The sequence below is a fragment of the Hemicordylus capensis genome, chromosome 1, assembly GCF_027244095.1.
Source record: "Hemicordylus capensis ecotype Gifberg chromosome 1, rHemCap1.1.pri, whole genome shotgun sequence".
Lineage (NCBI taxonomy): Eukaryota > Metazoa > Chordata > Lepidosauria > Squamata > Cordylidae > Hemicordylus > Hemicordylus capensis.
The window spans coordinates 169,742,606-170,319,321 of NC_069657.1; the positions used below are offsets into that span (position 1 = coordinate 169,742,606).

Below are 576,716 nucleotides of genomic sequence, written 5' to 3' on the forward strand. Positions count from 1 at the left end.
GCTCAATGCAATTCAATATCAGACTCAGAAAGCCCTAGAGATGGCATGTGCAGGGCTGCACAACTTTCACCCTCCAACTGGTTTTGGACTACAATTCCCATCATCCCCACTGCAGAGGCTAATTGGGATGATGAGGGTTTATTTTATTTATTTAAAATATTTCTATACTGCCCAAAACTTGCGTCTCTGGGTGGTTTACAATTAAAATAATTTAAAACATTAAACCAATTAATTAAAACTAGTGGGCCCGGGCACACAGCATCTGTGCCTCTAGTTGGGCCCAGCTCACCTTCGCCACTGTCGTCCTGGGTCAGGCCCCTGCCCCTGCCCTCGCGGCTGGGCCCCCCGCCGCCTTGCTGGGCCCGCCGCCGTGGCCCGCCGCCTCGCCCTGCCGCCCCGCCCCGCGGCCAGGCCCGCCGCTTCGCCCTGCCGCCCCGCCCCACGGCCAGGCCCGCCGCCGCCTCTCTGGGCCCGCCGTCGCGGCCCGCTGCCTCGCTGGGCCCCGCCGCCGCCTCACTGGGCCCCGCCGCTTGCTAGGCCTGCCGCCGCGGCCTGGCCCGCCGCCTTGCATCTGCAGCCGCCCAGCCAGCGAATTCTCCTGGGTGTGCGCCAGGACCAATCAGGCGCCCCCGCAGCCCAGCCAATCAGCTGGGCTGCCAGGACGCATTTTTCCTGGGCACAGATTTAAAACCTTTAAAAACTCAGAATTACAATTATTTAAAACAATAAATTTAATTAAAAGCCTGAGTGCATAAGTGTGTCTTCAGTGCCTTTTAAAAAGTTGCCAGAGATGGGGAGGCTCTTATTTCAACGGGGAGCGCATTCCAGAGTCCAGGGGCTGCAAGGCAGAAGGCCCATTTCCGACAGCCAGACGAGTTGGCGGCAGCTGCAGGCAAACCTCTCCAGATGATCTTAGCAGGCAGTGGGGCTCATGGCGAAGAAGAGGTTCTCTTAAACTCTCAAAATAAGAGTTTGTTGGTGTCGTAGTCCAACATCTGCAGGAGGGCCGAAATTGCGAAGCGCTGCTGTAGGGTGATCCCTAGCGGCATCTGACATTTGTGAAAAGAACACAAGGTGGCCCGCGGTTCAGCTGAGTGAAAGAACGAATTGCCAGGGGGGGAAACAAACGGCGGCATTGTAAAGACGTAACCGATTTATTGTGGCATAAGCTCTCCTAGGCTTGAGTCCATCTCAACAGATGATGTTATCCTCGCCTGAAAAGTGCGCGCGCGCGCTTAAACACACCTACATGGTAGAGAAAAAAGGGCAAGGAAGATGATACAAGAGGTTTAGACTGTGCGTGACGATTCTATGCAAAAGCTCCAGCACACACTCTCTGTATGCGTGGCGATGATCTTCACAACATATGCAGTAATTAATTGAGGCAGGCTCGCTGTTTTGCCTTCTGTGAATATGCAGACCAGCGCGAGGAAGGGGCTAAGAAGGGGAGAGCTCGAGCGCTTATTGTCGGGGGCGGGGGAGGGACAGGGAATGTCCGAAAGGAATGAGGACTGGACTGGAGGCGGGGAGGACCCACGCCCAGGGGAGCTTGTTGGGGTCGCCGCTGGAGGCAGTCAATGAGCAGTTCAAGCATCTTTGCGTTTTAGACAGGCGGGCCCCCTTCATTACGAGCTCAGCCTTAAGATAGTCTGCCCCCTAGCTGCTCTTTTGCAGCAGGAAGCAAAGAAGCTTGGGCTACAGCAGCAGCCCGTGTGTCTCCCTCCTCCCATCATCCTCTTCGGGAAGCTGCGCTGCTGCTCCTCCTCAAGATGGCGGCCGACAGTGAGGTGAGTGGCCCCTTGGAGGGTCCCTTATCCTGGGGTCAGGTGCCCCCATTGTGCATCTTCCTGGTCCCATCGGCCGCAGCACACACTCCTCCGTGCCTCATCCGCCGCTTTCCCCTCTTCTCTTTCCACAGCCCGAGTCCGAAGTCTTTGAAATAACAGACTTCACTACTGCCTCCGAGTGGGAGAGGTAGGTGTCTTTTCTCCTGTCGGTGGGGTGGTGGGTTTTGCCTCTTGATGGATGTGCCCGCCCCCACACACACACACCGGCTTTCCCTTCCAAAGCCGCCCCTTTCTGCTGTCCGCTTGATCGGATTGTTTCCTCTCCCCACACCCCTCTTGCGTCTGTGTTTTCCTCCGTGCTTTTCCTGTTCTTTCGCCTCAGCCTAGACTCTGCTTCTCGTTTGTTAGAATTGGATTAGGGTTTTGTGTGTAGGACGAAAGGGTTTTCGTCTCCTGCCCTGTCCTACTTGCAAAAGCTGCCTAGTACTGCCATGATTGTCAACAATATCTGGGAAATTGTGCGTGTGTGAGTGAGTGAAGGAGGCATGAGGTTCCTAATTGCAAAACTTCTAATAAGTCTCTCCTGCTCCTTGAAAGGGACGTAATTCTAGTCACAGAGAGAGAGAACTTAGTATGTGGCTGCATAAGCCAAAAGGTTGGTGAGCCCCCAGATTGTCAGATCAACTAAAATGCTGAGCCAGCGTTGTGTAGTGGTTAGAGTGCTGGACTAGGACAGGGGAGATCCGAGTTCAAGTCCCCATTCAGCCATGAAACTAGCTGGGTGACTCTGGGCCAGTCACTTCTCTCTCAGCCTAACTTACTTCACAGGGTTGTTGTGAAAGAGAAACTTAAGTATGTAGAACACCACTCTGGGCTCCTTGGAGGAAGAGTGGGATATAAATGTTTTTTTTAAAAAAATTGTACATAGCTGGTGAGCTTTTATCAGCTACCATGTCCTTTGGGAATGTTGTTAAATCAGCTGTGTAAACAGGTAGAATAGTTTACATGTGTCAATGATGAGACGTCCCTATCTGGCTGTTACTTTTGCATTTGGTGAACCAGCTGCACCAGAGCAGTGGTGGTTTTTGCTGTGCCTGAATGTTGAGATGCAAGGCTGACAACAAAAAGGAAAGGTGGACAACCTCCAAACTAAAAAGCAAAAAGGTCTACTCTAAAATGTATCAAAAGCATACCAGTTGCCTTTGAACACTATATTTGAAAATAAATATGTTGTAGAATATTCTATATTTGCCATAAAACTATTCTGTGGAAGGTTTTGTGTGTGTGAATTTTAAGTGCCGCTTAGTATTCATACAGAGCGGCTTGGTAATATTAAATGTTATACAAATGTTGGATGACTGTAACTAGCTGCAAACAATGGGCAGCATCCAAGCAAAGATTTTGAATGCTTCTGCTTGTGCATGGAGGTGGGAAGGTGATTTTTACCAATTCTCCCTTTTCCTCTGCAGCTTTCTGTGCCTGCCAGAAATATGTTTGTGAGAGTTGAGGGACCTTCTGGGATATTTTTTAGTTGTAGTCTGAGTGTCCAGTACTTTCTGTATACTGTACAATTAGATGTGCATAAATGTCTATGGTGTTTAATTAGAGAACACTAGAAAGAACAGAGTTCAGACATGCAGTGCAATTTGAGTGCTGAATTTGTGATTAACAGTGTTTGTACTTGTCAGTTTAGAGAGAAAGATGTGAATTAAATCCAACAGGTTGGCTTCTCAAGGATATTTTGTCCCCTGTTGCCAGGGTTGGTATAGTGGTAGGCAGTTGGTGTAGTGGTGTAGTGGCTAGAGTGCTGGACTAGGACTGGGGAGACCCAAGTTCAAATCCCCATTCAGCCATGAAACTAGCTGGGTGGCTCTGGGCCAGCCGCTTTTCTCTCAGCCTAACCTACTTCACAGGTTTTTTGTGAGGAGAAACATAAGTATGTAGTACACCGCTCTGGGCTTCTTGGAGGAAGAGCGGGATATAAATGTTAATTAATAATAATCATCATCATCATCATCTCATAGAAATGTTGTCTGGGCCAAAGGTAGACTCAAAGACTTCAACTTAAAGCTGTCTTAGGGATGTGCATGGACTGGTGACTGACAATTTGAAGGTTGGGGGGATGCCTTTGAGGACTGGGGAGGGTGCTCTTACCCCGCTGCTGTGTTTCCCCCGCTGGCGCAGCATTTTAAAATGGTTTCGCGGAATGGCAGCATACCTCCTCACCGCCCCAATGCTCGTTGGACAGAAGTTCCTGGTGTGCGTATGCACGTTGCAACTAGGAAGGAGGTACGCTGCTGCCCCGCAGGACTGTTTTGAAACATAGCGCCAGTGGGGGAGACGCGGTGGGGGCAGTAAGAGCACTCTCCCCTGTCCTTAGAGGTATCTCCCTCATCTTCAAACTGGTCTGTAAAAGGGCCTCTGAACCGGTTCTGTGAACATCCCTAGTCTTAGTAGACAGAAAAAGTTATGCATTTACTGATCTTTAGGTATTACAAAGCTGATTAAAACATATTCTGATAATACTAGATACACTGTGTTACTTAAACATCAGCAAGAAAATAACTTTTTCATTCACGAAGTTATTTAAAAACAGATATAAATTGAAGTGTGGTTTATTAGCACTAATTTGCCAAGGTCTAAAGTACATCTGAAATTAGCTTTTCCGGCTCAAGATACCTGTAGCTCTATTGATATCCTGCTTCTGGATATCTAGATTTGTACGAATGTGAATTTAGATCTGGTTTGGAAACAGCCTTGATCCTCCTGATGATGATTTGCATTCAAAGCAGTGCAAGGGAATTATCCCGGCTAATTCTCCTTAATCTCTCAGCAGCTTTCCATACTGTCAGTCATGATAGCCTTCTGGTTCATCTAGGTGGGTTGAGAACTCTGTCCTAGTGGTTCTTTTCCTACCTGATTGGTAGATTCAGATGGTGCTGCTGGGAGACTACTGTTTCTCTCTGTAGAAATATCCTGTTGTTAAGTTATTCAGGGCTTAATATTGTCATAACATGACCAAATTGTGAAATTGTCCTGGATACTTTTTGTGTTAGGTTACTGGTCTCAGACTGAGGTATTGGTAGAAATTTTACTTAGCTTCAGAAATTGTATGTTTTAGGCCTCTGTGCTCAATTATTATCTTCATTTTTCAGGAGATGCATATCTATCTATCTATCTGACTGCAATATCTGTATTATAATTCAGTTATATAACATAATTCTTTATCAGATTTATTTCCAGAGTAGAAGAGGTTTTGAATGACTGGAAGCTTATTGGTATTTCTTCAGGAAAACCTTTGGGAAAGGTAAGAGATTTGTTTTTGAATTACTTAGGGGTTAGGACAGTCATAACACTCCCAATCCCTTATCCACTTATAGAAAATGCAAGGTGAGTCACTTGATGGACACTTACATTGTTTATGGGAATTAATCTATGGGCTGAAAAGAATGAGCAAGTCTTAATAAGGAGATGAAAGGGTATTCCTGTATCAGTCTGACAAGATTGCCTTATTAGGGATGTAAAGATAGTTTAATACATTAAATGTTTAAAATTATTGATCTTTTTGTTTACAACGTGGACACCTCTGATTAAAACAAACAACATCCCCCTTAGGAAACAAGCCAGCCTGCATCCTCCAATTATCAATAATAATAACATCCATGTATTATTTCTAATGTCCACAGTAAAAATGCCTCTACTGAACATGTTAAAAAGGTATGGAGTACTAGGTTCCATAAGTTCCATTCCTGTGCCGTTGCTGTGGAAGTTGCATCATGTTTTGATAGTGCTAGCAACATCATGCAAGTTATTGTGATTTTTGGAAACTAACCACCAGAGTCTACAGGCAATAAGTAGGATGACAGAGCAATAGATGGAGTTATTATTGTTCTGGGTCGAAACATTCACTGAAATTGCTAAGTGTTAAGACTTTTCTTAGCAGTTAAAACATTTAACTGTTCAGTGTTTGTCATCCTTTCTCCTTTTATATAAATGTTGAAAATACTTTTGTTTATTGTAATAGTAGAACTGCATTATAGCTATTTATGTGAGATGTGCAGGTACATTGCAGACGATTTTGCATCTTCCTAGTTAGTGTCTTCCCTGTTCAATTTGCAGGGTGTGTATACCAGTGAAACATGGGAGGAGATATCGGATGAGATTGTGTTCGCGGATTTCCGATTTTCAGTCACACATCATTATCTTGTACAAGAATCCAGTGATGATGCAAAAGAGAAAGTAGTAGAAGGTAACTTAGTTTTCTAACACCCAAATATGTGTGGATGGCTTTAATTTTGTGTTTGTTATGAAGCAGTATTATATGAATTTACTGTTGACCTTGAAATATTAATCTGATACTGAATAACAAATTATGCAGTTTGTTGCTCCGCCTTTGTTTAAGAGCATATCGGTATCAGTTGTCTTATTTTCGCTATTTTTAAAGCAACATAGTAGGTATATGGGATTACAGTTTGAGACAATAATGCCCAGTTCCAATGTATTGAAGTCTGTGAAAGAATTTACTTTCAATATTAGTCCTTGTAATATATTCTGCTCTTTATTAAAAATATCTCTAGGATCTCTCCTTCTGCAAACAACTCTTTGAGAAAGCAGTTCAAATAGGCTTGACTGACTGTAAATATTGAATAGTTCCTGTTACTCAAGTCTCATAAGTATGATGAAATATTCCCCCACTCAAGGAATATTACATTGTATGACTCACTCATGGTGAAGCAGAACTTGGGTGTATATAGACTTTAAACATACTAGAGCAGGGATGTCAGACTCAGATAAGGTGGTGGGCTGGATTTGATTCCAATGCAACTTTGGGGACCTGCATACTGCCTTGCATCACCTTCTGTCTGTCTTTCTCCTTCTCCACTCTCTTTCTCTCACTTTCTTCTCCCCTCTCCCTCCTTCCCTTGCTGCTTAAATTAGCTGAATGTACTATTTTTTTCTATCAGTATATGCTCGGAGAAAGTAATGTAAATGTAAATTAAGATTAATTTTAACTACTGTTGTTCTCAACATATTTTTAACACTCAGTAATCGGATCAGAAAAGCAGAAGCCCTCCCCCCCCCTCCCCCCCCCCGTTTACAGAAACATGTGTCTTGGTGTACATTACTTAAGAAGTAACTGCTGTGGACTTGATCTGCCCATTTTGTGTTTTCCTAGTGCTATTAGATCTTCTGGTAACTCTGCAGTCTGATTTAGACTTTTTAATAATATTTTGTTTGCCAGTTCTTCTGCTTCACTATTTATATTATTTCTCAATAATATATGTTCATAGCTGTGCTGGTCATCGACCATAATAAAGATTATTATTTATTATTATGTTCATAGGTCCCAACACAAATCTCCTGTCTTGCTGATCTGTTTTTGTTTTCCCAAATAGCGTTGTCAGAATGGGTTACAATGGCTCAAAAAATCTGGACCAGTTAATGTGCCTAACTTAAAATATGTAATTTTTTGTTTAATTTTGACTGCATTATATAACTGTCTGTTTTAGGAAGCTATCATGTTTGCTTTGTCTGCATTTTGTAAGTTTACCATCATTTAAGAAATGCCATTCTGAGGATAGTTCTTCTCCTACTATAGGCTTTGCCTCTCTTGTAGCACCTGTAATCTCACATCATTGTCCATCCAGCTTATTAGCTGTTAGTGAGAAACTAAAGTGTATGTGTTTGTATGTGTATTAGCTTTTGATGAAGCTGACATACTTTCTTCTTCTTGCATGTAAATGTTTTCTGTGAATTGCAAACTTGGAGACCTAATGAACCTTTCTAAATGGTTTAACAGATGCTCTTCCAGTTGCGATGCAAGATCTTCTGTGTATGAACAATGACTTCCCTCCTCGGGCTCATTGTCTAGTGAGATGGTATGTGTATTTACAATATTACATTGTGTCCCATATAATAATAATAATTATTATTTATTTTTACATTTATATCCCGCTCTTCCTCCAAGGAGCCCAGAGCGGTGTACTACATACTTGAGTTTCTCTTTCACAACAACCCTGTGAAGGTTAGGCTGAGAGAGAAGTGACTGGCCCAGAGTCACCCAGCTAGTTTCATGGCTGAATGGGGACTTGAACTCGGGTCTCCCCGGGCCTAGTCCAGCACTCTAACCACTACACCACGCTGGCTCACATTACATTAGATTAGATTACATTAGAGCTATAGCACACATACATTTGGTCATCCAGTAGACTATCTGGATGAGCATACTGACGGTGTGTATCATGGAGACCTACTTGGAGGGATGATATGGTGTGACCTTCTCTCAGTTGTGTCCACTAGGCTTCTGTGTTCAGCATTAGCCAAGGCAGGTTGGGTGGGAAGGCAGGTCACCCTGTTTCATTGGGAGACCATCCCCCTCACCAGATGTGCTATACATCATTCTGATCATTTTGTGTGTCTGCATGTGGTGTTGGGATCTTGAAACAAAGTTGGGATTTTTTTTTTTTTTTGGTGTACTGTCTACCCTGCTGGCCAACAAGCTGTGTGGTCCAAGCTGCTTGAGTCTCGGATGTGGTATTGAAAACCACAAGCCTGTTTACCTTGGGGGACTTCAACATCCATGCTGGGACTTGCCTTGTCTGGTTCGGCTCAGAATTTCATGTCATGACAACCATGGACTTGTCCTGATTGATCTCTAGTCACACACACATTGCTGGACATTTCTACTGCAATAGTATTATTTATATACTAGTAATCTATGTACTATATATTATATACTGGTAATTTATATACTGTACTGGTAAGTTGTAAACTGCCCAGAGACATGAGTTTTGGGTGGTATAGAAGTGTGCTAAATAAATAAAATAAATCGAGCAGTGAAATAAATCTTAGATAGGGGTCACACTCCCCTTGAAACACCAAGTTTGACTCTTGGGTGTCCTCCTAGACTTGACACTGACCCTGGAGAACCAGGTGGCAGCAGTGTCCAGAAGTGCCTTTTACTGGTTTACACCAGCTGTGACCCAACCTGGAGAAACAGATTCTAACCATTGTTATCCTGCATTTGTTATCTCCAGCTTGGATTATTGCAATGCACTCTGTGTCGGACTACCTTCAAAATGCTGCCTCAAGGATGCTTGTGGATGCTAGTTGTACACAAGTGTTGCAATTACCTTGTGGCAGCTTCACTGGCTGCCAGTTTGCTTCTGGGCCAGATTTAAAGTTCTGGTCTTGACCTTGAAAGACATCCATGGCTTGGGACTCGGATGTTTTTCAGACCACATTTGCTCATATTGAATCTGCCAGGGTCCTCAGACCATCATCTCAGGCCCTGCTCGTGGACCTGCTACAGATCCAAAGCTAGAGGCGGAGACAGGGACTTCTCAACAGTAGCCTTCTTTGGAATGCCCTTTAGAGGCACTTCATCAGTCTCCGTGCTTGATTAGTTTTTAAAAGAATCTGAGAACCCTCCATTTTAAAGAGACTTCTTAAAGCTAGTTTTTATTATATTTCCAGTTTATTTATTTATTTATTTACATTTTCTATCCTGCTCTTCTTCCAAGGAGCCCAGACTGATGTACTACATACTTAAGTTTCTCCTCACAACAACCCTGTGAAGTAGGTTAGGCTGAGAGAGAAATGACTTGGGTCTCCCCGGTCTTAGTCCAGCACTCTAACCACTATACGACACTGGCTCCATTTTAATCAGTTTTATTTTGCTGCTTTTCATTTTATGCTTATTTCATTATTATTATTATCATATGGTGTGTGTATTTTAAGCTGCCTTGAGTATCACTGTGCTGGAGGGACAGGATAGAAATATTTAAATGTATGGTTGTTTATTATTACTATTATTATTATTTACATTTGATATCCTGCTCTTCCTCCAAGGAGCCCTGAGCGGTGTACTACATGCTTAAGTTTCTCTTTCACAACAACCCTGTGAAGTAGGCTAGGCTGAGAGAGAAGTGATTGGCCCAGAGTCACCCAGCAAGTATTATGGCTGAATGGGGATTTGAACTCGGGTCTCTCCAGTCCTAGTCCAGCACTCTAACCACTACAGCACGCTGGAACATCACTGTTAAGATAAAGCACATGGATATGCTCATCACTTGATTATTATCCTAATTATAGATTTTTGTCATATTGGTTTCTGTTGGAATTATCTTAGCAATGTGGGGGGTGGAGGAAAGAGATGCTTCAGATTTCTTTCATGTTTGAATATTAGTGACTTTCAATAGAGCACAGCAAGGGAGCTGCTCTGCTACATATGAAACCCTGACCCAGAATCAGGTTGTCTAAAAATGATTTAGCACCTGGTTCCCCATGAACGTGTAGAATGCTATGGGTGAGAAGTGGCTCCTTTCTGGCCTGGACATTGTTGCCAGAACCTAAGGGGTATACTCGTGGATCAAACGGGCCGTAACCCAAAATTTGGCTTTTAAAAAGCCAAATCTGGCAGAATAGCAGTGAAAGAGAAAGATGTACTGAATACTCTAATTGATGGATAGTTAATTTAAAATATTGCTGCTTTTTTCAGGTATGGTTTGCGTGAATTTGTAGTCATTGCGCCAGCAGCAAATAATGATGCAGTTCTTAGTGAATCCAAATGTAATCTCCTTCTGAGTTCAGTATCTATTGCACTGGGGAACACCGGCTGGTAAGTAAAGTTCTACATTCTTTAATATAACTAACTGTTGTAACACAAAAAGTTGTCTTGCTGAGGAAAAAAATAGTTCAGTGGATAGCATTAAGTTGAATTGCTACTGTATGGTTTCAGATTTTAAAGAACTTCAAAAATCATAGAAAAGCAGACAATCATATACGGATATATATTTGCTTAATTCTTCATACTTTTGCTTAGTGTAGTCTGTCTTGACCAAAGAATTGCATTCTTCCTGTATTTAAAATATTTGAAAACATCTCTCTGTTTCACAAGGTGACTTCCAAATGACCAAAGATACAATGAATTAAAATGTAAAATACAGTAAACCAGTATACAGGAGGACCTCTCTATTCGCAGGTCCAGCACTCACGGTTTTGCGTATCTGCGGCTGTGTAATTAGCACTCGACCGTGGTATACGTGGGAGAAAAAAGGGTAAAGCCTATGTAGACACAGGTCAGGGGTGGCTGGAAATGACATCAGAGGTAATTTCTAGCCACCATTTTGACTGGTGGAGAGATCGGGAGCCACTTTATGGCTCAAAATTGAGGCAAAAAACACAATCTTTGGCACACGATTTTTAGCTGATTTTTGGCCCCATGGGTGACGGTGCAACACAGTAGGGTACAGTAGGACACCTTGAGTTGCCATTTGGAGGTGATGGGGGAAAATCGGGGCTAAAACCACATTTTTTGCTGATTTTCGGCATCCGGGAACATACCCTCCCCAATTCCAATTGCCTTAATGCCCCATTATTTGCGGATTTACTATCCGCCCCCCGTGGAATGGAAGCCCCGCAAATAACGAGGTTCTCCTGTACCTAAACGTTGGAAAAACAGGAATAGGATCAAAATGGCAGCCATCACAGAACTCATTAAAACCATCAGTTAAAGTCCTTGCAAAATAAGGCTTTATGACCTTCTGAAAAGCGCAAATAGGCTCTTATGCTGTTCTTTTAAAGTACTTTGGTCCCAGGCCATATAGGGCTTCAAAGGTTAGCACCAGCACTTGAAATTGGACTCAGAAGTGAATTGGTAACTAGTACAGCTGAACCACAGTAGGTGTTATACTAGCATGCCACTGTGCTCCTACTAGCATTTGAGCAGCTGCATTTTGCATCAGCTTCAGCTTTACTGAAGTTAGATCCACTTTCTCTTGGTAGGATCATAGCTGGCACACCAAATTGCAGTTGCAATCCCATTTCCTTCCACCCTCCCCAGCAGGCTTTTGTACACATAGTATAGAAGAGTTAATGATTCTTACCTTTTCTCAGATTATTTGTTTAGAAAACAGTGGGAAGCATCCAGAATAAGGTATGCACATGTGAAATGCATCTCTGCTTTCATATGGGCCTGCAGTCCTTAGAGGAGTCCTTTCTGTGGCATGGAGACTGCAGAAAGAAGAGGCGTTGTGTGAAAATCACTCCTCGCCCCACATTCCCACTGCAGGAGTGCAAGTGTTCACTTGCGCGTTTCTGTCTTGGGATGCTGCCTATTGATTTTACCAAATGATAAAATCAATGTTTTACTAAAAAATGTTTTTAAAGTCTCTGCAAAAGTCATGGCCAGAAGCCAAAGAATTATTTTATGTGTGAACAACAGACCTCCATACTACAATGCAGGTTGCTTTTTATATTATTATGGTGGGGCCATCTTTGTGCATGGTGCCTTACAAAGAAGCAGAAGACTGGTCTCTGCTCTAGGAGCCTCCCTGTCTAACAATTGACATGAAACCCAGCATGGGAAGGAAGAATATGCAATTATTTCCTCTCTATGTATTTAGGCTAAGTTGCTGCAGTGCCTCTTGGCAACCTCCTATATGCCTTGCACAAACTTTTCCTTAAGCATTTGGTCTGGAAATTGGGCTCCGTTCAACTCATAAATCTCTTCAAGTCCAAAACATTAAACCCGTAAACTCTCTGTAGGCCACTTAATTCTGGTATAAAATTACTGCTTCAGTACTGACACATATTCAGATGCAAATTCATATGTGTTTTGGGGGACTGCCAAATATTGCTTGGGGGTGTAACATGAGTTAGCTGACCCACGTAATTCAAGTTTGCTTCCATTCTTATCAGAAATGCTGACTTTTAAATATAGTCCTCCCTCACCAACCGCGAGGGTTCTGTCTGGCAAAACCTCGCCGTTGTCAAATTCATGGTTGGTGAGGCATTCAAGTCTATGGGAAACGGGATTAGGGGGATCGCAAGTGCAAAAAGACCTAAAAATAAAGGGGAAATACAAAATATTTTTGCTAAAAATTATCCCAAATCCTGTAATATTGCCATGAGTCACCAAGAGGAATAAGCAGATCAAACCTCTGAACTTCCCCCAAATAACTGAAACTACCCTCCACCCCACCAGATCACTAAAAAAACCACCTTGGGTTGTGGTTGGCAAGATCTGTCACAATTTCCCATTCACATATACTCAGAACTGTGGTTGGAGAGGGATGACAGTAGATCATCATCAGGTTAAAATAATATATCACTACCTTTTGGGGGGCGGTCATTGAGCTCCACTTGCACAACAGCTTTTTTCCCACTCTGCCCTTCCTATTGCTGCTCCAGTGCCTCCTGAAAATCTGCTCTTGAAGGTCGAGCGAGTATCCACAGCAGTGTTCTCTCTAATTTTTTCCATCTGTGTGCGGAATGAATTTTGCTCTGGGTGGCAGTATCAAGGCAGTGTGCGCGCACCTGCATTCAGAGTGGAGCTTTCCTGATTAAACCTGAGCGGGATCTAAAATTAACTGAGCGGACATCAAAAAGCATGTGAGCGTGAGTTCATGTGCACGCCTTAGAGGGAACACTGATCCACAGCAATTTCAAATGTGGATTAGGAGCTCATGGGTGGGGGGAATAAATAGAAACATAGGGGCACTTTTTGCTAGCAGAGCTGTGTTGGAGTTTTTTAATTCCTAATTTACCCTAGTAGCTAGATCTTAATGATAAGGTTATTGAGGTCTGACCAGCTGTTTGCCTACTGCCCAGAAAGTGAAATACACACTCCAGAAATCATATTAAAATTTTATTTAGCTTACATTAAATATAGGTTAGAAAAGCTGATCTTAAAGAATTCAGTAGGCATCTCACCACTCTTGCTGAATCAGTCTGCAAATCAGTCTCGGCAAAGCAGTTTCAGCAATACAAAAGATAAAATTTAAAACAGGAGACCCAATGAAGAAGAATTAAAAGAAAAACCACACAGACTGTAGCTAGAGCTCCAAGCCAAGGGTTAAAAATCAAAAGTTTAAAAAAGGAAAACTTTCTAAATTTTTGTTGGTCTTGTTGGGCCCATTCTCCTTCAAGGGTACTGTTTGGATACAACCCACTGTATAATTAGGGCTGCTTCAAATGGAAGCCCTTCCTTTAAATGGAAGCAGCCCTTTCTATAGAGGAAATATTTGTTCTGCTGGGATGGGAGGATGCTTGGTTGTGGCACTCTCTTGACTGTTTAGAACAGGTACATATTCTAGGAAGCCACAATTGGATGCTGCTTTCTAGCACATGTATGTTTGCTGTACATGGAGTGAAATAGATACATGTGTGATGATTGTCATGTGCGGCAATCTGTGTGTGGTTCTTGTACTAGTTGACATGGATCGTGGTTCTGAAGTAATAATACTCTTCAAGCACAGCTTGGGCTCTTTGCTATGTTGTGTGGACCAGCTTGATTCCTGCCATGGCAAATAGTGGAGTTTGATTGCACTCTTAATTTCTTGGATCATGGGCACACTTCTATAATAATACTGTCTGAATATTTTGCAGCCAGGTGCCAGTATTTGTGCAAATTCATCACAAATGGCGAAGAATGTATGTTGGAGAATGTCAGGGTCCTGGAATCAGAACAGACTTTGAAATGGTTCATCTGCGCAAAGTGCCCAATCAGTATACTCATTTGTCAGGGCTGCTAGACATCTTCAAATCCAAGATTGTAAGTAAAGTGCAAGTGTGTGTGCTAAGAATTTTCCCCCTCACAAAAGTAGGGGAGTACTGTGAGACTGTGCAAACCTATATGTAGAGCAGAGCAAGGAAGAGAGAGTGCATAGCTTAATTCATATGTATCTGATGCTCTGGGGAGCTCTGCAAATCTACAGGTGCTGCCATAGAAAAATCTCAAGGTTAAGTTGCATCACGTGAGCACACTGAAGCTTCTTTGTCTTAAGAATTATTGTACACCTGATTTTTCCAGATGAATTGGAGGTTATCCTTATCTTATATATGAAACTCTTCTCTTGCCTGTCCCTGAATAATAGTGCTATTCCTAATGGAGTGATCTTTATAGTAAATTCTATTGGTACTGATCTTAACTTCTTTCACTTGTGTCCCCCCCCCCCCATCTGCATATTATGCTTGTGTAATATTACATCTTTCAGTGCTTTTTTCTGATTCATTTAGAACTCTGTCTTTTCTCTGTGCTAGATGCGTAGAACAGTTAAGGCTGTTTCCCGCCTGTGCAGTCAGCCATGGTGTGACTGAAAATCTGTTGTTGACTTGCATGAGTAAGCTGTTACAGCTCTAACATCACAGTTAGTTCTTTAATATCAGAGACTGCCTGATATTTTTTCAAATATGACACTGTTCAGTTAAGTCAGTTCACATAATCTGGATAGTGGTTCCAACATCCATAAGGACTGGGTTCTGCGCCTGCGCAGACCATACTTCGGATAAGATTCTCTAGCTCCTCGCGACACCCAACCACCGGCAGCGCATGGCTGCAGTACTGTTAATCGGTGGTTAGGCGTCTCCTTTCCTCAGTTTCTTGTTGACTGCCTAAGCGATCCCATCTTCAGGAAACTTTTGCTCCTCAGATGATTATTAGATATCTACGACTGGCACAGATTTGACTAACCTTTTCGGACAACCCTTGGACTACAATGAACTGATAGTAAAACAGAACAAAACAAAAAAAGACTCGGAACGGATTACGGGCTTCTCTGGCAAACAACTCAGAACGGACGATGGGCTTATCTAGCGAATGACTCGGAACGATCACGGACATCTCTGTGGTGAACTTCCCAAACCTTTAATTTGACTTATTTTGCTTTCCTTTGAGTTCAAGCAAGGAAAAGCCTAGAGAGAAAACCACCTTCAAAAGATGCCGCGACTGCCACGGAAAAATCCTGTCCACAGATGGGCATGAACTTTGCCTATTCTGTTTAGGAGAGGCCCATAATCTTTGAAGTTGCTCCGTCTGCTCTACCTTCAATAAGCAGACTCTAAAAAACTGAGCTGCCCACCTTAAAGTGGCTTTAATGGAACAGGCGTTGCAGCCTAAGCACCAGGGGACCCCGGACTCGAGACCTGCTACGGTGCACTCTAAAGTCTCGGAGGCAGCGTCATCAAAAGATGCCGTGTTAACTCCCTCGGCTCCGACACATGCCTCGACGTCGAAGAAGAAATCGGCTAAAAGCCCCTCGGCACCAGGCACCTCGGCCTCGAAGGTGTCGGCTCCGACTACAGCCCAGACCTTTAAGAAACCAGAGGGCACCCTACCGGCCTTAAAACGAAAGGGCATGGCATCGGTGTCGGGACACCAAGAGAAGAGGCTTAAAAAACACAAGACAAAGGAGGTTGGGACTGGCTCCGAACACACACCTTCCCTGACATGTCTACAGACCTATCGGAGTCCTCGATGCCGAGCAGCCTCACTTTCCCCTGCTCCAACACTGAATCAATCCCCATTGGCATCGAAAACAGCGTCAACATCGAGGCGCATGTCAGCAGAACAGTCGACGACAAAAACAGCTTCGACGCCCAGGGAAACTACGGCTTCCATGATTACTACAGAGGCTTCGACACCAACAGCTGAGTCGGCACCAAAGATAACTAAGACTTCTATGGCTGCAGCTGAGACTTCGAGTTCGAAGTCGACATTGACATCGAGAGTAACCATGGAACTTTATGTGATGGACCAGTATAGAGAGGAGAGAGAGTTTGAACCTGACCTCGACACTGATGTGGCACAGTATGATACAGTGGCGATAATTCATGATTCAGAACTCGAACCTGTACTGGACCACGATATTGACTATGAAGTACAACCTACAACAGCACATGACATCAGCATGGGTAACACTCTTCACCACATGCTACAGTCGGGGGAGACTACTCCCTCCTCCAACACTTTTCAGGGATTCAGGGACACAACACCAATCCCAAAGACCCCATCCTTTACGTGTCCCACTACTCCTACGATGGGCCTTCTTCCCCAGGGAGGATGGCACAACACTTTCACCATCTCTCCAGAAGAGTACACTCTCTTCCAGCTGTGGCTGAGCTAGAGAGAATGTCCGAATTAACCAAAATAATTAAAGGAATCAGTGGTGCAGACTTCCGCACCCTCAACTTTGCAAAGGACAGTGTCCCTACAAGCCGATTGGCCATCAGAACCAGCATGTTCAAGAGTGATGATGATGTCTGTCTCTCTACAGACTGCACAACTCCCTCAGAAGGAGGCTCCATCAAGAAGGACTGTTTCACTTCAGGCAGATCTGCTGAACCACCCAGTCCCCACACTTAGGGTGGGTGTCTCTTCACAGTTCTGTGGAGAAATTCCACCAACTTCACCGCTGCCTCCCTCTTCAGAAGATGATGATGATGTTGATCCTGATGGCAACTCGTCAGACACAACTGAGCTGGAAGCTCCGCCTGATCCAAGTGACGATGTTGCTGCCATCCCTTCTATTTCTCCAAATGAGGAGATGAAGGGATATCACCAGCAGATAGCAGAAATAGCTCGTATCCTTGGCCTGGATGTAAAACCGAAGACGCTGGATTTAGATGACCCAGTGTATAATATGATGAACAAAGCACTGGGGTTACAACCTGTGTATCTGCCAATGTTACCTCATATCTCATGGGCAGCGAAGTCTGTTTGGGAGGTGCTCCAGACATCGACGCCTACCTCCAAATGGTTGGAAGTCTTATACCGTGTTCAGGAGGAGGAAAACAAGTATTTGATTAGACACCCCACCTCAAACTCTTTGGTGATTGACTGTGCTACAACAAATAGGAGGTTAGCAAAAGGGGGTAAGCGTCATTCGACTCCAGCGGACAAAGAAGGGCGCAAGCTAGATGTGTTGGGAAGGTGAATCTACTCAACTGCTTGCCTCTCAATAAAGATTGCGAACTATATTGCATGTTAAGCTACACCCACTCACTGTGGGAACTTCTGTATGATCAGTGAGCTTCTTTAGACCATGAAACGTTTCTGAAGAAGTTTGAGGCTACCTTCCTACATACCACTACTACAACGAGACAACAACTGGCTAACACAAAACACTTAGTGGAGTCCAAATCACGTACTCTGACATCCGCAATAATTTTGAGACGACTTGCTTGGTTGAGGGCCACTCAACTTCAGCAAGGCATGAAGGACCGTATTGAAACTTTTGGAGGAAAAGGCTTATTCTCGGATGATATGGATACGACCATGGAACAGTGGGAAAAGTTCAAATTAACAGCACGATCCTTCATGAACCAGAAATTTAATGCCACTCGGTATCAGTCATATCAAAGATATCAACCTTATCAAAAGAGACAGAGCTATTATCGTCAGCCTGATCGATAGGATTACAGACGGCAATACAATCGCTACAATCGATGACAATTCCAACCTCGAAACAGAAACGACCAACAAGGCTGCAGTAAGGTGGCCCAGCAACCTGCTTCTGAGCCCACTAGCCAACAACATCTCAGTCTCATTTCCCCGTGAGACACTCAACACCAACACAAGCACAAGGAAAAAGATCACCTTGATGCCTGCCAGGAATGCCATCAAACTGGCCAGTCATGCTCAAGCATGGCACCGTATAACATCAGACCAGTGGGTCTTAAGGGTAGTTTCTACAGGCTATGCTATAGAATTCAAGGAGATCCCTCCTTTCCAAGGGATGAAGTTCACACCAGAAACACCTGTTTTGAGGGAAGAAGTACAAGAATTACTGCAGTAAGAGGCCATATCACCAGTGCAGTGGGCTGAGAGTCAAATGGGATTCTATTTCTGATACTTTCAGATACCAAAGAAGGACGGGGGAATTCGTCCGATAATGGACTTACGCTGGCTCAATCAATACATCGAAGTACAAAAATTCCGTATGACAATGTTGCAAAGCATCCTACGTCTGCTCCATGAGGATCAATGGATTGCAATGCTCGACCTCAAGGATGCGTACTTCCATGTGGGCATACAACAAAACCATCGGAAGTACCTACGCTTCACCTTAGGGACACAGATTTATCAGTACAATGTTCTACCCTCTGGGCTAGTGATGGCACCAAGGGTATTTACAAAATGCATGGCAGTCATTGTGGCTCACCTGAGAGTACTTGGACTATTGGTTTACCCGTATCTCGACAACTGGCTTATTACGGCCAGAACCAGGGAGCGATTACTCTCCGACATAGAGGTTGTGAAGTCCTTGCTAAGCGATTTAAGGATCCAGATCAACTGGAAGAAATCTGATCTAACTCCAGTGCGAGGCCTGCAGTACATTGGAGCACGACTCGATATGCTTCAACAGATGGCGTATCTATCAGAAGAGCAGTACGTTCGCATATGTGCCCTGGTGTGACAGTTCCAGGCGGCACCACAACAGAAGGCGAGTACATTATAGGTTCTTCTGGGCCTGATGGCCTCATGCAGCACCACAGTGCCTTATGCGAAGTTAAGGATGCGCAGTTTGCAACTTTGGTTCCTCTGTCTTTTCAATCCAAGACGCGATCCACAGACCAAGCAACTTCTACTACCATGGAAGGTCCAGTCATCATTACATTGGTGGACAAAGGAGGTTCATCTCTTAAAAGGGGTACTGTTCAAGACACCGTTACCGTCTTGTACCCTGACAACGGACGCATCCATGCGGGGCTGGGGCCCCCACATGGAGAACAGAAGAGCCCAAGGCCTGTGTAGTCAGAGGGGGGCTCTCATGCATATCAACTTCCTGGAACTACTGGCTGCATACAGGGCTTTGCTCACCTTTCAAAACTGCCTAAGAGACACAGTAGTCCAGCTGCAGATGGACAACACCACAGCAATTTTCTATGTGAACAAACAAGGGGGCACCGTGTCACGTGCACTGTGCAACCTCAGCTTGCAGATATGGAATTGGTGTATTCCTAGAGGTCTTCACTTGCAAGCGATACATATCAAAGGCACCCTAAACTGCTTGGCAGATTCGTTGAGCAGAGAAGTTGTGTTGCATCAACACGAGTGAGAACTGCACACGAAGATCCTTCAGGATCTGGTTATGGCCTGGGGGCAGCCAGAGGTAGATCTATTTGCGACAGAAAACAACAAGAAGTGCAAAGTATGGGTCTAGGCAGATGGGTCTAGGCAGGCAATCCAAGGGTGATGCCTTTAAATATCAATGGGTAAGGAGCTTCTTCTACATATATCCACCAACTCCTCTCCTTCTCAGAATTGTGGCCAAACTCCTCCAGGAACGAACGTGGGCAATCATGATAGCTCCGTGGTGGCCTCTCCAGCCCTGGTTCACACAGCTACTCAAACTTTCAGGGGGGACATACATATGTCTCCCCAAGTGGAAAGATCAGCTGTCACAAAGTCAAGGCCAGATCCTCCACCCCAGCCTGTCAGTACTCAATCTAACAGCTTGGAGGATAGGCTTCTGAAGAGGATCCTTTTGAACACTCGTAGGATATCGATGAGGAAGAACTACAAGGCAAAGTGGCATAGATTTTGCACCTATGCTCGGGGGCATTATTTTCAACCGAAAGAAGCTGGACTAAAGGAGGTACTCCTTTATTTCACCTCATTGAAGAGAGCGGGATTGGCTAATGTATCTATAAAGGTCCACATGGCTGCTCTGTCATCGCGGCACACAGGCTGGGATGGCAAGACTGTTTTCACACACCCTAAATGTAAGGACTTCCTCAGGGAGATAAATAATCTATACCCGCCTGTTCGACAACCTGCTGAGAAATGGAGCCTTTCACTAGTTCTAGGGGCTCTTACTGAGGGCCCTTTTGAACCCATGGCTTCAGCATCATTAAAATTGACAACCTTGAAGACCCTGTTCTTAGTGGCAATAACCACGGCAAGGAGAGTGAGTGAACTCATCTACCTCCGAGTAGATGAGCCATATACCATGATTTACCCAGACCGTGTGGTAATGCGCTTGGATCCGGACTTCAGACCGATGGTCATCTCCGATTTGCACCTTAATACGAATATAGTCTTACCAACCTCCTTTAAAGATCCAGAAACGCAACTGGACAGGGCAATGCATTCTTTGGATGTGAGAAGGGCTCCGCTTTACTTTCTAAAGGCCACATGTCGGATCCATAGGACAAGTCTCCTATTTGTCTGTGAGAAGGGCCGACACAGGGGCCAACCTCCGTCATGCCAGTAATTGGCATATTGGTTAGTAGAGCTAATTAGGATGGCTAATGATTTGCAGAAGGTCACTCCACCAGGGCATACGCAGCCTCCGCAGTTCACCTGTCGGGCATCAGATTTCAGGACATCTGTTTGGAAGCCACGTGGGCATCACACCAAACATTTATCAAACATTATGCCTTGGACATTAGATTGGCATCTGCGGCTGAATTTGGACGGGCGGTTTTAAAAAGGGTCCTACCATAGCTTCATGCACCCACTGCCATACTCTATAGCTTGTGATTCACCCAGTCCTTATGGATGTTGGAACCATTATAGAGATAAACAGGTTGCTTACCTGTAACAGGTGATCTGGTAGTGGTTCCATACATTCATAAGACCCGCCCGTTCATCCCCGCTGCATATATGGGTGAACTAAAGGAATAAGCTATGGTACTAATCTGTGAGACATCATTGCTGCTACATTTACTCTACATCATAAAACCAGTCGTCCTCAGTCAAACTGAATGGCTTATCACCAAGAAACTGAGGAAAGGAGACGCCTAACCACCAATTAATGGTACTTCAGCCATGCGCTGCTGGTGGTTGGGCATCACGAGAAGCTAGAGAATTCTATCCGAAGTATAGTCTGCGCAGGTGCAGAACCCAGTCCTTATGAATGTATGGAACCACTACCAGATCACCTGTTACAGGTAAGCAACCTGTTTTTCCCCTGCCAGCCTTCAAATAATATGCATCCATACTAGGGGTGTGCAATTCGGGATTTTGGGTGATTCGGCTCGGACTTGAACCGAATCACCCCTGTTCTGTTTTGTGCCCGAATCTGGGTCACCCGAATCACCCTTGATTCGGTTCGGATTTGGATTTAATCTGAATCCGAATCCGAATCGATTCGGGGGGGTAAAAAGGGGCCCAGGGGCAAAATTTTGGGGTGGGGTGGTAGTGCCCAATGGGTAGAGTCTACCACCCCAATTTCAGGGGGATTGGGCAAAATCCTGATTTTTGGTAAATTTTTAAAGTTTTAGTGACTTTGGGGCAGTTCGGGGGCATAGCATGGGACCTGGGCAAAAGTAGTGGGGTGGGGTGGTAGTGCCTAATGGGTGCAGGCTACCACCCCAATTTCAGGGGGATTGGGCAAAGGGCTGATTTTTGGTAAATTTCTGAAAATTTCATGTCTTTGGGGCAGATTGGGGCATATTGGGGCAGAAAGTGGGGGCTGGGGCAGAATAGTGGGGTGGGGTGGTAGTGCCTAATGGGTGGAGGCTACCACCCCAATTTCAGGGGGTTTGGACAAAGGGCTGATTTTTTGAGAATTTTTGAAGCTTTATTGACTTTGGGGCAGTTTGGGGGCAGAAAGTGGATCTGCCCCAAAATAGTGGGGTGGGTGGTAGTGCCTAATGGGTGGAGGCTACCACCCCAATTTCAGGGGGATTGGGCAGAGGGCTGATTTTTTGAGAATTTTTGAAGTTTGGGTGCCTTTGGGGCAGATTGGGGGCAGAATTCACACCTGAATTCTCATTCTATCATAGCAAATGAGATATTTTTCAATTAAACAACTCTCATGACCCCACTTTCACTTTTTCACACTTTCCTTTACTATGAATAATATGAGGAAGTAATCAATTTAGCACACTTCACCTTATGAAGACAAACCTCATACAAATAAATTCACCATAATTCACCCCTCTGCCCAATCACTCTTAAATTGGGGATGGGTGGTAGCCTCCACCCATTAGGCACTATCTACCAGCCCACCCCACTCCTTTGGGGCAGATCCACTTTCTGCCCCCAATCTGCCCCAAAGACACCCAAACTTCAAAAATTCTCAAAAAATCAGCCCTCTGCCCAATCCCCCTGAAATTGGGGTGGTAGCCTCCACCCATTAGGCACTACCACCCCACCCCACTATTTTGGGGCAGATCCACTTTCTGCCCCCAAACTGCCCCAAAGTCAATAAAACTTCAAAAATTCTCAAAAAATCAGCCCTTTGTCCAAACCCCCTGAAATTGGGGTGGTACCCTCCACCCATTAGGCACTACCACCCCACCCCACTATTCTGCCCCAGCCCCCACTTTCTGCCCCAAAGACATGAAATTTTCAGAAATTTACCAAAAATCAGCCCTTTGCCCAATCCCCCTGAAATTGGGGTGGTAGCCTGCACCCATTAGGCACTACCACCCCACCCCATTACTTTTGCCCAGATCCCATGCTATGCCCCCGAACTGCCCCAAAGTCACTAAAACTTTAAAAAATCACCAAAAATCAACCGTGAACCGAATCACCCAAATTTTTCGTGCCCGAAATTCGGGTGATTCGGCTCGTGCCCGAAACATATCGGGGGACATCGGGGGTGATTCGGTTTGGCCCCGAATCACCCGAAATTGTTCGTTTCGGGCACAGATCGTTCTGTGCCCGAAATTTTTTGCACATCCCTAATCCATACATGTATGAATCAGTCTTTGAATTGTAACACATCTCGCCTGTGAACCTGATGAATGTGAGTTAGTATGTATGTGTGGTGAGGCATTTCTTTCTTCTTCTGAACAGAGCTCTCTTTCCTTTCCTCCCTCTCCATATTTGCAAACTGCTTCTGGGACTCAGGTGAGCTTCAAAAATAGGTTGTAGTAGTACTGCAGCATTGGGAGGGAGCTATTGATAGCATTTGTGTGTCCTCACTACCATAGCTAGCAGTACTTAAGGAGGCAAAACGTTTGGGGTTTCCAGTTACAATTGATAGATCAGCCTTTTGTTTCAGTTTTGTTATATCTGGCCTTCTTTAAAAGCAACCATTTATTTTTAACTTTAGAGTGGTTCAGAGGGGCAATGATGAATGATCTACCTGACATTTATCTGGTGGGAACAGTATTCACACAATGCTGTTGAAGGTTGCATTTTTCATAGGCATTTTTTGAAGCACGTCTAAATTTTTGCTGTAGTCACAGTCAAAAGTTATAGTTGTCTCAGTCCTAACACTTTTGATTCTTTTCTTTATATTTATCTTCTAGGGCTGTCAATTAACTCTGTTACCCCCAATCAGTATAAGTATTCGATTCACGTATGTACTTCAGGACTGGCAGCAATATTTCTGGCCTCAGCAACCACCAGGTAGGATACTTATTTCATATTGTAATTTCATTCTGTAGAATTTAATACAGAAAATAATTTGGATCTAAAGAGCCATGCTACTAATACCATAGTTGTTTTGGGCAGTAGCCCCTGTGCTGCCCAGAGGTGCTCTTACCCCTGGACTTTGGGGCTGAAGTCCAGGGCCTCCACATCCTGGGGGCCCCCAAATTTTCTTTAGTCTGTCCTGGGTGGTGTGGTTTGGTTTGTGTCCTCAAGAACCTACGTGTTAAAAAATGGTGCTTAACTTGTAGTGGGGGAGCCTCCAAAGGTCTTTAGGTCCAGGCTCCATAAATACCAGGAGATATGATTTGATACTCAGACAGTTGTTGGGGGTGGGGAGAAAATGAATTCACTGGACACGCACAGATCACTGGAAGTGTCTTATCTTTTGCTTCACTGGTCAGTGTATTTATCATTCAGTAGAGCTTTTAGTCTATGAGGTGATTTTGCTAATCATGATCTCTAATGAGGCAAACTCAAATATGATGATTAATTGTTTTCAATCAAACTTTGCTGATTGTAAAAATAATAATTCATATATTGTGAATATGAAGTATTCAAATTTGATCTTCATCTAAGAAAAGGTTCTTGGATAGGGGTGCCAGAAATACTTAAAACTGTTTCTTGGGTTTAGGACAATAAAGCTGATCTTTACAGCTAATTTTAAATGGTGCGAGGTTTTGAATGTTATCTCTTATTTGTTAGTGATTATTATAGTTGCTCAATGCTGATGTTATGCACAAACATTGCTTGTTCATAGATATAGATGCTTTAGTTGGTGGAGAAGTTGGAGGCCTAGAATTTGGAAAGCTACCATTTGGTGCTTGTGAGGATCCTATCAGGTAAGATTTGGTGTAATCAAATCATTGCTTCAAAGAGTTCAGTGAAGTGGTTTTTATTGGGTTGGGAAGGAATAAATCAAACACATTTCCCCCCCTTACAGTGTACTTGCTTAAGTAACCTGGTGTGACATATGTGCCATACTGCTGATAAGGCTTTGCAGTTTTAATTGTTTCCCATGAATGCAAAGGCTGGTCTTGTGACTTTGCATGCTATCTGCATTGCCATTTCTTCAGTTTGTATATTACACTTGTATACAAATACGCAGTTACAAAACACACAAGTATAGCATGTCTTATGGGTGGTGCACATGTGTATAAATAGCTGTTTTTCTTTAAAATGCAGGTTGAGAGCAACTAGGAAAGGAACTTTATATCACTTGCATGGATTTTAAAGGAAAAATATGACACTTGTAGCATATCAGTTATGAATGTCACATGTGTTATGTGTGTTGTATTTGCATGCCATATATAAGTACAAAATGTAAGTAGTAGATCTGGATCGTGATCCATTGGCCATCCATAAGAATGAGTTATGCGCCTGGGCAGGAACCTCATGAATGGAATGCCGTAGCTCCTTTGGTGCCCGCACTTCACCTCATGCAGCCGACGTGACTGTTATTTAAGGCAGGCAGGGTGCCAATCTCTCCAGTTCCTTTCCGACGGCCATAGCGATACTACCTCGTCGCTTTAGCTCCTTGGCTTGGTGCGCTTCCTTTGTAGACTTCTCCTATAAGCAAAATTGAAAATTGTTTGTTTTTTATCCTGAACTGACTTGGACTGACTGTTCTGATTATCTGGAAGTGATCCATTGACATCCATAAGTCCCTCCCAATCCTCCCTGCTGCAGTAGTTAGAAGGTATATTATATAGAAGTTTAAAATTCCATGAGGAGAACTCTACTTACCTATACCAGCTATGGATGATCGTCACTTCTGGTGGTCATCCAGGAGCTGGAGAGATTGGTGTCAAGCCTGTCTTAAATAACAGTCATGCCAGGAGGCAGAGCGCATGAGGTGAAGAGTGGGTGCCAAAGGGAGCTATAGTGTTCCACCCATGAGGTTCCCGTAGGGTGCAGAACCCATTTTTATTTATTTATTTTATTGTTAAATTTATATACCACCTTTCATTAAAACAATCCCAAGGCGGTTTACAGCAAAATTTAAAAACAAGATTATAAAAATGACACAGTTAAAATATTAAGCTAAAAATATAAGACAAATCTGATTTAAAAATTTAAAACACTAGTATAAAAACAATATAAAATACAAAGTGCAAAGAGCAGCAGCAGAGACAATCATATAAAAGCCTGGGTAAAAAGCCAGGATTTAACACGCTTTCTAAAAACAGTGACGGAGACCGAGGAGTGAATAGCCACCGGGAGAGCATTCCAGAGTCTGGGGGCAGCAACAGAGAAGGCCCTGTCCCGCGTGCACGACAACTGAGCCTCCCTCATTGTCGGCACCTGGAACAGAGCCCCCTCAGATGACCTCGTCAAGTGGGCAGCAACCCTTGGGATCAGGCAATCCATCAGATATCTAGGGCCCAAATCATTAAGGGCTTTAAAGGTCAAAACTAGCACCTTGAATTGGACCTGGAAACAAACTGGTAGCCAGTGCAGCTCTTTCAAAATGGATGTGATGTGCTCCCATCGGGCACCTCCAGATAAAACCCTAGCTGCCACATTTTTCACTAGCAGTTTGCATAAGTGACATCTTATGGATGTCAACGGATTGCTTCCAGATAATCAATTACAAGTAAGCAACCTGTTCTTATAGTTTGTGGTTATATGATAGTTTTCAGAACTCTGTTTACTACTTGTGCTTACAGTGAACTCCATTTAGCAACTACATGGCCTCATTTGACAGAGGGTATAATTGTCGACAATGATGTTTATTCGTAAGTATATAAGTTTGTTGTTGAATGTTTCATGTAGCCCAGATTGTTACATCAGAGTTCATTTTAGTTGGTTGGGGGTTTGTTTTTGTTTAATATTGCAGTAATTACTCGAGCAGTGTTGTAAAAGTCTATTTTACTCTAGTAGTTTGTTTGCTCTACAGTAGAAAATGCTTTCATTTCTTGCTTGTGGGCTTCCCAGAGGGATCTAGTGGGCCACTGTGGGAAACAGGATGTTGGACTAGATGGGCCCTGAGCCCTGCTGGATCAGGCCATATTTATGCTCATAAGTATGACAAAGGCTATACTTGAAATTCTTGGTTGATATAAATTAAGCAACAGCTATCTAGAACAAATTTCTCATAGAGGCATTGGGTAGCATCCATAGTAAACATTGCCAGAATGGAATGCCTCCTCTCATACAACAGTGGAAGACAAGGGGAAATGATTTCAGCTGCTCTTGCTTCCCCTTGCAGTCCCCTGCCTTCATGAAAAATCTGCTCATGAGACTCTCCCAACCCTTAGGAATGTATTTTTGGGGCACAGGTGACTGCCGAAGGCAGGATGAATAGTTGAAAATTATTCCCCCGCCCCCATTGCTTGAGTGTTCTGCTGATGAAGCTTCTATTGGCTCTGCTTATCAAGGCATCATACATTTGATATGATTTTTGAGAAAGAAGTGTTTTTTGATGTCTTGGATCTGTGTAAGGACACAAAATGACCTTGAATTTTGTTTCACTCATAATGAAATTAACTGGACATGTGGTGGTAAATTATGTTAGACCTATTCTAAGGAACTGTGTTAAGGATTGGCATGGATGTTCTGTACACTACTTATGACTTGGTGGTGGAATGTTAACAGTAACTGCATTTTAAAACTTTTTTTTTAAAGAGACCTGGATCCTATTCAAGCTCCTCAGTGGTCTGTGAGAGTTAGAAAAGCAGATAATCCACAGTGTTTATTGAGTGAGTAAACTAGAGCATAATGTATTTTGACAAGTTTGCTTTTTTCTTTTTCTTTCTGAAATTACTTTGGTAAGAGATGAATTAGATTTGGTGAAGTACCTGTAGAAAGCATTGTGCTAAAATTAAAAATCCACATGAATCTTGCAGAAAGGACTGGAGTAAGAACAATAATAATGTTTAGGTCATTTTTGTGAAGACTATGAATTTAATCTCAAGTTTTGCCCTCCTGCTGTTTGCACAGCAGCCTCCTGCTCTACCTGTCAAATCTCTCCTGAGAATTGGGGAACCTTGGAAATTGGGTGGGGTTGGACATAGGGAGCCAATTTTGGGAAGTTGCCCAAAATTGGACAGAGGCAACCGGGAGCTTCATTCATGCAAGGTGGCTCTGCTTGGGAGATTTCCCCTGTGCCCCACATGTTCCTGATGGTTCCCTGCCCCTCAGGAAGGGCTTTTCAGGTGATGTAGGGAACTGTGGTGGAGAGGATAGGTGGGCAAATGAACTACATGAACTTCCTTCTGCAAGTGATACTTGAGATCCAACCCTATGTGGATTGCCCATTCTGCTGTAATGTATTGGACTATATATTTTACCTGAGAATTGTTTCAAAACATTCCTGCCCTGGAAAAGATCAAATTGAAGAAAACCTTCTTGCCCATGGCACCACGTCTGTGAAATTCTTTTTGTTATGGCTACAGCTAAACAAATAAACTGATCGATCGATCGATTGAAATTCTTTCCCTGATGAGGTTCACCTTTAAATTGTGTTAAATCATTTTAACTGCTGCTGCTAATCTCTTTCCTTGTGCTGTGTATTTTTGTCTTTTTGTAAACTGCTCTAGAAACATTGTTGAAGAATGGTACAGAAATCCATAATTAAATACCAAAAGTATTATGGAGGGAGAGGGTTGCCTCCTGTGCTACAATTATTCATATTAATTGTTCTGTGGCTTGTGTATGGGGATTAAGCCCCTATGAAACTCCGCCTTAGGACTCTAACTGAATGTTTGGACAACGGTTTTCTTTTGTAGGTGATTTTGTTACTGAATTTTTCAAACTGTGTCGTCGGAAAGAATCTACTGATGAGATTCTTGGAAGATCAGCATTTGAAGAAGAAGGAAAAGGTAGAATCTAGTAAATATGATTTTAAAAGAACTGAAAGTTTAATTTTCCTGGCCCTTGTGCTTCTGAGAGCAGCTACGTCTTTATTTGCTGCTGAAGCAAGAGGCATTTGGGATAAAACGTTTCAGTGTAATTTCCTCCTCCTTTCCTTGACATTTTTATCTGTAGTCTATCATCTTCTTTCCTGCTTCCTTCAGTATCACTCATTTGTAGGTTCCCCCCCCCCCTTTCAAGTGCATCTGCAATAGGGATGAGCCTGAGGCGTTCCGGCACCTCTTTGAGAGGTGCTGAAATGCTTCATCTCCCTGGCGCCAAAATGTTTCGGTGCAGGGCACGGGGTGCTCTTAAGAGTCGGTGGGCAGGTCCTACCTGCCCGTTGTCCAAGCCCCCACCAGCCTGCCATGGTGCTATTGTTAGGGAAAGACTTCTGTGCAAGAGGCAGCTTGTGCCGCTTGCCCCTCTAAAATGCCACACCGACTCCATTTACGTGTCGATGCTGCACAAGGGATGCCAGAGATGCATCCCATCTCTATGGCGCAGCAATTTAGAGGGGCAAGCGGCACAAGCTACCTCTTGCATGGAAGTCTTTCCCTAACAATAGCGCCATGGTGTGCCCGTGGGGCTTGGAAGATGGGCAGGTAGGACCTGCCCACCGCCTCTTAAGGGAACCCTGCGCCACTCTTGGATGTGCACTGAAGCAATTCGGTTCACATCCCTAATCTTCACGGTCTTGGATTGGGAATGGGTTTAAGACATTTTAATGCATCCTCCCCCCCGTCCCCATAGCTTGTTTCATTATTGTAAAGCAATTTGTTTGAGGGTATCTTATTCACTTCTTATGTCAGTGTAGGCTTGCTCTGGATTAGGCAGTAGGTGGCACACTTGAATTTAGCAAAGCAGCTTTGTGGTTTTATCATTTGTATTTGTTTTTCTAAAAATGACTTAAGGGTAGATCCAAGTGGATACTGTTGACATACATAGATCACATGTCAGTTGAACTGTGGCTTTGTTCTGTAACACCTTATGTTTTACAGAGGCTGCTGATATAAGCCATGCTTTGTCAAAACTCACAGAACCAGCACCAGTCCCGATTCACAAATTGTCAGTAACGAATATGGTTCACACTGCAAAGAAAAAGATTCGCAAACACAGAGGTGTAGATGAATCACCTCTAAATAATGAAGTCCTCAATACTATTCTCTTTGTAAGTAAGCTCCATTGTTTCATTTCATAATGTTGGTTTATAATGCTTGAATTTAAATTCTCCTTGAAGCCCAAGAAATGTTGGCTGTTAACTGTCGTGAACAGCATCAGTTCTAGTAAAACAAAGTGGTCCTGTCTGGAGACAACCTTTGCAATTAGCCAGCAGCTGTGCCTGCATTCTCACTCTTACTGTAATGGAGACTTCTGAAAGTTTCTGATGGGGCGATCTGGTGTAGTTCAACTTAGTTTAGCAGCACTGAGAATGGATCCAGCTACTAGGACTGATGCATCTGGTCTGTGTACTGAATAGATAGAATCCTCCGTGCTCTGTCTTGCTTTTATTGCCTTGTATCTGTTCTAGGTAGACATCATTTGTATATGTTATTGCTCCAGAGGAAAAAGATGGCTTCTTTCCTAGTAGAAAGGCTTAATAGATTACACAGGAAGGGTAAGAATATTATGATAGGGAGGCAAGGAATTTTTGTAGTAAGGTGAGATGGACAGGACAGCTCAGGACTGGAACAGAGTGGACAACTGTGACATTAAGGGAGAGGGGTTGCTTAAGACTAGACTGGAAACAGAAGCAGTGTTTGCAGAAGATGGAGCGAGTGAGATGAAAAAAAGATTGGACTTGGATCAGGGCTGTGATGATTATGCGAAGACACAAAGGCTTCGCTTAGCCCCAGGGAGAAAAGAGGAAGTGGGTTAGGGCCTGTCCAGAGGTTAGTAGGGAAGTGATGATTGCAGGAAAGAGAGGAAAGAACCTGGTGTGGATTGACAGGAAATGGGGCTTGAAGCAAGCGTACTGATAAATGGCCTCAGCAACTGCAACCTATTTCATTGTCCTTGAATTACTTGGTCACTTACAAAACAAAGCCAGGCCTCAACATTCCTGCTGTAATAGACAGCAATTATAGCATCTAATTACTGGGAATTCAGATGGAAAAGAGAAAAAAACATATAAAAGCTGATAATACGTATTTTCCCCCTAAGTACTTATTCCCTGATGCTGCTGACAAGTCGACAGATGGATCTGAAGCCCGAACAAGTACTTCAATAGGAAGTGTTCCTCCTCCTCCAGACAATGAAGAATATGTAAGTGTAAACAGTGTATGTGAGAAACATGTAACAGATTGTAATGATTTTGATCAGAAGGAGAAAAAAACCCCAGTGGTATACTTGGAATAATTTTGTGGCTTAATGCGTTTTAAATAAAAGACATCAACTTTGTAGCTTTGTTCCTAAATGTATAGGTTTTTTTCAGTAAAACCTGGGCTGTATGTGCTCTGTGATCTGGGTCGAGATCCATAAGAATGGGTAATGTGCCTTCACAGGACCCTTGCCGGTAGAATGCCACAGCTCGTCAAGGCGACTAAGCCCTGCCCACACACCATCAGCATGCTATTTAAAGGGGGGCCGGGCACCTGTTCTTCAGTTCTTTTTCCGACCGCCGTTGCATTCAGTCCTTGGACTGTTGCTCCCCATCGGTTAAGTTCTTCTTTCTGAGTTTATCTGTAAGATTAAAAATATCAGACTGAATTTATTGGTTTTGACTTAGAAATGGCTTCCGAACTTCGCTGATGTTTTTTTCCAAATTTGGACCGGACTTTGATTACGAGTTGAAATATCCTTAAAATGGCTGAGGAGAAATTGACCTTCAAGAGATGCACTGGCTGTAATACCAAGCTTTCCTAAAAAGATCTCCATGACTTGTGTTTAATCTGCCTGGGAGAAGGGCACAATGTCTCTTCATGCAAGATATGTCTATCTTTCTCAAAGCAGACGATTAAAAATTGGGCCTTGCAGCTTCTCAGTGCCATTTATTATGAGGTGCAAAGCCCTTGTACATCAGGAGAACCCCACCATACAACCTCAACGTTGACTTCGACGTTGATGTCTAAGCATCCTTCTACAAAACCACAGCCATCAACATCGAGCTCAGCATTGGCATTATATTGAATCCCAAAAATCTCTTTGGGGTCCACTCCCCTTGCAACACCAGAGCGTTCAAAGTCAAAATGAAAGTATCTGGGATTGGAGGACCCTCCCTCTTCCCCGAGACTAAAGAAATCCAAAGCAGTGGATTTAACTAAGGAAAGGACACAGTCTCCTTCTGGTCTTCAGAACCTGCCCTTGAAATCCTTGTCCTCTGATATCAGAATCAATAAACATTGTTCAATAGATATTGAGAATTTCAACTTTGAAGGAAAAGGAGCAATCAACATCAGAAACATTGAGAGTCCTTGACATTGACCATGCATCGACGCTGAGATGTTGACATTGAGAGCCTGCTCTCTATCTCCAGCTTCTACTCTGTTAAACTCTTCGCCTCCGTCAACACCTGCAAATCGATGTCAAGAGACCCTTTCGGTATCAACCCAGGTTCTTATGACTCCAGAAGTGCGAGTTACTTGTTCAACTTTAAACACACCAGTTCTATCAGCATTGAGGTTGGCAACTCCTTGATGTCAAACTGTGAGACTGACTTTCAATGTCGAGGAGGACAGGGAAGCATTATTGGACTCTACCACTGCCCATACCTTGCTTTCAATTTTCAATTCCAGCTCTAGCACTTCCTCGGCATCGACATTCAAAGGCTCCCCCTCACAATAATCAGAAGCGGGAACTTTTGGGGAATCAGTTACAACACATTCCTTGGTCCACAAAACACCAAGTACACTAACTGCTGTTCATTTGACAGACCCCTCACCATGGCATATGTGTGGCTTCGTACATTCATTGGCTGCGGGCACAATGCTGGCATTGACATCTATGAGGACTAGATCTCTCAGTTTCCCCTACGACTTTCAAGAAGCTCAGTCCTAGAAGTCTTCACAAACAAGACCGTATCCACGGCTAGCTACAGTGGCAGTTCCCATTCGTACTGTACACACCCTGGCTGGAGATGATAATTTAACCATGCCATTACAACCTACAGTTAAGACTGTTTTGGTGGCCACACAAACAGCTTCTCACAAACTCTGTTCTCTTGCCAGCGGCCAACATCAAGCTAGCACGCCATGCCCCTGCATGGCACCATATAACATCAGACCACTGAGTCCTAAAGATCATATCTTCAGGCTACACCATAGCGTTTAGAACAACCCCGAAATATACACTGATGAGGTTCACTCAACCCTCCTAGGTGTTACTGGAATAAGTGAAAGAGCTATTAGCCAAAGGAGCCATTGCCCTGGTACAGTGGGTGCACAGATGAGAGGGGTTTTACTCTGGATACTTCTTGATTTCAAAGAGAGATGGTGACATACAATCTATCATTGAAGTCTTTGTGCACTCAGCCTACAATTATGGCACTGGTGCGTCCTACATCAAGTCTATGGATGGCCACACACATAAAGGGCCTAGACAACATCCTGGCAGACAACCTGAGTCGAATTTTCCCTCAGCAACAACTCCACGAATGAGAAATCAAGACAGAGTACATTACACCTCTCTTCACAATTTGGATATGGCTGACTATAGACCTCCTTGCCACCTCAGAGAACACAAAGTGCACTCGTTTCTGCTCCAGAGCCGGTCATGACCCACGATCACTTCTATCCAGCTGGATTGGCAGCTGGGGATCCCGTATATGTTTCCTCGGTGACCACTGATCAGCCGAGTGGTTGCCTGCCTTCTGACTGCTCCAACAACAGATATCTTGGTGACTCCATGGTGGCCAAGACAACTATGGTACTCAGGGAGCCACTACCAGAGGCTACCACAGGAGCTAGATCTCTTAACACGAGACAACGGCAGCATATTGCACCCAGGCGTTCTCACACTCCACCTAACAGCATGGCGAATCGACTCTTAAATAGGATCCTTCTAAACCAGAGGAAGCCATCCACCAGGCGTAATTATAAAAACAAAGAGCTCCAATTCACTCCTATGCAAGGATGCGTGGTTTTTGCCCTTCCCAGGCCACAATCAAGGATGTACTCTTCTACTTGACTGATTTAAAATCACAAGGGCTGGCAAATGTATCTTTGAAGGTGCACCAAGCAGCGCTTTCTTCAAAACATCCAGGCTATGATGGAAGGACTCTTTTCATACCCAGAGAGTAAAGTTTTCCTGAAAGGCCTTATGAATTTGTATCTATCTGTTTGCACACCTATCAAACGACAGAGCATATCCTTGGTCCTTTCAACTTTGAAAGAGGATCCATTTGAACCTATGGGTTCTCTCTCCATCAAACGAGTGACTTTGAAAACTGCCTTCTTACTGGCCATAACTACAACTAAATGTGTAAGTGAACTGACAGCTTTGTGGATAGATTCACCATACACCAGAATTTATTTGGATAAAGTGCTAATGTGTATAGATCCAGACCTTTTACCCAAGGTAGTATCCGACCTCCACCTCAGCCAGGACATTGTTCTCCCTATGTTCTTCAAGAATCTATCTACCCTTTTAGTATGTGCAATGCTAAATACTAAAATGTGTAGAGGGTGCTTTTCTATTACCTGGATTGCACCAAGGACTTCAGGTCCACCAAGCGTATGTTTGTAGCACTCAAGGGCTCTGTGAGAGGCGCCTATGTTTTCAGACAAAGAATGTCCAGATGGCTAGTTGAGTTCATCCTACTAGCATACAAGACACAGAATGTTCAACCACCTGAAGTAATCAAGGGCCACTCTACCCATGCCTATGCTTCTTCAGCTGCACACTTATCGGGAGTAACCTTCACAGACATCTGTAAAGCAGCAACTTGGTCCACTGAGTTACCTTTCGTCAAGCATTACACCATAGATGTGTGCAGTGCTGCTGAGGTGAGCTTCGAGAGAAGTGTTTTGAAGCAGTAGCTACGACTGCACCCTCCTCCTTGGAGAGCGAACTAAACACCCATTCTTATGGATCTCAACAGATCTTGATCCAGATAAACAGGTTGCTCACCTGTAACAATTGATCTGGTAGAGATCCATCGATATCCATGAGACTCTCCCGAACCACCCCTCTGCAGTAGGGCTACGTTATGTGTGTATTAACTGTGCAAGCTATTCTTCTTTGATGATAAACTCACCTGGTTCCGGATTATCATCCTCCACAGTGATCATCCAAGAACTGAAGAACAGGCACCCCGCCTGCCTTTAAATAGCATGCTGAAGGCGTGTGGGCAGGGCTTGGTTGCCTCGATGAGCTGTGGCATTCTACCATGAGGGTCCTGTGTAGACGCATTACCCATTCTTATGGATATTGACAAATCTCTACCAGATCAATAGTTACAAGTGAGCAACCTGTTTTTTAATAAAACAAACAAGCAACCGCCCCGCGCCCCCCCCCCCCCCCCCCCGAAAAAACTAAAAAGGAAAAAACCTGTCAAAGAGCTGGTTCACACTATGAGCTGGCTCACTGTGCGATCAGGGCAGGTATGTGCCTGGAGCCCACCTGCCCTGACATCATTGTAGGATGTCCTGTAATCATATGTGAGGGATGATCTTCCAAATCACTCTTCTACATGCTGCAAAACCGTATTTTGCAGTGTGTGTAGGAGAGATTTGGATTATCACCACTCACATGCGTTTAGTGGATGTCTTACAATGATATCAGAGTGGGTGTACTTTAGGCACATCCATGCCCTGATTGCACGTTTAACTGGCTCATAGTGTGAACTGGCTCAAAGTGATGCATTCTGGGTCAAGTAAAGCTGAACTTGCAACCTGTCTAAACTAAGTATGCTTGCTTGTTTTGAGTAGTTTTGAATAGTATTTTGAATAATACTTGCTTGTCTTGAAACAAATATTGTGATTTTTCTTCACAAAATCACTGTTCATGCATTCTTGTTTGTCTTCAACTCCTTCCCTCCCCGCCTGTGTACAGAATCTCTACATCCAGTTCAAATCTGCTCCTTCAGATAGTTTAACTTACAAACTGGCCCTCTGTCTTTGTATGATAAACTTCTACCATGGTGGGGTCAAAGGAGTTGCACATCTCTGGCAGGAATTTGTCCTGGAAATGCGTTACAGATGGGAGAACAACTTTTTTATCCCAGGGTGAGTTCTGTTAGTTTCATTTAGTAGGCTGCAGTTGGCAAAATGCTCAGTGTTGGGATAGAGGAGAGCTGTATTTAGCTACTATCTAATGGCCTTCTTGTTTGCAGCCCATCAGCCAGTCATTGAGCCCCATTTCTTTGCTAATTTAGTACACGTGCCTTTCTCCAAGGGTTTCAGAATGACACATTAGACTTTAATCATGTGAAAGAGGGTTAGGCTGGCTGTTTGAAGTGGGAGTAGGGGAAGACTTCTGTATATTTCCAAGTAGATGCTGAAGGATTTGTTGGATTATGGCCTGAGACTGTTCATTGAACTGTCTCTCTCCCTTATTTACCCAGATGGTTCTCCTTCTGTTAGCTGCATTGGGCCTATAAGTCCTGCAGAAAGTACTAGCTTGAAACATTCTTACTCTGTAGTAATAAATATAAATGTAACCTTTTGTTAGGTTAGCTGGTGGTGCTCCAGATCTGAGATGTTGTTTACTGCACCAGAAACTGCAGGTAAATATTGCAAAATAAGTAATATATAAAATAATTGTGTCTGTGCTTTAACATTTTAGAAAATAAGCTCTTACCTCTTATGTCACAGCAGAAGTTATGAGCAGTAATGTTTGTCTAACCACTGCTATAGTGCATCAACTTGCTAGAGAGAGAATTGGTGTTAAAAATATCTGTATATTGATGTTTGAAAAACAAACATCTTGTCTACAATGGTATTGCTTTCAGTAATAACAATTTAAGTACTAGAGAAATTTTTCGTGAAACTTAGTCTCCTGGTTGCTGTTCTTACATAAGCTGTGTTATACAGTGTAATGGAAATGTCGCCCGTGTAAAAGTATGTATTAATAAGATTAACGTATTAGGTGTTTGTTGTATTTTCCTTTCCAGATGTTAAATTGCTGCATTGAAAGGAAGAAAGCAAGAGATGAGGGGAAAAAAGGAAATAGTTCTGATCGCTCCTCTGGTGATACTGGAAAAGCAACGGACTTGCTGGGTAGAGACTATCAGAAAGAGAGTGATAAGGAAAAAGGAGAAACAGGAAAATCATGGGAGTCATGGAGTGACAGTGAAGAAGAATTTTTTGAATGCCTAAGTGATACAGAGGAGCTTAAAGGAAATGGACAAGAGAGTGGGAAAAGAGGGATTGCAAAAGAAGGCAGCAAAGAGACTCTAGCTTTAAAGCCGGAAGGCCGTCTGCATCAGCATGGCAACTTGACTTTGCTGCATCCTGGAGACCCCCTCTATGTTCCAGTAACACAGGTTAGACAGTAAGAACTTGAAAATATTCCTGGTTCTCTTTTATCTTGCGTCACTTTATTATTTCTTTCATAAAGGGTTTCTAAGGAGTGATTTCAGTTGAATAATCTTGACATAAAGGTGAGTTTGACTTTTCCACAAATGTAAGCTTGTCTCTTAGACTTTTTTTTTTTTTAACATATATTGAGATAGTGGCTCATGACTTGAAATGTGAATAGACCCAGGAGGTGATGAAGTTGTTTTTGTTGGTTAAAATGTGTGTGTCACTTTTCAGTTAATAAAGTTCACATAAACTTTTCAATAAAAAAGAGGTTTACGTAGCAAAAGGAATGAGAGAGATTCCCTTTTCCAAAAGGGCTCACAATCGAAAAGAGAAATAAAAGTAGACCTTAGCAGCAGCCTTTGAAGGAATGGTATGCTGGGGTAAGTGGGGGCAGTTGCTCTCCCTCTCTTAAATCTGAGTGCCATCACTATAAAAGCTGCCTCTTTGCCCAGTTACAGTGAAATGATTGTGTTGCTTGACTTTAGTCTTGCATTCAGGGACACAGACTGCTCTGAACTCTTCCTTCGCATTTACATACTTTAGACAGGCATCACTAGACACTACATGTCTGGAAAGGCAGGTTTAAAAGTTACTTTTTAAATTATTTTCATGAGGGGAAATGTAGTACATGCTTAAATCTGTTCTGTTGAAATCAGTGGGACTTAGAAATGCTTTTGTAGGGGTCTGGTGTGTGCTCATAGTTGTTAACTTGATGCTTGAGACAAACTGCTGTATGCCAATACTTGGGTTACTGCTGTGTACTTACTGTCCTGAGGGGTTTTTTTGGTGGGGCACACCCAACTGTGTTCTGATTGCTGATCTAAATGAGAGCTTTCCTGCTGGTTTGAATGGCATGTGCATTCTGCTGCTAGTCATCAACTTGTTTGTTCTTAAATTAAGAGGCGCTGCCGCAAAATAAGTGGCAGCAGAACAGTTTCTTGTCATCTTCTTGATCAAAGACCTTTATTTTGAATAAACACTTTAAGTAATTTGATTTAGAATTTTGACATGGCTTTAGATGTCATCATTGTACAGGTCCATCGAGGGTACCATTGCTTACATGGCCCTTAGGTTCTTCCAGTTTGCCAGTCCTATCTGTGATGTTTCAGGCAGCACCAGCAGCTAGTGGCCACAGATCCTCTCAAGCAGTGCTCATCATAAACTTATATCACAGGCTGTATATACTCACACAGTGGTTTCTGCACACTTCCAGAAGTAGGGAGGTATGGCCTTTATTTTGGGGCAACATATTTGTTAAATCGGTTTACTTGGTACCTGAGGCACATGAACAGAACTCCACTCCCACAAGGAGACTTCCCCACCCCCCTCCTTTCCACTGCAGTCCCTGCATTCCTCTGAAATGATGCTCTTGAGTGTTAGAGGACTGTATGAGGTGTGGCTGCAGTAGGATGGCAGAAATCTGTGTAAATTGATAAGGCAGCTTGTGAGGATGGAAGTGCTTTCTGCTCATGAATCATTTACGTCTTGGATACAGGCCAGTATGACCGTAGTCTTCCTTAGATCAAGAGTACATGAAGGAAGCTTCTCCATGATATTGCATTCTTGAACCCTATGACTTAATTTTGCCATGGTAACTACTGCCTTATGTACTTTCAAATCTTCAGTTGTCCCGTAGCTTCAATATGTGCTAGAGTGTGCAATTGCCATGCATTTGTTCATTTTGGGGATACATGCTTCTGTGCTGATTAGAGCTAAACTGCGATAAAAGTATGCATTGGGAAATGAATGTGAACATTTTTCTTTTTCTGAACTGGATTGTGAAAGGCCGTTCCTGGGACTCAACTGGTCATTGTTTTTGTTGAATGATATATGGTCTTAGTTTTATCCTGGTGAAAATGACTAAGGATGAAGGACCTTCTTTGTATAAATTCCTGTTCCTTGTATTTTTCAGGAACCAGCTCCTATGACTGAAGATCTGCTAGAAGAGCAATCTGAGGTATTGGCTAAACTGGGGACATCGGCAGAAGGAGCTCATCTTCGCGCTCGCATGCAGAGTGCCTGTTTGCTCTCAGATATGGAATCTTTCAAGGTAGCTGGAGGTTTCCAATCTACTTACAAGCCAAATGGCACAATTAGCAAGATCTGTCTTTCCTTCCATTTGACTTGACTTTCTCTCTAGCAAATGACAGAAACCATTTCATGAAGTGCATCAGTAGTTACAAATGTTCGGTTCAGAATGCTCTCATTTTCCTGGTTAGTCTCTTTCTGTGCTCACTGACTTATTGCCAATAATTTCATGCAAAATAGACTCTTATTTTTTCCTTTTTTGAAATAGAAAGTTGTTCTGTAGATGTGTTAGATTTTTTAGAATTGTTTTTAAACTAAAATGATTGGTTTCCCCCGGGTCATTTATACCTATTACTTAAGCTTAAGACAATTTAGTGCTCTTGAAGACAGGCCAGTGTAGATTTTAGAGGATTCAGTATGGCGATGGTCAGAGGATAGCTATTGTAAATCATTTTCATTTTGGTTTTTCAAAGTGTCTGTACAGATGGCCCACAGTACCTTCTGAGTTATTTAAATAGCTTCTTGAGTGGGGTTGTGGGGAGGGGGGAAATACCCTAAATGTTAGAAGGTTCCAGATGTTCCACATATGCAAAGCTTTTCATCTATATTTTATACTTGGGTAAATGAACCAGGTTTAAAAAAAAACATGCTTATCACATTTGGTATAAAAAGCATACAATTAATCCATCTCCCCCTGCCCCCACGGCCAGTGAAACAATCAGCTCCCTCAGAAATAGAAACTTGATTTCCCCCTGGACACAGCTTTTATGTGTTTTGAAGGGAAAAGTGGTTCTGATGCATTTTGTACATGTTTCTACACCTGATTGACAGATGTAGTATGAGAAGCTGCCCTTAGATTTGTGATCTAGCAATGTGACATGTCTAGTTTCTAGAGCATGTACAGCAAAAGATTTATGTATTCACACACTAAAAATAATAGAATTATCTATGAGACTGCCAGTTACTGGAATCATCCTATTGCTGGAATAGTCAGACGAAAGTCTGACTTGTTAATTTTATGGAGGTGTTTGCAGATTCTTAGCAGTGAAAACTCATGTCTGACTCCCATGACAAATTAATAATTTTAATATGAGGCAGTCTTTTATCTAAATCCTATGTATGCCTCTTTAAAGATGCAGATACTGAAATGTAATGTAGTAAGCAGCCCTAAGCCACCTATGCTTCATTTGTTCTGCTAAACTGGTTTTGCTTCAAAAGGTATATGCTGAAATGAATGTTTGTGTGTTCCCCCCACTCTCTCCTAGGCTGCCAATCCTGGTTGCTGTCTGGAGGATTTTGTGAGATGGTATTCACCACGGGATTATATTGAAGAGGAAGTTGTGGATGAGAAAGGGGCTGTAGTAATCAAGGGTGAACTGAGTGCCCGAATGAAAATTCCAAGTAATATGTGGGTTGAAGTGTGGGAGACGGCAAAGCCGATTCCAGCAAGGAGGCAGAGACGACTCTTTGATGACACTCGTGAGGCAGAGAAGGTAAAAACAAAACAAACAAGTTCTAGTAAGAACTAATCTGCCTACTTTCCTTTAACTATCGCTACAAGTGGACTAAATTTGGTCCAGACTGGTTAGGCAGTTCACAAGTTGGCCCACTTGCACCTTAAACATTCATGCGTTTGCCATCTTGAATCAGGGTGGATGACATCACAAGCCATGCTGTTGAGCCATCCCTATGTACACCAACACCTGTAGCAAATTTGGTTCAAATTGGTTAGGCGGTGCACAAGTTAGCTCTCTTGCGTCTCAGACCTTTATGTGTCTGCCATCTTGAATTGGGGTGGATGACATCTTCACAAACTACACCATTGATGTGTCCCTACAACTGTACCCGATTTGGTTCATATTGGTCCAGGCATTGTGAAGTTGATGCAGGAGGCGTACACATAAGGACACATACACAGAATGTTAGGTGATCTCATGAGCCTACTAGAAAGTAGGCTAAAAATGGGGGCCGGATGCATGTACTGTGTGATCTTCAAAATGTGTTACAGTAAGAATGAGGTAACCCACTTCCTAGGGTATTTGGCCTGTTTTGTTTGTATGAAATAGCTGTGGCATTATATTAACAAACCATGCATGTAATTTTTGGTGTTGGACTGCAAAGCAGTTTTCTTCTGGAATCTTCTCTGGATTTCGTTGACACAGATAAAATCAAAGACATGGATCAATAATACTTCAGTAACACTACAGCTGCTTTAAGGCTTAATTCTTTCATACCCCCATTTGTTAGTAATGTGAGAGTTCTCCCTTCCAATCCCACACCCATCTGCCAAGCTTCACTTACCTGGCCCAGGCAGGTTCCCTATTTGCTATTAGCTTGTCCTTGTTTTCACTAAACACCCCTCTTCATCGAGATCCAGGCTAACTAGTTACAGAACCCTAGTTCATAGTCCTGTATCACTTATTTGGGATTGTTCTTGCAGCAATTTACAGAGACTGTTGAGTGATACAAAGACTGAGTCCCAGGGATAGACTGGGACTTTTGTTGGTGTACTGATCGCCCCACTGCCTGATGGAGTCTCTAACCGAGCTGACGGACTTGGGCTTGGCTTTGGAGACTCCCAGGCTTGTGGTGCTGGACGACTTCAATGTTCACTTTGAAACCAATTTTTCCAGGGCAGCTTGGGAGTTCATAGTGGCCATGACAACTATGGGCCTATCCCAAGTGGTCTCGGGATCGACACATATTGCTGGTCACACGCTTGATCTGGTCTTTCACTCTGAGTAGGATGGTGTTACGTGGGTGGGGACTCCTGTGATTTCTCCATTGTCATGGATGGACCACCATCCGGTTAAGATTGGACTCACAGACACTTCCCACTTTCGCAGGGGTGAAGGGCCTATTAGGATGGTCCGCCCGAGAAGTTTATTGGATTCAACAGGAATCCAAGAAGCCTTGGAGGGATTTAGTGTTGGTTCTGCTGGTGATCCTGTCAATACTCTGGTAGAGAATTGGAATAATCAACTCACCAGGGCAGTGGACACGATCGCTCCTAAGCATACTCTCCGACCTGCTATGAAACTGGCCCCTTGGTATACGGAAGAACTACAGGATCTGAAACGGCAAGGTAGACGACTAGAGCACAAGTGGAGAAAGACTCTACTCTAATCCAACAGATTACTACCTAGAGTGCATTTGAAGATCTGTGCTCAGGTGATATGTGCGGCAAAGAAGCAATTCCTTTCCTCTTGTATTGCGTCTGCAAGTTCATGTCTGGTGGAGTTGTCCAGGGTTGTGATGGGGCTAATGTGTGCCCCTTTCCCCTTGTTGGTATTTGGAACCAACAATTACTTGATGTGATGTTTTTAATGAGTGTTTTGTGGACAAAATCTCTTGTATTTGGGCCGTCTTAAATGCAAACTCCACAATTGTTACAGAGTCGGATGCTGAGGTGTCCAGCAGCTCCTCTTATGTGATGGCCCTGGATCAGTTTCAGTTTGTGACTCCTGAGGATGTGGACTGGTTGCTTGGAATGGTGCGGTTACCACCTGTCCTCTTGATCCTTGCCCAGCATGGCTTATACTATCTGGCAGGGAGGCTGTTGTAAAGGGCCTGGTAGAGATTATAAATGCTTCTCTGAAGGAGGGCAGGATGCCCCCTTGTCTGAAGGAGGCAATCATTAGACCGCTTCTGAAGAAGCTTGCCTCAGAGTTATGCAACTACAGGCCTGTTTCCAACCTTCCATGGCTGGGCAAAGTAATTGAGAAGGTGGTGGCCTCCCAGCTCCAGGCGGTCTTGGAGGAAACTGATTATCTAGACCCATTTCACACTGGCTTTTGGGCAGGCTATGGGGTGGAGACTGCCTTTGTTGGCCTGATGGGTGATCTCCAATTGAGAATTGACAGAGGGAGAGTGACTTGGTTGGTCCTTTTGGACCTCTCGGTGGCTTTTGATATTATCAACCATAGTATCCTTCTGGAATGTCTGGGGGAATTGGGGGGTGGGAGGTACTGCTTTGCAGTGGTTCCTCTCCTACCTCACAGGCAGATTCCAGACAGTGTCCCTTGGAGACTGTTCTTCCAAATCTGAACTCTTCTATGGTGTCCCTCAGGGCTCCATATTGTTTTTGATTTTGTTTAACATCTACATGAAATGGCTAGGAGAGATAATCAGGAGATTTGCAGGGTGTTATCAGTATGCTGATGACACCCAAATCTACTTCTCCATGTCAACCTCATCAGGAGAAGGCATAACCTTTCCTAAATGCCTGCCTGGAGGCAGTAATGGGCTGGATGAGGGATAACAAACTGAAGCTGAATCCAGATAAGATGGAGGTACTTATTGTGCGAGGTTGGAACTCGGGAGATGATATTGATCTGCCAGTTCTGGATGGGGTCACACTCCCCCAAAAGGAACAGGTTTGCAGTCTGGGGGTACTTCTGGATCTGAACCTCTCCCAGGTGTCCCAGGTTGAGGTGTTGGCCAGAGGTGCTTTTAATCAGCTTCAGTTTATACGCCAGCTGCATCCATTTCTTGAGATGAATGACCTCAAAACGGTGATATGTATGCCAGTAACGTCTAGGCTGGATTTCTGCAATGCGCTCTATGTGGGGCTGCCTTTGTATGTAGTCCGGAAACTGCAGTTGGTCCAGAATGTTTGTCTCTGGATCATCTAGGAGAGACCATATCACTCCTGTGTTGAAAGAATTACACTGGCTACCGATACATTTACGGGCAAAATACAAGGTGCTGGTTATTACCTATAAAGCCCTAAACAGCTTAGGCCCTGTCTTCTTCCCCATGAGCTCCACCACCTGTTGAGATCATCTAGAGAGGTTCGCCAACTTGTTTGGCAGCTACTTGGGAATGGGCCTTCTCCATTGCTGCCCCTGGGCTTTAGAATGCGGTCCTTGTTGAAATTAGAGCTTCCCCATCTCTGGCAACTTTTAAAAAGGCACTGAAGACATACTTATTCACCCGGGCTTTTAATTAGATTTATGGTTTAAAATTCTCAATGCTGGTTTTAAATGATTTTAATGTTAAAATGTTTTTAATGTTTAAATGATTATTTTAATTGTTTAATTGATTTAGTTTTAATTTTAACTTTTAATTGATTTTAATTTTTATTTGTTTTGAACAGCCCTGAACCATTTTTGGAGGGGCGGTATATAAATGAATGAATGAATGAATGAATGAATGCACAAATTCTAGAGCTAAAAATGTATCTACAGTCAGTTGCAAATTCAGAAGTGACAACCCCCATAGGCACGGCCACATCCCCATGGTTACCACCACCCCTCTTGGATAGATGCAATAATTCTGGGGGTCTCTTACAAGAAGAGTGTTGATAAAATACAAACACACTCTTTAAATAAACATATGGGCTTGGGTAAGGCTAAGGCCCTGCTCTACACTCCCCCATATGTATACCAAAGTTGCCCAGGGGTGTGTGTATGTCCTTAGGAGACAAAATGTTGTGAAGAGTCCCCATAAAAGCACTCCCTGTCTTTCAAAACAGGCATGTTAAATTGTCAAAATAAAAGAGTGCTTTCTGTGTGTCTAACACATAACTCAGCAAGAAGAAATAGAGACAGTAGATAAACCCTCTTTTCAGTCATCATCATACACTATCATTTTAAATTTAGAATCTTTGGCTGCAACCTATACCAACTCATCTGGCTGGGAGTAAGCTTTATTGAACTCAGTGGGACCTATTTCTGAGTAGCCATGAGAAGGACTGCACTGCAGTGTCATGCATATAACATGAATAATAGAAATTAAGGTTCAGGAGGGCTCTTGGAGGTCAAAGATTAAACATTATTTTGTTTTGACACGTGAAGGCATGTAGTAGAAGAACACTCTGCGATTCATTCTTTTGAATACCAGATTTTTAATTTTATTTTCAACAAAATACAGCACATGTGTAAAAACTGTGCAACAATGGAAAAGAGCAAATAAGAAAAACTCAAATATAAGCCAGAAATTGAGAACCATTTGGGTTAGTTTTTTGGATAATGCAATCTTCCATTCCAGAACCCATTGAACCTACTTTCAGTAGATTAGACCCTCTGCTAGCAGCAGAGTTATTAGATCTTTATGAGATATATCTTTGTAAGTACTTGTGTAAATTGATAGAAGTGCTAACACTGAATCAGGCTGAAGATTGAGTTGGACTATTTCAGAGATTATACGGAGAATTTGCTGCCAGTATCCTTTCCTCTATGGGCAACAGCATAAATGAAGGAGGGTACCTCTGTTTTTACATCCCCGCCAACAAAACGGGGAAGACTTTTTAATGACAGAGTGCATCTATGTACAGCCTTTAATGTTGCCTCCATTATCTGGGCAGATGTGGTTCTAAGCAGTTGCTTCAGCCAAATTACTTCTCATTCAGTATCTTCAAGAGAAGTTCCTACATCAGTTTCCCATGTTGCTTTTAGTCCTTCTGAGGGACCAAAGGATTTGGAAATGAGGGTCTTGTATATAAGCAAGGCTACCCCTCTTGTTTTGTAAGTTGATGAGACACATGTTTTCATAGAGAGTAAAAGATCTAGTAGCTTCTCCTTTCTGTAGCAACTTGGATGCAAAGGACCAGATTTGAATTTTCTGCATCTGGGTAGTTTGGTTGCCAATCAGAATAGTATCAAGTTTAGCCTCTGATATTGGCTTTCCTCTTTCAATAATGTCCCTCAGTATGTAAATCCCTTTTGACTCCTACTTTTCATTTTGTTGATATTTGCTTAGGTCTGCAAACACAGGATGATCTAAAATAGGAAAGAGTGGTGAAGTGGGTGGTGCTAACTTCTTAGCCCAGGGATACCAGAATCTCAGTGTGGTGACCAAGAAGGGGTTACTCAAAACAGCTAATTTAGCTTCAGTGACGTGTTTAAAGGGGAAAGCTCTAATTGTTTGAGCTTCGGAGGAAAGTTCAATCCCATGGGATCACCTGGTTATTTTGAATCATATGAATGAGTTGCTTCAGTTGAAAGGCACCAAAATAAAGCTTATATTTGGGGTCCCTGAACCTGCCCTTATTTGTGTGCCTGTATAGAGAGCTTTTGTTTACACTTGCTTTCTTGTTATTGCAAAAAGCTTTGAGTGTTCCCTGCCACCTTTTAATGTATTTGGGATTCATCCAAATTTGTAATGTTTGAAAAAGACATTTGGGCAGAGTTACCATTTTAATGGCAGATAATTCTCCCTAACCAGGAGAGATTCAGCCAAGTCCGATTTTTAATATCCCTTTTTATCTGTTGGAAAAGAGAGTCTATGTCTCCCCCCCCCTTAATTGCTTTAGATCCTTTGGAATAATCACCCCTAGATATTTGAAGTTTGAATATTGTAAGCGTAAATGAGACATCTGCTGCAATTTCCTTTGTTCTTCTATACAAATGTTGATGCGTATAAGTTCTGATTTCTGATCATTTATTTCTAGACCAGCTGTTTGTTTTAAAGGGTTAATATTTCCTTGACTACTGGTATTGTTTCCCATGGATTAGATAAAAATGATATGATGTCATCTGATGCCAGCCGGGGTTCCCTCCAAGGGCAAGAGGGGAAAGGAGTGGTTTGCCAGCCAATGCCCTTTCCTCCCCGCCTCACCTTTTGTTCCTACTGCTCTGCATACGGGCTGAGCACTGGGAAGGAAGGGAGTTCTGAAGTGGCATTCTGCTCCATCCCGGCAGGATGACACCCCTGTCTACAGGAGACATACAGTTAGTAGCTACTGCTTTTGTTAGAATTGAGTCATTTTCAGATTTAAAAAAAAAAAAAACTTCTGTCATGCTAAATATTTTAATGCTGAATTAAAGGATTCAGCATTAAAATATTTAAAATCCTGAAATGTTCCTTAAAGTATAAACATCTCTTTAGTCCAAAGTCTCTGTAGAATCCTGCCAGAGTACTCTCCTACATTTATGAAGACCACAAAGTACAAATATAGAAGACCAGTTACTGAGGCTCATTGTGACAATTTAGTGACTGTAATACTTTCTGTGATCTGCCTGAAACGTTGCAGAGAAGTGGAGTCTATTGTACAAAGGAGAGGATATTAATGACAGAATTGTGGTGGTGAAGTCATCCTTTTATCTTTGCACAGGTCCTGCACTATTTGGCCGTTCAGAAACCAGCTGATCTTGCAAGGCATCTTCTGCCTTGTGTCATCCATGCCGCTGTACTCAAGGTAAAGGAAGAAGGTAAATAACACCTTATATATGCAGTGCTGTATGTTTCTGGCAAAGATGAAACTAGGACTACAATACATTCCATTCATGTTTTCCCAACAGAATCGGTGGAAGGCATCTCTTCAGTAGAAAAGATAATTAAGCAGATCATCACCCATTCCAGTAAAGTTCTCCGGTTTCCAAACCCCGAAGACAAAAAATTAGAAGTAAGATATTTCCCTTCCTAATTTTAAGAGGGAAATAAACTTTCCAAAAATGTGGCCTGTGGCAACATGGAAAATGTCTGTGTTTCTTCCCCACTCTTCATTCACAGGAAATCGTTGGCCAGATTATGAGCGTAGAAGCCACTATTGCCCAAGCAAGGTCACTGAAAGCAAAATTTGGGACAGAGAAATGTGATCAAGAGGAGGAACGCAAAGATCTAGAAAGGTGAATGATCTTGGGACTTTTTACTGATTACACACTTATGGGCATCACATTCTTTCACTCCTTTCCTTGTTCCAGTTTGTTGCCTGAACTTATTTATTTTTTAAAAATATTTATACCATGCTCCTCCAGTACACTACTGCTTGGGGCAGCTCACAACATTAATAAAAAGATACAGTGTAAAATAAGACTAATAAAATGAACCAAATTTTAAGTTAAAACCACATTTAATATTACATTTTTTAAAAAAGTTTCAAATTAAAAATTATGTTAAAAGCGGGTGAGTGCAAGGCCACTTCAAACCTCATAAATTCTTTCAGGCTTATGTTAACCTGCATTTGGGGCAGCTATTGATGTGTGTTAGCATGCGTCTGCACACCTCTGTGAAATAAGGTGACCTATCATGAATTGAATTTAAATTCTATTTGTGAATTCTCAGGCTGGTTTCAAATTCTGGTTAAGAACAATCCCTGGTTAGCATTATCCATGGCTAATCTTGGTGTTGTGAGGCTATTAATCATGGATAAGCCGGCAGGGAGAATTTGAACATGAGAAGAGGACTAATGGGAGGAAGCAGGGATGTGCAGAAATGGGCTGTTTCGAGCTCGAAACAGAATACCCTTTTAATAAATGGCCTTTTTTGAGCTTGAAATGAAACAACCTCTTTTGGAATCTTTCAAGCACCATTTTGGAGGCCTGTTTTCCCCTTGCTGACTGGTGTTCTGGCACTGGCTTCTGATTGGCTTGCAGCCTCCTTGCTTCTTCGTTGGCTTCTTAACATACAAATCAAGTGTTGTCATGGGCAACTATGCTCCCATTGGCTGGGGGGGGGGAGGGGGGAACCCAAAAGGTGGGAGTTTCACCCCAGCAGCTTTGACTGACACCAGTGCTTTCATCATCTGGGTGATGGATAAAGACTTTTTAAAGAAAATTCTCCAAGGCACTTGGAAGCTTCCAATTTGTATTGTTCCATTTTGCATTGCATTCTAGGCTGCTTTTGCTACTGTAGATCTCCCCCCCTCACCCAACCTGACCTTTTAAAATGTTGAATTTTATAAAACCTTTTGGATGATATTTTATAGTAGAAAGTATGTATACATATTTCAGAAAAATAAAAATATGTCAATTAATTGCTGTAGTCACAGCATGGTAAAACCTTTCCTTTTTCTTCACTTTTCAAGCTTGTATCTGTTTCTCCAGGACTGTTTCTCAATATGTGTTTCCTTTGCTCTCTTTCTTCACCCACCTTGCCTCTGGCCTCTGATTCCTAGCTTTCCTATTTCCTGTTATTCCCCCCCTTCCCCGCACCCACCTACAGCTTCTCAGGGCTTACCTTCCTGTTTCTATATCATCTGTGGAGCAATCAAAATATGAAAATGTGGTTTATTTTGCCTGAAATTTAGATATACTGTATAGAATTATGTGACCATCATTCCAATACCATGAGTATCTATATTCTCTTGAAAAGGTTTTGAAGATTTGATCCTGGTTTCAAAAAGAAAAATGGCATATGTTTTGCTGACTTTTCCCCTTTCTCCTCTCCCTCCCCCCCCCCTTTTAAAATTGTCAGATTTGTGAACTCTTTTCTGGAACAGCCAGAGGTATCTGTCATTGGTGCTGGAAGAAGCCCTGCTGGTACTATAATTCACAGACTCTTTGTGAATGCACAGAGGGTAAGTTGGATGTTTTTTTTAGCATGTCTCAGGTCAACAGTGGAAGAAATTTTGTTAAGAAAGGTGCTTAAATGACAGGAAACTTGAAAGTGCTTTCCTGTGTGAGACTACTTGGGCTGTATTCAGCAAAATGAAAAAAAAATGGCTCTGCTTGACAAAGCACATGCTGTGAATCAGTCTCTCCCTTCTAGGGCAGTTCTATGAAATGGCTATAGAAATTCAGGCATGGTGCTGGACAATAATGTTATGTAGGATGTCTTTTGTATTAAATGATTCCGAGGAATGGTACAATTCATAGGCTGCCAGAACAAAATCAAGTTGTTGTTGTTTTTAATCCTAGCTAACAATAAATGACTTTTAGATTTAATGCTTCAACACATGAGATAATAGCAGCTTCTGGAGTATTATAGTGTATGCATTCATCTCAGAATCTTTTGCCATTGATATAGCAGCTTAAAATCCTAGGTGGTGTCTAGTTTGGCAGAATAGCTCTAGGGAGGAGTAATGGAAGGGCCTAGGAAATGACAGGTAGAAGCTCAAGGAAGGTAAAAGCCCAGGGGCCTCTAAGAAAGGAAGGTTTGGAGAGAAATAAGTGCTCATGAGGGGAAGGATACCAGTGTGAGAATGGGCAGAGTTGGGCCATTTCCATGTATGTACTCCAGAGGAAAGGAATGTTGAAGCTCACCAATGATTTGAAATAACCAGCCAAATCTCTGGCTGAAGGGCTTTAGCATGTACATGTGAATGACTTCTATTCTGGCCTGGATTCCAAGCAATCCCAATATGAGCTGATGGCACTTCTGCTTGTACAAGGAAGCAGGCTGTGTATTCTTTTCCTTCTCCCATCTCTCAGCTTCACCCTCCTGTGACAGTACGGGGAGGTTCTTAATCTTACATGTCCTGGCTCTTAGCACCCGGGAGCTCTTTCCATGAATGGAAAGGAAATTGCATTGTTAGAAAAGGTCTTTCTGAGAGCGCAACTCTCTTCAGGTGCTGAAAGGAGCTCCTGGCTATGGAGTGCCAGAGTGCAAAAAGTTAGGAACCGGCCCCTAATGTACCCATTCCAGAGGGTCCCCTGAAGCTGTATCGGGGGTCTCTGAAGCCCTTAGGTTTTTGGAGTGAGAAACACTTTTTTCATATGGATTCTTTCAGAGGAAGACTCCCCCTGCCCTTGAAAGGGATACCTCTTAGGTATCTTGAAAGGGAAAGCTCTTAGGTTAGAGCAGGTTGAAGACCATTACACAGAGGACAAATATCCCCACTGCAGGCAAACTTCTCCATTCCCCTTTTGGTGAAGACAAGCTCATTCACTTCCTTATAGGAGTGGGAAGAATGAAGTGAATGAATGGTCTGGTCCCCACCCCCAAAAACAATTTTGCTCAAGGAAAAGAGAGAGGAAGATGGCTGCTCTCATCTCTCCTGCTACAGTGAGGGAAATAAGTATTTGATCCCCTGCTGATTTTGTCCGTTTGCCCTCTAACACAGAAATGACCAGGCTATAATTGGAATGGTAGGTTTATTGTAGCTGTGAGAGACAGAATAACAACAAACAAACCCTCAAAAGCCCAGTGCCCAAAAGTCAGCGATGGATTTGCATTATAGTGAGGGAAATAAGTATTCGATCCCTTCACAAAAGATGTCTTAGTACTTGGTGGCAAAACCCTTGTTGGCAATCACAGAGGTCAGACGTTTCTTGTAGTTGGCCACCAGGTTTGCACACAACCCAGGAGGGATGTTGTCCCACTCCTCCTCCTCTCCAAGTCAGAAAGGTTTTGAGGCTGATGTTTGGCAACCTGAACCTTCAGCTCCCTCCACAGATTTTCTATGGGATTAAGGTCTGGAGACTGGCTGGGCCACTCCAGGACCTTCATGTGCTTCTTCTTGAGCCACTCCTTTGTTGCCTTGGCTGTGTGTTTTGCGTCATTGTCATGCTGGAATACCCATCCACGACCCATTCTCAATGCCCTGGCTGAGGGAAGGAGGTGCTCACCCAAGATCTGATGGTACATGGTCCCGTCCATCGTCCCTTCAATGCAGTGAAGGTGTCCTGTCCCCTTAGCAGAAAAGCCCCCCCAAAGCATAATGTGTCCACCTCCATGTTTGACGGTGGGGATGGTGTTCTTGGGCTCATAGGCAGCATTCCTTCTCCTCCACACACGGCGAGTTGAGTTGATGCCAAAGAGCTCGGTTTTGGTTTCATCTGACCACAACACTTTCGCCCAGTTCTCCTCTGGATCATTCAGATGTGCATTGGCAAACTGCAGATGGGCCTGTACATGTGCTGCCTTGAGCAGGGGGACCTTGCGGGCACTGCAAGATTTCAGTCCTTCACGGCGTAGTGTGTTACCAATTGTTTTCTTGGTGACTGTGGTTCCAGCTGCCCTGAGATCATTGACAAGTTCCCCCCGTGTAGTTCTGGGCTGCTTTGTCACCGTTCTCATGATCATTGCAACTCCACGAGGTGAGATCTTGCATGGAGCCCCAGACTGAGGGAGATTGACAGTTATTTTGTGTTTCTTCCATTTGCGAGTTATCATGCCAACTGTAGTCACCTTCTCACCAAGCTGCTTAGCAATAGTCTTGTAGCCCAGTCCAGCCTTGTGCAGGTCTACAACCTTGTCCCTGACATCCTTCAACAGCTCTTTGGTCTTGGGCATGGTGGTGAGTTTGGAAGCTGAGTGATTGCTTGCTTCTATGGACAGGTGTCTTTTATACAGGTACTGTAACAAGCTGGGAGTAGGAGCACTCCCTTACAGAGGGTGTTCCTCATCTCAGCTCGTTACCTGCATATAGTGAAAAGACAACTGGGAGCCTGAAATCTTGCTGGTTGATAGGGGATCGAATACTTATTTCCCTCACTACAATGCAAATCCATCGCTGACTTTTGGGCACTGGGCTTTTGAGGGTTTGTTTATTGTTGTTCTGTCTCTCACAGCTACAATAAACCTACCATTCCAATTATAGCCTGGTCATTTCTGTGTCAGAGGGCAAACGGACAAAATCAGCAGGGGATCAAATACTTATTTCCCTCAGTGTACTAGCCAGGGCTGTGTACATCCTTTTGCTTCCCTCTGGACTGCTAACCTAACCTATCTTTGAACCAGACTGCCCTTTTTCTGTCTGCTTCTCCTCTTGCCCTATGGAACATGTGAGATGCACAGCAGCAGGGCCAAAAGTAGCACTTGTCATGTGCACAAAGAAGTAGCTGTGGGTGGGGGGCATTGGCTCCAAGGAGGCAAGGGAAGGCTGGCGGCAGGCCAGGCAGGATCCAAGTCCCATTACCGTACCAGCAGACACTGGCATTCTCAGTGTCTCTGAGTTAGGAGAAAGCAGCTCTGCTTTCTGAATTGGAGGTGGCAACATTGTGTCCTTGTCGTGGCAAATTTCCAGCAGGTTGGGCGATCAAGTGATCTATTTATGTCCACCTTTGTTTCCCCACAGCATCTTCCTTTCAGTGTTACTTGTCATACCAAAACCCTGTTGGAAATATTCTTCCACGAAACTTGGTTGTAAAACATAAGTTGTTCTTGTTGGCTAGCTTGTTGACACTTTGCACAAGTATGTCACTGATCTTGCTTATGCAGTTGACTCCCTTTGCAACCACCACAAAGCAAACAGCATCTTTGTCCTTCATGTTAAAATAGCTTTGGGGGAAAGTGTTCTTGGGAAATTAACCTTCCATTAGAGAGAACTCCTCCAGTGAAAGGAAACAGTTCCCACTGATGAAGGGTCAGTCTGGCTGCCACCCACCAGAGTGCATTAGCTGCCTCTATTTAAATGGAGCAGATGGAGGTCCTGTGCATATTGGAAGTTGCTGAATCAGGGCATGTATAGAAAATTACACTGGTTGAATGGGTAAAAATCAGATGGATCATTTGACTGGTGTCTTCATTAAACCAACTTTGGCTTCTCTGTACTAACTGTATCAGTGTGTTTTCGTTTGGTGTGTTCTGAGTGTTTGCCACAATAGCTTCCTTGACAGCAACATCTTCCTAAATGCAGGGCATGCGGCCTTTGAAGCAGATAGTTCTGAAACCTCTTGTCTAACCCCATGTGAGTCATCTCTGACTTGCCTTTCTTTCTATCTTTTATCACTGGTTCTCTCCCTTATCCAGCTGACTGAATCTTCTGAGGAGGTAACTAGATTTTTCCCTCATTTTCTAGTCATCTGCCTAACTTCATGTAGGTGCATAGAAATTATGCTGTAGCAGCATAGTGCAATGGCTTGGTTTGACTACTACTGTTCGTTTGCATATTAAAACAATTTCATCTTTTCAGCTTGCAACAATTAATTTTTTAAGTCACGAGTTTTTAGAAGACTAAGTTGTGGAGAAACTTGTGACTGAAAAATGTAAGCTTTAAGTGGCCACCTAGTGGTTAGCAACTGTGAGCTGCTTTTTTGAAGTTGGAACAGCAACTCGTAGGCTTACTTTGTTCAGAAACATAGTTGATGCCTATGACCTCTTCAGATGAGAGGGGTGTGTGTATGTATATATATATATATATATCCTGGCTAGTAAGGAACAAGCATATTGAAAAGACATTTCATAACCATGTACAAGATTGTGAAGCAGGTTGTTCTGACGTAATGTTTTAACAGTTAGAGAAACTGAGTTAGATCCAGAGAAATGTGAATAGAGTTTGTGTGATGGCAGGTTTCCTGCTTCCTCCTCCTCCTCCTCTCCCCAGAGCCCCCAGCAAACTTGCTCTTGAGGGCCGAGGGACCCTTTGTGATGAGCTGCAGAGGGAGGGAAGTTGTAGAAGTTGGGGGCACAAGGTTTCCACTTGCATGAGGCACTCTTTAGATCAATGCTCTGTCTCTTGATAAAATGCTTGTACAGATTCACCTTGCTCAGTTGTGAAATGGTTGTAAACGAATTATCCAATCATATTTTAAGACAGTTGACTCTTTTGCTCTGGAGCGACAACCTAGATGCTGGGGAAAAGACAAAGGGTATTGCTTTTAATGTGGTCTAAGACAGCAATTCTGGACCATATCAAGTGGTGGGACTATTAATTTAAAGTGGAGAGTCATAGCTCAGTGATGGAGCACATGGTTTGTGTGTGTGATGTCCCAGGCTGAGTCCAGAGTATTTGTGTTTCAATAACTCAGGTGGCAGGACTGAGTGGAGAGGGGATTGATGCTAAATCCTTGAACTGGTGCCAAATCATTCATAGCGAAGGACCACTTGGAGTAGATGGTACTAGATTTGATGAATGAATAATCTGATTTCTTAGAAGGTGGTTGTTGTGTTGAAAAGATTATACACCAAGCCCTGGTTAAAGTTTCATTTGCTTCCACACAGACCAAAATATTGAGAATTTTAAACACAACTCTGGTAGTCTAACTCTGTCATTTGCTGAAATCGTATTTCAGGAGATTTGGTACTTCAGAACTGTCAAGTGGGTCAAGGCCTACATCTGGCACGGGGTTGAGAAACAGTGGTCTGTGCTGCGCTCCAGTATGTAGCCTCAGGACTGTGTGTGGATGCTTTTATACTAGCAGTAGTTTATGTTGTACAAATGGCGTAAGCTCCGGGTGATATACAAACATCTGTGACTAGAAGATGCTCATGCAAGGAACAACTCCCCCCCCCCCCCCCCCACTTAGAGCTGTTCCTAGAGAATGCAGAAGGGAAAATGTCTGAAAATTGGGTGGAGGCACCCTCCATAAGTTGGAGATCTGCTCAGTGCTCTCCATTTGCTTTCCATAAATCTTCCCCTCCCAAACCACATTGCATGTTCTGACAATGCTTTGACAGCCAGAAGCAGCTTATCAGCGGGGCTGCAGTGGTTGGGAAAGTAGTTCACAAGTGCTGTTCTGCTCATGCAAGCATAGATACAACCTTCTACAAAAAAAGAAGTGTGTGCTCTTCCCCTCCCACCCTGTTTAGAAACTCAAACATTGTGCTTTCATTGTCCTCATGATCCTCATCCTCCATTTGTTGGTCTCTTGCATTCTGTGGATAGTGCTACTTATAAACAGCAGAATTGTGGTTTACATACATAGTCCTCGTATTTCAATTACTGTCTTGTTTGCCTGTGTAAAAAGATAAATAAAGCAAGAAAAACGTCTCTAAGAGAAGTTGCTTCTTGTTTTCTTTTAGACTGCCGCAATGATGCCACTTGATGAACTAAAGAGGTCTGGCTCTTTGGATGAGAGACATTTACATTCAGGAGCAGTTGCAGACTTTCCACCTCCAGCAGGGCGCGAGGTTATCTTGCGCACAACTATCCCTCGGCCTGCCCCTTACTCTAAACCTCTGCCTCAGCGGATGTATAGTGTGTTTACAAAAGAGGATTTCCGACTTGCTGGTGCCTTCTCATCTGATACGACATTCTTTTGATGTTGTCATCTAGTCCATTAACCATGCACCTTATCCTGCTGGAATTAGAGCATCCTTGTGTCTCAAGTGTGCACAGCAAGAGGTGCTCCTTGGGGGAGATGAGGATAATCCTGTTATCATTAGTGATCAAGACTTTTGTTTTCAAAAAGTGACTAGTCACTTGCACAATGCTATGCCAAATGCTAATAGTTGGGAGTTGGAGTGATCCTTTGCGTGTTAGTCTTTATTTAACCTGTAGTCATTACAGAAGGCTTTGTGGAACTTTTTTTGTGGGATGTTTGGCATAGGATTCCTGATTTTGAGTTTGCAGGCTCTTCTTGTGGGTCAAGCACTCAGCTTTCAGTGATGAAAATACAGAATGGTATGTTACTATCCAGTGTAAATACTGAGTGAAGCTGTGACTTGTAGAACTTCGCTGCCTGGGTGAAAGCTTATGCTGTTGCTTTATGTACAAAACACTATATTATATATAATGCCACACCATAAGTGAGTTAAAGCTGAATTATTAAACCTGGAATACATATAGCTTTAAACTACAACTCATTCCTGTGTATCTTAGAAAATAGCTGGACCAAGATAGACAATCCTTCTCTCTAATTGTGTTCAAGAAAACTACAGGTGGCCCTCATTATCCAGAGGATCCATTCTGGCCTACAACTGTGGCTATTGAAACTATGGATAACAGTTCCTTGAGTCAATGGGACTGGGGGTGGGGCTTTAGGTTTCTTGAGGCTAAAAAAGCAGGGAGGCGGCAGAAATAAGAGCAATAAAGTATTGTACCATGCTCTCCAGCAATGCCCTCCGTGCTGCAAAATGGTGGCCAGAAATGACATTGCAAGTTGTTTCTGCCCACCCAGGAACAACAGATAGGTGAATTGTGCCTGCTTCTTGAACCGTGGATAATGTGGTTGGGTCTATAGAGCCTGACCATGGATATGCAAAACTGTAGGTGCTCGGACTGTAGATAATGAGGGCCATCTGCATGTACACAATACCACAAGCATTTCTGGAATGGGATGACATGTACAAAAATCCTGTGGCCTACCTTTTACTTGTCACTGTTATCGTGCAAAGCCACCTCTGTACTTTCTCCATCAGGCAATATATAAAGGATTATTTTAACACACTGGTTCTATTTGCTGTTTCTAGTGTTTATATCTATCTGCTGAATGCTCAAGTGTAAGTCTGCAGTATAGCAACTCTTGTGCTTGTTAAAGAAAGTGCTGTTCTTCACAGTAGCCGGGTTGGTCCTCTATATTTAGATTCTAATTGTTAGCTAGGATTATGTATTAGGAATAATGCTGTTCACTGGTTTCCAATTTCTCATTCTAATAATTTAAGTGTGACATGTAAAACCAAGCTTTATTCTGACATCAAGTATGGAGAAACAACATACGGTAGAATCAAACCATTTGCTTCTAGAGTCAACTGGGATCCTGCTGGAAGTGCTTGTCTGACTATTGGCTTAGTCCAGGCAACAGCTGTGCTGCTGATACTTGCTCTTCCTACGGTGTTTGGGACCTGAACTCCATTCGCTACAGCAGGGCTGGTTATCGGAACAAGTGAAACTTGTCAATAAATGATCCACAAAGAGCCCAAGGAAACACTGGTGGTAGCAGCATGGCTGGTGCCCCATTGCCAGCGTTGCCCTGTGCTGGCTGTGGGCCAGTGTGCTGGTGTTACTCTGGCTTAAGTACTAACTGCTGCAAATAAAGATGAAAGCTTGTACTTCATCTTTACTTTTTGACTGTTTTTCAGTCTCACAATTCTATACCTGTTGTATGAAAAGGCCCCCCTCCTACAGATGAATGTTAAGAAAGCTGTATCAGCCAACAATATGGTTCAAGCAGAGATGTCCACAGAATGTCAGTTTAAGGTAACAGCCAAGTGTTTTGTCTTTGCTTCACTCCATCATAACTTGGCAGTTCAATCCAAAATGCCTATTCTGTCCTAGTATTGTTACATGATATTTCTATATCCAAGTAAAAGCTGTAAGGGTTTTACTTGGATATCAGAAAGACCTGACCATGGGAGTCTTTCTACATCATTAACAGCCTTAATGCATGATTTATCAATCTGTTCAAAATATGTACATAACCATTGGCGTAACAGTCCAGCTTGGCAATTTCATAACTTCACAAAAAATTTAGTAATGTCAGAGCCATATTTTGAAGCTATGCCTTGTCTCTTCAGTTGACTTCTTTCCTTAGCTTGCTTTGCTGTTCTCTGAAAAAGAACAGATACAAATCAGTTTTCTGTCTCATTCCTGTCTAAATTCAGGAAAATAGTGGAAGCAGGTGATAAGAGAACAGCTTAAGCTACCACCTAACAGAGTGCAACTACAAGAAGAAGAGGGATTCTGACCTAAGTCATGCAACATGCAGTTAGTTAGTGGGCAGATAATTAGAGAAGCTCTTCTCATGAACAGCAAAAACTGAGCTAGGGCAGCCCAGCCCAGATTTTGCTACACATGAGCACTGTTGGGAGCTGTGTGTCAGCAAGACCTCTTCAGTAGCTCGCCGCTCATCGGGGCAGGCGATCTGCCCACCCAGGGAAATGTAAGAGAGTTGGGAAAACCCGCTCTTGCCACAGACCTACCCGAAGCTCTTCACAAAGATTGCGTGAAAAGCTTCAAAGAATCCTTTGTCCACTGACCCAAAGTTGTTTATGCTCTCATTTTCTTTGCCCTATATTAAGACTATGCCTCTTAAGAGATCTCAGATTTACAATTAAGAGTAACTACTAGATATATCTGACTGCTATGAGGAGGTGGGCTTGCAGTGAATTTTCTGTTCCATTGTGGTGTTCAATTTGTACTTACCTCCTTGTGACAAACTGTACAGAGTGTTTGAAGGTTTTCTAGAGAACACTGTCCTCCTCCACTGTAAACTGGCTTGATATGATCCACTTGCCAGAAGTGACCTTCAGTTGGGTTCAGTATAATTTCATTTAACTGCAATTAGAAAATGGTAAGAGCTACGCAAGCTTTGCTGGGCAACACCAAGATTTATCTTAACAGCTTGATTATCAAAGTGCTTTGGAGAGTCAGAGTCCAAAGCTTAACTTCTAAACAAAAAAGGAAACCGATGACCCCAATCATCTGCAGTGTTCAGGCACAAGAATGTCCTAGAGCAGGCCACCTGTTCCATGAGACAAGTGAACAGAGTATTTCTCTATCATTCCAAAAACCTAAGGCAGGCCACAGGTGAACACACTTTCCCTCTCTTGGGTGATCAAGTTTAAAGTGTGGCAAGCTTTCAGATACAGATGCTAGGAGCAAAACTAAACCTAAATTTAATGTCTGTTGGACAGGGTCTACTGTTTTTAGATTGGCTAGGAGGTAACTAATGGAAGAATCTATAAAGCTGGGACATACAGACACACACTCTAGGTAATGCTATTTCACTACTATTAGAAATTAGGGGAGATTTAGTCTTTCCTTGCTCTGCCTTCCCAGGGTTTTCAGGCTTCATTTTGATTTGTTAGGTAGTCTTAGAGGCTTAAAACATAAGCCTTCACCCATCATTCCACAGAGAACACAATTTTATAATACAGCACTCTCCCCTGCTTTCTTCTGAGAGCAGCTAATGTATCCAGGGTAACCAGTAACAGCTTTTATTTTTACTCTAAACCTTAGGCCTATAAGAATGTGCATGTTTGAAAGTTCACAATATTTGGGCCAACGTGGTACCACCTGATTGGTTAGGCTGGTTCAGGCATCTTACAGAACCTTGGTGAAAGGCAGGCTCCATGCTATATCCCTGAGCCTCAAGAACATGTGATCCCTGCCCCATCTCCACAGGAACATCTACTTCCCACATAGGCTAACATAAGGTGAGATTGGTAGATTCATATGACACATCCACTCTGCTTATTCTAACCTACTTGCTTCAAATGACCCAAGATCTGCAAGTTGCACATCTTGGATTAATGGAAGCAAGAGGATCAGAACAAATCGATTGGTCATGTCATCCAAACTCACCAATCTTGGCTTATTTTAACCTAGATAGTGCTTGTGTGGGGATGGGACGGGGGGAGCACAAGTTTCTGATCTCCGGGACAGTATTGGAGCCTGATTCTAATCAATGTTTTGTGTGATGCCTGACCCAGCTCACTGTCTCATTCTGTAATACTACTTGTGGCTTTCATTATGAACTGTATTTTGAAACAGGTTACTGAATATTTTTTGTAGCTGAAGACTTTTAATTTCTAACAAGGTACAATCAAAATACAGGAATGCTAATAGCAAGATGAGAATTTTATTCAATGTCAGGAGTGGTACTAAAAAGTTTATCAGTTGTTCAGATAAGAGTTAATCAAGTTTAGCACAGTGGCCTATAGTAATGACTGGAGTTCAATGCGTACTTCAGTGATTTGGGCAAGATAAGTGGCTGATATTCTTAAGGCTGGACTGATCAATACAACAGAGAACCAGGAAGACATATAGGCCAAGTCAATGGGAAAGGCATTTTGAGAAAGCTCCAACTTGGACCAGAAAACAACAAAATGGGCCTGTCTTTCTGAATGAATTGAAATCACTGCATGAGTTCTGCTACATATTACTCAGCGCTAGGAGGTAAGGGAATCCTTCACCCTGTTGCAACCAGTGCTATTTTCCCCTCTGGTATGTGTGATAAACAATGATTTGACAGAACCAATGCTTAGGCATTTGCTTCTGTAGGACCCTGCCGGGCTGTTTCAATCTTCAGGGGAGCCTCTGCTCCATGGACCACTGATTACAGAGGTTAAGCCAGCAAGCGTGCAGGACAAGGCTTCCTCTGTGGTTGTGTTGAAGTTTGGGGATTTCATCCGCTGGAAGATCTGTGTAGCACACAGGAAGCTGCCATATACCAAGACAGACCACAGTCCATCTAGCTCAGTATTGTCTACACTGACTAGCAGCAGCTCTCCAAGATTTCAGGCAGGGGTGTTTCCAAACCCTACCTGGAGATGCCAGTGAGTGAACCTGAGATGACCTTCACGCAGAGCAGAGCACCTAGGAGCCGATTTTATTTTGACTGGTGATTATGTGTAGGTTGATATGATTTCTTCAATACATTTTTAAATTACGTTTAGCTCTTGAAGCATTCATGTGAAAAGTGGCATACAAATCTAACAAACCAACCTGAAATTCTGAATTCTCATTTTAGATTCATTAAAAATAGCAAATTATAAGATTTTTTTAGCAAGCTAAAGTATATCTCTTCAAAATAATTAAGCACTTTTCTAAAAACATAGTCCTAGATGAAAGCAGAATTATTGAGATTCTCTAAAATAAGCTTCCTCAGTACACAAAAAGAATGATAAATACTGTCTGTGCTCAATAATGGCATTTACCTGCATTAAAGGCAGCTTGGACATCCAAGAACTCTCCAGAAGACTTTTACGCTGATTCTTTGGGGCATCTCTGACACAGAGATAGAGTTCCTGAGCATTGAGACTACACATCTGACAAACCCCATGTTCTATTTCAAATACTTTGGTTCTCAAGTAACTTTGGCTAGAACGGATTAGAAAATCATCCTGACATTTATGAGAACAAAACCGTGTGTCCCAGGCTGTAGAGGTGGACATTTGGTCGAGCTGGACAATTGGTTTTTGGCATTGGAGGCAAAGTGGATTCCCTTCATTATCTACAGCCTGCAAGTAGCCTTTGCCCAAAGAAGCCGCCTCAGTAGCGTCTATCTGACTGGTGTTTGAATCAAAGATTGGGTAATCTCCATCTTCTGAAGCCAACCTATGATAAACACAAACAGGCAGCAGTTGCTTGACAATTCCTTGGGAATAAGAATACTATTTCACTCATTGTCTCAAAGGGAAATCCAAGACCTTTTGAATACTTGAATGAGAAAACACTAAAGTTCACGTTTCCACACATGCAGACCTTTACAAGGGGGAAGACCAACCTGGCCCAAATTCAGAACAGCTTCAGGAAGCATGCTTTGTTCTTCCTTGACAGGAAGGCTACTCTGCTCCATCAACTGCGAGTTGCCTGACAGGCTGTGGCACTGAAAGGAAGCACACTCTGGCCTTTGCCACAGGACTAAGATCTGCTAGGTTTGGGGCATGGGTGGTTCAGTTTTGGCATTTCATTTTGTATTTTTAACCTACTTTCCTTAGGGTAAGCAAGCCTATGAGATCACCTGGCATTGTGTGTGTCCACTTCGCAATGCTTGAACCAAATTAGATACAACTGTAGGGAAACCTCAGTGGCAGAGTTTGTAGTTATGTTATACACTCCAATTCAAGATGGCAGATGCATGAACGTTTGAGGCCCAAGTGGGTAGACTTGTGAAGATGGTAATTATAAATTAAGATTATGGTGAAAGGAAAGTAGGCAGATTAGTTCTTACCAGAATGACTTGTTGCAATTTGTTGTAAGACACTTTGATATGTGATAGAAAGGGAGATTATACAGTTTCCGAACTGCACTTTTTGAAGTCTGTCTTCTATAATTTGACATTTTTCTTTAAGATATGATGCACTTCAAATTTTACTTTAAGTTGTCAGTTGCTGGATTTGTCTTTGCAGAGTTTAGAGCTGAATTGCTTCCTTTCAGTAAAATCTTACGCTACAAAAAGGGCTTCCCCTGCTTCATCATAAAATTGTAAAGTGATAGTTTAAATGAAAGTGGGCATTACTGCATTTTTGCTTGTACCGTTCAACCCACTAAGAAAAATATCCAATGGTCAAATGCTGTCAACAGTTTGCAAGTAAGGGGCTTTGAATGTAGTGGTACAATTGATTTGTTTAAGATTTCAACAAATAGATCATTGACATCTGAAGAAATAAGTTATGTAACTTGTCATAAATATACTCTGCTTCCACATGAATTGCTCAACTTACTTTATAGAAGGCTCGACCTGTTCTCCAGCAGAGGCAGCTTGGGTTAAGACAACTGTAGGATTTTTTGTGACCATACGAACACTTCCTCCACTGTTGTCAACTTTCCTTAGTGAAGCTTTGGCAACGTCTTCTTTTGTCACATACCTAGAATCAAATTCATGTTCCTTTTTAGGCTGCAGTTCACCAGGCAACTGACACATAGAACTCTCTAGCAGATGCCTTCCCTGAAGTATTCGCTACCTTCCCCATTCATCCATCCATCCAAATAAAAGCCTAAGGACATACGTAGCATATCTCACAAGAGTTCTGATGACACTCAGCGAGAGAGAGAAGGCACGGAGGACGGCTGAGCGATGGACCGAGGGGCAGCTGCTGCCGAGGAGGAGCAGAAGTGCGGCAGCCGAGAAGAGAGGGCCAAAGAAAGAAGCAGAGACATTAAGAAGTGGTATTGCAGCAGCAGCAGCAGACTAAGTTGGCTCCAACTGCTGGCCTCCGTCATGCTGCTGAGTCTCCTTGCAAGGAGGATGGCCAAGGTGGGGCAGGAGAGAACACTGAGGGTGGTTCGGGAAGCCTCAGCTTGGCTGTCGTCCTTGCGAGGAGACTCTGTGTGGCTTCAGAGGCCGGCGGTTGGAGGTGAGGGAGTGAGCAGTGGTTGGGTGAGGTGAGTGAAGGGAAGGGGGTGGCTGACACTGAGCAATAAAGCAGGGGCTGCAGTGGGGGGCTAGGAGAGCAATGAAGTCTGTACACACTTAGAGCTGGTAAAGCAGGTTGGAAATCCCGCCCCCATCATATCAGTTACTGTTGCGTCAGGGCTCTTCACGCTTACGGCATTTTTTGGAAGAGGTGAACACCCCGAAGTGTGATTGCTGGCATTGGTGTGATCAGCAGGCTGGGGTGCCCTTATACTGAGTCAGTCCATTAATTCTACTTGTAGATGCCAGGGATTGAACCTGGGACCTCCTGCATGCAAACAGATGCTCTACCACTGAGCTACATTTCCACCCCCGCAAAATTGCCATACATGGGTTTCCCATCCAGGCACTGGCCACACCAAGACCTGATTAGCTTCAGCCAGGGGGCTGTATTGTGTGCCCTTATACCATGCTCTACTTTTTACATCTTTATAAAATCCACAGGAGACTTGCTGGAATCCAAAGTGCAACCTCATTTATATAACATAGGGCTCAAGTTAGCTGGTTTCTATTGTCCCGGTAGGCTTCTATATATGGGGCACTACTATTCTGTAGGTCAGCACATTGAAGACAGTCCTTTAGGACAGAGAACACCACCAGACTATCTTCTGACTTTCAAACTTTGCAATTTGGAGTACTTTAAGAGCACAGAATTTGTCACAGTGATTACTTAATAAATAACCATAATGATGTTAGCAGGAGTTAGCAACTTTTGAAAGATGATATCCAGATCCCTTGAACCCAGTGGGCAATAAATAGAGACAGAAGGAACATACCGCTTGGTACTGCAGAGTTTGGCTTGTTGTTTAGACAACATCTCTTCAGCAGCAAGAATGGGACTAGAAAATCTCTGGCCACTTTTCCTGATAATTCTCTGCTTCATGGCTGTCAGACTATCCCATTCTCTTATAAACCTAAGTATCTTGAGGAAAGTCCAAAAATATTTATCAGGAAATGGCATAGAATTTTATATTGATGCTTACCTGTAACTGATGATATGGTAGAGATCCGTTGATATCCATAAGAATGGGTTCTACGCCTGCGCAGGAGCCACATAGTAGCCATGCCTGAGCTAGTCGAAGCACCTAGGCCACACCCCCATGCAAAGCGTGCTATTTAAGGCATGCCCGTACTGCAAAGTCCCTCAGTTCTTGGACGACCGCCGTGGAGGACTACCATCCAGGTAAGCGGGTGAGTTCATCCATGGTGATTGATAGACCCAATGGCGCGGGCTTGCACACCTGTACACACAGAGGCAGCACTACTGCAGAGGGGAGGTCGGGAGGGTCTTATGGATATTGACGGGTCTCTACCAGATCATCAGTTACAGGTAAGCAACCTGTTTATCTGGTTTGAGATCCGTCGATAACCATAAGAATGGGTGTTTAGCAAGCTCCATTAGGAGGATGGGAGCAGTAGTAGCTATTGCAACACATGTTTCAAAACACTTCTCCTGAAGATAGCCTCTGCAGCAGAGCGTATATCTATGGCGTAGTGCTTTACAAAGGGAAACTGAGGACCAGGTGGCAGCTTTACAGATGTCCTCAAAAGACATCCCAGAAAGGTGTGCAGCTGAGGAAGCACGTGCCCTAACAGAATGGGCTTTTATTGCTTCCAGTGGCGTTTTGTTCTGCATTTTGTAACAGGACAGTATGAGTTCAACCAGTCATCTCGATAACCACTGATGGGAGATGGGGGTACCCTTGGTAGGGACTTTGTAAGATATAAACAATCATGTAGAGGAACAAAAGTCCTTCGTCCGTGACATGTAGTATAGTGTAGTTGTGTCAACGTGGAAAGGACAGGGGTATGCAAGGTAGAAGGTTTGGCCGCAGTCAGCGTTGATGGAGCGGAGGAAGCGAGGGGCGTCAGCACCAGTAAGAGCGAGCATGCTATCGGCATCAAAACTGGTATCGATGCTGTTAGGGGGGTCGACTCAATATCTATCCTCGTCAATGTCGAAGCACCCTGACCCGCAGCACTTGGCACTGATGTCAGCATCGAGGTCAATTGGGTCGATGTTGATGGTGGCTGATCAACTGAGGTCTGTACAGCAGTCGGGGATGGGGACCGTTCCACCATTGAGGTGGACAAACATTGCTGCTTGCTAGGAGGCGAACCGGTGAGGTTGACTGTGAGACGCTTTGCCGATTTCCGATGCTCCGGTGGGAAAGCCGATTTCTTGGAAGCCGACGTCAACACCGCTAGACCTGCAGTCAATGTCGAAGATGTTTTTGACGACAACACAGCCTTTGACATTGACAGGATGGATTTTGTCGATCTCGAAGAATCATGTCTCGAGGCAGAGGATGATTTCAAGTGATGTTTGCTCAATGTCGAAGAAGGAGCCAAAGATGGTCTCGACATCACCTTCTGAGCCGCAACCAACGTCGATCAGCGAGGAGTGCCTGGTGTCGATGGGCTCAATCAACATCACAGATAGTGGGCTCTATCATAATCATAGATAGTGGCCCGAAGGTGAAGCACTCGATTTTTACGGGTCTGCTTTGAAAAAGACAGACAAATTTTGCACACGGAGGCGTTATGCTCCTCACCCAGGCACAACAAGCAGAGGTCTTGAAGATCTTTTGAGGGGAGTTTCGCCTTACAGCCCTCACACCATATAAAAGATTTCTTCTTTTTAGCCAATATTGCGTCCATAGAATATATCAAGTCTGTGCCCAGGTCAAAGTCCTCAGAATCATCGCTGGCCAGTCCAAGTCAAAAAGCCGAAGGGATAATCGTCAGCCATTCCGTGTCACACAAACAAATGTAATTCGTTAGCCAGTCCAAGTCAAAATCCAGTAAAACAGTCAACTTGAAGAAAGGATGAACTCTTCTCCAGAAAGAAAAGAACTGAGGGACTTCACGCCACAGTCACGCCTTAAATAGTAAGCTCGGGGGGGGGGGGCGTGACCTAGGCACTTCTACTAGCTCAGGCATGGCTACCGCGTGGCTCCTGTGCAGGTGCAGAACCCATTCTTATGGGCATCAATGGATCTCGAACCAGATCTAGGGAGTTCCTGATTCATAGTTCAGTCTCTTAGGTACTAGGCTGTACCAGTTCTAAGAGGGCTACCGTTGTGCTGCCTTGATATACAGCATCATTTGTCCTCAGAAGTTTCAAAGCCATAAAGATCAAGAAATTTGTTCTAAATTTCACTCTGAATTCCACCATTTCTATATTTTGTCCGTCCATCGTATTGAACTACTGAAGCAAAACTTTTCTAAAAAATGATTTCAACAACAGAATTCAGTTCCTAATTTTTCAGATGGGAAGTTAAATTATACATTTGAGTGTATGTACAGACAAGAGAGGTGTGATCCCCCGCCGTCCAAAGAAACAGATTCCATTTTTTTTAAAGCAATTAAAGTCTGTATGTGCCTAGACAATAATTAAAAACCTGACACCAAAGCAGAACATTTTGTTACTTAAAGTACAAGCACCTATCAAATCTGGGAATTATTTATAGCTGCAGTAAGAATTGCTAAACTGATCTTACCAATGAACGATTCTGTTTTTGTTGAAGGCACTCTGGTAAATCTTCCCAGTTATCTAATTTTATATCCAGTGGAATGAAGTTACAATTCAGGGGCTCGCCATCCTGTATAGATTAAAGAATAGCTCTGTTAATGTCCTAAATCAGGCAAGTACTCAGTTCTATGAAGGTTTCAAGGAAGCTGGTGTTTCTTCCGTGACTCAGTACTGCTGCTTAACAACATGTTCTCTAGTTGCGTTTAGATACCCAACTACAAAATACACAAACTTTGTGTCAGCTGAGAATAATGCACAGACATTTAAATTACAACTTTTCTTTGGGAAAAACCAGCAGCAGGGTAGTTACTCCAAGAATACACCCCAGCACAGCTGGTATTCTACACAATTGTTACTGTCGGTTGGAGCCTAAGGTTTCCTTCCTTTGGAGAAAGAGGTCTTCCTGTAGAGCAAAGAATCCTTCCTCCAGGAGAAAAGAAAGCTGGGGATCCAATTCAACAACTGTAATTTCCACACTGATTGGCTAGGGACTTACTGCATAATTCCAGTGTGCAATTTCCACACTGAGTACTTAGGGACCTGGTACACAATTTAACCAAACCAAATGGAAAGCCCAGTACAGTTATTGTGGCAGAACTGTAGAACATTTTAGCTGCAGCTTCCCCATTATCCTAATGTTTGAATTAAGCCTAACAGATAAATGCATATGATTAGCTAATATGCAAAGACCCTATAGTAAACAAGAATAAAGATCAAATTTTACGATGATGCCCATGGTATCTTTACCCAATTCTGCTGCTACTGCAGCAGCAGCAGCAGCATGTGGGCAAGACTTGTACTCCAATCCTAAACACACCTACATACCTCTTATTAGTAAATATTAAAAGTGGTTTAATACTGCAGTGGTGTAATCAGCAGTTATTCTTCTGGTACAGAGCAAGTAATACATTTTAGAGCATTGGCCAAACTCAATGGCGGGAACACCATACAAGCCATAAACACCTGGGCTATACCTGTTATCAGATACACTGCAGGAATAATAGACTGGACCCAGGCAGAGCTAGAGACGCTAGATCGTAAGACCAGGAAAATCATGACCATCAATCATGCTCTGCACCCCCACAGAGATGTCGATAGGCTATACCTCCCTTGCAGCTCAGGTGGAAGAGGAATGCTGCAAGTCCATCAAACAGTAGAGGAGGAGAAAAGAGGCCTTGAAGAATATATCAAGGACAGTGAAGAAGATGCACTTCAAATGGTCAATAACGCAAAACTATTCAACACCAATGAAACAAAGCAGGCCTACAAGAAAGAACAAGTCAAGAACCGAGCAGAAAAATGGAGAAATAAGCCACTGCATGGAAAATATTTGCACAATATAACTGCAAATCAAACATCACCAAGACCTGGCAATGGCTTAAGAAAGGCAACTTGAAGAAAGAAACAGAGGATTTAATACTGGCGGCACAAGAACAGGCACTAAGAACAAATGCAAAGTAGAGAAATCAGCAACAAACAGCAAGTGCCACCTATGTAAAGAAGCAGATGAAACAGTGGACCACCTAATCAGCTGTTGTAAAAAGATCTCACAGACTGACTACAAACAAAAGCATGACAAGGTAGCAGGGATGAGACACTGGAACATCTGCAAAAAATACAAGCTACCTGTAGCCAAAAACTGGTGGGACCATAAAATTGAAAAAGTGGTAGAAAATGAAGATGTAAAAATATTATGGGACTTCCGACTACAAACAGACAAACATCTGCCACACAATACACCAGATACAACTGTAGTCGAGAAGAAAGAAAAACAAGTTAAAATAATTGACATAGCAATACCAGGGGATAGCAGAACAGAAGAAAAAGAAATAGAGAAAACAACAAAATACAAAGATCTACACATTGAAATTGAAAGGCTGTGGTGTTAAGGGGCACCCAACATATTAGAACCAGAGGTACCAGCCCAGAAGTATATGGTATTCAGGCCTGTGTCTAGTTCCATTTTATTAAAAAATGAATTATTGCCTGAACTCAGGGTGAATTGACACCCCAGATCTCAACTGGTTTGTGAGGGAAGAGGCGATCCAGCATTGTATTGTGAAATGGATACTCAAGGAAGCACAAAAGCCAGGCCCAAACAATCCAAATGCTAATATGTGACTCACTACCAGATAATGTCTGAGGAAGAGGGCAGAGGCTGATCTCCCCTCTCCTGTTGCAAGAAGTCAGCGTTAATCCTTGTCAATGATTAACTCAATTGCTCTCTATAGAAATTCAACATAGGTAGATGCATACAAAGAAAACACCTATAGACTTTAATTCATACCTTACTAACACTTTAACACCTTTTGGGGTCAGGCTGGCAAATCTGGGAAGATGCCCATTTGCAGCTCAGAGATGCAGATTTGCTTTGGGGCAATTCCCCCCGCCGCCCTTCTAAGCGCACAGTTTACAGAAGATGAGATTCAGATCTCTCTGGACTGGCCAATATCCTGAATAATTAAAAGACATTGTCCAGAAGGTAACAGCATTGTCACCCCTTTTTGGGGACCCAGAAAAAGATGAAATTTGAATAGACTCTATGAGAGATCAAAGGAAAATACAACTATAAAGAATGAGGCTACTGGACAGAGAGCTAGCAATCTTGTGCCTACATGCAAGACCTGCTCACAAGCAATCCCAGAGTTTGCTGCTAAGATGCGGGGCAACAAGCAGGAACTCTGTCCATGGACAGGAGCTGTCTGTGACTTCTACTGCGCAGTGAGAAGTCAAGACTTCCCCAGCCATGGTGCTCTGACTCTCAGCCGTGCTCTGAGCAAACTGTATGCTTGATCCAAGAGCTCCTGTCTCCAGCCAAAAGCCTCGCTCCTTCAGCTGAAGAGATCCACCGCTCTCAAGTCTCTGATCCTGGTAATATGCTGCCCCTACAAGCCTTGGATCCCTCCATCTTTTCCCCTCCTTCTCCCCCACCCTTTCCTCTACTAATTCCTGATCTCCCCAAAGCATGCCAGCCCTCAACCTTCCTTACCCCCCCCCCTTTTTCTGTCTATATCTGAATTATATTAGGCTTTAGGAAGATGTAATACACACACATATGTTAGTTGGCTAGGTTGGTGCTGGCTAGGATGTTCTGTTTAAATACTGTTAGTAATATTGATAGACTGTTCTGCTTTCTGCTCTGCTAGATTGATGTTGTTATTCTTTTATACTCAATAAAGCCCATTGAATCCTTTTAGGATTGGTTTGATCTCCTTTCTTCCTTGCGCCCAGATCCTACATGGTCACTATATAAAAGAACTTGGTCACTTGGTGACACTATGAGACAGGCCTAATTTTGTATGCTAGCTAATAAGCATATTTAGTATATAAATCAGGCCTGTACTGTAACAGTGGCAGAAAAAGACCAAAGTAATCCCAGTGGTAATTGGCGCCCTGGGTGCAGTTCCAAAAGACCTTGAAGAGCACCTCAACACCATAGGGGCCACAGAAATCACCATCAGCCAATTACAAAAAGCAACTTTACTGGGAACAGCCTATATTCTGCAACGATATCAATAATAATAACAGCAACAATATTGATAATAAAACTCAGCCATCCCAGGTCCTTGGGAAGGACTCGATGTCTGGATAAAACAAACCAGTTAATAACACCTGTCTGAGTGTGTAAACAACAACAACATATCACAGATAGTAAGCTGACAACAATGGGGGCTAGCAGAAATAAGACCGTGGCATTTTTACTTCTAAAAGATGTACTTGCACTTCTATGGAGAAGCAGCTTTCTACTTCAATCTCATAAATATACAGAACTGAATAAATAATCCAGAAACAGACAGCAACCCCAAAGAATACAAGACAGGGTGACAAGCCATGAATATATAGCAGTTTGCGGTGTATTTTTCACACAAAAATAACCACAGCAGATTGCTTTAGTAGGCTCTTTAATAAGTTATTCAGTTTACTTGCCAAGTTAAAGGCAAGTCTCAAACTCCTTCCCATGCCACAAACCTGCAAGAGAACATAGGTCTTAGGGAATTTTGGGAGTTTTACCCATTTCAGAGGTCTTGCAGATATTTTAGAGGCAGAGGCTATACAAACATGTTTCAAGAATGTTGGTTCATAGATTTCATAATGATAAAGCAATTACGTCCAACCTTCCCAGATTCATGCTCCAGATTACTTTGTATAAAGTTTAGCACCAGCTCTAAGCCCATGGATATCTTGACTGCTTCCAGATTCAGAAAACAAATGAGGTCACAAACGGACTGCAATTTAAACAGATGGCATGGAGAAATTCATGGCAGTCCAAGATCGGAGCCTATCAAGCAGGATATGCAAACCAGGGGAGCTGCGGAAGGAATCACTAGCATATGACAACTAAGCCCAGGACATTCATTGGTCTGGGAGCAGATGGGAGCTCTTGAGATAATGATGCACCCAGTGATTACTTACCTTGGTATAGACATGAATTCGGTCTGTGTTCCTACTTGCACAGAACACCAGGCCTCTATACACTGGAAAGGATTCTGAAGCCTCTAAATGCTCTGGAAAGAAAAATGAAAGGAACGTTCAGGTCCACTTCAAACCATTTCACTTCCATTCCCTCACAGCAAATACACATCCTGCAACATTGGGCCAGAAGTGCACATTTGTGGCATTCTTATCGTTTTTATAGGCTGTCCCCCACTCCGAGCAGCTGTCCTCTCCCCAGGATGGCTATGCCAAGCAGTGTCTAATGTAAACAGTGCCAGGTCCAAGTCTCAGCAACGGCTTTTGAAAACAGCATCTGCACTGCCATGATGAGCCTTCTATGCTGGGTCTCTGAAGCCACACCCTCAGTTAATGGCATAAGGCTGCAAATAGTCAGTTCGGTTTCAAGACTTATTATTCCTAGTGCAAATAAACCACCTACAGTGGTCCAGTGAATATTGGAAACCACCAAAAACCCAGGAAGCATCCACTGGAATGTCAGCAGTGAATATTGGACCAAAAGACCTGGATTCAAGCTTCTGTTCAACCAGGATTCTTTGGGACCTTTGTTAATCCACAGTCTCAGGTTCAGTTTCCCATCCGTACAACAAAACCGAAATGTTACTAACCTAACTTGTAAAGTTGTTGTGAAGATGAATGAGGTAATTAGTGGAAGCTAAAAAGTGCCATAGAAATTTATATTATTACTAGCCGACCCCACACAGAGCATCTGTGAGCTCTTTGGGGCCGGCAGTTACCTCTCCCTCCCCCATTCTGCCCCAGTCTCTGCTTCTGGGCCCAGCCACCTCTCCTCCCCACTGCCACTTCTGCCCCACCCTTTCTTCCCCCTCTCCTAGGCCTTACCTCCGTGGCTGGGCTGGGCCCACCACCTCTGGCCTCCATGGATGGGCCGCAGCGGCAGCAACCAATCCTTCTGGGTGCGCCTCAGCCAATCAGGCGCGTCCACCACCCAGCCAATCAGCTGGGCTCTGGGACACACATTCCAAGGCATACCCAAGAGAATTAATATAATAGATATGTTTATATGCTTTGTTCTTTTATAATCAAATTTGTGCAACAAAGGATTTCCAGTATTTTCTTTGTATCTTGCTTTGAACACTCAGCAGGGCAGAGAGAGAGAACAACTCCATTATCAAAGTTAATTTTGCAGACCACCAGCCAAATTTTCCAAGAGAAGTGTGTGCTTGAGAATGCCCAAATCGCAATGTGCAATACAAGTCACAGCCCTGCCGTGATCTCCGGGACAGGCCTAAGAGGACACTCTTAGTTAATCATCTAAGTTCAAATCCTGAGAGCACTAGGAGTGTGCACGGAACTGCCAAACTGCGGTCCAGCACTGGGGTGGGGGGTGGCTTTAAGAGCGGGTGGAGGGTTTACTTACCCCTCCCGCCTCTTTCCCGTTCTGGCGCCGTAAGTTTAGTAGTAATTGGGGCGGCAGGATACCTCCCTGCCGCCCCTTCCCCGCTGCTGCTCTGCAAAACTCCCAGAAGTCCTTTGCATGTGCAAAGGACTTCTGGGAGTTTTGCAGAGCAGCAGCAGGGAAGGGGCGGCAGGGAGGTATCCTGCCACCCCAATTACTACTAAACTTACGGCGCCAGAACGGGAAAGAGGCGGGAGGGTAAGTAAACCCTCCACCCGCTCTTAAGGCCCCCCACCCACCCGAACCGGACCACCCAGGTCTGGACAGCTCCGGAGGCCTTTAGAATGGCCTCCGGACCGGTCCGGGCCCATCCCTAGAGAGCACCAGGACTTATTTTGGGCAACTCTCTCTCTCTTAAAGTCTTGATCTTTCAAAACAGACGCAAATGTTCATCTAGGCTGTAGATAACAAGAGCTTAATTGGGTCTTGGTTTTCTTTTTAAAACCTGTATGTAAATGTCTTATCTTTAAAAATATAGCTGCACTCCTCTCAAAGATAGGGATACACTATACAAAGTTAGTTCATACACAGAAATCTTCAGCTATCTACATGCTTACAATAGGGTTACTAGTCAATAACTGCAAAAAGGAAATCAGTGTTACTTACTTTCTCCAAGCTCTTGCTTGCAACAGTCAGGATGCTTATTAGAGACAATGGTGGTTTCTTCCTTGTTTTCGCCAGACATTCCAGTTAGCTGTTGTCCAAAGCTTCTCCTCTGCCCAACTTTTTTGGTTGGGTCTGCATCATTAAGATTTATAGTAGCTTGAGCCACATTTTCTTTATCACTTTGGGTAGCAATAGAGTCGCTCATTTGACTTTTTTCCTGTTTAACTATGGACATTTTTAAAAAGAAGCGGTGAAGAGCAGTTGTACCTCTGTTGTGTACTAGTAAACCCAATAGTACTACTAAAAACTGTTGGTTGTATCCTAGGGGTTTTGGACAGGACAATCCCATTAAGTACAAAATGTTATGCTTAGCTATTGGTGCAGGACTGGCACATTTGAAGAGCGACATTACACAGGCTGTACAAAAACAAGTTTTGTTCCGAGCATAAAATAGGTCTGGGGGACAAAATTCTGGAACAGTAAAGGTAAAGGTAAAGTGTGCTGTCAAGCTGATTTCGACTCCTGGTGCCCACAGAGTGCTGTGGTTTTCTTTGGTAGAGTACAGGAGGGGTTTATCATTGCCTCCTCCTGCACACTATGAGATGATGCCTTTCAGCATCTTCCTATGTCACTGCTGCCCAATATAGTAACAGCAGGGATTTGAACCAGCAACCTTCTGCTTGTTAGTCAAACATTTCCCTGATGCACCATTTAAGGTGACAAAAAGACAGTACATGACTATTTTGTCTTGGAGGTCCTTGTCTTGGAGATGCTAGGAGAGTTTTCTGCACAAGCTATTGAGACATATGGCAAATGCATGTTGCATATACAGACAAAACCAAAATTTAGAAACTTTGAATGCGTTAAGAGGTAATGAGATGTAAAATCAGGTTGTTCACTTGTAATGTATGATCTGTACGTGATCCGTAGACTTTCATAATTCTGGGTTCTCCACCTGTGCAGGACCTCGCAGGTGGAATATCAGCAAAAGGTACGTCAATTGCATAATGTCTCACAAAAGGCAGTTTCCACTTTGCAGATATCCTCTGCCTGTATTCCAGACAGATGTGCAGCCAAAGTTGCAAAAGCGCTAGTAGAGTGTGCTTTGATAGTATGTGGAGGCTCTACTTTTTGTATCTTACAAGTTAGAAATATAAGTTCCATCAACCAATGGGAGAGCCATTGGTGCGAGATTGGACTAAAGGTAATTTAGTTCTGCCTTTGTATGCGACAAAACGTTGTTTGCTGAGCTGAAAACATGTCCATATAGAATAATGGTGCCACACGCACATCTAAGGCATGTGATGCTTTTTTGAACGCCGTGGATGTGTTTCTGAAAAACATAGGTAAAACAATATCTTGGTTAAGGTGAAAATTGGACATAATTTTTGGCTAGAAGGCAGGGTCCATACTTGTTAGGGCCTTAGGTATGGAGAGTCCAGCCTCAAGGCTGCTAATTCACTCTCTTTACCATAATTATGTTGACTAAAGAGACAGTCTAAAGTGACCAACTTCAAAGACACGATCGCCATTGGCTCAAATGGCTTTTCTGTCAATGTCGATAGAACTAGTGAAAGACTCCATTGCTCTATGGGCTGCCTAATTGGCAGGTACACATTATTCAAACGCTTTAAGAACCTTTTGCAATTGGGATGAGAAAATGCAGTACAGCCATTTCATCCTTTACATCTACAAGATATTGCTGCTAAATGTACCTTGAAGGATACATTAGCTAAGCCACTGGTTTTTAGGGTAGTCAGGTATAAAAAAAGTACTTTTCTTATGGTTGCCAATTCTGGTATGAAGTTGTGGTGTTCTGCATAGGAAGCAAATATTTCCCATTTGTAGGCATAATTGCAGTAAATGGATGTCTTTCGCTCATTCAGATATATTTCATCTAGAAGCCTAGAAGCCATGTTATCAGATTCAGGATCTTCAGATTGGGATGTAGCACCTGACCCCTGTCCTGTGACAGTAGGTCTGGAAACCGAGGGAGATGCCAGTACCTTCTGGCTGACAGATATAGCAGAACGGGCAGCCATGCTTGGCACAGCCACCAGGGGATCAGCCAAATGCGCTTTGTATTTCCTGAAGCATTCTGGCCCCTACTCTGCTTGAGACAGAATGGGGGAGGAGGGGTCCGTTCCCCCAGCCCTTGAGCAGTATCTTGGATATTTCTGGGGTTTTGTTGTTGCTGTTGCAAATAGGTCTAAAGCAGGATATCCCCAACTTTGGAAGATCCTGTCTAAATAATCCATTTTTATTTCCCATTTGTGATGTTGTAGGCTCAACACCACTCTGCTTAAACTGTCTGCTAGGACATTTTCTGCCCCTTTTATGGGTAGACCGCAGTGTTGGCCCAAATTTTTCTCATCTGTGTGTGGGATAAGTTTTGTTCTGCGCAGCAGAATCAAGGCAGTGTGTGCACATGTATCTTCACTGGGGCCTTCCCAATTCAATCTGAGCAGGCATTAACTGAGCAGACATTTTAAAACTTGTGTGCGCACACCTTGGAGGAAACACTGGTAGAGTGGTTAGGAATACTTGATGGACTTTGTCCTAAGTCCCAAATTTGTACACTGAGATTGCAAAGAGACCTTCTCCGCCCTGCCTGTTTAGGTAAGCTATGGTGGCCATATTGTCTACTTCCACTTGTACCGCCTTCCCTTTTGATATTAGAGGAAGCATAGGCAGCGCAACCAGTTGAGCAGCATGCAGACCTAAAATCGCACACCAGATACGTTATTTCCTATGACTGTTTGATTTCCAAACCTAAAGCTTCTGCCATCTCCTCCACCTGTGCATGATAGGTCTTCATTTCCTCTGTTTGGGAAATGGATGGTCTTCCTGGAACCTTTTCATTGGGCAATGGATCAGATGGTTGCTCTGTGACTGCTGAACCAGCATCAGATTCTAAAGATGTATCATAACCCTCCACTGAAGATATTACATCCTCTCTCTGATACAGTTTCTGATTATGCAGTGTATGACTAATTGGTTTGTCTGATAATACGTACTAGCAGTAGCTAGTGGTCTTGGGAGGTTATATTGAGGTTGCTACTGGTGTCTTAAATGCAGACCTTTCAAACAAAACTCTAGTGGAAGAGGGGGCCACCTTTTGTGTAGAGTCTTCCAAACAAGATCCAAGCTTTCTTCTCAACCCCTGCTAACTTGGCAAAGAGGCACTTTTTAACATGGTGTTTCTCTTTATTTAGCGGGGGAGAGTAACTGGCCCTATCCACCCCCAGCACAGTATCTCCAGTGACTGTTGCTGGTGTCTATCTTACGTTTATTTTTAGATTGTGAGCCCTTTGGGGACAGGGATCCATCTTATTTATTTATTATTTCTCTATGTAAACCGCCCTGAGCCATTTTTGGAAGGGTGGTATAGAAATTGAATGAATAATAATATGTTCTATAGAGGTAGCTTGCTGTGCTTCCCACAAATGATATCCATCATAAATCGCATAGTAGTCTAGGGGACATAATGCAGCAATACTCCCTGTGAGCTTTAAAATCTTTGGTGGTGGGAGCACATCAGAACAGCAGGAAAGCCCCAGTCCTCAACACATCTGCAGTGGTGGCTGTAATGGGTATATTCCTTTCACGCACCCTCACTTGGAGGGTCTGGTCTTGGTGATGAATTGGCCTTGATGAATAAGATTTTCTTGGAGACATGGATGGAGTTTTAGGAATGGCAATAACCTCATCCAAGTCCTCATCCACATCCAGTCCCTGACTAAGGAATCTCTTAAATGTGGAAGCAGAAGGAGCGCTTTCTATAGAATCTAATAAAGAAAGCAACAAACATGTAGTAGCCTGATCCAAGTCTCCTTCCATAACATCCAAAGGATTGTCCTCCTCGACACTAACATCAAGGGCAACAGCACTCTCTGAGAATGTGGACTCTCCAGTGCCGATGTAGCTGTTGACATTGACTCCCCCTGTCTAGCATGTTGCTGATGTTGACACTGCTACCGGTGCATGAGCACATGGGGATTCCCCTCAACTTCAGTGTCTGTGTATGGGCTGATGAAGCATATGCATGTGGAGACTCCATCAGATTCAATGTCAATGGCTGGGATGATGTTGATGTCGATGGAGGGTGAGCAGGCGATCTCAGCACTTGCACCTCTGAAGGCGAGGGTATGTGGAGATCCTTCATTGAAGTCAAGGCTCCAAGAAGAATTGTCAGTAGCCCGTCCAGAAGTACAAAACCAGAAGTTTCTCAATGTTTTAATTTCTTTTCTACAGAACCAAATCCAACTGAGGAGCAGAGTCCAATGAGGCAAACACTTTGGTGGTCAGAACGGAACTAAGGGAGAAGCACTCCAACTGCCAAAATAAACCATCACGCTGAGTGCAAGGGGTGGGTTGTGAGTGCCACAAGGAGCTTGGATATTCTGCCCTTGAGGTCCTGCGCAGGCACAGAACCCAGGATTATCAATGTCCTATGGATCACACTACAGATCATGAACTTATTTTCAGGCCTAGGAAATGAGGCATCCTTTCTAAATATAAGTAGCCGACACGCCTCAGCAATGAGTTTCCAGAACAATTTTAACAATCACATACGTTGGTAATTAAGTGAAGTATCTACAGTGCATCATCTGTTCAAGAATAGCAACGGGAGACATATGTATTTCTCAAGTTGGTGAAAAGCAATACATTTTCTAATGAGAACCAGAACAAGAGGACTGACAGCAAGCTACCATGGAAACTGATATTTTTATTCTGACCCACTGAATTTACTTCCTAGTGACATCAGGAACATTCATTGGCAACAAATTAACAGCACGTAGTGCACACAATCTGGCCAACAAAGATCAAGATGAATGTCTACCAGATTTCCTCTCAAGTTCTTGTCATATTTTAAAGTGCTCTTTTGTAACATCACAGAAAAAATGATGGTGCTCTTTTTAAAAAAGCAAGATTTTAACAGCAGCACAGGAGTATACTTACTGTTTCTTCCCCTAGGAGAGTCACATATTTCACAATAAGGCAGCAATGGATTATTACTGTAAGTGCAAAGACTGCAATGCCAGACTGCTTCAGAAGAAGTATCTTTGCTTGAGTGAGATAACAGAGTGCCAAAGTCCCCCTGGGTACTTTCTTCTGTACATGAATGGTTTGTTTTCCCAAACAAAGCTTTTCTCCCTTTGTTAGAAGAACTCCTCTTTGGAGTAGATGTTTCTAGAGCTCTTGGTCTCTTTGCTTCACTGCAAAGTACATCCATATCATTTTGTTCTCCAAAGTCCAAATATCCACCATTCTCCATATCTTTTCCCTCAGAAACTTGAGAAGAATCTGACGTGAAGCTTGAAGGTTTATCACAAGAAACCATTTTTCGCTTTTTCTCAGTATTTGGTTTTGGTGAAAAAAAGGCACGAATATCATGCTGCTTTTCCTTTTCAAACTAGGGGTAAGGGCAAATGAATATTACTTAACACAGAGGCACACCTTTCATTATATCCAATAGAGCTGGTCAAAGTTTTCCAACGACTAGGTTGTATCACTTGATTGAAATTAATGGGACTGAAGTTAGTCCCTACTCAATGGGACCTAACAGCCTTTCTTTGGATACAACCCAATAATTTCATATCCTTTCCAAGTGCAAAATTGTGGTAGGAGGTGCTTGGATAAACGAAGAAAATGTAAATTACAGCTAATGTTCTAGACTGCAGAAATAAGAACAGCTGTAAGGCGACTACTATAGATGTTTTATGACAAATTAAATTCAAAAAGTCTATAGCACTGTAGTCCAAAACCTTTACATTTTTTCTTGTAACACCTTCCCCTAAGACATTGTGTGTTATCTGGCATTTCTAACTTAAAATAACAAGTCAGATGTTACAATGAGATAAGCAAGTCTGTACAGCATTATCTGATGGGATGACACTACACCAATAAAGCCAATGTCATCTACTCTTCCAAAGCATGGTTACCTTTGCAAATAAATATTTACCACTTGAATCAGAGGCTAAAGAACTCTTCATAGCAAATGCAGAATAAAATATTAATATTGCTGCCCTGGTCAAAGGAACTATGTAGGTAACACCAGCAGCCCAGTGTGAGAAATTGTGTCAAATGCTGTAGATTTGTTTGTCGTTTGGGGCCTAAGCACCTGAAAACGAGACTAGTTTTCCTGATCTACTGCTACATTAACATAATTGCAAAGCCATGGGGTTTTTTTTGGGGGGGGGATGCTCTGCACCTGCACTAAGAAGTGGTACATTAGGCTGTTTAGAGAATGAATAAAGTACCAGTACTGCAAAACCAAGAGAAGGAATTTATTCTGATATGACACTCTGCGAGCATGCTGTTTGTATTTAAAAACAACCCAGCTGCCATCTGAAATCACAGGCTACTAGGTGGAGAATCCAGAAGACATACTGAGTGCTTGAATTCATTTAGCCCAGGGCAGTGAACTCTTCTACATTTATTTCAAGGATATGGATCCATATTACCATGAGGCCAATGTTTTTTCAAGAGTCAAACCAGACCAAGACTCATTAGTCTGCTAGGATACACTTGTAAAGCATGCTAAAACTCCCAACGCAGTGGAAACCAGTGAAGTGACCAAATTCCAACTTAACTGATAGGCTTTCAAAGCCTATTTGCACCAAAATGTATAATAAACTATGCTCCTGTGAGACTGTGAGTCCTCCCTCTACTTGTTCAACCAACAGTGATCCCACACTGGGGTGCTCTCCTCCCTGCCCACCAAGAGGTAGCTCTTTGAAAAGGATGGTTGGAGGATGGGCTAGAAGGCACCTCTCAGAGACCAGTCCCTACAGATGCAGCAATGATTCACACCTCTTACGAGGTTAGAAACTTTACATTGGAACTTTAAGAGCCCAAGTGGGAGTGGACCATTGTCAGGCAAAGAAGCAGAAAGACAATTCTCAAGCAAACAACCTCTATGTTCTCCCTATTTGTTGCCCACCAGTGGTCTAACACGGAGATGTACCACAGTGGTTCCCCCAACAGGTTTGGACAGGAGGAACTGACTGATACAATATTGTTCGTAGCACACACTGAAACAGCTTGTGAAGCAGTCTGACCACTTTCTTTAATGAGATGTTCAGCAGACCAAAGATGTTCTGAATGCCAAGGAAAACGTTAATGCCATTTTGGTGACAACAGTATGCTATTCAGTGGCCCTTATAAACACACTCTCTAGGATGCATGTTCCTGGATGGAGGCAGGAGCCTTTGGCGAGATTCTACTGCTTCACACTCAGAGGAGTTTTTGTAAGGTTTACAGATCAATTAAAGCTATAAATCTTGCCCAATGGCATCTTATCTGGCCTTCAAGGATGAGATTCAAATGTTCCCAAACACTGGTAGGAGAGGAACACTTTTGTGTAGCCTAGGTAAGAACTTGCAGCTAAAGGCGGGGATAAACGTCTCTCTCTGAGGATTCGTTTTGAGTACTTCCAGCATTCTGGTTGGAAGCTTAGAAAATAATGATGTGGAGGAGGGTCTTTGTGGCAAGTCCTTGCTGTTATACTTTGACAAATCAAATAGCTCCCCTGACTCAAAGTGTCTCTCCAAGTCCAAACCAGGTTATGGAAAATGCTGTCTCAGCTGCATCTCACAATGGGGCTGGTTGCTGAACAATATATCACAAGGCCTCTATCACAGCTCCTCTCCATGCGGCCAAGGAGCCACCAGGGCTCTCTCCAGCCTTCTCAATCTCATCGGAGCTGAAGACAAGGGCCTCAGCTGTTTGTCAGCTACTGTTCTCATGTGAGACAGGTGGCCAGTGCGTGGTTAGGTATTAGAGGTACCTCCAACCACTCACAAGAGAACAATATTTGACAGAAACAGATGAAGCCCTTGATCAGAGCTAATAGGGCTCTTCCCTGTGACCTTGCATATAGTTAAAGACTGGTGAGGTACAACGGAGTTGTGAAAGATTGAAGCTAGACCTAAGGCAGGATGAGGTGGACAGGGAAAGAGACACAACACAGGAACTGCCTTGGGATTCTCTGTGCTCAGCTGAATTACTATTTCTCTCTCCCCCACTCCCCGTTTTTTAGCCTCTTAGTCAGGGAGGAAAGTCTAAGCCACTTCTAACGGGCTCCAATGATCAGGTTGATTCTATTCACCTTGGAGGCAGGAGAAGACTGGTCTCTGAAAGGAAACACAAGGGGCCTCCTCAGCCTCGCCTCCAGCAAGATTTTGCCTCTCAGTGGATGAAGAGCAGAGCATCCCAGTGTTGAGCCACTGTCGGGTGAATAAGTAGGGAGAACTTAAAAAAAATTTTTTTAAGAGTACAATAATAAATGAATTCACCACAAAAACTGGAAAAAACTATCTGAGGGAGTCTATAAGGAATTGAAATATAATTATAGTAGCTGATTTGAGTTGAAGAAACAACACTCAAGCACTCACTCCCACTTATGCATACAACCTTTCCCTCATGCATTTTGATAGTTCTAGCATCTGGGAGGAAAGAGAGAGCTGAAAGAACCTTTCCCAATTGTCACGAGCCAAACTCATTCAAGCGACAAATATACAACTGAACAAGACCCTGCCAGAGAACAGGAGCTTGTTAGTCAAGAAGAGATTTAAATGGAGAACATTCAGAGGCAAAAATAGGCACTTTAAAAGCTGCAGTGCAGCTGAGGAGACATTTATCAGCTGCGCAAAACAAATACCCTTATCTTCTTGCTGGCAGAGGAAACCTTGTGTGGGTTTAAGGCTCTAGACCACAGGAGTGGTATTTAAAAACAGATGCAACATTTGACTGCAACCGATAACCAAATGTTTTGATTGTCTAATGTCTTTTTAGCAGTTTTCATCATATACTAAAATGACAGAGACTTAAACTAACTGCAGATAGCTATATGATGCTTTGTCAATTTCAGGTTGTATCATACTTGCATGTCAAAACAGAAAGCATGAGGATAACACAGAAATATAGCAAAGGAAAGTTGAACTATGGCTTAGATTACTGTTCAACCATTTTTTAAAAAATGCATGAAACACAAGACCTACAGCTGGCCAATCTTACATGTGTGAATAAAACCTCATTCTTTAGCTCATCCAGACTTTCATTAGGGGTCCAGGCTTCAGCAAAATTCAGAAAACTCCATTGTTCTCTGTCTCCTTCTTTTGCATGCATTTTCTCTTTCTTGCCATTTAGTGTGGCACCCGTAACTGTGGCCTGCAGGAGAATAAGAAGGCATTATGTCTTGCTTTGGGATACATTTAAAAAGAGCAGTATTGCTTACATCCAGAAGTTCACTTCAGCCACTTTAGTTTGGGATGGAGCTTCTGCCAAACATTCTCCTTGTTCTTGGGTTTTGTAGCATTACCTTGTAGGACAAGTGTCCAGTAACCAATTCATTCCTGTCTCTAAATACCAAAACTGTGGCTGGTGAGTTGCTAAAGTTCTATTGCCACATGGGGCGGGACCAGAGTAGGAAGTGTTTGAGGCCTGAGCAATAGGCCTTGGGCATCAGATCAGTTTCACTTCTGACTAAAGACTGCAAAGAATATTCCTAGAAGGATGGAGACCACAGCAAAGCTGTAAGGTCTGACTCATGTAAAGGAATGTCTCCTCTCATTGCACCTCTGCCTTCATGCTACTGAGGAGACCCTTTTAGGGGTGCCTTTGTCATTTGGAGTATGGTGGGGGCTAACAAGTCCAAGACCTCCTCAGCAGTGGTAACCTTTGTATGAATCTTTGCCCAGAGATGCCTATCCAGCAGCAAACCAAACCAGGGCTTTCACTCTTTCACAAATGGATCCAATAGACCAGGGCTGTCAAACCCCTGGCCTAGGGACCAGATCCAGCCCACACAGCTCCTTCCTCCAGCCCTTCCTTCCTTTCCCACGTCATGTTGCACAGTCCCTTCCTTTCCCTTCCTTCCGCCGCCCCTGCTCCACATTGCCTCACTCCTTCCTTCCCCCACTCCATCAAAGCGGCAGCATCCAAAGTGCCGGCCGCTTTCCTTCTTCCCCTGGAGCCACTCCTTCCTTTTCCCTCACCTCATGTCATGCTGAAATGCCAGCCAGCTTTCTTCTCCCCGCCCCCCGCTGCTGCCAGTATTTCTCTCCCCCTCTTCCACCCCCTTCCCCCTCCCTCTCTTGTTAAGCTTCCCCACCCCCTTTCCCTCTCTTTCTCTCACCAAGGCTCCTCCCTGCCTTTGGGAAGTATGATATTCAGAAATTCTTCCAAGAACAATTAAAAAAAATTACATTTTTCCTGAGCATATTCCAGTGTAATAGTGCATTCAGCTAATTTAAGTGGCAGGGCAAGATTGGGTGAAGAAAAGGAGTGAGAGAAAGTGCAAGGAGGAGGGCACGAGGCGACAGAAGAATGGACATTCATAGGATTTTTTGTGTTACATGCAATGGAAGATTTCATTTAAATCTGATGGGCTGCATCCTAAGATTTTGCTCTGTTTGTGGAAGACCCCTTCTATGAGCAGAACTCATTACTCACAATATATGCCTATTCTGCCTCCTTTACAAGTCAGATATTAAGCTACTCATACATTTTATGCTCTAATGTTTCAGTTTCTCTTCTGCTTTAAATTGACTTCATAGACACCACAGCAGGCTTTTTACTTTATTTTCCGGCATGCAATTCAAATGCCTATAGTCCTAAAATTGTAGCAGGATCTTCATTTTTTTGTATTGCTAAACCTTTTCCAAAATGTACCTAAGGTTTACTAAAATGTCAAGTCCAACTGTCTTGCACCACCTGTTGACAGACAGCCCAATTTTGGGGTATCCCAGAAAGCACTCCTCTATGTGACTGTGCAAACTATATGGGACTGTGGGATCACAGTCTCCATTTTAGATGCTGTAGTTCATAGACTCATGAACATTTCACCTGCCTGGGGTTTAGCAAGATCCACAGCTGGTCACTCAGCATGAGCAAAGTGTGGGGCAATATACACCAAGGTCAGAATAGCTAAGACTGAATGGGATGCCCCCAGCCCTCTCTTTCAGGGAGAAGGCAATAGCCAGCAAGCAGAACCCATTTCAAAAGGAAAAGAATTCTCCCTTAACAGTGAAGCACTCCTCAAGAAGTTCACAGATAATCGGTGAATTTCCTAACCCATTCTAAATTAACAACTTAGCTGGCAAAGACTCAAGGAAATGAGTGTGTCAAAATTGGAGATGTGTAATCTATACACCTGTGCTACGCTGATGACATCACTCTGATAGCTGAGAATGCAGATGATCTGCAAGCTCTAGTAATGGAAGTCAAGGAGCACAGTAAAAAAATTGGACTACAACTAAATGTAAAGAAGACTAAACTGATGACAGCAGGTACAAAAACCAGCCTCAGAAATTATCGTGAAGACATTGAAGTGGTGGATAGCTTCTGCCTTTTAGGATCGATCATCAACAGTAAAGGATCTAGCAGTCAAGAAATACACCGCAGACTAGCACTTGGTAGGGTTGCAATGAAGGCCTTGGAAAGGATACTTGGATGCCGTGATGTGTCCATACCTACAAAGATTAAAATTGTTCAGACAATGGATGTGAAAGCTGGACTTTGAAGAAGCAAGATAGAAAAAGCTTTTGAAACTGACGCTTTTGAACTTTGGTGCTGGAGAAGACCTTTGAAGATAACATGGACAGCCAAGAAAACAAACAAATGGGTCATAGAACAAATCAATCCAGAATTTTCACTCGAGGCACAAATGACCAGGCTCAAACTATCATACTTTGGACACTTTATGTGAAAATCCAGCTCCTTTGAGAAGTCCATAATGCTGGGAAAAGTTGAAGGAAAGAGAAGAGGATGATCAGCAGCAAGGTGTATGGACTTGATTATGACAGCAATGAATGCACCACTGAGACCTTAAAAGACAAGCTGAAGACAGATCATCCTGAAGAGAACCTATCTATGTGGTCGCTAAGAGTCAATACCGACTTGACAGCACTCAATCAATCAATCACTCAATCAAATCTATACATCTGGGAGGCATCCTGGTCTTCTGATAGTCAGTCCAGCAGTACTATTCAACATGTCCAATACACTTACAAAACTTTACCCTTGCCTTTGTTGGGCAAGATGCACTCAGTGAGATTACATTTTCTTATTTCAGCTCAGTCAATTTTAGATCCCACTCAGGTTGAATCTGTAAGGTCCCATTCTGAATGCATGTGCGCACACACTGCCTTGATACTGCTGACCAGAACAAAACTCATTCCGCACACAGATGAAAAAAATTAGAGAGAACACTGACTTTCAGGATGGGTAACATGTCTTGGAAACTGCCTCAGGCCATATTTTGAGGTATATACCTCTAGCCAAAGCATATGTTTTTGGAATCTGCTTGGATCACTAGCCTATGGACTCTCATAGTGGCAAGTGGTAGCCCTTCACTCCTCGCCTCTCTTCCCTGTGAGAACAGGCCAACCAACATGCATGCAACCAAGCCAACCAACCGATAGGTAAACTAACCTTTTGCCCTTTTAAGCCTCCTTGCCCCCTCTGTCTTTCCAGCCTCCCTGCTTTCAAGCACTTTCCACAGCAAGCCTTAAGCCAGACTCTGGTCAAGTAGTTTAGCCATCTGTAATTAGGACCTCAAGCTAAACTGCTGCTAGCCTTTCTCTTGCTGAGAATATCAGCTAAGATTTATTACCTTGCCTAGCTGAACTTTTGCATTCTGTACCCCCATATGCCCCTAATAAAACTGTTGTACTGTATTTCTGCCTCCTCATCTTTTCCAAAACACCAAACTTGCTCAAATTTGATGCAGGAAACAAAATGCTTCATCTAGCCAATTCCCCATTCTAAGCCAAAAGCATAATCCAGGTTTCTAGGGGCAGTTCTGGTAACACACCCTTTGGATATCCCTGTCTACCATGAACACAGTCACTCCAATTCTGCAGCCAACAGAATTCTGTAAGCTAATTTTTCTCAACCTTTTCTTCAGATACACAACACATCTCTTCCTGAGAATCAAAGGTAAGTGCTTAGAGGGGTGGGGGAAGAGTTAACTGGGAAAGGAGGAATAGAAACAGAGAATGAGGTTTTTAGGCATATGCCTGCAAAGTGCAAGATGACACTATGGCAGGCATCCTAAGCTAAGTCTTGGACAATGGAGATTGCCGATATTCAAGCATGTCTTCCTACCTTGCGGTTCAACATTGCCCACATGAGAGGATCCAGAGTTCCATTTGCGATAAGGTAATGGATGTTCACAGAACTGCACTGTCCAATCCGATGTGCTCTGTCCTCTGCTTGTTTTATATGTCCCGGGTCCCAGTATAGCTCGGCAAAAACAACATGAGTGGCAGCAGTAAAGGTTAAGCCCTAAACATAGTGCAGGAATAAAGATTTCTCTGATTGTTTTCCGGCAAGGCATACAGCAAACGGCCACACACTTTGGCATAATGAAGTTCCCAGGAACTTTTGCAGGTTTTTACAGAAAGTCTTAGAAAGATTCATTAACTAGGCCAGTGTTCTTCATCGTAAGGCCCAGGAGCCAGTGGCGGCTCCCATCAACCCTATGTGCAACTTTCTGACTGTGCGAATCTTGAGTCAAGATTCTGCACAGCCCCCTTGGCACTGTGCTGAGGTGACCATTCCCAGTTTACACTTTGCCCAGTGCTGGTGGGGCTCCTTTAAAAGAAACAGCGTACTGTTGAGTCCCAATGCCATCTTGGACAGAGCTCTGGGAAATGTTGTCCTTTCCCAAGCTTTTCCTATAGAGCTCTGTAAGGAAAGCACTGGGAAGGACCACACTTCCCATAGCTCCATGCATATCTTCCAAGATGACAATGGAGCTCCAGGGCTTCATTTGGCTTAAAGGCCACTCCCCACACTGGGGAAGGTGCAGCACTGGAGGTCAGTGTGATGGGAAATGGTTCTCACTTTGAATGGTTGGGTTTTGTTTTTTTTGGCCAAAGTGGCGCTCACTTGAAAAATAGTGAAGATCACTGAACTAGGCAATTGGCCTCAGCTTGAAAGGACATCTCAGCTGAAGAAAAGGGTACTGAAAGTGCAGGGACATAACAGAAGTGACCAAGAGATAACAAAAAATTGTTTCCCTTGGTCACTTCTGCTATATGTTTCTATGTAAGGGAAGAAGATTGAGCTGGGAAGCGTCAAAATTTAAAGCAGCAGCTTGCAAAAGCCTTGCAAGCTGTTGCTGTTGGCATCTACTTTGCCATTTTGCTAAATATAGGCCTGAAAGCTCAAAGTAGCTTAGAGGAAGTGGAATAAGAAGAAATAAATGTTAAATGGGAGAAAGCTTAACATGAACCATAAAACACCTGCGTGGCTTTAATGTATCTCCCATATTGGAGTTTAAATGATTTATGTAGAGGTATGTGCTGGGAAGCAAATCAAGGGATACATTTAAAAGTAAAGTGTGCCGCTGAGTCGGTGCAGACTCCTGGAGCCCACAGAGCCCTGTGGTTGTCTTTGGTAGAATACAGGAGGAATTTACCATTGCCATCTCCCACGCTGTATGAGATGATGTCTTTCAGCATCTTCTGTATTGCTGCTGCCTCATATAGTATCAGCGGGGATTCAAACTGGCAACCTCTGGCTTGCTAGTCAAGTCATTTCCCACTGTAAAATATGTGTGTATGTGTATGTATGTATGTATACACACACACACACACACACACACACACCTAGCTGACATTTTTTCTTCTTAGAGCTGCTCAGCTGCTGCATCAATTTCTGCACAATTAGATTTCCAAACCACTGAATACCAGCATGAAATAATGACCAGGGTGCTACCACCCTCTAGCTTTTCACCATGGTTAATTCAGCTTCTGCAAGTAGTTTTAACTGGTTCCTTTCATGTATGAAATGGCCTAGCAGATCATAGAACCCTAGTGTGTCCCATAAAATAATAAATCAATACATACATACACATAAATGGCAACAGAGTGAACAGGCTCAAGTGTCACGAACAGCAAGGTTTTTTTGTTTTTTTAAAAAAGAAAATTAAACCTCAAAGCTGAGAATGTTGCACTTACCTGACCAGCAGCCTGAATGCTCAGAACGGCCACTCTAGTATCTGGGTCCTTCTGAAACTGATTTACAAGGTTTATTCTTTCTGCAGAAGGTACACTTCCATCTATTCGAATATAGCAAGCCTGTGACATAAGAAACATGGACCGACATTACAAGGCATCCTTGGTTTTAGGCAAGGAAACATTACATTACTAGGGAACAAGAAGTGCAGGTGTGATTTCTGGTTTTGCCATCCAGAGGCCCACCTGGATCCAAGACCAGATTTTAGGGCAGTTTCAAGAGTACCTCTTGGAAGACTTGGAGCAGACGTTGGCCTCCCGTCTTTGCTCCTCTCACTTGAGGCAGAAAATCAGAGATAATATGTGAAGTCAAGGCCTGCTCCCAACCTTCTTTAATAAAAAAAAGTCCAGGGATTTAATCAGGGCAAAGCATGAAATTGCCCACAAAACTATAGCTGCTCACAAGCAGGCAAGTGAAAAAGATGTGGCTTTTCATTTCCTACTATTGTAGACCTGGCTCTAAATAAGTGGCAGTAAGCATACGCCCCAAGGGAAAAACAATTAATTATGTTGTATTTGTTTGCGATATATTTTTTTATACCTTGTAGATGGAAAGTGGGATACAAATATTTTGAATAAATACATTCGCAAAAGATTGCCACACCAAAGCTCTAATTGATGCAAGTGTTCTTAATCAGTAAGAGTTTATTTTTACAACATTTACAACTTAAATATATGCAAAAATAAGAGACCAAGCTGCAGAAAGATTCATTAACATCAATATAAACATTTTAGTAATTATTTTGCAGTTTTTCTCCTGTCTATAAACATTCCTGGTGACAACCACAACAATACAAAAATGTGTATACTGTACATATTTACTGATTTTAGCTAAGAATTGCTGCCTAAGTTAATCAAACACTTGTTTAAACAAAACAAGCTTCAGCATATTCTGAATTTCTAAGGATGGTTCAAGGAGGAGGGAATACAAACGGTGGAAGTTGTCATACAGTTGGCCTCCTATGCTAGGAAAGAGCCTGAATAAGAGCCTGAATGCTACACACTATGCTAGAAAAGAGCCTGAATAAAGGTCCCACCTCTTCATTTTAAAGTATGAGTAAGCTCATGGAGAAGTAGTCACACTATCAGAGGAATTACAGCTAAATAAGAACATAAGAACATAAGAACAGCCCTGCTTTAATATAGTCCTTTACAGCGCCTGCCCAAGGCCCAATGTTAAGTTCTAAATTTGTGTGGTGCATGTACTCCTAATTTCTGATTCAGGTCAGCACCAGGCCAACCCAACCTTTAACCGGGATCAACAATTCTAGCTTAAGTCCTAGATTAACCATCCCAGTTGGGTCGGCACCGTGCCAACCTAAAAATCACTGGAAATTTTCCTGTTCACAGAATCAGAAATTGGGAATGAACTCATCATGCAAATCCAGGATTTAACTTTTAACAGAAATTGCAATCATCATGTGAACCAGCCCACAGTTGTATCTTTCCCCCATAAGTAAGTTTTGAATATATTGGGTTGGCTCCTAAGAATGACTTGTGTGAACAGAAGGCATTCTATTGAGCAAGGGGGGAGGAGGAACAGTTTTCACCGATTTCCTTTCTCCCCTGCAGCCTTTTGCACCTCCCAACAATCTACTCCTGAGGGTCCCCTAATCCCCAGAAGAACTGCAGGGAATGTAGTCCAGAAACAGAAACTGTAGTACATGTACTATTAACACAGTGGTCAAGATGCAAACAAGAGAGAGACTGTCACCAAGTTGTTTTTAGTAGCAATACAAAGACAATATACACAGACTTGAGAGCAAGAGTCTTAAATAGCAGTCTAACCAAATAAGGTGCACTTACCTTACTTTCTATTACTGCCTCTGTGCATGCCTGAAGCATGGTTAAGTGATGTGCAAAGATGAGAAATTTCAATTGGTCATTTTCAAGCAGCATCTTGATATAATCCTTTACAGCGCCTGCCTAAAATATACAGGGAAAGTTGGAATTTTGATGCAATAAATTGAAAAGGAAGAGGTTAAGGGATAATACAAAGCAATGAGAGTGTTGCTGCTCAAAACAGAACTACATTACTACAAAATGTTAGTTTTCGTTTTACCTTTTCTACAAAATATCAATTTTCTAAAGTACATCAAACTTATAAAAAGCAATCAGTTAGCTCTGATGCAGCAATTCCTTTAAAGCACTTTCTGTTCCTTAAGAGTCAAAGCAACAAGCAGGAATTAAGCACAGTGTTTTTATGAAAAATGTGCACCAATACAAAGGATCAAAGCTGCTACTTAAAATGAAAATAATTTGGTTGAAACATGAATACTGTCTACTCAGATAATGTATTCTACAGACTAGGAGTCATGTGTAGCCTCCTTTGGTCAAAGACTTTAATCTTGTATTCTAAAGTTAGGACAAGAGTTTTAACTATTATATCAGATATTATTCTTCAGTAATCCAGTGAAACTAAAAGACAGCTTTCAAACTGATAACTATTCAACACTTTAACATTAAAATTTGGGAGAATATAATCACAGAAAATCAAGTTACATTACAGCTACAGTTCTCAGGCAATGTGAAGAGAGAATCTGAAACAACTCTGAACTGGCAAACTATAGGAAGAAACAGTATAATGGTTTAAATAAATTGTCAAGTTCCAAGATGTTGGAAGATTACCTTGGCAATGGCAGTCTGTTTAAACATGCGTGTAATTAGACCCATCACCTGCACAAAGTCATTTTCTGTAGAATCTAAATTTGAAGCCCTCATTAATTTCTCCCACTCTTCAAAACTAGCATTTAATTCCTGCAGGGGAAGAAACAACATTATTTAGAGGCAAAAATGTGAAAGGGCAAAACAATTACTGTTTCTCTTAATCATGCCCTACTTCTGCAGAAACAGAAGAAAAGAGACAATAGTCCCTAAAGATACCATCTCCTTCCACAGAGGAATCCGAGTGCAGAGGTTGGCCGGTCACATGTTCCTACCAAATATAGAGACTCAAAGCAAGCTAGAGGCAAAGGGGGAAATGCTTGTTGTGCTTTGATCATAAATCAACAGCTAAAAAGCATACTTTCTGAAAGCTTAAAGAGCCCAAAAGACAGCTTAAGAAATCTTAACTCCAATGCAGTTTCATATCAGTGCTGTATTTTTCACAATCCTGTTTGACTTCTTCTACACATACAGTAACCAAAGACTACACTTTGATGTTAGGCCACAGTTCAGAGTGCAGTTATAGATGTGCTTATGGGCTTGCACATCTCCAGTTGAAAGATCATATTGTATCCCACCCTGCACTGTATCACAAGGTCCCTTCCAATTCAACCGCCTCAGTATTGGCACTGGAGTGGGCTGGTGGCAGGGTTCTTGTTCCAGAACATGGGTAAAAAATCCACTGGGCATGAAACACTAGCTGGGTGATTATCTGAATTGTTGCCATTGTTACTGAATCTTGCACACAAAAGGCTGATTCTGGAATTCAGTTGGAAATAGTATTTCCTCTCTTACAAAAAGCCAAAATCCCAGAGAGGAAGTGATAACATGGCAGTCAACACCTTGGTATTCTATTTCTGTGAATAACTGAAGTTTGTGAGGAAAGTGTTATTATTTATAGGACAGACAGGTTAACAACAATAAAAACATTTGTATGGACACCACCCCATAATAATTAGTAATTCCTCACCAATCGCAGTTTTAAGTGTAAACAACTGAAATCTTGTGACTGGTCTTGCCAGCCGTGACCCAAGTATCCCTGGTTGACAACAAGGCATTTTAGTGTTTGGGGGCAGGGGGATGGTTTAGTGAATTGAGGGGGTTCAGAGATTTAATCTAATCATTCCTCTTGGTGACCCTTGCTGATTTAAAGTGCATTTGAGTGTTGTTGTTTTTCTTGGGGGGGGGGGGGTTCAAAAAATGTCCAGAGGCTCAATCTGCTCATTCCTCTTGATGATATTAAGGGATTTGGGGTGATTTAAGGCATTTTTTCCTTTACCTTTTGGTGTTTTTGTGGTCACGTTTCCCATAGACTTTAATGACTCACCAACCATGGGGTTTTGCCAGACTGGAACCCTCACAGTTGGTGAGAAATGACTGTATTCTCTGAGCAGCTTACAGAACAGTAGAACAAAACAAATAAAATTGGAAATGCTTCCAATCAGACTTAAAGGTCAAATAACCACAGCTAACCAAAAAGATTAAGGCTACACCTAAAAGAGGCTCAAGTTCCTGAAGAGTTCGGCCATACCAAGTACTGTATTATTCAAGATGTAAAGTGAATCAAAAGTGCTTCCAATGGGGTATGTGGGGAAGAAGAGGAAGAGAGAAGAGCTAGGCTTTCGTTAGTACTTAGTATAAGCAACTGCAGTCTTAACAAAATTTGTACAGCTCTACTGCAAATTCTTCACCACTCTCTTAAAGTAGAAGTTACTAACCTTGGGTCACCAGAAATCGTTGAACTACAACTCCCATAATCCCCAGCTACAATAGCCTTTTGTCATTAGGACTGGAGAGGAAGGGAGCTGTAGTCCACCACCTAGAGCCTTTGGAATCTGGCAGTATATACATTTAATTAATAAATAAAACTTCATCTGGGACCCTTGGCCTAAATTACGCGCCAATGATCCAAGCAGAGTTAGAGATGAAAATGTAGACAGAGCGAGCTATGTCTTCTGAGGCAACTGGGTAAACGGCTTTTGTTGAAAAACAGTATACCATGTAAATACTCTTAATAATGGTGGTTGTAGTAATCCATAAGTAAACAAAACTAGCACTAAATGTGATGTGCAGCCATTCCAAATCCTTGCATTTAGTCACAACTTGGTTCTTCATGTGCAAGATTCTCAACCACCATAAGTAGGTGTTTTACAAAAGGAAAAAGCTTAAAGACTAATAAGATTAGATTAGACTCCACCTCAGTGTCAGCAATCCACATGCAAATGGATATTGTGTAAGTGTTGTGCAACAGATTTGCAATACACGGGATGTCCAGTAATGGCTAGATATGTAAACCACATGGAACACCTTGCATTCTGCCTTTTGGGCTCCTATGTGGTGGCCAACAGTGGATTTAAGGAGAGGCAAAGTAGGCACTTGCCTACGGCAGCAACATTTGAATTGACTTCGGCGGAGGTGAGAAAAAAATCCCCCTTTTTATCTTTAAAGTAATGCTGTGGCGGGGCGGTGAGGGAGAGCGCCTTCCAGCTCCCCTCCTCCCTCCCAAATGACTGCAGGCCCCCTTTGCAGCCCGTTTTGGACCTTTCTCCATGAAAGAAAGAGCTCTGTTGAAAGGAGCTCTACCTTGCCACCCTGCCATGCAGCAGCATTGCTTTAAAGGTAAAAGGGGGCATTTTCCCCTTGCCTCACCACCACCACCACTCCTGCTGCTGCTGTTGCTCCACCCTGCTGCACAGCGGCGCTTTAAAGTATAAGGGGGAACCTTCCCCTCACCACCCCCCTGCAGCCGCCATTGTGCAGCCTTCGCTGCCCCCATCCCACTGCGCAGCCACAGTTTTTAGAAGAAAAAAGGGGAGACTTTCCTCTCGCCACCCCCACCCTCACTGCAGCAGTAGAGGCAGCAAATCCTTGGCTGCCTATGGGTGGCAAAAGGCTTAGTCTGCCCCTAGTGGTGACCTATTCCAAGTAGCTGTGTGTGCATGCAACTGTGTGCACATGGTTCTCTTTGTATTTGCATTTCCACTTCTTGGGACACTTGACTGCAAACTAGAGTTCTACTCACAGAGGAACCTTGCTTACCGTTCTGAGAGAAGGACAATACTTCAGACACATCGGTGCATTTCCCATTGCATGCATAGAGCTTTGCCTCCCACAGAAAAGAGCAGAATCAACTTTTTTTAAAAAACACCTCAGAATCACATTCTTCAAAATCATACAGATTGCACATCTGCTTCATGTCTTCTTCATGACATGGACAACACTAAAGAGCATTGTTACAGATGTGTGGCCTGGTGACACGATGAGACCCCGTGGAGATACATACCGTACCAGCCAACAGATCCATGAGAATGAATCATCTCCACATTAGAGAATCTTTCTATACCAGAAAAAACAGAACTGTTAATAGCTCATTAGTTTACCATAGCTGCAGCTTTGGGAAGGTCGAAAGCAATGCGCTGCCTGATTTTAGGTGGCAGTTGAGTTAGAACTTGATTCTTTAGACGCCTGATCATTACATTACTTAGTAACTGGTGCAGTTCATCTAAATTGGAAGCTCCTCTGCAGTCCCACTGTCGTCTTTTGCCAAAAAACCTGGAAAAATCAATTAAAATTGATTTTAATTGTTTTTATTTGTTGGAAACTGCCCTGAGACATTTTTGGAGGGATAATATATAAATCAAATAAATAAAGTAAGTAAGTAAAAAATCAGAGTGGTCAGAACAGGACAGCTTGTTAATCAAAGATCTTAAATAAAAATTATATGTTAACCAAAGAGGAAGACAGAAGTACACTGAATTAGTATTCAATACCTCTACAAAAAGAGATGGATATAAAAAGGAAGATTTCAGTGGTCTAACGCACAGGTTAACCATGGTTAAGAGAATGGAACTGGAAGTGGGCTATGGACTCATGTACCCCTTTGCATTCTTAGCATTAACCATGTTTACATAAGCACCATGCAAAACATGGTTAAAGCTAGCCATAGTTCCCTCAAACAAAAAACTGAAACCATTACTTCAAGTGGCAGAAAGAAGGTGGTCTTTTTCTCCCGTCTGCCTTGGATTTTCTTCCAGTAACAAAGCTCAAACAAATTCAGGAAGAAAAACCAGTTCCGGTGACATTGAAGTCTATGACCCTAGGCAAAGGCACTGCTACCAAAAACAAAAAACCAGGATTCAACAACTCCAAGCATGCATGTATTTCAATGTGTGGGCTAGAAAGTACTTCCTTGAATGCCTCTTCAAGAAGCCCTGCCACAGGAGAAGGAGATGGAGGTGGTGTGGAAATTGAAAGTTAAAGTACTGGGAAATCCTTGGTGTGCAAGAAGAAGCACTTGGGCTCTTGAGTGAGCCTTTTTGGATCCCAACCTAGAAAGTTATGCCATCAAAGTAATAGAAATATGCTTCTATAGGCTGAACCTTCAAAAACATAACTCTTGTAGACTGAACAGCAAGAAGAATGTCTAGTGTTATCAAAGCCTACTACAAAATTACACTTCTCTTTCATTTACTACACATAGCTACTAAATTAGTTGCTGTTTGTAAGATTGAGTCCATTAATGGGGAGGGGGAGGAATAAGAACAAACAATGGTCACACCTGACACGTGCATCACAGTACTTGTTTGCATATTCAGTCCATGTCCCAAACTTCCCTGGGTAAAGTGCTTCGAGCTGCATGAAAAGCTGAACACAAAGTAATAAATGCAATTTATTAAGATTGCCCATAAATTCAAGAGGGCAAACTGAAGCACATGCCCCACCTTCTTTGGGAAATACAACCAGCATTATTCTAATAAATGTGTTTATATATTTGAGTGGCTGTCAAGGCCACCTGCTGAATAATGGCTGCAATTTTACACCCCACCCCTCCAGTACACTACCACTTGCGGGCGGCTCACAACTTCAACAGATACAATGCAAAGTTAAAGATTAATCAAGTTAAACTAGTTAAAAGACCAGGCTAATACCACATTTAAAAATTACAAGTTTTAAAAGTTTTGAATCAAAAGTAAAGAAAAATTCAGAAGGAAAGGGGCATGTTGCTTTACTGCAATAGCACTTGTGCAACCTTTTAGAAGAGGCAGCAAAACACAGTTCAAGGCTATTCCTTCTACCATAGCAATGCCCCACCATTTCTCGAATAACTTTCCTTTCATGAGGAGAGGGAAAGAAAAATATGCTTCCCTCATTCCAGAAGCAGTATAGACATCGCCCCACAATACTATTCCAGTTCCTGAAAAGAAAAAGACAATCCATACAAACTCATATGCTGAACCGTGTAAGAATTATTCAAAACATATGCAAATTATTATGCCAAGCTCAGATGAGATAGCTGAGTCATGAATGTGCTTTAGGCATGGGTGTTCGATTCTCACCTCACACATTCCGATTCCCTCCCTCACTTTCTGGTTTCTGCTAACCACAATTCACTGCATCCTCTGGATCAGATTATGGTCTGTGATAACCATAGCTTGGAAATCAGAAATGCAAATCATTTGGATTTTCACAACAGCTTATGCTTAACACAAGCCAGGAGGTGAGGGAAGAAATCCAAGCATTCAGCCAGAGGAGTAAGCCTGCACGCTCACATTCCCAACATATGAACTAGTCTTAGAAAGATAAAGATAAATCTGGATAAAGACTTTCAGAACCTCTTCAGGTCTTCCTAAAGCAGGAGTTCCAGTAAGCAGGATGGCCCGAAAAGCTTTCTGTACAATAGGCAACAGAATCTTGCTACGAGCTGCATTTCTGGATTTCATGTAGTGGGATTCATCAACTACCACTACTTTGAAGTTCTGCTTGTATAGAGCATCTATTAACGTCTGTGCATCTGAAGTTAGCAAGCCATAACCTAGCACAGTCACTTTGCTTGTGGGTATTCTCCTAAAAACGGAAAAAACAAACATTCAGTCATCAGGTTACAAATGCAGTCTTCAACTAGCAATCCCTCAAATTAATATTATTTTAGTGTATAGCACACAGAGATTTTTATGGCTCTTATGCTTAAAGCAGTTCAAATTGGGACATTCAAATCTAGAGTAATTTCTAGGGTAGCAACATTTATTCAGCAGATTAAGCAAAGTTTTAGTTTATGTAATCAATCAGGAGGTAGCAACCACCACCACCAGTGTCCATTTTAAATCATGAGGCTCTGAGGTGAAGGTAGTGGCAGCCAGTGCAAACAAGCTGCAGAGGGTGGGTGGAAAACAAGCCACAGGTATGGTGCTTAAGGCTCCTACTGCACCCCACCCACCTCTCTCCCCATCTTGTCTTGCTCTGCTCCGAGTCCAGTGGGCTGGTAATTCACCCGGCTGGGGACTGAACTCCCTATCCAGGAGTATGGGGATTTCCAAATCCTTCCTGGCAATTTACCAGCCCACTGGGCTTGGGGTGGGGTGAGACAAGAGAGGTACCCAGGGTGGGGTGGAACAGGAGCCTCAAGCACTGCCCCTGCAATTCATTTTTCGCTCCTCCAGTTCATTTGCACCAATCACCACTGGGTTAAAGGCCTCTGCAGATGGGACTCTGTTGGCTCTTGGGAATTACTATAATAGGGTAGGAAAGTATTTAAAAGAGTGTCTCTCCTTTTAAACCAAGAGGCGAGTTGGGTGCACTACCAAGCCATGGTTTGGAAATATGCAAATAAGCATATTTTATGCTCCTCCCCTTATGTCTTTCTGCACTTCCTCCTTTACTACAAACCATGGCGTGCTGCTACTTCCAAACATAGACTATGGTAAACTATGACTCACACTTTACAATATTCTGAATAACTTGGGGTGTGGTTTTTTTAACCCCAGAACCAGATTAATACAGTGCATTTGGTGACCACTGGAGGAATAGAGAAAAATAACTTCTCTCATGTACTCTTCAGTATCTCAAAAAAATTCATATACTGATATTTTGTTATTATGAAAACGTTCAAGCACTCTAAAAGGCAGATGAATGATCAGAAAGGTTTTCTTGAAGCCAGAGGCAATCCTTCCATGAGTGGCAGCAAGGCAGTCATCGCAGGTGGAAGATTATAGTGACACAAGTGGGATGGCAAGATGTTCTAACCACCTCACCTCCCTCTGCTGCCCACTGCCATTGGAGCAGCTCTTTGCCAAACACTGGCACAGTCGCCTCCTCCTCCCTTCTACAGAGCATCCCTAGCATGTACAGAGCATCTTCCTACCATCTCCAGTACTCTACTACCCTTCCCATTTCCTCTTCTACTCCCTCTTTTTCATAACCAACCCAGCAGGGAGGGAGGCAGTAGAAGCAGCAATGGACTATACCACATGACCTTGTGTGGCCTTCCTTGCTCACCATGGGCTGGTTATGAAAAAGAGAGGAAGAGTGGAAGAGAAAATATGGAAAGGACAGTAGAGTTCTGAAGATGCTATATAGAGTGTCTCCAGTACCCTGCTCCTTTTCAGCACCAATCTAGCAATGGGCAAGGAGGGTAGTGGATGAAAGGACATACACGCTATGTCAAGTGACATTGGCTGTTGCTGCTGCAATGGAGGAAGGAGACAGATGATGGTCTGTGTGCCCACTAAGTGAAATGGCTACTACTGCCATAAAGGAAAGAAACAGGATGGTGCACATGCAGTGGAGAGGGGGGCAGCATTTGGTGCTCAGGTCTTGGTCCACTGCTGATTTTTCTTTTAATCCATAAAAGAAAACCCCAAACACCCTCATTTCTACATTTGCTGTCTCGGGTACACTATTTCTTTCTTTTAGGTCCTCATAAGACAACTAGCAAAATGTGAAAAAGAATGCAATAGAACTCTGTTCTGCACTTTAGATAACATGTTTTGCTTTTACAGACCTTCAGACAATTTATTTTATATTGAGTCATCAAAACAAACCTCAGGAGAAAGTTAAGAAGCTTCATTCATACAGTTAAAGAGAAGAGCAGGTATTGGGTGAGAATTTTTACTAGTGAGAATTTTACCACTCAGAAACCCAACATAAAGCATTTGCCAACAGAGGCAGATTTGTAAGTAAGAGGATATTACCATTATGAGCCCATTTTGATAGATAATGTTGAGGCCAATATGGCAGAATCACTGCAAATATGCCACTTACCAGATGTCTGTTTTGTTCTGGATGATGATAATATCCTCTGGACAAAGGGCTGGGATCCATTTCTCCAGCTCATCAACCCAAGGGTACCTCAGAGAGGAGGGCACCACTATTAATAGGGGCCATTCATTTTTGTAGTAGTAAGATGCAGCTATTGCTTGAATAGTCTTCCCCAAGCCCATCTGAGAAAAAACAACAACCACTCAGAATTCTATAGGTGAACATGGAAACAATGCATTCTCCATATCAACTGCTTACCTGAAAGTCATAACTACAGTTAGATATACTAATTGTGTGGTACAGTCTAGAACCCAAATAACTGGTTAGTACAAAATAGTGATTACAGTACAGTCTTTCATCGCCACCTCAAAACAAGGGGAGTTGCAATGAAATGATGGTTCTCCAACTTCAAAGTATCAAATCATAAAGGAATATTTAATCCCAAATTACACATTTGCTTTCAATTCTAGAATATCATGTTAAATATGTCATACTTTAAAGTATCTGACATTCCAGGTAAGAATGGTAATGTGGTTATTAATGCCAAATACAAATTTAGAAATATGCTTGAGAAAAGTAGTGTCAACTATATCAAATACCTTAGAAAGCCCTGATAACAACCACGGCAGTGCTGTGTCTTTCAAAGCTAAAGAGGCTGGTGTCATAACCAGTGTTCTCTGTAACAGGGATTCCCAAATGTTGTTGACTACAACTTCCATCATCCCCAGCTGATATGGCCTGCATGGAAACCTGGTCGTGCATCCTAGTGCCCTCCAAGATCAGAGGGCCTTCTCTGTAGCCACTCCTGGACTACGGAATACGCTCCCTGCAAAAATCCATAATTTGAACTCTTTATTGGCTTTTAGGAGAGCCCTTAAAACCTATCTGGCCTCCCAGGGTTTTTAAACTGTTGTAAAGGGTTTCTAATGTTGTAACCTGGTTTTGCAGGGGTTTTAAATTATTTTCATTGTTGAATTGTTGTTTTGTGGTATTTCTATATTCTCTGTTTTAATTGTTAATTGATTTTAACTGCTTTGTTTTAATTGTAAACTGCCCTAAGCCATTTTGGAATGGCAGTATAGAAACTGAATAAACTAACTAATCATAACCATAATAAAACTTTGTTAGCCACCCCATAGCAAATTGTTCTCTGGATGGCTTCTCCCTAACAGCAGCAGCATCCTTGTGTCTCCTGTGTAAGACCAGGCTAAGAGAGAGCTTTGGTTTGCACAATATAACTGGTTTATTTAGCATATTTGTATACCACCCACTACCAAAGTCTCTAGGTGGTTTACAACATTAAACAACGTAAAAAACAACAACAATTTAACACGTAAAATATGTGTAACCTACAGTCTAACCTACTTCACAGGGTTGTTGTGAAAGAGAAACTTAAGTATATAGTACACCGCTCTGAGCTCCGTGGAGGAGGAGCGGGATATAAATATAATAATAATAATAATAATAATAATAATGAAAGTCCTAGTCAGAAATCGAATCACTGCTAAACACTGTCCGTATATTCAGTAGCGATATAGCAATGGAGTTTGGACTAGACAAGTGTGCTGCATTAATAATGAACAGAGGAAAAACAACAAAAACAGAAGGAATAGAACTACCCAATGGAAGCAACATCAAGAACCTGGAAGAGAAAGAACATTACAAATACTTGGGCATTCTCCAGGCTGATAACATTGCACACACTGAAGTAAAAGAAAAATTGGAAGTGAATACATCAGGAGAGTTCGAAAAATCCTCAAGTCCAAACTCAGTGGTGGGAATACCATACAAGCCATAAACACCTGGGCTATACCTGTTATCAGATACACTGCAGGAATAATAGACTGGACCCAGGCAGAGCTAGAGACGCTAGATCGTAAGACCAGGAAAATCATGACCAATCATGCTCTGCACCCCCGCAGTGATGTCGATAGGCTCTACCTCCCTTGCAGCTCAGGTAGAAGAGGAATGCTGCAAGTCCATCAAACAGTAGAGGAGGAGAAAAGAGGCCTTGAAGAATATATCAAGGACAGTGAAGAAGATGCACTTCAAATGGTCAATAACGCGAAACTATTCAACACCAATGAAACAAAGCAGGCCTACAAGAAACAACAAGTCAAGAACTGAGCAGAAAAATGGAGAAATAAGCCCCTGCATGGTCAATATTTGCACAATATAAGTGGAAAATCAGACATCTCCAAGACCTGGCAATAGCTTAAGAATGGCAACTTGAAGAAAGAAACAGAGGGTTTAATATTGGCTGCACAAGAACAGGCACTAAGAACAAATGCAATAAGAGCAAAAGTAGAAAAATCCACAACAAACAGCAAGTGCCGCCTTTGTAAAGAATCAGATGAAACAGTGGACCACCTAATCAGCTGTTGTAAAAAGATCGCACAGACTGACTACAAACAAAGGCATGACAAGGTAGCAGGGATGATACACTGGAACATCTGCAAAAAATACAAGCTACCTGTAGCCAAAAACTGGTGGGACCATAAAACTGAAAAAGTGGTAGAAAATGAAGATGTAAAAATATTATGGGACTTGCGACTACAAACAGACAAACATCTGCCACACAATACACCAGATATAACTGTAGTCGAGAAGAAAGAAAAACAAGTCAAAATAATCGACATAGCAATACCAGGGGATAGCAGAATAGGAGAAAAAGAAATAGAAAAAATCACAAAATACAAAGATCTACAAATTGAAATGGAAAGGCTGTGGCAGAAAAAGACCCAAATAATCCCAGTGGTAATTGGCGCCCTGGGTGCAGTTCCAAAAGACCTTGAAGAGCACCTCAACACCATAGGGGCCACAGAAATCACCATCAGCCAATTACAAAAAGCAACTTTACTGGGAACAGCCTATATTCTGCGACGATATCTATAACAGCAACAACATTGACAATAAAATTCAGCCATCCCAGGTCCTTGGGAAGGACTCAATGTCTTGATAAAACAAACCAGTCAATAACACCTGTCTGACTGTGTAAACAAGAAATAATATAGCTAAATAGCTAAAAAGCAAGAATGTATTGCTACTCACTCTGAGCTTCGCTAGACATTTACCTGAAAAGCATAATTAGCTTTTAAATGCACTAATCTTCTAATATATTTCATTGCACTAGAACATAATGGTCTTCCTACTGGCTACTGTATAAAGACCATTCCAGAAAGGCCACGTGGATCTTGTAATCCTATTGGCAGACCTTTGAAGTAGAACTGTAGGTACAGTGGTCCCTCGACTTACGAACTACTCGACATAAGTATTTTTCGAGTTACAAATGGCAGTTTTAGATGCGGTTTTTTCGACTTACAAATTTTTAGATGGGGTTTCCTCGACTTACGAATTTTACATGCGGTTTCCTTGACTTGCCTGCCTGTTTACTGCCTGTTTATTCTTGAAAAGAAATGTTCCTGTGCAGTTTGCAAGCCTTACTGGGGGTCTGGGTCTTTTTTCTAGGCTCCGGAACGCATTAATCCGTTCCCAATGCATTCCTATGGGAAACCGCTTTTCGACTTACGAACTTTTCGACTTACAAATGTGCATTCAGAATGGATTAATTTCGTAAGTAGAGGGACCACTGTACCTTTGAGACATGGAATAAGAAGTGGGAACTGAAGGAGTACCAGAACCCTAGATGTAATTTAGAGATCTGCACACATCATATATATATAGAGAGAGAGAGAGAACTATAGTACATGAGATGTTGGAAGCAGAGTAGTCTGCAATATTTCTGCAAAAAAAGATAAAAAAAGAAAAAGAAAAAAAGATAGTACCATGATAAGCTTATTTCCCAAATGTAATTTCCCCGCCTGGAGTTCCATGACCATTGGAAGTTTATCAGGTCAAGCTTTTCTCTGCTGCAGGCATGTTCTTGGGAAGAGCTTCCTTTGTTACATATCTGCGTGTCAAGCAGTAATTTCTGTTCTTTTTATTTAAAAAGCAATTCAAGGCAATTAGCAAACATCCTTGCTACTAACTGGAAAAGTTGTAAACACATATGGAAACACACACTATGGCTTTCGATACTATCAACCATAGTATCCCTCTGGAGTGTCTGAGTGGGTTGGGAGTGGGATGCACTGCTTTGCAGTGGTTCTGTTCCTCCCTCTCAGGCAAATACCAGATGGTGTTGCTTGGAAACCTTTTTTCAAAATCTGAACTTTAATATGGTGTCCCCCAGGGCTCCATATTATCTCCAATGCTTTTTAACATCTAAATGAAACAGCTGGGAGAGATCATCAGGGGATCTGGTGCAGAGTGTTATCAAAATGCTGACAACACCCAAATCTATTTCTTCATGCCAATCTCACAGAAAATGGCCTAACTTCCCTAAATGCCTGCCTGAAGTTGTTAATGGGCTGGACGAGCAAGAACAAACTGAAGCTGAATCCAAGCCCGACGGAGGTACTGATTGTGTAGGATTGTAACTCAGGCGACAATTTCGATCAGTCAGTTCTGGATGGGGGTCACATTTCCCCAGAAGAAACAGGTACACAGTCTGGCAGTGCTACTGGATCTAAACCTCTCCCTGGTATCTCAGGTTGAGGCAATGGCCAGAGGTGCTTTCTATCAGCTTCGCCAATATGCCAGCTGCATCCATTTCTTGAGATAAACAACCTCAGAACAGTAGTACATATGCTGGTAACCTCAAGATCTGACTACTGCAATGCGCTCTTCGTGGGGCTGCCTTTGTACATAGTCCGGAAACTGCAGTTGGTACAGAATGAGGCAGCCAGCTTGGTCTCTGGGTCACCTTAAAGATAACATATCAATATAACAACACTGGTTACCAATAAGTTCCCAGGCAAAATGCAAGGTGCTGGTTATAACCAATAAATCCCTAAACAGTTTGGGCCCAGGATATTGAAGAGAATGTTGTCTTCACTATGGGCCCCATCACCCATTGAGATCATCTGGAGAGGTTCGTCTTCAGTTGCCACCAGATCCTTTGGTGGCTATACAGTGACGAGTCTTCTCTGTTGCCGCCCCGAGACTCTGGAATGCGCTCCTGGCTGAAATAAGAGCCTCCTCGTCTCTGACAACTTTAAAGAAGTCTCTAAAGACACAGTTTTTCACTCAAGCTTTTTACGTAGACTTGTGGTTTTAAATTGTTTTAAGGTTTTCACTTCTTTTTTTAGCTTGTTTTACGTTGTAATCTGCCAAGGAACGGAAGTTTGTGGTGGTGCATAATTAAATAATTAGAGAAAAATTAGACTTAAAATTGCTGGCTGCAGTTTCTCTGATATTTGAACATGTTTTGCTACATACAAGACTGCCACAGTTTTCTATACGGGTTCTGTGGCTCAGTTTGGAAGCCATCCATCTGAAGCCTGAAGATTCACAGTTCTCAACTTCAGTTATCAGAGATAATCCTATTCCATCCCAAGATAAGGCCATAGCTAGGTGGTAGAGCATCTGTTTTGCATGCAGAAGGTTCCAGGTTCAACCCCCAGCATCTCCAGTTGAGAGGGACTCCTGCCTGAAACCTTGTAGAGTTACTGACAATCAGTGTAGATAAAAATACTGAGCTAGATGGACCAATGGTCTGATTCTATATAAGGCAGCTCCCTATGTTCGTATGAGAATGCTACCATGACAAGCCTTTTGCCTCCACTTACTGGAAACCAACAGTTGAAAACAAGTATTTAAACCATGTGATCAAGCCTCACAGGTAAACGAAAACTAACAGGACTGAAGAGCTAACTACTTGACACTTTGAATGCTATTTCTCTTCTTAAATTCCTTCTTGTGTCAGAAAAACAAACTAAGATGATGACCCATACAAATGTGTTAGTGCAATTAAGAGAGGAAGACATGGTAGATTTAAGTCTGATGGGTTATCAACACCAAATCTCAGCTTACTTCCAAACACTGGCACCTTGAATTCAAAGTAGAATATTCCTCCCTGCGACACACTCATGACTGAAATTAAGAAAAATGTGTAGACTTCCAGGACATAGAAGACTGGGTTTTCTCTGTGCCTCTCTCTTTTCTATTGGCTGCTTTTCCTCTTCTTGGAAGTTCTTATGGTTTTGTAAACAGAATCATTTTGACCTCATATTTATCAGCCCCATCTTAAAGCTTCTGTTCTTGAAAACCAAAGGGCTCTTTGAGTGAAGAGCAGCAGATCTGGAATTCTTTCAATCCAACAGTGCTTATCATGGTCTGAACAAGCATAATGGCTAATCTTTCAAGCAAACTAGTAAATTATATTAATTCATCTTGTATGTGCTTGTGCATGACCTTCCTCATGATAAACCTACTTTCTGCAGCAACTCATTTCATAATAAGCCTATTCATTTCTGGGATCCTTACCCTAAATACATTTACAGCCTGATCCTATGAATGTTTACTCAGAAGCAACCTCTGCATCCAGGTAAGCTTGAATAGGATTGCAGTCTTACCTACACATATATATCTCATTGATTTTAAGGAAACTAATTTTTCTAAAATGGGCTCAAGGTTGTCATCTTGAATATCATCCCCTGTACCATCTTGCTACTTCACACCAACACTGCTTCTTCTCCAGAATTCAATTTCTATGTAATCATAAAGATAATTGACTACTTATGAATATTTTCCTGAGCATTTCTGCATTCATTTGGAGCTTTCAGTAAGTGACAGCTAACTTGAATAAGATGTGTCACTAATTAAAATCTAGAGATGAAATTAGTGTGCATCCAAGTTGACAAGTACACAATTACTTACTATTGTAATACACTCACAGTTTGAGGGGTTACAATTCAAGTAATATGGCTCTTTACAGCACAGTCTAGGAACAATGTTACTAGACAGCCTCTCCTTTATTCTGAATGTTGGTATTCAGCAGCTACCAGACTGTTGCAAACACACAAGCCTGATAGAGAGTTTCCTTTTACATTCAGAAGGCCTTGACACCTTGACCCCAGATGTGGGACTGTGGGGATAAGCTTGGCCCAGCTGAGTTCCCCTGGGCATCAACACCTCCTCCACCCGGCCCTAAAACTCATGTGAAGTCAGAAGCTATGTCCTCTCCCCTTGGCAAAATTACTGAAGTTAAAGCTGAACCACTACCTGGGACATTTCCTTGTGTGGGTTGGTTGGTAGGTCCCCCTGCACAAGACTGCCTTAACTCTCCCTTGACCCTGAGTTGAATCACTGAATAGAAAACCTAGAAATGGGCTTGCTCACAGAATGCTCTGTAGAAGACTGCCCGGGGAATACCTCCCTCCCCGTGGCTGGCTCTTTCCTCACAGTTACTTAAGCCCCTGTTCCCGACTACCCTGGAATCTTGTTATCAGCACAGGGCACACTCTAACTCCTTGGGATCCCAGTGTGGCCTGGCAACTAGCCACTTTGTGCCTCTTAAGGAAAGCGCCTGCCTGGCAATTGCCTTGCTTTTCTCACAGCGAAGGACATAGCCACAGTGAAGACCCCTTTATCCCACAGTCAAGGGCCTAGTGGTGGTGAGGAAATCTTCGACTTCTTGGAAGAAGTCCTCCCCTTTGGCAGACAGCTGGTTTCAAGATATGGTTGTGCTGGTGTCATGGACACCCAGCAAAAATGCACACATGTGTAGAGGAGATGTGCTTGAGCAAGCATGGCAATAGCGGGAAGGAGCCAGATCAATGTCCCACACAAGACAAGGCAGCTTTTCCTCTATAAATTAGGTTGCTGAAAGCTTGAGGGGAAAGAAAAAGAAGAAAAACCAGGAGTGGATCTTGCTGTGAAAGGACTAAGTTTCTGATACCAAAAACAGTGCCTGGGAAGACTGTGTGTTCAGAGGCACCTTTCCCCCTAAGTGCATGCCTGCCCCCCGCCCCGCCGCCACAAGCCACTATTTTGCATCAGGCTCTGGATGGTGTGCCTTGAGGTTCTAGTAAAAACCCAAAGTATATCTCCCAAGCTTGAAGTCTGCCCACCTCTGGTTTAGGACATATAGTATGCAAAGGTTTTGAGTTTAAGCACACATATGGAATTCAGCTTTCCCAACAAAACCAAGCAGCAATTCAGCCTCTGAAAATATCTATTGCTTAGTAGTTAAATTTCCTGTTCAACATTTTCAAGGTTGATTTGTTTAATAGTTGCCTTTAGATATGTGCCTATACCAAGTTTTTTTTCTTAAAGACTTTACTATCATAAACATAAATATGTTTTAGAATCAAAGATATTAATGCCTATGTGTCCAAAATAAACACTTGTAGCAAAACAGGTGAAAATGTACAGAAAGGAACTTACCTCATCTGCAATCATACACCTAGGGCGAAGAAAAGCACAAAATTAACAAAAAAACAAGATAATCAAAACTGCAATTAAATAGCACATGTATTTTTACAGCACTAATTTTAAAAAAACCTGCATGACTATTCCTCAGCAGACAGGCTGAGAACTCCAATAGCTTTTCTGCAATACTACTGAACCATGTTGAACAGAGTGAATTGACTTAAATCACTTATTTAAAATAAGTTCTCCACTGTTAATTCTTCACCAGCTTCTTAAATAACAGTGCACATTTGATCACTAAAACTGAATTTACAACTCAATAGAGTATTTACAGCATCTAGGATGGTATACAGCAATTTTTTTACACAATCTGATTTTTATTTATTTGGAAAATACCACCTTTATAAATGCAATACCTTTACACATTACAAAAACCCCACAAAACCCCTGCTAACTTGGCAAAGAGGCACCTTTTAACATGGTGATTCTCTTTTATTTAGCAGGGGGAGAGTAACTGACCCTATCCACTCCGAGCACAGTACCTCCAGTGACTGTTGCTTGTGTCTATCTGATGTTTCTTTTTGGATTGTGAGCCCTTTGGAGACAGGGAACCATCTTATTTATTTATTATTTCTCTGTGTAATCCACCCTGAGCCATTTTTGGAAGGGTGGTATAGAAATTGAATGAATGAATGAATACTTATGTCAAGCTGCCCTGCATCTGCTTGTTGCACTGCTTACACTCAACACATTTTCCTTTTTACCCAGCGATGGCACTTCTTCGAAATATTCCCAGGTAGGGTATCTCTTATGCCCAGAAGCTGCGACACCTTTTCTGTGGCAAAATGTGAGGCAATAGGAAAACCACCTGTGTACTGCGTGGTGCCTTCCCTTTCTCCCCCGCCACTGCTCCACCTCCTTGCGCTCCAGTCGCCTACCAAGCCACTTCATCCCCTGCAACTCCTCCGTGTACCAGGGGGCCATCTTAGAAGCAGGCCTGGAGGAACACTTAGGAGCAATAATATCTACTGCCCTGGTGAGTTCGCTATTCCATGTTCCCACCAGGGCATTGACAGAATCACCGGCCGCACCAACATCAAAACCCTCCAAGGCCTTTTGGAAACCTACTGGGTCCAGCAGCCTTTTTGGGCAGACCATCCTAATAGGTCCATCACCCCTGCAGAGGTGGATTGTGACCGTGATACCAACCTTAACCAGGTAGTGATCCGTCCATGACAATGGGGTAACCACCGGATTCCCCACCCACGGAACACCCCCCTGATCCGAACAGAAGACCAAATCCAGTGTGTGGCCGGCAACATGAGTTGGTTCAAAAATTAACTGGGATAGGCCCATAGTTGTCATGGCCGCTATGAACTCCTGAGCCACACCAGACAAGCCAGTCCGAAAGTGGATATTGAAGTCCCCCAGCACCAAGATCCTGGGAGACTCCAACACCAACTCCGCGACCAGCTCCATCAGCTCATTTAGGGAGTCAGTTGGGCAGCGGGGTGAACGGTACACCAACAGAATCCCCAATCTATCCCTAGTTCCCAGCCTCAAAAATACACACTCAATATAGGTCAACTGTCTCACAGGGGCCCTGGTAAGGGAGATAGTATTTTTATGGACCACAGCCACCCCACCCCCCGCCCACTTCCTCTAACCTGCTCCACAACAGAGTAACCTGGAGGATGAAGCTGAGCCCACACTGGGCCACTCGCTTCCCCCAACCAGGTCAGCTCCCTCATCCATGATCAAATCATGAACAATTTTGGTCTTATTTTGAACTGACCTAGCATTACAAAGGAGCAAGGTCAGGCTCTGTGGGTAGTTGGTGCTGCTCCCCAAGGCCTGAGAGTTGACAGATATGAGTGTATATGTTCAAATCATGCAGGCACTTTTCCCCTTTACTAATTCTTTTTTTTTTTGTATGCACTATTGAATGCACAAGAGCAGACTGAAGGAACAATTATAGGTGGGCCCTCAGACTTGCAAGAAGTGGTAACTCTAACTGAAGGCATACATATTTTTAGGCTAAGAATTCCTGTCCTTAGCTTTGTAAGTCGAACACTGTTGAATAAGAGCTATGCAGTGATGACACACCAGGCTATGTCATGGACCCAGGTTTGAACCTAGTGCACCTTTTGGGGCAAACAGAAAATCTGCTTTCAATTATTCCCATGGGTTCAAATAAACATCTTATATCTCTACAATCTGGTTCACATGATATTAAGTTCTAACACTATCAGTACATTAGAAACTTTCAAGGTGGAGAGAGAGAAAAAGAGTCAGTGTTCCCATGCTGTGAACTTGACATCTATAAAGAAAGCTACAAGTACTTGGAACAGCAACACCTAATTACCACAACTAGATCCAATACTGTCAAGTATAACTATCCCATCTGCCACAAGGGCCAGAATGAAAAGGTTATATGGGTCACATAAGAAGCCTCTTATGGTTTAAAAGTACTGTTAAAATACAGTAATTCAGTGTTCCTTATTCCATTAAGAAAATCCAAAGCCCACTTTCCAACCCAAAGACCTGCTAGCTACGTACAAGATCTTCTTTGCTGCTTCCTCTATTAGTGATATCAGAGAAAGCTGCCCACGCCACCAGAAAGGTTATGTGCTGTTGAAGCAGAAGAAACAGATCTTCAGAGAAAATTTTCTGAGGCAGAATTCTGTTGCATATTTTGACTGCTATAAGCAGGACATCTTGTTCTTTGAAGTTCAATTAGTCATTTCCTTTCAACTGATAGCTACCCAATTGAGACTAGATAATTCACATACCATCTGCTCACAACTACGGCAACTATATCCAAGAATGCTAATTCAGGTTATGAGGTATTCCATTTCATCTCAAGCTAGAAACTATTCTTACATAGCCAAATGTGTCAGAAAAGAAATAAGAATTATTCTAAATGTGCAACATTCTTGCCCTCTTGACTGCAACTTCTCAGAGAACACCATGGTCAGTAATGAATGTATTTTTTTAAAATAAAAAAAATACTATCCTTATTCCATGCAGATTCCACAAACAAGTGTAAAATGTTTAATTTAAGAAATCAACCGTCTACACACCAAGTACAAGAATCTCACTTTAACCTAAAAGTGTATGATGAGCTATTTGTTCTTTGTGAACACCATTATACTGATAGCAATTAGCAAAAGCAATTGCTCCCATTCAGTAGGAAAGCTGAAATCAAAATGGGTTATTTTAATTCATTTTAAGCCATCTAATGTTTATACAAACAAGGAGAGAATAAATCATTCACATACATAAAATAAAAAAGCAGCATGACGTTAAACACATTGAAAGCTGCATTTTTAAAGCCAATTTTAAAATAAAATTAAGATGGAAAAAAACATTCAATATTCCTTGCTATTCCCTCTCTTTTGTGTTCTTACTTATAGAGTTGGAGGAGGATCTTGCACATCAGCTAGTCCAAACCCCGGCTTGATGCAGGAAATTCAGAGCTAAAGCTGAATTTATCCCCAGCAAATGGTTAGTGAGCTTTTTCTTCCTCCGGCAACACCCCTCTCCAATAACTGGTTCCACAGTTGAACTGCCCTTACCATTAAGAAGTTCCTCCTAATATTTCACAAAATCTATCCTCCTGTAACTTAAGTACTTTAAATATATAGTCCTGTCCTATGGGGATGTTCGATATTAAGCCTGAAGGCAGTACTAGTGCTTTTAACTTTGTTTCATATACAGTTAAGTCTATTTAGGCACGAAAAATAAATACTAAATACACTTATAAATAAGACTAAGACAGGTGGGGAGATAAAGGACCACACAGACCTTTTCTCATGGAAATTAAAGATTATTTCAGACATCAGAACAAAATACCAGTCTAGAAATACACTGGTGGTACACCACAGAACAATATATCAGGGGAATGAACCTCTGTGGTAAAGAGACTCACATTAAAACTGAAAAAGAAATATCTTCAGTAGGCAAGGTGAACTGATGGTGGAGACCTGATTCAAATCCCCACCCAGCCATGAAGCTCACAGGGCCTAGTCTCTGTGGATAGGCATGTTGCTAAAACAGATTTATTTTGGGGTAGCAGAGAGTATCCCACCACATGCTTGGAACTGTGGGACCACAGCTTCCATTCTGGGATGCCTGAGTTCATGGGATCGAGAGCTCTGCTCATATTTGGCAAGACTTGCAACTGGTTGCTTAGATAAGCAAAACATGGGGCAACGCTACCCTGAAGTGGTGGTAATAATAATAATCATCATCATCATCATCATCATCATCCCCCAGTGAGGTACTACCTTGGCGTGGTTGTGGGGCTTGTGTGCTCTGAGGAAGGTGAGAGCTATGCCAGAGGTCCAACCATACTGGACAGGTCTCACCGAAGGAGCCAGACAAAGAGTGCCTCTCCCATCAACAATATGGTGAGATGTAACTTTAATAAATCTATACCGGATCGGTCGTCGCCCAGGTCAACAAGGACCGCACCAGGTCCTATACTTCCTGGACATCTGGTGGCAAGTGGGCAACAGGACTCAGGATCTTCAGTTGAGCAGCCAGGGCTGAAGACGGCAAAGTTACTGGAAGAAACGTCGCTTAACCAAAAAATATATACAAAAAATGCCAACAAGGAAATAATGATCTGCTATTACAAGTCTAGTCCAACTAGAAGAGGTTATTTAAAAAGAATGTACCAAATTTGGAAAGAGAAGCATCCAGATACAGAAATAACAGAACAAAGGCTAGCAGACCAGAGAAGATACATAATAAGAAATAAAGTATTCACAGGAGTTGAGCTGGAAGAACTGCAAAGAGCAACACAGGCTCAAGATATGGAAGAAGAATTACCACCAACTGAAGCAGTTGCTCAAGCGCAGGTGGAGGTGGTGTTGGAAATCGAGGATGCCACTGTTACTGAACTGTTTCAAAATCAAAACCAGGCAACCACCCCTTTGCCTTCACCTCAAAAACCCAAATGCCATTTAACAGAAAAGCAACAAGAACTAAAGAAAAAATATCTGAGCACATGAACCAAACAACCACCAGGGTTCGACTTCCAGCTCTAAAAACAGTTGCCAAAAAACAACTCGCTCAGGCATTAAAAGATGTCAATGCTGCACTTGCAGAGATAACAACCAATAATTTGCAAGAAACAAACCAACTAATGTACAGTGCAGCAACAATAACAACACAAGAGCTTGGATATAAGATCAGTGGAACTGTCAAAAAAGAAAGCAGTACATCACCTAAATGGAAGATTAGATTAGAAAATAAAATCTCCAGGCTTAGATTAGATGCTAGTAAACTGAAAGATATGAAAGACAAGAAGCTGAAGAATGAAAACACCAAACAGTATCTGATCCAAAAATACCACCTAGATTTAAGGAAAATTAGAGAAGTCCTGGAAATAATAAAGCAGCAAATAACAGCAGTGTCAAAGAAGATTAGCAGGTATGAAGCCAGAATTACACAACACAGGCAGAATCTCTAATTCCAGTCAAATCAGAGACGTTTCTACCAAAGCATAGAAGGAGAAACTGCAAGAAACCTAGAAACACCAAATAAAGAAGAAACAGTGCAGTTCTGGCGGAAATTATGGGACAACCCAATAGATTATAATAAAAAAAGCAGGCTGGATGAAAGAGGTCAAAAAATGTAACCAACAAATGCAAGATCTAATAATAACACCAGAATTAATAAGTGAAAGAGCAAAGAAAATTAAAAATTGGACTGCTCCAGGTGACGATGAACTGCATGGCTTTTGGCTTAAACACCTAACAAGCCTTCATAAACAACTATCAAAACAGTTCAATCGCATTTTGCAAGGCGGTGATATTGAACAATGGCTAACAACTGGGAAAACTCATCTCATCATGAAAGACCCAGCAAAAGGTGCAGTTCCAAGTAATTATAGACCGATAACCTGCCTGCCAACCATGTTCAAATTATTAACTGGAATAGTAGCAGATGAAGTGATGCAACAAACAGCTTCCAGTTGAACAGAAAGGAAATTGCCCGAACACCAGAGGCACAAAAGACCAGCTGCTGATTGACAAAATGATTTTAGAAAATTGCAAGAGAAGAAAAACAAATCTAAGTATTGCATGGATTGACTACAAGAAAGCCTTCGATTCATTGCCTCACACATGGATACTAAAATATTTAGAAACAACTCGTGTCAGCAAAAACATTCAGATATTTATAAAAAAAGCAATGAGCATGTGGAGTACACAGTTAACAATCAATGGCGAGACACTTGGACAGGTTAGCATTAGAAGAGTCATTTTCCAAGGGGACTCACTATCCCCTCTGTTGTTTGTAATCGCCATGACCCCACTTTCACAAATACTAAACAAAACAGGCCTCGGATACCAAACATCTAAAACATCAAGTCAAATCAACCATCTGCTGTACATGGACAATCTGAAGTTGTATGGAAACCAGGGTGGTTAAAAATCAATGATTTTTTTTTTAAAAATCAAAAAAATCAGATTTTTTTAAATTTAAACCGGATTTTTTTGATTTAAATTGGATTTTTTAAAATAAAATGCTTTTTGAGGAAAATATATTACCATCCAAAGGTTATTCCATCATGAAATAAAGATTAGTTTTTTAATTATGTAGAATAAGGCTGTATATGTTTGATTTTTTTGGTAAATAAATTCCATTAATCCATTCACAATGTCATGCTCTTCAAGAGGTTTTTGTAAGATTATTGGGCAGTTTCTCTGCCTACAAGATATTATCACAGATGCTTGGTTTACTTTTGCAGTTCTCAAAACTGAATTTGACTCAGCAGAGATCACATGCCTCTTTTTCACAGCAAAAATGTTATGACATGAACAGAGTTGAGAAAAAGACCTTAATCCTATTGTCCTACAAACCTATGAATACAGAATCAACCCCTTCAGTGCTAAGTTTCAAGAAGTTCAGTGAAATAGAATAGAAACAATATTTTTCTGATTGTTTGGAGTGGAATAGATCTGCACAAGAAGAAAGTGAAACTAAGTGTGAGGAGGGAGGGGCAAGCAGACAAGCAGCACAAAATGAAAGTGAAACTTTCTGAGCACAATACTGCATAGCCACAGACAGACAAGTCTTTGGCTCTTTTTGTGTGTATGACCTGAGGTTTATCACATTCTTTCCTTGGAGGAAAAAACCTATAATGGCAGCAGGCCGTAAAAGAGACCCAGTTTGGCAATATTTTAATGAAGTTCCTTTACCTATCGGTAAGGCAGGCATGCATGCAAAATGCAAACACTGCAACAAAGAAATGTAAGGCCTGGTGGCCCGAATGAGGCAACATCATGAGAAGTGCTGTGATGAAGATGACCAAAGAAACACATCTGAACAGGCAGGATCTTCAGGTTGGTAAACATTTTTATTGAATCATATAATATTTCTAAAGACTGCCTTGAACTGTCATGTTTGAGCAAAATTATATTTCTTATTATTACTGCATGTTACTGTCATTTGGTACAGTTATGAAGAAAAGCAAATATTCCTTTTGGGGCAGTGCTGTGTACAATAAGCAGAAATTATATAAACAATAAAATAACAGCATTGACTTTTTTGTTTAGGGGAATTCATGGATTCTGGAAACTATCCACCTTCAAGATCACCATCCTCCTTTTCTACAGTTTCAGAGTTATCCATCCAGGATAGTACTTCATTAGCATCATCATCAGACACCCACAGGCACATATCACTATCACCTAAAAGAAAGAAAAAATCCTTCCCTCCTGGAACCACCATAGATAAGTTTGTGATAAAAACTAGCAGATTAGAAAAAGAGTTAATTGATGAAAAAAATGCCCAGTTTGTTTATGCAATGAACTCTTCTTTCTGTCTGACTGAGAACCCACATTTCATTAATATGGTTCAGTCACTGAGACCAGGATACAGTCCACCCAGCAGAGCAGATGTTGCAGGGAAACTGCTGGATAAAGTGTATGACAGAGAAATGGAGCAATGTGCAACAGCTCTGGAGGATAGAATTGTTAACCTAAGTATTGATGGGTGGAGTAATGTCCACAATGATTCTATTGTATGTGCTTGTATAACAACAGAAGAAGGGAAAGTCTTCCTTGCACAAACAATTGATACGTCAGGAAATGCACACACAGCAGAATACTTACAAGAAGTGGCAGTAAAAGCTATAACAACATGTGAACAAAAATTCAAATGTCTAGTACGCAGTTTGGTCACAGACAATGCTGCAAATGTATCCAAGATGAGAAGAAATTTAGAAGAGCAGGAAGGGAATACAAAGCTAATAACATATAGTTGCAGTGCTCATTTGCTGCACCTCTTAGCCAAAGACTTAAGTGTTCCAGAAATAAAGACTAATGTTGTTGAAATTGCTAAATACTTCCGTAACAATCACTTTGCTGCAGCAGCTCTGAAAAGGATGGGTGGAACCAAGCTAATGCTCCCACAAGATGTTAGATGGAACTCTGTGGTGGACTGTTTTGAGCAGTATATCAAGAACTGGCCTATTCTGATGACAGTTTGTGAACAAAATCGAGATAAAATAGATGGCACTGTCACGGCCAAAATCCTCAACATTGGGCTTAAGAGAAATGTTGAACATATGCTGAGCATCCTGAAACCCATCTCTGAATCTTTAAACAAAATACAGAAAAATAGCTGTTTTATTGCTGATGCTGTTGAAATTTGGAAGGAACTAAGTGAACACTTAAACACAGAACTACACATGGACAGAATTAAATTACAAGCATTAAAAAAACGAATGGGACAAGTACTGTATCCAGCTCATTTTTTGGCAAATATTGTCAATATCCAGTACCAGGGTCAAAACTTAAGTGCTGAGGAAGAGGAGTTAGCTATGACATGGGTATCCAGCAATCATCCATCTGTAATGCCAACTATAATAAACTTCAAAGCTAAGGGGGAACCATTCAAGAAATATATGTTTGCTGAAGAAAGTCACACCAGTGAACTGGTGGAAGTCACTTAAGCACTTGGATTTAGAGACTGTTCAAGTAATGATTTCACTTTTAACAGCAGTAGCTTCTTCTGCAGGCGTTGAAAGAATATTCTCTTCCTTTGGACTCATTCATTCTAAATTGAGAAATCGTTTGGGACCCGATAAAGCAAGAAAGCTTGTTTTTCTTTTCCAGATTATGAACAAAGAAGAAGATGAAGATGACGAGTGAGCTACAGAGGACAGTATTTAAGTTTTTCATGTGTAGGCTGGGCTGACAGTCTAAGTTTCTTAAAATATATATATTTTGTTTAGCCAAATTAGTTAACAAACATGGATGTTTGTTTAAGCAAATAACATATGCTGTAATGTTATTGTTTCAGTTGAATAAATCTATTTAAATTGTTATTATTAAGGTAATGATTATTTTTCTCCTTCCTAAGTACAACAGAAAGTTGTCCAAATATGAATGATTAACCTATTAAACTGGGGATAAAAAAACTAATATGAAAAGTTGTTATTCTAAAAATCTTCATCTACTTGCATATTAAAGTTATACCAGCAAGAATTAGTATTTATGTAGAAAACTATGATTTAAATCAAGCCTTACTGACTAGTGATTTAAATCGTGATTTTAATCGTGAATTAAATCAATTTGATTTAAATCAAATCCACCCTGATGGAAAGTCCCAGTGAGAAATCGAATCACTGCTAAACACTGTCCGTATATTCAGTAGCGATATAGCAATGGAGTTTGGACTAGACAAGTGTGCTGCATTAATAATGAACAGAGGGAAAATAAGAAAAACAGAAGGAACAGAACTGCCCAATGGAAGCAAGATCAAGAACCTGGAAGAGAAAGAACGTTACAAATACTTGGGCATTCTCCAGGCTGATAACATTGCACACACTGAAGTTAAAAGAAAAATTGGAAGTGAATACATCAGGAGAGTTCGAAAAATCCTCAAGTCCAAACTCAATGGCGGGAACACCATACAAGCACCATGTTCCCATTATGGGAACACCATAAACACCTGGGCTATACCTGTTATCAGATACACTACAGGGATAATAGACTGGACCCAGGCAGAGCTAGAGACGCTAGATCGTAAGACCAGGAAAATCATGGCCATCAATCATGTTCTGCATCCCCGCAGTGATGTCGATAGGCTATACCTCCCTCGCAGCTCAGGTGGAAGAGGAATGCTGCAAGTCCATCAAACAGTAGAGGAGGAGAAAAGAGGCCTTGAAGAATATATCAAGGACAGTGAAGAAGATGCACTTCAAATGGTCAATAACGCGAAACTATTCAACACCAATGAAACAAAGCAGGCCTACAAGAAAGAACAAGTCAAGAACCGAGCAGAAAAATGGAGAAATAAGCCCCTGCATGGTCAATATTTGCACAATATAAGTGGAAAATCAGACATCACCAAGACCTGGCAATGGCTTAAGAATGGCAACTTGAAGAAAGAAACAGAGGGTTTAATATTGGCTGCACAAGAACAGGCACTAAGAACAAATGCAATAAGTGCAAAAGTAGAAAAGTCAACAACAAACAGCAAGTGCCGCCTTTGTAAAGAATCAGATGAAACAGTGGACCACCTAATCAGCTGTTGTAAAAAGATCGCACAGACTGACTACAAACAAAGGCATGACAAGGTAGCAGGGATGATACACTGGAACATCTGCAAAAAATACAAGCTACCTGTAGCCAAAAATTGGTGGGACCATAACAATGAAAAAGTGGTAGAAAATGAAGATGTAAAAATATTATGGGACTTCCGACTACAAACAGACAAACATCTGCCACACAATACACCAGATATAACTGTAGTCGAGAAGAAAGAAAAACAAGTCAAAATAATCGACATAGTAATACCAGGGGATAGCAGAATAGAAGAAAAAGAAATAGAAAAAATCACCAAATACAAAGATCTACAAATTGAAATTGAAAGGCTGTTGCAGAAGAAGACCCAAATAATCCCAGTGGTAATTGGCGCCCTGGGTGCAGTTCCAAAAGACCTTGAAGAGCACCTCGACACCATAGGGGCCACAGAAATCACCACCAGCCAATTACAAAAAGCAGCTTTACTGGGAATAGCCTATATTCTGCGACGATATCTATAACAACTGACAATAGAATTCAGCCATCTCAGGTCCTTGGGAAGGACTCGATGTCTGGATAAAACAAACCAGTCAATAACACCTGTCTGACTGTGTAAACAAGAAATAATAATAATAATAGAGACTGGAAGGGAGCCATCCCCAAAACCTCTCTGTATCTCTCTGTCAAAGAGAAGGAAGCTGAAAAACTAGACCACAAAGTCAAAAACATTCTCTAGGAATGGAACAAACTCCCTTTTCTCCACAGTAACTCAAGATAAGCGCAACAACTCCCCTCCCCATTGTCAACAGCTAATGAGCTGGCAAACAACTAGAAGGAGGTAAACTCCTTAAAACTTAGGAAATTTATCTTTCCACCTGGAGAGACATCTCCTGCCCAGATAAAGCATTTAAGGTCAGCCATTCAACCGTCCTATCCATATCAACCTTCCTTCCATATCTTTATTTTAGAAAGATATGTTAATAAATAAATAAAGGTGCAGGAAGCTGTCATGTGTACCAGTGAAGTCTGGAATGTCAAGGAGGAACCATGCTGTCTTGAGTATCTTGCTATAGTCCTTGCAATCTCTGGGATGTCTTGCCCCTAGGGACATTTGTCAAGTGGTACACAAATTATCAAGTATTTCGAAATACACAGCCACATAATAGCACATCAGGAAAATGACTTGACTAGCAAGCCAGAGGTTGCCAGTTAGAATCCCCACTGGTATGTTTAAACACCTACATCAGGCAACAGTGATATAGGAAGATGCTGAAAGGCATCGTCTCATACTGCACAAGAGGAGGTAATGGTAAACCCCTCCTGTATTCTACACCAAAGACAACCACAGAGCTCTGTGGGCGCCAGGAGTCAACACCGACTCGATCGCACACTTCACCTTTTGAAATACACAGCTTGAGCATCAGATGAAGTTCAACAGCAGTGTGCCCCTACAAGCAGATTACACCCGATCCCTAGAAGTAGCACCCTAAGGTGTTTCAGCCTCTCCAAAACAGTCCGTCCCAATGTCTCTTGCTCAGCCATGCCTGTAGTATTTTTAATTCACGCAGCAGTCCTTCCCATTATGGATAAGTGCAACCTTGCACTTAAAACCTTAGATAACTTTAACAAACTCACCCCCCCAAGACAAATTCACACACACCCAAGTCCTGCTATGCTGCCTTAACGTGGCGGGGGTGGGTGGGTCCTGGGAGAGATGAGTGAAGTATGCCGGGAGGTATACCCCCAGTAGGGTCACCCAAAGCACGAAGGTCATCCCAGCTGCCCAGCTAAAGCAAGCAGGAACCCATATTGGGCAGCAGCAATAGAGGAAGGTGCTGGAGGCAGACCATCACTCCAGTGATAACGACAAAAGCATCATTTCATATGGCATTAGAGAAGGCAATGGTAAACCACTCCTGTATTTTACCAAGGAAACCACATGCTTAGACGTAAACCGCAGTCCGTGTGCACCTGAGCCTCCTAGCAAATCCCGGAGCGAGCGAGCAAAACCCAACTGGATGGATTCTCAAGATTGTCCCTGCATGATTGGTGGTGTATGCACCTGTGGCAACAACTGCCAATGTAAAAACTGCACGTGCAAGTGCTGCAAAAAGAGCTGCTGCTCCTGTTGCCCAGTGGGCTGCGCTAAGTGTGCCCAGGGCTGTTTCTGCAAAGGGCCCCTTTCCACCAAACACAGCTGTTGAAAGTGAACCTCTGCCTGCTCCCTGAGCTTTGATCTGTATATTTCACTACCTGCAAGAATGTAACCTTATTCTCCATTTATATATTTGTCTGCCAATTTTCTAGCATTAGATGTGAAAGAAATAAAACTAAACATACTTAGACAAAATAGAATGATTGCTGATGTAGGGCCAGATGATGGGCCCCTCAGGTCAGATGTTACTCAACATGCTACTGAGGAAGAGCTGAGGATCTCTCAGAGTACCGATGGTGTTTATGATGTGGTTAGATTAAAGCCTTTTGGACATCTAGTGGCTGATGTTGCCATGCGGGAAAAGAAAACGTGAAGCTGCAAAGACAGAACTACAATGGGAACATGGAATGTAAGAAGCATGAATATGGGAAAGCATGACACAGTGAAAGATGAAATGAATCGACTACTGATTGACATCTTGGGCATCAGTAAATTAAAATGGACTACTTTGAGCAAGAACATCATACCATTTACTACTCAGGACACAAAAAACAAAGAAGGAACAGTGTTGCTTTCAGTCAGGAAGCTTTCAGTTGCTTTCAGTTCAGTCAGGAACTTGGCAAAGAGGCACCTTTTAACGTGTTGATTCTCTTTATTTAGCAGGGAGAGAGTAACTGGCCCTATCCACCCCTAGCACAGTACCTCCAGTGACTGTTGCTGGTGTCTATCTTATGTTTCTTTTTAGATTGTGTGCCCTTTCAGGGACAGGGATCCATCTTATTTATTTATTATTTCTCTGTGTAAACCGCTCTGAGCCATTTTTGGAAGGGCGGTATAGAAATTAAATTAATGAATGAATATAGCAACGACAGTACTTGGGTACAATGCAGTCAGTGACAGACTAATAGGGAATTAGACTTCATGGACAACCACGGAAAACATAACCATTTTTCAAGTCCCCAACAACTGATGTAGAAGAAGAAGAAGCTGATGAGTTTTATGCTTAAGTTCAGTCTAAAATTGACAGAACATGCAAACAAGATGTGTTGCTGGTGGATGGAGACTGAAATGCCGAAGTTGGAAATGGTAAGGAGGAAAACACAGTCGTACTGTATGGCCTAGGAAACAGAAATGAAGCAGGAGAACGACTTATTGATTTTTGCCAAGCCAATGATTTCTTCATTGCTAACACATTCTTCAACAACCAAAGCAGCGCCTAGACACATGGACATCACCAGATGGAGTACAAAGAAATCAAACTGAGTACATTATTGGTGCAAGGAAGTGGAAGAGCTCAATTATAACAGCAAAGACATGGCCAGGGGTCGATTGTGGAACACATCATTAACTGCTCATGTGCAAGATCCAAGTCAAGTTAAAGCAGAACAACAAAGCTAGCCATTTTCCACGATTTGATCTTGAGCATGTACCCACCATTTTCAAGGAGAACATCAGGAACCTCTTTGATTTCTGAACCTCATTAATAGGGAACCTGAGGAACTATGGAATGAAATTAAAGAAGTTGTTAAGGACGAATGTGAAAAGAGACCACCAAAGACTAAGAAACAGAAGAAAGCAAAATGTATGTCAGAACTAACAGTGGAAATTGCTAAGAAGAGGAGAGAAGCCAAAGTCAAGAAAGATAAAGACCTCACAAAGGAACTTAATAGGGAATTTCAGAAAGTTGTCAGAAGAGACAAAGAGTAGTACTACAATGAAATCTGTAAAGACCTTGAGGATGGAAATAGACATGGAAAAACAAGGAAAGATTTCCAAAAGATCTCTGAACTAAGAAGGAGGTTCCAACCCCCAATTGGTATGCTAAGGGATGCCAAAGGACAGATTCAGAGAAGATCAAACAGAGATGGAAGGACTATACAGCAGGGACGCCAACATCCAAGATACCCTAGAAGATATTCCCTACTTGCACGGACATCTAGTACAGGAAGATGAAGTTAGGGCAGCACTCCAGTCATTACCAAGTAGGAAGGCTACAGGAATTGATGGAATAGCTACAACAATATGGCAGGCAACAGAAGAAGAATCAGTCAAGGCTCTAACCAAACTATGCCAGCATATTTGGAGAACGATACAATGGCCAACAGATTGGAAGAGGTCCGTCTACATACCCATACCAAAGAAAGGAGACATAACAGATTGCGCAAACCATTGCACAATATCCTTAATTTCACATGCTAGCAAAATAATGCTCAGGACCATCCAACGTAGATTAGAGCCCTACATGGAAAGGGAAATGCCAGATGGTCAAGCTGGTTTCAGAAAAGGTCGAGGAACAAGAGACATCATTGCTGACACATGCTGGATAACTGAGAAAGCCAAAGAATACCAAAAAGAAGTCAATATGTGCTTTATTGACTACAGAAAAGCCTTTGATTGCGTCGACCATGTCAAGTTGCGGAATATCCTTAGGAAAATGGGCATCCCAGAACATCTCATTGTTCTCATGAGAGACCTATACACAGGACAGGAAGCTACAGTACAGATGGAACATGGTGAAACAGGCTGGTTCCGGATCAGCAAAGGAGTAAGACAAGGTTGTATACTTTTTCCTTATTTGTTCAACATATGCTGAACATATACTGAGAGAAGCTGCATTGGAAGAAGATGAGCGTGGTTTTAAAGCTGGAGGCAGAAACATCAGTAACCTGCACTATGCTGATGACACCACTCTGATAGCTGAGAATGCGGATGATCTGCAAGCTCTAGTAATTGAAGTCAAGGAGCATAGTGAAAAAATGGGACTATGACTAAATCTAAAGAAGACTAAATTAATGACATCGGGTACAGCAACCAGCCTCAAAATTGATAATGAATATATTGAAGAGGTGGATAGCTTCTGCCTTTTAGGATCGACCATCAACAGTAAAGGATCCAGCAGTCAAGAAATATGCCGCAGACTAGCATTTGGTAGGGTTGCAATGAAGGCCTTGGAAAGGATATTTAGATGCTATGATGTGTCTATACCTACAAAGATTAGAATCATTTGGACAATGGCTTTTCCCGTGACACACTATGGATGTGAAAGCTGGACTTTGAAGAAGCAAGATAGAAAAAGTATTGATGCATTTGAACTTTGGTCATGGAGAAGACTTTTGAGGATACCATGGACAGCCAGGAAAACAAACAAATAGATAATAGAACAAATCAATCCAGAATTTTCACTCAAGGCACAAATGACAAGGCTCAAACTATCAAACTTTGGACACATTATGCGAAGACCTAGCTCCTTTGAGAAGTCCATAACGCTGGGGCAAGTCGAAGGAAAGAGAAGACAAGGATGACCAGCAGCAAGATGGATGGACTTGATTACGACAGCAATGGATGTACCACTGAGAGACCTTAAAGACAAGTTGAAGACAGATCATCCTGGAGAGAATCTATCTACTGTATGTGGTCGCTAAGAGTCGACACCAACTTGATGGCACTTAGTCAATCAACCATTCAACCTACACATACAGTCACACAGTCTCAGTCTTTATTAGTACAGCCAATGGCCAGAATCACAAAAATAAAATCATTTAGAATTAACTTCATTCCGAATACCACCACAAATAACAGAATTTAGCAACACTGAGTAAATTCTCCTCTTTACAATCCTTTAAAATTAAATTTAAATAGTCCATTTCAGTTAATTCTGGAAACAGGATAAGTTGAGGAGAAATATATTTCTTCCTAATGTCACTGTAAAATTGGCAATACAAAAGGACATGAGCCATCGTCTCAACTTCTCCCGATCCACATGGACAAACATGACAATGATAAGGAAAATTTTGGAATCTCCCCTGCAGCACAGCTGTATTCATGCAGCACAGCTGTATTCATACCCTATGAAATTTAGGTACTGTAAGAAGAGATAACTATCTAGCTGGAGAATAGCTTACATTTTCAACATTCAGGAAAACACCCCTAGGAATTAGACTCCTGTCAATCTGAGGTTCCACATCCAGAATCCTTTCCTTAAGTCTCCCCCTAGCCTCCTCATAAGGCAAACTAAGAATGGCTGCAGGCGAAAATCCGTAATACTGCAATCTCCCTTCAATAGCTTCCAACCAGGCTGAACGATAAGTATCTTGAAAAATCAATGAGACAATACCAATAAGCCTAAACATCAATTTGAGCCAATAACTCAAAATGAAAAACCATGCCCAAGGTTCAACTTTAAACAATTCTGCCTCAAGGTGCAGCACTACTCTGGGCACACAACCAGGTACTTGGAAGATGTTTTTCAGAAAGGTCGATTGTATTGCTTCAACTTTCTCAAAATTGGGGTATAGCCCCAATTGAACACCATACAGTAGCTGAGCCCTTACCTTTGCATTAAATATACACATCACCCAAGCCATTTCAGCCTTTTGTTCAGTGCATTTACACCCAAGTTGATCAGTTCATGAAACCATAAGTTTCTTTGTTCAACCCTCCAGCAAGCGTGTGTGACTTGTGCATGGCCCCAGGGCGTGAATCTACCTAACTGTACCTCTGATCAAAACACATGCCTTCAGAACCTGTATTGGAACCTGCTTTGGGACCTGCACAATGGTCTGCCTGGATTGACACCATACTGGTTCTCAAGCTTGAAAGTGGTAGCTCTACGCCACTTGCCCTTTCTCCTTCCTGCTCTTCTGCTGCCTTCCCCCTGTGAGAAGACCTGCTCGGTTGCCCATCTACAAGCACATCTGAAGCACATCTTAAGTGCCAATGGGTCAGGATTGGTAATAATAACCTCCTGCCCCTCCTCGCCTCCTTCTCTTTCCTCTACATTTCTGCATCTAAGCTTTTCTATGGCAAGCCTTAAGCTGATTTATTCACAATTTGGTTCTTAAGCTAAAATTCCTCTTTGTGAAATTCTTGTTGATACTATGAGCTAAGATTTATTGCCTGCCTAATCAATCTTTTTCCATTTCCTGTACCCCCATTTATCCTTAAACAAATCCTTGAACTGCATTTCTGCCTCTATTTCCAAACCAAATCTCTGCTCAAATTAAAACTGTGATTCTGCTCCCCGATAGTCAAGCTAATTTCCCTATGTAAGCCAAAAGTACAGGTGAAACTCAAAAAATTAGAATATCGTGCAAAAGTTCATTAATTTCAGTAATGCAAATTAAAAGGTTAAACTGATATATGAGATAGACGCATTACATGCAAAGCGAGATAAGTCAAGCCTTAATTTGTTATAATTGTGATGATCATGGCGTACAGCTCATGAGAGCCCCAAATCCACAATCCCAGAAAATTAGAATATTACATGAAACCAATAAAACAAGGATTGTAAATAGAACAATATCGGACCTCTGAAAAGTATAAGCATGCATATGTATTCAGTACTTGGTTTGGGCCCCTTTTGCAGCAATTACTGCCTCAATGCGGCATGGCATGGATGCTATCAGCCTGTGGCACTGCTGAGGTGTTATGGAAGACCAGGATGCTTCAAGCTCTTCTGCATTGTTTGGTCTCATGTCTCTCATCCTTCTCTTGGCAATGCCCCATAGATTCTCTATGGGGTTCAGGTCAGGCGAGTTTGCTGGCCAATCAAGCACAGTAATCCCATGGTCATTGAACCAGGTTTGGGTACTTTTGGCAGTGTGGGCAGGTGCCAAGTCCTGCTGGAAAATGAAGTCAGCATCCCCATACAGCTCGTCTGCGGAAGGAAGCATGAAGTGCTCCAAAATCTCCTGATAGACGGCTGCGTTGACCCTGGACTTAATGAAGCACAGTGGACCAACACCAGCAGATGACATGGCTCCCCAAATCAACACAGACTGTGGAAACTTCACACTGGACTTCAAGCATCTTGCATTGTGTGCCTCTCCATTCTTCCTCCAGACTCTGGGTCCTTGGTTTCCAAATGAGATGCAAAAGTTGCTCTCATCAGAAAAGAGGACTTTGGACCACTGAGCAACAGACCAGTTCTTTTTTTCTTGAGCCCAGGTAAGACGCTTCTGGCGTTGTTTGTTGTTCAGGAGCGGCTTGACAAGAGGAATATGACATTTGAAGCCCATGTTCAGGATCTGTCTGTGTGTGGTGGCTCTTGATGCACTAACTCCAGCCTCAGTCCACTCCTTGTGAAAGTCCCCAACACTTTTGAATGGCCTTTTCCTGACAATCCTCTCCAGGCTGCGGTCATCCCTGCTGCTTGTGCACCTTTTTCTTCCACACTTTCCCCTTCCACATAACTTTCTATTAATGTGCTTTGATACAGCACTTTGGGAACATCCAACTTCTTTTGCAATTACCTTTTGAGGCTTTCCCTCCTTATGGAGGGTGTCAATGATGGTTTTCTGCACAACTGTCAAGTCAGCAGTCTTTCCCATGATTGTGATTCCTAATGAACCACACTGAGAGACCATTTAAAGGCTCAGGAACCCTTTGCAGGTGTTATGGATTGATTAGCTGATTGGAGTGGGACACCTGGAGCCTAGACTGTTGAAACTTTTCACAATATTCTAATTTTCTGGGATTGTGGATTTGGGGTTCTCATGAGCTGTACGCCACGATCATCACAATTATAACAAATTAAGGCTTGACTTCTCTCGCTTTGCATGTAATGCATCTATCTCATATCAGTTTCACCTTTTAATTTGCATTACTGAAATTAATGAACTTTTGCACAATATTCTAATTTTTCGAGTTTCACCTGTATAGTTTGAGTGTCCTAGCCAAACACTCCAGAGAAGATCTATTAACAGGCAAGATACAAATCTATAAATAAGTCAGTCCCAGCTGTTTCAGGCCAGGCTTATTGCAGAACAAGAGATACATGAGTGGTAACCAGTGTTATTTCTAATTTTTCTCATCTGTGTGAGGAATGAATTTTGTTCTGGGAAGCAGTATCAAGGCAGTGTGCGCACACATGCATTCAGTGGGGCATTCCTGATTCAACCTGAGCAGGATCTAAAATTAACTGAATAGACATCAAAAAAACTTGTGAGCGCGCGCACGTGCACATGTCTTAGAGGGAACACTGGTGGGAACATTTCATCATGGTCTCACTTTATTTTACTTTTTTCCCTGCGTGTGCGAGCGCTCATCTCTTGTCAGCCTAATACAAACAACGACGGGGGGGGGGGGCGGCAGGGGGAACTCTGCCGCCCCAAGAAGATTTTTCAACGGACGAGTGCCGGAGGGGGAAGAGCGGCGGGGGGGGGGGGGAGGTAAGTACTACCACCCACCCCCCCGCTTAAAATCACAGTGTGTCCCCCTGCCAGACCACCGGACCTCCAGACCGGTCCGGCGGTCTTTCCAATGGCGCCGGACCAAAACCAAGCACACCACTACTGGTGGGCCACTGTGTGAAGCAGGATGCTGGACTAGATGGGCCTTGGGCTTGATCCAGCAGGGCTGTTGTTATGTTCTTATTATGAAGACAAAAAGGCATTCACTTGAATGCATCATGGGAAGAGGCCTTGCTCAATCAAGAAATAGGGATAGAGCAGGACAGTGGTCAAGTAAAGATGGTGCATTCAAATGAAGCTGTGATAAAAATAAGGTCTAGCGTGCTCCTTGCCCTCTCCCCTCAGAACACAGTAGATAGAGAAATACCGATATACTTTTAGAGCCAAGGAACATCAACGTTTTTGGCTGTCTTTCTCTATGTCAAAGATGTGTGAAAGGCAAATGGATCTTAAGTATAAGAGGGCAAAATGTTAAACTATCTGTGCAAGGGATTAGGAAGAAAGCGGGTGAACTTGTCTACACAAAAAGAGGACAGTCATGCAAATATATGGACACATTAAAAACAGAGGATTAGGCAATACACCTGCTTTCCACTTGTACTGACTGATGTGAAAGAGAAAAATCAAGCCCCACAAAGTTTATTAAAAGTTTGGTTTGATTGAAAAAAGTGAGCCAGCACAGTCATCTGGATTTCTTGTTCTTGCTTGAATTCTTATTCATTCACATACTGGGCTGCTGTTTCAGTCCATCCATAGGAATACAGGCATCTGTGTATAAGGATACCAAATCCGCTGGGGTACTGAAATATATGACTTTATGAGCTTTTTCTTAGTTGCTTTGTTTTAAGTCTTATTACATTTATCTTTCTAAACTAAAAATGAGGTATTTTCCTGCCTAATACCACTCAATGAATCTGGCTACACAGATTTCAAATAAAATCTCCATGATTTAAACTGATTATTCTATCCTATAGATATATTTTTGCTTAGTAACGTATTTACAGTGGAAATTTACCCCTTCCCTCCTCAAACCCCAAATACCATAATCTTGTGCACTAGTTTAAAAGCCAGATTGCAATGCAACACGGAAAAGACACACAATAGCTGTTTTGGGAAAGTAATAAGGCCTTATAAATAAGTTGTGAAGAGAGTAAGTAAGTTGCACTCAAATGCACCTAAAGTGGGTTTCTGAACTGTAATCGTAGTTATAATGTGCTGAGCTGGGCTTCCAATTGTAGCTTGGAGGCAAATTATGATCTGTGGTAACCATACAGTGTGCATGATTTGGAAGTCATGGTGAACTACAGTTATTGGGAAGCAGGAAATAGGGGTTTGGAACGGAAGCACATGGGCCCAAGGCACAAACTCCACAATCGAGCCATAGTTGGGCTCCTGAACATGGCCCATGAATCCAGCCAGCCTTTCTGTGTGTAGGTCCTCATATAAAACATTGAGGCGAGTCTCACAATCATGTGAGACTCACCTTTAGGCTGTTTGCAGGGAGTATGGCTTAGCCCATTCTCCCTGCAGACAATCGCCTCCAGAGCCCTGGGTGGTTCAATCGGCCGCCCACACAACTGCCGGCTCCGTCACAGAGCCAGCAGGGGCTGTGGGGATCGGGGGCCGTGTGGCCCTCAGAAGTTCCAGGAGGCCCCATGCAAGTGCGCAGGACATCCTGGAGAGACCCCCGGGGCCGGGAGGCTGGTTGCGGCAATACACGATCAGGAAGAAGAGGTTAACGGAGCACTCGCTCCATTAACCTCAGCTAAGGGGAGGGGGAATTAGGCGGGTTAGCTGCCAGGAGCTGCATGGCTCCCGTGGCAGTACACAACCTCCAAAAAGCAGGCTAGCCTGCTTTTTGGCGATCGTGAGAATCACCTCATTGTTAAAAGGACAGAAGGGCTTAGTGTATATAGATGGTGAACAGACGTTCAAAGCCACCTGTAGATCTTTAGTTATAATGCCCGTTTTCCAAAATGTGTATCCCAAGGCAGACATATGCAGCTTAACTAGTTTCGGTACCAAAGAAGGGTTTCCTTTACCCCTTCAGCAAGCAAGGCTCACACATTCTAACAGAGTGCCATTTCCCCTCAATGTGGAGTTCCAGATTTTTCCTAGGATATTCACCCACTCATGTGAATCAGTTTTATATAACACTCCAGCATATAATTTGCATCCTACTCACAAGCCAACACTTTAGCATTAACGTCTCTCTCCTGCTGGGGTTATTTAAGGAAGGAGAGCCTAGTACATTTTAAAATGTGCAAGCAGCCATTTCATTTGTATGTCATTAATCACACTATGCAGTCGTAAATCTGTAACAAAGATGACTGTCTTGCAAGAATTAGGGTACTTCACCAAAAATAGTACCTCAAATGACTTGCACATGGGCTATTAAAATGGAATTTGGTGCCAAGAAGAGGTGGCAGATTGACAGCAATATAGAGTACTATACTTCTCTATTCACAGAAAGGTATAAGAATGGCTGCCTCAAACTTCCCTTCAGAGGTAAAAAAAGAAAGTAAAGTCTAATAATGAAAAAGCTCAGCTGAGTCTTCAGAGCCATTCAATTTTTCAGTCTCAGAATTAAAGTTCTATTATTACAGTAAAATGATCCCATGCTAGAACTCTGAGAGCGTGAAGTTATTACCCATAAGCCAGTGGGAATGTTATTAATGATTTATTACTTAAAAGTTAGTGCTAGGGGATCAAGCAGAGTGTGTGTGCATGCGTGCGCGTGCGTGTTAGATAGATAGATATTTGAAAATTCCTGCAATACAAACTTATTATGCCTGAGCTGCACAAGTGAATCTTAAAAGGAAACAAAATAAGCCACTACGGTGTGTAAGGTCAGCACTCTCAACATCATCAGCTATTAGTCAGTGCTAATCCACTACACCAGGAAACTAAATTTACAATATAAGAATTGAAGAGTAGCACCTACAGTTGTCCTTAGCCTGGAAATGGGAGACCTTAGTCCAGCACAAGCACACTTTTTTCAAGGACAATCGCTACCCCAGAACTTGACAAATCCCAGACACCAGGGAGCCATGGCACCTAGAAATTTAACTGCAGTACAAAGACTAGGATATTCAGAAGCAGAGTTATTTAATAAAATCTGTATTTGTCTTAGGCAGCCCTGCTTCTGTTTTAAGTATGTTAAAGTGAATAAAGATAAGTCAATTGGCCCTCCCCACTCCACAATGACCACCACTAAATTCAGAAATTTTGTCAAGTGTCCACTGTCTGGCTCCTAAATGTTTGGGCTGGCTCCTAGATCCAAAGAAAATTTGTCAAGTCCTGTGCTACTCAATATCTGGGCTTTTGTTCAGCCATTTGTTCAGAGTTTTACTGCAAAGTCAGGATTACAAAGAACATTTACATTTTGATTTGGAGATTCTTATATTAGCCAGCTACTGAAACAATGAAAACTTAACTTCTATTAAAAAGGTGAGAACCCTTATTACCAATTCCACATGTGTTTCAAACATACTGTTATATAGTATACTAATAATGGAAGTACACATACTTTATTATTAGCTATAACTAAGTATTATATCATGGTACTGTATAGTTCAGCACCATAATGTGAGACATTATACAAACTACAAAAATAATGCTACTGCTGTTTAGCAGTCTGCAGTCTACATATTATGCCTATATGAAGGACCACCTGCTTTCAGATGATCCAGTCCATCCCTCATGTCTTGACAGAGGCCCTGGTCTTTGTTCTACCACTGTCTGAAGCTGGTAGACATATGGGGAAAAGCATGCTTATGCTGGCATTCAGGAACGATCATTCCATTTCATAGTGCCTTAGTACTGCTTAGAGATCCCCTCTTTATTTGCATCACGTTCTAATGATGTAAATCATTATGGTTATTTCTGTTGCCAACTTTTTTTTCTTTTTAAGCAGCTCAGATTTTCTCTGAGGCTGATCTGGACTAAGTTAGTCATTACTATATCCCATTGAAATTAAAGGGACATAGTCACAGTAATGTCTCCTTCATTTCAATTTTAACTTAATTTGGATCCATTGGTTTTATTTGAATTATTTTATTCCATATTGAACTTGGATTGTATTATATTTTATCTTATTTGCAGTAAGTTGCTGAGGGTGGCCCTTTTCTGGGTGACCTATAAATGTAAATATCAAATGAGAAAAAGTAAACGCTGTGTGGCTCCAACTGAAAAGGACCTGATGAGCTTGAATGTACATTAGAGTTAGGATTTCTAGATTTGATCCTCAGAGCCACACATGTTTTGTTCTCCATTTTATGGACATGTGCATTTAGTTGCACAGTTACTTGCAAATACTACCAACACTTCAATCCTACATAACTAAAATAATTGCCTGATGTATCAACATAATGTTTTTGTGACATCAAGTTAGGCATTCCCAGCACCAGTAATTCCTGGTCTAAGAATTCTACGGACAGTGTAAGCCTTTGGGTCCAGCTACAACTACGGTGCTTCAGTTATAAAATGCATACAGTAGAAGTTCAAAATAAAACAGAAATCCACTGCCACACTCAAAATTCAAAATAAACATTTCGATAATATTTCAGAGTACAGTACTGCATTTAGGGAAGTCATAGATCAGGTTTTTTTTCTTCTCTAGAAACCAACTGTCAGTTTCAGCACACCCTATGTTTAAGGTAATTTACCTGCCATCTCTCTGCAATGCAAACACAACTCCTTTCTTCTGAAAAGGAAGCAGCCTCTCTCTTAGCTTTTCAGGTAAGCATGACAGTTCTTTACCAACATCAGAATCCGAACAAGATGTTTCAAGTGTAGGAGTCTCTTCTGTGGTACTTGCCATGTTCAACCTAAGAAAATTAAATAGAGATATCTTATTTCAGAATTTCATACTCTGTTCTCCAGCATTTTTCAAAATAGCAGGTCATATTTTGAAATCAATGGGTAGCATCCATACATTTTGTTGAGCAGAATTGTTGATTTACTGGTCCAAATTTGTACCCTTCTACAAAAATCACAAGTTGGTTCAACAAAAATACTTTGTATTTAATATGACTAAGATGTAATATGTATGACTATTGGGGGGGGGGGATCCTGTCTATATGTTGTTTACCAGTCTTTGAAACAAAATAACTGTATGCTCTAGAGAAAGTTATCTAAAGCTAAAGAAACATGAAGAAAGCTCAAAATCCACTAAAAAACTGAGCTAAATGTAACTCCTTATAATGGCAACATCATGATTTACTCCATTCTACTCCCCCTCGTTTAGTCCACTTTACCAATCCTGGTTCCATACTCATAAGCCCTGTTCAGACACCAAAAGGGAAAAAGGAATACTGTAACTGTATCCAGCATACCAGAGTGCACCCAAAGGTCCTGCCCTTGATGTGCCCCAAAGCCTCATCCTCCTCATCACTGGGTACTACAGCCTTTCACTTGTGGAAATAAGCACACTTATGGCATTTGCCTCTTTAATGCAATAACTATGATGAGCGCAGGAAAGACAAGTCTTTTTACCCTCAGGGGCGGGACTTCCAGGCACGCTCTGGGACACTCTACACGATTACAGCATCCCTTTTTTCAGTGTCCAAACAGGTCTAGCAGATAAGTGAATTCACCCATAAGAATCTATTTCTGGGAAGGAGTCATTTTTTGTCAACCTGGACTGCAGGTACAATACCGCCATCAAAAAGTTTGTCCAAACTAAATATGTTGGCTATATAGCCAATAGATATGAACTGAAAGTATGGAACAATCTCTTTTTAATCACAGTTCTGTCATTCTGATCACAAGCAATGAATATATTGAGGCATCTGATTACAGATCTGGTACTATAAGACAAAACCACAGGGCTCTGTGGGCACAAAGAGTTGAAATCGATTTGGCAGCACACTTTACTTTTTACCATAAGAACAGGGCAGCTCAAATTCAGGGTAATCAGTCTGCACAAAGGAATCTATATATATAATTCTCCTGGGTGTGCCAGGGAAAAATGTGTCCCGGCAGCCCAGCTGATTGGTCCTGGCGCACCCAGGAGAATTGCCTGGCTGGGCGGTGGCGGCAGGCCGGCCATGGCGGGCCTGGCCGCGGGCCCGGCCGTGGTGGGCCAGCTAGAGGCACAGATGCTCTGTGCCCGGGCCCACTAGTTTTGCATATTTCACTCATCTACCTGGTTAAATTCTAGAATTGAGAGGTACTGCAGTTCATCAGATACTCTGACATGGAAACCTTGTTCCTAATCCCTCATGCTGCATGTGTGGGCAAAACTGTAATTGACAATAAGAACTCACTCTGCTCATGCTCAGGGGCACTTTCCTTACAGTAGCCTCACACAGAACATACTGAGAGCCAGTATGGTATAATGATTAGAGTATAATGACTAGGTCTGGGAATACCATTCAAATCCCCACTCAACCATGAAGCTCCACAGGTTGTTGAGAAGCGGGGGGGGGGGGAGAAAAGGAAGAACCATTTACTATAAGTCATTTGGAGAAAAAGTGGGATATATAAGTCAGATTCCTCAACTGAGCTCATTGCAGAATGACTGATCGAATTTAGAAATAGAATGCACTGCACAACTTCAGTTTGCAATAGGGGCAGAACTCTTATTGGCCAGTTATTCTGCTGGCTGTGCATGAGCATGAGCGCACATAGAGACGGCTTTAAAAACAAAAACAACAACACTGACTTTTCTAATGGGCCATTACAGAATGACTACGCCCCCTCCATGCAGTCTGAAAGGATACAGAGATACAGACTCCACTATCAACTCAGGATTCCACCACCAAATTCAGCTACAAGCGTAGATTAAGCTCAGGCGCGGGCCATAAACATGCATTAAAGAAAACCCCACTTTTAAAAACCGCTCTTGGCTGTGAAAATGGGCGGAGATCGGAGAAAAGAAAAAAGGTTAATTGATCCGTATTAACTACTACAGCCTCAAAACTTCAGCCCCGGACGCGGCGGAGATCCACTGATCACAGAACACCTATGCACACCTCTCACCGCCGTCTTCCAATCCTTCCCCAACAACAGACTTCTTTCTTCTTTAACCGCAGGCCCGCCCGCAGCCAGCTTTTTTCGCGCTCAAACGCAGCGGAAATGACCTACTAAACGAGGGGAGGGCAGGCTTAATGTCGAGGCTTAATGAAGAACTTCCCGCATGGTTTTGGTGACGGTCTTAACTAAGCGGCGGGGGGTTCCCACGCGTGTACACACATTCAGCTCTCACCATTCCCGTGCTTTGCTATAGTCACACAAAAGTGCACATCGACTAGGGCAGAGCCAGGTCGGCAGTTTGTTGGATTAGTATCGTTAGTCCAACTCTATTCCGCACTATTTACTTTTTAAAAAATAAATGTAGTTTTATCACAGCGGTTGACAACATTATTTACGCACCGTCTTCTAGAGAAACCTAACCCACCCTCCGTTTCTATCTCGCCGGTCCAGAGAGGTCTGCTTCTTCGCCAGGACGCAAAGGAATAAAACGCAGACAGTAGAATGAGGGAGAAAGGGACTCTGGAGGCTATGGAACCAGGCAGGTGATGCCAGACTATTCAGGGATATATCACCCATTATAGGGAATACTTGCCCCATAAGGCTGCAAGGGGTTTCTTCGAGCTCTCCATCCCTATGCACACTTACCTTGCAGTCAGCCCCACTGAACACAATGGAAATTACTGCTGCGTACCGGTAAACATATGAATTGAGTGGCAAAGCATCGTACAAATGTCGTAATGTGTAAAGAAGTTTACAGAGCATTTGGTTAGTCTCTAATAGGCAAAGTAAGGGGAGCAGACTCAGGGAAAGCTTGAGGACCAACCCATATAATTTTTTTTTGGGGGGGGGAGAAAAATATGTTTTATTTATTATATTTTATACCGCCTGGTAGGTGCATCTCTAGGTGGTTTTAGGGATTAAAGGTCTTCATTTGCTCGGCGGGGAGAGATGTGTACGACTAAAGTGACGACTCAAGTAGGTAAGAGACTTCCCGTTAGCAAGGGAGAGTGCAGCACCCAGATGCTGGTAATAAATCCGGAATAATCCAGACGATAGAAGCGCAGCTATGATGCCAGCAATAAAGGGAATGGATTGTGGGTGCAGAATTTGCAGTGCATAGCTCGGGATTTAAACGGTAGTGTGGATGATGGGAACAATAATAGGCGGGCGATGCTTGGCACTGTGGAAGTAAAGGAAAAGCTAAGTGACGACGATTGGAATACACACACACACACCCAACTTGTGGCATCTTAAAGACCTGCATACTTATTGTGGAATACACTTTCATGGACTGGTCATAATAAATGTTAAGTGGTAAGCAGTCACAAGACTACTTTTCTTTCCTTCAGCCGTGACTCGTGCAAAGCAGAAATTTTATGCATGCCTTCCATTGTATCCCACGGGACTTACTCTCTAGTTAAGGTGGAGAGTTGTAGCTCCACATGGCTACCCACCAGGGATTAGTAGACTGCACCTTATTATTAAGAATAATAAACTATATTCAGAGGATAAGATATTGGCGACCTGTAGCAGGCACCCTAGTCTGGAGAACTGTACCACAGAAACAGGAGCTACGTGGGCGCAGCTGCATAAGGATTCTTTACAATGGCTGGAAAAAGGGCCACTGCTGAACCACAGCGACAGTATAGGTTCTTTGGGGGCACATAATGGCAGGGCACTGTAGATAGATACCGGCAATCTGCTCTGAAAACAACAAATTCAATTGCCAGATTGACAGGAGGCACCTGTAAAGCGGAAGGAGCGTTCTATAGGCATTTTCTTCTCAAAGGACTACAAGTACCGGCATGCCCGGCGTCATTCACCCTTCAGCAAGATCTCCGGCCTTTTTGAAAAGTACCTTGGGATTTGTGGTTCTTCTCTCCATTAGCTTAAGGTTCATAATTACGGTGTTTGAAGGGAAATTGCTCACAGCATATCCTCTCTAGGCGGGCACAGAGGAAAAACTAAGGGAGAAGAAACCATGCCATTTCCGAATATAGAGAAGAACTTATTTACATTAGCGCTTACATCCGCCAGTCATCGCACTACTGCGCTATCACTGGTCACAATTCTGTCAATAGGAGGAGCTTCCGCATGCCGGTCAGTTAAATCCACCTGAGCCTCCCAATTGGCCGCCCCAAGCCGCCGCTCAGCGAAATTTGGTTTTCCATTGGCTAGCCGTCCCTCACCGGGCCTTTTTTTTTGCGTGGGCCAAACATTAGGCCATTCAGTGGACGGCAGCCGGAGAGGGAAGGGGCGGGAGGACAGTGTACTGAGCGTTGAGCGGCTAGATGGGATGTCCATCACTGGCATGAAGCGCAACGGTTGGCTGACGGTACCCGTAGAAGGCGGGTCTCCATTGCACCCGCGACAGCAGGAGGAGCTGGAGCCGCTGTCGGGGGCTGGTGATGGGGTTAATTCCCCCTCGTGTGTGAAGCCCCCTTAGCGAGCCGGCCTTGCGGTCGCTGACTCCTCCTTCTCCCTCCCCCCCACGTCCGCCCGTTCGTCAGGCTCGCGCCACTGCGGTAAGTCCCCCCCCCTCGCGCGCGCCATATCCCAGTTCATTATAAATAACCCTTTCCTTTCCCCTTTTCCCTCTCCTTCCTTGCTCCGCAAGAGGCTTGGAACCTGCAGCGGCCGTGCCGGGCTCTTGCCCTCTTCCGGGCGAGTGGCAGCGGCTGGCCCATCCTTTGCACCACCAGCCCCGCCAGTCTCCCCGGGCCTGCATTGGACGGAAGTGCGCGCCCGCCTCGTGGATGCCATTGGTGCAGTTACGCCCCCGGGCCTTGCAGGGATGATGGAGGGAAGGGGCCGTCCCTGGGGGCAAGCTGGTAACGCGCTGGGTAGTTCCTGCCACAGGCAAGACCTTTCTGCCCTGCTGGGCGTCAATACAATCTGCAGTGCAATGTGCGTGTGCTTTAAGCAGCATGACTCGTTGCCTGTCATGAGGACAAGTGCTTACACCTCCCAAGCAAGAGTTAATACTCTCGGGGTCTACAGTGGGAGGAAGCCCCTGTCTGTCCCCACGGAGATGGTCCCCTTCCTTTCATTCCTCCGAGGGATGCAGTTCCTTCTCTCTCTCTCTCTGCCCTTTCAAGACTACATGTGCCCCCCCCTTCTTCCTCTAAACTGTCAAAAAGGTGGAGGCACTCTTCCACCGATACAAAGCAATGGATGCGCGTGCATGCTCTTGGCACCTGCAGTGAACCACGAGTCTGCCTTCTCTGCAAAAGGCAGTTACATTAATGTTGCTTCCTCATCCAGTGAGTGAAAGAAACATGTAGGGCAGGATTATGGATGCAATTTCCACCCGAGGTTTAACAATCATGGAGTATCCATCCTTCCTTTCATGACCAGAGAAACTGGTGATATGTCTATGTGACTATGCTAGCAGACTTCTGCCTGTTCCAAAGTACACTGGGTATTGAGGGGCCTCAAGGCCCATTGCTAACCACAAGAGCTACAGGGAGCAATGCATCTGTCTACCCATGATGTGGGAGAGATGCTTGGGTATTATATACTGAGAGGCTGCTGTTGAGGAAGGTTTGTCCATCTTGCAGATTTAGTTGGCCGTGCCTTAAGGATGTTCCCATTTTCAAAGGCTGTATGTGCAGATCATAAAAGCCACCTAATGACACAGTGGGGAAATGACTTGCCTAGCGAGCAAGAGGTTGCTGGTTCGAATCCCTGCTGGTATGTTTCCCAGAATATGGGAAACACCTTTATCAGGCAGCAGCGATATAGGAAGGTTCTGAAAGGCATCATCTCACACTGCACAAGAGGAGGTAATGGTAAACCCCTCCTGTATTCTACCAAAAAAACCCCACATGGCTCTGTGGTCACCAGGAGTCGACACCAACTCGATGGCACACTTTACCTTCATGTGTTAAGCCCAAGAAGGTTGTAATGGTGGCTCATATGCTAATCTGCACATTAGGAAGGCTTTGTGTGCACACATTCCAAGAAATTGCAATGAGGAGAGTATCTGCTTTGTCATTTGTACCCTGAAGGTACATAGGCCTGCTTGGTGTTGCAGTTAGGGAAGTTCCTACGATTCAGCCAAGTGCCACAGACTGAGTTTGTCAGACAGTGTCAAGTTTCCCCTGCTTCACTTGAAGACACTTCCTTCCCATTCTCAAGAACCATAAGTTCTGTGGTGCCACCAAAGCCTGTAATAGTGGTGCTCAGTGCCTGCTTCATACTAAGGACTGTGCATTCACACCTGCAGTGAACAATGTGGTGTATATGCTTTCCTTTATCTGTGAATATCTATAAAGCTGCTCAGTCTCAAAGATCTTATGGCGTATTTTGTGGGTTCTAAACAAGAAATGCAGCCACAAGTGGGGGCTCTACCAATCAATTGAGAAAATCATAGATTTAAAACCAAAGGCTCTGTCTACTTGGTATCTGTTTGATTTTACTTCTATGCCTTTTTCTATACAAGACACTTAAAAAAAATTTTTTTTGGTTGCCTGTATGGCCTAGAGGAAAGTATTGACCAGTGTTCTCTCTAACTTTTTTCATCTATGTGCTCAATGAGTTTTATTCTGGGCGGCAGTATCAAGGCAGTGTGTGCACACACATACCTTCAGAGTGGAGCCTTACTGATTCAACCTGAGCGGGATCTAAAATTAACTGAGCGGACATCAGATAATATGTGAGCGCGCGCACATGTTCACACTTTAGAGGGAACAGTGGTATTGACTTGTGTATCTTGTAGATACAAGAGGAGAGGATACAAGGGAGAGGAGAACTGGTCTTGTGGTAGCAAGCATGACTTGTCCCCATAGCTAAGCAGGGTCTGCCCTGGTTGCATATGAATGGGAGACTTGATGTGTCAGCACTGCAAGTTATTCCCCTCAGGGGATGAAGCCACTCTGGGAAGAGCAGAAGGTTTCAAGTTCCCTCCCTGGCTTCTCCAAGATAGGGCTGAGAGAGATTCCTGCCTGCAACCTTGGAGAAGCCACTGCCAGTCTGTGAAGACAATACTGAGCTAGATAGACCAATGGTCTGACTCAGTATATGGCAGCTTCCTATGTATCTAAATGGTATGAGGCTTTTTTCCTAAGTTCATAACATATGTGTGGGTGTGGGGTTCTTGCCTGAACTGAAGATAACATTACCCTTAAGGCCTGCAAATAGGAAATGTAAAGTTGCTCCATATGTGATATCTGACAGAAAACCTTCCACCACTGTAGGCAGCATCTAGACTATTTAGTCATGGCTAAGCATGGTTTAAAACAATGAGATATGTTAGTCACGGCTAACTTAGTCTGGATGCTGCCCTATGTTTTTTTCTGTGGGAAAACTTCAATGTTTAAAGTTGCACTGTTTTTATGGACTTAATTAAACAACATAATGGGTTTAATACCAATCAGATTAGGAAGTTTCAAAGTTGGAAACTAATTTTTTTTTCTAGACTACTCTCTCTACAAAATGCATGCACACACAATGCACATCTCTCCAGGCTTGCTAAATTTAATGGATTTCAATACCTTAACAGTATTTATAGTTGTGCTACTATTTACAAGCATTGCAACAAAAACAATTTCAAAGTAAAGCTTTGAATATCTTTTAAACCCCATTTTGTGTACCTTACTCTTTGTGGGGTTTTTTTTTAATCCTGATCAAATATTTTAGTTCAATTACTTTTGGCAAATAGAGAGAGAGAGAAAACTTTATACAAAGCATGCAATTCACATGGGGTAAGAGAGAGAGAAAACTTTATACAAAGCATGCAATTCACATGGGGTAAGAGAGAGAGAAAACTTTATACAAAGCATGCAATTCACATGGGGTATGAGTTTTGTTGATTAAATATTGCTAAAACATACTAAGTCAGATATTCAGATTAGGGTATCTGAGAATCTTCCAATACAAATCTTTCAGCAGAACTGCCATTCATTCCAGAGCTAGGCAACGTTGGCTCTGCAGTTGCTGTTGAATGACAACTACCATTATTTGTGGCTGGGGGTGGTGGGAGTTGTCATTCAACTGCATCTGGAGAACCAAGGTTTCTTAAGAACATTATTTCTGACCCCCAAATATATTTCTAATGCCACTCTGAGATTGGATTCGGGTGTTATCTCAATAGAAGCCAGAGCTTGTTATCTAATACTAATAAACTGGGCAATAATCAATTTATTGCCCTCTGGCCTCTTTCCTTGTTATTATTGGATAGGCACTGCTCAAGCTGGTGGGAGAACTGTGTCAGGAAACTGTACCTATGGTCTTCCACCTGAGGCAATCCTCTCCATGGGTTTGGTCAGGGCTAAAGAACTTATTAAACAAAGGATCTGGGATAATGAGTTTCAGAAAGACCTGTTGAGGACATCTAGGTCATTCTACCTGCTCAGTGGGATGAGAACTCGCCCAGCAGAAAATCTATTCCTCCTTACTTTCCCTAAACATAGATGGGCCTTCTCGAGGGCCCGTATGAATGCCCTCCCCTCTGAACTTTTGGCTTGTAGATATAGTAGAATTCCAAGTAAGCAGAGATATTGCCCCTGTGGCTCTAGTGAGATTGAGCTGGTTGTGCATGTGCTCCGGTGTGTCTTTTATATAGATAGATGAAGGTTAATTGACACTCACATAATCTGCCAGGTCGATCGGATGAATTCTACATCAAATATTTGCTAATAGATGTGAATTCGTCTATCAAACACACAGTTGTGAAATTATGTTGTTCTGCAATACAAGTTCGTCACACTCTGCTCACTAATGGTTAGATCCCATGTACAGTTATGTTATTAATATGGCTGTGTTTAAAATTTTATGTTTTAGATGTTGTGATATTGGTCAAAGACTGTAATAAAGACAATGAACCAAGGTTACCTATCCCTGCTAACGTGTAATTAGTGTGCCTCTTTTGCTAGAGACTGCGGTCGAGCTATTCCAAGAGCTGTCAGTGAAGGCCTTTGAATATCACAGGTCTCTTTACTGAGCCATCATAGATACTGGGAAACTTAAGTAGTGGAAGCATATTGGTAGGTAGCTTGTAGTTATGGGTTTGTAAGGAAACTTTAAATATTGACACACTCTGTAATGCCTGGATGGTTGAGGTGTTGGGATGAGGGTGTAGAAATGGAATAACATTTGATTATGCTGTCCACAGATTTTAATCAAAAACATAAGGGGTGGAGAAGAGTGAGAAATGTTCAAATAGCCAAATACAGTGATAAGTGATATATGGTGCCCTGTTTTTGCATTTAAACAAGGACACTTGTAATTCTGCATTTACATTCCATGGATCTTACCTAGGATATTTTTGCAGTGATGTTGACACCTTGGATGAGTTCAGATGTCATGTCAAGATTAACTATAGTTAATCCACACGGTTTTGAGTTTCCAGATGTTCAACAGGGCAGGCATGGTTTAGAGCTGCTTGCCTGCTTTTGATTCCCATCTGCTCAGCTTCATAGCACTACTCCCATCTCCATGGTACAGCAGTCTCGTGAGGTTGAGCAGCTCCTATTTCCGTGGGGCAGCAGAACTCTTGAGGTGGAGCAATGACCCTAACTGTGTTTTATTAATGGTGAACTATTGATGCCACTAAACACTATTGCTAAGTGGGCACCAAACAATGATGCTAGTCAGTAAGGGATGAAAACCTGGTCTATAATTTGAGAATGGCACTCTGTTTTGTTTCCTTTCCCACTGGGCTTTAATTTTTCTTAGGTCAAATGTGGGTTGGTGGGAGACGTTAAATGCTTGGTGGGGGCAAAAAGAAAAAAAAACGGCAGTTGTATTATTCCAAGCAATTGGCCAGTATGGTTTTGGCTGTGCTGGAATGATACTCTTCCTGTCCGTGGTTGTGTCTGGCACCATGTGAGTTGAAGTCCAGATAGAGCAGGACATGAGCTACATCACTGTCTGCTTTTAGCAGCCTTCCCATATGACATTTAATTTTAAAATGGAGCTAAATGTAATGGCTGGCAATGAGGAACTCTTCAGATCTGTTTAGAGAAATACAAGCAGCAAACAACTGCCTAAATGTAATTCAGGACCTTGAGGGGTGGTTTTGTTTGTGTTTCTGTTTTTAAGAAGGGACAGAGAGAGTCATTTGACTTCATTATGATGAAGCTGGTAAGCAATTTCTGCAGGCTTTTCTTATTTGTAGTTCTGATTATTAATGTTTGGCTGTTAGACTCCTGTGATGTGTTCATTCTGCCTGAAATATTTTATAAAGTAGACCTAATTGGTAGAATGAGCACTGAAAGGTATAGTTGAGTTTGAAGTTTGTTTTGCTTTTTTGCTTTGCAGCATATGAAAGGATAAGCAAAGCTGAAAAATATCTAGATGGTTTGTTGTTGGTGAATTCAAAGGAGTGATCTGACTTGCCTTGTCTGTCTCCTTACAACTGCACCAAGTCCTTCCTTTGAGGAAAGTGAAATAGAGAAAGTACCATTGATGATGAGGTACAGATGGGAAATCACTGTGTGTGTGTCGCTTTCTCTTCCACTTGTTCCTCACCTCAGGTCTGTGATGGAGGTGAAGGTGGGCAGGATGTGTCTGCAGCTCTTTGGTGGAGCACGTGCTCTGCAGGCAGGCAGTCCCAGGTTCAATCCCAGGCATCTTCAGGTAGGGGTGGGAAACAGCTGTCTGAAACCCTGGAGGACCGTTGCCCGTCAGTGTAGACATGCCAACTTAGATGGACTGACTTGATATAAGGCAGTTTCTTATGTCACCTCAGCCAGACATAATGTTTTGGCTAGGATGGTGCGGATGATGCCTGCCACTTGTCTTGAGGCAGACCTCCTAGCTCCTTCCTATGTGTTAATATGTAGATTCACTGTTGGAATCTTGCTTGGGGGAATCTTTGGGATGTTTTCAATTCAGTTGTTTGATATAACTGAATGGATAGGAGAGAGCCATACGGTATGCATACTTACTTATGTGCAGAAGGTTCCAAGTTCCTTCCCTGGCTTCTCCAAGATAGGGCTGAGAGATATTCCTGCCTGCAATCTTGGAGAAGCCGCTGCTAATTTGTGTAGACAATTCTGAGCTAGATAGACCAATGGTCTGACTTGGTATATGACAGCTTCCTATGTTCCTATATGCACCTATGATTTTTGCCTTCAGATCTGAGGAAATTTTCCAATAGTTATATGTCCTCTTATTTCAAAACTTGTGAATTAAGAAAATTGTGGTGGGTGGAAAGTGAACTCTTGCTTAGCACATGTTGGTCTCCTAAAATGAGACTAAGCTGCTTTCATATTTGATGCTGCAATATTCGTATGTGTACTTCCTTTGCCACTATGTGCATCTGCCTAGAACTGGTGCCTGCAGTTGGATTCCTAATTACAGTACTGTGCCTTCTGTGGTTTTATTTAGATGTATTAAGCTTATGTTCAAATGAAATATGCATTAAAGGCTCTGGTAGGAGTTTGTTTAGAAGTGTGTACTTTACGTTGATACTTTTCACATATTGTGGGCTCTTAAAAGGACAGTTCTATTCAGCAAAGTCACATGCCGTTATGGGAGTTCTACCCTGCTTTTAGGTAAGATGTCTTGATGTTAAAAACTTGTCTCCTGCTAACTGAGCAAAGAGGCATGTGAACTTGGGATTTTTTGGCAATCGCTAACATACCAAACTGACATTTAGAAGAGCTCCATAATCTAACATCTAAAGTCAGCTTGTCAATCTCGGTTTGGTGTGTTGCTCAGCAGAGATTTCAGAAAAATCCTAAGTTCACATAACACGCTCTGTGGGAGTGCTTGCACCACCAGGATCACCGGTTTTCATTTACCTGACATTAGACTGATCATGAGAAAAAGCCCTAAGGGTTGCGGATGAAGGACCTACACAAGACCATAATATGGATAAAGGCAGAAGAGAATTGATGTGAACAGTACATACCAAACAAAGGATACAATATATTATCTATAGCAGCTCTATATGGGCATATATGAACTGATCTTCAGCCTTTCTATCCATGAAGATAGATGTACAATAAACAGCTGTGAGTTCCTCAGCTACTTTTCAAGCCCAGTTTTGCTGTGGAACTGATGGACAGGCTTGAGCACTGGTTGATGTGTGTTCAATTTCACCTGCTATTATCTCCTCCACTGATTGGGGAAAGTTAAGTGCTCTGCAGCTGGGTGCTTAAGTCAGGAGGTGACAAGGCCATTTCCGTCTCAGGCACCCAACTGCAGAGTGCTTTGATAACTCACCCCAGCCAGTGAAGGAGGAAGTGGTTTCAGGTAGGCAAATGGGATGAGCTAAGGCAGATGAACTTACCAGCAAATTAAGTTCTGCTTCAAGTCATCAGTCAGTTCTGTGGCATAGCTGGCAACAACGTGCTGTGAGTCCTCTTGTTGTTTTTATGTCTCTCTTTACTTTCTCTGTTGCCTGGACTAGAATATCAAAACTTAGATTCAAGTTTTAATCCAGCCAAAACCCTTCATGAGCATCTAACACCACTATAGATGACCTCAGTACTAATTTTAGACATATTAAAAACATGCCTAAAACTTTATAGCTGCCAGTTCCTTGCTTTACAAATCAAGATCTCCATGACAGTCTACCATGTGTGTTTGACACAAGTATTCCTTATTTTCGAAGCAGCTATTGCAAATAGAGCAACATTGTGTTACATACAAATCACTCCCTTTTAATAGATCCAGGCTCTTGTTCTGTACTCATGAATGCAATTTGTGATTTTAAAATAAAGCTTCCACTACATCTTGCCATCCAGAATGCTTGTGAGCAGCTCTTGCCATCCAGTGCACATGAAAGTGGCTCTTATCCCGCTAAGGGTAACTAGCATGCACCCTTTTGAGTTCTTAACATTTCTGCTCTAGGAACACGTCAAGTGTCTTGTGCCCAGAACATAAAATAATGTTGTGGGCCAGAAATCTGTGTTACTCCAGTTCTGTGCTAATTCATAATGGTCCTATACAGACATAACACTCAAATGTGGTTATCTTCTTAATCATGGTCATATCTAACTACCTAAACCAGGGCTTTGCAACTTTGGCCCTCCTACAGATGCTGGACTGCAACTCCCATCATACCTGACTATTGGCCACTGTGGATGGGGATGTGGGAAGTTGTGCAGTCCCTGACCTAAGCCATGTTTAAGGAACCAAATCAAGATCTAAAACGGTAGTTTCAAGTAGCGTTTGTCACGGTTCAGAAATGCAGCTTCACCAAGCAACTCATGATCATCCGCACAATCCTATGCATATGTACTTGAGGTAAGTCCTACTGATTGCTGTGGGACTTGTTCCTTAGTGTGCCTAGGGTTGCAGCCTAAGGCAGTTGGATATCTCTCTGTTTGCAAGGTGATATCATCACTTGGTACCTTTCTTTAATAAATAAAAAGTATTTAAGGCAAGGCTTGACCAATCCCAGGATCCAGGGAGCCATGGTGCTTAGACTAGGATATTCAGAAGCAGAGTTATTTGATAAGATCTTTATTTTTTCTAAGCAAAGGAGATAAAGGGGAGCCCCCCACCTGTCTATCACTAAGCCTGGTAATTTTGGCAAATGTTCATTGTTTGGCTCCTAAACGCTTGGGATCAAGACGTTTGATCAAAATTTATCAAGGCCTTATTTAAGGCTCGATTATTTAGTATTCAGTTCTGACAAGATCTTATTAAAGTTGACGCCACACAATTTTTATGAATCTTCCTACAAGAGTCTCAAATTATTTGTCATTGGGATCTATACAGCCAGCTCTTGTGCACATTTGTTTCAAACTAAATCTTAATGAGTTCATAGTTGCATAGTACTGTCCCCTTATTTAGCTTGTGATCTGTGTTATTTTTTCAGATCAGAATCCAGAGACTTGCGTGTGTGTGTGTGTGTGTGTGTGGTGGTGGTGGTGGTGGTGGTGGGGCATTCTGCTAATTTGTTGTTCTAAGTGATATGTGTTGCTAACTAAGCAGCAGTGGCTTTAACGGCAGCCAGTTATATTGCACAGAAAATTTTCTAAAGTATTTTCTCCAGTACTATATTTATTGATTAAGTCATTCATTCAAATTGGTTCATTTTTACAATTTGTAGACCACCCCAAACTTCTGTCTCGGGCCAGTTCACAACAACCTAAAACAGATTAGAAATGAAAAAATTAAAACAATATAAAACCAGTCAAATTAAAAAGCTTGGGTGAAAAATTAAGTCTTGAAAGACTTTTTAAAAGTTGTCAGAGATGGGGAGGATCTTATTTCAGCAGGGAGCACATTCCAGAGCCTTGGGGCAGCAACATAGAACCAGACAAGCTGGTGGCAACTGCAGATGAACCTCTCCAGATGATCTCAATGAGCGTGGGGTTCATGGCGAAGAAGACGTTCCCTTAAATATCCAGGGCCTAAGCTGTTTAGGATTTTATAGGTTGTAACCAACACCTTGTATTTTGCTCAGAAACATCCTGGGAGCCAGTGTAGCTCTTTTAGTATAGAAGTAATATGGTCTCTCCCAGATGACCCCCGAGACCAACCTGGCTGCTGCATTCTGTATCAATTGTAGTTTCCAGACTACGTACAGACAGCCCCATATAGAGCACATTTTAGTAGTCAAGTCTGGACGTTACCAGCATATGTACCATTTTTCTGAGGTCGTTTATTTCAAGAAACGGAGGCAGCTGGTGTATCGGCCTAGGCTGTTGGAGCTGTTGAAAAGCACCTCTCACTACCACTTTAACCTGGGACACCAGGGAAAGGTTTGGATCCAGAAGCACTGCTAGACTTCGTAACTGTTCCTTCTGGGGAAGTGTGACCATATCCAGAACTGGCAGATCAAAATTGTCTCCTGAGCTCTGATCCCGCACAATAAATATCTCCATTTTATCTGAATTCAGTCTTGGTTTGTTATTCATCATCCAGCCCAACACTGCCTACAGCCAGGCATTTAGGAAGGTTTTGTCTTCTCCTGATGATGACATGGAGAAATGAATTTGGGTATCATCAGCATACTGATCACCCTGCACCAAATGTCCTGATGATCTCTCCCAGTGGTTTCATGTAGGTGTTAAAAATGTAGGTGACAGGATGGAGCCCTGGAAAACACCATATAAAAGTTCAGATTTTGAAGAGCAACTGTCTCAAAGGGACAGCATCTGGAATCTGTGTGAGAGGTAGGAGGGGAACCACTGCAAAGCAGTGCCCCATCCCAAGCCCCCTCAGATGCTTCAGAAGGATACTATGGTTGATCATATCAAAAGCTGCTGAGAGATCCCAAAGAGCTAACAGAGTCACGCTCCCTCTGTCAATTTCCTGATGGAGATTATCCATCAGACCGACCAAGGCAGTTTCCACCCTCCAGACCCAGTTTGAAATTGGTCTATATGTTTTGAGAATATGTATGTGAAAAACACCACCATATTGACTTGAATAAACATAACCTAAACCATCGAATCAGGGTTGATTTGATTTAAATCATAATTTAAATTGCTTCACAGAAGGACTTGATTTTAATTATTTAAATCACTAGTCAGGAAGATTCTACTTAATTATTGCTTTCTAGTATAAGTACATTATTGTTGTCTGAGGTATCCATAATACATATTTAGGGGTAGATGTAAGCTTCATTTTTAGAAGGTAGGTACATACTATAATAGGTGAACACATCTCATAATAGGAATGTGCACGGACCGATTCGGAGGCCATTCTATTGGCCTCCGAATTGGTCCGGACATGGGGTGAGGGGGTTCCATTAAGGGCGGGAGGGGGGGGCTTTACTTACCCCTCACGCGCTTTCCACCTTTTGAACTGTAATTACTGAAGAAATCCGGACGGCAGGATTCCTCGCCGCCCGCTTCAATTCAAGACTATGGCACCTACCTTTTAAAGAAATCGGGCGGCAGGATACTTCCCTGCCGCCCCCTTGAAGCCCCCTGCTGCTGCTGCCCCCTTTCGCCCCCTTAAATCTTGCCTGGACCCGACCGCGCTCTCTACAAACGGGCGGGCGGCAGCGGGATGTACTCCCGCTCGCCCACCACCTTCCCTGCCGTCTGCAAATGTGTTTAGGGAGCCTTCTGCGCACGCACGCGCAGAAGGCTTCCCGAAGACTTTTGCAGGACGCCAGACAAGGAGAAGGGGGTGGGCGGGCAAGAGTATACATCGTTATATTTCAAGCCCTGAACAGTTCAGGAGCTGGGTATCTAAAGGACAGCCATTTCCCATATGTACTGTGCTCTGGATGTGTTTGCTATAGTAGGTCTAGTGCACATCTACCAGTAGCAAGGCCTTTGGAATAGTGGCACTGATACATAGAATATCCTTCCCTTAGAGGCTCTTGTGGCCTCCATTGTTTTTGGTAGTCACCATGGCTTTTTAGTTGTGCTTTTGGTGGGTGATTTTGTAATTAAACTGTTTCTCCACTGGTATTTTGATTTGTGTCCGTGTGTATGTGTGCACATGCACAAACCCATTGTTTTTGTTTGCTTGTATTGTCTTTTCCCCTTTTGTTTTATTGGCTTCATTTAAAACTTTGTGCGTAGCCTTGGGCAGCCTTTTGGCAGGAAGGGTGGAATATAAATAGCTTTAAATAGAACGGATTCATACTCAGTGATGTGGATTTTGGGGGGATTTTTTCTAATGACCTAAATCTATTGGGATTTGATTTGACACACATTTGGAAAACCTTTTTAAAAAAAGAAATCATGTGCTATATAAATATCTCAAAAGTTTTTCTAGTAGCTCAGGGTATTTGAACTGAAATGCTTTTTCGGCAAGGGGTGGGAATAAAGCACACTAAATGTGGCTTAAGTTCAAACTAATGGAAGGCTTTACTTGAAAATTATTTTTATTGGGATACTTATAAATATGTTGACATGACAGCTCAGTAGTAGCATACCCTTGCCTTACTTTATTTAAACTCTATGAAGGAGAATGAAGACACTGGAGATTCTAAAAGGACTAGTTTTAGTATGGCCATATAGCTGTGCATTCACTTGCATATTCATGGTGCTGGTGGATGTCACCTGAGAAATGTTAATTACAACTTTGAAATGGTTCATTTTGACTGCTATTGTAGCCATTGGTTATGTTACTAATTACTTTTTATGAAACAACGGATTTTCCCGGGGGGGGGGGGTGGGGAATATAGCAGTGGAAAATGTTTGGCCCCACATCACTACATGTACTTTACTGCAGCAGCCACGTTTGTTGCCTTTACAGCAATGTTTCCTGGAGAGGAAATGTTAAGTTTGGAAGGGAGCTGTGTTTCTCCTGTCTTGCAATAGACATGATGAGGTATCACAGCCAGCTAGTGCTCCTTGGCATAGGTACACTGCATGCCTGCCCATGCTCCCTTCCATGCTTGTGGTAGCTGATGTGAGCAAAAAATGTTATGTTTTGTTTAAGCTGCATATAAGTAGTAGTCCATGATCCAAAAAGCTCCCTTGATGTTTTTGTGTTTACACATTAATTCCTGTACCAAAAAACATGGGCACTTTTAAGTGAAGATGCCCATTTCAGCTTCTGTGACATAGAAGCTGTAAACATGTTCTGTAAGCCTGCCTGTTGTGCTTGCGTACAACTTAGCCCCTATGCATCCTTTCCCTTGGTCTTTTGAGCCCCAGTGCTGCAGGCTGGGGGCAATATTGATGCTCAGGACAATATGATAATATTGTCACTATGACAATCAATATGTTGATTGATAGAATTTAAAGTGGTTGTTAACTTAAATGAGTAACTTTGCATTTTTGTATCTGAATAGTTCTGTATCTGATGAGAACTTGGTGGTTTGAGAGAACATTCTAGACGTGATTGTAAATGAGAAAGATTTGGACACTGAAACATTGAAGCTGAGATCACCGAGTCACCCTTGTGTGGACTTACTGGTTTATGCATCATATCACTCTCCACATCATGGACTTTATTATTCCTCTCACACCATACAATTGTTTCATTGATATCATTTCCCACGGTTTTGTCTTGTCTTATTGAATATATATTCCACTATAGATTTATTGGACCAAGTTGTGCTCTCATTATTTGGTCTGTGGATAGTTTGGTGGGGGAACTTCTTGTTTCTTGTTAGTTAGTTCAAAATACCAGGTTGAGGTTTTGTTAAAAAATCATGGCATTTTTAAAACAAGCTATGCAGGAGGAGGTTGGCTATCAGAATTAAGAGTTTAGAAATTGAAACACTGATACTGCATTGACCTGCACCTCCCCCCTCTTTTAAGGGTTGGGCCCAACCTGAAGAGGATACAGGCCGAAAGACCAAGAGAACATTTGGATGCATGGATATTAAGTTGTAAGCGAGCACAATATGTGAGACTGTAGAATTTGTTGACTGCTTAAATAGTCCAGAAGTTAAGGTGGGCACCTTAACTTAAAATTTCCAGGGGATTTTTTTGGTGCATGAGTGAATTTGTAAGCACCTAATTCTTTGCTTAAACCAAGGATTGTTTTTAATTTATTCTAGGATTTCCTTATTTTTTTGAAAATGAAATTAACTCAGTTATTGTGAATGGAATCTAATTTCACTATGCCTCTATAACACTTAGCATCTGTGCTTACTTACTGAAAGTGCTTCACATGTTCTCTCAGGCCAGAACAGGGCCAACATCCAGACTAATGACATGGTGGCAGAGTGCTCAAGGCAGGAGGGGTGATCTTTATCAATTTCTTTGTGCCTGCCTAAAATATGTCCCTAAGGGTAGGAATGTGCACTAACTTGTTCAGTGCTCCCTTCTGGAGTGGAAAAACCCTGTTCAAATGCTAGCATTCAAGCCAGCTCGACGGGCAGCAGGGGGTGCTTTAAAAAAAAACTGGTAAGGTGCTCCTTACCTGTTTTCCCCTGCCGGTGCTCGATTTTTTGAAAGAGCTACACGGGGATGCAGCATTCCTTCCTGCAGCCCCAATTGGTGCCATGTGCATGCTGACACCAATCAGGGCTGCAGGAAGGAACTCTATGGCCCTGCGCATCTCTTTCAGTATTGAGTGCCGGCAGTGGGGAAGCCACGGGGAGGGGGCAAACAGCTAAGGAGCATCTTACCTGCTCCCTTAAAGGCCCCCCCACACCACCCCAGAGAGTGCACGAACAGTTCATAAGGTTACCCCAAACCTTGGGGACATCTTTTTAGGAGGCTTTTCAGGCAGATGTAGGGGAATTGCCAAAAATAGCCTCTGCCTTCCCTTTGCATGACAGAAAACCCCTTTCCACTGGTGCCTCAGTAGTTTGGACATTGGCTAGTATTACTTGCAAAATATAGTAATCATAAATATACCATATCTGGTCTCCTAATGTGTTAAGCTGCATCCTTCTTGTGCACCTTCATTAATTTTTATGATGTTTGTATAGCCTGTGCCTGATCAGTTAGAGGGATATTGAAGTAATATGAGTGAGTGGAATTAATATAATACAGTATTCTCAAATCTTAATATAGAAGTTATATAGAAGCTTTTGACAGAAGTGCTCAGAATTTTTTTCACTCTGCCAATATAAACCTAGACCACTCTCATTGGGACTTTCTAATGAAGATGTGTACGGACTCGGTCTTGACCCAGAACTTTGGCTCCATATCATTTCTGGGAAACCCTTAAAGTGTTCTTGCAGGCACCTGCTCTGCTTTTTTAAAAAATCTTGGAACTTTATGGCTAGAGCGCAGTCTGAGACCAGGCCTGTTCCCTAATACCTGCTTGCCTGCCTCATTATCCTTGATGCTGTGTGAGTTTAGTGGCCCCATCCTGCATGTAGCTCCCACTTCTCATGGAAGAAAGGGGCAGAAATGCATGCCTAAATTCTCAAGTACTTACATAATAGATCTCTTACATCAGGGAGGTGAGAGGCCCACACATAAATCAATCAAATTCCTGCATCTTTGCTGCCCCCCCAGCCCCACTTTAGTATTTGTTTCAGAAAATTTCACACACACTGCACCCCATTTGAAAGGATTGATAAAAATCCCAGATGTTAGGTTGGGTAGTCTTGAGGCACACAGAATTTGTGCTGGTCCCTGGGACTTGGAAATATTTGTCTTGTCCTGCTACTGGCACAGTCTTACAGAAACTACCATAACAATTTGTCCTTCCTCTGGCAGCAAGCCAAGCTAACTCCTGCCAGCATCTGCATATTAACAAAAAGGAGTAGAAGAAGAAACCTCATAGGCACAGGAAACAAGAAGATTAATCTTGGGTCTAATTAAGTTAATGCATTGCAGTACAGCCCAAATGCATTCAAATGTACACTCGGTGAGGCCACAAGAGCAAATTCTAAACCTGAATCTGTTTTAGTAGATACTACTTGGAGAAAATACAAGTTTGACTTGGATAATGTAGTTTTGTGTTCTTACAGACACATATCCAATATACTCATAAGATGTGGACAAATGTTGCAGTGAGCATGTGATTTGTGCTTGGGGGCAAAAAAAGGTCAGATTATTTTTCTCACACCATGTAGGAGATCATTCCGGTTGTATTGCCACACTTGCTCCTATAGACAGGGCTTGTGCAAGATAGAAAGGTCAGCCGCCTATCGCAGTAGAAGCATGACCCTCCCAGTTCTGGTCCTGTCTTGCTCCTAGCAAGAGGGTTATAAGGGAGCTTGTGTTCCGCTACTTCTGGCCCATGACAGTCTTCTTCCTGCTTTTCTTTCTTCCGCTTCAGGAGTAAGCAATCCATATTTTATCTTCTGTTTCCTCTCCTTGGGTCTTCAGGTGCTCCCCCCATCTATATACACGTGTGTGTACACACACACACACACACACACACACACACACAGAGTTGCGCTCTCCTCCTGCTCCCCCCCCCCAATTGATTTATTGACACTTCCTCAACACTTTGACTATCCTTCTCTCTTCAATGGATATCGTTTAGACCAGGGGCTTTTGGGCCGGCTCTTTCTAAATCAGATTGTCCTTGAACATTCCTTTTATATTTCCCCCAATAATCCATTCGTTTTTTTGGCTGCATCTGGTTCACATGCACTTGAATGCAGACAGTTTGGGCATCATTTGTGAGCTGCTGTGTCCATGTCCATTTGGATCACCCTACTTTTCCAATCCAGAAGACACATTTATCTCAAACTGCAAGGATCTTAAGAGAAAAAACAGTCTTCCAAAATGAAGACAGACTGTTAGCATGCTTGCCATATACCTTTCCTTCTCTCCCACATTTGATTTCCTTAGTCTTCTATCACTGGAGATGAAATACAAAAAAACTTTGTAGCTAGGAGCTTGTTGCAAATCTTAGCCATCTTGATACGTGTACATCAATTTTGTGTTTCCTGATATGAAATCAAAGCTGAAGCTTTGAAGCCTATTATTATCTCGGGAAGGTCCTGTCTGTATGCAAAAGATGCATCGCACTTTGCTGTTTGAGAAACACACACACACTGGCTTATGGCAAATGGTAATGTACAAGAGATCAAATTGATGCAGTTTTGAATAAATAGTTAAGAATTGCCTACTAGCCTAACTCCTGTATGTGAATGTAGATAATTCACATTCCAGTCAGTGCCACTTTCCCAGCTACCAGTTACCTCTATGAACTTTAGTTCTGCCAGGGAGGTAAAGAGGTGGTGGAGATTCTAGGACTGTGATCATATCCACGTGCCCACTTGCAGTTCTTTGTACTTTCTAATTCATTTCCTCTTCCCTAAGATACAGATATGAATATGATGGATAATTATACAGTATCCCACTTTTTAACAAAATTTCCCAAAGTGGTTTACATAGATATTAAGTAAGTAAATAAATAAAATGGCTCCTTGTCCCTAAAGGCTCACAATCTAAAAAAGAAATATAAGATGGGCACCACTGGAGGGATGCTGTTCTGGGGATGGATAGGGCCAGTTGCTCTCCCCTGCTAAATAAATATAATCACCATTTCAAAAAGGTGCCTCTTTGCTCAGTTAGCAGGGGATTTTGCTCCGTTAGCAGGGGATGCTGCCACCTAATGATGCAGTGGGGAATGACTTGATTAGCAAGCCAGAGGTTGCCGGTTCGAATCCCTGCTGGTATGTTCCCCAGACTATGGGAAACACCTATATCAGGCAGCACCAATATAGGAAGATGCTGAAAGGCATCATCTCATACTGTGTGGGAGATGGCTATGTTAAACTTCTCCTGTATTCTACCAAAGAAAAACCACAGGGTTCTGTGGTTGCCAGGAGTTGACACAGACTAGATGGCACAACTTTGCTTAGCAGGGGATGCTAACCTGAATGTTACTTCATCAGTCAAAGAGCCAAACCAAAGCTCAAGGAGGAGCAGCTTGCATAAAGGACTAGAACCTGACAACTAAGCCCCAGAGCTACTAAGCTGAGTCCATTGAAGGGCCAGAGAACTCATTGGGTCCCAAAGACCACATTGTCCCATCAGTACTCTTCAGAAAAGCACAATCCTAGTTTTCTTCAAATAATATATTTGGCAAAGCAAAGGGGAAGAGGAACAAGTTTGGTGGAGTGTATAAAAATGGAAACAATTATTTCCTTCCATTTTCTTGGTAGTTAGTGTGTCCTGCACACAATACATCAGGGCATACAATATTTAGCAAGTTATGGGTATCTGTAATTGAGCTAACATTTAGCACCTTCATTCACTCTGGAGAAGAATCCTCTGTAATGACAGTGTCTGTATTCATTGGGAAAAGCATCTGTTGGCTGATACATATATACTACTGCCAAAAGCAGGGCTGACACAACTGCACAAGTAACACTAGTGTTCACTTTGAACAGTGATGTGCTTAGGATGACCATGAAGGATCATGTGATCATGAAGTGTACTTGGTATCCCCAGAGGCACACCTAGGTGCTTTTGGAGACTGGACCTGAAGGCCTTTGGAGGCCCCCCACTCCCAACAAGTTAAGCATCATCACCTAAAGGCCCTGGAGGGCCCCCCTCCCCCTGCACGGGCACAAACAGCAACTGAACTCACAAGAATGTAAGGATATAAAACAGTTATATTTATGCAAAAATGTTTTTAGCAGAAACATTTCAACATGATTCAACTTAACATATTCCCATCATACATGTTTACTTCCCCACTCCCCGCTCTGCTGCTGTGGTCTGGACTGAACAGAGCGTGCTGGTGCTGCCTGACTGAGCCACTTCTTCCCTATACACTGCATGAATTGCAACAAGGGGATTTACTACTGTTTTGAGAAGGACAGGGTGAGTAAAACTTAGGGGCGAAGTCTGGAGGTGGGTGGTGGTCTCTCTAAGGCAAGTGCATGTGTGCATGCTCACACTTTTTTGTGTGTGTCCGCTCCTGTCAACTTTAGATCCCTGTTCCCATTGAATCAGGAAGGTCCCACTCTGAATGCATGTGCACATGGCCGTGATACTGCCACCCACTGAACAAATCTCATTCCACATACAGATGGGGAAGAAATTCGAACACACACTCTGCTCCCCTCTGTCTCCCCCACCAACACCTCTGAAAGGTGGGAAGGTCCCACTCTGAATGCAGGTTCACACACATTGCCATGATACTGCCACCCACTGAACAAAGCTCATTCCTCACACAGATGGGGGGGATTAGAACACACACACATTGCTCCCCTCTGTCTCCCACCCCACCACCACCTTGCCGTGTAAAAGCCAGCCAGCCTTCCCTGCTGGCTGCTGCTTTGAAAAGGGGCTGGGGCACAGGACAGGCTGCTGTGCTGTGTGTTCTGTACCTTCTGTATTTATAAACCAGCAGGGCAGAGGAGAACAATGAGGCTGGCTGGCACCCTCTGTGTGTCTTTTCGATCCCTCATCGTCTCTCTTGTCTGCAGGATCCTCTCCTGCTGCTTCCTTCCCTCCTCGCGTGCTGCTGCCACCAGCAGGCACTGCGAGTCTGCGACTGCTCTCATGTCACGTGGGTGGTCCTCTCACATCAGGGACCTCCTGATTGCCCCAGTCTGAAGAGAGTGCTGGGGACATGCTCACTTCTGTTCTTCCCCACCCCCTCGAAATACAAAGGGGGAGACGTAGTCCACACACACACACAGTATGCTGCTGGGCTGGGGGCTGCTGCTTGCGCCGCCTACCTCCGAGGCCCATGCACATGGCCGGTGCACTGGGCAGCGTGGGGAGCCTGCTCACTCCAGGAAAAGCACATGGCAGCTGCCGCCAGAGCTAGCGGCAAGGCTGACCAAGTGGCATGCAGTGTGCCCGTGCAGTGTTTTTTCTTCTATTGGGCACTGCGTTTTTTCTTCTGTCGGCATACAGAAACATGGTGGTGGCGTGGCTTTGCCATCCCCCACTGGAGGTCCCCATCCTCCAGCAACCAAGTGCCGGCAGGCGGCCCACAGAGACACTGCCGCCTGGTGGCACAGACACTCTTTGAGGCCCCTGCCCCCCGGGCCAGGCGAGGGCAAATGGCGGCCTGCCTGCCATACCACAGGTGCTACTGCGACAAGGCCAGGCAGATGGGAGAGCCATGGAGGAGTAACTGGGGGAATGTCCTGCGGAGGACTGGACCTGGGCCCTGAGGTCTGGGCCTAAGTGTGCCCCTGAGTATCCCTTTCAGAGCCTTGTTGGAGCAGACTGAGAAACACTTCTGATTATGTAGCCACTCAGGGCAGTAAAATGTGATACTTAAATCCCAAAACATGCCTTAGGGGCTCTTTTCTTGTGGTCATGCACTGCTGAATAGGGGAGTCCAGACAGGCTTTTTTGGAATGCATTGTGTCTGATCGTCCTTCCTGAGTAGGAAGATGTATGAATCGCCTGTTGTATGCAAGGCTGATTGTAATGAAAACTAGAGTATGCAGGTGCATCAAAAGAATATCCTGTGCTGGGACTGACTCTCCCAGTAATTTTATCCAACATTCAATGGGCATCTTTTCAAAGTTAGGTCACTGACTCATCCCTATTGTGAGGGAGCCTGCTGCTGCATTTGTCTTATCTGCTTTCCCTTCCTGGCCTAATTGCTTTGTTAGCATCGGATGCTATCTCTCTTGCGAGAGGATGAGGGGAGTTTTAGTGTTCATCCTAAATCCAAAATGATCTCAGATGACAGATAACACGCAATAGCTAGTTCTGGAATTGGCTTAGCCAGGCCCCCACATAGGGAGAGGGGTTTGTGAAGCTAATCCCCTTTGCAATTTGTGTTAGTTGCAGCCCAGATCTAGGGGTGACCAGTCCACGGCCAACTAAGTGACTTGTCCCCATGTGTAACATAAACTGGGAGCTCACATTGCAGTGCAGCTCCTGAGCATAGCAAAAATGCAATCTGCAAGCCTGGAGATGCAGCTGTAAACAGGGAGGCTTCTGAGCGCTGGGCAGAATAAGCTCAGCTAGTAACAAAGTGTACTGCTGCATGTGCATTGAACATAATGTGTATATGCATACGGAGCTGTATGTGTGTACACTGGATCACATTCTGTAAGAGCAATGTCCAATTTTTGAAAGCTATTCTGTGCTGCTGTGGGGCTTTATAAAGCATATCAGAGCTGCAGCGAAGGTAGGCTCTTCTGTACTCTAACTGGCCAAAGAGGTGCCTTCTTAACATGTTGATTCTCTTTATTTAGCAAGGGGAGAGTAACTGGCCCTATCCACCGCAGCACAGTACCCCTTCCAGTGACTGTCGCTGACGTCTATCTTATGTTTCTTTTTAGATTGTGAGCCCTTTGGGGACAGGGATCCATCTTTATTTATTTATTATTTCTCTATGTAAACAGCTTTGGAAACTTTTGTTGAAAAGTGGTATATAAACATTTGTTGTTGTTGTTCCTACTAAAGGGTGCACAGTCGCCGTTGCGAGACTACTTCTATGGTGAAATAATGGTAAGAGCATCAGAACTACTAATGTGCAGTGCTCAGTAGGAACAGAATAGCCCACCACTGCAGTAGTGCAGATGTCCTCTGGGGAACTCTGCAGCACCACCGATGGCTCTTGAAATGTGATGCAGAATGTGGTCCATGGTGCACAGGTTGCACATGCATTGAACACAATGTGTGGATAGGGCTGCTGTCTCTCAGTAATCCCTATTAGCTCTGAAAGGTAGGCTTGTATTACTAAACTGGCATTACAGTTGAGGGTCTGAGGCCAAGAGAAAGTGGCTTGCCTAAGGCAGGCTAGTGAGCAGGGCTGAGCCCTAATCTCTGTATTACACCAGCTGCCTGTGTGATAGGTGTCTAGACATGGCTTTCACCTGCTTCTCCTCCTCCCCTACCCCATTTTAAAGTTTATATTTCTGAATAGCCCTATTTTTTGACATACCTGAAGTGACCCATCTGCTTCGTAAGAAAATGTATACGATTGCTGGTTTGATTTTTAAAAAGTAAGTGCCAGGACAGACACGTGTATCCTTTGAATGAAAGCTCTCTTCTTGTCCATGATAACTGGTTACTTGGGGTTACTAATGCTGTGTGATGAAAAACACACTCATTTGCAACCTTGACAGACAACCTGCTGTCCTGTAGGAAAGCAGTGCAGAAAAGCAGCTCCAAAGTAAAATGCGTCTCGGATTCCAGTGCTCTTTGCATGTGTTCCAAGAAATGCATGTTCAGAGCTGAGCTTTGGTCCTGATGATTAGCTCTGAGGCAAAAAGAACTAGTTTCACGGTCCTTTGGTTCCTGGCACATGATTTCTCTGGACAGTTTAAACTTGATACATCTATTATGAATTTTCTACAGTATGGAGATAAAGGTAAATTTGTGCTGTCGAGTTGGTGTCGATTCCTGGCGACCACAGAGCCATGTGGTTTCCTTCGGTAGAATGCAGCAGGGGTTTACCATTGCCATCTCCTGGCGATATGGAGGAGAAAGTACTTAAAACATTTAAGGAAAATAAATTTTCCACATCCTGCATATTCTGTAGCTCGGGTAGACAAGAATGTAGAATGCCTAACCACCACTCATAAAACCTTTTCACAGCCCGTTTCATGGGATCATTGTAGCAGCCATTAGCTGATTACTTAGGCTGATTGCTAGACACTTCAGATGGGCTGTGGTATTTTTCAAGGCTCGTGAATTACAGGAGTATAAAATGAATGATGGCATGCCACAAAGGTCGCTGTCTCAGTTAGCGTATCCCAGTAAAGAACATCATCTTAAAATGTTTTTTCCTTTTTGCTCTGGGTCGTTAAGATTAGAGGAGAGAGAAAAACAGTCAGTGCAACAGGGGTGGGAGGAAGGGAAAGAGAGTGGGGGGAAATGAGCAGAACTATATTGGCACCCCTTGCATTTCTACCAGGCCCAAAGTGGTTTCAAGTCTGAACTGTACTCCCCCCCCGTCCCACACCGAGCCTGCTTATGTTTTGTTTAATGTCTTCAGAACACAAGCTGACAAAATCTAGTATGAATGATTGCCTCCTTGCTTTTTAAGCAAGGAGGCAATCTGTCTGTGTGTGTGTGTGTGTGTGTGTGTGTGTGTGTGTGTGTGTGTGTGTGTGTAAGCCATCAAAATACAAAATGTGTTATCTTTTCTGACATAGTTCAGAATGCATTTAATATATATACCAGATAAGCTAGGAAGCTGTTTATGACTGTACATGATTTTAATAATATACTTTTAAAAGGTAGAATAGCATTATTGTTGGAACATAGATGCATTTTTGTGATGTTTTCTCTGTTATTTTGAGGGTAATTAGCAGAAGGATCTTTGTCGTCAAGTGTTTGTTTATATTAACTCTAAAGTGGAGATGGTGACCAAAAATTCCTGCAGCATACCATTTCATAGTATGCTCACAGTTTCACAAGACAGCTTGCTGCTGAATTGCTAATGAAGTGCTCAATATAGCTCCTGATGCATTTCAGTTTTTCCTCTGTGGAGACTGGTTAAGGTGTTGCTGACATCACAACATACAGCTGTTGATTTTCTATTATGGCTGAGGCTTCAGTAAGTGCCTTAACTGACTGCTTCAGCAGTTACCTGCCAAATGCCTGAATAATCAACAGAGCATCTATTTATGAACTAGGCTCTTGTTCAAAAGGGCCCTCTGGAATCTTAGAATACAGATATTATGGAGACAATACCTTCAGCAACTTTTCACAATGAAGCTAAATGTCAGCATGATGCAGGTATGTTAATTTCTTAAACATCTGATTCGTTGTATAGACAGCTCACATCTATTTAGAGAATTGGTTGTTATCTTGACAAATTTCTTAATATTATGACTAACTTAAATCTTGCTGGGAAACGTTGGATATGAGTGTGCATGGTTTCTTTATGCCTATGCGTACGGACTCTGTTCTTTGGAAGCTTGTGAATATTTGGCTAGAATGTGTGTTAAAATTTATTCTTCCCTACTCCTAGAAAAAGGCATAGAATATGACCTTTAGAAAGCTATTCAGTTGAATTATTTGATTTCCAAATTAGTCAGGTTGATGGTTTAACCATTGTTAAGGACAATATTGTGCATTTGTAGATTCCTTCTTGACAGGCTGTGTAAACTACACAAACATTGATTGACTTTGCACAGGTGAGGACATGGGTTTGGCTTTTGTTTTTTAAACTAGTAATGTTGATTTCTTTAAGATAAATTATGCAGTTTCTCACTTTCTAACTAGTAAAATGTTGCACTGTTGCAGTGTTGAGGGAAAGCAGCATAATAGTAGAATGTTGGTAGTACTTGAAACATTTTTAACTGATTAAAATTTTGCCCTGGTATTTTATAAACTTATCAAATGCAGTTCTGAAGGATTTGATTGATGATCTAAGCAAGCTTTGGAACTTTATAGGTCTTGTACATTTGCTAACGGTTTCTATCCTCTGCTACAATTAATAAATGTGCTTAGTAAAATAATGTTATGTAGACCCAAATCCATCACAGTTCTTATGTGTTTGAATGGTCTGTTTAAATATACAGAAACTTGCATTTCCCTTTTGGATTCAACAACTGATATAGATTTAGTAGATGACAGCTAGGAACAGATTAAAGGCTTTAAGTTTAAAATTAGAATTCTGAAGGCATGCTAAAAATTGTGCCATGGGTTTTTTTTAATGCACTCTTATTTTGCTCTAATATAGAAACACTAAATCAGTGTGAGACTCCCAACATCTCAAGTAGGACAATAAGTCTGATTTAAGCTTTGTTTTGTCAAAAAGTTGCATGTAAAGACTGCATCAATTTTCCTCACTAAAAGTTTTGTTTTGGACTGTTGTATGATAGTTAAATATTGTCATGCAGTGAAACAGTGTATTCTTGTATAACAAGCTGCTCATATTTTAAATCAAGTTTTTGTCTTCTGAAGTATCCTTATTTTAAATCACAAAGGTTGTTTTGCTAATAGGTCTCTTCTCTCAGTTTTCATAGATTTTCCCTTTTTTAGGTTTCTTTAAATATTTCAATTAAATACATTTTAATATGTGGTGAGAAAATGTTGACACGTTCCAAACTAAATCTACCTTGACAATGTTTAATGTTTTCTACCTTTTTTGTTTAATTTGATTAATCAGCCTTTAATTATTATTTAATTATATAATTGAAATATTTATACCCCGCCCCTCCAGTGCACTACTGCTGCAGCTTACAACAATAAGATAGACACAATATACAATAAAAGTAATAAAATTAACTAAATTAAACAAACAAAAAAGTGTCAGATAAAAACACTACAGTCATTATTAGGTTCAAATTAAAACTGAAAACTATAAAAAGCTAAAGCACCTACCAGATATAACAAAAAACCCAATAATGGAGCATTAGAAAGCCGCCTTAAAAAGGTATGTTTTAAGATGTTTTTTAAAAACACTGAAGAAGGGGGAGTTATCAATGAATAACTTATGAACTTGTCACAAGGGCAGGGGGGATCTGGTTAATATGATCAACAAATCATATTGCTAACTGTAGCAATACCCTTTTGTTCAAGGGTACCAATACTCACTTTGTCTCAAATGAGAGTGCATTTGCTAAAATAAGAAGACTGATGCAGTAGTTATAGTGGTGTTAGAATAGGTAGAGCAAGGAGATCTGGGCTCAAAGCTGTATTCAGCAATGAAACTCACTGAGTTAGCTTGGGCCAGTCATTCAGCTTAACCTACTTCACAGGCTTGTTATGAGATTAAAATTGGGGTGGGCACCTTGTATGCTGCCTTGATATCCTTGGAAGAGGCAGCCTATAAATATAAGACTAATAGCCATAAGTATGGCAAACCATTTATTCAGATATTCAAAGATATTGCAGCTGCTAAAGCTACTATATATCACTTTGCTCTGTTGGTTTCACTCTTCAAGTTCTGGTAGTAGTGACCTCTGATGGTTGTTGTTGTTGTTGTTGTTGTTTACTACACAGGATAGGTGTTATTGACTGGTTTGTTTTATCCAGACATCGATTCCTTCCCAAGGACCTGGGATGGCTGAATTTTATTATCAATGTTGTTGCTGTTATAGATATTAGATATCTATAGATATAGATATCGTCGCAGAATATAGGCTGTTCCCAGTAAAGTTGCTTTTTGTAATTGGCTGATGGTGATTTCTGTGGCCACAGAGGGGCCACATCAGAGGGGCTCTGATGTTTGTTTATTATTATTATTATTATTATTGTTATCATCATCATTATTATTATTGCTCTTTTGGTTGCTAATGCAATAACTTAGCATCAAATTCTATATTTAAAACTGGTAGTTATTGGACAATATTTTGATATACAGGTTTATACTCAAATAACAAAGAAAAGGTAGAGGTTTGGATTCCACTTTACTTTGTGAAGGTAAATTTTAAACTGACTATTAGGGTATGGTTTTCAGTGTGGAGGGAAAGTGTCAATAATACCTTCATGCATCTGCAGTTCTTTTTGTTAAAGGAGATTTAAGAAGATGCTGTGTGTGCATCTGTAATGGCTCTCATGAATTCCAGTTCAGTGCTGAGAGTTGCAAGAAAATGTATAAATCTAGGTATTCCAAAGCATGGTGCTCTGTTAGTCCATCATCTTCTCCACACCTCTTATAGGGATTAACAATAGGGCGTGGGTGAGTGAGTGAGTGTGGGTTTTACAGATGTGCTAAAGAGTTGTGATGGGATGTGCTGTCCTATTGGTGTTTTTTATAAACTTTCTTCTATTTATTTATCATATTGCTATACCACGTGATATGTACATCTCTAGGTGGTATTCAGTTGAGCTGGGACGATGGAATGTGCTGCTGAATAGCACAGTAGAAAGCAAGAGCAAGGTGGAAATGGTATAAGCCTTTGCCGCTGAGATGTTGAAGATAGATTCCAGTGGCATTGGAATGCTGAGAGTGACCCAGCTCTGCCACATATTTTATACATAGTAGTAGGAGGGAATGAATTGGAACAAGCAAAAGAAAAGGTGAGGAGAGAAAATACCATATGTAGCGGAGCAAACACAAGACTCAGGCTAGGGGATCTGGGATCAAATCCCTTCAGCCATGAAGCTCACTGCATAGCCTTAGAGAAGTCTCTCCTATTAGTCTCTCTCTTAACCTATTCTACAGGATGTTTGGAAGATAAAATGTCAGTCAATCAAGGATGGGAACCTTTATCTTCATGGCTGGTCTGAGACCTTTATTATGATATCAGACCAGCCACAAAAATAAAGAGGGTGGGTGTTGCTGAGGGCAGGGCAGTGGGGGACGGGACTTCCATGTATGCTATCTTCAGCTCCTTGGTGGAAGTGAGAAAGATGATAACTTGTGATAACGAATAAAAATAGAAGTAAGCGACTTGAGTGTGAAAACAAGGTTCAGAATAGGAATGCAGTTACTGATTATGATACGTTATATTCATAAGCCCATTATGAACAAGTGGATTTTACCAATTTAAGAAAACTCCTGGCATCACACTTGTACAGTGGGAGGTGGGAGCTGCTGAGATATGGGTTCCTTGCTCAGCCATGGAGAGAAGCAGCTGGAAGAAAGTTCGGTACTATATAGAGATGAGAAGACATTTTGTGCTTGGTGTTAGAATTGAAGCATTTCTTGCATTAGAGATCAGAAGAGAGATCTCTGCACCTCCATGGGTTGACTGTGAATATTGCTGTTCAAAGAACACTCATCCAGTGGTCTCTGTTAACTTTATTTCCTTTGGTTATCTGATGTTTTCAAATGCCTTCACAACAGAAAACATGCAGTCACCTCTATCTCTGCCACTATGTGTGGAGCAGTCTTGATAGAAGCCAGTTTAGAAGCATACTGCCCTGGAGTCATAATGGAGGCTATGTACACTGCTGTGCAGCTCCTCACTGTACTGTGGTGTTGAAAACCACAGAATATTGTGACATTGCGAGAGCAGTGCAGCTTGGAATAAAATAAGATAATGCCATGCCATGCGTGATTTGTTCAGTTTTTTTCTTCTCACCAAGATCATGAAACAGAGATGCCATAGTGATGTGTAGCTATCAAATTATGGTGTTTAACGCAGATGTAAAAAAAGATCTACCTGCATGACTACAGCTAAAATTTAATATTAAAGAGCATCTTAGCCTCTTTGTTTCTGATCTGCTCTGACTGATGTTCCTTGTAAAGTCTTAATGTCTTGAGTAGTTTATCAGCTAAACCTTCTTGAAGACTGTTGTAGATTGGCCCAACTTATTGATTGATAGTTTGTCTATCAAAGTGCAGCTCCATTAGAACTTACCTTTCAAAAATATCCATCCTGAGTCTGCTCTCTATCAGACCTGGACATAGATAATCCTGGAAAATAAGAGAAACTGGAGGCAATGATGTGAAAGCTGGTGAAAATTCTTCTGTTTAAATAAGGTATTATGGTTTCATCTTTGTGTTGATTTTTTCCCTGTAAAATGTTATTTATAGTGCAATAAATAGTAAGATTTCAACATTTCCTTGTCCCCATTTCCATGGTTACTGCTTTGAACTATGGTAAGGCATTTGGAAGAGCAGCAGGCAATCTTGCCTAAGCTTTGCAGCTAATTAGGGAATAGATTGGCCCTAACAGTACTTAAGGATCTATCAATCAAAGTGTAAGCAAAACTAAAGCATTTCCCCCCTACAGAAATAGAGTGCTGGCTTTATGGTTTGCTTTGAGCCTATATACACATGATTGCGGAAAACTCTCCACCAGTTGTATAATTGTGTTTTCTATGGATAGACATGCAACTGCATTGTTCCAGTTATGCAACAGTATCAAGCTTTCAAGCTGTGTATGAATACAGAAGAGCCAAATAATGGTCCTAGAATACTCACATCTTTACGAAGTTGGTCTTGTTTAATAACAAGCTACTACTGCAGAATAATGACAGGGCAATCTGGGACTGTTTTTGACTACAAGGTCTCTGGAAAAAGGTGATGTGAATTTGCCCCAAGGCCTACTCCCTCAGGAGGGAGGATCCTGCTTTGCAAATGAGACAATATGTCAAGTTATCTGCCTTAAAAAGCGTTTCATGGCCTTTTTTTTTTTTAAAGCCTCAACTGCTGCTAGTGGCACTATAAACACAGCCCCCTGTATGCTATAGAACAATCTTAAAACTGGTTGTATTTAGGTTGCACAGCCTTGCTCCTGTGGCCTATTTTGCTGTTTCAACTCTTTAGATCTGAAGTAGGAATGGAGAAATTGGAGACTAGAAAATCGGCTTTGATCACTTAGTTTCTGAGGTCTCAGTCTCTTGAAGCAAGCGGTGGTGGTGGGATATAGCAGCGTAGTGGTTCTTTATGTGTAAGGAAAGATTCAGGGAACACTCTGCCTTCTATAACTCTTCAAACTTCTGACCTGAGAGAGAGAGGCTGTGTTGGAAAAGAGCAGCTTTCAGAGGTCTCCTAGTACTCTCTGTGCTCAAAGTGCCTCTTCCATTATGGCCAGGGGGCTTATTGGAGGAAGCTGCTGTGCCTTTCTGCCTAATTTGTCTAGACTGTTTAATGTTCCCAGTATAATATATTCTGCTTCTGATGCATTTTAACAATAGTGCAGTTATCTTTCTTGGCATTATGACTCACAGATGCTTGTGCAGCTTTGAAAGATAATTTCTTAAATGCCGTAGTAAACTACAATTAATCAAAATGAAAATAGTATGGCACTTCAGGCAATGGATAGTGATTGAGCCTCTTCCAGGTTATGTAGGGCTGGCTGTAGAAGTGGGAGGGGGGTGGGTGGGAGGTACCTCATGAAATTTTATAGCTTCACATGTAGACACAAAGTTCATCATTCTTTTAAAATATGCCTGCACAACCTGGGACCCCCCAGAATAACTGAAGAAGCCCCCTGCCTGAATTTGCAATACATGAGGGAATGTTAAGTGTGTGTTGGTTTTGGCTCAACCGTTGCTCTGTTGTGCTGCCATCTCTCTAAATTTGGAATCTCAAAGTGTGCCTGTGTCAATCTCTGCCTGCACTTACCTGGCTTTTAAGGACTTATTTAGTACCACCGTTTTGCTAGAATGGCAGCAGAAAGGGACAGAGCAAATGTGGCTACCTGTGGCTTATTAGCATTGCAGGCAGGGCTTGGCCAGGATTCAGGAAACTGAGAGGAGACTGCTTGTTTTGTTTTTAGATGAAAGAGTAGCTCGACATCTCTTTAACTTGAAGACTGACAGTTGCAAACAGGCAAAACCTATTTAAAGGAGAACGGAATTATCTTTTGATAAGTTGAAAGGCCATCTAGAATTAACTGACAGTCTAAAAAGCTTATCATAACATAAATATGAACTTTTTGATTCAGAAGAAAACTTTATTTGCTGACCTTTTTATGTGGCTCAAGCCTTTTCAAGCTGTTCCATTCTAAGCAGCTACCCCTCCCCCCCCAAAAAAAATTATAATCTCTTTTCCTATTATAGCTGCTAATAATAATAATTCCATAGAAGTAGACTTGGTTAGAACTGCTACAAGGCTGCAATTCTAAATACTCTGGATACATTCTTATTTATGTTAACTTGGACATAGGCCCTATTGAACAAAGTGGGACTGGCTTTTGAGTAAGCAGGCATAGGCTCATATCTATGAAGTCTTAGAAATTGCTGCTTAGTAAATGGATGGGGGGGGTTGAAAAGGGAAACTGGTCACACCTAAGTAAACACATTTCTGAAGTTAAGGATCAGGCAGAACTATGTTATGGAGTGTTTTTATCATTTTATGTATGCACTGGCAAACTTGAGTTATTAAAATCTAAAACTGCATGTTAAGTTATGAAACTCCTGGAATCTGTTTTTTGGTCTTTGGAGGAGCAGAAGTAGTGGTCTAACAAGTGAGGAATAGATTTGAGAGAAATTGGTTGCATTTATAGATGCACTTTATTTTGAAATATTTTTAGCTTTTAATAACTTAATTTGTGTTCTGGTTATCTTTGAATTTGCTTACAGGTAAAATGTTTCATCTATCAGAATTCAAATATTCTTTCTTCTGTACAAAAGGCCTGTGTGTTTTTCTATTAGTGAGAACACTACTTCTACCGTCACTGATTTTCTTTTAATATGTTGCATATCTAAAATGTGTCTAAAATTTAGATTTGATTGTTTCAGTCTTGACATGACTCTGCTTTTATTTTAACATCTGATTCACTAGATTAAATATGTTAACAAGGATTTTATTATTGCTTTTAAATATTGTTAGCTGCTCTGGGACCATCTTTTGGGGTTGATGAGCAAGTTAAAGTAGTTCACATTTTATGACAGTTATAATGCCGTTAGGTCAATCAAGTCTGCATCTTTCGTTAGTATGGTCTACGCGGACTATAGAACACATAGTCTGTACATTTGAGAGAAACTATTGTTGCTGATTCAGTGATGCCCCCCCCCTTTTTTTTTACAATGCCATGAATGCCATTATCAGACTTTTGGTTTGTTTTAAAGTTTTATTAATGCTAATTTTAAGTGGTTTTAACATAATTTTTAGGTTTTAGTTATTGTTTGATTAAATTGTAAACCACCCTGACTTTTTATATAGGGCGGTATAAAAATACGATAAATAAATACAATAAATGTTTTTTGTTCTGCAACTTATGAAGGTATATAGTGTATGTACATATATGACTGAGAGCCCAGTGTCCCATGCATATTTACTCAGTCCCACTGTGTTCAATGACTTATTTCCATTCAGTGTGCATAGGATTGTAAACTTAAATACATTTGGGTTAAAATAAGTCTCATGAGGGTTTTTTTTTCCTTCCCCCCTAATGTAGTCCCTTTCAAGTTAATAAAGATGAAAAACTGGTCCTTACCAGAGCTGAGCATGCCTGTTTTGAGAGGAGGAAATAAACACAGAGAAACTGGGTAGCTATTCTGATGGCTTGTAAGGATTCTGACTTTCTGAAGCCTTAGTTGAAAAGGCACCAAAGACAGTATATCTGGTATGCTGAAAGAATCTTGCTGCCCTCTACTGGACTATGGATTTCCATGCTTTCCTCAACTTCTCCTTATCTGGAAACTGTAGCTGTTTCCCTGATCATTCAGTATGCTGGCATTGCATTCTAAAGTTGGTGTATAATACTGGACCTCCAAGTAGAAAGTCTTCTGATTTATGTGTGTGTTAAGTCTTACTGCCGTCTAAAGATCTCCAAATTCCCAATGGTCCTGACCCAGTTGCAAGGCATACAGCTCAGTTCTGTGCATGCATGCAAAGCAGGAAATACATACAATGTGTAATAAAGGTGCAATGTTTTGACACTATGTTTGGTACTGTGCTTAAAGAAACCATGTGAAGTAGTTCTTCAGTCCTAGTCCAAGACTTGAGCTGGATCTACACAGGCAGCAGAATTAAATGTACCATTTCAGACTATAGTGGAGGAATAACCTTCTTTGAATTCTCCCCCACTTGAAAAAAACAAAACCCAAAAACTTCTGCTGCTGTTGGGACAATACAACACCAGGGAGAAAGGTCCTAGCCCTGCCTAACTTTACTTGTTATGCTTTTAATATTTTTTCAGAATTTTTTTTAACTTAGGGGAGCATTCAAAAACTGGTCCACACCTGCAGTCTGAAGTAGCACAGCCCATTTAGCTACCTTGTTGTGCCGTGTGGGTGGAAGGTGATAGACGGGTGGCAGTTGAGGTGTTGGTCCATGTTGCTGTTCATTAATTTTGGCCTGCATTTATCACAGCCTGCCTATACAAAATGTATGTTTTTTTTTCATTCATCAGAATGTACACTCAGCATCACCAGAATGAGAGCCAGTAGTGTGTTCTCATAAGTACTTAAATATGTGGGAGTAGTACACTGAACCATGTTAGAAGTGCTATATCCACTTGAATACTTCATACTTTTGGAAGAGGGGTCCTCACCCCCACCCCAGAATCCTGTAAGGAAGACATTGGGTACACAGGCCCGAGGCAAGTGGTAAGCATCTTAAGCCTGAATACACATGGATTTAAGCTAGGTTCCATACTGAACCCAAATTAGGTTGGCTCAGCAACAGTTAGTGAGTAGCTTGGGTATCTCAGTAAATGATTGTTAAGGAAAGCTGATTTGGTTTCAACATGGGGCCTAGCTTAAACCTGTACTTAAACCAAAATTATTTGGCGTAATCAGCCCCCCGGAAGAAGAGTCACTTGATTTGAAATGTATTGGCATCTGTGAAATTCTGTCCACTTCTTTCAGGTTATCTTCTATAGTTCCTTGGATGTAGGAAACCAGATTAGAAGCATTAGATCCCCTATGCTTCTACTGAGTGGCCTTAGTTAATCCTGCCAACATTTGAGGGGATTTGAGGGGGGTACATGGTGAGGAAAAGGAGGCAGGAGAACCCCATTGTGCAACTAGTATTCTGCTCACTCCTCTCTAGATCAAAGCCATTGTGCTTGTTCAAACTCACCAATTTAAACATTGCATCTGTTTACCCCATGAACAGTTTAAACTGATGATTTGAGGCCTATAAGAATATGCTGATACATTTTTAAAAAAAAAATAGCTGCTCCTGTTTCGCAATTTACTAGAAATACTAGCATTATTCATGTTTTCTTCTTCTCTATTCAGAATTGAATTCCAAGTCTGAAACTGCTTTATTCTTGTGTAAGCCTAGGCTTATCTTATAATTTCTCAAACATGAGTTATCTGTGTTTTTTATGCTGTGAAGGAAGATGAAATGAGAGAGAAGACAAAATTTGGTTCTGACCAATAAAGGATATACTACAGCATCTAGGAGAGTTTGCAGGACTGAAAGGAACAAGTCTGCTCTCTCTGTTAAGAAATCAAAACAAGTTTATTTATGGAGCCACAGTACTGCCATACTGTATGTTTCCTTCTGTGTATCCGCCAGTCCTGTAGCTAGAACATTGGTATGAGGAAGGGAGACACAGATTGCTTGGCAAGGGGAGGAATTGTGCTTGCCTTAAAAAGTTTTTTTTGACGGAGAGAGGAATGCAGTCTTTGAAGCTGAGAGGAAGCAGTGTCTTAGTTTTTCTTAGAACAGATACACAAGTATGGACCCGCAATAAAATGTTGCAGTATATCTCTGGTGAGCATGTGTTACATGAGCCTGTGTCTGAACAAGGTAGAGTTTTAGGTAGAAGGGGTTGTGACTGTCTTGAGGGACTATTCTTCAAGCCAGGCATGTAGGAAGCCAGTGGTGGTGGGTGCTGGCAGTTGTGTAGGAAGCCGGCGGGCGCGCACCTTAGGCACCCTAGCCATGCTCCCTGCACCTGATGTCAGATGCAGGGAGCAGGGGCGGAGCTATAATTGGGCGAACAGGTTCAAAGAACCCGGGCTGTGCCCATTCAGGAGCCACCATTTGCGGCCCTGACACGCCCCCCGCGTCTGACGTCAGACGCGGGGGTGGTAGTTTAGCTCCCGAGTGGGGGCCGTGCGGCCCCTTCGGGAGCTAAACAAAGCCTGGCACTGCATTCGCAGCACCAGCCAGGAGCAGCTCTTCCCTGCAAAGGCAGGGAAGAGTCGCTCCTGGCTGCCTAAGTAGCTCCTGAAGGGGCTGCGTGGCCCCTTCAGGAGCTAAGACTGGTGCTGCGTTTGCAACGCAGCCCAGAAGTGGCTCTTCTCAGCCTTCGTCTAACTGCCGAAAGGGCCGCACAGCCCCTTCAGCAGTTAAGCTGCTTCTCCCGAACGGAGCCTCAAGGCTCCGTTCGGGAGCCAGAACATGCCCCCCCCCGCATCTGACGTCAGACGCGGGGGCGTGGCTATCCACTGCGTCTGACGTCAGGCGCATGGGGCGGGGCTATCGGGGCACCTGCCGCAGCCACACATGGGCCGCCGGCGGGCTAGCTACACCCCTGACAGGGGGTGTGGCCATATGCAGAAATAGGACCGCGCAGCCCTGTTTGCAAAGTGCTTCAGTCAGCACTGGGTTCCCAGCTTGGCTGGGAGCACATTTCTCGGCCTTTGGAGGCAGGAAAAGGCATTTCCAGCCAGACTGGAAAAGCACCACTGGCTGAAGCACCTTGCAAACGGGGCAGTGTGGCCCCATTTCCGCATATGGCCACACCCCCTGCATCTGATGTCAGACACAGGGGTCGTGGCTTGGTTGGTTATGGTGGTTCCACAGGGAGTGGCCCCAGGTTCTTTGGACCCCTCCACACAAGCTGAGCAACTTCCTGCCTTTTTTGTTCAAGCCTTCCTTTCCTTCCTCCTCACCACAGAGTTCTATTAGTTCTGCCCATCTGGTTGTCTGTTAACTGCCCTCTGAGTTATATTGGGTGCAGTTGGTGGAATTTTGGTCCCCTTAGGTTTTTTTCTTTGTGAAGATGTTTGTGAAACTGCTATATCTGTGGGATATCCCGAGTCTGCTGGTATCTTCCTCTCCACGTGCTCCAGCTACTTATCCTTAAGGATCATAATGTTCCCAGCTCTTTCGGAAATACATTATAGGCAAGGATGCAGTTCTTCAGTACAGCATTTCAAAAAGTCACAGTATTTAAAGATGCACAAAACTAAAGTAGCTGCTGCTAGTTTAAAAAACATATGCAAGAGAAAAAGCTGGAGCATAACTTATTTTTGAACTTGAGTGATTGCCTCTTCCTGATCACTCCAACAATTAAAACCCTTTCTGTTTTGTTTTGATGAAATCATATTTTTGTATCACTGCGTTTCTTCCCTTTCTGTTCTTTCCATTTCTACAGTTCTTACACTTATATCTTGCAAACATATACATGTAAAGTTGCTGAAGAGAAGCACTACCACTTTATTTAATTTTTGTGGATCAAAACAAGAACTGAATGCATACAATTGCAATAGCAGTATTATTATTATTATTATTATTATTATTATTATTATTATTATTTACATTTATATCCCGCTCTTCCTCCAAGGAGCCCAGAGCAGTGTACTATATACTTGAGTTTCTCCTCACAACAACCCTGTGAAGTAGGTTGGGCTGAGAGAGAAGTGACTGGCCCAGAATCACCCAGCTAGTATCATGGCTGAATCGGGATTTGAACTCAGGTCTCCCCGGTCCTAGTCCAGCACTCTAACCTCTACACCATGCTGGCTCTCCTAAAAAAGATAACATGAAAGGGCTATCATATTCAGAAGTCCTCGAATGAGATGATCTCTTAAATCAGGAGCCCTTGGGTTCCCCATCCCAAGGGGGACCCATGGGAAGAGAGCTGGTCTTGTGGTAGCAAGCATGACTTATCCCCTTAGCTAAGCAGGGTCCACCCTGGTTGCATATGAATGGGAGACTAGAAGTGTGAGCACTGTAAGATATTTCCCTTAGGGGATGGAGCTGATCTGGGAAGAGCATCTAGTTTCCAAGTTTCCTCCCTGGCATCTCCAAGATAGGGCTGAGAGAGATTCCTGCCTGCTACCTTGGAGAAGCCACTGCCAGTCTGTGAAGACAGTACTGAGCAAGATAGACCAATGATCTGCCTTTATATGTGTCAGCTTCTTATGTTCCTGTCCCTACCCACAGCAGCTGAAGGGGAGTTGTTTAAATTAAAGATGGTTGACTTACCTGTCATTCCTCTTCTATCGTGTTCCAGAACTATGAAGCCCTTACTACTGAGTCACTGGCTTGACTTCAGAAGTCTGACTACCATGGTGGAGTCAGATTGTGCCATATTATTTATTTATTACTTGTTTATTTAAATCTGTGTACAAAATTAAAACATAAAATATAACATTTAAAATTCATAAAAAGATAAAAATTATAGATAAAATATATAGATAAAAACACATTGAAATCTAAAAATCAAATCTCAGTTGAAGGCCTGAGGAAAACAGGTACATCTTCAGGGTCCTCATAAAAGCAAACACAGAAGGAGATGCTCTTATTTCAGCAGGGAGCACATTCCAAAGCCCTGGGGCAGCCACAGAAAAGGCCTGGTCCCGATTTGCCACCAAATGAGTTTGCAGCACCTATAGTCGGACCTCTCCAGATGACCTTAATAGGCGACATGGTTCACGACAGAGAAGGACCTAAGCTGTTAAGGGCCTTATAGGTAATAACTAGCACTTTGTATTTCGTTCGGAAACCTATTGGCAGCCAGTTCCATTCTTTTAGAATTGGGGTTATATGGTCCCTTCAGGTAAACACAGAGACCAGTCTGGCTGCCATATTTTGTACCAACTGTAGTTTCTGAACTATGTACAAAGGCAGCCCCATGTAGAGTGCATTACAGTAGTCAAGTCTAGAGGTTACCAACATATGTACCACTGTTTTAAGGTCACTAGTTTCCAAGAACAGACGTATCTGGCGTATCAGCTGAAGCTGATAAAGAGCACTCCTGGCCACCGCCTCAGCCTGAGAAACCAGGGAGAGTTTGGGATCCAGAAGCACTCCCAGACTACAAACCTGATCTCTTAGGGGGAGTGTAACCCCATCCAGAACAGGCAAATATATACCATCTCTCTGATCCCGACCCCCTACAGACAATACCTCTGTCTTGTTTGGATTCAACTTCAGTCTAGAGAGACTCAGTCAGAGGAGAGCTGGTCTTGTGGTAGCAAGCATGACTTGTCCCCATAGCTAAGCAGGGTCTGCCCTGGTTGCATCTGAATGGGAGACTTGATGTGTGAGCATTGCAAGATATTCCCCTCAGGGGATGAAGCCACTCTGGGAAGAGCAGAAGGTTTCAAGTTCCACCCCTGGCTTCTCCAAGATAGGGCTGAGAGAGATTCCTGCCTGCAACCTTGGAGAAGCCACTGCCAGTCTGTGAAGACAATACTGAGCTAGATAGACTAATGGTCTGACTCTGTATATGGCAGTTTCCTATGTTCCTATCACTCACCCAGCCCTATATCGCCTCCAGGCAGGCACTTAGGGGGTCATGCCATTTGCTGATGAAGGTGGTATAGAGAAATAGATCTGGGTGTCATCAGCATATTGATAGCATCCCAGACTAAACTTTCTGACTGTCTCTCCCAGCTGTTTCTTGTAGATCTTAACAAGCATTGGAGAGAGTATGGAGCCTTGTGGAACCTCACACTTCAGCTCTCGCTTTTCAGAGCAATAGTCTCTAAGTGACACCATCTGGGATCTGCCAGAGAGGTAGAAGTGGAACCACTGTAAAACAGTGCCACCCAATACCACCTCCTTCAAGCAACCCAGCAGGATACAATGGTCAATGGTATTAAAAGCCACCAAGAGATCCAAAAGGATCAGCAGAGTCATACTCCCTCTGTCGAATGCATTGGAGATCATCCATCAGGCCGACCAAGGCAGTCTCAACCCCATAGCCCACCCGAAAGCCAGTCTGGAAAGGATCTAAATAATCTGTATCATCCAAAACTGCCTGGAGCTGAGAAGCAACCACTCACTCAATCATGTTGCCCAACCAAAGAAGGTTAGAGACAGGCCTGTAATTAGCTAACTCTGAGGGGTCCAAAGCAGGTTTCTTCAAATAAGGTCTAATAATAGCCTCCTTAAGACAAGGAGGCATCCTGCCCTCCCTCAGAGAACAATTTATATTTACCAGACCCTCTCTGATAATGACTATCAGGTGAAATAAGCCAAGTTGGGCAAGGGTCAAGAGAGCAGGTGGTGGGGCGTACAGTCCGAAGCAGTTTGTCCACATCATCAGAAGTAACAAACTGAAAATGGTCCAGTTCAATCCTACAAGAAGAGTTGCGGGGCACCTCTATGATAGACTCTGCCGTAACTGTGGAGTCTAGTTCACCGCGAATATAAAATATTTTATCTGCAAAAAAGTTGTTGAATGCATCACAGTGAGTGACAGATGGTTTCAAATTCAAGGCAGAGGGGGCATGAACTAGCCCCCTCACAACCCTAGACAACTCAGCTGGATGTGAATTTGCAGAAGCAATGCGGGCGGAGAAGAACCGTTTCTTTGCCGTCTGCACTGCCCGAGCATAGATCATCAAATGAGCTCTGTGTTGCATCTGAAGACTTTAAAGCAGGTAGGAGAGGACACTTAGGTGCGATTGTGTCTACTGCTCTAGTAAGTTCATTATTCTATGTTTGCACCAGAGCATCGACAGAATCACTCGCAAAGCCAGCTGGAAACCCTTCCAAGGCTTCTTGGAATTCTATTGGTTCCAATAACCTTCTCGGACAGACCAACCTAATGAGTCCTTCACCTCTACAAAGATGTGTTGTGGCTGCAAGTCTTACCTTAACCAGATGGTGATCCATCCATGACAGTGGGGAGATAATAGGGGCCTCCACCCATGGAACACCACCCTGATCAGAGCAAAAGACCAAGTTGAGTGTGTGACCTGCATCATGCGTCGGTCCAGAAACCACTTGGGATAGGCCGATAGTCATGGCCGCTATGAGCTTTTGAGCCTCCCCTGACGACCTGGTCCCAAAATGGTCATTGAAGTCCCCCACCACCAACAACCTGGTCCACTCCAATGCCAACTCAGCAACCAGGTCTGTTGGCTCAGTTAAGGACTCTGTTGGACAATGGGGTGATCGGTATACCAACAGAAGTCCCAATCTATCCTTGGTCCCTAGACTTAGGAACACACATTCAATATAGGCCAACTCCCTGACTGGGATCCTGGTAAGGAAGATAGTTTTCTTACAGATCATAGACACCCCACCTCCCCGCCCACATCCTCTCACCTGTTTCACCACAGAGTAACCCATTTGGAGGAGGAAACCGTGCCACTAGCCTCTCCTGACCAGGTCTCCGTAATGCACACCAGATCAGCACCTTCATACAAGACCAAATCATGGTTGATCTCAGGCTTGTTTTGGACTGACCTGGCATTACAAATCAATAAGGCGAGGTTCTGTGGGTTGAAGGGACTGCTCTCCAAGGCCAAAGAGGTAGTTGTCCTGACTGTCCTGACCACAGTTAAGTTATTAAGTTCCCTCCCCCTTTTATGACCTGCTGATCTGCCAGCACCAAATATTGGTTGATTCCCCATCACCACTTGAATGGCTGCCCCAGAGATGCCTCCCCACCTCCACATCTCCCGACAACCCAAGCCACATACCAGGCTCAACTAATCACAGGGCAACAACAAAACAGGACTGTCCTTACCAGGAGTCTAAAACAATGCAAAGGCCCACATTATAACCCTTCATGCTCACAGACGATTGTCTAGATCAGGGGTTTACAACCAAAGGCCACTGTGGCTGGCATTATGGAAGCTGTAGTCCTACAACATCTAGAGAGCCGTGTTTTGGAATCTCTAGTTGAGACAATCAAATGGCCCCATATGAACACACAAGTTGGCCATCTTTGTTTTTAAACTATTTCCTCATGTGTTGTAGTGAACCAAGGAAATGTTAAAACACACCTGAACATGTTATTTAACGCCTGTAGCCTACTACTTGTGGGTCTTTTGTGTCCTTGAAGGCATCTTTGTGACCTGTTGGGCTTGCCTCTGAATCAGGTGATGCCTAGCATTTATTATGTCTGTAATGGGGAAGGCATTTCTGCTACTGCACTTTGCATGCACTTAAAAAAAGAAAAGGAGCAGGACTTTCAGCACTGTTGTTTCATCATTTTTATACATTTTAACATTCAGAGTTTTGATTGAATCATGTTATTAATTACCTTGAAGAAGAGGAATGAATGTAATAAATAAATAAATAAATAAATAATTTATAAAAACAAATAAACAGCTAAAAAATGCAGGGAAAGAAAATACAATACAAGGAGTATCAAAATAAAATGTAGATAAGTAGAATACTTATCTGGTGGCACAATTGGTTATCCGATGAGGCCATTGTGAAATGCTTTACAATGGAGACTTACTGAGTGCTCAGTTTTCAGGCTGATGTTTGAAGGCTAATTGTCTGGTTCTATCAAACTGTTTAGGCTCCAACAGCATAAGTAGTAAAATGCTGTCCAGTGTAGTCTCCACAGGTAACAGAGGATAAAAGGGTGCTATGTAAGAAGGCTGTCCGGCTCTCCACAATTTATTTCACAGATGTATATACTGCCTTTAAAAAAAAAATTTTTCTGCAAGGCAGCTGAGCTCACACCTTAAAATCACAAATACAATCAAACAATTGTAGTTTACAGCGTCTAAATAATTTTAGTTAGCACACTTGTGCATGACAAGTGCAGTAGCTTATTCTGCTCAGGAAAGAAGCAGAGTCCTGGTGGTGTGCCCTTGTGTAAAGTTGTGCCCCATTGCCTGAGGGATTGTGCTGCCATGCTCACGCTTCACATTGTAGGGTTATGATTTGCAGAGGGGGGGAAATCTACCTTAGTGTTACTTAAAATGCTTTGAACTGGGCAGTGGGGTGGGTTTTTGTTGTCTTTTGCCTGCGTTCTGTATATATTATTGGCAGAAGAGATTACATTGGTTTCTATTCAGTTTTTCTCCTCTTGAGGACATTATTGTGGGTGGGAAAGAGGAAAGCGCATATTTGTAACACTTTGCTGAAAGGCACTTTTAAAAATTTGAATAATATATCAGTCTTTTCAGAAGAGAGAAATTTTAGTACTGTATGATACTCCTGAAGGATTATCCTCTGCAAAGAATGAGAGTTGGTATATTAGCTTAGCTTCCTGAATCTCAGCAGCCATTATAAGCAGCTGAGTTTCAGGAGACTGCACTAATATAATTTCTCTCTCTCTTTTCTGTTAATATTCATTATTAAATTCAATTACCTACCATTTTCAACCATCTTGAAAATTTACTTGTGAAACGTTGTGGGAGACATGCAAAGATTTTAAAATATGAATGGGAATGCGGGGGAGGGGGATATTGGCATGTTAAAATCTTTTCAAATTCTCAGTGGCTTATAACTTATCTTAGGTATCTAAAAGGAATGCTATTGTTGATGCCAGACAGTATAATACAGTACAGGAGTCTCCAATGGTGATAAGGACATGGGACTCCTGCCAGATTCCAGATGGTTCATCACAACTGACATCTTGGTTGACGACTGTGAAAAAGAGCCTTGGATTATTTTATTTTATTATTGTGAGAGACCACAGTCGTGGATCTACAGGATATATCAGGCAAGTATTATGGAATATATATTGCTTATGAGATGAGAAAAATAAAGTCTACCACTTAAACACGCAACATTGACTCCTCAGTTGCCAACCCTTTCTTGGGGGTGTATGTGTATATGTGTGGGGTAACATCCTAAGGATTTATGTTGGCAGTTCCTATCACACTGATGTGGCCAATTAGTTTCAGTGGGGATATGCTTATGTTGATTCTGTTGAAGCACCAACATAATTGTTCCAATCTGGAATTCCATGGTTATTGATTGGGTGGTGGAATGTGCATGCTCTTCTCACTTCCACGCCACTCAGCTTCCTTTTCTTGGCCTTAACTTTGAACATTACACAGTACCAAGTGTCATTTGCAAGTTGCAAGTGTCATTTGTAACCAGTTTTAAACCAACATTTGAAGTTGGCTAACAAAGCTTGATGAAAAGGAAACTTGATGGGTAACACTGTTACATACAGTTGCTTCTGAGAGGTAGAGGGAGTTGGTTGGAGTGTATGATTTCACAAAATTGCTTTAACCATACTTTAGGACAGTGGTGGGGAACCTTGACCCTCCAGCTGTTTTTGAACTACAACTCCCATCACCCCCAGCCACTATTGTGGCTAGGGATGGTGGGAGTTGTAGTTCAAAAACAGCTGGAGGGCCAAGTTTCCCCACCCCTGGTTTAGGAGATTTGAGGTTTTTTAAAAATCACCCTGATTGATTTATAGGCTTGTCAACTAATACTAGAAAATTAGACCACTTTTTTGCTTTTGGTCACTAAAATATTCAACTCAATTTGTTTAAATTTTTAAACAGCTTGGGCCCAGGGTATTTACGTGAATGCCTTCTTCGTTAATGTTAATGTGTTAATGTTTTTGAATGTTAGGTGGTTTTATTTTTTGTAAACTGCCTTAAGACTTTTGTAATAGGCGGTATATAAATATATCAAATAAAATAAATACACATTCCTTAGTACAAATAATGGATTGTTATTATTTGAGTAGCATTTTGATCAAGCACAGAGTTCTGTTTGGAAGATAGCTTGATTAATTTTTGTCAAGATGCATAGCTCTTTTAAATAAAGTTAATAGTCTAGTTTGCTTTTTCCAGTCTTGGTTCTTACAAAGGCACTGGAATCTGTGTTCATTCAGATGACCCAGTGAAGGAAGGATCTTTATAGAAGGAAATGGTTTTTAACTCAGTCTTTTGAAACTGCTCTTTTGGGGGAATATTATACAGTTGGATTACAATAAAGCAAATTATAATGCCTCTTTCTCTTTTTCTTCTCAAGGCTCCGTATTTCCTGTAGATTTTTAAAATAACCTTTTCTAATGAGGATGACTGATACTGTTACTGTAAAGGGGGAAAGTGATACAATGAAAGGTTCAGAAGTAGAAGTAAAAGACAGTACTGCAGTGGAACACTTCATAAAATCAGAAATCCATGAACAAATTCAAGCAGAAAAGGATGAAAGGTGTACAGACTACAAAAATGATGTGCAGGTAAGAGATTTTCCCCATCTTATTTTTGTTTTCATGTATGTCAAGCATGGGAATTTCTTAGTATTGGCTGCATTTCTTTTGTTTCTCTGTTCATCATTTTTTAAAAACATGTTTACGGCTGGACAGCTTTGAAAAACCAGTTGATAAATCGATGGGGCCTAAACGTATATCTATTATTTTTACATATTGGAACAGTCAGGCAATTTGTCTTGTCTTCTTAAATGTCTCAAACATCAAACTCGTCTTGAGAAAGAAGTCCTGAAAATCTTTCAATTCCTATACCCATCATGATTATGAGTATTCTTGCTTACTTTGTTTGGGTGTGGTTGTACCTCTTCGCTTGTTTAAGTCTCCATTGTGACTATATTCTGCTTTTAAATAGGCAGCTGGTTATGTTCAGTAGTTGGGTTTCACCAACAGCATCATATTTTTATGGCTGCAAATAGGTGAAGCCTTAAAAAGTGGTGGCTTAGTATTTGGAGTAAGGCCCATGGATGTCTTTGTTCCACGTGATCTCTAAAAGGACTGAATTCATTCACTTATCTGAAGGAATAATGTGTTGCAAAGGGCTTCCTTCCACCTGCAGTTGTTGCCTTGTTTTCTGACCATCTCAGTCCCATGTGCTTTCTTCAGTAACAGTCTCACCTTATTGGAAAATAATTGTTTTCCGGTTACATCAGAACTTATCAGTGTTGTTCCTACTTTATTTTTTTCCTCTTAAAAACCCTGTTTTAGGAACAGCATCTTGTGCAATTTAAAACCTCTCTCTTTATATTGCTCATCTCTGTCCTGTTTAATATTTATTAATTCCTTTATCTTCTTTATTACCAACTTCCTTTTTGCCCTTCATTTTTAATCTTGCCTATGTATTGGTAGATGAAACAGAAGAGTAAATGCTGGATTCTGTGGAACAGGTTAAGGAGCAATGAAGGTCATCTCTTTCCCTCCAACCTCTAGGGACCCCTCTTACATACTCTGAATCACTGGAGCCTTTGACAAACACTATATCCTCTTTTATTAAATGATCTTTTGTCTAGGAAACAGAAATTGACACCTGTTTTTCATTTTAGAGCTAAATACGAAATCTAAATTCTATCTTGGATTTAGTGCTGGAAGCTGAATCCTACAAAGTGGCTTGATCAAGTCCTGTCCATAGGACTGGAAATCATTTGGGTACAGGAGGAGGTAGAAGGAGTCTCTCTTAATTTTGCCATGAATGCAGCAGGAAGATGCAATACATGTGGAAGAGAACTGGCAGAACTAGAAATAGCAATATTGCTATGTAATCATCTTTTTAAAAATGGTTTGAAACATTTCCAGAAATTCCTGTTTACAAATTGATTCTATCTCTAAGTGAAGTGTGTATATATAGATACGATATGTAGAAAAAATATATGAAGTGCCTACAATTTTAATTTAAGTTGTGCACAGTTGTCTAGAGATTTGTTCTCTATTTAATTTTTAACAAAGGAAGGTTTTGTAACCTGTAAAAAAATTTAGTCAGCCAGCTATTATTTATGATTGCCACTGTCCCTTCCCCAAATCTGTTGGCATATACATAGAATTTACTGGAAGAACCGGGTCTTATCTCTGAATTTGCTGTGCTTCAGAAGCAGAGTGCTTCCAAAATACAGTGTAAAATCTGAGATCAAATATGCCTATTCACCCTATACTTCAGAAGAGATGCAGGATCACTTCTTTTGACTTCGCTGTTTCCATTGATGGTTCTAGCTATCTCCTAGAGTTTCCTCCTAGGAAGACAAAGTCTGTGGACTCTTTGGTCTGTGTGTGGTGGTACAGGAATAGCATATACAAAGAGTAGTACTTACTGTTGTTCTTAACCCAAAACGGGGATTAAGGCACCTTGATCTGTAGTCAGGACAACTGTGGATGTTTTCCAAATTCCCCAGGTTCTGCATCTGGAGTAATAGTAGTCCTTGTAGGAAAAATAGCTTATCCAGGGGCTGCTAAAACTTGCTCTTCTGGCACTTGTAATAAGCATGCTGAAGATGAGAAAGCAAGGGGAGATGAGATCCTCCTTTTCTGTCTGGAGTGCTGCTGATACTAAAGTACTTATCCAGGTGAGCATATTGAAAGGGAAGTGGAGAACAGGCTTGGAGTGCCGGAAGCAGATTTCAGGGCCGGAAGCAGATTTCAGGGCCCAAGCCTGACTGACTTCATTATAATCTTTAGTTTCTACATTAGCAATACTTCATGAAAGCCAACTGAAACAACTTACATGTGGTGGTCACAACATGGCAAATGGATTGCTGATTTGTGGACAGTTTCCGTATTGCAGCAAGGAAGGTATAGAAGTTGTGTGAAGATTTTCTTTCTAGTGAGTACAGTGAGTGGAAGCTACTTTTTAGTTCCAGATGTGTGGAAACTGCTGCTGTGCTGAACCTGTTTCAGATGCCTTCCACGTGACATGTGGAAATTGGCTGTTAGGTTTTTTTTATAGCTGTTTTTGTTTTCTCTCTCCCACATGTCCCTATGGCATTTGAGCATCTATATTCACCTATTCCTTTTTTTCAAAATCATATTCTAGTTGAGGGGGGAAAGCTTTGTAAGCAATTCTCACTAAAGGTGAGGTAAGCTGAAAGCTGCAGTGCACCTGGTTTTTAGATTGTTATTGATAGGTTTGACCAGCTGGTTAGGAAAGAGATTAATGTGAAACTAATGAGAGGTACAAATCTCTTTTCTAATGCTACCCATTCCTTAATAATAAAAATGTTACTCTTGGTGTCCTCTTTCTCTCTCTCATTGCATCAGGCATTGAGGTAAGTGTGTTATATGAAGTGCTCTTGAATAGGCTTCATTGTTATGATTTGAAGAACTTCAACAAAAAAGGAACTATTTTTATTGCTAAGAGCAACTAATTTGGCTCTTTTATTCCAGTATTCTGCCTCCAGCAAGGCAGTGGTACAGATTTTTTTCAGAAGGCATTGGTCAGTATCATAAGTAAAGGATTTCTTGTTTTGGCTTAGAGGTAAACTATGCATGATTAAAATGTTATTAGCTATGAGGGCCTTAGTTTTTGTTCATGATAGTAGCCAGACTGGGATCATGGAGTGGAGGAAGAGACTTTAACCCTACCATAGATCCAGTCTATGGAGGGTCCTGATCTGGTTGCTATTAATGAAGAAAAATTAAGGCAGTTGATGTTAATAACACTGTAAATGTTACGTGTAGTTATAATTTCACTGGAAACTTAAACTGGTGAAGCTTGCTGATCCTCATATTAAAGGATTGCTATTTCAATATTCAGTGTCTGTCATTCTTCACTGAATCATAATAAACCTCTTTGAATTGCACACTGACATTACATCCCGGTTAGTCCGTGTGTACTGCTTAAATCATGTCTATTGAGCTTCAGAATTTCAAATTGTTTGAAGGTATCGTAAGCTTGGAAGTACATTAGGATATGTTGTAAGAAAAAGAGCTTCATTTGCCTAAGTCAAGAAAAATATCTAAATGGTCAAGTTGTGCCGTCGAGTTGGTGTTGACTCCTGGTGACCACAGAGCCATGTGGTTTTCTTTGGTAGAATACAGGAGGGGGTAGACCATTGCCATCTCCCACACAGTATGAGATGATGCCTTTCAGCATCTTCCTATATCTCTGCTGCCCACTATAGGTGTTTACCAGTGGGGAGTCAAACCAGCAACCTCTTGCTCCCTAGGCAAGTTACTTCCCCTCTGCGCTAAATGGTACCAGTATGTTATTCCTCTGCTACAATGTCTCTTAATGCTTTCTGCATAGTCCTTAAGTGACAGTAGGCAAGATGGATAATCTTTTAAGACTGACAGCTTTGAAGCAGACAACTTCCTTGTGTACTTGCTGCACCTGGAAGGACAAATCTATATTGCTCCAGGTTTGGGTGCCAGCACTCTTAAACACCTCTCATTTTCAGGGTTACGCACACATTTAAAAGTGCTGGCACTTTTAATAAATAGGAAAGGGCAGTTAAACCTTCACATAATCTGCTTATGTGAACTAGTTTATGTAGGCATAAGCCACATATTTTATCATAACTTTAAATATTGTATGTGTTTTTAAATGCCTATTGTTTTACACAGGCTGTTGTGCAGAACTTTTTCAGTGCTTTGACACTTGGTAGTATGGCAGCACTATTTGGGTCCAACCAGCCGCCTCATGCGGCACTTGTGGCTCCACCGCCCAATCAAGTACTCACTGCCTGAGTCTCAGGAGCTCTCGCAAGGGTTCCGCCCCTCTCGTGAGAGGTCTGCCAAGCATCCCCATGGACAGGCACATCTACGAGAAATAGATAGATAGATAGGTGTGTTGCTGAGCTTCCATCTTACATTATAAAATTACCGTTCCTCATTATATTCTTTCTCAAACAGAGTAAAGTGTACCTCATGGTGTTCCTGCTGTTGACACTTTGTCAACAAACAAAACAGGACATTTTGCATAGACTGGGGACTACATTAGTAGGAATCAAGTGCTTGTGACACAGATATATGTACTGATTCGGATGACCTTGCAGAAACTGAGGTTATATGTGATGTCTGTACTCAGAAATATTTCTGCATTCTGGCTATGTCAGCCTTGGTTTATGCAGCTGCTCTAGTTGTTTCTGAAGAGATGTTGCTCTGGTGGAGAAACTTCCTATTCCAAAGGGCAGGTTCCTAGATATGTAGGGTGGCCCTCTAGGCAGTCTTCTCCCTTTTTAGTAATGGGAACATTCTCCATACACATGTTAAAAGGTTATCTCATTGCAGTCTCAACTGAACATGCAGTTAGATCTGGAATCCTCCCTCAGTAAGGAGATGCTTTGATCCCACTTTTAAGAGCATGGCGCTCCTTCATGCAGCTTCAGCAAATCCTAGAACTGTCAAGCTCAACATAGCACAAGTCTGTGAGCTGAACTCTTAACAAACAAACTTTAAAGGTTAAATATAAAGACTATAGCACATCGTGGTTTTCTATTATGTCTTGGCATGTGAGGAAGTGTTTTGTAACTACTCTTCCAGAACCTTTTAAAACCTGTCATGGCCCAGACCTCTGAGTCAGAAGAGTCAGAGGAGGAGCGGGAGGACATGGTTGAGAGAGCAGGTTCAAAAGCACAGCAGGAGGACTTGGCTGTGAGAACAGATGCTGAAGCTGGCAGCAGACAGGGGAATCTGAACAGCTGGCAGAGATGAGGGCTGAGGAGACTGATCAGGAGGAAGCTGGAATTTCACCTGTGTTAAGAAGATGTCTCAAGAGAAAGGCTCAGTGGGAGGCACGCAGGTGCAAGATCTCACAGGAGAGGAAATAGAAATGCTGAGTCAGGAAAGCCTGATTGGCTGCCAGTTATCTCGAGCCCTATATTAAGCAGATGCTGTTCCTGGGACAGTTACTGTCAGCAACGTTGCCTACCACAGACAGTGTTCTTCGTACTTAGAATTATTCAACCTTTCTTGTTTCAGCCTGTCCTTGTTCTGTTCATTCCTTGCTCCGTTATTTTCAGTTATTACTCAGTTATCATGGGGGGGGGGTACCTAGTTTAGTTCAAGGGACTTTATTTTTGTTTATACTACTTTTTCTTTGTGAGTCATTTTTTGCTTTTGTTCGTGCTGCTACTCTTATCTCCACACTTTCTATTTAACTCACAGAAGTAGAGCTGAAGGGATTGTAAATCCTGTCAGGTCAGCCAAGCCAACAGATTTACAACAAAACCATACTAAGCTGCTTCTAAGCATATGAGGTTTTTTCTTTAAAAAAAGAGTTGCATACAATAAAGAAAATGACAACATGGGGAATAAACAGGAATTAAGAAAATCCAAACAGCAAATAGTTAACTATTCCTGAATCTCCCTTGTTGCATAGTTAGGCAGGTCCTTCACTGAGGGAGCATTAATCCCTGTACCATCTCCATTTGGACACCAGCTTGGAGAATGAAAATTGGTGATAGCTGGGCTCAGATATTCATAGCTACTAAAGAAGAGGATAAAGAGAGTGCAGAGAGGCTAAATGAGTTATTTGCATCTGTCTTCATGGCGAAGGATACTATCCATATACGCTCTCCAGAATTGAGTTTTTCAGGTTTAGTGGCTGAAGAACTGGGCCAATTTGAGGTGACAAGGGAAGATGTTCTAAACTGTCTTGAAAAACTAAAAATTAACTAATCGCCAAGGCCAGATGGCATCCACACGAGTTCTGAAGGAATTCAAATGTGAAATTGCCGATCTCCTAGCAAAAATATATAACTTGTCCCTACAATCAGGTTCTGTCCCAGAGGATTGGAAAGTAGCTAATGTTATTCCAGTTTTCAAAATGGGATCTAGGGGGGATTCGGGAAATTATAGGCTGGTCAGCTTAACTTTGGTGCCGTTTAAATTGATGGAAAGCATACTTAAAGACAAAATTGTTAAACATATAAAGGAAAAGGCCTTGCTGAAGGAGAACCAGCATGGCTTCTGCAAGGGAAAGTCTTGCCTCACTAACCTTTTGGAGTTCTTTGAGAGTGTCAACAGGCATGTGGATAAAGGTGATCCATTTGACATAGTATACTTGGACTTCCAAAAAGCTTTTGATAAAGTTCCCCACCAAAAGCTCTTGAGTAAACTTAGCAGTCATGGAATAAAGGGACAGGTTCATGTGGAGATCGGTAATTGGTTGAAGGACAGGAAACAGAGTAGGAATAAATGGAGAGTTTTCACTATGGACGTAGTTAGGAAGAAGTGAGGTCCCTCAGGGATCGGTACTGGGACCAGTGCTCTTTAACCAGTGCTCTTGTTCATAAACAATCTAGAAGTTGGGGTGACCAGCAAAGTGGCCAAATTTGCAGATGACACTAAACTATTTAGGGTAGTGAAATCCACAACAGATTGTGAGGAGCTCCAAAAAGATCTCTCCAAACTGGGGAACTGGGTGACAAAATAGCAAATGCGGTTCAATGTAAGCAAGTGTAAAGTGATGCACATTGGGGCAAAAAAAACCCCAATTTCACATATATGTGATGGGATCTGAGCCTGTCGGTGATTGACCAGGAGAGAGATCTTGGGGTCTTGGTGGACAGTTCATTGAAAGTGTTGAGACAGTGCGTGGCAGCTGTGAAAAAGGCTAATTCCATGCTAGGGATTCTTAGGAAGGGGACTGAAAATAAAAATGAAAATAAAAATACAAATCTATGGTGTGGCCACATCTGGAGTACTGTGTACAGTTTTAAGAAGGATATGGTAGAACTGGAAAAGGTGCAGAAGAGGGCAACCAAGATTATCAGGGGCCTGGCACACTTTCCTTATCATGCTAGGCTACAGCATCTGGGGCTCTTTAGCTTGGAAAAAAGGCAACTAAGGGGAGACATGATTGAGGTATATAAAATTATGCATGGAGTGGAGAGGGTGGACAGAGAAATTTTTCGCCCTCTCTCACAACACTAGAACCAGGGATCACTCTATGTAACTGAAGGTCGGGAAACTTAGGACTGACAAGAGGAAGTATTGTTCATACAGCACATAATTAATCTATGGAATTCTTTGCCATGGGATGTGGTGATGGCCACCAGTTTAGATGACTTTAAAAGAGGATTCAACAAATTAGTGAGGGACAGGTCTGTCAATGGCTACTAGTCGGGTGGCTGTGGGCCATCTCCAGCCTCAGAGGCACAATGCCTCTCAATACCAATTGCAGGGGAGCAACCACAGGAGAGAAGGAATGCACATACCTCTTGCCTGTGGGCTCCCCAGATATATCTGGTGGGCCACGGTGTGAAACAGGATGCTGGACTAGATGGGCCTTGTGCCTGATCCAACAGGGCTGTTCTTATTTTCTTAACAGGGAACACTTCCTACTTTTTCAGGGGTAGGCATGAGGGTCCATTGAGATAGTCTGGCACATCTCTGATGCAGCCCATGGCACTAGCCAATCTGAATTTGGGGTTTCCCCTCCAAACGCATGGTTCCTCCTCCTAAATAGGTTTTGACTAGAGTGGGTTTCCTTGTGGAAAAAGGATTAAAGATGTGCCTAGATGACCAAATCCACATAGTGAAAAGCGGATGAGTTGACTCAGAATGCTTGGCAGGGGGCTGAAGTCTCAGACATCCTAGATAGAGCTGTTGAGCTAAGTCAGAGATCTGGGTTCATCATTCTCTTTAAAACTTTCACTGTCGTTTCACTGAACCTCTATCAGCTATTGACGTCTCTGGTGTTTTGAGTGGCTTTATATCCTCGTATGGTCAAGGTGAAGCTCTTTGGAACAGTGGCAGCTTAGGAACATAGGGACTTCTGATGTTAATCTTCAAGGAAGGCATCCAGAATTTGGGTAGTGGTTAGTTCAGTTCAGCAGGCTAGTGAACCTTCAGCTTTATGTTGAAGGCAGTATAGGACCTGTTTTCAGCCTTAATTTGATGTGTAACAGATGGTCCTGTTTTCTCTTGATGTCTGTAGAGAGATCATTTTTAGGATGTTTGTGATTTGTATGAAATACCTCAATGTCGGAGAAAACTGATTTGCTATAATGTTTACAGAGCTGAATGCCATATGTCTTTCTGGGGATTCTCAGAGTGCACTACAAAGACAATTTTGTCAGTACTGTAGGACAGGCTCCTCTGCCTGTTGGCAGCATAATCCCATGTACCACAGAAGCCCAGCATCTGCTAAAACATGAGACAGAGTATGCCTGTATCGGAGGTATGGAAAAGGATGACCTGGCCTTCTGGCTTGGATGTGTGCTTGAACGTCCAGTCTAGGTCATATGGGTGAGTGGAATGAGGGGTTCTCCAAATCTGCTTCAATTAAGAGAGCCTTCTGTCTGTCTCATAAGAACAGCCCTGCTGGATCAGGCCCAAGGCCCATCTAATCCAGCATCCTGTTTCATAAAGTGGCCCACCAGATGCCGCTGGAAGCCTACATGCAGGAGTTGAGGGCATGACCTCTCTCCTGCTGTTATTCCTCTGCAACTGGTAAGTAACTAGAGACTTACTTACCTCCAAGTAAGTCTGCCAGTCTTTCTCTCAAATGCGGCACTACTCATAGAAACCAAAGTGTGTTTGTTTGGGGTGCGGTGGGGGGAATTGTTCAGTTCTTCACCATGCACTCTCTGAGAAGCAGGATTTTATCTTAAGTATCATGACTGGCCCACTCATGAGACTTGGCTGTGGAAGGCAGTAGATTGCTCACCACTTCCAGCTACATTGGCAGGCTCAACACTTGCTGCATGAGTGCACATGTACTGCAACTGCCTTCTTCCTCCCTCCCACTCATCCCACAACTGCCCTGCCTTTTCAAAAGGCACAAGGTGGCGCAGAGGAACCCAAAGGAAGTGCATTTGTTGCTTCTTTAGAACCTCACTAGGGTTGCCAACCATCTGGGATTATGCGAGACGTCTCACACTTCGAGGGGGAAATGGTTGTCCTATCAGACACCATTTACCCCATTTTTTTGGCTCCACTGTGGAGATTGCAGCGAATTTTCAGTCTCTGAGAAGGAGTGGTGCGGGCAGGCAGGGTGGCGAGCCGAGGGGAGGCAGGAAGCACACATTAAGTTGCTGCCTTTTTTGGGAAGGAGGCGTTAGAAGCGGAACTGAAGGCAGAGGTGAAACCCATTGGCAGCTCTCGCGCTGCTGCTGGCTGTAGCGAGGAATGCAGTGGGTAGCAGCCTCAAGTGCTGTGGGTACTGCTGCCTTAAAGCAAGTGTCCCCAAGTGCCGGGATGGGGGTGAGCGAGCAAGGTCTTTGCTAACTGAGCAGAGAGGCACCTTTTAAAAATGATGATTCTCTTATATTCAGCAGGAGGAGAGCAAATGGCCCTATCCATTCCCAGCACAGCCTCTTTCCAGCGCCTGTTGCTAGTATCTGCCTTATGTTTCTTTTAGATTGTGAGCCCTTTCGGGATGGGAGACCATCTTATTTATGTATGCATTTTTCCTATGTAAATGCTTTGAGTACTTTGGTTGAAGAGCGGTATATAAATATTCGTAGTAGTAGTATTCTGTCAACACAATCTTATTTGTTTGTTAAGAGAGCGCCTTCTTTTACATGATCCTCACCGCACGTTAAGGTCATCTGAGGAGGTCTGTCTCCAGTTGCCACCAGTTCATCTGGTGGCGACGCAGAGGCGGGCCTTCTCTGTAGCTGCTCCTGGGTTGTAGAATGCACTCTTGGCAGAAATCCGTAATTTGAGATCATTGCTGTCTTTCAAGAGAGCCCTTAAAACTACTTATTTGGCCTGGCCTTCCAGAGTTTTAAATGATTAATTGTTTTAAACTGTTTTAAATTGTTCCCCTGATTTTCAGGGCTTTTAGCTGTTTTATTGGTTTTATTGTGTTTTAATAGTTTGATTTTAATTGTTAATTTGTTTTTAATTGTTTTTATCATGTTGTGAACCGGCCTGAGCTGTACTGGAAGGGCGGTATATAGATCTAATTAATTAATTAATTAATTAATTAATTTCTCTGTGTAAACCGGCCTGAGCCATTTTTGGAAGGGCAGTATATAGATCTAATTAATTAATTAATTAATTAATTTCTCTGTGTAAACCGGCCTGAGCCATTTTTGGAAGGGCGGTGTAGAAATCAAATCAAAGAAAGAAAGAGAAAGAAAGGCAACCCTGTTCCTCACTCTCTGCCTTTTTGGAGAGGCAGGGTGGAATGGAGGAGTGGCACCCCCAGCTTCCACCACCACCTCCAATTAAGGGAAACTGAACTATCAGCAGGGAGGGAGAGATGTGCTGGGGTGGGGGCAGAACAATGATTTGCCGCATTGCCTAAAGGGTTGGAAGGACTCGGTCTGAACCTGGGGCCTGTACAGTAGCACCTGGAGGAAAATGAGTTGAAATATGCTTGGCCTGCACTCTGGCATTTGACAGCTTGCAGGGGTTTCAGTAAAGGTCTAGATCATTTGGATTTCCGCATGCACGCTTGCATATGGTGTTGCATAGTAAACATTTGGGAGAATGAGAGTTGGGTAATAAGCCACTGTATTTTAAACCCAGCAGCAATCATTTAGGTAAAAAGACTGCTAGAGATGGTGCAGTGGTTAGACTGCTGGACTAGGACCAGGAAGACCTGAGTTCGAATCCCCATTCAGTCATGATACTAGCTGGGTAACTCTGGGCCAGTCACTTCTCTCTCAGCCTAACCTACTTCACAGGGTTGTTGTGAGGTGAAACCCTAGTATGTAGTACACCGCTCTGGGCTCCTTGGAGGAAGAGCGGGACATAAATGAAAAAAATAAAATAAAAGGCAAATTATGAATAGGACTCACAGTAAAGGATACTGCTAAAAGCTATGTGAAAACCATGATATGTGTATAATCTCTCTGAGAGCCTTTGTCTTAACCCTTATTCACATGTTGTGTGAAATTCACTTACAATCTAGCCGTGTTCAGGCATTAACAAAACTGGGTATGCAGTACTTGCAGTGTCCATAAGAGTGCACTTTCAAGCCCACCCTTGCACTGATGCACTCTGAAGCCCCACTACATTTGTCTGCAGAGACACACACTGTACTCATGTAGAAATTATTTCTGCGATTGGGATGCAGGGTCACCCCAGCCCTCTGGTCATGGGAAGAACTCTCCAAAAAGTACAGTGTTCGACTGCAGAGGCGACTGCTGTGAATGGAGGGAGTGGGGTTTCTGTGCATTGGGGTGGGAGTTGCAGTCCTGGGGCTGCTGTACATAAGGTTTGATAATACCTAAACAGCATACATACCTAAAGAGCTGGTCTTTTGGTAGCAAGCATGACTTGTCCCTTTAGCTAAGCAGGGTCCGCCCTGGTTGCATATGAAAGGGAGACAGTGTGAGCACTGTAAGATATTCCCCTCAGGGGATGGAACCGCTCTGGGAAGAGCAGAAGGTTCCAAGTTCCCTCCCTGGCATCTCTAAGATAGGGCTGAGAGAGATTCCTGCCTGCAACCTTGGAGAAGCTGCTGCCAGTCTGTGAAGACAATACTTAGATAGATGGACCAATGGTCTGACTCAGTATATGGCAGCTTCCTATATGTTACATTCAGTGCACATACAGTAGTACACTATCTATACTGTGCTTTTGTGGGGCCTCTTCCCAGGTTCATTCTATAGTCAGAATGAACACACAGTCATATACATGTGTGTAGATACCTGAATGCACATACAGCATAATGTCTGGTTACAAGGCTGTTGGTTTTTTCTCTTTGTAAAAGTGAACTGGTGTTTCAAAACAGTACTGTTATTACATATGGGAAAGGGGATAATAACTTGGAATTTCAACTTTTTGTGAAGTGGACAGCAAAATGATACACAAAAAATTAAAGTTGACCCCAGTAGGACCAGAATTTCTCAAAGTCAAGTCGTAAGGGGGAAATGGATTGTTGTCTGACCCCAACTTTCAACTCCACTTTGTCTATAGCCACCCAAAGTGAGAAATGGTATATTAGCAAGGTTATTGCTTATCAGGTGTGTTTCGTTTTTTCTCTCGGTCATCGGCTCTTGGGGCCATCCATCTTCTTCAGCAATGGGACTGCTGCAGTGTGCTGTGGGAAAGAAACTGTACTAAAATGCTGAGAACTCTTCCGTTGGTGCGATTTTGACAGATCATACAGAATTGCAGTTCCTAAGGCAGCAGCCCTTGAGCTCTTCTTGGTGGAAAGGCAGAACCTCTGCTGACATAACCTTTAATGTCCAGGGAAAATTCTTAGCTTCCACCCTCCCAGGGATCCAGTTAGGTCTACTGTTCCATTGTTGTTTGACAACAACTCACACACTCCTTTTTAAAAATGCTCTTTTTGTCTTCTCTTCCCCACCCTCATCCCTGACAAGATTTCAGGATTCTTAAACTGTAAGCCATATATAAGCCTGTAAGTAAGCCTTTGCAAAGAACCAAGTACTAGAATGTTTGAGTGTTGTACAACTGAATGCGGCCTGATCTTTCTGGTATTACCTCCTTCCCCACCTTCATACTGATTTTCCTCCTCCCAAACAGCACCACAGGTACTGCTTTAAAAAGCAAAAAGCAGTATTTGTTTTGAATATCTCTTTAGATATTCTAAGCTAACATGTCCATATTGTAGGAGAACTTGAAAGCCATCATTTTTATTTGGGAGTGAAGTAGTATAAAATCAAGATGAAGGGGAAGAGCATGATTATTGAAGGATCAGCACCCATGGTAGAAAACACAAATGTAAAAGACGATTGATTTGTGTAACTGGGTTGGAGTTTGCAAGAAGAGTTTCTCATTGGGCTGTTAAGCATGTTTTTAAAAAGAGAGCAGAATTCCTTTCCAAACTATAAGTCTGAATTCTATTTAATGATTTTTAAATAAAAGAATTAAGGACACTGTACCATATTGGCTGTGCTTGTGTTAGCACTTTATAAACTTTACAGGGTTTTTTAAATCTCTGAACACTGCAAAGTTGTATACAAGCTGTAGAAACATGATTTACAGTTCTTGCCTCCTAAATCTTAATAGCCAAGAGCCAATACATTAGGCTGAGGGATAATGGCTTTCCTGAGACCAGTCAGTAGGCTGAATGGGCATTTGAATATGGATCTCATGAATCTTATTGTGAGCAGCTGCATCATTGTTCAGAAGTTGGATTTTAACTTGTGATAGGTGGTACCATTTTAGAGGTAGAGGGGGCAGCCTTAGTTTGGGTGGTCATGCAACTCCTTTACCAGTGTCGGCTGAATGGATGGAAAGGAAGGCAAACCAGGCAGGGCCTGTTTAGCACTTGTCTGAGTGTGTTAATTCTTGTAAACCATGAGCAACGTCTTCTAAAAAGTGAGTGACTTGTTTGCAAACAGAATTGTGGAAGAATGGAAACTTTCTCTCTCTTAACAGCTCAGCCTTTGAGCTATGCAGTTTGCATTTCCTCAAGGGATGGTTCACCCTGTAATTCATGGTCACCATGAAATTGCTTTCTCTCTGCTGTGCACACTGGTAAATTGACTAATGCCTTATACAGTCAGTGCATAAAGTTTAATACAAACTCTCTTTTATTGTGCTCACCATTCAGCGGCCAGCGCAGTCTTTTGGACAGACAGGAAAAAGGTCAAAGGTACAGTAGACATGTGTGCTGGCATGCTAAGGAAGTCTTCATGCTTGATGAAGCCTTGCTATTTTGTGACAATATGTAATGGCTTGAGTTTTGTTCTTCATTTCTTTGGCAATAAAGTTTTTTTTGTTTTGGGCTTTTGTTTTTGCCTAATTGTTTGCTTTTTGTGCTTTGCCTTTATATTTCTGGTGGCTTCTTGTTGCTGAAGAGAGGAAATAGTGCTGCTTTTTGCTTAACTTTTTTTTCATTAATTGAAGTTGCTTTCTGCTGATATGACGACCAATGTCAAAGCTTTAACTGCTTGTTCTTTTGCCTTCTGAAAATGAATGTGTATTGAAAGTAGTTAGCATTCGATTGTGAGCAGTGTTGTTATGCGCTTGGCAGAAAGCTAAATTGAAGAAAACCTCTGTGAACTGTAGATTTTTAATTATAAATACTTTTCTTTAGTCAAGTACAAAGTTAAAGCTAGTTCGGAGCCTGGCTGTGTGTGAAGAATCTCCTCCACCTCCCACAGCTGAAATTTCACAGGACATCCAGGTAAAAAACAAAACCCACCTGAGACCTCAGAAACGTGGTATTGTATTTGTTTTACAAGAAAAGGGCATGGAAGTTTTTAGTTCTTTGATATGCAAGCAACTAGCAAAAGAGTTTGTGCATGTGGATGCACAGTGGTGAACCTGTGTGCATAGACAATCACATGGTAGAGTTCTGAATCTTTCTCTTGAGAACTAAAAATACTTTGACTGGAATACAGTTTGCCCACTATGATTCTGTGTCTGGTATGGCTCACCTAAGTTGATGGGTAGAAGAAAATGTATTGTTATTTTGACTGAGATATATGCTATATGACTTTTTTTAATGTCTCCTCAAGTTTTGCAACGTTTATGTGACTAATATTGAAGGTTTAGCACTGCAATTGCAAGAAAATGACTTGCAATTGTGGTAACTTTAGGAAATATTCTTTGATGTTGAAGCAATAATATTGATAAGTTTGAATTGCTTCTTCACTTGAAGTGTTTCCCTTGATATCAGTGTGAGACCTTATCAGCCCATCTTTTTTGTCTTGCGTGATCAATACTGCAGGGTCCTACCTGTATGTCATCTTGGCTGAGTCACCAGCAGATGTTGTTGCATTGTAGGGCTTTGCTGTCATCTTTGAGTGGTTGCTTTTTTATCAAAAAAAGAAAAGGAAGCATACACACATTTCCTGTTAACAATCCCCATGTCTGAAATGTGTACATGTATCCCTTACTGCTTTTTCCTGACAGTGTGAAATAGCTTTGTTGATTGAGACTGAAGGCAGATTGGAGTATCTGATGAGGCAAACAAGAGAACTAAGCAATATGTCATGTGGGTTTGCCCACTCAGCTGTCACAGCCTTGGGGAAATGCAGCTGCAAACCCCTGAAAGCTAGGAAAGCCCTCAAGAAAGCGAGTGTGTCTGGTGAGGGTAGGTCGCAGTCTGGCAGCAGCAGGGCAGGAGTACTCACTGGCAGTGTGAGCCAGGCAAGAGTCTAGGAAACACGGAAAAGTTTTGGGATGTTGGGCAAGAGCCTGGACTAAGGCCCTCAGTAGATGAGCTATTGAACCAGCATCTTCCACTGGGAGTCTGAAGCTTTGAGCCTTCTTGGGTCCTCCCAGAGCTAATGTCCCACAGCTGGCTTGTAATCAGTCCTCCTTCTGAGTAGATGTCTCCTCTTGAGTAGTCCTTTTGTAGTTAAGCTGGCGAGCTGCCAATCTGGAATTTTTCTGCCACTGCGGCAGTTTGAGCCTGGCTCGATGTCGTTGCCTCTCGGGTTCTGCTGGAAGTGAAAGGGGAGAATTCCTCAGTGGGAGTTCAGCAGAGGTTCCATCACACTGTGATGGGTGAGTCTCCTTAGGAAATGCTCACTCACTGGGGTTATGTTCTGGGGAGTCAATTGACGAAGGGGTTTCTGGGTCCTGTTGGGTTTCTTCCCTCTCTTCCTGTTCCTGAGTGTTCTCAGGGAACTCTTGAGGGTGCTGCTCACCTGCAGCTTCTGCTGGATCAGGGCTGGTGTCTAGAATGGGTATCAGAAGTCCCTCTCCTGATCGCAGAGTCCGGACCTTCCTCGTCTGGGGAAATGTTGGAGATAATTCCGATACAATATGGGGGACAATTGGCTCTTGTGTGGCTTCAGGATGTGCTCTAATTGGTTTTAATTTGAAAAATATTTATTTTCCAGGTGTTCTTTAAAAGGTGGCCCTTGTGTTGCAGTGCTGATAAAGTCTGCAGTGCTGTGGGCATGAATATGCTGTTGCAAAAAAACGTAAATACTTCAGATAGTATGCCTGGACTACAAAAGTGCTATTTAGATTGGAAACACGTCACTTAACTGTCAGCAATGTGTTTCTGATCTAAGTGGCACTTCTGGAGTCTTTGAACTTTCTTGCACAAGGCCTTCAGCAATTAGATGCCTGCAGCAATGGCACAGACCTCTAAAACTGTGTTAAAGTGTGGTGCCGTCTTGCTAGTTTTATTTTTAAGTGTCATGTTAGACAGATAGTTTGTACACATTTCAAAACTGGTTTTAAGTTGTTGAAACTGGTTGAAGAGAGGACCTTAACCTAGGGCCTGACAAATCCCAGGCACAAGGGAGTCATGGTATGAGTCGGAAGGGACCTTGGCAGGCTGCAAGTCCAAACCCCAGCACAGTACTGTCCTGAGAAGGGGCTTCCAAATGATCAGACTTTTGAAACTGCCCTTCTGTTTGTTCAGTTTGCATTAATTTTAGACCCTTGTCTTAATTTTTGGCATATATATGCTTATAAATCTGGGAGCAATTTCAAAATCACACAGTTCAGCTTGTTCAGCCTCATCAAGGGGCTGAAAGGACCAGGAAAGCATCAAATTTGCATCTTTTATTTTTCCATAGCCAACAAGATAAAAGTCTACCTGCACTGGGCGTGCTGTACTGTTGCACAAAGTTCAGTCCTCAAACCACTTAATCTAGTGCAACTGCTTCAGAGTAGCTGATCTAAAAATGGTACCATCGCTGAACTTCGTATTAATTTTTCAGCTCCCTTGTTGTTAAAGCAGAGATAGTTGCAGAAAGAAATGGTGACTATTTTGGCACCAAGTCATTTGAGAGAATCTTTATAAGAGCCTGTAGCAGATTTAATCCACATGATTGATTAAGTGCCGTCAAGTCGGTGTCAACTCGTAGCGAACATATAGATAGATAATCTATGTGATCATCTAGCGACCACATCTCTCCAGGATGATCTGTCTTCAACTTGGCCTTTAAAGTCTCTCAGTGGTGGATTCATTGTTGTCATGATCGAGTCCATCCACCTTGCTGCTGGTCTTTCTCTTCTCTTTCCTTCAACTATTCCCAGCGTTATGGACAGCATTATAGAGAGCTGGGTTTTTGCATAATGTGTCCAAAGTATGATAGTTTGAGCCTGGTCATTTGTGCCTCAAGTGAAAATTCTGGATTGATTTGTTCTATGATCTATTTGTTAGTTTCCCTGGCTGTCCATGGTATCCTCAAAAGTCTTCTCCAGCACCAGAGTTCAAACGCATCAATACTTTTTCTGTCTTGTTTCTTCAAGGTCGAGCTTTCTTATCCATAAAGTGTCATGGGGAAAATAACTGTCCAAACTATTCTAATCTTTGTAGGTATAGATGCATCAGGGCATCTAAATATCCTTTCCAAGGACTTCATTGCAACCCTACCCAGTGCTAGTCTGCGACTTGCTAGTCTTGACAGCTGGATCCTTTACTGCTGATGGTTGATCCTAAAAGGCAGAAGCTGTCCACCACTTCAGTGTCTTCATTATCATTTCTGAGGCTGGTTGCTGAACCTGTTGTCATCTGTTTAGTCATCTTTACATTTAGTCGTAGTCCCATTTTTTCACATTGCTCCTTGACTCTCTTTACTAGAGCTTGCAGATCATCCTCATTCTCAGCTATCAGAGTGGTGTCATCAGTGTAGTGCAGGTTATTTATGTTCCTTCCTCCAACTTTAAAACCATGCTCATCTTCTTCCAATCCATCTTCTCTCAGTGAGGAGAAGAAAAATGTCGAATCATCCCCATTCTTTCTGAACAAAGGCTGCTCCCCAAAAACGTTCCTGTACTTAGTAGCTTATTTGCTGCCACCACCACCCCTCGACTTGGGTAGAATTCCAAGGGAAACTCGCCTTCTCTTACTACAGGTCGAGAATCCTTTATCTGGACTGCTTGGGACCAGAGGTGTTCCGGATTCTGGATTTTTCTGGATTTCTGAATATTTTCATAAATGAGATACCTTGCGCATGAAAGGTTACTGATAGTTTTTTTTTTTTAAAGGTTTTATTTAATATACTGTATACTATACTCCTCCTTCCCCTCTCTGACCGGCTTGAGAAGCATGTGAGTGGCAGTGCGATCCCATTCACAAAACTGGCTTGGCTCTGCCTCAGAGGAGGGCTCTTCTCAGTGGCTGAAGCCAGCGTTCCCTCTTTCTCTTCTCATCTGTTTCTGTTTGTGTTTATTCTGCTAGATCTTTACTCATCTGTGTGCCTGTTATCTCCTAAACTCTTATGCATATATACCTTTAAAAAAACAAACCTCCTTTCATCTTCCCCCCTCCTCCCCACCCTTTCCTTTCCCTCCTGCTGTGAGCGAAGCTTGAGAAGGCAGTAAACAAAAGGTAGATAGCAAAGCCTGAGGGGAAGAGATAAGGATCCCTAATGAGCTGAGGAATAAAGGGCTGTATCGCTCCTGCAAACTGGAGGAGGTTGAAGCTACACGCATTTTCTCTCTCTCTTGGCATGGTGTCCAGATTTGGGAGCTTTCCGGATCTCAGAAGTCCGGATAAAGGATTCCCGACCTGTATTAGAAAAGTACAAAAACATTCCATGTGTAAGCTTACACATGGTGAGAAAACTTGACAGTGGAGAACCATCAAATTGAGGTGTGTTTGCACCAGAGTAAATCCCTTTCCAGCCTCCCTTTCCTGAGTTAAAAAGCCACTCAAGGAGGCTGCTTAAAATAGCAAAGAACAAAAGAAAAAAGAGGGGGGGGGACTTTATTCAAAATACTACAGACAGTTTCCGTCTGAGGCTTTCTCATCTTTTAGTTACAGATAAAAATACACAGGAGATACAAGGCTCCTTCCAAAAACCGCTCCAGCTGATACTGGAGTGACACACTTTAAAAATCGTGGTTACCCTGTAGTAAAGAACATGGATGTAAGAAAATACAAAAGCATCCTTAAAAGTTTAGAGATATTTGCAGCGCCCTGGATGGGCACAGGCTATTGTTTCTCAGCTTAGTTACGTTACAGGCACACAGTCCTTGACCAGTTGCAAGGATATACAGAGTACACGAAAGGAAAATAAAAGTCTAACACAAACTGACTAACAAACTGTTCCCTATGCTAAACTCTCAGAAGCCAAAAGCCTTGGCTTCCTTCCCCCTTGAACTCACCCCAAACTCCAGGAGAGAATTCAAGCCCCTGCAGTCTTATCTTCCAAGAACTGCAGTCCTCCTTTCTGCAGCCATTTCCCTGACCACATGTCCTGCCACTAGCACAGCCAAGCTACAGCTGAACAAAGAAACCCAACCCCTCTCTGCCTGCCTCATGGCCCTCTAGGTTCCACTCACCTGGTGCTGATAGGCTAATCCCTGGAGGTCACCAGCCTTTCAGTCAGGACACGGTTCACTTCCAGTTCACTCCTTAGGGGAGGGGCTTATCAGAGGCTGGTCATTACAGAGCCATTAGTAAAGCATTTTATCATTATGGAAAGGCCGCCTTTTTAAAGCTGTAGGCCTTTAAAAAATACATTTTCTAGAATATATTGAAAGTGGGGGTCTTGCTTTCCTAATGTTTTGGAATATGTATGTGCGCTTGCCTGGTTAAGAGTCTGAGCTGTCCATTATAGCACTGGATAAATGGTACACCCATGAAGAAATATTCCTTTCTCATACCTGTTAACCACGAAGATATACAGATATACATGCTCATCCCATTAAGATTGATGTACACATTGAGGCTTCTTCATATGTATCACTTGGTGGATAATTAGAATGTGCATTTTAATTCGTATGTCACCTAGTCGCACTGTATTACTTCGTGGTATGTGCATCCCCATCCATATTATATTTCAATGAATCATACTGCTTTAATACATAATTCAAATTGGGTTGTGACCACAGTGGGGAGCTGCAGTTGGTCCTAGTTCATCAGCACATGTTGAAGTGTTAGATCATTTTGGGGTGGGGAGACATGCATGCAATTTAAAAATAGATTTAACACAGTATGTACTCAATTCATAATGTGTGGAGCAGCCTTTAGTGAGGCTGAAAATATTGTCTTAGACTTTATACTTTTCTGCAGGTTTTATTTTTTAAAAAATCAATGTTTGGTTTTAAAATTGGTTTTAAAATTGATTTTTAAAATTAAAATCCATTTTTAAAAAATCATAAATAAAGAACTTAGGTCAAAAAAATCATGAAAGTTAATCATAACTTCTCATTATATTCTCTGAACATGTTAACAGCAGTATATGGGGACGAGAGATAACAGACTTGATCAATCCTATTCTGCAGGTGGTGTATGTGGAGCACACACAGGCATTTGCCCCTCCCTGTAAAAGTGAAAAAACATTTGCCCATTCACACATTATGCTTAACACTCATACAACAAGTATACATGTACACAGGTACAGATCTGGGCTCAATACATGTTATGTGACTCCCAGTGTACAATTGCCGGATCTTTTCTCTGCCTACTACAGAGGTACAGTCATTCACATGTTATGCTGAGTACAGGTACAGAAGTAGACTTCCTATCTGTACCATGCATTTGAAGAGCCTGTATCCAGGTTCAGTTTTAAAATGAATACAGGTACAGTCATTCACTGAAGTGTACAGACAACTGTACACTTGTACAGTATAATGTCTGAATCGGGCTAAAGAAGGCCAATAAATGAATAGAGGTTTGAGGGAATGGTGTAGATCTGAGCAAGGAGGAGGAGTCTGGATATAAATGTAAGTGATGGAGTGGAATAGAAAGTGAAACCAAAAGTGAACAGAATTTATTAATGCAGTCCTGAGGAAACCTTTTCTGAGTGTATCCTCAGTTGTAGAAGGGAAACACCTACCATGGCAGCAGGCCGTAAGACCCCATTTGGGAATATTTTAATAAAGTTCCTGCACCGGTGGGCAAGATAGGATTGCATGCAAAATATAAACAGTGCAATGAAAAAATGCAAGGCCTGGTTTATTTATTTATTTTATTTTAATTTATTTATTCAATTTCTATACCACCCTTCCAAAAATGGCTCAGGTTGCCTGAACGAAACAGCAGTATGAGATTCGTGCACCTATTATAGTGCGTACCTACATGCCTTCTAAATACAAGACCTACATCTATCCCTGAGTATTAGATAACAGGAACTTTTGGAATGAGAATTATGAGGATTAAATAGAATCTTCATGATTAGTGATTTAAAAGATTAAAATCAAGTCCTTCTGTGAAGCTATTTAAATCATGATTTAAATCAAATCAACCCTGCTTTTCTGCAAAGAAAAACTGACTTATGAAATGAAGAACTCCGTGTGTGTGTTGTTTTTTAAATGAACAAAGCATGATAGAAGTCATTTAAACAGCTGCTTAAAGTAAACCTTTAAGTGCCTGTTTCACACATATACAACTGAACGCAACTATATTGCCACATTTTATTCTCATGTTGGATATAGGACCAAGTAGGATGTTCCTAGACTCAAAATAGTTGGAGATTACGGGAGGAGTAGTGATGGAGCTTTAAAAGGGGAGGGTTTTTTGTTAAATTTGTAGACTGTATATACAGAAGTGTGATAGAAGAGAGAGATTTAGAATCTGTCCTATGACACAATGACAAATCTGTTAGTTATTGTCAGGCTGGGGTCAGAGAAGATGGAAGAGGAAGCAACTGCACATCTTTAGTAGGGGAAAAGGGGAGGAATTGAAAGTTTTGTACAGTATTATGATGTAGGTGGTAGGGATAATACAGGAAAGTTGAAGTATTGTTTCATTGCTAAATGGCCTCTTTACCCTCTTGGCCAAGGTAACAGCTGTTCATGGGTGATTGTTATTTTGTTAGTTGGTGTTTTGTTTTTGAGCTAGCGGATCTGAAAGAGTTGTTTCCTTTAGCCATGGTTGTGTGTCTGCTGAGGTAAACTATATCCTAAGGGGATTGGGGTATCTATATAATTAATTCTCTTAGCCGGTGCATGCCGGCGGCGGAAATCTCGTGACACGCTGCAAGAGTTCCGGGAGAGTGAGGAGGAGAGGGGGGAGAAAGTGCCAGCGGTGACTGGCTGACGGAGGAGGGAGGGAGAGAAAGGCGGCAGTGGGGGGGGGGGAGAAAAGCGGCGGCAGGAGGGCAGAGTGGGGGGAGAGAATAGCAGCGGCGTGGGGGGGAGAGAAAAGCTGCAGCAGGCGGCCAGGAGGGAGAAAAAACGGCAGCGGTGGTTTCCTTCTTGGCCGCCCGCCACGGCTCTGTGCGGGGGGGGGGACGAACAGGAGGGGAAGGAGGGCTGGAGAGTGCAGGGCCAGAGGGAAGGGGAAGAGAGGAGAGACCAGGGCAGGTGGAAGAAGGAGGGGGAAACAGCTGGCCCCAAAGAGCTGCACAGATGCTCTGTGCGGGGTCGGCTAGTTAATGAATATTCTCCATTGTCTATCCTTTCAGTGGCCAACTAGGAGTCTTAATAGGTTTTTTGTTTGGTAATGCTCAGGGTATGCCTTCTCCTGGGCATGCTGTTATTTCCTTATGACATATACCAAATTTACTCAATTTAGCTTCTTATAAGGCACACTAGCTATTTTTTCTGGTGTTATTCATACCTGCACCCTTTGTATTGCAGCATGAGTTTCGTGAGATTCAATTTCTGCTTCTTTGAGAGACTCAGTTGGAGAACTCTTGTGCCATGTCTGTGTAGAAGTGGTATTGGGAAGAACTGCTTCCCCCCCTCTTTTTCTTTTCTGGATAAGTGATTATAAAGTTGGAGGAGACTTGGGCAGATCAAAAATTCCTACATTCAAACCCAATGAAGTAAATTGTGTGCATTTTAAAGCAAGCTATAGCAAGAACTTCTGTTAATCAAGAGAAGAACTAAAATATAGCACTGAGTTATGCTTTTGAAATACATTTTATACCTTGTCTTGGGAGAAAACAGCTCATCAAAGCAGAGGTATTTGTTGTTCATCCTCTAAAACAATACGGTTTTGCAATATGGGAATATTGTTTTTTCATAATGTTTTTAAGTTGCAGGAAGTATGGTAAGTTAAGAGGAAGTTAGATAAATGTTTGAACCCTGCTTAAGTTCTGGAACACCTCAAAGCTGAATGGGATCAAAAGGCTATGAAATCAAATGTATCGCCAAGCAGAACCCATCCACACAGGACCTCAACAAGAGCAGACCTCAAATGCTGTGTTGTCTTGAATTGTGCATGCCATCAGACTGTTGTAGTTAAAGTACTGAAGTTTCTTTAATAGACTGTAAACCAGGGGGTGAAATGGTCAAGCTGTGCAATGGTGTATGGTTTCTGCTGCCCAGTGGATTGGGTCCGCTTTTATTACTGGATAAAATAATAATGATGAACTTTGTTAGCCACTCCATTACAAATTGTTCTCTGGGCAGCTCACAACACAACATTCAAACATGAAGTAAAAACACACAACACATGAAATCACAACCCATCCGAAACCCCAGTACCTAACAATTTTAACTTTTTTCAAGTCCATTTTAAAAATCGAATTTAAAAATGAAAATTTAAAAGGCTTGAGTGAACAAAAAGGTCTTTACCTGGCATCTAAAAGAACAAAGTGACGAAGCTAGGTGAACCTCACTGGGGAGACTATTCCATAAATGGGGTGCCACCACCGAAAAGGCCTCCTCTCTAGTAGCCGCCTGCCTGGTAACCCAGTCCCAAGCCATTTGGGGCTTTAAAGGCGAAATCCAGCACTTTGAATTAAGCCATGGAAAATGGGAGCCAGTGCAGCTGACAAAGCACTGGCATAATATGGTTAAAGCATCCAGTCCCAGTTAATAATCTTGCAGCCCTGTCTTGTACCAGCTGAAGTTTCTGGACTGTTTTCAAAGGCAGCCCCAAATACAATGCATTAAAGTAATCTAAGCGAGAGGTTACCAGAGCATTAATAACTGTGGCCAAGCTATCTCTATCCAGGTAAGGTCACGGTTGGCGTATCAGCTGAAGCTTATAAAAGGTGCTCCAAGCCACAGAAACCAATTGAGCCTCTAGCGACAGTGATGGATTGATGAGCACCCCCAGACTGCGAATCTGGTCCTTCGGGGGAATGCAATCCCATCTAGAACAGGCTGAACATCATTTACCTAGACAGAAGAACCACTGACCAACAGTCTTGTCTGGATTGAATCTCAACTGGTTCTCCCTCATTCAGTTCATTGTTGCTCCCAATGAACTGCATTGATTCAGGACAGGCACTGCTTCAATTGTGTCTGATGAAAAAGAGAGATACAACTGAATGTCATCCGCATACTGATGACACCTCAGGCCAAATCTCCAGATGAACTCTCCCAGCAGTTTCATGTAAATGTTAAACAGCATAGAAGAAAGAATGGAACCCTCCAGAACTCCAAACCACAAATGCCAAGGGGTTGAGCAATAATCCCCTAGTACCACCTTTTGGAACTGGCCTCAAGGTAGAAGCATAACCACTTCCAAACAGTGCCTCCCACACCCAACTCAGCCAACCTATCCAAAAGGATACCATGGTCAGTGGTAGCAGAAGCCTCTGAGAGGTCCAAGAGAATTAACAGGGTTGCACTGCTCCCCCCCCCTTTTTTTTTTTTTGCAGGTCATCCCATAGGGTGACCAAAGCAGTTTATGTTCCAAAGCCAGGCCTGAAGCCTGATTGAAATGGATCTAGATAATAATTTTGCTCCAAGAATGTCTAGAGTTTGTCAGCCACTACATGCTCAAGCACCTTGCCCAGGAAGGGAGTATTGGCCACAGGCTTATAGTTTACATCCTCTGGGCCCAGACTAGGTTTCCTTAGGAGTGGTCAAATAATAGCTTCCTTCAGTGGAGCTGGGACCACTCCCTCTCTCAATGAGGCATCTAGAACCTGCTCGACCTGGATAAAAATTCCCTCCCTACTAGATTTAATGAGCCATTAAAGGCAAGAGAAGAGCATACATGTGGTCAGCCAAGCTCAACTAAACACCTTGTCCACGTCCTTGGGCACCAGTAATTGAAACTCCCCCAGCAAAACTGGACCAGGTGTTACTCTGGAAACCTCTTCCTGGACCGACACTGCATCAACTGTAGAGTCCAACTCATAGCAAATGTGAATGACTTTATCCTCATTGTGCTGTGCAAATGCATCACAGCGTGCTACCAAGGGTTCTAATACATCTTGTCTAGGTCCAGATTTCAAGAGGCCCTGCACCTCCCAGAAAAGCCCCCCTGGATGACATTCAGAGGATGCAACGATGGACCAAAAAAAGTTGCTTCTGTTCCATCACTGCCACAGAATAGGCTCTAACCTGTGTTTGCTCAGACTCACCCAGAGTTTTCCTCCACTTGCATTCCATCCATCTCCCAGCTTGTTTCATCGCCCTCAGCTCAGGCATACAAAAAAGCACTGCATGGGCTCTGCTTTGTGGGAGAGGACATTTAGGAGTAATAGTGTCAACTGCCTGAGCCATTTCTCCATTCCAGAGAGCAGCTAGAGCTTTGACAGGAGTGCTTGCCATCTGGAAAATGCCTTGGAGCAAAATACCAGCTGGAAAATCCTTCGGAGCCCTCAGGAATCCATTAGTGTCAATCAGTCTCCGGGCGGAGAGAGACCATTTTTATAGGTCCCCCACCCTTGCAGAGTGGTGTAGCTGCTGAGACGCTAAACCTCAGAAGGAAGTGATCTGATCATGACAAGGGCATAGATTACATGTCCAGGGGCGTATCTAGGGTAGGGCAGGCAGGGCACGTGCCCCGGGTGCCACTTGAAGGGGGCGCCATTCTCTGAAATAAAAAAAAATTAAAATGGTCGCCAAAAACAAAATGGCCACAACACATGCTCAGTGGTCCCTGCGAGGCCCTAGAGGCCAGCGCGGGGAGGGGGAACCTTTGCAGACTCCCCCAGCCTTTAGGAAGCACCCCAAAGGGCTACAGGTAAAAAATAATAATATAATATAAGTCACTGTACACATATTTAGTTTGGAACTAGGTACAGAGAATCAGGGCTTGTGAATACTGAGCTGAAGCTTATGAGCTAGGATTGTATTCATTTGATCTTACTTTGCTTCTTGTGATAAGTAAGTTAAATGTGATGTCTTAATAATATGGCTATTAATGGTGAGTTTGTCTTTGAATCAGTGTGAAATCCTTAGTATTAAGGCCCACTGGGAGGTCCTTGCTCTCTTTCTCTCATTTTAACTGTCTTTCTGAAATACTAGAATATATTCCAAGCAGTGACACAGTTTACTCTGCATATCCTTTAATTATTTTCAGAGTAGCTGGGAAAAGTCAAATTTTCCATTTATTTTTAAAACTTACATAATAGTGATGCTACAACGCATAGTAGAGAATTAGAACAGGTATTTCTGTTTAGTTTTCCAAGTACACCTCCACATAGTATTTGTATATTTCATGAGCCCCAGCATACTGAAATTTGTAGTTTTTCAGCATTTTTTGGTCTGGCTATGTCCATTGCTAAATAGTTTTTGAAATATTAAAAGATTAACAAGCTTGACTTGCATTTTTCAGCTGATATTATGGTAAAATTATCTGAAAGATGAGTGTCAGATGTTTGGACAGGGGGCGCAATTTTCCCTAGATACACCTCTGTACATATCCCCTACGTTCAAATCACAATTCTCCTGTCCAGTAAAAAAACCACAGATCTAGAATGTGCCCCAATTCATGTGTTCTAGAAGGACAACAATCATACAGAAGATTTGAATGTGGTACCAAGTGGCATATTTATTGCATGTTAAGTGAGGGAAATAATGAGGCACATTGTTTCTGAAAGAATTAATGCTTTTGTAAGGGCCCCGTTCAAATGTTGTGACCCCCATATGGCGACTTCCACAAAACACGGTCTTGTGGCATAAGCTACTTGTCACATAGGAAGTCTCCATACCACCAGGTTTCTGTAGTTCTCACATGTAGAGTCTGTGTGTTTGAGCCAGCTGATATGTAAGCATATGCAAACATTCCTTTATTACATGTAGGTATTTGAACTACCCTGGAGACTTTCATGAAGGTAAAGTGTGCCATTGAGTCGGTGTTGACTCCTGGCAACTACAGAGCCCTGTGGTTGTCTTTGGTAGAATACAGGAGGGGTTTACCATTGCTTCCTCCCGCACAGTATGAGATGTCTTTCAGCATCTTCCTATATCGCTGCTGCCCGATATAGGTGTTACCCAGCGGGGATTCAAACCGGCAACCTCTGGCTTGCTAGTCAAGTTATTTCTCCACTGCACCATTAGGTGGCTTAAAGAAACCTGAGTTCGATAAGCCTCCCTGCCCACCCCCAGTATAGACAGTTTATAACTCTTTCTAAAGTTGTGACAGCATTGTGATGATTCTTTCAGAAACTTAGTGCATGTTCTTCTAATAGATCCAATGAATCTTTAAGTAGATTCAAGTATTAATGAAACAGTCACTGGTGCAGCCAAATTGTGGCAAATCATCAGTTACTGAATGGCCTCCAAGCTAATCAGTCATAACTGAGCACCTTGTGAAATTTCAATGAGACTTAGTAATGACTAACTTAATCTACATGTTGATTAGTTTTTGTTGTCTGTAATGCTGTGTTTTCTCTACTTGAGTTTCTTGTCATTTCACAGAGACAGATTAAAGTTAGTGGGAAATTGAACAGGTTCATCCTGCTGCTGTTCTATCTTAATTAACTATCTTGATTAAATTAGCACTGTTGCACTAGCTCCCACTGTTCAATGTTGTCATCTTTATTCCTTAAACAAGATCAATCATGGCAAAGATCAACAAAGTCTGATCTACTATAGCAAAAGCCACCTTGTTAGGTCTATCATATTAACAAAAAGAAAAAGGGGCGGGGGAGAGAGCTCAGAGGTATTTGGCAAATCCTCTAAGAAGAACAACTTGTATCAGTATAAATTGATCTAATTTAATTTGTTTAATTCCAGGCATTTCAGTTTAAATCAGGTTTTGAACAGGATATAGACTTTTTAAAATGGATGTAATTTCACTTGTTTTAAAAAACATTCAAATCATATTACAAAAAGGAAAAATATAACTTTCAATAAGAAATATAAACACAGTCAAATACTAAAATAATATTATACCATATTGTAATATGTGTGTTATAGCTATGTATTGAGATACATATCTCAAATTTGTAATGTGATTTGTGTTGTCAGTAGGTAATACATCAGTTGCTTCATAGAACATACTTCATAGAAAATATTAGACTTGACAGGGTTGGTATAGCTCATAGACAAGTCTGTATCATTTTCTGTTAAATGGAATATAGATTTTTGCTCCTGCAAGATTTAACAAGTGGTTCTCGTAAGAACTAATCTCTCTACTTTACTTTCACTGTCCCTACAATTGGACTAAATTTGGTCCGAATCAGTTGGGCCATTCATCAGTTAGCCCAGTTGCGCTTCAAACATTCATGCATCCACAGTCTTGAATTGGGGTAGATGTCATCACAAACTATGATTTTGAGGTGCCCCTATGTGCCTCTACAACTGTACCAAATTTGGTCCAAATAGGTTCTCATTTGCACCTCAGATCTTCACATCTGCCATCTTGAATCAGGCTGGATAACATCATTACAAACTACACCCTTGTGCCGTCCCTATGTGTCCCAACACCTATATCAAGTTTGGCTCAAATTAGTTTGGTGGTTCACGAGTTACCTCAAATGTTCACGTGTCCACCATCTTGAATTGGGGTGAATGACATCATCACAAACTGCACCACCGAGGTGTCTCTGTGTGTCACTCACTACAACTGTACAAAATTTGGTTAAAATAGGTTAGGTGGTCCACAGGTTAGCCATCTAGCACCTCAAACATTCACATGTCAGCCATCTTGGATCGGGGTGGTGGCATTATTACAAACTACATCACTGAGGTGTCACTCACTACAACTGTACCAAATTTGGTTCAAATCGGTTAGATGGTTCACAAGTTAGGTCCACTTGCACCTCATTTACGTGTCTGCCACCTTGAATCTTGGTGGATGACATAATCACAAACTACGCCGTTGAGGTGTCCCAACAACTATACCTGATTTGGTTCCTGTTGGTCCAGACATTGCGAAGTTGATAGAAGAGGACGGACAGACATATGAATGGAATGTTGGGTGATCTCATAAGCCTACTGGAAAGTGGGCCAAAAATAGCTGAAGAAGACTGAAGGAATTATCTTTGCAAGGAAAGGAGTAGTATAGATGGAAGGAGAAATATTATTTGCTGTATAGAAACTTGGACTAAATTATTATCTCTATTTTTATGGAGAAAAATTCATTCTTAAAATAATAATCAAACTTATTATTTGAGTTTGTGTCTATAAAACAATTTTTTCTCTCCAAAAATTGAAATCTATATTTTGTGGAAATTTTCCACATAGGCTTGGCCTTATGGTGGTTTTGTACAAGTAAATCAATAAATCAGTCAATTTCATATTTCTTTTGTTTGAGACACTTGCTAAATAATTCCATTTCCTATGTGCATGAATTCGGTAATTATATTTTAAGAGGTTCAAAGACAAGTCTGTCTGATTGCATTCCTAGACTGTAACCAATATCCTGTGTTCCCTGGTAGGGTTATATTTGCATAAACTGACATGGTATTCATTGTGGTCATTTTTCTTGGGGAAAACGTTGATTTTTATTTTTTTAACAGGAGAAAATTCAGATCCAGCTGATACAGTCTTTTGAAAAAGAAGAGAAACCCTTGAAAGATGAAACTGAAAAAGAAAAATCGACTGACAGATTACCCAAGAAAATGTTATCAAGAGGTTTGCTATCTATTATTCTGTGTTTTTAAACTACATAAATCTAGTTCTGTCTCTCTTTCTAGTATTTACAACTTAATGCTTGTAAAAATTTGAGAACATCTTCCAGGAGCTTACCAGTGTATATGGTTGCCATAGCTATGTGGTCAATGGCACACACAAAGCATGCCAGTATATCATGCCAATGCCAAGTGCACAGATACTTTTCACTCATATTGGAAAATAGGAAGTAGAATGTGGATTTGTTTCCCATCCTCAAAAGCATTGAGGGATGGGAATAAAAAAGAGGTTTTGGTAAGAATTAATCTGCCTGCTTTCCTTTCACTATAATCTTAGTAGATAATGGCCATCTGCACAGGTTAACCCATTTCCATCTCAAAAGTTCACATATCCATTGGATGATGTCATCACAAACCATGCCACTGAAGTGTCCCTACAACTGTACCAAATTTGGTCCGAATCAGCCGGTTCACAAGTTAGATGCGCCTCAAACATTCTTGTGTCTGCCATCTTGAATTGGGGTGGATGACATCATCACAAACCATACTGATGAGGTGTTCCTATGTGTTACTCCAGCTGTACCAAATTTGGTTCAAATCAGTCCTGGCATTGCAAAGTTGCTAGTGGGACGGGCACACGCACAACCCTTCCCCCCCCCCCGAGTGATCTCATAAGCTTGCTTTCCTTAAGGAAATAAGCTAAAAAGAATAAATAAAATTTCAGCTCCTGCATGTTTTGGAGTACAAGCTGGGTCATAGTCTGGGTTTATAAAGCAATTATGTTGTTGGTTTGGAGTATAAAATTTGGGGGAATTATCATGATTAATGAAAGAGCCCAATGAGTTTCCAAACCTAGTGATTCTGTTGTTAATGTGTAAAAGGCTAGCTTTTATAAGGGATATGGTTTTATTGAAAGATATTTATTTTTGTTTTTTAGATTCTAGTCAAGAATATACAGATTCGACTGGTATAGATCTACATGAGTTTTTAGTAAATACGTTAAAAAACAATCCCAGGTAAACAAGTGTGTATGTGTGTTGGTTGAATATATTCAGCTCACTTTCATGCATTGTGCTTTCCCCTGTTTGTGAATGTCAAAGTGTGTTGTTTCATTTCTTTTAATGATATATAATTCTGTACACTGAACTGCCTGCCTTAAGAACATAAGAACAGCCCTGCTGGATCAGGCCCAAGGCCTGTGCCGTCCAGCATCCTGTTTCACACAGTGCTCCACCAGATGCCTCTGAGAAGCTTACAGGCAAGAGGTGAGGGCATGCCCTCTCGCTCTTGCTCCACTGCAACTGGTGGTGTGCCTCTGAGGCTGGAGGTGGCCTATAGCCACCAGACTAGTAGCCATTGATAGACCTGTTCTCCATGAATTTGTCCAAGCCCCTTTTAAAGCCATCCAAGCTAGTGGCCATCACCACATCCCCTGGAAGAGAATTCCATAGACTAATTATGTGCTGTGTGAAAAAATACTTCATTTGGTAGGTCCTAAATTTCCTGGCCTTCAGCTTCATGGGATGTCTCCTGTTTCTAGTGTTATGAGAGGTGAAAAAATTTCTCTGTCGACTCTCTCTACTCCTTGCATAATTTTATACACCTCTATCATGTTTCCCCATAGTTGCCTCTTTTCCAAACTAAAAATCACCAGGTGCTGTAGCCTTGCCTCATAAAGAAGGTGGTCTCAGTCCTTGATCCTCTTGGTTGCCCTCTTATGCACCCTCCACAATGTCCTTCTTAAGATACAGCCAGAACTGTTTGCAGTACTCCAAATCTGGTCGCACCATAGATTTGTGTAAGGGCATTATAATATTAGCATTTTTATTTTCAATCCCCTTCCTTATGATCCCAAGCATGGAATTTGCCTTTTTCACAGACTGTGCACTGAGTCAACACTTTCTGTGAGCTGTCTCCCATAACCCCAAGATCTCTGTCCTGGTCATTCACTGACAGCTCAAACCTCATCACTGTATATTTGAGGTTGGGTGGTTGTTCTTTTTTGTCCCAACATGCATCACTCTTCACTTGCTTACATTGAACCGCATTTGCCATTTTGTCGCCAAATCTCCCAGTTTGCAGAGATCCTTTTGAAGCTACTCACAATCTGTTTTAGATTTCACTACCCTAAATAGATTAGCATCATCTGCAAATTTGGCCACATTGCTGCTTATCCTAACTACTAGATAATTTATGAACAAGTTAAAGAGCACTGGTCCCAGTACAGATCCCTGGGGAATCCCACTTCTTACTTCCCTCCACTATGAAAACTGAACATTTATGCCTATCCTCTATTTCCTGTCCTTCAACCAGTTTCCAATCCACACATGAATCTGTTCCCTCATCCCATGACTGCTAAGTTTACTCAAGAGCACTTAGTGGATAACTTTTGTCAAAAGCTTTTTGGAAGTCTAGGTATACTATGTCAACCGGATCACATTTATCTACATGCCTGTTGATCCACATGATCCATTTTCCACATGCCTGACACTCTCAAAGAACTCCAAAAGGTTAGTGGAGCAAGATTTGCCCTTACAGAAGCCATGCTGGTTCTCCTTCTGCAAGGCCTGTTCTTCTATATGCTCAACAATTTTGTCCTTAAGTATGCTCTCCATCAATTTAACCGGCACAGACGTTAAGCTTGTAGTTTGCTGGATCTCTCCTGATCCCTTTTTGAAAATTGGAGTTACATTCGCTACCTTCCAGTCCTCTGGTACAGAGCCTAATTGTAGAGATAAGTTACATATTTTTTTCCTAGGAGATCAGCAACTTCACGTTTGAGTTCTTTCAGAACTCTTGGGTAGATTCCATCTGATCCTTTCAATTTATTAATCTTTAGTTTTTCAAGGCAGTTTAGAACATCCTCTCCCCCTCACCTCAAATTGGCCCAGTTCTTCAGCCCCCAAGCCTGAGAGGCTCAGTTCCAGAGCAGGTATATGGTCAGTATCCTCTGGCGTGAAGTCAGATGCAAAGAACTCATTCAGTTTCTCTGCAATCTCTCTGTACTCCTTAATAATCTCCATCATGTCCAACCACTTTTCTGGCAGATTTTCTGCTTTTGATATGTTTAAAGAAGTTTCTGTTATTCCCCTTGACACTTGTAGCTATCTGCTCCTCAAACTCTCTATTGCATTTCTTTTGCCAGAGTTTATGTTCCTTTGTGTTCTCTTCATTTGGACAGAACTTCAATTTTCTGAAGGAAATCTTCTTAGCTTTTATAGCTTCCCTGATTCTACTTGTTAGCCACGCTGGTGTCCTCCTGAACTTGGTGGTGCTTTTCCTCCTCCTTGGTATACATTCCAACTGAACTTCTATTATTGTGGATTTAAATAAATTCCATGTTATCCAGAGTGATTTCAACCTCCTGACTTTCTCTTTCAGCTTCCTTTTACCAGTCCCCTCATTTTTGACAAGTTTCCTCTTTCTGAAGTCCAACACATTTGTGTTGGACTTCCTTGGCAATGCTCCACTCATGTATAAGCTGAATTGGACCATACTATGGTCACTGTTACCCAGTGGTTCTACAACTCTGACATCTTGCATCAGGTCCTGGGCACCACTCAGGATTAAGTCCAAAGTCACAGTCTCTCTGATTGGTTCCGCAACCAACTGTTCTAATGCACAGGCAGTTAGCACATCTAGAAATTTGGTGTCTTTGTCAATACTCACGCATGAATTTCCCCAGTCTGTGTGAGGGTAATTGAAGTCACCCATTAGTAAAGCTCTGTCTCTCTTTGACACCTCTCTGATTTGCTTCTCCAACTCCAGGTCACTCACAGCGTTTTAATGTGGAGGGCGGTAGCACATCCCTAGTGACACACTTCCGTTCAGTCCTCGTATTGTCACCCATAATGATTCTGTGGAGGACTCCAGTCCTCCTAGGTTCTCTGGCTCAGTGTTACTCAACCACCGGTCCGGGGACCGGTGCCGGTCTGCGCCAGGGAAGGAACTACCCCCACACAAAAATTTCTGCTTGTCCCCCCTTCCTGACCAGACACTGAACCTTGGTGTATTTATTTTTAAATCTTCTTTACATTTCTACTGCCGAGGGGTGGCTGCCAGGGGGGTGAGCCAGGAACAGTCCTTCATCCTTGCTGCCACCCCACCCCACCCTGCCCAGTGGGGCGGCAGCAGCAGCTCCCATCGCAACACAGCTGCGATGATCTTTCCACTGTGCAGGCGTGCCTCACACTTGCCTCACAGTTGGAAGAGAAATTGCTCTGGGAATGGGAGGGAAGCTGCTGCTGCTACTACTATAAACAGGATTGGTGTCGAGGGCACCAGTTTAGTGGCTACAAGTACAAACAGAAGGGCAGGCCTGGCAAACATAGGCAGGGAGGCTACAGATTTTGTTGTAGCAGGCAAACTGTGGGGTTTGAGGGTGAGAGGCCAAGAGGCAGAGAAGCTTGCTTGGCAGGCAGGGGTGGGGAGGCGCAGCAACATCTCCAGAGCGCAGCGTGTGGATCGGGGCAGGAGGGCTTGGCAAGCAACCTTAGTAGCAGGAGGCAGCAGCAGCAGCAGCGCCTGCTCTTCCTCCCTTCCCACAGTAGTATCAGCCTGTGGAGCTCTCCAGCCAGGCCTTGGGCAGAGTTTTCCTTGCTCTTCTCCTCACTGCCTGCAGCTGCTGTGTAATTCTGCTGCTTCCCCATGTCTCTGCCTGTGGTGCTGCCAGGCTCCTGCTGCCCCATGGCTGGGTTATCGGCGGTGCCCAAGGTGGCCAGACCTTGCCCAGCAGCAGCTGCCGCCACCCAGGACCCATTGTTGCCTCTGCCTTCTCCTCTCTGACCCCACTGGTCCCTTTCTGGCTTGCAGCAGCCCTGGCCTCGCCCAGCTGCATTCTCCCCTGGGAGCCACTGCTGCCAGAGGGGAGGAGAGGACTACTCCAGGCTCAAACCCCCCAGCAGCCACCCTCAGCCACGCAGAGGCAGAATGTAAAAGAAAACGAACGGAGGTTTGGCGGGATGGGGTGGCTCCTCGCATAAAGCCCGCAGCCCCCACACTCTTGCAAAGCCTCCTGCCCCATCATTTCCCTGTTTCTTTTCCCCCTCTCCATATTCTCTCTCTCTCTCTGTGTTTCCTGCCCCATCCTCCCCCCCTCTTCTGATCAAAGTGTATTCTTCTTAACCAAAATTATGAGAGAACTTCTCTTTTTCCTTACAAGTGCTCCATGTTAAATGTGATGATTTGGCAGAGGTGGAAAGAAAAACAATGCATTTTATTATGTATTTTATACAAATTGTATTGTATTTATTTCATTAGAATTTTTAATTCAATTCATTGTATTTTAATTGGCCTGCCAGAACTTCAAAAGTTAAATTTTGATTAAATTCATTTTAATTTCACTTTAATTTGATTGAATTAATTGATTGATATTAAGTGTTACTTTAATAATCAGCACCCTAAAAATTGACCTCGGCCACCATGAGCCAAGTCATGGTCAGTTTTGGCCCACCAGATCATTTGAGTTGTGCACGCCAGTACTAATAAATTTGAAACCCCTTTACTAACTGCTGGTCTGGGAAACTGCACACAAAGAATATAGCAGTCCTTGAAACTCCACACAAGTAATTTACCAGTCCTTGACTCCAAAAAGGTTGAGAAACATTGCTCTAGCTTGTTGGATTCTATCCCTTCTTTAATATACAGTGCTACTCCACCCACAGTCCTCCCCTCCCTGTCCTTTCTGTAGAGTTTGTATCTGGGAATAACCGTGTCCCACTAGTTCTCATGTGTCACCAGGTTTCAATTATGCCCACTATATCTATCTATGTTTTCATTAGCAACCAAGCACTCCAGCTTGCCCATCTTGGCTTGGAGGCTTCTGGCACCTATATAAACACCTATACACCAAGTCTCTTACCTGGCGTTGGCATTTGCCATCTCCCTTACTGTCATTTGACCTTTTTAACCAGCTGGCATGTGTTTCCATCTGCTGTACTCCTGGTTATATTCTTTATCTGAAAAGTTTGTACCCTTGCACCTCAGGAACTGCATTCTTCTGCGTGATCCCCACCGCACATTAAGGTCATCTGAGGAGGTTCATCTCCAGTTATCACCAGCTTGTCTGGTGGCAACTCAGAGGCGGGCCTTCTCTATAGCTGCTCCGGGGCTATGGAATGCGCTCCCTACGGAAATCCATAATTTGAATTCTCTATTAGCCTTCAGGAGAGCCCTTAAAACGTATCAGTTTGGCCTGGTTTTCCAGGGTTTTAAAATCGGTTTTAATATTTTAACCCGGTTTCAGGGTTTTTAATTACTGCGACTGTTTAATTGTTGTTTTAAATTGTTTTTAAATTGTTAATTGTTGTTATATTGTGTTTTAGCTATTTACTGTTTTGATTGTAAACCACCCTGAGACATTTTGGAAGAGCGGTATGAAAATCAAATAAATAAATAAAATCTCTGGTTTGGCAAACAATTTCCCCTGTCAGCACCTTGTCAGCAAGGTGTTATTTTAAAAGTTGCTCTGTGACCTTTTTTTAATTTTACGTATCAGCAGTCTGGTTCCATCATGATTCAAGTGGAGCCCATACCTTTTGTACAGGCTTTGCTTGCCCCAAAATGTACCTCAGTGCCTAATATGTCTAAACCCCTCCTCCTAGCACCACTGTCTCATCCACACATTGAGACCCCCTCAGCACTGCCTGTCTCAAGACTAGACTTGTTCTCACAACCATAAATTCAGTAGGACAAGTGTCTTACCCAGCTTTAGGAGTTACGCACACTCCTGATTTTTGATTATGTGCAAATAAAAACCTAGTGGGGTTCTGGGTGTGGTTGTGTGAGAGAGAGAGAGAGAGAGGCGGGGGGATCTGGGTAGGACAGTGCTGCCCTACCCAACTCTCATACCCATTTTTTTTTACAAGGTAGGAGGAAAAGCTGTCCTGCCCAGCTCCCCTCTCAAACGCAGTCACTCCCTCTTCCTCCTACATAGTTGTTTGCTCACACACAATCAAAAATCAGGCACTCACACAACTCCCAAAGCTTGCTAGGATGCCTTTCTTACCCAGTTTTCCGGCCAATGAACTGCCTTATTGCATGTCCAGTTTGACACTACCTGGTGGACTTCTTGACTAACAGAACATGACACTCCTAATATCATTCCAAACATCAACACCCATGCTGTGCTAGCCCCTGCACTGTTTTGCTGTGCTTCCGAAGCATGCGCTCTCTTACACAAGAACAGAAATGCTCCTGTAATTCGGAATGCAGCAGACCAACATGGGGACTAATGTTTTGTGGGTGCTGGTGTTGGGAGTGCTACACTTTGTTAGTTAGGATGCCAGCCAGTATATCATAAACATGTATACCATGTTTTTAAACACTTCCTAGGCTTGTTCATGTTACTGCATTGGGTTTGTCTGTTGCTAAAACTAACAGTCTTTCCACCACTAAGCACCCAAGACACTGTTCTACATTTCTAAAACTACCCACTTCTTTATTTCAATATTATGCCCTTTCTTCATTCATGGAGGTTATCCGATTTTATCCTCACAGCAACTTTGTGAGTTAGATTGGGCTGTATGAGTGTATGGAGAGAACTCCATGGCTGAGCACACTTTTCCTTAGACAGGTGCATCTTTTGTTTATATTTGCTGTTCAAACCTATACAATGTAAAACCCAAATAAAACCAATTTTTATAAGCTCGCAGAATTTTTGAAAGTCAGAAGAGATGAGGAAAGTACCAAGTATTAGCAGCACAGCTTCCCTCTCTTGTTGATGTTGGAATATCTTTTCAGAGACTTGAGATTTGGGGGGAATCCTTTTAGAAAGTATAATTTGCTTACTATTGCTGGACGTGTTTGCATTTGCTATATGATGCCCTCTCCATATTTCTGCTTTCCAGGGACAGAATGATGCTGCTGAAATTAGAACAGGAAATCTTAGATTTCATTGGTAATAATGAGTAAGTGTGATAAGTTTTAAAGAATTTTGAAATGTTGTGTGTGATATAGTAGCGTATGTAAAACTAAACATACTACTTCTTTTCAGAATGCCACGAAAGAAATTTCCCCCCATGACCTCTTACCATAGAATGTTATTGCACAGAGTGGCTGCTTACTTTGGACTGGAGCACAATGTGGACCAGAGTGGGAAGTCGGTTATAGTAAATAAAACCAGCAATACAAGAATGTAAGTTAGGGTTCTTTTTCATTAATCAAGCAGTCCAGTTGTCTGGATGTCCTGGATGATAGAAAGGTTTTAGCCTAATGACCAAGGTGATATGATAGTGTCTAGAAAAAGGCTTAAGTTCCTGTCCTTTACCTGATAAAAGCAATTCATAAAACCTGGATTGAACCAGATACTTAAATATTCCCATGTGTAGCAACTTTAGTGGTACTGTATTTGTTTAATTTCATCTCCTCACCATGCTAAAAGGCACCATTAATGTTGTGGTAGTAACTATAACCAACAAAAGCCCTTTTCTGCTTTCAGGGACACCCCTTCTCCCCGAGTCCATGATTTCATAGATTGTCTAGAAATTCCTCCAATGCTGTTCCTCTCTCATCTCATTGTTAAAATAATAATTATTTTTTGCACTGAACTAATGTAGGCATTATTAGAACAACTTGGGTTCCCAGAAGAAGCTTTTCCTTACAATGGGTATTAGACACCAAAAGCTGTTGGTTACTGAAGGCAGAGTGATTGGAATATAGCACTTACATTTATATACCGCTCTCTATAGCCGGAGCTCTCTAAGCGGTTTACAATGATTTAGCATATTGCCCCCAACATTCTGGGTACTCATTTTACTGACCTTGGAAGGATGGAAGGCTGAGTCAACCTTGAGCCCCTGGTCAGGATCGAACTTGTAACCTTCTGGTTACAGGGTGGCAGTTTTACCACTGCACCACCAGGGGCTCCTGGTGTTTGTTTGAATTATATGTGTTTGAATTAGATACAATATGTGTTTTAATTAGATTCAGCTGCCCTTTTTTTAAAAGAACTGCTTATGTTTTTATATAGGTCTTGTCCTCCTTGACCCCTTTTTAAAAAGTGGTATTAAAAGTGTGAAAATAGATTTTTTGGGGCTAGACTAGAGTATGAAGGCCAGAGAGGAAACGTGTTGAGCAATGTACATTTTTAGTAATTGCCAAGAATACTGAAAAAAGTACTTCGTATTTTCAGAATTCATGCACACCACATTGATCTCTCTTGAAAATCCAGCCTTCACTCTTTTTGTTTAGCACCTTTTTAAAACATTGGTATCAGCTCACTTTTTAGGGGAGAACAATTGTTGCAAAGCTATAGCTGCACATGCAGTTCCCCTTCCCACAAATTATTTCTCTGTTTTCAGTCACAAGCATCTAATAGTCTCCATACACTTTACGCTAAGTTTAGTATGTATCTTTAGTTGTTAAGCCATGGATAAAGCATAGTCCTAGCTATTAGGAAAGCTTTCATTTCACTCCTGCCATTAGTTCTTTTTTTCTTTGCTTCAGCTATCTAACCCACACATGTCCCTTGTTTCTGTCAGTAAACGGAATGGGTACACAGCAAAATCTTTCTTCAAAGAGAATCGTATTTAAGATGTGCTTTATTACTTTATATACAAAAGATAACAATATGTATTCGCTTGCTAAACCCTTTATGTGAGGTTGTCTGTCCTTAAATAGATAACTTTGACACCTAATTGATGAAGATTTTTGGGGATTTGAAGAAAGAGCTACACTAACAGACGAGACTATTACTGTGAAAAGGATTTTTGATATTTTTAAAACCTAGGCTGATGTCTGGAAGCCCTAATAACAATTAGCAGGCATTTCATATAACCAATAGACTATGTAAATTTATTTTTAAAGGTTTTCAGTGTTCTTATTTTAAATCTCTTGAGATATAAAATAAGAATTTAGCAAGAAAACCTTGGAGATCTGCTCCATATTGAATAAAACCCAACTTGCCTTTTCCTCATAGGCAGATTCCCCGCTCCAGTGCCGATCAGTGCTGTTAATGACATCATCCACCCAGTGCACACTGGGACGACTCAGTGGAGTGGTGATTGCAGGGCAGTAAATTCAGGGACCTTTAAGAGAAAAGAGGTAAGACAGTCTAAAGGTTCTCTGAAGTGCCTGCTAATTACATATGGGCATCCAGTAACTCTTAGGTAAAATCTGGGAGGCTTTTTGTTAATTATAATGCAGTTCAGTAGTTAAGAAGTATCCTGATTCTGCTTTTATGTAAATCTGTTAAGTAACAGAATTTGGGAAGACAAATACAGAACATGTGTGTGCAATGCACCTCAACACATAGTTACCGTTACTGTTTGGAAATGTATCAAATTATATGCCATGTTTGGTGCCATGTTGTTTGGATGTCTAAAGGTTTGTTGGAAAAGAATGTCAACTTTTATCACCCCCACCATGAAATATAGGGGTTTGTTCCTGTGCCCTTTCTTCCCTCTCTTCCTGGCTCTGTTCCTACAACCAGGGAGGGGAGACAAATGGAAGGGCTTCCTCAATAACCAATTCTTACTTGTGATGGGCTCAAAAATTTCTCATTACCCACACATTAAATACTGACTTTAGCAGTAGACTTTTTTTTCTTTGCACCAAGATCATGTATCTAAAAATATGAATAAAGGAACATACTAACTCCCAAAGACTACCTCAAAACTTTTTGAAATTAGCAAATAAGGAAAAAAACACATTTATTTATTTATTTGATTGATTTCTATACCATCCTTCCAAAAATGGCTCAGGGCGGTTTACACAAAGAAATAATAAATAAATAAGATGGATCCCTGTCCCCAAAGGGCTCACAATCTAAAAGAAACATAAGATGGACACCAGCAACAGTCACTGGAGGTACTGTGCTGGGGGTGGATAGGGCCAGTTACTCTCCCCCTGCTAATATTTTGCATGGTGTTTTGATACTATATTTGTTGATGGGAATGGTCCAGTGTACAGGTGCAAAAGTTGTCTTCTGTCATTCTTACAGATGATGGGTTTTATCTTGTACAAACCTAAAGGTCCATACACATAAATTTATCTTGGTCCTAAAGGCCATATCCAACTTAACACTTTAGAAAATCCAAACAACCTCTCTTCATATCTATCCTGATTTGTTTTATCTTGATCATTTTTTTTAAAGACCTGACCAGAAGTTTTGTGAACATATAAAAGATGAAAAAAGCGAAGATTTTCAAAAGCGGTACATCCTTAAAAGAGAGAACTCTAGTCTAGACAAAGATGATAATCAGGTAAATGTTGAACCCATAGAGTTGTCTTGACTAAACACTTGTATTGTGCAGTGGAAATTGGCAATTAACAACTTATTTAATTTAGATGCGAATACGATTAAAAGAGGACAGAAGAAGCAAATCTATAGAAGAACGAGAAGAAGAGTACCAGAGAGCTAGAGAACGAATATTTGCACAAGATGTAGGTATTATAAGGATTGTTTATAGCATCTTTGACTCTGTGACAACAATGAGGGTAGTATGTATATGTGATCCATAATACTTAGTAAGAATATTTCTACTTTTTAAATCATCCTTACTTTGATATGAATTGGGTAATAGTATGAAAAAATCTTGCTATTTAACCTTTATTTAGTGAAATCAGTTGAGAAACTGATATTAGTTCAATATGTGACAGCCAGCTTGATCTCGGGGGTAATCCAGAGAGACCATATTATTCCTGCTCTTAAACAGTTGCACTGGCTTTCAATATGTTTCCAGGCAAAATACAAAGTGCTGGTTATTACCTTTTACAGCCCTGAACAGCTTAGGTCCAAGTTACCTTAGAGCGCCGCCTTCTGTATGATCCCCACTGCATGTTAACTCCAGTTACCACCAGTATGTCTGGTGGTCTCTTGGAACCGGGTCTTCTCTGTAGCTGCTTCTGGGCTATGGAATACACACCTGACAGAAATTTGTGGTTTGAGATCATTGTTGGCCTTCAATAGAGCCCTTAAGACTTATCTGTTTGACCTGGCCTTCCAGAGTTTTTAAGTTGTTTTGAATAATTTTAACTGTTTTTAATGGTTTTTAATTGTTTTAAAAACTTGCTTTTAGCTGATTGTTTTAACTGATGTGGCTTTTTGTTTGGTTGTTGTACACTGCCCAGAGCCTCTGGATGAGGCGGTATAAAAATATAATTAACTAATATAATAATCAGTGCAGTACTAAGATAACATTAAAAGGATGGTGGGAGAAGCTGAGAAGCAATCATTATTCTTACTTTCTTGCCAGGAAAATGGTACCCAAATAAGGAACAGTGGCAAACAAATTCAGGAATACTAATGGGTCATTCCAGTCGTGTCTTTAAATTTTGATTCCTGACATTTGAACATCCAGTGCATTGATTTCTCTCATTCCTAAAGGCCAAATCCAAATTAAAACTTTAGGATTCCAAGCAATTAGCCTTTTTGTATTGTAGGAAACTGTAACTGGAGTCCTAAGGAATGGGACTGAAGTCTATAATAATTGAGTTATGTGTACATGTGTGTTTTTACTACTTACTGATGCAACATGTGAATGCTTATACATTCTGCAGAAAGGAATGGGGGATAGCAGGAGTTGAAGTTGCATTTATTTAGTTTTTTAGCCATAGTAGCACTGACAGTCCTATTGTGCCCCTGAGGCCCTAGATTGGGCATCCCCAAACTGCGGCCCTCCAGATGTTGCTGAACTCCAACTTCCGGCATACCCAGCCACAAAAAATTGTGTCTAGGAATGCTGGGAGTTGTAGTTCAGCAACATCTGGAGGGCCGCAGTTTGGGGATGCCTGCCCTAGATTAACCCTTCTTCTCCTGAAGAGGACACCATTTTCCATATTTGATTTTTGCTAACCTTTAATCTTCTCACAGTTGTTAGGGTAGGCTCAGACATCCATCTTCTTTACATGATGATTGCGGGATTGCTTGAGGCTTTCATATATATCTTAAGATCTCATAAGAGCAGAAGCCAATGGTTGAGAGGTAGAGAGGTAGAATGGAAGAAATGGTCCCCACGTGAATAGCCTTGGTAGCCAAGTCAAAATGTGTAGACACCAGGATTCCCACCCCCTCAGTGCAATCCAGTGCATTGTCTTGTGGAGCTCACTCTCAGCTGTACACTGAATTGCAGCCTTATCCCCTGACCTTGCAAGTTCAAGATGCTTTTCTGTTTTCCCAGCTCTAATCTGAGCTGGAGAAAGGGGTTGGGGCAGGAATGGTCCTTGCACTGCCAGTTTGATGTTGGAAGGAGAACAAGAGATTGTCTTAATGCTGAGTGGACAAGGTGCTTCTGCTGTCTGGTACCAGAATGACCAGCTGCAACCTTTTCTAGAGTTGAGGGAAAGCAGAAGCTGCTTTTGGTGCTAGATGCACCTTAACTGCCCAGCTCCACAAATCTAGTATTTGTTTGGCAAGCATTAGGCAAGGCATTTGGGCTGCTTTAACCCATCCAGCACCAAAATGGTCAATCCCAGATGTTCTCTCCAGTGTAGAGCTGGAAAAAGTACATAGAGATCTTCCCTGCATCCTTCAAAATTCAGCACAACAGTAGAAATAGTCCAGTCCCTACCCAAGTCCATGCTGGAAAGAAGGATTAGGCCTCCTTTTGTCACTCTTGCTAGAAGATGATGGAATACTCACTGCAGAGAACAAAAATGTGGGCCCCTGAATGGGGGTCAGCAGTTGGCTTGAATTTGTCTTTAAATAAACAATATTTTATTTAAAAATATTAAAATATTTTTGAATAAACAATATTTTACAAAAACATTCATTTTTAGAATGAATAAACAATAATACACAGATCTGCATGTACATGTTCTCCTAGGATCAAGTGTAAAGGACACTGAGGCAAGGAATATATGAGACCTACTTTATTCTGCCTGTCTGTCCATGAATATAGGAAGCTCCTTTGAAAATGGCACTAGGAAAAGATTGGTCAGCATGCAGATGGTGTTGGGTAGCAGACATGTTTCTTCTCCTGATTCTTCCATTTGCTGTGTTAGTTAAATATGCACTTAAAAGATGAGACCCCAGCTCAGTGATAGAGCACCTGCTTTGCATGCAGAAGGTCCCAGTTTCAATTTCTGGCTTCTCCAATTAGGGCTCGGTAAGATTCCTGCCTGAAACCTTGGAGAGTAACTGCCAGTAGGTGTAGATGACGACAACAACAATAATAAATTCATCAAGCTTAGTGTTGTTTATGCCAGGGCCGCTCAATTTCAGCCTTCCTGATGGTGGCCTACAACTTCCATCATACCTGACTATTGACCACTGTGGCTGGGGATTATGGAAGCTGTAGTCCAAAAACTGCTGGGGGGGGCGCTTAAGTTGAGCAGGCCTACTGGCAGCAGCTCTCCAAGGTTTCAGTCAAGAATCTTTCCAAGACCAATAGTCTGGCTCTGTATAAGGCAGCTTCCTGTATTCCTAAGATTCACACAGTTTGACATCAGTGCATAGTATAATTGTATTAACAAATAAATAAATAAATAAATAAACAAACAAACAAACAAACAAGTAAGCGATCCTTTGAATGGTGTTACCCATCATCTGTTCCTATATCTTGAATGGACAGAGGACATCTTACATTTCTCACTTTTGCGTGAATGTGTTTCTGCTTTCTTTTCAATCTAGTATCCAAAACACTTGGTCTTGATAATACAAATAGTTAACTATTGTGATTTTTATTCTACACTGTTTCTTTCTCAGTCGCTGTGTTCCCAAGAGAATTACATTATTGACAAAAGGTAAGCGCAGTCAATATTTAAACACATTCCTATTTGTTTTATACTAATACAATATTAAGCTACTATTTTATTGAACATGCCAACAGAATCCAAGAGGAAGAAGCCAATAGTACCCAGCAAAGACGGCAAATATTTAGGTATTGGAAAAAAATATATATATATACATTTTTTAATCCAAAACATTTTGCGTGGATTTCACATTTTCTTTTATTTTACAAACAATGCTTATGTTTAAAAGCTAAGTTTGTGAATTACAGAGTCAATAAGGATGCTTCAGGGAGGTCTGCCAACAGCCTTCAAAGTAGTACAGACAACGAGCTGAAGTATTCCGACCCCCGTCCATGGAGCAGCACGGACTCTGACAGCTCCCTTCGCAATTTGAAGCCAGCTGTGACCAAAGCTAGCAGCTTCAGTGGGATTTCAGTTCTGACAAGGGGTGATAGCACTGGGAGCAGCAAAAGCACTGGCAGGCTCTCTAAGACAGGTATGATTCGAAACTAGTGTGTACTGCAAATATGCATACAGAAAATATAATTCAATTCTAAACTTCCTCTTGCTGTAGAAAAAGTGTACTGAAAGTCAGGGATCATCTGGTCTAGTGAATTCCAAGATTTTGCTGAGAAATAAAATGTAGACTGAAGGAAGTTATATTTTAAAAGCACTCTAGGTAATTTTTGGCTTTGTTGCTGGAATTTGTTTTTTCTCACCAGTGATATTGATCAGTGTATTACTGAAAAGTTATACAGCTGCTGATGTATTTATGATCTGCAAGAAAGCTGATCCTGTTCAAACTATTATTTCCACTTGAAATGCAACTTTTTGGTGCCTGCAAGTTGTTGCTGGTGTGTGTGTGTGTGTGTGTGTGTGTGTGTGTGTAATGTTGTCTTACTGAGCCCCAATCTGGTATGACTCCATCTAGGTCTCAGTTGGTGCTAATTTAGTAATAGAAATGGTATACTTTCTATTTCCCAATGAAATTCCAATATAGGAGGGGCTTGCTATAAAACCAGAAATGCATCCATTTTTTTAAAGGTTTATTTTAATATTGTATTTATTTATTTATTTATTTACTAGAGGTTTAAACAAATTCTGCAGTCTTCATCACAGATGAATAAGCCATCTACATAAATATAAAATATATATCTCCCAAATGGTCTGACTTTGCTCTAGGCTTAATAACTGGAGCTCTGGTAAATACCATTGGCATGGTAAATGAACTTTGGGAAAAGGGGCCAAAAGGTTCCCTAAAAGACGGCCAACAGGTTTTACGTTTTTGTACCTTAGTCTGCAGCATGCGTTCCTAAATGGCTTCTATTTCAACTTCTGTTTTCTATTTTGTTTTAAACTTCGACCTGTAACAGTCATGTAGCCAAATTTTCAGCTGAAGTCAAATGAAGCTAGTGCCTGATCAGGAAGAGTTGTCCTCACTTGACTTGAGCTCATTTGTACTTGATGACATTACGTAGCCAAATGTGATTGGCCACGCAGTGACATCACTGTTACTAGGCTAGAGGTCAGTTTTGAATGGGGTGGGGAAAATACAGACTGAAAATAGTTTTTAAATGAAACTATTGCTTGAATGGGAAGAAATGGGGCTTTTGCTGAAGCCTTTTCCTTTCTGTAGTACTCTCCATGTGGGGGTGAAGGGTGAGGGGAACCCACCAAAAGGAGACCCCTTGAAAACTATGAACAAGTGGGTGGTTTTTGATAGATGCTTTTCTTTTTGTGAAAATATTGCCCACACTTTCAGTGATTTTGGGGGTGGGCCTCTTTGACTCAAGTGTAATATTTAATAGTGAGGCAAGTCCTTAGTGAATAGGTTTGCATTGCAGTGCCAGTTATCTAATCCAGGTGGGATAGAGAGCAACAGTTGTTACCTCATCTGTCACTTATTGAATTTAAGATCAGTGACAAATAAAACTTTGGTTCTTGCCTTAGATAATAGAATAATAAGCTAATATAGAGAAATAGGCCAAGAGTCTTGCTCATAATTGGGGGGAAAACCCTGATTAGGCAAGGTATCTATGTCAACATTTAACACAGCTAGATATCACTGTCCAGAATCTGCTCAGGATCAGAAGATGAATTAGAACCGTTAGTGATAGTAAAGAAATATAGGCCTGCCATACATTATACTATAGCTTGTGCTTCACATTCAAAGCATTGTTTCCTTCCATAACAAAAGCTTCCATCACAACAAGGTTTCCTGGCACATTTTGGGGGGAAGGTTTTGTTAATAGTGAAAATTCTTAGATGTATTGGACAATAGTGAAGATTCATAGGTGTACTGAAGCCAGTTCCTTAAGATTAGCTCAGGATTTCTTTGGAGAACTAGAGGTCATTCTTGGATGATAACAGGACTCTGAGAAATTGTATCACACTGGATTTGTTTGGATAGGCCTAGGAAAAAAATGCTGGAAATATTAGGGATATCCAAAGAAGAAGGCTGTCATGATAGCATGTCGCCTTGTTTCTTTCCTGTGTCAGATAAGATGTTTCTCCAACTCTCAAGAGGTTTTATACCTAGTGAACATGATCGTGATGAAATAGCAACTTGATCATGCTGCCAACAAGACTGTGGGAAAACTGGCATTATTTCTCAGTAGTCTTCAGTCTAGAAAGCATTTTGCATCATCATCTCTCATCAGTCTTCAAAGCAAATCTGTAAACCAGATTAGGCTAAAATATTTTATCATTTTGTGTGTCATGGCTGAGCAAGAATTTGAGCCCAGGTCACCCATGATCAATCCCAACACCATCTTCAGCATTAATTGCATGAATTGCATGGCCGCAGCTGGATCACCTCTCGTCTTACTTCAGCTTCATAGTTACCCTGGACAAAGTGTATTTTGAGGGAAAGCCAAGGAAGGTACTTGGCATTTGATTTGTGCTGTAATGAAAAATGTGACATATATTATAGTGGCAACAGCAATCTAGAAAACCTTTCTTCTTCTATGGCCATGTTGTCTGTAAAGCACTACCTCGTAGTACTTTCTAGATATTGAATATTTTTGTAAATATGTGAGACCACAGCTGAGTGGTTTTTCTGAGAGCACAAACTTTGTCTAGGTTCAATCCTTGGCATCTCTAGTTGTATGGCTGGCCTAAAACCCTGGAAGCTGCTTCCAGTCAGAACAAACACTATAGGCTAGATCAGGACTGCTCAACTTAGGCCCCCAGCTGTTTTTGAACTAAAACTCCCATAATCCCAGACACAGTGGCCAGTAGCCAGGGATTATGGGAATTGTAGGCCAACATCTGCAGGAGGGTTGAAGTTGAGCAGCCCTGGGCTAGATGTACCAATGGCATGAGGCATTGGCATGAGGCAGCTGCTTATTCATTATACCTAAATTTGGGCAATCTCCATTTGAAAACAGTTACTTTCTGGATAAAATCATTTGGCATTATTTTGGAGGTTAGCTGCTTGACAAAGCTTGGGCTATGAGAGGCTCAACGTTTGTTAATACGAACCAGTTTTAAAATACTTCTTACAGATGTGGAATGGATTCTTGTGATAATGACCAACTGAGAGTTAGAAATTAGTCTTCATAAACCAGAGGGGCTAATCTGGGAGTTGAGCTCTTTGCTGCTTGAACCTCCGGAGCATAAAGTGCTGGATCATTTCCACTTTACAGTGGCTCAGTTGCTTCTCAAATACAAAACCCCACCCATTTTTAAGGTCAATAAACTTTTTTTGGATTCCCAGCTTTTAGCAGAAGCTGTTGAACAGGTGGTCCCTGAGCTTCTAGTGCTCTTAAACTCTTGGCTTCCTGAGAACCCAAGAGGATAACACACAAATGCTGCTTGTGGCCTTTCTTTACAGCCATGCAGGTAGTCAAAGGAAATGATGACCCTGTTTGTTATATGAATCTGGGCTACTTAGTAGTAATCCACTGGGCTGTATTCAACTATTCCTGGTAGGTACACTTCCGAAAGTGGTACTGAGCATTTACTCATCCCCCTTTCAGACCTTTCTTTACTAATCACTCTGGGTTCCATCTCATCTTTCCTTTCAATCTCAACAAATAGGTGAGGCTGCAGTTGAGATTTGCAGACTTACTGGTACCCCGACACTTTATCAATTTTTATCACACCTAACTCTTGCAGTCTTAGTGCTTATTCTTACTTACTGTTCAGAGACTGACAGTCAATCCAGACATGACCTGGCCACTCATGGTTTTGAAATGCTCCTGGATCCATTTCTTCACCTAGAACTCTAAGGTAAAAGCTGCAGGAGTTCACAGGAGCCTTTTCAGTCAACCACTGGGTGAGAAAGCAGCCATTCTTCTATGTCTGGACCTGACAACCAAAATGCTTTCATAATATCAATGCTAAATTATCACAACGCAGGTGCTTCTCCAGGCCTTGCCTTGCTTCTTTATGATGATTGTTGGAATGCATCCCCTTTCTTCCCCTTTCCCTCCTAGGCATTTTAATGGGTATTTCACAAGTAAATACATACAACTTTTTTAAAACCTCTTCTGTAAAATGTTGTTTCTCACCATGAGATGAGCACTCAACTGTAAATTGATGGAGCGGGGCGGGGGGGGGGGATAATTCGAGAAGATCCCATGTTGGATGGGAAGCTATTCTGTTCTACATCAGGAGCAGTCTGACTTCATCTTGCATGGTGTTTTTGGATGGAGGTTTGCTTTTTGCCAGAATCTCTGTGGTCTACCAATGGGTGTTAAATTTACAAAGCAAGAGTCTCTACCCAGGATCTCTTCACAGAGTTAATCTTAAGGCATAACTACTCTGTGTTAAGTGTGTACTCTTAATGAAGAATGTAAGCAGTGCCTTGCAGGATCAGACTAAGGTCAATATAGTGTATCATTCCTTGCTAGTCTTCTCTATATATGTTGGAACTGGGTCACTGATCCACTCTCTGCTCACTCTTACACAGATCCAGTGATTCAGATCATTATTATAAAATATCACTTACACCATACTTGCTCACAAACTGCTAACTGCAGATTTCATAGACAATGTTAATTTTAAAAATTGAGGCTTAAATTTTCATTACACTATCAGTCAAAATCCAGTTTGTCACATGAGCTGGAAGATTGTCCTCGATAAACAAAGTGTTTATAGCAAGTGGCTTGATTGGAATGCAATTAATGCTAATACATGTTTTCCCCCACAGCTTCATAAATGTTACATCATGTTGCAGGACACCCTTGTAGTCTACTAGTTTGGTCCACCACTACAAAATAAGACTGTTAACAACAACATCACATTTTTTTAAAATCTTCATATAGCAGATCATATCAAAGTAAAAACCTTTTTTTCATCAAAAGCCACTCATCTATTAATTAAAAAACAAAGCTTCAGGTCAGCTGCATAATTTAAAATGAGAAATGTAATTGCACCTCCTATTTCTTTTTTAATAGATTATATAGAAGTTGTTGAATTATTGTCATTTCTTAGATGTGTGCATTGATTTTCCTTGCTTTATTACATAGTATTTGAAATATTTGAGCTAAAGTTAGGCTATTTTAAGTCCCATTGCTGTCTGTGGGAAAACCTTTAAGTACATTCTTAATATTCCCATTGAAATCGGCATGGCTTAATTTTGGCTCAAACATGCTCATTGTAATTACCTTTACGTTAACAATATCGTTTAATAAAAGGGAGAGAATGTTTGTGTGAAGAGTTTTCTGCAGATAAATTTCTTGTGGGCTATATAAGTGGGAATCTTTGTTTTAGTGGTTGAGAGGTAACGGAAGACTGCTTCTTCATGCTCTGGCTACCTTAGATTTCTCATCTTGCGCCTCCATTGCTGTATCCATTTGTGGCTTATAAAAAAAGCAGATATAGTATCTTGCCTCTTTGTTTTACTCTTTCCATATCTGCATGGAATGGGAAAGGCCTATGCAAAGTTCAAGGCAGTTTAAGACATGCCCTCATTCTCATAGTATGTCACATGTAGTGGATGCAACTCTGGGGCGGGTGGAGGGAGGCTACTGCTTAACACTGTTTCAGGCTGTGCATTAAAAGGGTACGCGTTTAATAACAACCTGCATATTTTAATGTGCATGATATTACTCTGTCTCTACGTAAAATCCATTTCTCGTTACTCCTTTCCTAGGTTCAGAGTCTTCTAGTAGTGTAGGGTCATCCACGGGTTCTCTTTCTCACACCCAGCAGCCTCTTCCAGTCACAGCTCTCAGCCAGCCTTCTCATGGCACATCTGCCGTCTATCCAACTGTCAGCACTAGTAGTTCTCTTTCCTTTGACGGTGGCATAAGTGGGCAAGTGGCGCCTTCTAGCAGTAGCTTCTTTTTGCTTCCCTTGGAAGCGGCAGGCATACCACCTGGAAGTATTCTGATCAACCCTCAAACAGGTTGGTATCCAGTTGTGGATGTCCTTTTTAAAAAGTGTAATACCGTTGCAATGATGTGTGTAAAAAATGTTTTGACATCACAGTGATCTTTTGCCTTTCTTCCCCATTCCCACTTCTCTCTATCTATCTATCTTAATTTTGCAGCAACATGTATTTTAATGCTTCCTTAAAGGCCTTGTTAAAATTGTCCTGATACGGAATGATGTACAAATGGTGTAAAATACTAAAGACATTGACTGACATCCTGATTAAGTACTTGCAAAGAGCAAAAATCAGCTAGCGGACAAAAACGTATAATTGCGCTGAAAACGGGGATTTGCTGACTTGTACTTCAGCACTAGATTGCTTTTGCACAAAGGTTCCCTTTAAACGAATGAGAAATCCTACATCCCAAGCCTGCTTGTGCAGCACAGCAGGCTCCAGACTTAGCGCAAGTTGCTAGCACAACCACTTTGCGCTAGTACAATGTCTTTCTGTGAGCTCTTCTTTAGGATGTCAGCCATAGTGTTTTCAAAGGACATCTTTCTGCTTTCGGGGGAGACTTTATTCATTTGGTGTTTTTAAACACATCTGACATAAAATTTCAGAAATATATTGATCGGGGGCTGCAATTGGATTACAACTTAATTGACTGCTTTTTTCTTCGTAACAAAGTCTCATTGATCTGCCACCTGCTGGTGGTTCATAAAGTGGTCTGAAGACAGATGATATTGTTGAAACTAAGCAATATCTGGCCCTGAGCAGTCTCTTAACCACTTGAAAAACCTGTATAAGCTGCTTTGAACTCCTTGGAGGCAGAGCAGAATATAAGCACAACAAAAATAAATGATTAGGCAAGTGCAACATTTGCAGTGAGTGTATTTATCGGTGCTGATATTGGTCCCAGGACATGGTCTGCAGGTATTGAATGTAGCAGTTCTTGCTGAAACTAAACAAATCTGGGTCTGGTCAGTACCTGGGAATTGTATACACTGTTTTTGAGTTATGTCATGGAAGAAAGGCAGGATTAAGGTTTTGTTTTGTTTTTAATTAATTAAGTACTTGGTCAATTGGTTTTCCCTTGTTAGTTCTTTTCTTTGGTGACCAGGCTAGAGGACTTGTGTATTAGGCTTCATGTGATTTTAAAATGAATTCATCTTAGTACTGATCCCCCTTTTTAAAAAGATGTTCAATGATAACTGTAGTAATAAATCCTAAGAACTGTTGTTCTTTGTTGCCCTGGCACATGAATTGGGTGTTTTTGTTGATAATATATGTTTATGAAACAATGTTATTAAGCAAGTTATAATAATCATATATCCTTTAAAAAAAATAGTGTCAGGCATACAGCTCTTTTGGTTCTTGTGAATCTATATTTCAGTATTGCATTTTGAAAAGAGCCAGTGATCTAAAGCAAGCTTTGGTTTCTGCTGGTAAATTTGCATTTTGCATTTTACATATGTATTTTCCACCCTGGTCCTTCAGGTCAGCCATTCATTAATCCAGATGGCACTCCAGTCGTGTATAATCCTCCTATGCCTCAGCAAGCTGTTAGAAACCAAGTGCCTGGACCTCCTCAGCAGCCGCCTCCTCCTATACCGCCTCAGCAACAGCCAGCAACCAATCACATCCTATCACAGGTGCACACATGAAATATGCTATGCTTGTCACTTTTATCATCTAATTAGAAGAAAATTGTACACACTGTTGGAATGTATTGAGATGAGTGATGCTTTGCGCACAACTAATCTTTTTTAAACTTGAGGGCCAAAGTTTAGCGTAGGAACTGCTGATTTTTCTAAAACAGTGAGATAACTGGTCATGCTTCTGTACATATGTGGTGTTTTGGTTTCTAAATGTTAACATAACAAATTTGTAGTCTTGCTAATGCTGTGTGACATTGTAAAAGTTATGAAGCAAATCACACCTCTTGATAGATGGGGAAATGTTCATTGTTAGATTTTTTACTGTATGTAATCTGAACTTTCTGTTGAATTTCTTTTTAGTTGCACAACTGATTTATTTTTTTAAAAGAGAATTTTACACAAAAAGAAATAGTCCCACTTTCATTTCTTTTTACTCCGTTGTTAACTGTGTATGTTCAACTGTTACTTCTTCAGCCTATCCGACCTCTTCAGCCTTCTTCACAGCCTGTTCAGTTCTCCACAGTCTCTTATCCACCCCCGCTCCTGCCAGTCTCATCTACCCAGCAATATACTGTGGTATATTATCTTCTACTCACCTCTTCTGTGCATGAGATAATCTTTACTAGAATAGCTTGTTGGGGTGTGTATGTCTAATCAGTATTGACTGGCTATAGTACCTAAATATTAGGAAGAGCATAAAAAAGACTTAAGGGGAAAAGATAAGCACATCATCCTAAATTAATGGCAGGTTTACTTGATAGCTAAAATAAGGGGTATGTAAGAAAACTTCTTTTGCTATCACTCTTCTATAGCCAGTCAATATTCATTTTTACTCTTTGACTATTTTATTTATACCTTTTCCCTGGCTGTCTCTTTGTCTAACCTCAAGAGTGTCTTACTGTCTCATCACCCATGAAAGTGAAAAACACTTTACCTGTTGTTGTTTTTTAAACAAGCAAACAAAAAAACAGGTGCCAGAGTTTGTCTGGGTTTTTGTAGTGTTCTTGTTTAGACCTTTGTTGCCCAGCCTAGCTGCATTTCTCAGATGTTTTCAAGCCCCTGTTCCAAGGTAAGGTTCTACTGCATCGGTCTACATGATTTCAACCTCTTCCCTTGGCTTGAATACTGTTTCAACAGCAAGTCTGGTAGGCACCAGTATAATTCTGTTGTGCTGCTACAATCCATCTTGTCAGCTTGCCTTCAAGATAGTTGAGTTATAAAGAACCATTTATTTTTAGAAGGCCTAAAACATAATAGGGTATAATTTTTTTTGTGTTGGGGTTGAATGATATTTCAAGAATATGTTAAGTATTTTCCAGTATCTACCACCGCATCCATGTTGTTTGAAAATGGGCACATACATTTGTGTTGCTGAGGAAGATGTGCATTCATGGGGAGCAAGGCAAGAAAATGTGAAGGTTTTCTTTCATGTCATTACCCCTTAAAACTTACTGAATTCAGTGAAATAAAAGGACATACATATTTGCACATTTTATTGAAACGCATTGGCTGAAATGACAGTTGGCTTGCTTACTGAGGATGCAAGCCTGTTCATGCTTTCATTAATTTAAATCACATTGAACACAGTGGGGCTTGCTGTTCAAATAAACATGTATAGGATTCTAGCTAGTTCAACTAGTAAGGCTAGTTCAACAGAATTAAAAAATTCTTTTGTTATATGTAGTAGGGACAGATTCTAGGTGGACAAAATCTAACCATTAAACAATTTGTTCTGAGTACTGACATTTAATCTTCATAATATATGAAGACTCTCTTGTCCTACTCTTTCCTGTAATGGAAGTTCTCATTAATTAAATTGCATAATTTTGTCTTTAAGTTTCCTAGCCCTTTTGATGATGATATTTTATGACGTTGTTAAAATATGTAGGTACACCTGACTGCAGCATTTGTCTTCTAAATTTGGCAGACGATAAATGGATGTTGTGTTTATTGCTGCAGGTATAAAATAGGAGTATTGTTTGTTGAGAATTCCCCTTACTATTGTTGCAGAGATGTTGCTCTGTCTTAAAGCTATAATTCAATTTAAAAAATAAAAATAAAAATCGACTCCTATAACTAGATATAATACTTCATGCTTAGTAGTGAATTATTTATCAAGAAACTCTGCCTTCACGCACACATTCAAAAAGAGAATAATGGTTACTGTTTTACTTATTTCAGCAAGAAAACCTAGGATCCCAATTTAGCCATATGAGTCTCTCCCGACAGCCATCTGGGGAAGCTGCTGATCCTCATGCCACCATGTTTCAGTCCACGGTTGTCCTCCAGCCTCCACAACAACCTGGTTTTATCATAGCAACTGCCCCTCCTCCACCCCCTCCACCACCACCTGGCCAACCTGTTGCTACTCCTAGCTACAGTGCATCTAGTCACCCTGTCAACCAGCAAGTTCTTCAGCAACAGGGATATATGCAGCAACCAATGCCACAGGTAGTTTTCTCCTTCAAATACTGCCAAACCATTTCAGTCGTCATTCCTGTTCTGGCTTCAGTGAGATAGTTAGATAGTTAGGCTTCATGCTTAAAACATGAAGAAAAGATGGACCTTGTGAGCTTGTTATCAGTAAGCATTGCTCCCCCCCCCCTTTGCAAGTCTAGCACAGTGTTAGAAGTTGAAGAGCATCCATGATGTATCCATGTTTCTTCAGCTCCTCAGAGGACAGTGAAAATGTTTCAATAATTAATGTTCTGCTGTCATATTTTGTTTTATTTGCAATGTATCAGTGCTGCAGTGATTTAGTTTATCAGCAAGAAAACCAGGAAAACTACTGCTTTTGTTCCATAACAATCGTAGCATGCACTAGCCTGTTTTTTGCTCTCCTTGGGGCTTGCACAAGAACTTTCTGCACTAATGATATTTATGTTACCAAATTTATAAACAAGGGATGAAGCTATGGATTTTTTTCCTGCTGCATTATTTCATATAAAAGCAATATATATTTAATATGTGTTAAAATTTCAGCCAGAAGAATATTTTTCAGCAGCTATGCATTTGTCCTGTTTTGCACTAGAGTTTTCTTTATATTCTCTCACTTGAATTTGCTGTCATTCAGTGCATTATGTAGTGTCTGATTTGAAGCATCGGATGGAATCTGATGAATCTTCTGCATATTGCTCCTTTTCAGATACCAGCCTGTTATTGTGCTCCAGGCCAGTATCCACACTCCAGTCAACAGTATCGACCAGTTAATTCTGTTCATTACAACACACAGCAAAACCAGTCACTGCCACAGCCTGCACAGCAGACAGGTTTGTGGTGATTTTCTTGCTTCTTAATTCATGTACTTCTAGAGTGTTCAGGCAGTGGTTGAATATGTTTGTGAAATACTGATTACATCCCCAACTGGTGAAAATGCATTCTTTTTTTAAAATATGCCCAACTTAATAAATTGTAAATGATGAGATGCAAGGAACAGAGATAATTATCTGCTTTGAAAACAAAATAATGGACACTCATTCATTTTGGTTCATCCTTTCTGATGTAAAGAATTTCTAGCAAAAGTCCAAAATCACTGTTCCCCTCATAGGACTTCGGTTGTTTTTAAGTACACGGAAACTGTAGCATTCAAACATTTTGCTATTGCTTGTTTTTATGTGACAAACTGAAGAATTACTGCACTGTATTGCATCCTCAGTAACTGAGATCCTGTGTTATTGTTCTTGTTTTTTGACATTACTTCTTTGCATCGAAAGTTTTTCCTCTGAAAATTTCACAGAGCTATGGTTCTGACTCTTGTCTTTTCTGTATGTTTTTTTCTGCTTTTGCTTGACTCATGTTTAGTCATAGCTGGTAGTTTATTATGGCAGCTCCTAATGTTTTTGGTGGTGGTTCTGGCTTGGCCTCAGCAGTGGGGCAAACAGTAAGCCTTCTTTGGAAGCACCGTGCCTCTGATCAAATTTAAGAGCAGAACAGATAACATCTCGCAGGTCAGGACTGATCCTGCCACCCAGTTCTTCCCATAGACAGCTGACTTGATGGCAGTAGTGACAGTTCACATAGGGTAACTCGGTAGTATTTTTTGTTTGTGATTTGGTCAGCTATTCTAAACAAAGGGTGCTTGAAATTCCACTCCTGTGTAGCTTGCTATGCAGTATTGAGTATTTGCTATTAACAAGTGTTAAGCTGCTTGGGATTGCCGAACTAGTCGAGTTGCATAATGTTTTGGCTCCTGGCTGATGACTTGGTCCCTTTGATCAGCCTTCCCCATTGCCTTTTCCATGATCACACTGAGCAAGATGTCCATGCAAATATGTTGTAGATGTATTTATTTATTGTATTGTTACATTTATATACCGCCTTTCATTAAAACAATCCCAAGGCAGTTCACAGAAAAATTAAAACAAGACTATAAAAATACACAATATATGAAGCTAAAATATAAAAACACGAGTCTGACTAAAAATTTAAAATACAAGCATAAAATAACCGTACAATATACAAATACAAAATACAAAGAAGCAGCAGCAGAGACAATCATATAAAAGCCTGGGTAAAAAGCCAAGATTTAACAGGCTTTCTAAAAACTGATGGAGGAGTGAAAAGCCACCAGGAGAGCATTCCAGAGTCTGGGGGCAGCAACAGAGAAGGCCCTGTCCCGAGTACATGACAGCCAAGCTTCCCTCATTGTCGGCACCCAGAGCAGAGACAAGATGACCTTGTCAAGTGGGCAGCAACCTTTGGGAGCAGGCGGTCCCTTAGGAATCCAGGGCCCAAACTGTTAAGGGCTTTATAGGTCAAAACCAGCACCTTGAATTGGACCCGGAAACAAACCGGTAGCCAGTGCAGCTCTTTCAAAATGGGTGTGATGTGATCCTAGCGGGCAGCTCCAAATAAAATCCTAGCTGCCGCATTTTGCACTAACTGCATGTTCCAGATATTCTTCAAGGGCAGACCCACGTAGAGTGCGTCACAGTAATCCAGCCATGACGTGACTAAGGCATGGGTAACTGTGGCCAGATCTGCCTTCTCGAGAAAGGGATGCAACTGGCACTCTAGCCAAAGCCGTGCAAAGGCACCCCTAGCCACCGTCTCCACTTGAGCTTCTAAAAGCAGAGCCGGGTCCAGTAATACCCGCAAGCTGCGTACTTGCTCCTTCAAAGGGAGTAAAACGCAATCCAGAACTGGTAGGATCTCCTCATCCCGATTGGCTCTCCCGTTGACCAACATTACCTCCATCTTGTCTGGATTCAGTCTGTTTATTAGCCCACATCTGACCCATCACGGCCTCCAGCCTCCGATTCAGGACATCCACTGCCTCCCTAGGATCAGGTGACAAGGAGAGATAGAGCTGCGTGTCATCGGCATATTGCTGACAACTCAGTCCAGGTCCCCAAATGACCTCTCCCTGCGGTTTCATGTAGATGTTAAACATGAGGAACAAAACAAAACCCTGCGGAATCCCACAGACCAATGGCCACAAAGCAGAGCCATAGTCCCCCAGCACCACCTTCTGGACCCTCCCCCCAAGAAAGGACCAGAGCCACTCCAAAGCAGTATCTCCGATTCCCATACTCAAGAAGCAGTCCAGAAGGATACCATGGTCAATGGTATTGAATGCCGCTGAGAGGTCCAGCAGAACCAACAAGGACGGACTCCTCCTGTCTAGTTCCCGGTGCAGGTCATCTACTAGAGCAACCAAGGCAGTTTCAGTCCCATATCTGGGGTGGAAGCCAGATTGAGAAGGGTCCAGATAATTTGTATCATCCAAGACCCTCTACAGCTGGAACGCCACCACACACTCTATCACCTTGCCCAAAAAGGGAAGGTTAGAGACAGGTCTATAGTTGTCTGGGTTGGAGGGATCAAGGGAGGGCTTTTTAAATAATGGTCTTACCATCGCCTCCTTGAGGCATGATGGCATCCTGTCCTCCCTTAACGAAGCATTTATTATAATCTCCAACCATCTGCCCATACCCTCCCTGGCAGCTTTTATTAGCCATGAAGGGCACGTGTCAAGAGCGCACAATGTCACCCACACACTGCCCAGGATCTTGTCCACATCCTCAGACTGCATTAACTGAAAAGAATCGAACACAATAGGACCAGATGGTATCAGAGGCATGTCTGCCAGAACTGCCAAAACTCTGGAGTCCAAATAATTACGGATGCGAGCAACTTTATCTGCAAAGTGACACAAACTGATCACAATGGGCTGTACATGATAACTCCCCCTTTACCTGGTGGGTTATGTGGAGCAATGTCTTTGCTACACGAAACAGCTCCGCTGGTCTGCACTGAGCAGATGCAATGGAGGTGGAGAAGAAATGTTTCTTTGCCGCCACCACCACCATGGACTAGTCCCTAAAATGGGCTGTAGCCTGTATTTGGTTGGATTCGTCACGACTCTTCTTCCAGCGTCGTTCTAGCCATCACCCTAAGCTCTGAGGAAAACCAAGGAGCAGAACGGGCTCCACCAAGCCAGAGAGGGCATTTAGGAACAACTGTATCAACAGCCTGGGCTGTCTCTCCATTCCAGAGATTTGCTAGGGCTTCAACAGAGTCACCAGCTCTGGACACTGGAAACTCCTCGAAGGCCGTCTGGAAACGAAGCAGATTCATTACTCTCTGGGGGTGGACCATTCTAATCAGTCCACCACCCCTGCAGAGGGCAAATGGAGCAGTCATATAAAAACCCCACCAGATGATCTGTCCATGACAAAGGAGTTATCTCAAACTTCCCCACCTCCAGATAATTTATTCCCTGGTCGGCAAAAACCAGATCCAGAGTATGTCCTGCCATGTGGGTAGGGCCCGATACCAGCTGAGATAGGCCCATGGAGGCCATGAAATCCTGAGCTGCTCCCACTAGGGGGGCCTCAGCATGGACATTGAGATTGCCCAAGACAATAAGCTTGGGGGAACCCAAAGCCACCACTGAGACCACCCCTGCCAGCTCAGGTAGAGAGACTGAAGTACAGCCGGGTGGTTGGCAGAATCCCCAGCCTATCTTGGAGGCCCACCCTCAAGGACAAACACTCAAAATTCTGAGACTGCTTGACCAGGCACCTGGAAATGGGCAAGGTCTCTCGATAGATGTAGGACCAGATGTAGGATATAGTGGGCATTATTCGTATGTAGTGGGCATTGATAGATGTAGGATGTAGTGGGCATTTTTGGAGGTTGGGCACTTGCAAAGGGCCTGGGGCCATCAGAAGACACACAGCTCAGCCTGGAGGCCCTTGGCCAGTACCCAACTTGGTTTAACAGAATGGGTTGTAGCAGAGCATTTTGCACCAGCTGCCACCACCATCTCTTTTAAACAACTATGCAATGCATTCATCCCATTGCTGTGTGACTCAGCAGTTGCATTGCATTGTTTAAAAGAACTGCTGATGACCAGTGTGGCTGCCACAAAGCATGCTGCACCACTGGCACTCAAGTAAATCTTCCCCAAACCCTGATGGAGGTTTTCCAGGGTAATAGCAGCGTTGCAGACTATCAGACAACCATTGTGGGGGTGGGGGGAGCACAGAACCTGGCTCCAGGACCCCCTGACAGCCTGGTTCCAAATCTGCAGTACAATGTGGATATAGATGTTACTCAGCAGTGCAGTGCCTTCCTCTGAGATGTATTTTGCATGTTGATCAAAGGGCATAAATAAGTTTGTTTCTGAGGAGTTCATCCTGAAATTGACAGTTTATCCCAGTTTCCTGCTTTACAGACTAGTTCAGAAGCTTCTGGAACAGTCAAAGCTCTCCCAGTAAATTAAGCCAAAGCTACTAAAATATGAAAGTCAAGTTTTGTATTTTGCTTAGATTTATGCCAGTTTTAGGCAGCTGTTTTTTTCATCGTGTTTGGAAGGAGGCCTGGAGATGAGATTCCCCCCCTCTGTGCAGAATCCAAAGCGTTCCAGGGCAGTAGTGCAAAATGTGAGAGCTTGAAGTGCACCTCCTAGCTGATCCTGCTAAGAAATGTAGAATGAACTAATCTGAATGGGAATTGTTGTCCATCACCCTGTTCAGTGACCTGTGGACTTTACTTTGCAACATTTAAATATTTTATTCAGAGCCTAACAATTTTGAATTATATTTGTGTTTTTGTGGTATGTATTAACAAGTGTGGTGTTGCATGTGTCCCTGTGACAAACCAGACAATGGTATGTGTAATATTTTGTGGGCTAGGTTGGCTTTATTCATGAGCTGTTGGATTCGGGGCCGTAACACTGTCTGAGAGGGTTACATTTCTCACAGTGAACCGGTCTCTTTTTCAGCTGCTTTCTGGCTTCCTTTTTAAAGAGGTTTCAGGTGTGTCTTGTCATGAATTGTTGCTTTCTGATCAAGGAGCATATTCTTTTCACCCTTAAAAAAAAATCAGCAACGTCCTTTTAAATAGATGGCACTAGAAATCTCAGGAAGGCAACGTTAAGGAGTGGCCGTGTGTGCAAGACCGTCTTGAACAGGCTTCTGCCTCTGTGGTCTATTGTGTGTGCCCTGTGCTTTTATAATCCTGCCCTGCTTGAGATTTCCATTTAGTGAAACTATATGTTCCTTTCTATTTAATTTATGTATGAGATGTGGATCCTGCTGCACAAGCATTTTCATTATTGGAAGAATATAAAGTTTCAGAATTACAGTTAGTTATTTGCGATCTCTAAATTCTGAGAAGCAAAGGTTTTTAACTTACAGTTTGATAGAACTGCTGTAGAATAAAACCATCTGTTTCAGCAGGTGCAGTTTTCTCATTTTCTTGCTGACTGCTATATTTCTTTCATGCTACTTGGTATGCTGAGGTGAAATAGTGAAACTAAAAATAGAAATGTGCTTTGGAACCCCATGGGGCAGCATGTTAGCAGTCAATTTATATTGTCCTAGTTCTTCTCTCAGCATGGGAAATTGATTTTGCTTCATCTGTGTGAAAGTGCCAGAAGACACTGAATAATTTTCACAGCTACACTGCAGTCCCTGAGAAATGAAAATTTTGAAATTGCAGCACTTTATAGATTCTGTGTGTGCATCCGTCATACATACTGTTGCTTGATTTCTAATGCTGTTGTTCACAGCAGCAATTGGTATTTTACCTTGAATAGTTCATTGGATGGCCAGATATATTCAGGCATATATCTTATTGGAAAATATTTGCAAGGCTGTTGAGAGGAAACTGTATTAAAGGTTTGAAGTAAATCTTTGTTTTGTTCAACAAAACAAGATTGGGTAGAGGATGCCATTTAAATCTAATTTTTTCAGCAATACAGATTCAAACCATTTTCCACTTGCCTTTTTAGTTTTGTTTCTTAATATTAGATCATTGACATCTGTTATGCTTTAGTTCTAAATACTTTAACAGGGAGTCAGTCCTATTCAGCTCCTTCAGAATTTGACCATTTCGATTCAACTTTCCTGAACACTGCATCATTTATTTTCTTGGTGCATGCTTATAATCTTCATAAGCAAATAAAGATGCTGATCGACAGAATGTGGAATTGCATCAAATACCTAAAATAAGATACTTTTTAATGCCATAGAAACCGCCTTTTGGTTGTTACATTCATATTTTTGATAAGTAGACTTCTCAGTAATGCTGTGAGGTACATAGACAAGAATTAATAAGGGCTCCACTCACTTATACTGTAGAATTCCATTCCTTTCAGGTTTCGCCCTACCAAAAAAGGTAGCAACAGTATACATATATTGTTCTAGGTATAAGATAACATGACGGGGAGGGCAATTGAGTGATCATCCACTGGCCCCCTTCCAGCGTTGAGTCTATATCCACATGTGAGCCTGATGCTCTTCCAAGTTAATAGATATACTCATCTCATGCTCAGACCTTGTGCTTAATGCAGTTTAGGTGGTGCCATGCCATACTAATTCTTGACAAAATGAATGGACTATAAATAAAGATGACAAAAATGGGACTGAGATTGTTAGGATTTGAAATTCTGCTCTGGACTCAGTCTTGTGAAGCTGCACAGAGCAAATATACACATTTCGCATCTGTTGTTATTGCTTGAGTGGGGTGTGCATCATTGTTTGTTCATAACAGCCTATGAGTCTTCCATGCCTGAATTATCATCGAATTTAAGTAACAAGAAGTTGCTACTTATTCAGTTATTCCGTAAGTGCTTCACTACTAATAATATTGCTATTGGGTGAGACATCTTTTTTGAAAAGGCTTTCTAGTAATAGTCCAAATTTTCAAAATCACTTGTATTTCTTTAATTACAAAACTATGAAACTGAAACATAAGTATAATTTGCCTCCGCTGTACCAGCAGAATTGCATTTTCTGTTTTGTGGATGAACAGAATTGCCATCAAAATGGAATCTTTTGCAAAAATCAGTTGCCATTTATAAGGATCAGGGGTGGTAATTGCACTTGGGGTCATTCCACAGAGAGCTAAAGCTGATTGCTGAGCTCTGTCAATCTGTCCTGTTTATACAACAGCTGCAGCCTTTCCTGTACATACAAATTAGAATGTGTAACTTCAAAAATAGTGCATGGGGAGCTCTGGAGTGTAGTCCTTTCCAGCACTTTCCCCATACAGCTTTCCAAACTAGCCTTGGAGTGCAGCAGGGCTCCATTCTCTTTAAGGGATCCTGGAACCAGTAGAGAGTCAGTCTTCCACTGGAGGTGTGTATTGTGAATTGCATAGGCCTTGTATCTTAGACCTAGTTGTTCCTGAGGTGGTACACTTATATCTGTTCTGTACAACTTCACACTGTAAGTGGAGGTTCAGATAACTAAATATTCCTGCGCACAAATAAATCCCTGTACACGATACTTCAGAAATTGGGAGGAAGGGTTCTTGTTGAGCATTCCTTCTGGCACTTTGTATGTACAGGGAGGTGTGTGTGGTTTTGAAAAGGAGTGTTCAATCATGTGGGCCCCCACCTGTAACTTGAGGTGGTGCAATCCAGGCACAGACTTGCTATCTAGGTGAGAATGGGCTACTGCTCTCTCCCGACAGCTGTGAAACTTTAGGAATGGTATGTGTCACTTCCTAAAAGTTACTAAGCTGTGTTACAAAGGTTAACTTTCAAGATTTATAAATCACGTTTCCCCACATTGTGTGCTGTTAAGATCATGGCATCTTGGTTTTTTATGTATTTAGTGAATTCCCCATCAACAAATATTTCCAGGGCAATTCATGTAAAAGAAAAAAATGATAAAACCAGAAAAAAAAATGTACAATAGAACAAAAATTGGTAAAATAAAACAGCAAGATGAGATATTTCATCCAACATTAACATATCAGACCTAAACGTTTTATTTCAACAGATGTTGAAAGGCCTGGGGAAATGGAAATATATATTTTGCCTGGTATAAACCAGACTGCAACATAGGCACCAGGTCTACCTTCCTGGAAAGAGATTTCCATATGCAGAGCACCACAACCTGAGAAATCCGCTCCGCAGTAGTCACCCTCTAATCCTGGACAGATTTTTGTCATCTTAAACAAAATTGCAGTCTCCTATTAATTCTAAAATTCTCCGCTCCTACTGATTGGATATTTAGTAAATTATAGGTGCTATTCCAAGAAAAATGGAATTGCATGGGATGAGTGTTCAATAAATATAATGGGTGGTGTGTCTCTTGTTATCATGGGATCGGGATTGGATGTCTGCACTGATTCTTTCATCTCCCCTTCCTCCTTTTAGGATTCAAACTTGGCCCTCATTTCCATATTAGAGTTCTTTTGCAAAAATTATTTATATACTTACAATGTTCTTTATGTGACACTTAAGGGATCTTAGTAGTAGAATTCTGTATCTTCCATGGGTGGCAGATATTGGCCCAAACATATCTGTAACGCATCTCCCCTAATCAGTGTTCTCTCTAACAAGGATTCCCAGCTGTTGTTGACTACAGCTCCCAGAATCTCCAGCTGCAGTGGCTTTTGCTTGGGGATTCTGGGAGTTGTAGTTAACAACAGCTGAGAATCCCTGTTAGAGGGAACACTGCCCCCAACCCTTTTTTCCCTCAGGGAAGCCACACACAACGATGATTTAAAACTGGTTTCGTTATTTGAGATGGAGCCTATGTTTTGTGTTCTGTACTTCTGGGGCTTCTCTCAGACACATGTAAATAAGGCAGCATGGTTGTCCAAATGAAACCCCTGCACGAGAAATCACTTTCATATTGAACAGCAAGTTATTGGTGGAGGTTATAGCCACTGTGGTGTGTAAGTGTTTGCAAAACAAAAGCAAGTTACAAAATATGTGGTAGTAATGAATAGCATACTCTAAAAGGAGCAGAGGTTTCCATTTGGGAAGGATTGATGTAATTCTTAGAGCCTTAATATCTGCATCTTCCAAGCTTGTTACATATATCTCCTTTTTAAAACTGGGTTGCCCATGGCAGTTCATCACATTCCATGGCCTTCTGGGTTGATTCTCACTACCAGGAGATATGTAGGAAAGGTTGAATGGCAAATTAATAGTAGAGTTTTATCCTGTCGTGGACATTGGATTGTTCCTCTGCCATCCATGAATCTTATGTCATTAAAAGATGCCTTCAGGCAGGGGCTCACAAATTGCCCGTTAATTGTTTGTGGCTCCCCACCCCGCACATATGCAAAGGATTTGGGAATGATATTTTCTCTTGCTTTATGACACGAAAATATTAAAAACAAGAATTCCACCGAGTCCTTCCTTTCATTTCTGATGTGTGGAAGAAAAGTAGTTGCACAACAGAAATGTTTAAATAGAAAGAACAAGGGTTAGAGACTCCCTTTTTCTTCCTCTCTGAAATTGAGAGTATTTTTAACCCAAAATGTTTTGTTCTCTAAAGGAGCCTGCTCCCTGATTGGCTGTTATAGAGCAGAACTCTGGGGCAAAAGGAAAGGAAGCTGGGCCATTGGTGGGTCTGGGAAGAAAGAATTTGATTTCAGGAGGATATGGAGTCTAATTTAATTTGTTCATAAATAGTTAGAATAGCAATCCAACCCATCTCTTGTCACATATCTAAATAGTATTTATGTGTGATCAGTTGCTCCAGTATGTGGATGGGAAGGCACCTTCAAACACACATTCTATTACAAGCAATGCAGTCTGTGACATCTGCATAAAGATTTGCATCCAATTTATGGCCACGTTTCTTGATCCAGCAAGTAACACATGGAAGCAGACTTCATGTGCAGATCACCTTATCTGGGATGGGGGTTGAAGTATTCTGGTAAATGAATGTTCCTGCCTCTTCTCAGTCCAAGTAATGTTATCCAACTGGCATTGGATTCAGATGGTTGAGAGGGTGAAGTAATATTTATTGGTTTGTAATGTGTACTCATGGTTGCAGAACAGTTTGCAGAATGCTGAAGGACAGAAGGCAGAGAAAATAGTTGGGTTCAAAACCGCATGGTTTTATACACTAGACATTCTAACTTGTAAGAGAGCTGAAGAACAAAGAAGTTGTAGAGCAGTTCAACATGGCACATAACTGTAAAATTTGCCATGTTAATGAAAATGAAGTGCTAAGTGTTAAGTGCATCTAACTGAAGTATATGAACCAATGATATGTTTCTTCTGAAATTCAATTTGTCTTCAAGCTTAGGGTTATTATCATTGTTTCCTAACAGTATTTTGGAGGGAGGAGGAACTTACTTGTCTGAACAGAACTGTCTTGTGTATCTGTGGTGCCCTTTAGATGTTATAGCAACAGCGCGGGAACCACTCTTTCATGTATGCATCCTGCAGTGCTGCTGTAACATTTAAAGGGCAATTACACAAGCCCTTACCATACAATTGTTTGGGTTGTGCAGCAGTTGTGGGAAAGGACTTGTGTTGGTGGCTTTGCCCACATAATGGTGGGCCTTTTTTAATGGTACAGCAACATTGTACGATGAGCCCACAGAAAAATGGCATCTGCACTGTTGCTGTAACATCTAAAGGAGGCCCAGGTATGAATTGTCTTTAGAATAACACATCAAGGTATATATATTTGTATAATTGCAGGTTACCAAGTTATGCCTAACCAGCAGCAAAACTACCAGGGTTTAGTTGGCGTCCAGCAATCTCAAAACCAAAACCTAGTCAGTGGCCAACCCAACAATATTGGAAACCAGATCCAAGGTGTAATTGTCTCGTATCCTCCTGTGCCATCTTATCAAGTAAGTATAATTGATCTTTATAACACTGCAACTGCTAAAATAGAATTGTGATTTTCTGAACTTTGATATGATTACCAGTTAGAAGTATGAAGATTCTGAATCAGGAACATTACAAATGTACTCCGCTTGCTTTCTTAGTTGACTGTATAGCCACACACCAGGAACTACACAATTTTGTTTAGATTTCACTGTTCTCCATTTAAATTGAAGTTTTAAATTTTGGATAACTGGTAAAAATTTGCCCTTTCACCCTCAAGAGATTTCCTAGAACATTACTAAAAGCTATTATGCTTGCTGTTTTCAGAAAGGCCAAAGTGAGATATAAGCCTGTTCAACTATTACCATCCAGGCATTCAGTGAATGGGGGTGGGGAGAGACATGGCAGCAGCCATGGCAGCTCTGCCCCAGCTTTGTACATTAAAAGAGCTCTGCTCAGGTGCTTAAGGAGCATCTGGGACTGGAGGGTGGAGCCTGCTGCTGTCATGCCACCATCTTCATGCACTCATTGTATGCATGAATGGTAAGAGCTGCACAGGACTGTGGTACTTGATTTGCTTCTTGAGTAGATTTATTGTATAGGTGTAACTGGCATTCACCTGCCACTTTTCCACAGAAGCACTAATGTCTGTTTCCAGTTACTAAATTATTTATCTTTCAGTAAGAGAGAACTGATCACTGCTGCTCTTCCAATGAAATGCTTAATGAGCATATTGACTTGACAGAAGCATTTTGTCTGTCCTGTGTTTGAGCTGCAGCATTTCAGACTGCAGATGGGAACTCATATGACTGTATTCCCTGCACAAAATTAGATGTCCTGGAGAAGTCAGGCTAGAATTCTTCTCCCTGACATGTTTTTTTTACATGAAGGTAATTACTTTGTATGCAAAAAAATTTCAATCATATGAGCCCCCACCTGCAGTCTCAAATATTACAGCCCAGTCTTAACTGTGTCACCTCAGTGAGAACTAGAATGCTAGTTAAATCTCATTTTATTTTTTGTTTGCTACTTTTGTTTTTTTGCAGCATGAAGCTGCTCTGTGTGTGTGTGCATGCGCGCGCATGCACACAGACATCCACCATGTTAAAAAAACACGTTGTTAGAAACCTTAATGTACTTCCAATCCTTAGGTTTCAATGGCTCAAGGTTCCCAAGGAATGTCCCAGCAGACATATCAGCAACCAGTTGTTATTCCTAGTCAGTCTAATCAAGGCCTACCCACATCAGGAATGCCAGTTTACTACAGCGTCATTCCATCTGGACAACAGAATAATTTAAGGTGAGTCTAACCTGATTGTAGCCTGATTCAGACATGATCCAAAAGGCCTGTTGTAGCCTTGTGCAGCGGGGCAAAGGGGAAGGAAGTCCCGCCCCTGCCTAGTCACTCACCCTCGCACCCTGCCATTCACCGTTAGGACAAGCTCATCTGAAGAGCGAAGAGCCCTCCCCGTGAGGGCAGGCACATCCGTGATTACAAGCATGAATCAATCCACCCTCACAATCATGCATGTGCCTGCCATCAAGGGAAGGGCTCTTCCCTCTTCAGTCAAGCCCCATCATAACCATGGGCAGTGGAGCGCGCAGGTAAGCAGCAGGGGCAGCACTCCCTTGGCCCTGCTGTACACGGCTGCAATAGGGCTTTTTAGTAACGTCTGAAGGAGGTTTGTCTCTTAACACAACTTTACACATGGATGAGCTTGACTTTTATGTACCCAAAATAGAATTTGGTTTTGTGACAATATTTTATTTTATATCTAGAAGGAAAGATATTTGTCATTATAGTGAAACATATTTGTAGCTAGACGGACTGGGTGTGAATATTTTTTGCCTGAGCTCAATTTCCTTTGCCCCCTGGCTCCTTAGTTCCACATCTCCTGCCTTTTTGTTAATGCTGCTACTCCATGCATCTCTTCTCTGGTTTCTTGAAAACCATTTATTGCACTCAAAATAAATTGTACTAATTATGCAAATAAAAATGGGGGGGGTCCCCTTAAAGTGTAAAGATTTACAACTTGCTGTCCAAGTCCTCCTGGGTTCCCAATGTGACTTATGTTCCATGTCCAACACTAAAATAAAGCCACCTTAAAACAGTACTAATTTGAACTTAAAACTTCCACCATGCAAATCAAGCTACATAGGAAAAACCTACCTTGGCACCCTTCCAGTGACCTGAAAGCCTTGCTTAAATAGGAGACTCTTCAAAGAAAGTTTGTGAAGGAGTTGACCAGTGTAGACAGGAAGACAGGAAGTTCTGGTTTGGCATTAGTTAAATAGATTTAGTGACGATGAGAGCAGTAGTTGCATCATGTACTTCAGAGGAATATAAATAATTACTCCAACAGGAATTTGCCACACTTGTACATGACCCATATGTGTATCTGTGCTTTTGGATTATCTTGGGGGTATTGGCTCAAAACCAAACTTATAAGCATGAATAACAAGCAGACCTCGGACTAGACGGAGGCAAAACTATGTTGGAGTACCTTGAAGAAGCAAACATATTATGAGGCAGGCCTTTGGAAAACCAAGTTTACTTTATATAAAGCAGAGGCACATTGTAGAATGTGGTCATTGGCAACCCTGGTATAAGTGTGGTTGCACAGGGGTAAAGGCTAGCAAAGGAAGCAGTGGGTTTTCCAAGGGAATCAAGTGCAGGGTTAGCACGTGGCAAGCCCATACAGAGAATGGCCCAGCCTCAGCAGTTCCATTCCAAGGAACAAGGATTTTGCTTTGAAGTCCACGGTGGTTCTCAGGCAGTCAGGTACACAATTAAATCCTTGCAGGCTCACACAGAGAGTGACTCAGGGACTCTTAGTTCCAAGGCAGTCTTGTGCAGGTTTTCTCATGGAAAGCCCACACAAGGAACACTCAAGGATAGTGATCTCAGCAGGTCTGGACTCTGTAGTCCAAGTACTTGCCAGTCAAGTGATTTATCTAGGGGAAAGGGTTTGGGCACAGAGGCTCAGCCAGGCAGTCTTCTGGGAAGCAGAAGGCAGCATTTGTGCCACCAATCTTCCATGACAAAGACTCCAGAAACTGTAGCCCTAAGGTCCAAAAGCAAAAGACCTTACTGCTGCAAGATTTCCAAAAGGGGCGTAGCTACGATCGAACAGGGTGGGTGCGGGACACAAATGTTCCTGGGCTCCTGAAGGAGGAGTCCCTGTTGGCTGGGTGACAACCTGCTCTTCTCCTTGCACCCCTCTGAAGAAGAAGGGTGGGCAGGGACCATCTTCACTTTGCATCCCAGGGCCCACTCCATCATTGCTATGTTCAGTGGCATAACATGGGCCCAAGTGTCTTGGAGAGTGTCCCGGACCTCTGCCGTCTTGCCTTGCCCTTCCGCCTCTGCAAGGACAGCGGCAGAGGAGCTAAACAGCTTGCCAGCAGCGTGCGAAAAACGAGCAGCAAAGTGGCAGCAGGTATATGTGTGCCACTTCCTGGCTGGCTTTTTGCATGCTGGACAGCGGTGTGCTGTTTAGTTCCTTCAGACTCCCAGAGGAGCCTTTAAAAGTAAAATGCTGTGGCACCTATGATGCTGCGATGGTCTGGGCTTGGCCCCAGACCTTTTGGGGGCATTGCAGCACCCCTGGCTATGCCCTGGTCCTCAGAGGAAGCAAAACTTAGGAATACAAAGGGAAGGTTCCAGCGTGTCACCTAAAGGGAATGTGTGAATGGGGCAGCCAGTATTCAGATAGGTCCCAGAACAAAAGGGCTCTTTTGTGTTGAACCTAATTAACTACCTGGGCAGTGGGCACTTGTCTTGATTGCATGGCAGGGTGGGGCTGTTTAGGTATTCAAGAGTAAATTTTTGTTCAAGGCCCCAGTTTGCTTTGCTTTGAATTCTGGCCTCATTAGGTCTGCAAGGAATTTCAGACTAGGTGCTTTACCTTGTCTGAGGTAGTTCTCCACCAGTTCAGATTTTTCATGACCCAGATTTTTTTATGCTACCAGGTGCCTGTCTATGCATGTTCCAACTCATCCTTTTGGGTCAGAAAGGCCAAAGTTTCCAAGATTGGACAGATGCTGCCTGGCAGTAATTTTGTCCAGGATTTTCTCACTGTGTGACAAGCAATAAGCTAAGATTTATTTTTGACCTCTTATTCCTTTGAACACAGTGGATAATGGCTCTCCTCTTGTTCTTGCTTTTAAATATTTCCAGTCCTTAATCTTGCTGGAGTAAGCTGGTTAAAAGTATTACCTGGTTATAAGCAGAAATAAATATTTCAAATTCTTATAGTGCATGTGGATTGCCTTTAAGCACTTATACTTTAACACTAGTAAACTTGTCATTTTCTGTTTTTTATCCTCAGTCTGCTTGGCTTTGAGCATATATATCTCACTGCTGGACTACCTGTTGTATCACAGATAAGATGTGAATAGTAGGACATAGGGATGTGCACAAAACTGGTTTTGACAGTTTGGTTCGAATCCAAATCAGATTCAAACCATCTCAACTTGGTTTGGGTTCAGGTTGAACTGGACCCGGTTTGGTTCGACCACCGAACCGGTTCAGAGCTCTACTGGTAAAGGGGAATCTGGTGAGGATTCTCCTTTACCAGTAAAGGGGAAGAGGGGCTTCCCTAAGGATAGAGTGGGTGGGAGGGGAGTCATTTAGTACTTAAAAGCCCCATTGGTGGCAGTGGCTCCCACCCCTGCTGGCCTCCCCCAGAGTAGCCAAGGTCACCGGCATCCAGGTTTGGGCCTCTGCACATGCATGGAGACCATTTTTTGTGACCTCCACACATGCGCAGAGGCTGCTAAAATGGCCTCCATGGGTGTTCAGAGACCTGAACCAGGCCGGAGAAGGCCTGAACTGGGCTGCCACCAGCCCTGGCTACTCTGGGGGAGTCTGGCAGGGTGGAGGAAGCTGCCCCTGTGGCTGCCACTGCCAGTGAGGCTTGTAAGTGCTAAATGATTCCCCCCCACCCTTTCTACCCTTAGAAAAGCCCCCCCCCCCGCCCCTCTACTGATAAAGGGGAGTCCAAACTGGAATAGAGCTCCTAACCAGATTGGTTTGAACCGGGTTCAAACTCAGCCTGGCTAAGGCTGGTCCGATTCACCCCCAAACGTGTTGAACCAAGCTGGTTCAACATCAAGCCTGGCTCAGACCAAGCCAGCTTGCATACCCCTAGTACAAAAGTCTGGAACGTTCCTTTAAAGTAAAAGAATTAGCTATTTGTGGGCTAGAATGATAAAGGAGAAGTGGCTATGTAGTGGAAATCACAGAGCTAAGCCATTTGAGGGTAGGAAGGAAGCTGTGAAAGATACAGGAACCATGTATGATTTCTAGGACGCACTGCCTTAGAAGTTTGCTTTTGGTGGGGTGAGGTGGGGGAGGTTTTTGGAATGTGCACTAGGCATCTGTGTCTATGCTGTGTAACTCACATGTGCACTGAGATCTCTAGGAACTGAGATCAGCTCTATTTAGGGTACAAACAGATGTACCTCACTGGGTGGTATCCAGCCCTCTAGTGCAAGATGCATAATCATCAGAAGCTCCTTCTGCTTACGGAAGAAGTTGTACCTACACAGGGGTCCTTCCGTGAGCATCTCTACTTTCACTCTTGGAAGGAGCTTCTGCGTATGGGAATGGCAGTTGCTGCACCAAAGGTTTGAAAGCCATCCCCACTATATGGTCTCTTTTCCTTCAATGAAGAGAGCCAAGACCACCACCACCATCCCTGCCCTCTTAACACATTTGACAGACATACTTGCCAGCAATTTGAAGGCTAATCCCAGTTGTCCTCCATCAAGTGGACTGTCCACCTTTTTAAAAGTGCTGGATCAAAAGGGAAATAAAATTTAAGAGTAGCAAAATCATCCAGATATGTAACATCACAAATTGGTGCGTGCGCGCACACACACACTCCCCAGTCAGCACAGCCAGTGAACATTGCTTACAGACGAATTCTGCTACAAAAATGGCAGAAAACATTTTCCAAGCTCAAGCCTGGCTTGGGAATTGTACTTCTGTATACTGTATAATGTGGTTAGTGAATTCCTGCAGCAGCTTAAATGCGCAAAAATTGTAGACTTGTATGCGACCCTAGTTTCCTGAAAAGAATAATTTGGCAGGCATCCCAGAGCAAACAGGCAAATGCAAGAAGTCATTCAGCTGGTTTTGTGTTCCCCTCTAAGTTTGTAGGTGGCCTCTCCTAGCTTGTGTGATTTTGATGTGTTCCAGTGAATTGAAATCGTGGGGAGCGGTGGGGGGGGGAGTCACCCACCCCTTTCAAGTTTGTTGGCTTCAAATAACCTTTGATCTGGGCCCAAGCCCACAGTGGTGCTGTCACAACTTGCTTTGAGTTTGCATTTGACTTGCATGACAGCATGCCATTATCCCAGCAGTCTTTAATGTATGCTGGCTTGCTCCTGGTTCCTTATTTGTAAATGTTAACTGTTTAATAACAACAAAATGTGGAGGATCAACTTGTGTCTGAGTATAGCTACAGAAGTGTTGATGGATTTATTAATTTTGCAATCCATTTTGATCATGATGATGGGGTAAATTAGACTGAAGCCATTTTAAGAAATTGTATTTTGGGTGAGGGGAGTCTTGTAATGTGACTATGTTCACAAACTGCCCTCTTCGAAGCTTGTCATTTGTAAGGCTAATTAATTGTGATGCTATACAAAGCATAGCAAATCTATGTTGTGTTTAAATCTGATATTGATGCAATATGTGTACAGCTCAAATTCTACTCTCATTTGCACCACTACAAAGGAAATGGTGATGTATACAATTTGAATTGACAGCAAGCTGTGGTTGCTACACCTGATTTATTTGAAGAAACATTTAAGAACTCCAGAGAAGAATGACAGTTCCAGCAATATTCAGAATGCAGCTGTTGTTTGCAGTTCTATAATTTATAAAATCACCTTGATGGTTGTTTTAATACACCATATGTTGGTTTCCTTTTGTGCTGTAAGAGACAAAAAGATACCTAAGCAGCATCTCTAAAGCCCTATTCAGACATGTTGTACATACATACAGCTGTCCGTAGACCTGCACGTGTTTTTGTGTGAATGACTGTACTCTTAAATCATTTTAAAAGTCAACCTGAATACAGGCCTGCCCGCAGCAAGCTAGAGATTGCTGATTCAAATCCCCACTGGTGTGTTTCCTAGACTATGAGAAACACCTATATCGGGCAGTATCAATATAGGAAGATGCTGAAAGTCATACTGTGCTGGAGATGGCAATGGTAAACCCCTCCTGTATTCTACCAAAGGCAACCACAGAACTCTGTGGTCGCCAGGAGTCAACACTGACTTGACGGTGCACTTTACCTTTAAGTGCAGGGTACAGATATAAAGTGTATTACTATATGTGTGTTGAACATAATGTGTAACAATCTGTTCAATACTGTATAGATTTTACATACATTAAACAGAATATGCAAAGAAGTCTGAGGTTTATTCTGTAGTTGCCTCAAATCTAAAGTTTCTCTTTTTTACTGCATATCACATAGAGCCCTACCTTAAGACATTAATAAGCGCTTTTCTACTTATCATCCCACTGGTTTCTGCCTCAGAGTGAATTAATCTAATTTTGAGGGAGAAAGAAAACATTGTAATAATTCCATAAGGATAAAGGAGAGTGCCAGATCATTATTAAGCAGTATCTGTAGGCAGGACTGCATGTATTATATGATTTACTATCCAAGTGTGAATGTAGCACTGAGGGCTGAATTAAGCATCCATATATAGTACTTGGCTTCCCTCACCAGCCCCACCCCTGCTTAACACCAGATTCTAGCCACTGTTGGTAGAAACACATTTGAAAATACGTAGGTGGTACCTAGAAGAATATATTAACTTGGAGGGAATTCTAAGCAGGATTTCTGGGGGCAGGGCTGTAGTACCCTACATAAGTATTTCCACCAGTTATTCTGTAGCAAATGGAGACTTGCAATTTGAGGTCACCTTGTAGAATTTTTAAAGCAGCGAATATGCACATTCTTGCCTGTAGGTTATGTTTTGTATTGGTTCTTTTTTATATTTAGCGCTCCTTTTGATCTTTGTGTGTCTTTGAATGCTGCTTTTATTTTCTTAAAAGTCAGCAATTTGTGATAATGTGTTGCATTAATAGCAATCTTCAAAGCCAGGTCACCTTTCCAAAAGTCACTTCATGAATAATTTACAGGAAGATCAGAAGAGAGAATAGTATTTGAGCCGCTAATTTTTTCCCTAACGGCAGATGTTTTACCATTGTGCAAATTAATTAACTTAAATTTAAGTAGCATTCATTTTTATAAAAACAAAGGTATATAAATCCTTGTCTAATTATACTGTACAATGGCAAATGTGTCTAAGCAGACAGAAACCAAAGCAGTACTATCAATCGATAGCAAGAGTGCATAGCTGCTTCATTGTAAGGAGGTAAATGGATGAAGTTACAAGCCATCCCTGTGTCGCCTCCAGCTGTATTCACTAGGATGGGAGGATTGGGGAGAAACAATACTACTCATTCTAATTTCTGGACCAAATAGTTCTATTGTCTCCTATAAGTATGTTGTAGTCCTAGATCATTTGCAGCAAGTGGCTTTCATGAAACTAGAAAATTTATATTATTACATTATTTCTAGGAGTGTGTGTGGTTTGTTTTGTTTTGTTCATCTCCTACAGCTCATCAGTGGCATATCTGCAGCCTCCAGGATCAGAGCAGATGCAGTTTCCTAGAACAACATCACCCTGCAACTCCCAACAACTGCAAGGACAACAGTGTGCAGGTGTGAACAGAGAATCTTGCAACACTGAGCCAAGCTTGCTTTCGGCTTGCTTTCGCCATCTCATGTGATCTCTCCTCCCTCTCTCTCTCTAATAAATATATATGTAGACTTTTTGTATGGTGCCATTATCCAGGTTTACTAGTTTCAGTGCAACCTTTATCCCTAATTAATTCACACCCTAGACTAGTGTATTGGCCTTTGTTACAGCACAGTTACTTGCACTGCTGCAGTGGAGCCATTGCCTTATACAGATGAAAGGCTAGATGAGCTGGTTTTGCCATTTGCGGCCAGAAGTGACACCGAAAGAGCCAGCGTGGTGTAGTCATTAGAGTGCTGGACTAGGAATGGGGAGACCCGAGTTCAGATCCCCATTCAGCCATGAGACTTACTGGGTGACTCTGGGCCAGTCACTTCTCTCTCAGCCTAACCTACTTCACAGGGTTGTTGTGAGGAGAAACTCAAGTATGTAGTACACTGCTCTGGTCTCCTTGGAAGAAGAACAGGATATAAAAAATGATTAAAATAAACAAAAAACTTCCAGCCTCTCAGGAACCACAAATAGGCAAATTTTAGCCTATTTTCATACCGCAGTTAAAGAAATGTCTCTAAGACACTTCCACAGATATGCAAAACTGCAGTTAAAACCACAGATAATGAGGGCCTCCTGTACATGGTCAAGTTGCATGCTACAGAAAAAAGTGCATAGTAACCCTCTAACTTCCATGTTTACTGAATTCTCATAGAATCCACGTTATACCTCCTTTATGTTGCACTGATCAGCCAAGTGACAGATGTTATGCAGAAATACTCTTCTGCATTTATTTATTATTTATTTGTTTGTTTGTTTATTTGATTTTTATACCGCCCTTCCGAAATGGCTCAGGGCGGTTTACAATTAAAACAGAAAACATTAAAAACAATTAAAACAGAGATACAAATATAAATACCAATTTAAAACAACTTAAAAAACAAACTATCAAAACAATTAAAACCCTGAAAACCAGGTTAACTTTAAAACAATTAAAAACCCTGAAAGGCCAGGCCAAACAGATGAGTTTTAAGGGCTCTCTTGGTCAGCAAAGAATCAAGATTACGAATTTCTGCTGGGAGTGGATTCCACAGTCCAGGAGCAGCTACAGAGAAGGCCCGCCTCTGAGTCGTCACCAAATGAACCGGTGACAACTGGAGAGGGACCTCCGCAGATAACCTTAACGTGCAGTGGGGATCATGTAAAAGAAGGCGCTCTCTAAGATATCTTGGACCCAAGCCGTTCAGGGCTTTAAAGGTAATAACCAGCACTTTGTATTTTGCCTGGAAACATATCAGCAGCCAGTGTAGCTGTTTCAAAACAGGCATCATATGGTCTCTCCGGGTTGCCCCAGAGACCAATCTGGCTGCCGCATTCTGAACTAACTGAAGTTTCCGGACTACGTACAAAGGCAGCCCCACGTAGAGCGCGTTGCAATAGTCAAGCCAGAAGGTTACCAACTGATGCACCACTGTTTTGAGGTCATCCTCTTCGAGGAATGGGCGCAGCTGTCGAATCAGCCGGAGCTGATAGAAAGCACTCCTGGCCATGGTCTCCACCTGAGATACCAGGGTGAGGCCTGGGTCCAGGAGTACTCCCAAGCTGTGCACCTGCTCCTTCTGGGGGAGTGTAACCCCATCCAGCACAGGAAGATCTAACTCACCCCTCAGATTCTGAGCCTCCACAATGAGCACCTCCATCTTGCTTGGATTCAGCTTCAATTTGTTATCCCTCATCCAGCCCATTACTGCCTGTAGGCAGGCATTTAGAGAATGAGTGCCATTTCCTGGGGATGAAAAGGAGAAGTAGATTTGGGTGTCATCAGCATACTGATAACACCCAGCACCAAACCTCCTGATGACCTCACCCAGCGGTTTCATGTAGATGTTAAAAAGCATTGGTGACAGAATGGAGCCCTGAGGGACTCCATATAACAGCTCCCGTTTTGAGGAGCAACTGTCACCAAGCTCCACCATCTGGAATCTACCCGAGAGATAGGAACGGAACCACTGCAAAGCAGTGCCCCCTATCTCCAACTCCCCCAGGCGATCCAGAAGGATACCATGGTCGATGGTATCGAACGCCGCCGAGAGATCCAGAAGAACCAGCAGAGTCACACTCCCTCTGTCGATTCCCCGGTAAAGGTCATCCATCAGGCCGACCAAGGCTGACTCAACTCCATAGCCCGTTCTAAAGCCAGTTTGAAATGGGTCTAGATAATCAGTTTCCTCCAAGACTGCCTGGAGCTGGTCAGCCACCACCCTCTCAATCACCTTGCCCAACCAAGGGAGATTGGAGATTGGCCTGTAACTGTCCATCGCTAAGGGGTCCAGGGAAGGCTTCTTTAAGAGTGGTCTAATCATTGCCTCCTTCAGGCAGGGGGGCACCCTACCCTCCCTCAGTGATGCATTTACGATATTAATTAGGCCACCTCCAACAACCTCCCTGCTAGATAGAAGCAGCCAAGTCGGGCAAGGATCCAGAGAACAGGTGGTAGGCCACACCGCCCCAAGAAGCTTGTCCACATCCTCAGGAGTCACAGATTGAAACTGATCCAATCTAATACTGCAAGAAGGATTGCTGGACACCTCCTCCATAGACCTTGCAGAAATAGTGGAGTCCAAGTCAGCCCGAATATTTACTCACCTAAGGAAATTGTGTTTCTTTTAGGTAGCTACCTCTTAGCTTTTAGGAATAGGGTAAGCCATAAACTTCAACACCATTCTTTCCTAATCTTGTTTTGTAGCAGTAGCACCACCAGGGGGAGGAATGGTTATGATGCAGCTCAGTATACCCAACAATCCTCAGCCTCGACCCCATTCACCTCCCCAGTGGAAACAAAATAAATATTATTGTGACCATCAAAGAGGACAGAAGTCAACAGATTTTGGCACTTTGGACAGTTCTACACAGGTATGCCATCTCCTCTGTAATTAAAACTTGCGTGTTTTTAAAAGACGAACATCCATTTTTGAAACAAGTCATTGAGTTGGATCTAAAGGTTCCCGTTCTCCAACATAAGGATTCTGCCACTGATGGAATCTGCCATCAGAGGAAGGGCACCTTTGGGTCCAATCCGTACCTAGTCCTTGGTAGCTATTTGTTTCTCTCTGGTTTGAGATTGTGAAAACAGCTTGGGGGGATGCGCTTGAAGTGTTTTGGCACCTCTATTTCCAGATGCCAAAATGCTTCGAATCGTTTCGGCTGGGGGCAAGCGGACACTTTAAAAGGAGGAAGGCAGGTCTTACTGGTCCCTCCGTTGCAGCTCCACTGCCCCCTACCACCCCAAGAGCAGCGCTGTTTGTATGAAGCAGCCAGGCTCTGTTTGCCAGCTGCATTTTCTTAGGAACAGGAAGTTCCCTGTACCCAGCAGGAAATGGTGTCTAAGCATGTGCGAATGTCATCTTGAGTGCTCAGTGTTGCACTCAAGTGTCAGGTAAGACCTGCCTTTCTCCTTTTAAAGTACCCGCACTCCACTGCCCCGGATGTGCACGAAACGCTCCATGCACATCCCAAAGCAGCTTAGTGTTACACAGATTACTAGGAGGAAATGGCATGTTGATTTCATATTCCATGATTCCAATTCCTTTGTCCACCATAAAATTGGCTGCGAAACCAGGGGCACTTCTTAGGCCCTATGGAAGAGAATCAGGAGGGAAGACTGCGGCTGGAATGTCCAGACTGGTATAGGGACGCAATCCTATCTTGCACATGGGCTACAAGGAACTCCATGTCCTATTTGTGCAGGAAGAAAATGTTGTGTATCCTTTCTTTGCCTGGATTTAGTATTCTGCCAGTCATGGAAGGAAGGACAACTCTGTCAAGACTTTGATTTATGCATCATAATAACATGAAAGAGATTTAGAGAATCATCTCTTTTGTAAGCATTTTTAAGCATGGAAACTGATCTCACTCCTACACAGATTCACAGTTTACTTGCAGTCTATGAAACTGATTTAAATAAAGCTCCCTGCATATACAGGTGAAACTCAGAAAAGTAGAATATCGTGCAAAAGTCCATTAATTCCAGTAATGCAAATTAAAAGGTGAAAACTGATATATGAGACAGATGCATTACATGCAAAGCGAGATAAGTCAAGCCTTAATTTGTTATAATTGTGATGATCATGGCGTACAGCTCATGAAAACCCCAAACCCACAATCCCAGAAAATTAGAATATTACATGGAACCAAGAAGACAAGGATTGTAGAATAGAACAATATCGGACCTCCGAAAAGTATACAGTGTACTGTGCTTGATTGGCCAGCAAACTCGCCTGACATGACCCCATAGATAATCTATGGGGCATTGCCAAGAGAAGGATGAGAGACATGAGACCAAACAATGCAGAAGAGCTGAAGGCCGCTAATGAAGCATCCTGGTCTTCCATAACACCTCATCAGTTCCACAGGCTGATAGCATCCATGCCACGCCACATTGAGGCAGTAATTGCTGCAAAAGGGGCCCAAACCAAGTACTGAATACATATGCATGCTTATACTTTTCAGAGGTCCGATATCGTTCTATTCTACAATCCTTGTCTTCTTGGTTCCATGTAATATTCTAATTTTCTGGGATTGTGGATTTGGGGTTTTCATGAGCTGTACGCCATGATCATCACAATTATAACAAATTAAGGCTTGACTTATCTCGCTTTGCATGTAATGCATCTGTCTCATATATCAGTTTCACCTTTTAATTTGCATTACTGAAATTAATGGACTTTTGCACGATATTCTAATTGTCCTAGATTCACCTGTACTGAAAAGGAACTATTTCCCACCCTCTGGCACCCTAATATATTTTTCCTCTTCTCTCTCTCTCTTTCTCTCTCGCTCTCTCTCTCTCTCTCAAATAAAGTTACAACACAGTCCACAAATAGGTAGCCCTGCAACTTCTCCAGCCCAATCGCCAGCACCAGCTCAGCTGTCAAATATGAAGAATATCCGTCCCACATTAGCACCTCTTCCTCTTGTGTCCCCATTCTCTAGACCTTTTGTCCCTGGACAAGGTGAGAATTAGCATATAAATAAGTAGCTGCTTACATTGAGGTGTGTGGGTTGGGTTGGAGGAGTAAACTAATGTTTTGTATTTTAAGGGAAACAAATTGGTTTTGCCCCTTGATGTTTTTCATTTGATTTCTCTTGAAGCTTCTTCAATTTGATTTCTCTTGAAATAGACTCCATCCTAATTATCGTCTGACTCTTCAAATCTTGGAGGTGGTGGTGATATAAATAATAGTCAATAGTGTTGCACAGACACCCCTAATTACAGTGCTACAATATATATTTTAGGAGCAGAACATACTGTAAATTACCTTCTGCTTCAAAGAAAGTACTTCCTCCTCAGGGTCCTCAAAATGCACCTCTGTTAATGTTTTGCAATATTTGTGAGTGTTAGTGCATTCTTTATTTACACAGACGTTCCGTATATATGTGTGTAGACATCTGAAATGTAAATGTCTATCTTCAGGTGATACCAGATATCCCTTGCTTGGCCAGCCATTGCAGTACAATCCTCCATCTTTGCTACATGGTCACGTAGCAGGCCCACAGGTAATGCAAACAAACAAAAAAGGCTCCACAATACGAAAAATAACGTGCACATAATCTATAATGTTGTGCGTGAGAAATGACCTGCTTTCCTATTAGAACTGTTTTCTATGTTGGTAAGGCCAGGGGTGAGGTGCAAGAGATTTGGCTTTGACCCTATGAAGCCCTAATGCATATGGATTTGTGGTGACCTAATGTGCTGCATAAGCAAGGCATGTCCTTTAAAATAAGCATTGTTCAGCTCTCTCCTTAAAGCATTAACCTTAGTGTGTGTGTAAAACATTTAATGGTGCAAATACAACATTTTGGGGCCTTGAGACAACATAGTGCTACTTACAAACACAGATGTATGTTTGACTCAGGTTGGCCCAAGCTTGGTGTGAGATTTGTGAAAAGCAAGAACCAGAGCTTTACTTGCCCACAACTACTATGTGTGCCTTTTTTCTCCTCATAACGAAGGAGCATCAACAGTGTGCCATTGGGATCCCAAGAGGGTTTATTTATCACATTACACTGCAGTGAATGAATTCCTTTGGGATATATGTAGTGTGCTACCAGTTCTCCTCTTGAGTAAATGTGTCATTCTTTGATCATTCTTTCTCTCCTATGTATATCTGACCCCGCCTCACCACAACCATCCCATAGTGTCAACCTGGAAGCAGACACGGAAACAGAGGAAGAAAACCAGCCAAGAAGGCTGCTTCAGCAGATCTCGGTGCAGGAGAACCAGGTGTGTGATTCATTGTATGGCAACCAGAGCACTGCAAAAGTATATTGTGCATATCTCCATTTCACCTCAACTCTGAGTGTCTGTTTTCTGGAGATGGGTGCAGAATGTGGTGCGACAATAGGCAGCAGGAGGTATGCATATTTGTGCAAACAACCCAACATATGCCCCCAAACAATTTGTTTTTGTGCTCCAGATATGGCAGCTGCTATTCCACCCCGCCTGCAGAAAACACACTAGCTTATTCTGCATTTATCACAATTCTCTTTTGCTGATCTTTAGCTGATATGATGTGGGTAGGGATGTGCACAGAACTGGGAGGGGGTGGCTCAAAACAGGGGGTAAGATTTGAAGGGCGGGGGAGGGTGTATTTACCTCTCCCCTAGCTTCTTCCCCACTGGCACTGGAGTTAGGTAAAATCCCTTGGGGCAGCATAGAAACATAGGAAACTGCCATATACCGAGTCAGACTATTGGTCTATCTAGCTCAGTATTGTCTTCACAGACTGGCAGAGGCTTCTCCAAGGTTGCAAGCAGGAATCTCTCTCAGCCCTATCTTGGAGAAGCCAGGGAGGGAACTCGGAACCTTCTGCTCTTCCCAGAGCGGCTCCATCCCCTGAGGGGAATATCTTGCAGTGCTCACACATCAAGTCTCCCATTCATATGCAATCAGCGTGGCCCCTGCTTAGCTATGGGGACAAGTCATGCTTGCTGCCACAAGATCAGCTCTCCTCTTCCTCCCTGTACCTCCCTGCCGCCCCTTCTGCTTCTTCTGCCAGAAGTGGCTGGAAGTACCGGGCATGTGTGCGCACACATCGCATGCGCACTCGCACACGTCAGGCATGTGGCCAGCATGCACACGCGTGGCTGGTACTTCCGGCTGAAGAAGCAGAAGGGAGGTACACTGCCACCCCAAGGGATTTTACCTAACTCCAGTGCCAGCGGGCGGAGAGGTAAATGCACCCTCCCCCACCCTTAAAGCGAGGACCCCTCCCCACCTTCGAACCTTGAACCCACCCAGTGTTCGAACCTGTTTGGAGGCCCATAAAAGGGCCTCCGTAGAGGTTTGTGCACATCCTTAGACATACATGGGTGGGTGTCCTGAAGCTTGGTCTGCATGGTTGCCATGAGAAAAAAGGTCAAATAACTGCTTCCAGTTTTGGTTTGTCTTGGAATGTCAGATCCTTGTAGATTAATTTAATTTAAAATATTTCTGTACCGCCCAAAACTTGTGTCTATGGGTGGTTTACAATGAAAACCATGTAAAACATTTAAAAAAATTTAAAACCCAGTATTAAAAATTTAAAACTATAAATCTAATTTTAAATTTTTTTAAAAATAGACACAATTTAATTTAAAATATTACAAAATAGCAAATTTAGAAGCTGGTACTCAAGTAAAATTTTTTAAAAGTATGCACAGGGATTGATTGAATCCTGCTTTATGGTGACAGTCCAGGGGAGAGAGTTGAACAGTGGGATAAACTTGCATACTTCCCTGCCATATACTTAATTTGTCCTAAACATTGGGCCAGTATCTGCCTGAGACATTGTTGAAACCTCAGTGCAACATTACACAGTTCCCATCTTTTATTCTCATTCCACTCTCCAAACATCAGTTTTATAAGATGGGAACAAACTAAAAACCATGTTGATAGCTTATCTGGTCATTACTGTCTGACTAATTTGGTCATTAGTAGCCTCAGGCAATGCAGAAAGCTGAGTGTTAGTTGATCTTCTTTGAAGCTGGCAACACTAATCATAATGCATGGCTAAATGTTACACCTCTTCATTATGTTCTTTACATGACTGTTGATGCCTCTCTCCTTCCCTTGGATTGTGCTGGAAGATAGTAAGGGTTGGTACTAATGGTAGAGTGCCAAGCAAGCATTAAAACAAGCAAGCATTAAATGTGATGGGTGGTCTCTCTCTAAATAAAAGATTTGGGATACCATAAGCCTCATGTTATATGCACTTTTTAATCCTACTGCCCCCCCCCCTTCAGTTGTAGGGAAAGTCTTAGAAATTACTGAACTACCAGAAGGAATAACTCGTGCAGAAGCTGAAAAGTTATTTGTGGAACTTCTTAAAGTTGGTGCCAAGATTCGGTGGCTACGGGATCCCCAATTCCTACAGGTGCAACAGCAACACCACCATCACTATTGTGGTAGTGGAGATAGTAATGTGAACGCTGAACCTTCCAAACTTAGTGACTTGGCATCTACGTACACGGTTCTTGCAACATTTCCAACTATGTCAGCAGCCCAAAATGCATTGAAGAAACAAAGTAACACACTGAACAAGTTTCGGCTGAGAACAAGCAAGAAGCACTACGACTTTCACATTCTGGAAAGGGCTAGTTCTCAGTAACAGCTACGCCATTGAACATTCAGCCTTTATTACTTCCATGTCCTTATCTCCTCTATTTGATTGGCTTGATGTTTATGGGGTTTTTTGTTGTCTTCATAAAGACTCCTTGGATGTCATATGACAGTAAAGCCTTTGAAGAATAAACCCAGTGATCCAGGCAGAAGATACAAAAGAATACGTGCAGATAAATCGTCAACAACTTTAAAAAAAAATAAACCCTGCTGTGACATGAAATGGACAGGCAGCTTTCTCTGAAGAATGCTGTTAAGATGCCCCTTTTGTAGTAGTTTCGTTTTATATTTCCGAATTCTTGTATCAGATCCAAAGCTCTGTTGTACAGCAAACTTTTGTTCATAAGGAACATCCATATTCTTACCTGTATTTTGTAATCCCTTTGCACACAGCCAGCACAGTTATATCAAGTTAAAGACAGGGATCTGGGGTGAGGAGGGAAAGAGAAGAACTCTTATGGAACTACACTGTGTTTCTAGCCCAGTATGCAAAGGCAAGAAAGGTAGCGTATTTCTCTTCCCTTCTGTTCCTTTTCCAACAGTAACTACTGAAGACCTCCTCCAGTCCTTCCCTTTCAAGATTCACTTTGGAGCTGTGAACATTAACTGCCAATAAATTCTAATCTTGAGTAGCTTGTTTCTGTTCCAGTAGGATTGGTATTAAAGAGGAAAAATGAACACTGCAGAGTTTTAACTGAAGCTCATTTTTGTTTTCAGTAAAGAAATTAAATGACTCCCCAAATGGCAAAAAGTTTGCACTTTAATTCTGTTCCCATCAGTATGGATTCCCCCCGCCCTTTTTTTTTAAATGTAAAAGTAATCGCATTTGATAAGTGCTGGAAACTTCTTAAGTGGTTTAAATATGTTTTTTCATCATTTGTAGAGGATCACTGGACATCAAATGATTCATTGCACATATAAAGGAGAAACTTTTTTCAATTTCTGTATAACTTGCAAGGCTGTACAATGTGTGCTGATGCAAGCCTTTCTTCAGTTTGAAAAAAAAATAAATGTTTACAAGTAAAAGTGTTCTGGTGTGCTTCTTAAAAGAAGTTAGTTTGAAAACTAAATGGAAAGTAGATGATGATGATGATGATGATACAGATTCCCACACCAGGAAAATAAAAATGCATAATTGTTAAGATCATAACATAACATTTTATGGAAGGGATATTGAAAGTCTGGTAGTCCAACCCCCATCTCAGTGCAAGAAACTGCTACCGTGTGCCTAATGGATGGCAATTCAGTCTGTTTGAAAATCTCTAAAGGAGAGCCCACCATGGCCCTCTACCAAAAGAGTATTGCAAAAAATATTCTGTTAGGATATATTATAAAGTTAGAGTATTGCTCTTTTTCATGAGTAAGGCTTTAGAGAAGGTTACTTGAATTTGTTTTCTTAATAAATTAAAAAAGCTATCACTCTTGATATCAACAGCTTTTCCTAATGTTTGTTGTGTTTTATTCTTTGTTGTGGTCCACAGATCTTATCCATTAATTCTTCTGCCTCGTGAAACCTTTTTTGGGTGGCTGAAGCATTTTTATAGCATAGAATAAAATGCGAGAATATCGGATGAGATTTGACATGGTAATCTTGACAGGAACCTACACAAGTCACTCTGAGCTCATCAAAGGAAGAGCAGTATATATGTAAATAATACAAAATAGCCCAATTAACAAAATACCACTTCAATCACTTAGTAACATGAGTCTATGCATCTTGGCCTGTATGAAATAAATTGTTAGGGGAACTGTTCAAGTTGTACATCTAGGTATTGTACTGCCAACATCTGAACATGTTAGGCAGGTGAGTGCTTAGGATGAGATGTTCTTGTCTCAAATCTCAAAATTAACAGTAAAAGCTTTACAGAATGGGGAAAGAAATTCCTAGGATATGGTGCTTTAGTACGTTTTTCAAGCTACAATAAGGTATTTTAGCGGATCATGATAATAGATGACTGATGTGTGTTCATGTTTGAACCACTTTGATACCTACTGGTATTAACATCTGTTAAATACATTTGTAATTCCCCACATTCAAGTTATCTGGAAGTATTCCATTGTGATTGGGCTTTCAAACAGGTGCTCCACTGAGATGTTTTGGATTCTGGTTATAATTAGAGATGGTGGACTAGAAGTTACCTTATGCAATGTCCACTACAAAGCATTTTTGTTGCCATGAAGACGAGTCTTTGCATAATACTTATTAGCATAAATATTAAAGTGCTAAAAGAGAAATTTTATTTTATGTATTTAATTTTTTTAAAAGCTAGCTGATCCGGCACAGAGCATCTTTGCCCCTAGTTTGCCGCCGCCTCCCCCCCACCGCCACTTTTTAACCTGCCCACCCCATCCTTCACCTGCAGCTGCCACCGTTGCCTTATTCTCTGCCCACCATCTCCTTTTGTGCCGGCTGCCCACCTGCACTGGCCAGCCAACTACCAGTCATGGCCGTATATCTTCTGGTCGTGGCCGGCCTGGCCGCCGCTTCCCCTCCCTGGCCGGCCTGGCCACCACCGTTCGCCACAGTTTTCTTCCCTCCCACCGTGACTATCCGGCAGCTCTCCAAATTCTCGCGAGAGCTGCCACGCATGGGATTAGCCATGGGTACGTCTTAGAGAATTAGATAGATATTTCTATACCACCCCAAACTTGTGTCTCTGGGCGGTTTATAATTAAAATCATTTAAAACAGCAAATCAATTAACAATTAAAATTTAAAAACATTTAAAACCCAGTATTAACAATTTTAAAACTATAAATCTAATTAAAAACCTAGGTGAATAAATGTGTCTTCAGTGCCTTTTTAAAAGTTGCCAGAGATGGGGAGGTTTTTTATTTCAACGGGGACCACATTCCAAGGTCCAGGGGCAGCAATGAAGAAGGCCCGTTCCTGAGTAGCCCCCAGACGAGTTGGTGGAAACCACAGACTAATCTCTCCAGATGATAACGGGGTGGGACTCATGGCGAAGAAGACATTCTCTTAAGTACCCAGAATAGAATAACCTAGAGTTCAATAAGTTTATTCTGTGTGCAAAGGATTGCAGTGTTGAGGTTATGAGGCTACTGCATTTAGCTGTAGCATTGAATTTTTAAAAGTTGGTTAACTGATTAAACACTTACAAAAATGTGCTTTTGCGAAAACAAAAGAAATATCTGTGCTGCTGCAGTCTCCTTTTTAAAACAGAAAACAAATGGCAGTTGCTGTAAGCAGTTTTTGAAGTACTTACAGTATTTAAAATTTTAAACATATTTAACATTTAACATTTTAAACATATGCTGGCAGACTAATCCAGAGCACTTTTTAAACTATCGGCCAAACAGTACAGCCCTAATTTTAATTATTTATTCAATAAACTTATGTCTCATCCTTCAACCCAAGTGTATAAAGAGTGGCTCACAAACTTGACAATCAAAACAAAGACTATAAAATTTCTTATCACAAACAAAACTGCTGTAGTGGGGAAAACTTCACCTACTGGAGTTCTGCCTATCATGCAGCCTGTAAAGGGAGTGGAGGGAAGGGGAGAGGAGAAGGTAGATAACATCCTTTTGGCAGCATATCTATCTATAGATATCTCTAAGGCATACCCTTCACTAATCCTATGTGTGGCAGCTCTCAAGAGAGTTCGTGAGCAAGCTGCCTGCAGGGGGAGAGGAAAGCGATGATGGCAGACAGGCTTGCAGGCACGGTGGGAAACAAAATGGCAGTGGGGGAAGAAAATGGCAGCAGGCTGGCGGGGGAAGAAAGCAGTGGCTGGGCAGATGAGGGAAGAAAATGATGGCAGGTGGGCGGCGACTAGAGGCGCAGATGCTCTGCACCCGGCCCAGCTAGTACTATATATACTAAGTAATCCAAAAGCCTTAAGTATAAGATGAGTTAAGCTGCTTTACATTTTCACCTGTGCTCCAAAAAGAATGGAAATTGCAAGTTAAGGTGCTCGTCTTAATCTCACGCTACATAATCTGTAAAAATTTTGTACAGTCTGGTATATGATGATGGCTTTAGAAATGAGTCTCCATGCACCCACACTTTGCCTTGATCAGAGATGCATGAGGCAGAAATTCATCAGGAGCATCTCTAAGAAGTGATACTGGAAATGCCACCTGTTAAATGTCTGCCTGGATGCATCCCTCCCCAATCCAATGTCCAACTGAAAGACCAAAGCAAAGTGTGGGTGCATGGAGCCTCACTTCTAAAGCCATCATCATATATCGGACAGTACAAAGTATTTACAGCTTATGGCACAGAAGTTAAGATGGGCATCTTAACTTGCAATTACCATTCTTTTTAGAGCACGAGTGAAAATGTATCTTAAATTGAAGGTTTTTGGATTATTGAATTTCCATGTGTTTTAAAAGGGGAAATCTGATTAGATACTACGGGGAAGAGCTTACCCAAACTACAAGGCAGAACTTTGTGATGTTGAACACCCAAGACTTGGTAAAACCTTCAACTAAGCTAAAGTCACTCTTCTTCCCTCCTCCTTCTCCCCCGCTGGGCAAAAATAAAATAAAATTAGTGCATTCAATAGTGACAGTGTGATTCCACCTCATTATTCAGCAGTGAATAAGGACACAAGAAGAAGCAGGTAATTTATTTTCACTTTAAATCTGTACTTCATTTTTTTTTCTTAAACACCACACATACAAACACACCTTAAGCCAATCTGACCGAAATAGTAGACTTTAACTCTCTGAATTGCACCTTTTCACCATATATAGTGACTCATACTCTGCTTTATAAAGCCCCCTAGCGAACAAAAGGCCCCCAATTGATGAAACACGACTCTCTTAAGGGATATAAATCTATAGGAGCCCTTATATCTTCTTTTTACACCTTCCTTCACTCAAGACACACAGGCCTTGAGTAGCAGCCCTCCCTTCACCTTTCCAGGGCCTGTTCTCTGGCTACAGAAGAGCTCTGAGGAGCTGATATGAGCTCTTCTGACCTTGGTGATTCTTCCTCTTTTAATAAAGCTGTGGCATGTTTTCATGATACTTATTAGTGTCAAACTCTTTTCCTTCTGTCTAGAAAGTAGTACATTTTAAAGGTTGTACACAAGTGTACACAAGTAGTCTCTGAGCATAGACAGAGATTTCTTCCCTTTAAGCCTCAGGCTTCCACTTAGTGGTTAATGGCTGATAGGATAATGGCTTACTCAAAGTAGGCTCATTGAAATTCACAGGTTCTAGTAAAAACTAATCTGCCTATTTTCCTTTTACTATCCTACAATTGGACTAAATTTGGTCCAAATCGGTTAAGCAGTTCACAACTTAGCCCACTTGCACCTCAAATGTTCATGCACCTGCCATCTTGAATTGGGGTGAATGACATCACAAACTATGCATTTGAGGTGTCCCTACAACTGTACCAAATATGGTCCAAATCCATTCCCACTTGTACCTCAAACTTTCACGTGCCTGCCATCTTGAATCAGGGTGGATGACATCATTACAAACTATGCCCTTGAGCTATCTCTGTGTCCCTTCACCTGTAGCAAATTTGGTTCAAATTGGTTAGGCAGTCCACAAGTTAGTCCAGTTGTACCTCAATTGTTCATGCATCCACCATCATGAATTAGGGTGGATGACATCACAAACTTTGCCGTTAAGGTTTCCCTGAGTGTTACTCACTACAATTGTACCAAATTTTGTTCAAATTGGTTAGAAGACCACAAATTAGCCCACTTATGCCTTGGACCTTTATGCATCCACCATCTTTAATCGGTGTGGATGACTTCACAAATTATGCCATTAAGGTGTCCCTACAGCTGTAGCAAATTTGGTTCAAATTGGTTAGGCAGTTCACAAGTTAGCCCAATTGCATCTCAAAAGTTTAAGTGTCTGCCATCTTGAATTGGGGTGGATGACATAACAAACTATGCTGTTGAGGTGTCCCTATGTGTCACTCATTACAACTGTACCAAATTTGGTTCAAATCAGTTAGAGAGCAAACAAGTCACTAGACAGCCCACTTGCACCTCAAAAGTTCATGTGTCTGCCATCTTGAATAGCGATTGATGTCATCACAAACTATGCCATTGAAGTGTCCCTATGTGTCCCTACAGCTGTACCCGATTTGGTTCATATTAGTCCAGGCATTGGACAAATGCATGGAATGACGGGTGACCTCATAAGTCTACTGGAAAGTAGGCTAAAAAGGACATTAGGCATGCCTTAGCATGTTCTTTTAATTTCAGTAGGATAACTTTGAGTAATGTTCCTCATTATGTCAGTCACTATCTCTTTCTTGCTGTATTATCTACAAAGTAGGAGGGGAAATATTGGCATTTTTGTTGTAAATAGATTAACAGCTCTTATGCCCCATGGGGTACTTTGGCTAATGCAAGTTCTTTAGGAACAATCTGCATGATGGGTGGGTGCTGGTGGGTTACTTCACAGGATTTCTACATTGTTTTCCACTCACATTTTAAAAAGGATCTTTCCATTATTCTCCCCTCCCCCAAGTCCATTTTTCAGAGATTGCTTAACTGTTCCCTCATTATATAAAAGCAAGTCCTACTGAGTATAATGGAATTTCCTTCAAGGTGCACATAAAATGGCAGGTTTAGCATCCTCTTTCTCACAGTGCTCAGCTACATGCTTCCAGAAAGCTCCAAGGAAGTGCAGCAAGGAAATCCCAGAGACTATTCCCACCCAGTGCCAACAAACTATTATTGTGGTGTTGACTGCCCTTGAACATGCAGGTTCCACATGAGCCAAACTGCCTATGACTATTAATTTCTTAAGTATTTTGAACCTCCATGTTCAAAAGCAGTGTCCACCAGAAATGATGGTTTCTTGGGGCTGGGTAGTAACGGTTTTTAGGATTTCCTTGAGGTTCCTGCTTTGGAACTTCCTAGCATAGGTTCCTTGGTCCCAATCCTATGCATTTTTACTCAGAAGCAAGCCCTAGAGAAATAAACGGGGTGGTTCCCCCTTCTATGCTTTGCTGAGGGGCTGGGAAGGAGGGGGAAGAGAACCCACATTCTTTCATAGGATCTCTGCTGGTCCTGATTCCTATGCGTGTTTACTCAGAAGTAAGCTCCAGTGGAATTAATTGACTTACTTTCCAGTAATTTATCCCAAGCCTCTGCTTTCCTCATTTAATGGTGGTGAGAGAAAGGTACAGAGGGAGAAAACAAAAGCCCATGAAAGGAAAGGGAGGTAGAGGAATGGTTGTTTAACTATACAAGTGCCAGAGTGCTCACGGACTGACCGTCCTTATCAGGCACCTATATTCAGAACCAGGAAGTCACTTGTTAGAAATTGCCAGGACTTGCGGCTCCCAACTTTGGCTTCAGAATTATCAGTGGGCAGACTAAGGTATATAACATAACGGTGAGTCAGGCTGAGCATGCCCACTGATAATTCTGAAGCCAAAATTGGGAGGGGCAAGTCCTGGCAATTTTTAACAAGTGGCTTCCTGGTTCTGAATACAGGTGCTTGATAAGGACAGTTGGTCTATGTTATGCTCTTAGCTAACTTTCCTTCAGTTATTTTCACTTTTATGTGGATATGAAACAGTAATTGCTAAAAATCACTAGATTGATGTTTTTCAAACACGCAAAAGGCACCATTCACCATATGGACCTGGATTTGGGGTCCACGACTACAACTATTTATATACTGCTTTTCAATAAAAGTTTCCAAAGCAGTTTACATCGAGAAGTAATAAATAAATGGATCCCTGTCCCCAAAGGACTCACAATCTAAAAGAAACATAAGATGGTCACCAGCAACAGTCACTTGCTGGGGGTGGATAGGGCCAGTTACTCTCCCCCTGCTAAATAAAGAGAATCACATTAAAAAGGTGCCTCTTTGCCTGGTTAGCAGGGGTTCGAACATATTGACAAGACATCAAACATTTAAAAATATACATTATCTGTGGCGAAAAAAGGTTGCCAAAAACCTCTTTTTAGGAGTTAAACTGCTGTATCTCAGCCATTTTGCAATGGATTGGCACCAAATTTGGAGGGGTGGAGTTTCTTGCCCCCTAGTTGATTTGTGCACGATTTCAGAGGGATTGGGTGTTCAGAGCTTATAATGGCAGAATGCTGAAAAGACTCAACTATACTGGCACGACTGTGACAGTATAATGACCACAGCATTAAAAGCAAAGCTAAATCTAATTCTGAGGTTTTAACGAGATATATTTACTAGATGCTAACCCCTGCTAACTGAGCAAAAAGGCATCTTTTTAAAGTGGTGATTCTCTTTATTTAGCAGGCGGAGAGCAACTGGCCGTATTCCACCCCAGCACAGCATCCCCACAGTGGCTGTTGCTGGTGTCAACCTTTTGTTTCTTTTTAGACTGTGAGCCCTTTAGGGACAGAGGACCATCTTATTTATGTATTTATTTTTCTATGTAAACCGCTTTGAGAACTTTGGTTGAAGGGCGGTATATAAATATCCGTCGTCTTAGTACCTAAAACAATAAATGACCGGCCTTGCCTTCGCCTGCCTGCCCGCCCCGCCAGCCTGTTCTCTACATCCGCTGTGAAGTATCCACGACGGCTGACTGAGTATAGGCTAAATGTCGACGGAATGTGCGGCCTCGAATCGCAGCCAGCTTTACCATCTCAACAGCTAACAAGTCTATCGCCGACGCTTCCAACTCGCGAGCTAAAACGCAGCTTCCCGTGCCTATTCACACGCTTCCGCCCCACCCACGCAGCCTTCAGGCGCATGCGCGTTTCTCCACCATTCTGTGTTTGTACTCTCGGCGCCGGGAGAGTGCTGCTCTAAGAGGGGCGGTGGGTAGGCAAGTACGAGTCATCGAGTCCAAAGCGAGGCTGACGTTTGTGACGCGCATGCGCGTTGCCCGTCTAGGGAAACAGGCTACTGGGCCGCGGAGGGGCAAGCAGCTGAGCGAGTAGGGGCGCGCGCGCAGGCGGCCCCCCCCAATCCTCTCGAGTCGCTCCCTCCGTGTACGGACCCGCCGCCATTATGCTGTGGTTCTCTGGCGCTATCCCGGCCGCCATTGCCGCCGCCAAGCAGCGCAGCGCTGTTTTCGTGGTGTTCGTGACAGGTACGGGCCCGTCCTTTTTCGGCTGTCGGCTTTACGTGGGGTGCCCATTAGAGTTCCTTTTACACACACGCCCATTCACCCCATAGCAGAAAGGCCTGTGGGTCAGGTGACGGCCGCCTCTCCGCCGGTCGGGCTGTCTAATCTCTGGAGTGGCCTCTTTCTGACTCAGGCCGTGGAGTCAGCTCAGAATTAGAATTGGCTTTGCCTGCTGGGGCCGACATCGGCTCTTCTCCAGCGCAGGCACAGAGGTCTCTTGCCCTGCTACCCGAGAATCTTTGCACCGATGCGGAAACGGGGGACCTTTTGCCCGCAGATTTTTTTCCCCCCTCTGCCTTTCCTTTAAGGCCCCTGTGCACCAGCTCAGCTGGTTTCCCCTCTCATCTAGGCTAGAGCACTGCCTAGCAGAGGGATGGGATCAGCAGAAACTGGCGTATGTAGTACACCACTCTGGGCTCCTTGAAGGAAGAGCGGGATATTAATGTAAAGCATCATCATGATGTTTCTCTAACCTGTACCAATGACAAGTGAAATTGCCTTAGTATATTGACACATCCTGTTTTTGTACATTGAACTGTTGCATGCTAGTTAAGCGGAAGTATACATGCAGTAAAGTCTCTTTAAAGGATGTTCTTTTAAAAAACAAACCCTTTCTACCTAAGTGCCTTGACCTGTTGGCTTCCTCACCTGCATCTCCCCATGTGCCAGGCCTGATGTTCTTGGCACCATAGGCACAACATCTATGTGTGCTCTAGAGCTTGATACCCCTCTGTCGCTATTTTGTGACCTGCTTGTGGGAGGACTGCTGTGTCATCCTGAGTAGGGGAGGGAAAGTCTCTTATGTATACTATGGGTAACTAAGAACTTTAACATTGAAATTGCTACAGATTTCACTAAAGTGATCCAGAGGAAGTGGTGGAAAGGACTTGAGATGTTAGAAAAGTTTGTTAATTTTAAACTCCACTCAATTCTTGATTTGGGAGAAGACCACTCTGATTTAATGCTGCAGCACACAACTGAAACTGCCCACAGAAAGGCAACTGACATTTGTTTCTAGATAACACTGTACAGTTGATTCTGGATAGATAGAGAAGATCATTAAGGGTCCCTGACTTTTATGTATGTAGACTGCAGGGATCAATTCAGAATTTATCAGGCATCTGAAATTGTTGCCGCTACTTTCTGGTATTATGACATGTAATCTCTTCCCCTGCAATGTAAAAATCTGCCCTGAGCCTGTAGCTTTCAGTGACTAAGACAGACTATATTCTGTACTATATGCAAAACCAGTACCACATCTAGCTATCTGGCATCCAATAAGTCTGGTCTCTGTACTACATCTGAATAAACTGGAAGAAGCCATCCAGTTTGAGACCAGGTGAGATCTTCAGGAAGAGCCATAGTAATTGGTTGTCATTTCTAGAAGTGCTTTGTATTTTTTATCTAGTACCTTTGGTGGTGCCAGTACCATAATCCCAATTCCACTTTTATTATTTAGAATTTTATCTATGCTTCGTGTTGAAGACTTATAGATTATAATAAGTAGACTATCTCATGTAGTCTTCCCCTTTTGTCTGTCACACGTTTTTCTCCTCTTATACATTTTCTCCAATATCTCTTTCACCTTTGTATCTCTTTTTCCTCCCCCAAATTTCTGTGGAGTCCTTTCAACTTCTTTCACTGGAACTAGAAAAATCTCAGGCATTTGGACATGTGGGTGCCTATAGATTTCATGCTGGTGCTTAGGAATGTGCCATAATTTGCCAAGCCTGCCATTTATCTATATCCTGTGTCATTTGGTGTGCAGTTTCATTTTCCTTTAATTCCCACTTTACTAATAAAGTAAAGTGTGCTCTTGAGTCGATTTCGACTCCTGGTGCCTACAGGTAAAGGTAAAGTGTGCCATCAAGTTGATTCAACTCCTTGTGCCCACAGAGCCCTGTGGTTTTCTTTGTTAGAATACAGGAGGGGTTTAGCATTACCATCTCCCGCACAGTATGAGATGATGCCTTTCAGCGTCTTCCTATATTGCTGCTGCCCGATTTGGTGTTTCCCATAGTCTGGGAAACATATCAGCATGGATTCAAACCGGCAACCTTCTGCTTGTTAATCAAGCATTTCCCTGCTGCACCACTTAAGGTGATGGTGCCCACAGAGCCCTGTGGTTTGTTTTGGTAGAATACAGGAGGGATTTACCATTGCCTTCTCCCACGCAGTATGAGTTGATGCCTTTCAGCATCTTCCTGTATCACTGCTGCCCAATATAGGTGTTTCCCATAGTCTGGGAAACATACCAGCATGTTTTCAAACCGGCAACTTTCTGCTTGTTAGTCAAGCATTTCCCTGATGCGCCACTTTACTAATAATCATATTTAATTTTAACTGTTTATAACTGCTAGACTATACAAGAACTATTAAGTCCTTGCCCTTGGCTTTACAGTCCCAGGTAGGGATGTTATATGAGGAAAGTAAGTGATAAATTAGCTGCTGTCAAGGTGCATTGATTAAACTTAGGCTTTTTGTTGTCATCTGTATTAATGTGTTTCTGATGTAGCTATAAAAATGATACATTGTAGTTGGCAGAGATGTACTGCTTGCTATACATCTCTAGAAAATTGTCCTTGCTGAGCCTGTTTCACTGTTTGGCTCACAGCCTGGAGTTGGCTCTTTTGGATATCATATGATGAAGGGGGCTGAAGTATCTTCAGATTTTAACACAAGTCACGGAAGAGACTAAAAGGATTTGGGGGGAAATATGCAGCCATTCTTAAAACAGACACTTTGGAATAATTGGACTGTGAGGTGACTAATGAGCAAAAAGGATACACCATCAAACATCTAGAAAATGTCAGAACGGATGGTTCCCCAGCTAAGGCTTTGTAAAGATTTGACATATGTCAGTTTTGCAGTTAATAAATACAGCATTTTGTAAACTAACGTGTGGAAATTAACAGTAGTCAGTTTATGCATGATATGTTTTCTGCTTGTCCTCTGCACTTTACATTGCATGATTAACACCCCTGTGGGATATTGACACACTTGAGCTCTTTATTTTCTCTCTCTCTGAGTTCTCTCTTGGGAAGTAGTTCTGGAATACACAGATTGTAGCTGTGTTGGCAATTGGCTCAACCCAGCTTTTTTCAGTACCTCCCAGCCTCCATCAATACAACAATGTTGTTTTTAAGTACGGTATCATTGAACTCATTGACAGAACTACTTGAAAAAGTATCATTTCTCCATTATATTTCTAATGTGCTTTATTATTTGTGCATTCATCCAGAATCTGTGGGTTGTTTTTTTCTTTGTAGAGCTCAATAGTAGTAAGACAGTGATGAGGCAATCACAGCATGTTATTTATAATCAAATAGAAAACCAATGTGTAAACAACAGTATTATATCTTCTTATATATACTTTGGTTGCATAACTGTCATTAGCTGGAACACGATATGATATCTTGAGAATGTTTGCATTTTGTGTGTGTGAGTATTCCAACTGTGTTCTTGGTTTTTTTAATGTACTATTTTATTGCTTTTTTGTTTTGTTTTCTTTCTTCATAAAACTTTGTCTTGGCACTCTCTCCTAAAAAAAGAAGAAATCCTATTCCTCGTGGTTATAAAGACCATCTTGTTGTGGGGTGGAGAGTAGGACCACTTTTAAGAAGGTGATTCTGTAACCTGTTGTACCAATGAAGAGTGTAAATGCAGTAGCACCTTTTCAGCCTAATGCTTAGGACAACAGAACCTACTCCTTCAGTCACAAAGTGGAATAACAGTAAACAGTACACTATTAATATCAAGCTTAACAATTAAGCTTGCAGTGTAAGAACCACTGTAGTGCAGCTTCTTCCCACACTGTGGAAGTAACAACTACTGTACCTCTCCTCGTGTCCTTGTCTTGACTTCCAGAAACTGGGCAGTGAAGAAGGGTCACAGCGTACATGTCTCTCACACTGTCTGCACTTCTTACTTTGCTCAAAAAGTACAAGTAGGAGCTGTGCTGCAGTGCTCACGCCATGAACATAAAGTGAAAGGAGGCTCCTAGTTAATGTAATGTTTACTTGATCCATATTTTAAAAGGAAGAGTATCCTGCGTATTATTATTCATATGTGAAAGTGAGACTTAAAATTCTGAACTGCAGAATGTTTCATGAAACTGAAAATTTGAGGCATTGTTACTTTTTAATTACTATTTACCCAAATAGAAGATGACCCCTCCTGCCATGTTTCCCCCACCCGGAAGTAACAGGAAGTACCCGGCATGCCTGTGTGAGTGAGTGCAACATGTGTGCACGCACAATGAGTAATTCCTGTTACTTCAAGCCAAAGAGGACATGGGGTGGCAGGGAGGTTCGCTGCTGACTCAATGGACACTTTTAAAATGGAGCAGCGGGAGGGGTAAGGGCACCCTCTCCTGCCCTTAAAGGTTTGCTCCTCCCCCTTCGAACTGGCCAAACAGCTGGTCATTTGAACTGGTTCGGAGGCCCACAGGTTTGTGCACATCCCTAAAAAACACACACCCATTTCTAACATCATAAATTTGGGGGGGAAACCTAAACATAAACATTATAATTTGGGGGGAAAACCTGGTCTTGGATTCAGGTAAATATGGTAGTAGTTCTTAAAATGTTGTGACTTGTGGTAAAGGACTATTGTAAGTTTATACCTGATTCTCTGGTCCCAAGCAGTATGTTGATTAGCAATGATGTCTGTCTTTTACACAGTTGCCAAAATAAAAGATTTTACTAAAATTCAAAGTCCTACATGCATATTCCAAATAGATGATGCCCTGCAACTACATGGGGCACTCCCCCCTGTGATTGCTGACAGTAAGAATCTTGCTTACATGCATGGGAGAGTGCTTCTTCAGTTTCAGCATAGGAGCTCGTGTTCTTATCCACAGTGCAGAAATGCATCCATTTCACATTGTAGGTTAGCAAGACTCAAAACACTGAAGAGTGTTCCATAAACTCATATTGATGTTGGTAGATTGAAATAATATTGAATAAAACTTCCAAAGGCTGAGAAACAAAGAAATCACCCATTTATTTTAATTGTATAAAATAGGGATTTTCCTTACAGTGAATGGAGGTCATCAGATTCTATGGAGGGTTATCAGTGTTCACATGGCTCCAGACAGGATCCGGTTAAAATGTTCAAGGCAGGCTCACTTCCAGTTAGTCTGTAGGTGGCGCCAGAAGCCCAGTTCCTGTCTGGCTCCAAAGACAGTGTTTCAGTAGAGCTCCACTTTTTCTATATTATTCAGGCTAGTCCATAGCTTTTCTCTTTCCAAACTTTAATCTTCTATTGTGCCAGGGCAGAAAGGGAGTTGTTTGTATTTGATTTGGCTAAACTTACAAACATTTTTTTCCCTTTTCCAATTCGGCCCATCAAACATTTGAATTACTTTCATTTTTTATTGTTTGTGTTTCTTGAACCCTCCTTCCCAGCCCTCCACTCTACGAGGGCCCCCACTCTGACCTCAGGTTTCAGTGAAAGTTTCACAAACGATTGTGCTCAGCCTTCCTCTCCCCAAGCGTCCCTGAAAACGCTCAGGCTATTGCCTAACAGCTGACTGCTGCCATGTACATTCCCAAGCTGCATAAAAAGGCAGCAAAGAAGACAAAACATTTAACTAAGGGGAGAACCACCAAACACCACAAAGAACCCACCCCCAGCTCCTTTTAGCTGTGGTGAGCTTCAGTGAGCACATATTGGTACAGGCTGTCTGCCAGCAATGACAGTCCAGAAGCCTTCCACCGCTCTCACCCCAGGATGGCGCAATCCTCGCCATTGGGAACAAGGGCACCAGTGTACAAGCTTCTATCACCCCAGCGTCTTCCCAACAGGGGGAGGAAGCTGCGGCTGTGCCATTTTTGCTCTCTGTAACCCAAACCACAACTGCAATTAATATCCAACAACAAAACTCGGTGCTAGATCAGCTCGCTAGTCCCTGACATGATCTTCTAGCTTGCTAGTCCCTGACATTGCAGCATCTCGAGCCTGGTTGGCCTCCACTTTTGACAAATGGTTGTTAGATACAATTCTAAATGGTTGTGCCCTAGAGCTTGGGGGTCTTCTCCATTACCATTTTCTACCCACACCTGCTTCCAGAAATTGATTTAAACATCTTCAAATGAATCTGGCTATTCTTCATCTTCTAGAAATCAAGGCCATAGAACTAGTGCCATCAACAGAATTATGGCAAGGTGTTTTCTCCATATTATTTCTTGTGCCCAAAAAAGACGGATCCTAGAGGGCAGTACTGGACCTCAGGCACCTGAACCACTTCATTAAAAAGAAAAGGTTTTGAATGAAATCCTTGAGGTCCATCAAGGACACAGTAAGGCCTTAGGAATAACTCATCTCCATAGACCTCTAGGAGGCATACTTGCATATGCTAATACACATGCACTACCGCAGGTTCCTCAGTTTCACCTATAACAACCTGCAGTTTCAATACAAGGTGATGCCATTCGGCCTGTCATCGGCCCTGTGAGTATTCTCGAAACTGATAGCAGCCCTGGTAGCACACCTACGCCTGCAAACCATTCACATCCACCTGTACTTGGAAGATCTGCTCATCAGGTCTCAAGACTGCCAACAAACCCGCACAGACGTCCAACACACCATCCAGATGCTCCAAGAGCATGGATTTGTGATCAGTTACCAGAAAAGCCAACTGATACCCTCCCAGTCACTTCAACTTCTGGGAGCACTCTTCAGCATTCAAACGGCGACAGTGTTTTTGCCCATGGAACGAAGGGACAAGTTAAGAGCAGTAATCCAACCCTTAGTCAACCAGCAGTATGAAGATCTCATACTCCTGGCACAGATCCTAGAGTCCATGATTGCTTGCATCGAATATGTCCCATGGGCATGATGACATTCGCAGAGATTACAGTGGCATATCCTACTGTAACTGGAGAGCATAATGGAACACAGATACAGGTTCCTCTAACCAGCCAGTTTCAGGAATCCCTCAGATGGTGGCTGTCCCCAGCATTGGACAAGTGGCTACCACTTAAAATTCCATCCCAGACAACCATCACAACAGACACAAATCTCTCCAGGTGGGGAGCACAGTGCAGAAACCAGTATGTGTAAGTAATACATGTAAGTAAGTACACACACAGTGAACTTCAGCACAACACCAACTGGCTGGAGCTACAAACAATCCACCTTGCACTCATCCATTTCCTGCTTCAGATACAAGACAATCATGTCCTCATTCAGACTGACAACATCACAGCAAAGTCCCACATCCATCACCAGGGAGGGACAAGGTTGAAGGCAATCAGGGCAGAAGCCAATCTTCTCTTTGCCTGGGCAGAAAGTCATCTCCAGGTGATCTCAGCAGAACACCTGTGCGGGACGGCAAACATTCACACAGACTAGCTGAGCCGTCAGATGATAGACCCTACAGAATGGTCTCTTCACCTGTACATATTCCTCCAGATGACCAGAATCCTCACCAACTAATAGTGGACTTGTTTGCATCACCAAGCAATCATCTTCAGAAGTTCTTCACGAGATTTCAGTGTCCCAGGGCAGAAGCCATGGATGCTCTTAACAGCACCATGGACACCTATACAGTTTCCTTCCATTGGCCATCATCCGGAAAGTCATCCAGAAAGCATTCCTGGAAAAGGCAGAGCTGATATTTATCGCACCCCATTGGCCCAAAAGGCCTGATGAACCTGTCAATTCGCCCTCTTTGTCACCTTACTCAGCAGTAAGACCACCTATCACAGGGGCCCCATCCTGGATCTTCAGAGGCTCCAACTCTCCATGTGGCTGTTAAGCACTCCACCTTAGCTCAGGCAGGTTACTCCCTAGGAGCTCAAAACATCATCCTAGCTTCCAGGTGATCATCCAATATGGACAGCCTTTTCCTGGTGGGTGCACTGTAAGCATTTTCCTCCTCTTTCAGCAGGTGTCCTGGAAGTTCTGGGTTGGAACTGAAGCTTTGCCCTAGCACACTAAGACACCAAACATCCGCTTTAGCCCCTATGTTGAAGCTGACTTTGCTGGACACACCATCCCTTCTGCATCCTCACTTTCAGAGGTGCCACCAACATAGCACCAGCCCCTGTACACAGATTCCCATCTTGGGACCTAAATAAAGTTATTAACACACTTACCAGGGCCCCCTTCAAATCTCTGCACTTAGTCTCTCTAAAAATCCTTTCTTTTAAGGTGCTCTTCCTGGTTTCTATAACCTCCGCATCCAGAGTATCAGAACTGGGAGCACTCTCTAGTTGTAAAGAGCTGTGTGTTTTTCACCCGGATGAGGTAGTGCTAAGGTTGGACCCTGTCTTCCTACCAAAGGTGAATTCCACTTTTCACTGTGTGCAGGACATCGGTGCATCCTAAAGAAGGGACCTGATATGCTCTAGATGTATGCAGAGCACTCAGAATTTACCATAAGCATCCCGCCACTCTTCATCAGACAGATTCTCTCTGTGTCTTATCTCCCATTGTCCATAGGGGCCAAGGTATCCAATGTCACCATATCACATTGGATACAGGTGACCATTATGCTAGCATATGAATCCTTGGGTCTCACTGCTCCTAAGGGCATCACAGCTCACTCTACACATAGTGCTTCAGCCTCAGCCGCCTTCTCAGCAAATGTTCCCCTCACAGAGATCTGTAGAGCTGTCACTTTGGGCGTCCATATCACCATTTATCAAACATTATAAGATCTCTTCATTCTATGCAGCCCAGACAGCACTAGGCCACATGATCCTGCAGCAGGTAGTCTACTCCAATGTTCCCTCTAACAGGGATTCCCAGATGTTGTTCACTACAACTCCCAGTATTCCCAGCTCCAATGGCCTTTGGCTGGGGATTATGAGAGAGGTAGTCAATAACATCTGGGAATCCCTGTAAGAGGGAACACTGGTCTAGTCCATCTGAGCTCTTCGTACAGCTGGCTTGGACATGTCCCAGACTAAGAAACTGATAACCTCTGTCCACTATAAGGAAAAAGAAACATTGGTACTTACCATGAAGGGTTCTTTTTCTTAGGTGGACGGAGGTCATCAGACCCTCCGGATATATATTAGGAAAAGGGTGCCAGTTTGAGGTGGAGGGTATCAACTCTCAGGTACAATTAGTTTGTCTGTCCACTGTTTCTTCCTGTGCAAGGTTTTTTCTGTTGGCCGTTTCTTGTATCTCACCTCAGGGTGCTATTTCCTCTATGTCAGCCTTTCCAGCTTTTTCTTTCTTCACCTATTTTTCCATGCTACAGTCCCAGAACTGGGTTTCTGGCACCACCTGCAGACTAACTGGAAGTGAGCATGCCTTAAAAAAATTTAACCTAATCCTGTCTGGAGCCATGTGAAGACTAATAACCCAGACTAAGAAGCTGATGACCTCCATCTACCTAAGAAAAAGAACCCTTCACAGTAAGTGCCAATGTTTCTTTTTCAGTGGGGGAGGGGGGTATGCAAGCCCCTGAAGGAACTTTAAAGGCTTGAGGGGTATGCAGTGCAGCTGCCAAGAGTGTGTGGAGCACAGGGTTGATAAGAACTAGATGATTTTAAAAAAATTAAATTTAAGTTGATTTAAAAAATTTAAATTTAAGTTGATTTTAAAAAACAATTCATGAAGAACCTAGTCAAATATGGTGTAGTGGTTAGAGTGCCGGACTAGGACCGGGGAGACCCGAGTTCAAATCCCCATTCAGCCATGAAACTAGCTGGGTGACACTGGGCCAGTCACTCTCTCAGCCTAACCTACTTCACAGGGTTGTTGTGAGGAGAAACTCAACTATGTAGTACACCGCTCTGGGCTCCTTGGAGGAAGAGCGGGATATAAATGTAAATGTAAATTTTTTTAAAAAAATTAAACATAATTATATTCTATGAACATGTTAATAGCAGTATATGGAGATGAGAAATACCTGTTCAGTCCTGTTCTGCAGGTGGTGTGCATGCAGCGCATGCACACATACACACTGTCAAGCCGTTGCTCCCCTCCACTTAACCATCCATCAAGTGCAAAGACAAAGAAGGTCAATGAATGAATAGTGTATTGTGGGGGTGGAGTAGGTGTGAGCAAGGAGGAGGAGTCTGGATATAAATGCAAGGGATTGGGGAGGGGAATATAAAGTGAAACTAAACGTGAAATATATTCATGCAGTCCTAAGGAAACTTTTTCCGAGTTTATCTTCCATTGTAGAAAGGAAACACCTATTATGACAGCAGGCTATAAAAGAGACCTGATTTGGGAATATTTTAATGAAGTTCCTGTACCTGTGAGTAAGAAAGGCATGCATGCAAAATGCAAACAGTGCAACAACAAAATGCAAAACCTGGTTGCCCAAATGAAACAGCATAATGAGAAGTGTGTCCCTATTATACTGTGTTACCTACCTTCTAAAAATGAAATCTGCATCTATCTCTTAATATGTATCAAGGTTATATTAGACAACAAGAATGTACTTTGATAGAAAATGCATGGTGCAGCAAGGCTTCTTGCACTGAGCAGGTGTACATCAAGATGCCAGGCACATGCAAAGGCTGCGCAGGGCTATCTTTTGCCTGCCCATCAGCCTGTGTATGACTGCTGCTGCAAGTTGCATCTGGTCCCACGCACACCAACCAGTCACCCAAACCACAGCTGAAACCTGTTTCTGTCCCTCTTATTGGTCTGCCTTCCCCTTGTAGCTGAAGGAAAAGGTATCTTGAAGAGTGTGCAAAGTGGCTATGAGATGCCTAGCAGTTTTGTGGTCACCTTTGCTAAGCAGTGTCGGCCTTGGCTTGTGTTTGGATGGATTACAGTGAGTGCTGTAAAATATTCACCTTACGGGATGGGACCATAGCTCAGTGAAAGAGCATTTATATGCAGAAGGTCCCACATTCTGCCTGAAAGACTGGAGAGCCACTGCCATTCAGTGTAGACAATACTGAGCTAGATGAACCAATAGTCTGACTTGGTATAAGGCAGCTTCCTGTTAGGTTCCTATGCCACCAACTTGAGTTCACTTTACAAGCATTGAACCATGTGCATTGAGAGAGCCTGCAATGACTGTTCTGGCTTCAGGCTTCTTAGCAGCTGACATGGTTTTTTCTACAAAAGTTACACCCTGCTAATTATAATAGTGGTTACAAAAGATACCTCTGCTAATAATTATAGCCATCATTGTAGTAGTAAGAAAAGTAAGTCATGTTAATCAACACAGAGCACACTATTATCTTTGGTCAAATGAAAATCTCATTGTCAAGGAACATATATAGCCCATAGATATATCCTATAATTCGTGGCTCAGAGTCAAGACTGGGTTACTCATAAATACTTGCATTAACAGTACAAGTTGTTCCATTAATTTCACTACATATGACAATATGTGAGTAACTTACTTTGTATGTTAGCCAATGACCATAGTGCCCATCTCATAACTGCAACATTTAAGTACTGTACAGTATGTGTGTTTCTTGTTTTTTAAAAAAGTTTGAAAACTCTTGAAAATATATGCTTACATGGCCAATGGATAGTTTATTAAACAGTTGTTTGGTCACATTTAAAAAACATTAGGGCTGAAAATTATTTAGTTGATTACCTAGGCCTGGGGGGCGGGGGAGACTAGTAGGTTTTATGCAAGGCTCTTTATCCTAAAGAGTTCATCTCCTCAAATTATGTAGCTTTTTAACATGTGAGGATTCTTAAAATAATGCTTGATGTTGATGGTGATGATATGGAGTCACCAGGTGCAAGGCTTTGAGCAGCAGACTCATGAAATCCACATGAAATCACCAGCAGTTTTTGAAACTCCAATTTGTTTAGGTTGCTGGAAAAACACTTGTCCAAAGCCCTGTTGCGTAACTAAATAGAACTAGTTAAGCAGGCTTCTGGTTAACCCTGGTGAGAACTATATGGAGCTTGTTAAGCAGGCTTTTGGATTGTAGGTCATATATTATTAGTTTGAAATTGTGCATCTCAGCTATATATTAGTAGCTTGACCTTTCTAGAATAAAATTCATTGAATTACTAGGATCTCAGACAGCTAGAATTGGAACAAATCAGTAACTGAAGGTCTCTCTGATTTAAGAAGTGTGAAAAGAGATTTGACAACTATACTGAGTTGCAGTACTAAAGTTAAAAATAAAGATGTACATAAAGCTATTCTGTACCACTTTTGACTGTTTTTGATTTACTGAAAGTCAGGAGATTATCATAGCTGGCAACAGACATAGAATGTTCATATCTAACAGTTTTCTAATGACATTGCTTGTTTCCATTGTTTTCCTTATTTTTTTTAAATGTTCATCAGAATGGCAGGTGTGCATCCAGATTTAATTTGTTATGACTAAGCACCATTAAGAACAGCCCTGCTGGATCAGGCCCAAGGCCCATCTAGTCCAGCATTCTGTTTCACATAGTGGTCCACCAGATGTCGCTGGAAGCCACAGGCAGGAGTTGAGGGCATGCCCTCTCTCCTGCTGTTCCTCCCCTGCAACTGGTACTCAGAGGCATCCTGCCTTTGAGGCTGGAAGTGGCCTATAGCCCTCCATCGAATCCATGATACAAGTTAGTCATGACTAACTTCAGTTCCATTATTCCCAGTCGTCATGTCAGCATTTTCTCTCAATCCTGTAAACTGAAAATCCCTTAAATGAACATCAGCTTGAAGTACATCTGTTGGGATCATTCCACATTGATTGTATTGAGACAGCATTTTTCACATCACTTGCAGTCTGTGACTTGTCTCTCTTCTTGGGTCATCTGGAGCTGCTACTTTGTATGTCCTACACTTGCTGTTTACTTCTGGCACTTTTTGGTCTAGACTTTTTTGGTTGATCTGTGTGGGCCTGGTAAGTGAGTTATCTTTGGGTCTCTGTAATTGTGTGTTCACCTTTGTCTTAAAGCCACAAATATGTTTGGTTCAGAGCATAGCGTTTACAGTATGCTATAATTTGATTAATCAATATTTATGTCTGGAAAAAATGGCTGTGTGTTTTTTGTAGGGGATGATGAACAGTCCACTGAGATGGCTGCCAGCTGGGAGGATGAGAAAGTGACTGAGGCAGCAACAGATGGCTTTGTGGCTATTAAAATTGATACTCAAAGGTTTGGCAACTTCTGCTGTTTTTGTTTCTCAGTAAATGTATTCTTTAAGTACCTCTCTGTATTCAAAACACAGCTATTTTTTGGAGGAAACTAGCATTTAAAGAAAAAGGTTATGCATCTGAGTACTAAGAAAACTTCAATTTATAACCTAAATTTAGTACTATTAAATATTTATATTTATTATTAGCACTGTTATTAATCAAAATAAGATCTGATTGTGTTTTCACCGTGAAAATTAAAAGCCATAATATTTATGACAGGCCATGAGCCAGATTATACATTACATGCAAATGCATGTAATGGTACCCTGGTAGCTCTTTGTTCCCTTAAAAAACTGATTTGAGAATTGGGGGTGGGGAAGAGTTCCTCTCTTGAGAGTTGCACTTTGTATAACCTTATTTCCCTTATTAATCCCTTCCTTGTCTAGGACACAATCCTTTCTTTCCCTGTCATTTATTCATTCTCTCTCTCTCTCTCATTCACTCACTCACTCACTCTTGTTGCATATTTGACTCTTGAGGAATGATTTGGAATGGAAGAATGGCGGTGAGAAAAAGGTTAAGCAACACATACAAACATTCCCTAAGAGCCCAGAAACAATACTATTAGGCACTGATAACAGCTCATTGCCTAGGAAATACTGGACCCTCTTTATGTATCTGACAGCAGAAGCAAGATTGACATTTGCATACAAATGGAAAGACATCAATTGTCTGAGTAAAGGATTGGATACTCAAAGTGTTAGAGTTGGCAGAAATGGCAAAGCTAGCAGCATTATTAAGAAATAAATTTGAAGCATTTAAAAGGGAGTGAGACCCTCTTCTTATTTACCTAAAAACATATTATAAAATGGATTTCTATCAGGCTTTTGAGTGGTAACAAAAATGTTTTTAAAATGCCCTAGAGCTGACTTTCATACGATTTAACGAGGGGAGAATGATTAAATTACAGGCAATACTTGGGTATTGTAACTGATACTTTTCTAATGATGAGATGGAATTCCTCTTGTCTTTTTTGTGTGTTTTCTTTCTTTCTTTCTTTTTGTGTGTGCTTGTGTGTATCTTATGTTGTGAAAAATTGAATAAAAAGTTATTTTAAAAAACAGATTTTCTCAATTTTCAATTGCCCCCAACCTACGCAGCTTTTATGAGGAGGGAAAAGGACCATTGCACTATAGTGTAGCTTGACTCTCAAATGAGATGCATGTGTTACTTTGTAACTGATGCAGGAGCGGAGCTGTTACAGGGCAGACAGGCCAGGGGCCGTCTGACACTCCCCATGCTCATCTGGTTCTCCTTTCCCAGCTGTGTTTATTGCGGGGTGCAAGAACAAAATGCGCACTCAGCAACAAACACAGCTGGGAAATTAGCTCTGGAGGCTCGCAAGACCCTCCAGGACTTTTTGGTTAGGGGGCATGGCCAAAGCCTCTGACGGGCCATGCAGAAAGCTCGTTGGGCCCTCTGGGACTCTGGCCACGCCCCCTTGCATGTGACATCACATGTAGAGGTATCACTGGTTTGTGAAGTGTGCGTGCCCCCCCGCCCAGTGCTGCAGGGCCGCCAGGGATGCGCGTGAACACAGTTCCTCGCTGCCCTTGCTAGACCACTAAACTGCTGCTTTTTAGTTGATGCTGTTCTGATCTGAAATGGTGAGTGAAGTAAATCGTGCTATGATCCTTCAGATAGTTGCACTTTGTATAACCTTATTCTCTCCAGTGCCCTTTAGAAGCAAAAGCACTTGGTTATCTAAAAACATGCCTGTTAATCCTGGGGTTCCCAGTATTTTGTATCATTCCAGTCTAGCATTTAGAAGAAATGAATCTCTTGTGATCCCACAGGGATTTTACTAGTCACGTGTATAATGACACATTACTAATTATTTTGTGATAGTTCCAGTTATTAAGGTGACTTGCTAAAGGAATTCTTTTTTCTACACAGTGAAGCCTGCCTGCAGTTCTCACAAATCTGTATCCTTTGAATACTGTAAAATAAATGTTTGTTTGTATTTATTACATTTCTAGCCTTTCATCCATCATGAAGCTTAAAGCATCATACATGGGCTCCCATGTTAGAAGCTCTTTTGTATGAGGCAGTACCAACATGTTTGTTCTTCTCCTAACCCATCTTCGCCAATTCCCGGATCTTGAGCGTGATAACCTAGCATGATAGAAATCCGTTCAACCGCACAAGCATCATGTCTTGCACTGGCACACTGAATGTTGCCCTTTTGATTCTGATTTTTAGCCAGTGACGCTGATTTGCAAAATATTTAGTTCAGGCAAAAGAAAAGCACTTCTTTATACACAGTTAACATGTGGATTTACAATCATGAATTCAACCAGTTCAATTGGTCTGTAAGCATTTTAGCCATGATTCTGAAGTTAAACTCCCAGGTACAAAGGCAGTATACATCTGCATACCAGATGCAAGAAACAAACAGGGGAAGGTTTTTCCCTGCTTATGACCTTCCAGGATGCATTTGTCTGGCTGCTGTTGGAATGGGAATCCTGAATTAAATGCATATTTGGTTTAATATAACAGGGTAGATCTTACATTATGCAGTGAACTGCTGCACTGCTGGAGACAGACATAGATAAATCTGGATTAATAAAGTAATCCAGGCTGTAGCAGAGGATGTCTTTTGGACACAGAAGAATTACCTATCCTGAGGATAAGAAGCAGGCATTGCTTATAATGTGGACTCTGTATACAGTTTCCATACAGAGGATTTATGAGTGATCTAACATGTTCCTTATGAGTTGTGAGCAGGGTGAAGCAGCAGAAATATGATAGGGTGGTATACCACTTAAATCTGTCTAAGGAATTCGGACATCTTTCTTCTGACAGTATCAGTTTGTTATATACCTGGCACTCATTTCTGATCACCCCATTCCTCTTAGTAATTCATTCTTATTCTTTCTCTAAAAAATAAATATATATTGTCCTTTACTGTTACTGCATAGATCCTGTAGTATGTGTTCCATCCAGTTTCTTCATAGGAGACAGTGGAATACCCTTGGAAGTCATTGCTGGTAGTGTTTCTGCAGATGAACTTATTGCAAGAATTCAGAAAGTGAAGCAGGTAACAAATGGTGACAGACCTGCTTTTTAAGCATAGGGGAGTATTTTGAAATAGTTAGAATTGTTAACAATAGAATTGTTTTAATTAAAACCAAGAAAGGTCATTGTGCTAATTGGTCTATAAAGTTGTCAAGGTACATTTGATGTAAGAAGATATTATTTATAGTTGTATTGATATTATACTTGGTTAAATAATTAATGGCAGAGCAGTAGCTGTATTAATAAGGTGGTGAGAACTTGAAATATTTTTCTGGGTAGAACTCTTCAAAACATTCCCACTCCCTGGATCAAACTTATTGGTTCCCCAGGTCTGTGTGTGAAATAAATAGGTTGTAAGTACAATTTCTTTCTTTAGAGCCTTAATTAATTCTGCAACCTGGCATGGTTAATAGCACCCTTAATTTGTGTTGCACTAGTGGCAGTTTTTATACTGCTGCTACTGACCAATTTTGTGGCAACATACTGTTTCTGCACTGGCAAGCTACTAACATATTTGTAATTGGAAGGGTGTTTTCCATCAGGTCAGATTGGCTCCTGGCCCCAGTGGATGGTTTTGTTTTGGGTGGTGGTGTTTTTTAAACTTCTAGCTTACCTTGCTAGTCATACCAAGGCCTGTACTATCTAAGCATGATTTCTAGATGCTGTTGCTTGTCCTGTTGGCCTCTGGTATTGATTCATTCATTGCTTGTAGCACATTATAATGAACTAAACAAATATGTTACAGTATTAGAGGGTTTTTAAAATTTGCAGTGTTTGTGTTCCTTCCAACCCTGCAATTCAGAGATTCTGCTGTAAAAATCTGTGTGCAGGATCAAGACCAAGTTTGTCATGATGAAGTCCCATTGAAACTAATAGGACTTAAGCTAGTCATGTCTCATTTATTTCCGTGGAATTTAGTCATAGCTAACTTAATCTGGATCCTGCCTCCTTATTCTACAACAGTTAAAGCAGAGCATAGAGTTGCGCTACCCACCACACTTGAAATTGGCATCATCCACACAATACAGTACCCTCTCCTTAAGCCAGATGGGAGATATATTTATCTGTCCATAAATGTAAATCTCTCTGTGAAATAGCAACTGCACTGTGGGTTGGGTTTGCTGGCAAAAGAGGGCATGGCTCTTTAAGGTAACATACATGGAAGCAACCCTTGTTGTTTAAATGGAGCACAGTTCAAGTAAGTGGGCTTAGGATTGTAGCCTAATTTTTTACGGTTTGTGCACTGGACATAATGGGGGTTAAGCTTTGTGTTTGGAAAGCTAGAAGCAGTTAACCTGTTTAATATAGAAAACAGTATCAAATGCAGTGTTCTGTACTTAAAACAGTTACTTAGGTCTATGCTTCTTTCTTCCTTAGATGCACATGTTAAAAAATGAAGCATCAGAAAGTTCTGCTTCATGTTCTTCCTCTTTACATAGTATCACAGAAGATTCTCAGTCCCAAACAGCTGAGTCATCTGAAGCACAACCTGAAAAGTTGCATGTACCTTTGGCTGGTAACTATTAATATCTCTCTACTTGTTACTGTTACCAGTTCAGCTCTCTTCAGATTTAAAAGTTCCTACAGAACCACTAAGTACAGCCTTCCAGTAGTGGGTTCCTCATCTCTGCCTTGTCACTCTCGTGTCTCCTACTGCTACCATTTAAAACTGCTGTTTATTCTCTCCCCTACCCCCATACTGCTGCCTGTTCCCACCATGCGCCTTCCTTTCTTTTGACCCTACATGGTCTGGAACACAAGAGGATAGCCTGTGGTGCTCCTTCTGACACCCAAAACTAGTGTCATCTTCTGTCTTTCTTCTTTGGATGGGTGAGGGAGCGGGAGAGTCAGATACACAACTGATATTGCTGAAAATCAATAATTTGTATTAATGAGATGCTTGGGACATTTGTAGCAACATTGTGCTTAATTATTATTTTTTAAAAACCCTAGCATTCAAACTTGGTATTCAGAGCAGCAACTTTGATCAGAAATCCCTGTATACATTTTTATTCATAAATAGGGATCCAGTTTGGAATATTGATACCTATAGTAGTGTTCTTTTTGTAGCACAATTTTTATACTTCACATATTTAATAAGATTCATAAAGTAATAATCTTCTTGTCTGCTATGTGATAAAAGTTCTCTCTCTCTCTCTCTCTCTCTCTCTCTCTCTCTCTATATATATATATATATATAATATAAATAATTTCAATTTTCTTTTCACTTACGTGTAACTTCGAAGCTGACACAAATTTGGTTCAGACAAATGAAGAAAGTGACAGAAAGGTGGACTCACAGACGACAGATGACGTTACAGCTAAAGTAGAAAGGTATGTTCTTGCTGAAAGCTTTCCAGATATTCTGTAAACTATTGTACTTGGCAAACATTTTGGTAAGAGATTGGTACATTTATGCAAATATAATTGCAAGAATGTGTGTCGTGTGATCATATATGTTGTCTGCTTTACAAGCTGCAAACAGGTATGACTGTTTAGACAATTGAACTGTTGTCTAATACTCTTTGGTCTTACAGCACTGCATGCTTCTATCTTCAGGGTGTGCTTGTCTCCTGCACTGAACAAGAGTGAGAGAAAGCAGATGGGACTGTGTAGCAGGCACATTGCAACCTGCAGTGCTGTGCTTGCTGTGCTTGTCAGACTTCTTCAGCTCAGGAATGGGATAACCCGCAGTTGTCATCTCCTGTCATTATTTAATAATTCTAAACACTACTAAACACTAAACAGTAGTGCCTAAACACTACTGCGTATAATACTGAGGGGAAAGAAGTCCTCTGTGGGCTCACAGTCAGAGTCTTTCCAAGTGGTGATTTATTCCATCATAATTGTTATGCAGAATTTTGCAGTTTGTCAAGATCACATTCTTTGCATCCCATTTGGGATATGCCCCACGCTCATGAAACACATGTTTCTTTATGTTGCTTAGTTATCCTGAATTATGCTAGCAGAGCAACTTTTGTAATAATGAAAGATGTAGAGAGACTAGAGAACAACTTGTCTGGCTCTGAGGAGTGATTTTCTGCATGGGTGTTGATGGGAATGCACCCCCCCCCCGCCTGTTTGTCACTCTGGCCATTGGCCTTTCTATTTTGTATGTTTTGTTTTTAACTGAAGCTGGTATTATTGCTATTAAGATTTCCCCACTCCCTTTATCTTCTTTATTTTTAAAATAAAATCTCACTCCTATTTATGTTAACACATATACAAGCCTTACTGCTGTTAATGATACCTACTGTTAATAAAGGCTAGACTAGAGTGCAAGTGGAGGAGAACTCGGTTCGAATGTGACGGGATTCAGCATGTGACCCATTTGAAGGCTTATGTGGTGGCAGTGCATGCAGCGAAAAAGAGATTCTGGTCTGCACGCATTGCGGCTGCAGGTTCATGCTCGGCGGAGCTATCCCGGGTTGTGAGGAGTTTGGTTTCTCCTCCTTCTACTTCCAATCAGTCCCTGGGGTTGCTCTGTTGTGATGCCTTTAATGGGTTCTTTGCGAATAAGATCTCCTGTATTCGGGCTGACTTGGACTCCACTATTGCTGCAAGGTCTATGGAGGAGGTGTCCAGCAATCCTTCTTGCAGTATTAGATTGGATCAGTTTCAATCTGTGACTCCTGTGGATGTGGACAAGCTGCTTGGGGCGGTGCGGCCTACCACCTGTTCTCTGGATCCTTGCCCGACTTGGCTGCTTCTATCTAGCAGGGAGATTGTTGGAGGTGGCTTAGTTAATATCGTAAATGCATCGTTGAGGGAGGGTAGGGTGCCCCCCTGCCTGAAGGAGGCAATGGTTATGCCACTCTTAGAGAAGCCTTCCCTGGACCCCTTAGCGATGGACAGCTACAAGCCAATCTCCAATCTCCCTTGGTTGGGCAAGGTGATTGAGAGGGTTGTGGCCAACCAGCTCCAGGCAGTCTTGGAGGAAACTGATTATCTAGACCCATTTCAAACTGGCTTTAGAGCTGGCTGTGGGGTTGAGACAGCCTTGGTCGGCCTGACAGATGACCTTTACCGGGGAATCGACAGAGAGAGTGTGACTCTGCTGGTTCTTTTGGATCTCTCAGCGGCGTTCGATACCACCGACCATGGTATCCTTCTGGATCGCCTGGGGGAGTTGGGGATAGGGGGCACTGCTTTGCAGTGGTTCCAATCCTATCTCTCAGGTAGATTCCAGATGGTGGAGCTTGGTGACAGTTGCTCCTCAAAACGGGAGCTGTTATATGGATTCCCTCAGGGCTCGATTCTGTCACCAATGCTTTTTAACATCTACATGAAACCGCTGGGTGAGGTCATCAGGAGGTTTGGTGCTGGGTGTTATCAGTATGCTGATGACACCCAAATCTACTTCTCCTTTTCTTCAGGAAATGGCACTCATTCTCTAAATGCCTGCCTACAGGCAGTAATGGGCTGGATGAGGGATAACAAATTGAAGCTGAATCCAAGCAAGACGGAGTTGCTCATTGTGGGGGCTCAGAATCTGAGGGGTGAGTTAGATCTTCCTGTGCTGGATGGGGTTACACTCCCCCAGAAGGAGCAGGTGCACAGCTTGGGAGTACTCCTGGACCCAGGCCTCACCCTGGTATCCCAGGTGGAGGCCATGGCCAGGAGTGCTTTCTACCAGCTTCGGCTGATTCGACAGCTGTGCCCATTCCTCGAAGAGGATGACCTCAAAACAGTGGTGCATCAGCTGGTAACCTCCCGGCTTGACTATTGCAACGCGCTCTACGTGGGGCTGCCTTTGTACATAGTCCGGAAACTTCAGTTAGTTCAGAATGCGGCAGCCAGATTGGTCTCTGGGGCAACCCGGAGAGACCATATGATGCCTGTTTTGAAACAGTTACACTGGCTGCCGATATGTTTCCGGGCAAAATACAAAGTGCTGGTTATTACCTTTAAAGCCCTGAACGGCTTGGGTCCGAGATATCTTAGAGAGCGCATTCTTTTATATGATCCCCACTGCACGTTAAGGTCATCTGGGGAGGTCCGTCTCCAGTTACCACCGGTTCCTTTGGTGGCGACTCAGAGGCGGGCCTTCTCTATAGCTGCTCCTGGGCTGTGGAATGCACTCCCAGCAGAAATTCGTAATCTTATCGAATAAATAAATAAAAAATAAGAAGTGTTGGGGGCCGGGGCATGGGAGAAAAGACAATCATGAGTTTTGGAGTAGGACTGAGCATTGATTTGGATTGTTAATTGGAGGTTGAAGGTTGCTTCGATCATGGCAACTTAAATGGCAAAAAGCCAGACCTCAAAACTTTACAGTGTGTGCACAACTCCTTTATCTGCTGGAAATTTTGGGTAGTATAATGTCCCTCACAAGGACGTACTATGCATGCAGTTGTCATCCCATTCTCACAGAAAGGAGAACGTTATGCAGAAGATGAACATCAAACTTTTAAGTATTACATTCACAAAAATCTCTGTACCTAACTGAAATGTGGGTGGTATCATGCCCTCCTAAGGGCCAGACATGCCTGCAGTTTTTATCCAATTCTGATAAGCAAATGTATGGACATTTTGTCCTCAAACTTAGGGTGAGGTATGGCCATAAAACTTGAAAATGTACCTGCATGGAAACCACTGGAGCTCTTTGTAGGACACCATGGCCTCAGCAGGCCATGCATGGATTCAAGTTAAATGGGTAGTCTTAACAGCACAATCATTTTTTTCCTTCAGAAGTCTGCTCACTGGGACTTAATGCCAGGAAAGTGTGCATAGAATTGCAGCAAATTCATTAGAGGTGAAGGTTCTATGTTTGTGTCTTCCCTTCCAAGTTCCATGGGAGTCTTGGTGGAAGGGGATGTTGATGTTGCAGAAGTTGAATTAAACTGGAAGTGCAGCTTGACAACAGTTTTTTAAAAGTCAGATACGGGCACAAAGGGAGAGGAACATGGGCAGGTTCAGACATCCAATTTGCAACATTCCACACCCTGTGAACAGAAAATATTGACATGAGTAGAAATAAGAAGCCTGAAAGAATGGCTGCATGTGGATGTTCTGTTCCTTGTCCGCATGAAGTTCAATGCACAAACCCACAGAAATAACTGCAAAAAAGTGATCAATCTGTAAGGCCCTGAGAAGAAATAAGATGTTTGTGTTTCTTAGAGATGAAAAGAAGAGAGAGAAAGGTGAAGACATAAAGAATTGTTTTTAGCTTATTTTCAGAAGAGATACAGGCTTACAAGTGTGCACAAGTGTCCATAACTTTTGCACTTACTGCCTAATACAAACCAGATTCACAGCTCCTGGGGATCCTGATGATTTGTGGGGGTTTTGCCGAACTGCCATCTTGTTTCAAGAAGGCAGCCACTCAAAGTGTAGGAAACACCCCTCTGTAACCCATGACAGTTGGATACAAATCAAATTTGCAGCACATGGGAGGGAGTCCTAGAGGACCCCAATGGAGCCGCCCCCCCCCAATCCGCCATCTTGTTTCAAGTGACTTCAAGATGTAAAACGTAAAGTGTGCCATCAAGTCAGTTTCGATTCCTGGCGCCCACAGAGCCCTGTGGTTTGCTTTGGTAGAATACAGGAAGGGTTTACCATTGCCTCCTCCCATGCAGTATGAGCTGATACCTTTCAGCATCTTCCTACATCGCTGCTGCCCAATATAGGTGTTTCCCATAGTCTGGGAAACACGCCAGCGGGGATTCAAACCAGCAACCTTCTACTTGTTAGTCAAGCATTTCCCCGCTGTGCCACTTAAGGTGACACACTTAAAGAAGTAGAATTGGTTTATTACAGTATGGCTTATCTTTAGCAAAATTAAGTTATTTCTTTTTTGTAAGACCAAATATAAACACTTTGGCCTGGATCCTGACTTGTACAAATGGAACAGAACTCCCACAAGGGATTTCACTATCCCTTTTTCATTTTGAATTCATCTGAATTTTTTTCCTTTCAAATTTAGAGTGACAAAAAAACTTGAAGAAAGACGGGAAGAGAAAAAGAAAGAAGAAGAACAGGTAAAGTGTAACTGAATGCCTATATTTTCTTTTGAACCAGAATCTTATTTAAAGCATGTTCAACATTAGTTTATCATTTACAGCACAACTTTGTTATAGAAGCAGAGCAGTGCCTGTACTGTATAGCTTAGGTGAACTGTAAAAACTGCATAAGCTCTGGACATTCTATCAGTCCAAACCATCTGTCTAAAACGTGACATGAAGTAACTAGGTGGTAAGCACCACAACCTGTCAAATTTTGGTACAGATCTGTTGAGAAATTGCCCGGATACAGCCAATTGAAAATTGACCCCCGCCCTCCACAAGAAGGTGTCTTCACATGTAAGCATGAATTGGCCAGTGGTGATGCCTTTTTGCTCCTCTTGTCCTTCTAAATGTATCCAAAACTTCAGGTCCATGGAGAAGTACATGCTTCTATTATCTTGAGAAGACATCATTGGGTGGAAATCCACTTTATAACAGGGTAATCAAGTCTTGGTACATATTGGCATTTGACAAAACACTTGTCAAATGGCCTGATTAACTCTTCTCAGCTGGAAAAAGTCGCTACCATCTGTCTTTCCCTGTTGTGTATAGATACCAATAAATGTGATTAAGAATGTCACAACTTTATTAAAACACAAACTTAACCTTTTTAAAAATTTTTTTTACTAATATAGAAAAGTAAGATAAAGATTACACTTCTGAGCCACCAACTTGTCCAATAACACATAATATGATATATCACACATGTTTGTACCCATGTATGTACATTCATACTTATCATATTTAATTGTTTACATACAGAACAGATGCAAAAATAAACTAGATCTTGCCCATCAATAACTTTCTGACACAAACCCAGTTGATATGAAGAAGAAAATTACTTAATAAATAAATAAATGAGGAAATAATAATGGAACAACTCCCACCGGACCTGTCAGTCAACTAATACCTAGATAATAATCTTGTCTTGGGCAAATGGTAATTTGATTATAAGTAGGAGAGAGAGAAGAAAGAGATCAAATTATTTAAAAATAAAGACCAATATTACTAAAATAAAAATGTTACAGTTATTTTGAATATTATTTCCAAAATTGTAAGCGGAGAAATGATAACATTCTTTGTCTCCTCAGTCTGGTTCTCTCCTCTTGAGTCTGGAACATCGTAGTAACCTTCTGAAAAGTCTGTGGGAGTCATTAAAGAGTTTAAAAGAAAAGCACAGGAAAAAGCAAAAAATGTCTAAAATACATAAGAAGAAGAGGAAAAAAAGAATCTTACAGGCTCAGATATTTGAAGTAAAAAGCGGATAGAAAAGGCAGGCTATCTTTAAGATGGCATGGTGACTTTGCCACGTCCTACTCAGTCCGGGGCTTGAAGTGGACAGATCCGTCCTCCAAGACAGTCCAGGTGTTTCCCAGGCATTATCAATCCTGGAATCTTCCCCTACAAGGAGAAGTCAAGATCCACATGCCCTCTGGTCTTCAATCATGCCGATTGAAGAATTATGGACCAAATAGGCGAAGGAGGCTTCAGCAGACCAGCTGCTGAGAACCTCCCATCAAGACACCATTTGCCGAGGAGAACATAAACTTAACCTAATGTCAGTGTGGAGAACATACCTGTACATGTTGACACTGATAGCGATCTCCAGTGCACCTGAGATAGCCTTCTGAACCCAGTTCATATATTTTGAATTGCTAATCTGTTTTCCTGCTGAAGAGAGGAATATATAAATTAGGCTTTCAGTGTGTGTGTGTGTGAAGAAGAAAATGCGTTGATTCTTTAGTGAACAACATTTCAGGGCTGTTCTAAAAATTGCTGTGCTAATGCTAGTAGACTGTTTTTATCCCCACCCCCAGACCCTATGTCATCTTTCATATTTAATTTACTCTGAGCACCCATTTGCAAAATTATAAAAATTGAATAGAATACATTGCAGGATTATTGTAACACTGTTCTTATTATATGTTTCCAGAATCAGGTATTGAGTAGTATACCTCTGAACATGGAGGTTTAATTTTAGCTAACTTGACTAATAGCCCTTGGTGTTCCATAAATCAAAAGTTTTTATGATTTATTTTTTTAAAAAAATATGCTATATCCAGTGTGTGTTGTAGTGCCCAGGAAAGTGTCTTCCTTTTATTTAGAAAGAAATTAAGAAAGAAGTTGAAAGAAGAAAATCTGGGAAAGAGATGCTGGAGTACAAAAGGAAACAGGAGGAAGAACTGACAAAACGATTATTGGAGGAAAGGAACAGAGAAAAAGCTGAAGACAAAGCTGCTAGGGAGCGCATCAGACAACAGATTGCATTGGTAAATAATCAATTATCAATTAAGTGGGTGAGCTGGAATGTCATAAATCCTTGAAAATGCCACAAATGTATTAAAAAACCAACACACTGACCCAAATCCACTTTTTTGGAAATTTGGGTGAAATTGTGGCTATTCTTGTTTTTTTCAGCATCACTAGTTTAGTGGAGTTGTTTTGTGGCTGAAGTCTATATGTATTATTCTTGTGAATGTTTCAGCATTCACAGAATGTGATGTTTATCAGTTTTCAAAAATCAGGTTTGCCAAATACACATTATATAAGGACAGCAATTTCTGTATAGCTAAGGGGCATATTGGCACACATTTTGCATCTACTTCAAGGAGCAGCAAAAATGGTCTTGTGATGGAAAACTGTCATGGAGTCATATCACTGAAATCTGGTGGTTTAACTTGTGGGTCTGATTTTTCCATTCACTTTCGATGCAATAAACTTATCAGAAAATTTTACGTGAACATAGAACAGCCCTGCTGGATCAGGCCCAAGGCCCATCTAGTCCAGCATCCTGTTTCACACAGTGGCCCACCAGATGCCACTGGAAGCCTACAGGCAGGAGTTGGGCATGCCCTCTCTCCTGCTGTTACTCCCCTGCAAGTGGTATTCAGAGGCATCTTGCCTCTGAGGCTGGAGGTGGCCTATAGCCCTCCAACTAGTAGCCGTTAATAGACCTCTCCTCCCTGAAGTTAACCAAACTCCTCTTAAAGCCATACAAGTTGTTGGCTGGCACCACATCTTGTGGCAGAGAATTCCACAAGTTGATTATGCGTTGTGTGAAAAAGTACTTCCGTTTGTTGGTCCTAAATTTCCTGGCAGTCAAGTTCATGGGATTGACCCCTGGTTCTAGTAATATTTGAGATATTTGGTGAACATATCAGAACTAATGATCTTCCTCACTGCCTGGGGATCATTAATAAACAGTGTACCATATGAAACTGAATTTGGCCATTGCTTCTGCACTAAATATATCTTAACAGTTCCTTTTGCATGAAGTTGGTGGTGACCTCGGTCACTGAACACTTGGTATAACACTGACTTATACCAAGTCAGACCATTGGTCCATCTAGCTCAGTGCTGTCTACACTGACTAGCAGTGGCTCTCCAAGGTATCAGGCAGAAGTCTCTCCAGCCCCACCTCGAGATGCCAGGGTTGAACCTGGGACCTTCAGCTCTGGTCCCTCTCCCGAAAAACATAGGAAGTTGCTTTATACTGAGTCAGACCATTGGTCCATTTAGCTCGGTATTGTCTACATTGACTGACAGCAGGTCTCCAAGGTTCCAGACAGAAGTTTTGCCCAGCCCTACTTGGAGGTGCCAGGAATTGAACCTGGGCCCTTCTGCATGCAAAGCAGATGCTCTGCCACTGAGCTAATCAATTAGATTGCTGTTACGTTTCCCTCAACAGACACACAAGCACAGCAGTAGTAAGGGGCTCATGTATTTTTATTCTCGAAGGATCGTGCTGAAAGAGCAGCTCGTTTTGCAAGGTCAAAGGAAGAAGCCGAAGCTGCAAAGGCTGCTGCACTCCAAGCTAAACAGGCAGAAATGGAAGCCAGGAAGGAAGCATCCCAGAGGGAGAGAAGGTAAATTGTTTTTCACTCCCGTCTTTGTTGTTTTCCTTTCTCCCACCACCTTGTGCAAAGCCTCCCTAGTATATGCTAGGGTCACATACTCTTCAGTTTCTACAACCCGTTTCCCTACCTCATTATTCCTTTGTCAAGCCATATGATCTGCTTTTTTCCTTTATCCTCTGCCTTTTTCTTAGACTATGAACCCCCTTGGCAGAGAACATGTTGCTTCTGTATTGTGTACATTGCCTAGCACCGTGCTGGTGCTAAACAACTGTCAAATAACAGTCTAGCTCTGATTTAAAATGAGTGCATAGGGCACAAGCCCTTTCGATGCATTGTACCTTGGTATTTGAGCAAAGTGCTTGAACACATTTAATGACAGATACTGTTCATTAGACAAAGACAAAGCAAACGTATCTCACCCTTAATTTGAAATATTTTCCCAAGTTCTGTAGCAAGAATTCAGTTCCGCCTTCCGGATGGATCTTCCTTTACGAATAGTTTCCCTTCAAATGCCCCCTTAGAAGAAGCTCGACAGTTTGCTGTACAGGTAGGAGTATCTATGCCTTAAAGTTAGAGGAGGATGGGCAGTTACAATAAAGTGTTGTCTTAAATATATTAAACTTTGTTAAATATAGTACTGGTAGCCACCCAAATAGAGGGGTTTTGTATTATCCATTTAGGTGCTGATCCTTGGTCTCACCTACTTGGGTTGGTGAGATGTTTTAAAGTTGCCAGATATTAACTGTAAACTGTTCATGTGCATGCCAGTCTCTTCTGCTAAGAATATTAGTTAGACCAAGTAATAGAAGTTGTAAAGTTGTAAGACAGTTTGTCGTCAAGTTGCCAGTCTGTCCAGTAGCCTGGCCTCAAATGAGGGTGCTTTATGATCTCCCGGATTAATGCAAAGTGGCACTTCCCAGATTTGATTTTTGGGTCATGTGTGATCAGAACACAAAGAATCATGGCAGATAGGTGGTGTGCAGAGGACACTATGTAAATTACAAGCCTTTTTCCTTTGAAACAACTTACTTCATAATGCAAGTCTGCATTTGCTTTTAAAAGATATCGTTGAAAACATCAACTCGGTAACCATTAGAGTGCAACATGTTTACGGCTCTGTAAACATTGAAGAGTGCAAAATATTTAACTGGTTTGCTGCATTGTTACAGACAGTTGGCAACACATATGGCAATTTCTCATTGGCTACAATGTTTCCCAGGAGGGAATTTACCAAAGATGACTATGGAAGGAAATTATTGGACCTAGAACTAGCCCCAAGTGCTTCAGTAGTATTGTTGCCGGTAAGTATCTCTTATTTTCCTATTCCATTTAAAACAAACCTATACATACACAGAGAGAGAGCTGTGTTGAGGTATTCAAATTGTGTCACAGATTGCTTCAAAATGCTTCAGTATGATCTGTGAATATTTGTGTATTTATATCCTCCTACATGTACCGAGTTCTGTCTTGATTGATTGTATGTCCCATTTCTAGCTCTGTTAAATTCCTTCTACCCTGCTTTGTATTCTCATGAATAGGCAGGGAGGCCAGCTACAGCTGTCATACAGTCCTCCAATGGAGATCTCTGGAAATTCCTCGGCACAATCCTTTATCCGCTGATAGCTGTCTGGAGATTAATTAGCAACTTCTTGTTTACCAGCCCTCCTCCTTCCCAGCCTACAGCAAAACCTCAACAGGAGCACTCAAATCCTTCCTCTAACACTACAGAGCCAAACAGGTATGCCTGCATTGACTAACTAGTATGTTCCCTGAATTATCCTCCTTGTAGTTGCAACCCAGGGTTGCTTCACAGGTGTCCATTTCTGTTGTCCTTGGAGCTGTTATGGTCTTTGGAGAGAAATTACTTCCTTCTCTGTAAGGGAGGTTGAATAGGCATAGAATTGGCATTGTGTAAAGCGTTCGGCCAACAGTTATTTTGGTTACCACCAACCCTCTCTTCTCAAAGTGCTCTATCATGTGCAGTGCTTTGGGAGAAAAGTCTTGTCTTGTTTATGCTGGGATATGGAGAATGTAAGAAACTCCTGTTTCAACCTTCTCCAGAATACAGCACAAAAGAGAGCTCTGGAGAAGGCATCTGTTTAAAGCTGGGTATTTTGCTTAGCAGAGGGATGGGGTCATATTAAGTTTAAAATGTTAACATGCCAGGCTAAAACCACAGTTAAAGTAACAAGTTTTAAAACTGACATTAAAAGTTATCAGTAAAAAGCTAAACACTAAAAAACCTACCAGATAAAAACAGGATAAGATATTTAAGGATAAGATATTTTAAAAAACAGGATAAAGATATTTAACAGGATAAGATATCTTTAAAAAGATAGTCTCCAGTTGCTTCTTTAAAAACACCGAGGGAGGAAGTAAGGCAAAGCTCTTCCAGGAGGGCGTTCCAAAGTCAAGGGGCCTCAGCCAAAAGGGCCCAGTGTCTTGTCCCCAACAGCCAGATCTCTGTTAGTAGCAGGGCCTGAGATGCCGAGCGGAAGGCCCTAGCAGGTTCATATGGGTGAATGTGGTCTGACAGGTACCCCAGTCCTTAGCTGTGTAGGGCTTTAAAGGTTAACACCAGTACCTTGAACCTAGCCCAGAAGCAGATCGTAACCAGTGAAGCTGCCGCAGGGTGGGTGTCATGGTGCAACTTGTGCCTAGGAGCATCCTAGAAGCAATATTCTGGACCAGCTGAAGCTTCCAAACCATCTTCAAGGGCAGCCCCACATGCAGCGCATTGCAGTAGTCCGGTCTGGATGTCACCAAAGCATGAGTGACTGAGGTCAGGTCTGACTTCTCCAAGTAGGGTTGCAGCTGGCATATCAACCATAGCTGGTAAAATTGCCTTCAGTGTTTTCTCATGCTATTTTGTTACCTTCCCAGGTGTCATTAGATTAGTGGTTACAAGTGTTTTCTTGGTTCTTCCCCATCTTGTAATTTCCATTGTATAGTGTAGGGCTAACAGGAAGAATCCAGACCAGGGTGAATTTTTTTCTAATCCAACTTTACTACCGGAAGCTAGCCTGTGTTGACATGCGTTACAAAGTGTTTCTTTCTAAAGCTGCTATCTGAATTGATATTTTTATGCCTGTTGTCATCACAGATGATTTTAAATGCTCTTGGGTATATACCAAAATGGGCTGATTATTTGTGTGAATGTGCTCACATCTCTGCCAAGTGATGAGATGACTATCAGGCCAGAAATGGTAAGCTGTGATTAGCCGCGATGTATAAGTGCACTCAGCCACTCCAGGGTTTTTCACTACCTTTGTTATCCAGCTGAATCAAGTTGCAGTGTATTAGAAAGGAATATAAACTACATTGAAAACAGTATATGAGATAAACAAAATCAAACTCTATACAACTCATTAATTCAGGAGAGTGAGATGAAATCACATAAAGGTCTTATGGAATTAATAGCTTTTGATGTTGAGGATAGATAAAATATGCATATTGCCACTGTGGGAAGTTGTTATTAAACTGTTTTTTCTCCTTTAGACAACAAGCAGTCAGAAAACGGGTACTGGAAAAGCGGGGTGAAGAATTCAAAAAAGAAGGCAAAATCTATAGACTGAGAACTCAGGATGATGGAGAAGATGATAACAATACTTGGAATGGAAACTCAACACAACAAATGTAGTTTTTACAAGTAAATTGTGCATAATAATCATTGGGGTGTTTTTTTCTTATTTGATTCAATTAAACCTTCTGCTGCACAAATGGGCTTGTATGGTATGCTGCCTGAACTAATTCCTGTCTTTGCACATGGAAGAAGGCATTTTTGTAGCTGGATACTGCAATGTCACTACTGCCAAAAGCTCAAAGAATGTAAAGAATCCCTATCTTCCATCAGCTTTTAGAATCTCATACTTACTAGCCCTATTGTCATCTGAAGGCACTTGTCTATATAAATCTTGGAACAAATTGGAGGTCCAGATTATAAAAAGTGATTGAGTTTGACTAGCAGAAGCATAATACCTAGCAAATTGGATAACCTTTTTTTCTTTAGTGCTTCTGCAACAAGCCAATTCTGGTAGTTTTTAATCTCCGAGCATTCAATAAAGTTTTTCCAAAAAAGAAAGTCTGTAAGATGTTTGTTTAGAAAAGTTCTCTAGTTATTACTGACTGTACATTATCAAATTTGTGTGCTGATTCTAATATATAGTTTATAAGCCTCACTACAAACGAGGAAGATTACCCGAGTTCAAATCCCCATTCACCCATGATACTTGCTGGGTGACTCTGTAGAATGAGGGATAGCAAACAGCAAAATGTTAAGACACACAATTATTTATTATTATTATTATTATTATTTATTTTTACATTTTATATCCCGCTCTTCCTCCAAGGAGCCCAGAGCGGTGTACTACATACTTAGGTTTCTCCTCACAACAACCCTGTAAAGTAGGTTAGGCTGAGAGAGAAGTGACTGGCCCAGAGTCACCCAGCAAGTATCATGGCTGAATGGGGATTTGAACTCGGGTCTCCCCGGTCCTAGTCCAGCACTCTAACCACTATACCACGCTGGCTCGTTCTGATCCACAGCTCAGCTTTGACTGAGTGTTTGTAGTGTTTTTCTTCAATTCTGTACACATAAACAAAAAGATGGGCCATGCTTCTACTTCCCAAATTTTATTTACATAAGGAATTCATAGTAACTGGGATATTTTACATCAAAATGGAAAAGGCATGCAAGTATTAACTGCAATGAATTTCTAGTGAAATATATGTATAAGCATGTGTTCCACCATATACCATATTTACCTGAATAAAAAAAGATTCTGAATTTGACTGCCCTCTCAAAGATAGAGGTTAAATACAGGTTATCCCTATATTTACCTGAAAGGAAGAGGACTGGATTTAAGATGACCCCTCTGATTTCTAATATCAGACACTGGGGGGAAACCTAGTCTTACCATAAATAACATATGGTACTTATTGCATAACTCAATTATTCCTATTAGTCATAAGTCTAAATCTGTATTAGGAAACTGTTTGCCATCAGGTACTGATATATCCAGCCCTAAAGTTTCAGAACATCTAAAAAGAGATCTGCAGCCTGCTGTCTGGTTCAGAAGGCTGCTTGTGGTTCACATTTTCTGTGTTCTTTGAATGCCACACAGTATTTGTTTCAAACTAGTACTTGGGGTGAACAGGTCTGAAGTTCAGTATTGGCATAACACAAGGTTCCATGACTGCCTAATTCCTGATCATATTGTTCCTCACAACTCATCTCATGGGCAAAAGGAGCTCAGAGCTGATTTGCTAATTGGGAAAAAGTTCTGATGGTTATGTACCCCAACCCATGCACAAATAATTGTTAATATTCTGGTCACTTGTTTTTGGCACCTGTGACCATCCAGTGAGTCAGCAGTTCAATGACTTCAGAGGGCAAGTCAAGACATACTGCAATTCACATTTTTACTTTAGTTTAAAAATTGGTTGTGGGCCTTTTTGGCCACCTTCCTGTATACACATGAGAAAATAGCAAGGCCCAGTACAGCCACCAGTAATAGTGCAAACATCACATAAAGGGCTACTTCTGCATGAGATGAAGTCAAGTTCAGTCCCAAGAATTCCACTTTCTCCGTGGTGGCATCGTGTGTAGGCCAAATGGCGCTGCTAGTTGGTGCAGGAGTACCACCAGTGCCTGGGAAGATAAGTGGACATAGAATGAATAATACTCAGATATTCTGTAGTCATTAGTGCAAAGGCTGCTTATAAAATGGTCTCCAAAGGAAATCTCTTTGCCCATTGGCCTACTAAGCAGTAAGGTCCATGAGCCTCTTCAACAGAAAAAGCTTTCTCAGCATTTCAGTTCACTAACAGTACTAGCGAGCTCCAGCTGGTCCAGCACAGCGTTCAGCATGTTGTGTTGGATCCCAAGGCCTGCTTGCACAGGGTGGAGGAGGGAGTCTATTTTTCTGCCAGTTGCCTCTCTAGCTGTGAAGTGGTGGAAGGCTGTGGCAGGAAGGAAGGCAGGAAAGCCTTGTTCTGCAAGGAGAGTTCCACTCATGGTTCTTTAACTCAATGAAACCAGTTGGCTCCAGTTGCATTTAATTCTACGCATCTGGCCATATCCGCTTCTGTTATGGTGGGGGAAGAGCACAGATTCTAGTAACTCCACTAAAGACAGTCACCAGAAGTGAGTGTGGGAGGCAGAGAAGCTTTTGATGGTCTGCCACAGTGTCAAGAGGCCTGAGTTCCACTGTGAACAATAGCCTCAGTGCACAGGGACAGTATTTCAAACAAGCCCAAGTGAGATTAATAGGAGCAGTAGAAGGGTATATCTGTGCTCTTCATTTCAGGTCAAAGCAGTTAAAAGTTCTTTGTGAACCTCACTTTCTGTCTAAGTTTAAATATTTAAGAATAGTGGCTAACATACCACACAGCTTTCCACATGTGCTTAGTGCCCTGCAGTTACAGCTGCGCCTTCTTAACGACAGTTGCAAAAGCACACACACAAATGCTTAGATTGCATGAGAATTATGGTGTCATACGGCTGTTAGAAATAATGGCCCTGCAATCACACAATTTCCTCGTGCAATTTCAGCATTTGCATAAGTTACCGTTTTTGCAACAGCCATTAGGAAGCCGCCACAGCGGCTGCAGTGCACTAAACGCAAGTGAGAAGCTGTGCTGCATTTTAGCCATTGCAGCCAATGCCAAGAGACTTAAAGAGACCCCCTCTGCTCATACTTGTTTTATCATACATGCTTATCAAGCACTGAAAAGGCACTGTCATCTCCACGCTCAGGTGGAGTTCATTTCTATTGTTCTTAAGAAGAACCATCATTAAGCCCAGGGGCTACATCTGAACAAGGAGGGACAGATTCCCTGGGCCCCCAAGAAGCGGGGCTGGGCTGACTGGCTGAGCAGCCACTTGCTCTTTGCTATTCCCCTTGTGACGGGGAAGATGAAGGGAGGGTAGAAGCCCATCTTTACTTTTTGTCCCAGGGCTCACTCCAACTTTGCTACACCCTTGATCAAGCCTGTTGCTTAATTGCCCTGTTCAGCTTGAAACATTTCAGAGTAAGAAACTCAACAGAGCATATTCTATTCAGAATATGAAGTGTGTCTTGGCCTATAGAGTCTTAGCTTTTCATGTTCACAGTATTCAAGTGCTTCAGTAATAATTAGGTAACTGACCTAGCCTCCTTGCCATACATATGCCCTGAATCCAGTTCAATATGTATAATTACTGAAGAGACTCTTTGCTGCTATTCCAGCCTTTCAAAATCCATCAGCCGTTCTTGACCATTTCTCTGAACAATTCTGGACTAATTTGTTGAAGAACAGCCTCACTTATAACTTCATTCAAAGGCTGATGCAGTTAAAATTCTGAATGAGCACAGTCTCTAATAAGACCACCTTACTTTAATGACTGAGACAGGTCATTAATATGATGAGAAACCTCTGGTTCTATGACCCTCTCATACAAAGTTTCAAGCAAACATTTAGGTGCTTATTACCACCCTGGCTCATAATTAATGAATATAACCCTTCAGTTGGTTATCTACTTACTTTCAGGTTGTGGATCTAGACACAAATGGGGTCCAGATGCTGGATCTGGAAAGCCATTACACCGGATGATAGATGTGTAGTATTTTGAAGACTCCTTTGGAATCCTGGACAGATTTGGGTCTGTGTAGTTGGTAAAATACAATCCAAATCTTTCAGCAAATCCCACTGCCCATTCAAAATTGTCCATCAAGCTCCATACTGTGTAGCCTCGCAGATCAATGCCATCAAGTACAACTCCTGTTCAGGTATTAAAAAATGGAAAAGATCCACAGTGTAGAAACTTGAGTTTGCTGCACAACTCAGGGGTTACTATTGACAGTTTTGAGTGGAGAACAGTGGAGGAGGGCGTGGTTAACATTTCCTGCACCCAGTGCTCTGTACATGACAATTCCAATGTTCAAACTGCATGTTTACCTGGGTGTTGGACCCTGGGTAAAAAAGCTATTTGGAAAAGCGGTCTCAAGGGAAGAAGTGGCAGATGCCAAAAGGGTGAATGTTCCTTTGCCCCAACTTTCATTTTAAAAATAGCTGCTTATTTTTTTTTAAGGGAGTGTTGGAGATCGTTACATGCATTTCTGCATAATGCACAGTTAACAGTTCACTAACAACTGTGTTGCATGGAAAGGTAAGTGATGGATTGTTCCCACATTTTAGTGGTTATTTGAAAGCATGTAGCTTTGGATGGGGAAATGGTACCTTTTAAAGCTTCATTGATGTAATTCTTTAAGTAATGAATTCGCCAGATATCATGGAAGCCCCCATCTACACGTTCTGAAATTCCATTCTCAGTGACGTAAATAGGTGGATTATTGTATTCTTCCTTAATCCACTTCAGTAGTCTCCTGAAGCCAAAAGGGGTTACCTTCAACCAAAAGGAGCCAGAGCCCAACCAGCTGCGGTCTGTTATTGAAGCAACCCCCCTGCGGAAGAAAATATAACATGATTGCGGTTTCTAACTATCATTAAATTTTTATACCACTTTTCATTAAAACAATCTGAAGGCAGATTGCACAATTAGACTATAAAAATACAAATCGAATTAAAAGTTTTAAAAGCATACACAATATGTTTCCATAACATGGGATACAATTCACATGTCACACTGGCAATCCAGCTATTTATACTAGATGTAAGCAAAGCTATTGATACTAGATGTAAACTTTTTGAAGGTGTAGGGTAATGGAGTGCATTAAAGGCATTGAGTCAAATCATTAAAAATTGGTTCAGTTCTGACTCAGGCTGGGAAGCCAGCACTGGCTAAGCTTCTGAAAAACGGAGCCACTCGGACCCATTTGTGAGCAAATCCACGCTCCCTGCATCCGACGTCTGAAGCAGGGGGCATGGCTGGGAGGCAAAGCACAGCTCCTGAGTGCAACCGCCAGGGTTCTTTGAACCCATTTGTGCAATGATGGCTCCACCCCTGTTCAAGTTCAACAACATTTTGTATTTCAGTTTCAATTTCGGTTCAGTCACTGGATCACATCCCACGCAGCGTCCCATGGCTATTTTACACACCATGGGTACTGCTGCATCTTTCTAATGAAAACATCATCATCATCATCATTAGTAGTAGCAGTAGTAGTAGTAGAACACCACATTTTGTCCAAATGCCAACATTCCATAAGGGAGTTGCACAACCACATTTCCATTATTTCCAATGGCTGTGTGATAGCACAATGCTCTGGTGCAATATCAATGTGTGTACTATACGCACTATAGCACAACTTGCATTTGGAAGACACAACATCCGCGGTGCACTGAACACCCATGGAACACTGCACAGTTATGTGACTACCAATTTTTAAAATTGGTTTGGTCACAAATTTGGACACTCTGAGCCCGTTTTGAACCTGTTTAGGATACATTTCATGTAGAATAATATCAAACTCGTCTTTCTGGAGTGTAAATCTACAAAGTGAATTCAGTAATTACTGTTAACTGGAGTAAAAATATTTATGTTTTAAGCTGCTCATTACTGAATTTTTAAATGAGTTTTTAAATGCAACTAAAATTGATCACACAATAAATCTGTAAAAAAATAATTGAAATTAATGGTGGCTAACATGCAGAGCAGCTTTCCAAGGATGCAGCATGAGGCTGCGTCCTCACAGCCAGAGTCTTCCTGTGTAGCAGAGTGTGCACACAGCATTACAGGAGCGGGACCTTTGCTCATCTGCCCTGCCTCTGTAAGTTTTCTTTGCCTTCCAGAAATATGTCCCTGATGGTCATGCAGCCCTGATCCTTAAAAAGGATCATATTAGTATTTTTAATTATTAGTATTTTTAATTATTATTGTATATTAGTATTTTTAATTATTATTCTTTGGCACCACTGACAGCAGTCAGCACGTGTTCCATAGAGGGACGCATGTTTTGATATAGTTTGAAATCATGTTTACATCTTACCTGTCGGCATCATAGGATGTAATCAAAGCAGGATAATTTAAGTTGGATGCCAGTATTGTGGTATAGTGGTTCAAACCAAAGAAATCAAAGGTGCCTTTAATCCTCTGCTTTTCACTTTCAGTAAATACAGGGAGTCTGTATCACACACACACACGGAGAAGAAAGAGAGATGGGTGTATTTACCAGAAGAGAGGATATGTGCTATATTGTTTATTGACTTCCTTTTTTAAAAAGGGACACTGTCTTTAGGGGACAAACATACCCTAGCTGGAGATTTAACACAAACATTAATAATAATGAATCATATACTTTGCTTTGTCCAAAAGAACAAAAGTGCTGCATTAAAATCAACATTCTGTGATGTTTAAAATCAGCTTAAGATGATTTTAAAATCAAGAATTTTGTGGCAGTGCTTGACTGAGCTGCTGTGATGGCATGGAATGTTCACAAATATCCTAACCGGTTAGGGAGCATGTGTCAGCAGCACATTCAGCACCAGTATATGATTGCACCCCTGAAATGGGCACACGGTCCAAAGACGTAACGAATCTATGCAAAATACCTAAATGGCACTGTTTCCCATTTTCCCCTTTATAATGCAGACAATTTCCATGGCATGTATATTTCACTTTTTAGAAATGTAATCAGATCTCATTGGGCTTCCAGTCTTAATGCCCTCTGCCATCTTCCACCGATATTCTTACAACTGGGTTCCTGCTCTGCCTTTCTCACTTATAGGACTGTTACTGGGGGTGGTGGTGTTGGCCCACAAAAAATGGAGGGTGTGGGGTGGAACTATTGCCATGGAAATATTATCTCACAAAGTGGATGGTTAAGACCCTCTTAAAGAAGCGTGGTGGATTCTGGGTATGACTCATAATTAATAACAATAGCAAAACTCCACCACTACTGGCATGTCTGGACTGGCAGGTTTTTGTTGGCTTTTACAGAATACCCTGCAGAAAATTGCACGAGGTGCTACCGCAGTCCATAACCTGCCCGGCTCTTACCGCGATTGGCCCTGGCTTCTCTCTCGTATCCTCTGCTTCATCACCTCACTATAGTCTCCGTTTTTGAAGATAGGGTGAGCAAACCAACCAGCAAAAAACTAAGGGAAATTAAAAGAAGGATGATCATGAAACATCGTCCTGATCACAGGATTCTGTGCTGAGCCAATAATTACAAATTACACAGAGAGATACAAGGGCTATTTGAATCTCTCTGGGAGCTCAAGTAATGACAATTGACAAAGGGATCATCTTGACTTACCTACTTACTTTATTTATTTATTTCGTATGTTTGTATGCCACCCCAAACTCACATTTCTGGATGGTTTACGACAAATATAACAAAATTAAAGCATGCATTGAGACATTGACACAGTTTAAAACAAATCCACAGTTCCACAAATCTAGTTAAAAACTTGGCTGAATAATTTTCTTAAGGGTCTTTCTGAAAGTTGTCAGAGACTGGGGGCGGGGGCTCTTACTTCAGCAGGGAGTGCACTCCAAAGCTTTGGGGTGGCAACAGAGAAGGCTCATCCCTGAGTAGCCACCAGATGAGCTGGTGGCAACTGCTGGTGGACCTCCTGGATGATCTCAACAGGCAGGGGGACTTATAACAATGAAGGTGTTATGATGGGTGGTTGTGTGGCAAGAGCAAATCAAGGTCAAATGATGTTCAAGTCTCAATGCAAGGATTCATTCCATTAGAACACGACTGCTCATCTTAAGCCCTCCAGCTGCTTTTTGGACTACAATTCCCATAATCCCCCATAGCCAGGGATTATGGGAGTTGTAGGCCAATGTTTGCAGAAGGGCCAAAGTTGAGCAGCCCTGCATTAAGAACAACAGGATGGAAGTCTGACAAATATTGATATAGGTATGTATGTCTTTCCCCCACCCCAACCCTAAGGTTTGCGGAATCAGCTAAAATATAAAAATACCTTGCAGAATCTCGGAAGCAGAATGCAAACATTCCTCAACAAGAGGGAGCACCTCTGGCTGTGAAACCTCTTTCCCATGTGCTCTGCAAGGAACCTTTGTGCAAGAGTGCAGGTGCACAATGTTCAACAGCCGCATGACTTTGCACAGCTATGCAACCATCTTGCACTAGTGTATCGGTCTTCACTGCACAAGCGCAGCATAAGTCTGGATGTCAGCCAGAGTTAAAATATTTTGCAGAGAAGTGAGGAAAGGGTTCCTATTTACCAGGCAAATCTATTTTTCATATTTCAGCATTCTCCCCAGCAATTCTAGAAGTTAAGTGTAAGTGTGTGTGTGACAATTGTATCTTGCTTCTGGTGTTCACACATGCAAATACATATACATGAACAGGAAGGCACCATGTCGCATTCCATAAACTACTCTACAGTGCTTGAAGTTCCTTGGGAACTACTGAGAACACATTATAGGCCACAAATCTCCTCAATATTATGTATTTCTAGTTTTTCTTTAGTCAAAAGAGCAAACACTCTCTTGCCTTAACTTCCTTATAGACCAGACTATTGAAAAGCCTATAAATGCAGTATACACTACTTTAGGATATGAAAATAGCTGTGAAATGTTGGAGAACAGGGAGTCATCATACTACCTGAACATGTCGCCTGGCTGCATCAATGTCTTCTTGCTTGTAAGGGTTCTTTGGTTCAGCCCACTCTGCGCTGATGGCAAGAGAGATCAGCCCTCCTTGTTTGGAACGGTATGTTTCATTGTAGAGATGCCAGACTTCTGCATGGGCCTTGATTAGGTTGTGACCCACTATGTAAGGGGCACGGCCTGGTCTGGCAGAAATTCCTAGGAAAATAGTGGTTTTGGATCAGCCACCCTTCAGTACCAAACCAGAAGACATAGCAGGTAATGGGGAACATAGGAACATAGGAAACTGCCATATACTGAGTCAGACCATTGGTTTATGTAGCTCAGTATTGTCTTCACAGACTGGCAGCGGATTCTCCAAGGTTGCAGGCAGGAATCTCTCTCAGCCCTATCTTGGAGAAGCCAGGGAGGGAACTTGAAACCTTCTGCTCTTCCCAGCGCGCTCCATCCCGAGGGGGATATCTTATAGTGCTCACACTTCTAGTCTCCCATTCAACTGCAGTCAGGGCAGACTCTGCTTAGCTAAGGGACCAGTCATACTTGCTACCACAAGGCCAAGAAATGCAGCTAAAATGTACACTAGCTCTATGCTACTCTACACTCTACAGAGATGCCCGCAAGAAATTCCCTCTTGTTATGGGTGTTTTTCAGCCTCCTATTAACTAAACAACTGATAGCACAGCCTGCTCACAAAAATATGACTAAGAGCAAGCTTACTTGCACTGTCATTTTAGACTGGGTACAAGACTGATGAACGGATTTCCTCCTGCTAGCCTTCTGTGATTAAGCTCTTATATGAAAGTATAAGGTAAAGGCTATTTCAAAACAATTGTGTTAAATATATCAATCTGACTGCATGAGGATAGCCTTCTCAAGTAAGCTTAATGACATATATGTGATTATGAGTCAATATGGTAATTGATACCCATCTCAATACCTTCCAGACTCTATAGCACTAATACAACCAATGAGCACAGCCCTTTTTGCACACAAATATCAGGGGTGTGAAAAGTAAAGTGTGCCGTCAAGTTGGTGTCAGGGGCATAGCAAGGTTGGAGTGGGCCTAGAGACAAGATTTTAAAATGGCCCCCCCTCAATAGTATGTGTGTGTGTGTGTGTGTGTGTGTGTGTATGTATGTGTGTATATATATATATATATATATCACACCTATGTGCCACAACAGAACTTCATCCTAAATTACTAGAGAAAGACGTGCTGTTCTGGTAGCTCCAAGTCATTCATATGAGTGTTAACTCATATGAATTTCGGAGGATGAATACAACGGAAGGAAGCCCAGGCGGGTGTGCGGCTGGGGGAGTCAGTCATGCGACTTGCATCTGCCCCCCCCCAAGGCAGTGGGCCCCCAGACAACTGTCTCCCCTTGCCCTATTATAGTTACGCCCCTGGTCGGTGTTGACTCCTGGCGACCACAGAGCCTTGTGGTTGTCTTTGGTAGAATATAGGAGGGGTTTATCATTGTCATCTCCAGCGCAGTAGGAGATGATGCCTTTCAGCATCTTTCCTATATCGCTGCTGCCCAATATAGGTGTTTCCCATAGTCTAGGAAACATACCAGTGGGGATTTGAACCGGCAACCTCTGGCTTGCTAATCAAGTCATTTCCCCACTGCGCCATTAGGTGGCTGTCAGAATATGAAAGAGCGTCTCAAATGTATAGCAACCCTCTCTCTCATCCAGACTTTTTAAAAAAGGCTGACATGAGGGAAATTACTTAGAGTAGTCCCATTTAAATTAAAAGAACAAGTAAGGCATTGCCTACCTTGTCCTTTTAATTTCAATGCAATGCCTAACTTGTCTTTTTAATTTAAATGGAACTACTTTGAGTAATTTTCCTCATCATGCCAGCCCATGAAATTTAAATTTTTGATATGTGGTTGATATACAACACCTGTTGTGTGTGGACACATGCCCAGCCAATCCTGTTTCACTTCATGTTCTCATGAGCAGCACCAAACCTGCAGGAGCAGCAGGCCTTGGCATGCATGTCAGCAAGACTGGGGCAGGGGTGCCCAATCAGATGCATCCCAAACCCTGACATTTCTGAGGTGGGGCCTGGTCACCAGGCAAGGCCATGTGATGTCACAAGACTGCCAATCCTTGAAAATGATCGGGGAGGATCGGGTATGGGTGGAGTCCAGTATCAAAAGGGCAGAGCCCAGCAGCAGCCCCCAAAGGGGCTGGAGTTTTGAGAAAAATCTGACTGAAATGCCTGAGAAAGCAGGAACATGCTTGGAAAAGAAACTAGGGCCTTTTTAGCAAACTGGCAACCCTATTTTTATTTATTATTTCTCTGTGCAAACCGCCCTGAGCCATTTTTGGAAGGGCGGTATAGAAATCGAATAAAATAATAATAATAATAATAATAATAATAATAATAATAATAATAATAATAAAAAATAGAGGTAATTGGTGCCCTAGGTACAATTCCCAAACAACTTGAAGAGCACCTCAACACCATAGGGGGCCACAGGAATCACCATCGGCCAATTACCAAAAGCAGCTTTACTGGGAACAGCCTATATTCTGCGACGATATCTATAACAGCAACAACATCGATAATAAAATCCAGCCATCCCAGTTCCTTGGGAAGGACTCAATGTCTGGATAAAACAAACCAGTCAATAACACCTGTCTGACTGTGTAAACAAGAAATAATTAATAATAATAAATATCTGCTTAGAAGGAGTGGCTGGGCACAGCGTTCATAATGTCTCCATAACTCTGCATGTCATGTCAGCCAGTTACCTTTGGTTATTCCAAATTATCCCTCTGGCAAAGAAGAACAGAGTTAGCATGACTCAGACAGTACCTGGAGCAGATACTCCATAACCATGCCCAATATTAGAGATGGAGTAGGGCTCATTCAAGGTTATCCAAAATTTCACCTTCTCTCCAAGCCTCTGAAAGAGGAGCTCTGCATAGTCTTTGAATGTCTGGATTATGGTCTCATTTTCCCACCCTCCAGTGTTCTGAAGGGCCTGAGGAAGGTCCCAATGGTACATAGTTACCTAGAGATGGAGATACATGATCAGCTGTTTCATTGATTATTCAGTTATCCTGTTATAGCAACTACATAGTTCTCAGATAAGTCCTTGCTTAAAGTCAGCCCTAAAATGCACCTATACTGAAGCCTATTGCTGCAGCTATGAACCATTTCCTGGAACCTAGAGAACACCCTGGAAGCAAAGATGCGTGGAGACACCCTCTCCCTAGTCCATGCCTGCTAAACAGCTGAGTACTACTTTCTGCCTGCCTTGGGTGCCCATCACTTAGCCTGGGTGTCCATCCTAGCAAGCAACCACCAGCGGACATATTAATATTACAGATACCGGTCATCATCATCATCATAATCAAACCTGATTAACTCTATGCATAGCAAATGAATCTTTAAAATTATTGTCCTTCCAACAGAATCAATTCCTTCTTTACATACATCACACCTATATGGGAAGCCACTTCTGCAATTATTTAAAAAGCAGTTTGGATTCAGAAATCCATACATATGCCCTAAAAGAACTTTCTGGCTTCTTATGCCAGTTTATTATCTAATTAGTCCAGTCTTGCTGTTTGCTGTTCCTTCCAATGTTTTATGGCATATCATTTTGGGAATTGGCCATAATGCTTTGAATTATAGTTCAGAGATCAAGGAAGAGAACGCAGAGGGTAACATTCCTCTGCTCAAATCAAAGAAAGAAGCCAGCAAAAAAAAACCAGATTTATCAACAGCCTGCCTGCCCTCTAACCAAAATGGTGAGTTGGGTTCTTCTGACTCTGAGTAGTGTTTTATAGCTGCTTCCCTCATACACACAAGGAAATCTTCAGTAGATTTAACTAAAGGTTTATTCAGCAACAATTCCATTTGCTCCTTCCCTTTCCCACCCTTTCCCTTTTGATTCCTCCCCACACTCTCTACAGGATCCCCTTAGGGCAAATGTCCAAACAAACAAACTGCAAAGATCACTGAACAGAATACAAGAACTTAAAATAAAAAGATTTCCCTTCCTTCTGGGCACACTGATTGACTACCTGAGGAGTCAATCAGCATGCTTACTTCTGATTGGTGCTCAGGGTGTTTTAATCTCCGCCCACCATCTGAAAACAAAGGCAAGCCTTATAATTGGCTCCTGCCTCATTAATATTCAAATTTGAACAAGTCTGTGTGTTCCTATTGGCGTTTAAAAGATTCTGGAACTGTTGCCCACCCTACATAAACACTGGAGCCAGGCTGCAGGCAGGGGAGAGGCACAGACAGGGTGGTAGTCAGAGACATGGTTACATAAGACATACAGAAGAAGTAAAATGGCTTACAAAGGTAAGAGCCATCACTGAATTACTGGGGTCTTGATTTCTTGCTTTCTTTTCCCTTTGCTTCTCTTCTGATAATATTCTTGCAATGAAATAATATAATTGGCTCTATAGTCAGTAAACTGAGATTTCTTCTTTAGTTGATATCCTTTTCTTTTTCCTTACCTAAACATGATTGCTAGTGCACCTTCTTTCCTACATATAGATTGTAGGGAATTGACATCTCTGTTTTTACCTGAGGCTGGATATTAGCTGCGAGGAGAGCATCAACAAGTCTTTCATAGTATTTCAGTCCAGCTTCATTTATATGTTGGGTGGTTCCATCAGGGAGGATGCGAGGCCAGGAAATCGAGAAGCGATAATGAGTCACCTTGAGCTCTTTCAGAATGGCCAAGTCTGCCTCCATCTTGTGGTAGCTGTCACAGGCAATGTCTCCATTTTCATCATTGCTGATTTTCAGAGGAGTATGAGCGAACTGGTCCCAAATGCTGAGGCCTTTCCCATCTGCTCTCCAGGCTCCTTCAATCTTTAATGAAACAATTAAATTAGTGACTCACCAAATATACTGGACCTTTTATTATATTCTTGCTTCCAGAGGTGATTACAAGCCCCTGTCTGACAGCTTATGCCTTAAGTCATTTGTGTACATCTCGCAAAAAGCAAGTTTTGGATAGCTTACAGCGGGGGAAAGTATAGACATCTGTAGAAAAGCATGATTTCCTAACCTGATATGCTGCAGATGCCACACTCCAGTAAAAGTTCTCTGGAAACTTCCCATAAAGAAACTCCTCCTCTTTTGGCTGCGGGAGTCCATTTTGGTGTATGATTTCAGCAAAATATATAGCAGAACGTTTTGGGGTTCGTGGCCGGTTTGGATTGTCAAAGTCAACCTGGTGAAGTCCGAATCTTGGATCGTAACCACTCAACCATTCAAAATTATCCATGAAAGACCAAGCAACAAAGCCTCGAAGATTCACCCCGTCCAGGTTGTAGGCTAAAGAACATAAAATAAAACAGTTTTTACAATACAAATCAATGCAACACTGAGCAGTGAGCTGCAATTGTGAAGTGTGTGTGTGTGTGTGTGTGTGTGTGTGTGTGTATACATGAATGTGTGCGCACATGCACATACACACAGATATTCCTATTACTTACAAAAACACATTAAGGCAACAGAATCTCTAGAATAGTATTTCTCAAACATTTGCAGCATACAAATATTCTGAAGTAAAATTCATTCTAGGATCGAAAAATATTTCCTTTTAGGATTAAAAAGCAAACTATGCAACTAATTATAGTTAGGAATAAAGTAAAGGAATCTAGTTAATCAGATTAACAAAGTATAAAATACAAAACATTAATGTTTTCCACAAATGCCAAGTCTGACAAGAATTAAAATTTGGAGGATAATCCTCATGATGCTTACTTAGAAGTAAATCCCACTGGTTTTGTGGGATTTACTTACAACTCAATTTGCAGCCTTAAATTTAAACTTCAAAAATATTTATAAATAAAGCTCCCAGTGATTGTCAATTATCCCAGTGGCCATAACCCTGGAAAATGGAAGCAACTGTGATTCTTGGAGAGCAATTAGTCAGTACACCTTTTCTTATAGTTCCATAAGTAAAGGATTAGAGTTTTATTCTGAAAGAGAGGGAGGGAGGGAATATCCCTGGAAGGCCAGGCCCCTCCTTCTACACATGTCCCTGTGGTGATGATGGCCTGCAAAGTGTTCTGACCTTGCCTCCCTATGTGCGCACTTCACAATGCTAGTTCTGCCGGTTGCTGCTCTGAGCATGTCTCCCAGTAGGAAGGTGTGCGCGACAGCCTAAAGTTTTAACTGATTGCACTGAGTGGCCCTACCATTCTATTAGGTATCTACAATTAGATAGTATCCACACACCCATGATGCAGCTCTTGCAACGGTACCTTTCAAGGCTTCATCAATGTGAGTTTTGTAGTAAAAGATCCTGCTGGTATCATCCACGTCAGATTTAGTTTTGATCCCAACCCCATTCTCAGTAATATAAATGGGAGGATTGCCATATTCCTCTTTGATCCAGTTTAGTAGCCTCCGCAGCCCCCAGGGTACTGCTCGCATTCCATCCAGTGCTGAGGTAGGCCAAGAAAGGTCAGTCTTCAGCTCTCGTTCTTGGTCGTTCTCGTAAGAGTATGGTTTCAGCCTAGTGGTCTTGTGTGTGATAATTTTGGAGGTATAATAGTTCAGGCAGAAGACATCTGCTGTGCCCCTGATATATTCTCTCTCCTCTTCTGTGAAAACAGGTAGCCGGGAAGATGGCAGCTTCTGTAGCTCACTCCTGTTCCCTACTTTCCACTTCATGGCCTCTGGGTAATCACCATTTTTAAAAATCGGATGTGCAAACCACCCTGCCATGAACTGAAGGTAACGATCAGCTGTTTCCACATCCCGGGGATCATTCGGTGTCTTCGGTTCAACCCAATCTATGTTAAGACTCAAAGAAATGACACCTTTCTGACTCTGTCTGTATTTCTGGTCATAGGTATGGTAGACTCTGGCATGAGCTTTCAGTATTGTATGAGTAATCTTATAGACAGTATAACCTGGATCATCTTTCATATTTGGGGGGAACGTTCCCAGATCATAGCCTAGCCATGAAATCGCAATAGGTTCATTGAAAGTAACCCAGAACTTGACCCTGTCTCCAAATGTCTGAAAACAAAAGTCTGCAAAATTATCAAATAGTTCAATTAATATGGGATTCTCCCAGCCACCAATGTCTTGCAGAGCTTGGGGCATATCCCAGTGGTAGAGCGTGACCATCGGGGTGATATTTCGGGCAAGCAGACCATCAATCAATCGGTTGTAATAATCAACACCTTGTCTATTTATGGAATTAATTCTTCCATTTGGAAAAATACGAGGCCATGAGAGGGAGAAGCGATAGGTATTTACCCTTAAAGCTCTCAGTAAATAAAGGTCTTCATCTACTTTATTGTAACTGTCACAAGCTATATCTCCTGTATCATTGTTGTTAATATTCCCTGGGATATGAGTAAAGTTATCCCAGATGCTAGGTCCTTTCCCATCTGCATCCCAAGCTCCTTCAGTTTGGTAGGCAGAAGTGGAAACACCCCACAGAAAACCTTCTGGGAAAGTGCCGTAAAAATACATGTCTCTTTCAAAATTAGTCTGGGTTGAAAATTTTTCCCAAACCACCTTTGCCTTTGAAGGAACGTCAGAAGCTGGTAAACTAGGTAACTTTGTGGACATGGAGACATCCTTTTTGAGTGGCTGAATAAATTTCCTTGTAACATTGCTAGGAAATCCATTATTTTCTATAACAGTGGAGAAGAGATATGCCGATTCCTTTGGGGTCCTTTGTCTGTTTGCATTTTCAAAATTCACATGGTGTAAGCCAAACTTTTGGCTATAACCTGATGAGCCTTCAAAGCCGTCAATCAAAGATCGGGCAATGTATGACTGCACATCAATGGCATCTAGTTTTATAGCTGTCAGCAAAAAGGAAACAATTTAATTAGATTCCTGCAAAACAAGGAGTATAACCACAGCTCTCCATCCATACAACAGTAATCAGAATTTGCACTGTGTAAGTTGTGTTATCCTAAGTGGAAGAGGAAAAGAAGAAGCAAATTTAAGTATCCATTCTTATGCAGTCCTTGACTCACAGTTAAACATGTGAACTGACTCTACTGAAAAAACATGGTTTGATGTGATGTGCCAATTCGATCTGTAATGGTTAATACATTGCCTAGCATTTCACATTCCTGAGCCCACATTTTAATTTAATTAATTTATTAATTATTTAATTTATTATTATGCCATCTGTGCATGTGATGCTTTACACAGAATGAGAAGATTGTTTCCTGTCCCAAAGAGACACTTTAGAGATACAAAGAAGATGAGAGAGGGAGGGAAGATAATCTAAAGGATAACATCACTTCTTCCTCCTGTCCATAATTCACTCACATATGGCCCTAGAAGAGATTGTGTTGCTACTCTCTCCATTATCACCCAAACTGCAGTCAATTCCTGGATTATAAGTGGGATATCACCACAGTATCCAGGCCTAGGTACATTGGTTTTACACATGATCACAGACTAGACATTAACTAATATATTTTATCCTTAGGGTCACAAAACGAACTCTGCTTGAATATTGATGTTGGTTATAACTTACCTCTACATCAAACTTCTAACTGGGCTTCCATAAAAAGCCCTACCAATACGTTTTCAGACACTGGAACTAACATCAGGACTAATGCTGACCTTGTGTTAGAATGTTTTGTGTGTGCAATGATATTTCCCAATCTCCCCTTCCCTCTTCTGCCCCGATGTCCCCAAAAAATATGTCCCTGAGGGCTGGAGAGTTCTCATGGGCATACATCAGGAGCAGTAGATGGAAGGGAAAGTTCGTGAAAAATTGATGAGTGTGCCAATGTTCTAATGTGAGGGCAGTGTTTGTTTGGATGCTGCTCAATGAGTCCTACTTGGTACTGAAGAATAAAATATCAGATCTGTGTCTTACAAGATACTGCAACTAAGAAAGCCTGGTATTTCCTGCCAAACTAATCTAAGTAAACAAATCAATCTACTTTACTTGCTGCATTGCATTTAAGATGTTTTACAAGCAATACATAATCCATCGGTTTTGGCCAGTTAACAAAACTGTTGCCATCTTTAAATATCTTTAGAATATTCATTTCAGCTAGGCCAGATTCTTACTTTGAAACTTACTTTGACATTATTTTCACATGATGAGCACTGATTCTCAATACACTCTTTTCCCCATGTGGCAAGATACAGAATTTACCAAGGTCTAGAGAAAGTGCTAGTAAATCTCGAAGATGCTGCCTTGATGGGGAGAGATGGCCAGATAATGAAGGAACTTGATTACTCCTTCATAAGTAAATTTCAGTTCTATGGCATGCTTGATTCTTAACCTGGGTCACAAGAACCCCCATACCTTTTAAAGCTTCATTGATATAGAGACGGTAGTAATCCAGTCTTGTAGTATCATTGATCAAATCACCTCCATCATCCGTTGGTGCGCCATTCCCTGCTATGTAAATTGGGAGCCTGCTTCCTGTGTATTCTTGGGACACGAACCGCAGCAGTCTCCTCAGTCCCCAGGGAACTACATAGAGCCAAGGTGCAGGTGTCTGGGGCCAAGAAGGATCCACGTGTTGGGAAAAGTCCCCAATATTCTCATAGCTTGGAGTGCAGGAATGATTAATGGAAGCACTAATATACCTAGAAGTGTAGTGGGAAAGGCCAAAGAAGTCAGCAGTCCCATTCAACAAAAGCTTCTCATCATCACTGAACATGGGAAGTTTGGCGATTGGGGTAGAGCATTCCTGGTTCTTCTGTTTGATTTGGGATTTCAGGATATCTGGGTAATCACCGTTGACAAAGATTGGGTGAGCAAACCAGCCCAACATGAACTGCAAGTAGAGTTCTGCTGCTCTCACATCGTCAGGACTTCCTGGGGACTTGGGTTCAGCCCAGTCTGAATTCAACACAATTCCCACTTTCCCGTGCTGTTTGGGGCGATAGTGGATGTCATAAACATGCCAGGCTCGAGCATGAGCCTTGAGAATAACATGAGCCACCTTTGGGAAACAAAAGGAGAAATAAAAGACTATGCCAGTGAGCATAAGCCAGTTATAACCACATTCTTTGCAGGAGGAAAATTCCAGATTTCGTTGCTGGCAGCTCCAGTTACACGTTTTTATGAGGCAGGATTGGGAAAGGGCTCTGCCTAAGATTTTGGGGAGCTAGTGCCAGTTGAAGTTGAGAAGCTCCAGAATAGGAGCAAGAATACACAGACCAAGGATAAGGCAGTTTCATATATGTACCCAGCTTGACACATGTTGCCTAAGACATTTTCTTATGACAGTCAAAATGATATTCAAGGATCACATCCTCTTTCTTGGCTTAAACACTCAGCTTCAAAAGCCCTCCATGGACTGAACAGGAGGCTGCTAGGGATCAAATCATTAGAGACGTTTCTCATGTTAAATTATCTGAAAATGGAGTGCTCTGAGGATTCAACAAGTTCAATCGACCTCTTAATAAGAACACTTAGTACAATTTGTAATGCATGAAACCGTCCCTTTAAGGACAAGGTTGGGGAACAGTATCTTCCCCTCAAGTTGCTTTATATAATGGCTTCTAGTTCTGCCATCTAAAAAAATAGGCAATAGAATACAAAAGCTTATGTAGTATCAATATAATCAATAGTGATATAATACAAAAGCATATGTAGTATCACTATAATCAGCTAGGCCTACTGAAGTCAGTCAACATTCTTAACGAGGGTTTTTGTTCTAACCCAATAAAGATTCCATGGCAGTTGTTTTTCCTATTGGAAGTCAAAATATTAAACTGACTAGAACAAAATTTGCACATATTACAGGAAAACTGAAAGATAACTGTACATGTGGAAGAAATAATCCACAGACAGGGTTGTCTTCAAGCCCATAATAATGCTCCTATTATTCAGAAATCAGCTACATGACAATTTAATGGAGCAAGGAAACCAAACTTATGGTTTGCTTGTGCCAGATGAAGGAAAACTTAGGTAATCCAATGATTTTATGGATGGGTGAGTGGGATTTGTTGGTTAAAAAGGGGGAAAAAATCTGGGACTTTCCCACAATTGTCCAATACCCCATTTATTTTTAATCTAGCCTGGGATATCCCAGTTTTGATTACTCATACCACCTATATATGGTCTATTTCAACATTTACCTTATAAGATCACTAAAATGTGCAAGTCTTTCTTTGTTAAACCTAAGCATCATTTTAAGAACCTCTTAAGATCAAGAGCACAAGACCAGAAGAAGGTGTATATTTTCCTCCTTACATATGAGTGCCTTTCAATATTCCTAGCCTACTTTGATAATGGGTTTAAGATGCTTATTTGAACAATAAGTCTTCAGATTGTATTAAGCTTATATCTTGCCCAAATGTGCAGTGGTTCCTATCAACATAAGATGCTGTAAGAGTTTTCAGAAGTGATAAGGATGCCTTTGCGGGTTCCTTCCAGGGTTACCTTCAGAGGCATGGAAGCCACTGAAATTCAGCTCCTTCCTTTTACTAGGCAACATCAGAAATCATATGAGAGGAGTTCAAACCAGAACTTCTTCCCCTCTCAGTGTTGATCCAGTTCCTGGGAGAGGTGATTCTGACATGGAAATAAGCTATGGTATCAAGTGGTACAAGAAGATGCCATGGTGCAATCTCTTCTGTGCCACTAAAGGGATGTTGTAAAGGGCCCTTCATCTGGAATGTGTCATGAGTGAATGCTGTTGCTGTGGGGTAGAAAGCAGAACAGTGCCAGCTTTCAAAGAGGGCCATTTTAGCCAATATAAAGTCTTCAACCTCATATCACCTTATTTCAAAATCAAAAGATTCTAGGTTTCAAAAAGTATATTCTACCTCTAAATAAGAATGACTGAATATAACTACTGCATGAGACATGTGCTTGTACTTGCAACAAGGTTTTTTAATATTATAGATCAGAACAAGGTCTTTCAATCTTGAGTCCCCAGACATAGTTGGACTATAGCTCAGTCCCACAATGGTATGATGGTATTAGAAGCCTAATAATATCTGGGAGCCCAAGGCTGGGACCTCTGGATTAGAACATGGCTATTTGACCTGAATTTTTTGTCCTGTCTCCACAGTGGCTTCTCTTATACCCTCTAGTAATCGGACATGGAGCAGGGCTAAATTTGTTTCAGTCTGCAACAGGAGGAGTAGTCTCAGTTTAGAAGGCCATCACCTATGATTTGTGGAGGCCATCACAATAATACATACATTGTAGCAAGTTATTGCACTGTTGGTACCTGGTATGATGCCTCTCCTGGATCAGCAATTCCTGGAGGGTGCTGTCCAGTTCCATAGCCAGCATAGCTAATGACCCAAGGTTCATGGAACGTAATCCAGAATTTAACCCGATCCCCAAAAGTGGCAAAGCAGAAAGATGCATAATCTACAAAGGCATTTATGATGCTCTCATTTTGCCAGCCACCGAGATCCTGCAGAGCTTGTGGCAGGTCCCAATGGAACAAGGTCACCATAGGTTCAATGTTAGAATCTAGCAAGGTGTCTATGAGCTTGTTGTAGTAATCCACTCCTTGAGGATTTAAGCTATCCTTACTCCCATTGTGAAAAATCCTAGGCCACGATATAGAAAATTTATAGATGTTTGGCTGAAGGCCTCTAAGCAGGTAAGTATCATACTCTATCTTGTGGTAGCTATCACACGCAACATCTGCTGTTTGCTTCATATGGACATGGCCTTCATGCCCAAATCGGTCCCAAATACTCTCTCCTTTCCCATCCTCTGCCCAGCCCCCTTCAACATTAAATGATCCTGTTGATGTTCCCCAGAGAAAACCACTAGGGAAAACATCATGTAGGAAAATATCTCTCTCTGACTCAGATTGATTTGCAAATGTTTCCCAGATCATTTGATAGGATGAAAGCGGGGCGACGACAGACTGCTGTGCCTCCTTTGGCTTTAGCTGGATGGCCAGGTTTTGTGTGTACAACCTAAAGTGGAAAAAAGAGAAAGAGTTTTATAATTAAATGATAATGTTTATGATCACTAAATTTCTGTACAGGTTCCAAAGGCAGGGCAATAAGTCTGTATAGGTTCCAAAATCTGTACAGAGTCCAAAGGCAGTGACAGTCAATGGAGCTGAAATGGTTGATTGTGATTCCAAAGAAGTTTCATACTCAAGAAGTTTGATTCTATACAGAAGTTTGATACTCAGAATCGTTCGACTGGCAAAGTGTCACAAGCACAAAATGTTCCAAACTTGGATCAGAAAAATCTCTGACCTATAGATTTTCATGGTTAAAATACAACATGAATCCCACAAGCCTGAATTATTTCCTCTCTTTGATATCTAGTATCAAAGTATCTAGTATCTAGACTAGTATCTAGTCTAGAATGTGTGCAGTCTGCTAGTCCAATGTGACTCTTCTTTGCTAGGTCAGATTCCACTGAAAATGTCTTATTAACTAAATCTTGAATATATATTATATATATAGGAATATCACAATTACCCTTTTAGCTCAGCAGGACATTCAAAAACCTATTAAGTTATTCTTATATGTTTGGGAGGAATCAGATATTTGATCCAGTTGTTTGCAATTCCTCCTGTTACCAGTTTTGGCTGTAGTGTGAGGAACTGGTGTCAGCCTGGACAACTTTCCACAATGAAACAGCTTATTGAATCCAGTGCAGGTTATTTGAGGACTACAGCTAGATAGAGGGAATTTTGGAGAAGCACTGCACCTTGTAGGGGTGCATCAAACATAAATTCATCAGGGGGCATCTCTAGCAAGTGACTGGGGAAGCTGCATCTATTGTAAGGATGTGCAGGACATTGCATCCGGGCCACTGTGTGTGTTCCATTCCAAAATGGAATGCACTTCAAATGAAGGGCTTAGTCTGTCGGAACAACCAGCAGAACGGGTCCTTCATTTGAAGGGTGTTCCGTTTAGGTACGGAACACTCACAACAACCCGTTTTGAGTGAGAATGTTCCATCTCGGAACGTACTGCATATCCCTAGCCTGTTGAGATTCTGCCTGGATGAGATTCTGCCTGCCTTTCCCAGCCCAATGTCCAGCTGAAAGACCAAACCCAAGTGTGGGTTCATGGAGGCTCATTTGTAAAGCCAGAGTAATATAGAAGCCTGTACAAAGCCTTTACAACTGTCATGGAAATGGGCAATTTAACTTGCAATTTCCATGCTTTCAGAGCACAAGTGAAAACTAAAAGCATCAACGTTCATCTTAAACCAAAGCATTTTTTTGATTGCTGAATTTCCAGGCTATTTGGAAAGGAAAATCTGACTGGGCACTGTGAAAAAGAGAAGTGTAACACGGCACTTCCCATGCTGGCTTAGTGAAGTCCGCATAGTCAAAGGCAATAGTATACCTCTGGTGTCTGATGTCTGAATGTAAAATTCTGGCTACTCATAGGGGGCAGGATACTTGTGATGTAGAACCTTCGTGTAAAAAAGCAGTCCACCACCTCTTTGTATGACCTCATATGGCCCCACCCATCCTGCTCATAAGCATAATTGCCACCTTGGCACTCATGTGCCCTCACAGGTTTTTTTCACCACTCCACCCTTGCTAGCTTTTAAGTCCGCCCCTCCCTGCACCTCATAAGTCCATTTGCTCCATCTCCGGCTCCCTTATCAGCGACTTGCATTCCTTGACAAGTTCATGCACTACTTGGCAGCTGCCCCGGGAAGTGAAGAACTATACTTCCCAGATATCCTCACATCTTCCTGACATCCCCATGCATCTTCCCTGTCCGTCCCATGGGCTTGGGCTCCCTTAGAAGAGCCCCCCCCCACCGCTAGTGCTGGACATGTGAGGAACTGCATGGAGATGGCCACGGTGGTGGCAGCAGCAGCATGTAACACTGCAGAGGGTGTGTGTGTGTGGGGGGGCATTATAAGGAAAAAAAATTGGTAGGAATTTCCTCCACTATGGAAGCCACACACAGACACACACACCAATCTTCCCCTGAGCTTGTCTGGTGTAAAGAGTAGTGCATTCAGTGAATTTAAATGGCAAGATTAAATCTGTGTTTGTCACTTCTATTTAAATATTGGCAGAAACAATGCTGGTAAATGCCACTGTTTTCACAAAAGCTTGGGGATTACAATACTCATGTTTCTTGTGGTATGATATAATGGTATGCATTACTGTTGGTGAGCTTTGATTACTTTCATGTTAAAGGTACCTGTAAGAGCTTCAATTAATTTAATGTTAAAGGTACCTCTCCGCCCCCCCCCGTGCTGCCCTCACTATCTTAATTTTTTTGTTTTTTAAGCCGGAACACTCAGAACATTCTGAATGGAAGGGGTTGTTCTGTGGAAACAGAGGGTCGCCCTGGTGTTCTGGTCGGAACATTTGGGCCATTTTGTGTTCTGTTCTGAACTGGGGTGTATCAGGGTTTGAGTGAGCCTGGCGATGAGATTTTAAAATGGGCCCCTCACTGCTGATTAACAAAGGAGACTTTCAACCATGCAATGTGATCCTATGTATGTTTTCTCATAAATCCTAACAAATTCAGTACAGTTTGCTTCCAGGTAAGTGTGTAGAGAATTGCAGCCTCAGACAGCAAATCTAACTACATTTCTCTGAAAGTATATTTCACTGAAACCTAAAAGACTTTGTAATTTTTTTGTCATGGAACGAGCCACTTATATGACTTTTTTGATGGTTTTTTTAAAATTTTAAAAAATATTAAAAACAAACTATTTGTCCAATCCACTTCAATTTAAATATACATATTCCTCCCACATCTCTCTGCTCAAAACCAAAGCACTATGCCCAGTCATTCCAGGTGATCTAAAGGCTGGGGCTGAAATGGTGTTGTATTTTTATGAAGGCAAAGGGCAGATTCTTCCATATTGGGGTAGAACTACTTTCTAAAAGTAGTAACCACAAAAAGGAAATTACATCATACCTCCATTACTAAGCCTGAGGAGTCAAAAGCTGGGCAGACCTGTGGTGGGCAAGGGCAGCCAGCGCTGCTTCATTCCTTTCTTCTTTCCTTGCTGCCTGCCTGCCGGCACTTAAGCTCAGGCTTCAGGGAGGCCTTCACAGAGGCCTCTCTGGAAGCCCCTACCTGCTGAACAGCTGAGAGGTGGAGACTGAAGGGGCTGCAGCATTTTGCAGGCTGCTTCACTACTCTGGTCAGAGCTGGAAGGCTAGCAGGAGAGGGAGCCAGCAGGCAAGGCAAGGGGGACTGGCTAAGGGGACTTGGGGGGCCCTCCAGGCCCTGTGGGCCTAGAGATATTTGTCCCCCCTTGCTCAATGGAACTTATGCCCCTGGTTCCGAGCTAGGAATGGAACACAAAACCTGATCCGTGCACACCCCTACCAGAAAGTGCATGAAACTTGTAAACAGTTTACATGTTTCACCACCTGTTTCAGTTAGTTCCTGACTCTCTCTGCCAATGGCCTCGGTAGCCCCAAACAGCAGCAGTGGTTGACTGGGCCCTTCCTTGCTGCCAATAGGCACCGCCATGGCCTCTTGTTCCCCTCAGGCTGCTGACAGGCTTGGGCCTGTCCCTCAACCTTCCTTCTTTCTCTCTTTCTCTCTCCTCCACGCACTCTTCCCCTCTGTCTTTCTTCCCCTCCCTTCTTTTTTCTTTCTCTTTCTCTCTCTCTCTCTCCTGCTTCCTGAGTTAACAGATCTTGTTCCTCTTGTTTCCTCATCTAATTCACACAGCGGTAGCCTCCTTGTCCTGAAGGGGCTCTTTCCTCCCTCATGACTCTTCTCTTTGCAGATCCCTGCCGACTGACTATCTATCTATCTATCTATCTATCTATCTATCTATCTATCCATCTATAAATTCCTCTCCTCTACAGTCAAGAATATCTTCGGACCAGTAACAGCTACATTCCAACTGACCTTAACCATCACAGGCTCCTCCTCCCTATCTGCATATGGAATCCCCACTGCCCAATCACCAGGGTGCCACAGGCTCTTCCTCCCTATCTGCATATGGAATCTCCATTGGCCAATCACCACAGTGCTTCTGCTCACAAACTCTCCTGAGAGCTGCCACACACTGGATTAGCCATGGGTATGCCTTAGAAAATTACATATAGAGAAGATTTGTAACAGTAGTTGTAGTAATAATCACTCAAAAATACAAGATAGACATTTTTCAAACAAACAAAAGTCACTTCTCCAACATGGATTTTTGGATAAAATTAGAGGCATTAAATTTTTTTACAAGGTACATTATCTGTTATTAAAGAGGTAGCCAGCTCTTAAAACACCCTCTTTTAAAGGAGCTGTTATTTAAACTACCATATCTCAGTCATTTTTCAAAAGATCTGCATCAAATTTGGAGGGATTATGTTTCTTTTCATGTTGTTGATGTCTGCAACCAGTCAGGCAGATTTGACAGGTGGTTTTGATTTTATGACTAATAAATTGTTCAGAGCTTATAATAGCAGAATGTTGAAAAACTCCTCCTCTTAACTATACTGGCTGGCATACAGAGCAAGGACGCACTGGAACAGCAAGAGAGCAGCCTAACAAAACCTAATGGCATCAGTGCATCTGGGAAGCTGCAATTTTTGCTGCCTTCCCTCTCCCAAAGAAGCCCTCTGTGCCACCCAAAAAATGCCCCTGAGGCTTGTGTGACCCTCAGGGACATATTTTGGGTGTCACAGAGGGATTCCTGGGAAAGAGAAGAATGTCAAAAGTTGCCACTTCCCTGATGCACTGCAGGGTTGTGCACAAAAGCTGTTTGCCTGGTTTGGTTTGAGTCCAAAACTGACTCGGTTTTGTGCACCTCCAAAGATTCCCAAAGAACCCCCGGTTCGGTTTGGGTTTGAGGGTTCGTTTGATTTTTTTTTTTTTACAAAATTAGTCATAAAACGCATTGCCACCGTTCTAAGGGCTTTTCCACATCTGTGGGAGGGATGTGTCCTCCTGAGGCTCCTCCCCCCTGGCTTTCAGTTTGTTATAAATACACCTGGTCATGACCCAGGCCATGCAAAGGTCCATTGGGCATATGCGGTGGCCTCCAAAATGGCCACTGCCAGGCTTGTGTGTCTTCTCATGCTGCATATAGCTCGAGGAGACATAGAGATGGGTGCATAGAGTGCCCGTCTGGCAGGAGATCCCTTCAATGCACTTCATGTATGGTGCAGTGCATTGTGGGATCTCTGGAGGCTGGGATGTATCGTCCTGGTCTCCGGAGCTCCGCACTGCATGTCACAGGATGAATTGTCTGGGAGTGCGGTCTGCGCTCTCTGCAGCATGCTTGTACTCGTCTGGGGGGGGGAGGTGAGTTTGAGCAGCCTTCCTCCCCACCCACCTGGCCGTGTGAATGCCACCCTACTGTGCTGAACGAAGTGCGCGTCTCAAGAAGGATTTGCAGGCCAATTTACCAACAAAAGCGGTGATGTGTTTAGAAAACCAAAGAAACTCCATGTTTGCCCAGAATACCACATTCTAACTTAAAGTAACCCCAGCCCAGCTCAGGGACATCACGGCCTCTCATGATCAACGCCGTTATCTCTCTCCACTAAATTGTATCTAAGAAACTTGGTTCTCACAGGATTCTCACTGTTCTTTGCTGACAGTTTAGAAAACAGGATGTAACCAAATAAGGAGTAATCACCAGATGAACAATGAATCATTCGCATGCATACTAGATACTTAGTCCACCATTTTATTGCCACGTATACGATGTCTAGGGTGTCAGCATCATTCAGATTGTCTGTATAAATGTAAGATGCACCTATAACCAATTTGTATTCAATGCTGAGCCGTAGCCCATTGAATACCTTGCTAAACTGCAGTAGCAATAAACGCCTCAAAAGAGATTCCCACTGAGTCTGTTTGATTGGCTAAAGGCAGACTCAGGGACGAACCGAATTCACATCAATTTGGTGCCATGAGAGTTGGATGTGACCTGGGTGGACAGTCTGACCCGTCACGGGACGATGAAATCCAGCACGCCCCACAGCCTTTGTCTGTGTAGGATTCTCTTGGGCCCGAGACGTGCCAGTCATTACAACGCGCCACATCTGGGAATCGAGGCAAGTGTGAACGGAGGTGTGAATGGAGAGTGAAATCCAGAGACTTCTTTTGGTGAGTACCCAGTCCGTGTAGGGGCGAGGGGAAATTACAGCCCGTGAAGGGGCAAAACTTAAAGTCCGTGCAGGGACGACAGCCCATGTAGGGGCAGCCCGCGCAGGGGCAAACTAGAGCCCAGTAGGGGCAGCCCATGAAGGGGCAATCTAGAGTGGGGACTATGGGGAGGAGAAATAGCAAGTACACAAAATCTGAACGGACTTCATGTACACCTTTAGAATGCATGTTGAAAAATTGAATGATTCTCACGGAGGCGCCCTCAGAATGAAAGTTTTAAAAATGCCTCTGTATGGAAGTTTGGCCATATCATGAGCTCAGTAACATCCTTTTGCAATTGCTTTTATTTTATACACATACCGGTAAATTTTAATAACACCAATATGCGCAGGCCCACCAAAGAAACCCCCACCATATGTATTACCATCATGCTCCAAGCCAGGGGCGTAACAAGGCTGGAGTGGGCCCAGAGACAAAATTTTTAAATGGGCCCATCGCTGATACACACACTTCACAATATATAGTGCACTCACACTCACATCCCCATTATGCCAGCTTCTCTAGAAAACTCCACTCCCTCGCCCTCGCTTTAACCCCGTCCCTCCACCCTCCCATGGGGAAGAGCGCTCCCGGCTCAGAGTTGCTTCTGCAGACAATGACTTTGCTGCATGCATGCTGCCTTTGCTCTAAACTTGGGGTTGGCTTTTCCACGGCACCAAAGCTCTGCGGGTGTTGGGGAGTCATGTGACTTGCCTCTGGGGGGCCCCTCGAGGCATGGGGGCCCCCAGGCAGCCGCCTCCCCTTGCCTAATGGTAGTTACGCCCCTGCTCCAAGCAGCTTCTCCTTTCCAACATGCTATGGAGAACAAAGGAACTCTCCGTCTGAAAAGAGAGGGAGGGGTCTGAAGAAAGTATTAAAGAAGAAAGAATGATTGTCTTTTGCTAAAATCATGTTGTCTCTGTGTTCTGTTTCCAAGCTCAAACAGCTGTTTGTTGCCCTTGTGTTGCAAACAGTCTAAATTCTTGCTGCTGCTGTCCCGTTGTAACCGAGCCAAAAGATAACACTGTTCTTGCTGCAAAAGGTTTCTCCGAACAGAAGGCTGCTTTTGTTTTCTTTTTCTTTCCCCCCCTCTCTCTTCAACTGCTTGCAGTTGGAGAAGAGGAAAGAAAATGGAGTTTGAAGGAATGCATATGTTGAAGAATTGCAAAGAAAAGACTAGAAGGAGACGTGAAAGGATTTTGGTTGGAAATTGTTAACAAACAAACAAAAATTAATTGAGAAGCACCAGTAAGTCGTAAGTTGTGATGTGGAAAGGTAATATGGAATTACAGATTGTTTCATAGATGACTGTGATAAGTTTGTTCTGTTTGAGCTACTTTCTTAATTGAGTTTATGGCTAACATATTTAAAATGTTATAAAATTCTTTATGACTCATGAAATTTCTTTTGTTTAGTCCTTTGTTCTGTGAAATACACAAGACAAGCCTCTGTGTGTGTGTGTGTGCATGTTTCTGAGCGGGAGCCCAAAGCTCTGGTTCTGTGTAGGAATTCAACCCCACATCAATCTTATAACTCATCTCTGTGAAGATGAGGTTCTGTTGTATTTGTGAATGTATTTATTCTAGTGACATGTCTTTTTCCGTAAACTGTTCCAGACCAAACTTGCTCTGACACTGAATTCCAAAATTAGCAGTTATTATATTAATTGAACATAAAATTGGTCATGGCCTGAGCAACAGGGGGAACTTTCAGCGGTCAGCTGGCCAACTGAGGTGCTGAATCTTCCCACCTCTGCAAAAGTGCTGCTTATGGCTGGCTAAATGCATTAGGCATAAGAGCAAGCTCTATTTCATTCATTCTTATATCAAGTTGATTGTGATATTTCTGCCACTACTGAGTATCATAAGCCTTTATATGTTATGTTTACTGATTTCCTTGAGATGGTCTCTTACCTATTTTCTGTGAGCTCAAAACTTTAAACCGGAAGTTTCCCTTTCAAATTCTTTCTCACAAATGAAAGCTGATCTCTGATGAACAATGACAACTCCGCCCATTTCTAGATGGGAGGGGGAAAGAGGTTCTCTGTAAAGCAGTTTGTGTTCCAGCCAGTTAATTGTGGGTGAGAAGGAAAAATGGATTTTAAGATAAATTAGTCTAATTGTATTACTGTCATGTTTTTGCAAAATCTATGCAATATTTCTGCTAGCTGAATTTGATGTAAACTGAGAGCTAATAATCAAATGGTCTAAGGTTTAAATTTTAAATTCGTCTCATCCACTAGCCCTGCTTTGCCTTCACAGTAGCTGAATCTTAAAATTCCAGATGCCAGACATGAGATTTGATGAAAGGAATTTTGTTTTGCCACTCCTGCAAGTGGAAGGGAGTTCCAAAGTACCGATTTGCATCTTACCTAGAAGACTTCCCAGTTTGAAAGGATCAAGCTTTGTGTGTTACTGTGAAACCCGTACCCTGTTTTCACAGCTCCTGATGAGAGACTTGACTTTATTATCACAGGTTTCACCCCTCTGCAAGATTATGGACAATTTTTCTGATAACACCTTTTACTAAAGAGGCCTGTAAAAAGGGACACAAGACATTAGGCCTTGTCCAGAAGTCTCAATCCTATTTCAACAAGGTATAGTATTTTGCCTGGGGGCATGGACTGTTTCTTTCTTATATAGGTTTTTCCCAGAAGATATTGTTACCCTACAAAGATGTCAAACCCCAAACCCTTACTCATTGGTCATTTGCTAAGTTATGAGGCTAAAGATGGAGAGCTGGAACACCACAACTATCTACACGTGACCTAGATGAAGATCCCAAAGCCAGATGTTACTGACGAATCACCCCTTTATGGAGAAGGAAGCCAGATATACTGGATGGAGATTGATTGCCCTGATAAAGGCCTGTAAGTATAATTGTCAGCCAACGTGGTGCAGTGGTTAGAGTGCTGGACTAGGACTGGGGAAACCCAAGTCCAAACCCTCATTCAGCCATGACACTTGCTGGGCGATACAGAGCCTGCCACTCAAATGATTTGGCCTGCCTCACAGGGTTGCTGTAAGGAGGAAGAACAGGATACAGAAGAGAATGTGGGATGCCACATGGAAACTGGACTTTGTTAGCAATGACTATGCTTGACCTGAAAGGCTTTAATGCCTCCTCAACACCCCAAACTCACAAGGGGGGTGAAAAATGTGAATGCCTTTTTCTTTTTGACTTTATTGTTTTGCTTTTGTCCAGGATTGCTGTTTTGTTCTCGTGATCAGAAACCAGCCTACAACACAAGCCACCAAGCCTAAATGAGGACATCATCCCCTGTTCTGATCTTCGGGGAAAGAGGGGCCCATGGCAAGCAGGGAAAAAAAAATATAAATTGGGGAGGGGGGGATGCCAAAAGACCACATTGAAAATAGCCTCAGGTTTTATCCATCCTTTGTATTATTTGCCTTGAAAACCTGACTTTTCCTTTTGTGCTGATGGTTGGCACCCAGAGACTTAGTCTCAGGACGCTGTCCCTACATGGGGGGAGGGAACTGGCAACTCAATTGCCTGTCTTTCTCTCAAGGAAACAGGTTTGCAACCAACAGTGCCTTGAATTGTCTTTCCGAGAAGGATTGGTCTTCTCCAAACCGAAGGAATACCTGGATCCATCGCCAGAACGTGATCCCAAGGGAGTCTCCAGAGGACATCAACACTGACCCAGGAAAACTAACCATCAGCAGCAGCAGCTACCAGAGGGCAGTCCCTATCTGCATTTCCAATCCAACCCAATGGTGACAGAACGTCCATCTGTTACCCTGTCCTGTGTTCGAAGAAGAGGGCTTAATGCAAAGTTCATCTTCCTGCTCCTAAGTGCTGTAGGAGAGGGATAGACAACAAATGCCTGAAGACTGCCACTTTTCTCTGGAGTCATACATGTAACAGCATTTCCCCAAGCTGTAAAGCCCTGGAACCATCCTACCTGGGTAAGATATCTTGCCAAGGACACTATTTCAGATTGCCCACAAGGGAGGGAGTCAAGTCTCCCAAACACATGAACATTCGAGCTTGTCTATGGACACTAGCCAAACAAGCCAAAACAACACGGATCAGAGAACATCCAGGATAGCCAAAATCCTGCAACGTTGTACAAGAGCATTTGGTTCTCAACTGAAGGACTAAAATATATTTTTTTTACCAAGGACTTTTAGATTTTGAATTCTAAAGCTCTCCATGGCTTCCTTTTTGGCCATGACAGACGCTAGAGGACACTAAGCGGGGTGGGAGTTTATGATTTACATCACTTTCTTATATTTCTTTCTTGTAGTGACTATGTGCTGTCATTATGTTGAAAACCTTGCTATCTCCTGTGCTGTAAGGACATGGACCTCACATGCTTGTTCTCCAGTTATTTCCTTACTTACATACTGTGCCAATCAATCTCATTGTTTCACCCAGAGCATTTACCTGCAAGTCTGCACCTATCCCCAAGTTACTGGTTCCTTTGTGATCTAAGACATTAAGCTAGCCCAAGCTTTACTTGCTAATTTTATAGACACTTGTATTTAATCAGTGTGATTGTACATGACTTGTCATTGCTATCGCTTTCCACAAGCTGATAATCCATTAATCACCAGAAGCACCTGGTCCCACAATGCAAGACTGTTATTGATATTTTATTTGGGATAAAGATGGGTTAAAACAATGTTGCTTTCTATAAGTTATATGATCTTTATAGGTACAACTTGCTGCTATATGTAAAACTTTTTATCTATATCAAATCATGCCAGATATGTATGGTTAAGGATATGTGTGTGATTTATGGAATTATACTAATTATGTTTGTAGCTCTAGGATGTTGTATGCAATGTATCTAGTTTTATTGCCATATGTACAGCCCATTTAGCACATACCATTTCTGTAAAATCTATGCTTAATGCATCACAAATGCTTAAGGCATACCAAAACCACATATGTCCCAAATCCTTTAGCTACACAAAACACAGAACTATATTTCCAAGATTAGGAGTTTATGTGTTAGAAAGAGCTATTATTAATACTTCCAGACAGTTAGAACTTTCATTTAACTAATATGGAGAGCCTATTGATTTATGGGCAAAGAAGATAATTCTAGTTATAGCATGTATTTTTCTTTTTATTGGTAATCACATGTTGCTGCTTATAATGCATTCTAGCTTTAATCAAAATGTTTATGAGAACCTTTAAACCTTGCCATAATGTAAGACCCATATATACAGCTGTACCTTTACAAGCCCATATATCCTGAAGATTCAGGATGATCCAATTTTTTCAGGGGGGAATTATTTATTTATTTATTTATTTGATTTATATACCGCCCTTCCGAAATGGCTCAGGGCGGTTTACAATTAAAACAGAAAACATTAAAAACAATTAAAACAGAGATACAGAGAATTGATGTGTTTAGAAAACCAAAGAAACTCCATGTTTGCCCAGAATACCACATTTAAAGTAACCCCAGCCCAGCTCAGGGACATCACGGCCTCTCATGATCAACGTCGTTATCTCTCTCCACTAAATTGTATCTAAGAAACTTGGTTCTCACAGTATTCTCACTGTTCTTTGCTGACAGTTTAGAAAACAGGATGTAACCAAATAAGGAGTAATTACCAGATGAACAATGAATCATTCGCATGCATACTAGATACTTAGTCCACCATTTTATTGCCACGTATACTATGTCTAGGGTGTCAGCATCATTCAGATTGTCTGTATAAATGTAAGATGCACCTATAACCAATTTGTATTCAATGCTGAGCCGTAGCCCATTGAATACCTTGCTAAACTGCAGTAGCAATAAACGCCTCAAAAGAGATTCCCACTGAGTCTGTTTGATTGGCTAAAGGCGGACTCAGGGACAAACCAAATTCACATCAGCGGGGGACTGTTTTTTTTAAAAAAGATCCAATACATTTTAAAATATTGTACCAAACTGCTTTGTCAGATGAGTTGTCCAAGAAGTCATTCACATCATATCCGATTGCAAAGCTCTGATCTTTACGAATAGCTGAAAGATTTAAAAAAAAAGTTCAGTGGAAAAGTATGAAAGAGCAGACATTAGCTGATTTACATCCAGTCTCATTCTGCAGTTCATTTCCTGTGACTCCTGCCTCTGTTGAAATCAGTAACACCGACTGTACTTTGCTGGTAGAGGCCAAATGGCCACAGTGCTGCTTTTATTACACCGTATTTATTTTGTTTCTCCAAGTCCCGCATCTAAATGTTTTAGATTTTTTACACCGCCTAGAGATATGCATATCAGGCAGTATAAAAATATGATAGATAGATAGATAGATAGATAGATAGATAGATAGATAGATAGATAGATAGACAGATAGATAGATAGATAGATAAAGTCACAGGACCACAGTTCCTTAGAGCAGAGGGCACTTACCACTGAAAATGGAAGCCACTGTTGCAAATCGATTTTCTCTCCGAGAAGAACATTCATTGAAATTTAAACCAAAAAGCAAAACTTTCATATTCCTTGTGACATGCTGTAACCAAAAGCAAACAAGCAAGCCCATATTAAGCTATATGAATGGTATTAATGGACAAAGCTTTGCTTAACCCTCCCACCTGTTAGGTTAGATGTAAAGAATAGAAAACTAGAAAATGGAGGTAAAGTGACCCGATGCCAAAGCAGGACAGTACAGCTTCCTAGCTGTATAGAAGACGGGACTCTAGGACAGGAGGGTTTGTCATTCAGATGTGAAATAAAGATGTTCACAGGCAGTAGGGCAACGCCCTTCGGTGACACCATTTATGTAAGAGAAGCTGTATTTGAGTAAGAGAGAGCCCAGAGAAAGCTATAAAGTTACTCTGTACTCAGGGCTGGCATCAGCATACATAGTATTGTTTTACTGTTTAAAAAACAAGCACATCTTTTTAAAGAGGCTTTTTAATGTTTACAAAAAAAAGGTAATTTTAGATGTGGTTTTAGCCTGCTCTTTTAACCAGTTCATTGATCTTTTATTTTACATTGTAACTATTTTATTAATGTTGTGAACCAACCTGAGCAGTAGTGTACTGGAGGGGCGGGGTATTTAAAATAAATAAATAAATAATTGGGCAAATATGAGGGGCCCAGCACCCCACTTATATGGCCACCACGGTGCCTTTAATTTCTCCCCTGCTCCTTGCTTTGGATGGAATGCCGATGTGGCTGGAGCAGCTATTTTAATTATCCCACAATACTCCCAATGTTGCACTAGAGTATATCTATTGGAAGCATTCTGGGTGGCTCCTAGCTGTCATGAGAATTAAGGGGAAGGCAGCCATTATAGGCTAAGACTACTATATTGCGTTACAGGAAGAGACAAGTTCAACAAGAAGTACAGGCAGGAGGCAGGAAGGGACTCTGCCTCCAATTAGGATCACACTAGCAAATGCTAGTGCCACCTACTGGCTGGACATATAATAACAACATTTCCACACACAAGCTGTTCAGTAGGGATGTGCATGGACCGGGTTAAGGGGGAGTTAAGGGGAAGGAGGTAGGCTGCCCTAAGGGCAGCAAGGAGGTATGCTGCTACCCCGCACCAGCGGTTTTCACAACAGCGCCGGTCACTCCTTAAAGGTAACACCACCCCCCACCCGCACTGCCGCCGAACTCACCTGGACCCGGTCCATGCACATCCCTACTGAACAGCTTGTGTGTGGAAATGTTGTTATTATATGTCCAGCCAGTAGGTGGCCCTAGCATTTGCTAGTGTGATCCTAATTGGAGGCAGAGTCCCTTCCTGTCTCCTGCCTGTACTTCTTGTTGAATTTGTCTCTTCCTGTAACGCAATAAAATAGTCGTAGCCTATAATGGCTGCCTTCCCCTTAACTCTGCAAGGAGGTAGGCTGCCACCCCACACCAGCAGTTTTCACAACAGCACCAGCGAGGGACTTGCGGTGGGGGGAAGTGTGTGGCAAAGGGCAGTTTGTGCACATCCCTGCTGTTCAATGCTGAGAGGCGTGCTGCTGTTGCTCTCTACGCACTGCTACATCCTGCCCAGTAAGCTCACCAGGATCTATCCATGGTATTAAGAGGAGCACAGCCAACTACTCCCTTACAACCTGCTAACCTACCAGTGTGCCATATAACAGCTCAAAACAACAGTTACCCCCACCACCACCACCAAGGAGACTTTGCCTGAAGCCCCTCAAACACAGAGCCAGCCCTGCCCCGGACAATTACCTGCAATTCATTCACCGCCTCTTGGAAACCTGTTTCACTCTTGCAATTGTACTGTATGTTGAGAGAGAGAAAATCTAGAGAGTCCTAGAAACAAAGCAGAGTATTATCACACCGAGAAAGCTGCATGTAGATATTTGCAATAATTTGTTCAGCTACGGTATTTACCTGAATCCAAGACTTGGTTTTCCCCAAGTTCTTGGATGTTAGAAATCAGAGGGGCATCTTAAATTCAGAGCCCTCTTCTTTTCGGGTAAATATAGGTATTAACCTGTATCTATTATCTAATTTTTTAAGGGGCTCATCTTAAATTCAGAGTCAGCTTGTATTCAGGTGAATACAGGTAGGTACTCATCTGGTAACAGGAACTAGGAGATTCCATTGACCTGCTGTGCAACGCAGTGCCAGGGATTCCAATCCACCGGGGCTGCTGCACTCATGAAAGCCAGCCCCGCTGACAGTGTTGTGCAAGAGCTCAGTTGCACAACTACTTAAAACAGCATGTGGGCACATGTACAGCACAATTTCCATTGGAAACAACTGTCCCTTATGCTACTGTACTTGAAACATATTGTACTGTTGATCTATATGTTATGTAATCTCCTCTGTCAACAGGAAGGCCTCATTCTGATTCAGGGAGACTACACCTCTACAAGTCATGACCTATTAAATGAATCACAGCCCACCAACCTGCTAGGTGCTTGATTGACATTCCACATTTCTCCAAGGAACAGACTGACAGGCCTTGGCAGACAAAAACAGCTGCCAAGCTACTTGCGGGTTGAAGTTTTTCCTGGTAGGTCATAGTTAATGTAGGCCTGGGTTACAAAAGGGTTGGGCATGGGCATGTGAAGGAATATGGTCATTCAGGAAGTAACCAGACCCCAAACCTGGTCTTCAGGCAACAACCAGAACTTTGAATTATTCCTAGAAACAGATCAGCAATCAGTATTTCCTTCCTGGCATGCCATATACCTTATGAAGTCCCCTAATGGCACAGCGGGGAAACAACCTGTCTAGAGAGCAGGAGGCTGTTGGTTCGAATCCCTGCTGGTGTGTTTCCCAGAATATGCGAAACTCCTATATCAGGCAGCAGTGATATAGCAATAGCAATAGCACTTACATTTATATACCGCTCTATAGCCGGAGCTCTATAGAGCGGTATATAGGAAGGTGCTGAAAGGCATCATCTCATACTGTGCGGGAGAAGGCAATGGTAAATCCCTCCTGTATTCTACCAAGAAAGCCACATGGCTCTCTGGTCACCAGGAGTCAACACTGACTCGACAGCACAATCTTTCCTTTCCTTTATATACCTTATAGCCTGCCCTAGTTATTAATTAATTAATTAACCTATTTCACACCTCCCAAAATGTAAGTCTCTGGGCCGTTTACAACAAAACAATAAAAACAAATAAAAATGGTAAAACATTACAATGATTTAAAATTTAACAGCTTTAAAACTATTAAAAACCATCAAACAATAAAAACAGTATCTAATTAAAAGCCTGGGTGAACAAATGTGTCTTGACTGCCTTTTTAAAAATTGTAAGAGATGGGGAGACTCTTATTTCAGCAGGGAGTGTGTTCCAAAGCCTCGGGGCAGCAACAGAGAAGGCTCTTCCCAGAGTAGCCACCGGATCAGCCGGTGACAACTGCAGATGAACCTCTCCCAATGATCTGAAAGGGGGGGTGGGGGCTCATAGCAAATAAAATGTTCTCTTAAGTTAATAACCTGGCAACTGTATTTCATAGGATGTTATTTGAATAAAACATTTTATTTTAATAGGATGCGATTATCCTATTAAAATCTTAATGGTATCTGTAGTAAGAAAGTAGCAGGGAAACAAAATGCATTACCAAAATTGAACCCAAGAAAGATCCTGGTGGCATCAGCCCACTGTCATCAACATCTAGTGAAATGGACACTTTCCCACCTGAAATTCAGATTAAAACACATGATCTATAGGAATTATTTATTGTGGTGGTTAGAAAGAAGAGAAGAGAAGACTTCCCATGGAAACCAAATTGTTCGTTTAAGATTGTCCCATGAATATATCTCCATCAGTGTGCATGGTGTTTTAGAAGGGTCCCTGCCCCAAGCACATTACAGTTTAAAACTGGATAATGTGATGGCAGAAGAGGAATGACGTGACTGGCCCTGAGTCACACAGTGAATTTTAGGGTGCAAGGACAGCATTGGGCAAAGGCACTATGCAAAGGCTTCATAGAAAAAGTGGCTTTTGAAGAGAGATTTGAAGGAAGCGGAAGAGATAATATAATGGAGATGCTCTGGGAAAGAGTTAAGGGATAAAAGGTAGTCAGGAAGAATGGAAACAATTTTTTAAAAGGAGGAAGAGACCATGGAGGCTGGTCTCTGGTCAGTCGAGGCTGGTGAGGCTGGATGAGTTAGTCACAAGCAGAGATAGTTTGAGTTTTGAGGCTGGAGATGTGAGTGGAGGGGAAGAAGCCATTGAAGGCTCTGAAGGAAAGAATGAGAAACCTTTTTTAAAAAATCTTGTGTAGGAGCATAGGGGAAGCCAGTGTATGGTTTTATGGGAGAACAGTACATAATTGAGCAAGGAGAGACACGGATAGCTTGGGTAGTAGAATTCTGGACAGAATTCAGCCAAGGTGTAACATTGATAGTCAAGGCAGGAGGCGACAACAGTGTGAACCAGAGTTTCACCGAGAGAGGGAAGGGCCATACTTCTGCAGTGTTGTACAGGGTAAAGGACATGACTTGGCACAGACTGAACATGGGTAGCAAAGGTGAGGGGGGATGAAAGTTAAAGGCAGAACTTCATGCTAATCAACAACACAAATCAAAATGGTGGATAGCAAGAGTTTCTCGATATACAGCAAGGAAAGCTTGGAAGTCAAGATGAGAAATTAGGTTGGACGTACTGAGACAGTGAAGAAACACACAAGGGGAAATATTAGATAGTGAGATATGATGGAGAGAAGGGATAATGGTGGGAGAGATGGCAACCAGGAATCTGGAGAGGAGCAAGAAGGCACATAAAGCAAAAGTTATTGATTCAACTGGAATCTTCTCTTGGTATACCAACCATCCTCTTTTGCCATGTCTTTTGTTTTGATGGGCCTTTATTGCTCTGTCAGGTGACCCTTCCTCCTGCTTCCTAGGACTGTGTGCTATTATTTGGATTTTTGTTGTTGTTTGAATATGTGTTTGAGCAGCTGAGTGCCCCCTCCCCCACACCAATAACTTTGCTGGAGTTCAAAAGGTAGAGATGGGGAAAACCTCATGGGGTTGTGCCGTGTTGGAAAGTGTGTAGTTCCATTCTCTATAGAGGCATTAAATGTGCATTAAATGTGCTCGCTCTCTCGCTCTCTCTCTTGCTCTCCTTCTCCCCTCCCCCTCCCCCTTCCCCTCGCATGCACACGCACACATACTTTCCAGAGTTGATACCCCATTGTCTAGAAAAGACAAGCATCTTCTCCCATACCACCCTCATTTTATTTACCTGGAGAATAATATTTCTCATGGTAGGCTTTATAAGCTTTTTCATGTGCCAAAGCCAGTATCTGGAAAGACAGGTCTAGAGAATCTCCACGATGCAATCCCTCGAGGGTCTCTGGCAGGTTGCTGAAAGTGAGCCAGGTATCCACACAATCAGCAAAAGCCCCAAAGGCAAACTCTGCATATTCCACAAAAAGGTCAGGAAACAAAACAAGCTGGGTGCCCAAGGATGGCAAATGTTTGTGATGCAGAATTAAAATGGATTTAAGATTTGAAGCTCTGAGCATCCAGAGAAGTTGTCTGTAGCATTCAACATTAGTTTCATTCGGTTTTTGAGCACTTCCCTCCGGCAGGATAGAACTCCAAGGCAGGAAAACCTTAAAGTGGGTAACACCACTTTCGTGGAGCTTGTCAAAATACCGTGGCAAAACAAAGTGTGAGGGCTGGTGGCAAAGATATTCCATTTGTGCCCCTTCAGAAACTAAAGTGGGTTCTTTGACTGGTAGGCTCTGCAAGTCCAGATTACTTACTAATTCATTAGTAAGAGGCCCAGCAACTGACATAAACGACTGAGAAAGATCCCATTCTTCTCCAAGGCAAGGCAAGGCAAGCAGAAAAATCAAACACACCTTGCAAGCCAGTTCCATGTCTGTTAATTTAACCACATGAAAATGCATGCCACTTTTATGCTAGATGAGGCATAATAAAATTAACATTTAACTTGCACTATCACAAAAGATACGAAGTTGCCCAACAGCAACCAACACAAAGATAACAGTCAAAGGTTTAAGTCTTACTGAAGGTGGCTGACTGTGTGACTAAATTACCTGATGGAAGTTTTATTGAAATAGTTTTTTTAGAGTAACTCCTGAGTAATACTACTGAATAATTTAGACTGGAAGTCAGCCATTGTTTAAAAAAACAAACAAACAAGCAGAATATTAACAAGTAACTTTAAGTAGAATGAATAGAGCCTAGTTTCTGCTTCTTTCAAGTAACATCAAAGGTTTAGAATTAAATCCATTAGATTGTATTTTGATTTTTATTGATTTTGGCATTATATTTGTTAAAAAGGGTGACCAATGCTCCAAAAATAAACACTTATACTTGAGAAGAAGAGAAGCTTTTTGCCAGGAAGAGAGCTTGTCCTGTATCAGCAACTCCCAGATTTAATCAAATCAACATTGAATTTGTTGAGGGATCTTCCTTTTTCATTCCTTGGCAGTACAGGGTTTTCCTGCCAGTAATAAAAGCATGATCAATTCCCTGCCTAAAGCAGACGCTGCTGGCTCCTCAAAGGTGTTTAGCAACATTATTTTAGACAACAACAAAAATATAATGTCCTTAACATATTAAATTACTCACTGCCAAAATTTGAGTTGCAGACAAGGACCACCACATATGAAAATATGTTCCCACTTGACCACAAAGTCCCCAACACATATGTGAATATTCAGGAATCATAAGGGAAAGGTTTGCCAGTATTCTGTACTATCTACACTGGACTTTATAGGTAGATTCCCTTACATATATGGAAGAGGAGGAAAACACCTCCAGACCATAATATTGGTCCATATACATAATAACTCTAAATCTGTGTCCCAACTTCTCACACAAATTCTTCACATAAGATGGAGAATTGCAGATACGTATTGTGCAGTGTTCAAACTCAGGAGACAGTTTCAAGCTGCTGGTTCTGGATGAGGTCATACTTCTCCAGAAGAAACAGGTACGCAGTCTGGGAGTGCTTCTGGATCCAAACCTATCCCTCTTGTCTCAGGTTGTAGTCAGCTGTGCTTTCAATCAGCTTTGGCTGATATGCCAAGTGTGTCTATTTCTTGAGATAAACTACCTCAGAACAGTAGTGCATATGCTAGTAACCTCCAGACTGGGCTACTGCAGTGCGCTCTGTGTGGGGCTCCCTTTGCATGTAGACCAGAAGCTGCAGTTGGTACAGAATGCGGCAGCCAGGTTGGTCTCTGGGTCATCTTGGAGAGACCATATCACTCCTACAGTATCTTAAAAGAATGACACTGGCTGCCAATACATTTATGAGCAAAATACAAGGTGCTGTTTGTAACCCATAAAGACCTAAGCAACTTAGGCCCAGGGTATTTAAGAGAACATCTTCTTCATTATGAGCCCCATCGCTCATTGACAGGAGCGTAGCGGGACCGCTGGCGGCCTGTGTACGGCTGCCGCCGCGTGGCCCCACTGACCCCGCCCCCGCGTCTGACGTCAGATGCTGGGGATAACCACGCCCCCGCGTCTGACGTCAGATGTGGGGGCGTGGTCTGGCCGAACGGAGCTTGGAGGCTCCGTTCGGCTGAAAGCCCTTCAGTTAGTCTTTAACTGCTGAAGGGGCCTTCCTGTAGGGAAGAGCCGCTCCTGGGCTGCGTTGCGAAGGCAGCACCAGTCTTTTAGCTCCTGTACGGGGCTGAACAGCCCCTTCAGGAGCTACTTAGGCTGGCACTGCATTGTTTGCAGCGCTCAACCAGGAGCGGCCCGTCCCTGCCTTTGCAGGGAATAGCCACTCCTGCTGGCTGGCGCTGTGAACGCAGCGCCAGCCTTTGTTTAGCTCCCAAAGGGGCCCCGCGGCCCCCGCTCGGGAGCTAAACTACCACCCCCGCGTCTGATGTCAGACGCGGGGGGGTGTCAGGGCTCCTGATTGGGCAGGGCCCGGGTTCTTTGAGCCCGTTCGCCCAGTGATAGCTCCGCCCCTGCTCATTGACATAATCTGGAGAGGTTCATCTAGAGTTGCCACTGGCTTATCTCATAGCTATACAGGGATGAACCTCCTCGATTGCTGCCCCAAGACTCTTGAATGTGCTCCCTGCTGAAATAAGAGCCTCCCCATCTAGACTTTGACACCTTTTAAAAAGTCTCTGAAGATAACATTTATTCACACAAGCTTTTTAACTAGACGTGGTTTTAAATTGTTTTAAGGTTTTCAGTAAAATTTTAATTTGTTTGATGCTGCTGTAAACCAGCCAGAGATGGAAGTTTGGAGTGGTTAGGGTTGCCCTATTCAAGCTCTTCAAACCCAGGCACCATCATTTACATGTTATGCAAATTAGCTTGCAAATAATTTGCATATTGTGCAAATTAAGTGATGTGCTGTCCAGTTGACTTGTATCTGTTCTGAATATCTACTGGCAATAGTTAGGGAGGATCTCCTTACCTGACCATTACCTGAGCATTAAACACCTGAACTTTGTATCACAACACTTTCCAATATAGAAGTTCAGTTTTTAACCTTGCCTAATTAGCTGTGTGTAGTGCTGTCGTGGATTGGATTCCTCACCAACTGCAGACTGTCAACTCACTTCAACACCTGCATATTTAAGGTATTGTAAATATACCTGACTATGCCATTTATTGGTGAATAAGCACGGGGTTTTTTTTGTTTAAATATGCTATTTATTTTATTATTTTATTTATTTAACATATTTTTATACCGCCCAAAACTTACGTCTCTCTTATTTATTGGTGAAGGTGAACATACCAGATAAGACTGGTGAAGATACCAAATCAAAGCTCATGCTGAGGAGCAGTGCTGAGTGCATTTTCATCACCACCATATTCTGCAACTGACCCTACAAAACTGGTGTTAGGGATTAAGGCTTTCGTACTTGCGCCTTGTCATGGTCACCATTTACATCCTGAGATAAGTACACAAAATAGAACACCAAGATGACTCCTTTTGAGTTAGAATGCTAGTATAGGCTGGAAAAGAGCAGGGGGCAGGGAGAATTCAGGGTGGCTTAAAGCAAGCTACCTTAAGTGGCACAGCAAGGAGATGGCTTGACTACCAAGCCAGAGGTTGCCGGTTCGAATCCCCACTGGTATGTTTCCCAGACTATGGGAAATGCCTATATCGGGCAGCAGTGATATAGGAAGATGCTGAAAGGCATCATCATCTCAAACTGTGCGGGAGGTGGCCATGGTCAACTCCTCCGGTATTCTACCAAAGAAAACCACAGGGCTCTGTGGTTGCCAGGAGTTGAAATTGACTTGATGGCACACTTTACCTTTACTTTAAAGCAAAACACACACACACACAACATATCTGTAGAAAATAAATGAAGACTATACTAAGTTTGAGATATTAATATCAGCAATAGAACAAAAAATACTCTGAGCTTTTCAGTAAAGACTGCAATCCTATACACACTTACTTGGGAGAAAATCTGATTGAAGCCCATACTACTTACTTCTAAGTAGGCATGATAGAATGGATGGCACTATAAGCCAAAAACCTTAAACATTACTATTCACAGGTAGGTGGGGCTTTACATCAAAATCAAGCTGTCTTTTCAACTGCCCTATAGAGATTCCCCTGCTGACAAAAAACCAAGGCAACATTCCTGAGGGGGGTTGCTTATTGTGAACCTCTCCCAGGCAGCCTCCTGAGGAGAGGAGAGCTGGTCTGAGTGGAGGGGAGAGCTGGTCTTGTGGTAGCAAGCATGACTTGTCCCCATAGCTAAGCAGGGTCTGCCCTGGTTGCATTTGAATGGGAGACTTGATGTGTGAGCACTGCAAGATATTCCCCTCAGGGGATGGAGCTGCTCTAGGAAGAGCAGAAGGTTTCAAGTTCCCTCCCTGGCTTCTCCAAGATAGGGCTGAGAGAGCTTCCTGCCTGCAACCTTGGAGAAGCCACTGCCAGTCTGCGCAGACAATAATGAGCTAGATAGACCAATGGTCTGACTCAGTATATGGCAGCTTCCGCTGTTCCTATGTTCCTGAGCTTCACCTGCCTTTTTCAGGGTCCAGTAGTTGAACAGAACAGTGACCACATGTTTTGCTCCTTAACTCCACTTCTACAAGGGCTAGAGCTTAGCTTATTTATTTATTTATTTATTTGGTATGAAAGTGGGGAATTCATGTAAGCTAATGGGCTAACCAGGTGCTGGGGAACATGCTTAAAATCTTGGAGATGGCAACCTTAGGGGACAATGTACATATGTAAATAAATTACCATGTGGAACTTTTCCCTATGGAACTTTTCCCAGACCCTGCTTAGCTAAGGGGACAAATCATGCTTGGTACCACAAGACCAGCTCTCCTTGTTGGGCATGCTTCCTGTGCTTCTAGATGATTCCCCTCAGTGCAGAGGACTGGCAGGCCAGGATGCATCATCCCATAAATCCCTGCACAAGTGTGTGGTGCATTGTGGGTATCCCAGCAGCGACAAGTGGGTGCCCGTCACTGCTACAGTGCTGGCTGGAAGCAGCGGGTGCTGCAGATGATCAGGAAAATGGGGCTAAGGGAGCACTCACTCGCTTAACCTCCTTTAGGAGGCTGGCTCCACAGGCAGGTTTGCCACTGAAGTGCCGCCAGGATCGGCCGTGATCCTGGCAGCTCATGTGCACAGGCAAGAGTGGGCTTGGCTGCCTTAGCCCTCTCTTGACTGTGCATGTGAAGAGCCTCGTAGACAGAGAAGGAGCAACTACGGTCAGCACCTCCATCTGTCCCAGGCCCATAAGGCTGAGGAAATAGGATTGCTTGAAGTCATCTCTCACCTGTTATCTTTGTCACAAAGATGCCTCTTAAGAAGTAGGTTTCTGTGTAACACAATACTATGTCCAACCATGAAGGATTCTTATCTTTATGAACAAAATTAAGAAAAGATCGCTCAATTGACATGAATCATAAGAGAGCCAGAAATAAAGTACTTGCAGACCACCTTGTTTCTCATTGAACTGGTAGCAATCCTAGTGAATATGTTTCTCCATGCAAAATAATCCAGTAAGTCTGCCAGTTTGCAGTTAAAAGACTTTGGAAGCAATATGAGAATAGACGGTGGGTGTGTGCGGGGAGAATCTTGGGTTAAATGAAATCATTGTCTTAATCACTTGAATTCTTCTAGTTCGGATAGACAAAGTTTTAACCCAGAAGTTTGCAAGAAATATTTCTTGATCTTAGAAAACAACTTTGTAAAATTATCTGAAAATAGTTGAGGCACCAACAAGGCAATGTTGATGCCTATGGATCCTTTTATCCATTCGATACAAAATACCGAGATTTGTCCCAAGACGTCTTCGGGGACATTATCAGTTGTCGTCAACTCAGATTTGGAATAATTTGTTTTATAGCCTGGCATCAGCCATTATCTCTGAAGAATACTTTCAGTAACAGGAAGTTCAGACAATGGATTTGATAAATACATAGGTCATCGGCAAACTGATGTGAAGTTACGTAATTCAGCTTTTACTCCTTTCCATCTATGGTGGTTTCTTATTGCTAGTGGCTCTGATAATGCAAACAATAGTAAAGACAGTAAAAAGCCCTGTCCTGCCCCCGCCCCCCCAGTTGACTGCAAACAGCCTGAGACCGCTAATTATTTGACTTTGATACATGTAGTAGGATTTGTTTATATAGTTGTTAAATAGTTCCAGGAAAAATGGAACTTGAATTTTCTCTAGAAGTTTAAATAAGTAAAGAGTACTCTCTGATCAAAACCCCTTTTGGCATTCATCTTGCTAAAATAGCTGTAAAAATCTTCATGTCTTGGATTTAAAAAGTAATAGTCTGATAAAACCCTACTTTTGGGGGTTTCTTCGTGGTTTGTGAAGAACAATTTTTGTACCTCTCCAAGAATCTTCACCAGACAAGATGCAATTAATGACCTAAGTTAAAGCCCAGCAAAAAAATCAGGATGAATCTAATAGCCCTGCTGGATCAGACCCAAGGCCTAGTCAAACATCCTGTTTCCCACAGCAGCCCACCAGATGCCTCCACAGAAAGAGGTGAGGGCATACCCTCTCTCCTACTGTTGCTCCCCTGCAACTAGTATTTAGAGGCATCTTGCCTCCTTGACTGGAGGTGGCCTATAGCCCTCAGACTAGTAGCTATTGAAAGACCTGTCCTCTTTTTAGGGTGAGCACCTCCAACGAATACCTATGCACATAATAATCAGCACTTTGGAAACATCAATTGCATGGAGGCGACTCATGCGGTGTTGTCTAGTCACTCAATTAAAGCTTACCTTTGTAGCAAGACTTCTGTCTTGGAACTAATGCATTTGGTTCCTGTCTCATAAATTTCTTGTGGCAGGTAAAGTTGTGCTTTTTTCAAGTTGTTCTCTTCCAATAATCCCAGCTTACTACACTTTCTTATGATCAACGAGTGGGGCTTGATGGTGGCGGTGGGGGAGGCTGCTCAAACTTACCCTCCCCACAGATATAGGAAGCTGCCATATACTGACTTAGACCACTGGTCCATCTAGCTCAGTATAGACTGGCAGCAGCTTCTCCAAGGTTACAAGCAGGAATCGTCCTCAGAGATTCCAGGGAGGGGGCTTGGAACCTTCTGCTCTTCCCAGAGCGGCTCCATCCCCTGCGGAAAATATCTTATAGTGCTCACACATCAAGTCTCCCATTCATATGCAACCAGGGCAAACCCTGCTTAGCTAAGGGGACAAATCATGCTTGCTACCACAAGACCAGCTCTCCTTGTTGGGCATGCTCACTGTGCTTCTAGATCAGGGATTCTCAACGTTGGGTCCCCAGATGTTATTGGACTTCAACTCCCATAATCCCCAACCAAAGTTCACTGGGGCTGGGGATTATGGGAGTTGAAGTCCAATAACATTTGGGGACCCAACGTTGAGAATCCCTGTTCTAGATTATTCCCCACAGTGCAGAGGACTTGAGAAGGTTCCATCTCTCTTACCCTACTGGCCCTGGGGCAAAGCGCAGCAATACTCAGTGAAAACAGATACCTCTGTGCGGTGCCAAGAAGACTGTGTGGAATATTCTGCTTCAGCTGAAGGTTTGTTCAGATCTAACCAACAATGTCAGGGAGGTGCATTTAGGGTCAATGGAGCCCCCACAAGCCCCCAGGCCCCATCCCATAAATCCCTGCACAAGTGTGTGGTGCATTGTGGGTATCCCAGCAGCGACAAGTGGGTGCCCGTCACTGCTACAGTGCTGGCTGGAAGCAGCGGGTGCTGCAGATGATCAGGAAAATGGGGCTAAGGGAGCACTCACTCGCTTAACCTCCTTTAGGAGGCTGGCTCCACAGGCAGGTTTGCCACTGAAGTGCCGCCAGGATCGGCCGTGATCCTGGCAGCTCATGTGCACAGGCAAGAGTGGGCTTGGCTGCCTTAGCCCTCTCTTGACTGTGCATGTGAAGAGCCTCGTAGACAGAGAAGGAGCAACTACGGTCAGCACCTCCATCTGTCCCAGGCCCATAAGGCTGAGGAAATAGGATTGCTTGAAGTCATCTCTCACCTGTTATCTTTGTCACAAAGATGCCTCTTAAGAAGTAGATTTCTGTGTAACACAATACTATGTCCAACCATGAAGGATTCTTATCTTTATGAACAAAATTAAGAAAAGATCGCTCAGTTGACCTGAATCATAAGAGAGCCAGAAATAAAGTACTTGCAGACCACCTTGTTTCTCATTGAACTGGTAGCAATCCTAGTGAATATGTTTCTCCATGCAAAATAATCCAGTAAGTCTGCCAGTTTGCAGTTAAAAGACTTTGGAAGCAGTATGAGAATAGACGGTGTGTGTGTGGGGGGGGGAGAATCTTGGGTTAAATGAAATCATTGTCTTAATCACTTGAATTCTTCTAGTTCGGATAGACAAAGTTTTAACTCAGAAGTTTGCAAGAAATATTTCTTGATCTTAGAAAACAACTTTGTAAAATTATCTGAAAATAGTTGAGGCACCAACAAGGCAATGTTGATGCCTATGGATCCTTTTATCCATTCGATACAAAATACCGAGATTTGTCCCAAGACGTCTTCGGGGACATTATCAGTTGTCGTCAACTCAGATTTGGAATAATTTGTTTTATAGCCTGGCATCAGCCATTATCTCTGAAGAATACTTTCAGTAACAGGAAGTTCAGACAATGGATTTGATAAATACATAGGTCATCGGCAAACTGACGTGAAGTTACGTAATTCAGCTTTTACTCCTTTCCATCTATGGTGGTTTCTTATTGCTAGTGGCTCTGATAATGCAAACAATAGTAAAGACAGTAAAAAGCCCTCTCCTAAGATGGGACATCTTAGTTAGAAATAGGTCCTAAAAGACCCTACCTCTATATGAGTTGAGCTAAAGGTAAAGTGTCAAATTGGTGTCGATTCCTGGCAAGCACAGAGCCCTGTGGTTGTCCTTGGTAGAATACAGGAGGGGTTTACCATTGCCATCTCCTTTTACCATCTTCCTATATCTCTGCTGCCCAATATAGTCTAGGAAACATACCAGCGGGGATTTGAACCAGCAACCTCTGGCTTTCTAATAGTCATTTCCCCATTGCGCCATTAGGTGGCTCAATATGAGATGAGAGCCACAACCATTTGAGTTTAACAAAACAAAAATACTCAGCAAAAAACCAAAACAAAACACAAAACAAAAACCCCACAACAGGTTGTACATGAATAGAGATAAGGCTTTATTTAACACAAATAATTTGGCTGGAAAAAATCTACAACATAAGATCTTGGAAATACTGAAGACTCATAATATAAAATGTTCTTATGTAAGTAAAATACAAAAGCAGCATTAAGAGATAAGCTAGATTATTTCTAAACACCACTCTTATCAGGTTGTTCTTCCTTGACTGGAAAGTGATATTGACTCTTAACTAGATAAAAGGTATTAAAAAGACAAGGTGGGTAAATTCTGTGACAAAGTCCTTCGGGATTAACCAGCTATGTACAATGGAGATGTGTATCAGACAGTGAGCACTGATTCTCTATTAGGACACTGACATGTTGATCCTATGACATGGCTTCATAATCTTTAATCTTCCAGCAAGTAGTTAGGATTAACTACCAGAAACGGATCTTCATCAAAGTGTTCTCCTTCTTGTGAATCTTTCAGTCCAGTCTGGGTGAGCTCAATTAGAATGTGATCCTTTAAAAGAAAGGGGGAAAGCCACGTTTTAAAGGTCCTACACTGTAAAGAGTTAATCTTGTATGCCCCAATCATAAGCATATTTCTAAGTAAAGGCCTCTTATCTTAAATTTCAGTTACTTCCATAAGCATGAGTAAGACTGAAGCCTTAATTGAAGTTAATGTCTTATCCTTTTACCCCGCTAGCCCCCTCGCCCCCGGAGTGGCAGACACCACTCCGAGACAGTTGATTTTTTGTTGTTGTTGCCAGAATCAGGAAGCACTACCTTCTTGCAAGTGACTAACCAACAGCCTAACATTGTAGTCCTTCTGCACACTTATTTGGGGAGCAAAGTCCATTGAACTTTCTGGCACTTGTTTCTGAGTAACATGCGAAAGTGAGGTGCAATATTATGCATATTTACTAGGGAGGGAATCCTAGGAATCCAGTGCAGTTTAGGATCAGGCTGTAAAATCATCATATTTCCTCATTAATTTTGTTTTGTTAACACATCCGTTTTCTAAGGAATTCAGTGTGGCATTTTACCTTCGAAAGGAACCCAGTGTAAAAAGCATACGTACATAGTGTGTAAGGCGATGGATAACTTTCTCTATTATCTTCTTTTTATTAATAAGTTCTTCTTCAGAATCTATTTCTGATTCAATTTCCTTTAAATACCAATTGATAAGCTCACTTCTTTTCAAAGAGGTATCGTCATCTTCTGCAAGGAGAGAAGGACAGCAGCAATAAATGAGCATGTATATTCCCCTTTACAATGCATCCAAAATGCTGCTTTTTTTGCATTGCATATTCCCAGTAATCTTTGCAACAACCATGCACTAGCATCCTCGCATTATGGGCCAGTATGATTATCCTCATACTGTAGATCAGAGACTGTTAATGGTGAAAGCAATATTTGAACCAGAGAGTTTCTCTCACTATTCTGCATAAAGACCAAACAGATGTATATACTAAAGAGAAAACTCACAATGATGGTGATGCTTCTGTACAAAAGCTTTGAAATGGCCCATTGGCTGCATCTGAAAATGCTACTTATTCCAAAGAGCCAAAAGAAATCCACAACAGACTATTCCATGTAGACTCTTACAGCAGCTGTTTCAGATGGATCACACAAAGCTCCCATTCTACAGCTGCCTAGAAAGGCATCACTACCATAGACACCGTGATTTTCCATTTCTATAGAATGTCTCTTTATAGGAATTTGCTTTCATAACAAACCTGCAAGGTGTGCCAATAATATACCTTTGATATGGGCAACACGCAATGAGGTGAAGGCATCCAGGAGCCTTTGCATCCAGGGCTTCCAGATCAAATCAAATGCTCTTGATTCTCTTTCTGGAAAATGCATCCACATAGCTAGAAGCATTTGTGAAATCTTATCACTTAGCTGTTCTGGAAGGGAAATTCTGACTGGGAAATTTTCCCATTAAGCTGGGGGCTATGTGGCTATGATTTTCCAGTGATAAGAAGGCATGCTTATACTCTTTTGCTTATCACTTGGCTGTCTCAAATGCAGAGAGAGACTTTCAAGGTGAGTCCTTCCTGTTTTCTCCAAGGTTCACAGGAACATAGGAAGTTGCCATATACTGAGTAAGACCATTGGTCCATCTAGCTCAGTATTGTCTACACAGACTGGCAGCGGCTTTTCCAAGGTTTCAGGCAGGAATCTCTCTCAGCCCTATCTTGGAGAAGCCAGGGAGGGAACTTGAAACCTAGAGCAGCTCCATCCCGATGGAATATCTTACAGTGTTCACACTTCTAGTCTCCCATTTATATGCAACCATGGCAGATCCTGCTTAGTTCCTTTGGCTAAGTCTGCTCTTACCTTCTTCAGCTTTCCTTAAGTGCATCACAATCAGGTTAGAGATTCTGCGGTATTCAAGGAAACTAAGCCGGAGGGAAGCCTTGGGTGCCGGATCCTTGCTTGAATCATCTGCATGGCTATTGATGCCATTCACCAAGCCATTTTCAAGAATGGTTTCTCCCTCTCCTACAAGCATTGGAAGAGTTTTGCATACATTAGGCCAAGGCAGGCAACACAGCACAAAAGGCCACCACAGAAGCCTAGAATGAGCCAAGTTATATTCTACATTTAAAAATATATATATATATTTACAGTTGGACGTTTCGGCTTAAGTTCAGCCTTCATCAAAAACAAATGTGATTTTTTTTAAAAAAGTTATATATATATAAATATATATAAATAAAAATCAATTGCTTAAAATATATGTACTACTTCATCGCATCATTTACAGAGTTAAAACATAATAAAATGCTAGACACAGCATTTTATTTATAAGTTTATAAGACAAGGGCAGAAGACTTTAGATAAAAAAACCTAATTTGGTTAAGAGTTGTTTGGAATAAAAAAGATTTCTACCTGCAGCCTGAAGGGCAGCAGAGAGGGTACAAAGCCCATCTCCCTGGACATGAGAGTTCCGTGATGGGGACCTCACCACTGAGGCTGCTCAAGTTCTTATAGCCACTTCTTGTGATTCTTACCACAAGGATACATGCAAGAGGGCCTTCTTGACTTATTTCAGTGTGGGGGGTGGGGAGGATATTTGAGAATTTCTTCAGCAAGGGAGGACCCAGGCCATTTGACCAGTGATCACTGATAGACCAGTGATCTCTGGCCCCAGGAGCTCTCAGAAGGTCACATTCTTGCTGCTTATACTTTCGTATAAGTTTCTGAATTGTCCTTCTGAAGATGGCCCTACACAGAGAGCATTTCTGCAATCTAGTCTAGAGGTTACCAACGCATACTTTATGGAGCCAAGATTCCTGATAGATCTAGTGGGCCAAACTACAACACTGATGCCTGAAACTTATTTAGCATTAAATCCATTTTGGCTAGGAAATGCCTAAGGGAACGGAGCCTGCATTGGTAAAAGGCAATGCGTAGCAGGGGTTCCCAACTCGTGGCAGTCCAGAAGTTGCTGAACTACCACACCCATCATCCCCAGCCACAATAAATTGCAGCTGGGGATGATGGGAGTTGTAGTTCAGTAACATCTGGAGTACCACAAGTTGGGTGAACAGGATATAGCTCTAAGGATTGAGAAAAAGAATTAAGCCATTTTCCACTTAGTATTTAGAAATCATTCCCAACTGTGAAATATACAAGTACCAAGGGCATCAACACATAACACACAGTGGCCAACATCCTAATGTTGCACTAGTTGCTTGCACTAAGCATGGAACTTGTGTTCCAGACTAGTGTTGTGCTACCACAAGCATGGTAGCCACCTTGTACAACAGATGCACAATCTCCAGCATACCTTAATTGTTTTAAAGGGAAATTTTGTGCCAGAGCGCTATAACGCAAGAGAACAATTCCATAAATCCCCATCTTGCGCTAGTGCAGTTTGCTAATTTTGAAAGCTCACTCTTAGGATGTGAGCCAGCATTTTCTCCAAAATACATATGGATCAGAAAGAATGGAGGCCTTGTGAATTTTGAAAACAGTATTGAGGAATCAGTTGCAAAGTACAAAGTGTAGAAAATGATAGAAAGAGACCCCAAGTAGTAAATTAATCCACAAATCATTTGCAAATTACCCACCAGCAGCTCCATCCTGGGCTTCAGGCTCTTCAAGGGCTTGTTCTTCATCTTGCTCTAAATTGATATCTGGTGTCTCAACTCTGATGATAGATTTGTTCAATAATCTGAAGGCTTCCTTCACATGCTTTGGATGAACCTGTCAGAATGTCCGTGAAGGGCCGGATGAATAAAGAACTCTTACTAAACAGATACATTTTACACCCAGCATTCACCAGTCCCTCAAGAGAAACTGGGCTCTTATCCACAGGCAGCCTTGTAAGTTCACAGTGACAGTCATGGCACATTTTTGTTTGCAATAATTTTAGAAGCCTCACAACTTTAACCAATTGCTTTTAGAGGACTTTGAAAAGTTATGTTGGCAAGCAGTTTAAGTTCTGTTGCTGTTAAAGTATTGGAAAACAAGGCATCAGGGTTTCCAAACCTTCGTGTTCACCCTAATGAGCTGAAGGAATCGGATATGGTGGATACACTATCAGAAAAGTCAAAAACTTACACTTGATCTTAGCCAAAGGAAGGAAGTGCGTATGTGTGTGTGTGTGTGTGCGTGTGTGTGTGTGTGTGAGAGAGAGTGTGAGCGAGGGCGATGATGGTTTTACAGAAAAAGCTGGTGAAGATACCTGCATGCTTGAATTGCAAAGGACTCTCCATCAGCAAAATTAAAGATGTGTTATGCAATTCAAAAAACTTGTAAGGTATTTCATGCAGCACTTTCCTCTTGCACAACAGACTCAAGGAAGCAACTGAAGATTAAGTAAACTTTCTCCTTATTTCAAAAATGCTTCAACAACTAACACAGCTACTACATGCTCTTCTCTCTAAATAATCTGAACTATTCACTCCACCCCTTCACTTCCGGTTCCTCCTCTAAACCCCACTTCTCTGTTGCTGCTTCCAATACAAGGGTTACACAAGGGTTAGTTTCTACCATGCACATTACCAATTAAAATTGAAAACTAAGTTTATATAGGTCTTTCTTTTTCAAGTTCTTATAATTCAAAGGTATTCTTCAATTATTAACCCCGGAATATAAATATTTCCAATGGACTTTCACTGGTATGTGTGATATTGTATTATAACAGAAGGAAATAGCTGGGAAGAACCTCATGGCCACATTCAGATAAGAACCATCTCAGTTAAGTTTAATTACCTCATCACAGCAATGCATCCGGGCCATTGCTTCCGACAACCGAATCATGCTTTCCAGCTGCCGTACGGTGATTCTCCATGACGATTTGGTAACACCAGAGCCATCCCTCTGGCGTAGATGCTTATACTGTTCAACTATAAAATCTTCTGATTCTTTAGAAATCTGTTAGGCAGAAGAAGTAAAAGCAACATAAGCTACAGGTGAGTTGTGTGCAATTTTCCATTTATAAATCACAAACATTCACTCAATTGTTTTTTATTTTGAATATGTATTCCCTGCCTTTCTTACAAAAAAATCAAGAGGCATGTAAAAAAAAATATTAAGGATACCAAGGAAAAGAAGCAACACCATCACCAAATACCTAAGGCTAATTCCAAAGGAAACTGAACATGTAGCACCCAAAAATAACTCAAGGGGAGAGGGGGAAAGCCAGCCAAAACAAAAGTTTTAACAAGCTAGCAAAATATAAGCAAACATGGAGCCTACTGGATCTCCCATGGGAGTGAGTTCTACAGGGTGGGAGCAACCACTGAGAAGGCCCTATCATGAGAAGATATCAAATGCACCTCTTGAGGAGGTGAGGATACGCAAGAGGGCCTTTCTAAAAGTTCTTGGGAGGCGAGGATCAGATTGATGCTTGAGGAGGTGGTCCCTCAAATATCCCAATCTCAAACTGTTCAGGGCCAAGACAAAACTAGCACTTTGAATCATGCCTGGAAACACAAACCAGTGCACCCAGAACAATACAGGTGTTATATGCCCTGAGGGTCTTGTATTACTCAAGATCTTTGCTGCAACATTCTGGACCAAATGACGTTTCCAAAGGGTCTTCAAGAGCACTCCTACATAGAGGGTGGTGCAGTAATACAGTCAAGATGCAGTGATATCATGGGTAACTACAGTGAGGTCTGACGGAGACCAAAAATGGATACAGCTCGTGCACCACCAAAGCTGGGCAAAAGGCCCCCAAACCACAGCAGACACTTGAGCATCCAGATATAAGTGCAAGAGAACTCTCAGGCTGTCAACCTGGTCCCTCAAAGTGAGAGCAACCCTATCTAGAACAGGCTCATAACTGCAATTCAGCAATAGTTTTTGCCTTGACCAGTAGAGCCTCTCATCTTGCCCAGATTTAATTTCAGCTTGTTAGCTCCAATCCAGATCTTCAACTACTTCTCCAACTGAATATGGCAGAGATATGGCACCATCTGCATATTGGACACCCAATGCCACACCCCTGGATTACTCCTCTGGGGAATTTCATGGAGATACTGAGCAGCAACTTCAGTGGCAATTGCATGTAGATACAACATGCAACAGCGTGAGGACTGGGACTCCATCAGCTCTACTTTTTGAAACCTATCCTGTAGGACAGAAAAGGACCACTGCAAAACAGTGCCCCCATTCCTCCAAGGGCCTTCAGAAGGATACCATGGTCGATGATATTTGAAGACTGCAGAGAGATCCAGCAGGATCAACAGACACACACGCTCTTCCAGCATAAGTAATCCACTAGAATTACCAGTGCAGATTCAGTCCCCAAACTGGGCTGAAGCCAGACTGAAAGGAATCCAGATGGTCAGTTTAATCCAGGAACCCATGGAGTTGGATTACCACTACCCGCTCAAGCAGCTGTCCATTGCACACTGGGATCAACCACTGAATTTGGATTCAACATCTTGTTGACCATTATAATTTATTTATGTCATAGCTAGCAGTTAAACATATTTGGTCCATAACTGCACATTAAGCACTGCTTGCTGCACCAGGCCACAGAAACACTCACAAATGGCCCCAGACATTTTGGATCAGTTCACTTTTTTCTACTCTAAGCTATGCTCAAATTCTGGTAAGTTAAAAGAATCTCATTACCTTTGGTTTGAATTGCCTGGCAAAGAGAAGGTATCTTCTGATATCATCGAGTGAATAAATGCGCTCAACTGACTCTTCTATCCTGGAATGAAGATCCACAATGCGCCGAGCAATGGCATAATCCGTAACCTAAGGAGGAGAGGGATTTTTTTGTTTTGGTATTAGAACAGGCTTACATTAAGTTATAACCAATCACCTACAGATGAGCAAGGATACATCCAGGAGAACAACCACCATCAACAGCGCTTATGCTGTCTTACAAGTCCCAAACATTTCCACAGCATGTATTTAAAATATTTATACCCCTCCCCTCCAGTAGACTACTGCTCAGGGTGGCTCACAACATTAAAAAAAATACAATAACGTAAAGAAATAATAAAAGAAGTTTAAAAGGTTTAAAGACCTAGCTATGTGCCATGCTTTTGGCTGCTACAGCAATATCAGATCAGGGAAGGCACCACCCCACAAGTATGCTTATATAAGAATGGCAGAAAGGTACTGAGAAGTGGTAGTGGTTGTGGAGAAGCACATAGACTTCTCCATGGCAAACAAGGGAGCTCAAAAGCCACAAATAAATAGAGTGCAGGGATGTTCAAAATGTTTTGACGAAACATTTGCTCGAAACAGAATGCCCTTGAAACTTGAAACACCCTATTGTTCCCCATGGGTAGTTCCTTGGGACACCAAGTGGGGGAGGGTTTGTATGGTAGGGCATGATGGGAGCTACCTACCACCCAACCCACAAAAGAAATGGACAAGAGAGCGATTTTTAACAAATATTTAACTCCCCCCTGCACTCCCATAGGTTCCGCTAAGAACTACCCATAAGGAACAATGGGGTGTTTTGAGTTTCCTCATTGTCCCCTATGGCTGGAATAAGCTGCAAAAATCAGTTTCGTGCAGACCCTAGTAGAGTGAGATTACATTTAAAAATGAAGGTGCAAAATACATAAGCGTTTATATACATACTACAAATAAAAATATAATTCTGCAGATGTTTATTATAGTTTGCATATCTTTGCATTGACAGGACATTACTATCTACAGATGATATTATAATTTACCTCATTGCATTCATCCACAAGAATAAAGAAGAGATCGAATCTCGACATGATGGGGGCCGACAGGTTTATGTTCTGTTTCAGAGATTTTGATCTTTCGTAGCGTCCACCAATTGGGTTTGCTGCTGCCAAAATTGAAGTTCTGGCATTCAGTGTAGCCTAGTAACAAACAAGAACAAGTTTTCTGAGCAAGCAGAATTGTTAACAGGTTAGGTAAAGAAAATCTAAGGTACCTGGATATCTATTTGATCAATCATATCAAACAGGAAACTGATTTCCAAAAACAGGGAGTAATGAAGTAATTACATGCTTTTCCTTTGATATCTGTAAAGGCAGATATTATTGGGACTAGGAAGAGAAGGCTTCATGGCAAGCTACTTTCTTCCGTACTGATGAAAGCAGGTTTTGTGAAGAAAAATATTCTACTCCTGTTTAAGGCCATAATCCTGCTCCTGAGAAACACATGCTCAATGCCACAAACTTCACTGAAGCTGTGTATACCTAACTGCAAGCAAGTCTGCAGCTAATGCTGTGTTTGTAAGCAAGTCTCCACAGCCCATATATCTGCCAGCACTATGAGGGCAGAAGAAGGTCTCTGTCCTTGCAGAGAAGCAGAAACCAAGCTACATTAGAGCCTTGCTCTGCAGCCCAGTACGGGTGGAGGGGAAAGCTATTTTCACTTTAAAAAAAAAAAAAAAAGAGCCCTGTTTGCTGCCAGTAATATGAGGGCTGCGCACAACAGAGCCCTTCTTTTCTCTCATAGTGCTGGGGAAGATGTGGGCCAGATTTCAATAGGGCTTATTTAAAGTAAGGGTGCATATACGATTACAGTTTAAGTATCAGAGAGAGGAAAGCTGGTCTTGTGGTAGCAAACATGACTTGTCTCCTTAGCTAAGCAGGGTCTGTTCTGGTTGCATTTGAATGGGAGACCACATGTAAGGATTGTAAGATATCCCCCTCCGGGGATGGAGCTGCTCTGGGAAGAGCAGAAGGTTTCAAGTCCTCTCTCTGGCTTCTCCAAGATAGGGCTGAGAGAGACTCCCTCCTGCAACCTTGGAGAAGCCGCTGCCAGTCTGTGTAGACAATACTGAGCTAGATGGACCAATGGTCTGACTCAGTGTACAGCAGCTTCCTATATTCCTATCTCTTTCATGTCTGTAATAAGATTTTGACAGCAGGAATTTTCTTGCAGAAACATCAACTCCTATCATAAAACATTAGCATTAACAGAGCTTAATATGGGAAGCCTAGCCAAAAATCTAATCAGAGAAGCACAGGCATCTTTCCTAATGTACATTAACTATACCCACACCCACTCACTCACCCACATACGAAAGCAATGCAGCTATTTACCTTAACTCCTGCTTTAGTAATGGATATAGTCTGCTGTTCCATGGCTTCGTGAATGGCGACTTGATCCCTCAATTCCATTTTGTCAAATTCATCAATGCAACAGACTCCCTAAAAGAAAAAATGCAGACAGAAGATCTGTCACTCCCTGCTTGCATACCAGGACAACTGAATGAAAGTATGACCCCTTCCCCTGCAAGAAATGGTTACAGTGCTGGAGAGCTGAAACACCGCTCTTCTAGGATGAAAACTTACATTATCTGCCAGCATAAGAGCTCCGGCTTCAATGACAAATTCATAGGACTCTTCATCTCTCACAACGGCAGCTGTTAAGCCAGCCGCACTGGAGGCTTTCCCACTGGTGTAGACAGCTCGGGGGCTGAACTCCTCTACATGCCTGTTGGATCAGTCAATATGGGATCAGGCCATTTCAACAAACCATGTTTACACAATAGCAGATACAACAACATTTGCCCCATTTGTACAGATAATAGAGTTCTGAAAGAGGCACCTGCCTGGCTGCCAGTGGCTATCAAGCGTAGCCTCCGGGTGACCAGGCAAGAATGCTTCGAAGAGAGACTCACTTAAGAAATTGGCTCTTGGCAGTACTCGGGTCACCAACAATGCAGACGTTGATGTCCCCACGCAATGAAGTGCCTTCAGCTGTCGTCTTTGGAACTCCACCAAAAAGCATAAGCAGAATCCCTCGCTTCACTTCATCATTACCTGCGGCACAATAAAAAAGGAGTCCGGCTCATAATTGTTGAAAATATTTGCTTTTTGAATAAGACGATATAACGGCAATGAGATACACATAGGAAGCTGCCATATACAGAGTCAGACCATTGGCCTAGCTAGCTCAGTATTGTCTATACAGACTGGCAGCACTTTCTCCAAGGAGTCTCTCAGTCCTATCTTGGAGATGCCAGGGAGGGAACCTGGAACCTTCTGCATGCAAGCATGCAGGTGCTCTTCCCAGAGTGGCTCCATCCCCTAAGAGGAACATCTTGCAGTGCTCACATATGTAGTCTCCCATTCATATGCAACCAGGTTGGACCCTGCTTAGCAAAAAGGTCCAGTCATGCTTGCTACAAGACCAGCTCTCCTCCACCAGTGTTGTGTGAGAAGCGCTAGTGCTGCTGCACTTAAAAAAAAATAATTGCATTTATATACTACTTTTCAGGCAAACCTCCCAAAGTGTTTTACAAAAAAATTAAAGCTCTTCCAAACTTCCAAAAGACCTCTTTAATGCGTAAATTAAAAAACAAAACAAAACAGATGTTCAAAGTTAGCAGACGTTACGATGCAACACATCAGCTTCAATGCTACACACTAGTGGCTGAAACGTGCTCTTCAATACAATAGTTCAGCATCATGACACAGCAAAACTGACAGCAGTTAGCCAATCCTGTTACAGTACCAATGTCAACCAATCCTGTTACAACCCCCTCCCCAATGGCTCATAATGATGGAGAGTGAAAAAACATATCCTTTCTCAATAGCCTATGAATTTCATTGCTTCCCTCATTTCTTCTTTTATGTCTATCATAGAACACAGCTGTTCTATACCCATTACTTCTCTCACAATGGCAGCATGTGTCGGCCACTAGTGTATAGCACCAAAGCTGATGTGTCAAATCAGAACATCTGCTAACTTTGAACATCTGTTTAATGTTTTTATTTACACAACCGTCAACCTCCGGCTTGCTACAAAAATGTCTCCAAAGCCATTATTTCACCGCCTGTCTCCAATACGACACTAGAGTGCAACTAAGGGATGTGTTCTCTAAAAATGCCCGAAGCAGATGAAGATGACAGCAGAAAGCTATTGAAATTGGACTATAGTCACTGGAGGTGATTACCAATTTAACATAGCAATCAGCACGAATAAGCCAGCTCAAATGGTCTGTAAATCAGAGTTCAAGTTTATAATCTGCTATTAGGGTACAGAGGTTACTGGATAAGAGACAGAAAACCTCATGATGCCGCATTCTTAGAAGGATCACCTGCCCATGATCCTATGAAAACAGTATGTGGACATAAGCAACAGCATATGTGCACATTGAGTTGTCTGCCTGTTTCTTCTGGAGGAACTTTCATGTTGAAACATAAATCACCAATTGTCAAATGAACTGGGTAATGTTTATTTTATTTCTTTATTTCTCATGGTGATGGAGTGGAAAAAGAGAAAGGGAGAGAATCCTGGGTGTGGTTATTGACATGGAGATCTAGCCTGCACTCCTTTCATTTTGCTCACTAGTCCCAACAACAATCCCAGACTCACACAAATTTTGGACGGAATCCAAGCATGTTGCGGTGCACTGTCCCACTGCTGGAAGCTCTTTCCACTTGGAGGAGAGTTGCACTTATATATGGTGCATCATCACCTTGGGTAGACACTTTTGCTTAAGGGTAAGTCTTTCTTTAATAGTTCCTAAACCAAAACTGTTAAAGTGTTCACCATTCTAAGCTCTCTAGTGAAGAAAGCCTACCAAATCTTTATTATGGGGAATACATATTAGATGAGCATTATTATCTCACCTGAAAGCTTCTAAATGACCTAAAATAATACTAGTCACTGATAGCAATTATGGTTATCTTGCATATCCTATGACCTTGCGATTAGATCTCACCATGTATAGTAGGAAAGAGGCTGGTGCAAAGGTTGTGATAAAGATTTTTGTCTTGGCTCATTTCAAACACTTTTTCCCACTCCTTTACTGACATCTGGTTTTTAATGCTTTCTGCAGTCTGCTCCTCGTCTCGGAGCTCTTTGCCACCAAACTAAAAAAAGCAGATAGAGGAAGAATGTTACACGGATGCAAAACTATGGCATAACTTAGAAGGCTTAACTCTTGAAACAAGGAGGTGGGCAAGTACATGCCAGTGAGTCACCTTGTTGACTGCAACAGCCTGTCTCCAATTTGAGAACATTGAGGACTGGATCCATACATGCAGCAAAATGGGGCAGTAAAGTGGCACTGTACAACAAAACATAGGGGCTTCCCAATCTTGGGTACCCAGATGACGTGGAACTACAACCCCTATCATTCACTGTCCTGGCTGATGGAGCTATAGTCCAACAACATCTGGGGAGCCAAGGTTAGAAACCCCTGCCACAGAAGTTTAGACTCTGAACAGACATCCGAGGTCTTCTAGACCAATCCCCTTCCCAGTGCAGAAACCTCCCACAGCTTCCCTGAGATGGCCTCCCAGACTCTCTCTGGAAGCCTTTACATAGAAAGCATGTCTCACTGCAGGTGAGAAACACAATTTTTGGATGCTACCCCAGATTTTAAATTTTTAAAAACTGCATGTAGAAAGCTAGCACATCATAGGGAAATATCGCAGTCCAGAATTCTCTCAGTTGTGCTTGTTTTTGCACAGGGTAGGAGACCACATTCTACCCTGTGGTCACCCCAGCTCCAGCCCAAAATGATATGGTCCGTTCTACCATCTCATTCTGCTCAGGACAGCGGCAAACTGGAGATGGTTTGATACCCTTGGAGCTTAGCGTTGCTTAGATCAAGTCTGAATCAAACACAAACCACCATCAACCAGTTAGTTATCGGAAGAAAGGGCAAAACCCAAAATCTTAGATTAAAAGAAGTAGCTGATCTTAAAGTAAGAACAAGATTGTTTGGGGGGAAAAGCACCATTCTTCATTTCAGCATATGATATGTATGAAATGGGATGCATGCAAAGGCGATACCTAATTACCTGAGAAAAACACATTGACAAGTACTAATATGTTCGGTTCATTTAAAGAAAACCAAGCATAAAACTACATTTAAAGGGGAAAAAATGCCACCATCTCTCTCAAAACCTTTATTTACCTGCAACAAGACTTACCCTTGGGTTTGTTGGTGCAACATAACATGCTAAAAAGACCAGTTTATAGGATAACTCTCTGACTCCAAGCGCACGGAGGCCTCTGATGCCTTCTGTCTCATAACCTTCTTTCCCCGCCACACGAGAGCCAGTTTCTGCCCGCACACCTATAACAGCAAGACCAGTTTTATGTTCTGCTCCAAGAACATGGGGTCATTTTCAGGCCACAGGCATTCTATACATTTGAAAAACACATGATGCACATACCACTGCAGAATACAAGTGGGGAATGGCACATGCGGCTGTCAAAACTCTGCATATCACAAGCAAGCACCACAGGAATAATTTTAGTTTAACCTTCTACTTGATGTGCTACATTTTAATTTTTTTTTTAAACATAATGCAGGAGCCTCATGTGGGGCTGTTTGTAAACATGTTCTTCTCAACCTGCATTCTATAAAGCAACGCTGTAATGATTTTTCTGACTATGAGTCTTTCGCAGGCTTCAATAACTTTTCTTTGCCACTAGGAGCCAGCCCCAAAACTTATGAGCCATTCTGCAATCTGTTCCACGTAGTGGGGCGGGAAGTGGGGGCGGGGGAGGCAGACTTGCCATCTGCTTCCAGCAACACCCTCCACTCCAAGGAGTTTTCAAAAAAACGTGGATTCCCTGTCTTTGCTTGCACCTGTCTTCTGGTTGCATCCATCCATCAACTGCCTGAGCCAGAAGGATGCAGCCAGGAGGTAGAGTGAGCAAGGAAGCAGGGTGGGGCTACTCCCTCCTTTTCCTGGTCAGATCCATCTGGCTCAGGCAGGTGATGAACCGACAGGATCAGGCGGAGGAGAGGAACAACCTGCTCACTCTTGGTTACATCAGTCCTTTCACTTGGCTCAGGCACCATGGCAAGCTAAGCCTTGGGAACTGCCAAGGGCCGATATATGATGCTGCTTGAAGCTGAAGGTCCACCAACCTGGTGTGGACAGCTGGGCTACATCAGGCACAACAATGAGGGAGCCTGTGAAGTCACACTTGTCACCAGCCTGAGCCGATTCTACGGCTTCAGCACGCAAGATCACCTCAACGCTGCGAGGAATGCTCCCTCGGGGCAGTTCAGCCTGGGTTTCCTGAATACGGACCTGAAGAGAGGAAGAACAATGCCAGATGTGGTTCAGAAGGACTGCTAACAGCACAAATCTATGCATATTTACTTAGATGTAAAATACCACTAGGTTCAATGGGGCTCACTCCCAGATAAACGTGCACAGGACTAGCACCTAAGCTGAACAGATTAAAAATTAAACACAAAGGTTTCTAGCATCTGGATTAGAAAAATATTTTATGTTCTTAAGTAACAGCTTTAAGTTTTTAGCGCTACACAGAATTAAGTGAGTTGGTAGTCCAGCTTCAGATTGTAGTTTGCTTTGGGACTGGCTAGAGTAAGTCAGGCTTGAATCCACGCGGGAAGCAGAATCTTCCAACCCTTATGAGCGGAGGGGGAAACATGCATGTCCAAGGCTAGGGTTTGTCACACAAAGCCATGATGGATCTTGGTGATATGTTACAACTGAACCAGCCCACTGTCAAGCACAAGGTTGTTTCTGCCATATAGTGGTGTTGGTAAAGGTGAAGAAATAGAAATAGGAAGTTGCTATTAAAATCAACAGAGAAAGAACACCAAGGCAACAGCAACACAACACACTAACAGATCTTGTCCAATATAAGTGATCCCAAAACCTGTGTTAAATGCAGGTTTTTCTTGATGTCTTTCTGCTTCACAAGAGAAGAGTATTTTAGAAATGCAAACTCACGTGTGCATAGCAAAAATATGAATGTGGTCTAAAATACAATAATGAAGTGTCATTTTGAAATTGCAAGTAATACTCAGAGGCTAATGCACAAAGCAACCTCAATAGTCCATCCAATGTGGACATGGGCATTAATAGCCAGTACAATTATTCATCTTCATGTCAGCCAAGACAGACTTTACATGATGAAGACTGGCCTTTCATACTGTAGAAAGACCTTATCACAGAATGCCTCTCTCACTATAGAAAAGGTACCATCTCTTTCTCTCTTCCCCTTTCTCATGCATCCATGCGCACATTTGTGCATGTGTGTGCACGCGGACACACCTACCCGCCCGCCCACCCACCTTACAAGAACATATGTTCAAATTCAAAAACATTGTTCTGGGAGATGAATGGCAGCATTCTGCAATAGCTGCTGATATAGTTTAATTCACCAGGTTGAATTATAGACCAACTAGCTATATTAATAGGGGGAAAACAAATAACAAAGAGACTTGTCGCCTTAAATACCAAAAATTTACCAGAGCATAAACTTTTATGGAGTATAGCCCACTTGTTAGATTCACAAAGTGTATCAAAGGAGAGAGAGAAAGAGAGAGAAACTGTGGCATTTCTGTTTTGTGAGAAAAATAAAAGCAATCAAACTTTGCATAGTGGTGGAGATAGCAAGCTAATTCAGATGTAACACCAAGCCATGGTTTTGGAGAGCTCCAAAAGGATCTCTCCAAACTGGGTGAGTGGGTGACAAAATGGCAAATGCGGTTCAGTGTTGGCAAGTGTAAAGTCATGCACATTGGGACGAAAAACCCCAACTTCAAGTATACGTTGATGGGATCTGAGCTGTCAGTGACTGACCAGGAGAGGGATCTTGGGGTCATGGTGGACAGCTCCTTGAAAGTGTCGACAATGTGCGGCAGCTGTGAAAAAGGCCCATTCTATGTTAGGGATCATTAGGAAGGGGATTGAAAAGAAAACTGCTAATATTATCATGCCCTTATACAAAACTATGGTGTGGCCACACCTTGAGTATTGAGTACAATTCTGGTCACCACATCTAAAAAAGGACATTGTAGAACTGGAAAAGATGAGAAGGGGGCAACCAAGATGATCAGGGGCCTAGAGCACCTTTCTTATGAGGCAAGGCTACAACACCTGGGGCTTTTTAGTTTAGAAAAAAGACGACTGCGGGGAAACTTGATAGAGGCCTATAAAATCATGCATGGTGTGGAGAAAGTGGATAGAGAATAATTTTTCTCCCTCTCACAGAACACTAGAACCAGGGGTCATCCCATGAAATTGACTGCCAGGAAATCTAGGACCAACAAATAGAAGTACTTTTTCACACAACGCATAACCAACTTGTAGAATTCTCTGCCACAAGATGTGGTGACAGCCAACAACCTGGATGGCTTTAAGAGGGGTTTGGATAACTTTATGGAGGAGTGGTCTATTGACAGCTACTAGTCGGAGGACTATAGGCCACCTCCAGCCTCAGAGACAGGATGCCTCTGAATACCATTTGCGGGGGACTAACAGTAGGAGAGAGGGCATGCCCTCAACTCCTGTCTGCAGGCTCCAAGTGGCATCTGGTGGGCCACGGTGTGAAGCAGGATGCTGGACTAGATGGGCCTTGGGCCTGATCCAGCAGGGCTGTTCTTAGGTTTTCAATCTTGCTTTGCAGAGCAAGTACAACCAGAGTTTGTTGTTTTGGATGACATGGTGAACTATTGTTTGCTGCAAACAAGGATGACAATCAAGATATGCAAGGGGAGAAGAAAGAAGAAGAGGGAGAGATAAAGGGTCCTGAAAGCCTTTTGCACATTGTGCCAAATCGCAGCTTGATGTGAATTCTGAACCTGTCTACCTTGAAATGCCAACCTCATAAAATGTCAAGTTTATATTCTGCGATGCTATCAGCAGGAAGACTAATTGGAAATTCTATCAGCAATTGTAGAATTACCTTTTGAAAGTCAACAAATCTAGATTTGTTGGTGTCCAGAAGGAACCGCCTCCTATTGGCACAGACTGGGTTTCTGCAGATGTTGGGCTGTGTGTATTTGAACTGCTGCTCCACATCTTTTATGACTGTCTGGCAATCCAAACACAGAAAGGTTCCGCTTACCAGCTCTGGGTGAACTGGGTGAGTACGGACTACCTGCCCACTAATACGCATAAGGGAGCCGATTCGAGCTGATGTCAGCTCCCTAATTCTGTTGAGAGAGAAAAAAGCCAAACTTAAGAACCTTCTCATTTTATGCCACGACCCAGCAAATCAAGATAGCGACTGCAGTTATCATTCTGCCCCATTGTTTTCTCTGGAAAGTAAGGCTTGGCAAGTACAAGCTGTTCTGAAATGAACAGGAAAATAGTTGCTGTGCTCACAATACTCTGCTGCTAGCCAGGAGATTCATACGGTGCACTGGTTGATGCCCTTGGCATTTTAGCAGAGTACGTCATCAGGGCTTCTGAAGTTTAGCTTCATAATGAGGGAATGCTAAGGAAGCCGTGTTATTGGTCGTTAGTCACGTGCCTTCAGATTGATAGATTATCAGATTCCAGAAGAGTGTCTCATTCAACCTGACCAAAAAATGCCAGGTGGGAATGTTATTATACCCTTGTGAAATTATATTGGGCAATGCAGACAAGTGAACTTAGTTGACAGTGGGCATAAGAAAATGCAAGTTATGCTTTGAAGCCACACTTTTAAAACAAAGCAGCAAATCATTAACCAACTCTCTTTCCATTGACGTAACCAAGGGTGAAGGAAAACTCCTCTCCATTGGCCTCTCCAGGAGCACTGCCTGCTTTCCTTCCTTAACACATTAGGATAAAACCAGAAGCAAGGAGAACTTTTCAGGAAAAGATCCATAATTATGGGATGCAGGTTTGTGGTCATCCACACCACTGCTCTCTACATGTGAGCCTTGCTCAATGCACTCCGTACCTGAAGTGAAGACAGGGATGGTAGCACTGGGACCCTGCGGCTGGCAAGTGCAGCAGCCTTGGATTGCAAACAAGGCCCCATGTAGAAGCACACTAAGTAATGGATTGGCATGGCCTTGCTATGTTGTAGGGTTCATTCATCTTTGCTCCCCACTTCACAACCTAGTTCATCTTCACAAGCCCTATTCAGAAAGTTTTTTTAAAAAGGGGTGGGGTGGGGAGAGGAGTTGTATCCCTGCCCTGGCACTGATGTATTGAGGAGTATGACGCTACCATACATTCCAAGCTTAAAGCATTTGCCTGAAGAGAGTGCCCCAGCCTTTTGATTGCTTATGCAGCCTCCATGACACTTACGGTGTTTGCATCTTTAGAAAAATACTGTTAAGTGTGGAGAGTGAGGACGATGCTTCCTGATACAGCAGAGCAGGAACAGAATATCTGGGCATGCTACCCTGTACCCTCTAACAGGGATTTCCAGATGTTGTTCACTACAACTCCAAGCATCCCCAGCTTCAAAGGCCTTTGCCTGGGACTTATGGAAGTTGTAGTCAACAACATCTGGGAATCCCTGTTAGAGAGAACACTGTACCCAAGTACAGCATCCTTGGTTTTTTGACTGTCTGAACAGGACTAGTGTCAGCTTCATCCCACCATCAATATCTTCAAAGACTCTTACTTGTGCCTGGTAGGTAGGTCTTGGAAAGCAACATAGAAGTCCTTGTTGGGAGGAACATTTCCATGGTCTCTGGCAAAGGTCTTTATAGCCCGACACAAGAAAGGATAGACTCTGAAACACAAGAGAGAATTTTTAGTGACGGAAACTCTTTGGACCTTTAGGCTCAGCTCTGACATGAATGCCCAGGTTTTATCTTATATTGAAGCATACAGTAACACTGATTATGGTTAAAACAAACTAGCATAATTAAAACTGTCGTCTGAGAAAGCTATTCGGCTCCTTCTCCTTAGAAGAACATTGCAAAGACAGCACTTGGGGGGTAAAACAAAATTAACAGATACTTTGATAGCCTTGACATTCTTCAATATTCCTGAATGTACTTTATGCTATTATCATTAACCACTTATTTCCCCACCGAAACACAAATGCCATTAGCAGTGTTTCTAGAGATCACTCTGATGAGCAGAGGTAGCATGAGTGCCACCATGCAGAAAAGGTATGTAATTTCAGGTTCTGCTTCCTACTGCTTGCAGAAAGACAGCAGGTTCCCAGAAATCAGCCCATAGACCAAGCACCTGTGGACTGTGGATGTGACTGGTGCTTTGATCAGAGTGCTGTTCACTAGGTATGTGGACGAAACAGATTCTGTGTTCTTTTTCAAGCTTGAAGCGAAATGCAAACTGCCAAAATGTTTTGTCAGAAACAATGGTTGAGCCAGTTCCTAGCATAGCCATACACTCAACTAGAGCAACCAGCCACATTTTGACTAAGTACACCTTGCAATACAATCTGCAGAGCAGAACACTGAGTGAAGCACAATTTAGTATCAAGGCCAGACATGGAGCTCATCATATCAATCACCAAGAAATTTCACACACACACAGACACTCCATTACTCGCCACAATACGATCTCAGAACAAAGCAAACTTCAACTCAAGGAAGGCAGACACCCAGGTACTGCCTCTGACAATCTGAGATCCAACAAAACCAGATAGTTAGAGCAGCAATAACACAGCATATTATAACTCAGTGTTGAGAAAAGAAAACCACATTAAACCTCCCTCCTCTCCCGACGTATCCTCTTCAGGCACAGTATAAGGGCTCTCTCTGCCTCTCAGATCCTTTGAATACATTTTGAAATTCCCTCCTTTTGTGTTGCTCCCTTCCTTCTCCCAGCTAATCAAGTTGCCCATGACAATACTTGATTTGTTTGATAACAAGCCAACCAAGAAGCAAGGCGATAGCAAGCCAAGTGGAAGCCAGTGGCAGAATACCAATCAACAAGGGGAAAACAGTCCTCCATAATGGCACTTGAAATGTCAAAGCATTTCAATCGAGTCAAAACATTTCAATTGAAACATGGTTGTTGCGTTCTGAGCTTGAAACAGGACCTTTGGAGGGCTTTCTGTTTCGAGCTCGAAACGGCCCGATTTGGGTTGAAAGGTTCTTCCTACTGTTCATCTTGAAAGTGCCTTTATTCTTTTGAGAAGTATTTTGGTACAGCCCAGAATGATAAAGCTAATGATAATTAAACCAGCAATGAAATAATAATAATAATGCATTTATCATTAACAGTAATGCTGCCCAGTCCTTGGGACATTCTTACCTATAGAACTCTTCTTGGATTGTGGTAGCAAGCTGCTGATTGAACTGCTCCAAATCCACAAAGCTTACAATTAGCGTGTTTCTCTCTGGACGGATCAACTCCTCTGCATCACGCAGGTATTTAACTTCTCCATCACTGTTCTGGAATCTGAAGATAGCAGGGTTTAGGGGACAGGTTTGCAGAAATATTACACATGAAGTAAGTGCATCTAGTTATTGCATTTTAGTACTATTCACACATCAGATTCAACAAGCACTCAATCTGTATGGTGTATACATAATTGTTGAACTAAATGCATGTAGTTATTCATGTTATGTTCAAGTGTATAAGCTCAATCTGTACTTTACATTTTTGAGGGGTCCAGTCCCAGTGCTAACTTTTAAAATGAATGCATGTACGGTCATTCACACAAAAACAAGTACACGTGTGTAGACGTCTGTATGTTGTAAGTGTAATACATGAACAGTCCTGGCAGTAATGGACAAAAGATAGTAGTGAGAGATTGCCACTTATTGTTTTGAAACACTAAAAAACAAATATTGCTGCCACACCAAACACTGGATGGCAATATACTGTAGAAGAGGCTGTGGGTTTGTAACATCTCAGATAAGACTTAATGAAAAGTTGATTGTTATCCCTGTCGAGAAAAATAATGCTATGCGATATTAATGCTAAGAAGAGTTTTGTTTTATCCCCTGCAGCCAGTTTGCATTTTGAAAAAGACAGTAAATCAGGTCTTGACAGATTTTATTTGGATCTAGGAGCCAGACCAAAAATTTAGGAGCTAGACAATAACAGCTGACAAAACAATTGGATTTAGTGAAGAACTTTGTGGAGGAAGAGGGTAAATCGGCTTCTCTTTATCCCCTTTACAAGTAACATACTTAGAACAGAAATAGGGCTGCCCGGGACAAATGATAAGGCTATTAAATAATTCTACATCTGAAGACCCTAGGCTAGGTGCCATGGTTAAATGTCTAGGCACCAGGGAGCAAGGTGATTCTGTACATGCTGGTTTAGATCCAAGCCCCACTAAATTTAATGGTATTTACTTATTAGTTGCATGCCATACAGCAATATCCTATTCATGCTTGTTCAGAAGCAAGCATCAGAAGCCTGAAGATGTAATCAGTGCCTACAATTAGGCTGTCAGAGGGGGCTTTCACAAAGCTGACAGTTAAAGATTCTTGAGGGAATCTGCAGATTACATTCTACAAACTAAAATAGTTCAGATTATATTCTACAAGCTAAATTCTGTAATCCAAGAAATAAAACAAAGTATTAAGAAGTCCATCATGCTCTGCAATAATTTGGAAAAGAATCCAGATTTCAAGAAGTCCAGTAATGAAACATATCTTCTAGTAACCCTTAATGTTTGAGGGAGAACACAGTCATCCAATAACGGGGCACATACATGTGTCACAAGTGCCAAGGCCAAGAAGTGCAATGGTAGGGCATATATCTGTCCCTAGAGGAAAGCACAAATCAAAGCCCATTCCTGTACATACTTACTCATACATGATACTATTATTCAGTGGGATTTACTCTTAAGTAAGGGTGCATGTTTATTCAGAATCTAACCCAATGTGATCAGTGGGACTTATCCATGGGTAAGAAAGAGTTCTTAAGACTGTTGTCACACTGAAATCCTATGCAGCCTTTTACCTGGGATTAAATCCCATTGAACTCAGTGGGATTTACTTCTGAGTAAATATACATAGGGATATGCCGTTAATCTGGGGCGGGGCGGGAAAGCAAGGTGAAGATAATACAACTTAACCGTCCCAAAGAAAGAATTATCGAGAAGCTGATGCGGCTGCCCTCCTGCAGCCGGCCGGGCCTGCGGAGGGCCCCGCACGACTCCCGCGCCCCCCTTTGCACCAGGGCTATCACTCACTCTTCGAGAAAATCCTGGAAGAGCTTCTGACACTTCTCGGCCACCTCGTCACGGATCTGTTTGGACGCAGCGCCCGCCGCCTGCCCAGCCTCCCCCGCCGCTACTAGATCCATGGCGACTCTTCTTCTCCGGTTCTGCAGACAATGAAGGGCATTCGCGCCACCGGAGCAACCCGCGTGGCCGCGCTAGCCAATCCAAAGCTTCTGTCAGAAACACCCCGCCTCCTTCGAACGTTCCCAGGGAAAAATTTCGCGCCAAACGTGACGCAAGAAAAAGGAAGTAGGAGGCGTAGTAGAGAAGAGGAAGTGAGTCTGCGGCTCAGGAGGAGGCGGATTTTTACGTAGCAGCAGTTTGTTTTGACGGCCCAAGGAACCATAGAAAGAGAGGAAACTGCAGTCTAAATTTCTTATAATCATCTTCCCAGTGCGCCTGTTTAGCTGAAGCAATGCTTTTTCAACCTGTCCTTTCACAAGTTATTTATTCAGCATTAAGTTCTACTGAGTTCAGCAATCCTACGACTAGCTGGGACTGCGCCTACAATGAAACCTAGAAGATGGCAGCAGAGTTTCCAGACTTTACTAGTGAAGCAAACATTTGATCTTCTAACTTGCATCAGATGGTGTGAGCGAGAGGAGAGCTGGTCTTGTGGAAGAGAAGCATGACTGCCCCCTTAGCTAAGCAGAGTCCACCCTGGTTGCATGTGAAAGGGAGACTAGAAGTGTGCGCACTGCAAGATATTCTGCTCAGGGAATGGAGCCGCTCTGGGAAGAGGTTCTAAGTTCCCTCCCTGGCATCTCCAAGATAGGGCTGAAAGAGATTCTTGCCTGCAACCTTGGAGAAGCAGCTGCCAGTCTGTGTGGACAATACTGAGCTAGGTGGACCAATGGTCTGACTCAGTATATGGCAGCTTTCTATGTTCCTAACTTGAACTGAGGAGAGACATCCTCACCCACGTCTCTTTGGCCCAGTTGTGAGAAAATTAAGTAGATGCCCCAATGCAATTCTTTATGCTAAGCCTAAGGAAATAAGCATGCAGTTTGCTCAGTCAAGTATTTCTGATAGGAAGCTGCTATATACTGAGTCTGACTATTTTATTGTATGAAATGGGTCATTTGCTAACTAGAGATGGATGGGGTTGGAGTTATTCAAACTCCCTTGAGGCTGGCTACTTGTAGCTTCTCCTTCCTGTGCCTGTGTAGTAGATTTCGATCTTATTCATGAAATTTTTCTGTAAGGTTTTTCTCAAGCTAGAATATGATTCCTCCCAACCCTGCTTATTTTTTCATGGACTAGAATGTTATTTTTTTCTTATTGTGAGATTTCCTTACCCTGTATTTAAGATTTGCTCATGGGTGCTGCTTTCTAATGAACGTAATTTTGAAGCACCCTATAGGATTCCAGCACTGTGGAAAGAGTTTTCTTGCCCATGAAATTTTTTTACCATGAGATGGCAATGGTAAACCCCTCCTGTATTCTACAAAAGAAAACCACATGGCTCTGTGGTTGCCAGGAGTCGACACCGACTCAACAGCACAACTTTACAAACTTACTGAAATCTTGAAGGGTGCTGAGTAGGCTTGTGCCCGAAACGTTTCGGAGGCCATTGTAAAGGCCTCCGAAACGTTTCGGCGCTGGGGCAGGATTCGGTGCTTCGGCACCGGCAGGGGTACTACTTTAAGGGCAGGGGAGGGTGTACTCACCCCCCCGCCGCATTTCCCCTGCCGGCGCTCTCCAAATTTCAAGCCCCTCGGGGCGGCAGCGTTCCTCCCTGCCGCCCCGTTCCCCCCGTTGGCCGGAAGTGGTTTACCATTGCCATCTCGTGGTAAAATTTTCTCATGGGCAAGAAAACTCTTTCCACAGTGCTGGAATCCTATAGGGTGCTTCAAAATTATGTTCATTAGAAAGCAGCACCCATGAGCAAATCTTAAATACAGGGAGGAACGCTGCCGCCCCGAGGGGCTTGAAATCTGGAGAGCGCCGGCGGGGGAAACGTGGCGGGGGTGTGTGTGTACACCCTCCCCCACCCTTAAAGTAGAGCCCTCGCTGGTGCTGAAGCCTATTCCTAGTTTTAATAATCAAATTTAAAAGGCCTGAGTGAACAGAAAGGTATTCACCTGGCGTCTAAAAGAACATACAGAAAGTATACTGTTCTGCTGCTGACAATAATGCAATTTTAAAAAAAGAAATGTTTTAAAAGAAAACCTCTGTAATATAAGATTATACTATTGAAATAGGAAGGGAAGGAGGAATGTCGCTTTATGCTTAATCAACTTGGAATTCAACAGCATTGCAAATAAGATATAGAGAGGAGCAGCTTGGATTTGAGAACCATGGCTTAGTATCCTGTATGATTGCAAAAGATATGAGGGAGAAGCATGCAGGACAAGAGTTTCTCACAAATGTTTGTTCAGGATATGAGCACTAGTTACATGCTGAGAGACTGAGCATGCTCTATTCTTGCCAGCTCTCCAGGCATTTCACTTTAATAGAGATCATTGTAGACTTTTTCTGTTAGCATTTTAAAGTTATTTGGGTGCAAAATAGCACAAGCAACAAATTCTGATGCTTTCCTGCAAAATTTGGATTTTCCCCCTTTTGAAAAAATTTAGAAAATCTTATGGTTGTGGGCAGAGAAATGAAAGTAGCTTCATTTGATTGCACTGAGCATGCTCAGTTGCACAGATTCAGAAAATCTCACAGGAACTAATTAGCCTACCTTTGTTTCACTGTCTCTATGACTGGACTAAATTTGGTTCAAATCAAGGCCCACAAGTTAGATCTCTTGCACCTCAAATGTTCATGCGTCTGCCATCTTGGATTGGGATGGATGACATTAGAAACAACACCATTGAGATGTCCCTGTGTGTCACTCACTGCAATTGTACCAAATTTGGTTCATACTGGTTAGACAGTCCTCAGGTTAGGGCACGTGCCTCAAAAGTTCACACGTCCACCATCTTGGATCGAGGTGGATGACATCATCACAAACTACACCATTGGGGCATCCCTATGTGTCATACACCTGTAGCAAATTTGGTTCAAATTGGTTAGACTGTCCACAAGTTAGTGCACTTGCACCTCAAAAGTTTATGTGTCCACCATCTTGAATTGGGTTGGATGACATCGTCACAATCTACAGCGTTGAGGTGTCCCTACAGCTGTAGCAAATTTGGTTCAGTTCGGTCAAGCAGTTCACAAGTTAGCCCACTTGTGCCTCCAAAGTTTGTGTCCACCATCTTGAATCAGTATGGATGACATCATCACAAACTATGCCATTAAGGAATCCCTGTGTGTCACTTACTGCAACTGTACCCAATTTGGTTCAAAAGGGTTAGACAGTCCACAAATTAGCTGGCTTGCACCTCAGACATTCATGCAACTACCATCTTGGATTGGGGTGGGTGACATCATCACAAACTATGCCATTGAGGTGTCCCTATAGCTGTACCAAATTTGGTTCAAATTGGTTAAGCGGTTTACAAGTTAGCCCACTTGCGCCTAAAAAGTTTACATGTCTGCCGTCTTGAACTGGGGTAGATGGCATCGTCACAAACTATGCCATTGAGGTGTCCCTATGTGTCCAGCAATTTTGAATGAAATAGGTTAATAGGTTAAGTTAGCCCACTTGCACCTCCAAAGTTTATGTGTCCATCTTGAATTAGTGTGTACGACATCATCACAAACTATGCCACTGAGGTCCCTGTGTGTAACTCATGGCAATTGTAACCAATTTGATTCAAATGGGTTAGGCAGTCCACAAATTAGCCCGCTTCTGCCTCAGATGTTCATATGGCCACCATTTTGAAGTGGATCATCACACACTACGCCATTAGGGCATCCCTATGTGCCCTACAGCTATAGCAAATTTGGTTCAAATTGGTTAAATTGTTCACAAGTTAGCCCACATGTGCCTCAAATGTTTACGCATCCGCCATCTTGAATCAGGGTGGATGACATCATCACAAACTTAGCCGTTGAGGTGTCCCTGTATGTCACTCACTGCAACTGTACCTAATTTGGTTTAAATTGTTTAGACAGTCCATAAATTAGCTTGCTTGCGCCTCAGATGTTCACATGACTGCCATCTTGAATTGGGGTGGATGACATCATTGCACAACACGCTATTTGGGCATCCCTATGTGCCCTACAGCTGTAGAAAATTTGGTTTTCTGACCAAATTGGTCAGGTGGTTCACAAGTTAGCCCACATGTGCCCCAAAAGTTGATGTCTCCGCCATCTTGATTGGGGTGGATGACATCATCACAAACTATGCCATTGAGGTGTTCCTATGTGTCCCTACAACTGTGCCTGATTTGGTTCATATTGGTCCAGGTGTTCCTTTCAATCTTACTTTCTCTCTCTCTTCCTCGTACTAGGATTGCCCGTTACTGTCTTACTGACCTATTAACTCCTACCCTTAAGAGTAGCTGTTAAGACAGTCACAATGAAATTATGAAAACTCAGATATCTCAAAGACTAGCAAACTTATGGAATGTGGGAGATTCTGGAATGTGTACTTGAATGTAGGAAGTTGCTGTATACTGAGTCAGGCCACTGGTCGGTCTAGACTCTACTCTTCTGTACAGTGGCTGGCAGCAGCTCTCCAGGTATCTTTCCTATAAAGAGAGCACCTCTTTCCCCCGACTATGGAACTGGCAGAGTTGATGTGAAGGTCTTTACTATCAAGATTTCATGTTATTTATTTATTTGCATCTATGTAAACCATTTTGGGGACATTTGTTGAAAAGTGTTATATAAATATTCAGCATATTCATAAAGCTGTATTATTTATTCATCATATTTATAAACCATCTAACACATACATCCAAGGGTGGTGTACAGCAATTCAAAACAAAACGAAACACAATAAAAACAATCTTTTTAAAAAGACTAAGCAAAAGGCCTGAGAATATTACTAATATGTGCGAGTTTCAGTCCTCATGCCACAGCTTCATGTCTTCAACTTTTGAAGAAAATCTTCTACCAGTATGAGACCTTATTATGCTCAGACCCTTGCTGTTCGCTGTCAGCATACTGCAAGGGAGAGTTTTTCCTACACACTTTCTGATCCTTTACCAGCTGCTTCTTCCCGAAACCAGATTCTTGCCATTCTGTTCTGTATCAGAATTCTAGTTTTGTTAATTCTAATAAATACCTTGTGATTTTGTTTGTAGCTCACTTTAAGGCACATCCTTGCTGTATGCATCCAAATTAAACATAAAAAGAGATGACTTGCTTCTTCCTACATGTAATGATTACTTTTAAGAAATCCATTTCCTAATGTATATATTTTGTCATGTTCTCAGACCTGTGTTGGGGCACATGTACCCCAACCTTAGACTCAGAGGCACATGTACCCCAACCTTAGACTCAGAAGTATGTGGAATTCAGGCCTGTGTCTGGTTCCATTTTATTAAGACAGGAATTAATGCCTGGACTCAGGGTGAATTGACACCTAGATCTGCCTGGGTAATGCCTGGTAAATGATTTGTAGAGGCAGGGGTAATCTAGCATGGTTTATCAGTGTTTGTGGAACTCACAAGAGACTCAATGGGTCATGCTTAATTACCAGTCTCACACTGCTGAAATTATCCCTTTTCCTCACTGACAGGATGCTTCTGCCTCAGTCAAATGTATTGATTAACTCGTCTCACACATGTACCCCTTTTTATGTTACTTTAAACATTCTCTTGTTATAATTACACACTAGATAGAGGTACACAAGAAATAATGTAATTGCTGTCTCACACAAATAGAACTAATTCTCTCACTAACTCCTGACTTTTAACACCTTTTGGGACCAGGCTAGCAAATCTGGGACAAGAGAAGGGGCCCATTTGCAACTCAGAGATGCAGATTTGCTTTGGGCAATGTCCCCTGCTCAAGATAGCAGCTAACAGAAGATGAGATTGAGATCTCTCTGGACTGGCTGAGTAATTAAAAGATGATATCCAGAAGGTAACAGCAAGTTGTCACCTTTTTGGGGACCCAGGAAAAGATGAGGAGAATTCAAATAGACTCTATGAGAGATCAAAAGAAAATACAACTATAAAGAATGAGGCTAATACTGTACAGAGAGCTAGCAATCTTGTGCCTACAAGCAAGATCTGCTCATGAGCAATCCAAGGGTTTGCTGCCCAAGCTGCGGGGCTAGAGGCAGGAACTCTTGCCATGGGAGAAGGGACTGTTTGTGACTTCTGCTGCGAAGTGAGAAGTCAAGATTTCCCCAGCCATGGTGCTCTGACTCTCAGCCGTGCTCTGAGCAAACTGCATGCTTGATCTAAAAGCTCCTGTCTCCAGCCAAAAGCTTCTCTCCTTCAGCTGAAAGCTCCACTGTTCTCAAGCCTCTGATCCGGGTAATATGCCACCCCACAAGCCTTGGATCCCTCCATCCTTTCCCCTTCTCCTTTCCCCTCGTCCCTCTACTAATTCCTGATCTCCCCAAACTATGCCAGCCCTCAGCCTTCCTTACCTCCCCCCCCCCACTTTTTCCATCTGTATCTGAATTGTATTAGGCTCTAGGAAGATTTAATACACACACATATGTTAGTTAGGAACACTGGGTGAATATTGGTGCTGGCTAGGGTTGAAATACTGTTAGTAATATTGATAGAATGTTCTGCTTTCTGCTCAGCTAGATTGATGATGTTATTCTTTTATACTCAATAAAGCCGATTGAATCATTTAGGATTGGTTTTATCTTCTTTCTTCCTTGCGCCCAGATCCTACATGGTCACTATATAAAAGAACTTGGTCACTTGGTGACACTGATGAGACAGGCCTAATTTTGTATGCTAGCTAATGAGCATATTTAGTGTACAAATTAGGCCTGGACCACAACACCTGGGGCACACATTGACTTCATAATGAGGATCCAATTGCAAGTAGAACCCTCATGTTCTGTACGCGTTCCCACTTGTAATGTTTAGCACCATAACATGGAACATCGTGTGCTTCATGGGTGCTAGGCATATGGACTAGGAGAGATGCAAGCTGGCAGCAGTGAGCCTTGCAATATGCTGCTTCATACATTAAAATGGAGTGAAGACCCATTCTTCCATTTGCTGTGGAGTTGCCATTTTTGGCATCATTCGCTTGATGGGCATAAAAGGGTTCACAGGAACCTACTGAAAATGCATCAGGGACCACAATTTAAGAAGTAATGGCATAGATCTGACATCTTTACAGCAGCCAGTGTTAGCAACTCAAACGAGAGAGAATTAAGCCTAGCAATCTGCCAGTGCAGCTGTGAAATGTACACTTAGGACATTGCCACATAGATGAGATGACTGTGTAAGGTTTGAGGCAAACTACAAGGCATAAAAGAGCAAAGAGAAATCTGTATTTAATTTGTTCTGCAACAAGCTTTTCAAAAAGCCTCTCAGCATGAATCAGTAGTCAGTGTCTTTGTTATTTACTAGGATGAAGCATCCAATAAAGGTTGTTATCCAGAGATATTACTAGCTCTGAATGGGAAAGGGTAATTGAATTTGATTGATTCCAGTTGGATTAGCTGAACAAACAACTCTTTCTGGAACCTGGGTTTAACTGTAATAAATCTGTGGTAATCAGCTGTTATTTATAATCCACTTAGCAAACCAAAATACAACTGGGGACACAGGCAATATTTTTTTTAAACACAAGTTTCTGGGAAGATGCCAGTGTTTTGTATTCACAGTTGTTCCATCAGTTAGGCTGCTTAACCTGATTTCTCAACTGGATAGCTTCACAGAGCTTACTTTCTATACTTCCCATGACTTTGTCAAAGGCATAATAATCTGTAATACAATTTCATCGTAAGATATTTTAAAAATCAAACTGCACCTTCCAAGCTTCTCTTAACATTTACTCACCCTACATCCTGTATCGCTATTCTTAATTTCTGTTCTGAGTTCTTAAAATCTCAGGATAGCACAGCTCAATAAATCTGCCAGTGCTTGTCAAATGTCATACCAGCATCTAACTGCTCAGAAGCACTTAAAGACGAGGCCAGACAAATAAAAGTCACATCATTTCAGAAAGGCACAGTACCCTGAATAATGCACATTAGGAAGAATTATAGAATTGTGAACACTAAATGTTGTGCTCCAGGCCTCCTAGGGCAGTCTGCACATGCTCTGCAGCACACTCAACTCACGCACTAGGAGTCCAGCACACAGCCTTGCTTGTTTTCTTTGGTGTTCACTATTGTGGAGAAAAACACAAGAAACACACACCAAGTTCCTTTAAAGCTTTTATTTAGAAGAGAAAAAGAAAAGAAAAGTGTATAAAGGCAATTATGGTAAGCAAACAAGTCTAGGTACCAAGAACTAGGATGCGAAGTGGGCCGGGGGACTCTATATTTTCTTCCTTCCTTTCTTCCCTGGATTGGAAGGGGGGGAGGAAGGAGAGATAAGGGTTGATTAGAGCAGAGTTCATTTCATGGAGCATACCAGAGGTGGGTGGCGGCTGTCAGTTGATCGAAGTTTGGTTCTAGGGATGTGCAAATGGATGTGGGCACGAATAGATTTTTAACCGACTCTAGCTGATTTGGGCAATTTGGAGACAGAACAAATCACCCCCATGGTCCATTGGCTAGATCCTGGTCCAAATTGAATCGAGCCAGATTCAATTCAAATTGCTTCGAGATTTGAATTCCTCCAATCATTTCTCCCAGATTCCCAGCTTTCATTAAAAAACAAAAAAGCTAAGCGCTAGCTCTTGTAAAAGTGGAGTTATGGAGCAAAATGTGTGCTCATTATTTTCCAAATGTTTTGGATTCTTTGATGTATAATAAATTTTCCTCAATGAATCCTGATGAGGATTCATTACAACACCTTCATTTCTTCTATTCATTTTAACTGACTTTGGACAGTGTCAACTGCCATGTGCCAACTACACTCCCCTCCCACCCACAAGGCAGTGGGGTATTACTCAGTTTATGTTCTAGGAATTTTTTCAAATGTTAGACTCTTTGGTGTCTAATAACCTTTCCTCATAATGAATCCCTATGAGGATTAAACAACTAAAAAATTCCTAAAATATAAAATGAGCACCCAGTGGCTTGTGTGTGTGTGGGGGGGGGGGCGGGTAGTTGGCACATGGGATGCCACTAATTCCCAACCCCCACCCACAAAGCAGTGGGGTCAAAATGAACAGAAGAAATGAAGGTATGTAATGAAGACACCTAAGAATCTAAACACATGAAGAAGACAGAACAGAAGACATGAAGGTGTGCAATGAATCCTCATAGGGATTCATTATGAGGAAAAGTTATTATACACCAAAGAATCCAAACACTTGAAAAATAGTGACTGCACATTTTGCTCCATAACGCCACTTCTTCAAGGGCTAGAGCTTAGCTTAAAAAAAAAAAAATAGACCTGGGGATCCATGTTAGGGTTAGGATAGGGTGACTTCTAATCCCCATTATTTCCTATAGTGGAAATATATAAAATAAAAAAAAAAATTTCAATTTTTTTTTAAAAATCATTTTTAAAAATAATTAAAAATCAACCAAGTACCCCACTGCCTTGAAATGTGGGTGGTAAGTGGCACCCATGGGGACCTACCCACCATCCAAATTTGGTGCCCCTAGGACCTTTATAAGTGGCCCAAACTGATCCAAATCCAATCCAATCCAAATTGAATCTGTGGTGATTGGGGGGGCAGATTTGGACACAAAACAAATCAGGGATGATTCAATTCGGGCACAAATTGAATAGAAAAAAATCAATTTGTGCACATCCCTACTTGGTTCCTAAATAAGGGGGTTGGCATAAAGGCGATGAGGCCAACACTTCCCCTGGATGGCCTGGAGGCATACAGGCAGTCAAAGAGGTATTAAGAGCAAGGTCTATAGTTAGCAGTTTGTTTCTAGCTCACACAATTTCCAGATTTCTCAGAGTCCCTGTTAGGGGACCCTGAGAAATAGCCATAGTCCAAAACATCTACAAGTTATAATTCTAAGTAGTTTGAAATATTTAAATGCACATGTTGCCCAATTCCTTGGATCCTTCGTGAATATCACTTTCCCCTGCAGTTACCCATAAGATTTGCACACAAGTATCTACATACTTCTAAAGAAAGATGTTTAAGTTGTGTATCCTCCTCCGTTTTCACTACATACAATACCATTATCCTACATGGAGAGCACTTCCATACCAAAAACCCCCAAGAAGTTATGGTAAGAATGAATCTACTTACTTTCCTTTCATTATAATCTTAATTGATAATTACCATCTTCATAAATTAGCCCACTTCTGCCTCAAATGTTCATGCCATCTTGAATTGGGGTGAATGAAATCATCAAACACTATTCAATTGGGGTGTCCCCTGTGTCCCTATCACTGTACCACATTTGGTTCAAATCATTTGGGCAGTTCACAAGTTAGTCCACTTGTGCCTTAAACATTTACACATCTACCATCTTGAATTGGGGTGGATGGCATCACAAACTATGCTGTTTAGGTCTCCCCATGTGTCCCTACAACTGCACAAAACTTGGTTCAAATCATTCTGACAGAGAATGGGGCTTGCATTCATACACACACACACACACACACACACACACACACACACACACACACACTCTATATCTATATATCCACACACACACACACACACACACACACTGACACCCCTATTTTATACACACACAAATATACATACTTACATATACACACACACACCTCTATTTTATTTATACACACACACATATACACAAATCCCTCATATATACCATAGGGTTACCTTATCTCATTATGTGATCACTTTACCACATTTTAACCATATCATCACATAAGGGGCTTCTATGCTTTTAATCAAGAACTAGCTGGGCTGGGTGCAAAGCATCTGTGCCTCTGCTGCCCCCCCCCCCGCGCTCACGGTTTCTGGCCGGCTTGAAAGCTGAACTGTCCCCTTCTCATCCCTGTGGCTGGAGCCGCCGCTGCCTCATCCCGCCAGCCAGCCAGGCCTGCCGCCCGCCACCACCTCTCCTCATTCCGGCAGCTGGCCCGGCCCACCAGCCATTGTCTCCCTGTCCCTGTCGCTAGTCCAGCAGCTGCTTGCGAACTCTTGCGAGTGCTGCCACACATGGGATTAGCAACAGGTACGCCTAGGAGAAATAAATATATAGAAGATTCATGTAAAGACTTTGGTTTCAATCTGTTCCTATCGACTGCTGTTGACAATCGCTAACAGTCTTTTGAGAACCACTGGATAAAGCTTAATGAAAAAGGGAAGTTAGACCTGCTATAGGTTAGATACACATATTTGGATGGGTATAGGTCATTTATGCAAATCAGGTGACAGTAGAGTGCTGATTTTCTAAACAGGGAAAAACCACAAGAACACAGATGGCTGAGAGTTAGCTAAGAGTTGGCCACTTACTCCAGATACATACAGATGATGCAACAAATCAGCAGTTCATAATTCTAGTAACCAAAGTAATAGTAATTGATCTTTAATTATATTCTAAAATGATATCTTTTTGGATTAAGATGGGTGGTATCCTCTAATTAGACACAGCCTATCAAAACTTAACTAATACCCCAAAACCATGCCCTCGGGAGGCTAAGACCTTCCCTCAAGATAAGGGATTATAGAACTTTAAGCCATTGATTTCAGTTTGAGACTCTTCTCCCTTTGGGGGATTTTTCTTCCCTTTTTTGACACCACCCCCTTTTCTCTGTTTTTCCTAGCTTTTGGCTTCAAGTGCTGGCTATAGTCTCTTTTTAATTTTTCATCAGGTCTCCTGTTTTAGGGTAGGTTTCGGAGGTCTGGTTTGGTTCGTATAGTTCAGCAGTGGGGGGCGGCGTTTACCTTTAAGGAACAGGGAGGGTGATCTCCCCCCAACGTGTTTCCCCCACCGGTACTGTGCCCAAAATCACTGTGCAGCCTGGCAGCGTACCTTCTTACCGCCCAGATCAGCATCAAACCAGAAGTGGTCAGTGCGTGTGAGCATGTCATGAAGGCAAGAAGCTATGCTGCCACCCTGTGCAGCAATTTTGGGCACTGCACCTGTGGGGGAAATGTGTGTGTGTGTGTGTGTGTGTGTGTGTGTGTGTGTGTGTGTGTGTGTGGACACCCTCCCTGATCTTAAAGGTACCCCCCCACCGCCAAACTATCCACCGGATGGACCTTGCACATCCCTAGTTTTGGGTTTGGGGTTCTATCCTTTGTGCTACTGAGACTGATCTGCAGACTGATTTGGCAGGAATGCTGAGATGCCTACTGGCATCTAATTATTTAATATGTTTAGACTTTTTAAGATCAGCTCCTCTAACTTATTTCTAATGTAACTCAAATAAAATGTTAATTTGATTTCTGGAGTGTGTGCTTTACTTTCTGGGCAGTGGGCATGCTGCTGGTCAGGATCCAATAACCCCATAGCTAAAATTTGGCTACTGGGAAATATTAGCCATCAAAAATTCTAACAAGTCCAGGCATTGCAAAGTGAACAAGGAGACACACACAGAGCTGGGTGATCTCATAAGCTTACTTTCCTTAAGGAAAGAGGGCTTTAAAATTTGAATAGACCAGGTCAGGATAAGCAGAATGTTGTGATCCATTGGTGGGAATGGACAATTGGGAAATTTCTGATGGATACACCTAGTTCTGAGGTTCTTTAAAAGAATGCTGTACGAGGTCAACTTTGGTGTGATCCATATTCAGGATCTCACCAAGACTGCATATTCAAGATCACTTAAAGATCCGGAGGATGTACTCTTAATTTGTAAACTTAACACACACTCAGTAGAACCTGGGAATTACAGCGGGGCAGGGGTGTAGGCCACACAAGTCTTGATTTAGCTCATCCTTGGCACAGTAGGCATATTTTGTGGTGGCTTCCCATGAGGGGCAGTTTTCTACCAAGCATCACACATTTAAACACATTTTGATCATATGTGATTTACAGGGTGGTCGTGCTTTTTCATATGGGAGTGGCTTCATAACTGCCAATCTAATTGACCAGTCAAAGTTTGCAATTTAGACATACACCTCTCATTTCACTCTCAACAACCCTGTGAGGGAGGTTAGGCTGAGCTTAATGACAACTCATTAAGACCATCCAGAAAGCTTCATGAATGAGCAACGATCAGGGAAATCATATTTGTGCATAGTTATTTGCTAGTAGGCCAAACCAAGACAACATTATGGAGTTTCAGAAGCATAAGTCATGAGAGCATCATAAGAACACAGCTGTTAGCACCAGGCAAGAACCAGAATTTATGAACAATTCTACAATATAAAAAAGAGAGATGAACAGTATAGGTATACTTCGGAGTTTTATTGTAACCTGAATGTACAATTTAGTAGAACCAAACTTATTCCACTACTTCCCAGCTGCTTCTCAAGATAATCCTTGCCACTACTTTCTAATTCTTTTATTGTTGATCAATTGTTATAGTTTGAGATCTATAATTGTTACCATGTGTTAAAAAATGAATTTTTATTACACAACTATTATGAAAGTTCAAGTTGTTTAGAAATTTGCTAAAGTACATGATAATAATACTCTCAGCTTAATACAGGTTCGTAAAAAGTGATCTTTTCTACTCTAGAATCCAGATCTGTTAAAATAGCTGACTTTAAATTATTAGTATTAAACAAGTCAAACTTCTGTTATTGTGGCACTTCAGTAGAGGAGATGTCCTTCTGCTGCACACTGCAGTTATGCTGGGTCACTGAGAGCAGGGAGCAAACCTAAGTTTTCTTAAGGCGTTAGACGTTTGGGATCACGAGGGAACATAGATGTCTGCCGAACATTGCTCAATCCAAGAAACAGCATGGTAACTCTTTCCAATCCTGTCAAAATTAAATGGAACATTATGAATACCAGGCAGCACTAGACCAGAAGAAAGTGAGAACAAACAACCACTTTATATTTTCTGTGGGTTTTGAAGATAGTTTGAGCTCCAATACCTTTTCATGCTTTGTACTGGATTTGTGTCACACTTGCCAAAGAGAGAAGCTGTCCTTACTGAGTGCAAAGTGCCTTGCTTCTAATGGTATATGTGCAACTTTATCTATATATATATTTCTCTAAGGCGTACCCATCACTAATCCCATGTGTGGCAGCGAGCTGCCGGCAGGGGAGAGGAAAGTGGACAGGCTTGTGGGTGAGTAGGGAAAGAAAATGGCAGCGGGAGGAAGAAAATGGCGGTGGCAGGCAGGCGGGGGTGGGAAGAAAACGCCAGTGGCAATGGGAGAGGAAAGAAAATGCTGGTGGCAGGCGGGCAAAAGAGAGTGGCGGACAGGCAGGAGGGGAATGAGTGGCGGCTGAGAACAGAGGGAAAACCGAGGTGCAGGGGAGGAGCAGGGAGAACTAGAGGCGCAGATGCTCTGCACCCAGGCCAGCTAGTTTATTTTAAGACAGTCACCTTGATCCAGAGCCTCATGTTTACAGTAGGCTGCCCCATTTGCTTCAACTGAATGAGAGCCTTCAACCTTCCCCTTAAGGTCTTCAACTTCATCCAAGATGTTTTATTTAAAAGCAAATACACCAAACCAGATGGTAGCTAATCTATCATGAGGTATCAAGACAAAAATAAAATAAAATACAAGGAGCAGAAGAGAACTGGCGGTGTGTGTGTGTGCGCGCTTAACTAACTCTCTCTTAGTCACAAGTTCTTCTCACAAGCACTCTTCCCCACCAGCCCAACAGCTTTTTCCTCAGCTCATACTTCTGGTTTTGGAGGGCTGCCGATAGAAAATACCATTTAAAATTTGGGAAAAGGAGGGAACTCAAAGGAAAACATAGCAAGTGGTCTATGGGGAAGAGAGCTGGTCTTGTGGTAGCAAGCATGACTTGTCCCCTTAGTGAAGCAGGGGCCATCCTGGTTGCATATGAAAGGGAGACTAGAAGTGTGAGCACTGTAAGATATTTCCCTTAGGGGATGGAGCTGCTCTGGGAAGAGCAGAAGGTTCCAAGTTTCCTCCCTGGCATCTCCAAGATAGGGCCAAGAGAGATTCCTGCCTGCAGCCTTGGAGAAGCCGCTGCCAGTCTGTGTGGACAATACTGAGCTAGATGGACCAAGGGTCTGACTCAGTATATGGCAATCCTAAGGATTAGAAGAACCAATTATCTCTTGCAAATGCCCACAGCTCCCCTCTTAGCATAAGGAGGAAGAGACAGGATTGGGAACCCTGTGTTTTCCCTCACATCATCCAATTTGGTCCCAAGTATGGAGCAAACACAGGTGCAGAGCCAGCCGAAAGGTGGCCTGTGTCCGCCCCCCGCCCAGTGATGCCCTGTGCGTGTGACGTCATGCGCACGGGGGTATGGCCCGGCTCTAGAGAGCCCGAGCTAGCTCCCCCCAGGCATTTCAGGCAGGTTTGCTCCCTGACAGCCTTTATTTCCCTTTCTCTCCCTCCAGCAAGGGAGTTAAAGAGAAATGAAGGCTGTCAGGCAGCAAACACTTCCTGAAATGACTGGGGGAGAGATCACTCGGGGCTCTCTGGAGCCTGGGCATGGAAGAGTTTGCTCGAGGCTCTCCGGAGCTTGACGTCACGCACACCAGGGCTTTTGGTGGCCTTTTCAATTGGTGGCCCAGGTCCTTTGAACCCTGAGCAAACACATAGCTTTAGATGAGAACAGTATAACAAAAAAGCACTAAGTATTTAAGATTTATTCATACCCTTATAATACAAAAACTATATTTGTATTATAAGGTTAGGAATAAGTCTTAAATAGATAATTTGTTCCCCCCCGCACCCCTCATCATTCACCATTTCCTGATAGGAACAGGAGAAAAGAACAAAGCTAACCAGCAGTAACATTTTCTTTTTTGATCACATGCCTCTGAATATTGATTACTTCCTCAATTGTAGTTTTACAAAAAGAAAGCAAATATGGATTTCTTACAATATGGATTTCTTTATAAATTCTCAAGGATAAGCAGCTTAGAAAGTAGCTCTCTCTCACACACAAACCCCGTGTAAATCCAGGTTATGCTCAAATGCTTTGCCATAACACTGTCCTTCCATCTGCTGTTTAACCAGAGCTAGAACAGAACATGAAATAAGCTACATTACCTATGCCACCGCCAGCATGGGGAGGTGCACCAAAACGAAATGAATCGATGTAAGCCTTAATTTTCTCTAAATCTGAAAAGGAAATAGTTTATTTTATTTCATGTCTAATTCTCATTAGAATCATGGAAAACACAACAGAGGAAAAAGAACCAATATTATCCATAGATCTTCCTGGCAAACTAACTAAGAGGGGTAAAATCAATTTACTGCATGGAGTGCTATAGAAAGCACAGTGAAGTAAAATCTGTGCCACATTTTCTACTTCCCCTGAAACACAGGGGCACCTGCACAAATGATAAGGTATCTTTTTATATCTGCCCTCCAACTGTACCAATGGGAAAACACTGAGACAAACCAAAGTAAAAGATCTCTCATGTGTTGGGCATGTCACATTATAAAGATAACTTGCTGGAGACTGAGGAAGGGTAACCCACCAGTTCTTAATACAACTGGGAAGTTTACTTCTCCCTTCCTGCATTTCAACATCCAAGATACGCTGCCCCATCATTCTAATGGCCTGTTCATGTCCCTTAGCAATTAAGAATTCAGAGAAGGGTCCAAACGTGAGATGTTTTCTCTTCAGCTATAATAACCACCTTGAGTGGGACTGGTCCTTCAAAACTAAGGGGGCCAGCCCAGCTGGGCAAAAGTTGAGTCTTAAACAGTATTCAAATACTGCCACCCACACGCTGGTCTCCACCTTGTTCACCCCAGCCTCCAACCTAAGGGCAGAATCAGAATCACCCTTTGACACCATGAGGACAGCGCTTAAACATTTAGTTTGGATAGCTGAGTTAGTATAAGTTAGTATAAGGTCCCAACTGAGGGCTGCTGCTACTCTTATTTGATTTTTATTCTATCCTAGTTTTTATTGTGCTTGATTGTATTTTATTCTGGTTAACCACCTAGGTTTCTGTTAGCAGAAGGTGGAAATGTAAAACAAATACAAATAAATAAAATAAATAATCCTTATAATCACCCTGTAAGGTAGGGTCAGCATTATCACCTCCATGTTAACAAATGGAGGGGCTGGAGCAGAGGGTAGCTTCCCTAGTGCAATTAAGTGAATTCAAGGCAGAGGTGAAATTTGAATTCGGCACTTTTTGATTAATAGTCCAGTCATTAGGCCACAGCAATTTTCCAAGTTACGCTTGCTGCAAAAATATTCCAAGTACATGGTTACCTGTTCTGAGGTGTTAATAAAAGCCCAATTTATTTTCACTGTTGCAGCATTAAATTATTATTATTGCAATGCTCCTAATGATTCATTTAAAATGAGAACTTTCAGAACACTGTGTATGCAGCCATACAAAAATAAGGGGCATTTCCAGCTGGAGGGATTTTTTGTGGGTGGTTCAGTAAGTTTGTACAAGAACTGTGTTTTTAATAGCTTTAACGTGTTAAATTGTAATTGTTGTAATGTTTTAACCTTATCATCTGTTGTTTTGTTGTAAACCGCCCAGAGACTTGCCTTTTGGGCAGTATACAAATGCGTTAAACAAAGAAACAAACAAACTGTTTGTGCTAGTTATTCTTGGGTATCCACACACAGCAGTTTCTGAGCTATTTTGCCCATCAATAGATCCCACCATTTTCTGTGCACAGCAAGGTGAACACTGAGCATTGTGGCCCCTCCCTGTCACTCCCTCTGTCCCTTTCACCACCCCTAAGGTGCTTAATGTGTACATGCAAACACCTTTTACTTTTTAATTTAAACATTTCTGTTCTGCAATAACACATGTCTGGCTGACTGACCTACTGCAACTTCCATGGAACTTGGATTTTTTTTTTTTTTAAATCAAGCTTCTCTTCATTCTCTCTACTTCACTGATGCATCTATACATAGATTTCTCCTGGGTGTGCCAGGGAAAATGCGTCCCGGCAGCCCAGCTGATTGGTTGGGCTGTGGAGGCGCCTGATTGGCTGGCACACCCAGGGGGAGGAGAATTGGCCGCTGCGAACCATGGCTGCTGGCGGGCCCAGCCTGGTGACGGGTGGTGGCTGTGGGCCTGGCCCGGACGCGGCGAAGCGGTGGCGGGCCCAGCTGAGGGCCGAGGCAGCTGGTGGGCGGGTGGCCAGCCCCGATACCGGGGCAGAAGGTGGGGGCGGGGGGAGGGCAGGAGAGAGGAGCGGGGCAGGGGGAGGGCAGGAGAGAGGAGCGGGGCAGGGGGAGGGCAGAAGCAGGGGGAGGAGAGGGAGGGCAGGAGAGACTGGGGCAGGAGGGTGAGAGGGAGGGGAGGGTGAGAGAGAGGAGTGGGAGGGGGAGGGAGGGCAAGAGGGGGGGAGGGAGGGGAAGAGAAGCAAGAGTGTGGGGCAGGAGAGAGAAGGGAACAGCCAGCCCCAAAGAGCGCACAGATGCTCTGTGCGTGTTGGCTAGTTACTAAATTATTTCCTGAAAATCCTGACCGGCTGTGTCCCTTTCCTTCTGCCTGATCATCTCATCCAATGACATGGCTGCAATTTTACACTCACTTTCCTGGGAGTCCTCAAAATAATGCTTGTTCAACTGGATTAATGGACTTACTTGTGAGTAAACACACAATTGTGGGGCCACAATTTCCTCCCTTTTATAAATAATAAATAAATTTTATTTATTATTAAGTAAATAAAGATTATTTATTTAATCTTAAATTGCTAATCTTTTTATTACTGGGGATGGGTGGGGGGGCGGAGAAAATAAGCGCTTTATCTTCTATTACAAGTTAAATGCTTATGGGGAGAGCCTGTAGGGGAGCGAAAGAGGTTGGTCACTAGGTGCTGCAACCTGAAGAAGAGGGCATGGAGGCTGTGCCACTTGACTGTCCCCATCTCTTTACCTGATGCTTCAGCCATAGACTAGAATAGAATATCGTTAAAATGCTTATATAGCTAGTTTATTTCTTGTTATGATGGTATGAAAACAGGATGCATAATAGATCATTGTGAGGCCATTATGCCATTTGCCTAGATAGCTTAAAATATTTGATACAGCCACACTTATAAGTATTGAGACTTGATTTGGGGCCATATCATCTCCGAGAAGTGAGAAGTAAACAGTATCACAAATACACACTCCTTTTAAGTGGTAAGGACTGTCTCCTAGTAATCTGTAACCATTACAATTATCTGGAAGGACACAGTGTGCATAGACACACATCCACCCAGCTGAGGGAGGAAGCTTCTTTCCCTAAAGGATAAAGAAGAGCACTATTGCTCAAGAATAGCAGTAGAATCAGTGAAAAAGATGGAATATATTACCATCTTGAAATACCCCAAGACCTCAGTTTTTTTCTTTAACTCCTCCTCTCCATATCATTGATTCTGCAAGTTGATAATAAGAAATATAACTTATATCGTTGGACAGACAGAGCTAAAAGCATTACCAATGCCATGATGGAGGGCCCTCTCAGTCAACAGCTGTGGATCGTGAATTCGTTGAGCCCCAGACAGGATCTCTTCTCCTCTCATGAACATATCATAGGAATTGGAGGTTTTCTGAAAAGAAAATTTCTAACTTAGCAACTAGGAGAATACTGCAAAATCTGTAGTTGATATGCACAGCTAAGAAACCAGATAGGTACATATAAACACAAGAACTATTCCGGAGCTCTGGGTCTTGGCTCTGCTACCTTAAATTTGTTTTAATCTGAATGGTGAAATTCAGCACACACCATTTCCTAACAGAATCATTTAGATCTTCCAAAGTTTGAAACTCAATCTGATGCCTTTAAAAAAAAACACACACACACAATAGTGTAACTGCATTTGTATGTGCCTATAGTTTGAGAAAACTCAAAAATGTTCAGAGCTTAGTCATCTTTTTTTTCTGAGGAGGTAGAACATGGTAGAAATTTATAAGATTATGAGCAGCATGGAAAGAGATTTTGTTCCTCCTCATATTACTAATTGGGGTCACTCAACTGAGATTGTTTGCAGTAGGTTCAGGACTGACAAAAGAAACGAGTTTACCCAACGCATAATTAGCAGCAGTATGAGCTACAAAGGCTAAATTGAATTTTGATTTCTTAAAGAGTAACGGTCATCACCTGCTCTGAATTTCCAGAGGCATTTGGCTGGCATTTTTCTGGGGCAGAACTTTAATCACTAACTTGTTTATTATTAGCTGCTTTTCAAATTTTTCCCAGGGCAATGCCACAAATTAGGAATTAACACACCAAAAGTGTAAAACAACCTATTAGCCTAAAAACCTAAAAGGTCAACTATGTATACACATCTATGATCGATAAAAGAGCAGAAGGGGGCAGGAAGGCAGCGTATGCATTTAATGAGTTCATGACAATGTTCACACCACATACTAGAATGGTAGGCTCAGGCTGCCAAGAACAATCCACTTTAGCTCAAGCAGTAGCACGAACTGTAGTAGCTAAATCTGGTTCCTATATCTTTGGGCTTTTCTCCATTTGGCTCAACAGATTTTTGTACAGCTAGGGCATGGCAGCTCAGGGTAGGTTCTCTCCAGCCATTACTCTCTCTCCCAGCAAGCCTTTTTGTGTGGGGCAGTTGTACTGTACAGGGGAACTGGAGAGCATAAACGTGTTCAAGACTACCAATGGCTATTGTTTCACCAGTGCTTGGGTTGGGATGAGGAGGATCTCGAGATCCTCGGATCCATGTATCTGAGATGGGATAAAAGACACCCAACCTCATTTCTGGATACCATTTTGTGTTTCAGAGTCTCAAAATGGTTCCATTTGAAAGAAAGAAAAAATGGGAGATTTTCAACCAATTTGGGGGCATTCAGGGGAAGCAGCTAAGTATGGTAGGCAGCTTTTCCCAGTGTTTCCCATGTGAAAATTGATGCTTATTTGATGTTTCCCCCCAACTGGGAACCTAATCCACAATTCCCCATTGCTACAATGTCTCAATATTCGTGGTTTCTGTATCCATGGTTGTACCGTGGAACGGAACCCCCACAAATATCGAGATCCTCCTATATTTCCCAAAACGGTCACACAAATACTGTTGGCCGTGGCCTGACCCTTTATGCCTGACTCCACAAGTGGCTGCCTTCGTACAGGAGCAGACAAAATCAGGTCACAGCCCAGGTGAGATCCAGAACAGCCTCAGAGAGAGTGGGTTAACATATACTGCTCTGTTCTGTAAGTATTATCAACGGGATAATAGACAAATGGCAAAGATCCATTTTAATTTTGACAGAATGACCCCATACTAGCACCTGACTGCAAACATGTGACAGATTTATCGTCATTCCTGCTAACTTGGCAAAGAGGCACCTTTTAATGTGGTGATTCTCTTTATTTAGCAGGGGGAGAGTAACTGGCTCTATCCACCCCCAGCACAGTACCTCCAGTGACTGTTGTTGGTGTCTATCTTATGTTTCTTTTTAGATTGTGAGCCCTTTTGGGACAGGGATCCATCTTTATTTATTATTCTCTGTGTAAACCACCCTGATCCATTTTGGAAGGGCGGTATAGAAATCAAATAAATAAATAAAATGGCACAGAATCTATGCTAGGCAGCCCTAGGATGTTACAGTGGCCTGCAATGTTGGTCAGTATTTCACAACATTTTCCAAAAAAGTGACAGTAACATAAAAGTTTACTTACAGGGTTTGCTGGGTCTGGCATCGTATAGAATGGTCTTACAGCCAGGGGATATTTATCAAGAATATAGAAGTCTGTGTCATACTGAAGAAGACCACATGTTAATAAAATTAGCATGAGATATTTTAGAAAAGAAAATGCTTTTTTTAACACATACAACAACCTTGGTGTTAAAATGTCTGTTGAAAACTTTTGTACAAACAAGGAGGAAATATTAAGACATGTGACTGAAAATCCATTAATTACAACATACTTAAAGTATCATCCAGTCTCTAGGACAATACACTACAAAGATAAAAACTATATATTATAATATATGAACGCCATGCTACAAATATATGTATCAATTCTTTGTAGGAAATATACTCACATTTCATATTAAACTACTACAATAAATAATAAAGACTGATTTGCTATCATTTTAAGGAATTAGCCTTAAGAGAGAAAGAGAAAGAAAGAAAGAAGGAAAGCATTACCTTTTCCTTTACCAGACGGCCCAAGAGCTTTTCACTTGGTGTACTGAAAACAAAGATTGTCACAGTCAGATTAAAGCAGTTCATGACCTTTACTGAGTTTGCAAACTATATGGAGTATAGATTTAGTGTGCTGTCCCTCACAACATTTTAAACCCTACAAATGACATGATATATGCATGTATCCACTCATGTCTTTTAATGTTTTAGCTCAATTCTGGCAGAATGTGAAACCAAATTATTGGTTAAGAGCACCTCCAGATAATCTGGAGCAGACTGTTTGGAGCAGACTACCTCTACACAATCTGGAGCAGACAATCAGAAGCAGGAAGACTGCCAGGGAGGTGGCTGGACCCTTAGACAATGAGGGAGTGAAAGAGATTATTACGGAGGATATGGAGGTTGCAGAGAAGCTAAATTACCGTGTTTCCCTGAAAATAAGACACTGTCTTATATTTATTTTTCCTCAAGGAGACACACTATGGCTTATTTTCAGAGAATGTCTTATTTTTATTAAGTGTGGTACAACAATCTACATTTATTCAATTATAGTTGAGAGAGACCCACAGACTGTTGCTGGTCAGTGTTGGGGAGCAGTAGCTTTACTGGTGTGTGTGTGGGGTGATAGAGACCCACAGACAGGGGCGTAACGATACCGGTAGGGGTGGCAGGCTGCAAGCTGAGGCATACAGTAGAGGGAAGTACGGTAAACATCTCCTCAGAAAATCTCCTCCTCAAAAATCTCCCCTCCTCCTGGCGGTAAGCACGGCGGTGTCGGGCAGGAGTGTGCAGAGCGACGCCGAGGCCTGCCGTCTGGCCCGGCGTCGCTTCCCAGTGTACTCTCGCCGCCTCCCGCCACCGCCGCGCTTACTCTCGCCGCTGCCCGCCACCGCCAGGAGGAGGGGAGATTTTTGAGGAGGAGATTTTCTGAGGAGATGTTTACCGTACTTCCCTCTACCGTATGCCTCAGCTTGCAGCCTGCCACCCCTACCGGTATCGTTACGCCCCTGTCTGTGGGTCTCTATCACCCCACACAAACACCAGGGGGATAGGGGAAAAGCTTCAGCAAGCAGCCTGCTGCTGAGCCAGGAGAGATCACCACTATGTCTTATTTTTGGGGTATGGCTTATATTGCACAACTGCTTAGAAATCCTGCTACGGCTTATTTTATGGGTATGTCTTATTTTCGGGGAAACACGGTAGTTCTTTGCATCCGTCTTCAAGGCAGAGGATACTGAGCATATACCTGTTGCTGAACCAGGCTTTTTGGGGATGGAGGCTAAAGAACTGAGTCAGATAGAAGTGACAGGAGATGATGTTCTAAACTGTCTGGAAAAACTGAAAACTAACAAATCACCAGGGCCGGATGGCATCCATCCAAGAGTCCTCAAAGAACTCAAATGTGGAATTTGGAAGGGAATTGAAAATACAACGGCTAATATTATAATGCCCTTATGCAAAACTATGGTGCGGCCACACCTGGAGTACTGTGTACAATTCTAGTTAACACATCTAAAAAAGGACATTATAGAAATGGAAAAGATGCAGAAGAGGGCAACCAAGATGATCAGGGGCCTAGAGCACCTTTCTTATGAGGCAGGGCTACAACACCTGGGGCTTTTTAGTTTAGAAAAAAGACGACTGTGGGGAGTCATGATAGAGGTCTATAAAATCATGCATGGTGTGGAGAAAGTGGATAGAGAGAAATTCTTCTCCCTCTCACAGAACACTAGAACCAGGGGTCATCCCATGATATTGATTGCCAGGAAATCTAGGACCAACAAACGTAAGTACTTTTTCACACAAGGCATAATCAACTTGTGGAATTCTCTGTCATGAGATGTGGTGACAGCCAACAACCAGGATGGCCGTAAGAGGGGTTTGGATAATTTTATGGAGGAGAGGTCTATCACTGGGTACTAGTTGGAGGGCTAAAGACCACCTCCAGCCTCAGGCAGGATGCCTCTGAGTACCAGTTGCAGGAGAGTAATAGCAGGAGAGAGGGCACACCCTCCTGCCTGTGGCTTCCAGAGGCATCTGGCGGGCCACTGTGCGAAACTGGATGCTGGACTAGATGGGCCTTGGGCCTGATCCAGCAGGGCTGTTCTTATGTAATCTTCAACTGAGATATCAGGATAGGTGTTGAAACCTGCAGGAGAGCTCAGCCTCTGTTGGTCTCTGCTTGGCCATATGATTGACACTGAATAGGCCATCCCAGATTACACAGTCCACTATGCAGAGTGGGCTGTATAATGCATAGTGACAGTTGCTTTAGGTGGAAGATCACAGAGAGAGCATCACTGTCCTAGCTTTATGTGTGTCATTACAAAAAATAATTGTGTTAGTTTGAATTTTTCCTTCAGGTATTGGAAGAGCCAAGCTATATGTTCAGAAAAACCACGCGGCAGACCTTCTGGGATTGCACCACTTCAGATTGAATGTACTGAGTGTTCTCTATCCATGAAACAAAGAAGAGGAGGAGGAGATATTTTTCTGGCCTTCTGTCTGATGTGCACATACAAGTCTGCTTTTGTTTTCTGTTTTTAAAAATGAAGAGAACAGTCTGAATTGGTATTGTGTCAGAAGGATTATTTTCACATCGTTTTGCTCAATGTGCATTTCAGCCCAAAGACGGGCACCAATAGAGCATGCACACCTGATTTCCTGCTGTGACTATGCCAGTGTCCTGGGATGGTGGGGGAGAGTTGTGCCTGTATACTTCTTCAATACTCCACAGCGTGTAACTGGGAACAAAGGAAGCTGTCACCTTAGACATGCTATAATTGGGAAAACAGACTGCAATCCTTCACAGACTTGAAAGTGCTCTTGAGATTGGAAAAAAAATACAGTTCCAACTTGGGAGGCAGCAATGCTGTACGACAGGAGTCAATTCTGTACAATCTTCTTTTGAGTTAGGGGTTGGTCTGTTTTTTAATCTTGAAGTGACATGCACTACAAAAATGCATGACTGTCGTTTGGCAAACAAAAGACAGAATGTAAGTTGACACACAGAGTTACATGGAGATTTGTCTCATTTATTCAGACACTATAGTGTGCCAGAGTAATATTTGCTTCGAAGTTATTAAGGGTGCAATCCCATGCACACTTGCTTAGGAGTAACTGACTTCACTTCCCACTGACTTCAGTGAGAAGCGTATCTGAGTAAACATGCGCACAAGTGAGCCATTAAGGTTGTTCTACAAACATAAGGAACATAAGAGGCAGGTTTACTCATCATGCATGCAAGACAAATATAATCAGTAGGCTAATTACCTGTTGATTAATTAGACCGAAAATATTTGCTTTGGGCAAATAATCCAATCAACTTTTTGCCACTAAATGTGTTGTTTCAGAATGCTTCAGAGTGAGATAAAGAATATTCAGTTTTGTGTAAAATTTCCAGCAGAGTGAAAGAAAATCATATATGTTTTGAGCTGTCAGTGTCCTTGCTCCTCTGAGAGAGGTAGAGCGTTTTCCTCGTTTGCTCAAGAACAAGGGGAGGAGGCATGCTGGAGAGCAAAACAAACACCAAATAGCACTGTTCATTTGCTGCTAACCCCGCCCCCGCCCGCATCATCATCTGGAATGAGCGCTTTGGTTTTTGCTCTAGTTTCCCACTCCAGGTGTTCAACAATGTGCTACCTGGAAAGGAACAGAGCACTGCAGCAGGGGCTCTTTCATGCAGGCCATTCCTTCTACAAGGGGAGTTTGCTCAGTGTAATGAAATGCTCCTCTGTTCTGCTCAAGTCTGCACAACTGTGGCAATTCCCAAAGACATAGGAGCCTGTGATAAGAGGCCTTAGGTGAGAATCTCAGTCACTGCAAAGCATGAGCGATCTTTGCAACAGGATGGAGTCCAAACGTAGTTTCAGACCTGATTACATCTGCACACCAGTTGGTGGCACTAAGAGCTTCCAACGACAACATGAATGTACCTGAGATCATCCTCATCCCCCATCTCTACTCCAGCTTCACGAAGCATAGCGAGAGCCTCCCGATACTCCAGCCTCAGAGTTGGCTCCAAGAATTTGAATGGTTCACATGGAAACTGTTTGCTCACAGCCTGAATTTCCGTCTGAAATCTGGGCATAAAGAGAAAGCAATTTTCTACAAAGAAGACAGAATACAATGGCACTACCTCTCTTTGCCACAAGAGCTTACTCTGACACCATACAACATTTAAATTGCTACTTTTCTGACTCTCTTGTTAAGACTGAACAGTTTTTAAGATAATATGACCAAACTTCTGACTCTCGCTGTTTCCTTTCCTTTTTAAATACCCAACAAAGTTGGTCAAAACTAGTAATCACTATCCTAAAGATCAAAGCCCTCAGCTTATAGAGATTATTAGTACTCATCCTCTAAAAGTCCTCTGCAAAAAACCCCAACATTTTTTGTGTTTATATAAACACAAAAAATTACGTACAGACACTGGCCAACATCCCCACTAATGGTGCAGAGGTGATGCACGAAAAGCGTCTCTGCAGTGCTTAGTAAAAGAGAGTTGCATGCGCAAGTGGGGGCAATGATTTTTGTAATCTCTCCTCCCATAGACAGTGCTAGTTAACATGCAAAATATGTCCCTGATAGCTGTGTGAAATAGCACCAGGGGGGAAAGAGGTGATTTTCCTTGCCCATGCAGCATGACCCTCAGTTATGAAACACTACAGAAACGTTTTCCACGCAACACCTCTCCACACTGTTAGTGGGGATGTTGGCCAATTACTCTAATCTAAGTGGCCACATGGAAACTTCCCTACATGTGCCAGCAAGGCTTCTGGACACCTTTTCAAGCCAAAAGATGTAGCTTGTGCTGCCCTACAAGTTGTCTTCTAAGACAACTAGACTTCTAAGTCCAAGAAGCTGTAGCCAGAAGAAAAAACACATCAGAAAAATACTCAAAACAAATAGCCACAGCAGAAGAGCAGAAGGCAACAGCTCAGGTTCTCCCATCCAAACTCCCAAGCTAAAAAGGTGGCTTCACCTTGTGCTTTGTGGCCAATGCAACGTGGCATAGCTTTGGAAAATGGATGCCAGCTGTCACTGGTCTGGAAAAACGAAACAGCTACCTGAAGCTTATTTCTATCCACTAGTTCTCAGACTTCAACGTGAATTCTGAAATGTTATTCTGCAGGCCTTTGCTCTATCAGGATTGTCTAGCTGAGCAGTCCATAGCCAAGAGTGGTTTGCTGCTTGCCTGATGTCCTGGGAAGCTCATCAACAGGACCTGACTGAGTCATCTCCTGTTCTTTTCTCAGAAGCATAGTGTCAGACTGCGGACAATGAGGTATAACACGTTTTCTAGCTACCATGGCTGCTAGCTAGTAACAGACCCATTCAGCAATTTATCTAATCCCTTTAAAATGTTCTATATGTTAATTGTCACTAGACTAATAGCACTCAACTCCATTAGTTAATGTTGTCTGAGGAGCCCGGGATGGGGGTGGGTGGGTTGAGAGGATAGGATTTGACTCTTATTCCCAAGTAGTTAATCGAAACTACACTGCCACTCCTGAAGCTGTTATTAGACCTACACTAGAAAAGAAAGATAGCAGCTAGGGAGAGAGGTGCACACGCGCGAGAGAAACGTCCTACTCCAATCAAATGAGAGGGTCCCTCCTCCCCGCCCCCATGGATGCTTTTAAAGCATGGAAAAGATTGTGACATCCAGTCAGTGACCTTCTGTGTCCAATCTGCTTAGGCTCTAGGCTCTATATGGCTGCTTGCAAAAGTGTATTTACTAGTAGTTTTAGATCTCATTTTTGTTCAATGTCTATGTGTGCGAAAGCTAGACTTTGAAGAAGCAAGATAGAAAAAGTATTGACGCTTTCGAACTTTGGTGCTGGAGAAGATTTTTGAGGATACCATGGACAGCCAGGAAAACAAACAAATGGATCATGGAACAAATCAATCCAGAATTTTCACTAGAGGCACAAATGACCAGGCTCAAAGTATCATAATTCAGACACATTATGTGAAACCCCAGCTCCCTTGAGAAGTCCATAATGCTGGCAAAAGTTGAAGGAAAGAGAAGAGGACGACCAGCAGCAAGGTGGATGGACTCAATTATGATAGCAATTAATGCACCACTGAGAGACCTTAAAGGATGAGCTGAAGACAGATCATCTTGGAGAGAATCTATCTATGTGGTCACTATGAGTCAGCACCGACTTGACAGCACTTTATCTATCTGTCTATCTATCTATGTGTGTAAACACACACACACACACACACACTTTTTACCTTTCTTGGAGTCCTTTGAATATCTGCACCATGGTGTCAGCGATCTCATCCGCCACTTCATGATAATGGTAGTTAAAGGCCATTTCAATATCCAGTCCAACAAACTCTGTCAAATGTCTGTGAGTATTTGAGTCTTCTGCTCTAAATACTACACAATAAAAAAGCAAAACACATTTCCTACATTTCATTTTTTAAATGGTAAACAAATAAGTCAATCAGTGTAATTAAAACTAGCCTCAGAAAGAAACTGTAGCACCAAACTACTGTTGTGAGTGACCAAGCAGGACAAGAGTCCTTAACTGAAGCAGAAGTCCATTTGCCCCACCAAAGAGGAGCTTCACAAATACCAAAATGAAGAACTGGGTAGGATCTGCAGCTATCTGTAGTCTCAAGTTCATTTTTCTTCCCAAAATATTTCTTAGCATAGAACCACTGGCAATAAAAGCCATCTTTGGAAACAATATTGGATTTTAAATATAACTGTAGACATTCTATTACGGGGGAAAATCTGTTTTTGAAATACAACACAGTCCACAGACTAGTTAGTATGCAGAAATCGTAGAAGTCTAAGAGTTTACACTAGTGGGACTCTTCTTCACAACCGGTTTACAAGATCATAGCCTTTGGAGAAATCCATTCAGTAGCTCTTCATGCTCTTAGTTTGGGGTCTGTATAGTTAACCAGAAGTAGCATTAATCACACAGCTTCTACATGGGCTGCATGGCCCATGCTAGTCCTGTAGTTGCCCTTCAGAAGCATAATATTGATAGTGCAGGTAAGGCATCACTAAAGACTCAAGTCCCTTGCACGAATGGTTTGTAGGGATCAGATTCCCACAGCTGTGCAAAGTATAACCCAGAAATTATTTTAACCAGAAAGAAAGAAAAAGAAAGAAGCTGATGTAATTGTCTTAAACAGTTTCTGCATCTTGTAATGCATTACCCAAACTAGGCTCAATTACCTCTTTACACTGCAGCTTTACCCCTAAAAGTATGGTACCTATGATCCAGAATGTCTGTTAACATCTGTTTGTGCAATTTCTTTTCTTAATTTTTTTAAAAAATAAATAAAATCTAGCATCAGCATACAGAACTTGACGCATATATTCTACCATTTGTGTAACTGGAAGAGGGTGGTGGTGTACCAGCTTCTCCACAATGCAAAGAGGAACACAAATAACCCTGAGTAATGTTGGGCTTGGTGCTTCTAGAGGACTGAGAAGATAAACAGCTTTTTCGAGAAACTAGGTGGCTAACATAGAATTACTATGCTGTGAAAATCAGAGCATTAAAATAGTTTGCACAGTCTAACTTTAAAATGTATTTATTTTCAGCAAGGATATATGAATAAACCTCTGACACTGTCAAACTTGTAGTCCTGCATTACAGACATTGGCAGACTCATTATCTGAAGCTGCTGTATGATGCAGCAACAGCCACTAGAGGACACCATTGTGCTGCTTACGGTTCTCATATCAGAATATTATAGTTTTTCCTGCACACCCTGTCAAGCTGCCGTATGGATCAGCATCATTCACATGGAACTTTTGTTTGGTTTCCAAATTAGAAGGGAGAAAAAAAAGATTTGCAAGGCTCAGTGCATGCACATCCCAACATTTAGTGCACACTTACTCTAGAGACATGATTGCTGCATTAGTAACAAAGATAAAAAATGGAGTCAACCTTACCTGGCCCAATACAGAAAACCTTGTCAAAGTCAGCACAAATACACATCTGCTTGTAAAGCTGTGGGGACTGTGCAAGATAGGCACTGCTTTTGAAGTAGGAAACAGTAAACACATTGGCACCACCTTCACTCGCAGCTGAAAGCAAAGGAGTCAAACAATTATCTGTCAGACAGCAGCAAGTTCCATTTAGGGCCGCTTTTAGCATTAAGCACCCAGCTCTCTCTAAACAAACAAATATGAGGCCTAAAACAGGCTTGACTGAATTTTACATGGAGTTAAGATCTTTCTTCTATTTCTCAAACACTTTCTTCCACAGATAGGCCATCACCACTAACTATAAGGTACTTGGTTTACAGCACCCAGTTCAGCAGCATGGGGTCAATGAGCCAAGACCTTCAAACTGGTGACTGGCCTTGAGGATAGCAGGGCCTTCCACCCACCTCAGCACAGGACTCAACTGGTTTCTATTCTGTGGCACAAAAACAACCAGAACAGGAGGAAAATGGCAAGACCATTCAAATGATGCTTGAAGGGCAGAGGAAGAATGGGTGTTATAATCCTTGTTTTATACAATTTCCACTCCCACTTCAGACAACTATGATACTAACGGAGGGCATCATATTCCTTCAGCCATCAAGGTCTTTGAGGTAAAAGTTGTATCACAATTCTTGTATGGCATGCATATGGTGTGCTTATCATAACTATGGCCCCCTTGAAGTGGTTCAATCCAACTTTTTGAGATATATATTTTCGATTCCACACTGCATTTACAATGCATCTTTGCACTTGGAACTGGGCTGAATTATAACTGAGGCCTGGGCTTAGTTTTGTGTCTAATTTTTGGCTAATTCCCCCCCCCCCCCCACCGTTGGGTTTGGACCCATTAAGTCTGGTAAATGTTTTTCAACCATTTGGAGGAAGCCCTTGTTGGAAAAACTTTTGACATATGGGTTTACCCCCATTTTTAAAATATCTTTGGGCTATTATAAAGCTAAAATGACTATTAGACAACATATATGATCATTTTGCAATGAGTTGCAAAAAGATTTGAGTTTGGTCTTCATCCACTCTCGCTTTGGGAGTTCTAGGCTCAGATTTACTCCAGCCAGATACCTCTTTAATCTTACAGTCCTGAATCTTCAGAGCACATTCACACTGGCATGTTTTAATGCCTTACCATCAGTTCTGCTTGAGGGAAAATACTGCAACATTCAATTTACTGAGTGAACCTGTCCTTGTGATACGAGTAAAGTGGAAACTGTGGAACATGTTCTTTTGTAGTCTTCTTATTACCAACATATTCATTCTACTTTTATTACACCTATTTTAGTTAAAATGCCAGGTAGGTCTGATGAGTTCTCTCTCTCTTACTTTCTATCAGATCAGAATCCATCTATTTCTGATGGAGTTTCAAAGTTTTGCTGTACTGCTTGTACCATTTGACACAAGTTGACCAAAATGACATAATTTGAATGGCTTAGCACTGTTTGTTTAATAATTATGCATGATGATCCTGTAGTTCTGAATGTAGGAATATGTGTGTTTGTATATGGATTTTCTGCTGGTCAATGGTGATTATATGGGATATGCAGGCAGCCCATACATCAGTGGTGCTATCAGTTTGCAGGTTCAGTCTGGCACATGAGTCGAGTGCTGTAACTATACAACATGGTTTGTTTTATGAGCAGTTGAACACTTGCTTTTACTGTAGTCTACTCTTTTACTTAAAAGATGAAAACAGTAGTGTGACAAGCTAAGTAATAAGTCTGTGAAGATGGGTAGGATTTCTAGTACACACAGCACTTTGGAGAGGGCGGCACACAGACTTTTTACAACAGATATTGTTTCAAAGGAGAACAGCTGCAACTAAGAGAGTGATTTTAAATGTGCATTTAATGACTAACTTCAGTTAATGCTTTCTTCTTCAACAATGAACTCCCGTCTTCTCAGCCTCTGAAGTATGAACTTATTTGAATGTATTATAAACAAGAAGCACATACCAGAAATGATCTTTGGAGTCTGAATTTCCACAAACCCCTTGTGGATGAGAGTTTCTCGAAAAAGCTGGCAAATACCAGATTGGAGGCGAAAGACAGCTTGGCTAGTTGAGGTCTGTAGAGTGAGGAAATTAGGTTACAAATCCTAATGAAATTTCACTTGCTGGACACCATTTGCCTTGGTCAGGACAATGGAATCATTAAACTAGTACCTCAAGAATATTTTATTGCCCAAGGGCCTGCAGAGTGAAGCTTTAGAGACGTGTTTGCACATTAGCGTAACAGCTGAAAATCTGTATTAACAATTGGGGAAAATGGAACCCTTACTGTGAATATATATATTCATATACTGTGAACACACACACACACACACACACACACAGAGACAGTGAAACAGAGATATATACAGTAGGCACAGTATTCAGATATGCTTGCTTTTAAGATACAAACTTTCTTCTGTAGGAGAACATTTCTGGCATGCTCCCACTAATGGTATAATCTTCCCTAATCTGCATTAGCCCAGACAGACAGACAGACAGACAGACAGACATATAAGCTACAAATGTAGATGAAAGCACGAAGTTGTTAAAACTTATTTTAAAAAGACAATGGTTGACATCCAGTAGGAATGTGCATGGAACTGGTCTGTGCACTCTGGCCGACTGGGGTGGAAGGCACTGCCTACCTGTCAGCTCCCGCATGTTTGTGACGTGCGCATGCGCACTCGCTTTTCTGGAGACTGCCAGCAGGGGAAAAGTGGCAGGGCAGGAGCTGACAGGTAGGCAGTGCCTTCCCTGTCATTTAAAGCAAGCCCTCTGCCCTCCAAACTGATTCAAATGTCACTGGATGGCACTGGTTTGGTGCTCCAGGAAGGTAGTGCCAAACTGGTTCCATGCACATTCCTAACATCCAGCACAAGGAAATGTTGGTACAGTAAGAAAAACAGACTAACAGCATTTCTCAGGTAACTGCAATAGTGCACTGGGGAAGGGTGATTTTTCACAACCTTGCCTTTCCCAGGAAGGGGAATGGTTTCCCTCTATGCCACCCAAAAATATGTCCCCAAGGCTGTGGGACATATTTTCAGGTGGTGTCAAACACTGCCCCTTCCCTGGTACACCACTGCAGTTACTTGGGAAGGGCTGTTGCTCTGGTCCTCTCACTGCACCTGCACTTCCTTGCTCCCGATGCCAGCCAATGAAAGGTTACACAGTACTAATGGAAGGATGCTGCATAGATACTATGAGACCTATGCAGCAAACACTGGGTTCGGTACACAGCACAAGGCGATATCCACACTCACCGAGGTCTTCCTCCCCCTACCCACTTTTTCTCCAACATCAAGATTCTCTTAAAATAACAGGCAAGCTTGAGACTCTTCAAATGCCATGGGGATTGCTTGCTTGTGAAATGATTAACACAGTACAGCCCTGAGGTTTAGTGTGAAGAAAAACAAGTGGTGGTGGTGGGGAGTGTTGAGAAATAGAGTTAATAGCAAACTCACAACTGGTCTTTCTACCACGAGCACACCGAGAATGTGGAACTTTCAGTTGTACACTAGTCTACAGTACTTGCAGGTTCTTTTTTCTGTGTGTGTGTGTGTGTGTGTGTGTGTGTGTGTGGTTGTTTTTTTTGTTTTTTTTAAACCAAGGAAGGATGTGCGTCAGTGCTCTGTTTACTACTATGTTTTTTCAAGATTTCAGTTAGGTTGAGGAGACGTGTGGTTTTTCACATGACAAGCCACAGGTGTACATAAACCAATACAAGTGTGATAACTACTCTTTTAAAAAAAGGGGGGGCGGTTTGAAAAAACAAAACATAGAACAGACTGCATTCTTTAAACCAAGGCTCATCTTCATTGGGAGGTTCTAGTAACTAAAATAGCAAGAAAGAAAGTGACTGGGACAATCTGGTAGGGTTTTTTGGCTAACAGAGCAGTTAACCACAGACATGCTGGGTTCTTCAAGGTACAAATCTCAGAGTTCAGAGCAACCCTCTATTTGGTGGAAATGAAGCCCTGACAAAACTACCAAAGCAAAAAGCACATCTTTACAGCATCTATGCAAAATACATGAGAATTACAGCATGTGATGTACTAGGCACCAAGTGTCCCAACAATAATTCAGCAAACAAAGCACTCTCAAGAGAATTATAGATTAAAACAACTGATAATCTGTGCTCTGGCATCCCCTGCACCACCAAAGGACACCTCACTCTTTGTTTTCAAGATAAACCTGCAGATAAAGATAAACATCCAACTGAATGTAACTGAGAATTTAAACAGTATTTTCTAGTAAGGACACTGGCTTTTGAGGCAGTTACTGCAACCTGGATACATCATATATAGTTTGATGGCCTCTTTTGTTACCACGTCTGCATTCACAGGATTCTTCAAACCATGGTTCAGGAACCAAGAATGAGTGCTGATACAGCCCCTTGTCCCACCTCCACCTGCCCTCATGCACACAGCAGCTTAATTATTTCGTAGTCTGATTAAACCATAGTTTGCCATGGTCTGATGTACCATCACATTATAGCATCATCAAACCAAGAAGCTGTGTGTGCAGGGGAGAAGGAAATGCATGAGCACAGGCTTATTCCTGAGCCCCAAATGAAATGTGCTCGAAGGAACTAAATACTGCTGGATCTAAACTGCATACTAGTTTGAAAACAGTTCCAGTTAAAAGGGGTCACTAACTACTGTACATCTTCTATATTTATAAGAGTAACATTTGGCAATTAGCTACGGCTGCAACATTCACCAATCAAACTGACTTAACAATTAAGAAATCTATATGTCGATCAGTACACTAGCCATGATTTAAAAGACCTCCCCTCCACTCAAAGTCAACCTGATGTAAATCAAATGTGTGGAGGCCTCTACCCACAATATGGGGGCTCATAAGCTCAAAAGTGGCAATGAACAGCCCTGGAGCCTGAGCAAGAAAGCGAGGCAGAGCGAAACAGCCTCCAGCAACCTTGTTGTTAGGGCTGTAGGAGCATGTCAGGCCCAAAGAGGGGCTGTGGCCCTATTGCCCTGGTGATAAAGGCATGGCTTGGAAGGCGAGCCAAGTGTCTAAAAGAGGAGTACTGCCATAGGAAAACTGTCTTTTTCATTTCTAGCTGTCAGTCCTTTACTTCAGAGAAAATTTTTTAGAATTAAGACAAAGTTGTTTGGTCACCATATGGTCACTGTTGCTTAGGAACATAGGATGCTGCCATATACTGAGTCAGACCATTGGTCTATCTAACTCAGAATTGTCTTCACAGACTGGCAGCGGCTTCTACAAGGTTGCAGGCAGGAATCTCTCTCAGCCCTATCTTGGAGATGCCGGGGAGAGAACTTGGAACCTAGATGCTCTTCCCAGAACGGCTCCATCCCCTGAGGTGAATATCTTACAGTGCTCACACTTCTAGTCTCCCATTCATATGCAAGCAGGGCAGACCCTGCTTAGCTAAGCGGACAAGTCATGCTTGCTACCACAAGACCAGCTCTCCTCTCCTTATGCATTTTAAAGTTTTTTTGAAACACATGATAAGCTGGTTTTCTGCGGTGAAAGCTAGTCATGATCAAAGGCCATCATGGCTAATAATTCTGATAGGGTCATAAGCAATCCAAAACACATTATTCCGTGTATTCATTCAAGTTGTACCGATAATTCATTTTTAGACTCCTGGTTCATAGGCAACTGTGGTCAATAACCAGCATTTGGTTACTACTTAATGTTTATCTTTTCCAGCCTGAAAGTTCACGAAAGACACATTATTTTAAAACTTATTTCTGTATGACTAAATAAACCCCAACATAGTGAACTAACTCCTGACAAATATGTTCTAATCCAGTAAAAAATATTTAGGAACATGAGATCTACTGTTAATTAGATCTGTACATTGCCTAGAGATTTACATATCAGGTGGTATAAAACTGATAAATAATAAAATAATAATAATTAGCACATGGAATTTGAACTACTGTACTATACTATACTTTCCCCAGGTCTCAGAACTGTGGAGCATTCAGTGAAAATCCCAACAAAACTGCCTGGTTATTAGGCCAGCATTGCATACTATGTAATCTTCCAATTCAAATGCCAGTTTCACAGCTTAAAGACTGAATACAACATGCAAGTTTGTACAAAATGGACAATAGGGGCTAGTTTGTCCCTAGATGGAACATATCTAAAAGCAAGTCTGTCTGTATCTTAAAGAGGACTGAAATAGCACTAGCATGGTAAAGATCTGCTTTCTAAATCAGCCTGGCTAGTTCATTTTAAATTTTTTTTCTCTTTTTAATTTCCTAACACATACCGTTTATGTAAAATTAAGACAGGTTTGGATAATATCTTAGGGTACTTACTACAGTACAGAGAGAAACCTGAGGTATCAATGTTAAAGTACAGAAAAACAGATCTGAAGGAAAATGTAGGAGTTTGCCTTTGCCTCTCCATTCAAAGGGCACCAGTCCTCCATCCATCCGAGCTACTGGCACAGCTGAAGTGCTATAGACTGTACAAATGTTTCAGTTCCTCAGACATCATCCATCTTCGTCTTGAAGGCAGAGTATAGTGTTATCAGTGGTAGTCAACTGATAGACTGAGTGTATGATGTAAGTTAGAGAAAGAAAGAATGGGCATTGGAAGTTTTAAATCAAATCTCATCCACAAATTTCATTTCACTTGGACTCCTATTATTTGGAATGGGTTAGTACATAGAATTTCCATTTGAATTTATTTGAAAGTATGGTATTTATATCATTATGTAAAGCTGAGTAAAATTTATCTCTGATGCCTGTTACGCATAAACTAAAAGAAAAAAAGAGCTAAAGACCTCTGTCCTGAATGTGGGGTTCCCAACCATTTCTGCTTCCTATGTCAACTTTCAAACAAGTAAATGGAGAAAGAAAACCATACTTGCTGCTATACATGAAATTCTGAAGCACTGACTCTTTCTTTCTTTCTTTTTCTTTCTTTCTTTCTTTCTTTATTTATTTATTTTTATACCGCCCCAAACTTACATTTCTGGGCTTAACTGCCTTGTACAATTAACCCACCTCCAGTTTTTTTAAGTATCTAACAAATGTGATGGGCACAAACCTTTTCTTTTTCTTAGTCTGAACATCTTAAAAGTCTTCTATAATATACTCAACAATAGTACAGTAAAGAACACTAGACTATATGAGCAATAAAGAATATCTTAACATATATACTCCTGGAGTATGAGCATCAACAAGTCTTAAATAACTTGTGAAACTAGCTTCAATGTTATATACTATTGCTCATAAAATGTGAAAATGAATACTGCTTTTGAAATGCTGGAAGCAATATTTTATCTTCCCTTTCAAGTACATCTCAGCTGTGCATGCACTCACATCTCTATGTGGAAAGAAATACTTCAAGTTTAAGAAAAACACTGCAATCTATTAATGCAATTTGAAAGCTGCTATACCTGGACTGTACCATTTCAGACTGCAAGTGGGTCACATGACTGAATGGCCTGAATTCTGCACAAAACACTAGATGTCTCAGAGGGAAGAATTCTAGCCTAGACTTTCTCCTAATGTCTAGATTATTTTTTGACATGGAGGAACAGTCATGCAAGTCTCATCTAAAGTGGTACAGCTTAGGTGCAGCTTTACTATCTCAGTGAGAACTAGGCCACAGTGATTTCAAAAAGGGTGTTAAAAATCAGGGCACAACTGGGTTGTAATCCTAAAAGGAGATTATCTCTAGCGATGTGCACAAGCTGGTTTGGTGCCTCCTTTGGGAAGTGCTGAACCAGTTCAGGCACCTGCAGCCAAACTAGTTTGGCGGGGCGGGGACTGGTTCCCTTAAGCAGTAGGTAAGAAGGTCCTCACCTGCTCCGCTACCGCCCTGCCACTTTTCTGGGTGTGGCGCTCCCACTAGCAAAGGCTGCAGTGACCGCAGTGCTGTTCCCTGCAGCCTGTACACATGCTGCACGCACAGGCTGCAGGGAACAATGTTGCAGCCACTGCAGCCTTTGCTAGTGGGAGGGAGCACCACACCTGGAAAAGTGGCAGGGCAGCAGTGGAGCAGGTAAGGACCTGCTTCTTAAGGGAACTGCTCTCCGCCCTGACCATGCCTGCACAAGCTGCTTGTGCACATCCCTAATTATCTCAGGCATAAAGCCTTGAGTTGCTTATTAATTTGATCAGGCTTCCAAAACTGTTAGAGATACCAGTTTAACATTTAATATGCTAAGAGAAGCACAATACTGTGTCCTGAATCAATGGTGAGATAGATTCAGAGTAGCAACAATGAGGCTGGGAGGTTCTGGTAAGCAAAGCTGCTGGATGAAGATACACATGTTCCCTCTCTCCCAACACCCTTGCTTCACGTCCACCCTTCCTTTTGGCCTTGGTTCAGATAACACTCATTAGCTCTCTCAAGATCTGGCATAATTTCTTTGCAGATTGTAGAAATACCACTACAAAAACACCACCCACCTCACCATTTTTTTAATAGCATAGATCTTAAAATCTTTCACTTCAAGTGTTTTTGTTTAAAAAGATTTTCTTCCCCAGAGGGCTTAAATGCAGAACCTGGTTTTAAATTTCATCTTAAACATATAAAGCAATATGAACCTGGAAACATTTGAACTAATAAAAATAATTTTGATTTTGATAGGTGCAGATTGCTTTCCAGGTCTTAATCCAAGCCAACGCTCACATGTCATTGTTGGAATTTCTCATCGTTGGGAATTCAGGCTTAAATTTGATACTTCATATCAAGTACTGGTTGACAGAGCAAGGCTGTACCAGTGCAGCAAAAGCGCAGCCTAAGCAAACTTCCCAACCAACTGTACCAGTGCAGCAGGGAGGCGGCAATTTTTGGAGTCCTCCCCTTTCCCAGGAAGTCTTCTGTACCAACTGAAAATATGGTTACAGTTACATATGGTACAGTTAATACAGAGAGTTACAACAACCACCCCCCAAAAAGGTTGACACTCCTGTTCCAAGGGGATCACTTTTGAAAACATTAATTGTTTGGATAATAGAAGAATGACATTGCAAGCATAAAATCCATGTTGAAGGAGGAAAAATTAGAGCTCAGTCCAAGTGTGGTAGTGGTAGTTTCCAGTGTTCCCTCTAACAGGGATTCCCAGATGTTGTTGACTACAACTCCCATAATCCCTAAGCATAAGCCATTGCAGATGGGGATTCTAGGAGATGTAGTCAACAACATCTGGGAATCCCTGTTAGAGGGAACACTGTTAGTTTCTGTAGAGTTCTACCCAGGAAGTAGGTAGGCAGCTCAAAGTCCTCTTTTCTCCTCCAGCAGCACCCAGAAGTGCTCTTACCCCTGGACTTCGAGGCCAAAGTCCAGGACCTCCACACCCCTGGGGGCCCCCAAATCCTCTTTAGTCTGCTGTGGTCACCACACTGCACCACTGGCCCATGCTGCACCAGGCAGCTGAGTACGATTGTGACCTGCCCCAGATGCTTTAGAGACAGAAGGGGGAGTGGGATGGAAATATGTTAAGTTGCATGTTGAAAAGTTTCTGCTAATGCATACTTGCATAAATATACCTGTTTTATATTCTTATATTCTTGTGAGTTCAGTTGCTGTTTGTGCTCTCAAAAACCCACGTATTAAAAATACGGTGTGTTTTATGGTGTGTATGTGTGTGTGCGCGCAAGCATGATGCTTAACTTGCTGGGGGAGGGCTCCATAGGCCTTTAGGTCCAGGCTCCAAAGTTACCTAGGTGTGCCTCTGGCAGCACCAGCAACTACCAACAATGACTGCTGAAAAGATGTTACAGCATGAGCTGGCTGGATGAGGCCAGAGTTCAGTCCTAGGTGTTGGAGTCCTTGAGGCTTTGTCCAGGAGCAAGAGAATCAAAAGAAGAAAAGTTCTCTTGTCTGATAAGATCATTTAAATGAAAGCAAATGAATCTGACTGTCAAAGCTGGGAAGGAATGGGAAGATCACCCCAGAGTGTATTCTGGGACAGTTGCTAACATACAAGCTCAGGCTACATTATGAAACCTATCAGAATAAGCTTTTTCACATTGCTGAAGCCAACAACGTACACTTGGCCAGCTCATCTTCCAGTGGCCTCTCACCACAATTGCATGTCTTTCATTCATTGCTTCATAAGAAAACAGATATTTGAGAGAGCATGCAATGAAGCATAACTGCCAGCCTTGGCAGATTTCTGCACATACTTCACTCAACAATTTTTAAGGAATACAGACAGCACTTTCAGAAAGATAAAGAGCAATCAATTGTTGATCAGACAGGTATTTTAAGAAGCAGTTCTATTTCGTTCATCATACCAGACTTTTTCAGCAGGAAGAACTGCAGCCTACAATATCCCACTATCTTTTGCAGTGGGTCATTACTCATGGACATTTGGATTCTAGCTACAGACAATGCTTATGGCATTAATTGAGGTATCGGTAAATGGAGCCAGAGGTGAATTAAGGCTGATGCAAAATTAGGAAGATGACAAATACAAAGGGCAATTATCTCTAGCAGTCATTCTCTGGACAGAGATGTACTGTTGAGTGTTTCCTGACACTTATCGGGCCACAACGTGGAGAGGATTCAAACAAATGGCTGCAGAATGGTGGCTGCTTAAATCTAACTGTGTGGAGAGTCAGTATCTCCAGTCTCTGCTTGTAGTTCCCAGTCATACAGTAAGAGAATCAGTCCCATATACAGGACTGTGTACCTGTGCTCTCAATAAAATAAAATAAAATAAAATAAAAATAAAATAAAATCTGCAGTTTTGAATTCTAAAACTGTTAAGAATTATACACAGTAAGAAAAGTTGCATCTTGTTTTAAAATGTTTCATACTATGGGAAGGGGCACCCAACAAGTGGAAATCTCATTCACTCGTCCTAGGTTCTGAGATTTCACAGCAGACATTGGCCACACATTTTCAAGCATATTTTTTCTGTCATAAGGACTAAAAACCTTAAAAAAAATTTTTTTAATGAAACTTGATTCTCAGTAAGCTGAATTTTGTGACAGATACTGAGATTTTGTTGCTGTTGCTCCTGCTTTTGTCTTCCTGTGGAATCACAAAATTCACACAGATTGACTATTGTCTCATTCAGACTTAACTATGGTTTCCGACTAGGAGAATGAACCTATAGGAGCCATTGGGTTAAGCATTCCGCGATCCCCCTTCTACATATGCAAGAGGAGGAGGAGGAGGAGGAGGAGGAGGAGGAGGAGGAGGAGAAAGCTTGTGCTTCTGATTTGAAGTAATCCACAGTGCTGCTTTACATACAAACTTGGGGAAACATGGTTGACTTAAATCACAGTTAGGAAACACAAACCATGGTTTCAGAATCTGGTTTGTAGTAAATGACCGTTCTTCGTTTTAATGCAATGTGGAACTTGGCTTTACTCAAAACCAGAAACTTTCTGTCTCCTCGAACACATTAAGAAAATGAAGAGAGGGGAGCATGTAAATCCATGGCTTTCTTATGTCCATTCCTGTCCTTCTGGAAGGAAGCATTCTGCAATTGAAAGGACAATGGCTTACACCCAAAACTTCCATTTGTGCAAGATGGGCTCCCTGATTTTCACCAATTTCCTTTACTCACTGGAGTGTCATGTCACTCCCACCCTCTCTCTGTGGCCTTCTCTGTGGACACCCCTCTTCTTTGGAACACTCTTCTCTCCCTCACCCGATTCCCTCCCTGGCTGCTTTTAAGGCCCTTCTTAAGACCCACCTGTTTCACTAGGTGTTTGCCTAATAATAATAATAATAATAATAATAATTATTATTATTATTATTATTATTATTATTATTGGGCAAACACCTAGTGAAACAGGTGGGTCTTAAAGAAGGGCCTTAAAAGCAGCCAGGGAGGGAATCAGGGGTGGGGGGGGGAGAAGAGTGTTCCAAAGAAGAGGGGCGGCCACAGAGAAGGCCCTCCTATCGGCCCAGGCACCACACACTACAGCAGGGCCTGGGACACTAAGGAGGGCCAGCTGAAAAGATCTCACAGGATGGGATACAACCCGCCGAGAGAGGCAATCCCAGATATATGGGTGCTAAGCCCATAAGGGTTTTGTAAGTGAGAACCAGCACTTTGAATTGGACCTGGAAGCAAACAGGTAACCAGTGCAGCGATCGTAAAAGAGGTCTGACACTATCAAACCTACAGCTACCCATGAGGAGGTGGGCTGCTGTATTCTGGACTAGTTAAAGCTTCCAAATCATTTTCAAAGGCAACCCTAGGTAGAGCGCATTACAGTAATCCAAACATGAGGTAACAAAGGTATGAGTTACTGTTGCCAGGGCCTGCCAGTCTAGAAAAGGCCATAACTGGTGAACCAGCTGAAGCTGGGCAAAGGCACCCCTGGCCATGGCCTCCACCTGCTGTTCAAGCAGGAGCCGCAAGTCCAGAAGGACCCCCAGATCATGAATTGTCTATCTCAAGGGAAGTGCAACCCCGTTAAGAAATAAACTCACACACAGCAATTGGCCAGATCGCAGACTGAATAAGAGCAACTTGGTCTTGGAGGAATTGAGCCTGAGCTTGTTTCAGCCCATCCAGGTCCTGAGAGGCTCTAGGCACTGAATCACCACATGAATGGCATCACCTGTTTGGCCAGGGGTAGAGATATAAAGCTGAATATCATCAGCATATTGATGAAAACTTACCCCAAACTGACCGATGACCAGGCCCAGTGGCTTCATGTAGATGTTAAAGAGAATGGGAGCAAGGAGCGAGCCCCGTGGAACCCCACAAGAAAGGGGCCAGGGCCCAGAACACTCACCCCCAATCAACACCGACTGGCATTGCCTAGTGAGATACGATTAGAACCACTGAAGGACAGTGCCCCCAATGCCCAGCCCACTTAAGCGCTCCAGAAGGATAGCATGGTCAACGGTACTGAAGGCTGCTGAGAGATCAAGAAGAACCAAGAGACGTGTGCTTCCCATATCAAGGTTACAATACAGGTTATCCAACAGGGTGAACAATTCCGTTTCAGTGATGTGCTGTGGCCTAAATCCTGACTGGCAAGGATCCAGGAAATCAGTTTCCTCCAGGACTCTCTTCAGCTGAGCACAAACCACCTTCTCCAGAATCTTACCAAGGAATGGAAGTTTGGACATTTTAGTTTCTTAATACAGCAGGTGAACCCTGTTATTCACGGGGTTCCGTTTTCAGCTACAACTACAGCTAACAGAATTGTGGATGAGTCATTGTGTCAACTGGCTGGCGGGGGGTGGGTGGGTAGGTTCGTTCATGGAGGCTCCAAAATGGCAAAAAACGGCCCTACCATGCTCTTCAGGTTTCCAGGTGTCCAGCAATGCCACCCCTCCACCCCAGTCCCAAATCCGGTGTTTTTGCATGAAAAAAATCGTGTTTTCTGTTTTTTAAACATATGAGCACAAAATGGTTCCTCCAAATGGTGGCTGGAAATGACCATTTTGAAATGATCATTTCCAGCCACCCCAAACCCACGGATATGCAAAATTAACCCTTTGTTAACCCTTTCCTTCCATGTATGCCAAGGTCGTGTGTCAATTACCCAACCACAAATACATGGAACTTCAGATGGCAAGGTTTGCCTGTAAATATAGAGTGTCTCCAGAGAATCTCTTGGACTCAACTTCTTTACCACCAGAGCACACTTTGCTGTGTGAGGACTTTAATGTTTCTCCTCACACCCGTCAACAGAAAGATGGAGAAGAAAGGGACATCCAGAGCTGACAAACTCACATTTCTTTTCCTGAATCACAGTCATAAAAAATTCAATAGTATATTCATCACAAGGTACGTTTTTCATGCTTAAAATAGCCTTGACCTCCTGGTAACTCTAAACTTCCTTTTTCAAATTACAGAACAGACATTCTCAGCATCCCATTCACTGCCCTTCCTCCAACTAGTAAAGAAACAAACATCTCAAATAAGGAGGGAAGCAGGTAATTATTTGAGACCTAGATCCAACAGATCCCCTAGAGGCAGAAATAACTTGTAGTAATTATGCTGTAGTTGTGATAAAGTTTTCAACAAAATTCTTATTTAGATCTTAAAACCCCTACCCTCATTTCCAATCTTAAAAAAATAAACTAGATCTTAATTTTAGCTGTCACATTTTACAAGTGAGGGCCCTAGGCGAAATTGCATCTCTGGACTAGCAAGTCAACATAATCCTCTCTGTCAGACATGAATGTTGTAAGCAGTAGGAAAGAATGGAAGAGGAAAAAAGTAGTATGGATTTAGGGATGGTTTCAGCCCCATTAACCCAACTGTGTTTACAAACTCCCTCCATAAAAAACAAACAGAACTCAAATCTTGTTGGAAACAAAGGCACTACAGTTTTCAGTAAAACACATTTTTCACCCATGCACGAGGGTAGAAACCTCAAGAAACGCAAATTTCTTAACATCTATTTCTAGACTTCTATATGGACAGATAAACCCTATAGTCATAATAGGGTTAAAAATCTGATCAGCAATATTCTTAGATATCCATCAACTCAGGTGCAGGATCATCTCATCAGAATGTTTTCTACTGCTATGCCTACATTACCTTGAAACTGGGTAATCTTCTCCCTAGGATTTTACACTATTGAATAACATTTAGACTAAGAAGGTAGGGTATATATACATTTCTCAGTTTCATTTCTGGGTTTAAAGTTCTAGCTCATCTGCACACCGTATTATTTGGCACTAATGGCTGACATCCTAACTACCAAAGCATCCACACTTGAAGCAGCTGTGGAGACTCGGTGAGAGCCCATGTACTGCTTTGTCGCATTCTGAATTATGAATGCAATTGCGCTAATATTTAAGGGTACTCTCCCACACTCTGGAAGCACTTTGTAGAAGTGGAAGCATGTCCCTTAAAGCAAGGATGTATTTCTGCTTCCACAGAACACTGCTGGAGCATGGGAGTGCACCCCCAAATATTACCACTCTTACTACAGTTGTGCTCATAATTCAGAATGTGAAGGAGCAGCGCATGGGCTCTCACTATGTCCCTACAGCTGCCCAAAGGGTCCAAGCTTCAGAGTCAAGATGTCAGCCAGTGTGTTTATGATGTCTCACCTTGTGTCTTCCTTTTACTACAGCCCGCTGCGCTTTCTATCAACCACTACACATGGCACTCTGACCACCACTGGAACTGCTGTTCGTGACATGTTTAAGGATTTCCTTTCTCCCATTCCCCTTTTTAATATATTCTTTATTAAGCTGGGTGAGGGAGAGGAATATATTAAAATCTTCACAGTTTCACGTTTACAGATGCTCAGCAAAATTCAAAGTTCATCAGCTGTACTTACCATCCAACAATAGTGCTTTTGTAGTAGTTTTTGAATTTCTTTTATACAATACTGCACAACTTGGTCATTTCTTCTTCCCCTACATAGATGCACCTGTATTTTCAAATGAGCAGCATTTTCCCCACCCCTAGCCATGTACCTAACCTCAAAGCCCCTCTGTATTAATTCTCTATTTTGGTGTTCCCAGATCTGTTTCAATTTAGAATCACTGACGACTTTCTATAACACATAATTTACTTTACAGCAGAAGGAAATTGGATGTGTCTATTAAAACAGTGAATGGGGACTAGCAAAAGAGCAAACAAAGGAACATCAACTGCATCAAGGTCACTGAGGTCTTGATTACAGAAGATGGTGCACCAGTTAAACAACAATAGGAACAAAACTGTGGTTCAGCTACTGTGATACATGCTCACGTTGCTATAAAACATTCTCATTAGCAGCAACTCACCTGTATTAATTGCCTCCAGGCAATTTAGCAGGTTTTATAAATGCGGGGCAGGAGGGCAGCTTGTTTGCTTGAGGACAGTCAATGTGACATAGACAGGCTAAGTATGTGTGTACAGGTGGGCAAGGAAACATTTTTAGTAGCTTTCTAGCAGCTTTTGTAAACCTATGTGGAAGGCCAGCAAAAAGAGGAGCTCCTCTCACTAACGTGACACCCTCGTCTGCACAATACTAACATGAAAGCTGTACCATTTTAACCAAGTGCTTGATTTCTATTGAAAACCAGCCTTCTGTAGGGATGCAATACTGTTCAGAGCAGGCATTGCAAGAGTTGTAAAAAATTATTTATTTATTATTTGTTATATTTGTACCCTGCCCCAAGCTTCTGTCTCTGGGTGGTTTAGAGCAAAATAAAATAAATTAAAACCGTAATACAATTTAAAATTACAAGTCTTGGAAACTTACTGGTGGCCAGTGTAGTTTTTTAAAATATAAGACTAATTTGGTCTCTTCGAGATGACCCAGAAACCAGCCTGCAGATTACAACCCCCAACAATGAGCATTCTTGTCTTGCTTGGATTCAGCTTTAGTTTATTATACCTCATCCAGCCCATTACTGCCTGTAGGCAGGAATTTAAGGGGCTAATGCTATTTCCTGATACTGATGACAAGAAGAAAAAAATTTGGGTGTCATCAGCATACTGATAACACCCTGCACCAAATCTCCTGATGATCTCTCCCAGCAGTTTCATGTATATATTAAAAAGCACTGGGGACAGTATGGAGCCCTGGGGGATGCCATATAAAAGATCATGTTTTGAAGAACAGTCTCCAAGTGACACCATCTGGAACCTGCCCAAGAGGTAGCACTTACATTTATAGGAGCAGAACCATAGCAAAGAAGTGCCTCCCACTCCTCCCAACCCTCTCAGATGGTCCAGAAGAATACCATGGTCAAAAGCCACCGAGAGATCTAGAAGGACCAATAGAATCATACTTCCTCTGACAATTCCCTGTTGGAGGTAATCCATTAGGCCTTAGGTAGTCTCCAAGGTAATCCAAGGTAGTCTCTATAGCCCACCTGAAAACCAGTTTGAAATAGGTCTAGATAATCAAAGACTGACTGGAGCTGGGAGGCCACCATCCTCTCAGTTACCTTGCCCAGCCATAGAAGGTTGGAGACAGGCCTATTGTTGTTTAACTCTGAGAGATCCAATGCAGGCTTCTTCAGAAGAGTTCTAATAAGACTTAAGACAGAAAAGCATCCTCCTTAAGACAGAAAGGCATCCTGCTCTCCCTCAGAGAAGCATCTACACTATCTAGTCAGCCACTTACTTATATTTAGTGTTTAAACGGATCAAAGATGACACGCAGGCAAACCTTTCATTCGAAGACAAATCCATCCATTCACTAGACATCACATGACACAATTTATTAACTGTGCACCACAAAGAGCAAGTGCATCGTGGGAAGGTGCCAGCAGTACAACTCTCTCCAGATAACTTCAATAAGTGAATCAAGCCACCTGTCCTTCAAATGTCACAACAGTGACAGAGATTCAGCAATGGGACAGCAATGACCACACCGCTATAACGTAACATATGTACATGCTACCGTAATATGTTTCCTATTCCAGGAAACAAGTAATCCCCTGGTTTTATGCAAAACATGTATACATGATACCACACAACTCATTTTAAATGTATCCACTCTAACTTCACTCCTATGCAAAGCTCTACACACAAAAATCAACTTACTTCGGTTGGATCAACACCTGGCTATGCATCAACCAATAAATCTTTATTGATATATGCTATGCTATACATAGCAGACATGCTATGTATGCTTGGGTCATAAGCTCTAATAAAATCCAATAGTGTTTGTTTTGGAGTCAGATTTAGGATTACACAGAAAATTATAAAACAGCTAAAAGCTACTATAAATTGAAATGCATTTAAAATGCAGTTCTCCAACAAGTGGGTAAAAAGTATTCCTAGGAGATTACTCTAAACATGTGCCATGAAATCCCATGCATGTTAGCCTTCAAGGGATTTTCCTAGTGAATTTAAGATTATAGTTTTAGTGCAACTAAGGCTTTAATCTTATGCACACTCACTTGAGATTGAGTCCAACTGAATTCAATAGGTCTTTCTTCTAAGCAAATATGAATGGGATTATAGTTTACATTTTAATTAGTTTTTTGCTGAAGAAGTCATGATGGGCAACTAGACTCTAAGATTGAAAGAACAATGGAAACACAAAGCAGGAGGTCTAAGTTTGAGTCAAAGCAGGGGTATGAGTTTCATGATCTTTTTCTGGAGCCTCTGGAACTGAGCCAATACTGCAGCAATAAGTCACAGCAGCACTGCAAATCAAGAACTGACCCAGATGTGCATGAATCACGATTTATGCACCAATTCAAAGGGTCAGTTCGGGCACATTTAAGAGCAAGGAGAGCAGGTCCGTACCTGCTCTTCCACTGCTCGCCACAGCTTCCTGTTGCAGTGGTGTGCTCCCCAGCACTTCTTGCTCGACAGCAGCACACATGGCCTCTGCACATGTGCAAAGGCCATATGTGCGCCATCACTGCTGCTGCACAAGGGGTGCTGGGGAGCGCAACTAACCCTTCGCGCATATCCCTAGTGCATCTGGGTTCATAAAGTGCATATCCGTAACAAATCTGTAATGGATATTGTCAATCCCTGCCTTATTGCTCTCAGTGCTTGAATTCTGTTCTGCATTCAAATGTGTATTTCTTCAGAGTAAGGGCAAAGTGTCTCTGTTTGCCTTCACTGATACCATGCCAAAGCCAACTCTGACAGGATATGTAGTTCCCAACATCATCATATTCCTATATGACTGGCTGGGATCAACGCGAAGAAAAAATCCAATAAATAAGTTTACAGCAAATGGATGTTACATATCCTCCAGGATTCTAAATTGCTACAAGCATTGTTCTTGCCACCTTCTTAAAACCATGTGATCATCTGCAGGTCTAACACAGCAGGTTCCTTACCCTCAGATCAATCACTCTGTTGTCCAATCTTGTATCCTGATTTACGGTAGCTCTTCCTTCCTAAACAGTTGCGAAAGAACACACAATGAAAACCACACATGCAAAGAAGAAAAAGTGATGCATGTTTATAGCATAAGAAGTCGCTGAGTATGTTGCACATTGAAGGGAAAATTCACAAGCTACCCACACCAAAGATTCTCAGTGTCTGAGGCACAGACACCTGTTAAATGCCTAGCACAGTTTGGGCTAGAAGCTTCTTTGCAACAAGAAACAAAGGATGTGTGGTCTGCGTATCATGTTGCTTTCACTGAAGATGTGTCTGAGAGGAACTTCCTGTGCTCCTGGTTTGGTAGTTTAACACTAAGTAAAAGTGCCAAGTAAATAAAGCAGCAGGTGCAATCTGGTTCTGTCATCATCATCTCTGGCCACAGGCAAGAGACTAAGATAGGCCAAACTCTGGGCAGATTATGGGGCTAAGAATGCACTCAATGATCTCTTAAAAATACACAATACATAAGTATTCAGAGGGCAGTGAGATGTTCTAGGTCTATTTTATTGTCCTCTCTCTTTTCTTTTACACATTACTCCAGTGGATGGATTAAAAATGAGTATCTCCCATCTCCTTGGTTTAGTCATTAGAAGAGCTTGGGGAGACTGGAATAGCCCTTTTCAGATACTTACTAGAGTAAAGTTTGGGAAGCATGACATTTGCTCATAGCAATGAACTTCCCCTGCTGCAGGACTATTTTGAGAATCTCTTAACAGACTAACACTACACACAGAACATCCCATCCAAATCCTGATCTCCTCCATGCGCACCAAGAGGGAACAACCATGGTTGTGAAATCGTATCCTTCTCTGCACTGATGACTCAAAGCTAAACAATCTGTGAATTCACTTTTGAAATACCAGTTGCTGCTGCAGGTGCCAGCACCTTATGTGTTTAGAAGCACTAAGAACTGTTTCCCACATCTATGTACGACAGAAATGTGGATAAAGTAAAGCAAAGTTGTGCCATTGAGTACGTGTTGACTCCTGGCGACCACAGAGCCATGTGGTTTTCTTTGGTAGAATATAGGAGCCATCTCCTGCGTAGTATGAGGTGATGCCGTTCAGCATCTTCCTATATCGCTGCTGCCCGATATAGGTATTTCCCATAGTCTGGGAAACATACCAGCGGGGATCCAAACCAGCAACCTCTTACTCCCTAGGCAAATACTTTCCCACTGCGCCATTAGGTGGCTAATAGAAACGTGAATGGGAGGACATATAATGCTAGACTAGGTTTAAGCCAAGGCCTTAGAATTAATTTTGAACAGGGGCTACTGAAGTTTCAAATCCTTGCTTAACCATTTCTTTTTATAATAATGTTTACATTAAAAACAACCTTCTCACCTCTTCTCCTTCCACCTCTGGACGAACAGCATCATCCAGCTGCAAGGGCAGTCGGGGTTCAGCCAAACTAATCACATAGATCTGAAAGAGACACAGTAGCAAAAAAGAACATGAAAACATAGTAGAAATTGTAGTGTGATTTACAGAAGTGTATCTTTGGATGAAATATGAACAAGGTTTGTATAACCATTTGCTGGAGAAATACAGAAAATAAATAAATAAACAAAACACACACACACACAGACTTTTTTTTGCTTTGTTTTCATTGCAATGCCAGAAATGTTTAACAAGCCTTTGCTCCCTAAATACAACTCCCTTTAAGTCAGATTATTATTAGAAGATACCATCTCAGGTTCCTATTTAATGACCTTCACATTATACTTGAAGCTTTTCTCTGAAAATCTCAGTTCTGATCCCAATTAAGTCTCATCAGTTCAGCTCATTCTTTGTGGGTAACCCAAAAGAAGTCCAGCTGATGTCTCAAACAGGACTATGAGCTTTCTATGTAAGCTAAGGGGGGGGGGAATACAAAAAGAACTTAACAGACTAACAGTGTGACAAAAGAACGTATGGGGGATGCATAGGAAAGGATGAAGTCTTTTATCAAGAGCCTGACTGAATAAATATTTAACTTTAGGGGATAGGTGTCAGTATCTTTGATTAAAATATATCTTCCATGCTTCACAGAATGTGTTCTCAGAATGAGCTTTTGTTCTCAAACTGCAGGTAATTGAATTTGTGTTGCAAATACACCAATTATTGCATTGATTGAGGTAGAACTCGTTCTATATAAAGAGGTCTGAAAGCCATCTGCTTCCCACTGGAAAGGAGAAATTTAGTCAACATTCTAGCATACGTAATGAAATTCACTGCCCTTCATCCCAATGTGAAGGTCAGTATTTAATTTAACGCTGGAATTTTGGACTTTCCCCCCCATACTACCTCCTGGGACTAATGGGGGAAATCCAAAATCCCAGAATCATTTTAAATAGTGACTTTCACATGGGGAAACTCACATAGAGGAATCGTGGTTTTACCCAGAAGATGCTAGGTATACTGAAACACATGTAAAAAGCAGATGTGTACATATGCTCTGTTATTCATCTCCTGTATTCCTAATCAGGTTTATGGGGGGAAATGTGAACTGGGTTATTCCTACAGAGAAAAGCAGGCATGCTTACACACTTTTCTTTGGAAAGAAACTGTTCTTAATGTCAATTTCAAACACGATCTAGAACTACCCATCTAAAGAACAGATGGAAACAGAACAGTCCAAAAATCCCCTCTTTAAAAAAAAAAAAATTCTTGATGGTTACTTCAGTTTCCATTTTAATCCAGACTGCTGCATAAACCAATTTATTTTTTGTTACCTGCCTGAACAAATGCTCACTAACACAAGACTGCTGTTGAGGAGAGCATCCACTGAAATCCTAAAATCATCATGAAATAATATGGTACACTTTAATTTGCTTATTTACCCTTTGAACATGCAGCTCAACATCTTGCTGAGTGCAGCTTCCAATTTTATTTGGCACTTTCCTCACAACACCTTCGATGTCAACAATGCTCTCTTTGTTGATACTGCCAATAAAAAAAAAAGTCAGTTTCATCTTTTCATCATAATGGGGAGTATTCATCTGAATTTAAGTTTGCCATAAAACTAGGCTTTTAAAAATCTAAATGTTAATTCACTACAACAGAATGGAACGTTTTAAGCAAAGTTATTTAGAATGCATCATTAGGGAGAGTGAAATAAATCTCTGTGAAGCCATTTCTCAGCAGTCAGCTGTGATAAATTAACAATGGAGAGCTGAAAGAGAGCACCATACAGAGATTTCTTCAGCATTTCAGATTCAATCATTACATCATATGTCTGGGAAGCATTAAGCAGAAATAATATTTGAAGTGGAAATGAGCAAGCCAACAGCACTACAAGAGAGAGTCAGGTGTATGCTTAAACACAAACTTGGAGGTAAGCTGCAGATAAAGACAGGACAAGAGGCGAACTTAAAATAAGTTCATTTTGATTTTGCTGGTAGTCAAGCATGGGGAAGCAATAATGAACAAGTAGTTCTGGTAAGAACTAATCTGTCTCCTTTCTTTTCATTATCCCTACATCTGGACTAAATTTGATCCAAATTGGTTAGGCAGTTCACAACTTAGCCCACTTGTGCCTCAAATGTTCACACATCTTAATTGGGGTGGATGGCATCATCATAGACTATGCCTTTGAGGTATCACTATGACAGTACCAAATTTGGTCAATTTGGTTCCCACTTGAGCCTCATACGCCCACGCATCCACCATCTTGAATTAGGGTGGATGACCTCACCACAAATCACACCCTTGAGGTGTCCCTTTGTGTCACTCACTACAACTGCACCAAATTTGGTCAAAATCTGTTAGGCAGTCCATAAATTAGCACATTTGCACCTCAAATGTTCACACATATGCCATCTTGAATTGGTGTGGATGACATCATTACAAACTACACCCTTGAGCCATCTCTGTGTGTCCCTACAGCTGTAGCAAATTTGGTTCAGATTGGTTAGGAGGTTCATATATTAGCTAAGTTATGCTTCAAATGTTCATGCGTCCACCATGGATGATGTTCATCACAAACTATGCCACTGAGGTGTCCCTGTGTGTCCCTACAGCTGTGCCAAATTTGGCTCAAATTGGTTAGATAGTCCACAGATTAGCCCACTTGTGCCTCAACATTCACACGTCCGCCATCTTGAATGTTGCAGCCACCATCACAGAGGCTCCCAACAGAAGTTTCTCCCCCGGATTTTCCCACTGGTTGTTAAGGAGAAAGGGGAGGAGGAAGAGAACTGCTCTTGAGCACAAAGCTGCTCTGAGCCAAAGGAACTAAAAATAATAATAATAATAAAAAAATCATCCAGCCATCTCATCTCAGAACTGTGAACTCCCCCACCAACAGAAAAATAGTGTCAGCGAGTTTCCATTAGTGAGAAGATCCAAATTCAAGAGCGCACGATGTCGCCCGCACATTGCACAGTATCTTGTCCACATCCTCAGGCTGCACCAACTGATAAGAATCCAACACAACTGGACCAGATGGTACCAAAGGCACGTCTGCCGGAACTGCCAAAACTCTCGTGTCCAGGTCAGCATGGATGCGAACGAATTTCTCTGCAAAGTGTCAAGCAAACTGATCACAATGAGCTGTAGACGATTCCTCCCCCATTACCTGGGGGGATGTGTGGAGCAATGTTTTTACCACTTGAAACAGTTCTGTTTGTCTGCACTGAGCAGATGCAATGGAGGTGGAGAAAAAATGTTTCTTCGCCTCCCCCACTGCCACGGAGTAGTCCCTAAAATGGGCCTGATTTCCCCTGGGGCTTGCCTGATTTCCTCTGGGTCTCCCATACTCAAAATTTACATCCTATGCATTTCAGCCAGTGGTGGCTGGTGGTTTCTAGGACTGGGGGGCGCTAGACAGGCAGGCGATGTGTGGAGCCAGAGGTAGTGAGAGGTGGAGCCAATTGTGGGCAGCTGCAGAGGTGGAGCCAGGACTAGGCAGGTGTTTTAGCAATAACTGGCAATGTACAAATTGAATGGAATCAAAATAGAAACACACACATCTCAATTGCTCATCAGCAGAAATAAAGAGAAATATGGAAAACATCAGTTGCTTCATAGTGCTTAACAAGACTACTGTAGTGTATAGATTTGTATTTAACATGGCAGGATCAAAACACAAGTGCGTGCACACACAAAAAGAACTGAACAAGCCACAAGTAAAACACAGACCAGCTACAAAAGGCTGCTTCTGTGGAGAGTAAATGCAGAGTAGAGGAGAGTAAAGGAAAGCTCTGCCTGACTATTTCAAAAAATGCATACATAAATAATAGAAAAATCACGGGCTTTTCAATGTTGCTTACAACAGCTATGGACCATCTCCTGGAACTTCAAGAACACCATGGGAAACAAAGATGCATGGGGACCCTATGCCTGCTGAACAGCTGGGTGCTACTCTCTGCCTACCTTGGGTGCCCATCACTTAGCCTGGGTATATATCCTAGCAAGCAACAAGTGTGTTTTGTTTGTAAAAAAATAAAGATCACTTCCTTAATCCTTGCCCAATGAACTATAACCACCAGTGGACATATTAATGTTACAAGTGCTGGCCACAATCCAGAGTAAACTCTGGTTTTCTTCAAACCAAATGGATAAATTATTTTCCTTCCATCAGAATCGATTCCTTCTCTACACACACCACACCCACATGGAAATCCACTTCTGCAAATATTTGATAAGCAGTTTGGACTCGGAAATCCATGCATATGCCCTAAAAGAACTTCCTAGCTTCTTATGCCAGTTTCTAATTTAATTAGTTCCTACCAATGTTCCTACCAATGTTTTATGGTATGTCATTTTAGGAATGGACCATAATGCTTTGCATACAGAGCAGATCAGAGAGCAAGGGAGAGAAAACAGAGGTTGCATTTCTCCCCTCCAAATACCAAGAAACCAGCAAAAATCAGACTTACCAACAGTCAGCCAGCATACCTGCTCTCTAACCAAAATGGTTATTGGGTTCTTCAGAGTAATGTTTTATCGCTGCTTCCCTCATACACACAAGGAAATCTTAAGTAGGTTTAACTAAAGCTTTATTCAGCAACAACTCCATTTTCTCCTTCCCTTTCTCACCCTTTCCCTCTTGATTCCTCCCCCACACTCTACAGGATCCCCCTTGGGACAAATGTCCAAACAAACTGCAAAAGATTACTGAACAGAATACAAGTAGCCAAAAGAAAGCTTCCCTACCTTCTGGGCACTCTGATTGGCTGCCTGAGAAGTCAATCAGCATAATTCTGTCTGATTGGTGCTTAGGGTGTTTTAAGCTCCGCCCACCTTCTGAAAACAACTGGCTCCTGCCACATTAATATTCAAATCTGAACAACTCTATGTGTTGCTATTGGTGTTTACAAAATTCTGGTACTGTCACTCACCCCACATACACACTGGGACCAGGCTGCAAGCAGGGAAGATGCAGACAAGAAGGTAGTGAGGCAGACAGAGAAATGCCTACAGAAGCCAGATGAGGTAAAGTGACTGAGAAATATTTTCAGGTGAGTGGCATCCACTCTGCCAACAGATAAGAACCATCACTAATTGTAGCTGTGCAGCATATGAGCTCACGCACAAGTTGTACTGCCATAGTATTAATCCAGCATAAGTTTGGTTTTACTCCAGTTGCCATTAGTCTACATGCTATGTTACAGGTAAGCCACAATTAACTAAGCTCCATGAATTTTTTGTCAACATAGAATATATTACTTCAAGTTGCTGCTTAGTATTGGTGTGCAGCTACTCTGAGGCAAATACAAAGTTTAAGATGCATTTTTGTAGAGTTCCAAATTAATGTCATGCTTGGTCCTATGCTGACCTTTCTTTTGAAAACTGATTTTTAAAGAGTCTGCGCTGAAGACAACTTGCAAAATGCAAACCGTTAATATTACAATTAAAATACAGCACATAAATAAGGCAGCAGCAGTCTATAGAAACCACCATCAATATCAGAGATTTGCTGAAACATTTCATTAAATACATTTCTAGATATCAGCAGGAAGGATACTGATAGACTTTCCATGGTCTGCCAGATTTCATAGTCCACTGACACACTTTTCAACTCTCCTCAGAGTTGAGAACCCAAGCTATGAAGGCTACATACGAACACCTTAAAGCAGGACGGGAAGCTAACAGATATTTGCCTGCTTGAGGTGAATGGCAAAGTGCTGCCGCTCCAGCCCTGCCCCCTGGGCCCGCCAATGCTGCTGCTCCTCTTCCCTCCCTCGCTCAACAGCCTCCCCTGCCTGGGGTGCACTGCGCTAGTCCATCCACACTGCTCTTACTTCAGCAGCATGGATCCAGATGTTTTATCAGCTTGGAGTCTGCCATTGCTGCTCAAGTCCCATCCTTCCCCATTGCTTGTGGCTGCTTGTCTCCCCAGCACTGCACTTCTCTGCTTTATCCCCTTCATACAAGCATCCCACCCTCCAAAGAAAGGATGCACAGAAGTGCAGTGCTGGGGAGTTAAGTGGCAGCAAGCTAAGGAGGGTGAGTGACAGATATCCAAAAGAGGGCGGGATAACTGGATGCATGCTGCAACTACTATGGTAAAAGCAGTGGCAGCCGGTGGGCGGGCAGGCAGACTTCTGGTGTGGGTGGGTGTGCGCGCACACACACGTAAGTCAAGCATGAAGCTACAAATACATGGCCATGAATCTAGGTGGGCAACTGCTCCCCACTTCCACCCCCAAATGCCATGGTAACTAACTGGTTATTGGGAAACAAGGCAGGGCTTACAAAAATGCTGAGACTTGAATGCTAATCCATACTACTACTACTACTACTGCAGATATTTATAGACCGCTCTTCAATAAAAGTTCACAAAGTGGTTTACATAGAAAAATATATAATACATAAATAAGATGTTCCCCTGTCCCCAAAGGGCTCACAATCTAAAAAGAAACACAAGATAGACACCAGCAACAGCCACTGGAGGGATGCTGTGCTGGGGCTGGATAGGTCCCGTTGCTCTCCCCCTGCTAAATAAAGAGAATCACCACTTTAAAAGGTATCTCTTTGCTCAGTTAGCAGGGGTATAACACAAGGGGTATAACCATAACACAAGGTAGCCAGATATTTCACCAACAGGTAACACATGAACTAGACTCAGATAACAGATGTTAAAAGGGGAGAAATACTGCCATGACCAAGGAAATAAGCCACAACGAGGTGCAATTAATTAATCCCACCTGCCTTAAAGAATCCCATTGCAGCCAGTGGCATTTCAGCAAACATGAATGATACATTTGAATTTGAGTTCTCAGACTCATCATTAAGTCATCCTATGTAAATTAAAGGCTGCCATGAAGATGCTTATAAAGCTACTCTCATTTCTTCATATGCCATTTTCCCTTGAAACTGCTGCTTAAGTTTCTATCAAAGCAATATCTATCTATCCATCCATCCATCTAATTCTCTAAGGCATACCTGTGGCTAATCCCATGTGTGGCAGCTCTCGTGAGAGTTCATGAGCAGAAGAAGCACTGTGGTGATTTGGCAGTGGGGATTCCATATGCAGATAGGGAGAAGCAGCCTGTGATGGTTAAGGTGAGTTGGAATGTAACTGTTACTGGTTGGAATAAGTTCTTGATTGTAGAGGAGACGAAAGATAGTAGACAGGGGTCTGCAAAGAGAAGGGTTGTGAGGGAGAAAAGAGAAGGAGGCTGCTGTTGTGTGAATTAGATGGAAGAGAGAGGGAGGGAAGGGATGGGAAGGGAAGAGAAGAGAGAAAGAAGGAAGGAAGGAAGGGCAAGGGACGGGCCTGAGCCTGTCAGAGGCTTGAGAGGAATGAGCAGTCATGGCGGTGGTGGCAAGGAAAGACCCAGTCAAACACTGCTGCTGTTTGGGGCTACTGAGACCATTGGTGGAGGGAGGCAGACAGGGAAGGGACAGGCCCAGGCCTGTCAGCGGCCTGAGAGGAACGAGCAGCCATGGCAGTGGCAGCAGTGAGGAAGGGCCCGGTCAACCACTGCTGCTCCTGTGGGGAGGAGTGGGGCTCGGGTGAGGAGGTCTCTGGGGACAGGGGGCTGCAGCTTGGCTAATAGGCACCACAATGCTGCAGCCATGACCAAGAGGGGTGAGCAGCATGGAGTAAAAGGATGGAGGAGGAGGAGCAGGAGTGCAGCTCAGGTAAGGGTTGAGAGATCTCTGAGGTGAGGGGAGCAATCAAGTACTAGTGTGCAGATGCTCTGTGTGGGTTAAGCTAGTATATTTTTAATGTTATATTGAAGTGGCTACAAGTTGAATAGAACATGGGCAGCACTTCTGTGTTTATTTGACTCAGTCAAAAATACCTTTTGCATCCTATATGTCCCTCCATTTCCCAATAGCACTACTGATTCTAGCTGGTATATCACTTAATATAAAAAAGGCTCATTTCATGATGTGCATGCAGATGTTTCAGTTTCCAACAGAAAAAATCATCATGAGCTTTTTCTCAGCAGAGCAGCATAAATGAGTTTTTTTTAAATTAAAAAGTTCAGTGATGTATTAATATCCTTAAATACATAAACATTTATCAGGAATTTAAAGAAAAACCTTGTCATGACAAAGCAGGAATTTTTTTTAAAAAATGAAGTGTGGAAGAAATTCTACCTCTAGCCCTTTTGAACTGCTTCCTCCTGGGCAAAGGGAAGCAGAACCTGTTTCATTAGGCCTCTTTCCTCAACCTGAGAATATGAGCCCCTCTTGCTCCTCCTACATTTCTCCTCGGCAAACACAAATGTCCTCCTCACTATCTTTGGTTCCACCACATGAGCACCAGACACAGGCCTCTGGTTCCTGGTAGGCAGACATGAGCTGAAGCTGCTGTTTCTGTCTTTTCCTTCATCTAAAAGAAATGGGTCCCTTAGATTCTTTGCCCATCGAACAGGATGAAAACTTGATGAGCAGCCCCCTTTTGTGTTGCCATAGGAAGTGGGCAGCACAACATCAGGGAGAAAGCAGTAGTTAAACTCCTCCCAAACCCCAAGTTTCTGTTCCATCTCCTGGTCCTAGAGGGGAATAAGGATGGGAGCAGGGACCCACAAATTTAGGCTTAGGTCATCAGTCAGCCAGTATTGGTGGTCATCACCAAACCTCCTCCTTCCCTCAGATCTTTTTCTAGCACACAGTAGAGGGCTTAGGAGAGAAGCAGATTTTCTGTCATTTGTCATTTCATTTGTCATTTCTGTCATGGAGATGGTAAAAAACAGCGGGAGCATTCCCGTATTGCTCAGAAAGAATTCCTGCTGTTTCCTACTTTTACAAAAAGGGCAGTGGAAATGAGACCTCTGGTGAAGAGATCTGTGTCGTGCTGGGTATCCTGCTCGCTAGAGGGCTGGGTGTACTCACCACTGGCAAGTGGATTTGTAGATGATGGGATGTGTGTGTTTCTAACCCTGCCTTGCTAAAGAGTAAGTACGCACCCCAAGTAAGTACTTTTGGAAGATCAAAATGTAAGAAGGAGAGAGATACCATATTTGATCAAATAGAAGGTGACACTAAATTCAAAATGATGCCTTTAAAGATAGAGGTTAAATGCAGGTTATACCTGTATTTACCCAAAAGAAAGAGGACTCTGAATTCAAATGGCCCCTCTATATTTAATAGGAAAGAACTGGGGGACCTCGTCTTGGATTCAGATAAATACAGTAGTTTTTATCTACTTTGAGGATTCTCAGTCTGCATTTCTTTCCCAAAGTAGTTGTTGTTTTCCTTCTTCTTTATAAACTACTAGTGTTTTCAAGCCCGTTTTAATAACGGGCGCTAGTAGGGGAGAGTTCCGCCCACCCCCGCCATCGCTCCCGGGAGGCCGCGCCACTGCCGGAGCCCTCGCCGGCCACCGTCCGTCCGCGCGCTCGCGCCAGCCAGCCTCCTCCGCCACCACCTCCTCCTCCTCAGTGCTGTCCCTCAGGCGATGGAGCGGCGGAGCCGGAGGCAGCTGGGCCTGGAGGGGCGGCCGGTCTCGGTCTTGGCCGCCGCCCTCTTCCTACTCCACCTTCTCCTGCGGGGTCCAGGCTCCGTCTCGGTGGCGGCGGAGGGGAAGGAGTGTGCCAAGCCGTGCGCCCACGGAGGGCACTGCCAGCCCAGGACCGGCCAGTGCAAGTGCCAGCCCGGCTGGGTCGGGGACCAGTGCCAGCACTGCAGGGGCCGCTTCCGGTGGGTGAGGAGGGGCCAGGCGGGGCGGGGGGCTTCCTCAGCTCGGTCGCGGGGGCGGCGGAGGGGGAGCAGCTCAGGGGTCCCAGCACGCTGGTGGGGCTTGAGGTCGGGGCTGTTTCATTGCGCACCCCCTTTCCTCTCTGCTACTGCCTCGGCCGCCGCTTCTCCTCCCTCCCGGCCATCATGGCCGCCTGGTGCTGGCGGTCGTGTCTCCCTCGGTCTGTTCTGGGCATGCACTCCGCGCATGCCCAGAACAGCCCAAGGAGGCACGGACCCTCGCCTTGGTGTCCACGGACGGACACCAAGGCTTTTATTAGAGAGGATATGGAGTGGTAGTTTATGTATACAGTCTCCTTAAGTGGCTCAGCGGGGAAATGCTTGACTAACAAGCAGAAGATTGCTGGTTCGAATCCCTGCTGATACTATATCGGGCAGCAGCGATATAGGAAGATGCTTAAAGGCATCATTTCATACTGCGTGGGAGGAGGCAATGGTAAACCCTCCTGTATTCTACCAAAGAAAACCACAGGGCTCTGTGGGTGCCAGGAGTCGACTTGATGGCACACTTTACCTTTACCCCAGAGATTTTTACATCCAAAAAGCGAACTGAACTAGTTTTTGGCCCAGCTCCTAGGAACAGCCTAGGAAAAGACTGGCAGGAATAAGAAAGCCAGCTCAGCTGAACATGCAACCGGCTCTAGTCTACTCTTCTTGCCTGCAACAGAAAGGCCCAGGAATGAGTCAGAGACAGACTCGGGAAACTCGGGTGTATGCGCAACAATGCCAAACAGGAATGCAACAAGGAAGCATATGAAATGAAGCAAGCTGCTACAAAATGTCCTACATTACAAGCCTTCTTGAGAAGTACTCCTTAGTTACTGGTGTGGTTTTAGAGGAAGACATTTTGGAATTAAAAAGGGACAGGTGATCCTTCTCAAACAAAACAGAAAATGCTTGATCAAAATGGTCAACATTAGCCTGATACAGATTCATACTCCTAGATTTTGTTGGGGGATTCTAGAAATCTGGAAATTTTTAGTTCAACTTAAGTGCTACATTTAAAAAAATCACATTTAATACTGAAATGCATTTTTCATAACAGAACTTTATAATAGGATTTGTATTTTCAGCAAAGGATTAAGAAGTGTCTCTTGACATGTTTTAGAAGTGTTCTTTCTGATTTCATTCTCCCGACCAGTGAAAATTCCTTAAAAGAAAAAAAAGAATTGCAGCAAGATTTATTTATTTATTATATATACACTGCCCCAAACTTCCATCTCTGGGCAGATTACAAGAACCTAAACACAGAAATGAAAACCTTAGAATGATTTAAAACCACAAGTCTCATTTAAAAGCTTGGGTGAATAAAGGTGTCTTTAGAGACTTTTACAAAGAGATGGGGAAGTTCTTATTTAAGCAGGGAGAGCATTCCAGAGTCTTGGGGCGGCAACAGAGAAGGGCCGTCCCTGTGTAGCCACCAGACGAGCTGGTGGCAACTGCAGACAAACCTCTCTGGTTGATCTCAATGGGCAATGGGGCTTGCAGTGAAGAAAACGTTCTCTTAAATAGCCCATGGCCTAAGGGCTTTATAGGTTATATAACCAGCAACTTGTATTTTACTCGGAAACTTATTGCTAGTCAGTGCAGTTCTTTTAATATAGGAACAATATGGTCTCTCCAAGATGACCTAGAAACCAACCTGGCTGCCTCATTTTGTACCAACTGCAGTTTCCATACTATGTACAAAAGCAGCTCCCACATAGACCGCATTGCAGTAGTCAAGTCTAGAAGTTACCAGCATAAGTACTACTGTTTTGAGGTCATTAATCTCAAGAAACGGAAACAGCTGATGTATCAGCCAAAGCTGATAGAAAGCACCTCTGGCCACTGCCTCAGCTTGAGACACCAGGGAGATGTTTGCACCCAGAAGCACTCCCAGTCTGCCTATCTGTTCCTTCTGGGGACGTGTGACCCCATCCAAAGCTGGCAGATTAAGATTGTCTCCTGAATTCCAACCAGTAGTCCCTCTAATTTTTTTCATTTCTGTGCAGAATGAGGTTTTTTCTGGGCGGCAGTATCAAGGCACTGTGTGCTCACATGCATTCAGAATGGGGCCTTCCTAATTCAACCTGAGCAGACATCAGAAAACTTGTGAGCGTGTGCACGCCCTAGAGGGAACAGTGGTTCCAACCCCATACAATAAGTATCACTGTCCTATTTCGATTCATTCTCAGTTTGTTATCCCTCATCCAGCCCATCACTGCCTCCAGGCAAACATTTAGGGGTTTATGCCTTCTCCTGATGATGCTGACATGGATAAATAGTTTTGGCTGTCATCTGCATACTGATAACACTTTGCACCAAATCTCCTGATGTTCTCTCCCAGCGGTTTCATGCAGATATCCAAAAGGAACAAAATAGTCACACTTACTCCATAATTCCTCATTGGAGATTATGCATCAGGCTGACCAAGGCTGTCTCCACCCTATAGCCCTGAAAACCAGTTTGAAACATGTCTAGATAATAAGTTTCCTCCAAGACTGTCTGGAGCTTGGAGGCTACCACCCTTCTCAATTATCTTGTCCAGCCATGTAAGGTCAGAGAGAGGCCTATAGTTGCTTAATTCTGGGGGATCCAATGCAGGCTTCTTCAGAAGTTGTCTAACAAATGCCTCCAATTCCTGCCCTCCATTAGGGAAGCATTTATAATCTCTACCAGGCCTTCTACAGTGACTCTCCTGTTAGATAGTATAAGCCGTGCAGGACAAGGGTTAAGAGAACAGGTGGTAGGCCGCACGATTACAAACAGCTTGTCTATAAGAGTCACAAACTGAAACTGATCCAGCCTTATCACATAAGAGGAGTTGCTGGACACCTCTGCATTAGACCCTCTAATAATTGTGGAGTCTGAATCTAAGCTGGCCCCAATACAAGAAATTTTATTCACAAAAAACCCTCATTTAAAATGTCACAGTGGTTCCAAATTGATGGTTCCAAACTCTGATTCAATGGAGGGGCATGTACTAGCCCCCTCACAACCCTAAAGAACTCTGCTGGGCATGATGACCTTGCAGATGCAATACAGTCAGAAAAGAATTGCTTCTTTGCTACAAGCATTGCCTGAGCATAGATCTTCAAATGTACTCTATGTTGTAATCTGTCTGATTCGAGTAGAGTCTTTCTCCACTTGCACTCCAGTCGTCCACCTTGCCGCTTCAGCCCCCATAGTTCTTCTGTATCCCAAGGGGTCAATTTTGAAGTGGATCAGAGAGGACACTTAGGAACGATCATGTCTACTGCCCTGGTGAGTTTGCTGTTCCAGCTCTCCACTAAGGCATCAACAGAATCACTGACAGGGCCAATACTAAATCCTTCCAAGGCTTCTTGGAATCCTATTGGACCCAATAACCTTCTCAGTCAGACAATCCTAACAGACCCCTCAAACCTGCAGAGAAAAAGAGCACTGACTGGCAGGCTAAAATCTTGACTTTTTTTTTTAAACCTGATTGGAATGCAAACTGGAATGCAAATTGGAAGGCTTAGTTAGGGCTTAGCAGCTTAAGTACTATTAAATAAAACCCACAGATGGGAATTTTTAACTATCAGATGGGCAGAATTTTGCTTCCCCAGTACAGTCAGAAGAAAATCATATGTAAATGATTGAAAAACACAGCTGCACCGAAGCAAGAAAGCTATTTTTGAACTAATCTGGTGTCTCAGTTTCAATCAAAAGGACTTCTCTTTCCTTAACATTTGCTTGATTTCCATACAGAAGCTGAGGAGCCTGAGGGTCTGTTCTGCTATTATTCCCCTCCCCTTTTCCCTGGAGTCAAAGCCTCCTCACTAAGGCTGGAGTACATGTCCCAACCATTGCTTGGATGCAAACTCTCCCTAAGCCTTGGGAGAAACCCAAGAAGCAACAGCTTGCTCAGGGCCATGTGGGGAATTCATGGCTGTGGTTTGAACAACTAGCTTCCTAGCTCAGATTTATGAATATGCTTAATTACAGCAAACACCACAAGTAGCAGTACATCAGCAGAAAAGAGCAGAGGCGGCCCCGTAAGGGTGGCGCTAGGGTGGGCAGTGAGAAGTACTTTAAAACTCATTAACTTGATACTGCTTGCACCTATGTGGCACCCCACAAGGCATCTTGCGCCGAAATTATCTTGCCTACTGCGCTCTTCTGGCCTCTGCGCATGTGCAGCAACCACACAAATGGTTGCCGCGTGTGCGCAGAAGACAGAAGAGTGCCATAAGTGGGACAGCCTCATTGTGAGAGGACAGGCGGGGTGCCGGAGCTCGCAGGTGCAAGTGGTACCAAAGTAATGGTTTTTAAAAGGTACCTCCTGCCCCACCCTGTGGCCTGGTGCCACCCTCAAGGCCCAACTCTGGAAAAGAGGCTGTCTACATTCTGCTATTTCATCCATAGCTATGGTATATTAGCACATTAGTCAGGGGTGTGTGTGTGTGTGTGTGTGTGTGTGTGTGTGTGTGTATTCCCATGCACCAGATAGTACTAACAATGTGCTGCCTAACCATATAAATCAAGAAGTCTGTAATGTAGAATCAGAGCTCTCTATATTTAGCAGGGGAAGAGCAACTGTACCTATCAAAACCCAGCATAGTATCCCTCCAGTGGCTGTTGCCCACAAATTTTTAGATTGTGAGCCCTATGGGGACCGATCTTATTTGTCTATGTAAACTGTGTTAAGAACTTTTGTTGAAAAGCGGTATATAAATATTTGTACTAGCAGCAACAGGGACGACTACAAAGTCTATGACCACATGCAGAAGTAATCTAGAACAAAGGTGATGGTCCATCAGCAGATCAATGATACATTTTACAACCACCCTAGCACCTGCCATGTTTCTTACAAAGAGTGCTGGAGTGTGTGGGCCTTGGTCTTATATTATTTAGCATAAGTCAGGATGCTTCAACTCTAAAGAAGTCACAAGAAGGCACTATTGCTTTGTAAATTTAAAACACATAAATGAGCCAAGGAGATTCAAGAAACGTAAAGTAGATCAAGCAAGGTGAGAGTCAGTAGCATTAACATCTATATATGAACACCTGTAAATTCTGTGGACCACCATATTCAAAGCAAACAGCTTCATTTATCAGGATACAAATTTAACACACAAATGTAACTGAATATTCCTAACATTACTCCCCAAACTGCAAAAGTCAGTCATCAAGATTTAAGCTCTATTCTTAGGGTTACTTCATGCAAGTTGCTTCCACATTAGCGGTTTGGATATCAGTTGATTACTCAGCTTTTTACAAAGAAGCAATCTATAAATACATAAGAACAACCCTGCTGGATCAGGCCCAAGGCCTATATAGTCCAGCATTCTGTTTCACACAGTGGCCCACCAGATGCCCCTGGGAGCCCACAGGCAAGAGGTATGTGCATGCCTTCTCTCCTGCTGTTGTTCCCCTGCAACTGGTATTGAGAGGCACCGTGCCTCTGAGGTTGGCCCACAGCCACCAGACTAGTGGCCATTGAGAGATCTGTCCTCCATGAATTTGTCTTAGGCCCTTTTACAGCCATCCAAGCTAGTGGCCATCACTATATCCCATGGCAGGCAATTCCACAGATTAGTTATGTGCTGGTGAAAAAGAACTTCCTCTTCTCAGTCCTAAATTTCAGGGATGAGCCTTCTCCGTTGCTGCCCCTGGACTTTGGAATGCCCTCCCTGTTGAAATAAGAGCCTTCCCACCTCTGGTAACTTTTAAAAAGGCACTGAAGACACACTTATTCACCCAGGCTTTTAATTAGATTTATGGTTTAGATTTTAATGCTGGTTTTAAATGATTTTAATGTTGTTTAGTATTTGGATGATCTTAATTGTTTAATTGATTTAGTTTTTGATTTTAATTGTTTTGTTTTTATTTGTTGTAAACCACCCTGAGCCATTTTTTTGAAGAGCAATATATCAATCAATCAATAGATCAAATAAATAAATTTCCCAACCTTCAGTTTCATGGGATGACCCCTGGTTCTAGTGTTGTGAGAGAGGAAGAAAAATGTCTCTGTCCACTCTCTCCACTCCATGCATCATTTTATAGACCTCTATTATGGCTCCTTTTAGTTGCCTCCCTTCCAAAGTAAAGAGCTCCAGATGCTGTAGCCTAGCCTCATAAGGAAGGTGCTCCAGGCCCCTGATTATCTAGGTTACCCTCTTCTGCATCTTTTGTATTTCTACAATATCCTTCTTACGATATAGTGACCAAAATTATACACAGTACTCCATATGTGGCTGTACCACACATTTGTACAAGGGAATTATAATATTAGTTAGCATTTTTATTTTCAATCCCATTTCTAATGATCCCCAGTATGGAATTCACCTTTTTCACAACTGCGGTGCACTGAGTCGACATTTTCAATGAGCTGTCCACCTCTCTCCTGGTCAGTCACCAACAGCTCAGATCCCATCAAAGTATATGTGGAGTTGGGTTTTTTTTTTTGCCCCAATATGCATCACTTTACACTTGCTTACATCAAATCACATTTGCCATTTTGTTGCCCACTCCCCCAGTTTGGAAAGATCTTTTTGCAGCTCCTCACAATCTGCTGTGGATTTCACTAACCTAAATAGTTTAGTGTCATCTGCAAATTTGGCCTCTTTGCTGCTTAACCAACTTCTAGTTCATTTATGAACAAGCTAAAGAGCACTGGTCCCAGTACAGATCCCTGGGGGACCCCATTTCTTATTTCCCTCCATTGTAAAAACTCTCCATTTATTCCTGTCCTCTGTTTCCTATCCTTCAATACCGATCCACACATGAACCTGTCCCCTTATTCTATGACTGCTAAGTTGACTCAAGAGGCTTGGTGGGAAACTTTAATCAAAAGCTTTTTGAAAGTCCAAGTATACTAGGAGGCTATTCTTACGACCGCGGAAAACCCGGCTAAGGGAGGCCAGCCAGGTTTTCCGTGGTCTTGTGCATCACTGGGAGCTGTGCAGCTCCTGGCTGCTAGCCCGCCTATTTCCCCCTCCCCTAGAACAAGTTAGCACTCTGCTAAACTTGTTTCCCTGATCATAAGTTGCCTTGGCGACTCACAAGGAGATCTCCGACCGGTAGGCTACAACAAGTCTCCCGGCATCGGGGGGCTTCTCAGAATGCCCCATGCACTTGTGTGGGGCATTCTGGGACTTCCATGGGTCAAGCAGCCCCCGATCCCTGCCCAACTGGCTCTGTGACAGAGCCAGTAATCATGTGGGTGGCCGATCCGGCCACCCAGGGAGGAGACAGCAAGCATTTGCAGGGAGGTAAGCGCTTTCGGGCTTCTTTCCCACAGAAGGGGGTAGCCTCCTGGAGAGATTGTGAGGATTTCTTCTATGTCAACTGGATGACCTTTATCCACATGCCTGCTGACACTCTCAAAGAACTACAAAAGTTTAGTGAAGCAAGACATGCCCTTGTAGAAGCCATGCTGGTTCTTCTTCAGCAAAGCCTTTCCCCCCTATATGTTTAACAATTTTGTCCTTTAGTAGGCTTTCCATCAATTTACCTAGCACCAAAGTTAATCTAATTGGCCTATAATTTCCTGGTTCCCCACTGGATCCTTTTGAAAACTGGAGTTACATAGCTACTTTCCAGTCCTCTGGTACAGAGCCTGATTGTAGGGACAAGTTACATATTTTTGCTAGGAGATCAGCAATTTCACATTTGAGCCTTCTGTAGGGTTTATATCCAGGAATAACCATTGGTTCTCACCGTTCCATCAGGTTTCTGTTACACCCACTATATCTATATTTTTATTTGTAACCAAGTACTCCAGCTCACCCATCTTCTTTCAGAGGCTTCCGGGATTGGTATATAGACACCTATACGCTGAATCTCTTACCTGGTATTGCCATGTGCTATCTCCCTTATCATCAGTTGATCTTTCTGGCCAGTTGTCATGTGTTTTCTTCTGCTCAACTCCTGGCTCTACGCTGTCCCCTTCTGGTTTATCCGAAACATGTGCACCCTCACACCTTAGGGGATTTTGCTTGCCAAACCAGGTAACACCCAGTTCCTGTCAGCTAGCCCCCAGGCGTCATTTTAAAAGCTGCTCTGCGACTTTTTTTATTTAAACGCCAGCAGTCTGGTTCCATCTTGGTTCAAGTGGAGCCCTTTTGTACAGGTTTTGCTTGCCCAAAATGTATCCCAGAACCTAACAAATCTAAACCTCTGCTCCTGGCACCACTGTCTCATCCACGCATTGAGACCCCTCAGCTCTGTCTGTCTCGCTGGCCCTGCACTTAGAACAGGTAGCTACCCTGGACTTCAGTATGATACCTAAAACCTAGGTTTGGCTTCCAGGACCTCTCGGCTACGATGACATAGTTGCCAAAACAATACATTCCAGTGTTTTCCACATTGCCCTTTCACCTAAATTCATGGCAATTAAAAAATTTTTAAAATGCAAACGTAGCATCAGTCTATCCATTGAGGATGGGGGAATTATTACTGATGCTTCTTTCTGCAACTGGCCCTATTTAATATTTCCCCCCGCAAACTGGTTTCTCTGTCCCTTTAATTGGATTGTTTTATTTGCATGGCCATGATATCCTAAATGGGCCTTCCGTATGTCAGTTCTTGTTGGGTTGTGTCTGCATGTGCATGTGTGCACATGCACATGGTTTCCTCCTTGAAATCAAAGAAATTCCTATATTTTATTCCCAAAACTCACAGTTGTAATTTTAAAGATAAAATGAAAATAAGCTAAGGAGCTAAAGAGAAATAATTCTGGCTGCAAGATAAAATTAGGAATTATTGCTTCTCTGCCTCCAGAAACAGGAATGGACTAATTAAGGGTTGATTCAGGAAGACTGCAGTGACACAAGTGAACAGGAAGCAACCAATTAAGAAGAGGCAAAAGTAGAAACTGGTTTAACAGAAAGGGATGAAGAAATTCTCAGTTAAAGGGCCAGTTGCAGGCAGAAGGTGGATTTTTGTGGAGTAAGATTTAGTTCTGATTAAGCATCTATCTATCTATCTATCTATCTATCTATCTATCTTCACTTCTATACCGCCCCACACTCGTGTCTCTGGGCGGTTCACAATGATAAAACAGTTAAAAAAACACATAAAAACAAATAAAAACTAACAATTTAAAAATCAATCACAGAATTAAAAACCTAGACATTATTAAGAAGCTGAAAAAGCCTGAGTAAAAAGATGGGTTTTTAAATATTAGGATCTTGCTGCTGGGGGAAAGGTAATGCTGGGTTTTTAAAAGGAATACTGTACAGTGCTATATTAAATGCTGTTTGAACCACAATACTATATCCACAGAAAAGTAACATTTCAGCAGGGCCAAAGTGCCCTAGTATGGAAGCAGCTGCAGTACATTTTTCACACAGCAAACAATTCTACACATACAACATCCCACACCCACTCAAAGTCTCCATTGTCTGGTCATTCAATATTTATAGCACATTCCTCTTGCAGGAAACAGTAATATGTATCTCTTAGTACCCATCTGATATTCTACTCCATCCTAAAACATAGCACACTTAAAAAAAACACCTTCCTCCATCTTTGTGGATGGGTACAAATACGTTCTAAAAATCATTTTTTAAAATGGTATGCAGAACAAGATACTGTTTGATTTCAAGCCAGAGCATGGAGACAGACCAGGTGGGCTGTCATTCAGGTCAAAGGAGCTAAGGAAGTGTGAGGCTGTATTTATCTTGCAACCCACTCACTAAATTTTAATTGGTTACCCCTACACTTTGTGATCCCATATATATTTCCACTGTTAACATCTTTAAACACTCCAAGCCAATAGTGTTCTATTACTGGCTGCAAAATGCCCAATGTTCACTCTCAGTGATCCACATATTAGTCAAGACTTTCTGTTTAACCACATTATTGCAGTCTGACTGCATCTGTGCAAAAACATCTTTCAGCAACAACCTTGTATTGCAAGATCAAACCCACAGCCACCACTTTGTGATGAATCACTTTCAATCTTGTTTCTTGATCAAGAGCTTTCCAAACTGCAAAAAGCTCATGAAGCCATTTCCTATAGTTAACACAGAAATGCTTCTTGCATTTTTTTAAACCAATGAGAACAGTATCCTCAGACCTCAGGTTTCACCTGATTCTGTTCCAATCAAAATGGCCTCTTATTCACTTTAAGTGTGGCTTGATTCTGAAGCCAGGTGTTGGAGATGTGGGTCTCCATAAATAGCCTTTGGGCATATGTACTGGAGCTACCCTAAGGTTATTGATTTTTGGCATGAAGTGCAGCTAAGTTTTGTTTGTCCTCATCTGCATCATTTTCCTTTAATCATTTGCTTCTAGATTAGATTCCATCCTTACAGATGGTTTATGGGTTCAATAAGCTTCTTTAGTGGAAACCCAACATGCATGCACGTAAACGCACACGTGTCTACGTCCTAGAAATCAAGACATCTATCACTGCATAAGTTTGTGTGGGCAAGAGCTGACAATGTCAGAGGTTCCATGGAAAAGTGGTCTTACAGAGAGTCAGACCTTGGGTCCAGCTTGCTTCGTATTGTCTACACTGTCAGCAGGCTTCCAGACGGATACTTACCAGCCCTGGAATTGAACCTTCTGCATACAAAACAGATGCTTTCCTACTGAACAATGGTCCTTCCCTTGTCAGATATAGCTGATAAATCATACATAAATCTGAAGTTGGTTCTGGTCCATAAACACTTATATTACAATAGACTATTTTACATGAGTAAAATAGGGTATCTTGTTGTGTACCTTGATAAAAATTAAATGGAAGCTTACCAGGACAACCATTGGGTCATTTTATCTTTCCAATGCCATACAATTTTTATGCCATGCATTAAAAGGAATCAAGATACAGACCCCTTTTCTTATAAACTGTCCCCATTACATGTGCCAACCTAGACAAGGCTCTAAGGAACCTGAAAATCCCCCTAAGTGTTGAAACATAACATGCTCAATATGGGAGAATACAGAGTATCATACCAGGGTGAAGAATTGAGGTACGATACTCACATTTATATTGTTCTTAATTCAAAGCTGCATTACAGCTTGGTTGTAACAAAAATTCTTTTCTACAATTGCATTTTAACACATTTTGCTAATCCTAATTTTCTCTACCTCCTACCGCACTAGCTTTCTGTGAACCTACCAGACCTCCCTCCTATCTTTCCATCAAACATTGTGTGCATACAATGCACGCTGTTTCTCCCTCTGCACTACCAAAAGATTCGCACTGCCTTTCGCCACTGCACCATATTTTATATTGTTTAAAATGTTTTGTAAACCACCTTGGGAATGTTTTAATAAAAGGCTGTATAAAAATCTAACAAAATATTTCCATTTTGTCATCTCTGTGTCCTTCTTTTCCTACGCTATAGGTCACTCTGCATTCTCACCCCACCCTACCTCACCTCCTTTGTTGTTTTCTTTTTGGTTTTCCATTTCCAATACACAGACACATGCTCTATTTCTCCTAACAGAGCTTGGCAAACACAGCACACAAGATTTTTACTTGCCCAGCAGTTCACATGCTGAAGATGTCTCAGATGCAGGTACGGTACGCTACTCAGCGTGGCTAGCTGGAAAAACTAGTGCAAACTCCACTACATACAGGAGAACCTCTAGATTTGCAGGGATTCCATTCTCCGCAATTATCGCGGATAAGGAAACCGCAAATACTGAGTAATTGTGTCTATGGGATTGTGGAGCTTAGGTTCCTGGAGATTTAAATAAAATGCCAAAAATTGGTTCAATTGTCCTAGAATCGTGGGTTAAATTGCCCTACCATACTTGGTCTCTCTTCAGCTGTCCATCAATGCACCCCAATGCTGCAACGTGTTTTTTTCAGTGGGAGGAAATTACCTCATTTCTGCCCACCCCCAACCCATGGATATGTGAAAATCAAACCTTTATTGGCTGTACCCCATTCCCCCTGTATACCAACATCAACTGTCAATCACCTTACTGCCGATATGTGAAACCGTGGATGTCGGGTCCGCAATTTACAAGGTTCTCTTGTACTTCTCAAATCAGGAAGAGCAGGACCAGTGAGGACTGACACGGCCATTCTCAACCCCGACCACACTTTTGGTGGCTTTGGGTGGGCCCAAGAGTCAAACTAGACATTTCAAATTAGTTTTTTGACTCTGCATTCTCCTCCCTTGTCCCCGTTTTTCACTGTCATTTAGCAAATAGCAAGTGTAAACCAGATTAGAACTGTTGTGGGAAGTAATGAGGCTCTAACACTGTACCCGTGCCATGGCCCCCATCCAGAGAGCATGAACAGAGGCATACCATTTCACCGGGGGGGGGACGGGACTTCCACGGAATAGGTTCTGTAATGAATCACTTTGCTATTTAAGATTAGTTCCTGTTGTCCTCAGTATTGAGTCAAATTGACAATCCTAACACTTCTCTCTCTAGAATGTACTCAATATCTTATTTACTGTAACTCTGCAGTAGAAGAGCTAACAAAGAGAACAATCGATTGATGTCACCTCTAAGAAAGGTTGCACTAAGTCTTCAACATTTGAACTGTACCAATAAATTCAGGGGAGGAAAAATAAGCTCTGGACAGCACTGTTTCGCAGTAACTGACACAAGCTAGCTTGATAGTTGGAAAAGTGGTGTTTTGGTGGAAAGCACTTTCTCAAATGGTTGGCAATGATAAAGTTACCTTAAAAGTACTGAGCAAGTTTTGAACGCATGCCATTCATTTATTCAGCTAAGCCTAACTAGTTGTAGGGTCACAAAATGATCCTGTGACCAGGTTCAGAGAGTCAATAGCATTATCTTATGATTAGAAAACAGCTATTCAATTATGCTGGGCACCAGATATGAGTCCATATAGTAGAAGATATAAAACACAGAAAGAGAGAATAGTATCATGGCTTTCACACTGACAGTTTTACCTATTTGTAGATCAGACATATGTACCCATTTGAGCAGTGGAAACGGGTACAGTGTGTATGGAGTCTGTCATCACAGTTGCTACGGCTGCATTTTCCACTTCTGGTTTGCAGCACATGCATCTCCCCAATGGAGAGCGTCATGAAAGGAGCTTGGAAGAAGTTTAGAGCCATTTTTGGACATTGCAAAGGCAGTGTGGAAGGAGTTTGGAGCACGTTGCAGGCATATCTCCAGGCAAGGCCAAGGATCAGTGCTGTAATCCTTCAGTGTTTCTTATTACTGGATTGCGGGGGGGGGGGGCTCTGTATATGCTGTTCTTCTGTATTCTTTGCTGCTTGTACAGTTCTGTGCTGTAGAGTGATTTTTTGGTATGTGCTGCAGTTTGTACTTGGAGTGTCAAACCATTTTGGGAGCAGGCAGGATGGGTAGTGGAGGCATTTCTGAGGAGCTGAAGTGCCCAAGGTACAGTGCTATACCTTGCAGGCAAGCAGGGCTTTGTATGTGCTGCTCCTCTATAATCTTTGCTGTTTGCCCTGTGGTGTTGTATTTCTATGGTCCTTCTGTCCCATTACTGTAGAGCAGGCCTGCTCAACTTAGGCCCCCCAGCTGTTTTTGGACTGCAACTCTCCTAATCCCCAGACACTGTGGCTAATAACCAGGGATTATAGGAGTTGTAGGCTAACATCTGCTGGAGGGCCAAGGTTCTAAGCCTTGCTGTAGAGTGATATTTTTTGTGGGAGTGTGGGACCATTTTGGGAGAATGCAAGGCATGGGTTGGAGTTGCAGAAGTCATGGTACAGTCCTGTAGTCTGGATTGGGGGTTTTTTGGGGCGGGGTAGGCCCTGTATGTGTTCTTCTGCAACCTTTGGTGTTCGTACTGCAGAATGATAAACCTTTTTTGCCTGTAGTGTTGCAGGATCTGGGAACTGAGTAGTGTGGAGGCTTTTTTGGAGAGTGTGTTGTGGAAACAGATACAGTGTGCTGTAGTCTTTTTTCCTTTCTGTATCGTGTGCACTTTGTTCTGCTGACTGCTGGGCTAAGAACTGTTCTGCACAGCAATAGCACAGAGAGCCAGCGTGGTGTAGTGGCTAGAGTGCTGGACTAGAACCGGGGAGACCCGAGTTCAAATCCCCATTCAGCCATGAGACTTGCTGGGTGACTCTGGGCCAGTCACTTCTCTCTCAGCCTAACCTACTTCACACAGGTTGTTGTTAGGAGAAACTCAAGTATGTAGTACACCACTCTGGGCTCTTTGGAGGAAAAGCAGGATATAAATGTAAAATAATAATAATAATTTTTATTTTCTCCAGTCATGCTGGGCAAGTGTAAAGCAGGGAATGTTGATGAGTGGAGGCATCCAAGTTAAAACATTTGACATGTTTAAAAATATTTATGAATACCCATATAAAAATAATTTCCAAGTAAAACTTTGGATTTTGCTTTAGCATAACATTTAAACAACACTAGGTGTCCTTTATTCCCCATCCCCTCACTGAACAAACATTTCAGTTAAACTAGTTTTGACTATTGGACATGTTTCTAAGATACCTATACTGCAACAAAATTATTATGTTTTACTAAATACAAGTCAAACATGTTAAATCTGAGCAGATGATTTCCCAGAATATCTACACGGCTGCCTGCAGTAGTATACATGGGAAATAGAAGAGATACACTCAAGCAAGTCATCTTGCACCCAAAAAGGTACAAGGTAAAATAGCACCTTCCAAAATTTTCATCCCTTCTTGCACAGGTTTGACAAGAAAGCAGTTTGAAAGCTTTCCTGTATGTTCACTGAATCCAGCTCTGTTCTTCTGATTAAAAGTTTCATCAAATCCAGCACTTTTCCTTACACATTACACTGCTGTCAGCTTCACTTTGTTGTCATTTCAAAGGCAAATTCAGCCAGTTTCAGCTTGGTCATAAGATCATTTCGGAAAATAACTTAAGTTTTAAGTAGCAGAAAGACACCACCCAAGATTTAGTTTCTGCATGAAGGTACAAGTATTTCCAGTTAAACACATCAACAATAAAAATATGTCAGAAATCCCCTCCCCATCCAAAGTTATGAAAGTTCTCAATTACACATTAACATTAAAAAGAGGAACTATTATTTGTTCAGCTGTGGGAACGTTTTACAAGTGGAAGGAGCTGGATGACCTCAAGTGCTCTTAGGTTCTTTCCTTTGAGACTACAAGTGTATTTCTCATACAACCAGATGTTCAAAACTGTTCTTGGATACATCCTATGAAAAGTGTTAGAAAATGGGAACAAGCAAACTGAAAGCCACACCATTCATTCATATAAGCAAAATAGTAATGACAGCACCCAAACACAGCTACAGTAATTAGACAAAATATACTAACATCCAACTTATAATTCAGTTTTATGCATTTGATTGCCTTTTGTTTTCAAGTAAGCTGAAGCAGTCAGATGTGCAGCAAGGCAGATGTAAGTTAATTGGCAAGCTTTCTTCTTATGAAAGATTCTTCTTTGTTTATACAAACTCCCACCCCCATTGTATGTATGTACGCACGCATGGAATTAAAGAGCAGCCCAGAGAACCATGCTGCTAGGTTCTACATGACCTCAAGGAAAGCAGTTTTTTTAAAGTCAGGGAAGTTTCAAAACAATATTTCTGATATGTGCACAAGAAAGGGACGTTTCAAAGCCCTTGCATAGCTTTCTGAATTTTGGTTATAACCAGCAGCCTTTGAGAATCTACTCAAATGCAGCAATCCTGTGCATGCTTACTTAGAAGCACATTCCCTGAACTCAGTAGGACTCACTGTTCCCTCTAAGGTGTTTGCACATGCAGGCGCTCACAAGTGTTTTGATGTCTGCTCAGTTAATTTTAGATCCCACTCAGGTTAAATCAGGAAGGCCCCACTCTGAATGCACATGCGCACACACTGCCTTGATACAGCTGCCCAGAACAAAACTCATTCCGCACAGAGATGAAAAAAAGTTACAGAGACGACAGGTAGGACTGACTTTTGAACAGGAGATCGTGTTTTTAAAAGCTACTCCTGGGGTCTGGGAGGAATCTCAGGAACAGCATGGGATGTAGTTCAGGAGGGGAAGAAGCATGGAGACACAAATGGCCTCTGCGCATGCGTGGAGGTCACAGAAATAGCCTCTGCACATGGCTATCATTTGGTGGTGAAGGAGCCACCACGGTGGATGTCTCCGCCTCCACCACCTCCAAATTAAAGGTAACAGTACGCTTTCTCTCACCCCCTTCCTGCATTAGTATAGGGAATGCCATTTACTTGTAAAGGGTAATCCTTGGACCAGTACCCACCTTTGGGGGAGCTGGGCCAGTTCAAATTCGGACTGCTTGAACCAGGCCGGCTCAATTTGAACCACTGTTTGAATAGATAGCACACACATCTCTAGTGCAAGTGCCTTCCGTGAGTGGAGCTTCACTCACAGAAGGTGCCTCCATGCAGCTTCTGATTATTCCCTCCTCCTCAAGCCCCACCCTGCTCAGCAACATATCCTATATCATTCTCAAGAGTCCCCCAACCCGCAGGAACAGCTTTTTGGAGGGCTCAGGGAAGTGCCCTAGTTAGGAAGTGGAGGCAAGACTACTTGTGTGTGCTGTTGCACTAGTGTTACTTAGGATACAACCCTTGATTTGTCTTCAAGCACACACTTTTGTACAAGGATTTAGTCCTTGTACTATTTCTCTGCTACTTTCATAACAGTAGCAGTAGTACTGGATTTGGCAATAAGCCATCGTAACAACTATACTAGAATATCAATACAACTCAGTCATATATATAGCACTCAGTTATCTAGATAACAAGTGCATGAAAATTAAAATACATTTTATCTTGGTGTGTAGAACCTATGGTTCAAACATATATGCATTGCAGCATATGCAGAAAAGAAAACTATAATTCATATCAATTCATATCAATAATTCTGCAGGAAGATTTACATATGCAGCTCCTGGACACATCAAGGGTGCCCCTGGTGGCGCAGTGGTAAAACTGCCGCCCTGTAACCAGAAGGTTACAAGTTCGATCCTGACCAGGGGCTCAAGGTTGACTCAGCCTTCCATCCTTCCGAGGTCGGTAAAATGAGTACCCAGAATGTTGGGGGCAATATGCTAAATCATTGTAAACCGCTTAGAGAGCTCCGGCTATAAAGCGGTATATAAATGTAAGTGCTATTGCTATGCATAGACAGAACTGGCAGAGTCGTTTAAGGGAGCTGGGTACCCTTCGGCAGCTGAGGGTGGTAAAGCTGGAGGAGCAGAGATCTTGGGTAAAGGTGTAATGAAAAACAAGAACCAATTACGGAGAAAGAGGACCATGGAGAGCTTTTAAAAAGTAAGGACAAAAATTGTGTGCTGCAGAATGGCATGTGAAGTGAACTGAAGGAGAATGGGGATTGTATTCTTAATAAATATACATGTATCTCATATATACCACAGGGATATATTATCTCATTATATAATCACTTTGTCACGTTACTTTAATCATATCATCACACAAGGGATTTCTATGCTTTTAATCAAGAATCCGCATTTGAAGACTTTGGTTTCAATCTGTTCACAATGACTATTGCTGATATGTTTTTTGAAAATCACTGAAAACTTTCTGAAAAGGGAAGTTAGACTAGCTATGGGTCAGATAGAGGAGTTTAGATGGATACAGGTCAGTTAGGTAAATTAGATTCCGTAGATAGCTTATTTTCTAACAAGAAAAAACACAAGAACACAGACCGGGTGTGTGTGTGTGTGTGTGTGTGTGTGTTCTGCTAAGAGTTGGCCCCCTGGTCCTAGTCAACTGACTAACAAAGATATTTTTGCAAATGATGCAACAACCAGAAATTCATAATTTTTGCAACCAAGACAATTTTTAATCATTCTAAAATGACATTTTTCTAATTAAGATGGGTAGAATCTTCTAATTAGAAGTGATCTATCAAACCTACCCAAAAACATCCCTTGGGAGGCTATGACTTTCCCCTGAGACAAGGCACTGTAAAAGTTTAAGCCATGGATTTGATTTGGGACTTTTCACCCCATTTGGGGGATTTTTCCTCTCCTTTTTGGAAATCATCTCTTCATGAACCTTTCAACTTTCAGAATCGTTCCCTTAGCTTTGGGCTTCAAGCTCTAGCTATAGTTCTTGTGATTTTTCTTTTAATTTTTCATCGGGTATCCTGTTTGGTGTTCTAGCCTTTGTGTTGCTGAGACTGATCTGCAGACTGATTGGGCAGGATTGGCAAAATGCCTACTGAATTATTTAATACGTCTAGACTTTTCAAGATTAGCTCTTCTAATCTATCCTAAACGCAACTGGTCAGGACTCAACCCCATAGCTAAAATTTGGCTAATTTTTTAGAAATCAAAAATTCTACCGGAACAATTTCGACACAAGTGTTTTGAATAGATGAAAAGACCATTGTATGAAAGAGGAAGGCCAGAAAGAAAAGGCTGCAGTCACCACAGTGGGAGATGACCACAACATGAAGAATTTTAGCCAAAAAAGAGTGAATGAACATTTGCAACGCTATACAGGGAGAAAGAGCACAACTTGGCAATTAACTGGACATAAGGAGCAAAGGAGAGTAGTGATGGGTCCAGACCGGTCCGGAGGCCATTGTAAAGGCCTCCGGACTGTCCGGACCGGTTCGGACCTGGCCGGTCCGGTTGGAGGGGGTCCCTTTAAGGGTGGGGAGGGTTTACTTACCCCTCCCGCCGCTTTGCCCCCTCCAGTGCCCGTAGTTACTGTAGAAATTGGGGTGGCAGGATACCTCCCTGCCGCCCCTTCTGCCTCCTCCTCATTGCAAAAGGCTGCGACAAGCCTTCTGCGCACGCGGCGCGCGAGCTTCACGTCTCCCCGACGCGACGGGTAGACCGGGCATCCGACCGCTGGAGGCCCGGTCTACCCACCGGGACGAGGCTGGGTAGACCGGGCCTCCGATTGCCAGAGGCCCGGCCTACCTGTCGCGTCGGGGTGATGTGAAGCTCACGCGCCGCGTGCGCAGAAGGCTTGTTGCAGCCTTTTGCAATGAGGAGGAGGCAGAAGGGGCAGCAGGGAGGTATCCTGCCGCCCCAATTTCTACAGTAACTACGGGCGCTGGAGGGGGCAAAGCGGCGGGAGGGGTAAGTAAACCCTCCCCGTCCTTAAAGGAACCCCCTCCACAGTGCCGGACCGCAGTTGTGCGGTTCCGTGCACACCCCTAAAGTAGAGGGAGTAATCAAAGACAAAACCAAGGCTCAGTGGCTAATCTATAATTGTGATTCTGTTGAGAGATATGGAAATCATCAAGGAAAGTGAGCATTGTGAGGAAAAAAAAGAAATTTATTCTTAGACACAATGAGTTTGAGAAGACCTCCAAGTGGATACAGATGAACCCTGTTATCTGTGGGGCTTCTGTTCTCTGCTACAACCACACGGATATTATAACTGTGTATAATGGGGGTATTAAGGCAATGGGAATGGGGGTAGGTTCCTGGGGGCTGGAAAAGGGGCAAAAAGCAGCAAAAAAGGAAAAGGGGAAGAGTGCCCAGACCAGGTTCACAGTCTGGGGGGTACTTATTGATTTAGCACTGTCGCTAGAGGCTCAAGTGGCCTCTGTGGCTCAGAGCGCCTTTTATCATTTTCTGCTGATACACCAACTGCAACCTTACCTGGATAGAGATAGTTTGGCCACAGTTACCAAGCAAGATTTTTAATGGGATGTTTTCATCATATCATGCCATTGCTTTGTCAGCTGCACTGGCTCCCAGTCCATTTCCAGATCCAATTCAAAGTTCTGGTTTTAACCTTTAAAGCCCTAAATGTCTTGGGACCAGGTTACCTGAGAAAGTGCCTTGCCCCACATGTCCCGACAGACCTTAAGATCTTCTTGGGAGGCCCTGCTCTGAGTGCCCCTGCCAAAAGAGGTGAGGCAGGTAGCTACTAGGGAGAGGGCCTTTTAAGTGGTTGCACCCCATTTATCGAATAGCCTCCCCAATGAGGTTTGCTTGGCTTCATCACTTTGTTCTTTTAGATGCCAGGTAAAGACATTTTTTGTTCACCCAGGCCTTTAAAATTTTTTTTTAAATTTGATTTTTGAAACTGATTTAATAAAACAAGTTTTAGAATTGTTTTGTATTGTATTTTGTTAGGGTGCGTTGTGATTTCATGTGTTGTGTGTTTTTATTTGATGTTTTAATGCTGTGTTGTGATCTGCCCAGAGAACAATTGGTTATGAGGCGGTTAACAAATAAAAGTTTTGAGAATGAAGAAGAGAGTAACATATATGAACATAGGGGAAAAGGGAACATAGGGAAAAGGGCATGAAGAGAAACACAAACTGATAGTGCCATGGGGAAGAAGATGGTAATCAGGAGAGAACAAGATTAAAGGGGAGGGTTTAGATGAGAACAGCAGAGTGATCACCTCCATCTAGAAATGCAGGGAAACAGAAAAGGACTGAGTGAGGTGGAGGGATATACTGGGAGGTAAAAAGATTGCAGTGGATAGCTGTAGTATAAAAGCAACTAATAAAAAATTAGCACTACCCTAGTAAAACATTTACTGAAAACCATTGCAACTTTCTATTATAACCAGGGAAAAGGTTTCCTACAAAGTATATACAGTGTAAGTGAAGCAGTCTAAATCAGGAAGAAATGTGTCCTAAGGAACATCTGGGCAGTTGAACAAGTCGCCTAGGCTGCTTGTCTAAGAGGCAAAGATGACAAATTGACAATTAGAGACAAAATACGGTTTGGAAAATCCTCAGTATAAAAAAAGACATGAATAGAAGACACAATAGAAAGTGTTTGGTGTACAGCAGATTTAAAAAAAAATGAAGCCACTAGAAAGGTCAACCAAGGACTCATGACAGAGTTGAGGCCAAAAAGTGAGGACACCAGCTTGGGGGTGGGGAGACCAAATGAACAGAAACTAATTCTGAAGAGAATAGTTTCCTCCAATTATGTTCTTTAAGAACTAGCACAAAACCAGACCTTTAAGCCATCAAATGAACAAATGAACTTCATATTGGCTCTAGACATCTGAAAGTACCATTCATTTCTATAAAATATCTAACACTAGCTACTACCACTACCACACTGAGTATCACTATAAGAACTGTTTGGAACTTCTTAAATCTTTTCTAATAAGTGGAATACACTTTTCTCTCCAACCTATTGAAAGCATACACAGTTCTGGTATTCATAAGATAAAGGGTTAGTTCAGGGGTTCACAACGCAAACGACCAGTGGGCCAAAACCAACCATGACTTGGTGTGCGGGACTCGAGGTCAATTTTTAGGCCTGAAATTTAGGGCACTGGTTATTAAATTAATATTTAACTAATATTAATTTAGTTACGTTGAATTAAATCAAATTAAAATGAAATTCATTACAATGAATTTATGAATTACATGGATTACAATGAATTTAAGTACAATTAATGTAACGGTTGAAACTTTGGCAAATTCATTTTAAATTTAATTCCACTGGCCTTCAGCCCTCCTCACCTCAGTTCTCCGGCCCTCCGAGTGGGCGGGCGGCAGGAGCGGTGGTGAGGCAGCATACGCTGTCACTTGCCTCCCACTGGATCCTGAGCCGCTCTGATGAGGGGCACCGCTCGCTTCCCCCCAGCTCTTAAGTCCCTCTGCCTCCATCAGGAAGCAAGCAGAAGCAAAGGCTCAGGTTCTCCTGTTCACCACTGCCTGCCCAGACTCCCGAGCCCTTCTGCTTCTACTGGGGCCAGGAGCCTGTGAAATGAGGGTATGCATGCACCCTGTGTCTCCATCAGGACACATGTGCACCTTCATTCCCAGGAAGCTCCTGGCCTCGGAGGCAGGAGGGCACAGGAGCCTGGGGAAAGTGAGCGAGTCTCCATTTCTGCCTCTGCAGCAGCCCCCTGAAGGGAGCAGAGTGACTTGGGAGCTAGGACTCCATGGGAGGCGGGAGGCAGCAACCTGCTTCCATTGTGGGCCAGTGAACTGCAGGCCATATGTTGTGCAGCCCAGGGCCAGTGTACTTCCATTTCTCAGCTACCAAAAAACAGAACAGTGGCATCTCAGATGCCTTGTGAGGTCATTCTACATTTTAAACTGGGTGAACAGAGCTAAAAGCTGGATAAACATACATTATTTAGAAGGCCACTTGCCATGCAGGCATGTAAAGAATAAAATCCATCAGAATTCAAAACTAAATTCTAAACTAAGATGTATAGCAATTAGCCCATTAACTCAGGTGTTTACCCCAACACCTAAGGTGTTTACCCCAACACCTAAGAAAAAGGCCTAAATATTTAAAAAAACCTGTTCTAACAAGAGTGAAAATAGATTTTCTCCCAGACGGTGGGACAAAAAAAATAAAAATAAAAAGGACAAAAATAATCCTTCTCTTGTTAGTGTGCTTCAGTCTTTCCTCCTGCTTTGTTTCCAGAAGATCAAGATTGAAAACCTCATCTGGCAATATAGCCTGGTTGATCCTTTGCCTAGCTTGTATCCAGGGTACCCAGCTTTCTGCCCTCTTTCCCAGATTGCTTTAGTAACTCAAGCACCCGTCAACTCATCAGGCCCAATTTTAGAGGTTCCTGTGGAGAGAAGCATACCTCTTATTGTAATGCTTCTTGCTAACACAGAAAAAAGGTTAATTGCTATTTTAAAAAAGTTTCGAAAGGAACTAATTTTAGTGCCAGTGTCAGAGATTAAAAGCACAAATTAGGTTCTTAACACTTTTCATCTCAAGAACAAAGTTACAGTACTGACTTCTAAATAAGTTTAGCTTGCACTTGGCATTTAGATGAGTCAGAATGTATTGTATATTGAAGATCCAACACTTCACAGGGGGGGAAAAAGCTAAGCCTGTGTCCACATGCAAACACATATCCAATAAAATAACGTCTCTGAGCTCAGCCTGCCAACCTTTTTGTTAGCCAGCTTGAAAGTAAATGGAATCTGTCTGCAGAGACAGAATGCTCCCTCAGCAGTTCAGAATGAATCTCAAGCCTGTGTTCCATTTTGTCTTTTGTAAGCGCAAGGCATTCAACACTATAGTGAACTGACAATTTAAATAACTACATTTTAAAAACAAACGCAGCATTGATGTTAATGTGTGAAAATGGTCCCAACCCCTGGGAGCCTGGGTTCCCACCATTGTTTACTGTGACAACAGGATATAATTGCTTACTTACTTGGCAGCAAACTTTACCATCTGCTTACTTGCATGGTCTCCCACAGCCACCAGAGCCTGGACATTAAACTGCTGCTGACGTAGGACTAAGAAACACTGCTTCCCTGAAAAGAAAGAGGAAGGAACAATGCAGGTGTATTCAGGGCAAATTACTTGGGATCTTTCTGAATGAAAACAAAAATGTGTTCTACTACTTGAAAATTAAGCCAGGGTTTAAACGTTTGCAAACCAAAATACAAACACGCATGTGTATCCTGTTCTGCAGTTTTTAAACTGCAATCATCTACTTTTGGTCAAAATAGTTTCAAAATATTTTTAAGAATAAACTGACACTTCAAATCAGTAATGCCAGAAAATTTTTTTACACCAGTACATTCAGAAATCCATCCTATTTTCCAGTTCTTTTAGTGGTATTTGGAGTTGTGTTAATAATGATCTTTCAGATGCTGCTTTTATCTGATCTGCTTATTCTGTTTTTATTCCACAAGTTGTTTTACTGCATTGTTTTGATTGTTTTACAGTTGCAAGTCGCCTTGAGGCCACACATAGTGAGAGGCAGGATATAAGCTCTAGAAATAAAACAAACGCTAAGAACACAAGTAATGGTTTGAATAAGATGTCTCTTATAGATTACACTGTCAGCTGACTAAATGACAGGATCAAAAGCACTGTACAGCTAGTTCTGCACATCCAATCTATGCTACCCAAAGAATACTCCTCTTCACATGATTAACTACCACTGAAGCCCAGGGGAGATCGAAAAGCATTTGAGATAAGGCATATTAGGAAGAAATAAAAAAACCCACTCAGTATTTTTCTAGATTTGTAATATAGTGAGTATTCTTAAATAAATTTGTATTGTTTTTAAATATTTAGATTTTATATTCGTACTGTTTTAATTGTCTAATAGATTTGGACTGTTTTTAAATATGTTGTGAACCACCTCGGGATTATTTTTAATGAAACGTGGTTTACAAATCTAATAAATTGCTCTCTGGATATTTAGGACTTTTAAAATGAAACAACTTGTCCTTAATTTTATGACAGTCTCAACTTTGTGAAAATAGGCCAAATGAGTGGAGAAACTTCATGCTGACATCTCTAAGATGTCATAAAAAGATTAAACACAACATGATTCTTCTTCTTACCATGCTACATTTCAGGAGACCAATGCAGTACATAAAGACAAACTAATAAATCAAGCATAGCACATTCAAGTCTATTATTCTAAAACAAAACAAACTCTGCAGACTTATCGCCACAAGAAACTCCAAGTCTTAGAAGCAAGTTAACGGAAACCTAACACATGCTGTTAGCCTAATGTGCCATTCTAGACTTGCCTCTGAATCCACCATTAGAAATGCTGACAGGTTTGGAAGTACACTAGTAATATCAACCTACATCAAATTACATTGATTAGCTATTTAATACTGGACCCAATTCAAGGTGCTTGTTTTAAATTTGGAAGCCATAGGTCTGGGGCTCAAATACCTTAAGAACCAACTCTCCCTACAGAAGCCTCCATGTCTATTGAGATTAGACCAATGGAAACTTTTCATAACTGCACCAAACTGTGGAAGCCAGGACAGGGATTTTACAGTGATTGCTCTTGAACTTTGGAACCATTTGCCTGTAGACTTCAAGAAAACATCTTTTCTGGGTTTTCAGAAAAATGTAACCTTTCCCCCACAGCAGACACTTGAATTTGTATTTTTGACAATTTGTTTTTTGGGTGGGGTTTTTTTTTTTTTTTTTGGCTTTTCTTTGGCTCTTGACTTGCTTTTAGTTACCAATATTTAAACTTTTTATTATTATTGCATTGTTTGCCATTAAATGATTTAAGTCTATGAAAAAGCAGTCTATAAACATACATGATTATGATTATAGTAAATAGGGTTAGGGTAGAAGAAGCACATGAAGGTCCTGGAGTGGCCCAGCCAGTCTCCAGACCTTAATCCCATAGAAAATCTGTGGAGGGAGCTGAAGGTTCGGGTTGCCAAACATCAGCCTCGAAACCTTTCTGACTTGGAGAGGATCTGCAAAGAGGAGTGGGACAACATCCCTCCTGGGTTGTGTGCAAACCTGGTGGCCAACTACAAGAAACGTCTGACCTCTCTGATTGCCAACAAGGGTTTTGCCACCAAGTACTAAGACATCTTTTGTGAAGGGATCGAATACTTATTTCCCTCACTACAATGCAAATCCATCGCTGACTTTTGGGCACTGGGCTTTTGAGGGTTTGTTTGTTGTTATTCTGTCTCTCACAGCTACAATAAACCTACCATTCCAATTATAGCCTGGTCATTTCTGTGTCAGAGGGCAAACAGACAAAATCAGCAGGGGATCAAATACTTATTTCCCTCAGTGTACCCTGTTTGGGGCTATCTGTTTGAATGATGAGACATCTCTAGTCTTGACAAGATACAGTCTTGTGTTAATTCTTATTTTTACTTCCCATTCTCTCTTACATATATTTAGGGGAGAGGAGAGAATGGCCTACTCCAAGGCCTGCACAGACAATGTTTCTGATCAGAGGCCCATGCCTACATGAGCTCATGTCCACAGATTTGTGTGTGAACCCTTGGCACATTTGATTAGGTACCATATATTTTTATATTCAGAATGGTTACTGTTGAACCACAGTTAAATATTTGTTAAGAGGAGCTCTGTGGTCTTATTCCTCACTGCATGTTGACAGCATAAATGTGTGGTAACTAACCAAGCACGCCAAAGCATTTGCGCATTCTTAACACATACTCCTGGCCAGTGTTCTCTCTAATTTTTTTCATCTGTGTGTGGAATGAGTTTTGTTCTGGGTGGCAGTATCAAGGCAGTATGTGCACACATGTATTTGGAGTGGGACCTTCCTGATTCAACCTGAGCAGGATCTAAAATGAACTGAGCGGACATCAAAACATGTGAGCGTACGCACGCCTTAGAGGGAACACTGCCCCCGGTCCATTACTGAGTATTTTAATTCAGTTCATAACAATTGATACAAATACAGTCATCCCTTATCAACTGCTAGGGTTCCGTTCTGCAAAAGCTCACCGTTGGCAAATTTGCAGTTGACGAGGCTTTAAAGTCTATAGGAAACAGGGGGTTAGGGGAACTGCGACTGCAAAAAGACCTAAAAATAAATGAAAAAAAATAAAAATAAAATAAAAAATAAAAAAACCAATAAAAAAAAATTCACAACAAATCCTGTAATATTGCCAAGAGTCACCAAGAAGAACGAGAAGATTGAACATCTGGAAGTTGTATGAACCCCGCCCCCAAATCACTCAAAGGCATTTTAAATTGGCAAGGGACAGCAAGGTCAGTAAGAGTCACAAAGAGGAATGAGCAGATCGAACTGCTGAACCCCCCAAAATCACCGAAACCCCCCATCACTAAAAAACTTTGCCAAATGCGGTACTTGGGTCATGGTTGGGAAGACATGTCACAATTTTGCATTCACATATACTCAAAACCACGGCTGGCAAGGGATGACTGTAGTGCGGTCCGTTTTACTAAAAAAATAAATAAATCCATAATGGTTAAGATAATTTCACACTTCTAATGATAACTTAACTTTTGGGGGGGAAAAAACTTAAACAGTTCTGCTGAACAGATAAGATACTTTCCATAAGTAACTTAACACCTTCTAAACAGCACTGACTCATAACATTAATGCCACATTAAATGGATGATTGGGTTTCTGCTGAAAACTACCAAACCAAATCTGTACCATTGTATTGAGATATGACATTAATTATGATGTATGTTTATTTGTATGTTTATTTTTTTCCAGTGGAAATAGCAATCAATGCAAGTCGGGGGCAAAGCATTTAGTCTCTTTTAGAAACAAAACACAGGCCTTCTGACCTAAAATCACTGCATAACAGGAATATGGGGAAAATGAAATGTGAGAGCCACATACATTTACTACTTAATAGCAACAATAAATGGGCAGTGTATATAGTCTGGAGTGGCTCCTTGACAAGCTGACAAGGCCAGAATCTACAAATCACAACCGCCAAGGTAGTCAGAAGGGAAAGGAACATGGACAAGGGTGGACCATTCCTGAAGCTCCTAATTGTTAATATTTACACATCAATCTTGGTATTTACCAAATGTACAGACATTCACTGTAACACTATTAGGGATACTCTTCAACCATAGCTTCCTAATCCAAACAGCAACGTAAGTAAAGATATACATGAAATTATGCTAATTCAGAATAATCAGCTTTCTCCCTCTCCTTCACTATGTATGCCCTGCTACAAAAAAAGGATTCTTTTGAGTACATTAATGTGGCCAAGATTTTTTTCAGTCCAGTTTCTCAGGTTACTGAGATACTGTATTCCAGGAATTGTCTTTTAATTTATTGAGTCTGAGGGTGAATACCAGTATGCCTCTAAGGCAAGTAAAGTTCACATCAGCAGTACAGCTGTTGGTCTTTAATGTCACCTGAATAGGTCAAAAACATATTTAAGCTTTTGCACTGGAAAATGATCTCCAAGAGAACTTCTGTTTCCACAGTGAAGAAAAATGACTGGCAGGTGGCTCTGTATGAATGAGATGTGCCATAGAGCTCAAGGATTAGAGAAGAGTTTCCTTTGAGGCCACTGTAAAAGCTGTTGTTTTTTTTAAAACCATCTTTTTAAAAAAAGAATGAGCTGAAATATTACATTTGTGGCAACATGAAAGCACAATTCGTTCCAGGGTTTTCCATTTCCCTTTAGAACATATGAAGCAATACAAACTAGCCAGATTCTGATTATCCAGCTTGAAAAGAGAAATTCTAGAGTGCTTGATGATTGATACCTCTATAGTGGTTTTAAATCTTACATTGAAAGTGATACTTTATGCTCTTAAAAGCCTTTAAAACATAGTATTCTATTATAAAATACTCAGGAAAAAACACTTACTGCAGAATAAGTACAGTAAAATTTATCCATTCAGATTTACACACACACACCCCACCCATACAACTCAAGACCTAAGACACATCATTTACGGCACGTACAAGACAGACTGAAAAGAGAGCTAAAATGATTTACACCTGCGGAAGCTGGTTCTTAATTGTGCTAATATAACCACTTACCATAAAAGTCCCCCTCTCCTCATGAGATACAAGAGCAAGCTAGAGCCCTATCTATGAGTGTGTCTACTAACAAGCAGCCATGGGATCCTGCTGTGACTATCTGGGAACTAACCTACTTGCAAGCCAAGTGCCCAAACTGCCACCTGAAATAGCAGGTGGAACCATCTACCTTGAGCAATTTACTCATAAGTAAAGTCCAGACTCCCATTTTAAATAGAGGCTGGAGCACTTACTCAGGAGCAGTTCAGCTGCTGGAAAGGCTGCAGCATACTGCTCATACATTCCATCAGTCAATCTTCTTATATTTGTACACAGCCCCAAACTTCGGCCTCTGGGCAATTTACACAGCAAAATGAATTAAAACAAAAACAAACACCTTAAAAATTTTTAAAACCACAAGTCTTGTTAAAAACCTTGGGTGAATAAAAGTGTCTTTAGAGACTTCTTAGAAGTGGTCAGAGATGGGGAGGTTCTTATTTCAGCAGGGAGCAAGTTCCAGAGTCTTGAGGTGACAACATAGAAGTAGGGGTGTGCACGGAACTGCCACACTGCGGTCCAGCACTGGGGTGGGGGGTTGCTTTAAGAGCAGCGGGAGGGTTTAATTACCCCTCCCGTCGCTTTCCGCTGTGGCGCCGTAATTAGTAGTGTAATTGGGGCGGCAGGATAGCTCCCTGCCGCCCCTTCCCCGCTGCGGCTCGGCAAAGCTCCCCGTAATGCTCTGCGCATTCGCATGTTGTGCGCGCGCTTCACGTTATTGACGTGCGCGCATGCAAAGCATTACTGGGAGCTTTGCCGAGCCGCAGCGGGGAAGGGGCGGCAGGGAGCTATCCTGCCACTCCAATTACACTACTAATTACGGCGCCACAGCGGAAAGCGGCGGGAGGGATAAATAAACCCTCCCGCCGCTCTTAAAGCGACCCCCCACCCCCAATCCGGACCACCCAGGTCCGGACCAGTCCGGACCCATCCCTACATAGAAGGCCCGTACCTGTGTAGCCACCAGATCAGCTGGTGACAACTGCAGATGGACCTCACCAGATTATCTCAATGGGCGATGGGGCTTATGATGAAGCAGACATTTTTTTTAAATAGTTAAGAACCTAAGCTGTTTAAGGCTTTATAGTTTATAACCAGCACCTTGTATTTTGCTCGGAAACTTATCGGTAGGCAGTGTAGTTCTTTTAATATAGGCACAATATGGTCTCTTCAAGATGACCCAGAGACCAACCTGGCTGCTACTTTCTGTACCAACTGCAGTTTCCGGACTATGTACAAAGGCAGCCCCACATAGAGCACTTTGCAGTAGTCAAGTCTTGAGGTTACCAGCATATGTCCTACTGTTCTGAAGTCATTTATCTCAGGAAATGGACGCAGCTGTCATATCAGCTGAAGCTGATAGAAAGAACTCTGGCCACTGCCTCAACCTGAGACACCAAACAGAGGTTTGGATCCATTAGCACTCCCAGACTGCCTACCTGTTCCTTTTGGGGAAGTGTGACCCCATCCAAAACTGGCAGATCAAAATTGTCTATGTTCTGACCCTGCACAATAAATACCTCCATCTTCTTTGGAGTCAGTCTCAGTTTGTTATCCCTCATCCAGCCCATCACTGCCTCCAGGCAACCATTTAGGGGCTTATGCCTTCTCCTGATGATGTTGACATCGAGAAATAGATTTGTCTGTCATCAGCATACTAACACCCTGCACCAAATTTCCTGAGGATCTTTCCAAGAGGTTTCATGTAGATATTAGAAAGCACTGGAGACTCTATGGAGCCCAGGGGGTGGGGGCATATAAAAGTCCACATTCTGAAGAAAAACTGTCTCCAAGCAACACCATCTGAAATCCACTCAAGAGGTAGGAGTGGAACCCACTTCTAGAACAGTGCCTCCCACTTCCAACCCTCTCAGACGGTCCAGAAGGATACTATGGTCAATGGTACTGAAAAGCCACAGAGAGATCCAAAAGGACCAACAGAGTCACACCTCTGCCAATTTCTCATTGGGGATCATCCATCAGGCCAACCAAGGCAGTCTCCACCCCTATAGCCAGTTTTAAATGGGTTTAGATAATAGTTTCCTCCAAGACTGTCTGGGAGGCCACCACCCTCTCAATTACCTTACCCAGCCATGGAAGGCTGAAGATAGGCCTGTAGTTGCTTAACTCTGAGGGATCCAATGCACACTTAGACCACTTTTTCAGAAGTGGTCTAATAATTGCCTCCTTAGGACAGGAAGGCATCCTGCCCTTCCTCAGAGAAGCATTTATAGTATCTACAAGGCCCTCCACAACAACCCCTCTGCTAGATAGTATAACCATGTCAGACAAGGGTCAAGAAACCAGGTGGTAGGCGACACCATTCCAAGCAGCTTATCCACATCATCAGGAGTCACAAACTGGAATTGATCCAGCCTAACCACATAAGAGAAGTTGCTGGACACCTCTGCAATAATTGTGGTGTCTGAGTCGGCCCTAATATGAGATATATCATACACAAAAATCTCATTAAGAACATCACAGCGGGTGATGATTCCTAATTCTGATTCAAGGGAGGAGGGGCATGTACTAGCCCTCTCACACCTCTAAACAACTCCGCTGGATGTGAACTTGCGGATGCAATATGGGCAGAAAAGAATCACTTCTTTGCTGCACATACTGCCTGAGCATAGGTCTTCAAATGCAAGGCAGACGACTGGAGCGCAAGTGGAGAAAGATTCTACTCTAATCAGACAGATTACATGTTGCGACATGAGCATGCACAGTGGCAACTTCTGATCAACTGCAGTTCAAGGAGGCATCGGGGTGGCAAGGAAGTACACTGCCGCCCCGCATGACCATTTTAAAAGGAAATGCTGGCGGGGGAAATGCGGCGGGAGGTGTAAGAGGGAGGTGTAAGAGCACCCTCCCTCATCCTTAAAGAGATACACCACCTTCGAACCAGTCAAACCGCTGGTCTTCCAAACCGGTTTGGAGGCCTATAAGGGCCTCTGAACCGGTACTGTGCACACCCCTACCCTGCAGAGGCGGAAAGTGATTGTGAGTCCAACGTTAACCAGATGGTGTCCATCCATGACAATGGGGAAATCCACCCATGGAACACCACCATGATTAGAGCAAAAGACCAGATCAAGCATGTGACCAGCAACATGCATTAGTCTCAAGACTGATTGGGATAGGCCCATAGTTGTCATAGATGCTATGAAAATGTGATGCGCCCTGGAAAACTGATCTCAAAGTGAACACTGAAGTCCACCACCACCATAAACCTGGGAGACTCCAATGCCAAGCCCGAGACCAAGTCCGTCAGCTCAGCTAGGCACACTATTTGGGCAGTGAGGTGATCAGTACACCAACAGAAGTCCCTGTCTACCCCCGGTCCCCAAACTTAAGTACACACATTCAATATGGTCAGACACTTCAACAGGGATCCTGGTAAAGGAGATGTTATTCTTATAGACCACAGCCACTCCACCTACCCTCTTAGGACCCCTCAATTGCTCCTCAACAGAGTACCTTGGAGAGAGGAGCTGGGACCAGACTGGGCCACCAGCCTCTCCCAACCAAGTTTCTGTGATACATACCAGATCGGCCCCTTCATCCATAATCAGATCATGGATGATTTCTGATTTATTCTGAACTGAATTGCATTACAAAGGAGCAAGGTGAGGCTTTGTAGGTGGTTGGCATTGCTCTGCAAGGTCAAAGAGCTGGCAGGACAGCTGGAAAGGGCAACAGCTATTAAGTTTCTGATTTTGCTTCCCTGTAACAGTCTGCTGACCTGCCAACATTACTTCTTCTGTTCCCCACCACTACCGGAATAGCTGCCCCAGTCAATGGACATCCACCCATCTTCCCACAAGCCGATAGACTAATTTCACCCAAGACTCAACGACAGCAGCTCTCTCAACAACAGCTTCAGCTGATCATCTTCTTAAACACATCTCTAGCCTGCCACATTAAATGGTAGGTGGATCCTCCAGCAGCAAATTTGCTTATAAGTAAACACGCTATGCAAGCTGCCGCTTCACACAGCAGGCTGGAATACTCACTTTAAAGAAACTCCTAGGCTACTTTTTGTATGTGGGAACTACAAATATTCAAGAGCAGTACAAGGAGGCAGCAGAACATGAACTTTAGTCTGTACCTTACTGAACCTTAGTGTTGTACAAGGGAGAACTGGTGCAGACACAGTCCAGGACAATCTCAAACACAACACAGCCTACCTTTTGCTCTGCTAGTATGAATCCTGCCACGAACCCAGACAACTTCATCAGCTTTTTCTCCTGTCAAGTCCTTTATTCGAATCAAAACACGATCTGTATGCAATACATGAAGTTATTATGTTATCAGAAGGAGAATATTCAGTCATTTGTACACAACAAAAGTCATTCTGTACATACTTCAAATTTACATGGAAAACTAGACTAATTCAATATTCCATACAAAAGCTACATAAACATAAGTGATTCTTTTTGTGCTAAGCTACAGATATTATAAAATGTATCAGGCTATCTCTAACTCTAGTTTAGGAAGCAGTGGAACCCAATTTTTTTTAAATAGTTTATAAATAGAAAGAGCTTAACGCCATGTATCTTGCCCTCTCACAAAAGTGATTTTACAGATTTTGGATGAAACAAGATTTCTATCACAGCAAAATCCTAGAAAAGACTCTCCAAACATGGAGGAAAGGAGAGAGAGAACCTCATGAGGCTTTTGTTTGTTTTTAATGGATGTAGATAAGTTTAAAGGATGTCATGTAACACGTTATAATCAGTTACCTGATTAGCACCCTACTGGGGATATGAATATTATATCCACATCCTCTCCCCTCTCAGCAGCAAGAGCAGCTGTGACAGAACTGGGGCAGTGGCTAGAATGAGCTAGTGGGAAATTGCTATTAAGGAGACATATAGCAGGAGATATTTCTTCTACATACAGAATCTAACTGATCACCATGTTGCAGCTGGAGGAAGAATAGTCTTCAAACTTCCCATCTGCATAACTACTTCCCTATGGTGAAACCCCATATGCATCTGGTAAGTGTGTGAATTCCACCAACACACCAATTGTAGTGAATTTTCACACCTAATCATTGCTCTCAATATTAGGTGAGAGCTGTAGCTCCATGGCAGAGTGCATGCTTTGCATGCCGAAGATCTCTGTTTCAATTCCTGGGATCTCAAGCAGGATTGGGAAAGATCCCTGTCCAAATTCCGGGAAAGCTGCTACCAGCCAGTACAGACAATATGACCTAGATGGACGAATGGTTTGACTTGGTATAAGGCAGCTTCATGCATTATTACATCGGTCTTCTCACTGGATTATCACCTGGTGGGTACGGTCACTGGAAGTAGTACGGTCACTGGAAGTAGATGATTTATTAAGCCCAATTCATTTGGAATGAACACAGGGGCACTATGTTCTGTATTCTCTATCACAAACTAACATATTATTTATTTATTTATTTATTCATTCATTCGATTTCTATACCGCCCTTCCAAAAATGGCTCGGGGCGGTTTACAATAAACATTGTAAATGCAGAAAAATGGAGCAGTTTCATTGATAAAGACTGTTTATGTGAAATGCATTGAGCTTCATAAACTACTTATTTCAGTGCACCTTATTGTTTCTGCAGTGGTGCCTTCACTTTTTACACAAGCATTAGCTAGTCTCCTATATGTATATGGTGTAAAGTTTAAGGCAACTTACTAAACCTTATCCTTTCTAAGTATGAGGTGGACTTCCCCAGAGATGCTTGAGCAACTGACAGGACAGCCAACACTTTCATGACCTCTAATCTCAGTTTTTGTAGGTTTTCAAGCTTGCTCCCATATTTCCTAGTTATTTAATACATAGCACCATGCCCCTTCCTACTTGTCCCTGATCAAAAGGGATTAAAGTTGCAATTACTGATTTTTAAATGTTCTGCCAAAAATGTTTGTTTCTGAGAGATATACAGGGATCTATTTTTGCATCACAAACAGCCTCTCTCATCAGAGAAGTCTTCATTTCTCTCTCCCTTTCTCACTCATGGGGATGATTAAATGTTTCTCTTGGAATGATTGCCTATCCTTGCAGAGTGTTTTAGTTCAGTCACGACAGTCATTTCACAAATCCTGCCAATCCAAATTAATATTTGTGCTAGACCTTTAAAGGCTTTAATTATCCTGAATATTTGCAAGCTTGTACATTCAAAACAGGAATAACCATTTTATAACGGAGGTTTTGTGAATTATTAATATTGCTGCCAGTTGACATCTGTTTGAAAAACGACTGCTGTTAATAATAGAATGAATCCTTTCTGAACAGCAGCATGCAAACTAGGGTATACCAGATTCCTCTGTAAAATCAGTACCTCCTACTTTTGAAAGATTGGATTGCTTATTAGCTATTCACATTTGAACTCCTGACTTTTCCTATTCCAGGTTGCTTTCCGTTTTATGAATCTTCCAGTCTTCTGAATATGATCACAGCTATCCTACAATTACAGTATACACTGATCTGGGATTCTCTTTGGAAGCAATGATTAGGTTTTGCAAATTCATTTATCCTTTGGAAAAAGATAACATTAAGGAAAAGGAATTCAGGAATTAAGGAAACATTAAGGATCAACATTCTGTGCTGATCTGTCAGTAACTCAGTGATAAGACAATATTTCCATCAAGGTGAGATGTTGCTTTCCATTACGAAGTAACTTTTTTTAAAAGAGTACTCTAACAGAGAGATCTGTGGCTCAATACTCCACTGCACTACTGCTATGGTTCATGTGGAGGGCGGAGGGGAAGAAAAGTGATGAGATCAGTTCTAACCCACTATAAAGTTTCAGTATTGATAATGACAATGGAAATGAATTCACTGGCTTATCTCTGGTCTAGGTTAGGTAGTGACTAACCTGCCATTAATTTCAATAGGACTACTCATGGTCTGGATGTCAGCCTTCACATATAATTCACATATTATCTGTTAACAAAGCTACAAAGTTTTGTATACATTTTTAAAAAGGACAGATGAAGAATCACCCTTTTCATAAGTCTCTAATGTTCAAGACGTAACCCACAACCTGTGCTAGATTAAAAAAATTTTTTAGACATAATAGCCCAGCTTTTATTAAAAACAGTTGGCAATATGTAGCCAAATGTGCTTTTCTTTGATATAGTCCACAATATTGGTTTTAACAATTGCACCGCTCACATATAAAGCCAGAAAGCAATTGCAAAAGAGAAATGTAATGAATAAAGCTGTTTTTATAGAGGGGTTAAAACAGTTTACTGCTTTTTCCTTCCTTGTTTTAATGAAATCACTGCTAACATGTCTATTGCTCTGACAAAAATACATCATCTCCTCAATCCACCATTGCAACTAAAATAATCTTTCCCAATCATTCCACCACAGCTTTTCCCCATCAAACCACTTCTGGGCTTTCTGTTTATTTCTAACTAACCTTTCTCCTTTGTTTACAGGGTACAATGGTGGTCTCATTTACACCCGTTTCTCTCAGAATTGGAACCAAACCTTTCAACTTACTTCTTCCTTCCAAGTTCCATTTTGCAAATATAGCAGAATATCCATCACATCAGCACATATCTGAAGTCCTGCCAACTTGCACACAGGGCATATATTCTCAAGGGCTAACACAATGGGCTAGTAAGAGTTATTCTATAGACTAGTAACTCATATGGATTTTATATGGTACTCAGTATTTCCCCTAGCTCTAGTCCAATACACAAGAAAGGTAGCACTAAAGTTATATTAAGTGATGGGCATATCTTCATGCCTATCTTGGAAATCAGACAAGCATATGCAGAGAATCCAGGAATGAATTGCTATACCTGTCCCTGTCCCCCCCACCCCACCCCACACACAAATATACATAAGACATTTTATTAGCAGAAGTTAATTGCTGGAGCATTCCCAGCAAGTGGCTCTTATGTGTATATATTTAAGTGCTGCTGACATTATGAATAGAAAAGACAAAGCAAAAACAGAACTCTTGAACAGTAGCCATTTATTTTATTTCTTCACAAGCCTTATCAAGACAAAAATTGGGATGTGCCAGTTCTCCTCTCACCCAAGTTAAGAGTCAAGATTAGAGTTTGCCATGTGCTAGAATTTGGCTACAGCCTCACAATTCTTTGCAAACGATGAGCCTGAAGTGAACACTCTCTTACTCCCCCCCCCCCCTCAGACTGGCTGACTCCACTGTAGTTACAGATGGTATCTGCACATACAAATTGGCACAATTGGCTCTATCTTGCATTCTCTGGTACTTACAGCTTGACAAGTTTTTGTGCACTTTCCAGAATTTTGAAACTGACCTGGTTTCTCCTGCGACTGTATCATCGGCAATACTCCATATCTTTCTTTTGCATAGTCCTAACAAGGGAGAGGACAAATTATTATGCTAAATGCCTTTAAACCAAATTACAGTCAAATGGAAGACAAAACTACAATATACACAGCTGACTTGGCACACTTGATTAGAGTGTTAGCTCTTAATCATGACAATATTCTACATATGAAGTTGTGGGTTAAAGGGCTGGAAAGAATATCAGAGACATTAGTCTTTAAATAAAGACCAGCTCTCACTTTATTTTTGGTATTTTAATATACATATCAAAGAACAAAAGAGATTCAAATCCCAGCAAGAATGAAGGGGACATAAATACATTCTCCATGATGTTCTCTTTAAAATACATGGGAGCTGTAAGAATCAGTCCTGTATGCAATATTTTTGTGGTACTCAGTATTTTCCGTAGACCTGCTTATATGCACGGGGGGGGGGGACCCTATGAGTGACATCACCCTAGAGATCAACTTCCCCAACTACTTTTTCTTCACTGAATTTGAAATCGTCATGCTTCCCATTCATCAACAGGATAGCAAAGATAAGCTCATGTGCTCAACCGCAGCCACTAGCTCTAAAACCTATGGGGACATTTTCTGCTGGATTATGGCATTCAATTTCCCAGTTGGTCTGCTGGAGCCAGACTTCAAGCCATGAAGTACAGTTCCTTATTTACTCAGCCTTGTGCCTGACAGGTGCACAAATGGTACTACTTGAGAATGCAAGGAAATAAGTGTTCCCAGAATCAGGGCGATATTTCCATATTTGCCAATTTTGAATTCAATGCAAAACATTTATTGTTTCAACCACAGGTCTTCACAAAACCAAGTATATAGAGGTGCAAAGATATACAGCAGCAAAAGAAAGTATTCCACTAACTCAATAAAATTAAAGTAGCAACCTCCTCTTGTTCCAATGCATGGTTTTTCTGGCTAGATGTTTTTCTAGAATTTATTTATTTCTATAAAGCCCCATACAAAAAGGTCCCAGGGCGGTTCACAATATAAAACCAATTAAAATATTAACATAATTAAGGCAATTTAAAATGCAATAAAAAGTCTAAAACTGAAGTGTTAAAACTATAAACTAAAAGCTTGACTCATCAGGTATGTTTTTTAGGTCCTTCTTAAAAACATTCAGAGGAGGGGATACTCTAATTTCGTTAGGAAGCATGTTCCAGAGTCTCGGGGCAATTCTAGAAAAGATTAAAAGATTAAACATTATTAGACTCAAATATCAGTTATAACCCCCTTCCTGAATATCTGTGCCCCCTGGAGAACTTCTAACCCATTGTTTGCAACTCCCTACCATCGTTTTTTTGGCAGGGGGGACATCTAAGGTCCTCCTAATTAGCTCAAGCCTGTATCTCTACACCTATATTTCTCCTCCTTGTCTGCTGCTACTGCTCTCAGCAAGGAATTCAGAAATCGGGGGGTGGGGGGAGGAATAAGGGAGGAGACTCAGGAGAGGAGAGAGAAATAGAAAGCAAAGAGAGAGAGAGAGCGCCAGCGTGGTGTAGTGGTTAGAGTGCTGGACTAGGACCGGGGAGACCCGAGTTCAAATCCCCATACAGCCATGATACTAGCTGGGTGACTCTGGGCCAGTCACTTCTCTCTCAGCCTAACCTACTTCACAGGGTTGTTGCGAGGAGAAACTCAAGTATGTAGTACACCGCTCTGGGCTCCTTGGAGGAAGAGCGGGATATAAATGTAAAATTAAATAAAAAATTAAAAAATGAAATAAAAGAGAGAGACACACTCAGGGATGATGGGAATCACAGAAAGAGACCTGTGGGATTCAGAATATGATGGCAGTAATAGAAGGGGATGCAGAAACACTCTTCTCTGCTTACACTGGGTAAGTACTATGGAGTCATGCATTAAAAAAGGAAAAAAACACAGACATAGATAACAGACACAGAGGACAGCATAGGTGCAGGAGTAAGGAGGGAGGAATAGCTGAGAGATGGGGGTGAACACCTGCAGTGATGTAGAGAGAAGTCAATGGCTGACATACTTCACAGCATTACAGGATAGAGCAAGAGGAAGACAGACTAGCTGTCCTGAAGGCTTACTCTGAGCAGTGCAGGGAGGGAAAGGGATTTTCACTCCCTGCCACCACAAAAGCCCTTTTTGCTTCCTTGAGGGTTGCATAACCCTCGAAAATGGAGTTTTTTCAGGGAAGGGAGAGAGAAGTGAAAATTGCTTCCTCCTCCCCACACACCTTCAGCAGGTCTTCAGTGCAACTAGTCTCCCAGTTCTCTGTGAAAGCAATGCTCTTGCTTTGACCTCTTAAGGCTATGGAGAATGTTGGCTAGTATGCACTAGGAGGTGCAGAGATACAAAGGAGGTTAAAAAATTAGGATCAAAGAACACCACCAAGTTAAAATTGTAGCAAAAATGCTTTTACACATTAACGTAGCAATACAACTGTTGAGTTAAAAGAAATAACATGCATCATGGCCTTTCAAGTGATTTGACTTGTATAGTTCTGGGCTAGAATACTGCATAAAGTGCAATTCAATTGCCAATATAACTGAAGTAAGCAACCTGTGTAGCAAACAAAGAGAACATATAATTAATGACTGACTTCCAGTCTAAAAAATTCATGATAAAAGATTTCACAGAATAAGATTTCCTGCATGCAATAGGGGAGGGACACAGCCCTCTGTGCCTCCTGAAAATTATCTCTGACGATTGTGATCTTCAAGGTCCTGTTTTTGGGGGGAGACACAGGAAGCTGCAGAGGGAAGGAGGAGAGCCAGTTTAAAACTACCCCTCCTCCACTGTACACAACATTAGTCTGGATGTCACCCAGTACTTAAATGGCAGTCTAAGTACTGAGTGACATCCCAGTACAAGGCAATGCTGTTTCTATCTTACACAGAAAAAAGATAAAAGGAGGGACAAAAAGCGCTACCTATCAAAACAGCAACTGAGAAGCAGCAGCAAGCAAGATGAATAAAACTAGCTGAAGTTCTACAGTAATTAAGACACAATTTTCCCAAGGTTGACCCAGAGGTCATAAGTTCAAACTCATAACTACCAGCAGTTGTGGCATAGTAGTTTAGTCATGGTTCTTGCCCATCAGGTTCATGGGTTCAAATTCCATCTCCCAATGTGGGAGATAGCAAGGGCCTATAAGCTTTGAGAAGCAAAGTACTATATCAAAGATAACCAGCCTCAACCTTGGTAATTAAGTTACATTTATCTCAGATAAATGGTTATAAATGGTGGTTAGAGTGCTGGACTAGGACCGAGGAGACCCAAGTTCAAATCCTCATTCAGCCATGATATTAGATGGGTGACTCTGGGCCAGTCACTCCTCTCTCAGCCTAACCTACTTCACAGGGTTGTTGTGAGGAGAAACCTAAGTATGTAGCACACCGCTCTGGGCTCCTTGGAGGAAGAACGGGAGATAAAATGTAAAAATAAATAAATAAAATAGATATACTGGCTAGAAAAGATTTGCTTAAGACCACTGAGAGCCAGTGGTAGTTAACATGGGCAATAACTGATTTGATAGATCCAATAAGATAAGGAGCTTTGTACATTCAAACTAATATGTGTTCCAAGACTGCTTTAGCAAAAGAAAACACAAGTAATATCTTAGAAATATTAGGATCTGAGAAATATTAGGATCACTTGGTCACAAGAAACATACAGAATTGGTTATTGCAATTATAGGCCATCCTAATTTCCCTAACACAGATATGAAAATAAAGCATCATTACCAATTCTAGCACCTTATTCTTCAAGCTGAACGATCACTCACTCAAGAGATGCTTAAGTGAGTGAACAGGGCTGCATCCTAATAGAGTAGTGCCTTCAATTTGCATTAGAAGCTCTGTTAGTGTGAGGGAGCAGGGAGGAGCAGTTTCTTCTGAACTCCTTAGCCCTCTGAAGACCCTGAGTCCCTCCTCCCAACCTGTTCCTTAGTATCCTCCAACCCTCAGGAGCAGTATTTCACAGAAGCGCATGCGAGATCCTAGAGGGAAGAACAGATCAGCAAAAACTTTCCCTTACACTTGCACAAAACATTCTCAGAATACAAACATCTCACCAAACACAACTGCTGTATAGCCGCCCCATCCAGCTTCCTGCTTGAGTGACGCTCCCCCCCAAAGCCCTGTACACCATCAGCACGCACATGGCATCCCTACATCCTCAGGCACCATTTGCGTGGTCAGCAACATGTGTGGACGCCATGTGTATGCTGACAGTGCGCAGGGCTTTTGGGGATGCGTGCCACCCAACAGGAAGCTGGAAGGGACAATGGAGAGTAGGTAAGCACCTGCTCTCCTTTTCATTAAAGTTCTTTTCCGAATTTCCCTTAAAGTGTTCGAACTGCACTTTGAAACATGGTTCGGGCACATCCCTATTCAGAAGCAGCAGTTCCAGGACCAGTGTTTCTTGCAGGTTTCCTCCTACACTGCTTCTGCAACCACTGCTACTGAACAGCATCAGGGCTGCCTTTGAAGTCCGCAGCAGCTGCAGGGGCACAGCATTAGTCAATGAAAACAAATGGAACTGTTAGTTACATTAGAAAAAGACTGAAGACTGCTTCAGCATAGCACATGTTACAACATGCATATTTTCTAGGAAGGAGAATAGTAGAACAGAAATGTGCCAAAAGGCCATTTAGAACTGAATAGAAAATTAGTTCCTTGTGCTGACAAAACTCATCAAGGAGTTGCTTTTTGGATGGGTTTATAAGGTGGGCGCATTTACTCTGTTCTCTGATGCAAATCTCCTGTCACATGCCTGTGAAGTTTTTAAGTACCAGCTTCAGTGAGCAGAACAAGGATTTAAAGAAAACAAACATCTAGCCATTTGTCTCCCATCAGAAACAAATAAGAAAAAATTCTTATAAATCAGCAACAATGCCCAGGAGAAAATAAAGTTGTGGAATCAGTAGAATGAAAGCATAGGTTAATTTGATTTGTTTACATGTTGCTAGGATATAACTCTTATATTAGCTCTGTTCACACAAAGATGTAGGTTTTCCATAAAATTTTGTTTTCTAGACAGATATACCCTTAATTGCATAACATTTGCATTATTTTTCTAAACAAATTAAACGCCTACTATTCAAATTTCCCTGATGCCCTACATAGATTTTGATCCAATCTGCCATATTATTTGACCTATTTATACAGCAGAAATACACCTCTACAATATTAATTTTTCAAACTGTATCTCAAAAGTGTTTTCAAGCAGCCAAGTAGAAGTGGTAGAAGTGGAATTTCCTCCCCAAAATAAAGCATGGCAAATTTTTCCACTCCACATCTCTATTTACACATTATGTTCAATGCTCATACAATCTGTATAAAGGTAAGAGCTATACTGAACGCAGATACAGTAGTTCTCTTTTTATCTGTACTATGCATTTTGGAGAACCTATACCTAGGGTCACTTTAGAAATAAATGAAGTCATTCACATCTGAATGCACGAACAATATAATGTCTGAATTGAACTATTATGGGATTTTAAAGCACCCAACAATCTGCATCATTGTGTGGATATGACTCAAACTTCTATTTCCTGCAGTACAAAAGGGAAGTAATGATACCAGTCTCTCCTCTTAGCTTCTTATATGGCATAACTTGAATACATAACCTTGGATAATATGCATAACGACTCGATTCACAACTTTCAGAGATATTCCCCTTAAGCTGAAGACAGGCAGGTCTTTTCCTCCAGAGCATTGGAAGCAGTTTAAGAAGCAGAATCTATTCATCATGTGTACACTTAGCCCACTGTTACCACTGTTAAATAAATGTTTATGTATTACTTCAGAAACCTACAGAACCTGTTGAGGTCAGATACAGTAGCGAGTCAGAACAAAACTACTGTATTAACTCTGGGAAGCAAAACCTGTCACAAAACAGTTTTAAACTATATCTATATATGGATAAACTATTGCCTGCCCCTAAGCCTCCAAAGCACAACAAAGAGGCATGGAAGGTGAAAAAATGCACAGTGGGTTTGCAATCCCTGGCTTCTCCAGGAAGGGCTGGGAAGGACTCCTGCCTGAAACCTTGGAGAGCTGCTGACAGTCAGCAGAGACGATACTGGGCCAATGGCATATAATAAGTCAGCCTCCTATGAAGCATTAAGTAGTATGGACTGGCAGGTGGGGATGGGTGAATGGGAAGGAGGGTCCCCATGAATGACATCCCACCGTCCAAGCCTTATTGAGAAAACGGGCTATAATATTGCGTGGAAGGAAGCAGGGGGGCAGGCAAAGGGCGGGGGGCGAGAGAGGCGCTCCTGACAAGGCACTGGGGCCTCTGAAGTTGGCAAGCCCTGCAGTATCCCTCCCCCCCATCCCGTGCTGGTTCCCCCCTCCCAATACGGCGGCCCTCTCCCCACCACGCCTCCATAGACCCACATCAGCTGCAGGCGGCTCCATAGCGTGGTCTCGGTTCCGCTCCTGGTTCTTACGGGCAGCAACACCGGGCATTTTGCCACCTCCAGCAACAAAGTTAGCCAGAGCCTTGTTGTTTTTTGTTTGTCCCTTTTAGGCTCCCGTACCGCCTGGCAAAGCCTTTCTTAACCTCTCCCCTCTCCCTCTGCAATTCAACCCGTCTCGCTGGCCACCCCAACGGAACGGCGACTTTCTCCTAGACTCCCCCTTCGCATGCCAGCATGCGCGGCTGCTTCCGGGCACGTAGAACACGCAAAAGAGCGAACACGAATCACTACGTCACGCGAGAGCCACCTCTACAGACTCCCCCCTCCCTCCGGAGACGACATCGCGAGACACGTGAGCTCACGAGCTTTCCACAGTGTATGAGCGCCGCGTGCGTCTCCTTCCCCCCACCCTCGCTTCTTTTTTGGACTGAGTTTCGCGGGCTGCTTGTTACTTCGTATTCTTCCCCAATAGTTTCCAGACGGAAACCGTATTAGTCTGTATATTCCAATGCCAGAAAACAAAATAATATTGTAGCAGCTTAAATGCTTAAGAATCAGCAGCAGTAATCAGTTCTTTACTTGGACTTACTTCTTGGTAAATGCTAACGCTGCAATTCGATATACGTTTACCTGGGGGCCTCCCGTTGTTGAATACTGTGGAACTTTACTTCTGGAGTGGACAGGCATCGGATTGCGCTGCTGGTGTGCTTGCTTCGTGGCTCCACTCCACTACAGCTTATGCCACAAGAAATGGTGGTTTTTAAAGTCTTAAATGTTGGTAATAGCTGAAAAGTGCTGCTGTGCCTACAGTAGCTGCATGAAACTGGATGGATATAGGTCACTTTTTTAAAAAACCACACTGCAAGGCAACATACCATTTGACAGGATGATACAGAATGATCAAGCTGTCCTAGAGTAAAAACAATTCACCCCAGAGTACATTGGTTATCTTTAGGGACTCCATAACAACATGTCAGAAAATGGCACCTGCTGACTTGCTGCCTCTGGTGGTGTCATTCAAGTCCAAGGAATTTTGCCACCAAAAAAAAAAAGCAGTGATAAAACCTATTTCTCAGTACTAGAATGTGAGGGTCCAATTGTGTTGAGTGGAGAAGGCAAAATATATGTCTGTATGTATCTCTCAGATCAGCGGTGTAGCTATAATTGAGCAGATGGGTTCAGAGAACCCAGGCTCCCAGCTCCACTCCTCCCTATTCTCTTCATTACCTCCCTCCCTCTGAGGGCCCCCCACCAGAGAGAGGTGAACACGGGCCCCCTCCCCCCAGCTACCCCCATCCCAGCAGCCATAGGATCGAGCAAGTTAGGCAATATCACTATTTAGTTATTTTCTTCTTCTGCTCTAGCATCTGAAAAACTCACTAGGAGTTTTTAGTTAAGCTCTGTGTGGAGCAGTCCACCCAAGTTAAGCAATTTACCCATTGTGTGGATATGACTAAATCAAGTTTATTCTAAAAATATTGGAATCCAAGGTTTGTATGGGGTTGAAATATAGTTACACCAAAATACGGTATATGACACCAAAAAGCAGCATTAAATATATTTTTTAAGTATTCTAGGTGTTGAAAATGTAGAAAGGAGGGGGTTTGTACAAAGGTAGGATCCCACCAAAGCTGTGATGGCCTTCCCTAGTAATAATCAGCATTTGTGTACAGCTTTCAAATGTTTAAAGCTTTCACATCAGTTTTCTTGTTATAATTCTTGCAACATTTTGTAAGGCAAAGTAATATCATCCCCATGGCTAGGGAGCTGTGGCTGAGAGGGTATGGCTTGCTTAAGGCCACCTAGAGAGTTCATGGCAGAGGCGACATTCAAACTAGGGACATCACTCCTTTGGCACTACTCTGCACTAGCTCTGGTCACAAAGAAATTGTGGCAGAAGAGTATTTCAGTAAAAATCAACAACTGAGCTAAAATTTCCAGTGGATCTGCTAATCCTTTTATTAATTTTGTTAGAGAAATAATGCCAAATGTTCATTAATTATTTTCCATATGTTATTACTTCAGCTAGGATAAACGACGCAAAATACTGAAAAGCAACAATACCATGTTAGTAGAACAGGAATATAAAGAGTATAGTTATACCTTCATGCCTAAAATATATTAGTGGGGAAGAAGTACAGCAACAGTGTAACGAATGTGTTCAGAACAGTAAACTGCTGGCAAAATATATATCTTCAGATTTGTATTTTATTGTAGTACTTTTATCTAGATGAATGTTTTATGTGTAATTAGCCAACTGCATGTTTACTATCTATTTAAATTAATTCATATTTGACATAAAATGAAAACCAGTGGCAAGATACTGGCATTTCAATGGGTAGGTTCAGCCAATTCTTTGGCCACTCGGCCCGCCACATGTGAGAATGACGATGTGCATGATGTATCCTTTCCTCCTCCCAGCACGCAGGGTCATCTCTTCCTAATTGAATTGCAAGGGGGGGGCAGTTGTAGCTGCGGCTCAGGTTATTCTACTAGTGCACATAGAGGAGCAGTTTGGAGGGACTACACACCCATTAGGTGTGTTGCAGGGGGAAAGACATGTGTGATCATGAGGCATCCATATCCTTACTGTGTGTGGTAGGACAAAGTATTGTCCAAATTGATCCAGTGCTTATTACTGCTGTGTTATTTACTCCTGTTATTATTAGTAATTGTTATAAGCTGAGGATAAAGAAATACATTTGAACAAGCTGAAATGAATAAGGAGATAACATCACAAGAGATAAGAGTGCTTCAGAGAAGCATGCTAGATCAGCTGGCTGGAATGTATGGAAGGAGTAAGATGCCTAATGTGAGCAATATTGCAGGAGACAAGGTAATGAGAAAGTTAGATTAGAGAAGTTGATTAGTTCCAGTGTTTCTGATTTCACAGTTACCTGAATACAACATCATGTGTTTTGTTGTCTATTCTAGCACAATGCAATCTTTCTACAGTTCTTTGCCCTCTCCTTTGGATTTAACTATCTTGCATCCTGATTCTATGCTTCACTGAAAGGCAAAAGTAGAGTGCAACTATCCAGTATGGGTGGATACCTTGTGTAAGCAGACTCCTGTTCTCATAGGAGACTAGGCTTTTGTGGGAAGGAAGGGATGGAAGAATAGAAACCACATCCTAAACTGGCTTCTGGAAGAGCCTCTTCTTTCTAGTGCTGCTGCTATTTATATCATTAACTTAACTTTGAATGAATAACTTGGACCCACTTGCCTGGGATAGGATATGGCTTTAACTGCTGGAGCACAATCCTGCTCTGGTACCATAACAGCTAAAGCAGCAGCTTGTTAAATAATTTGTTCCCTGGTTTCCCTCTTTTCTGCTATTAGCACTGTTTTCCCCAGCAGTGACTAGATAAAAACCTAGGTCCAAAACAGAACGGTTCTCTGCTATTTACCCATCTTCCAAGTTAACTGCAGATTAAATTAAAACTAAATTTATGGGTCTTGATCCAGTCAAGTGCAGATGTAGCACCCATATTTGGAATCCCACAGGACACAATAGGACTCTGTTTTCCTCACTTTCCAGCTCATGCATGTGCTTGTTTTCTGTTCCCTGCAATGCTCCTTGTACCACTTGTGTGTACATCTCTGTGCTCACACTGGTGGCAGAATGGGGAAAAACTGGACTTAGCTGAGGCTTGTTGGGCTTTCTGCCCACACTTGACTTGGTCTAACCCTTATTATTTTAATCTTGAAAGTATATTCTGCTTGCAAAACTCATTCAGATAATATGTCTTTCTCCACAAGTTAGATGGCTACAAACTATGGTCAACATCCAGACTACCTCTGCACTGAAGTGCCAGGTTTTTTCTTCGTGTGAGGGAGGGGACTCAGTTTTTGGCAATTCCCCTCCTTCCCTCTGCGGCCACCTGTGCACCCCCACAATGAGGGTTGGGGGATAATTCTATGCATGTTCATCCAGAAGTAAGTCCACTGTGTTCAATGAAGATTACTTCCCTGTATGTCTGAATAGGGTTGCAGTCTTAGGCTGGTGGTATTCCCCCCTTTTCCCTGATGTGAGTGTGGTAAATTCTGCACTGCAGAATTTGTGGGCACTGTTCTTTGATTTATGTTATTTATTAATCTTCATTACATGTATATCATACTCTTTCTGTCAGTAGTTCAAGGTGAGGAACATAATCCTGTCCCACCTTCCCCCACTCCCAATTAGTTGTATTTTAGACTCAGCACTTCAGAAGACCATTTCCTTTTCTACTCTCTCGTACTTACATTCTACCTACTTATGGGCAATCATGAGAAACTGCTCATTGTGTAACTCAAAGGTTAACAGTAAGCAACATCTGAGTATATGCCTGCTTCATTTTGTCTTTGCTTCATCATATCAGCCATCCAGCTGATACAGGCTCAATTAATCTTGCCTTAATTACAAAAATGGTAAGCATTCCAGCACACTGGAGTCAAGGCTCTTTATGCAAGTGGGAATTATGAGTACAAGAAGTCCCCAACTTATTAATAATAATAATAATAATAATAATAATAATTCAATTTCTGTATGAACTATTTGTGTCCCAAGAGTTTGTGAGCTAGATGTTCATAACCTGAAATGTATATAGTTCCCAAGAGTGATGACTTGTTTGTGTAGATTGGTGTTTGTAAGCTGGGGACTTCCTTAATGTAATACTGGACTCTGTCCAGATTCACATACGCATGGAACCGAAGGAGGACCTACATAAATTGGTGACGCCTTGCAGCTCGTAACTAACTCAGATGGACACTTATTTTCTTATGGCTGTCTTGACCTGCATGTATGTATGTACGTATGTATGTAACCTCCCGCCTCGGGAACGTGATCTATAACATATCTGCATGCTAAATGAACCATGCCGGCACAGTGGCGGACCATGCCAGGAACTCCTGCTGACAACACCCCTGGAGGACCCCCTGGACCTGGAGAAGACCCTCCACCATCAAGGACCCACGCCCAGAGGCTGCAGTTGGCAGAAGAAGACTGGCACTGCCTTGCTGGCCACACGCAAGGTGAGGCTGGGATCTGTCCCTCTCTTGGACCTTTTGGACATTCCTCTCACTGAACTCTTTTAACCGGACTCTACCCAAACCCGTAGGAACTTGCGTACAGTGCTATATCCTCTCTACCATTGCAACCACACATTCGTTAGTACGCGGCTGTGTTTTATTGGGAAATTCTATTCACTGTTGCTTTTGTAAACCATATGCTATACATTCTCTAATAAAAGTCAGATCTGTTATGGAGCTTTATTTGTATGTACGAGTATATTTGTAAGTCGGATGTTCGGAACTCGGGGAGGGCCTATAATGAAGATTTGTACAATTAACTTGCAAGTTTCAGAGGCATCACTAGTTTAGCATCCCAGATATTCTGCAGCCCTATTCGTGTTATGTTTAATGCATACACAATCAGTATGCACATACAGTTATTCTCACATGTTCAATGCATGTGCAGTAGTAGAGTTCTTATCTGTACCTTGCATTTGAGTGAACAAGTCCAGGTTCACTTTTAAAATGCATAAAGTCATTCACACAAGAATATGTACATGTGTACAGGCATATGCACATATAGTGTAATATCTGAATAGAGCTTATATTTGAAAACTTTGACCTTTATTTCTAGAGCATGTTATGATCTTAGGAAACAACATCTCTTCCCATAAACCCCCACAGTGCCCACATTACCACTCTATAATGTCTTCTTTTGTTTGATATGTTGCCTTCCACTTCTCTTTCCCCAATAGAAGTACATTTCGGTAGGAATTAAACTAAAATTCTACAGAAGCACAAACCAAGACAAAACTAAGCCTCCACAAAAAAAAAAAAATCTAAAAAAATTACATTGTGCTTTTTAGGTATTGGCTCCATAATTCTTAAAATCTGTTTAAAGATGTAAGCAAAATATTCAGCATCTCTCATGGGACCCACAAAGGACTTCAGTCAAACTACAGTCTAGAGTACGCATGGATAAAGGCAGCATAGTTCATCTGCTCTGCCTTCTGTTGGGAGGAAGAGAGTTACCACCTTCTGAGCCATTTTGATCAAAAAACCAATTAACAGGGGTGCTACCTGCAGTGAACTTGCAGTGATGAGTCCAAATAAATCTGTTGCATGGGGTTAAACGAGGAGATGAAGCACTAGGAGCTCTGCTTAGAAAGCTTTGACTTCCCCCCTTCATTCATAAGGGATTACCAAATGGGGATGACATCACCAGCTGCCAATTGGATGGCCCCCTTGGGTATACATGGATGAAAGCTGCATTGCACTTAAGTAACAAGACATGACAGACCATGTGTGAGAGCTAAATAATATATGCCTCAGGCATACAGTAAACCACAAAGCCAAACTGAAGACATTTCGGCAGTTTGGGATTTCAATCAAAACTAGTTCCTCTCCCCCAAAAAGGAAAGGAAAGATGGCAAGTGTGATGTAAGGAGGGAGGAAACTAAGGGGATGGATGTACAGGTTATGGTCTCAGTGGGTATACTTTAAGCAAGTGCTTAACAAGTTCTGCCAGAAAGAGGCCCTCACTCCATTTTAAGCATACTTTTAAATTATATGTCTGCCGTATCTGTCTCTTTTGAGTTCTCGTTAGCCTGCTTTCCAGCAGACTTATGAGATCACCCAGCATTCTCTGTGTGTGTCTGTGTGTCCCTCGCCCCCTACTATCAACTTCACAATGCCTGGACCAATATGAACCAAATCAGGTACAGTTGTAGGGACACATAGGAACACCTCAATGGCGTAGTTTGTTATGATGTTATCCACCTCAATCCAAAATGGTGGATGTGTAAACTCTTGAAGTGTAAGTGGGCTAACTTGTGAATCGCCTAACCGATTTGAACCAAATTTGACCAATTTGACCCCTGCTAACTTGGCAAAGAGGCACCTTTTAACGTGATGATTCTCTTTATTTAGCAGGGGGAGGGTAACTGGCCCTATCCACCCCCAGCACAGTACCTCCAGTGACTGTTGCTGGTGTCTATCTGATGTTTCTTTTTAGATTGTGAGCCCTTTGGGGACAGGGTTCCATCTTATTTGTTTGTTATTTCTCTGTGTAATCCGCCCTGAGCCATTTTTGGAAGGGCGGTATAGAAATCAAATAAATAATAATAATATTCTGCGACGATATCTCTAACAATTGACAATAAAATTCAGGCATCCCAGGTCCTTGGGAAGGACTCGATGTCTGGATAAAACAAACCAGTCAATAACACCTCTCTGACTGTGTAAACAAGAAATATAATAAATAATAACTTTGCTACAGATGTAAGGACATATAGGGATGCCCAAAGGGAGTGGTGTATGATGATGTCATCCACTCCAATTCAAGATAGCGGCCATGTGAACTTCTGAGGTGCAAGTGGGCTAATTTGTGGACTGTCTAACCAACATAGGGACACCACCGTTGAGGTTTCCCTATGTGTCACTCAGTTGCAGTGAGAGACACATAGGGACACCTCAACGGTGTAGTCTGTGATGATGTCATCCACCCCGATCCAAGATGGCAGATGCATAAACTTTTGAGGTGCAAGTGGGCTAACTTGTGAACCGCCTAACTGATTTGAACCAAATTTGCTACAGATGTAGGTACACATAGGGTTGCCCAAAGGGTGTGGTGTATGATGATGTCATCCACTCCAGTTCAAGATGGCGGCCACATGAACATATGAGGCACAAGTGGGCTAATTTGTGGACGGTCTAACTAATTTAAATCAAATTAGGTACAGTTGCAGTGAAAGACACATAGGCATAGTTAGTGATGATGTCATCCACCCCAATCCAAGATGGCAGACATGTAAACCTTTGAGGCACAAGTGGGCTAACTTGTGAACTGCCTAACTGATTAGAACCATATTTGCTACAGATGTACTAGGGACACATAGGGATGCCCAAAGGGTGTGGTGTGTGATGATGTCATCCACTCCAATTCAAGATGGCGGAAGCGTAAATATCTGAGGCACAAGCAGGCTAATTTGTGAAGTGCCTAAGCTATTTGAACCAAATTGGTTACAGTTGCAGTGAGTGACACACATGGACACCTCAGTGGCATCGCTTGTGATGATGTCATCTACGTTGATTCAAGATGGCGGACACATCAACTTTTGAGGTTGATGACATTGTAGAACTGGAAAAGGTGCAGAAGAGGGCAGCCAAGATGGCCTAGAGTACCTTTCTTATGAGGCAAGGCTACAACATCTGGGGCTATTTAGTTTTTTTTTTAAAGACGACTGTGGGGAGACATGATAGAGGTCTATAAAATCACGCATGGAGTGAAGAAAGTGGATGGAGAAATTTTTCTCCCTCTGACATAACAGTAGAACCAGGGGTCATCCCATGAAATTGATTGCCAGGAAATCTAGGACCAACAAACAGATGTACTTTTTCACACAACGCATAATCAACTTGTGGAATTCTCTGCAAAATGATGTGGTGACAGCCAACAACCGGGATGGCTTTAAGAGAGGTTTGGATAACTTCATGGAGGAGAGGTCTATCAACAGCTACTAGTCGAAGGGCTACAGGCCACCTCCAGCCTCAAAGGCAGGATGCCTCTTAGTACCAGTTGCAGGGGAGTTACAGCAGGGGAGAGGGCATGCCCAACTCCTTCCTGTAGGCTTCCAGTGGCATCTGGTAGTGGTGTGCATGGTTCGGTTCGGGGCCATTGGGAAAGCTGCCGGACCGGTCCGGAATTCCGGCGGTCCGGAAGGGCGGGGGTGTGTGTCTTTAAGGGGGTGGTGGTAGTACTCCCCCCCCCACCGCTCTTCTCCCTCCGGCGCTGGTGCTTTTAAAAATCTTCTTGGGGCAACAGAGTTCCTCCCTGCCGCCCCTGCCCTCGTCGTTGTCCGTCAATGCCTTAAATGAAGAAGAGCTGGCGGAGCGCATGCGCCCTTTGCGGCGCGCGTGCTCATCTCCGCCACGGGCGCGCACGCGCTGTATGACGTATGCAGCGCCTGCGTGCCCGCTGCAAAGGGCGCATGTGCTCCGCCAGCTCTTCTTCATTTAAGGCATTGACGGACAACAATGGGGGCAGGGGCGGCAGGGAGGAACTCTGCTGCCCCAAGAAGATTTTTTAAAGCACCAGCGCCGGAGGGGGAAGAGCGGTTGAGGGGGGGGAATTACTACCACCCTCCCTTAAAGAGACACCCCCGCATGTGCCGGACCACGCTTCTACCGGACCATGCACACCACTAGCATCTGCTGGGCCACTGTGTGAATTAGGATGCTGGACTAGATGGGCCTTGGGCCTGATCCAGCAGGGCTGTTGTTATGTTCTTATGAGGTGCAAGTGGGCTAACTTGTGAACCACTTAGCCAATTTGAACAAAATTTGCTGCAGCTGTAGGGACACATAGGGACACCTCAAAGGTGAAGATTGTGAAGATGTCATCCACCTCAATTCAAGATGGCGGACACGTAAACTTTGGAGGTGCCAGTAACTTAACTTGTAGACAGTCTAACCAATTTGTACCAAATTTGCTACAGCTGAATGGACACATAGTTAGGCCTCAATGGTGTCATTTGTGATGATGTCACCCACCCTGATCCAAGATGGCGGATGCATAAACTTTTGAGGCACAAGTGCACTAACGTGATGACTGTCTAACTGATTTCAATCAAATTTGGAACAGCTGTAGTGAATGACACACAGGGACATCTCAGTGGTGAAGTTTGTGATGATGACATCCACCCCAATCCAATGCTGAGAGGGAAATTTGGAAAACTGCTGAGGAAAGGGTGAGGGGGGGAAATTCGGTGCGAGACTAGGCTTGTGGGACAGGCAGAGGCAGCTGTGGCCACTGCTGAAGCAAGCAATAGGGTCGGGGAGGGGAGCACCTGCTCCAGATAAAAACTGCAAAAATATCCCCCTCCCAAATCCAAAATAGAATGAAATGGACTGAGGCTGGGGACAGAGTCAACCTGGCCCAGAAAAACAAAAGCAGCCAGTCAGTCAGCAAAAAAGAAGGGGTGGTGGTGGTGGTGCGGGGGGGGGGGGATAAATTAAAAAATGGTCCAGAGGCCTCAGGCCAAGGGCCCCTTGACAGTGGCTAGCTGGGCAGAGGAAAACACTCATGCTGCAGGGGGGGAAATCCAAAAGGGAAAGCACATAGTAGCCACACATGGCCAGGAAAAATTACTGTTAAAAAGAAGGGGAGTGGGGCAGGGAGCCAAAAAAATAAGCAGGCAGGACAGACCTCACCAGCACAGCAGCCCGAGAGCCAGAAAAGAAACAGCAGCCGCCGCCTCAGGTCTCTCTCTTAGCTCAGCAAAAAGTGATTTTGCAAACCCAGCCCAGGCGCTGGCTTAAGTAGAAGTGGAATCTCCCTCCTTTTAGAGCCCCCACCCTTGTCCCTCCCCCAGTGGCAATAGGGTGCCAGTTCTCCAGGACTGGCACCACTGCAAAGCCTACCAGAGGGCCAGGCACATCTGGCCAATTAGGGAAGCAGGAGCTCGGCAAATCACAGCAAGTGACAGAACAGTCACAAAATGGCCACCAGCTCCTAAAATGGAGGCTTGAGCCTTCCAGCCTCTTCCAACCTGTTCAAATAGAACCAGGCTCTGTTTGTTCCAAACTCAGACTGGCATTGCCAATTCAATGCCCTGTTTGGTCCAAGTTCAAACCTTTGAACCGATCCTGTTTGATTTAGAACCTGTTTGCACATCCCTTGTTGACAGGGGCCACCACTACCGGCCTGTGGAGTTTACCATGAAGAACATTGGCTTAAGGCATCCAAATGTCTTGGGCTGCCATTGGATTCCTTTCCAAATACCCTTTGCAGCTCAGTAATTAGAAGGGAAATCTGACCTTCTTTAACCTGGTGCAATTTTCAAAGTCCTGATACTGTGCTACACTGCACCTGTAATAATAACAAGCAATTGTGGAGTGGAGTCATGGACGCATGTTATCGCATCAGTCTGCAGGCTGCATGTGCCTAGAGATGCCTCAAATTAACACTGAATTGTTACAACATTTTTGTGTAAGTCACCCCCCAATTGACTTCCAAGCAATTATAAAAAATGTCCATACTACTTGCAAAATACATTTTAATGTTGTCAGTATGAGAACAAGTTCAGCTATTTATTTGTTCCCAGCATTCAGCAAGCTATAGAATTCATCAATGGCGTTGTTTTTTGCATCAAACTCATGAAAGAGTAACAAAGGCTTCCAAACCTGTGTAGGAATTGGGTTTGTAGGGAAATCCAAATCCACCCTGGATTTTCATTTAGGAAGTGGCTTCCTCTAGGAAGTTTTCAGTCAATGGGAAACAAAACCTTATTCAAAGGATTAAGAGTTCTGGCTTTTCTCTTTGTTTTACAACTTCGGTATGAAGGCTTTTTCCTCTGGCAAACAGCTTTTTCAATTAATAAAACTACTAAAACAGGAACTTTGAGGAAGTGCAAGCCTATGATAAGAAGCAAAGAGTATTTCTTTACCAAAAGGACTTCACACAAAGAGGCATCCTTTTTCAATTAAGAGACTGATAACAACTGGGTTTTAAAATCAGGTTTTGAAGGGCTGTTCTGATAAGAAGGAAGCCAAATTCAGTTTTAAGCTGCAATGATGAGTAGTGCATTTAAATTGGAGAAAACCAATCTCATCAGCACTTCAGTTGCTGTGAATCTTTTTTGCAAAACTGGAAGGGAAACATCTCCAATCTCATATATGGAGCAGAGTTAAACTTAGCTATCATTGCTTGGGGAAATAATAATGACTCTCATGCTCCAGATATATGCACAATGCCATGTTTTTGAAAATGTGCTCCTTATTACTTTCATAATATAAAGATGCTTCCTCTTTGCAAAATATAGGAAATATTTTATCAAAATAATGTTATCAGACTTTCTTAACTCCCAGGTATATTTAATGGGTGTTATTTGGTTTCACTTACAATATATCTCGGAGAGGTTTTATTCAACCTAATGAATCATACAGTATGTGAACATTCCTACATGTCTGCCTTTACAGTCGCTTTAAAAATCAGCACTTAATCCCAGCAGGGTTTCTAGGAGGCCTTCCTTGTATGGGTTCTTTTATTGGGTTTCTTCCAGGGTAGTTTACATCCAAAGATGTGGAAGATTATTCCTTTGTGTTAGGAGAATAAGGGCCAAAAGGGGCATGATACAGGAAATCAGTAATCAGGATCTTGCATGGTTTTCCTTTTAGATCAAAGCAGCTGTTATTCCCGATTTGGACTGGGGCTGAACTCATGGGGAGACAGTGGTTTAGTCTTCTTGCACAATCTTTCTTATTTGAATTTCCCTCCAAGATCATTTTTATCCCATGGAGGAAAACATACAGATATCCACGCAATACCTGTATGCTTTCCCCTCACGGGGCAGCTTCAAATAGGCAATTTAAACTTAGAAAACAGCATAACCAGAAAACATCATGACCTCTCCTCCTCTATCAGCCCCCACCCCCCACATAGCAGCGATTAACATTTCTCCCAATGTCTACTGTGGTGTATTCAGGCATCACTGGTTAATTGTGAACTGTCCACTTCAGGCTTTGCACAATACCACCATACAACCTAGCCTGGGAGTCTGCTCTGCTCTGCTCCGCTCCACTCTGCTCCCCTCCCCTCGTGTGAACTGGGGTGCTTTTCAGATTACAGGTTAAAACAGCCATAAAATTCTTCTGCTTGGTGGGATCAAATTGAAAACATATCAATCAATCTTCATTACGGTCACAGACCAGCATAAAGTACATTTTAAAACCTAAGTAGCAATAGACTTTATACTCTAAGACTATCATAAGATGATTTAAAATATACAATAAGAAATATAAAAGACACTAAAAAACATTACTAAAATAAAATGATTTAAAATATAGAAAATAGGCATGTGACTGCACTAAAAATCTAGCTATGGCTCTAATAAGTGAGACATAGTAGACTCTGGGATACATTTTGATTTAACTACGGCTGCAATAAGAAGCATAGGAATAAACCATGTAGCAGTGCCCTGGATCATGCTGCATGCTTATAAAGTAAGAAAAGGTTTTAAAAGATTTAAAACATATAAAATCATGACAGTCATTTAAAATAATAAGAGCTAATATGCGTTAAAAGGATATTATATCATAAACACAAAAATATAAGCCAGTAAAATAGTAGCCAGGAAGTTGCGGGTCTATAGGTTGTTGGGTTGCTGCACTAAGGCAGTAGCCATGGGTGTCCTCTAGTTCACAGAGGTGGGCTCTGGGCACACGTGATCATCGTCCGCTGGATATTAATCTCTGCTGCACAGAACCTGGCGACACTGTAGGTGGCAGCAGGGTTGCTATTGGAGACCAGCAAAGAGGTGTAAAACTGGTCTGCCTGCCCAGGATAGCCATGTAATAGTGGTAAGATGAGGGAGGCACGGATGTCCCTGTAGAACAGGCACTGCAGAAGAACGTGCCCTGCTGTTTCTAACTGCCATGAGCTGCAGGGGCACTTGCGCTCTGAGATTGGGATCTTCCTATAGCAAACTTCAAGCACGGCTGAGGGAAGCACATGGCAGCGTGCCAGTTTAATGGCCCTCCTATGCTCTGGGACCTCCAATTGCGTTAGGTATGGCAAGGAGGCACTGACATACCTGAGTCCTTCACTTAAAGGGAAGTTAGGGGCCTTGCCTATGTCAGATTGGTGCTCTATATTCGTAACACGTTGTTTGATGAGTGCCTTGGCCAGGTCGTACCCCAAGTTAACTAAGTGAAGCAGGGATAGGCCGAGGGACTATTTTATTCATATCTGTCTGTTTCCAACTGGATTAGAAGTCATCACATAGAGTTAGGGAGGCTAGGTCTGAGGGGGAAAGGGAGAGCTTTAGCCCGTAGTTCAGTATGGTTATCCATACCCTTGCCTCCACTTTCATTAGGCCTGTCTCTAGTCGCAGGATAGTGTTAGATACACATCTTGGTACTTGAAGAACTGTTCTTATGAACTTTGATTGCACATGTTCCAGGGTGGAAAAGTTGGGGAAGGGGCCAAGCTCGGCACCATAGAGAATTGAAAATGGGGGTGTGGTTTCGCTCCCAAACCGGGCCATGCGGGTCCATTTGTGAGCTAGATCCTCCAGTGCCGTGTTCACAGCATGGCCGGAGGCAGGGAGAGCCGCTCTTGGCCATGCTGTGAATGCAGCACTGGAGGATCTAGTTCACAAATGTGGCTACACGGCCTTGTTTGGGAGCTAAATTGGCCAGCGCTGAGTTTGGGACCTAAACCATGCCCCTGCATCTGACGTCAGATGCAGGGGATGTGTCAGGGGTGTGAGGCATGGCCCCTGAGGGGTGGCAGCCCAGGTTCTTTGAACCCGTTTGCTCAATTGTGGCTCCACCCGAGATAACTGGACTAGATGGAGGGACCTGATTTTTGCAGGGCCAGTCAACTAAAAAAAAATCTGTTTTCTAATAAGCATTGGTCCAAAGGGCTCCTCTGTTCCATCAAGTGGCTCCCCTCTCTTCTGAATCCTTCCACAATTCTTGTTTGTTCAGGTTCTTCTCCTGAGCCACAATAGCCTCACTTTGTCTGCACCTCTGATGTCACATGATTCCTTCTCTGTTATTCTCATTTTGTAAGTCATCTGGGCAGGCCAAGCTAGATTGTATTTGATTCCAAATGGTTTTCCCTGGCAAACACGCATAATCTGAGAATTGTCCCCCTGGATCTTCTGTGACATCAAAAGAGACCCTTGGGTCATGTCCTGTAGCTACTTGGGTTAACTACATGTCTCGAGCTGGCACTGCTTCTGGGCAAGGACCATTTCATGTGTCAGTCATGCATTTAGCATGGCGTGAACATGATACAATAATAATAATAAAGAAGAAAAGAGCAAAAGGGCACCATTTAGAATGCCATTTGCCACCTTACTGAAATTCTTGCCAAAAATAAAAAAAAAAGTCTGCTGTGAGTTAAGTTAAAAAGTCAAGAGATCTTTTTTGCATGTACACAATGAATCAGAATCCAGGATGACAATCACAAAAGATGTCTAGCTTGCAGTGAGTGGACGGAGCAATTCCTGGAGGAAATAAATGTTAGCATGAGAACAACAGCTGAACCAAAATCCCATAAGCCAGGAAAAACAGCTACACAATTACACTAACAGGTGGCTGGTTTCAAAACAATTTTCAAGGTCTGACAGCTCTGTGCACCTGCTATAGGCTGATTTCTTTTAAGGGGATGAGTTTGGCATGATCCATAGATAAAAAATTATGTGCTTTGTGGATAGAAAAAGCCATTGCTGCCCTAGGGCAACAATAAATAGAACTCCTTAACCAATGGCAGTTTTATTTATTTATTCTCCAGTCTGTCTCATAATAGTAATATGCAAGCCAGAAGTTGTCAGGTACACAATGTCAAATCCAGTGGTATAACAAACCATTTCTTTCATGGTCTCCAACAGGATTTCTAACACCAGGAATATGGACGTCACATGCCTGTGACATCATGGGCATGCAACAGCCACAGTCGAACTGTGCAGGTAGGCAGTTCGGCCAGAGAGGCAGGCTGGCTGGAGAGGCCTGCCACCGCCATGGGGGTTGGCCTGCCCCACTCAGCTCACCCCCCACCCCTGGAGGCCAAGATAAGAAGCGGCGGGGTAGGGCAGGGAGGTGGCAGGGGCCCCCCTGACCCTCTGGGACCAGGGAAATCTATTTATTTATTTATTTATTTAACATATTTTTAATATCGCCCAAAACGTACATCTCTGGGCGGTTTACAATAAGATAAAAACAAAAGTAAAACATTCGTGGTTTTTTTTTTTTTAAAAAATTTAAAACACAACAATTTAAAATTTTTTAAAACAATGTTCTAAAACAACACTAAAAACAATCAAAACAGTATGAGTTAAAAGTCTGGGTGAACAGATGTGTCTTTAAATACTTTTTAAAAATTGGCAGAAATATTTGTCCCTGCTTGTCCAATGGACACTACACCCATGCCCAGTGATCAGGACTGGCAAAATAAATAGCAAGGAATCTTTCATTTTGTGTCATTGTCAATTCATTCACTGATCTCCGTTCCTGAACTACACTTGTGTGGCGGAGCCAAATGTAGGAGAACATTTTAAAAGCTGCCATTTTCAGTTTGAGTTTCATTCTTTAAGATAACATATTTCTTTTGCTAAAAAGAGATTTGAAAATTACTGAACCCCATAAGGCTGTTTCTTGGTTCAGCAATGAACAGGAAAATGAGAGGGTGATGTGATTTAATGTTGGAAAGGGATTGCAGCTCAGTGGTTGAGCACATGCTTTGCGTCAGGGGCGTAGCAAGGTTGGAGTGGGCCCAGAGACAAGATTTTAAAATGCCCCCCTCACTAAAGCTCAGCTCATGAAGTTAAGAAATCTTAAATGAGGCTGAATAGTGGCAAGTTATTTAATGGTACTAGAGAAAGACATGCTGTTCTGGTAGCTCCAGGTCTTAACATGCACATCAATTTTGGAGGATGAATACAACTGAAGGAAGCCCGGGCGGGTGCGTGGCTGGGGGAGTCAGTCATGTGACTTGTCTCTGGGGGCCCCCCAAGGCAGTGGGCCCCCAGACAACTGTCTCCCCTTGCCCTATTATAGTTACGCCCCTGCTTTGCGTTTAGAAGGTCCCAGGTTCAATCCCTGGCATCTCCAGGAAGAGCTGAGAAATACACCCCTGTCTCAAATCTTTGAGACCTACTGACAGTCAGTGCAGGTAATACCAACCTAGATGGACCAATGATCTAATTCAGCATAAGCCAGCATCATAAGTTTAATGTATTTTCTCAGTTAGCATACAAACTGAGATTGATCTATACTTCTTTTTAAACTTCAAAAGAGGATGTTGCCTTAATGGAAAGCTCTTATCAACATCTTGGCATGGTTTAACAGGCAGGGAACCACATTCAAGAAGACAGTTTCTCTGTTCATTTCAGTCTATATCCAAGTTATCTCATCAATGTCCATCACATTCAGCATGGCTATCTATCTGTATATTTCTCTAAGGTGTACCTGTTGCTAATCCCATGCTTGGCAGCTCTTGCGAGAGTTTGAGAGTGAGCTGCTGGCACGGGGAGAGGAAAGTGGTGGCGCCGGTCAGGCTTGTTTGCTGGCCGGGTAGGGGCGGGGAGAAAACAGTGGCAGCAGCAGGGTGGGCAGGCAAAGAAAACAGCAGCGACCGGCAGGCAGAGGAGAAAATGGTGGAGGCGGCAGACGGGGAGAACTAGAGGCGCGATGCTCTGTACCTGGCCCAGCTAGTATATTTTATAAAGTGATAGGCTTTGAGATCATATTGGGAGAAGTGTTCCTTCACAGTTGAGCTGTTCTTTACCACATCTTCTTTTGCAATCAGTGTGAGTTTTAAGTCACACAGCCCCAGTACTGTAGACATGAGCCATGATTAGAAATAACTCTTTTAAAAGCAAAACAATATGCCTGGTGCTAGTTAACATCTTGATCCACATACATTTATCTGGAAGTAAGCTATCAGTGGGATTAGGGCTGTTTTATACACTGCAAGGCAGAAAACCTGACCTCAAAGTTGCCATTGATTGTACACACTCACTTAGTAGGGAGCTGTAGCCAATCCTGGCTCCTCGATGAGTATATAAATGTTAGGGATGTGCACGAATCATGATTTGTGCACAGATTTGAAGCACAGATTCGGAAGCTTTAAAAGTGAGGAGAGCAGCTCCTCTGCCGCTCCACGCAGCTTCCTGCTCCTGTGGCATGCCCCCCAGCAGCCCTCTCAGGGTGGCCGTGCCGTTGCCATGCAAGGGCTGCTGGGGTGTGTGCCGCAGCAGCAGAAAGTTGTGTGGAGTGGTGGAGGAGAAGGTATGGACCTGCTTTCCTCACTTTTAAAGGTGCCAAATCTGTGCTTCGAATCTGTGCACGAATCACAATTCGTGCACATCCCTAACAAATGTCCCAAATGTATGTTGATAGCATCCACACATTACATTTTAGATGTACACTTAAGAAAGCTTTAGGTGCAACCCTAAAAAATGTAACATGTGAACTGGCCCTTATTCCCAGTGAAGCATGTTTGGGATTGGGTTAGAAGTCAATGAAGTCTGAATGATATACTATTCATATTTCTATACCCTTCAATCTCATTGTAATTAATGCCGATTTTATAATGTATTTTGCAACCATATTCAAATTAACTTTGAGACTTTCCCCAAATCATCTAGGGGAGCACAAAAGGGATGAGTCCTATTACTATATCACCTCTAAAAATCTATTAAAGAAGCTTGACAACAAGTAGATAGCAGCTGACATCCAGACTAATAATGCACTAGTGCAAACATATTGTGCTGTTGCAAGGATGTCTTGAAAGCTAGGTCAAGAGCTTGTGTTCTAGATGAGTGTTGCACTTGTGTAACTGGGTGTGCTTACACAACAAAGTGCATAGCCTGAGGTGTGCCTCCGGCTGTGAAATACTCCTGTGAAATGTGAAATGCTCCTCCACATCTTCCTTGTTGCGCCGTAGGAGCGCAAGTGGTTACGCAACTTTGAGCAGCCCCATAACTTCATATAGCTCTGTAATCTTCTTGTGTGTGTGCTGCTTTGATGCACTAGCACAGCATTAGTCTGTGTGTCAGCTGGTATGCTTATCCTTCCTAACACGGATTTGAAAGCTGGAGTCCAATGTAACTAGAGAAATGTAGAGATACCTACATCTCTACAAAGGTAGAGTTACCTGAGCCAAATTAGGAAGGGCAGTATAAAAATTAAATAAATAAACAAACAAACATCTATGGAACCATGGTGGTTCTTTGCAATCCAAGTACCTTCAGCAAGGATTTTATCCAGTAAATTTGAATTCTGCTGTATTGCAAAGTGCACTGCACATTCATCAATGCACTTTAAATATACTCTTTCAGTTTAGGTGCTTGAGGGTTGGATTTGTCCTATGAAGGATCTGTCCTTCTTCCTGTGAGATGCCAGCACTGTGTGTTTGGTTCACTGGCCATTAGGAATTGGAAGTGGTTGTGTAGCTTTTGGCAGGAGAAGAGTTTGAATAAGTAACAGTTTTACCTCCTCCGCTCATAAAATGAAGAAATAAAGAGACATATGCTTGGGATAAATTATAATTCCAGCTTCGTTACCTGAACAGCTTGATGAATTTTGTGGGAGATGGGAGTAAGAGAAAATTAGAAAAACAGGTGAAACAGACATTATCCCAGAGCCTTGATGTAAAACTTATATGCTACAGAACCTTCCAATATTGAATACTATTCCTAATTCCTATTGAACTGCAGAGTACCTCAAATTTATCTAATGCTTTTTTAGTGTTCAGAAGCTTTCACTTGGATCATCAAAGTGATTCTAACAACCAATGAGTAAGGCAGCTAGCTTAGCCTCATATTGCCAATGGGAGGGCTGAAACACACACACACACACACACACACACACTTGCCTATGGCCACAGTATGAGTTCAGGTCTCAGGGCTGATATGAAATTTGGATTCTGATGGATGACTTCCTAGTTGACACTCTTGGACATCATAGTACACCAGCTCTTATAGTTTGCACCTGCAAATATTTTCAAGCTTCACATTTGCTCTTTAGTATTTTCTATCTACTATGGAATAACTTGTGTTTCCATATTGTCACTGTAAAAATTCTAGCATGTCAATGTATCACTTATGGTGGAATGAATGAAGAGTTCTCCTAGGCACCATGAGTGTGACATAACTTTCAACCATATTCTCTCAACATCTTAGAAGAAAGCAATGTGTATGAGTTATCCCCCCCCCCTTCTTTTTGTGCTTAAACATCCTTTCCCTGCATTTTGAATTTGTGGAGTGATTTGTTTCACATAGGAAAGGATAAAGATAATGAAGGCTACAAAGGGAAAAGAGGGGAATAAAACAAAAAACCCATGCTAACCTGAGGCCTGTAGTCCAGGAATAATAGAATCATATAGTTGAAAAGTATCTATGCCAACTCCCTGCTTAATGCAGGAGACCTAGAGCATTCCAAAAGATGCCTACCCAGCTTCTGCTTAAAGATCTCCAGCAAGGGAGAACCCCTCCCCAGCAATTACTTCCACTGATGTAGTGTTTTTACCATTAAGCGGTTTTTCCTGTTTGTTGTATTCTATCCAGTAATCTTTTGGAGTTTGTTTGTCTGTACATTTGTCCTGGGGGGATCCTGTAGAGTGTGTGTGTGTGGAGTCAGAAAGGAAAAGGGAGGTTAAGGAGAAGGAAAAATTAAATCCCTGCCGCCTTAATTATTAAGTATACATTGATAAGCTGGCAATGCAATACGCATATTTAAGGTGACCCCCAACTACTCCTTTAAGACCTTCAAATTTATTACATAAAAATAGATAATACCTTGTAAAAACAAGGAAAGGAAAAGAGAAGGAGAAAATGAAGTTGATGCTGAATAAACCTTTAGCTAAATCCACATACAGTTTCCTTGTGTGTGCAGCTATAGAACACTATTCAACTAAAATATGTCCTGCAACTTAAGTCCATTAGAGTTTTCCTGCCCTCTGTGGCAGAAGAACAAGTATTTACCTTCTTCTATGTGGCAGCCCTTCAGGTTTTTGAAGAGTGTTATCGTGTGCACCCCCCGCCCCCAGTCTTCTGATTTTCAGGCAAAACAGATCCAGTTGCTTCAACGTTTCTTCATAAGACTTCCCCCCCCCCCAGACCTACCATCTTCATTGCCCTCCCCTGAATCCATTTCAGTTTGTCTATATCCTTCTAAATATGGAGCCCAGAACTGGACTTGATACTCCAGATGAGGTTTGACTTGTGTGGTATAAAGTGAAACTATTACTTCTTGTGACTGAGAAACCATGGTTCCATTAATGCAGCCTAAAGCTGCATGGTCATTTTTGCAGTTTTGTTACACTGCTGACTCTTGTTTGGCTTGAGATTGTTGCAATCCTTTCATATGGGTTGCTGTCAAGCCAGGCATTCTATATCCATGTATCAGATAGTGTGTGTGTGTGTGTGTGTGTGTGTGCGTGCATCTGTCTACATATAGGATTTTGCATTTGTCTCTCTTGAACTTCATTTAGGCAATTTCAGCGATGTTTTTCATTCTGTTAAGGTCATTTTGTTATTGTTGTAAGCTATCCTGTCAAAGGTGCTAGGTAGCCTTCCCAGTTTTGTGTCCTCTGCAAACCTGATGAGGATTCCCTCCAGCCCTTTATCTAAAAGTCATTGATCAACATGTTGAAGAGTACTGGGCTCAGAATGGAGCCCTGTGCCACCCCAATCAAAACCTTTAGCCAGTTTGATGGGAAACTAATGATGACTCAGTTTTCTAAGCAGTTGTGAATCCATCTGACAGTGTTATCATCTAATTCATATTTGACCGGTTTGCTAACTAAAATATCATTAGGCTTTGCTGAAATCAAGATAAATTATATCCATAGGATTCCCATAATATACTAAAATGGTAACCCAGAGAGAGAGAGAGAGAGAGAGAGAGAGAGAGAGAGAGAGAGAGAGAGAGAATGAATTAATCATAGGAACATAGGAAGCTGCTTTATACTAAGTCAGACCATTGCTCCATCTAGCTCCATATTGTCTATCCAGACTGGCAGTGGCTTCTCCAAGGTTACAGGTGGGAGTCTCTGTCAGCTCTATCCTGGAGATGCCAGGGAGGGAACTTGGAACCTTCTGCTCTTCCCAGAGCAGCCCCATCCTCTGAGGGGAATATCTTACAGTACTCACACATGTAGTTTCCCATTCAAATGCAAACTAGGGCAGACCCTGCTTAGGGTCAATTCATGCTTGCTGTCACAAATAATTCATGCTTGTTATCACAAGATCAGCTTTCCTCCCAAAGTATGTTGAGGTATTGCAGTTAAGCAGATGTCTATACATCTAGACATCCTTTCCTCGACTGTCAGGCCCCGGCAACAGTACCTTATGGCTTTGTTACCTGTCGCTTGGATTACTGTAACATGTTCTACCTAGGGTTGCCTTTGAAAATGATTCGGAAGCTTCAACTAGTCCAGCAGCCCACCTCCTCATGGGTGGCCGTAGATTTGATGGTCTTTTATGGTCGCTGCACTGGTTGCCTGTTTGCTTCGGGGTCCAATTTAAAGTGCTGTTTCTCACCTACAAAACTCTTATGGGCTAAGCATCTGTATATCTCCGGGATCACCTCTCTCGGCCAGATGTATCCCATCCTGTGAGGTCTTCTCAGTTGGTCCCAGGCCCTGGTGTAGTGTGTGGTTCCTGGGCCCATAGGAGGGTCTTGTCTGTGGCCACCCCTCTTCTTTGGAACACCCTTCTCCCCCAGATTTATTCAGACCCCTCCTTAGTAGCTTTTGAAGCCCTTCCTTCTCAAGACCTACTTTTTGCACCTGGCTTTTGCCCTTTAATTTTTTAAAAAATTGTTGTTGTTGTTGTTGTTCACCACCTAGAGTCTTTGGAGGAGGTGGTATACAAGAAACTTTTAATTAATAAATAAATAATTCTAGTCAGCTGGTTAAAAGCCCAAACCCTTAAATTAGCTAAGACTGAAGTCCTATGTTCATGAAGATCAGAGCAAGTATACCTGAAAACGCAATGCTGCCTTATGCCAAGTGAGACTTGGCGTAAGTGGGTTCATCCAGCCCAGGACTATATTGAGCCGTATTCTGGCTAACAGCAGCTTTCTGAGGGCATAGAGGTCTGTTGGGAATCCTCTGCTTCTCTCATAATGTGTGGTTCCACCCTCTAGCTCCTTCATGTCTGATTCTACCCTCGTTCCACCTTATAAAGAGGAAGAACTATAAAGCAAAACAAACAAGCGATTTTTCTGAGTACAAGTGCTATAGATGCATTTTACCAGCAAACTTGCAAGCAAGAATATGGCAACTGCAAGAGTTGATATAGAGAACTCTGGGTTGCGATTTGGGATGGTGAAGGGGAGGAGAAAGAAGTGGGGTGTTTTCTACATTTGCTTTGTGGCACTGTGATTGATTGACAACCTTTTCTGGGAGGAGAGACAACAGTGTCTGTGCCCTGCCCTTATAAATAAGACTACACTCTCACTTTGACTCTGATTGCCACTATCTTGCAATTGCTTTTATGTTGTGCTTATTCTTATTTTCTTATTCTAATTTTTTTTTTTTGCCATGTAAACCGCTTTGAGGGATTTTGTTGAAAAGCAGCAAAATAATAATTATAGTAATTGCCTTCATTTCTTTCTATTCAGTTATAACCACAGATGGAATTTATGACTGAACAAGTTTTATACTCCCTCTCCTCTTCCTAATTTATCAATCCTCCAAAAAGTTATGGAAAAGAAGAATACACACTTGCCAAAATGTGCTGTAAAATGCACATATGGGTCTGTTTATATGATTAAAAATGGAATAGTATAAGAGCTTTAATTCACACTTTTTACCCAAATCAGTCTGCTCTGTTCTAGTTCTGGAGCCAACGAATGACTATATCTTAGTCATAATCACTTTTCTGTTCTTATAATCAAGTTATTCCCAAATCACGGTGAACTGTGAACTCTCTAATGTTATGACCATGGTATTGCTTATATGATTATTTATTCCAAGATGAAGACTCAAGAAAAAAACGCTGATTTTTCCGGGGGTTATTTTGCCCTCATTTTAAATTCACCTCAGCTTTAGATTTATAGTTGAACTGAATAACAAATCCCAAGCTGAAAGGAATGTAGGGATTGTTCTTGTTAGATATGTATCATGTAAACATATAATATACACAAGTTTTGAAACTATGCAGCCCCCTTTTCCTTCCCTTACTGTCACCGAAATGAAACAGGTAAACACAGATACAAAGGATATGACTGATTGTCCTGTGATTTTTTTCTTTCACATGTCCATCTTGGCTATATTTATATTTTTCTTCATTCTGGCTGAATAAATAAATCCTCTACTGACTGCAGCATTGCATATATATAAACTCCCGTGTGCAGCACATTTGAATGATGCCTGTTGACTTTTTAACATATTCCTACTTTTTTGGTTGAGTGAGGATGTGCTAAGTAAATGCCCATATCTGGTTCCAATTCCTGATTCAATCCCAGAGGCTATGAAATAGCCGCTTAGTGAATAATTCTTTAAGCTAAATATGCTTGTGAGGTTCTGTTTCGGATTGTTGTGCTCAGTGAGGTCAAAATGCAACTGCTGAATAAGGTATATAATCAAAGATGAAAAATACAGAATTAAAAAAATGTTCCAGTCATATACTTTTCCAATCACTGCCTGTGATTGGATTTGGAACACCTGTGCTTGGATTCCAGTCCTCTTTCTGTTTAGGAAGGCTTACACTTTACTTGACATGGTTTGGCTTGCAATGGGAAGGAAACAGAATAAATAGAACTGGAAATGGCAAGGTCACCTTTAATAGCATATGAATTACTTCTTAACAAGCTTTACAAGTGCTTTGTTTCTTCCTCCTGTGGCATTATAAACAGGCATCCTCAAAGAAAACTTTTGAAAAACAATATAAGGAAGCTGCAAATGCTCTTAAGAAATGACAGGAGCTGGCCAAAAAGGTTAGCTGCGAATGCAGCATTGTCCAACCATTCTATTGTGATATGATGTCCGCCAGGGGAAAACTGTGGATATTTTTAAGAGGAAGGAGTTATATTGTCCTGAATTCCTGTGCTTCAAGTGCAACATAAAAGACATTATATTTTTGAGATTTAAATGACATATTGTGTGCACAAATCAATTTTCTGACTGCTGACTTCTGACATGCGGCTCCATTTAGGAGAGAGATCGGCCCACGCTGCATTGGCCTCACAGCTGGAATGGTTCTCCCTGCCTCTAAGGCAGGGAGAGTTGCTTCGGCCCATGTTGCCCAACGCAGTGTGGGCTGATCTCCCTTCCAAACGGGGCCGTGTGGCCCCGTTTGGGAGGGAGACCACATCCCCCGTGTCTGACGTCAGACACGGGGGTGTGGCTAGCCGGGCCCCTGCATCTGATGTCAGGGGTGGGGGCGGGGTTAGGGGGCCACTGCGGCAGCCACACATGGGCCACCGCCAGCCTCCTTACGCTCCTGGCTGTAGCTCAGTGGTAGAGCATCTGCTTTGGGTGCTGAAGGTCTCTCAAGTTTAATCCCTGGCAGCTCAGGTTAAAGTTGTGCCCTTGATTGGCTGTGGACTCCTGGCGACCACAGAGCCATGTGGTTTTCTTTGGTAGACTACAGGAGGGGTTTACCATTGCCATCTCCCACACAATATGAGATGATGCCTTTCAGCATTTTCCTGTATCTCTGCTGCCCAATATAGGTGTTTCCAATAGTCTGGGAAACATATCAGCAAGGATTCAAACCAGCAACCTCTTGCTCCCTAGGCAAGTTACTTCCCTGCTGCGCCAGGTAGGTTTGGGAAAAACTCTGGCCTGAAACCTTGGAGAGCTGCTGCCAGTTAGTGTTGACCAGGGGTTTTCAAACTGTGGTACTCCAGATGTTTGTGAACTGCAACTCCACAGCCACAATAAATTTGTGCCTTTGTACATAGTTTGGAAACTAAAACTGGTACAGAATGCGGCAGTCAGATTGGTCTCTGGTCGAACGGAACATATATTATACTAATTTTAAAAGAATTGCACTGTCTCCGAACGAAATGCAAAGTGCTGCTTATGACATATAAAGCCCTTAACGGCTAGGGTCCAGGGTACTTAAGAGAGTGCCTTCTTTGTCATGAAGGAGGAAAGGTACCACTAAGCCCAGGAGGATGCCAGCATGGCTAACAGGTACCGTCAAGGAAGCCATAAAAGGTAAGAAGACTTCCTTCCGAAACTGAAAGGCCTGTCCAAATGAAAAGAACAGAAAGGAACATAAACTCTGGAAAAAGAAATGCAAGGTGACAATAAGGGAGGCAAAAAGAGAGTTTGAGGAACATTTAGCTAAAAGTATCTAGGGGAATAACAAAAACTTCTTTAAATACACAAGAAGCAGGAAACCAGCCAGGGAGTCAGTTGGACCATTAGACAATGAGGTAGTGAAAGGGATTATTAAGGAGGATATGGAGGGTGCAGAGAAGCTAAATGAGTTCTTTGCATCCATCTTCACAGCAGAGGATACTGAGCATATACCTGTTCCTGAACCAGGCTTTTCGGGAATGGAGGCTAAAGAACTGAGTCAGATAGAAATGACAAGAGATGATGTTCTAAACTGTCTGGAAAAACTGAAAACTAACAGATCACCAGGGCCGGATGGCATCCATCCAAGAGTCCTCAAAGAACTCAAATGTGAAATTGCCGACCTCCTTGCTAAAATATATAACTTATCCCTGCAATCGGGCTCTGTACCAGAGGACTGGAAAGTAGCAAATGTAACACCGATTTTCAAAAAGGGATCCAGGGGCGATCCAGGAAATTACAGGCCGGTTAGCTTAACGTCCGTTCCAAGCAAATTTATGGAAAGTATCCTCAAGGATAAAATTGTAAAGCACATAGAACAGGCCTGCTCAACTTAGGCCCCCCCAGCTGTTTTTGGACTACAACTCCCATAATTCTCAGCCACAGCAGCCAATAGCCAGGGATTATGGGAATTGTAGGCCAACATCTGCAGGAGGGCCGAAGTTGAGCAGGCCTGACAAAGAAGAACAGGCCCTGCTGGGAGTGAACCAGCATGGCTTCTGCAAAGGTAAATCTTGCTTCACCAACCTTTTGGAGTTGTTTGAGAGTGTTAACAAGTTTGTGGATCAAGGTGATCCAGTTGACATAGTATACCTGGACTTCCAAAAAGCTTTTGACAAGTTCCTCATAAAAGATTCCTGAGGAAACTTAGCGGTCATGGGATAAGGGGACAAGTACATGGGTAGATTGCTAACTGGTTGAAAGACAGGAGGGTAGGTATAAATGGAGTTTTCACAATGGAGGGAAGTAAGAAGTGGGGTCCCCCAGGGATCTGTACCCATCTGTAACCCCAACTTCAAGTATACACTGATGGGATCTGAGCTGTCAGTGACTGACCAGGAGAGGGATCTTGGGGTCATGGTAGACAGCTCGTTGAAAGTGTCGACTCAATGTGTGGCAGCTGTGAAAAAGGCCAATTCCATTCTAGGGATCATTAGGAAGGGTATTAAAAATGAAACTGCTAATATTATAATGCTCTTATACAAAACTATGGTCTGGCCACAGCTGGAGTACTGTGTACAATTCTGGTCACCACATCTCAAAAAGGGCATTGTAGAACTGGAAAAGGTGCAGAAGAGGGCAACCAAGATGATCAGGGGCCTAGAGCACCTTTCTTATGAGGCAAGGCTACAAGACCTGGGGCTTTTTAGTTTAGAAAAAAGACGACTGCGGGGAGACATGATGGACGTCTATAAAATCATGCATGGTGTGGAGAAAGTAGATAGAGAGAAATTCTTTTCCTTATCCCATAACACTAGAACCACGGGTCATCCCATGAAATTGATTGCCAGGAAATCTAGGACCAACAAACGGAAGTACTTTTTCACACAACACATAATCAACTTGTGGAATTCTCTGCCATGAGATGTGGTGACAGCCAACAACCTGGATGGCTTTAAGAGGGGTTTGGATAACTTCATGGAGGAGACGTCTGTCATCGGCTACTAGTTGGAGGGCTATAGGCCACCTCCAGCCTCAAAGGCAGGATGCCTCTGAGTACCAGTTGCAGGGGAGTATCAGCAGGAGAGAAGGCACACCCTCAAGTCCTGCCTGTGGCTTCCATCGGCATCTGGTTGGCCACTGTGCAAAACAGGATGGGCCTTGGGCCTGATCCAGCAGGGCTGTTCTTATGTTCTTATGAACCCTGTTGCCTAATATCTGGAGAGGTCAGGTTACGGTTCCCACCAGCTCGTTTGGTGGTGACTCAGGATGGGGCCTTCTTTGTGGTTGCCCTGGGACTCTGGAAGACACTCCCTCTTGAAATAAGAGCATCTCCTTCTCTGCTGGCTTTTAGAAAGAACCTCAAGACCTACATAAAATAAAATAAAAATTAGCAGCTCTCCTTCATTTGTCTGCAAAAATGTCTGCAGTGCCTTGCCTCAGCATGTTTACTCCCAGTTCCCCTGTACCAACATCCATACACAGCTACACACACCCCACCTGAGATACCTTCCTTCTCCTCCAAAACTCTTTCTCCACATGCACATACCCTCTTGAGGAGAAAAAAGGGGGTAAGCAAGGAGGGAGCGCTTCGCTTGTCCAAGAGGCAGTGTCTTAGGACACTCATCTAGAGCAATTTTCATACATCAACTCAATGCCTCTGAGCAGTAGTCTCTTTGAGCAGCAGCCATGTGGAGGCCTTCTGTCATTCATCAGCCTTGTACCACCACTTTTTGGGTTCATTGTAAATGCACTGCTGTGTGTCTTGCCTCCATTGAGACAGGAAATAACTTTGCCGCCCCGACACTGCAGTGCATGCTTGGGTAAAGAAGTAGGTAATTCTTTTATAGCCAGGTCCTATACATCCCCCCACCCGCCCTTGAAAGGAAGACCCATTATGCTAAATGGGCTTTTCTCACAGGCAAGAGTACATAGGATTGTGTTGCTGCTCTTTAGGCTGTTTGAGTTTGGAAGTGCTGATTCAGCATGCCTAACACTCATAAAACCTCTGGGAGGGCAACAACTTTAGATTGTGTCTTTGTACATTGACAAATGTTGAGTTTACGTGGTGTTTACTGGACAGTAAGCATGAGGTGTTTCATGCAACCACATTGTCTTGCATTTCCTGAACTGTAGGGCAAAAATAACTGAGGCCAAACCAGATGAATAAGGTCCAGTAATTCATTGACCTAAATGAGGCTTGAGCAGTATTGCTCATTCTGTTTTTCCAAACAGCAAAGGGTGGCATAATGTCATTCGAAAGGCCTCTTTAGCTCAGCATCCCCTTAGCCTTTGAAATGGCTTCAAGGTTATTCTTCTTTCTCAACAGTGACCTTTAGCTCAGGCTGCGTTTAAAACTGTGCAACCGAGGCAGAAATTGTTAGAAGCAATGTTCTGTGTGTGCTGTTTCTCACTGTTGCTTAGTCACTTTTTACAATTGCTGCATTTATTTTACATAGCATGGTTCAGAATTTGATTCATCATTTCACATAAATTCATTCCTGCAGTGGGCACTGATTTGTTATTTGCTCTTTTTATAAGGTTCTGACTGTGATTGATTAGGTCTTTGTTTAGCCATTTCCCCCTTAAAAATGCACGTTTAAACCTGTAGTTCACATTTCTTGAGTTATATATTTAACAAAGGAACACAGGAACCTGCCAAGTCAGACCATTGGTCCATATAGCTCAGTATTGTCTGCATTGACTGGCATTGGCTCTCCAACCTTCCAGCCAGCCCTATCTGGAGATGGCAGGGATTGAAACTGGGACCTTCTGCATGCCGAGCAGATGCTCTGCCATTGAGCTATCACCCCATTCCCAACATAGAGAACAAGCAGGGAAAATAGTGAGCAGAGCAATCCCGCAGAGCAATGCTCCTATTACCACTACAACACGGGCCTAAGCCCTGTTCAGACAAGGCGGAGAGAGAAACTTTGTACTCATGTGCAGTGTTCCTGAGGGTGCTTGGAAGTCCCACCCCCAGTGCTGATGCACCTGGAAGCCTAATCTTTAGTATGGTACTTGCCTCACAGTATGGCATTTGTCTGAAGAGGCAAATATTGTAAAGCATGATTGTGGCCATTTCCATGATTGCAGAACTGGGTTGTCCAGCTTGCTGATCACTAAAGTGTGATTACACAGAGTTTGTCTCTACAGACAAATGTCATAACTAAGCAGTACAGTGAGGATGATGCTTCTTGACATGCCATTGCAGGGGTCAGGAACTTTGGGCATTCTCAGGAATGCTGTACAAGAGACATGGGGTGGGCGGGCTGCATTCCTTTCTCCAAATGTCTAAATAGGGCTATAATGTAGCTGCAATCCTATACTCACTCAGCACAAGACAGGAGCAGAAAACAAGAGCTGTAAATAATCCCAGAAAGGTGAAATTCTGCCAGTCAGTTCTCCAGGACTCATGGCAACACCAGTCACAGGGCAGCATGCTGACAATGCCCTCAGGTGGTCCATGAAAGAACCAGACCGTTTGTGCTGACAGGGCAATATCCCTGCACCATTACCTCAATTCCAACGCAACATGTACCATGTCAGACACAATGATGCCTCAGCGCTTTTCTTGGTATGAGCAACTGGTGGTGGTGCAGGCAACAAGAAGTCAAAAACAGAGACCTGCCAGGAACCACAGAACACTCGGGTTTGAATCCCCTTTTACCATTACATATAATAAAAGGAAGACAGCTCCCGGGGAGGGGGTGCAAACCCAGAGGCCCACAGGGTTCAAGTTCTCCTTTGGAGGAAAAGTATCTATATGCAGGAAAAGATCCCTCTGCCAGGTAATGAGTTGGGATAAACCACAAGGGAAATCTCTACTGCACTCTGGTAGGGGAAGATGTTGCTAGGTCCTTAGAGGACCAGGATGGGCAAACCAGGGTCAAGACCATCTAGGAAGAATGGAGGAACCAAGGATAACCTTGCCTTTTGCATGACTGGCCAACAATACCTATATCAGAAGCAAAAGAGGAAGAACAGAGAGGACTCCTCAGCAGAAGAAATGACAACAACTTACAACATTTTGCAGTTGTATACATTGTGACTTTTCCTTGGCTATTTTATGATCAACGTCTTTGTTCTGTTGTAATTGGGCAGGACATCCCAAGAAACAGTAGAGGATCCATTGTGATCTCAATAAAGTGAATGAGGCACAAACTACATAGTACAAACAGCTCCATTATTTGGGACTGGGATGGGGAATGAATAGGAATATGTAATGACATTTCATCATACTTCTCCCCCAAATATATATTGCTGGGGAGATACTGGTTAGTGGCACTCATGCAGCTTCCCCTAACATGTAGCATGAGCCTGAGAAAGCAAATTCTCTGGCAAGAAATGAAGTCTGCAAAAAAAGAAAGAAAGAAAGGGGGGGGGGGGAGAAAGAAAGAATTGGGGGAAAAAGATATATATGGGAAGTTAAAATAATTTTAAAACTTAAGTGCTATTTCAAGCCTTGCTGAAAAAGAAGAAAAGGCTAAATACCCTGGTCGAGTTGTGGAAATCTAAGAAACCTTTGTTTCTCATGCTTATTTGTCTTTTGATGTTATCTAGAAGTCTTGACTGACTTCTTCCACAGAACCCCCATTGACTGTAGCAAAAGGAAGGGCTGGGTCACTGGAGACTTTACAGGGAAGAATGTAAATGTGGCACAGGTTACTCCCTGCCCTTTCCCTGCCTTCCTTATCTTTCAGTCTATTCAAAGGGACGTGGGCTTCTGTAGCAGACTGAGTGGCTTCATAGGGACGTGGGCTTCTGTAGCAGACTGAGTGGCTTCATTTCACAGAAATGTCTCAGTGTCCACCTCAAAGTTAGGTCCATGGACCCTAAATGCAGGACAGAGAACAGCAGCTGTTGAAGCCAATTCAATATGCAAGATATCAGGTTTTGATATGGTATATTTAAGTTCAGGCCTAGATTCCCACCATGCAAATTCAAGGAGCCATAGGGACCTTGGGACACTTGACAAGTACACCCAAAGAGAGGAATGTAGCTTTTACAATGTCATTATTCTGAAAATATTCCAGCTTCTAATATATTTGGAGAATGCTAAAACAGCAGAAGAGGCTTGTTCTCTCACCTTTTCCCTAACCGAGTTCCCTTTTAGTGCTGCTGCACTAGTACAAACAGCATGATGGCACTGCTTGAATTACTAGGGAAGGAGACATGGGAGCCTGGTTCTCTTACCTTCTGGAATCCAGTAGCTATAACTGAGCAGATGGGTGTAGCTATAATTGAGCGAAAGGGTTCAAAGAACCGGGGTCCCCCAGCTCCTGAGGGGCCCCCAGCTCCACCCCTCCCTATTTTCTTCATTATCTTTCTCACTCTGAGGGGCCACTGGAGAGAAGGCCCAACGGTCCCCTCTCCCCTAGCTACCGCCCTATATCTGGATGATTCTCTTAGGAGGCTGGCAGGGCATGATTTGGTTAAAACTGGAGGGAGTCAGGGCAGAGGCGTAACTATCGGGGGGCAGGGGGGGCACGTGCCCCGGGCGCCATCTTTTCTGGTCACATGGGGGGCGCCGCCATGACAAAAATTTTTTTTTTGATTTTTTAAAATTTTTTTGTTAATACAAATGTTTCCTGCTCAGTGCAGCAGCGCTGCAGCAGTCAAGGGAGCACATCAGTGCCCCCTCCCCCACGAATGGTCCCTTCCGCGCCCCCGCACCCCCCCCATTGCTTTGCTGGAGCCTGGCGGCCAGTCAGTGGCCTGGCATGGCGGCGGCAGTGGGCGCTTGTGAGGAAAAACCTAAGTATAATGTAGTATGTTGGGGACGTGGGGGGGCGCCATTTCAGTGCTTGCCCCGGGCGCCGTTTTCCCTAGTTACGCCTCTGAGTCAGGGAGGTGGGACTTGTTGATTATGTATGTATGTATGTATGTATGTATTCAATTTATATACCACCCTTCCGAAATGGCTCAGGGCGGTTAACAACAGAATAAAAACAATTAAAACCAGTTAGCAATTAAAAACAAAACTGTAAAAACAGAATAAAACTAATTAAACATTCAAACAGCTAAAAAAACCCCCTGGAAAACCAGGGCAACCATTTAAAACAATTTAAAACAGTTTACAGCAGTTTAAAAATCCCTGGAAGTCCAGGCCAAACAGACAGGTTTTAAGGGCTCTCCTGAAAGACAGTAATGAATTCAAATTACGGATTTCTGCTGGGAGTGCATTCCATAGCCCAGGAGCAGCTACAGAGACGGCCCGCCTCTGAGCCGCCACCAAACGAACCAGTGGTAACTGGAGATGGACCTCCTCAGATGACCTTAACATGCGGTGGCGGGGGGATCATGCAGAAGGAGGCACTCTCTAAGATAACTCAGACCGAAGCCGTTCAGGGCTTTGATTTGATTAAGGATCCCCTTAACTTCCCCCCTGTAATTCAAGCCCTGCCTGATGTCTTGCTTCCTGAAGCTTCTCTCTGCCTGTCAGTGCAGAGGCCACAAGACTACCTTCCCTTATAGGATGGAATGTGGCGACTCATTTCATAGCAGAGGCAGGGAAACAGCGTGGTAATAATAATCACTGCAGAAAGTGTTAAGAGATGTTTTTGTTTTGTTTTGTTTTGTTCTGTTCTTTGTTGTTGCAAACATCTCCACTTCCCATAAGAAGTGTTCCCCTTTTGGGTGATGATGATGATTGATGATGATGATGATGATTTATTTTTACATTTATATCCCGCTGTTCCTCCAAGGAGCCCAGAGTGGTGTACTACATACTTGAGTTTCTCCTCACAACAACCCTGTGAAGAAGGTTAGGCTGAGAGAGAAGTGACTGGCCCAGAGTCACCCAGCTAGCATCATGACTGAATGGGGATTTGAACTCGGGTCTCCCTGGTCCTAGTCCAGCACTCTAACCACTACACCACGCTGGCTCTCTTTTGGGGTAATACTCTAAAAGGGAATAGAGCAGGTTTGGATTATAGGTTTGAGCTGGCTACTATCCCATGAATGTGATATGTCTTGCTCTCCCTCTTCCTGGTCTCTTACAGGGTATGTCCTTTATTCAAACCACCCCCTCACATGAGATCTCAAAACAACAAATTAATGTGGTATCTAGATCACCTGTGAGGGGACAGCTCAGACAAACTCAGCTAACCCACATGCAGCAGGAGGGGCTCATCCTTGTCTCTAATGGCCGGCTCGGATGCATTGCCGGGATGGGTGTAAAAGGTGACCCAGTTGGAACATCAGTGGCAGGAAACAAAGTTCTCTCGCTGCCCTTACTCTGAAAGTGGGATGGGGGTAAGGAAGAGGTTACACATTACCATGGTCAAGGCAATGGGCTGATGCTTTCTGTCTGATTCCACTGAGCTGGCAGTTGCACTGCCCTCCAGTAAGTACAGTGCAGCAAGAAAAGGAGGGCTGGCCCACTGGCTTCAGCACACTTCCCAGACATCCAGAGTAAGGGAAATGAGAGGACTTTGTTCTCCATCTCTGATGTCACCATGAGGTCAGCTCTTATTTGCCACCTGGTATCCTGGTGTTATTTATTTTATTTATGTATTGATCCATTTCTATACTGCTTATCATTAAAATAAACACAAAGCCGTTTACAGTATAATTAAAATAATGCACAATTAAAATACAAATTAAAAGTATAAATATTAGATATAAAAATAATATATCTCTATTTAGAACTTTGCTTCTACGCAACCAAAAATTGAGAGCACACACAGCTCTGAAACCTGGGTAGAACACAGTTTTTTGATTGTGTGAATGTCTCAAGAGGAATGAAATGAGATCCAAGGAATGAGACTCAAGAGGAATTGAACTGATCTTTTCCTTTTTCTTCTTTCCATGGTGTTGGTCCTTGCTACATTGTTTAAACACCCATATGCACAAACAAATGGAAGTTTATGTTTTTGTTTTCTGTCTATACCTTGCTTACTTTACTTTTCTGCCATTTTTATTCATTATTTTTGATAACTTTCAGAGAACCAATGCAGTATGTCAAGTCCCAGCAAATGACATTTTGAACCATTGTTTCTACTGTATTTTCCTGCCCAGAAAGGTTCATGAACACATCAGCCACTACAAGCAGGAATATGTGCTTGTGCATAAAAGACAACATCCTTGAACTCTGTAGCTGGTACAGGTGTAGCCAAGGACTGAAAACAGCCTCTAGTCTATTGGCAGAAGGAAATTGACGAGAATCCTGCCCGCTTTGTTGTTTCCTTTTTCAGCAGCAAGAAGCCTGGAGATGCAGGGAAATGAACAAATAGGACTCAGTTTTTCTCTAAGTCCTGAGGCTCTTCTTTAGTCAGTTGAGGAGAGGAAATACACTAGGATTAGTCCATTTCCCTTTGAAGACAGCTGTGTGTACACAGTGCAAAGAACTGGCATATTATTTCACTTGTTGCCGGCTGGCAGCGGACTGACTTTGCAGAGTTCTCTTAAACTGGTAGGAGGGCCAATGGAATATATACAAAAATCTGTTGCAACTTCTACCCAGGGGGAGCTTTGTATTGTTCTAGTAACCCAGTTTCTGCTTTTGTTATTAAAGTATAGCATGAAACTGTTAAATAGAGAAGCATCGAAATGTCGCATCGAAATGACTTGTGAAAGAAACAGCTGCAACTGTTGAAGGTGTATGGGGTTTCCCACTTTAGGACTGTAAACAAGACTGATATTTTCCTCCCGCTGTATGTTTCATGTTATGATGTTAGGACCAAGCTAGATGAAACACTGGAAATCTCTTGTCTCTTTGGAAAGCAGCCACAAGGACTATGATGTGGGGCGAATTGGAGCAGGATATTTCCAGTGAGGGAGAGGAGGGTTTAACGCAGGGGTGCACAACTCAAATGTCCTGGAGGCTTTACACACAGGGCGTCTACCCCGAATCTCCTTTGGGAGAGTGTATATACATTCACACACCAACCAAACTTACCCCAAAGTCCCTTCGAGATCCTTGGACCCATCCCACACATAAATTGGGCTTTGTTTTGCGAATTCTAGTGTATCTTGGTGTATTTCCAGGTTTTTAAAATACTGATTTTAAGCGACTTTTTCTAAAAACGCTGGAGAGGCACTGACGTAGAATAATTAGCATTATAAGAGGGATACTCTCTTTACAAATGCAGATCTAGCTCTTTAGTAGTCTCCCCCCCACCCCCCCGCACATTGGCTAGAAGGAAAACACAGCGGCATGCCATGTGAACTTGCATCAAAAGCAAACCCAATAGCAGAGGGGAGGGGCTGCTTCCCTCAATGCCGCAAGTGTATTTCGAAGTGGTTTCGCTCAACATTTACCCCGCAGCATGAAGCCATGGGCGAGTAACAACCTGGTGGGCTGGAAACAACCATGACTTGGTGCGCAGGGGGAGAGATAAACATTCAGCACTTTATTACAATAAAATTAATTATGAAAAAAATAAATAAAAGCAAAGGGGCAGGGGGCTGGAGTCAGGAGGAAAGGCAAGGGGAACGAGGGATGGTGTCAGTGGGCTTGGGTCCAAGGGTGGGACTAGTAAGCTGGATGAAAAACTTCTGGTCTCAAGCCAACAAATACATTGATCTGCTGTTGCTGGTCACAGGTCAGGCCAAGAGCTCTTCATGGCTCCCCAAGTCTGACACGGAGGAGTTCCAGGATGAAGGGGTCATGACGCCAGGAAAATCTCAAGGTGAAGTGGTTGTGAAGCTCTGAGCCTGACTCTGACCTAGATGACTCATAGGATGAGGGAAGCTTCAAGGAGCCCTCACCCGCACAAGTGGAAATGCCAGCACCTGCTGACCCCCTCAACACACCCTTGCCTGTGTCCTCTGAGTCGGAGGATGAACCTGAAGCATCACAATGCCCACCAGCAGCCACCCATGCAGCCAGTGCTTAAGAAGTAGGGTGCAGCCCCTTTAAGACATTCCAGGCTTGGGTGGGGCTGCAGGGCTGGCTCTGTATTTAAGGCCTCAGTTTGCTACCATTTTCTGAAGCAACTTTGTTGTGGATGTGTGCTGCCTTGAGTCTGCTCCTGATCTCCCTGGCTGTTCTGACCCTTTGCTTCTTTTTGGATTTCAGCCTTGTCTGCCCCTACTTGACTGATCTCTGGCTTCTGTCCCTTTGCCTGTTTTGACTCTGAGTGACTTGCATGCCTATGCCCCTGTTGGACTGATCTCTGGTTCCTAACCTCCTGCTTGTTTGACTTCACCTTGCCTGTTCTCACAGGGTGCTTCCTGCCACACTTGACCTGCCTAGATATGGCAATTGCTGCCTGACTTTCCTGCTGCAGGATGTTCCTGCTGTAAGCCAGCAAAAAAGCCCTCGTGGGCTGGAGTTGGCCCTCGGGCCTTATGTTGTGCAGGCCTTCTCTCTTCTCCCGTGCCATCTTCCAGATTTCAATCGTCTCCTTTGCCAAACTGCTCTTTTCCCCGTTGGGGAAAATACATGGGTACAAGTATGTTTTCTCCAATAGAGTAAATAGCAGGTGGGAAGGCAATTCATATGGAAACATTATAGAACAGAGTGTGCATCCTCCAAGAAAAATTCTCTCCCCTCAAGATTCTTTTCACCAGCAAAAAGGAATGCTGTTACCAATTAAAGCATCCTCTGAGACAAATTCTGTTCTCCATGCAGCTAATCTATAAGGAGTCTGTCCCCTTCCTTTGTGTGTGGAGATGGGCTTGTAAGACACATGGCATTTGAAGAGCCTGCCTGAGCACCAGTCTCCCCTGCTGTGTGCACACACACACACTGGCCTAACTCCCCACACTGGCTATCTGAGGATTTGTGCCTCTGAGCTGCTCCCTGCTGTCAAAATTTGTTGGGAACATGAGGGAGGTTCATATACCAAGTGGTTTTTGAGGGTTGGGGAAAGGCCATAAATGTTTTCAAAACTGACTAATTAGGCATCCCCCTGTCAGTGGGGGTCATCTCCTACCCTGCCCTCCTCCTGTTTTGGTGGCCCATATGTCCTCACGCAGAATGCCTCATTTGAAAACAAAGGGAGTGATTATCCCTGTTCAGGTGTAATAAAAACTGAGGATGCGGTACTCATGTACAGTATCCCCAAGAGCATGCTTGAAAGCCCACCGCCCACTCTCTGAAGCCCCCCTCATTGTCCACAGTCACAGCGCTTGTCTATAGAGGCCAACACTGTACTTGTGGAGGGACTCTTCTCGTGATAGAATGCTGTGGCATCCCGGTCTTCTGATCAGGGGAAGAATATTTTCATGAGAACAGTGTTTATCTCTGCAGACAGATGCTTTAACCAGGGACAGATGAGGTGAGGGGGGCTTCAAAGCATGGGGTGGAGCTTGCAAGCATATTCATAGGGACACTACTTGCACCTTGAGAATTGCCTCTGTATCTAGTTGATCAGTTCTGCAGCTCCTTAGGGGATAAGTGGTAGAGATGTGTACGGAACCAGCGACTGCTGGTTTGAAGGGGAGGGTGCTTTTAACCCCACTCACTGCACCACATTTTCCCCACCGGCGCTGTCATTAAAATCGGTCCTACGGGGCGGTAGCGTATCTCCTTGCTGGCCCGGTACATTGCAGACTGGAAGTGTCTACTGCACATGCACACGTCACAATGTGCGCATGCTCAGTGGCCACTTCCAGTCCGTGATGTACTGGGGCAGCAAGGAGGTAGACTGCCGCCCCGCAGGACCGATTTTAATGACAGTGCCGACAGGGAAAACGTGACTGGAGTGGGGAGGAGTGTGGTTAAGAGCACTCTCCCCAGTCCTTAAAGTCATTCCCCCACCTTTGAACGGGCCGAACTGCTGGGCTTTTGAACTGGTTCGGAGGTCCATAAAGGGCCTCCAAACCGGTTCCGTGCACATCCCTAATAAGTGGCATTGTTATGGAAGTTTCCCACATGATTCCATCATCTAGATCTCACCAGTAATGGGGAAGCAGTCACTATGCTGCACCAGTTGTGTATACACAAGTTCAGGCACTGTGTGAACTCCAGTAGGTTACCATTTTTCTGCTATACCACTATTCCCACCGGTAGAATGGGAATAAAAGTGAACTACTCCATAGGATAGTGGCAAGGATAAACAGGATAAAGCTGGTAAAATGTTTTTCAAATGTCAGCTACAATTGTGTGCTTAAAGTCTCTATTGATTTTGTTGTTGTTGTTGTTGTCATCCAGGAGTAGGATTATATTCTCAAGTGCTCAACTCTGTGTGTTTACTGGGAAGTCTTATTTCATTAAATGGAATTTAGAGCTAAACTAAACAAGATGCATGGGTGTACAATATATGCAAAAATCACATATTTTATGCACACATTACTCTTTACAATACAAAGAGTAATGCACACGTTACTCTTTACACCTATCTTACTCTTTACAAACTCATTAATGGATTTAACAATTTTATATTTTTTATATTTATAACTATATATATATATATATATATATATATATATATATATATATAATATTTTTACCATATAAGCAGCACCTATCTTACTCTTTACAAACTCATTAATGGATATAACAATTATAAACCATTTTAGACTGCAATCTATGCAAATTTACCTGCAAGGAAGGGCCAAGCTAGAGGAAATGTATGAATAGTCTGACTTTTTCTAAAACTGAAATGCAGTCATGGGGCTATGGATTAGAGGGGATGTGTAACAATTTCCCCACAGGCCATTTCCCACATCAAAATCACCTTCTTCAAGGTGTCAGGGATGGTATTCAAACCGGAAAATCATCAGCAATTTATCCCTACACTTTACAAAATTGGAACCCATTTCTAAATGGAAGGTTAGGGGATCTTCAGATCTGCTGCTTACCAAAGAAGAAGAGGGTTTCATTCTAGGTTAGCTACATAATGATAAACCAATAAATGAAGCAGCAGATGGGGAAACAAAATAATTTCAATTTAAAAAAAAAATGTGCAGAGCCCTCCTTATTAAGGGTTAAGAGAAAGCTTAATGACAGATCTTTGTACGTCCCTTAACTTCAGCCAACTGTTACCAGAAAATTGGCAGTAATTTGCAGGGCACTGTGAGCAATTCCAGATTCAGGCAAGCGGATTAGGTGTGCGTGACTTCGGGGGGCCTTGGGTTGGAATGAGATGCACCACTCAGGAGGACAGGGAGAGAAAAGCAAGGCCAACAGCCACGTAATAATGCAAAACCATTACAAGCTCCACACTAGCCACATTACAGAAGATCCCTTTTGTACCCAGTTCATGGGGGGGAAGAGCAAAATTAGGCCACAGCATCGCTGGAGCAGAGGGGTCTGCTCTGTCCGTGCAGCCAGAAGTCTCTGCTTCTTTTTCTAAGAGTTGCCTGGCGACGGAATGCTGTCTGCCTGAGCAACTGCAGGAGCCCATAGAGAGGAACAGAGGGGCAAAGAGAGGAACAGAGCAAGTGGGAAGAGAAGGGAGGGGAGGCAATGAGCTCACCAGTTCATATTGGGCTGGCAGTCAGTGGGCGGGCGGCGGCGGGGGGTGGGAGCTGAATGGAAACGGCAAATAATTAGCAATGCAGCTATGCAGACATAGGCTTCCATTCTCGTAGCTGTCATTGTAGATGAGCACGGCAGTCAACTGGACGGTTGCATTGTGTTTAAGCAGAAGATGAGGGCCTGCGCCTGGTTTTTAAGAGTGCAGGGACAACCTGCGGGAGAGAGGATGGGTCTGTGAGTTTGGGAGCAGCCACAGCTCTCTAATCATTGGTGTCCACAGAACACTTTCTAGGCGAGGGGAGTAAAGGATTCAATCCCATACCCACTTATCTGGGACAGTCCCATTGAATTAAATTGGGTTGGAGAAGTTGGGAATGGCTATAGCCTCTGTGAGTGTGTGTGTATGGTAAGGATTTTTGTTGTTGTTGTTGTTGGGGGCAGTTTCCCCAAGTAAAAACTGGAAGAATTGAGATTAGTGAAATCAGATGGCACACTTTACCTTATGGGCTTGGAAGGAGGATTGATTTAGGAGAGGGGTGAATGATGAAAACAGCACATTATTTTAATGGGATTTTAAAAAACCCGTTACCTGTCTTCAGCCCTCTGTATGGGGGAAGGCTGTAAATCTTAACAAGCAGATAACTATTTCATACTGAAAATTTTGGCATGTATGTAGAGAAGCCAATCGATTCAACTCCTGTTATTTCAACCAGCTGGTGCTACAAGCAATTCTGATCCGTATAAGACACATGCACTGCAATCTCAAGCATGTTACTCAGAAGGAAGTCTAATTAAGATCAATGGGGCTTGCTCCCAAGCTAGTATGATTAGGTATGCACTGTAAGGCTGCAATTATATCCACATTAACCTGGGAGGAGCCCCCATTAAACACAGTGGGACTTACTTCTAAGTAAAGATGTAAAGGTAGGTTCAGAGTGTTAGACCACTGTGCTTTGTTCCATCTGCACATTTGGCATAATAAAATGTGAACAACTCTAATCTGGATTTATGGAGGTCAATTCAAATGGTCACAGAACTATCCAAACTGTCTGAAAATCTCATGCATCTCAAGACAAAAGGATCAGCCTAAGAGCCTTGGCGTTTATAAAATACGTACAACAGATTTTGCAACTGCTAACTGTTTGTTTCATGTTGCCCCATAAGAATTCTTGGGCAAAATGGAGCTTTTCCAAAAATGCGACTGTCACAGCTATAATCTATCAAGTACTGAGGGGTGCAAATCCTTTGTGGCTCAAATTATCCTCCTAATGTATGACATATAGTTCAATTCAGAACTGAATTAAAGCTTCCTGGCTATTCACAGGAATAGCCTCTCATCAGGCATATCATTCCAATTATTTGCAGTTCAGTGGCATGTGCAAAACCTCCAGTTTTCCTTGCAATGCCCAGGAAATGAGCCATACAAGTTTTCCATCAGAGGGGAGCATACCCGAAGGTCACTATTTTGTTTCCATCTTTAGTCATGAGAAATAATATTCAGGTTTGATTAAAATGGGGGAAAATTTCAGGTTTGAGATGGGGAAATTTTTTCAAGTTTGAGATGGGGGAAAATCTATCTATTGACTAGATTTTTTAATAATAATAATGATAATAGAAGAAGATTATTAGAAGATTATTAGAAGATTACTAGAAGATTAGAAGATTTTGTGGACAAAGTCTCTCATATTTGGGTCAATCTAGATTTAGATTCCAGAGTTATTGCAGTGTCAGATGCAGAGGTATCCAGCAACTCCTCTTGTGTGGTTAGACTGGATCAATTTCAGTTTGTGACTCCTGAGGATATGGACAAGCTGCTCGGAATGGTGCGTCCTACCACCTGTCTGCTTGATCCTTGCCCAGCATGGCTTATACTATCTGACAAGGGGGCTGTTGTGGAGAGCCTGGTGGCAATTATAAATACCTCTCTGAGGAAGGGCAGGATGCCTCCTTTAAGCATTTAAGGGAGGGCAGGATGCCTCCTTTAAGCTATTCTTAAGAAGCCTGCCTTGGACCCCTCGGAGTTTAATAGCTACAGGCCTGTCTCCAACCTCCCATGGTTGGGCAAGGTGATTGAGAGGGTGGTGGCCTCCCAGCTCCAGGAGGTCTTGGAGGAAACTGTCTTAGACCCATTTCAAACTGGTTTTCGGGCAGGCTATGGTGTGGAGACTGCCTTGGTCGGCCTGATGGATGATCTCCAATTGGGAATGGACAGAGGAAGTGTGACTCTGTTGGTCCTTTTGGATCTCTCGGTGGCTTTCGATACTATCGACCATAGTATCCTTCTGGAACATCTGAGAGTGTAGGGGGTGGGAGGCATTGCTTTGCAGTGGTTCCGCTCCTACCTTTCTGGCAGATTCCAGATGGTGTCGCTTGGAGACTGTTGCTCTTCAAAATCTGAGCTTTTATATGGGGTCCCTCAGGGCTCCATACTGTCTCCAATGCTTTTTAATATCTACATGAAATCGTTGGGAGAGATCATCCGGAGATTTGGTGCTGGGTGTTATCAGTATGCTGATGACACCCAAATCTATTTCTCCATGTCAGCATCATCAGAAGGCATATCCTCCCTGAATGCCTGCTTGGAAGCAGTAATGGGCTGGATGAGGGATAACAAACTGAGACTGAATCCAGACAAGACAGAGGTACTTATTGTGCGTGGTCATCACTCGGGAAGTGATATTGATCTACCTGTTCTAGATGGGTTCACACTTCCTCAGAAGGAACAGGTACGCAGTTTGGGAGTGCCTCTGGATCCACACCTTTCCCTGGTTCCCCAGGTTGAGGCAGTGGCCAGAAGCGCTTTCTATCAGCTTTGGTTGATACGCCAGCTGCGTCCGTTTCTTGAGGTTCATGATCTCAAAACAGTAGTACACTTGCTGGTAACCTCCAGACTTGATTACTGCAATGGGCTGTATGTGGGGCTGCCTTTGTACGTAGTCCGGAAACTACAATTAGTACAAAATGCGGCAGCCAGGTTGGTCTCCGGGTCATCTCGAAGAGACCATATTACTCCTATATTACAGGAGTTGCACTGGATGCCGAAAAGTTTCCGGGCAAAATACAAAGTGCTGGTTATAATCTATAAAGCCCTAAACAGCTTAGGCCCACAGTATTTAAGAGAGCGTCTTCTTCTGCATGATCCCCATTGTCCACTATGTATATCAGGGGAGGCTCGTCTGTGGCTACCTTCATGTCATTTGGTGGCCACCCAGGGATGGGCCTTCTCTGTTGTCACCCCGAGACTTTGGAATGCGCTTCTCATGGGAATAAGAGTCTCCCCATCTCTAGCGGCTTTTAAAAAGTGTCTAAAGACTTACCTTTTTACCCAGGCCTTTTAGCTTTTTAATTTTTTAGCTGTTAACTTTTTAAACTTTTAAACTTTTGATTGTTTATTATTCGTTTTAAACTGTTTTTAGTATTTGTTGTGAACCGCCCTGAGACCTTGGGTTAGGGCGGTATAAAAATACTCTAAATAAATAAATAAATAAGATCATGTCTACCAAATATTCCCAGTATATATGGGCACACCAGCAATTATTACCCCAGAGGTAATGAATTTTATTTTCCTAATCTAGGCTTGACCTTTACAATTTTCTTATCAGTTTTGCCAGGCATACTACACATGGAAAACAATGCTGGAAGAGCTATAGGACTAATGCATGCATTCACAAAAGAAGGAAATTCAGAATTAAAGCTTTCCACTCAGTAGGGTGGTGTGCTAGGAAAGGATCAGGAAGCTTATAGCCCAGTGCTAAACATATTTACATGGAAGTAAGTCCCAATGAGTTCAAGAGGGCTTATTCTTAAGTAAGTGTGCTTAGGATTGTAGCCATTGTGACACTGTAAAGTGTATTGTGATTTTATTAAGTGGCAGTGCATCAAGTAAGTCACGCAAATATTTTTTTGTAGTGCTATGCAAGATGATTGCCCAAGTATTTCATTCATTCATTCGATTTCGATTCAATTCATTCGATTTCTATACCGCCCTTCCAAAAATGGCTCAGAGCAGTTTACACAGAGAAATAATAAATAAATAAGATGTATTTGTACTAATCTCAGTGCAAGAGCTCTAACAAGCACTTTGCAATGTTTTATTGTCTTACTCATTTGTAAGGAATTGGAATATAGACATCTTAATATAGACACAAAGGGCCAAACTCCATGTTATGCTAGAGCTCTGTGATTAGAACTCCCAAAGTTAACATAAAAACAGTTGTGTGTGTCCTCCCCACCCACCCCCGCCAGTTTGGACTGGAATTGTGGTTCTGGACGTTCAGCCCTTTTCCTTTCTCCCAAGCCTTAATCACCCCAGAGCTGTAGATAGGTATGGAAGCCACACTTATGGCATCCAGCAGTCTTGCATCACAGCCCTAATCCAATTCAAGGCTGCCATGACTGGATTTACAAGAAAATCATATTGGGAGTTCCAGTCAGAAAGTTCCAATGTAACAATGTTACATTGTGGCTGTGGCTATAATTGAGCAGATGGGTTCAAAGAACCCGGGGCCCCAGCCCCTGAGGGTCCCCCAGGTCCTCCCCTCCCTATTTTCTTCATTATCTCCCTCACTCCGAGGGACCGCTGGGGAGAGGGTTGAACATGGGCCCCCTCTCTCCTAGCTACACTTCTGAGCTTGGCCCAACTAATAGATCTTTGTTGCATTACAATTATATAATCTGTATATCTGGTATGACTGTTCCTTATTGACAATGGCTGACATGCCAAGCAGTGATGCCCTGGTACAGTGAGTGAGCAGCCTAGCAGAACTTCCCAGCTAACAGCACCAGCGCAGTGGGGAAACAGCAATCTTTGATACTCTCACCTCCCCAAGAAGCTCTCTGTGCCCTGCAAAAATATTTCCCTGAGGGTCACATAGCCCTCAGGGACATATTTCTGGAAGCCAAAAAGTACTTTTGAAGGGAGGGGAGAGCAGTCAAAATTGCTTCCCCTCTCTCTCTACGCATGTTGAGCTGCGGGAGAAGCCTTTGGCTGAGCTCTGCAACAGCCTCTCCATGAGGGTGCAACTCTTGCTGCACCCTCTGGAATACTTTGGCCGACATGTTGATATGGACACTGTCATAAGGTCAGCACTGATACGCCCTTCTTGCCATGATACTGATTTGTTTTGACTGTGTTGATCTATATTTCAATTGAAGCCTTTTTTTGTATTATTCATTTTTTGATATTTTGAAGCCTTTTCCATATATTATTCAGTGCCATTAAATCAGTATTTTTGCTTGTAACAATATTCATGGCAATATAATTCATTATCATTCATTATACCTTTGCCTGCCCAACTCTCTGTAATCTATTGTTTGAAAACAAGCTCTTTGCACAATTCTAGAACCCTGTATTATTCAGATGTTGTGACACATGACATATCTTTTAAAATATACACTCCTCTAACACTCTATTCAGTGAGTACTTAGATATTTACAGTGATACGTACGACAATGTCACATATCAGTAACTGGATAATAGTAATAAGAGCACATAATGAAAAGGAGTGAAGGGGTGGGGAAAAGAGAGAGGAAAATCTGCATTTAGATACTATTTTGCTTCATGTGAGCAAAGAGCTATGCCAAGTGAACATGCCCATAGTCAGAAATATTATGGTGATGGGGGCATAAGGGTACAATGGTGGCGAGCAAGAAATCAGTGCAGAACAGTCAGGACCTACACAGTAGTAGCCTAACACGTTCGCTATTTAATTGAACTTAATATTAATACAATAACATTATATTTTATAAATGTTGAAAAATAAGTTGTGATGTTGCTGAAATTTATAGTTACCCAGTTTGGAATGTACAGTTTGCATGCTTGCAATTTATTTATTTATTCAGTTTTTATACCATCTTTCATAATGCATCTCAAGGCGGTTTACAAAAATTAAAATACAATAAAATGCCATAAAAATTACATATAAAACCTTAAAATCAACCAAACATTAAAACCATAAAATACCAAGAAACAGAAATAAATGCAAGAAAGCTGGGAAACCTGGAGGCTCTAGGAAGTAAAAGCCTGAGTAAATAAAAAAAAAATTTAGTTGTTTTTTTAAAAGCAGCCACAGTTGTCACAGAATGAATGTTTACTGGGAGAGCATCCCAGAGTCTGGGGGGCAACAACAGAGAAGGCCCTGTGCCATGTGCAGGACAATCTAGCTTCTCTCAATGTTGGCACACAGAACAAAAGCTCACCTGATGATCTTGTTGGGTGGGCAGAAACCCTTGGAAGCAGGCAGTCCTTCAGGTATCCAGGGCCCAAGCTGTTAAGGCCTTTAAAGGTAATAACCAGCATTTTGAATTGGATCCAGAATGCAACTCTTTCAGAATAGGTGTAATATGCTCCAAATATGCAGTTCCAGAGACAACTCTGGCAGCTGCATTCTACACCAACTGAAGCTTCCAAATATTTTTCAAGGGCAGACCCACACAGAACACATTGCAGTAATCTAGCCGCAATGTGATTAAGGCATGGGTAACAGTGGCCAGATCTGCCCTCCTCAGCCCAAACCTCTTGATGGACTCTCCCAGCAGTTTCATGTAGTTGTTAAACAGCATAGGGGACAATACTGAACCTTGTGAGACCCCATAGGCCAAAGGCCAAGGAGTCGAGCAGAAGTCCCCCAAGCTCCACCTTCTGGAACCTCCCCCCAAGAAAGGACTGGAACCACTCCAATGCACTACCCCCGATTCCTATACCTGAGAGGTGATCCAAAAAGGATACCATGGTTGATGGTATCAAATGCCGCTGAGAGGTCCAGCAGAACCAATAGGGATGCATTCCCCCTGTCTAGTTCCCGGCATAGGTCATCCATCAGGGTGGCCAAAGCAGTTTCAGTACCAAACCCAGGGCAAAAGCCAGAATGAAAAGGGTCCAGATATGTGCACTTGAAGGTACTTCTCTGGCTTGTACCATAATCCAGTGATGTAATTTCACTTTAATATCAAGAAGAGTTCATCCCACTCCCTCCCCCTTACTAAGCTGCTGCTGCTGCTGCTGTAGCTGAGGCAGTACTGGCAACAGCGAAGCAGAAAAGTGTCTTTCCTCCCTGCTCCCCAGCACCTTGAGTGATGATATGGCAGCTTCCCAAGCACTAGGGATCTTGGAAAATGTGAATTTACCCAGGTACCTGATATCTATACTGAGGGTATAAGGTGCCCTGGGAAACCTATATTTGCTGTGGGGACCCTGGCTGTAGCAGTGTTTCAGATCTCCCTCCCTGCTATCACTACAGCCCCTAAAGCAAACACGTCAGCAGCTTCAATAAGAGGGTTGGGGCTTATGGGATCTGGGGTAGGATTTAGACTTCATTGTGTTCCTGATGATGTCATTGGGAGCATAATGGGGTCTAAGTTGGGCTTAGAATTAACCAGGCTATTATATGATATTGTTGGAAAATAGCTCCGTTTGTTTAGCCAAATTCTAACTGAGTTGGAGTTAGGGGCTGTCCATTACTAAAACAAAAATGCTTTATGCTTGTGAGTTGCCTAATGCCTTTGCATTTGCTAGCCAAAACCTTGGAAGACAGGAGGCATATATCTGTTTCCCCACAACCTACTTTGTTATAGTTTTAGTAAGGAACACATAAAAACCACATAATTATAATAACATATTAACTCGAAATACAAGATATTTTGCTCCACACAACAAAGCTGTGACGGACATCCAGACTAAGGCCCCATTCACACATAACACCAAACCACGGGAAAACGTGCCAGAGGTTTGAATTTGTGATCATCCGAAAGCATAAAGTTACGGTTTTCTCACCTTTTGTTTTCACTCCCCAACCTGAATTTGAACACTTGGTCTGTAGTGAATTTTACTGCTGAAAACTGAGGTTAGAAAGCAGCATGGTGTCATCTGAATTCTGCCGCCACTATAACTAGGGTTTTGTGCACAAGCTCCTCCCGCCACCATAGAGAGGTCGGCTCAGAGCAGCCCAGAAATGTGTCGACTCTAGGATGGCTTTTCTTGCTGGCTTCCTCTCAGAGCTAATGCCCCGCCCTTTGCTGTCTCCTTGCTCTTGCTGCCGCTGCTTGGCAACAGGGATGTCGCGTTCCTGCATTTAAAGGGATGGAATGGCATTGAAGACAGCATGCTTTAAATAAAAGGAGAATAGAAACTCATGCAAGGAGCCCTTTCATTGACCTAACATCCAATCTAACTCCATTCCTGGGGCTCTCAGAAGTTATCAATGAAGTATATTCTTTTTGGTCTTAATGTACACAAAGGTGCAGGGTGGTAGTGGTGATGCAGACTTAGGGACATGCCTGAAAATCCTGGGGAAAGCCATTGGTTGCAAGACCATAGATGGGCCGGGCCTGTTCATCTGGTACTCCAGGAACAGATCTTATTGATTTCCTGGGAGGGAATATATGTATTAAGGCAGGCAAAGGATCCTGGGGTTTGGATCACTGTAACCAAGGGTGCCACTAGGCTAGTAGACCCAGGCAAAGCAATGAGAAAGACCCAACACACTCCTCCTTGTGCTGGCTTGCTGGCCAGGGGGGTTAGCCTTCTCATGAGAGGGCCAGTCCAGTCCACCAGACAAAATAGAAACATCAATGTGTTTCAGCTCTTTGCTTGACTGCACTCTGAGGTAAACCTTCCAGCTATAGGGGGCCCCACTGGGTAAAAATATAACACACACTCCACACTTTCCCCCTTGCACCCAACCCTTCCGGACTTCAAAGCAGTCCAGGCTGCTTCGGGTGTTCAAGCGGTCTCAGGTTGGGTGGGCAGACAAGGAGAGACCGAGGATGAATCCTACATCCCAGGCTAATCAGTACTGGCTGGGCCTGACACTGTGGTGAATGCAAACCAGCCACCATGGAGCACTTTGGGAGGGAACACCCCTGGATAAAAATGGTCTCTGGCTAGCCAAGTGACTGTGAGAAGCTAAACAGAGCACAGAGATGTGTTGCAGAGAGACCAGACTCTTTTAAGGGGCATTCATATTTTTGGTTCCGAGCACTTGCCAGGACCAGGAGAGATGTTGCTGAGAGACCCTTCCCGGGTCTTTGGTGGAACTGTCAACTGAGCATTTTGCACAGAAATGTTGTGGTGCCTGTTTAGGGGGAGAGGAGAGCTGGTCTGGTGGTAGCAAGCATGACTTGTCCCCATAGCTAAGCAGGGTCTGCCCTGGTTGCATATGAATGGGAGACTAGAAGTGTGGGCACTGTAAGATATTCCCCTCAGGGGATGGAGCTGCTCTGGGAAGAGCAGAAGGTTTCAAGCTCTCTCCCTGGCTTCTCCAAGATAGGGCTGAGAGAGATTCTTGCCTGCAACCTTGGAGAAGCCACTGCCAGTCTGTGAAGACAATACTGAGCTAGATAGACCAAGGGTCTGACTCAGTATATGGCAGTTTCCTATGTTCCTAGATTTGTTCTAGATTCACGTGTCAGGGACTTCCTTAGATTTTTATTTTCTTTGGGTCCTGGCTGGGAATCCTATTATTATCTTTAGTTCTTTCCCTCCTATGTTCTCAGTCATTGGCATTCTGCTGCACATTTTGCCTTTGGAATGTGTCTACTTATTTAGTAATATTTCATTTATTCTGCAATGATTGAGGTCATTCACATTAACTCTTCAGCTCTGCTTCTTGTGAACAGTCTCATTTCAGTACAATGAAGCTAGAGCTGTGTCGATTATTTGCCACATGGAGAAAACAAGATAAATTTGTTGGGCTAGTATTTTCTAGGGTTTGATTTCTGGCTGGCTAGGGGTTTGTGGAAGGAGAGCTGGTCTTGTGGTAGCAAGCATGAATTAGCAAGCAGTAGCTAAGCAGGCTCCACCCTGGTTTGCATTTGAATGGGAGACTACATGCAAGCACTGTAAGATATTCCCCTTAGGGCATGGTCCCACTCTGAGAAGAGCATCTGCATGCTTGCATGCAGAAGATCTCAAGTTCCCTCTCTGGCGTCTCCAAGACTGGGCTGAGAGACTCCTACCTGTAACCTTGGAGAAGCCACTGCCATTCTGTGCAGACAATACTGAGCTAGATGTAACAATGGTTTGACACAGTATTTGGCAGCTTCCTATGTTCATATGTTTTTGCCAGGGCAGTTTCAGCTGTGTCTAGAGAGACAGTGTGGGAGGAGATTAGCTGCAGGTGAGTCAAACAGCTTGTGGGAGGTGCCACATTTCTGAGGTGTTTTGGAAGCAGCTCTTGAGAAGACAAGGTTCAGATCCGGCCAGCTTTGCTACCCAGTTCTGTGAACACTTTCTAACAGATATCAAAGGAGTTTTGTGTAGAATTCAGAGGGGAAGTGTGTGCAGAGGTGCACAAGCAGTCCCCCTTTATTACAAAGAAAACACCCAGCATGAGGAGGTGAGTACTACCCCACTTTTGTAATGTTTTTGAAGGACAGAGCTTAAAGCCTTTATTAGCTGACAACTGCAGCTAAGACCTAGCTTTCAAGTAAACAAGCGCTATATATTCCAAATAGCCAATAATAAAACTAGTTATAAAGGTAGAATGCCAGCAGGGGAGAGGGTGCTTCCCAGTGTATTGCATGGAGTGTTGGATGTATGACTATTCGCCGGACGGGCAGAAGTTGTGGGTATGACTCAGTGCAAAGATCTCCTGGCTCTCAGGGAACAAATTTGTTCCTTCCTACAGGCCAAGATGGTTGGTCTGTAGAAGCTCAGGGAGGCAGAGAGGTATGCAGATGAGATGCTCAGGGATGTGATTGAGGCATCCCACTCCCAGACTGACAGCTCCTCTGCTTTCATGGAGAAAGAAGGTGTCATGGCCCAATCAAAACCAGTCCCATGATTCTAAGCTTCACCGCTGCCACCAGGGGGTTTTACAGACAGGGCTCCCCCCCCCCATCCAATCCTGATTGGAGTGTGCCAGTCTGCATATAGGGCTTTGTTTTTCTCCAAAGGGAGGCTGTGATTTCTGGTTTAGCCTGAGTTTAAAAAACCCCTCTATTTCCAGCAGCTTTTGGGGGGAAACTCCAGGCTTCTGCTTTCTCTGAAGGTGTTCATGGAGGTGCTGATGGCTATGCAAAGCAGGTGCTGATGGCTATGTGAATGGTCCACCTAATAGAGGTGTACATGAATCATTTTTTTGTTTCTATTTGTACCTGAATAGAAACACCCTTGATTTGTTTTGGGTCCAAATCTGACCCCCCTGAATCACCCGATTCGATTTGTACCTGAATCTTATGAATCTGAATCAATTCGGATAAAAAAAAGGGGTCCTGGGGCAAAAAGAGTGGGGGTAGTGGTAGTGCCCAATGGGTGGAAGCTGCCACCCAAATTTCAAAGAAATTGGGCAAAGGGCTGATTTTTTAATGAATGTTTGAAGTTTATGCATCCTTAAGATTTTTCCCATAGGGAATAATGGGATCAGCAGCCTTAGTTAGAACTCCCCGGGGGTGGGGTGTCACCAGGGTGGCCCAGGGTGGGTTGTGGTGGGTGATAGTGCCCAATGGGTGCAAGGAAGCTACCACCCGGATTTGAAAGCAATTGGGCAAAAGGCTGATTTTTAAAGAATTTTTGAATTTAAATTTTTGAAGGTTGCACGTCTTTGGGGCCGATTCGGGCAGAAAGGGGGTTTCGGGGGCAGAAGAGTGGGTCAGGTGGTAGTGCCCCAATGGGTGCCTGCTACCACCCATATTTCAAAGGAATTGGGCAAAGGGCTGATTTTTAAAGAACTTGTGAAGTTTGAGCATCTTTAAGCTCCCCCCCATAGGGAATAATGGGGGTTTCAGCAGCCCCATAACTCCACTTGGGGGGCACCAAGGTGGCCCAGAGCGAGTGGTGGTGTAGTGCACATAGAGCACCAACCAGCCCCATACCCACAAGCCCATGGGTACTAGGTTTTGTTGTTTCTGAAGTATTCTAAGTGTAGATTCTCTGGTAGCAGATGAGAGTGGATTCATTTTCAATGACAAGAATTGATATCACTGTTCTTAGCAGACCAATGTATTTTAAGAAAACCTCCTTCTCTTTTCATTCAATTTTATCCTGTTTATTTTTAACAAGAGAAATATATTTTTAAAAAGTAATGAAAATTGTGACCAGAATTCTAGAAATTCTTGCTTCCACTAGTATTGTTGGGCTGCTCTGAAAATCCAAGTGTTGGTGGCATAACAGGTACCTGTCTAGCCAAATGGTCAGAACGCCTAGGGAGAAAAATGCCTTTTAATGCGATGTCTTCAAAGCTAAACATATATGGAGACAAACTCCCCTGAGTATGGATATGGAACCATGAGAATGTAGTCTCAGTGCCTGGATCCTGTTAAAAGGCCTGGCATTTGATATCCTCTATCCCACTTTCCCCTCATTTAGATTTTTAATTTTACCTTCCCCCTTATGTTTTTCAGCTTTATGTAGGTTTGTGAAAGGTCTAAATGCCTAATATTCTGTAAATGCCACTTGATCTAGCAATGTATGTGTACAGATTTGTGGAGGGAAATTTCCAAGTTTGTCAGACCATGTCAAATGGCAGCAAATCCCTCTTGCTCAGACCCCAAATACTGTGGCCTATCAAAAGAGTAACATCAAAGCTGATTATTTTACCAAGAGGCACCATACAGGGCGACCCTTTGATTTCTTGCTTTACAGCTTACACGGTCAGATAAAGCTAATTAAAATAAAAATGCTCAGAGTCCTCTTTATTTGTATTTTGGGGGAAGGTGGTCAGGGTGGGGGGCTCAGGCTAATAAAAGACATTGTCTCTACACATTCTGATGGCCTGGTTTGGGCCTGGTTCTTTTAACAGTGTTTTTCTGTAGGATGAATAGTTGCTGCCTTAAAAAAAGAAAGCGGGGTTGGGGTTGGGGGAGACCTTTAAGGAAGAGCCTTACACAGCATCAGCTTCATGTTGTGAATGATGCTGTACCGCAGCTGTTTATTCCTTTGATTCTTCTCCCTGACAAGAATGTTAAGATCAGTTTGGATAAAGTGAAATCACCTTCCTGTTGTTTGCAGCAAGTTATGCAAACAAACACTCCTGTGATATTTAGAATGGCAGCAGTTAACTGAGAGCTGGAGGTTTTGTGGTTGAGTCAATAGAGACGGAGCAGATGGGTCTCCTATTCTAATCCCTGCACTGCCTTGGATGTGAAAGATGTGTGCCGCTTAGAACCAGTCTTTAAATAATGACTATACCATATGTTGCTGCAGAAAAACACATTATGGTTTGGCACACTTAGGCAAGAGAACATGTTTTGTATCATTTAGCGCTTAATTGTCAAACTTTTCACAATGTTATCTTAAAACACAGAGCTAGCATTCTCTTCTCTTTTTTGCATTTATATTCATATTACGATGGAGGGATGTTTTTTTTTAACCTGCTTTCTCAGTTTGTCCTTCAGAAAACCAATTTCACTACTCTATTTTCAGTTGTATTTAGTATGTGAATGTGTCTATCAAAGATTAGATGTATTTTAGGCAGTGATGCTTATGCCTTCCCTTTGTGGAGGGACTGCAGCATGTGGCAGAACACATGCTTTGCATGCAGAAGGTTCTGTTCAGTCTCTGACATCTCCAGGTAGGGCTAGGAAGGACTTCTGTCGGAAGCCTGAAAGAGCCATGAGCAGTCAGTGTAGACCAGTGTTTCTCAACCTTTTTGGAGTCAAGGACCGCTAAATTCTTCCTGTGTAGTTTCAAGGACCGCTACATTGCTGATTATTAAAGAAACACTTAATATCAATCAATTAATTAAATCAAAGTGAAATTAATTAAAATGAATTTAATCAAAATTTAACTTTTGAAGTTCTAGCAGGCCAAGATATTAAAATAAAATAAATTGAATTAAAAATTCTAATAAAAAATACAATAAAATCTGTACAAAATACATAACAATAAAATGCATTGTTCTTTAAATAAAATGCTTCCTCTCCCTGCCGCTTCCCACCCCCCCTTCCGCCCCTTTGTGTGGCCTGTAATGCAGTTAAACAGGATTGCTGGAGAAGCACTGTACTGAACTTCTTCAAGGAAAATAGTGGATCTCCAGGACTAGGGGGAATCATGCTGTCAGAGCAGACTGCTCCACACTTTCCTTCCAAGGAGCAATCTGCCCCTAAGGCAGGACTGACTACACTTGTGGACCGCAAATCTCGGGAATCTGAATGACTTCAGTAAACAATTACTGTAGTGGTCCTTTTTAAAAAGATATAGAAATCTAATCTAATAGTTTTGACAGGTTTTTCTAGCAGTGGGGTTTTTTTTAGGGTTGTTTTTTTGTTTTGTTTGTTTTTAGAGGGGAGGTGTTCTGAGACTAAAATTTGCATTGAAGCCAGTTCCTTGGACCTGGAACTGTTATCCGTTTCAGATGTGTGAAGAGCTGTGTTCAGGGAAGAGCACTCTGCACATGGTCAGAGGTGCCCATATTCCAGGATTGCACTCTGGCTCAAATTAAGAACTGAGAGTTCCCCTCCTGCCCAGGTCTTTTTTTGAGCTAGGACTTCACTCCAAAATCTGTTTTTATTGCCAGAGTTAGCTCATGTGAAGTAGTAATACATACGAGACTGCCTCTGAGCATTCAGAAATTCCCCTCCCCTCCCTCCCAAATTGTTAACTACCACTTACTCTTCAGGGGTAAGAACTCTTCAGGGTAAAACTTAAAGGGCAGAGCTCCAGGTTAAAGAGTATTGCTTCCAAGCTAGCTTGTGACCTGGTACTTCCTTTCCTCCGTGGCGACTTTTCTGTTGAGGTTTTGTTCCTGAGCATGCAACACCCTAGCAGTCCGTTCCCCACCGCTTTCCCCCCTCCCTTCCGCCCCAGTCCATTCTCCGTTGTTCCGGAGGTCCCTGTCCTCCGGCAGCTTGCCCTCCCCATCCCCCGGCAGCGCTTTCTTTCCCTGCTGGGCTCTCTCCCTCCCCGACATTTTTGCCCACCCACCTCCTCTGCCAGGGCTGCCGTTCAGCTGACTAAATGTCTTTGTGTGGGGGTGGGGGTGGGGTGAGCCTTCTATTCACCCACCCCTGGCGGCGGCGGATACAAGAGTGACGGCGTGGCCTTCTGCCTGGCCCAGCGTCACTTTCCAACGGCGAGGTGCACCTGCGCAGTTAATAGACTTAACGGCGCAGGCGTGCCTTGCAGCCATGCCGTCGCTCTTGTATCCGCCGCCGCTGGGGGTAGGTGGGTGGATAGAAGGCTCACACCACCCCCACCCCCACACACAGACATTTAGTCAGCTGCATGGCAGCCCTGGCAGAGGAGGCGGGCGGGCAAAAATGGCGCAGAGGGAGGGAGCCCAGCAGGGAAAAAAAGCGCTGCTGGGGGATAGGGAGGGAAAGAAAAGTGCCGCCGGGGGTGGGTAGAAGGCTTGTGCACACACACACCCCACACAGAGACATCTACTCGGCCACATGGAAGTGGCGGACCCTGGGAGAGGCAGGCGGGCGGGCAAAAATGTCGGGGAGGGAGGGAATCCAGCAGGGAGAGAAAGCGCTGCCGGGGGGCGGGGAGGGAAAGCTGCCAGTGGCAGGAGGAGGCACGGACCGGCACTCAACTCGTCGCGGACCGTCACCGGTCCGCGGACCGGCAGTTGAGAAACACTGGTGTAGACAATACTGAGCTAGATGAACCAATGGTCTGACACTGTGTGTGTGTGTTCAGCACGCCATGAAAATGGATGATGAGAAATATTAAGCCACCAGATTGGATGCACAAAGGCCTGCTCCTCGTCGGAGTGGAAAGAGACCCCCTGTAGCATTGGTTCCTTCTTCTCTCTGCTAATATATGGGCAGTGACATTACTCCAGGAGAGGGACAATTCCCACATCTGGATTCCCTGATGCAGCCTGTGCTATAGCAGGGAGCCATGGAATAAATCCCAGAATATGAATACGGTGAATATTTATATACTGCTTTTCAACAATAGTTCCCAAAGCAGTTTACATAGATATAAACAAACAAACAAACAAACAAACAGAACGACCACTTTAAAAAGGTGCCTCTTTGCTCAATTAATAGGAAAGCATCACTATTGTTCGTAAACAATATTAATTGCATTGTCCTACAGTTGCATAAAGCATGCTTTCCCACGGTTTTTAGTCTGAATTGACTGAGAAAATAGGTATGAATCTTTACTTTAAGGAAAAGTCTATGTTACACAACATCAGCATCATGTTGTGAATTATGCTGTACCGCAGCTATTTATTCCTTTGCTTTTTCTCCCTGACAAGAATATCCCTCTTCAGACTTTTTTTTAAAAAGGGGATACTGTACCCACATGTAGGATTCCAAGAGCACACCTGGAAGCTTTTCACATGTGGCTTTTGAAGGCCTTTTACTCGCAACTGCTCTGGAATGGAGGGGGTGCGTTTACATATTGGTTAGCTTCACCCCAAAGTCTCTGCGAGTTATCAGGGAGCAGTTAACACACAATTTGTGTTCTTCACTGTGCATTAGAGTGTAACCCGATATATATCTGGGATTAAAAAAGCCCACTATTTGTGTCAGCTTTTGGGGACAACTTTGAGTTTGTAATAAAGTCTCTCTGTAAACTCGCGGTAAAACCTGCTGTGCGTAAAAGCCCCTGTAAGCCCTGCCCTGGTGCGGATGCACCCAGAAATCTCTCCCCCATCCTATCCATGCTTAAGCATTTGTCTGTAGAGACAAGGAGCCTCAGCCTCCTAGTCATGGAAAGAATATCTTAATCGTTACCATGTTTGTCTCTGCAGACAAATGCTGTAAGCCTGGACAGCGGGGGTTAAGCTTTTGAGTGAGTCAGCACTAGGGAAAGGGCACCCTGTTCTGATGAAAAGCCCCTTAGATCTGACAGTCCCTGTGCAGCCAAAGCTTGCTTCCTCTGAGGAGATTTGGAACTCTGGGCACCTGCCTCCCTAGTGGGGCTCCTCTCCTTCCCAGAACCCCCTCCATTTAACCCGGGATCAACTCCAACAAAGGAGGTGATATGCTCAACTGGCTGCTTGGGGCCTCCCTCTCAGTGGCCTACTCAGGAAAGGGGAAGTCATTCTCTTTTGGATCAGGGCGATCTTGAATGCCAGGCAGTGGTAGGGATCCATTTGCAGACCAGCTTTTGTTGGCTCAACAGCTCCTTTGAGCTCTGCCCTCCATTGCTGTAGGAATGTTGTTTTTTAAACAATCATAATTCTTAGAGGTTAGAGGTGATAAAAATGACCCAGTAGTAGCAGTTTATGTAGACATTAGAAGCATCTGACATTGCTGCTGGTGGTGGCAAGTGGGGCTTCTCATATTTGCTTGTTTGTTAGATTTACACCGTACTCCATCCCATAATCCAAAGATGCTCACAACATTTTTGGATTAAGGATGTTGTCCCCAACGTGGGACTTTCTTGCTTTTTAAAGGATGGGAAAGTTCTTATAGGGGAGGGTCTGGAAGGCAGTTGGTTCTCCTGAGGCCAATGGAAGGGCCTCCCTGTTTTTCTTTGCCCTCTCCTGCAGCTTGATGGTAATAGCTGTGGAGGATTTTCAGAGGAGAGGGGTCAGGTGACAGTGGGTGCCCCTCAGGCTGATCGAAGGTCGGGGTGGCATACATGCAGATGCCCCATTTGTCCTCACAATCACCCTGTATAATAAACTAGGCTGAGAGAGTTTGACTGGCCCACAATCACCAATTGAACTTCATGGCAAATAAATTGGGCCTTGACAATTGGTCATCTCCAATATGTGTAGATAGTGGGGAGAAGAGCTTAGATGTATGAGCTGGGAAAAAGTGGGGGATGAAGACATTCTGGGTGGTGGTGGGGCACTTGTGCTGTACCCACATTGTACCTATATTTCTAGACATGCGACACACACAGAGTTTGTTTTAAACCACCTATGTCCCAAGTCTTTATGATGGGGCAGACTTTAAATCAATAAAACATATTCTGTCTGTATAAATTTCATTTTAAAGGATATATCAAGAAGAGACAATTGCATCTCAGGTACTCTCACATGCCATGAAGTGGATTTCAAATGGCCCTGGCATGGGGCCATTTGGTTATGTGATGGGAAGCTTGAGATAAGCTTGGGATACCATTGCTTCTAATTTTTCTGTGAAGTGAATATGGCAACTAGGCAATGGTTTTCTTGTCAGCTTGCACCATGTTAATGCCTAAACACACACACAATCTTCCACTAAGCTATGTCCCCTCCCCAGGGTCGAACATCATCCTGATCTTACAAATGTTACTCATGCCTTAACTGTCCCAGCCACATACTCTATAGCTCCACAGATCCAGTTTTAAAACAGCATGATGTTTCTTTTCTCACATCTGTCTATTTTAGTAGTTTTTATTTATTTTATTTTATTTTATTTAAAATATTTCTATACCATCCAAAACTTGCATCTCTGGGTGGGTTACAATTAAAATCATTTAAAACATCAAATCAATTAACAATTAAAATCATTTAAAACATTAAAAACATTTAAAACCCAATATTAAAAATATTAAAACTATAAATCTAACTAAAAGTCTAGGTGAATAAACGTGTCTTCAGTGCCTTTTTAAAAGTTGCCAGAGATGGGGAGGCTCTTATTTCAATAGGGAGTGCATTCCAAAGTCCAGGGGCAGCAATGGAGAAGGTCCATTTCAGAGTAGACACCAAACGAGTTGGTGGCAACCACAGACGAACCTCTTCAGATGATCTTAACAGGCAGTGAGGCTCATGGTGGAGAAGACATTTTCTTAAATACCCAGGGCCTAAGCTGTTCAGGACTTTATAGGTAATAACCAGCACATTGTATTTTGCCTGGAAACGTATTGGCAGCCAGTGTCGTTCTTTCAACACAGGAGTAATATGGTCTTCTTTTCTAGATGACCCAGAGACCAACCTGGCTGCCGCATTCTGAATCAACTGCAATTTCCAGACTATGTGCAAAGGCAGCCCCACATAAATCACATTGCAATATTCCAGCCTAGAGGTTACCAGCATATGTACCACCTTTTTGAGGTCATTCATCTCAACCTCAAGATGACACAGCTGGCGTATCAGCCGAAGCCGATAAAAAGCACCTCTGGCCACCGCCTCAGCCTCCTTCTCCCCATGATGTTGACATGGAGAAATAGATTTGGGAATCATCAGCATATTGATAACACCCTGCACTAAATCTCCTGATAATCTCTCCCAGCGGTTTCATGTAGATTTTAAACATTGGAGACAATATGGAGCCCTGAGGGACACCATACCGAAGTTCAGATTTTGAAGAACAACAATCTCCAAGAGACACCATCTGGAATCTGCCCATGAGGTAGGAGCGGAACCACTGCAAAGCAGTGCCTCCCACCCCGAATCCCCTCAGACATTCCAGAGGATACTATGGTCAATAGTATTGAAAGCCGCCAAGAGATCCAAAAGGACCAACAGAGTCACACTCCCTTTGTCAATTCCCAATTGGAGATCATCCATCAGGCCGACCAAGGCAGTCTCCACCCATAGCCCGCCCAAAAGCCAGTATGAAATGGGTCAAGATAAGCTTATTGTTAAGGCTGGTCAGTGCACAATTTAACAGGAAGAATGACCAGAATAATAATTATTTTTATTTGGAAGAGCTGATCAACTGTCACTACAGCAAAGCACAGTGAATAACTAAGGGAGGGCCTGGCTGATTTCCATTCCAGAAGAGAACCTCTCTAACATGCAGCAGTGTCCTTCACAACTTCTATGTAATATCTGCATGCAAAACAAGTTGCTAGCTTTTTTCTGCTCCAGTTTTCTCACTTCTTTTTCTTTTTCTTTCTTTCTGACTTGGGGCATATTCAGAGAGTTTGTATAGCACTGTTTCTAATCAAGCAACAAGAGATAAGCAGACTTCATTTGAAAGTGAATCCCATCAGCCCTCCACTGAAAACAAACTGCATTATTTCTAACAAGTTTTCTGGTGGCAGTCCCCCATCTTCCCTTTGTGTTTGCAAAGTGCTACTGATTCGGTTCCCATTGCTCTGCCTCACAAACAAAGCAAAAACCAGCCTTTGCTTATGTTGATTATGACGCTGTGCCCAAACTTCTGATTTGGTGGTGTCCAAGAAATTAAAATGATAGTCGATTCTCTCCTTCTTTTTGAAGATGCCATTATCATATCCTTTCAGGAGATGTTGTTGGACATTTGCTGCTTTCCCCCCTCCCGTAAGACATTTGTCTGAAATGGTTCCAAAGGAACATATCACTTGTGAGGCGTTTCAAAAGGATTTCAATGGATCCCATGCCAGCAGTGTTTCCTGTAGACAACACACAACTATTCACTCTCTTTGTTAATGGTTACAACAATTTACTTTTGAATACTGACAAATGGTAGTCCTCACTGGCAAAACTTGTTTCACACTAAACTTTCCTCCCCACATTTCATTATTTAGCAAGGATTTTCATAATTACACAACTCTTTATTATATTCCGAGCATAACTGTAATCTATAAAATATCCCTAGATTGATATGCACTCATTCAGATGTGAACATATTTGATCCAGTTCTAACAACCTGCCTTTTAATCCTTCCATTTCCACCCTGTAAAAATATGCTTCTCCTAGTCCTGATATGATCCAATGTTTATGCCCTTTCTTACAGAAATATTCCACAATGAATATTCTATCACCCCAGTTAGAATAGCTAGGATCCAATGCAGTATTCTGATTTTTAACTCTATTGTGTGTTCCCTGCTTTAAGTTCATTTACATTCCTTTTATTAATTAAGCTATATGGTGCTGAAAGAAACAAAAACATGAACTGCTTTCCTTGAGTAGGGTTTTTGTGTGTGTGGGGTGGTGGTGGTGTTAAATTAGAGGGACACTGAGTTAAAAGAATTAACTGCATTAAAAAAGTTAGTGGGCTTTTTACAAATGTAGAAAATAGAATATCATCAACAGAGAGAATATGTAATATCCCTATGGAACTTTTGAACTATTTGCTTCCAACTACTTATTGCTCTAATCTCATTTGTATTAGCAAAAGTCACTGACCTAACTTTTATATGCTAAGCAGCTAATTAAGGGGCATGCTTTCCTTTTTCTATTTTCCACCCTCATATTCCGTTTTCATACTTAAGAAATGAAACTGATTGTTCCCACTGCTTTGATCACACACTTCAAGCAACACCTAATCCCCATAAACATATTGGTGGAAGAGTGTAAAAATTAGTGCTTGGAAATGTTTGTGTTGCTAAGGGAATAATAAAAATGATTATGAATAATGTGTTTTTCTTTTCTTTTTTAGATCCTTTGGTGTGAAATAGAGCATTTTTAATGTCAATGTTTGCAACAGATAGTGCCTTCTAGATAATGCTTCTTCCTTATTCCATATCTTTCAGTTTTGTTGAAGTGTCTTATGTTGGCTGGGTTCTTGGTGGAATTTAAAGCCATGCAGATGAGAAGAGATGAATGTTACTGGGCAGCTGCTAAAGATCCAGGACCTTCAGATGGACCCACTGCTGATCCCTGAGGCCACCATTATGCCAATAGCCTTCAAGTCAATCCAGGTAGTGGGGGTGGGGGTGTCACCCAAGTAGGATGTTGCCCATGGACAGCAGTTTGTCAAGGGACCCCTGAAAACTGGAGCTGGCCTTGCAAATGAGCCATTTCCCCTTCATCATGTTTCAGTCCTCATGTTCCAAGGAGTTCCCTGAATTTTCAGTTTTAATAACAATAATAAGGGCACAATCCAATTCTACTGTAAAGCAACACATAGACGTCACACAGAGAGAGAGAGAGAGAGAGAGACAGAGAGACAGAGAGAGAAAGCAGACGGGTGGAATGTGTCTGTCAAGCAGAGGCGTATCTAGGAAAAATAGCGCCTAGGGCAAGCACTGAAATTGCGCCCCCTGTCCAAACATCTGACACCCATCTTTCAGATAACGTTACCATAATATCAGATCAAAAATACAAGTCAAGCTCGTTAATCTTTTAATATTTAAAAAAATATTTAGCAGTCGACATAGCCAGACCAAAAAATGCTGGAAAACTACAAATTTCAGTATGCTGGGGCTCATGAAATACCCAAAAACTATGTGGAGGTATACTTGGAAAACTAAACAGAATTGCCTGTCTAATTATCTACTATGCATTGTAGCATCACTATTACATAAGTTGTAAAAATAAATGGAGAATTTGACTTTCCCCATATACTCTGAAAATAATTAAAGTATATGCAGAATAAACTGTGTCACTGCTTGGAATAGATTCTAGTCTTTCAGAAAGACAGTTAAAATGAGAGAAAGAGAGCAAGAAACTCCCAGTGGGCCTTAATACTAAGGATTTCACACTGATTCAAAGACAAACGCACCATTAATAGTCATATTATTAAGACATCACATTTAACTCACTTATCACAAGAAGCAAAGTAAGAGGAAATGAATACAATCCTAGCTCATAAGCTTCAGCTCAGTATTCACAAGCCCTGATTCTCTGTACATAGTGTCAAACTAAATATGTGTACAATGACTTATATTATATTAAATCAATTTTTTGTAACCTGTAGCCCTTTTGGGGGGCTTCCTAAAGGCCATGGGGGGGGTCTTCAAAGGTCCCCCCTCCCCCTGCTGGCCTCTAGGGCCTCATAGGGACCATCTGAGTATGTGCAGTGGCTATTTTTATTTTATTTTATTTTAATGGCTGCTGAAAACAAAATTACCACTGTGCATGCTCAAATGGCCTCTGTGAATCCTGGCATGGCCTAGGGCCTCACAGATGCCATTTGATCATGTGTGGTGGCCATTTTGTTTTCAGCAGCCAATTTTTTTTAAAAAAAATTAATTTTAGAAAATGGCGTCCCCCTTCAAGTGGCGCCCGGGCATGTGCCCTGCCTGCCCCACCCTAGATACGCCCCTGCTGTCAAGGGAATCCCAACAAGGAGAAGTCCATGAGTGATGGGCAAGTAGGGAAAGATGACACTAAGAATTGGATCTAAGCCTGGTCTCTAACCTTTCTGTGTATGGAGAAATAAAAGAAAACACACAGACAGTGTTCTACTCCATTGGCTCAGGAAACAAGTAAACCTGTACCCACTATTAACCATGCTTTGCCTAATGAGTGCAAGGGAACTAGGATGATTGACAGGCCTTTGGAAGTTTGGTACTTCAGCCATGCTAGACCATTTGTATTCAAACATCTGCTGTTTTGCATTGATCTATGTTACCAGTGTACCCATAGATAAACAGCTTCCCCCCACAATTTCTGACTCTGAGCCTGAATAGAAAATGCCTAAAAATAAAGCACGTTGGCCATTGTTGACATGAGGGAAGTGTGGCACATGCTCTCATGGGAGGCTGTTTGCAGGAAAACACTCATGGGGCTGAGTGAGACGAAGCATGCAAGCGCTGATCTTGTGGTTCAGGGAAAGATACAAACTGTCTGACTGACTCAGCCCTCCTTACCAGACATCATATGATGAATAAGTTTATATTAGGTGCAAAGCCTTTGAACAGACAAACATTTTGTTATCAAGAGGGGAAAAATCTAATGTTGCATAAAACCCTAAAAAGGAACTTGGAGATTTCAGGAAGTAGTAGCTAAATTCTCCAGAAAATATAATCAGTAATGAATTTCTTTATCATGCTAATGTACTGAGGCTGTTCTCATGCACAGCCTAACTAAGGCTAGGGAAGCCAAGCCTGGATTATTAGGCTCTGTGTGGGAACCGTGACATCCTGGCCTCTGGAGCTCTGCTGTGCTGCTTGGCCCAGTGCTGCTTGTATGGGAATGCTCCCAGAAATGTGTCTGTGATCATCTGGGGGGGGGGGGAGGTAAGATTTGTGCAGCCTTCCCCCGCCCTCCACCCGCCCAGTCCTGCAGGGGCGTAGCAAGGTTGGAGAGGGCCCAGAGACAAGATTTTAAAATGGGCCCCTCGCTGATATATATACACAAACACACTTCACAATCTAGGTTTTTTTTTACTCTCTGCTCCTGCCGATCTCCAAGAGACTCAACATAATTCATAGGGGGTGCAATGTGGGTGGGTGGGGAGTCATGTGATGTGCCTCTGGGGGGCCCCTCGAGGCAGTGGGGCCCCAAGATGACTGCCTCCCCTTGCCTAATGGTAGTTACGCCCCTGCAGTCCTGTGAATAAGCTTCTATAGTCCACAGAGCACATTTAACCAAACATGCACAGTTCTAATTGGTCCAATAAAAGCAGGTTATCTAAAACCTGTGCTTCTTTCACACAGATTAGAGAGCCTAACATTTATTTATTTATCATATTTTTATACCTCCTGATATGTACATCTCTAGACGGTGTACAAAATTTAAAACAATATTTAAAATTCAACACAGATTAAAATACACTATTGTTTTGTTCATGTGTCTACACATGATCCCAATCCTACTGTGGCCTGGACTCTCTGGGAATCAGCATCAACCACCAGGTCACTACTGAAAGCAAGCCTGGAGACTTGAATGGCTTGATATTTTGAAAAAAATATTGTGGTGGTGGTGGTGATGTTGGTGGGGGAAGCTCCTTCAATAGCCTCGGTCAGAATAGGCAACCCTAGCCTGCTCCATTGACTTATAAAGTATAGGCCGGGCTCTAATTTTGTCGTCAAAATAGATGCATGGGTGGCAGGACTTGTGGTAGCAAGCATGAATTGTCTCCTTTGCTAAGCAGGGTCCACCCTGTTTTGCATTTGCATGGGAGACTATATGTGAGCACATATAGTGTGCATAGAGCATAGTGTGAGCACTATGAGATATTCCCCTTAGGGGATGGGGCTGCTCTGGGAAGAGCAACCTGCATGCTTGCATGTAAAAAGTTCCAAATTCCCTCCTTGACATCTCCAAGATAGGGCTGGGATAAACTCCTGCCTGTCACCTTGGAGAAGCTGCTACCAGTCTGTGAGCTAGATATACCAGTGGTCTGACTCAGTCTAAGGCAGCTGCATATGTTCCTATGACCCTCTCTCTTCCCCCACATTACCTCCCAACAATCTGTCACCAAAACATATTTCTCCGTAACCTGGCTATCATCCTGGAAGTGAACCAGGTTGAGAGAAAAGTGCTTAGGGCGCAGGGGGTCAGGTACCAGAATGGGGAAGAGGCAGCACTCTTCATTCATGCACCACTTCAGATTAGGCCACTCAGTGGAGCCACTGCATACACTTTCCCACTGTTAAGGTCAATGGAGCCGATGCATAAACTAACATGGTTGCAGCTGTCATGTTTAGACATACCAAGAGACAGTAGACCTTGGAGTGCTAGGTTGGTGCCCAATCCTGTACTGACCTGCTTGGGCCATCATCTCCAATTAGAGGCGCTGAGTACCAGGACTGATAAAGCCCACTTAGAGTAGATAATACTGGCCTAGATGGACCAAAGGTCTGACTCCGTATATGGGAACTTCATAGATTCATATGAATCTCGGTATATCAAGCCTGTACATCACCACACTGGCTTTGGCCAAAAGGGGGATTTGGAGCTAGACTTACTAGAACTACATGAGTCATACAAGTACTGCTTGTACTTGTATAGGCCAGAGCATGCTAGGATTCAAAGCCCGAATTATGCATTACATTACATGCAAATCCATTAACAAGACTCCTAGGGTGTCCCCCACCCCCAAGAGACCCAACTTCAGGCAAGGGCATATTTTTCAGTACTTCCCTAGCTGCTGCTTTCCTGCCACAAGTCCCTTTCTTCCTCCCTCGCTCTACTTGGGCTTTCAAACACATAATGAATCCTAGGTTGTCTAAGAATGTAAAGCTCAGACCCAGCAATAAAGGAACTCAGCACAGCAGGGGTGGCTCATCCATGAGGTGAAGTGAGACGACCGCCTTGGGCACAAGCATGCCAAGGGGCTGCTGGCATGGGGTCCTCACTCTGCCCCTCCTCATGTCATCCCACCTGCCTGCTGCCAGCGCCGCCCCACCCCACCCCACAGCTGCCAAATCTCTTCCCACCAGACTCTGCCGCAAGGTGTTTTCAAACACCTGCAGAGGAGGTAGAGCAGAACAAAGAGTTCTGGTTTTGGCCCATCCAACGGCCACCAAATCCTTTCTTTGACCACTGCCATATTTTTCCTTCTGTTGTTCAGCCACTGCCAAATCCTTTCTGAGATATTGTTCTTTCTGGGTGGATAGAATTTGCCATAGAAATGCGTTGTTCACAGCTTCCCTATGGTGATCATCATATGTGCTTTGACTCTCGCCTTGATGCTGTTTGCCTTATGCCTCACTATGTGAAAAAGGTCACTCTGGGCATTGCTGTTTAATTGGTAGGAGCCCATGTGACACACACAAGACTAAGCATTCTGGCTCTGATGTAAGGACACAGCCCTTGCACTGGGGCTGGCACCACAGCAGTCCTAAGTACTTCTGCCTGCTGCTTGCCTCTTCCTCTGCATGACCAGGATCTGCCAGGAAACACAGACAGCCCATGCTGGCCTCAAGCAACTGGGTGAAAAACCATTGAGGGGCGGGGGGGCTTGACAGACTGTGACAGACTGTGTCCCAATTTCCATGCTTTCGACTGAGTTGTAGCTTCACAGCAAAGCAAACCTCTTTCTTTGCTGTTACAGCTAAAGCTGAGATACACAGTCAGCTGCAATCCTGAGCACTATATACTTTGACATCCTGGAAATCGGAATGATTTCAGAAATCCAGATTCCAAGTCAGTGTGCTCAGGATCATAATGTTAAACGTCACATTTCCAATTTGGGGCCCAGTTTTCAAATTGCGCTGCTGCCTCTGAAACTGTCTGTATTAACACATTGACAGGCGTAAAGAGGTTTCCAGTGTTAGATGCTTAATGATGAAAGAACTGTGAGGAGCAAAACGGATGGATATAACATGGAATCTGCAAAGCTATATTTGTCATCATTAATTGTCTCAGTAATTTAAAGTGGTAATTAGCCATTTAAAGTGGTAATTTAATTGCTTTTCCTCATGCAGTTAAGGGCCAAACTGCACATGACTTTAAGCAAATGCAAGGTAGCTGGGTGCTTGATTTGCCTTTGTTAAATAGTACTCGGGAGAGAGGAATCGGGTCTGGAACTACGGAGCTATGGCAGGAAACCTTAGCCCTTTGCCCTTGCCAGGGTCCTAAACTGGTGCAAATGAGAATTTTTTCCTCCCTGGTGAAGCAGGAGCTGTGGATTGAGATCAGGGCAGGAGCAAAGGTTTAAAACCTCAACTGCAGTCCTTTTCCCTGCATCTGCTGTTTAAAAGTAAAAGTTAAGTGTGCCATCAAGTCGGTATCAACTCCTGGCGACCACAGAGCTCTGTGGTTGTCTTTGGTAGAATACAGGAGGGGTTGACCATTGCCACCTCCTGCACAGTATGAGATGATGCCTTTCAGCATCTTCCTATATTGCTGCTGCCCGATATAGGTTTTTCCCATAGTCTGGGAAATATACCAGTGGGGATTCGAACTGGCAACTTCTGGCTTGCTAGTCAAGTCATTGCACACAATGGCAGAGCATGTACTTACAGTAACATCTAGTTTGACCCTAAGGTAACTAGAGAAGGAATTTCAAATCAAAATAAGATGTATTCTCCTCAGTCTAGTGGTCCCTTCAGTGTGTCATGGACAACCTCCCTGCTAGCCAAAGGTGCCAACAGCAAGCCCAGATATTGCTGCCAGAGGCGGGGGGGGGGGACATTCCTGAGCTTGACATCTGGGCCCTGCAGCTGGAGTGAGTAGAAGGGGGAAAGCGAAACAGTGCAGGCTGTCATCAAAAGATAGTGGTGGTGCCAAGTTAGCATGGGAATGACATACAGATGCCATTTTTACTTCAGACAAATAGCTCAGCTATTAGATAAAGACAAAGATGAGCTTAGAAAAGTCTGATCAGTGAATGAATATTGGCTTTTATAGCTGAAGGGGGCTTGGAGGAGACATGTTTGTTCTGAAGTCCCAATGGCCAGTTAAATAATATTTTAAATGCAAACAATCTTGTAAGCCTCCGTACAGAAAAACAGCCAAAGACTAGTTTACAGCAGCGGTTCTCTGAATAACTCACTGTTTGGGTTTTTCTAGCCAGATACTTCTCATCTGATCATTGCGCAGGGCACAGGGTGTCTTCTGAACAGACCTAGCATTCTGAAAACCAACACAAATCAAAACACGTCAGGTTGTTGCATTGAGGCTAAAGGAAACTGGAAGCGTATTGAACTGGTCTTGCTTTAGAGGTCTGATCCAAACCAATGGCAATCTTTCCATTGGCTCCCATGAACCTTTAATCAAGCTGAAGGTGAGATAACTGTACGTCTTTTGTGGATATATATCCAAAAGGAATACTGGGTCTTGAAAGTGGAAACCAAGTAGATAGTTGAAACAAAAAAGAAAGAGGTACTATTTATCCAAAGATATATTGCATTGAGCTTAAGCTTTGAAAGACAGCTGAGAACAGCAGCAAACAAACGCAGTGGCTATCCCACACAGTGCACGTAAGCAAATTGATTTTAACAGGCTAAGGTCTGCCCAGTGCTATGCTGAATTGACCAGTATCTAAAGATAGAGCTTTTCTGTTGGCATCACTAGCAGCACTGACAGGTCTTGTAACCAGTTGGGAAACTACAAGCATTCGATTCACACATTGTTCTGTAAGGATTTCCTCAGGCTAAATGACAGAGCATGAAAGAGTCCCATTTAAAGGAGCCAGTGAATAACTAGGAAATGAGGATCACACCAGGCATTCTCAGAAGATGCTTGCAAACGTGCTTCAAAAGACCTCTCTCTAAAGCAATAGGAGCTTTCGGGCAAGCCAGGTTTGCTGTGGTTCCACAGCCGGCATGTCACCATAGGCCAGAATCAGAGACAGACGCCCCTAATGTGACTCGTCTGTGTTCTACTCCTTTGCTTTCTAACAGGTCTTCATTCACAAAAGTATTTTGTATCCTGGAAGGCAGCCCTGGCTACCCACTGCAGACCACTTCTAACATCTCCTTAAACAAAAATAGTCTGTCGCTCATTCTTGTCCTGGTTCTGTCTCCACCATGAGATATGTGTACAGCTACCCAACTGCCTACATGTCAGCCCCAGGCATGCATTGTGCGGACACAGTTGCACTTGGCTGCAGACCTTTGCACAGCTTCCTTACAATAATAAGCAAGGACACTGCTCATCTCAAGTTGGATGTCTAGCTGATACCTTCCTGGCTCATGCAATTAGCAAGGGAATGTGCCAAGAGCACACCCATGGTGATGACTTCCGCAGATGTTCCAATGCCCTCCTAGCATGTCCCTTTATCTCAAGGAGGGGGAGCTGTTTATCTGAATGGCTGCTCTACATCTGTTTCAAGGAGCCATCCAGATGAGCAGGCCCCCCCCCCATGCTATAAAAGGATGTGTGCCAGGAGGGCATCGGGACTGATGGTCCACAAAAGATGTGATAATGGACATGCTCTTGACAGGTCCTCTTTCTAATTGTGTGGGCTGGTAAGGGATTGTCCAAACAGGCCTAAAGGATTTCACAAACCTTACTATAATCAGTCATGCTTACTGTAGACTAGCCTGGCAGGTAGTGCTTTGTTTGTTGGAGAGGAGAGCTGGTCTTGTGGTAGCAAGCATGACTTGTCCCCATAGCTAAGCAGGGTCTGCCCTGGTTGCATCTGAATGAGAGACTTGATGTTTGAGCACTGCAAGATATTCCCCTCAGGGGATGAAGCCGCTCTGGGAAGAGCAGAAGGTTTCAAGTTCCCTCTCTGGCTTCTCCAAGATAGGGCTGAGAGAGATTCCTGCCTGCAACCTTGGAGAAGCTGCTGCCAGTCTGTGGAGACAATACTGAGCTAGATAGACCAATGGTCTGACTCAGTATATGGCAGTTTCCTATGTTTCCTATGCTGCTATCCCCACACTGCAGAAGGGGAAGTTGAGGTTTAGCGGATCGTGGCTTGCTTAAAGCTGTCCAGAGAGCTTGGGTTGAGGTGAGGGTCAACTCAACCAGCCACTTCCTGACAAACTATTCATGTACTGGTATACATATTCTCTCATTCATGAATATATGCTGGAATTTTAAAGGCGCTGTGATGGGAAATGGTTATAAAGGTGCCTTACCCCAGAGAGCCATCCATGAAATGACACACATCAAAGACCTTTGACACTTGTGCAACTCCACACTGTGTACTTACAACTATACTAGACATAAAACCATGTGGTGGTGGGTGGCGGGGAGAGAAGTGGGATTTTCTTTGTCACCAAATATTGTGGAAAATTCAACACCCCAACAACATAAGTACCACGGAGGAAAGATGTCTTGATTCACTCCACACCTGCACTCCAAACAACCTTTATGGACAGTCCTAACCTTTTCTACAAAGGGCCCTGAGCACAAGAATTTTAATTAGAAAAACAAGACAAATCCTTGTAGCTTCTGGTGTGTAGAAGAATGGTCCCCAAACACATGAAGATACAATTGGTGGCCACTGACAGCCCATCAGGCAGAGACCCTAGTAACCTGAGCTGAAATGAAGACTGCCACAATTTCCTGGCTCTTGCTGACAAGACAATCATATCTTAAGTAAGGCTGAAGACAGACAATCATTGAAAAGTAGCTTGGGAGGCTTTGCTTCCTCTGGTGTGTTTGCAATTTCTTTTGTTCCCCCATCACTCTGGTCAAATAGATTTTGAAACAATACAAATCTCTGGATTGCAGGAGGAGCAGCTGGGATTTCACTTTGTGTCTGAGGAAAGCAGAGATGATTTTCATTGGTGTGATTGACATTTCAGTTCAGCAGCTAGCTGCCCAATTGGAGTCTGATCTTATGGAAAGAAGTCTGTGTCTGTCACAACAAATGAGTGACTACACTAGCCACTGTAGAGAATGATTGTGTGGGGGGAAAGGTTTGTGTGGAAAGATCCCAAGCCAACATGGAAAGAGAACATGCAGCATACAAAAAGGGCAGTTTGGGGAAGCATAAACACGGAACCTGTTGTTACTAATTTTCCTCTCCGTTTTGGTTGTGGACAAGAGGCAGGATCCAGACTAATTTATGACTAAGCACCACTGATATATATGAGTCAAGTTCCATTAATTTCAATGGGACTCTGCCCAAGGTCTGAAAGACTACAGAATTAAGAATTAGTCTTAACCAATTCATTGTTCCATGAACCACAGTATTTCTTTTTTTACTTAAAAAGGCAGATAAAAATTTCACAATGATAAACATTTGCTTCACTTTAACACATTTCAAACCTAAATAAACCCTACACTGGTTTTAAGATAACAGACACCAGGAGGTTATAGAGATAGGGGGCTTTACTGTGGGAGGAAGCAGTGCAAGTTAGGATGAGTTAGGACAAAAGTATATATAGGAAATATGAGCATAAGTATAAATAAACATAAATCAGAGTAAATCTGGGCCATTCACATTTCCGATTTTTATTACAGTTGATTACAGTTTGCTGCGGTTTTTCAAACCTTGGCTTGTTCCTACGGCAAGTTTCTCCTCATCCATCCCACCCATTTCTGGCCTATACAAATGCAGAGAAGGCAGGGTGCCCCTGCCCCACCTCCTGCTTCTTATTGGTGTGGCTGCTGTTTCCTGTGGCATGGTGCCCCTGCTTCCTGCTTGCCTTCCAGGTAGCCTAGGAGTGAGTGTGTCCCAATGTGTGCTTTCCAGTTTTTTTTTAAAAAATTGTTATTTTAAAAAGTATTTTCTGCCTCTTGTGCATATACTGCAGAACGATCCATGTTGCCTATTCCATCTACTGTCATTTTGCACTGCTTCAGCTTTGGGGCTCTCACTGGGAGGGGGCGATGAGCCTAGGCACTAGGTTTTGCACATGCATCTTTCTCAGGGATTTCTCCACTTGTTATTATTTTATAATTATTTTATTCGGTGCTTTGAACACCCCCGCTATTGGAAAAGGAAGAAAATGAGTCAGAAATCCTTTTGAAGTAGAACAGCTGCGCAAGGGCTCCTCCTCCTCTCCTCTCCTCTTCCTCCTCCTAAAGCCATCTATGGGGAGAAGAGACAAGAATTCACAGCGTGGTAAGGGATGGACAGGGAGCTCTGAAAACTGGTACATGGTGGATGATGGCAAGAGTCTGTGTTTTGAATTTCAAGAAAATTTGTCCATCCTTTGATTTTTAATGATTTTTAAAATCCAGTGATTCTTGAACATGAAGGTTTTTTTGCTGCAGTTCTCAGAGCTTAGTGTGATTTTGGCTTAATCTTTAAAAAATAGTCTTGCCATCCTCCACTCCCTATGTGCCAGAGCTCCCTGCCCAACCATTACTGCGCTCTGGATTTTTTCTCTTTTTCCCATAGATGGCTATGTTTTTTGGTTTTTGAAGGTGCTCTTGCTCTTGCACAACCATGGTACCTCAAAAGGATTCCTGACTTGTTTTCTTTCTTTTGCAGTAGCAGAGGTGTGCAAGACTATGTTGCAATACTGAAAAGACAGAGAGAGAGAGAGAGAGAGGCTCAGTTATTGCAGCTGTGATTGTGATTATGGGGAAAGGTTGCTAGACCTGTGGAAACATCTGCAGGGAAGGACAATCATTTCAACACTGCAGCAAAGTACAACTATGTCCAAGATACTTATGTTATACATTAAGGGCCAGTTGTCATGAAAAAAGCCGAATAATGCCACTGTCTGTATGAACAGCACCAAACTGAAGGCACGGTAAATACCTCCCTCATACCTCCCCTACCTTAAGTGTTGTGATCCAGGAGTAAATCACCATTTGGAAAACCTCCTGGATGTATTTACACTTCTATTTGTTCGACAGGTTGCTTAAAGGATACCTTCCTCTTCTGTCCAGGTGTGTGAACTATGGTGATTCTTTGAAGACATCTTTTAATCCCTGTCATTTGATTGTCCCTTGCTGATTGTCCATTGAAGACATCTGTCTGGCTTAAAATGAAATGGCCTCCTGGGAGTCTAGCTCCATCTGTTTCTTCTGAAATATATATTAAAAATATGATGTAATGGAACATTATTTATTTGCTCACTGAGGAAATTGAGTTTAATATGATGAATGAATGAACGAATGAATTAAGGAATAAATAAATAATTCTTATTAAGCATTGGGAATGTTCTGACACCTTTTCCCACCACACACACACACTCTCACAGTCATATATCAAGACAGTTGTAATTCACTACAATGCAGAAAGTGTTAAACAAAATATACACTCATGACGTTGCTGGTTTGAATCCTTGCTGGTATGTTTCCCAGACTATGGGAAATTCCAGTATCGGGCTGCAGCGATATAGGAAGATGCTGAAAGGCATCATCTCATACTGCATGGGAGATGACAATGGTAAGCCCCACCTGTATTCTACCAAAGACACCCACAGGGCTCTGTGGGCACCAGGAGTCAACACCGACTTGACGGCACAACTTTACTTTATAGTTTATTAGTTTATTATATTTATATACTGTTCAACTGACCAGAGTCCTCAAAGCAGTTTACAAAGTATTAAAAAAAATCTAACACAATAAAATCAAAAACCCACAACTCGTATATATATTGTATATATACCCCCAGAGAGCCCAAATAGGATTCGCAGGCATGTGTACAGAAATGCTTAAGGCTCTATGCCTGTGCTTCACATTGTGCTTGCTGTGGGGAACACTAGCGTAGCACAGGTGCCTGCCAGCAGCACAGTTCTTGCATCTAGTCTGGAGCCTCTCTCAGGCTACCAGTATCCAGTGAAACAGCTTCTGAGAAGGAATATTGTCCGAGTCAAGAGTTCCCAAGGTTGCCCGGGGATTGTAGACCCAAGATTGGGAACTGCTGGTCTGGGCTATTGCCAATTTGCCTGCCGTTGGTCTTTGTGCTTTAGTATCGCTGTTCTTTGGTATAATGGAACAATAGTCCAGTCTGCATGCTAGAATCTCCTTTGGTGGAAGTCTGCTTATCTCTTTAGAGGAAACGATGTTGGACGCAGGTGGCACCTGTCTATCGGATGGGGGTAAACAGGAATTTGGGCGACATCTCATCACTTACCGGGTCTTAGGCCAACTTTCTTCTGAGTAAACAGGAGCAGCCTATTATGTGATAGCAACTGGGTTTAAATCCCGCTTCAGTCATGAAGCTCACTGGGTGGCTCTGGGACAGGAACGGAGGTTGGTCACGTGACCTTCAAGTCAGGTGGGGAGGAAGGCAAGATAGCACCTGCCTTCCCGCCAGGCGATCTCTGATCCTGGTTGCACAGCTCATGTGCCGACATAAGTGGCTCTCCTGAGAGCCGTGCGGCCATCAGGAGGCCGGGAAAACACAGCCTGGCCTCCAGAAATCCCTGAAAGCACCACGTGGGGAGCATGATGCATTGAGGGATTCTCCCTCAACCAGGCACATGACCGGGGCAGGCAGGGAGGGAGCGCTTGCATCCTTCTACCAGGTTGGTCTCTGGGTCATCTCGGAAAGACCATGTTACTCCTTTACTGATGGAGCTACACTGGCTGCCAATAGGCTACCAGACACAATACAAAGTGCTAGTTATAACTTACAAAGCCCTGAATGGCTTAGGCCCTGGGTATGTAAGAGAGCGTCTTCTTCACTACGAGCCCCACTGCCCACTGAGGTCTTCTGAGGAGGTCCATCTCCAGTTACTGCCAACTCGTTTGGTGGCTACACAGAGACGGGCCTTCTCGGTTGCTGCTCCAAGATTGTGGAATGCGCTCCCTGCTGAGATACGATTCTCCCCAACTCTGGCAAGTTTCAAAAAATACTTGAAAACCCATATTTTCACCCAAGCTTTCTCAGCTTCCTAAATTTTTAGGTTTTAATTTCTGGTTCATTTTTTAATTGTTAAATTGTTTTTAGTTTTGGTATATGCTTTTAACTTGTTTTATGCTATTGTTAACAGCCCATAATAAAAGCTGGAGTTACAACCCTGGGCTGCCTGGAGAGGCAGCGCCAGGATTGGCCATGATCCCAGCCATTCACACGAGCAGCCTTACCCAGCCTCACTATCTTTCAGGCTAACCTACCTCACAAGGTTGTTGCGAAGAAAAAAATGGCACAACTCCACGTGTGCTGGATTGATTTCTAAGAAAGCAGAGTAGCAATATTTACCTATAACAAATGTAATAAATAAATATTGTACAACAGCAACTTGATCTTAAACATAATATACACTCAGACGTAGGTCCCACTTGATTGCTTAGGATGAGAATGGTAAAGGAGTAACTTCTATAGAAAGATGCATTCATATATGCAGAGGATCTGGATGTCGGTTCTCTTTGCAGCTATTTTCAAATTTGCATTGCCTAAAAGGATTATATTACAACCTGCTGAAAATTAATAGTTAATAGACTTTGGCGGGGAAAATTTCTTCCTTGCTTAATTTCCATTTTAAAATAATTCTTTTACATATACATGTAGAAATAAGAAATCCACAATATATTGAATATATGGCAATGTGTAAAATGCAAGTGAGTCATAATGACCACTTCAGACAACTGAAGTGAATGTGCCTACTTATTCAAAGTGACAAACAATTAACTTTTTCTGCCATCACACTGGATAGAATCTCTGAATATTTATTGGCAGCCATAACACAAGACAAATAAGGCAATTTGGAAAGAAGTGCCGTTCAAATGAAATTAGCCCTTCTGATGAGAGTGCTTCGAGAGCTTTTTTCCATGATTTAGTGATGTAATAATCAGCACTAATTTGATTTAAAGGGGACTTGCGATTGCCTTCCTACAACTGGGAGGCATTAGCCATGACACGACCTCCTATGTAGCTTTAGATATTATGGGAGCATGGAACTAGGGGTCTGTCATTAATGTCTTGAGTTGACTGACCTTTGGTTAGATGAACTCCACTCTTTAGAAGATAATTTCATTTACAGCAGCTGAGTTCCCTTTTCCAAGGTTTGCTGATTCAGGATGTCACTGTGGTTATAGAGCTTACTAGGATAAGCCATCCATTGACTTTTGCTTCTGTAATGTGTAATGGAAACCATGGCAAAAGGCAGAGGTGCAGCTATGTAATTTTGGACACTGGACCTACTGAGCTTCATCCCCACCCCAAACACAAAATAAGTATGCATTCTTTATATATACACATTTCACCACAACAAACCCACAGGTCTGGGCCAGAGTGCATTTATTTATTTATTTATTTATTTTTAAAAATTTTATACCGCCCTTCCAAAAGGCTCAGGGCGGTTGCCCAAAAAAAGACGACGCAAACCCCAGTGGACTCACACAGCTTCTTGATCATTCACAAAATAACTGGGACACGACACGTGTTCCTTGCTTCACTGTTCAAACACAAAACAAACTTGGACATATAGTGAGTGCATTTGTAAGGAAAAAAATTAAAACCATCACACATGCCCCTTGCTTCACAGTTCTCATGCAGACCTTTTGGATCATAAGCCAGGGTTGATAAAAATAGATGATTTTGTTAATAATAATAATAATAATAATAATAATAATAATATTTTTAAATTTACATTGGATTTTTAAAATTTAAATTGGATTAAAAAAAACAGTTCATAAAGAACCTAGATCAAAGATACCATCATGAATATTAATTATAACTTCTAATTATATTCTATGAACAAGTTAACAGCAGTATATGGGGATGAGAGATAAAGACCTGATCAGTCCTATTCTGCAGGTGATGTACATGCAGAACACACACACACTGTCAAGCCCTTGCTCCCTCCAGCACTTACCCATCTATCAAGTGCAAAGACAAACAAGGTCAATGAATAGTGGATTGGGGGATGGAGTAGATGTGAGCGAGGAGGAGGAGGAGGAGCTATGGATATAAATGCAAGGGATTAGGGGAGGGGGATAAAAAGTGAAACCAAAAGTGAACAGAATATATTTATGCAGTGCTGAGAAAATATTTTCTGTATCCTCTATTGTAGAAGGGAAATACCTACCATGACAGCAGGCTATAAAAAAGACCTGACTTGGGAATATTTTAATGAAGTTCCTGTACCTGTGGGTAAGAAAGGGCAAAGTGTGCAAAGTGCAAACAGTGCAACAACGAAATGCAAGGCCTGGTTACCCAAATGAAACAGCATTATGAGAAGTGTGTACCTATTATACCGTGTACCTAATTTCTAAAAATGAAACCTACATCTATAAATATGTATTAAGGTTATATTAGACAACAGGAATATACTTTTATAGAAAATGATGATTAAATAGAATCTTCCTGATTTAAATTGTGATTTAAATAATTAAAATTGAGTCCTTCTGTGAAGTGATTTAAATAGTGATTTAAATCATGATTTAAATTGAAACAACCCTGTCACAAACTAACTTGAGCATAGTGCATTTTTTTAAAGGTTGTTTATTCAGTTATAACAGTTAGTTTCACTTTCATTAGATGTGACGCACTCTATGGATAGAGACAACTCTTTCTGGCAGCTTTACTGCAGTAGGGAAAAATTCATTAATCATCACAGGCTTGACCAATTTCTTTGAAATAAAAATACAGTCATCCCTTGCCAACCACGAGGGTTCTGTTCTGGCAAAACCTTGTCGTTGGCAAATTCGCAGTTGGCAGGCAATTGAAATCAATGGGAAATGGGGTTAGGGAAACTGTGGTTGTGAAGAGACAACAATAATAATAATAAAAGATACAAAAATTTGCCCCAAATCACCCAGAATCCCTTAAAATCACCAAGAATAAGCAAGAGGAGTGAGCAAATTGAATCTCTTGAAAATTTTGAACCCCCCAAAATCACTCGAAGTCACTTTTGAACCCCCCAAACCACTCAAAGTCACTTTAAATCATGAGGAATTGGCAGGGTCAGCAAGAGGAATGAGCAGGTTGAACCTCTGAACCCCCCAAATTGTGGAAATCCCACCAGAATCACTAATAAACCATGGATACTTGGGTCATGGTTGGCGAGACTGGTCACAATTTCCCAGTAGCAGATACTCAAAACTGAGACTGGGAAAACTGCAGTTGGCAAGGGTTGAGCTCTGTACACAGAGCTCTTTCTGACAATCGTTTGAGAGGGTTGCAGGATGAGCGGTGGGTAAGGCAGCAGAAACTCGCCTTCCTTGCAGACAATTTGGCTGCGGGGCTGGGCGCAATCCCATGCACCCAGATGGTCCGCTACATAGAGGTTGTGACACATCATCCTGGGCCCTGGAACTCCCACAATGCACCGCGTGATTGCACAGTGCATTGTGGGGATACCCACAGCAATGGATGGATGCCCATCAGTGTTGCAGTGTTGGCTGAAAGCAGCCAGTGCTCCCACACGATCAAATAAATGGGTCTAAGGGAGCACTCACTCCATTAGCCTCGCATAAGAGGAAGGCTCCATAGACAGGCTTGCCGCAGAGGTGCCACCGGGAGTTTCCCGCTGGTTCCCACACGGTTCTCAAATTACCTAGGTAATTTTGGAGCCTGGACCTAAAGGGCTTTGGAGGCCCTCCCTCCCCTGCAAATTAAGCATCATCATGCTTGGTCAGGTGACCACACCACCTAGGATAGACTAAAGACGATTTGAGGGCCTGCAGGGGTTGTGGAACCCCTGGACTTTGGCCCGGAAGTCCAGGGGTAAGAGCTTCTGCTCACGTGCAGCCAAGCCCGGTCTTGGATGTGTGTGAGAACCGCCTCACAGAGTCCGTCCATCTTGGACTACATGTGTGCCCAAATTCAGAACTCCAAGCCCAGCTATTCTGAAAATGTAAAGGGTTGGGCAAAATGTGGTCATGTTGTAATTACTAAGGCAAAGGGCAGATTCCTTCATATGGGGGTGGAATGGGGGGAGGGCTTCAGTTCCAGAAGTTTTTCTAAATTTTTGCCATGGAACAAGCTACTTATAGGACTTTGACATTTTTGAAGTTTTGTTTTTTTTAAAATTCAGAACATAACTTAAAACATCAATGGATTGCTTGATCCACTTCAAAATATTTGGGAATTTTTTAAATGTTAAAAATAAAAAATAAAGAGATTGACTGATGTGCTTTAGAATTAATACACAGAGTCCTGACAACTTGTCCTACATCTGTTCCAAATTTCAGAACTCTAGGCAAAGCTATTCCAGAAATATAAAATGAATTCTCTTTTCCCTTGGGAAAAATCATGAGGCCCTCTAGGAGAGTGGGCACACAGCCTAACAGTACCCCTGGCAAAAGGTGCTGTTGGTGGCACTTCCAGGCATGAGGGTGAGATCACAGACTTTTTGTGCCTTTGTGCAGACATTTATTGATGTGGCACAGAATGTCATACTTGGGCAGGGCAGGTGTGGCAGGAAGCAGGCACACCTGCAGGCAAGGAGCAGGCAAGGTCAGAGTCAGAACAAGCAAGGGGATCTTTGGTCAAGAGCCAAAGATCAGCCCATTAGGAGCAGGTAGTGGCAAGGTCCAAAAACAAGCAAGGGGTTCCGAAGCCAGGGAATCCAAGAACAGGGAGCAGGCAGAGAATCAAGGTAGCACACATGCACAACAAAGTTGCTTCAGCAAATAGTGAAGGCAAATTGAAATCTTCAGTACAGAACCAGCACTGCACCCCGCCCAAGCCTTGAATGTCTTAAAGGGGCAGTGCCCTATTTCTTACATATTGGCTGCGGTGTACCTGGGTGGCTACTGATGGGGATTGGGGTGCTTCTGGTTCACCTTCTGACTCAAATATCACAAGCAAGGTTGTGTTGACGCAGTCAGCAGGTGCTGGCACTTCCATTAGTGGAGACGAGGGCCCCTCAAACCCTGCCTCATCATGTGAGTCGTCTTGAGCAGAGTCGGGCTCAGGGGTCACGGCTACTTCACCTTGAGAGCCTCTGATGTCCAGCTTAGGGGTCATGACCCCTTCGTTTTGGGACTCTGCTGTGTCAGATTTGGGGTTCATGACACAGAAAGCCTTTGCAGGGTTTTCATGCATGTAAGTAAGTACCAAAAGGAAGGCTGTAGAAGTTTCCTTTTTCATCCTCTACAGAGGCAGCCAGCCATGTTGGTCTACTGCAGCAAAAATAACCAAGAGTCTGGTGGCACCTTCAAGATGAATACATTTATTGTAATACATTTATTGCATAAAGGTGAACACATTTATTGTAACAGATCACTTTGCCGTTAAGGTGCCACAAAACTTTTTCTTCTTCTGGAAACCAGAAAACATCAGCTGCAAACTTGCTGCCATCCACATAAGAAATAATGGAGGAGGTTTTTCCCCAGTGCTTTGCATCTTATGGAATCATTTGCATGTTCACAACACAGGCACTGCTTTTAGGTGTCACCTTGTGAACAATCCTACTTCTGTGCCTTTAACAGCAAGCTGAAATACAGCAATGAGGGCCCAAACTATGTATGACATTAAACATGATTTTTGAAGGCAGGCTTAATGTGGAAATGGACCAGAAGTGGTTCTTTAGTCTTTGAAATTTAGTTACAGAAGGTTTGGATTCAGCCCTAGGACTTTTCCAATGACCAATTCCATGCCCACAATTTCCCTCTGAAATTTGAAATTTACCTCTGAAGTTATTTGAAGGAAATTGCTGCTTCAGAAAAATTGCTGCTTCAGGGGCAGAATTGTGCAGGGATGACAATTGTGCAGAAGTGACAATTGCACGGGGGGGGGATGTTAACCCACCCACCCCTCACTGCACATCATATTCCCAAATCAGATCAGGCTCCCCTGCAGCTAAGTTTTAAAGGGCCACTTCTGGCCCACTTCTGCATTAAGTGCATCTTGTAAAGATGCATTTATTTATTTATTTATTATCAAATTTGTACACCACCCCAAACTTTCATCTCTGGGTGGTTAGCAATAGCATAAAACAAGTTAAAAACATATACCAAAACTAAAAACAATGTAACTATTTAAAATAAACCAGAAATTAAAATCTAAAAATTTAGGAAGCTGAAAAAGCTTGGGCAAAAAGATGGGTTTTAACATGTTTTTTGAAAATCGCCAGAGATGGGGAGGATCGTATCTCAGCAGGGAGCGCATTCCACAATCTCAGGGTAGCGACTGAGAAAGCCCATACATGTTATTTAATGTAACATGTACTCTGGCTTTTAGAAGATAAATCTTCTCTCATTACTTAACTTCAACCCAGGAAAAACTTCCCCTGCTAAGTAAGTGTGCATGTGTCCAGGTGCTGAGAAGACAAAGGAGCAGAGCCGTCCATGGGACTGAAGTTACTTCCTGTTTTCCATGTCCTTATTCAACACAGAGCTGCATGAGCAGTCTGAATAAGGAGCTGAAGTTGACATCTCTGAACACCCCGTTCCAATAAGCATTGGGCCACCCCATATCATACACCCCATGATCATGAGACTGCCCTTTCAAGGTGCCATCGAGGAGATGGCCCCTGGCTGTAGGGCAACCATGGTTCAAGATTGAGATGAGGTAGACAGGGCTTAGCTACATCTGCCTCCACTTCAAAGGAGGAGAGGATGATGCAACCTCATGTGAGTCCCTTCACAACAAGCAAGTGCCCCCTGCCTGCAGAGGCGTATCTAGGGAAAATAGCGCCTAGGGCAAGCACTGAAATTACGCCCCCTGCCCAAACATCTGACACCCATCTTTCAGATAACTTTACCATAATATCATCTGAAAAATACAAGTCAGGCTCGTTAATCTTTTAATATTTCAAAAACTATTTAGCAGTGGACATAGCCAGACCAAAAAAAATGCTGGGAAACTACAAATTTCAGTATGCTGGGGCTCATGAAATACCCAAGTACTATGTGGCGGTGTACTTGAAAAACTAAACAAAAGTGCCTGTCTAATTCTCTGCTATGCATTGTAGCATCACTATTACATAAGTTTTAAAAATAAATGGAGAATTTGGCTTTTCCCAGATACTCTGAAAATAATTAAAGGATATGCAGAGTAAACTGTGACACTGCTTGGAATAGATTCTAGTCTTTCAGAAAGACAGTTAAAATGAAAGAAAGAGAGCAAGAAACTCCCAGTGGCCTTAATACTAAGGATTTCACACTGATTCAAAGACAAACTCACCATTAATAGCCATATTATTAAGACATCACATTTAACTCACTTATCACAAGAAGCAAAGTAAGAGCAAATGAATTCAATCCTAGCTCATAAGCTTCAGCTCAGTATTCACAAGCCCTGATTCTCTGTACATAGTGCCAAACTGAATATGTGTACAGTGACTTATATTGTTATTTTTTTTTAAAAAAAAATTACCTGTAGCCCTTTTGGGGGGCTTCCTAAAGGCCATATGGGGGGCCTGCAAAGGTTTCCCCCCCCACACTGGCCTCTAGGGCCCTGCAGGGACCATTTGAGCATGTGCAGTGGCCATTTTTAATTTTTTTTAAAAAAATGGGCGCTGAAAACAAAATGGCCACTGTGCATGCTCAAATGGCCTCTGCAAGGCCTGGCATGGCCTAGGGCCTCACAGAGGCCATTTGAGCATGCGCGGTGGCCATTTTGTTTTTGGTGGCCATTTAAAAAATAATAATTTTTAAAAATGGCACCCCCTTCAAGTAGCGCCCAGGGCACGTGCCCTGCCTGCTCTACCCTAGATACGCCCCTGCCTTTGTGTGGTGGTTCCTCTTTGCTGGAAGCAAAAGGCCCCAAGAGTAATGTGCCTACCACTTGACTGCATGAAATAATGAATATGTACGTGACACACAGATTATGGGCTGGTTCCAAGCTCCATGTGTGCTCTGTGGAAACTGTCATGGAAAACAGGAACCAACTGAGGTAGGACGTGGAAGAAGTGACTGTGTGCTCTGTGTAGGATGATCTGGGTAGGATGGGGCCGGACATGCTTTCCCTCCACCCTCAATGCCATGCTGGGGACGTAATGTGGGTTGGCCAACACAAGCAGACGATCTGTTCCCTCTCCTCCGATCTTTATTTTTTGCCAACATGGAACTGTTTCTTGGAAGCATGCACTGGGCTTGAGGCCTAGCTGGATGCTCTTCCTTCCCAGCTGTTGGCCATCGGTCATCGTAAGGACTAGCCTTATGTAGTGTATCATGTGTGTATATGTTATTTTTAAATAGCACATTCAGAGGAGTTATAAAAAGCATCCTCTTTTCCTTTTAAAAAACACCATGCTTATGTTTTTCATAGGGTGGGGTCCTGATTTCAGTTTTTGCCCAGGGAGCCAATTAGTCTGGAACCAGCCAAGAAATCAGTTTCTTATTTAGGCTGCTTGTTCAGTCCTGAATTAAATCAGGAACTAGGAGCCAAGAAGCCTACTTGAGACTTGTGAGCCAGCCAAAGATGACCTAAAGAGATGTGGCAAATCCTGCTTGCATGCATATTAAAAAGGAATATTTTTCTGGCAACCCGAATTTACCTTGGGATAATAGAAACTGAGAATTTTAAGACCTGCAGGGCAAGTTATTTAATATAGATAGATAGAGACAGAGATATAGATATAGATATAGATATAGATACACACACATTACAGTGGATGTCTGAAATGCTTGTTTTCATGATCACTGGTCTTCTCATAGTCATTAATCTATTATGTCTTTGCACTCACATGTCGTACATTTGACTTTTACCAAAAGAATGGTTTATGTAATTAAATGGATATTTTTAAATTATTTGTATTCTGAAACTTCCAAAAAGAAAAGAACACCACAAAAGCCAATTACTTTGAAGCAAGCAGCCTAGATCAAGCTAGGGCAGACTAGCCTGGGCTAAGCTGTTCGTGTGGAGCGCTGGGATCCGTGTGGATCCCGGCACTCCTGTCCAGCCTAACTCCACTCCTAAGCCTGGCTCTTAGCCAAGGTTAGGGGAGTGAGTGCTCCTTTAACCCGGCTGCCGGGATCATGCATCTCCCCGAGCGGCAGGATGGGCGCTCTAGGAATTGACGGGGGATCCTGTCAATGCACCATGCTCATGGCACGGTGCATTGTGGGAGATCCAGAGGCTGAAATGTGTCATCCTGGCCTCTGGAGCTCCGTGCCGCATGGCGCAGCGCAGATTGTCTAGAAATGCGGTACGCGCTCCCAGAAGCATTTGTTTGAGCGTCTGGGGGGATGGTGAGTTGGAGCAGCCTCCCTACCATCCCACCACCTGCCCGGTCATGTGAATGGCCCCCCTATCTTAGAGCACATAACATTCAGAGGTCATTCACACAATCAAAAACTGTATTCTATCCACTGGCAGAGGAAGCCAGCCAGCGGCCCCTGTTCCTCCCGCTGGTGTCTCCCCCACCATCTGCATCTGACATCAGATGCTGCTGCTTCATTCACAGATGGGAACGCGTTCCCCATTTGACAGCAAATACTGGCCAACGCTGCATTCACAGTGTGGCCAGGAATGTTCTCCCTGCCTAATGGAGAGCATCTGATCAGGGGCATATCTAGGGTTGGGCAGGCAGGGCACATGCACCGGGCACCACTTGAAGGGGGGTGCCATTTTGTTAAATTAATTTTTTTTTAAAAGGCTGCCGAAAACAAAATGGCCACCGCACATGCTCAAATGGCCTCTGTGAGGCCCTGGGCCATGCCAGGCCTTGCAGAGGCAATTTGAGTATGCATGGTGGCCATTTTCTTTTCAGTGGCCATTTTTTTTAAAAAAAAGATTATTTTTTAAAATGGCCACCGCACATGCTCAGATTGTCCCTGCGAGGCCCTAGAGGCCAGCAGGGGGAAGGGAAACCTTTGCAGACCCCCCCATGCCCCCATGGCCTTTAGAAAGCCCCCTGAAGGGGCTACAGGTAAAAAGTTAAAAAAAATGATATAAGACACTGTACAGATATTCAGTTTGGCACTGTGTACAGAGAATCAGGGCTTGTGAATACTGAGCTGAAGCTTATGAGCTAGGATTGTATTCATTTGCTCTTACTTTGCTTCTTGTGATAAGTGAGTTAAATGTGATGTCTTGCTAATATGGCTATTAATGGTGAGTTTTTCTCTGAATTAGTGTTAAATCCTTAATATTAAGGCCCACTGGAAGTTTCTTGCTCTCTTTCTATCATTTTAACTGTCTTTCTGAAAGACTAGAATCTATTCCAAGCAGTGACACAGTTTACTCTGCATATCCTTTAATTATTTTCAGAGTATCTGGGAAAAGTCAAATTCTCCATTTAATGTTAAAACTTATATAATAGTGATGCTACAATGCATAGTAGAGAATTAGACAGGCACTTCTGTTTAGTTTTCCAAGTACACCTGCACATAGTATTTGGGTATTTCACGAGCCCAAGCGTACGGAAATTTGTAGTTTTCCAGCATTTTTTGGTCTGGCTACATCCACTGCTAAATAGTTTTTGAAATATTAAAAGATTAACGAGCTTGACTTGTATTTTTGAGCTGTTATTATGGTAAAGTTATCTGAAAGATGGGTGTCAGATGTTTGGGCAGGGGGCGTAATTTCAGTGCTTGCCATAGGCGCTATTTTCCCTAGATATGCCTCTGCATCTGATGCAGGGGGAGCAGCAACTTTGGTCGCAAACAGGGCTGCGCCCCCCATTTGGAAGCAAATACCATCCAGTGCTGCTTTCACAGCATGGCCAGGAACACTCTCCCTGCCTTTAAAAGTTCGGTGGAAGCAAGGTAAGAGGAAAACCTGGGTAGAAGGGACTGTGTGGAAGCAAGGTAGGAGGAAAGGCTACCCAGGGTTTCCTCCTACCTTTCTTCCACACAACTGAAAATTGGGAGGACCCAAATGTGGCTAGAAAACAGTTTTTGATTGTGTGTGAATGACCTCTTAAAGTGCTGTTTAAATTCTACTTCAATAGTGCATTTTGACGCACAGGATATGTTTGCCTAACGAAGTTGTTTCTTAAAATAAATGCAAGCAAAATACAGTTTCCTTGGTGCCAAATCTATTGTCTTTAAAAGAAAAATCGCTCCAGACCAGAGTGATGGAGGCCGCCATTTGGCCTGATGTTACTGATTGTAACGAGACTTCTTTCTGTGGTGAATTAATGACGACATGCTTGCCAGAAGGAATGTGTTTTCAATAGGAATTGACTGAAGTGATCTTTGGTGCTCTAGGAGAGCGAAAAGGAATCCCAGTGTAAAGAACAGCATGGAAGAAGATGTACAAAGACAACCGTGGGAACAGGCTTCAAAGGGAGGGAAGAACTGGGGAGAAGAGGCGTAACTCGCTTGCTAGGATGCTTTTTCGTATGCTTGCGCACACACTCTCTCTCTCTCTGCTACACATTCCATGTATATCCACGGCTTAAATGGGAACTTTGTTATCTCATTAGAGGGTGATACGTCTTTTTAAACCCTGTTTTTACTATTATTCTATCATGTATTCTAGCTATAGAAACAAAACCTGGCCGTGCACAACAGCCACGTTGCACAGTACTCCTTGAACTTCTTTGAAGCAGAACACTTTGGTAGCACATGGAGTTGAAATGATCGATTAGGTTTTTCAGTATTATTGATACTTTGCATTTTTATAGGACCTGAGAGTTGTTAAAGGACACACTTTATTTGTTTAGATGGCTGTGTGAATGAGGGTTAGTGTTTCTCTCAACAAGTGCCTGGTAACTGCACTTTGTGTTTTTTTGTGCCAAGAAACCACTGACAGCATATAAGTATGTGAGGGAGCGGCATCCTTTAAGCAGAAAGCACAAACATTTCCTAAGGTTTAGTGCTTGGTACCCCTTGGAGTGCATTGACAAACCTCAGCACTAACATCTCAGAATGAATGCTTTCATCACTGGACTTACACATACCTAATGAGTACGACGACATAGACATTGAATAATTATTTGATGGCCAACAAGTATGTTATTTCTTCTGCACGATAGTTAATCTTTGTGCAGGATGAATGGTGCATTTTGTGATGCAAAAAGTTTTGAGTTGTTCAGCTTTGGGGCACAGCAGCATTTGTCTGTCTTTGTACCTACAAAGGAAAGCTGGGAGGTCCCAATGAAAAAACAAAAAGAGACAAAAAACCCTTATTCAGGAGCGCAGTTAAAGGAAAGCAGCCTTTAGTATTGTCTCTTTGAAATCATTCAGAAATTATTGCATGATCAGTGCCCCTGAAAAAGAATATCCACTCAAAATGTGCTGGATTTAATAAGAACAGATATTTCTAGTACATTGGAGGTTTCCTCTCCAGTTGTTTCATCTGTGTAACTACTCCACGTGGACATTGGGTGTGTGGAGGGGGTGGACCGTGCTGCCACAGTCACAATCTACCCCTCCACTGAACTACTTTGAATACCTGCACACACAGCCAGCCCAGTAGGCCAGGGGCAGTTCCATCACGAGGCAAACTGATCACCTTAGGCATGCCATCAGGAGGCCTTTTTAGGGGCGACAGAATGCTACTCACCAAATAAGAGGTATATGACTGAAGAGGTGTATGGCTGGGGAAAGGGAGGGAAATGGGCTACGTGGCCGACTCTCCTGCCTATTAAAAATGCAGCAAGAAGATGATGAAGGCAGGGGAGGGGGAGTTCTGAATTCACTTCTTGTCCCAGGGTCTACCATGCTCCTGGCAATTGTATTTTGTAAATGGGTCCTCTGGATCTCTCTTTATAGCGTCAAGACATTACTCTCTTCCTTTATAGTATGACAAATAGTAAATATATTCTCTCCTTCCGTTTCCCCCCCCCCTTGGAGATAATTCCCCAGTTCCCTCAATCCCCACTGATTACAAATGTACCTAATCCTGAAGACCTTCCTTACATAAATCCCATTGTGGGGGTCAATGTGGCTTTTGTGTTCTAATGAATGGCAAACTGATCTATAAGAACTTTAGGATTTGGTCCCCAAAGGCTTAAAGCACTGGCCTATTTCTCACACAAGCACTTCCTGTAGTTTCCTTTCAACAGGCTCCCCTGCTTGTAGGGACGGGGACTATTGATTTTTATTCTGTTGTATATCCCCCTGCATAAGTTTCCTTCAAACAATAAAGGTTGCTTGGCTGCCAAGTCTAAAGGAGTGGCCAAAATTAACACTGGAGTTGTAAGTATTTCCTGAGCTAAGTGGCAACAAGCTGATAGCCAGTTTGCGCTATATAAATGGAACTAACCACATTAATTCCGTTGGTAGGCATGGAATTGAATGAGTCAAAATCGTCCGAACAGCCACTGACTCCCTGTGCAGGATCTGAAAGGCGGGGGAAAGATCCACCCCAAACCCTTCTATCAACTGGATTCAGTCTTGAACAATGAACTCACTCTCTGTGTAGTTGTATCGTCTTCAGTATGTTTACTTGAGTGTATGTTTTGCTTTCAAAGCTTATTTTGTTGTCACTGCTAGTTGCCCAGTAGATCCAACTGGAGATTCTATCACATCATATGGGAAAGCAAAGTTAGAATCCAAGAAGGGACATTCATCATATCTGTATTTTAAACTAAGGGTTCCCAGCCTGTGGGATTCCAGATGTTGTTGAACTATAATTCCCATCATCCCCAGTTATAATTTATTGTGGCAGAGGATGATGGGAGTTATAGTTCAGCAGCATCTGGAGTACCACTGGTTGGGCACCCTTTTTAAACAATAGGAAATAAAGGAAAACAAAGGTAAAGAAAGCTTTTTCTCTTGACAGCAAATGCATTTTTAATTTTCCCCCAATGCAAGCTCCCTTTGTGTTCTGTTTATTTTTAAGTAAAAGGTAAAGTGTGCTTTCAAGTAGATTTTGACTCCTTGTGCCCATAGAGCCCTGTGGTTTTCTTTGGAAAAATACAGGAGAGGTTTACCATGGCCTCCTCCCACGCAGTATGAGATGATGCCTTTCAGCATTTTCCTGTATCACTGCTGCCTGATATAGTAACAGCAGGGATTCAAACCAGCAACCTTCTGTTTGTTAGTCAAGCATTTCCCTGCCGCACCACTTAAGGTGACTCTATTTATACTAGAGAAGACCAGTTTTGCCAGGGAATCATACACATGAGTTGTACCCATTTTACCCTCACAACAATCCTGTGAGGTAGGCTGGACTGAGAGTCTAACCAAAAGCAGTACAATGGGATGCATGGTGAAAAGAGGACTTGAACTTCAGTGTCCCAAGTTCAAGCGTCTCTGTTGGTTCAAGTACTTTATCACTGTACACCACATTGTGATGAATTACATAGGAACACAGGAACACAGGAAGCTACTATATACTGAGTCAGACCCTAGGTCCATCTAGCTCAGTATTGCCTATACAGACTGGCAGCATCTTCTCCAAGGCTGCAGGCCAGAATCTCTCTCAGCCCTATCTTGGAGATGCCACGAAGAGAACTTGGAACCTAGATGCTCTTCCCAGAGTGGATCCATCCCCTAAGGGGAATATCTTACAGTGCTCACACATCAAGTCTCCCATTTATACGCAACCAGAGCAGACCCTGCTTAGCTAAGAGGACAAGTCATCCTTGCTACCACAAGACCAGCTCTCCTCTCCTTAGGGCTCGGCTAGGAAACCTCATATCACACAGTAAGCATTAGGGTGTGTCTGTAGCATGCTTGATTTTGTGAATCAAATGCCGTGCAGCCCATCAGATTTTTACAGCCTACATCATCATCATCATCAATTCAATTTCTATACCACCCTTCCAAAAATGGCTCAGGGTGGTTTACACAGATAAATAACAAATAAGTTAGATGGCTCCCTGTCCCCAAAGGGTTCACAATGTAAAAAGAATAATTAAGACAGACACCAGCAACAGTCACTGGAGGTACTGTGCTGGAGGTGGACAGGGCCAGTTACTCTCCCCCTGCTAAATAAAGAGAATCACCACATTAAAAGATGCCTCTTTGCCAAGTTAGCAGGGGTAACATGTCATTACAGGACCTCAGCCTGCACTGGTCCCCTTCCCTAGTTGCAGAGTGGGCATGAGGAAAATTACTCAAGGCAGCCCCATTGAAAATAAAAGGACAGTTAGAAATTGTCTTTTTAATTTCAACAGAATTATTTTGGGTAATTTACTGCATCATGTTAGCCGTAGTCTATAGGCTGGTGTGGCCTGTACAGTCTCCACACACAGCTTCTTCTTGTCATACAGGTACCTAGCATTTCTAGGAGATGTTTCCTTGGCTTCTGGTTGTGTGCCACGGCACCCAACTAGAAGCACAGGAAGTGGCTGGATAGATTGGTGCCTGCTGTAGCTATATCCTAAATAACAACAACAACAACTTTATTTGTTAGCCATCCCATAACAAATTGTTCTCTGGGCAGCTTACAGCAGAGGATTAAAACTTACAATAAAAACACATAACACATTAAATCACAACAGACCAACAAATGTGAAAAGAAAATATAAAGAAATAAAAATATAGAATACAGTACAAAGCAGCTTAAATATTCAATTTAAAATTAGTTAAACCTCAGAATCAAATCTGAAAAAACCCAAATTTAAAAGGCCTGGGTGAACAAAAAGGTCTTTACCTGGCTTCTAAAAGAGCAAAGTGATGAAGCCGGACGAACCTCACGGGGAGGCTATTCCATAAATGGGGTGCAACTACCAAAAAGGCTTTCTCCCTGGTAGCCACCCGCCTCACCTTGTTTGGCAGGGGCACCTGGAGGAGGGCCTCTAAAGAAGATCTTAAAGTACGGGCAGGGACATCTGGGGCAAGGCACTCTCTCCAGTAACCTGGTCCCAAGCCATTTAGGGCTTTAAAAGTTAAAACCAGCACTTTGAATTGGGCTTGGAAATGGACTGGGAGCCAGTGCATTTATATGTAATATATTTGCATATGTATGTGTAATATGATCAAAATGTCCAGTCCCAGTTAATAATCTTGCAGCCCTATTTTGTACCAGCTGCAGTTTCCAGACCGTTTACAAAGGCAGCCCCACATACAATGCATTGGTGTAATCCAAGCGCATGAGTAACTGTGGCCAAGCTATCTCTGTCCAGGTACAGTCGCAGTTGGTGTATCAGCTAAAGTGGATAAAAGGTGCTCCGAGCCACAGAGGCCACTTGAGCCTCTACTGACAATGCTGGATTGATGAGCACCCTGCGAACCTGGTCCTTCAGGGGAAGTGCAACTCCATCTAGAACAGGCTGAACATCATTCACCCGGGCAGAGGAGCCACCAACCAACAGTACTTCTGTCTTGTCTGGATTGAGTCTCAGCTTATTCACCATGATCCAGTCCATTACTGTATCCAAGCACTGATTCAGGACAGTCACCACCTCACCTGCATCTGATGAAAAAGAGAGAAACAACTGAGTGTCATCTGCATATTGATGACACCTCAAGCCAAATCTCCTGATGAGCTCTCCCAACGCTTTCATGTAGATGTTAAACAGCATAGGGGAAAGAATGGAACCTTGCGTAACCCCATAGGATAACTACCAAGGGGTCAAGCAGTAATTCCCCATCATCACCTTTTAGGAATGGGCTTCGAGGTAGGAGTGGAACTACCTCCAAACAGTGCCTCCCACACCCAACTCAGCCTACCTATCCAAAAGGATACCACGGTCAATGGTATCGAAAGCCACTGAGAGATCCAAGATAATTAACAGGGTTGCACTCTCCCTGTCTCTTTCTCTGATTAGGTCATCGCACAGGGCAACCAACTCAGTTTCTGTTCTAAAACTGGGCCTGAAGCCTGATTGAAAAAGATCTAGAGAGTCTGTTTCCTCCAAGAGCGTCTGGAGCTGGTCAGCCACAACATGCTCAAGCACCTTGTCCAAGAAGGGAATGTTGGCCACAGGCCTATAGTTGTTTACATCCTCTGGGTCCAGACTGGGTTTCTTTAGGAGTGGTCGAATAAAAGCTTGCTTCAATGAAGCTGGGACTACTCCCTCTCTCAATGAGGTGTTTAGAACCTACTGGACCCCGCTAAAAATCCCCTCTTTACTAGATTTAATAAACCAAGGAGGACAAGGGTGAAGCATGCATGTGGTCGGCCGAACTCAACTAAACACCTTGTCCACATCCTCAGGGACCAATAATTGAAACTCCTCCAGCAAAACTAGACCAGGTTTTACTCTGGGCACCTCTCCCAAGGATTCTGCATCAGCCATAGTATCCAACTAATCATGGCAAATGCGAGTGACTTTACCCTTACAGTGCTGTGCAAATGCATCACAGCATGCTACTGAAGGTTCTAATGCATCTCGCCCAGGGCCAGATTTCAAAAGGCCCCACACCACCCGGAACAGCCCCGCTGGACAACATTGAGAGGATGCAATGGTGGATTTTTAAAAAGCGTTGCTTCTGTCCCACCACTGCCACAGAGTAGGCTTGATAATGAGTGCTAACCTGTATTCGCTCAGACTCACCCCACGTTTGCCTCCACTTACGTTCCAGCCGCCTCCCAGCTAGCTTCATTGCCCTCAGCTCAGGCTCTGATTTGCGGGAGAGGGCACTTGGAGTGATTGTGTTGACTGCCTGAGCCACCTCTCCATTCCAGAGATCAACTAGATCTACAATAGCAGCACCTGCCATACCAGCTGGAAAATCCCCCAGAGCCATCAGGAATTGATTGGAGTCCATCAGTCTTCGGGGGTGGACCATTTTTATAGGCCCCCCACCCTTGCAGAGAGTGTAGCTGCTAAGACTCTAAACCTCAGAAGGAAGTGATCTGACCATGACAAGGGCATAGATGACATATACCCCACTTTCAAATCACCATCCTCCTGTCCAGTTGAAAAAACCAGATCCAGAGTGTGCCCCAGTTCATGTATTGGGCCAGCAACATGTTGGGACAGCCCCATGGTTGTCATGGCAGCCATGAAATCCTGAGCCACCCCAGACAAGGCAGCCTCAGTATGGATGTTGAAGTCACCCAGAACAATCATTCTGGGAGTCTTCAGCACCAAATCTGAGACCACTTCCATGAGCTCAGGCAGGGAGACAGTTGGGCAGCGGGGTGGGTGGTACACCAACAGAATCCCCACTCTGTCCTGAGTACCCAGCACCAAGTACAAACACTCTGATCTGGCACTCATTTGGTCAGGGGACCTAGAAAGGAAAATAGAGCTTTTATAAATTACAGCGACCACCCCCTCTTCCTGACCCTCCAGCCTATGCTGGCGCTGTACTAAATATCAGATAGATACAGCTGAGAAAGACTAATCTCTTCCAACAAACCCACCCAGGTCTACGTAATACAAACCAGGTCATCCCCCTTCCCCACAATTAGATCATGGATAATAGAAATCTTATTCTGGACTGACCTGGAATTAAACAGCAGCACCAGCAGGCCAAAGGACAGGCAGGTAAAGCAGCCAGGAATCCTTCCATATGGGAACCACCAAAAGAATGGAGAGGTCCCACTTCTAATGTAAGTGAGACCCCACACCATACCTTCCCCTACCCATAATCACTTTTTAATGATTATTTGTAATCATTATTTGACTTTAGTGACTTATTCTCATCCCTGCTAATAACTGTTTCCCCAGTAAACCATGGGAAGTAGAACACACACTCAGTGAGGTTATTCACACAAGCGGAAACTGTGTTCTACCCGAGTTTAGGAGCTGTGTGTGCTCCCAATTTTCAGTTGTGTGGAAGCAAGGTCAGAGGAAAACCTGGTAGCTTTTCCTCCTCCCTTGATTCCACACAATCAACTTCCTCCCAGGTATTCCTCCTACCGTGCTTCCACCGAACTGAAAACTGGGAGCACACACAGCTCCTGAACCCAGGTAGGACAGTTTTTGATTGTGTGAATGACCTCAGCATGTTTTGCTGATCTTATCTTAGTGAACTTGGTGAACTGATTGGAGTGAAGGGTCAGGGCAGTCCCTGCAGATGGGAGGAACCCACCTTGTTATACTGAACCAGATCTTGGTTGGTGAAAGAGCCTGCCTCTCCCCCATACACCCAGCAGATGCTGAGGGCTCTGCACCTTGTTGTCTGTGAAAGCTGGTAGCAGGGAGTAGGGAGTCCTCGACATGCCAGCTGGGAGTTAGACTGAAGGGAAGTGAGCGGTTTCCCAGGGCCACCTGTTTCCCTTAAATCGGGAGCCTAAATCGGGATGCGTGGTGTCAGGAGATACGCCTTTCCTCTTCCTCCTGGATCCTTACAGCTGTGGTGAGGACAACTGCAGAGGGAGGTGGGTGGGAGGGGTGAACTGGCTGCAGACGACACACATTCTCCAAGCTTCATTCCCCTCTAAAGGATCCTTTAATTTGGAATGGTGATTAGCACCTCACAGCTTAAATGACCAGACGAATTGACCTCTGATGTGCTTCCTCTGTGGCCAGTCCCCACTCTCATCTCTGATTGGCCCTCGGTTCCCTCCTTTTGTACTCTTATGAGAGCTAGAGTGGCACTCTTGTACTTTAGACTTGGTGTGTGGAACACTCACCCAAAAGACCATAGACAGAACTATGGTTATTAGATAATTCCCCAGCTTATCTAATTTCCCCATTGACTTCCTCACAACTGCATGATTTGGCCTGTGAAGTACTTGAAATAGAACATATAGCCCTGTAGCAATATTAGCCAGTTTCTCTCTCTGCTTAGTTGTGTACCTACCATTTCCTGTTGGAGAATGTACTTTCTTTTAATGTATATTTTGCAAGCAGGAGATAATGCAATTGTTAAAAGGGACTCCAAAAGAGGGTTTGTGTTGATCACACTAGCAAACTATATGAACTACCCACCCGCATAAGTGACTGAAATTGACAGACTGCTGGTTTTGTTATTCTGATCAAATGCAACTATGAACACATTCTCTCAGCTTTGGGGATATATTACAATCAGGCTTATTAGAAATGTGCATGTGAATTAATTTGAGCTACTTGTATTGGACTCAATGCAAATGGAAATGAACCACTGACCTTCTAAGGAACCTTGTTTCAATACAATGATTTAAACATGAGTGCAGTAACAAAAAGCGATTTCAGTGCAAAAGCAGGCCCTTTAAATTTTCTCAGCATTGCCACCCCAGATTTGAATTGGTACCAAGATATGAGAAACTTGATCAAGGGGGTGTTTGGGAGCCAAGCTTTACAGAGGAAATAACAAGATGCCATCGTTTTTCTTGGAATAAAATGTTTGAGAACCTTTTTCTAAACTTTATTTATTCAAAATCCTGTTTTGAAATCAAGCTGTTTTAAATTTTGGTTCCCTGCCTCCTTCTGGCGTATTTATTTATCACTCTTAATCCCCTACTTCCTTCAGGGAGTCTAGAAAGGCTTCTCGCCGCCTTTGGCTTCACAACAACCCTGTGAGGTAGACTATCTGGAAGGAGCGACTTGCCCAAGGAAACCCAGTGAGCTTAATAGCACAGCAAAGCCCCGAGTCTGCTTTGCATGTTCAAGTATCTCTAGGGGACAATAATATGAAAATATTGCAACAATACTGGACAAATGGTGCCTATCGTATAACAGTGGACTGTGGACTGTATATACATCTTAGGAAGGGTTTTTTAAAGGCTACTTTCTGATGCTTATCTTAGCTTGGACTTGTTTCTACAACTGCTGATACCTAAAGTTGCTACTGAGGTGGTTTACTCAGGGGAACTCGTGCCCTTATTCCAAGGAAAGATGCTTCAACTCTGGATGTGGGAACATACACATCTCACTACAAGGGAGCTGTGAGTGTTTCTCCTCCAAATGTTATGTCAGAAGCACAAAAGTGAGAAAGCATCATCAGCTTTGCTTGCTGATTTGGCACATCATTGTAATGAGTGAAGCCAGCCAGTCTTAGGAATAGTTTTGATGGACAAACCCTTCTTCAGAGCAAGTGTAAAACTAAACCAGAGGTACTAAACCAGAGGTGGGCAGACTTGGCCCTCCAGCTGTTGTTGAACTACAACTCCCATTATTCCCAGCCCCAATTTATTATGGCTGGGGAAGATGGGAGTTGTAGTTCAACAGCAGCTGGAGGGCCATGTTTGTCCACCCCGATCCAGAATTGGTTTCACCTTTCCCCCCCTCACCCAGGGCATACTACTGGAGCAGACTAAGCAATTGTTTAGGGCGGCACAATTTAAGAGTGGTCCAATATGCCAGAAACAGCATGCAAGTTCAGGCTCTTGCTCTGCTTCAATCATGACCACTTCCTCTAGCAAAAGGAGAGGGTGCACCAGAAGAAGCCTCTGCTATGTCTTCTCCTATACCTTAGGAAGCAATCTCAGTTCAGACAGGGAACCAGCCATACCGGAATCAGATTGGAGCTTCAACTTCACAGCTGCTTTTGGCATGGCCTCCTTTGTGAACGATATGCCAAGAACTTCAGGAACATATAGCTGCACTCTCAGTGTGCACCATGTTTGGCAAGCAAGCTTGAACCAACCCCGCATGCCCTAACAATGTTGGCTGATACCCTTCCCTTGCATCTACCAAGTTTCCCATCTCAGAAACAGTTTGTGTTTCAAGGGGTCTCTCTATTGAATTGTATCTCCACTGACTCAGTAAGTGGGTGGCTCCCAGTGCTAGTTTCCTATGTACAGCGTGAACTTGAGGCATGGCAGGGAGAGACTCGAGACTATCAAGAGGATGCCCTTTTTGATATGAATGATGTGAATTTTGTTTGTATATACAGGTTTTATGAGACACATTATTATTTTGTTTAAATGAAAATTTTTAAAAAGAGGGTTATCTAAATTGGTTTTTTTCTTTTCCCAGATTGGCTGGTGCTTCTTGCATCTATCCAACAGTATCATTCTTTATCCATCATGCTATTCCCACCTTTTTGGGGTAATATTTTGATAAATGCACTGAAGCTGAAAGCATGTTGTACGCAGGATGCTAAGATACAGGAAATAATCTTACTGGGATAAAGCAAAGAATTGCAGAAGGGAGATTTATGAACCTTCAGGAGTTCCTAGCTTGGTTCCCCTCTAGCCATTGTGGTTGGAGATGATGGGACTTGTAGTCCAACACATCTGGAGAGTCAAGGCTAAGAATGCTTGAGCTACTTAATTGCACTTGCAGATAAGAATTTCCAGTGAGTTCATCATTTATACAGTGGGACCTTTTCATCTTACCTTAACATGCCAGATTGGATCAAAGGTGCACCTAGTCCATTATTCTGCCTTCAGCGTTTGCTTCTGGAAATTGCAGAAGCAGTGTGTGAATAGTTCTCAGCCTCTGGTATGATAGATGCCATCTATGAGCATGGAGGATTCATTTAGTGATCACAGCTAATATCCATCCTCCATTAGTTTGCTCAATCCTTCCTTAGCTACCGAATGTCCATCACCACACCATGAGCTAGTGGATTCCATATGTTAAATTATGCATTGTGTGAAGTACTTCCTTTTGTCTGAACCTGCTGCCAACCATTTTCACTGGGTGACCTGTGTTCTAGTATCCTCAGAGGGAAAACCCATTTCTTTGCATACACATCTTGTATAATCGTATGGCTGTCAAAGTTTCCTTTCAGAGCCCTGGTAGCCAGTCTCATTTGTTGCACTCAAATAGACAGCACCTGCAAAAGTGCTCAGTGGAGGATGTGTGCTCACTCAAAGCCATTAAAGCCTCGTCCCCAAGAAGATGATTAGTGTGTAGGCTAAGGGGTTTAAAGAGATTTCTTTTGAGTGTAGGCTTATTACAAATACAGACAACGTTCTACTCCATTTAGTTCCCAACAGCTGACAAAATGGATTTAACTGAGGCAGAAACAGTGAATGCTGGCAAATGCAAAGTTATACTTCCAATATTAACAGAGAGGTTCAACTAGTTAGTTACCCACCTACTTCAAGGTGACTAGTGAGTGATTGTCTCTGGGACCAGCTGCTTCCCTGGACTGATGTACATGACCTTCAATATAGAAGGTTCTGTGCATTTGAAATAGCCCCAAGATACTCTTCCTGGGCTAGGAAGGGGATGCAGCTGTGGCAGAACATGAGCTTTGCATGCAGGAAGTTCTGGCATCTCCAGGTAGGGCTGGGAAAGACCCTTGTCTGAAACCCTAGAGCTAGTTGTAAGTCTGTGTGGACAATATTGGCCTAGTCTGACTCAATGAAGGGGTACAAGGTAAAAGTGTGCCATCAAGTCGATTTCGACTCCTGGCGCTCACAGAGCCCTGTGGTTGTCTTTGGTAGACTACAGGAGGGGTTTACCATTGCCTCCTCCCGCACAGTGTGAGATGATGCCTTTCAGCATCGTCCTTTATTGCTGCTGCCCAATACAGTACCAGTGGGGAACTGGCAATCTTCTGCTTGTTAGTCAAGCAGGCAGCGGACCAATAGGCAAAGGGGAATATTGGCAGGTTTTTCACTACTACAGTTGCCAGGCTACATGAACAGCAAAGCAACTTTATCTCGAGGAAAAAAATCACAAAGAGCAGTTTGGGTTTGGTGTGAACAGCATGTTTCATTCCACAGGACACAAAACACAAGAGAATGTCCTCAGAAATAAGAAAAGCTGATTTCAAAGGCAAGTGTCCGTTTGCTAGTACAGATCACCTTTTACCAAAATGGGTTGAAGGCCATCCACAATGCCCTGTAATCCAATGTTCACATACAGTTCTCTATCTTGTCCAAGACCAGGATATGGACTTGCTTTTGGATGGCTTTTCTGTGTTGATTCAAATGTTCCAGTCAAGGGATCACTATTGAAAGTGATCGTGAGGTCAGTACCTAGGTACATGTAGAAATGCACTGGGTTGTGTACATGAATTGCATAGGTTTCCTTGAAATCTATTTCTAAGACGGGGTGGGCAAACCTGGCCCTTTGGCTGTCGTTCAGTGATGTCTTCCACCACCACCCCCTGCCCACAATTAATTTCTAGGGCAGTGGTTCCCAAACTGGGAGCCTCCAGATGTTGCTGAACTACAATAAATTGTCACTGGGGCTGATGGGAGTTGTAGTTCAGCAACATCTGGAGGCTCCCAGTTTGGGAACCACTGTTCTAGGGTATAAAATGTAGAGGAAAGTATGTACATGTTATGCAGCACAAAGGTATCCATCCCTACACAGCAAGATTCTAGGGAAATGATCAAATTTCTTTAATGTGTAATATCCAATTTAGCCTTCTGTCTAAAATCTTTCAGGACATAGAAAATTCATTAACAACAACTAGAATCCAACACAAGATAAAGGAAATTGGATAGAACTCAAAATGAAAATACCATTCCAAATAGTTTTCTTTGTAACATACTTTTATTTACAGCTTTATATGGCAGATTTGGAAACCAATGTGTTGCTAAAAGAGCATTTGATGGAAGATATTTGGTTATAAGTGCCACAGGATGCAATCCAGCTGCATTCAATTCAATGCGGTTTACCATTGCCTTCAGTAGGATGTGGACTGCATCCATTGTCTACAATGAAATGAAACTAGTGTACATCAAAACAGCTTATGCAATCTTGGACAGAGTCCTAAACATCCAGATAGAAGATGATGCCTTCTTCCCAACAGGTACATTTGAAATATTTCCTTTATATACAAAGAACTCACACACACTGGCTATCCTAAGCTCAAAGTGTTATATTGGAACACAGTGACATTAACATATGTACAACGAGACAGAAAAGCAGTAAAACTTTTTCTCTTTGCCACTTATTCACAGGTCCTGCCTAGACACTTGTCAACATGGTATAGTTTTTAATTTTTTATAAATAGGTCCATTATGTTCCACAGAAGACTAAAAGCAATACACAATTCCAACTGGGAATGAACTTGTACATGATCTTGGAGGATTCCCCCCTCCAAAACTTTGTGGAAGGAGTAAAAAAAAAAGTCCCATTTTTACAAATAGCTGGAGAAGACAGAAGATGATGTGTTAACTGGAATGGAAACTGGAAGACTCTGACTCTGTCGAAACAGAAGAATGTCCCCCTCGTTTGCCTTTGGAAAGGATCTTAAGGCTTGATCCTCTGCTCACAGAGCTAAATGCATT

The 576,716-nt window shown here is 42.6% G+C and overlaps 8 protein-coding genes and 2 long non-coding RNA genes across 35 annotated transcripts in view; 4 read left to right on the top strand and 6 right to left on the bottom strand.

The window, feature by feature from the left end:
* The first annotated feature begins 1,524 nt into the window (after positions 1-1,524).
* RAB3GAP1 (RAB3 GTPase activating protein catalytic subunit 1) lies at positions 1,525-56,958 on the top strand. 2 transcript variants are annotated; one of them, XM_053253772.1, is made up of 25 exons: positions 1,525-1,787; positions 1,919-1,974; positions 5,019-5,094; positions 5,907-6,036; positions 7,588-7,666; positions 10,288-10,407; positions 14,178-14,343; positions 23,778-23,877; positions 24,659-24,740; positions 26,568-26,636; positions 27,526-27,599; positions 28,629-28,721; positions 29,754-29,923; positions 30,916-31,017; positions 35,743-35,915; positions 36,361-36,415; positions 36,803-37,174; positions 39,127-39,264; positions 40,508-40,735; positions 47,299-47,395; positions 47,486-47,589; positions 47,697-47,812; positions 49,380-49,482; positions 53,598-53,618; positions 55,590-56,958. In XM_053253772.1, the coding sequence occupies exons 1-25, from the start codon at positions 1,770-1,772 to the stop codon at positions 55,827-55,829; spliced, it is 2,982 nt and encodes a 993-aa protein (XP_053109747.1). In that variant the 5' UTR covers positions 1,525-1,769; the 3' UTR covers positions 55,830-56,958. The 2 variants fall into 2 exon arrangements, with proteins under 2 accessions (XP_053109747.1, XP_053109757.1); XM_053253782.1 differs by lacking the exon at positions 53,598-53,618 and having other exon boundaries at positions 1,530-1,787.
* Positions 56,959-57,172: 214 nt separating this feature from the next.
* On the bottom strand, positions 57,173-136,278 carry ZRANB3 (zinc finger RANBP2-type containing 3). Of its 5 annotated transcripts, none has more exons than XM_053253733.1 (21): positions 136,205-136,278; positions 131,878-132,039; positions 107,337-107,355; positions 99,111-99,289; positions 96,686-96,917; positions 95,632-95,717; positions 94,454-94,625; positions 91,038-91,166; positions 90,216-90,335; positions 88,353-88,472; positions 86,494-86,673; positions 82,402-82,554; positions 78,343-78,796; positions 73,381-73,605; positions 71,316-71,407; positions 66,871-66,972; positions 64,144-64,289; positions 62,676-62,819; positions 61,167-61,566; positions 58,651-58,782; positions 57,173-58,055 (listed from the first exon to the last, which is right to left on the bottom strand). In XM_053253733.1, coding segments are annotated over exons 1-21 (3,348 nt in total). In that variant the 5' UTR covers positions 136,207-136,278; the 3' UTR covers positions 57,173-57,956. The 5 variants fall into 5 exon arrangements, with proteins under 5 accessions (XP_053109708.1, XP_053109721.1, XP_053109732.1 ...); XM_053253746.1 differs by lacking the exon at positions 136,205-136,278 and adding an exon at positions 136,047-136,198; XM_053253757.1 differs by lacking the exon at positions 136,205-136,278 and adding an exon at positions 134,588-134,643.
* Positions 136,279-136,432: 154 nt separating this feature from the next.
* Positions 136,433-264,858, top strand: R3HDM1 (R3H domain containing 1). Of its 8 annotated transcripts, none has more exons than XM_053274129.1 (27): positions 136,437-136,713; positions 178,054-178,259; positions 179,534-179,744; positions 193,684-193,725; positions 194,170-194,259; positions 209,591-209,705; positions 210,639-210,717; positions 217,549-217,608; positions 217,695-217,835; positions 220,794-220,902; positions 220,988-221,083; positions 224,346-224,383; positions 224,470-224,520; positions 224,641-224,867; positions 230,472-230,726; positions 232,191-232,345; positions 232,826-232,927; positions 234,533-234,802; positions 235,497-235,620; positions 246,261-246,415; positions 247,544-247,692; positions 255,042-255,145; positions 257,920-258,086; positions 260,035-260,185; positions 260,647-260,729; positions 261,372-261,456; positions 263,457-264,858. In XM_053274129.1, the coding sequence occupies exons 3-27, from the start codon at positions 179,574-179,576 to the stop codon at positions 263,819-263,821; spliced, it is 3,384 nt and encodes a 1,127-aa protein (XP_053130104.1). In that variant the 5' UTR covers positions 136,437-136,713; positions 178,054-178,259; positions 179,534-179,573; the 3' UTR covers positions 263,822-264,858. The 8 variants fall into 8 exon arrangements, with proteins under 8 accessions (XP_053130156.1, XP_053130104.1, XP_053130138.1 ...); XM_053274136.1 differs by lacking the exon at positions 136,437-136,713 and adding an exon at positions 159,800-160,098; XM_053274181.1 differs by lacking the exon at positions 260,647-260,729 and having other exon boundaries at positions 136,433-136,713; positions 263,457-263,619.
* A 7,709-nt stretch (positions 264,859-272,567) lies between these two features.
* On the top strand, positions 272,568-303,934 carry UBXN4 (UBX domain protein 4). The gene is made up of 13 exons (XM_053258032.1): positions 272,568-272,862; positions 285,831-285,933; positions 287,871-287,899; positions 288,896-289,014; positions 290,370-290,508; positions 291,239-291,326; positions 295,918-295,972; positions 298,102-298,266; positions 299,735-299,862; positions 300,298-300,400; positions 301,023-301,154; positions 301,392-301,591; positions 303,352-303,934. The coding sequence occupies exons 1-13, from the start codon at positions 272,781-272,783 to the stop codon at positions 303,491-303,493; spliced, it is 1,485 nt and encodes a 494-aa protein (XP_053114007.1). The 5' UTR covers positions 272,568-272,780; the 3' UTR covers positions 303,494-303,934.
* A 535-nt stretch (positions 303,935-304,469) lies between these two features.
* LCT (lactase) lies at positions 304,470-338,695 on the bottom strand. 8 transcript variants are annotated; one of them, XM_053257974.1, is made up of 15 exons: positions 338,403-338,695; positions 337,783-337,885; positions 337,317-337,395; positions 324,560-325,268; positions 321,673-322,318; positions 318,635-320,197; positions 317,431-317,699; positions 316,941-317,231; positions 315,210-315,408; positions 312,375-312,577; positions 310,793-310,890; positions 309,783-309,917; positions 308,074-308,297; positions 307,378-307,497; positions 304,470-305,503 (listed from the first exon to the last, which is right to left on the bottom strand). In XM_053257974.1, exons 2-15 carry the CDS (start codon positions 337,868-337,870, stop codon positions 305,280-305,282), a joined length of 4,848 nt encoding a protein of 1,615 aa, XP_053113949.1. In that variant the 5' UTR covers positions 337,871-337,885; positions 338,403-338,695; the 3' UTR covers positions 304,470-305,279. The 8 variants fall into 8 exon arrangements, 7 of the variants coding, with proteins under 7 accessions (XP_053113949.1, XP_053113942.1, XP_053113998.1 ...); XM_053257967.1 differs by having other exon boundaries at positions 307,378-307,614; XM_053258023.1 differs by lacking the exon at positions 318,635-320,197 and having other exon boundaries at positions 307,378-307,614.
* A 13,746-nt stretch (positions 338,696-352,441) lies between these two features.
* MCM6 (minichromosome maintenance complex component 6) lies at positions 352,442-374,895 on the bottom strand. The gene is made up of 17 exons (XM_053287304.1): positions 374,688-374,895; positions 372,791-372,937; positions 371,184-371,294; positions 369,525-369,774; positions 366,727-366,892; positions 365,777-365,922; positions 364,558-364,708; positions 362,509-362,650; positions 362,180-362,321; positions 361,928-362,035; positions 360,578-360,733; positions 359,514-359,642; positions 357,642-357,803; positions 356,495-356,630; positions 354,756-354,920; positions 353,491-353,630; positions 352,442-352,929 (listed from the first exon to the last, which is right to left on the bottom strand). Exons 1-17 carry the CDS (start codon positions 374,798-374,800, stop codon positions 352,816-352,818), a joined length of 2,478 nt encoding a protein of 825 aa, XP_053143279.1. The 5' UTR covers positions 374,801-374,895; the 3' UTR covers positions 352,442-352,815.
* A 13,047-nt stretch (positions 374,896-387,942) lies between these two features.
* On the bottom strand, positions 387,943-525,127 carry DARS1 (aspartyl-tRNA synthetase 1). Of its 3 annotated transcripts, none has more exons than XM_053259634.1 (16): positions 525,064-525,127; positions 470,999-471,056; positions 466,906-466,998; positions 457,595-457,697; positions 426,281-426,383; positions 424,803-424,883; positions 423,408-423,467; positions 406,672-406,783; positions 404,672-404,806; positions 402,985-403,132; positions 400,677-400,823; positions 396,745-396,787; positions 396,272-396,352; positions 394,067-394,178; positions 390,705-390,776; positions 387,943-388,475 (listed from the first exon to the last, which is right to left on the bottom strand). In XM_053259634.1, the coding sequence occupies exons 2-16, from the start codon at positions 471,021-471,023 to the stop codon at positions 388,384-388,386; spliced, it is 1,407 nt and encodes a 468-aa protein (XP_053115609.1). In that variant the 5' UTR covers positions 471,024-471,056; positions 525,064-525,127; the 3' UTR covers positions 387,943-388,383. The 3 variants fall into 3 exon arrangements, with proteins under 3 accessions (XP_053115609.1, XP_053115602.1, XP_053115619.1); XM_053259627.1 differs by lacking the exon at positions 525,064-525,127 and adding an exon at positions 477,422-477,772; XM_053259644.1 differs by lacking the exons at positions 457,595-457,697; positions 466,906-466,998; positions 470,999-471,056; positions 525,064-525,127 and adding an exon at positions 429,320-429,516.
* LOC128329130 (uncharacterized) lies at positions 435,626-457,586 on the bottom strand. The gene is made up of 2 exons (XR_008309532.1): positions 455,925-457,586; positions 435,626-435,747 (listed from the first exon to the last, which is right to left on the bottom strand). It is a non-coding gene; the product is annotated as an uncharacterized LOC128329130 (long non-coding RNA).
* A 2,357-nt stretch (positions 525,128-527,484) lies between the features above and the next one.
* On the top strand, positions 527,485-550,147 carry LOC128329117 (uncharacterized). Of its 5 annotated transcripts, none has more exons than XR_008309521.1 (5): positions 527,485-527,626; positions 538,525-538,692; positions 545,177-545,390; positions 548,528-548,719; positions 549,875-550,147. It is a non-coding gene; the product is annotated as an uncharacterized LOC128329117 (long non-coding RNA). The 5 variants fall into 5 exon arrangements; XR_008309526.1 differs by lacking the exon at positions 548,528-548,719 and adding an exon at positions 549,504-549,768; XR_008309523.1 differs by lacking the exon at positions 527,485-527,626 and adding an exon at positions 534,042-534,166.
* Positions 550,148-575,944: 25,797 nt separating this feature from the next.
* Positions 575,945-576,716, bottom strand: part of CXCR4 (C-X-C motif chemokine receptor 4) — a 6,143-nt gene continuing 5,371 nt past the window's right edge. The window contains exon 2 of the mRNA XM_053287092.1: positions 575,945-576,716. This exon is cut by the window's right edge and continues 951 nt beyond it. Within this exon, the coding sequence (XP_053143067.1) occupies positions 576,600-576,716 (117 nt within the window). The 3' untranslated portion in view covers positions 575,945-576,599.

Coding starts and splice junctions, on each gene's coding strand:
- RAB3GAP1 (XM_053253772.1), top strand. Junction 28,722..29,753: donor ATTTGAAGAAGAAGGAAAAG/GTAGAATCTAGT, acceptor TATGTTTTACAG/AGGCTGCTGATATAAGCCAT. Junction 49,483..53,597: donor TCTTTGTGAATGCACAGAGG/GTAAGTTGGATG, acceptor TCCCTTATCCAG/CTGACTGAATCTTCTGAGGA.
- ZRANB3 (XM_053253733.1), bottom strand. Junction 91,167..94,453: donor TTCCCAAAGCTGCAGCTATG/GTAAACTAATGA, acceptor CTTCCCCTGCAG/GAATTAAATGCTAGTTTTGA. Junction 78,797..82,401: donor ATGAGGTTTTATTCACACAT/GTAAGATTGGCC, acceptor CCTTACCCCTAG/TTTGAAAAGGAAAAGCAGCA.
- R3HDM1 (XM_053274129.1), top strand. CDS start 179,574: ATGAGGATGACTGATACTGTTACTGTAAAGGGGGAAAGTGATACAATG. Junction 217,836..220,793: donor AAAACCAGCAATACAAGAAT/GTAAGTTAGGGT, acceptor TTTTTTTTAAAG/ACCTGACCAGAAGTTTTGTG. Junction 255,146..257,919: donor GCAAGGACAACAGTGTGCAG/GTGTGAACAGAG, acceptor CTTGTTTTGTAG/CAGTAGCACCACCAGGGGGA.
- UBXN4 (XM_053258032.1), top strand. CDS start 272,781: ATGCTGTGGTTCTCTGGCGCTATCCCGGCCGCCATTGCCGCCGCCAAG. Junction 290,509..291,238: donor GTTGCATGTACCTTTGGCTG/GTAACTATTAAT, acceptor GTAACTTCGAAG/CTGACACAAATTTGGTTCAG. Junction 301,155..301,391: donor CTTCAGTAGTATTGTTGCCG/GTAAGTATCTCT, acceptor TCTCATGAATAG/GCAGGGAGGCCAGCTACAGC.
- LCT (XM_053257967.1), bottom strand. CDS start 337,870: ATGAAAGTTTTGCTTTTTGGTTTAAATTTCAATGAATGTTCTTCTCGG. Junction 337,396..337,782: donor AGTGGCTTCCATTTTCAGTG/GTAAGTGCCCTC, acceptor TAAATCTTTCAG/CTATTCGTAAAGATCAGAGC. Junction 305,504..307,377: donor TCTAGATCCACAACCTGAAA/GTAAGTAGATAA, acceptor TTATCTTCCCAG/GCACTGGTGGTACTCCTGCA.
- MCM6 (XM_053287304.1), bottom strand. CDS start 374,800: ATGGATCTAGTAGCGGCGGGGGAGGCTGGGCAGGCGGCGGGCGCTGCG. Junction 369,775..371,183: donor GACCTACCTACCAGGCACAA/GTAAGAGTCTTT, acceptor CTCTCTCAACAG/AATTAGGGAGCTGACATCAG. Junction 364,709..365,776: donor TTGCACCAACAAACCCAAGG/GTAAGTCTTGTT, acceptor TGCTTTTTTTAG/TTTGGTGGCAAAGAGCTCCG.
- DARS1 (XM_053259627.1), bottom strand. CDS start 477,493: ATGCCCGGTGTTGCTGCCCGTAAGAACCAGGAGCGGAACCGAGACCAC. Junction 426,384..457,594: donor ATGGTAAAGTTTGCTGCCAA/GTAAGTAAGCAA, acceptor TTTTATTGGCAG/TATCAACAAAGAGAGCATTG. Junction 394,179..396,271: donor TGCCAGACCCAGCAAACCCT/GTAAGTAAACTT, acceptor TTTTCTTTTCAG/AAAACCTCCAATTCCTATGA.